The sequence below is a fragment of the Triturus cristatus genome, chromosome 3_2 (assembly GCF_964204655.1).
Source record: "Triturus cristatus chromosome 3_2, aTriCri1.1, whole genome shotgun sequence".
Classification (NCBI taxonomy): domain Eukaryota; kingdom Metazoa; phylum Chordata; class Amphibia; order Caudata; family Salamandridae; genus Triturus; species Triturus cristatus.
Window position 1 is genome coordinate 537748190 of NC_140584.1, and position 576716 is coordinate 538324905.

At 46.7% G+C, this 576716-nt stretch overlaps 1 protein-coding gene and 1 long non-coding RNA gene across 2 annotated transcripts; one reads left to right on the forward strand and one right to left on the reverse strand.

Moving 5' to 3' along the window:
- Positions 1 to 120821: 120821 nt before the first annotated feature.
- PRRG4 (proline rich and Gla domain 4) lies at positions 120822 to 415770 on the reverse strand. Its single transcript, XM_085648249.1, has 6 exons — positions 415493 to 415770; positions 303460 to 303581; positions 223792 to 223955; positions 156838 to 156886; positions 128555 to 128687; positions 120822 to 124207 (listed from the first exon to the last, which is right to left on the reverse strand). The coding sequence occupies exons 1-6, from the start codon at positions 415522 to 415524 to the stop codon at positions 123961 to 123963; spliced, it is 747 nt and encodes a 248-aa protein (XP_085504375.1). The 5' UTR covers positions 415525 to 415770; the 3' UTR covers positions 120822 to 123960.
- An 85209-nt stretch (positions 415771 to 500979) lies between these two features.
- LOC146857669 (uncharacterized) lies at positions 500980 to 538273 on the forward strand. The gene is made up of 3 exons (XR_014979940.1): positions 500980 to 501130; positions 537435 to 537816; positions 538082 to 538273. It is a non-coding gene; the product is annotated as an uncharacterized LOC146857669 (long non-coding RNA).
- Positions 538274 to 576716: the final 38443 nt, after the last annotated feature.

Consider the following 576716-nt stretch of genomic DNA (forward strand, 5'->3'; position numbering starts at 1 on the left):
CTCGTATCCACGCTACTAGTATAGCTGGTCTATAAGGTTGACTTACAACCAATCATCAATAAGGGTTGTTTGGAATGATACACAGTGATCACTAGAATAGTGAGCACTACATATCAGGGCAACTTCTCACATTGGTGAGCAGCGGTTGGGATTTGAGCTTGCTGTTGTTTTACCACACACGTATCCTAAGAATATCGCAGTGAAAGATCACATAAGTACCCAGGTACATATAACTTAACTTAGAATACTCCGAGTTCTACTGAACCGGCTGTTGTAGTGTAACAGGGCTTAGCACACCCTGACTACAACTCTTAGCAAGGGATCAGTAGGTAAACACATAGTGTAGGTAGGTGCATCACTTACACCTCACTAGAAAAGCATGTCGGTCCACGGAGAGTCTTCGCAGACTCCCTTAGTGGTCAGTGACCCTCCACAGGTCGTGTCACGATATGCAGCTCTTAGCTTCAAGGAGATGCGACAACTGTGTGCCTCCAGGAAGCTAAACCAGGGTTCTAACCCTACCATCGCAATTCTGATAGGTCTCTTAGAGGCGTACGATGCTAGGAGGTCCTCTAACACAGGTCCCCCCAGTGCTGATGGGAACATGCCTCCCTTAGAGGGAACCCTCGGTGACCCAGACCTCGACCTCCACACAGAGGAGGAGGACGAGGAGGAGTTATCAGGAGACGAGGCAGACAAAGGTCCAGTGGTAGTCGGCAGGCTTACAAGGACCAACTTAAGCAGGCATGAGAATGGAACTGGGGGAGCCCCGGGCCCACGCTCAAGCAGGCCTAACCTTGGGAACGGACGAGCTAGGTCTCTCTCCAGAGGCTCTGGCCGATCGGTTCATACACATGTCTCTCAGGCATCTTCTCAGAGAGGAATGACGTCCCCTCAGAGAAGGGAGCATGAAGCGAAGATGAGGGAAGTCAATCTGAGGATCGAGCGGGAAGAACTTGCCCTCGCCAAAGAAAGACTTGCCCTGGCCCGAGAGCAGAAATTAAGTGGGTTAGATCCCACTGGTGGCAGCATTCTCAATAGAGAGAAAGACAGGGGTATAGACACTAGACACCTGAGTAAAATAGTGCCCCCCTTTAAACAAGGGGACGACATCCACAAGTGGATAACTGCCTTGGAGAGGGCCTGCACTGTCCAGTGCGTCCCCCCAAGTCAGTGGGCAGCTATACTGTGGCTTTCCTTCGAAGGTAAAGGAAGGGACAAGCTCCTCACTACTAGAGCTGAGGATGCTAACAACTACCAAGTCCTGAAGAACACACTGATTGATGGGTTCGGCTTAACCACGGAACAGTACCGGGTGCTGTTCCGGGACACCCAGAAAATTCAGTCTCAGGATTGGACTGACTTTGTCGATTGTGCCACTAAGGATTTGGAAGGCTGGTTGCTGGGTAGCAAGGTTACTGATTACACAGGATTGTACAATCTTATCATGCGAGAACAGATTTTAAACAACTGTCAGAACCAATTGTTGCATCAGCACCTTGTCGACTCGGATCTGACCTCTCCCCAAGAATTGGGAAAGAAGGCAGACAGATGGGTCAGAACAAGGGTCAAGCAGAACCAGAACCAGAACCAGGGTGGTCAGAAGAAAGCAGACCAGAAGGGTAGTAACAAGAACGAACAAAATGACCAGAAGTCTTCGACAGGTCCCCAACAAACCAAAGAGGGTGGGGGTCAGGCTTCACAGAAGAAGAAGACTCAAGAAGGCCAGTCAAAAAGGTGGTGCCAATACTGTAAAAGTAAGACTCACTGGTTTAGTGAGTGCACCAAGAAAGGAGGGCAAACTCCTACCACTGCAGCCCCTAAGGAACCTGCACCCCCTAGTACAGTCAGCAGTGGTAGTGCGCCTCCCAAGGCATTAGTTGGGTTAACCTTGGGAACCGAGGGGAGTGACGACTTAGTCGGCACACTCACTCAGGCCGTCCTTGTCTGTACAGGGGATATGGATATGTCCCCTGATGCCAGTCCCAATACTTTGGGCAAAGACAGACAGACACCTTTGATTAATGGAAAAGTGGCTCAGGCCTACAGGGACACTTGTGCCAGTGTCACCATGGTGACGCCTAACTTTGTGGACCCTGTACAGATCCTGCTAGGTACCAGTTACCTAGTGACCAATGCCAGCAATGTCACTACCAATCACAGAATGGCAATTGTTGATTTCTCCTGGGGAGGGGTAAGTGGCCCGAAAAAGGTTGTGGTTAGTTCAGACCTCCCCGTAGAATGTCTGTTGGGCAATGATTTGGAAACGTCACAATGGTCAGAAGTGGAGCAGAGGACTCACATGGAAATGTTAGGCTTGCCAGCACATGTCCTTGCTGTGACCAGGTCACAGGCCAAAAGGTGCCCCACTGAACAGGTGCTGGATCCTGGAAGAACGGACCAGACACCTTCCAAGAAGAGGAGCAGTAAGGGTAAGGCTTCGCCTTCCCCCTTGCCCCAGGTCGTGGATCAAGTCTCTGAGGAGGCTGACCTTAAAGAACTGAGGGAAACTGAGCCGACAGAGCTTGAACCTGGTCATGTTGAGTTTCTGGGCTCAGGGGGACCCTCCAGGGAAGACCTGGGAAAGGCACAGTTAGACTGCCCCTCCCTTGAACCCCTCAGACAGCAGGCTGCTGCTGAGGCTGCAGGGAACGCCACAGGTACCCACAAAGTGTACTGGGACGATGGACTCCTGTACTCCGAGGCAAGAGACCCCAAACCTGGTGCGACCAGGAGGCTGGTCATCCCCTTGTCTCTGAGAGGCTTCCTTCTTACCTTGGCCCACGAGATTCCCCTTGCAGGTCACTTAGGCCAGAATAAGACTTGGGACAGAATTGTTCCACACTTTCACTGGCCCCACATGTCCGAAGATACGAAGGAGTTTTGCCGCTCCTGTGTCACTTGCCAAGCCAGTGGTAAGTCAGGTGGCACGACAAAGGCCCCCCTCATACCACTGCCGGTGGTGGGGGTACCCTTTGAACGGGTGGGGATCGACATTGTCGGACCAATGGAACCCCAGACAGCATCAGGGCACAAGTTTATACTGGTGGTGGTGGACCACGCCACTAGGTATCCTGAAGCTATTCCACTTAGGACCACTACAGCACCTGTGGTGGCACGGGCCCTACTTGGAGTGTTCTCCAGAGTGGGCTTCCCTAAGGAGGTCGTCTCAGACAGAGGTGCAAACTTCATGTCGGGATATCTGACTGCAATGTGGAAGGAGTGTGGTGTCAACTACAAGTTCACCACACCCTATCACCCACAATGCAATGGGCTTGTTGAGAGATTCAACAGGACCCTAAAAGGGATGATTCACGGACTACCTGAAAAGCTTCGGCGGAGATGGGATGTCCTGATACCCTGCCTCTTGTTCGCCTACAGAGAGGTCCCGCAGAAGGGGGTTGGCTACAGCCCTTTTGAGCTTCTGTTCGGACATCCTGTAAGGGGGCCTCTTTGTTTGGTAAAGGAAGGATGGGAGAGACCTCTCAGAAAGCCGGCATCGAACATTGTGGACTATGTACTCGGTCTCCGCTCGCGGATGGCGGAGTACATGGAAAAGGCGTCTAAAAACCTTGAGGCGAGCCAAGAATTACAGAAAGCTTGGCACGACCAAAAGGCTGTCTTGACTGTGTACCAGCCTGGACAGAAGGTGTGGGTGCTGGAGCCAGTGGCCCCAGCGGCACTCAAAGACAAATGGTCTGGGCCCCACACGATCATTGAGCAAAAGGGAGAGGTCACCTACTTGGTAGACCTGGGAACTCCCCGGAGCCCCCACAGGGTGCTCCATGTAAACAGGCTCAAGGCATATGTCGACAGGGAGGGCATGGGCTTGCTCATGGCCACAGACGAGGGACAGGAGGAGGAGAGTGACCCTCTCCCGGACCTGCTCTCTCGGAACCCTGACGATGGGTCAGTAGATGGTGTTGTCTTTTGTGGCAGCCTCTCTGGACATCAACAAAAGGATTGTAAACAGGTTCTTCAATCCTTTCGACATATGTTCTCCCAATTGGTGTACCCATGAGGTCGACACTGGGGACAGTCTGCCCGTAAAGAGTAAAATCTATCGGCAACCTGATCATGTCAGAGACTGCATCAAGACGGAGGTGCAGAAAATGTTGGAACTGGGAGTCATTGAACCCTCGGACAGCCCCTGGGCTAGTCCCGTAGTTCTCGTGCCGAAACCTCACACCCAGGGCGGTAAGAAAGAGATGAGGTTTTGCGTGGACTACAGAGGTCTCAATGCAGTCACTAAGACTGACGCCCACCCAATACCAAGAGCAGACGAACTTATCGACCGGTTGGCTTCGGCCAGCTACTTAAGTACGTTTGACCTCACAGCTGGGTATTGGCAAATCAGGTTAGCTGAGGAGGCCAAGCCCAAAACAGCATTTTCTACCCCGGACGGGCATTATCAGTTCGTGGTAATGCCCTTTGGTTTGAAAAATGCACCTGCCACCTACCAAAGGCTGGTGAATCGAGTTCTCACTGGGTTGGACGACTTCTGCGCGGCGTATCTGGACGATATCGCTGTCTTTAGCTCCACCTGGGAGGATCACCTGGTCCACCTGAGGAAAGTGTTAGAGGCCCTGCAAAAGGCAGGCCTCACTATCAAGGCCACTAAGTGCCAGATAGGGCAGACACAGGTTGTATACCTGGGCCACCTTGTAGGTGGAGGCCAGGTTCAACCATTGGAGAGCAAAATACAGGCCATCCAGGACTGGGCTCCTCCAACCACCCAAACTCAGGTTCGAGCTTTCTTGGGCCTGACTGGTTATTACCGGAAATTTGTCAGAAATTATGGATCCAGTGTGACCCCGCTAAACGACCTGACAAGTAAAAAGATGCCAAAAAAAGTTCAGTGGACAGCAAGCTGTCAGAAGGCATTCGATGACCTAAAGCAGGCCATGTGCACAGCACCTATCCTAAAGAGTCCAGACTACTCCAGACCATTCATTGTCCAAACAGACGCTTCGGAGCTGGGTGTGGGAGCTGTTCTATCTCAACTGAATTTTGATGGTCATGACCAGCCCATAGCTTTTATTAGCAGGAGGCTGACCCCCAGAGAGAAGAATTGGTCAGCTATTGAGAGGGAGGCCTTTGCTGTGGTTTGGGCCCTGAAGAAGTTGAGGCCATACTTGTTTGGCACTCACTTCAAGATTCAGACCGACCATAAGCCCCTCTTGTGGCTAAATCAAATGAAGGGTGAAAACCCCAAACTACTTAGGTGGTCCATTTCCCTACAGGGGATGGACTTCACAGTGGAGCATAGACCTGGCACTGATCATGGCAATGCAGATGGGCTCTCCAGGTATTTCCACTTAGAGCAAGAAGACTCACCTGGTCAAGGTTAGCTTATTGTCCCAAAGTTTGGGGGGGGGTAATGTAGGAGAGTAGGGTCTGCAATCCTATGATCACCCAGATTTTTTGCTTTTGCTTCATTGGTTTACGACTTTCCCCGGCTGTGGGCCTGCCAATCAGACCCACAGCCTAGCTGTTCTCTCTCGAAATTAAACACATGTACATTAGGTGCATCCACCAATTGGAACTGGGCCGCCTTGTCAGTCCCTGTCTCAGCATACCACAGGTATCCAGGGCATCGGTGTACCCAGGGCCTACCAGGGGCTGCAGCATGTATTATGCCACCCCCGGAATGGCCGCCCAAATCTGACACAACTGGCTGCACGACAGCTGGGGCCACGTGGTGTAATCACCCGTTGCTGTAGGTGTAGTATTCCTACACCTAACCCTGAAATGGACACATGGATTCCTATCAGTCACTCCTATGGCAGGCCTTATCAATCCTGAAGGCAGAGTGCAGGGAATCATGTGGGACGGTGCTCTGGCGCGAGCTGAGCCCGTCGACGGCTTGCGGAACCAAGTCCTAATAGCCGTTCCATGGTGACGCGGGCCAACTACTTTTAAATGCATTATAATCCTCGCGGTTATTTGCTAACTTTGGCATCGCATCACCTACACATGTCGAGTAAGGTGTCATACGAATTGGAATACGAACCCCTCGCCAGTTCCGGCGACGGGGTTAGCATTCCCCCCTTTTAGAGGGGCACGACATGGAAGTAACCTTGAACCCCGGTTAAAGTTGACTCAAGCCTCAGCATCACAAAATGGATGCTGCCACCAGACACAAGTCTGACCTCCTGCTGCTGGGAGACCTTCCAGCGAGGGGAGCTTGGACAAAGGGTTTCCTGTCGAGGGCGGTGTTAGCACCATCCCAGACAGGGTTTGTGTATCCCAGGTAGGCAGGGCTGAAAGGAAGGTGATTGCCAGTGGCATCCCGGTGCTCACTGTGCATAGCCCGGCTCAAACCAGTTTCGGGGGCACACCAGCCCCTGAGCTGGGGCGAAGCCGGACAAAGGAGAGGGGTGTAACCACCCCCCTCCTGGCTCCACCCATAGGTAGAACCTAGTCACGGGCCAGCCCCTTTTCTTAGAATAAAGGTGGGAGCGAGGCCCCTTCCCAAATTGGATAATTCTGAATCTTGAACTACTTTCCACGAAAGGAACTCTTGACTATTTCTGAAGACTCTCCCTTGTGGCTAAGGAGTAGCCACCCTGCACCAGCAGGCACCACCTAAGCGCTTGCGGTTTGCTGTAAGTCTCTCCCACGGATCAAGACTGCCCAGCTCGACGAGACCCGAGTTCCCTGCCATCTCTGACCTTTTACCTACCTCATCAGCCCAGCTGAGAACCGTAGGTGTGACGAGACTTGCGGGACCGGCCATCTTCAGAACCTGCACGACGCTTATCTAGCACGCCCACCGAGGGACCCTCGAGTGAGTGCACCTAAGGTTTGAGAAGCCCTAACCCTGAGCAGCTCCAGCACCGAAGTCTGCCTCCCCAGCATCCACGAGATCTGCGTGGGGGCCCTTCCGCTCCTTGCTGTTCACCGCGTTGTTCGACCACTTGCCGACCGGCTTGTGGCCCTCTTCACGACGCACCACGATTGTTTCATCACTAGTCTGGTTGCTCCAGACTGGCTCTTGCTCCCCTTCAACAGAGGAGTACCACGGACCCTCCTGGTCCACTCCAGACGCCATCTTGACTCCACCGCGTGGGCTTGCCACTGCCAAGATCAGCTGCCCCATTCCTGGGCCCAGCATCATAGACAGCAGACACCTTCGTGGGACAGCTCGCCCTCCATCCTGGTCGCCGCCGCGCCTCCTGGTCCGAGGAACAGCCGAGTCCGACGTCATCCACTCACCTGGTCGAGGTGACTTCAGCCGGTACCCTCCTGGTGCCCACACGATCGCTGGCTAGCGGTTGAGAACTGAGTCCCCTCTGCTTTCAGGTTTCCTTCATCACCGATCCAGGCTTGGATCTCGCTGAACATCGACACTGGTCGCCTGCCAGCAACTCTTCTTTCAGGCTCCTGAGACTACAACGAGGACTTCCGACATCTTGCCGAACCTTCAACCGCCGCAGCCTCTGGGCTAGGTAACTCGAGCATTTCGGTGCTCCATCGCAGGTTCGCTTTACAAGTGTCCAGTTCCTTTCCCGTTTAGTCCCACTGATCGGATCACTCCGGAATCAGTAACTTTAGACTTTCTAACTTCACCCCTTCCACTTGCAGTGTAATGGTTTCGTGCCCTCGGGCATTTGTGTAAATTGTGCAACCAGAAGTATTTTCCTAAGAGTTTTGTATTGTGCTTAGCTCCCTGACTCATAAAGAGCCAGGGTAGTCTTGTTATAAATAAATATCCTTTATTTTCATAACAACTTGTGTGGTGTCCTTTCACTTGGTGTTCAAGGGGTATATGTGATGGTAAACAGCTGGCTTAACACGCCCTCTAGAGTTTAGCCTAAGACTGCTCGTATCCACGCTACTAGGATAGCTGGTCTATAAGGTTGACTTACAACCAATCATCAATAAGGGTTGTTTGGAATGATACACAGTGATCACTAGAATAGTGAGCACTACATATCAGGCCAACTTCTCACAACGAGGTCGCGGCTCCCGAGCACTGAACCACCTGGGCCTGCTGAGTGACTCGCGGCCCCCAGCTATTGAACCATCTGAGCCTTGCTGACGGAATCGCGGCTCCCGAACTCCGACCACCTGTGCCTGCTGAGAGACTCGCGGCGCTCCCCCTTGAGGACGACTCGGTAAGAGATCGCCCAGAGACTCGACACCCTCCAGCTCGAGGATTGTGAGCTATCCGCAGGGTATTTCGCAGAGACACTATCTTGAAAGACTGTCCCGCTACCCCCATTCCCCACGACCGATTTGTGGTACTTTGTGCCACTGCTGTACTACTTGCATCTTGGATCATAAAGATCCCTTGAAAATCATCGATAAAAGAACCTATCGTCCTACAAAGAATACGTGTGGTGTCACTCTGTTCGTAGTGTATATCAGGGTGTGCGCGCCTAGTTCGGCCTACGTGGGAGAGGTGGGTCAAAGGGGTGGGCAAGACGGGCATCGAACCCCCCTCCGGCGAACACCTTTCCAACATTTGGTGGCAGACGACGGGATCCGAGCCGACACCGAAAGAGAGCGTGCAGTAAACGACTGACACACTACCAAACAGAGATGGAAGGAGAAACCTCCCTGGGTGCCGCAGGTACCGAAATAAGCTCACCGTTCCGAGAGGATCAATTGGACTATTACACACATAGAGAATTAAAACAGTTTTGCAAAGACCTTGGCATCGCTACCACCGGATTAAGCACAAAGGAAGACTTCCAGAAAGTATTGAAAACCTGGGTCGAGACGGGGGCGCCCCCGACCCAAACGGAAGGAGACTCTGCCCATGAACCACAAAGCATCCCGGCGAGAAACAACGGGCCAGAGGGGAACCTGTCCCCCGAGGAGCTAGCGGACCGAGAGAGAAGCCGCAACCACGAACTTGAACTGGCAAAACTAAAAATCGAGGGAGAAATAAAACTAGCAGAGAAAAAGTTGGCTGTCGAGCAGTTACGGCTACAAGGGGAACTCGAAGAGAAGAGACGCCAAAGAGAGCACGACGAAAAGAAGCTCCAGCTAGAACATGAAGCAGCCTGAAGGAGATCGAGTGGCGGGCTAAAAACGAAAAGTCACAGCCACCCGGGAATCCACCGCCCGCTCCCACCGGGGAAACCAAAGTCCACATCCCCAAGGATGTGGTAAAAGAGTATTACAAGAACGACGATATCCAGCAGTGGTTTAAGGCCTACGAAGTCGCCATGACCTCTCACCGAGTCCCGCAGAAGGATTGGGGGGCTGGCCTATGGGGCCGGTTCTTAAGCGAAGGAAGAGACACCCTGCTAGATCTGCCCTCCACGGTCATGAACTCCTACAGCCACATGAAGGAAGCCCTCGTGGTCCGGTATGGACTCACCCCCGAAATGTACCGACAACGGTTCCGAGATTGTAAGAAGATACCGGGCACCACGTGGGTAGAATACGTGAACTTTTACAGCCGAGCCTTGGACCGGTGGATCAAGGGCAGCAAGGTCTCCACCTTCGAAGAACTGTTTGATCTGATTGCCTGGGAACATTTAGCGGCCAATTGCTTTGTAGAACTGCGCCAGCATCTCCTGGACAGTAAACTCACCGACCCTCGGAAGCTGGCCGCTGAGGCTGATCGTTGGGTGAATACCCGAGCCACCCGAGGCCCCGTGGGGGACTACGGCCGCCACAGTCAAGGCCCCCCCGCCAGAGGGGCGGAGGGAACCACGGCCGACCAAGAGACTTCCCCGGGGGGTCCTCAACCAGCCCCCCCAGCAGCCCACCAGCGGCGGGTTCAGCCCCGTCTCCAGCAAGCACCGGAGTCGCAGGACGGCTAGGTCCACGAGCTAGGATCACCTGCTTCCGCTGCCAACGGCCCGGTCACTACGCCAATGACCCCCAGTGTCCCCAGTATCAGCGAACCACAACGACCAACCCCCCGGCCCGGCAGATGGCCTCCGTGGCTCTGGGGAAAGAGATGGAGGACTCCGAAGAATGGGAACCGGCGGCCATGGCCCTGGTCTCCCTTGGTGATCGAGAAATGGTCCCCGGGACACCCTTGCCCGCCAACACAAAGAAATACCGACAGCAGGTGACCATCAACGGCCACCGAGTCGAGGGCCTCCGCGACACCGGGGCGAGTGTCACCACGGTGCACCGCAGCCTAATTTCAGATGACCAGATCCTAACCGGTGCCCTCTGTCCGGTCGTATCCTCCGACAATTCTGAGAGCCTCTGCCAGATGGCGCTGGTGCCCTTCGAGTGGGGAGGGGTCTCCGGAGAACTGAAGGTAGCGGTCCGGACATCACAGCCCGTAGACTGCCTCCTGGGCAACGACCTGGAGAGTTCCCCGTGGGGGCAAGTAGAACGAAGAGCCCATCTGGAGATGATGGGCCTACCAGAATGGGTCCGCGCCACCACGCGCTCCATGACCGCGCGATTGCCTCTCTCCGAGGGCAGTGAGGCCCTCCTACCGAACACTATCCCCGAGGGCCGGGACACTCTACCAGAAGCGGACAACCCTCCTTCGGAGGGAGAAGAAGACACTAACCCGGGAGAAGGGCCAGAACCTTCCGCCCCGGAGGCCCTGACTGAGCTAGGAGAACTGCCCGAGATGGGCCAGTGGCGCTGTGAGGGGGGGCCCTCCCGGGAAGAGTTCTGCCAGGAACAGGCCACTTGCCCCTCCCTCGTGGGACTCAGACAACAAGCCGAAGCCCAGGCCGCCGGTGACCGAACCGGAACCCATTGGATCTATTGGGACAATGGCCTCCTATACAGCGAGCAAAAGTCCGCCGAGCTAGGCGCAGCCCGGGTACTGGTGGTACCCCTGCGTTTCCGGAGCCTCCTCCTGGGCCTGACCCACGATGTACCCTTGGCAGGACACTTAGGCCAAGACAAGACATATCAGCGATTGGTTACCCACTTCTATTGGCCCAAGATGCGAGCGAATGTAGAAGTACACTGCAAATCCTGCCGAACGTGCCAGGGCAGTGGGAAGAGTGGCGGAAAACGCAAAGCTCCCTTACAACCGTTCCCCGTTGTGAGTACCCCGTTCGAGCGGGTCGGCATCGACATCGTGGGACCCCTGGATCCGAAGACCGCCCAGGGCCACAGATTCATCCTTGTCCTGGTGGACCATGCCACCCGCTACCCCGAGGCCATCCCCTTCCGCACCGTGACGGCTCTCGTGGTGGGCCGAGCTCTCATGGGGATCTTCTCCCGTGTCGGATTTCCCCGCGAGGTTGTGAGTGATCGCGGCACTAACTTTATATCCCGCTACATGAAGTCCCTGTGGCAGCAGTGCGGAGTCACGTATAAGTTCACGACCCCCTACCACCCCCAGGGCAACGGCCTAGTGGAACGCTTCAACCGAACCCTAAAGGGAATGATCCTGGGCCGCGAAGAGCCCCTGCGCCGGAAATGGGACGTCCTCCTCCCTTGCCTCCTGTTCGCATACCGAGAAGTTCCCCAAAAGTCTCTGGGGTTCAGCCCCTTCGAACTGCTATACGGACATCCCGTCCGCGGGCCCCTGAGCCTGGTCAAAGAGGGCTGGGAGACAAGCCCCCGGGGGACACCCCCTGATGTGTTCCGCTACATCCTGGCGCTCCGCAACCAGACGAGGAAGTTCAGAGAACTCGCAGAGGCTAACCTCGAGGCCAGCCAAGAAGAAATGAAGTGCTGGTATGACCAGAACGCAACCCTGGTCGAGTTCCAGCCGGGCCAGCAGGTTTGGGTCATGGCCCCGGTGAAGCCCTGCGCCCTACAAGACAAATGGACTGGTCCCTTCAAGGTGATCGAGCGGAAGAGCCAGGTCACGTACCTGGTCGATGTACAGTCCCCACGGAACCCCCTCCGGGTCCTCCACGTGAACCGTCTCAAGCCCCACTTTGTGAGAACGGAATTAAGTTTGCTACTGGCCACCGATGATGGGGCGGAAGAAGACACCGAACCCCTGCCCGACCCCCTGTGCGCTAAAGACCTGGATGGCTCCGTGGAGGGAGTAAGACTTTCAACCACCCTCACTCCCCAACAGTCCGACGACTGCCGCCAGCTGCTCAGACAATTCGCAGACCTCTTCTCCCTCATTCCAAGAGTCACCGACTGGTGTGTCCACGACGTGGACACCGGCGACAGCCCGCCTGTGAGACACCGAGCCTACCGGGTGCCTGACCGGGTCCGCACCTGCATCAAGACCGAGGTACAGAAGATGCTCACCCTTGGAGTAATCGAACCCTCCGACAGCCCCTGGGCCAGCCCGGTGGTCCTGGTCCCGAAGGCGGCTTCCCCGGGGGTCGCCCCCGAACTAAGATTCTGTGTGGACTACCGGGGGCTCAATGCGGTCACCCGAGCAGACGCTCACCCTATCCCCCGCGCCGACGAGCTCATCGACCGCCTGGGGGCCGCCCGGTTCCTCAGCACTTTCGACCTGACCTGCGGATACTGGCAGATTGCTCTCACGGAGGGAGCAAAAGAACGCTCTGCCTTCTCCACACCAGATGGCCACTACCGCTTCAGGGTCATGCCGTTCGGGATGAAGAACGCCCCGGCCACGTTCCAGCGGTTGGTGAACAAGGTCCTGGCCGGACTCGAGGAGTTCAGCGCAGCATACCTTGACGACATCGCCGTATTCAGCTCTCAATGGCACGAGCATCTCCAGCACCTCAGACAAGTACTCATGGCCCTGCGCCAAGCCGGCCTAACAGTGAAAGCCAGCAAATGCCAGCTCGGGCAAGGCTCCGTGGTCTACCTGGGGCATCAGGTGGGCAGCGGCCAGGTCGCCCCCCTCCAACCGAAGATCGACGCCATCAAGTCCTGGGAGCCCCCCACCACGCAGACGGAGGTCCGGGCCTTACAGGGTACTACCGGAGGTTCATTAAAAACTATGGTAGTATCGCGGGGCCCCTCACGGAGTTGACCTCCAAAAAGCTTCCGAAGAAGGTGCAGTGGACCACCCCGTGCCAGCAGGCGTTCGACGCCTTGAAAACCGCCATGTGCACCGCCCCCGTACTCAAGGCCCCCGACTACTCCCAAGAGTTTGTGGTCCAGACCGACGCATCCGAACACGGCATCGGGGCCGTCCTCTCGCAGTTCGACGACAAGGGCATCGATCAGCCCATAGCCTTCATCAGCCGAAGGCTGCTGCCGCGAGAGCAGCGTTGGAGTACTATAGAGCGAGAGACCTTTGCCGTAGTCTGGGCCCTCAAGAAACTACGGCCCTACTTGTTCGGAACCCATTTCCGAGTACAGACGGACCACCGGCCCTTGCGGTGGCTAATGCAGATGAGGGGGGAGAACCCCAAGCTCCTACGATGGTCCATCTCTCTCCAAGGGATGGATTTCACTGTCGAACATCGCCCCGGGGCGGATCATGCCAACGCCGACGGCCTGTCCCGGTTCTTCCGCTTCGGCGAGGAGAATCCCCCAGTGGATGGGTAGTTCTCCACGCCTTTCAGCTGGGGGAGACGCGTGTGAGACCGGCCTCACGGCGTTGCCCTCCCAATCATCCAGCCAACCTGCAACCACCCTCAAGACACGACATCTCCGACTCCGGCCGCCCCAGCCACCCAGATCCGAGGGCCGGCCAGAGCCCTGACAGACTCGACACCCTACCACGCATGTCCGACCGAGGGAGCGGGAACCCTCGAGCCAGACCCAAAGGCGCCAGCCCAGTCACACCTCGGGTCGCCTTCCCCGGGAAGACTCGATCGGCCACCAGGCCCTGGGGAGCAGGCGCCTCCCCTGCCGAGCGTCTGGGGTCCCTCCCAGACCCACCTGAAAAGACCAAAGAAGTGAGCAGCAGGAAATCCCGCCGAACCCCCTCCGTCACCCCAGTCCCCCCTCTGCGAGGACCCCGGACTTCAAAGAGCAAGCGGAGTATAACAAGGGGTGCCGGAGAAACGAAGGGAGAGAAGACCTGGAACCATCCGAGCCTGCTGACGCTGTCGCGGCTCCTGAACGCTGAAGTCACCTGGGCCTGCTGAGTGACTCGCGGCCTCTTGCTATTGAACCATCTGAGCCCTGCTGACGCTGTCGCGGCTCCTGAACGCTGAAGTCACCTGGGCCTGCTGAGTGACTCGCGGCCTCTTGCTATTGAACCATCTGAGCCCTGCTGACGAGGTCGCAGCTCCCGAGCACTGAACCACCTGGGCCTGCTGAGTGACTCGCGGCCCCCAGCTATTGAACCATCTGAGCCTTGCTGACGGAATCGCGGCTCCCGAACTCCGACCACCTGTGCCTGCTGAGAGACTCGCGGCGCTCCCCCTTGAGGACGACTCGGTAAGAGATCGCCCAGAGACTCGACACCCTCCAGCTCGAGGATTGTGAGCTATCCGCAGGGTATTTCGCGGAGACACTATCTTGAAAGACTGTCCCGCTACCCCCATTCCCCACGACCGATTTGTGGTACTTTGTGCCACTGCTGTACTACTTGCATCTTGGATCATAAAGATCCCTTGAAAATCATCGATAAAAGAACCTATCGTCCTACAAAGAATACGTGTGGTGTCACTCTGTTCGTAGTGTATATCAGGGTGTGCGCGCCTAGTTCGGCCTACATGGGAGAGGTGGGTCAAAGGGGTGGGCAAGACGGGCATCGAACCCCCCTCCGGCGAACACCTTTCCAACACTCCTTTATCCCGTTTGCCACTCTAACCCAATGACTGACTTCTCAATAGTTCTTTGGAAAGAAGTTGCATTACTCACCTTGTGTTGGAGTCGCTTAGCTAGTCCCCCACACATGCCGACTCAGGGAACCAGTCCCGTTATTGAGATGAACACCTTGGGAAATGGAGGGTTCCATGCTGGCCTCGTGACAACGGTGCTGAGAATCGACTGGACCGGCCCCTGTCCATCCCTGTGCAGGCCACCAATTCTTAAAACTGAAATGTAGAAGTCTTCAAATAATGAAGGAGCCAGTCATGGGGCATCTCCAGTATAATGTATTCTGCTTACGCTGCAGCAGTGAAGTCTCCGAGCATTCACCAGAGTCTGCTTCAGCGTATAAATTACTCATCTTATATACATAGGAAATTATGAAAAACAATTATCTCAACAAAAAAGTATCATAAAACAAAGGTTTTTGAGAAATGCAGCTGTAGCAGGAAGATTTTAGAAAGCTTGCCATTTATCATTAACCACAGTTGATTGGTTTCCTCCCTTTCTTGCAATGCCTGGTTACACTTTAAAAAAACATTATTTACTGACCTTAACAAAACAATATGGATTTTGTAGTATTTATGACTAATCTTACGAGGACATTTGTGTAGCATCAGCTTCCTTACGGGCTCTCAGGACCTGGTGACAGTTTACAAGACTAAGTGAGAGATAAGCACAGCTTTTCAGCAATTGAAGACAACGGGGACCACTTATGGTGGAGTTCGCAAGATATAGGAGAACGTCGTCCGTGTATAGAGCTATACGGTCCTCATGGGCATCATTCCAAGTCCATCTGGCAAATGGGGGGTTCGTACAGACAAGTTGAGTCACTGTTTTTTTTTTGCCAATGCGAAGAGGAGTGGGGATAAATGGCTACCCTACCTAGTACCTCGCCCTATAGGAAAGGTGCAGAGAGGACCCCGTTGAACTATATCCAAGTGAGGGATTTGAATAAAGGGCATGAACCATACCACAGAATCAAGGTTTAAAGCCATTCCGGGCCAGTACCAGCTGAAGGCAGCTCCAGTCCACCATGTCGAAAGCCATTTCAAAATCAATGAAGCGTAGTGCTAGATCCTGAGTCATTTGACGATGGTGGGCCAGGGGAACGTGGAGCTAATGGTGGCAATGTCTCGTGCTCCAGGGAGGTGTGTCTTGGAAATTATCAGCATAGTGGCAAAGTCCAGTTCTGAGGGTAAGGAGCCGGCACAACAGTTCTCCTTATACAGAGATAAGAGCTAGAGGGTGAGAGTTTCTCAGAATGTGGTGTAATATTCCGTAGGAAAACCATCTGGGGCCGGGAGTCTTTCCAGACACCAGACCAGACAATGCCTCCCCAATCTACTCGCCCATGAAGGGCTCCATGATGTGCAAGATTCACTGAGGGACAGGCTAGGAAGAGGGAACTGCGTCAAGGAAAGGACCAGGAGAGACTACATTGCTGCCCACTTGAGTCGAATATAATCTTTTATAGTATTTGAGAGAATGTCTGTGCAATCTCGGGAAGAGTGTGTCTGGAACAGCCTTCTTCGTCTGTGATTTCAGGGATGATCTTATTCATTTGCTGATGGGAAGCAAGCCAGTAGAGCAACTTCACATTTTTATCCCCTCAGCCATAAATTCTGGCCTTTGTGGCCCGCCAAAGGTGTTTGGTTGCCTCAAGGGAATGCTCGCAGATGTCCCCATGGAGGAGACCTTATTGATGGGAGACATCTTCCTGGTGATCTGACACAAGGTGTTGTTCCAAGAAAAGCACATGTGCTTCTAGTTGGTCTATAAAAAAGAGAGGAACACTTGCGCTCCTGGGCCCTAATACATCTCTTGGCAAAGCCCCGTAGTGCCGCTTTACGACCAGCCCCCAAGGTTTCAACTCATGCAACCAACCCTTCATTATTATGAAAATAAGCTTGAAGTTCAGTATGTAGTGACTGAAAGAGTGTTTTATCCTGAAGATACCAGGCATTAAGATGCCACATGGGGCACAGGCCTGATGTAGGGGGTCCCAGATGAAGCAGTAGAGGGGAGTGATCCAAAATTCCACATGGCAATATCTGGATTTGAGTTAATAATCCACAATCAGGGGTGAGCAGTAAAATTAGATCTAACTGGGAGTGAGTATAATGGGCCGCTGAGGTGTGTGTAAACTGGCAAAGTTGCGGGCGCCACATCCTCCAAGTGTCACAGTAGCCTAGAGTCGTGGTCCAGTCAATGAGATACTGCACCACGGTCTGTCTAGAACTGGTAGGGGGTCCGGTGATCTCTAACTCTGGATCCAGCACAGCGGTAAATCCGCCCCATATACTGTAAGTCCCTATGGGAGATGCAGAAGAAGCTCAGAGAGGTCTTGAAGACAGGCACCAGGAGAAGAGGGTGGTACGGAAACACATACCAAAATAACCACTTGTCCCATGTTGTTTTGGAAACTGCAAGAGGAGAGCGACTCCTCTGGCCCTGCAGGAATACCGTGCATGAAAGACCCCGTTGTATCCCTTACGGGCCAGGAAGGGGCAACGTTCTCCCATAAGGTGAGTCTCCTGAAGTAATAGCACGTGGGGGGAGATGGCGATGGGCAAAGGTGAATACTGTGGCTCATTTCACTTCATCCAGTAGACTGTTAACGTTCCAAGACAGTATTCAAAAGGTCATCTTTATGGAGGATGGGAGTGATTGTAGACAATGGGTAATACAAGGAATAAACCTGTCAAGGTCTGGACGTGTGGCGAGGAATATGACAGGGGTCTGCATGAGTGTTTGCCACTCCAAAACCGCATGCACAGTTATTGCAAAAGTATACGTCAAAAACTAAAAAGGAGGAAGAACGGTGAACAAATATGCACTACATAAAATAGCTCAGGGAAAACAACAACTTACAAATGAGACCCCGCCCCCTAACTCCCACCCCTCCCTAAAGGTCAACCCTAGAAGCATCTGTTGCCCTGAATGAAAAAGATTAATTAAGAAAAGTGATTTACACAACATTGTAGAAACATAAATGGGAGCAACCCCATCATAATAAGGATAAAGCGTGAGAAAGTGACCGCCATGTAGGAGCGCCGTCACTGCTGGACCACTCAGGTGTAGTCGGGGAAAAAAGAGGACTCCCGTGTCACCGCACCGGAGAACCGAGTGTTGTCGAACTTTCCTGTGGATAGCATCTCTATCTCTGTAATTACGAATATGAGCAATTATTGGCCTAGGTGAGGCTCCTGGTGGAGGCCTAGGGGTCAGGGCTTGATGCGCCCTCTCAATCGCAAACCAGGAGGACAAGTGTTCAGAGGGCATCCAAGATTTGATCCAGTGCTCCACATAGTCAGCTATACGTTGGGTTCAACACGCTCGATATCTTCAGGGACTCCAGTGATGAGCACATTGTTATGCCTGGAGTGGTTTTTGGTATCTTTAGCACGTCTATGGAGCTCCGCCATGTGTGTGAGTAATGTGTAGACCTGGGTCTTGAGAATGGAACCGTCATCTTCCACCGTGGAGATCTGAGATTCGGCTTTCGTTATACACACAGTGGCGTTTTGAAGATACTGGTGCAACAGCGCCACATCCATTCTCACCTCACCTATTTTTGTCTTGTTTGCGGCCTGTGATGTCTGAATAGTTTATAGGATAGTATAAGTTCTCTAGTCAGAGGGGTGGATTTCTCACTTTCAGGGGAGCCTGGAGGGCCCCAGGTGGTCCAGTAGTGCATTGATCCATGCATGTCTGTCTGTGAGGGAGTAGAATGGGTGGGTTTATCTTTACCCATTGCGGTTGAGCATCAGAACAGACAGGGCTTACAGTGAAAGGTAGAGTGGCTTGTTTGTCACAGGATGCAGGAGCCCGGGCAGTCGGCTCGGGGGGGCACAGCCGATATTCTCTGCAATTGATTAAAAGTGTGGCCTCAACTTTGGGCAGAAGTTGAACAATAGAGGGACTTCCACCTGAGCACCAGTAGTCACTGGCACCAACTCGCACTCTGAGGCCTGGGAGGCAGCAGACACCTTAGCAGCAAAACTCTCCACGGGGAGGCAAGTCTTCAGATTGATGTTTGGGGGTCCAGTCACTGGCTAAATTGGAGAGGTGCAGACAGAGGAGGGATGGCCCTGGCAAAGTTCGCTGTCCCCAAGGGCCTCACACTAGGAGTGGTCTAGCCAGTTATGAAACCAAACCTCTATAAAGTCACTTCACCTGAATAGTATATCAGCACCAGCGGTGGACAGGAGCGGCTGGAAACAATAGCAAGGGCATTGTAACACAGAGCCAATAATTACAAATGTTGTCTAATAGGCCAGTTGCAGGGAGTCCCTGAGTGCAACAGCCCAAAGCACCAAGTCTCTTGAGGGGGGAATGTGAGCCTCGCAAGTAACTGTAAGAGGTTACGCTCTGTACATGACAAGAGTTCAGGGGAGTTGTGAGTGCTCCTATGATAGTCTGTGCACTCATCCATCACAGGTCTCTGACTCCCAAATGGAGCAGACCGCTTGGATGCGGGATGCCCCTTATTGCTCCAGCTGCATCGCGGCAGGCGGGATGCTGCAGTTAGATCCCAGCCGTGGCTCCAGCGCGAGGGAGGGTTGCTCCACAAACTGCAGTGCAGGACTGCAGCAACACTGTGTCACCAGCCCCAGAGCGAGATAGTGGACCAAAAGGCCAAACTCCGACGAGCAGCTGTGGCCCCCACTCCCAGACTCTTCATCACCCGGGGCCAGCCGTTCAGCAGCGGTTGGGAGGTGGTCCAGCTCCCCAAGTAAGTGTTCTTCGATCTGGGGGGGAAAACAGTGGGCCCCCTAGTCCATCAAGGGGAACCCGCACCTCCTCCATGTGGATCGCATTGGGCCAGGTCCCCCCAATAGGGACCTGGGCCGCCGCCCTGATAAGCAGGCCTCCACAAGTTCCACTTCCCTCCTCACCATCAGTGTCCTCCGATGGCTGCAATGGCTCACTGTTCTGTGGGAAAGGGGGTCATGTCCCAGTTCTCAGGTACCACTGGGGTCTCCAGGGAAGGGCAGCAATTGTGTGGCGCAAGACGGTCCGCGGTCCACCGCGGCAAAGTCACACAGCAGGCCTCACATCTCCATCATGCGTTTGGGTCACTATTGTCGAGTATTGATGGGTGAAGAGATAACAGCTCAGTCACGGCCGGCATGACTCGCGGGTGGGAGACTCGCAATGGGCGGGTCCTGCGGGTTCACGGAGGGGATGTGTGGGGGGGTGTTTAATAAAAAAAAGATTTTTAAACATACCTTCCTGGGTCCCGCGACGTCACAGCTTCTGGCCGGGTCTCATTTTCCTGGTCTCCTGCTGAACAGGAAGCAGGCAGCCTCCCTCCCCTCCCCTAAGCCAATAACAACACTGCAAAGGCAGCATTGTGATTGGTAGGGATGGCGCCCAGTCGGGCGCCCGTGGGGAGGCCATTTTTTCTATGTAGGCTGCATGCAGTCTACATAGAGAAAAAGCAGAGTGCGCATGACTGGTTTGGTCGGCCCCAGAGGGCCGACCAAACAGTCAGGGCCCACAGCATTGGGCAAGACACTCCTGCCCGACTCGCCCACCCCCAACCAGGCATACCCTTCTGCTTTAAAATACCGTTTTATGTTTCTGCTTCTTGCACTGTGAGTAAGCAGTGGGGTAACGCTCCTCCACCCTAATGAAGGTGCCGCCCCTATAATAGTAGTCCCAGATTCAGCTTGGGGATATTCAATGGTGGACACCAATCCAGATTTACGCCAGATACAAGGGGTTGTATTGGAGCTATAATAAGAAGTGACTGCCATATTGGCCGCCCTGGCCACACCCCCTTTAATAGAGGATCAGTAGGCAGCGTGAGATAGCTCCTACATTATCAACAAATAATATATCTGTCAAATACCCCAGGACTGTGCACAAGTAGTACCAGTGTCGTAGTTATTCAGTTTTGCTACAGATTTGATGTCAGTAACTGATACTGCCATTCCTGGAGTAAAGAATACTATAGCCCTATACAGCACATTTCTAGAGACATTAGGAGCGCCTAATGAGATTTTGACAGCCTTATGAAATAGAAGATCAAGTGGCATATTCTCAAGAACGTGTGATAATCATCGCAAAAGTTACTTAATGCAACCTACAACATCGCAGTCGATCGCTGGAATTTTAAACCCTGTCAACCAAGTATTCACAACACGGCGGTACCATGCGATAGACACCAGATAACGCGTCAACTGACCGCGTTAAAATCAACGCCACGCCGCAAAAATGCAAAACACGAACGCAAAAAAAGCTTTGATGAGGCCAAACGCGATACAAAAAGCTGCGAAAACCAGCCACAGACCTGCAAATCCCATGCGTCTGGCGGGAAAATGCACTATAAAAGCAGAACAAGAAAAACACACCAGAAACAATCCAAAGTGCGCAGCACCATGGATGCACCCTGAATGAACACAGAGGCCAACGCAAACCCCACATGCCCCACAGACCACCAGCAAGGTACAACGGGGTCGGCGAAGGCCAGGGAGAAGAGGGAATGGAAGACGGGGTGCAGTCCGCAGCAACACAAGATCAGCGTCACGGAGGTGACAGAACACTACCAGCAACTGTCCCACAATCAGACTACCTGGAATGCAGCCAGAGTGTCGCGGAGGACAATGGACGAGGCCAAGAGGTGCTGGCATGACCTGAAAACCTAAACCAGGCACAAACCCGCTGCCAACAGGAAGGCAGCAATGGCGACAGAAGGTGGGAGTCCTGCGCCACAGGAGGAGCAGGAGGAAATGGAGGCCAGTCATCAGTGTGGAGATGGTGCAAGGAGGGGGGAGTACGGACACAGCTTGAGAGGACCTGACACAACAACAACAGGGTGAGAAAGAAACAGGGACTGGGGGACAGGGGAGATGGGCACAATGGCACACATGCACGATCAAGTATAGCACACTGCACACCCACAAAGACCCTGGATCATGTCCCTCATCCCCGTGGCACACTGCATCACACACACATAGCAATCACAGCACATCCACATTGACGATAATGTGGTACAATGCACAAAACCAACACTGCAGAACAGAGGACACAACTGGCTCCGCACACACACAGAAACATGCCTACTACATCTGACAGTGAAGGAAACTGTGAAATGGCAAAGAACGCTTATGACCTCACATCCGTCATGTAGTCCAAATGTACACTGTCCCGCAGCAGTGCTCAGTACCTCCCAAACAGTCACAAGGTACATTGTCATACAGTCTGCATGTAAACCAGAACAATGTGCCAACATACATGTCAACACAATGTCAACATGCATCTCCCCTTCACATTGCAGAGGGGCACACAACACCTCCAGCAGAGCACAGAAGTCAACACATCAGTGATGCCGGAGAGGACCACCACACCTTCGACACCGACTTCCTAAAACAGCCTATGGACATCCCACGCAACCCACCACCAGGAGCCAGGCAGCAATGCTACTTAGAGGAGAACACAGAGCCTGCAACAGACCACACAGCAGGAAGCACCCGCAAGCACAGCTGGCTCACGACACTTCAACCACCCACCCATGGCACACCAATGCCATGTGTCAGCACGCCAAAAGGAGGTTGCTGAACAGGTGTGGGTGGCTCCGAACCCATCGAAGGCGAACTAGATCACATACGTTGGTGTCTTTTACCCTTCAGGGACCACCCACACCCCACAAAGGAGACACACACTGCCATAGACACATGCAAATGCACATTCCCAGTACAGGACCACGTCCAGGGGCACGCACATTGCAGTGACACACCCACATTGGCTCTGCGTAGGATGGCTCAGGCCACTCCCCTTATGAATTGAGTGTGTGACGACAAAGCTACATGTCCAAGCTCTAACCCGCTCCCTGCGGTGTCATGTCTACGTCCGCTGTACACAGCACAATGCAATGTCGTAGGGCCCAGGGCCCTCATGCATACAACAAGACCAGAGGGTCACAAGCAGATATCATGTTGAACTGGCTACGGGCCCGTGAGCCTGGCCCATTTATTGGCAGGGCCACTTGTACAGTACGCTTGTGCTGGATGTGTGTGGGGTGAATGTAAGCCAGCCCGCACGGAATGCTTATGCTGGCAACCAATTGAACAGTGGACACAAGTGCAACGGAAACTGAAAACACCTGCATAACTGAGTCAAATGCTGAGCAACATGGAGGGAGCTGGGGCAAGTACAGAGGTCACCCAACATGCAAACAGAAGTGTCCGTGAGTTGCAGTGCACTGGGGTTGGGCTACTAGAGATGAGTGCGCTCATGTGAAGAAAAAGTCTCGGATTGTGGCCCTTCGAGATATTCCTGATGCAGATGCAGTGGGGTGTGTTAGACCTGCATAATCTTCCTCATCAACGTCCCAGGTCTCCCCCACTGCTTGAGGTGTCATTGCTGCGCAACCTCTCCACAGCACAAAACACAATCAGTAACGGACGATGGCTTACGCTGCACAGAGTTAGTGGCACCTGGAGTGCTGAGCAGGGTATCAGCCCGATGATGGCATGCACGACAGATGTGAGCAACTCCGTGAGTCTGTCAGGACCACAGCTTCGACTCTGAAAAGATGGCGGTTGGAGGTGGTTCTAGCGGTGGTGACGCGAGCCTCCTGCGGTGATGCGACGTCCGGGCTGGTCAGGACTAGATTTGAGGGTCACAGACACATGGCGTTGATGACCCCAAGGCCATCACCGCAGAGGCCATCCAATATCCCAGAAGAAGGAGTCACGGACCTGACCAGCACAGAGTTAGTGGCCCTGGATGCACAGCGACTGGCACAGGCACCCTGCCACGGGACAGTGATCTGTGGTGCATTGAGGTAGGGCCTGGCACAGTGAGCGGGTCTTAATTGATGTCGAAGGTGAATGTGGCGGAGGCTTACCGGGGACAGAGGAAGGTGTCCTCCGGGGCATGATGCGGAAGGTCAGATGTTATCCGGAGGAAGCAAATGGTGGAGTGGAAAGCGACAGCATTGTTTTTACCACAAATTCGGTATCAGCTACATGAGGATGAAAACTACGCCCTAGTCCATAGGATCAGTACGACCAGAGAGTGTCCATGTCTGTCGGGGAACAGACTTAGTGGCACCAGGGCTGAGAGGGGACGCAGACTGCCATGATGCCGGTACACTGATATGAACTCCGCCATTGCTAAATCAAGACTCTTTGATCTACTGGACCTCAGTGTAGGCCGGAGGCAGCGGTCAGCAGTGGCCCACAGCCACGTGTATTTGGCTCACGATGCACAGAGTTAGTGACACCAGGGAAGTTGTCGGTAGTGTTTGATCACCTCTGTAACAATGATCCTATTCCCTCCGGACTGCAACGCGTCATCCTCTTACACCTCTTCTTGCATGCAATGATGTGTATTCTGCCTTTGAATAATCGATGTTCACTTCCAAATCTGTGACCTACTTGTGCGATGCATAGGCCGAGGGCAGTAGTTCCCGTGAGCCCACAGACACGTGTGGTTGTAATGCTATGCACAGACTTGGTGGCACCACATCTAAGGGAGTGTAGTGACATATACTCTGCCTTAAATAATGCTCACTGCCATGGTGTCATCAAGACTCAGTTTCAATTGTGTGACCTACGTGACCGTTGTGTAGGCCTAATGCAGCAGTAAAGTACGTCAACGAGAAAGGAGTAAAGCGGGCCTGTGTCGTGGAGGCCGTGATGGTCTGAGGAGGCTGCCAAGGTCACAGGCCTCGGGCTTGGAGCTTGCGCCGGCTCGTGGTGGGAGTTCTGTGACACACGCCGGTGTTGGCAGGTGATCAGTGTGGCCTGGCTGCACAGGGGCGGGCCTGATGGGTTTGGGGTCCAGCGGGCCGGGGTGCAGCAGGCGCACAGGATCGCAGGCAACTCCGCTCACGAGGACGGCGTCAGCCTTGTTGCAGGTTGAGAGGTGCCGCCCTGGCAGAGACGTTGGGCATTCCGGGAGAGGACAACCCCCAGGGCTATGTGCTTTTTATTCACACCTCTATGCTGGCCTGGCGTATGCCGGGACATTCCCACTCTGCTCACTCATACGGGGGGACGTAACAGACAACATTTCCGCGAACTCCCCCACTGGCTGGGATGACATGGTTGCATCCACTGTCCACTACACTCCATACGCCACCAGTGTATGTCACCATGGATATGGGTGTGTTATGCATATTGGGGTCTGTCCAGCACATTGCCACCACTCTAGTCATTGTGTACTTTCCCAATGATGGTTCACTTGCCTCCTTCACACATGCCTGGTTCCCAACTTTCCCCACAATCCACTATTGTGTGGCTAAGGTGCCATGCAATTGATGGCTCATGTCCAGGTCTTGCCCAGGTTTCCATTGTAAGTTGTTCAGTCGTGTCTGGGGGGTGGGCATGTCGTTTTGCATGTTGTATTTGATTTTGTGACGTGTGCATTGCCAGAGTTGTGAGTTGCATGGTTGTGGAGTTGAGGTGTGTGGGCTGTTCATTTGGTACTTGACAACGGGCAGTGCATTCCCATTGGTGCCATCCTGGAAGTGCTGGTTGATGATGGACTGTCGGAGGATGAAGGAATCATGCATACTGGCTGGGTATTTGTCGACGACATTGGTGGAGATTCCACGGTGTTCGGATGTTGCCTGCACAACGTGTGCTGCCTGTTGCGGTGATTGTGTGCTGTGTCACCAGGGGGCACAAGTAGGACATGTGAGCTGTGGATTGCCCCCAACACGTACGTGCATCCAGCTATGATATATGGTCCTTGCTTGGTCTCCAGCGGATCCTATGCATTGTTGTGTATGTATAGATACTGGGGTACCAGGCTGATTATGGCATCCAGGACAGGTGTGAGGGACTTGGATGAGGCTGGCTGTGAGACTCCTCCGACTCTGGGGGGTGTTGGTTGGTGGGTACCAGAGGCCAACAGGTGCAGCACAGCCAGCAGCTTGGTGTGGGGTGGGATGCTGGTTGTCCTCTGTGTTGGTGCCAACGGCCTGTTGGGGGTTGATGGTCAGGATGCGTGGGAAGGTTGTCCTTTTGAGCCTGTGGTGGGCAATGACGTTCCTAGGTGTTGGGTCTGTGAGGTTGGTGCGTTTTCAGCAGGTCGCTTTCTTTGTCTGTGCTGCCTCAGTGTTTGTCGGGGCGGTGGGGGGTAAGGAGGGAGTCCTGGGGGTGGTGGCAGTGGGTGTTGTTGCCCTATTGGTGCTCCGGGCTGCATGTTCAGTTGCCCGGGTGCATCTGTTGTTCTTCATGTTTGGCTCGGGCTGTGCTCCCTTGGCTGCTGCCGGTTGTCGTCGGACTTTACACCAGGTCAGAGCAGGTGTTAGTTTCCTGCAGCTAAAGCGCCTTATTGCATGTTTTGTGGTCTTTTCACAGATCTGTCTGGTGGTTGAGAATGTTGAGGAGTGGTATTGTCGCGGCTTTTTGCTCGGGAACGTCTACTCTGCATCTCATTAGCGATAGTTGCCAGGGTCATCTGTGGCGATGTTTTTTGCGGATGCTATCGCTGGAAAAGTGGTGCTAGGGGCTGTTAGCACCAGCTTGTGAATGGGGAGATAAATGTATCGCAAGTTTGGCTGCGCTAAAGTGCAGTTAACTCGCCAATAGCTCCTTGAGAATATGGCCCCAAGAGTACTAGAACATTCATGTTGAGGCAAAAATTTGAATGGAGAATCACTTTGACACTCCAACGAGTATACACATGGACAGAACTAGTTTTTATTGCTGATTTTAAGCTATACATGAAGCAGTAAAAGCATATGTTGCAGTTTGAGAATGTTTTGGGGAAATTTAAACCATGACTTTACGAATTGCGACAGTTAATATCTGTGGATTAAATGATCAAACAAGAGGCATAAGGCAGCAATTTGGTTTAAAACATTACGTATAGATTTTCTTTGTGTTCAAGAAACGCATATAGAAGGCAGTAGAGCTCGCATTCTGGAACAATTAGGATATAAACTGATGGTGTATACGACGCAGGGTTCCCGCACAAGAGGGTTGGCAATTCTCATACGGAGGAGTGAGATAAAGGTTTTAAGAAAGTCAGCTGACCAACGGGGCCGATGGGTAATGGTTAAATGCTCATTAGGAGGTAATAAATTTACATTATGTTCTCTTTATGGTTCAACATGTGATGATCCGGAAATGCTAGAATTTTTAGATGCTAATTTAGCAATGTGGTCCACTCCAATGATTATCTGCGGGGATTTTAATATCAATAGTCTGGGGGTACAGTGGGGCATCCCAGGAAGCAGATACTCTGGTAGGAAAAGAAGGGTTGGTGTCGCTCTAACAAATCTAGCTATCAATAATGGTTTAACTGACGTATGGGCATACGCGAAACCTACAGATCCTGGTAGTAATTTTTTTTCCGCACCACATGAGGCTATTTCCCGATTAGATTATTTTTTTGTTTCTCACCAGTTTATCTTTAACTCTAGGATTGAGAGGTACCCTCGGATACTGTCGGACCACAATCCATAAGTTCTTACAGTTAGCTTCTCGGGGGGATAAGCAAATCCGGGGGTGGCCTTTCGAACGGAGGTTGTTATATGATCCAGATTATGTTTCACATATGAAAGGGTGGATCAAAGAATTTGGGGTTTTTAATCGTAGAAGTACAAATGCGGGAATTGTTTGGGATGCTTTTAAAGCAGGGATTAGAGGGGAAACCACCAGCTATAGTTTGCACCGTCAGAAGAAGGAGTTACAGCGGGAGGAGGTGATTAGAGATAATCTAACTAAGCTAGAAGAGGCACTGGCTACTGCTATTAGTACGGGAGGGTTGACCGAAGACGTAATACTTCAGCTAGTTATAAATAAGTCTGAGGTTGGTGAACGTATCGCTGTCAAAGCTGCAAAAATATATATGGCAAAAAAAGAGCACTGCCATGAATATAATTGCGGGTGGGCATACTCTGGCCTTAAGAGTAAGACAAAAAACGGCAGCTGGCGAGATTATTGAAATTTTGAATGCTAATAGGAGGGTTATAAATGACTCTCTAGGGATTCGAGAGACATTCAGGCTTTTTTACCAACACTTATATAGGACGGACGCCGTTGGAAATACGAAAGTATTTAGATAAAATATCCCTACAAAAGGTTGATCCAGCTGATAGGGAGAAACTTGAGAGGGTGTTGACACAAGAAGAAATAATGAGGGCTCTGCAAGATTTACCATCTGGCAAAGCGGCTGGCCCTGATCAGATCCCGTTAGAGTTTTATAAAATATTCATAGACACAATTGGATTGGACCTGATCGAGGTTATCTTGCTGGCTCAAAGGGGGGGGCCTGCACCCGAGTCTTGCGCTGGAGCGGATGTTATAGTCTTCTTAAAAAAGGATAAGCCACCTAGGGAGCCAGGCTCATACCGCTCCATAACATTACTGAATAGAGATGTTAAATTTTTTTTTAAAGCAATGGCCACAAGGCTTAACAATATTTTAAGGAAAACTATCCAACCCTGCCAACATGGGTTTATAATGGGCCGTGGGACCACGCAGCATATACGGTGAGTGATAACTCTCTTCGATGCAACAGAGATCTCAGGAGACCCTATGGCTGCTTTGTTATTAGATGATGAGAAAGAATTCGATAGGGTCTCCTGGGATTTTTTATGGGAATCGATGAGACGTTTTGGGTTGGGGGAGGGTTTTATTAAAGTCATTCAGGTATTGTATTCTGTACCCACAGCTCGCTTAAGTTTAAATGATGGCCATACATTTTCTTTTATTATTCAGCGGGGGACTCGGCAGGGGTGCCCATGTTCACCCATGCTATTTGCAATTTATATGGATCCTTTAATACAGCTATTGGAGGCCAACAATGGAATTCTCCCATTTATATGTCAGGGTGTGGAATCTAAGGTTTTAGCTTACGCTGATGATGTGGCTATCGTTACAGCCGACCCGTCTTCTGCAATGATGGTGGTAGAGTCAGTAGCACAAGATTATGGCAGATATTCAGGGTAAGCTCTAAACCGAACCAAAACTCAAGTCATAAAAAATCAGTATGCTAATATTGAAGATCCCTGTGTCACAGACTCGGCAGTATACTTGGGAATTACGATTATGCCTGTGAGAAGTTGGCCTGATGTATGATGTCACTAGTTCTAGTGTACACCTTATATCAGTCCAAACAACCCTTATGGTGATTGGTTGTAAAGTCAACCTTATAGACCAGCTATCCTAGTGGTAGCATGGACAAGAGCAGTCTTAGGCTAAACTCTGAATGGCATGTGAAGCCAGCTGTGATACCATATATAATCCCTTGAATACCAAATGAAAGGACACCACAACAGATATATATATAAAATAAAGTGTATTTATTCTAGTCACACCCTCAGCACTCTTTATGAGATTAGAGGTAAGTACAACACAGTCTTATTTAAGCATACATTAAGTCACACAGGTAAGTAATACAGTTAGGCCCTAGGGGCCACGCAAACCATATACTAAGTAAGTGGTATAAGGACCACTGTCATGGAAATAGGATAGGCCTAGGCCTAGGGAATCGCTGGGGCTACACTGTACTAGCAATAGTTAGGAAGTGGGAGGCCCACTGGATTCAGGTGCAGAGTGGAAACACTCACGCGTAATGCGTAAAAGTCGATAGAAATAGTAGTTGTTAGCAATTAACAGTTTAAGGACACTTCTGAAGCAGCTAGAGAGTCGAGACTCGGAAACTAGACCCTAGGATAGTCACTACCCTTGTGAGCACCGAAGTACCCAAGTTACCTAGCCCACGGACTGCGGGTGCATAGGTGTGAACTTGCGTCGGGTTTCGTTGTGGACTTCTATGGATGCCTGAAGGAAAGCTGCTGACAGGCAGTCAGTGAAGAGTGTCCGGTGGATCCCAAGGTTGGGATCAAGAAGAGAGGAGACCTGCAAGCAGAAGGGACAGAGTCAAGGTCACTAGCCAGTGACCACGTGGAACCAGGAAGGAACCAGGCGATGTCGTGAAGATTGCAGGTGAAGGTGAAGCTTGTCGCTGCAGCCACGAGGACCAGGGAACGTCGAGGACGACCAGGACCAGGAGGCGAGCTGTCCCACGAAGGCTCTTGCTGTCGGCGGCGTCGAAGTTGGACTAGGACTCACCAAGCCTTGGCAAGCGGAACCCACGAAGAACAGAGGACTTGCTTCTGGTGCAGACCAGGAAGGTCTGGGGTGCTTCTCTTTTGCAAGGAAGCGGGAGCCAGTCTTGAGGAGCCAAACCAGCAGTGAAGATTTCTGGATGCGTCGTCACAAAGGCCACTAGCCAACGGGCAAGCAACCGGACAGGCGCGGCAAGCAGGAAAATGCAGAAGGGCCCCACGCAGGACTCGTGGAGTTTGGGGGGCTGATCTTCGGTGCAGATGGTGCTTGGGGTTGGGGCTTCTCAATCCCCGGTGCACAACTTCGAGGGTACCTCAGAAGCTGCGCTGGAAGATACTCGCCACTTTTCCCAGGTAGGCAGTCCCACGTCTCTCGTCGCCTCCACGGATCTCAGCTCGGCTGTGGATGTGGATCAGGGTCGGAGAAGTCTGGAAGTCAAGGCTCTGGTCGGGTTCTGCAGTCGGTCCCTCGTAGAACTTCAGCAAAGCAAAGGGTAGTCTCTTGATGGTGCCTGTTTGCACAGGGTAGCCACTCCTTGGCCACAAGGGAGATTCTTCAGTCTTCTTCTTTCGTCGAATGTCGAAGGTCCAGAGTTTCTGTTCAAGTTGCAGGTTCAGGATAATCTAATCTCCTGGGGCCCAGCTACCACATTTATACTAATCTGGGGGGCTGGGTTACCTGCTAGGTCACGCCTTATGGGTGGGACCTGGGAGGGGGGTGGTTACACCCCCTTCCCTTTGTCCAGTTTCGCGCCAGGACTGGGGCTGGAGTGCCCCAGCACCGGTTTGAACTGGACTATGCATGGGACACCTTGTGTGCCCCAGGCATGTCTCATTCCTTTCAGCCCTCCCTGCCCCAATACACTAAAGTCTGTCTGGGGAGGTGCTAGCACCTCCCCAAGCAGGAAACCTATTGTCCAAGCCTCCCTTGCCGGGATCACTCCCAGCAGCAGGAGGTCAGACTTGTGTCTGTGGCAGCAGCATCCATTTTGTGATGCTGAGGCTTTGGTTAGAGTTAAACAGCAAAGTAGGATTTTAACATGTCTCTCCCTCTAGAAGGGAGGAATAATATCCTCATCACCAGAAATGGTATGGGGGTATTATTCCAAAGTGTTAGACACCTTACACGACATGTTTTGATAAAGCCAAACCATAGTTACCATAACCGTTTAAGATTATAAGGCACTTTAAGAGTATATGGTAGGCTATATCATAGAACAGCTATAAGGACATGGTTCCGAAAGCTGCAGACAGGCTGAGCTCATGCTAGAGCACCATCACACATGTTACCAAGCACTCTGCCTCCAGGATTGTTAAGGCCTGCCATAGGAGTGGCTGATAGGTACACATGTGTCTATTTTAAGGGTAGATATAGGTATACTATATCTAAGCAAGGGGTGATTACACGACCATGCCCCAGCTGAGTGATCAGCCAGTTGTGTCTGATTGGAAGGCCAGACCAGGGGTGGCATAATACATGCTGCAGCCCCTGGGAGGCCTAGGGTACACCTATGCCCTGGGTACCTAGGGTACACTGTACAGGGTCCAATAAGGTGATCCTTACCAATTGGTTATGTACCTAGGGTACCTGGAGTCCATTTTAAAGAGAGAGCAGACAGCCTGAGACCCTGAATGGCAGGATCTCAGGCCAACTAAGTCGAAAAACCAGCTAGACACTAGGCAAAAAGTTGGGGGTAACCATAGTCAGATATCCACCTTCCGACACAACCCCCCCCCCCAAACGAAAGGAGATAAGGCTGGCCTTGACAAGGTAAGCCTCTATTGCCTAAGTGGCCATATAAGGAAGAACCAGCACTGGCATGGTTACCCCCTGTCTCATGGTCCACTAAGCAATCCCTCATCCTAAAGGTATCATAGGGTCTCCACCATAGGGAATCTCTACCTTTGGTGTGTCTTTGCAAAGTAAAAGGCTGGTGTTGAGATGGAGTACTGAAGTGAGTGTCCTCAAAGTGAGGCCTCAGCTTCCTCCAATCATCCTCCACCATGGATGCCTTTCTTTCTTTCACTGAGTTGCACTGTGCTCTCAGGGTCAGCCTCTGGCTACCTAAAGCTGGAGGCTGGGTCCCTTTTGTGGGCTTACTGGAGGGACAGGTCAGGTTTGGGGCCCTAAGGTCCCATGTTTGCCTGTGCCCAACAAAATCTCTCCGGGGGAGGTCCCTAACTACCTGTAAAGGGGATCCCTCAGGAATGTTTTTACCCATCACCTGGCTAGGGCTACTAGCCAGGCAATCCTCATTCTTTTGATGGGGGGGTTCTTGTGGACAGGGGCCCTCTTGGGGTCCACTGGCCTCCCTAACCTCTGCAGCCCTGGGCTGACTGAGGCAGAGTAGAGAGAGGCAGGCTACCTGCACCAGACTGGGTCCCACCTTGGAAGGGGCCACTGACATCAGAGGCTCTGCCAGGCCAGGCCTGGCTACCTCTGGGGCAGTTCATTCACAAGGGGTGAGGTCAGATCCCTGAGGAGGCTGACCTTTTCCTAATGTCTGGGGAGAGGGAGACTTTTCTTCCTCCCCACTACTCTCTGTTTGTGTGGAGTGATCCATAGTTTCAGGCTTCACTACACCTATGTCAGTCTGAGTATGGGCTGAGACCATTACAGCCTTGCCAACCTTTTCAGGGAGGCACTCAGTTTGGGTTTGAGCTGTGACTGTCACAGCTCTGCCAGTCTCTACAGGGAAGTCTGTCTTTACCTGGGCTGTGGCTACCACTGCCCTACCAACCTTTTCAGGGAGGAAATCTACTTGGACAGGGCTTGTGGCTGGCACAACCCCACTACCCTTTTGTGAAAGGCCTACCATTTTAGAATGGGTGTCTTGTTCAACTCCAGCCCAAGCTGAGAATTCCAAGTCATTCCCCAGTAAGCAGTCCACAGGCAAGGTTGGAGACACTGCCACCCTTTTAGGGCCAGTGACACCTCCCCAGCTGAGACATACCTCTGCCATGGGATGACTGTTCTGTTTGCCATCAATGTTAGTTACCTGGTATGAGAAACCAGGCAAAAGCTGCTCAGAGGGAACTAGCCTATGGGCCACCATAGTGATGCTAGCTCCAGTGTCTCTGTAGGCCTCAGCTTTTCTACCATTGATGTAGGGCTCCTGTATGTACCTACCCAAAGTGTTGGGACAGGCAGTGAAGTTGGCAAACCCCATGCCCTCATCACGGACAAGAGTAGCTGCTGTAGGGGAATTGGCTAAGCCAGAGTCCCCCTGTGTTCCCCAAGAAAACCCAACCAAATTTTTGGGGGCACTCCCACCACCTGGGGGATTACTGCTGACAGTAATAGGTGGTGTGACAGGAGTAGTTGGAGGAACAGTTTTGTTTTTAGCCTTTGGGCAACTGCTGTCAGTTTTCCAATGCCCAGGAGTTTTACACTCATGGCAGTAAGGCTTTTAACTGTGGTAGAGGAGGGAGCTTGGGACCCACCACCCTGTGTGGAGTTTTGGGGCCCTGAGGAAGATTTCTCTTTTGTTTTATCCCCACCCTTCTCTTGAGGCTTGGTGGTATCTTTCTTTTGGTCACCACCCTGATTTTTAGGCCTAATCCTAATTCTTGGGGAGAGGTCAAATCTGAGTCTACCAGGTGTTGATGGAGAAGCTGGTTCTGACAATTACTAAGGATCTGCTCCCTCATAATCAAGTTGTACAATCCTGTATAGTCCTGCACCTTGCTGCCAGTTAACCAACCTTCCAAAGCCTTAGTGGCACAATCCACAAAATCAGACCAGTCCTGTGTCTGTGTCTTCTGGGTGTCTCTGAATAACAACCTATATTGCTCAGTGGTAAGCCAAACCCATCTATCAGAGCACTCTTCAGGACTTTGAAATTGTTAGCATCCTCATCACTGACTGTGAGGAGCTTGTCTCTACCTTTGTCAGAAAAGGAGAGCCACAAGATAGCTGCCCACTGACTCTGGGGTACCTGCTGTACTTTGCAGGCCCTCTCCAAAGCAGTCATCCACTTGTGGATGTCATCCCCATTCTGGTGTGGGGGGACTATCTTGCTTAGGTTTCTATGGTCATAAGACCTATCCCTGTCTCTAGGAATGTTGCTGCCACCAGTGGGTTCTGACCCACACAATTTTTGCTCTCTAGCCAGAGCAAGCTTTTCCTTGGCAAGGGCAAGTTCTTCCCTCTGAATCCTCAGATTAGCTTCCCTCATTCTGGCTTCATGCTCCTTTCTCTCAGGGGAAGTCATTCCCCTGTGAGAGGAAGCATTAGAGATGCTAGAGACATGGGAGTGGATGGATTCCCTTGAAGGGGATCTGTCTCTCCTGCTTCTCTGGTTAAGCCCACTTGGGGGTCTGTATGGGGGGACCCCATGCAAACTCCCATGTAAGCTTAGGTTAGCCTGGCTAAGTCTTCCTACTTGGCCCTGGCTGTCTACCTCTTCATCTGAAGTCCCATCTGACTCATCTGTGGTGGGTAGACCCTTATCTACAGCTATGGCACCATACTTGGCAGCTCTTTCAGCATCATAGGCCTCCAGAAGCTCCACTAGCTGTCTAAGGGTAGGGTTGGAACCCTGTTTTAATCTCCTGGAGGTACACAGTTGTCTCATCTCCTGGAAAGTGAATGCATCATATCTAGAGGGAATCTGTCCAGGATTCTCCTCTCCTGAGGGAGTATCAGTGTGATCTCCATTCAGGGACATGATTCTAGTGAGAGTGTGGTGTGTGCACCTACCTACACTAGTTGTATCTACTAAACCTCTCTAGTAGTTGTAGTCAGGGTGTGTTACTCCCTTCAACCTACAACCACTAAGTCCAGTAGGACTTAAGTATTATAATCTATGTTATATGTACCTAAACAATATCTGTGTGATCTTTCAATTTAGTATCTCAAGATTACAATGGTATTACAACAGCAAGCTCAGATCCCAACCGCTGCTCACCAATGTGAGAAGTTGGCCTGATGTATGATGTCACTAGTTCTAGTGTACACCTTATATCAGTCCAAACAACCCTTATGGTGATTGGTTGTAAAGTCAACCTTATAGACCAGCTATCCTAGTGGTAGCGTGGACAAGAGCAGTCTTAGGCTAAACTCTGAATGGCATGTGAAGCCAGCTGTGATACCATATATAATCCCTTGAATACCAAATGAAAGGACACCACAACAGATATATATATAAAATAAAGTGCATTTATTCTAGTCAAACCCTCAGCACTCTTTATGAGATTAGAGGTAAGTACAACACAGTCTTATTTAAGCATACATTAAGTCACACAGGTAAGTAATACAGTTAGGCCCTAGGGGCCACGCAAACCATATACTAAGTAAGTGGTATAAGGACCACTGTCACAGAAATAGGATAGGCCTAGGCCTAGGGAATCGCTGGGGCTACACTGTACTAGCAATAGTTAGGAAGTGGGAGGCCCACGGGATTCAGGTGCAGAGTGGAAACACTCACGCGTAATGCATAAAAGTCGATAGAAATAGTAGTTGTTAGCAATTAACAGTTTAAGGACACTTCTGAAGCAGCTAGAGAGTCGAGACTCGGAAACTAGACCCTAGGATAGTCACTACCCTTGTGAGCACCGAAGTACCCAAGTTACCTAGCCCATGGACTGCGGGTGCATAGGTGTGAACTTGCGTCGGGTTTCGTCGTGGACTTCTATGGATGCCTGAAGGAAAGTTGCTGACAGGCAGTTAGTGAAGAGTGTCCGGTGGATCCCAAGGCTGGGATCAAGAAGAGAGGAGACCTGCAAGCAGAAGGGACAGAGTCAAGGTCACTAGCCAGTGACCACGTGGAACCAGGAAGGAACCAGGCGATGTCGTGAAGATTGCAGGTGAAGGTGAAGCTTGTCGCTGCAGCCACGAGGACCAGGGAACGTCGAGGACAACCCGGACCAGGAGGCGAGCTGTCCCACGAAGGCTCTTGCTGTCGGCGGTGTCGAAGTTGGACTAGGACTCACCAAGCCTTGGCAAGCGGAACCCACGAAGAACGGAGTACTTGCTTCTGGTGCAGACCAGGATGGTCTGGGGTGCTTCTCTTTTGCAAGGAAGCGGGAGCCAGTCTGGAGGAGCCAAACCAGCAGTGAAGATTTCTGGATGCGTCGTCACAAAGGCCACTAGCTAACGGGCAAGCAACCGGACAGGCGCGGCAAGCAGGAAAATGCAGAAGGGCCCCACGCAGGACTCGTGGAGTGTGGGGGGCTGATCTTCGATGCAGATGGTGCTTGGGGTTGGGGCTTCTCAATCCCCAGTGCACAACTTCGAGGGTACCTCAGAAGCTGCGCTGGAAGATACTCGCCACTTTTCCCAGGTAGCCGGTCCCACGTCTCTCGTCGCCTCCACGGATCTCAGCTCGGCTGTGGATGTGGATCAGGGTCGGAGAAGTCTGGAAGTCAAGGCTCTGGTCGGGCTCTGCAGTCGGTTCCTCGTAGAACTTCAGCAAAGAAAAGGGTAGTCTCTTGATGGTGCCTGTTTGCACAGGGTAGCCACTCCTTGGCCACAAGGGAGATTCTTCAGTCTTCTTCTTTCGTCGAATGTCGAAGGTCCAGAGTTTCTGTTCAAGTTGCAGGTTCAGGATAATCTAATCTCCTGGGGCCCAGCTACCACACTTATACTAATCTGGGGGGCTGGGTTACCTGCTAGGTCACGCCTTATGGGTGGGACCTGGGAGGGGGGTGGTTACACCCCCTTCCCTTTGTCCAGTTTCGCGCCAGGACTGGGGCTGGACTGGACTATGCATGGGACACCTTGTGTGCCCCAGGCATGTCTCATTCCTTTCAGCCCTCCCTGCCCCAATACACTAAAGTCTGTCTGGGGAGGTGCAAGCACCTCCCCAAGCAGGAAACCTATTGTCCAAGCCTCCCTTGCCGGGATCACTCCCAGCAGCAGGTGGTCAGACTTGTGTCTGTGGCAGCAGCATCCATTTTGTGATGCTGAGGCTTTGGTTAGAGTTAAACAGCAAAGTAGGATTTTAACATGTCTCTCCCTCTAGAAGGGAGGAATAATATCCTCATCACCAGAAATGGTATGGGGGTATTATTCCAAAGTGTTAGACACCTTACACGACATGTTTTGATAAAGCCAAACCATAGTTACCATAACCGTTTAAGATTATAAGGCACTTTAAGAGTATATGGTAGGCTATATCATAGAACAGCTATAAGGACATGGTTCCGAAAGCTGCAGACAGGCTGAGCTCATGCTAGAGCACCATCTCACATGTTACCAAGCACTCTGCCTCCAGGATTGTTAAGGCCTGCCATAGGAGTGGCTGATAGGTACACATGTGTCTATTTTAAGGGTAGATATAGGTATACTATATCTAAGCAAGGGGTGATTACACGACCTTGCCCCAGCTGAGTGATCAGCCAGTTGTGTCTGATTGGAAGGCCAGACCAGGGGTGGCATAATACATGCTGCAGCCCCTGGGAGGCCTAGGGTACACCTATGCCCTGGGTACCTAGGGTACACTGTACAGGGTCCAATAAGGTGATCCTTACCAATTGGTTATGTTATGTACCTAGGGTACCTGGAGTCCATTTTAAAGAGAGAGCAGACAGCCTGAGACCCTGAATGGCAGGATCTCAGGCCAACTAAGTCGAAAAACCAGCTAGACCCTAGGCAAAAAGTTGGGGGTAACCATAGTCAGATATCCACCTTCCTACAATGCCTGATCTAGGGAACCTGGTAGCCAGGAACATCGAGCCAGTAATCAGGAAAGCGAGAGCTGATTTCGATAGAATAAATAATCTTCCTTTATCATTAGTTGGTCGATGTAACGTTGTGAAGATGATGTTTTTGCAAAAATTTCTTTATTTGGTTAGGGCAATTCCGCTGGAATTTGAAAAACATTGGTTTGTTATTTTAGAAGTTATAGTTAAACGATTTATATGGGCGCACGGAAAAACCAGGAGGGCTCTCTGGTTTATGGCTTTACCACGGGAGTGAGGGGGGTTTACAGTTCCGGAATTCCGAAGTTATTATTGGGCTGCAGCTCTTCAATATATGGGTATATTGTTTGGTACGTCTTATCGGGATTTGAAAAGGGAAACAGAGCTCCCGATGTATATAAATTGTTACTGGGGGAGCTTGCTAAGAATTGTTTTTGGAAATTTACGGAGCCCAGTTACTATAAAAGGACAAAATTTAAGACTTTGGGGGCCGCCTTTAAGATCTGGGTGGCATTAAAAAGAAAGATTGGTTTGGGGCAGACTCAATCCTTACACTCAGCTTTACAAAAATCCTACGCTTCCGGGAATATTTTCAGATGAGGTTATGGCAGTCTGGTCAACGAAGGGGGTTCGGATGGCGGGGGACCTAATAATGAATGAAGGGTTTCGTCAGTTTGGGGATATTCAGTTACAGTTTGGGCTGGAAAGGGGTAACCTTTTAAATATTTACAGTTACGCAGTTTTTTGGGTAAAAGGTGGGGGGGTTTAACGGGTTTAGAGGCATTAAAATTATAGATATTATCAGGGGCAGTACCAAGGGCACTATTAGGTTATTGTGTGCAGAATTGATAGCATTAAAGCAGGACGATATAGTTAAGCACGAGAACAAATGGGTGGAACATGTGGGGGCCACACCAGAGAGGCTCTTAGAATCTCTAGAATTAGCTCAGGCGGTTTTGTGCTCTGCTGGGCTTCAAGCACAACACTTTAAAACTGTCTTTGCGTTATACGATACCCCGGCGAGAATAGCGCATGAATTACCTGTCCACGTTGTGGTGTTCCGGCTGCAGATCTTGTGCATATGTTTGCATCCTGCCCAAGCCTTCAAAATTTGTTAGAATCTATTATGAAATTTTTAGATCTGTCACTTGGGCTGAAAGTTACTTTAACCCCTGTTCTGGTTTTGCTGGGAGTCAGCAGTAGCGAACGGGAAGATATGGTCTATCAATTTCTTTTTATGGTTATGGCTGTATTACTATGATTATCCCTTCTGCTTGGCTCGACCCTTCACCCCCCACCTTTCAACAATGGCTCTCGCGCTTACTTTCAATATATATAATGGAAAGAGCCATCTATGAGAGGAAGGGGAAAAAACTGAAACAGTTGGGGCGGTGTATTTGGGCCCCCCTAGTAAGATGGAAGGATCAACAGGGAATGTAATATCCAGGTTTATAAGCTGAGTTGGACGTGATAATGTATTCATGGTGGCATTACCTCATATGTTCTTTTCTGAACCTAGATTAGTGCTTTTGCTCGATATGTGGTTTTTACTGCCTAAAATGTTTCCTCTTCTTTGTTCCATAATTATTTTATGTAACATTTTGCCTGCACATTAAGGAGTGTGTGTTCTTAACCTCATACTATGAATTTGTATATGAATTGGTGCTGATCCCTGGGAAAAAAATAAAAAAATTGAATAAAGAGATTTAAAACAATAAACTAAAAAAAAAGAGAATGTTGGTGTCTACGTATGCCTTCTAACATATTGATGAGATGTTACAAGACCACATAGTAATAACTAACACATACTCTAAGGCTAAGGAGAGATTTTAATGACACAAGGACCCAAGCTTGGAAAATGTGATTTTAAGGTTTAGTGTTGAGCGATGTTACCCTGGGAACATACAAGCATTCGCGCTGGAAGTTGGAATAATTTTCAAAGTAGGGGTGGGGATCAGGGGCTTAAGCCTACTAAAATCATAGGTGTTCAGAAAAGCTCTTGTGTTGAACAAATGTTTGTAACAAATGATCAAAGCTCCTGCAGTAGGAGAGTGTGGTGTGGTCCTCCCATTGATTTTTGTAAAAATGGGACCCAGTTCTGCATTTTTAGGTGCGTATTCCTCAATATGGTGGTTAGTCGGGGCATGGCACAATGATTTGGTCAACTGCATGTTCTGACCTCAGCTTCGGCTTTACCCTCACTGAAATTTGGCATAATCCTGTGCACATATACAACCCTCATTGCCCCGAAGCTGCAATGCAGCCACCACTGGGCACAGATTGGTGACAGAAATACTGGGACAGATGAATGAATTGCTGACCTCTGGTGCATTTAGGATCTGCATCGTTTGCAGGAGCAAGATGGCAGCTCTGCAAGCTTTAACAATACTACAGCGTTGTAGGCCCTGCTTGAGAGAACCAATCGTTCCACGACCTTGTTTGGTGCAGAGCAGAGTGTGATGTTGAGCTTTGGGGGGCGTGGAAAGAATGCAACCATGATTGCTGTGGGGGCCTGGGACCACGGCCTGCAGCGCAATCTGCCTCGACTGCTGGAAGACCCAAGGAGTTGAGTGACCATAGTGCACTGGGTCGACTTGAACCAGACTGAAGAGCGAGAACTGGCTTCAGTTCCCCCCTACTGCAGATTACACAGGCACGGGTGAATGGATGGGAAATAGCTGTGTGGGGTGGAAAGGTTCAAAGAGACCTGATATGCCAAGTAACGCTATTACAGAATTTTCCAATGTACAACATTGTTATGCTTTCACTTTTGGGTAGCTGCTAAGTGGGAGAGGGGACGTTCTGTGGAACCCCCACCTGCATTTTCCTAAAAGGCAGTGGAGCGGGGAAATACTTTTGTGTGGTTCTCTGCCCCTGTGGGCATATAGGGGGTTTCTTAAGGGCCTTGTCCCTGGGCATGTACCTAGGTCTTTGTTTTGTTGACCTTGGTGATTCTTGGGGTTCTAAGTCCTTCCATACATTACACTACACTGAGTTAGAGTGTTCGTGCCAGTTGGTGGTTTCTGAAGCGACGTGATTACTTTTTAAGTCCATTGTTGGGAGTGGGGTGGGAAAGCACCATTTTGTTAGTTATCAAGGTGTGTGACCGCAGGGTGGTTGGGAAAGTTAGTTAGTTTACATGCATACCGGACAGGACACCATAAGCTCAGCACATATGTACTCCGTAGGGTACATTGCACAGCACCACTTTTGCTTGACAATAGCACACAGTCTTGCACATGGGTAGCTGCTGCGTCCAAACGTATGACATGCATAATCATATTTGGAAATGGATGCCTTCACTAGAACAATACCAATAGCCACATGGAATACCTGTGGATTGAATGCCTATACGAAACAATACTGTGCTCAGACATACCTCAGGCGACATGGTAAAGGGGTTGCCATGCTTCAGAAAATTCATCTGCCAGATGAGGAAGTGAGTAAAATGAAAAAGAAATGATGGGGCAAATATTTTCCTCCAAATAACTCATCATACTCCAGGGACATCACAATATGTGCGGCCCCAGGGATGCACCTTTAGCACAGACACTCTAGAGTGGATATGGAACGTCAATATCTGATATTAAATGGCCTACTGGATGAGGTTGAGGTCTGAATGTTGAATTCGGATGCCCGGATGTAAGGGAGGCACAACGAGGAGAAATATCTTTATATCTCCTTGTTTTTCCTCTTTCAATGTGTGTTGTATTCTGCAGCACACATAGAAAGAGGAAAAAACCTTGTGATTGTTTTTGTGCAGGAAGGTTTCCCTTCCTTCACAATAATAATCATCTCCGCAATGCAGGCACCCTTGCACCATGGTGCAGAGGTGCCTGCGTTGGCTCACAGCAGCACATAGTGCACCGGCACAGGGGAAAAGGACAGGAATGTGCCACATCTAATAGATACAGCGCATTCCTGCCCTTTTCTTTTGCCATAGGGCAGTGCAGCAGCAAGGCCTGCTGCGCTGGCCTATGGCAAAAAGCCCATAAATGAGGCTCACAATACATACAGTCAGCTAGATTGTATTCTGGTATCCAGAGTGTAGACCCCCCGATAACGAGGTGCTCAGTATCTCACTAGATTTTATTTTTAGGTCGAACCTGGGCAGCGCATGTGCTGCTCTACAAGGCATGCTGTATTAGAGTATGCACTTGAAGCTCCGCCCACTCTCCGCCAATATTTTTCATTGGCTCATGTCTTTGTCCTTTGTAAATGCTGGTTTCTGATTCGGTAATCAGCTTGTTAGTCCCTTCTTAGTACTGCCTTGTCTTCATTTGTAACCTCCCATGAGGACTGGCCCTTTTAAGTCGGTTGTTACACTGTTTGTGTTATTTAATCTGTAAGCACTATTTTCTTTAATGGGTTTTTCACTACTGCAGGCACGACGTGCCTTCCTTATATTCAACCTACCATGAGCGATTTCACTTTCCAAGCAGCCGGGACAATGGCTGCTGCTTGTTTGCAATGCCATTTAGTAGAGTTTGAGCTATTGTCATTGTAATTTACAATAGCTTAAACTCTTGCAAATGCGACCCCAATTGCTTTACACATATTATTTTGGTGGGTTGTTTCCAAGGGCCCCATGCGGCTCTTGCACTTAATAGAGGCCACGCTCCTTTCTTTAGATGTGGTTAATTAAGTGCAAGCTCCGCATGGGGTGTTTGGAAACAAATAATATTTGCAATTCAATAGGTCTTGCATTTCCGAGAATTTAAGCTATTTACATTTACAGTGCCAATAGCTCAAAATCTCGTAAATGCGAGACCTATTGCATTGCAAATGCTTGTTTTATCACTCTCCAGGTACGTCAAGAACAAACTCTGACCTGGCGGCTGAATCCAGAGTCCCTCATCGATACAGTGTTCAGATCGGAGATTAAAGCCAGTTTAGAGGGATACCTAGAGATAAATTGAGAATCCACTGACTCCCATGCAATGGAATGGGAGGCCTTACTGGAGGTGCTCAGGGGTGAGTGTGTGCCAAAAACATATGGTATTAAACAGCACTTAGAGCACACTCTGGCGTGGCAGGAGACCAGGTTGGCATGGCTGCAGCCACATAAAAATATGGACATCGGCCTGGCGCAGGCCAGTGGAGCTTAGTCACGTCATTGCAGACACAAGGGATGCAATGGACAAACACACGCTTAGGGAATATAGGCAAACATTACACCAGGAAGAGGACACGTCCGGAAGACTCCTAGCCTGGATACCGATAAGAGAATCTCAAACTTTGCTGATACTGTCCTTAGATAGGCCTGATGGAACTATAGCAGTGGCACTGTCTGTATCAATGACACTTATCGGCAGATCTGGCCTGCCTCTATACAAGACCAGGACTGGTAGAAATGGATCGTATCATATTGTACTTGGAACCCCTTGATTTCCCACCGTTACTGCAGGAGGACACAGAAGCGCTAGGACAGGAAATCACTTGGGAGTACATGATTGCTGGTATTCGTGCTTTGTCTAACCGAAAGGCTCCAGGAGGGGATGGATTCCCCTCAGAGTTATATGAAGTGTATATTGATGCTGTGGCAGACAAGTTGCTAGAAGTATACCTTGAGGCAAAACGGAGAGATATATTACCTGATACCAAGAGAGAGTTGTCATACTGATTTTACCCAAACCTGACAAAAAGCTGGCAAAGTTTGGATCATACCAACCGCTATCTATGTTAAATCTAGACACGAAAATTCTCTCTGAGATGCACCATACACATAATCTGGGAAGGGCCTTGAAGGGGCTTTACTCTTCCAAAGCTATTGGAACTCTCTACCTCTTTCCATCATGGGCAGAGTAGCACTAGCAAAAATGGTGTTGCTACTTTGTTGCTTATATCTATTGCAAAACTCCATGTAAACTGCATTGAGGCCTGTTTTTGTAGACATTGACAGTCTGTTGGTGCTACTGGTATGGGCGGGCAAAAGGAACAGCGTGCAGTTGGAAGTCTTGAAGATGGATAGAAAACTAGGAGGTCAGGCCTACCAGAGTTCGAGCTCTATTACATTGCCGCACAATTACAGCATGCGGCGAAGTGGTGTGCTGAGAGACTGAATTAGGAAATTAGACTACTGGCAGGGGCGGTGTAAGAGGCGGCCCCTGCCTGATGTGAGCAGCACCGCAGCTCTGGGACATTCCACAGTTAGTCCGTCAGGTGGCTGCTGCTGTGTGGGAATTAAAAGAGTGATAAAGCACCCACTATTTAGTAGATTGCTGCTGATAGAGAAGCTAGAGACGGTTCACCTTATATGGGAGTCCATGACACTAGCAGCATGGAGAGAGGGTGAGTCAGTGCCTCGCCTGGGTGACATATATCCAGGGGGACAAGTTTATAAGCTTCAAGGAGTCCTGTGAGGTCTGTAGAATAGGAACTGGACAGTACCTACAGTTCACCAAACTGGCACGCACTGCCAGGGGGTCTAGACTATCATCCCGAGGTATCGGAGACCTCCATTCATGGATGTCATTTAGGGGTCGCCAGAGGTTGATTTTGCGACCCCTGTTGCTGCCTTTGAAACCGCTGGTTTCAAAGAAAGCACATTTTCATTTGGAAATACATCTGCTCTATATGAAAAGCAGCAGCTCCAGGCTGCACTTTACTGGGACTGTACACAGTTCAAACTTGCAACTGTTTCAGTGTTCCCTATCGAGGGAGGTGTTGCCTAGCAACATTCTCTCTAGGTCTCCCAGTCCCAGGCAGCATAACTTTGCTTCACGTGCAGGATGAGCGTTTTGGTGTGTTTGACTGGACTGCTTCAGAAAATAGAAAGGGAATTCTAGATTGCTAAAGGTAAAACAAAAACAATGACATCTGCTAAAGCAGGTATTTTCTTCATATTCAATATAAAGCTAAAGTCCCATATGAAGAAACCATTGCAAAACGTAGTCTGCAGCTGTCTGCTTTAATCCTAACTCACTATAAAAGGAAACAGAAAGAGAAATACAATTTAAAAATAGGTTATTACAGAAATTCGTGTACCAGTCCCTGGCCCATTTGTAACCTCAAACATGAGCAAATAGCTAATGTTTCTCTTTAAAGAAGGTGACTCCTAGTTCCAACTGCGGCAATACAAAGCTGACAGATTTTAAGTGTGCTTCGATGCAACGACATAGTTATGGGGTAGCTATAGTTTGCATTTGCGAATTCTGTGCTTTGGTTTGCTGCCTTTCCTAGGCTGCTTGCGACCCTGGTGATTAAGTCTGAAATACCGAACTAAATTAGACATCAGAAGATTTCTTATTGGCTGCTTTTCAGCTAGGAACGCTGCCAGACTTCCAAATCCCAGCGAGTGTATTTTCTCCTCTAGATCTATCTCTCCCCTCACCTCCAGCTTCGTCCCTTCTCTTACTTGTTCTGTCCCCCTTGTATTCACTTCTCTACTCCATGGTCTACACTTTACGTGATCTCTTTGATTCTGCCCTCTTTATATCCACCTCTCACCGTAGATCTCTCTCTTCTCCACTTAAATACTCCTGCTGGTACTGCTTCTCTTACCATCTCCTTACAATGTGCTACTCTTCAACTCTCATCTCTCTTCCTACAGCCTTGTAACTGTTTTTGCTGATCTGTCCCCTTTACGTCCACCTTTTCCCTTTCAACCTAGCCTCTTATCTTTTCACTGTTTCTACCTCTCTTACATCCACTTTTCCCTTCCATGCTCTACATTTCAATTCATTACTACCCCTACCCCTCCATCTCACTTTCCTCACTGCTTCTGCTCCTCTAACACCTCTCCTCTCTGCTGCACCCATCCTCTCTCAGCTCTCTCCACCCTCTAATCTTCTCTCACTGTTTTTCCCCTTTAACAAGAAATTCTCTCCTGCCTCTCTCCCCCCCAAGCCTCTTACCTGCTCTCGGTGGTCCTGCTCTTTTACATCCACTTCTCACCATTCCCAATTTCCACAACCTAGGCTCTCCTGATCATTCTGCCTCTCTTATATCTACCGCTACCATCCATGCACTACCTTTCACATTTTATCTTTCCCACCAGCCTCAACTTTTTCGCTGGTTCTGCTTCCTATACATCTACCTCTTCTCGCCATGTTCTACTCTTCATGTTTTATATAACCCCTGCCTTTACCCTCATCTCACAGCTTCTTTCCCTCTAACATCACCCTGCCCCATCAATGCGCTCATTCATCTTCACAACTTTCACCTGTTCTCCTCCTATACATCCATCGCACTGCTGTTAACCTCACCATTCTCCCCAATACTCCTGCCATTTTGCCTGGATTTTGCCCCTCTCACATCCTTCTCTTTTGCATGCTATGCCCTTTAACTAATTTCTCTCCCAGCCCCTTCCCACGTATTCTGCCCATTACATTCGCGACCCTTGACCCTTTTAGGCAGGTCGCTCCCCACGTCGCACAGCACCACCTGTGTGCCCGTGCCCTTAGCCCAGCTGCTGCTGCTGGAGGAAGTTCGAGGCCCTCCTCCACCCGCAGGCTACTACCTGCGCCTCATCCCTGGTGGCCTGTGGTAGGCCGTAGGTTGCTCTGTGTTATTGCATTGTGTTGTTGTCTTTGTTAGTTCTCTCTTCGTTTCATTCCTCCCTTTACCCACTTCTGCTATTCTGTGCCCTTTGCACTTCTCTCCTTCTCGCCGTTTCTCCCGTGGTTCTCCCGCCGCTGCGTCCCCTGCGGCCCCGCCCCCCGCTCGCTTCACTTCTGCCTAGAGTAATTGTATTGCTTTGTTGTCACTGTTGATTTTGACTTGTGCCATCCTGTGCCCTTTTTTGCCTTCTGTACCCTCGCTGTTCCTCACTCCCGTTTCCCGCCGCTGCATCCCCTGCGGCCCAGCCCCCCCGCGCTCGCTTCACTTCTGCATAGTGTAATTGTATTGCTTTGTTGCCACTGTTTATTTTGTTTTGTGCCATCCTGTGCCCTGTGCCCTTTTTTGCCTTCTGTACCCTCGCTGTTCCTCACTCCCGTTTCCCGCCGCTGCGTCCCCTGCAGCCTGCCCCCCCGCTCGCCCATTTGTCCGCTCCCACCTCCCAGCTGCTCCTCCCTCCCACCTCCCATTCTTATGGCGCCTGCTGCGCGGTGAGGAGAACGACCCTTGACCCTTTTAGGCAGGTCGCTCCCCACGCCGCACAGCACCACCTGTATGCCTGTGCCCTTAGCCCAGCTGCCCCTGCTGCTGAAGGAAGTTCGAGGCCCTCCTCCACCCGCAGGCTACCACCTGAACCACATCCCCGGTGGCCAGTGGTAGGCCGTAGGTTGCTCTATGTTATTGCATTGTGTTGTTGTCTTTGTTCTTTTTCTCTTTGTTTCATTCCTCCGTTTACCCCCTTCTAATTTTCTGTGCCCTGTGCCCTTCTCTCTTTCTCGCCGTTCCTCCCTTAGTTCTCCTGCTGCTGCGCCCATGCATCCCCGCCCCCCCCGCTCGCTTCACTTCTGCTTAGTGTAATTGTATTGCTTTGTTGCCACTGTTGATTTTGTCTTGTTCCATCCTGTGTCCTGTGCCCTTTTTTGCCTTCTGTACCTTCGCTGTTCCTCACTCCCATTTCCCGCCGCTGCGTCCCCTGCGGCCCCACCCCCCCGCTCGCTTCACTTCTGCCTAGTGTAATTGTATTGCTTTGCTGACACTGTTGATTTTGTCTTGTGCCATCCTGTGCCCTGTGCCCTTTTTTGCCTTCTGTAACCTCGCTGTTCCTCACTCCCGTTTCCCGCCGCTGCGTCCCCTGCAGCCGCGCCCCCCCGCTCTCCCATTCGTCCGCTCCCACCTCCCAGCTGCTCCTCCCTCCCACCCCCTTCTTATGGAGGCCGCTGCGCAGTGAGGAGAGCGACCCTTGACCCTTTTAGGCAGGTCGCTCCCCACGCCGCACAGCACCACCTGTGTGCCCGTGCCCTTAGCCCAGCTGCCGCTGCTGCTGAAGGAAGTTCGAGGCCCTCCTCCACCCGCAGGCTACCACCTGTGCCTCATTCCTGGTGGCCAGTGGTAGGCCGTAGGTTGCTCTGTGTTATTGCATTGTCTTTGTTATTTTTCTCTTCATTTCATCCCTCCCTTTACCCTCTTCTGCTATTCTGTGCCCTGTGCCCTTCTCTCCGTTCCTCCTGTGGTTCTCCCGCCGCTGCGTCCCCTGCGGCCCTGCTCCCCCGCTCTCCCATTGGTCCGCTCCCACCTCCCAGCTGCTCCTCCGTCTCACCTTCCCTTCTTATGGCAGCCGCTGCGCGCCTGCGCCGCTGGCGCGCCGAAGGCGCCCCTAAGGCAAGCCCGTCTGTGCCCATCGACGCCTGGACTGCGCCCAGCGCCGGAACCCCTGGCCCCCGCGAACGCCACGATGCCCGTCTCTGCTACGACTCCAGCACCCTCCACGCACTCAATGCCGGACGATCACGCACCTGCTGCCTGGCCGCCTGAAGCGCACCCAAGGACCCTTCTCCTGCCGGAATTGCAGCTTTACCAGCATCCTGCCCGCCAACTCACCTACCAGGAAAGAACCCAACTATCTCAGATGCATCCTTCTCAAAACCAGCTCCGCCCGCAAACATGCCGTTGAACTCTGGGACCTACTCGACTCAACCTCCCCAGATGTTGCCTTCCTGACGGAGACCTGGCTGAACCCCTCCTCGGCACCCAACATCGCCATAGCCATCTCGGGCAGCTACAAGATCTCCAGCAGGTACCACACCAACGGAGAAGGAGGAATGTGAGAAAGTGGCTCTGTATATACTGTTCCCTAATAGGTACAGGGTGTACAGAGTCCACAGTCCCCAAGGGTTTGACAGAGGCTAAAGTTAGATATAACCTTACTCTCTAAAGTGGTAGCTTGGTCGAGGAGTAAGGCAGTATCAGAGGACAGTGTAAAGCATTTGTTGTACACACTCAGTCAGCAAATGGTCTCACACACTCAATAACTGAACTCTAGGCCAATGGTTTATATATAAAAAAGATATGCTTGTTTTATTTTAGAACCAACACTTGGCATTAAAATATACTTTCTCAGAATGAGATGCTTTATATAAATACTTTTGCAATATGCAATTGACTTTTGTAAACAGTTACAAGTGGTTGCAATAGGCAACACTATTTTAAACACAACAATGCATTGAGCTCAATGGAAATTTCAAGTTATTTGCAACAGATTACTTTTAGGATTACTTTTGGAATTCCAGGACTGGATCCTAGATTCCGTCCTGGGTCAATACTTAGAATCAAGTGATGAAAGTCGACTTAATTACTGTGATGATTTTTAAACAATATTTAGCTATTTTAAAAGTTGACACAGAAAATATTTCAAAGAAAACAGTCAATGATTCCCTATGGAAGAAAATTCAAGTTGCAGGTACAGTATGTTCTCGTTACTTTTGTAATCCAGTACTGGGTACCTAGACTCAGGACTGGGACCTTTTTCCGAAACAGGTAAGTAATTCCGTTTTCCGATATTATACGATTTTATAGATTGCAGAAATTGACACAGAAGAAATTTCACAGAAAAACAGTCAATGGTTTCCTATGGGAGAAAATTGGGTTACTGGTAAGTACAGTTGTAAGTATTTTTCAGAGTCAGTGCTGGGCACCAAGATCCAGCACTGGGAGCCCACCTAAGAGCAGGTTAGTATTTTTGTTTTCGTTACTCGGCTGATTTTTGGTGAATATTTTAAGATTTGAAAAGTCCACACTTAGAAGAAATTTCAGGAAAAAGCCCGTCAATGTTACCCTATGAAGAAAATTGAGTTATTGGTTTTAAGGTAAGTAATCGACTGGCAGAGTTGAGGTTCTGGGCATAGACTCAGGGGCCCCCCAGGGTCAGGTAGGTACAGTTGGTTCACCCTCAGCGACTCTAGGGCGGCCGGGTGCAGAGAGAGTTAGGCCCAATGTTATCCTACGAGGGATAGGGGGGCCTTGGTTGGTGGCTGCTGACTAGCAAGCCACGCGGCTGTGGGAGCTGGGCTCCTGGTCACTTACTCAGGGCAAGTGGGGAAGTAGGTAGGTGTAGAGGTTGCCTTGCCAGGGCCACTCGGGCGGCTGGGTGCAGGGTGCTTTTGAGCCATCGGGCGCTCAATTGATTTCAATGGGAAATCTCTGGTTTAGAAAAAGACTGCAAGCTCGGGGACGAGGATTCTTCAGGTGCCACCACCACTTCGAGAGGTAAGTTGGGTAATTGGAGGATAGGTAGGTACCCCGGGATTGGGCACAGGGGCCGCGGGGCGCCGCGTGCAGGGGTGCCTTTTGGTGTCAGGAAATCTTACCCTCTGTTGATCGCGGGAGGGGCACCTTGTTCTGAGGCTGCAGGCTTCTTCAGGAGTGTCAAGGGAGGTCCTTGGGTGCCGGACTCGGGGTCATAATCGCCGTGGGGTCGTCCTCGTGGTCTTTGTTCACTCCGGCACTGGCCAGGCTTGGCTGGTGCAGAGTGTGCTAGGTTTCGCGGTTCCGGGCTGCTGCCAGGGATTAGAGGTAGGTTTTGAGTAGAGCCTCTACTCATGGGAGTCCCAGGGGCTTAGAGCCGAAAGGTAGCCAGGTCCTCCGGGGTTTGTGAGGTTGCTGGTCACAAGAGATGCCGGGTTGGAGCAGGAGCAGGTTCGAGGGTCCACAGGCCGGTAGGGCTGGGGCCAAAGCAGTTGGTGTCTTCCTCTTCTTAGCAGCTGCAGGGCAGGTCTTCTTTCTATTTGCTCTTCTTTGTATTTCAGAATCTGGAATCTGGGGATGGAAGGTTCAGGGTGCCCCTAAATACTAGATTTAGGGGCGTTACAGGTAGGTGAAGGGCAGGGACCAATGGGTCCCTGTCCTGGGGTGGGTACACCCCCTATCCTGCCTCTCTCCTGTGGGAGGGGGCAGTAGCTTAGTCCTGATAGGGTAGGGCTTCCCATCTTCAAGATGGCGGGAGCCCGAAGATGTGCTTCACCTCGCCTCCCCCACCTGAGGGGTGGGGTTGGCAGGCTGGCACATCTCCAGTCCTTATTTGGGGTTTCCGGCCAAGCTTCCCACCAGAGTGGGGGGTTGCAGTGGCCTGGGGAAGCTCACAGAAGCGGCATGCCTTTGAAGCTTCCCCCTGCCCATCCTGGGGGAGGAGATTTAGCACCTCGCCCAGGATGTGCAATGTTGCAGGCCCAGGAGAGCAGGGGCTCTCCCACCCAGGGGTCAAGCAACATGTATGCTGTTTGGCAGCCTAGGCAGCCTCAGAGCAGACGTGAATTGTAGGTTAGGTTTAAGGGGGCATCTCTATGATGCCCTCTGGGGTGCTTGGTACATTAAATCCCACACTGGCATCAGTGTGGGTTTAATGTGCTGAGAAGTTTGATACCTGTGGAGTTCGTGTTTGACGAACTCTCAGCGCCATGTACTCTTAAATGGCAGCACTGCACTTACAGTGCCCAGGAATGGACCTGGGTACTGTAGGGGCACAGGGCTCCTGCTCCTGTGCCCACACCATTGGCATAAGGCACCCAGTTAGAGGGGTGGCTGATGTATGCCAGGGCAGTGTAGGTTGTGGGCATGGCACACAGGGATGTGTGCCATGTCGACTTTGTTTTGTCTTGCACCCAGAAATGTAAATTTGATACTTGTATAGCGCACTACTCACCCGCAAGGGTCTCAAGGCGCTTGTACGAATACCACTGTGGAACCCATCGTGGCTTTCCCTGTGAGGCGTCCACTCCTGGGCACCCCCAAGGTGGAGGCCAGGCATCCTTAGCATTGTGGGGGCCGTTGTGGAGATTAAGCAAGCTATTGCCCAGAGTTGTAGAGTGGGACTCCATGATTGGAATAGGCACCGAGGCGAGAATTATCAGGTCCGTGGAATTTTTGAGCCCAAGACCCGCCAAGGCGGGGAATTGAACCCTGGTCCCGGGCTAGACCTCAGCATCAGGGTCTGCCACTCTAATCATTGAGCCACACTTCTCCCAGACACCCAGCCTGCAAAGGCAGTGTGTGTGTGTGAGGGTACAGGGCCTCTAAGGGTGGCACAATGAGTGCTGCAGCCCTTAGAGGCCTTCCCTGGTCACAAGGCCCTGGGTACCTAGTTTACCATTTACCAGGGGCTGACATGTGGCCAGGGTTTGCCAATTTGGGTGTTGTGTGTTTTAGGGAAGGAACATAGGCCCTGGGCACCTGATTGGCAGGAGTCCAGGGCACACTCAGTCAAAGTACATTCAGCAATTCAGCAAAAAGTGGGGGCATACCATGCAAGAAAGATAGCACTTTCTCACAAGGAGGAATCGCCATCGTCCACAGGAACACTCTCAGAGTCTCGACCAACACCTACGACACCCTCAGCACCGCCGAACACCTGCACTTTCAGATCCACACTGACCCCAACACCACCCTCAGAGGAACCTTCGTCTACAGACCCCCCGGACCCCGACCACAGTTCAGCGACTCCATCGCCGACTTCGTCAGCACACACGCCCTCCCTCCAAGGACTACATCCTCCTCGAGGACATGAATTTCCACCTCGAGAGCAACAACGACACCAACTCCACCACCCTGATCGACAACCTCGCCAACCTCTGACTCAGACCACTCGTCACAACACCCAACCACTCTGCCGGCCACACGCTTGACCCCATCTTCTCCACAAGCCCCCACGTCTCCTTCAACCACACCACTGAACTCCACTGGACCGACCATCGCTGCATCCCCTTCACCTTCCGGACACCCACCACGCACCACCGCACCCAACAGATCCCTCGCTGCTGCTGGAGCAAAGTCACCGAAGACCAGCTAACCACCACCCTCGCCCGGAGCCCACCCGCCGACCCCTCCGATGCCGACACCGCCGCCCGCAACCTTAGACAGTGGATCGCCGACTGCGCCAACAGCCTCGCCCTTTCAAGAAACCCTCCAACAGCCACACCAGCAAGAAAGCCAGCTGGTTCACTGAAGACCTCCAGGTCTCCAAGCAAACCTTCCGAAAACTAGAGAAGAACTGGCACCGTGAACGAACACCAGACAGCTACACAGCCCACAAGAATGCCACCCGCAGACACCATCACCTCATCAGATCCGCCAAAAGGGCCTACTTCAAAGACCGCCTAGACAACAAAGCACACAACAGCAAAAAGCTCTTCAACATCGTGAAGGAACTCTCCAACCCCAGCTCCAACACCAACGACATCCCACCTTCGCAAGACCTGTGCGACTCGCTTGCCACCTTCTTCCATCGCAAGATCGCAGACATCCACGACAGCTTGAATGCCACAACCGCCCCGGCAACCACTGAGACCTCCCCCCCCACGACCACCATCCGCACCAACCGCCTGCTCTCCTGGACCAACATAAACGACGACGACACCATCAAAATCATGAACACTATCCACTCCGGATCTCCGTCAGACCCATGCCCACACCACACCTTCAACAAAGCCAGCACCGCCATCGCACCCCATCTCCGGAAAGCCATCAACATTTCCTTTGAGACAGCAACCTTCTTGGAGAGCTGGAAGCACGCCGAGATCAATGCCTTACTCAAGAAACCCAAGGAGGACCCCAATGACCTCAAGAACTTCCGGCCCATTTCCCTGCTCCCGTTCCCGGCGAAGGTCATCGAGAAGACCGTCAACAGACAACAGACATTCTTGTGGGCTGTGTAGCTGTCTGGTGTTCGTTCACGGCCCTGGAAGTATAAGTGCTGTCTACTTGTTTATTGTTGGTTGGAGCTCAAACGCGCGCCTTTTATTTCCGTATCTTATCCTTTCTCATTGATTAAGCAAATCAGAGATGTGACCTTACAATAATGAGTAGCAAGTCATTTATGTTGTCATAGTTTGTTTGCAGGATTTCACACTTGTTCGTTGGTGTCAATTAAGCCCTCGTGTAAATTCATCATGAAGACTCTTGTAATTGACGATTTTTTACATGTATTAACTCAAGACTGTAGCAATCTTATTTCCTTAGTATAACAGGACCTCTTTGAATGTTTAGTTTCTAGAATGTATTCCTTTGTTTATAACCACACCACCTGTCTATTGATACTTAAAGGTGTATTTACACACCCTAAGGTTTGGTGTATTACCATTTTAATTCAGGTGTTCTTACTTAGTGTGTGACTACAGGGGAGATGTCCTTGAGGCTGAACCATGAAGACCTATTATATACCAATACAGGGTAAGTCACCCTATTGTATGTATGAATGTATCGAGTACACTTGCATGTAATTTTACTGTCTATATCTTACAGTTTACCTCACACACCAGAACCACACAACATTTTTAGAGTATTGCAGTGCCCACGAATGGGGTGAGTATGCTGAGATTTGTGATATTGGTACTAGGGGATACACAACATCTCACAAAATATATATGTGAATTAGGATTGGTACTAATATCAGCATCTTACTTTTTGTTTCTACCTACAGGTTCACATTTGAGCTACAGCACACAGGTATGAGAGACTTATGCCTCATAGGTATACTTTTTGCATGCCTAGTATGACTGTTTAAGGCAGGGAGTTCTCTAGCCCTGAGAAGAAGGTAGACCAGTATAGGCAAATAATATAGTCAAAACATATTGGTAATTTGAAGTGATTAGGTGAATCATCAGTTATCACCTTTAGACCCCGGTTTTTGGTTTTCTTATATACCATGGGTACCTCCGATTAAGGAGGAGTTCTTGGGGTATACCTTTAGGTAATTTTAATCTGTTATCTGGATCCCTGCGACTGTCCTGTAAGACAAGAATATAACAGAACTCCCAAGTTTGGTTGAATTCACTGGAGTAGTACTATCTTACTCTTGCGTGCAGGCCTCCGATGTTGAAGCATGCCACGATAAATGAGGCGTCGTCTCAAATATCTATGTCTGATCCTGTAGGTTAGGATGCCACCTAGGAAACTGTTTTTACCCTAGGTACTTAGCTTACTCAAGCACTTGCTGTGTATTTAGACTTATTTTTCCTCATCAGACTTTAACCCAGAGCAAGGGAGAGAAAAGCAAAAAAGAAAGCTGGGATAGAATGAAACCTGAAAGAATAAGATAAATGTTAGGGAGTGTCTGGTGGTGGATTAAATATGCCCAGCAGCTTTGGTACTAGCCAGACCCGATATTCAATAGCACTGATCATTGGCTTCTGAGCAAAATCTTGGCCCAGCACCTATTATTTTACAAATTAAGCACTGGCAGTACGAGACTCTAGGATTGACCTAACACTGTTCATAGCAGGTGAATGCGACATTTATAAACCATTTAATTTGTTCACTCTGCCCCTTCCAAACAGATTCTTGGAATCTGTTTGGAAGGGGCTGGATGGAAAAAATGAGGTGAAGAAAGATGTTCTGTACTCTTTGATAAGGGATAGGCTATGTGGAATTTCATTCTCAGATTATTTTGTAACTGTCTCAAACACATACGGCATTAGACCCACATATTAGCTGAATTGATTTAAGAAATCCACTGTTTGGCGCCACGTTTCAAAGAAGCCTTGGGGACCGTCAGATATAGAGGAGGTTGAAATATAGCAGTAGAATCTGTGCTGTAACAAGTTCACCACACCATTAATCATAGAAGTAAGAGATTAAGCGAAAACAGAAACAATAAAATGGGAAAGTAGAAACAAACCTGAATGCTAATCAACCTATATCTTTTATAGGTAATAAACTCACTAGACTCTAGTGTGAAAAATGGGGTGTATTATATGGTTTGGTTGTGTGGACTGTATTATATGGTTTGGTTGTGTGGACTCATCGTGTAATACACCCACCAAACCCTTTAGGACCCTTAGGTTTCATTTGTCAAACATTCAGCTCAACCTTGGGCAGCTGTTGCTCGAAGCTTAGATAAAGGAGCAAGTGTAAAGCCTTTAAACAGAACCAAAACAATTGAAGAAGAAATTGACAAGACACTAAAGAAATAGGACATCAATTTATAAAAAATAGACTGTGTTTTTATGTAGTTTTAGAAACCAGAATTAAAAAAAAATCCACCGGAGGGTTCCGGAAATATAGAATTTACAAGGTTTAGTAAACCAAAGCATTTCACTCATCCATGATTATGCTGTGGCAAATTCCACGAATTTTGGGCAAGTTGTAAGGCAGTCAGTTGGAGTCACTTGGCGTGGACCAATCCCAGCAGAGAGCCATTCAGAGAGACAAGCAAGGCCCTCAGAACATGTACCACTGCAGGAGTAGCAGTCTTCGGAGAGTTCCAGGTGCTTTACCCTTAGTTCTGGAGTGGTTCTGATGCTGAGGATACAGGATGCTGAAAGATGCGCAAGGATACTGTGGTTGCGACTGGGTCGATGGGGGTCTTCGTGCAGTGACTCCTCAGTCCATGAAGGTGATGAGGGGGTCTTGGACACAAGTTTCGACGTCCCATGAGGTCCTCTATTGTCTAGCCACAGTCCAGCCCCCACTGGACTACCAGTCGTCCAGTGTCACTGTCACAACCAAATCCTTTTCTGGGCTGTAGCTTGCCTTCTGGGCAAGCAGGCTGAACTCCAATGGCTTTCCCAGGTCCAGCAGACTCAGGTACAATTATTGAGCATTGGGTTCTGGTCCCTGGTGCTGCACAACAGCAGGTAACAGTGTTCCAGGAATCTGGGCTACCACTCGCCCTTAGCAGGCTTCTTCAGCTGCTGTGTCCCTGTGCTGTGAACAGAAGGCCAGGCGGCTTACCCTTGGTGTCTCTGTGCTTTGGCTAGGCTTTGGAGGCAACCTCTTCTTTGCTTGCCACCAGGTGCAGCAGGTGCAGTAGATGTCGGTGTGGTCTCTCTTCACCGGGAACTCAATACAGCAGGGCAGTCCTTCCTCGGTCTTCTTCCAGTCCATTCAAGATATAAGTTCTGGGTGCCAAGGGTGCCCAATTCATGTACAGAAAATGCCCTCAGTGTAGGATACAGTTGGTAACCAATGGGCTACCTAGTTCCCTCCCTCCTGAGTTCCCTCCCCCCTGAGGACCACTTTCGGGGAAGTGTGACATTTGGCTATCCCAACATGCACCATTCTGCACACTCCCAAGATGGCAGAACCCTTCTCTCTGCGTCCAGAGGCAACAGGTTTACCCTCTCCTTCTCTGGTGCCAGCTAGTATCCCTAAACAATGGAGTTGTTCATCTACCAAGTGTATCCCATTTCCTCTTTAATGGCGGCTTTTCTTTTTTTTTTTTTGCAGTTTTATATAGCGCGAACTTGACCCGAATCGGGTATCAGAGCGCTTTATATATCACCAGTTACGTTACATGAGGACACACATTCATTTTTGTTAGGCACGGGGAGATTACGTGATTTGCCCAGAATCACAGGCTTTTCAGCGTTATTGTCGAGACTTGAACCCAGTTCCCCAGATTCGAGGTCGACCGCCCTAGCCGTTAGGCCAACTCCTCTCGCTTTTTGGGCTAACACCTGTGTGGCTTCCTGCAGGAGGAAGATAACACCTCTTTCCAGCGCAAGCCTCTATTGTCTCCTTTCCTGGGAGTCATTAGTACGCCTCCCCAGGAGGGCAGAAAGCTGACTTGGTTGAAACTCCATGCGCAACTGTTAAGGGCACTGGAGATTGAAGGCAACAAAATAGCAACTTTGTTAAAGTACACTGTAACATTTTACATTAATTTCAACTTGAGAACCAAGTTAGGCTTAATGCAACAAGTTTTTTGATAGCTTGGAGTACCAACTTTAGTTACACGGTTCAGGAGATAGCACCAGTCGCAGCCGGCAAGACTCACGGGTGGGCGCGCGGGGGGGGTGGGTTAGTTTTAAATTAAAATAAAAAGTTAACTTACCCAGCCTGGTCCCGCGTCCTCTGTGCTCCTCTCCTGAACAGGAAGCAGGCAGCCCCCCTCCGCTCCCCTAAGCCAATCACAACGCTGCAATGGCAGCGTTGTGATTGGTCGGGACGCCGACCGGTCATGCGTCTCTGGGGAGGCCAGTTTTCTCCATGTAGGGTGCATGCAGCCTACATTGAGAAAAGGCAGAGTGCGCATGACTGGTTTGGTCAGCCCCAGAGGGCCGACCAAAAAGTCAGCATCCTCAGCAGTGGGCAAGCCACTCCTCCCCTGCCCAGATCTGCCAACCCGCGCTTCCCCAACCAAACCCTTCTGCTTTCTTGCAGTGCGAGAAGCAGAAACATAAAATGGTATTTATAATACCATTTTATATTTCTGCTTCTCACACTGCGAGAAAGCAGTGGGGTGACGCTCCTCCGCCCACATGGAGAAGCCGCCCCTGGTCAGTATGTAATCCTGTATTTGATAATGGAGCGACTATGGGGGATATTTACAATGAAATGGTGCAGCGCGGTGCCGCAATCAATTTTGCTACGCTGAGCTGCGTCATTTAAAAAATACAGGCTGGTCTGTATTTACAGGAATACGGTACACCTCTGTGCTCTCCCCTGCACTAAAATAGCAGCCTTGCACCAATACAGGCAGCCTTGCACCATGGTGCAAGGGTGCCTGCGTTGCAGGGATGATTGTGTTTGTGTAGGAAGGGACACATTCCGGCACAAAAAAAATAATTAAGGGTACTTTGCTTCTTCTATGTGTGCTGCATTCTGCAGTAACATAAAAAGAGCAAAAATAAAGAGAAATAAAAGTATTTATCCTCATTGCATCACTTTAACGCCTCCCCTTGAAAGGCATTAGTTTTTGGCGCTGCCTCAGATTTACCAATCCTTGTAAATCTGGGGCAGTGTCAAAAAGCCATGGGTGTTGCATGGTAACACCCACAGCAACATCCATTACACGGCTCTTTAACGCAGAATACTGTGAGAAAGAGGGCCATATTTACAAGAGCGTGTAAAGCCATGCAAAGTGGCTTTGCATGGCCTTGTAAATATGAGCCAACACACAGTAGCACCGGAGTGTAAATAAAAATGGCACTCTGGTGGCGCTAGGGGCTTGCAAATATGCCCCCAAGTCTTTCCACTGTCCAATTAAATGTTCTTCCCATAAAATATTCTGCACCCTGCCTTAGGGCTCAGTCGGCCAGACATAGGGGTGACTTATACATGTTTTAGGGGGACATTGTACTTTGCCATTGCTTTTGAATGGCTAAGTCATAATAGCAGGTCGAAACTGCCCTTCCAGTCTGCAGTGGTAGTGGTAGACTAGAACACTCGTTTTTCTCTTGCTAGCCCCAGGGTGGCATAACCAGTGCTGCAATCCCGGGGGGGGGGGGGTCTCTCTAAGCAATGGGTACCCTGAGCACCATATACTATGGACTTACACATAAGTTAGCCTGGGCCAATTGGGTATAGCCAATGTAACATACCATTTTTGGGGTCAAAGCACTGGCACTGAGGTCTGCTTTGCATGCCTCAGTGCACTCTCAGAGTTAAAAATACCAGCAGCTTCAGTTGAAAAACCTAGGGAGACCATGCAAAAATAGGCATTCCCTTACATATAGCTTCAGAGAATTAAAGAAGTCCCGAGTAGAGCACCCAGAGAGGGACACAGGTATACTAGTTCAAAGATAAAATGGGACAAGATATAAATTAAATGGATTGTCCTTGGTCACTGTATAACAACCGTTAGTACTTTTAGCAGATAGTTCAAGACTGAGAAAATGAGTATGTGCATAGAAGCTGGCACCCTCCTGATAAGACAACTCCATTGTGATTTGTATATTTCCCTTGTCCCATTCCTGTTTCCCCTGGATTCCTTTAGCTGACATCCTGTTCCCAATGCAGAGTTGGCTGGAGGGTTTTGAAGGAGTAGTGTACTGGCTTTTGTTGTGTCTCTAAGTGGAACCAGGCACCTTGTTAGTCAGTAGGACTGGAGTTAGAAAATTAAATATGACCCCCCCATTGATATGCTTTTCCCAAATGTTAGTTGTATTGGAGGTATAATAGTTATTTTGCCCCCTCCCCCACCCGCCTCAAATTAAATACAATTGTTAAAATGTTAAATAAGTCCTTCTCCTAAATGATCTGAACTTTCCCCAGTGTTCTTGGGACTGAAGTTAGAATCGTGAATCTGACAAACCCTATGCACTTTTCCTAGTGTTTGTAGGATAGGAGTTAGAATAGTAAATCTGAACATTTTTCTTCCTCTCTTGCACCCCCAGTATATGCACTTTCCCCAATGTTCATGGGATTGGGGTTACAATATTAAATCTAACCTTCCAAAATATTTGTGCTTTCTTCTGTGTTAGTAGGATTGGATTTAGAGCAATAAATCTAACCCCTCTCCATTTATATGAGCCTTTTCCAATGTTTTTGGAATTGGCCATAAAATAGTAAATTGGGTACTTTCCCCAGTGTTATTGTGATTGAGACCTCTCCAATTCTATGAACTTTTCTCAATGTTCGAGGGACTGGAGTTAGACTAGCAAATCTGACCGGCCAAATATGCGCACTTTCTCCAATGTTTCTAGAACTGGAGCTAGAATAGTAAATCTGATGACACCTCACAATATATGCACTTTCCCTAGTGTTTACTGGACTGAAGGTAGAATAGTAAAAATGCCCCCCCCAAAACATCTTCAATTTTGTTATGTGATTTAAAGCAGTGCTGAACCAGGACAAGTATCAGCACAGCAGATGTATGACTCCACTTCAAAGTAGAACTCAAAGCAGAACTCGGTAGAGCACAAGTGTAGGAAGCTCTCAGCAGTACTGCACATTGTTCCTCATGAGTCCATACTCTCATATACAGACCTGCATAGAATATACAAACCAACTCAGGGGCATATTATCAAGGACAGCGTTAAAAATATCAACGGTTTAGCGGCGATAATGGACTTGATAATATGCCCTGGAGAATTCCAATAGAAGCCCAGGTTCACACCAGAACATGGACTTCTATTGGAATTCTCCAGGGCATATTATCACGCCCATTATCGCTGCTTTAGCGGCAGTTTTCTGCCGCTAAACCGGCAATAATTTTTAACGCTGTTCTTGATAATATGCCCCTTAATATTTCAAATTAAATTCACTAGATGATTGCATTCCGTGTATCAACCAGCATGTCATCCTTGCTCTGCCACTGGATGTGCTTCAGGTGTGAACACAGCGTGGAACCCTCCTCACCAACACAGCGGCATGTGTTTACTCAGGGTGCCCTCTCTATTCGTGCTCAAATGCAGATAATAATTCCTGCAATGGGATGCTCAAGTTTAGCACAGAACTGTAGGTGCCAGCCACAAAGGTCTCTGAAATTGACCAGAAGATTTTTAGAACTGGGTTTATCCTTATCCTTCCCTCATCATAAATAGAGGTAAAAGAATATAACCCTCTTCCAGCTCGCAACCTTTACCTTGTGTAGTTTATGACTTTAGAGAAGGGACCAGGTTAACATATTTAGATTAGAGCCAGCAAGCAAGATCCTACCTCTCTTCATGAAAGACCTGCCCTAAGATCACGCTCTACACAGGGAGGAGGCTGTGTGCAGGAAGAGGGTTATATGTTCATGTTTAGCGAAATCTAAGCCCCAGGCTCCTCACAATACCCACCTCAACTTCCCCACCTCCTACCTATGCCCAGTGGACATTCTGGGTGCATTGACGTAGCAGAAATTAAAAGCACGCTGTAGTCCTTTCTGCATTAGCTTAGTGTGATTACTGAGAACCAGATCCTTATACCATATTCATTTGAACTGATGCAATACATAATTGACCCCGGGGATGCTGGAGTCAGAATATCTCTAGGTTCTAAATGTTACTATTGATGGATTCAGGCACACCATTACAGGATTGCCACATGCTCTTCCTGGTTACAGTAAATACACATAGAAAGTATGAACAGCTCGTCAACATTATTCTTCGTTTACACAAATATTACTCCTAAAAACTTGCATGAGCAATAATGATTTAATGAGCGAACCTCTTGGTACAGACTTAGTTACACTGCGACAACATGAGCACAATTTACAACCCACAGTAAGACGTGTTGTATGTAACATTACCTAAACACATAATAAAAGCCCAGTCTTATGTCACATTGACATGCTTGGCTATCTTACTCTCATATTATGCAGATTAACCCTTAACACTGTACTATACATGCTCACTAACCTGTGTGCAGTGTAAGTGATAAATATGCTGTATCATCTGAAGACTTGGCATTCTTTATAACATTTCAGAATATCAGATCAAATCAACCAGTATCTTCGACCAAACCTCTTGGTGGTATTCTACAGTGACTCAGTGAAGGCAGAATTGCATGCTGGCATATTGCTCCGTTCTTTTAAACGACAGGTCTCAATATAAATGTACAGATGTAATGGTCTTTGTTCACTGGGTGTGCATACTGGTACTCGGTTCAGTTTCTGCACGACTTCGAGTCAGTATCAAAACACATTCTTCGTTTCTTTGATCCACACTTATGCACTACTTTGGTGTACTGGGCTCTAAAAGAGTTTTTCTTCTTTTCACTTCTTCACAAGCAATATCACAATGAATATTTCTGTGTTCACTAGGGTTATCGGAACCAATCCTGAAAATAGACTAGGTGTAAAATATCCTAAAGCATGTGAAGCTGAGTCTAACATGTCCTAAATGCCCTTTGTAACCTTTTTCTAGCTGAACCTAAATGTGAGATGCTTCCTGATGTATCGAAAGAATTTAGAGTAGTACCTGGTGCCTCATGAAATTCTGGTGAATAAACCACGTGTAATACCGTGTTTCCTCTGTTACACTATTTGTTACATGAGATGAATACTAGTAGTTGCTGTTTTCAGTGTTCTGTTATGTCCTTGCACGAATAGTAATGAAAACATTGTGTTGAATTGGTCATGGTTTGCATAGAAGAGTCTGTTAGTGTTTAGCCAGTACAGCACCATAGTTGCTTCTTGTGGTGTTGAGGATATCCTGTATTCACAGCACTTAGTCTATTCGCCTTCAGTAACTATAAAAGGGAATTGTTCTTTTTTTATAGCAAGATTTTGGAAATCAGACTAGATATGACTCATAAGTTGAAAAATGTAAAATACCACTAACAAGAGCATTAAACGACAGTCCTTACCTGCCAGAAGCACTACACAGGCCTCTGTAAATAGACTCCAGTGGGATTCAATGAGGTTAGGAAAGGTCAGGGGGTCGATCCCCACAAGATCTGTGAAGAAAACACGTACCTGTCAAACCACCCAAAAAAGTAAGACCAACAAGCCCAACCACTATTAGAGAGAACCTTCTGGTCCCCACCGACACAGAGCTTATGGACCAACATGAGGGAACTTTAACAATCGGGCCATAGTCGCTACAAGGGTGCCTCCATCTCAAAGGCAACGACTTGCAGATTCCAGCTAAAAATATACACACAATTTAGTTTCCTGAAGAACACAGGAACCAGTTATGAGGAACTAACTAGGTTGTCAACACCGTTACAACCGAAGGTTATTGATTACCTGTCAGAGGGGGACCCCTGCCACCCAGACGCTTCGAGCCCTACCGGCGTCCCAGCACATGGACCACGAGAAGGAGCCGTTGGCATCACTTGGATCCTCTCCAGTCACAGAGATCTGTGCAATAAGATGACTCCCTGCATAAAGGAGGCTGTAAATATAAAACATGGAAGTAGTCAAAGACCAGGTCTATGAGATGTCTTTAGCTTCAGTCCTCTAGTTCAGCAGTCCTCTCATACGGAAGAAGGAAGTATACCTAACCTCACAAACAACTCTATTGGGGGTAGTGATGGAGTAACACATTTGGATCACGAGACCACCCCAAGTGAATGCAAGGCCTTGCCCCATGTATCGCCAACTCCAAGTTATGGGGCACAGCAGACAATCGAAACACCTAACCAAAAGGCAAGAGTTCAGCTCATTCCTCTGACAATAGCCGTTGAGCATTCACAGGTTCTAGAGGCCAATGTTAGCCGAGATAATCCAGGCCAGCAATTTCTGGAGGAGGTCCAGGTGGCAAATAACAACATCTCCTCCCTTACAACTCAGGAATGGGACGCGATGGTAGCTTCGTAAGTTTCTGGTCCATCTCAAACAGGAAGCACTCAATGTGTTAAAGCAAAACCAAAGCCTAAATAAGTTTTTCAGATAGATCCCATCTGAACAACCCTTTTAAACTTTATGTACCTATCAGTGGATGCCAAACAATATCAGTCAAATGAAATGGACATCCAGCTATCACTACTCAATACCCTAGTGGTCTTTTTTTCACTGGCATTGATGAAAAACTAGGTGACTTAAATATTCTTATCAAGCGAGCCCAGTCTGAATCCCAATTGGCACAAGCTAGCGGCACCAGACTTAAACCACTAAGCCTGCAACTGGAGTTCAGTTAAAAACTCTTGGTTCCAACTTGAAAACTCAAGGCTCACTACAAGCCAACACCCTCAGCCCTTTCGTCAAGGGGTAATTCGGATCAACACACAATCTGGTCACCCAAAGGGGTTCAGAATTCATCATCAAATCATCAAATGAGCAGGCGGAAATTTTAGATAAGTCAGAATTTAACTCGACAAACATCTCCATGGCCGCAGGGCAGCTGAATAAAGCACAGCAGATAGGTGGCCCCAAGGACACTCAGTCAGGAGCCAACCTTGCAATTAAGATGCTATCTACTACCTTGTTGGGAGTGACCCAGTGAGAAACTCCTTATCAAAATATTAAGGGCAAACAAGAAGAACCTAATGTAGGGTAGTAACAACTCCATTGTACCAACTGAAGACCCCTTGGCTTAAGAACCACTAGGCCCAACACGCCAGAGGCTCCCTCATTAAGTATTCAAGATCTTAGTAGAACTCAATGTGATCCTCAGATAATGCCCAGCAACCAGCCAGATACTTACACCGTAATCTTTTTACCTGAACATAAATCTAACGGCAATTGCGATACTCTAAATAGGAGTAATATTTTACAGCTAGAAACTGATCTCCAAATTGGAAAACCTAAGGTCAACCAACCTAGCTTCACTTGAGTTTGTTCATTCCGGAAATCCATTGGAGAATGAGGCAATTAAGGTCACCAGAAATAGCCCAGAAAGTGATGAATAAATGGCTGACATTTAGGAAATGGGGAATAACATTTATACGAAGCAGGATACCCTCTTCCTTTGTTTGGCTCGGACCAATTTAGAGACAATGACCACACATTAAGCCCTTAAGGGCGCTCTGGCTAAATCACCACCAAGGGCTGCACCTAGGAAACAATCAGGGCCATATTCGCAAATAGCTAGGTCCCTGGACATAGATTGGAGAAAATGCAATTGTGCAGCAAGGAAACTGTGACAAAACTCAGCAAACTGTACGTATTCCAAAGAACAGCTAGGATTGCTACGACTAATTTGTATCTCATTTGCAAACCTTCAAAAGCATCCTTCTCCAGGAGACGTGACTTGAAGATCCTTTTCATATTCAGGACTTCACAAATTGTTTTGTGCCATCCTGTGAAGGAGCAAAATAGGACCACTCAAGGGGTGGCCTGGACATTTATACTCCTGTGACAAGCATAGACCCTACCAGGGCATTCCATTCAAACTCGCCAGCAATAAACATAATTAGAACTAGAATTCACTGCAAAAATGCTAAAATGGAGACCGTAATCGCAATTGTTTACATACACCCCAAAAATCGGTCAAAGGTCTGAACATTGCTGATAGAGGAAATACTGAGGTACTTGGAAGAAGAACAAACCTCAGACTTTGTGGTGTCAGGCGATTTTAACCTATATCTTGTAGGATATCCTCAGAAGAACAGTTCATATCATCTCAATCCCTACATTGGGACATAGCAACTCAGGGTGGAAACGGAACTGGCAAATTAAACAAAATCAGCAGGCAACTTTTAGGTGATTTAGAGCACCCATGCTTCCATGCAGTTAATAGCCGCTTCTTGGATGACAACCCACTGGTAGCCTCTTTCTACTCAAACTCAATCAACTCGACATTAGATCACACCTTTGTCACCCTCTCACTAATACGCAGTGTCCACTCATACCATCTCGGTGAGAAGGAGGATAGCGACCACCTCTGCAGTTCGGCCTTTAGTTAAGAGAGCTGGCTCAGCATTTACCATTAACAATAAAATAATCAAATATTCTCCCTTTTCTATTAGCGATCTGACGGAATCAGCGAAGGGCTTGCTACATCAATATCTAGAAATGTCCAACAATGCTTTCATTTTATAGGAGCTATTCACCAAAGGGCTTGCAGACACTTTTGCCATCCCAATAAAAACAAAGATCCAAGCATACAGCACCCGGCAACAGGGCTCTAATCCCCTACCACTGATCAAACAACTGAAGATGTTAAAAAGGGCTATAAATAAAACACAAAGAGCCCTCCATCACAGGCTGAGGGGCAAAAACCGGCCATTAATGCTGAAATTGAAATGGGCTATAAAAAGGCAGCAGGCTAACTCGTTTTGGGCCAAATTGCTTTCTGACGTGAGGAATAACAACAGTACGTGGTTCAAGCTTTTGCGACCTGCCCAAGGAGGAGTCAGCTAACATTTGTCAGAGGAAATTTGGGCAATATTTAAGTTTGACCACTTTAATCAGCATGTTGCTGAAAGACCTATCATTCAAGCCCTGGATGTCACATTGACAACAACCCTCAACAGCCAGGGTTTGAAAGCATTCTGCCTGTTATTTGCCCATTCGCAGCTAACAGTAGATCATCTCAACAAAACACCTTAGATAAACACTGTGGTAATTAGAGGACAAATAGCAAAGGGCAGACGCGAGGGGGCCCCTAGTCCGAATGGTATGATGCAAGACACTGGGTGGAGAAACTCAAACCTGTCTTTCTTCAAATAGCAACCGAAGGAGTAATACTGGCTTCATGGGGAGGGTCCATAATTTCCCCAATTTTAAAGAATAGAGATAAATCTGCAAAAAAATACCACCTGGTGGTGCTTATTGACAATGAGTCCAAACATTTTGCTGGCACACTTCTTGAGGAACTAACAATTTAGGCCTCTGCCAATACCATAATCCCGTCAAATCAGACAGGATTTTACAAACAAACTGGAACCGCAACTAACATTTTGGCCCTGTCCCTTCCGATTCACGCAGCAAAAGGAGCAAGGCTGCCTTTGTACTTATGCTTCATTGACTATAAATCTGCTTTTGGTCATGTTGACTGTGGCAAACTTTGACGTAAACTGGCAGATTTGAACATCCCACCAGCCCTACTGAACCTGCTCATACTCTTGGACACAGATACGTGAGTGCGGGTCAAGCTGGGCGCTGTAAAACACCTCTCCAGATGAATCCCGACCACCAAAGGTCTGTAGCAAGAGTGTGTTCTTGCACCTGCTCTGTTTAGTTTCTTCCTGGCTGATCTAACATCAAAGCTAAACACCTTTAACTCCCACGCTGCGAAATTAGGAGGCATGGTCCTCTGCAGCCTTTTATATGCTGGCAACTTGATCTTACTGAGCAGCTCCCTGGAGAGGCTGCCACGCCTGCTGAACATCAGGCAGGATTTCTCAACAGAAAAAGGCCTGGCTATTAATCTAGAAAAAGAAAAAACATTCCAATTAAAACCACAAGGAGATCGTTGAGCTGGTATTTGTCCAGGAAGCGGCTCGAATAAGTAGGCGAATACCAATATATGAGAGTGATTATAGATAAAAACAGGGTAATTTGTCCCCCGGAAAGAGGTTTTGAAAAGAAAATGTAACACACTTGCCATAACCTTCAAAGATCTGAGGCGAAATCTATCTGGTCCAACGATGACGTCATTTCTCCCAAATAATCCATGCAAAGCTGCTACCTGCTATAACATATGGGAGTGAACCCTTGAGAGGCAGGGATGTGACCACTTTGGACAGCGTCATGATTAGGATGTACAGAATGTTTTTTAACCTCCCCAAATAAACATTCCTGGCGCAGATTAGGCTGGAATTTGGTCTCCAGAGGCAGACTCTGGCCAGATGGGGGGTTTACATAAATTGCTGGAACAAGATCAGGATGGCAGCCCCCACCACCCTGAATTCCCATCTTTAGATGAGGCTGCAGATAGAGACAATTTGCCCACCAGAGAATACCTCAACAAGTCACTAACTGTAACAGGACTGAACCAACTTTGGGAGGCTCCTGACGAGCCATCCATACTTTAAAAAACTGGTCAGTAAAACCATTAAATCCCTGTCAGTGAATGAGGACAAGGTAGCCTTTGCAGGAAGAGCCCACGCGTAGCTTGTTCTGTACACTTATAGAACAGTGGCGCCCCAGCCTTACTTTAACACCGGATATACAAACGCTGTCAAAGAGAACTTATTGAAATACAACCTTGGCCTGCTTCAATCACTGCTACATCTACCTCTTTGGCAGCGAAATCCACCCTCGAGTAGCTGCTTCATATGCAACGATGGCAATGAAAACCTGCCACATCCAATATGTTCCTGCAAGCAGCTAATGGCCGAACGAAGGCTACGGACTAGACTAGAGGGAAGAGGTGTGGCGCCGAGGCCAGGGCGACTGACTCCGGAATCTGGGGATCAAGGTTCGATCCCTGGGGCAGATTAGCCCAGCACCATGTGACTCTGGGCAATAGCTTGCTTAATTTTCCCGACGGCCACGAGCGCCTAGAGCCCCTAAGAGGTGATTGTTCGCGCTTTACAAATGTGGATTATTATTACTAAAAGCATTTTAAACCAAAGAGGAATCCGCACACGCAGGCAGACTGTGCTGCTTGTTTTGCTGCAGGAGACCAGCAGTTGAACGGCAGTCTAGTGAAGTTACTTAAAAAGGTGGCAGGGAAAATGGCAGCACTAGACAGACTGCATAGCCCCATGATTTCCTTGCATATTTCCTGCCTTATTGGAAGCCCATATGGGGTATTCCATACCTCGTTTGACTTGCGTATACTAGCCTGTGTGATCGATTGTGTACACTGCAAGCAAGCATCAAAAGAGTGGGATGGGGGTCTGCAACAGGGGTTTTTAGTCTTGCCTTTGCTAACCATCTTTGAGAATGATTGCTTATATTTCTTGGACTGCTTGGCATATGGATAATTGACCGCACTTTTTCTCGGGTCTTTCCTCTTATGCACCTATGTGGCCTTTTCTCAAACCAACGAGACTTGAGAAGAGAGGAATAAGGTTAATACTAGCAGTGTTTGTAAATCTCCCTTTAACATTTTATTGCTTGCTTGGGAAGGTGTACTTATCGAGTCTATGCACATCCACTCTAAAAAAGAGGGCAAAGCCCAAACACCAACATCACTTATAAAGAGCCCGAGATAGACTTCTTTAACATTGTATTTGCTTGCTTAGAAAGCTGTATCTCGTTAGTCTATGCATATCCCTGTTCCTGATTTCCCTTGCAGTTTTGCACATTTTGTCAAATTATTTAGTCTGGCTCTTACCTATTACAAGCCTTCGAGGTTTTGCACAAATTAGTGAAAGAAACTGAAAACTCAAAAACTAGCTGCACTGGTTGGTTAAAGGCCTCGGGCCAAATCCTTTCTAGCACTTTATCTGCTTTTCTGGGAAGCTCTATTTTATTAATTCTAAGCTCTTCCCTTCTCTTGATTCAACTGGCGACTTTGCACATTTCGTTTAAATATTCATTGGAGCAGAGGGATATTAGCTCTAGCAAGCATTTTGTGTGGTTTCATGAGAAAATATTTTACTTGCTAGGCAGCCACTTATCATTAAGTGATCTTGCCTGCTCCCCTTTTGAACATAGCGATCGGGGCAGAGTGTTTTATAATTTTTTTTTGTGTTTTTCGGGAAGCTGCACTTCATTGTGAGTCTTCGCACATTCAGTGAATCTTCTCTTGCAAAGGCAGTCAGGTATTACAGATTGCTTATGTTGGACCTGGCCCTTTTTTTAGGATTATCCCCAAACGTTTTACCTTTTTCCTCCTATTTTTTCTGACCTGTTTTTGTTGGCTTTAGGACTCTGGGCACTTTACCACTGCCAACCAGTGCTAAAGTGCATATGCCCTCTGTCTAAATTGTATTGGTGATTGGTTTATCCATGATTGGCATATTTGATTAACTAGTAAACCCTGGTAAAGTACACCAGAGGTGCCTAGGGCATGTACATCAAATGCTACTAATGGGCCTGCAGTACTGATTGTGCCACCCACATGAGTAGCCCTGTAAACATGTCTCAGACCTGCCACTGTAGTGTCTGTGAGTGCAGGGTTAAAGTGCCATGTTGACCTGGCAAGTGCACCCACTTACTATGCCCAAACCTTCCCTTTTACCACATGAAGTCACCCCTACGTTTGGCCCAATGCAGCCCCATTGGCAGGGTGCAGTGTATTTAAAAGGTAGGTCATGTGCTGGTGTGTTTTACATGTCGTAATAGTGAACTACTGCTAATTTCGTTATCTCTCCCATATTGCCTTGAAATATCTTTTAAGTGTAATTTCCTATTGGGAGCAGATAAAGATTTGGAGTTTGGAGTCTTTGAACTCACAATTTAAAATTACATCTTTTAGTGAAGATGATTTTTAAATTGTGTGTTTGAAAATGCCACTTTTAGAAAGTGTTAAAAAAAAGGGTACTCCTCTCGCACGCCTCACTGTTGCACTGCGAAAAAGTGGGAAATCATCCCCCAGATATCAAGTTCAACCAGGTACTCCACTGTAAACCTCAATGCCATTGTTTTTCAATTTCATTATTTCAAAAATTGCCCTTGTTCACTTCATCACTACGGAGGAGTGATTACACCTGCTTTTTTTTATTAAACTTTTCAAATACCAGCTGCATGCCTGTCTAGGCTTTTTACAACAGCACTTTTTTTTTACAGATGAATCATTATGGAGAAAGTACGATGCATTCAGACCCAATACATTTCGAGCCATTGAGGCTCTTCATCAGGGGTTTCTACAACAAATAGAAAAAACAGTTCAGCTAACCCATCCATGTATACATGATTAAAAAAACACAATAAATCAAAACCACAAACCATTTACTGCCCATTACCCCATTCCCTAATCCAAACCAAATTCCTGTATCGAACCACATGCCCCAATCCTCACCCTACTTAACCCGTAACACCTAAAGATGCATGAATGCCAAACAAACTGCCTGCTATTATGCTGTGGTATGGGGCGATCCACAGCCACTGCTCGCATGCACTTCTCATAGGAGTTTTTCAAGAATGGAGTCAATACCAAAGGAAGGAGTGCACTCTCATATGTGTTTGTTCGACTTTTAGAAAGTGGGCATTTTCTTGTGTAATTAATCTGTGACTCTCCCTGTCTGCAGATTGAGTTTGAGTTTGAGTTTAAGGGATTTGTAAAGCGCTCATACACCAAGCGGTTTCTTGGCGCTAGATGACTACTACTGCTCAGGGGGCAGGAAAGTATGGGAAGGTGATCGTTCAAGAGGAAAAGGCTTGGGTGAAGAGAAAGGTCTTGAGGCCCCTACGGAACAGAGGGTACTGGGAGCAGGTTCTCAAGTAGATAGGAAGGGAGTTCCAAAAAGCTGGAGCCGCGGTCGAAAATTTGGAGCCCCCCCACTTCTTACGCTTGAAACGAGGGACCACAAGGAGGTGATGAGAGGAAGAACGAAGTTCTCTCGAGGGAATATAGTCTTGAATGGCTGTGTTAATAAAAGCAGGGGCAGAGCCTGTACGGGCTTTGAAGATGGTACATGCAAGCTTAAATAAGGTGCGATGCCGGACAGGGAGCCAGTGCAGGGAGACCAGGAGGGGAGTGACGTGGTGTGATTTTGGTAAATTGAAGACCAGTCGAGCGGCTTGGTTTTGGACCAATTGAAGACGTCTCATGAGATATGCAGGCATGCCGTGAAAAAGGGCATTGCCGTAATCTAGGCGAGATATTACCATGGCCAGAAGTATTAGCTTAAGCGCGTCAGGGGAAAAGAAACGTGAGACTTTACGAATTGTCCTGAGGGAGAGGAAGGCTGAGGATACAACGGCAGAAACTTGAGAGTGTAGGGAGAGTTGATTGTTAATTTTGAACCCAAGAGTTTTGACAGAAGGGACCGGAATAGGTGGGGAACCGAAGGAGGAGGGCCAAAAGGAAGAGGACCAGGGACTGGCGCAACCACCTGTCAACACCAATTCCGTTTTATCGGGATTGAGTTTCAGGTGGTTGAAGTTCATCCAGTCCTGGATAAAGGTCATGATGAACTGGAAATTGGATATTGACTCGGGAGAGGAAGAGAGAGGAAAGATGAGCTGGAGATCGTCTGCGTAGTTATACACAGAGACCTCCAGCTGCTGTAGGGCAAAAATGAGGGGGGCAATGTAAAGATTAAATAAAATGGGAGACAAAGAGGATCCTTGGGGGACCCCGCACTGGACAGGCCGAAAATCAGCTGAGTAATCACCCAGACGAACCGCCTGAGTCCGACCATTCATGAAGGAGGATAGCCATAACAAGGCCGTCCCTCCGATTCCTGCCGCCTCGACACGTGAGAGTAAGATGGTATGGTCCACCGTGTCGAAAGCGGCGGAAAGATCCAAAAGGACCAGGGCCTGTGGTTGATTAGAATCCATTCCCTGACGTAGGTCATCCAGGACAGATATAATTACAGACTCAGTTGAGTGAGCTGGACGGAAACCGGCCTGTCTAGGAGCCAGGACACTATTTCTTTCCACAAACTCACTTAGGGTTTTGACTACATGACGTTCCAATACCTTAGCCAGGAAAGGTAAAAGAGAGATGGGGCGGTAGTTGGCTGGATCCGAAGGGTCCGCCCCGGGTTTTTTTAAGATCGGAACGATCACTGCCGATTTGAGTACAGGAGTAACAAAGCCCTGAGATAGCGAGCTGTTAAGAAAGGTAAGGGGCGGTGAGGGGCAGTGAGAGTAGATCCGCTTCAGAATATGAGCAGGGCAGGGGTCCAACGGGGAGCCAGATTTAACTAACGGAAGAATTGAGGAAAGTGAATCATTCGTGAGGGGGGGAATTGAGTCAAGGCGTGCTGTAGTTGGAGGACAGCAAGGATCAGAAAAGGCCAGGGAAGGGAGGGGGATCTTAGCTTTAATTTTACTAATTTTATCGAGAAAGAAGGAGTTGAGGGAATCGCATAGTGGTTGTGATGGGGAAGGTTTGAGTGAGGCTCTATCGGAGTAAGCGAGATCTTGAACGATGGAGAATATTTCTCTTGGCCGATTCTCCGCAAGCTGGATTTTAGATGAAAAGTAATTATTTTTGGTTTCCAGTATGGATTTCTTGTATTGTACTAGAAGGGCAGTGTAGCGGGTTTTAGCCGCAGGACAGTAGTTCCGCCTCCATTGGCGTTCCGCTTGACGGAGCTGAAGTTTTTGGATCTTCAGATCGTCAGAAAACCATCGGTTAGCATCTTTAAGGCGTTTAGATGAGATGCGCTTTAGAGGAGCGATGGTATCGCAGGCAGCCCGCAGCCAGCTGTTGATGGCTTCTGCTTGTCCAGAAGAGGGCAGCCCGGTAAGGTCGGGGCTTGAAGAAAGAAGGATGGTAGATAAAGCCTCGGCATCGACGCGGTTCCATGATCGCGCCCAGATGTTTCTTGCGGGAGTGAGCTTAGGTAAAGAGGGAAGGGATAAAGAAAAAGTGATCAGAGAGTGGTCTGACCAAAGACAAGGGGAAATAGAAAGTGAGGTGACCGGGCACTCACGATGCCAGATTTGGTCAAGGATGTGTCCCCGCCTATGCGTGGGGGCATTGACAACTGAAGTGAAGTTGAGCGACTGAAGGGAGTCTGAGAACTCTTTGGAAGTTGCGCATTCCGCAGGGTCAGAAGGCCAGAAGTTAAAGTCTCCCAAGACTATAATGGAAGAGTAGTTGACAACCAGAGTCGCCATTAGGTCTTGGAAGTTGGGGAGAAACGTTTGAGAGGGGGACGGAGGTCGGTAGATAAGGACGCACGTGAGTGGGGGATTAAGAGAAAGTGAGCGGGCAACTAGACAGTCTGATGTTCCCAGAGAAGGGGAGACTAGGGTTTGAAACGGGAATTCTTTGCGGGCGATCAGGGCAACCCCTCCACCAGGCCTACCGGAAGAGCGGTCGGCTCGGATAGCATAGTAAGATGGGGGGAGTATTGCCAGCAGGGAAGGAAGAGAGCTGTCCGAAAACCAGGTTTCAGTGAGGAATAGTAGGTCCGGTTTGTGTGATTCGAGTAGGGTGAAGAGATCGAGCTGATGTTTAACTGCCGATCTAGTGTTGAGATACATTGCAGTTACCACTGTGGGTAGGGGGCCAATAGGAGGCGGGGTTGAAGGGTGGTTAGGCGAAGACAAGGACTCAGTGTTGGTGTGACCTAGGTCATGAGAAGTCACTAGTCCCAGACTGGTGATTCGGGCTATGGTGACATCAGCCAGTAGTGGCCGCTTACCCTGCAGATCGGGAGTATTGAATAGGGGAGGCAGCGTGACTGGCCTCTGGCCTCGGTCGGTCGCGGACGGGCGCAGACGGGCTTTCCTTCGGCGCGCAAACGGCGCACCCGCTGCGCTCGTCCGCTGCGCTTCCGGGGGAAGCACATTTGTAATGGGGGATGGGGCGGTGGGCGTGGCCTCTAAAGGGGGCGTGGCCTGAAGCTCGAGCGAGGCGCTGAAACAGCGTCCCACGCCTGCAAGTGGCGAAAAATCGTCCCGTAGATAGAGCCCAGTGACTGGGGGTAAGTGAAGTTTAAAATACACAAACAATTTATCACTTTTTTTTAAAAACGAAGCAGTCTCCCGGCTTTCCGCCTCAGGAGCAGCGTGTGGTCAAGTGAGGGCACTCGCAATCAGCGTCACACTTATACTGGAGGGCGGTGGGCGTGGCCTCTAAAGGGGGCGTGGCCTGAAGCTCGAGCGAGGCGCTGAAACAGCGTCCCACGCCCGCAAGTGGCGAGAAATCGTCCCGTAGATAGAGCCCAGTGACTGGGGGTAAGTGAAGTTTAAAATACACAAACAATTTATCACTTTTTTTTAAAAACGAAGCAGTCTCCCGGCTTTCCGCCTCAGGAGCAGCATGTGGTCAAGTGAGGGCGCTCGCAATCAGCGTCACACTTATACTGGAGGGCGGTGGGCGTGGCCTCTAAAGGGGGCGTGGCCTGAAGCTCGAGCGAGGCGCTGAAACAGCGTCCCACGCCTGCAAGTGGCGAGAAATCGTCCCGTAGATAGAGCCCAGTGACTGGGGGTAAGTGAAGTTTAAAATACACAAACAATTTATCACTTTTTTTAAAAACGAAGCAGTCTCCCGGCTTTCCGCCTCAGGAGCAGCGTGTGGTCAAGTGAGGGCGCTCGCAATCAGCGTCACACTTATACTGGAGGGCGGTGGGCGTGGCCTCTAAAGGGGCGTGGCCTGAAGCTCGAGCGAGGCGCTGAAACAGCATCCCACGCCTGCAAGTGGTGAGAAATCGTCCCGTAGATAGAGCCCAGTGACTGGGGGTAAGTGAAGTTTAAAATACACAAACAATTTATCACTTTTTTTTAAAAACGAAGCAGTCTCCCGGCTTTCCGCCTCAGGAGCAGCGTGTGGTCAAGTGAGGGCGCTCGCAATCAGCGTCACACTTATACTGGAGGGCGGTGGGCGTGGCCTCTAAAGGGGGCGTGGCCTGAAGCTCGAGCGAGGCGCTGAAACAGCGTCCCACGCCCGCAAGTGGCGAGAAATCGTCCCGTAGATAGAGCCCAGTGACTGGGGGTAAGTGAAGTTTAAAATACACAAACAATTGATCACTTTTTTTTAAAAACGAAGCAGTCTCCCGGCTTTCCGCCTCAGGAGCAGCGTGTGGTCAAGTGAGGGCGCTCGGAATCAGCGTCACACTTATACTGGAGGGCGGTGGGCGTGGCCTCTAAAGGGAGCGTGGCCTGAAGCTCGAGCGAGGCGCTGAAACAGCGTCCCACGCCCGCAAGTGGCGAGAAATCGTCCCGTAGATAGAGCCCAGTGACTGGGGGTAAGTGAAGTTTAAAATACACAAACAATTTATCACTTTTTTTTAAAAACGAAGCAGTCTCCCGGCTTTCCGCCTCAGGAGCAGCGTGTGGTCAAGTGAGGGCGCTCGCAATCAGCGTCACACTTATATTGGAGGGCGGTGGGCGTGGCCTCTAAAGGGGGCGTGTCCTGAAGCTCGAGCGAGGCGCTGAAACAGCGTCCCACGCCTGCAAGTGGCGAGAAATCGTCCCGTAGATAGAGCCCAGTGACTGGGGGTAAGTGAAGTTTAAAATACACAAACAATTTATCACTTTTTTTAAAAACGAAGCAGTCTCCCGGCTTTCCGCCTCAGGAGCAGCGTGTGGTCAAGATTGCGCGCCTGGGTTGACTGACAGTTGGGCTCTTGTTCATTCACTCACACAAAGGGAGCTGAGGTGTGCCTTCCATATCCTGATGGGCCATTACAAGGCTAATGGGCCTTCCTGAGCTAGAGTTGTGGGAGGATTTGTCACCGATACCTAAAGAGGGCTGTGCCTGTCCTCACACAAAGCTGTCTTCACCCCCCTGTAGGGTATCTGGAGCCAGGCCAGGAAAAGGCAGGGTCTTGTGCACTACAAAGCCTTTCCATTTAAGTTTGCCTACTTCAAAGGCAGAAAGGAGTATAAGTATTGGACCTCTAACGCCCTAAAATCAGAACAATTTTAGACTGAGGATATTCTGCCAGGAAGAAGAGCTGGATGCTGTAGGAGGGATTGCCACTCTGCCTGTTGCTTTCTTGTGCTGGCTTGCTGCTTGCTGCTTCTGTCCTGGGACTTTGCTTTGTACATCCTGCTTCCAAAGTGCTCAAAGGGCTTGCGCGTCCGTGCCTCCTGTTAAGGAGTCTCAGAGCCACAAAAAATTTCACCTACCAGCACCTGTACTCTTCTGCTGAAAGCCCTGATTTACCAAGTGGTGCCAAATCCAGTTCCCAGGCCCTTGAAAGTGTACCCTGACGAGAAAATCCACACATCTACTCTCAGTGCTTGTTTTCTCAATGCACACCTGCTTTGCGGCTGAAAATCGCTGCATCGTGAGTCTCAAGTACCGTGCCATCGATGTCCATTGCACCAACTGCACTCCAACTTCGATGCAACACCTGCTTTACAGCTGTGAAATTGACGCAGCACCTGCATCGTCGCCGTCACATCGACGCAGCGTGTCTGGATGTCCGACGCATCGTCCCTCGACACCCACTCTTCCTCGACATCACACCGCAGTAACGAACAAGACAGCGTGTCCGGAGAGTGAGACATCACCTTCCCTTCCAGTGAGGAACTGACGCATCACCTCCCCTTGCAGTAAGGAAACAACACATCACCTCCCCTGTGGAGTAAAGAAACCGTGGATTGCTTTGCTTTTTTGGCCCCTCCTCTCCCTTATGCCTTCTTTGTCTTTGATTTTTGATGCATCCAAGGTACTTTGTGCTATAAAAAATGCATCCATTGATTTCCATGAACTAAACTTGCTTAATCTTTCATAAGTTATATCTTGACATGTGTATGTTGGATATTTGTTGTTTTGGTCTTGTTTAGCTTAGATAAATATTAGCTATGTTTCTAAATTGGTGTGGACTCTGTTTGCAGTATATTCACTGTGTTACTGTGTGTGTATCTACAACTGCTTTAAACATTACCTCTTGAGATAAGCCTGACTGCTCTTGCCAAGCTACCAAATAGTTGAGCAGGGGTTATCTTAGCTGTGAAACTCCCTTACCCTGAGTGAGGGTCGCTACTTGGAGAGGGTGTAAACCACTGCCAACTAGATACCCCAGGCCTCATTTATGAGGCACTACCGGCACAATTGCGCTGCCTGAACGTCAATGTTTTGACATTCTGGTGGCGCAATGTGCCAGTGGCATATTTACAAAGCCACGTAAAGCGACGTTATGTAGCTTTTCATTGCCGTATAAATATGTGCCCCTTTTACGCAGAACACTGTGTGAAAGGGGCGTTCCATGGGGGTTGCTGGGGCGTTCCCAGCAACATCCATGGCTTCTTGACACTGCCCCAAATTTACGAGAAATCTTAAGTCTGAAGCAGTGCCAAAAACGTACTCCTCCTTAAGGGTGGTGTAATAGAGGCACAACGAGGAGAAATATCTTTATTTCTCCTCGTTTTTCATCTTTCTTTGTGTGCTACATTCTGGAGCACACATAGAAAGAGGAAAACGCCTCTAGTGATTGTTTTTGTGCAGGAAGGTTTGCCTTCCTGCACAAAAATAATTATCCCTGCAACGCAGGCAGCCTTGCACCATGGTGCAAAGGTACCTGCGTTGGTGCATAGCAAAAGGACAGTAATTCGATGTATCTGATGGATACCGTGCATTCCTGCCCTTTTCTTTTGCTGCAGGGCAGCGCAGCAGCAAGGCCTGCTGCGCTGCCCTACTGCAAAAACCCCACAAATGAGCACCCCCCCATGTCTAACAGTTTAGAATGCGCTTTAAGTTTTATATGCATTTTACCTACATGGTTGGCATTCTAACGTTATCTTACTTACAACTGTTGAAGCCAATATGTAAATTGATGCGTGGTGTCATTGCTATCGAGTTTGTCTTTTTACATTTGTTTGATAACGTTCAAATGTTTGCAATGGTTTTAATTAACCGAGAAAAATCAATTAGCTTGAAACTGTATCTTGTTGCTTATAATAAAGCCCCATGGGACCTGTGGATTTTTCAGTACCTGCAAAGAAAATTGCATTGCAAATATAGCTTTGCACTGTTCCCGCTCGTTTTTCTAATATTTCTTTTTACAATTTAAAATGCCAAAGATGTCAATTTTGAAATGAAATATGTTCTTTCTTTCATCATTCAGAGGTCCACACCGTGGAGGTGGCGCAACATTTTCAATATCAATCTCCGGGTATAGGCCTTTCTGCTCCTTTTGAAGAACATGATGATTTTTGCATCGAAGTTGAGAAAAAGAGCAATGAAATGAATCACAATGTTACAAGACTTCATCCAAAAGGCGCTAATGAAGCGCCAAGCAGGAGCAGCAAATGTCCCCTTTGTCAATCAATTCCACAACATCCCACTATTTCAAATGATTTTAAATGGTGACAATCTTTTGTCAGTTGTGATCAGTGCATCTGTAAGTTTCTAAATACCGGTAACAGTCCGGGTGCTCATTTTGCATAGGCCTTTTAAGATATTGTCCTTATTCCTTCTCCATTGTACAAACACAGGTATTTGGCTGAGTCTTAATTCCAGCATCCTTATCCTTGTACTTCTGGTTTTAATATTTTTTATGTATTTTTGTAAGTCCCCTCCAAAGTCTGTGCTCTGCAGATGAGCTAGTTGTTTTTTCCTTTGCAGTCTTCCACATCCTTTTTAATTACAGCATCTTTAATCACATGGCACTGTTATTTCTCAGTTTTTAACAATTGTCACAACATCCAAAGACCTCACTATTTTATCATTATTCATCTCAAGCCAAAGTGCTGCTTTCTTGTGCTAAAGATGGAGTTTTATTGTATGTCTCAAGGAGCCCACATCTGCATTGACCATGATTGACCAATGTTGTTTGATTGTTTATTTGCACTTTATATCTATTAACCTGCGTTCCAGTCTTTAGTGCACTGAGACCAAGCCTATTCTTCCAGATTTTAGTCTCCACCGCCTGGAGGTGGCTAATGACCATCTCATCTAGGACCTTGCAACCATACAGCAGAAGGTTTACTATTTTTAGATTGTATGTCTCTTTTAAGATTTCCACTGACTTATGGCCTTGTACAAAATCCATTTGTGTTAGGGATTCTGCTACAACTTTCCCTCTTTGTTGCAACCGATCAGTGTTGGATTCAACATGTAGATTGCTTTAAAAAAATCATTTTTGAATACATATATTTATTCACAATTTCCAGATGCTCAACACTCAACCACAGCTCATTTGAAACACGATATTTTGTGAATTCATTTACTGTCTTTGTGAGCCAATGGATGTGAGAACTTTTTTTAACAGTATTGACGGCATAAAACATATATGAGATTGTTTCTTCTCCTAATTTCGGTGGAAACAAGCAAACCGACCTCAAGAATAACAGAGCATCAGCTATGTATGTAGAAAACATAAGGGGCACTAACATATATCCTTGACTTAGCCCATTCGGGGTACTTATTTTCTTAGTCAGTGCCCCATTACTACTAAACTCTATTTGTGTCCAGAGTCCTTCATGCAGTTACATATGAGTTTAAAAAACTAATGAGTGGCCTCAATTTTTTCATTTTATTTGACCATCGGCCTTGTTTGATGGTATCAAATGCAGATGTAAAGTCTTTAAATGCTACTTATATGGGCTGCTTTAAGGCATACTTTTCAGCTCGTAGTTTTAATACAAAACAAGTATCAATAGCAGAGTAGCCCTTCCTGAAGTCAACCTGCATCTTGGCAGAATTGTTGCTTTTTCCAGCCACTCCTCCCGGCTTCTTAGCAGATGTTTTGCATATGTTTTGCTTGGGATGTCAAGTAGGGAAATCATATGATAGTTGTTTGGTAGATATCTTGAACCCTTTTTAAAAACTGGGACCGCGATACTGTCTTTCCGAGAGTTTGGGATTTTACTGCATCAAACACTGAAGTAAGGACCTTGGCCCACAATTTGGAGTTTAACTTGAGTAAATTTGCAGCTCGACCAACCAGCCCGTAAGCCTGTGAACTTTTTGAGTTTTTTTTTATTGATTCTTCTATTTCTTGTATTGAAGGAATTGGTACCTTCAATTTTGTATAACAAAGGTCCACATCATTCACTTTAAACTCTAGTTTGGAATCTGATTTGAGTTTTATCGATTTCTCCCTGTAATGTTCTGTATATACTTACTCGAAACTTCCTCTTCCACAGGATTTGCTTCAGTTTTATTCTCATATATCAGGGTTTTACCAACAAGATTCTAGAAAGTCTTGGATCTTTTTCTCTTTATACCAGTATACCATTAGTCAATTTCTTCTCTTTTTCTATCCAGGTTGCTCTTCTTACCTTTTTCCTGTATACTTTTCTGTATTGCTTTATTAGTCTCTATCTTAACGAATAGCCACACTTGAAAGCCTCTCTTGTTTCCCTATTTGATGTTACTCTAGCTACATCTGTAAGAGTGATAGAGCGTTATGAGATTCTGAAATTTGTAGGGGTTCATCAGACTCACCGTTAGTCAGCACCCGCATATTAATCAATGTATGTTTAGAACTGCCATACAAAATGTATTGTTGTTATTGTTTAACATAGAGGTGATTAGAAAAGTAATAACGCTTTTGTGAGGATCGATGTTACAAGTTATTGTGAATGTATTTAGTAAAATGCACAATGATTAGTTTTTGTACAATGCAATGTATTAGATTAAACGTGTGCCATGTTAAAGTTATACGTGTAGTTTGCTTATTTATACATATGAGAATGATAACTAATGCTTAGAGTGTGATTTAATAGAGTGTTTAACTTTATAAAGGCCTGACTGCATTTAAGTTAGAAGAAAAGGCCTGTTCATTTCTTATGTTAGCTAATGTTGTAGGCCGAAAATGATTCCTTTGGTAAAGGCTTGGGCTGCAGAGAAATGTAAAATCGTAAAGATGTGAAATGTTTCTTCTCGTACCCATGTTTCTGTTGCAGGTGCAAGGACATTTAGCTCGTTAGTGAGAATAGATCTTTGTTTTAGGAGTTAGGATGCTGTGAGAAGCCAACAGGGGAGTGCATTGGAATGTGAGATAGTTACTTTTGCTGCGCAAGGTGCCTGGGACCCAAGGTCAAGCTAACGGACGTTGGACGACAGACAACTTAGATGGAAAACTACTGAAGGAAGACCGAGGGCGTGTTCTAGGATGTAGGGGTTTAGTATTAGGGACAGTGCCCGTGGGTTGAGCAGATGAGGTTTAGACGGGAAGCTAGAAGGAGCATCTTAGATTGAGCTCTGACTAAGTGAATGTACTTCTTAAGGGAGTCTTCACTTCTGACACCTTTTCTTGATTCTCTTGCCTGGGATGGGAATGCTAAGTAGGGATGTCACCTTAGAGTTAGTGTAGGGACAGATTAACATTTTTTTTTTCCTTCCTTGACTAATGATTCCCAATTTAGATATTGGTCTTACAATCGCCTTTTTGATGATTTTGGAGGTGGTGATTCTCTTTGTTGTAAGCCGTATGAGGATTTTGCGTAGGCTCGCTTTTGTATTAGTGCCCATTTACCTTTTGCACCTTTTATTGAGGTGTTTGTATGTTCAGATGTTTTTGATTGTAATAAAATCTTACACATTTTAGATTCAGGGTCAGTGGTCCTTTCCAAATGAAGTCGAATTGTGGTAGATATATTTTGATAATTGTGTTTATCCCCTCTACGCTATTTGGCAGATAAAAAGATCCTGGCGACCTGTGAGGATTCTTGGAGATAACCAGGTAGGCAAGAATCCGGCCCTAACAAGAGTATACATCATCTTTATTGTCTTCCCCTTAATTACTTTGCTATTCACACAGACCTGATTACTTGAAATAATTTTTCATGTCCCTCATTTCTACCTAGAGGTGTTTGCTTCTTATTTAGTTCAAATCAGTCTTCAACCATTTTTACGCCTTGTCTTTTGAGTTAGATTGTGCAAGTCACTCACCTGGCATTCTTAATATTTGATTTGTTTGCTGTTCTGCCAGGTTTCCCTCTCGTTCAATCAGTAATATGTTGACAGCAATGATGCTTGTGGTCACAATCAGTCGGCTCCCCTATTCCCAATTCTTGAACTAAGTGAAAATCTTCAAATTAAATTGCAACATAATTAATAATAGAAGATATTCGCCAATTATCGAATATGTGGCTGGCTGGTTAGTCATTTTTAATTCTTCTGTTGATTATAGTAATATTAATGCTTGTTTCTTTCCATTACATTTGCAATTTATTTAATACTTGTTCTGGAATACCCAAGCCTCTTTTTCGTTTTAGCTGGAATTTGTCGAGTGTTTTTTGACAGAATTTTGGCTTTAAAGTCCACTAGCAGGAGTACAGGAGTTGTTGGGAATATTGAGCTGATTTTGTCACTTAAAAGAACAAGGTTTTTAATAAATTACCTTATGTTTCATTCAGTTGGAAATATGTACTAACTATAATTAGACTTTTAGTGTTTTTAGCACTGATCTACTTTTTGGTTTCTTTCCCTTTAGAAAGTTAAGAAGTCTCCAAATTCTTTAAATATTTTCTCGCTCATACAATTGTTTGTGAGAGTCACAAGTATGTTCAGTCCACCTACTGGCCGGCCAAACATTCCCTGCACCACATCTACGTTGCAGATTATTCTCTATTTTCCATGCTTCCTGCAATGCTGCGATCGATATTTCCTTTTCTTTAAATTTCGCTTGTAGATATTTAGAATTTCTTTTGAGGCATGCAACATTCTAAGACAGGGCTCAAATGATATTATCATCAGGACTTATGTGCTTTTGGTACCTGAGTCCTGGTTTGAATAGATGCGGCAATCCAGCTCCAATGACGGTACTTCATCGTATCTGGTTCTAGGATTTTTGATTCAGTAAATAACCACATTTCAGCGTTACTAAGATCCCTTCTATCATCATCTCTTCTTGGACGGCCAAACTTAAGACCCCATTTTCATGACAGTCTTGTTGTTGCTATATCTCCTTCTTGGGAATGTAATCTATTGCTTTTTTAAATTTATTTCATATATGTCCTAGCCTATGTGTATTAGATCATCAATCGACTTTAAAACCTCTTAAACCACGATCTTCAAGTGGAATTTGACGACAGTATTCAGCCAAGTTAATGCATATTCTTGATCCCGGGTAAAGGAGACTAAAGCAATATAATTTGAGCTTATTTTTGCCAATACTGGGACCAAACTTAAGACTGACAACATTTTTGAATGGTTTAGAAAAGCATTTGGGTCCCACCCAGCAAATATGTCTACTATTTTTAGTGTCAAAGATTCTTTTATAAAACAAATTTTGTATTGATATATATATTCCGGGCCTAAAGAGACCTGCTTACTTATCTGACTGGTCTTCCAGTTGGGCATGTGATTTTGAAATGTATGTGATGGCTTTCATACTTATTATTACTTATTATTACTTTCCTGCTCACTCTTGCTGTTAATAAAACTCCTTACTTTGTTTACCTCAGTAGGTATCCCTAGGCCAACTTAACTGACGGGACTGTGAGAGTCACTGTTATTGCAGAGTGGTCTGATAGGGAGCGTGGTTCAATCTCGATACACTGAGTCAGAGTAGCCGTCTTCGGATTGTCTAAAAAGTCTGGCGTATGTCCTGTGGGCTTGAGAGTAAAAGGTGAAGTCTTGGGTAAGCGGATGGGACGTCCTCCACAGGTCCATCATTCCCCTGTCGTTCAACCAGTTCAGGCCCTCTACAGAGATAGCCCCGGTTTGGCCATGACGCTGCGTGGATCTCGGTATTGAACATGAGATTTAGATCTCCCCCCAGTATTACCCTTCTATCTTGTGTGCCCATTATCTCTGTTACTGCTATACGGAGAAAGGACTTCCGCCCTTGTTTGGGGAATATATGGTGCCAACTGTGATACTACAGGATCCCAGGGTCAAGGAGTATGTTAAAAGTCTGCCCTTGATCTCTGCATGCTTGGGACCCACTTTACCCTTGCATTACCAGGAGATATTGCTATTCCTGCTATCTTGGAAGGGACGGATGAGATGTACTGATGAGGGAAAGGCTTGGATCGAAGTCTGTGTTGATCTTTGGGGAGGAGGAGCGTCTCTTGTAACAAGCATATATGAGCTTCCAAATTTTCTAGGTAAAAAAAAGGATTGAGCTCCGTTTCGAAGAGTGATTAAGACCCTTAACGTTGGGAGAAATGATCCGCGATGTGTCAGTCATCCTGGATTACGGTGAAGTGCCGCGTTTGTCTTAGCTGTGAAGTAGCCCGCTCCGCTCTTATAGTGGCCAAATATGAGAGGGAGACGTCAGGTGCATAAGGATAGGGATGAAATATTGTTCATGCCTAGTCAACAGGTCAAAAGAAAACCTCAAACAAGGAAGCCAACTGGCCCAACAGAACTTGAACGATGTGTCCTTCAAGCACGAGTCACTGTCCGAGATATGAATCTCCATTGGAAATTAACTGACAAAAGGGGTGATAGTGGCCTAGCTCCCCGCTCGCCGCACAGCCCCCCCGCCGGTGCTAAATGGGGAAAGAAGCAATGAGGACTTGGAGACATGCCCGTATTTGCCTCATGTCTCCAAAGGCACAGCAGTATCTCCAGCCAGTGAGACGAGGACCGCCTGTCGCTCTCTGGCAATAGTCTCTGGATCTGTGCAATGGCTAGCCATGGGGGACCGGCTGCCGCTGCGATCCTTAGGTTCCTCAGACACACGGCCAGGTCAGCCCTCCCGAGAATGCTCAGGCATGGAGACCTTCAGGTTGAGGAGCGGAACTGATGCAGCTTCCCTTCCAGGCAAAATACAGTTATGAAGGGGTGCCCCAGTGAATGGGCGACCCCCTTCTATAGGAGACAGGAGGTAACGGGTTGAAAGGCCCTGCTTTTTTGCAAAGTGGACCCCGCTAGGTCCTGGTACAGTACCGGGGACTGCCCCTGTGAATTGGATGGGGTGTTTACCTCTGGCGCATTGTAAGATCTTCTCCTTCAGGGTGAAATTGTGGACGCAGGCCAAGATATTTGTTGGCGGGCCCCGTTGAGCACCCTTGGGTCCCACCCTATTGGCTTGGTCGATCTTGATCTCTGTGTCTGGAGGGGCGTCCAGGAGTAATGTAAACAAATCTTGCACAAACATATCCTTTCCCTCCACCCCGGGCGCAACACCTCGGATGTGTATGCTATTACGCCTGGATCTGTTCTCTAAATCCTCAGTGTGAGCTTGCAGGTCTAGGTGTTGGCCCCTTAGGCGGAGAATCTCTAGTTGGAGCTGCTCGATCTCTTCATCGTGCCCATATTCATGGTTTTCCACCGTGGAAGGGCGTTCACCTCGTTCATCAACTTCTTGGTGGAAGTCTCTGAGTTCTCCAGCCAGCTCAATTTTGATGGACCAGAGGTCATCACGTAGAGAGGCAAACAATGCTTCTAGGTATGGGTGAGTGACTGGCTTCTTCACGGGCATCATGTCTACAGACTCCTCCGTGGAGCCTTGAAAGGCCTGCGTCTCCCGCCTGGGCCCCTGACTCTCAAAGAAGCAGTCTTTAACATTCCTGTCCCTATTGCCTGTATTCGAAGCCATACTGGTAAGTAGACTCAGTTCTAAGATTCCCCCCTTTGAGTTGAGGCAGCAATGAAGTGTTGCTGAGTAGAAGGGCCAGGGCATAAAAAATCAAAGCCCGTCAAGAGTGAGTGTACTACGCCAATTCGGAAGGTGGCCCGGTAGGTGGGGGTGCTTCAACCTAGTGGACTGGGATTCCGTCCAACCCCTTCTCTCCAATAGGACAAGAAGATTGAGGGCAGTGTGTAGCAGGGGGCCTAACCTACTGCTCTAGACAGTGGGATCATGGTGTAGGAAGCGGGGGGAGGCGTGTGCTGTGAATGCTATAAGCAGGAGTCACACCTCCTCCTCACCTTCAGTGGGCCAGCAATGTGTCTTTCACAGTGGTTTCTGCTATGTCTGGAAGGGGTAAGCAACAGGCCTCCCGATTGCTCACCCGCTGAAGCCGCCTTTCTAGAACAGGGGGCTTTAAGAACCCAGCCGAGACCTGCCACACCTCAGCCGCCTCCAGTGGATGATGCCTAATCTCCCGTGAGAGACCCTGGGTAGTGGGTAGCCCCCGCTGCTGCCCTAAGTGGTGGAGTAGTGATGTAGGAAGTGGGGGGAGGTGTACACTGTGGTTGCTGCAGGCAGAAGTCCCACCTTCCTTTCACGTTTAATGCTTCATTGGGCCCACGGTGACTGGAGGGCCACCTAGGTGCTTCACTGTGGTTGCTGCCAGGTCTGGGGGCGGGAGCAGCATGCCACCTGACTACTCCACCAGCAGAGCCTCCTTTCTAGGACAGGGACCTTTAGAGCCCAGCTGAGCTCTGCCACATGCCAGCCACTTCCTACGATCGATTCCTTATCTCCAAGGAAGGCCTCTGGGTATCTTGGCCTTCCGGGTGCTTCTGGTGGGCCTCTGCAGCTCCAATCGGCCAATTGGGCCCGCTTGCTTCTCCTGTAGTGCCGCGTCTTCTCAGGGAAGGCAGAGGGCCCTGGTTAACGACTTCTCCCAAGTGGGGCGACCCTTTGCCGATCTGACTCCCAGGGTCCACCGAACGATGGCTGTATGCACGGGCCACTCATGCTCAGCCCCGCCGATCCAGGGCGGTCCAGATCAAGAAGGCCCCATCCATGCGCCACGCCTCCACAGGATGGCTATCAGGGGCACGATCCCCAGGGCCGGGTGGAAGGGTGGTCTCTTGGTGCAGGTCATGCGGCACGCGGACCCGAGCTGCTCTGATGCCTCTGGAGCTTCAGGCCTCGACGGGCCCCAGCAGTAATACAAGACTCTGGAGGCTGGCACAGCACACCAGGTGTTCCTGACACTTCCTGGGTGCTCTGTGTCTCGTCTAGAGGAGAAGTCTGATCCCCGGAGTTGCTTTAGCCATGGGGCCTAGCAGCAGGGAGCAGAGGAAGCCTAATGTGCGACTCATTTGTCCGCCATGTTGGCCACGTCCTCCTACCCTGTTTAATGTATATCTTACACCCCTGGTGGCATCAGCGGAGTCTCTGGGTGCTAAAGTAATATCTAATGCAGATGACACCCAGCTTATCTTCTCCTGTGAAAAGGAGAGGAGCTAGCTGGAGAGGCTATTAAAAACTGCCTCTCTCATGTGTTCCAATGCTTGACAATTCACCAGCTAAAATGCAACCCAGATAAGACCGAGAGTATGATCTTCCGCACATCCTCTACAAACCTTTAGAGATCTTGCTGGCCGAAGGACGCCCCACTCCCGGGCCCCCAACAGTGCTCTATAAGGAATTTAGGCATTTAATTTCATAGTGCCCTTTCCTTTCAATCACAGATTCAGGCTATTATAGGCTCCTGCTTTGGGACTCTTCAGATACTGAAAAGATTTCCCCTTCTTTCAAGGTCTCCTAGAAAAACAGTCATCCTAACCTCTAAACTAGACAACCATAATGCCCTCTACTTTGGCCACCCGGAGTAGCTCCTGTTTAGACTTCAGGTGGTTCAGAAATCAACTGCTTGGCTGTTACTCAATCTCCCTCGGACAGCAGACTTGACCCCCCTTTGGGGGCTCTTTATTGGCTTCCAATAAGAAAGAGGATATAATTCAGGGCCCAGCTATCTGAGGGAGAAGATCCATGACTACATCCCTGTACACACCCTACGTTCATCTTCTGAGCACTTGGCTAAAGTCCCATGTATCTGCCGGCTTAGAACGGTGCAGCAGATTGTTTTCTTATTTAGGGCCGGTTAACTGAAACAAGTTCCCTGCGGGCTGGTCTTAACACAGGACCTTCCTGTCTTTAAGAAAATATTAAAAACTTGGGCTTTTCTGACAACCTGCATGGGTCTTATCTGTAGGTGCTGTTATGTCTTTTAGCACCGGGACACTCATGGGAGTAGCTGTGCGCTGTATAAATCTATATAACAACATATAACATAACATTAGGATCTCCTTAAGTATCACTTTAAATACTACTTCGGTATTCCTTATGGGTTTATCTTTTGGGTTTAGGCATTGACTTTGAGTTTTGTTCTAAATAATTTATTATTTTTACTTTGATCTTTTTACATTCAGTCTTTAGCTACAATCACAACTTTGACTTTGGCTACGAGTTGCAAGCTGTAAGCCATAATGGGGCTACCAGCAAAATGCAGGCAATCTACAGGAACCCAGGGACCCTTGTTCAGCCCCGAACCTCCCACCCCAGTAGCCACGCAGCACCATGCTCCCGAGGTGTACATCACACCCCCCCAAACTCACCAGAAGTCTTCACCACTGGCAAAGCCCATAAAAGAGCGTAGTATGAGACAAGTTGGTAAACGCACCCCATGAAAGGAAAACCAACCAAGGACCCTATCTCTAAAACCTACATGGGATTCAAGGTCGGTGATGAGCCATCAGTGATCTATCATATCAAATGCCACATATAAATCAAGAAGAATAAGGAGACAGACGTATGCATTATCCAGCAAGCAATGAATGTCATTTAGGACAGTTTCATTGCTATACCAATTACAAAAGCTGGATTGTAAAGAGATTAGCAGCTTTTCTTGGTCAAGCTACGTGGCAAGCTGGTCAACACATCTCTATGAATGTGCCCGGCAATGGTATACTTGTCGTAGGACAGTAGTTAGAATGTAGATTAGGATCATTCTGGGGTTTCTTTACAAAGGAAGTGATTTGTCCAATCTTAGGTGAGTGTAGGAAAATGTTCTCATTCAAAGAGCAATTTATTAGGGCACATCAAAAAATCACTAAGAAGGTAGTTTTGATGTCAGCAGAAAGAATGACATCATAGAAAGAAATCGGGAATTGCTTAATCTCGCTTGAGAAAAAGTTTACGGATTTAATACATTTTTCTTGGTATTGGGTAGGTATTTGTGAAGGAGGACATTTTGAGTAGAGTTTAGCAATTTGGAAAAGTAATTTGTGTCTATTTAAGACATTTTATGTGGCACTGAAGTGCCAAAGTCCCTAGTTGGAGAACGACACTACTTCCATTTAACAATTGAAAGCTATTTTGGGATACAAAATACTATACAGTCCACCCACTCTGCATTAAGTACACAGATACAAGGCTCCAAACTGCAACCAGCTTTTATCAATGACTATACAAAGATTTAAAAGATGCATCGTCCGTGGTTGCTAATCGTCCTCCGATTTCCACTTAGTTAATGAATCTAACCCTACAGATTGCTGCTCAGCAGAGAAGGTGATTAGGAGAAGGCCATGGTTGAGCTCAGTGATATTTCAGACGAAAAATGTGCCTGAAGAGGAAACAAAGAAGAACTCATGCAATCAGAAACACACGTAAACCAACTATCTAAATCAGAGAAGGACAGAAGACCCTGTGAGGGTGTGTGTCTGAGCTTTGGACGTTTGGGTTCTTTGTTTGAAATTGTCTCACGTTAGAGGGAAATGGGGTTGCTTGGTCCTGAATGACTGACCAGGACTGAGGATATCTAGTTTAGAAAGGTTTGTTTCCGAAAGAGCTAATATCTTCCTTCCAGCTTTCCTTTTCTAAGAAATCCAGTCCTATACACTTATTCGACTCTGTAGCTTCTAGCATTTTTATGGATAAAGTAGTCCAAAGTAATTACAGCATTGTGATACAACAAAAGAAATGACCACAACCTATTTATGGAGTAGATGGAACCCCATTGGCATCTGGAAAGATTGTCTATGAAACCGAGCCACTGATAGGGGTGACAAAGGCTGGACATTTAGGAAATCTGCAGTGTCATATCATAGATGCCCCTGGATTTTCTTATGATTCTCTGAACGTCTTGGTTTTGAAGTCATGACCCTGGTATAAAGTCATCAGTATGGGGGGACGTGGCCAAGATGGCGGCGTAGGTGGACGCGGCCTCTGCAAGCTCCTCCGACCCGGGCCCCTGAACGCCTTCTGTGCCGCTGATCTCCCCCCATCGGCACTAGCCGGCGACGGCGGGTGCAGTGGGGAACTCGCGGACCTAGCTGAGAGGTCGAGTGGTGCCCCGGAGGGTCTGGCCGGCGGCCTGGAGCTGACGCGCCGCGACATCGGAGGCTGCGGCCGACCGGAAGTGCTGCTGGATCCGCCTCCGTACACACGCGAGCCTGGGGCGCGGCGCGGAGGCCGGCGGTGAGGCCTGGAGTGGAGCTGCCGGATGTGCGGCTGTCCCCGGATGGTCGAGCCGGCGGCTTGGGACTGAGGCGCCGCGACATCGAAGGCTGCGGCCGACCGGAGGTGCTGCTGGCTCCGCCTCCGCATCTACGCGAGCCGGGGGCGCCGCGCGGAGGCCGGCGGTGAGGCCTGGAGTGCGCCGCTGGGTGTGCTGATGTGCGCCAGCTGACGAGACAGCGAGCGGTCAGTGCCCCGCTGGGTGGACCGGATCCTTGGCCGTGGGCAGGTTAGGAGCGGAGCCGTGGTCCTCGAGGGCCCCGCCTGGACTGGCCGAGACGTTCCCCCCATGGAAGCTGCCGGGGAGGTGGTGCGGGCCTGGAGGTGCGCCTCGGGCCCTGTCGGCCTCAGGACTCATTGCAACATTTGACCCTGGTGTCCCACTGGCCCCTGTCTGGTGCGTGGGTTGGAAGCCGCCCGGGGTGAACATTGTGCGGAGGAGTGCTACGGCTCGTGGAAGACACCTTGGCAGGAGCGACGCCCGGGGAGCCCGAAGATGTGGGGACTGAGTGTTGGGTTGCATAACAGGAGCGGACGGCGGCCGGGCCCGACGGGTGGCTGAGCGGTGTACGGATCACTGCCGCTGTTGGGTGCGGTTTGAACTTTTTCATTTGGCGCCCAGGATGGCTGGCACTAAGGGGAGCAAGAAGGGTGAATGCACCCTACCGGAACTGTTGCACCGGGGCGGCGCACGGCAGGACCATGGGCAGCCCTCCCCGGGCCCGGCTAGCAGCTCGCAGGGGGCGAGTGGAGGGGAGCCACCAGTCACCAGATCGTTCCTGGAGTCTCTCTTCAGCTCCCTACGCGAGGACTTCCAGACTCTCAAGCAGGAGGTGGCTGGGGAGATGCGCGAGGTCCGGCGAGCAGTTGATGGCCTGGGGGAAAGGGTCTCTTCTGTGGAAGAGGCGGGACATGCCCGGGACGAAGAAATCGCACAACTCCAGCAGGAAGGGATCAGGCTCCGGGACCAGCAAATCGATCTACAATCCCACGTGGAGGACCTCGAGAACCGTTCCCGGAGGAACAACATCAGAGTCCGGGGCGTTCCGCTCGGAGAAGAGGGAGAAGATGCAGCCACTTACCTGCAGGACTTATTCCGGGAGGTATTGGGGGAGCAGACGGACTTTCCTCTCCGGATTGATAGGGCCCATAGAGTGGGCCAGCGGCGCAGGGCCCCGGCGCCTCCCCCCGATCTCCTGGCCTACCTGCCGGACTACCCTCTGAAGGAGCGGATTCTACGGGTGGCTCGCACTAAGCAGGCTTTGGAATTCAGGGGCCATAGGGTGGCCCTCTTTCAGGACCTCTCGGTGGTCACTCTACAGCAACGCAAATCCTTTAAAATTGTGACTGACTTCCTGCGGGAGCACGACACCCAATACTCCTGGGGCCACCCTTTCCGGATTATTTTTCGCTGGAACGGAATACTGCATCAGCTGCGTTCTCTTCACGACACCTGTTCCGTGTTGGGCATCACAGCAACTGACGACGATGCCCCCACTCCACGTCGCCGCCGGATCACCAGGGATGGCTGGCAGTCGATCCCGGGCCGGGGGTCTCCGGCTTCTTCGGTGCGGCCGGACTCGCCTACTATCCGGGCGGAAAGGGATAATGCGGTGCGTGAGGTCGCCAGGGACACAGCATCAGGACTGGCCTCTCTGACTGCCTAGGACTTCTCCGGGGGGAGATCGACTTAGCTTCTTCTACAGGTTCGGGGGCCTGGTGGGCGGGGGGGGGGGGAGCAGAGGAGGCGTGGTGGCTGGACGTCCACTTTTGAGACTTTTCCACAGACTTGCCTTTTGGGCCGGTCTTGGACAATGGTTCCCTTGCCTACCTGTTCCGGGAGACGAGGATGATGTTTTGGGTTTGGAGGGAGGGGGGGTTTTGGGGTGTTGGGGCTCCGGGAGGGGATGTGGGAGTTGGGCGTGGGGGAAAGGGTTGTCCAGTGCGCTGTGCTAGAGTTTGTCGTCTGGTCTGTGTATCTTCATTATGTCTTGCTCTGGGATGAGGGAGGGATGCTTGGGGCGGAGGATTGGGGAGTTGGCAGAGGGGTGGTGAGTGACTGGGACACTTTGAGGCTGAGGGCCGGTAAGAGATGGCGCTGCGCTAGAGGGGGAGGCCTGGTATATTGCCTTTGGGAGAATGCTTTGAGGTCTGAGCTGGGGGGAGTGGGTCCGCGCGCGTGGGCCACCTCGGCGGACGCGCGCGACTTAACACATATTTTCCACTATGCCTCCTCATACCTTTAAGATTGTGACCCTGAATGTCCGGGGTCTGAACAACCCTGTGAAGAGGCGTGCGGTGCTATCCCTGTTGGAACACACTCGTGCGGACATATGCCTCCTTCAGGAAACCCACCTGCTACCACAGGACACACACCGGCTACGTTCTTGTAAGTTTCCGCTGCAGTTCTTCTCCCCCGGCCCCAACAAGACTGCGGGGGTGGCGATCCTAGTGGCTCGACATTTTAGGGGGGAGCACATCCATAAATTTGCAGAAATCAAGGGCAGGATGCTGGCGCATAGGTTTCGGGTGGGAGGCATCACATTCACGATCGGCTCCCTTTATAGTCCCAATGATAGGCAGGAGCGGTTCCTGCAGTCTGCAGTAGAGGAGATCTCGGCCTCGTCGGATAGACATATTATTCTCGGGGGAGACCTTAACATGGTCTTTGATTCAGCTATTGACCGGTCGGTGCAGCGCTCCCCGCAAGTGGGGGAACTCTCGGCTGGTTGTAAGGCTGGGCTGGCGGAGGTGGACCTCCAAGACCTCTGGCGTCATCACCACCCTGTAGATAGGGATTACTCCTACTACTCCCATGCACACAAGACCTATGCGAGGCTTGACCACCTCTTGGTCACCTCCCCGGTGCAGGCCCTAACGTCTGCCGTGGATATGGGGGTTATTTCCTTGTCGGATCATGCTCCTGTTGAGGCTACTTTCTGTCTGCCGCCGTCTGTCGCCCCGGCGAGGGTCTGGCGCCTCCGAGATACTCTGCTCCATAGGAAAACGGTAACGGACCGTATTACACGGGTCCTTCGTGAATATTTGGCACACAATGATAACCCCGATACTACCAGGGCTACCCAGTGGGCGGCTTTGAAGGCAGTCCTCCGGGGGGAATTTCTGTCGATCTCCGCAGCCGAAAATAGAGAGCGCCAGGTCAAGAGGGATGAGCTTACTGATAGGGTCCGGGAATTGGAGTTGATCCACCACAGAACTGGGGCGCCGAGGATTTGGCGATAGCTTAAGGCAGCGAGGAAACTGCTTGCCGCCTTAGACATGGACCGGGCGGAATATGCGGCCTTACGGTTGCGCCACGCATTCTATACGGGGGGGACCGTTGTGGCAAATTGCTGGCCAACAGGCTCAGGGCCACTCGACAAAGCCTGCTGGTAAGGGAGCTTTCTGACCCCGGGGGCGGTGCGGTGACGGATGATGCCGGCATTTCGGCCGCGTTCCGCGGGTTCTATGCAAATCTCTACGCGGGTGACCCGCCGGATGTACCGGCCATGTCCTCCTACCTGGACTCGGTTACCCTGCCCTCTCTGGACCCCCTGCAGGCAGACCGGCTGGATAGGGCCATCACGGTAGAGGAGGTGGTGACAGCTATTGCCAGACTTAAGCATGGTAAAGCGCCGGGCCCGGATGGCTACTCGGCCCTCTTTTATAAGACGTTCTGTGGGTCACTAGCTCCTATCCTCGCCTGCCTCTTCAACTCGTTTGCGGAACAGGGCGCCATTCCGCCCGACCTCCTGAGAGCCTCCTAAGTACTGTGGCTCTTATCGCCCAATCTCTCTACTAAATGTAGATCTGAAACTCTATACTGGGATTTTGGCGAGTCGCCTGGCGCTCCATCTACCTGGCTTTGTGGATCCGGACCAGGCGGGTTTTGTTCCGGGGCGGCAGACGGTGGATAATACAAAGCGGGTGGTCCACCTGCTGGAAAAGGCTTCCAGGATCCCGGGTGAGAGGATGATGCTCACGGTGGACGCGGAAAAGGCGTTTGATCGAGTGCATTGGCCCTTCTTGGAGCAAGTGCTGATGAAGGCGGGTATTGGGGAACGGTTTCGCACTATGGTCCTCAATTGCTATAAGGGACCCTGGGCAGTAGTCCGAGTGAATGGCTACACCTCCGCAGCCTTTCCCATAGAGAGAGGCACTAGGCAGGGCTGTCCACTTTCGCCCTTGCTTTTTGCCCTTTACATGGAGCCGTTTGCGCAAAGAGTGCGGACGCGACCGGCAGTGGAGGGGATACGGATGGGGGGATTCACCCACGCGGTCAGTCTCTACGCGGACGATGTCATCTTCACGTTGGCTGCCCCCGGACATCAATTCCGGCCTGTATGGAAGAATTGGCGGCGTTTGGCGCGGTCTCGGGCTTTAAAGTAAATATGGGGAAATCGGTGGCTTTGGATATCTCCCTGGCGCCTGCTACCAAGGCGTATCTGCAGAACAGGTTCCCGTTGCTCTGGTCCTCAGAAGCGATACCGTACTTGGGAATTCTAATTGCCCCACGCTGCCGGCCATGGTCTCCGCCAATTACTCGGCTTTGGGCGCCAAGATTAAGAGTGAGCTGGGCCGCTGGAACCGCGGCACTCTGGCCTGGTTGGGTCGGATCGCCGCCGTTAAGATGACGATTTTGCCACAAGTGCTCTATCTATTTCGGGCTCTGCCGCTGCCGCCGCCTAAGGGGTGGATACAGCAACTGCAGTCGGACGTGGCCCGTTTTGTCTGGCAAGGGAAAAAGCCTAGGTTGCGCAGGGCCCTCTCCCTCTTGTCTCCTGAAGCCGGAGGTCTAGGTATTCCGGATTTCCGTAAATACTTTCAGGCGACGCAATTGAGATATTTGGTTGAATGGTGCAGGTGGGAGTCGGATAAGCACTGGCTTTTCCAAGACCAGGCGGTGGCAGGGCGGCCTTTGCAGGAGATACCGTTCCTGCACCGGTCCCACCGGCCTAAGAATCTTTACGCCTCTTTTGTTACTAGGGTACCTCTGCGGGTCTGGGATGCGACCTATCTTAGATATGAGCTTACCACTTTTCCGTCGCCGCTTTCGCCGCTGGTGGACCATCCTGCCTTCACCCCTGGGATTGAGAAGGGAGCCTTTACACATTGGCGACGGGCGGGGTGCAGGGCCTTATGTCACCTGTATGGCCCCGAGGGTGTCATCCCGTTCACACAATTCCGGTTGGAATTTTCCCTTCCCGAAGCGGAGAGACACCGCTATATGCAGGTCCGGCATTGGGCCCTTCAGCCACAGGTCAGGGATGTGGCAGACAGGCGGCTCTCACCGTGTGAGAGATGGCTGTTGTCCCGTACGTCGGACTCGAAACTCATCTCTGACCTGTATAAGTTTTTGCAATTGCCTCCGACACACTTCCACAATCCTGGGAGGTCACGATGGGAACGGGAGCTTGGGAGGGTCTTGAGCCCCAAAGACTGGGAACGCATATCCTACAGGGCGCGACATTCAGCGTATCATATGGGCCTCACTGACACCTTTACTAAGGTGTCTACCTACTGGTATTATACGCCTGAGCGGATTCATGAGTTTGATCATAGTAAGCCGGACACTTGCTGGCGAGGGTGCGGACAACGGGGCACGCTCACGCACATTCTCTGGGACTGTCCTTTATTAACTGGCTATTGGAAGGAAGTGCTGGATGAAATCGACTCCCATTTCGACATAGAGCTCCCTCGCTTCCCGGCGTATACCTTGCTAGTTCTCCCAAACGATCTCATGTATCCCCTCAGGTCCAGACGGGGCAGGCAGATCGCCATTGCACTTGGATCTGCGGTGCAGAACATTCTGATATATTGGCGTACAGACACGGTACCCACGTTGATAGGCTGGCTCCACCGTCTTTGGCATGTGCTGGGAATGGAGAATTTGTCTTTGGTGGCGGCTGGGGAGGTAATGCAATTTGACGACTTGTGGCAACCTTTCCGCTCCCTGCTGCTCACAGAGTTCAGGGAGCTTACATGTCCGAGGTACCTTCGCCTCCTGAGGCTTACGAGCCCGCTAGTGCCCGATCAGTGAGATAGACAAGATCTCTCTCTGCACTTACCTGTGCCTTTGCGAGTGGGACTGTAGGTTCATGGCGCACTGGACAGTGGGTGGGGTGGGTGGGGGTGGGAGTCGGGGGGGGCTGGGGGTGTTGGGGTTTTGGGGTGGTGGGGGCTGTTTGTAACAAAATGTTGTGTTAAGCGAGACTCCTGCCTCTCTTCATTTGCTGACTTTGTGTTGCGTTGTATGAGCTTGGAGTGTCGGGCTGATTAAAATGAATAAAATATTTTAAACATAAAGTCATCAGTATGAAAGATACAATTGAACTTGCCTGTCTACAACACAGTTATTCCTGCTTACGTTTTGAAGCCCCAGCCCATTTTATGGTTTCCAATACAGTCAAAGATGTGGCAGGACTCTCCTAGATCCGTAGTGAATTTTGAGATGTGTTCAGTGTAAAGGCTGCAGGCACTCTCCCTCCACACAGTGATTAAAACTGTGCTTTAATTCCTGAAGCCAAAATACCACATTTATGCATTTACCCTTTAACACTGAAGGAGGATGAGGTCTAGTTTGATGCAAGACTTTCCCTTCCTTCACATTGGTTTTGTTGTCCTGTTACCTTCTCTTAGTGTCTCATTTAGTCAGGTTGTTGGTGTTATAGTTGTTATTGGTGGCTTCCACATCTTTGGCTTTCACCTGGTTGTTGGGTATGTTTCCTGGTCTTCCTCAACGATCACCACTGGCAGAGTCGAGGTAAGATGTGGATTATTGTGAGTTCCTGCTTTTATGTCAATTTTCTATTAATGTACTGTTACTCTGGATTAAAGGCGTGGTTGTAACTTCAATATCATTCTGCACAACACTGGTCACCATGTACCTTGGTGAACACAGTACCAAGAGAAAAGTCTCTGTATACCATACTTTTGTTTTGAATTAGAAAGAGGTATCTTCACATATGACAGTTTAAACAGTAGCGGCTCGTGGAGGGAGTTTGGTGGGGCAGTGAGGCGGGGCGGGGGAGGGGCAGGGTGGGGAAATGTAAACACCGGAATATGGATGAATGGAGGTAAGTACACATTTCAATAAATAAAACGAATTTCGTTGCGCACACTGCATCGCAAAATGCGATACAGCGAGCGCAAAGGAATTAGTTTTATTAATTTAAATGTGTACTTACCTCCGTTCATCCATATTCCGGTGTTTACATTTCCCCACCCTGCCCCTCCCCGCCCCGCCTCACTGCCCACCGAACTCCCTCCACGAGCCGCTACTGAGTTTAAAAGTTATAAGATTAACATAATCAGGTGCAACAGTTGACACACCATACCTTATTCATCAGTCACATCTAAACAGCGAATCATATCTCCAGTTCCAGTAAAGTGACAGATCGTATTCATGTACAACTATACTTATTTCTAATATTTCAATCTCATCTAAATTGTGAACATCTCCAATCAAATAACAGGGCATAAACCTATTCCTGATTCATCAACTATTTGAAAATATCAATCATATTTCAAATTCCAATAAAGTGACAGTGCAACTTTTATCATTTTGAGTTCATCACAATGAGCACAACATTTCTATAATACCTTCATCACCTCTTCAGTTCCTCCATTTTCTGAGAGAAATGAGGCAATGCAGATATGTTGTTCAACCAAGCATGAAGCCAAAATGTACTCTGACTGATTCTCTACATTTTAGTTGCCATATCAACTATACATATACACTACAATAAATAGTTATAAAAGGAGCATAATAGGGTGTAACTGCTGGCACACTATTCCTTATTTATCAGTCATACCTGCACAGCAAGTCATATTTCACATTTCGATAAAGTGCAGTGCATATTCCCATATACCTGTACTTATTTTTAATACAGCAATCATCTCAAAGATGTGATCATGTCTCCAATTGTAATAAAGTGACAGTGCTTCACCATCTAAACCTATACGTGTTCATAAAGCATCAGTTATGTCAAAACATCAATCTAAGCACTGAGTTCAGTAAAATAACAATATATATTCACATCTAGTGTCATGAATCTCAGGTGTTAAGAACATACATCACTGCTGGTGCAACAAAAGCACAGTACTGTTCCTTAAAAAACAATAAGATTCATGATGAACCTGTTTTGCTTTAAGTGTAATGCCAGATGTTTAACTGTTGTGCAAAGTAATCATCCTTTTGGGATGTTTTCGTTGTTTTATTTGCGCGCCCTTAAACACCTAGAAATAACATTGCTTTGCTTTTTGTAAAGATAGCCAGTTCGTGGTAATTTATTCTCATGTTTTGAGCAACCAAGGCTTCCGTAGCAGCAGGAGTGCCTATTTAAGGAGCCACGCCCGTCTGCTGATTGCAGATTATTCAGAGCCCTGGTCTGGTTAAGATCGAGGTTTGTGTGTCTTCGATTTGTTGCTGGCACTGGGTGTTCAATTCCAGAAAAGAAGAGCAGGTAAGAAATTCTGTTTTGCCCTTGAACTGAAATTATTCTAGTTAGAGTGCATCCCTCGTTTGTAAGCTAATGCACTCATTTCTCCAAAGAAGACTTTCCTCATGTCAGTTTGACAAGTGCCAGACACAACCAATGCTTAGATTGTCTTCCTGCTTGGAAATGATTTAAGGAGCGCTTTGGTTGAATTTAAGCCTAGTGCTGAGGCCAAAGAGGATTTGAGTATAATTAAGCTTCTATTACAGAAACTGAACATTGAACCTTGTGAGACATTATTTATGAGACAATATTTTGCCATTAAGGAATGAAAAGACTTTGAAACAGTTTGCATGCATGTACTACAGGAAAGCCGAGACGTTATTTAGGAGACAATATTTTGCCATTAAGGAATGAAAAGACTTTGAAACAGTTTGCTTGCATGTATTAAAGGAAAGCAGAGACTGAACTCTAGTGAAAGTTAAACAATTTAATCAAGCCTTGAAAAAACAAACCGAGCAATTGTAATCCTTCAAGCCTTGCTTCTATCTTTTTTTTGTGTTTTTTTTTTTGACTCATCTCATATGACCTCCGCAGCTATGGCACCATTCGAACCAGACCCTTCTTGTGCCAATAGCTTGGTAAATTACTCTCAGCTGGTGTTCTTTATAAGGAATGAACCCATAACACACCACTTGAGCTGACCAGAGGTTTTTAATCATTGGTTCATTGTCCCCTCCCTATACTCAACTTGGTAATCCACTATCCAGGAGATCCAAGATATCCCAGAACCGTCCCTTCTCTACACTTTCCCTATGGGCATTTACTCTTTGGTCCAATGCTCTAAAATATCTAACAGAACTCCACCAAGCAGACCAAGTAGGGGGAGTCTCCTGGCGCCACAGCTTACAAATCTCCCTCCTAGCCAGTAGAATCAAATAAAACACCAACCTTTGTTTAGGCCCTATCGGGCCGACACTCCCCCCAATACAGTAGTCAGACCAAATAATATAAGAGGTAGACTTACCTCTATAATGCAACCCAAGGCTCCTGAGATGGTCTTACACACATCTACCCAGAATTCTTGTATCCTGGGACAAGATGCAAATATATGGATGTCATCCGCCTTCTGATGGCCACATCTTGTACAGCTGGCTTCTCCGCCGCCCTTTATCTTGGAAAGCTTGAGAGGGGACCAGTAGATTCTATGAAGTGTGAAAAGGTGATTTTTTCTGAGTGCAGCAGATTTAATCAAGGGGTAAAGAATGTCTAAAGATACTTGCCATAATGTTTCGGGATCTTCGTTCGGAAAGTCACTCTCCCAAATTCTATAGGGTTGATTCATCTTCTTCTCTGTAGCTGCGAGGAGATGGTTATACCATTGTGCCACCTCTCTTTTTCTTGGAGTTAGATCCTGTAGCTCGCATTCCATGTTGTTATCCTGCACAATTGGCCAGGATTGAGAGTTACACCAGGAAGAAAGCTGGTAAAACTTGAACCTGGACAGAGTACAATTGGTGATGTGATTCCAGAATTCCCAAAGGTGGCATTTATTGCCCAGAACCAGATCTCTCCAAAGTACAACCCCTGCCTCTTTTAATGGGCGGTCGAGGACATCCATAAGACACTCGGGTGTGCCAGGAGAGTCCCAGACCGGCGCCCATTCGCTATGATACGATAGTCCCAGGCACTTTTGACAGTCTGCCCACAGCCTAGCAGCCAAACGCAGAATCTTTAAACGCACTTTTTTGAAGAATTTTGGAGAGCCAAATTTATACATAAAACCTGACTCCTCCTCCCCTGCTAGCATAGCTTTAAACATGCATCCAATCGGTGAGCTGTCGGGGGAGAGCAATAGCATTCTGCAGTTTTTTAATTGATAAGCCCAGCAATACAACTGGAAATCTGGGAGGGCCACCCCCCCTCGCTGAAGCTTGCGCCTGAGTTTTTTCCAAGATAACCGGATCGCTTTATTGGCCCAAATGAAGGAGGAAATCTTGCTCTGAATTTTGAGAATATCTAATTTAAGAAACTCCAGTGGGATGTTGTTAAAGAGATACGTATACTTGGGGAGTACACACATCTTGATTAGGTTAACTCGTCCATACAACAATAGTGGAATACTTTGCCATCTTTAAAGTATGATTTCCACTTCCTTTGAGACTCTATCTAAGTTAGTCTTGGGGATTTTGGCGAGGTCTTGAGTGATTATGACTCCTAAGTATCTGAGTTGTTTAGCAAAAATCCCCGTCGGGTCATTGATGTTCCAGGCCATGACCTCGGTTTTCTCATTATTTACCTCGTAGGTTTGGGCTTCTACCTCAAGTTCTGGGAGTGTAGTGCTAACATTAGATGATAGGAGGATCAAGTCATCCGCATACAATGCTACCTTTCGAGTATATCCATTGATCTCGAAGGGAACAATCTTCTTGTTTAGCCTTATGCTCTGGGCTAATGGTTCGATATATAGATCGAATAAAATGGGGGAGAGGGGACAGCCCTGCCTAGTTCCCTGCCCGATCTTAACTACGGGGGAAAGGGTTCCATTAATCAGAATCTGAGCCCGTGGGGATTTATATATTTCTTTCAGCACTAGCCTGAAACTATCCGGGAAGCCAAAAACCTTCAGAGCCCTATCTAAAAATAACCAGTTCACCCGATCAAAGGCCTTGGCTGCATCAACTGTGATGATTGAAAGGGGAAGGCCTAATGTTGAAGCGAGGTCAATGGACCCAATTAGGGTCTGTGTTAGATCTGACATCTGGCGGCCAGATAGGAAGCCCTTTTGGTCTTGATGTATAATCGACCCTACGACTTTGCTGAGCCGAGCATTTAAAACCCCAGCAAAGACTTTATAGTCCACATTGAGCAACGGGATTGGTCGATATGACTGGCACTGAGCTGGATACTTCCCTTGCTTTAAAATCAATGCAATAACTGCGTTGCTCCAGGAGTCAGGCAAAGGGGAAGTACCATCTAGGATACTATTAAACAATTCCAGCCATACCGGCACAATCTCCTCTCTCAAGATTATATAAACCTCAATCGGAATTGCATCCAGGACCTGCTGCTTTCCCCTTCCTCCCAGCATCTAAGATAGTTGGTATCTCTAGGCTTGTTATTGCTGATGTGAGAATTCCATGGCTACCGGCAGGTAATGTAGGGAGGTGTTTGTCTCTAAGCCATCTGTCCATATGATCTTCTGACACCTGGAGGTGATCCTCATAAAGTTCTTGAAAAAATTGCATGAAAGCAGATGCTATACTACCCTTATCCTCCAGGATTTGAGAGCCACTTTTAATTTTAGTGATGTAGTTATTGGCTCTGTCAACCCTGCTTTTCATTGCCAGGTGTTTGCCACAATTCTCACCCTGTTCAAAGTCTCTCATTTTACTTATCTCCCACTTTTGACGTAGGATTTCCTCCGACCTCAGTTTAAACCTCAGCTGCAATTCTTCAACTTTCTTGATTAAGGTTATATTATCCGCGCCAGGGGAAACACTAGCTTTTAGCTTGGTCTCTGCCCCCGCTAAGTCCGTTTCTAGATCGGCTAGATCTTTTTTCTCGGCCCTATCCCAGCTCACTACTGCGCCTTTTAATATCCCCCTCAGGCAGGCTTTAAAAGTGTCCCACACCACATGTAATTTAGTTGAGCCTAGATTCTCCTGGAAGAAACGTGCAGACTCTAACTTTAAAAGGCCCGGCATTGAGGGCTGTAAGAGCAATCTTCTATTTAAAGTCCACCTTGTCAGGAGTACTTCTTTAGGGAGTGCCAATTTCAGAAGTATAGCATCATGGTCGGATAGATATATAGGGAGATATTCCATTGTACTTATTTTTTCCAGATCGGCATGCTCCATAAACATGTAGTCTATCCTTGAGAAGTGGGAGTTCTTCTTACAATGGAAGGAGTATTCTCTCTTCTCGCCCCTTTTATTCCGCCATATATCTACGAGGTTAAAATTTTTCATCATCGTCAATTTGACCCGTGGCAATGCTACTTGGTTTCTGGGGGTAGACCTATCAAGTTTATTATTCAGAAGTATATTAAAGTCACCTCCTAAAATCAAGGCTGAGTCGAAATCCGCTAATGCAAGACATAGATTGTTCAGGGAGGTAACGTCGTCCTCATTAGGCCCATAATAGCTGACTATTGTATATTTAGCCCCCCAACATTTGACTGCTACTATGACCCAACGCCCTTCCTTATCAACTTGAGCCTTGCTTCTTTCCAAGTGAAATACAACAACCTAAAATTGCTCTAAAGGAATATTTTTAAAGGCAGCTTTCCAGATAATACTATTGTTAACCGTCAAGGCAACAAATATTCTTTTCACAGGTAAATCTGGGAGTCCAATATGTTTATGGCAATGTAATTATTTGTGTTTAGTAATAGAACAAGATGATTAGAATTAATCATATTGTGGTGTCATTTCAGATCTCCCTCCCCGCAGTACCCTCCCTAATTCCCTTCCCCTCATCTGGCCATCCTGAACCTCTGTTAACTCAGAATCAGAGTCGGGGCTGCCAGAAGGTGGGCCATTTGAGGGTACTGCTCCTGAGGAACTTGTGGACTTCTGACATCTAGCTATACCTCCAAAACATAACTAAGTTAATCAATAAAGGCTTAGCATGTCTAAATGTGTCTCAGTCAGTTGGTATATATCCAGTCCCTCCATTGTTTGGAATATGCTGAAGTACTAAGCATCCTAGCATTGTACCAGAATTCATGTTGACTGACTCTCCGCATTTTAATTGCCCATTCTTCATACCTATGACTGACCAAAGATTTCCAATAGGTAGTTATCAATGACCAGGATAGCAGGATCACTTTAAAACTAAAGTGCTACAAGATCAAAATGTACATATCAAGTACCCTACTAAAATATATTTTGGACATTCATTGGCTGCAGAAGGGAACATTTTAAGTATGATGTTTAGTGTGTGGTATAGCCTCCATCCACTGAAAAAAGCCATATAATGGAACCCCCCTCTCAAACGGGAATAACCATGCCTGAAATAGATTTGCCACTAGAATTCATCTAATCGCAACCCAGTGTATCGTTCTTATTTTAACCTCACGTCACTGGATATAGTTTTGAATTTCAAGTAGAATTCTTTGTACTAAAAATTAAGGGATACGTTTATTATTTTCCCTGTGAACATTTCTTCCCTGAATTACTAGAAAAACAAATGTCTTATTTTAATAATCATGTAGAATAAAATGTCTTTGGATGCATACAAAATAGTGGTAATGGCTAAATACAAGATTGGCGTAAAAAAAGTTTTGAAATGTCTTTAATTTAGCGCCATCAAAGAAGTACCCAATTTTCAATATCTTTAGATTAGACCATTTGCAAACTGTGACTTCTGTCGAACTTGGTAATAAATAACAACAGCAGTGCAGGGAAGTTGCTATGTGAATCAAAGGGATTATATATTTAGTGAAGATTTTCTCTCATAATCAGCCGCGGACCATGCAGGTAACAGTGGTGGGGCAGTGGGGCCATGTAAGGGGGGATCTCGAGGGACGATTGTTAGACTTGGCATCTTTTGGCATGTTTCCCCTGAGTTTTTGCTCCCGGTTCTGACTCTGTTTGTGCTGGCTTAGTGTTTCTGCGCACTTTTCTCACAGCTAATCAGTGGTAAAGTGCAAGTGCTCCGGTGGTAAAATGTGTTATGGATTGGTGTTTCCATGATTGGCCTGTTTGATTTATGTGTCAGTCTCTAGTAAAGTGCACTGCATGTGCCAGGGCCTGTGAATCAAATGCCGTTGGTGGGCTGCAGCATGGGATTGTGCCACCCACACGAACGGCCTGTAAATGTTAACTCAGACCCTCGATTGCGGAGTCTGCGCGCAGTTTGTAACTGCCATGCGGACTTGGCCAGTGCACACACTTGCCAATCCCTCATCTTCCATTTTCTTACATGTCAACCACCCCTAAGGTAGGCCCAAGGTATCCGTGGGCCGGGTGCAGTGTATGTGAAAGGTAGGACATGCCCTGGTGTGTGTGGCATGTCCTGACAGTGAACTACGCCCAATTTTGTTTTTCGCTATTGCAAGGCTACCTGTTCCCCATAGGACAAAATGGGGAGTTTGTTTATAACATCTTATAAACATAACTGGCCAGGGGAATTAGGTAGGAAAATAAAGTTTAGTATGCCTGAACTCAGAATCTAAAGAAGCATCTTTTAGTGAAGGTGATTTTTACATTCTGTGTTTGAAAATACCACTTTTAGAAAGTAGGTATTTTGTTGCTCAGTCATCCCGTGTGCCTCTGCTGGAATGTGGATTGCCTGTCTGGGTTTTGGATGACAGAAGGCTGGGGAGCAGGAGTGGCTCCAGGTTGTCTAGGTGGGTCAGGAAAGGGCTGAATAGACCTGGGCTGCAATTGGCGAAGGGGGAGGAGATGTCTTTGCACCTCAAAAGGCCTGGTCTGCCTCTGACCATGCAGTCTCCAGCTCCTGCCAGGATGACACACCAGAGAAGGCAGAACTGGTTCTGGCTGGGCACAGACACTCTCTGCCTAAGTGATCAATGGATTTTGGGATATAATATTGGGTCCCAGACCCCTGACTTTTAGAACTCTTTTGGACTAAAAGACTGTCAAGAATAAGAGCTGGAGAAACTGTGAGGAGGAACTACCACTTTGCTGTGTGCTTTGCTGTGTTGCCCTGCAGTGGCTGCTTCTGTCTTGGGCAGTGAAAGGACTGGACTGGACTTTCTGCAATCTACTTTTGTGAGTTTCTCCAAGGGCTTGAGGAAGAGCTTACCCCCTGTTCAAGAAGTCTCAGGAACAGCAAAAACTTCAAGCTCTTCTACCGTCAGCACTGGTAACGGTGTGTTTTGTGCTGTAACAGAAGAAAAGCAACCCGACGACGCCGCTGCCGACTCCGTGTCCTGAAGGCACCGCCGCAACGTGCCTGCTGACACTGCCACTGAGCCGCTGCTTTTACCACGACCTCTGGGCACCGTACTCCGCACAGCCTCGCTTCACCACGACGCCTTGGTATCCCCGATGTCGATGCTCCACGCCGAAATTGAGGGCACCGCTCATAAAGTTACACAATGCACTGCCCTCATCCCGCACCGCAGTCTTGGCCTACTGACGCCGGCACCATCGACTCCAGTTTGTCAGCCGATGACAGTGCTTCGGTTGTTAAAGAAAAGGGTCAACCCATATACAGTCACTGGGACCTGGGTAGAGAACAGTATGGAGAAACGTGGTCCCAGCATACAAATCATTCAAAACAAAACATTAAAAAACAGTTGACCAAAAAGCTCAAAGAAGTTCGAATGCCATTTAATCACATCGAATAGGTTTAAATGTTTAAATGAAATCCACAATTTAAGCAACAATTTGTGAACATAATCCACGTGCCCAGAGAAAGGGGTAGGAGAGTGAGTGAATTAGTGCGGGATTTGAGAGGAAGTGAACACAATGAAAAATATGCTAAATTACAATCAAATTGATCAGCATACTTGAATCACTGCCGCATATTACACACAGATCAAATCATAGTCACAATATCAACAGTTCTGAGGAATGCCATATATAGACGATCACAGTGCATCCTGTACTGGTGAAAATATTGGCAACGGTGTTGTGTCGACGTTTCGACCCCTTGAGTGTTGTAGGTACTTAATGCGACCTTACGAGATGGGGTCTTCATCAGGACTGGGGTAAAAAAGAATGGAAGGTGGGCACCTAAAGAAACAAAAATGAACGAGTGTAAAACTCATCAATCTCTTAGTCAGAGGGACTGAATTAACCCCTTCAGTGCCCATGACGAGCTGGACTCGTCATGGGCCGCGGTGGCGCTGTGCCCATGACGAGTCCAGCTCGTCATAGACCCCGCCCGCTAATGCAACGGCCGGCACTGGGCGGGGAAAGGGGCGGGCACTGAAGGGGTTAAATGAATTAAAATTGTACACAAAAGTTACCATGTCTGTCGAAGGACAGGCCTCTAAGACGTCCGAAGGTCGTCAGAGAGAGAGGGGTTCAGACTCCTCGGTGGTAACAACAAGGGCGTAGAGAGTGGTGGACACCTAAAGTAAAATTAGGTGAATCAAAACACAGAACCAAGATAATTTGTACAAAGTGAAGTCGCTCCAATAGTAAGCGAAAATTGGTTTACCGCAGAACACTAATCTGTCGGGTTGTGTCCTAAGGTTCTCAACGATCAGCAATGCCGAGAAGTTAATCAAAATGATTTGAACGGGTGAACTGCTGGGAATTAAACACCGCTAGTTCGCCGTCAGGGAGTGAATCTAAAAAGAGGTAAGGAGGAAGATAAATAATCGGTTGAAAAGAGGAAGGGACCCTGCAAGTGAACAATTGAACAAGTAAATAAATACCAAAGGGTCACCAGAATTGCCCACATGTTTAAAGCTAATAAGAGATGATTCTGGGAGGTGTTGCGGTGAGACATCTCTGTCCCATGCGTGAGTCCAGTAGGATCACGAGGATAGCAAAATAAGGGGCAATCAATCGGAACAAAGTGTCAGGATGTGACACGGCATTTGTGAAAGAAATGCGGGCAAGTAGCACTAGAATAGGGGGCCACATGGGGCAGTTCAAGGTTTAACGGACAGTTACCAGAACCCCAATGTAAATTAGGAGCTCCAAAAATGCTTACCCTGAATCTATGCTTTCGCTGCACAAGTGAATAGGAAAACGCGCCGAGAGCTCGTATTATTAAGTCGGGAAACGCGAGGTCAACACGTGATCTCCGTTACCGTGCTGGCGCTAGATGCCGGTTAAAAAATGTAATGAAGAAAAGACTATGGTTGGGTGGCACCATGACCTGCCAGCAACACGACGAGCATCGCATTCACCTAGCACTGCGACCCTGGTCTCCTCGATGATACCATCTGATGCCGCCACCGAGGTGCTGCTTGCGCCGCGATCTGAGGGCACAACACGCTGCACCGCTGCACGCCAGTGCTCCTGACTTCAACAGAGAGGAGTGTGATCTGCAACGCGTGGGAGTTCGAGGGCCTCTACGACTCCTGCACTGACCTCTGGAACCAATGCCTGCGGACGCTGTGCTTTCGGAAGCTCCACGAGAGGTCGCAAACGCCCTGCATTTCCAAAAGGTACTGTTTGCGGGTCTTTCTGACACCGTAGCTGGCCCACGACACCGCGGTCAGCCAGAACTGTTTGGATTTGTTTGCTTATGACGCCGTGATAGCCCCGGATGGAGCTATCAACATCAAGTAACTATTTTTCAAGCATATTTTGATAATTGAAGATTTTTAAGTACTGTATTGTGGATTTTCATAGTTTTTGGTCTTGTCTTAAATATATAAAAAATATTGGATATTTTTCTAAACTGGTGTGGTGTCCTTTTGGTTATGTGCAAATGCTTTACACACTGCCTTTAAGATACGCCTGACAGCTCGTGCCAAGCTACCAAGGGGGTCAGCAGGGGTTATTTTAGGAGGGTAACTGCCTTATCCTGACTAGAGTGGTGGTTTCTGCCCAACTTCCTTAAGCTACGTCACACCATAGGTCATATTTACTAAGTATAATTGTGAAAGTTCCTTATGGAGAGAGGGTGGACTATAGAATAAAGGATGCCGTATAATATAAGTAAAAATCTGGAAGGCCTAGTCCACCCTTTTCCTTATTTATTTGTAAGATTTTTACCTACGCTCGCGGATGTTTCTGTCTCCAAAAAAACCAAGACCAGAGCCCTTTCTAATTTGTCAAAAAGGGAGAATCTACTTTACAAGAGATGTCCATAAAATAAAAATAGGGGCAGGATTAACATTTTAATTTGTGCTATTCTGCCAATAATCAACAATGGAAGGAATTTCCACACTGCAAGAAGATTAAGAGTTTTCCTCATTAGAAAGATATCATTATTAAGGAATAAGTCGCCTAGCTGTGGTAAGTAATACACGCTCAAATATCTACAGTTCTCTTTTAGAATGGATTTTAATGTCTCTGAGGCAATATTGTATAATAAACACTCAGTCTTTGACTGTCTGATCTTATAGCCCCCCCCCCCGCCCTGCCCGAGTACAGTACATGTATTTATTGCTTGAAGAGCAGAGTTTATATTGGTTATGCTAGGGGTCAAAAATAAAACAATATCATCTGCTTAGAGTTTTATTTTGGAAGAGACAGGAAGTGGAGCAGAGATGGTGTTATCTAGATGTATATACTTGGCCAGCATTTCGATAAAGAAAACATATAATACGGGAGAGAGAAGGGTAATTTGACCAGCGTGTGAATTATTAATTACAACGTGTGCTGTAGCACCTTGATATACAGCTTATATTGACCTCAGGAGCTGAGGAGGAAATTAAAAAATTTCCAATTCTTCAAATAAAAATCTCCAGCTCACAGTCAAAACCCTCTTTGGCATTTAGCAAGATAATAGATGTTGAGATTGCATTTGCAATTACTATATGAATAAATCTGGACTTAAATTATTAGCATTTAAAGTCCTAGTGGTAATAGACCCATTCTGATTTTTAGAAATGAGATGGGGAGCAAATATGTTTATATGGTTCGCCAATATTTTTATGCAAATCTTGTAATCCAATCTAATAGCGTTGTTGGTCTGTATGATGTGGGCTCAATTGGTGATTTTCCCAGTTTAAAAAACGTATATAAAACACCTTTATGGAGTAGCCAGGAATCTGTCCACCTCTCAATATGGAATTAATAAGAATGTTCAATAACTTAATAATAGAGCCCTTTAAAATTCACGTTCAAAACCATCTTCTCCAGGAGCTTTTGAACTTGGCAGCTGTCCTATAATTTCCCTCACCTCAGTTTCAGATTTAGAGTATATTAAGATGACAACTGCTGCTATGGTCAAGCTTGGAAGTCTTAGCTTCTTGAGAAATTGATCTAGCTGGTGTGAAATGCAGGTCATATAACTGCGTTTCTTGATATAGTGTAGTATAATAATTCCAAAAAACTTTTTAAATCTCCCGTGTGTTTAATAAGTTGATTTGAATTTGCATCTTTAATTCTTGTTACATTTTTATTTTTTATTTCTCTTTGAACTCCAATCCAAAAACCGTCCCACTCTCTCCCCTTCCCTGTAGACTTGTCGTTCAAATGTTTGGTTATTTACAATTTCCATTTGAAGGAATAAATATCTAATTTTCTTCTCCATCTTCCATCACTTTTTTAAGGAATCTATCTATTACTATGGCTTGATAAGCTGCGTCTCACCCCGTTTCTAAAAAATTTACAGCTTCCTTCTCTTTTTTGGATTTCGGTACTTTTAGTGATATAAGATCTCCCCTAATGGTGCTTTCAAAAGTAACTCACACTATGGCTTCATCTTCTTTTGACTCAGTGTATACAAAGTAATTTTGGATTTCTAAATTAATCAAGCTTATGCTATCCTCTACTAAGAAAAGTGATTAAAGGATTAATAGGGCATGGGCATAGAACAGCCAACAACTACCTACAAGTGGTCCGCAAATCCACTGGCATGGTGTAGTATGTCTTTACTGGGGAGGAGAGGTGACCCTAAAAACTTATCAATCCTTGAGTCATAGAGAAATCATGTTGAAAAACTGGCCTACTGGGGGCGGGGGGGGGGGGGGGGGGGGTTGGAGGGTGTTCAAGATGGCCGAGGTGTAAGACGTGCCTCTTAGAGCTCCGCCGGCCCGCAGGACCAGAGTTGACTCCACGCGGGACGTTGGTGTCCCATTACAGCGGCAGACGCACCCTGAAGGCGGCTGACAAGAAGGAGAATGCCTGCAGCATTGATGAAGATAGGGAGAACTTGGCCCCGGCGCCTAAGACGAGAGCGGCCTGCAGAGTGCGGCGGGCCTGGGCCTGGCTCTGTATGCAGTGGGGCGTGGGGCAGTGGATCGCGCCTGGGCAGCCTAGTGCTGCGGGTATGTCTGGAGGCCTGAGTGGATCCCCTGCTCCATCAAAGGCTACATAGTTGGAACCAGAGGTGAGGGCCCAAGGTTACGGACTTCTGCGGCCCCAAAGTGGTGCCTCGACGCTGGTAGCGACATCCCGGGACTGCATGGCTCTGCGGCCTTGGTGATTGCCTGGCTTCACATCGGACCACCTGGCGGAGCTTGCAGGAGGCGTTTTGTCGGGGAAGTGAGCCAGTCGACTCATAGTGGGGAACGAGCCAAAGTGGAGATGTCTGCACACCGCCAACCGAAAAAAAACCTCAGTGAAGGACATGTTTGGTCGCTCGAACTCGAAGAAGTCTGACGCCATACGGGAGGCGGAGGATCAGGGGAGTCAACCGGACAGGGCCGGTGGTGAGGAGGGGAGCGGAGAGGAATCCCCAATAACGCAGGCCTTCATGGAACGACTGTTAGGTACCCTTCGCGAGGACTTTGCAGAACTTAAGCGTGACATCGCTGCAGATATTAAGGGACTCAGGCAGGAGGTCGCCGCCCTTGACCAATGACTGGATTTGGTGGAACAGAATCACCATGCCCGGAAAGAGGAGTTGGAGGACCACTGTCGGGAGCTCCTGGAGCTCTGAGACCAGAATGCTGAGCTGCAGTACCAAAATGAGGACTTGGAAAACTGTTCTCAACGTTCCAATTTATGAATTAAGGGTGTGCTAGCCCGGGTCTTTCTCAGGTGAACTGGAGGACTTTGTGACCCGGCTATTTAAACATGTGGCACCCGCATTGCGGGATCAGGAAATACCACTGGACCAGACACATCGTGCAGGGATACCGGCAACCATACCCGGCCAACCCCAGGGCGTACTTACTTGCCTTCACTACTACAAGCAAAAGGAAACAATAATGTCCGAGACCAGTGACCTGAGAACTGTCGACTTTGAGGGCCATAAGTTCAGGCTCTACCAGGATCTAGCCCCAACAACGTTGCAACACCAGCGCCCTGAAACCTCTAACTGATCTCCTCCGAACCCAGGAGATCCACTATATGTGGGGCCACCCTTTCCGCCTGCAGTTCACATGGAAGGAGGAAGTTCAGTTGGTTCGCACCTTACCGGATGCTTGTGCTCTACCAGGGATGCCAGACTTACGGCAGGCCCCCCCATCAGCGTTGCAGGCTCATGAGCCATCAGACGAGGGGCGATGAATAAGGCGCTCGGCCCGACGGGGGCTGAAAAAGCTGAATGAGCCGACCAAGGCCGACAGCCGAGAGGAACACGCACAACTTCTCCACTGTCACCCCGGGTTGTCCAATTTCCACCTTTGCAGGTTGACTGTTGTCCCTTTACATGGAGAGTGCTATTTACGTCAGGTCTCCAGTCTCGCACTTCCAAACACATTCGCTGGGGCCGGTGCCCGATATCCCAATGACAGGATACCGCCGGGTGGATCCCGCCGAGATGAACCCTCTAGATCTAATTTGCACACCCTGCAGTGACATGGACCCCAAATTTGTGAACAGCGCGACTCCCAGGTGAGAGACATTGTTGGATTCGAAATTCTTGTTGAACTTTGTCCTATATTTCATTGTTCCCCCCTCTTTCCCCTCTCTCTCTATGATGTTGATGTCTGGTTCCCTCAATGGGGGGGGTGCTGGGTGGTGGGGTGTCCGGGTGGGTGGAGGGCGGGAGGCAATGGTATGAGAGATGGTGTCCATACTCTGCTTTAATGTCCAGGGCCTTAATTCCTCACCAAAGCGGCTTGCGGTGTTGTCATTTCTTAAAGACGCTAGGTGCGACATATGCATGCTGCAAGAGACCCACCTGGTCCCTCAAGACTGACGGTGGAGGCGCTCCTGCTGATTCGAGCGTCAATACTTTTCATCCGGGCCTGGCAAGAGGACGGGGTGGCTATCTTGCTCACCACACATGTTGCAGGGAAGGTGGAAGGTGTTTTCTGCGGACATCCCGGGCCAGCTGTGGCCCTGCATGTACGGATCCAAGGCACCAGGTACAAGGTAGCTACTATCTATGCCCCCAAATACAAACAAGAACTGTTGATCAAGGACTATATCTCAGAGAACAATCTAGAGATAAATACATCAAAAACAAAAACAATGGTCATTGGAAGTCGGCAGAGAAGTAAACAGATCATCTGGCTTAACGGCAGTCAATTAGAGGAGGTTAAGAATTACAAATACTTGGGATTTTACATAGACAACCTCCAAAATTATACAGAACAGAAAAAGTATATGACTCAGAGAACTAGCGCACTTATATTCGCCTTCAGCCAATTGGCAAAGAAGTTGAAAGGTCCATCATATAAACCGTTACTAGCGGTAATGACGGCGAAAATTCTCCCAACAATTACATATGCTAGTGCCACCGTTCATGGCAAGGATGTAGAGCTTTTAAACCAGGGGTCGCCAACCTTTTCTGTAGTGAGAGCTACTTGTGCTCAAGGAAAGTCTTTCCGAGCTACTAGCAAATTTTATACCTGAAAATAGTGACTACACTATGACCACCCAAAGCAAGATTTTCAGTAGTTACCACCCAAGTATACCAAGTGCGGTTACCAGCAGAAATGCTGGCAAAAAGTTATTCAATATTAAATGCCTCCCCTTGACTTATGAAGTAACATTCAAAGACATGTCCAGTGGCACAAAGGACATAAGCACAGCAGTACGTCTCCCCAGCTCAGCTTGAATTATCGTTCACCAGTTTCTGAAAATGCACATTTTTCTATCTAATACTACTTTCCACTGTGGGCAAACAAACTCAATTTTCCAGAAGAAACCCCGTTTTTGAAAACTAAAACTGCCTTTAAAATACCAGTTTTCAGTTTTTGAGAAATGCACAGTCTCAAAACATCAGCTTGTCATTATTATCATGTACTCCCATGTACAAATGCCTCATATGGACAGACTTTGAATTCCCAGGTATTACAGTCATATGCCATGGATGCTCACCATTGGTATAGGAAACACATTCATTAGTCAAAGGGCATCCTGTACCTATAGAATTAGCATTGTATCATTAATGTACCGCCATTGTCTTTACAATGCAAAAAAGTATATCCCCAAAAGACACAAAGGCACAAAATATCGCTCCAATAGTGACTGTTTATTATGTAGTTACTTTTATAACAGATCACCATATTCAGTGCTCCAAATAGAGAAAGAGGTTGCTCCAAGGGGAGTGTGAAAAAGGAAAGTGCTCGTGAGGTAGGACTAGACCAAAAATATTAAAATATTCAACGATGACCATAATTATGCCATTGGCACTATTGTGCCAGGAATGGACACAATTATGTCAAATGTAACACTCTTATGATGGGGCAAGCTGCTAGCATATATATTTGGCGGTTCTTGGCACCAGGCATAATTTCAGGAAGCAATAGTGTTCATTATGGGCACACACATAAATGTTGATGAATCTCTTAATTGTGTCTGGTCTGGATCATTCCCTGTTCTCCTCAGGTCTTGAGCTGATCATGCATCTAACTGACACATTTTCACTCTGACTCCTGCAGTCCCGTACTTTGGTGGGTCAGCACTGATTAAGCTCAGGCTTCTGCTCCCATACTTTTTTGATGGTGCCCTGATCACACACATGCTGTAACTGATAAAGGAGGGACTGCAACATGGTCAGTCTCCTTGTGGCTTAATTATATTGAGATTGCATACAGACTGTCATGTAGCAGGTCCTATAAGCTGGCACAGTGTGTGTTTGAGTGTTAGTATGAGTTATTGTGATAAGTTTGGCCGGCTGTCACTCTTAGGGTCTTGAGATGATCAGTGCTGCCTTCTTTAATAGGCACATACTCTGAAATTGATACTGGGCCTCGGAGAACTACTATGAAGGTACTGGTGAGCTACCAGTAGCTCCCGAGCTACTCGTTGGAGACCCCTGTTTTAAACCAACTAACCGTTTCCACGTACAAAAAAGTTTTTCAGGTAGATCGGTCAGCTTCTCCAGCCCAGATCTGTCTTGAATTTGGCCTAATAAATGAAACAATAGGAAGAATGTACGCCACCATAAAGCTTTGGTATAGACTGAAATTGAATGTGGGATCATCACCAATTAATAAAGCCCTTTGGATCGAAGTTGAACATAACAGGAAATCACCTTACAACCAATACCTAAACAATTCCCTGACAATAACCTGCACAAAAGTTTTATGGAATAAAAACTTGTCCTATCTAAGCTTCAAACAAAAAATAAATAAAGTAGCAAAAATTCATTCACTACTAATCGATAAAAACATCTTCAGGACAAGATCGCACGCTTGGATGGTCATTAACAACTATAAGACACTTGCACCAGCCCATTATCTGAATGTGACATTTTCCATTTACTTGAAATAGCAACTAATGGCTATACGATTTGGAAAATTACCATCAGTTGCGGATCAGCCCACTTGGTTATATAAATGGCCAAAATCATGTCGACTTTGTGGTTACCATAAGGAAGATTTTATTCATATTATTTGCATATGTAACCAACTTCATAATGGTCGAGTCACTCTTCTTAGACAAATTTTAAATGATAGAGGTGTCAGATCCTGTAGTGCCGCAATAATAGCAAGCTTAAATCCATCAGACACACAACTAAACTGTAAATTGATCAAATTTTTGAAAGTTTTTGCTCAGGCACACAAAAGTTCATCACCAGGTCTGATATCAGAAAAAGGATAATAATGTGGTAAATTATTTGTTAAACAACGTCATTTTACGCTCTTTTTAATTTCCTTTTTCGTTTTTAAATTGATGGACAGTGATTTTTTTTTTCTTTTCCCTTTATAATGTTTTAAATTTCGTTTTTTACTTGTGTTTATATTGTTAAGGTTTTAACTGACCAAACAATAAAAATGTACTTTACTTTACTTTGTCTATCAAGGATGCCGTGGGCCATCTGATCACCACAATGGGCAGCGACCTGGTGGTGGGGGGCGACTTTAACATCACAATGAACGGGCAGCATGACAGATCACACCCCCGGTAGGGCCAAGATAGGGGACTCACATCAGGCACCAAAGGTTGGCGGACTGAGGCAGGCCTCACAGAAAATTGGCGACATATGCACCCCACAGAGGTTGACTACACTTTCTTCTCAGCGTCGCACCAAACTTACACATGAATCAACTTCTTCCTCACCACACCAGGGATAACGAGGGCCACTGTCATCACGGATATATGAGCTGCCACCTTATTGGACCACTCCCCCATTATCCTCCGATTCCGCCCCGCACCACAAACCCCAGTCCCCCAGTGCTGGCCCCTCAACGCAAAACTCCTCACATACGAGAAAGTGTGCTTGTCCACTCTAACTGAATTGACCGCCTTCCTGGAACATAACGATACAGCCGAGGCGGCCAAAGCTACACTTTGGGAGACACTAAAGGTGGTCATACGGGATCACCTCATTGGCGTTGCCACACAATATATTAGGGAGCGGCGGGATAAGCGAGCCCAACTGGAGGGCCAGATCAAAGAGCTAGAGAAAGCACACGCTCGCTCAGGCACAGTGACGGTGATACGACAACTGACAGCGGCATGTAACCAGCCACGGGCCATAGATATAGGAAGAGCAGAATACGCCTTACTGCAGCTGCACGAGAAATATGCCGGGGGCAACAAGGTGGGACGTATGCTAGCGCATCACCTTAGAACGCAGGTGGTTGACTGGCGGATCACCGAAATCCGTGGAGCAGATGGCACTGTTTCTGACAAGGATGAGGGTATTGCAGGTGCATTTTATAAAGCACTCCTCTCAACCGAGCCATTACAAGAAGTGTACCTTGAGGCATAATTATCTCGGGTGTATTTGCCTGAGGTAGAGGTACCTGTATACAGTACCCTAAAGAAGGACATCAGAGGACAAGAGGTACTCACTGCTATCCATAAGCTGCAGCCACACAAGGCGCCCGGCCCTGATGGCTATGGTGGGGAGTTCTATAAAACATTTGCATCCCATCTGGCCCCAATACCCACACGCCTATACAACTCATAGACACACAGGGAACACTCCCAGGCTCAATGTGCAATGCCACAATCACTGTCATTCCCAAGCTTGGCAAGGACCCTAAAATGTGTTCTTCTTACCGCCCAATATCCCTGCTGAACGTGGATGCAAACATTTTAAGCAGCGTGTTGGCACAGAGACAGGCACCATATGTTTAGGGAACAGTCGATCCAGACCAAGCAAGGTTAATCCCAGAGCAAAGACTATGCCACCTCCTAGGCAAAAACCCAACGCTCTCAGATATTGGCACTAGTGCTTACGATTGACGCTTTGAAAGCGTTCGACCGAGTACACTGGCAGTACTTATACCGGGTGCTCGAACGAGTGGGCTTCGGTCCTCGACTCTACGGGTGAATATGAGCTTGCTATGCTGCTCCACAGGCCAACTTTTGTGTCAATAGAATACAGTCCCCCACTTCCCAATAGAGCGAGGAACCAGGCAGGGCTGTCCAATGTCCCCTCTCCTTTTTTCTCTGTATATGGAGCCGTTGGCCGAACGCATAAGAGGCAATGCAGGGCTGACCGGAATTCTAATGGGAGGGAGGGAGCATAAGACCATGTTATACGGCGATGATGTCCTCTTAACACTTACGAACGCAGCTGACTCACTGTCAGTGGCCATGGCAGAAATTTCCGAATTCGGGCTTGCATCAGGCTTCAAAATTAACTTCCAAAAATCCATGGTCCTGAACCTGACGCTACGGGATCCAGAGCAAGCAAGTCTTCGCAAACAGTTCCCATTTCAGTGGGCAGAGAACGGGGTCTCGTATCTCGGCCTTCAGATATTTCCCACAATTACGGCCACCACAGACGACAACTATGGAAATCTGCTCACTATGACACGAACAGATGTACTTAAATGGAAAACACAGAACCTTTCCTGGTTGGGGCGCCTGGCGGCCGTCAAAATGACGCTACTCCCCAAGCTGCTCTATGTGATGCAAACCCTGCCACTTCAACCCCCGGCGAGAGTTCTAGATAAGTTGCAGGTTCTAATTTGGGACTTCATGCGGGAGGGTAAGAAAGTGAGAATGTCCAGATCACAAGCTCATCTTACTGTGGCGGAGAGTGGATTGGGGGTCCAAAACATTTGCAAATATCACCAGGCAGCCCCTAATGCGCTACATGGTGGAATGATCCCATACACTTTCTGAAAAGCACTGGTGCTTTATAGATCAGGCCATAACTGGGATGCACATCTGGAAGGTACCATGGCTACCCAAACCCCATAGACCACCAGGCGTATATATCTCACCAGTACCAAGATCGACAATGGGAGTCTAGGTCAAGGTACAACGGAAGCACAATCTCTCCACCCTAATATCCCTGCAAACCCTTCTAATGGATAATCCAGACTTTCCCCTGCAATGGAGGGCGCGGGTTTGAAAGCGTGGCAGGAAGCTAACTGTAAAAGGGTGGGTGACCTATTTGATTCCGAAGATCTTAAGGGTTTCGCCAAACTACAGACATATTATCCACTTCAGAACTTGCCAAAATTGCAATATCTAGCTGTAGCGCACTGGGTCACTAGCCAATGGATTCAACCACATGCAGGCAGACCACTGTTACCTTTTGAGATGTGGCTTATCACGCAGAGTTCTGACAAGAAGTTACTGTCCGACATCTATGCATCCCTGATACGGCCCGTGCACCCCCTGTCCCCCCATGCCAGAGCCAGATGGGAGAAAGAATGTGATTACTCAGTCTCCAACAAAGAGTGGAGTGATACTCCACCGAGCACGAACATCCGCCCTCAACACCACCAGTAAGGAAATGCTCCTCAAAATAGCCCATTACTGGTACCTCACAGCTGCCAGGGTAGCCACTTGGGACTGCAGGGGGGATGGAATGTGCTGGCGTCAATGCGGACAACGGGGTACACTCACTCATCTTCTGTGGCAGTGCCCCAAGATCGGCCCATTCTGGACAGAGGTATTAAAGGCTATTGACACTATGTTCAACACAGACATACGTTAACTCCCCACGTTCATACTACTGGGGCTTTCCAATACACTCACTTACCCATTAAAAACTCACAGGGGCAAGGCTATCACTTTTACACTGAGGGCAGCAAAACAACTCCTGCTGGCCAGGTGGGGGACGGACAGGATCCCATCGCATCAGGATTGGTTGCACAAAGTATGGGATATCCTGGGAATGGAGAAGCTCACAGCAGTGGCAACGCAGCAATTGCCACTGTTTGATGAGATGTGGCATAGCGTACCTGACGGATGAATTTTGCAAACTGACATGCCCTCAATACCTGTGAGTCTTACGCCTAACGGCAACGGAGCCCACTGCGCACCACCCGGCAGTACCCACATCCTAGTATTAATTGAGCCGGAAGGGAGAGAGATCCCCCCTTCCTACCACCCGACCTCCACCCACTACTCAGGTTTCCTTTTCTTGTTCCTCCTTCCTTTCCTTATTACAACCTTGATTAATAGGCAATAGTGTTGCTCTTATGCTCTTAGTTTTTCTTGCTTTACTCTTTCATGTTTACCCACTGAATATGCATCCGAAAGATGCCTACTGGATGTAGGCAGTTGAAGTTGTAATGTTGCTACCTTATAAAAATCAATAAAAACTATTTAAACCGCCAAACAGGCATAAGATCTAGTTGTAGGATTTTTCTCCAAATATCATAGATCCCTCAGCAAGAATACATATCTTTAAAACTCTTTTCTGTGTTCCTCTAATGCTGATTTAAATGGGATTTGGAAGAATCTAAATAAGGGTCTGGTAAAAAGTTGAAATCTACATAAGACGATTTCACCAGTTAGGTTACACAGTTCCCAATAAGAGATAAAGTTGAATATTAGACCCCCACTTTCTACAGGGAGAATAATGCCCAGTGGTGTTTTTCAGTTTTGCAGGATGCCTTTTGGGTGTTGCTTCAGCAGCTGCTGTCTTTCAGCATGTGATGACTAACGTGCTGCAAGTGCTAAGTGTGGTACTTGTTCTCCATAACAACATTTTGGTTTATGGAAGACAGGAGATGACTCTTCAAGCACTTTATTGTTGGGGATTTGAGGTTGACATGAGACAAGTGAAAGTTTGGTGTGCAAAAAGTGGATTGTCATGTTTCCAGGAAAGGTATTACTCCGCGTCCCGACTTGTTGAGGGCTATTGAAGAAATTCCTACATCTAGAGATCGCAAACTGCTTTAATCATTTTTGAGTATGTGTGAATTGTATGCAAAATGTATCTGCAACATTGCTACTAAAGCTGAGCCCAATTTCGCCTTGTTGAAGAAGACTGCTAAATGTTTATGCGGGATGCTCAAGAGTTCGCTTTTATAGATATTAAGCGTGAACTGCTTCATGCCCCTTTACTCAACCCTTATGTACCTGGTAAATCTTTGTGTATTGCTGTTAATGTCCGTGCTGTGGGTATGTGTGCCATTCTTCCCAAGGGTAAAGGTGTGAATGAGTGCATCATTGCCTCTGCTTCACTTAGCATCAAGCCCTGTGAGGTGTTGATGATGCATCACGCAGCGAGGGGGATGGAGTCAGAGTTGTGTTATCTCCTTAGCACATGGATTGCGACTGCCACACTGTTCTGCTGGCCTTACCCCTGATGCACATCTTTTTGTCCTAATGCATCTTCTTAACATCTCTAATACTACCTACACCCATCACCACTGCATTCACCATATTAACCACCTCCCAGAAATCTTTTTTGCATTGATGCTCACTTTTTTCAGCTTTTCTTCTGAAACACACATAAAACGAAGTCCTCCATTGTGAATCGTCTCTTTCTCATCTCCCACAGTGCCATGGCTAGTGGTGTGTAAAGTTTAGATTCCACAGGCAAAGCTGTGCAAAGTTCATCATTTTGAGAAATTGGGAAGTGTGTCAATTTTGCACAGCATCACAGTGGGAGAAATCCCCTTATAAAATGATGTTTGTAGCAGAGTTTCCCTACAAATTCCTCTATAAAATGCTGCTTTTTGCATTTTTAACTTTTGCAAAATCTACATTTTGCTTTCTTTTTCTAATTTTTTTTTTAGGTCTTTCTTGTGGTTTAAAAAAAAATCATGGAAATAGTGAACTTCTCAATCTGTGCACACCCATAGCATTGGCATCCATTTTACCGTGGGTCCTATACCACTCTGATAGTGTCATTCGGCTACAACGTAGAGGGCCTTCTATGTGTTCACTGCTATTTTTATTCTTATAAGATTGGACATATTTTTGTTTGAGATTTCCCCTGCTGACCCTTTATATTCAGCTCTACAACTTATGAAGTTTGAGCCCCTGTCCAGGTCCTGTCTCTAATTCATAATTTTTTCTCCGGTTTTTCACGTTCATACATGTTAATGTTGACGGCTATTCCTGTTTATGTACAATAATTTCAAACTATCGAAAGTAGTGGGCCAGTTATTGGAATTTACGTGCATAAATTGTAATACTTAGGTTTTTCCGCATTTATGCATGTTATGAGTTCTTTATGGATGGTTTGTGAATTTCAAATTTTGAATACCATACCAAATGCATAAAATCTACATCCAAACTTTTCTTTGCCATTTGGCTCACAGGCTACAAGTGTTAGGGTGCTGATATTGAGTTTTGCGTATGGGTTACTCCATCACAAACGCTTTGTATAACTCGTCCGCGGTATTACAAGTGCATAGTATCCTACGGCTCTTGTAATAAGGAGGACAAGCTACTAAACAGTCCAACAAACTGTAAATCAGGATGACAGTTTGCTTCATTTAAGAGTGTCAGAAGGGCTTCAGAGGATCAGGAAGGTCTCTCGTCCTATTTACTAACACCACCAAAAAACACAAAGAAATATACATTTCACAGTTGCAATATTTATTTGTGTGATTACAAAGCAGATCTTTCGACAGAAGTATTTCCATAAAATATCAATATGAAATCGAAAAATTCTACTTTATTAAGTGACCAGTAATCAGTGCTACTTAGCTTTGGTCCAAACATCTATGTGTGAATTTAAGTAACATAAATTAGCTCAGGAAAAATTGCATAGGAAGGTGCTATCATCTTCTGGAAAAAAATTAACATTATCATATTCGAATGCACAGAATCAGGCTTTTGTTTCTTCAGTGTAACCTAGATGTAACTGCTGGTCGAGGTAACTTTAATTTTCAAGTGTAGTGACAGTAAATTGACTCAGCCATTTCAGGTACAAGATATTCAGCCTTTTAAGTGTAGAAGCATAAGTACTTAGGCTTGATTCCCAAAGGTAAATTTACACTTTTGTGATTTTTTTTCTTTTGGGCATTCACAAACGCCGAGTTTAATTTAACTAATAGTAATTTTACAACCAGGGAGACTGAACACATAAGAATGTAGGCCTGTCCTATATTTTTATGTGCGGAGTTCTCCGCCCCGACTGAGGAGTCTCTGCAGTTGTAAATTTACTATTAGTAAAATTAAACTTACAGTTTGTGAATACCGAATAAGGTTAAGTTGTAAATGTGTAAGTTTAAGTTTGTTAATCAGGCCCTGATAGCTGAAGTAATATGGTCTGAGAAGCCAGACATAGCTGATAACCACCACCTGACTTGACACAGGACAAGTCGAGAGCTTTGAAATTGCAAGTTATTAGTAACGTTGTCCTGAGACATACCAAACATTAAAAACAGTAACAGTACGTTTCGCAATAGTAACACCTGTTACTTTTCTTGCTTAGAAATGGAGGCATTTGATATGATGTAATATTATTATCAGTAAACAGTGGACAATAGACATATTCATATTTATCTAATCTATAAAAAAAAAACCATATTTTCTTTACCAGTTCCTCAGACATTCAATACTGTAGCGTACTCTCTTGTGCGTTTTTGTTTGAAAATTGCTTAGGTGAGTATGTATAGACCAACTTGTGTGCTCCTTATATTAACTTTGAATTACAAAATGCAATGCAGAATATAGGTTGCGTTTGCAAGACGTTTGGAAATATTAACTCACTCACATGGCTTCTGACAACATATTGGGGCTGATTTAGACTTTGGGGGAAGGATGGTACTCCGTCAAAATGCAGAGAACATTGCCCCCGCCATCTTGAGTGACCTCCACCCACCAAATCTACAGCTATCCAGAGTCTTACAAACAACTATTAGCATTGAATGGAATCGCTGTGATGGTGGTTCCTATCAATGTTGTAAAAGTTTGACTAACTGCTCCGTCGAACATGATGCCCACCTGTCAAACCTTTACACAGTTTTTCATTTTTCAAAAGCAAAGGTCCAAAGCAGGAGTAAGATTCTGAAACATGAAAAACTAAGGACTCCCAAATCATGGGAGCTTTCTTCTATGGTGAGGGGGTCATTATTTTTTTTAACTGTCTTGTCTGAACCTGGCTGTGACAGATAGCAAAAGAAAAGCCAGTGATTGAACACTCTACATTGGGCGGATGACCAACCGTGGAGGAGTATGTCAGGGCTATAGTCGGAGTAGGCTCTGTCATCGACATAATTTCAGTCCTCTCACCTCTAAATTGGGTGGGTGAACCATGAACTTGGCAGAGGATACGCCAAAGTGGTGTAGCAAGGGAGGGTGGTGGCCTCCCCCTCCCCGCTCCTACCTCGGCCATCGAAGAAATCACCAGCACCCCAGCTCCTATGGGCAGCATAATGTCTAGCTACGCCAATGAGACTCCATCACTTTTTCTATGGGGTACCCTCTCCGTCAATGACAACATAAGCTCCATTGTGCCAGAACCACACAGATTGGGCTGTGACATATTCTTGTAGTACTCCTGAATTCAAGGAGTAAGCCAAGTTCTTCTAAAAATGCGAATGAGTATACTACTACAAAAGTAAGTCATGCCTACTGATACACCAATCATTGTGTCTATTCTGTTTAATGGTTCCCTCCACGAGCTGATCGCTCTGGTCCAGAATTCTCTCCTCCTGTTTATCTGGAATCAGACAGTCTTGGATGTTTTACGTCTGCGCTAAGACCTCCTTCCAGAAATAGCATAAATAAGGACACGCAAATTATATATACAATTCATCTCCCCTTTAATCACACACACACTGACATTGTCCATTATACTTGGGTGCAAAGTTTTATGTTTTCTTGATGTCATGTAGCACTTCTTGGTGTTAAAAAGGAGAATTTAACTTGCAAGCATTCAGCAGTATTAGGTGCATGCAAACAGTTTTGGGAAATATCACGGTAGACTCTTTGGAAAAGAAAAACACACTGGGAGGGGCCCTATTAGAATTACAGGTGGCAGATAAAGTTCAATGGCTCATCCTGTCCTATCCTGGTGTTGTCTTTACACTATCCCAATGTAACTCTCACTCCTTCGCTGTTAGTGTACTGAGATTGTGGAGTAATGAAGATGCCCAACAAAATAATTGGAATGGCCTGAAAACAAAAGGACTGTGAAGAGCCAAGAGCTTGCATCAATGATGTGCTATATACTATATTTCTATAAGAACATCTTCTGCTCCACTGTAAAGTGCATTTTTAGTTTATTACCGTGACATAAAACAGAAAATCATACCTCATCCATGTATGCTTCACTATAAAACTACTTAAAATATAAAAATTCTCAAATTTGACCTTTTTAAGATTTTGTAAAAGAGGGCACATGGGTGACTGTCTCTCTACCCCCAAATGTTGCTGGAGATCTGCTCTTTCAATGACCTTTTTAATAAATATTTCTTTGTATAAAAAGAAGTGGAGTAGAGCATCTCAACTGCAACCCACTTGCAAGAGATAACCCCGATAATCCACTTGCAGCATTTCTCACAATGTATTGACCATCCATCCTGATGCATGCCAATCTCTTAAGATATCAGTACAAGGGACCAGTGTGAAGAGAAACAGACATTCCAACCTGTGTAACTCTTCTTTAGTTCTGGGGGGTTATGGTGGTGTACCAAGGCATCCAACTGAGCTTTAGTCGGCAAGATGTCCTTTACACTGTTTGTTTCCATGGCTATCTCTTAATATGTCAGTGTGACTGTCCAGCTGGAAGAGACATGGACTTTCTGAAGAGCTGTATCTCCTCTATAGTTTCTGGGTAGGAAGGTGGTGGTGTTTCAAGGGGTCCATTTAATGCAACAGCTTCTTCATAAGATGGCGGTTCCAAGTTCAAAGTAGTTGGAGGTGGATGAGGTGGATGTTGTGGAGTGAACATATGGTCCAGTCTTCTGGAAATACTGGATCGAATATGCGATCGTTCGTGGTTTACTGTGGAGCTAAAAATGAAATAAAAGTTATTGTACACATTGATTTTATTCTAAAAACAGTACATGGACATATTTTCTAGCTCTTTTATACTAAAGAGAAATGTGTGATCCAACAAAATTGGCTAGCATATTTTATAAAACACCTAATACTGTGGTGCACAAGTCTGTACTGCACAGTCTTGAAATGTTGCTCTTAATAGGGAAAATTCTGATGAAGGATCAATGAGCTTGCAACATCTGCGGGGACAAATATCTGAAATCCAAGCAAGTCATAATCAGCAGCATAACATTTAAGGGTAAAACAACTGCACATTAAGTCTTCTTTTTTCGGTGTCCTGCATTACCAAATAGCAAGACATTAATACTGAATAAAAAATACAATTTTATGATGTGTGGATTCTAGAAAAAAATCATTTAGATCCTACTTTGGAATAATTCGATGCTGCATTATGGTGGCCTAGGTCGAAGTGCAAAACGTTTAGGTGGTTGACCTCCCTCATTCAGAGTAGATCAGTCACCTGTTTTCTGATTGCAGAACCTCAGCTGTCTCTGCCATTGGAATCCTCTTCCAAGTGGCCCAGCCACCAAATGGTCCCCAGGATCAATGTAATATCAAAATAATGGAAGGCAACCATGGTGAGGGTGGAACTTAGGATGCAGACTTTTCTTGATCGGTCACAGGCAGGAAAAATTGTCACCCAAAGAGCAAAAACACCCTGCATGACAAGACAAATGTGTTTGTTTAATTTTCAAAACAACCCACCCCAACCCCCATTTTGGGGGTTTCTCTCTGAAATACTTAACCAATGCACCCAGCTGCCAAGACACTATTGCGGTGGGCATCAAATCTTTTTGATAAAAGTGTTCCTGTCATCTACAGGAGCAGTTTCACCCAATCGACAGAAGGCATGCCGGCAACTGGTGGCGGTGTACCTTTTCCACCAGGTGCGCTGCACGCCAAACATTGTCAGCTCCCCAGCAACACTTCTTTGTTCATGCTACGGAGGTGTTGAAAAATGTCTCTCTTCGTCTTCAAGGTAAGCTCTCCTGCTGGGCAGCTGCTGGGGCGGCAGGGCTCACTGTGGACCAGAAGGGTTTCAGAGTGTTGCTTGGTGCACGCCGGCCGGGGAGGAAGATTCTCCCGCCTCCGGAAATGACATCTCCAGGAGCTGGTTTGCCTCCATGAGGGAGTGGAGAGATCGCCGCTTGTGCTCCAAGGTGAATAGTAGAGCGAAGGGGTGGCCCCACTAGTATTTAATATCCCAGGCACGTAGGATGTCTGTGATCAGTTTGACCTCTCGTCTGAGCAACAAGGTTGTAGGGGAGAGATCCTGGAATAATTGGATAGTGTGCCCACTGAAGAACAGGTCTGTTTTGTTCCTGCCAGGGCATAAATTTGCTTCCTTTTCAAAGAATGGGCACGTGTCAAGATGTCTGTTGGTGCACCTGGACGATTCAGAGCAGAGGCAACAGAGTGGTTCTATCCAAGAAGGGGGCTCCTCCTCTTCCCCCAGGTTTGCCTGAAGGAGTGCCGCTGTAAACCCCAAGATGTCTGCACTTTCCTGTCCCTTTGGCACCCCCAAATATGGATATTATTTCAGAGACTGAGATCCTTCAGGTCCTCTTGATTGCCCTGGAGGTCGATGTGTTGTTCTTCTAAGGCCACAACACACAACCAGAGCATCTCCTGATCCTCTGATCGGGTGTCCACCATGTGCTCTAGATCATCCACTCACTCCCCAATTTTGGATACTTCCTTCATGATGTTCTTGATGCACGCTTTAACATTCGCCCTAAGCAAGCCAATCTCAGACCTGATTCCTTGGAGAAAGTGGCTCATGTAGTCCTGCATTTTGGGAGCCACAGCAGGTTTTTCTTCAGGCATTTCCTGGGAGGGGGAGCCTCATCCATCTCTACGGGTGCTGCCTTGCTCCAGAAGGAAGTCACTGACGTCTCCCAGGTGGCTTTGTTGGTGCATGGCCTGTCAGCGAGGGGGCATCAGCCACCGAGCGGGGGAGGCCGTTTCAAGAGATCCCTAGTGGCGGGCTGTCACCCAAAGTCAATGGCAACCAGGCAGCTGGTCACAGAATCACCAGGGCGAGGGCACTCTACTCCCAGGCCAGGCCAGAAGGAGGGGGCATGGCCCCCAGAGCAGGGCATTGACAAGCATTGATGTGTTCACGTAGCTTATGGGTGCAGCAGATATGTTCCCTGGAGTGCGGTGCTACACTCCGGCACATAGCGAAAACTGCGCTGAGTATGTCAGGGAGGTGTCGAGGTCCCCCCAAGCATAAAGGGCAAGTAGCCACCCAAATGACACTCACAGTAGGCACAGGGTTCGCCTTTACAGTTTATAGGGATGTGCAGGGGGTGGTGTGGGGCATTGCACAAGAGCTTCCGCAATCCTCTGAGGTGGATTAGGCACCCAAGGGGCATTCACAATAGGATCAGGGTCCGCCCTACAGTTCACAAAGCTTATGTGGGGGGGTGCCTTGGGGTATTGCACAAGGGCGTCCTTAATTCTCTGCAGTGAGGCATCCAATCATGACTGCTTCCATATGAACAGCACCACTGCACCTCTGGCGGGCTCACAGACCTGCAGCCCCACTCATTCCAGCTACCAGCACCAGTTCCCCACTACCTCAGTCAGGCCCGCTGGGGACTCAGCTGGAGGATATGCCTGAGTTCCTCTATCCCTAGAAGGGCCACAACACAATCCAGGAGCAGTGCAGCAGCAGTTCACTGGCCACAGGGGCAGCCAGGAAAGCAGGAGGTGGTAGCAATACAGGGCACTGCAGCTGCGCTGCTCACCTAGAATATTTTCATGGGCGCTCACACCCCACTTTCCCCAATGGCAGGCCCTGGGATTGGCAGTGGAGCAGTTTCACTTGGCTAGGAGCTGGCAACAGTGCTCACCTCTTCCCCGTGGCATTGCCTTCTCATCAGCCTGCTTCACTCTGCAGGCTCCCCAATGCAGGGCAACTCATCGGCCGCTCCCCAGCCTCCACAGTGTGCCTGTCCCAGCTTGACAGGGGGGTCCAGGAGAGCGTTGGGCCGGCAGCTCATCTCGTTTGTTGTCTGGGTGGCATTACACAGAGCCACTAACCCCCCACTGCAGGTTTTCACTGGTTCTGGACCTCTGGACTTCGGCTGGACTCCACCATAGACTGGCCGGCAGCGCCGCAGCCCACACCATTGCAAACAAAATGGTGGCTGTGGGTGAGCTTGGCCGCAACTCGGCTGGGACCAGCTCTCTGCCGGTTGCTATACGGGGGGATTCGTGTAAATGCCTCCTCCATCCTGTGCAGTGGTCGGGCCGGTCCCATTGCTGCAGATGGTGCACAGAACATTACGTGAGCCTGGATAGGTCAAGACTCAAGTACTACTCCATGACAAGTCAGGCCACGCCCCCAGTGACATAATTAGCAGATGGGGGCACGTGGCCACCAACCCCAGGCCGCCTTCAGCCACATTGACCCCAACCCCAGGGCCCAGTGACAATTCCATTGGGGGGCACACGGCCCTCCTCTCCGGGCTGACTTGGGCCTTGGGGACCCCATCCCCCAGGGCCTGGTGACATTCTTAGGGGAAAGGGGGCATGTGGCCCTCCTTCTCAGGTTGACTTTGGCCCTGGCACCCCCCCCGGTACCTTGTACAATAAAAGGTGGGTACCCACCATAGTCTCATGGGGGCCGCGAGGAGCCCAAAGGACCCCATGCCCCCTGCTGGCTGCTCGCATTCAGTGGGAGCTGGCATTGCTCAAGCCCGAAGGGAGCAGTTACTAATGCTGCTCCTTGCGGGTTAGAGCAATATTTTGATCTGTTTCCCTGCCTGCAGCACTGCGGGCAGGGAAACAGATCGAAAGTCCACTCTAAGTGAGCAGGAGCAATTTTTGAAGCCTTGCAACAACCTTAGGAGGACTCATGGAATAGCATTTGTATTTGTGTCTTGAACTTCTTATAATGTAGCATAAAAAGGAATCAACTTTTTAAAACACTTTGTGAATCCTTTCATATTTTATTTAACACATGATCTTAGCGAATAATCCCTAGATTTTTCACATATAAGCTAATGCTTCCTGGCTTAAGGTAGCAAATCTTTTTTGATTATTACACTTTTGAATTTTGACTCTCAAATACAATCATCACTGCCAGGCTGAGCCAATTATGGTTGAATTTGTTTTGACAAGTTTAATGAGGAATGCATCTTTATCCCTGTGTTTATATCTAATGGAAGCTTTATCTATGTAAAAAAAAGATTTACCATGGAAACTTACTTAAAAAAATTATATCATGTATTTGTTAGAGAGTAATTAAACAATAAATTATGCAGTAAAATCCTTGATTAACAACTTACCCAGGTCTTTGTCTTCTTGTCTTGCATTTATATTTGTAGATGTAATACCCAATAAACCAGAAGATAATCAATATTGCTCCAGTAGCAACAAGACCAGTCAGAAGGCCCGTAACATCAATCTTCTGAAATGATTCTAATAGATATTCAATATAAAAATATAAGTAATTTATAAACTTGAAAAAAGCAATGAAACACATTTTTGTCAGTTTCCTTAAAAAAACAATTATTGTTCTCTAGATGATATGCATTAACCAATATTGTATTGTTTAAAAAGCAGCCACATTTCCTTTAAGGAAATAAGGCTGCTTTAAAAAAGTTTACCATTTTAAAATGTAATCACAGGGATGGTGATCTGCTGACCCTTGCAGGCAACCATCCCTGTGATTTTAGCCAATTGCAATGGGTTGCAAATTTCAGTCAGTTTAATGAATATTAATTAGGGAGGTATTTTTGCAACACCTCTGTGATTCCCTGCTTTGTGAACCGAACTATGAATACACAGGTTAATTCACAAGATGAGATTAGCAAAATGTCGGGGAGCGATTTGGGACACGGAGTCTGAATAACTTGGTAAAATTTGTATTCCTGATATGTATATATTAGTCATCACATTATTTTTTTATTACCTAGCAGACATTGTGGTTATTCAGGAAAGAATAGGTAATCACACTGACCTTGTACTAAGGATAAAGAGGCCACAATTTGTAGGGCTGCCTTAAAGCAAAGGAAGCAGTTTGTCAGATTCCTGGGCACAGATATGGTTAGCTATACAGGCCAAATTCCGCACCACCCTAAATAAAGCAAACTGATTATCAAACTTAAGCTCCCACTTCAAAATTATTAATGAAACTGTCATATGTCCCGTGCAGGCCATTGTCGTTTTCCCTATGTTAGCATGAGCACATTGCAGACTGCCCTCGGTTTTGTGCACGTTACTATACAAACTCATTTTGCTTTGTGCTTTCACACAACATGCTGTTGTTATTTGCTGGGCTTTAGTCTAAACATGTAGACAAGGTCGAACAACAATGCCCCTTGTTATTCTGTTCTGGTCAGGACCCAGCACCCAGACAGAACACGCAAATGCAGCTGTTGCTTGGGAGCTTGTACTTTTGTTATATTGGTATGCACAGATAGCTGACACACACTTTGAGAGGGGACTTTCCAGGGAAAAGATTGTGACAGCACTAGGTGATGTAGAACTTTCATATGTGTATGTTAAGGTACGGGTCTGCTGCTAATACCCAGAGATGTTCTGATATATAATCATTTTGCTTCTGTAGAAGGGGAAGGAGATTAGGCTACCCTGTCGTATATAATGACATCTCTGTTTATGATTTACGGACTACTTGCTATGCTGACCGCACTTGTATGAGGCATTTTCCTATTTGTTGTGGCACGTATACTGCATACTAGAGTATGACAGTTAAAATAAACATTTTAAACTTTCCTCATGTCTCTGTCAGAACTTATTGTGGACTAGTACGAGTGAGAGAGTGAAACGTTGCATCTTGCAACTGCAATTCTGGGAGGGTCGGGAGTGTTGTGTTCTGGGGTGTCTAATCACTTGTTTCTCTGTGAGTGAGTAGGATGGCAAGGGAGACACTATAGCTAGTTGGTCCCGTGCTCATGGGTACTCAGGTGGTAGGATGACTCAGCACCCTGCCTACTAATGTTTTATGATCCTAAGCATAGTTCTGTGACTCCGCAGAATTCCTGCAACAAAACATTTTCATTTTTAATCCATACAAAGCTTCACACTCGCTCACTCTATTTTGGATTTGAATGATTGAGCGATTAAACAGGGAATGTTGATTATTGTAAATAGATTCTCATTTTAATTGCTGACGTAACAAATTCATTTGCACACGTCCCAGCACAGGGCTGAAAGTAATCGCTGTCATTATTTTAATTAATTCTGAGGCACACATAGAAGCAAGCTTCAATAATATTTTGCATGGCACAAGGTTGTGGCTCCACACTGGCAAATCCAATTAGCCGTAGGCTGCTAAGAATAACAAATCAAACAATGTTTTAATCTCCGATTTTTAAATGATATATGCGTTGATTGTGATTGTGTTCAGGCTGATGAAAATGAAAACACTTTATAAGGGCACAGTTTTCTGAAATAGGACATGTTTTCTGATTTGAGACAGCCGGAGTTGTTTCAACAGTGGCTTTTTTTAGATGTCGGCTAGACATCGCTTGAGTTGTCTCTTCGAGACATGTTGTATATACTTTATGGGCTTCAGCCTGCCCGTAGGTTTCCCATTTGCTAGCTCCATTGTTGCTTTCCCACGCCTTCTCCCCATTTGTCCATGGCATGCATTTGTCATGTCCCTTACTGTGTTTAGCCCTCTCCGAGAGCAGGGGCCAAGTACTATATCAATCCACTGATCACCGTTTTAGCATTTGTTTTATGAACTACTTTTTTCTTTGTTGAAAAGCAATTCACACAATTGATCCTGTTTTCACCCCCTTCGAGCAATTTACACAATTGGTCCTGTTTGCACTCCCTTCGAGCTCCTTTGTAAACAGGCCAGTAAATCTTGTTCTTATCTTGTCACATTTCCTGTGCATTTAAAGACCAAGGTCGAATGTTAGACACTGTTTGTCTGCCTTTGGTGCGTGTCCAGCTCTCTCCAGACTCACAGACACGCAGGGTAAGTCTTGTTTTCTGTAAACACAAAATAATCTGTGCATCGTCTCTGTCTCCTTTTTCTCTCTCTCTTTCACTTTCACAGTTCCTTCGACTTGGAAATACTGTGATGTTCCATTAGTGTTCGATGGAGTGACACAGATACATCTGTCTTGACATTTACTCTGACTTTTTGCTGTTTTCTTATTATCAAATGTGGTCCTTTCAGTCGCGCTTATAACACTCAAAAAAGCAGCGTTTAGAAAACAGTCAGTTTTGTGCAAAACAAACATTCGCTGATTGTCACATAAACAAGTTTTCATTTCATGCATGTACAAGCCACAGAGAGTTCTCTGGTGCCATCTGTTGTCCGCAAGATAAGCCACCTATGCTTGCAACTTAAAAATCGTCTGTCCCCATTGAAACTCGGCAATGTGAGGGCCTGGGTTTTAAAACTTCACTTTGTGAGTGTAACTACATTGTGCAGAATGTGAGGCTGCCACACATTGGAGTACACATACAATGGAAACAGCATTCACCGCTTGGAGCCTCAATATGATTCAAAGGACAGAATTTAATTCCATGAATTATGCAGGCATTAAATGCAATATAAAGTCAAAGCATTAATGGTTAGCAACACAGTTGCTCCAATCAGTAGTAGTGCATTCAATATTTACAGTGCTCTCGTTGTGAAGAAAAGGAAGGGTAGGGTCAATGGTAGTGAGTCAGTGGGTGAGGGACAGGGTAAAGGTATAGTGACATATATACATTTGTTGTTACATAGAACTGGACCTTTCCAACCTAGCATAGGTCAGTTATTCCCATATGTGAACATAGCTCAAAGGTACATATTGCTTTAGTTGTTTAACTCTTTGAGCTTGCGAACAGGTGGTAGATTGTCTACGTTTCGACTCCTTGGATATAAAGGGTGATTTATTCCTCACGTTGGGGTCTTCGTTAGGGCAGGGCTGGGAAGAGCACTTGTAGAGGGAAGGACGGTCATCGTGCGTTGAGCCGAGCAGCCAGCGAGAGGAGATCCTGATATTGATTTAGTCTTTGCTGTGGGAGAATCATTACCCCATCAGCAACCACTGCTGTTCAATTTCAGGAGCTACTCGATAGCCCACAAGGGGAAGCACGTTGACCGTCCTGTATATATGTCACTATACCAGATGAAAAGTTTCTAAAAAGGAACAATGGCCGACACGTCCCCGCATTTAACTGGTCCCCTTTGAGTTGCTGAATGCTGTATACAGATGTTAAACTCCTGGTACTGGGGTGAAGCTTTTGTCTTGACAGTATATGTTTTTGAATAACAAAATAGCGAAGTAATACTGCCATCTAATCTGCCACATTAAGCCACGTAATTGGCATTTCTTGCCGCATAATATAGTCAGCTGTGCCAGAAAATTGTTCCTCCATAGATGCATAATTCCAGAGGCTATACTTTTAGCTCACTAGCTTCCCACTTTTTGCTGTCATGAATGACCTTCATTTGTCAGTCCCTGCCGTGCGGACAATCTCCAAACAGAAGGCGAGCTCTGTTGTGCACTAGCTCTCTCACCAATACTATGGCTATACCTTCAATTCTTGCTGATAAACCCATTTATTTCTTCTTTGTTCCTCTGCAGCCACTTGATGCATTTCTGGTGCACTGCAAGTGAAATGCGCCGGTGTGTCAATGGATGAGCTTTCATGCATGGCTGAGGCAGGACAGCTCTTTTTTGACCAGTGGGTTGTGGATCAGTTTCTCCTCCCGAACCTAAATACTGCTATTTAATTGTTTCACTTACTGGCTTTGTGGAGTTCTTTGTTCGTTGTTCTTATAAAACGTTGAGCTGCGTGCTTAGCAGTTGTGCCTGTGTGTGTGCCACCTTAATTCCACTTTTATTGCTCCCAGATCTCACAGATTGTGAATTTCTTTGTGATTTCCACAAGAATGTATGAAAACCATTTTGCCAACCCCATTGCCTATATTTACTAGTCAACACCATTCTATTTTTAATTCATAAACCCTCTCTTCTTTCTTTACAGTCCTGTACATAACCCCTCTTCTTTTGTGTTTGAAAGCATCATAAGTAAGGTTCCACCGAACTTTACTGCTGATACAATCCTGCTGTCTTTGAAATTCCTACCCAACCCCTGCTCCTGTACTATTTGATCGATACCCGCCTGCTCCTTTTGTATTGTAAGCGCCTACACTCCCTTCTCCTATACAATCTTACTCCCTTACTCTCCCTATAGTTTACTGATCTTTTTAACTCACTTCCTTTACCTTCCAGGCAGTGCGAAGTGTCTTCTGTGTTCTTTAGATCAGTACTACCTCTGTCCTACTGTACGATCCAGACGCTTGCCATTTGTGTCGCCAAACAACTGACATTACTAGTGTAGCAGGTTAGGAACCTGCTTCATAGCTGTGTCTGCACAGTTCATACATAAAACTGAGGGGAATGAATCTGCTTCTTATAGAGTAAGGGACTGGAACCCATGTCAGCATGTTTTGACCTGTTCAGTGATATAGTAGTATCACATTTCTAATGAATGGAACATATCCGGCCTAATTTGCAACCTGCTTCTCCGCTAAGATTTTTATTTCATCCTACTCCTTCTCTGGCTCTGTCATCTCCCGTTTTGAGTATTTAAAACTATATGGTAACACCCATCTTATGTATGTTACAGCCCCATGTGAACCATCCATTTCTGCATCTCTGAATTCTGTCGCCTTATGTACAGCCCAGTGACACCCTTTACCAGATATAACAAGCATTGGCATAGCCAATAGGTCTCGTCTTTGAGAACACTAGATGTTGTTGCACCAAGAATATTGTGCTGCATAACTCAAAACTTCTAAGGTCCCAAAGGCGAGACCTATTGAATATGCCAATGCTTGTTTTTTATTGCTTCCATTCAACATGACTTTAAAAAAAACACATCATGAGGGTCTATTTGGTATGAAAGACGGAGGTCTCAGTGTTCTGTGTTCCGAGACAGGAGTTTTGAGCTGGGGGCGGGGGGCGAAGCAGGAGCAGGATGTGTGTGTAGAGGAGGGAAGTTCACAAAATAATAGCTGGAGAAAGCAGGGCGTGGACGCGAGGTTGGAGATGCCCTCCTGGCATGGGGTGGGTACAGAACAATTACTGCTGATTGGTTCTGGATGGGCTGCGTACAATAATTGGCTTTAATAATTCCAGACACCGGTGGTATATTTTGTCCCCAGCCTTTAAAGCATTGTAACTATTACATCGGGTGGGGGCGTACTCTGGCTTTCCGGGTGCTACTTACATTAAGATTAGAAAAGAGTTCAAAGTGTGCTGCACAAGTAGTATTGGAATTAAACAAGGACCCCCGACCCATCACCTGCTGCTTACTGTGGAGGACGGTGGCAAGGGGATTTTTTGGGAGTACAGTATGCCCCCTTGATTTAAACCCAGTTACGTAACCCACTAAAAAGGATGAGATGTTTAGTCAGTTCCCTTGACTTAACAAATGCCCTTCATTTTACGCAGTCCTCTCGAAGCATTTGTTCCCTAACCTGTGCCATCGACTTTGGGCGCTCCTTGCAGGAAATCCTTCTTAGTGTTTTACAGACGATTAATTAAAACTGAAATGAAGGACTTGCAGCAAGCACAAGTAACAGTGGACCACGTCAGAGATCACAACTTCTTCTATGCCACCGATGCAACACTCATCGTATTTTTGTATAAGAATAATTACATACATCATGAAAAGCTGTTTTGATGCTTTTTTGGAAAGCCTGGTTCCCCCGTGTATGATGCTGTAGAATGTAAGCAGTATCCAACCCAATTTTAACCCATTATCTCCTGTATGCCAACAGCTGATAGTTACTGATGACCTGCAGATGTCACGCTGCTGTATAACATGCCTAAAACAACTTTGACAAGGCTAATAGATCTCCTATAGGCGAGACCTATTGACTTTGCCAATGCTTATTTTAGAGCAAGAGATGGTGCTGTACAGCTTTACATGTGCAGGAGCTATGCTTTGTTCTGAATGTGGGGAGCAGATGGAACGTGGAACTAGATACAGGGGTCTCCAAACTCTTCCGCAATAAGAGCTACTTATGTTTAATAGTAATCATCTCGAGCTACTGATATCATTAGCGTTCTAATAATGACCACATCGGACAAGATCACATTGGTGGCACCGTATGCAAGATTACAACAGTGATCACTAGCAGTAATGTAAATAAGGCTTTGTCAATATGGAATGCCTCTACAGGGGTAATTACATACCAGCTGTAGCTCAAATATTTGCTTTAAATGGGAAATGGCATTTACAACGCGGACTGAGCCACGCGTGCCGTTTCAATAAAAGCAGAACAACGCTTGCCTTAACCATGCAACTGCACTAACCACATATATGCGTGGTTTAGACAGTCTGCAGTATAGATGTGCGGATTGGCGGGGAGAGGAAAAGGAAGGATCGGGAGAGGAAGGACTGGGACGCGGCCTGGTAAGGGGGTCGTTTTTAGGTCTCGGCTAGCGAAGGCTGCGCTTGCGCAGTCTCGCTCGCGAGATTTAATGACTTTGAGAAGAGGGGCTTGCACCCGCCCCTCTTCTCTCCTGTTCTCCATTGGCTGGCCTCTTAAATGCTGGCCAGCCACTGGAGAAGAGGTCCAGTCACTCCGATTATGCCCCGTCCTTTTCGGATCGGGGGGCGTGTTTTTTGCGAGAAGTCTCAGGGAGGAGACAACTGCAAAACACGCCCCCGAATCCGAAAACAACGATGCGTTTCTCCGAGGCATTTTTGCTCTGCCTCGGAGAAAGGCGGTGGTGTGCTTGTCCTCTCCCCCTGCTCTCGGCTCCTGCCCTTTAAATATTTTATTTCCTGTCAACTTTTCCCCGTAAGGATACTTTTTTTTCTTTTTGTGTTTAATTTGCAGGCGGCCCCCATCCCGTTTTGATTTGTAGGAGCCCCTCTCCCCCACTACAGCCCGTTTTCTCAGGCCAGCTGCGTAAACGATAGTTACTGGTTGCTTTTTACATGTTAAAACACAGAACGGGGTTACTTCCTGGCCTTCCGCAACACTGTTATAACAACACTCTCAATTGAAGTAGGAACTCCGGCAGCTTACAACGTGTTGGCTTTTTTCTGTTTCAACGGGAGTACAGTCTTCTTTCTATGTCCATGAGTGTCTGGTTGCAGCTTGCTGTGCTCGGCCACCCGTCGGCTAGGGGGCGCTGCTGCACTGCCGCCATTTTGCCTGTTGTCGTCGTTGCTGCCGCTGATGCATTTGCTGCTGGTGTGCGCGCGCCTCACTGTCCAGCACTCGGCGTAGAACAGATCCCAAGGTCTGCTGGGCCCGCACTCTTCGATCAAACCGGGAGGCCCATGCCGGGATCACGGAGGAGAAGGAGGCGGGGCAGGGCTAGGGCGCGTCACTCGAGCAACTGCAAAGGCTGGGGCGGAGTGGAGCCTCAACAGTGACATACACCACAACACCCCTATCCCCGCTCTGATTTCGCAGCGGCACCAACTCAAAGAGCAACATGGAGGCCGTCAAAGTATTCAACAACGAGGTGAGCATCCGAGGAGCATTACTGTCCGCATAGATTTATATTCCTGCACAGGGACTGGGAGCCAGTATACAGTGGACTGGGCCTGTTGCCTTGAGTATGAATGAGAGCTCTAGGTGTCTCGTAGCGCCCTCATTTCGAGCCCCTGCCTCGTCTTGCACGGGCGGTTTTCACAATAGCGATCCGATCCGCACCTCTGCAATGCAGACCGCATTATATTCCCCCGATCGGGTCTAACTTCCCCCGTAGCAGCCCCCCCCTCCTAAAACAAGCATTTACAATGCAATGTACCACCAAATCCCCGTTACTCCAGCAATCTTTCACCCGGGCGGGGGCTAAACACTTCTGTTGAAAGCACCCGACTGTCCAATGATGAACTGCACACTCCCAAAACGAAATTCCTTCATTTGGACGGCCTTGCCCCCTCCCAAACCCCATTAACCCTGTAACCAGACCCCTCGCTACCTCTTCCTTAGCTGCCTAAATTACTGCTCCCCCTGGCGCGCTTTTGCCTCCGTCGAAACCCTAATCAGTATACTCTATCATGACTCCTGATCCTTCCAGCGCTCCCCATCCCCCGTGTGCTGTCCTACTCGCGTGGCTTCTACTCCTCCACTGGCCACCGCTATTGTATAGGGCCCTAAACTCTGTGTATCTTTAACCCCATTTTATTGTGACCAACCCATAAACCGACACACATCTCCTTAGCTACTAATGAAAGAACGCGCTCTTCCCCACTTGGACCTCCTGTCACCTCATCCGCCCCTGGAGCCCGGCATGTCACTAACTTGCTCAAACCACCATTGTGCCAGACCCAGAATAAACACCTCAAGAGCGTCAAACCTGCCCCCTATTGTCCTGTGCAAGCGAAGGCACTCTGAGCCATCCATTACACTTATTGCCCAACTGTACCTGGACCCCACCCACGATCCTGTGAGAGCCGTCCGCGGCACAAGGTCACACCGCTGGTCTGCTGTGCATACGTTTCCAAAGCAGTGGGGCCCTCTGGGGCCCGGGCATAGGGGTGCCCTTACTCTCCTGACCCACCTGTCCGAGCTCCTTCCGCCACGTTTCATGCTCTCCCACTTTAGAAAGTGACGCTCTGCTCTACACCCCACCCGCTGACCTCACTGATTGAACCCTCCGCAGCACCTCCAATTCCTCACAGATGGCCACATGCTAGTGGGCAGAGCCCAGCAACCACATCTATCCTCTCTGAATGGCACCCCAAATTGCCGCTCTGGCATCTCCCAGCACTCGTGCATACCTGACTGGCATAAACAACCGCCCACCCTTAACACCCCAAAGGCACCCCCCCACCACCCGATTGTGCCCACCCCAAGCGCCCGCAGGCACCGCGGCTGACAATGAACTGCCACTGATACAACTGGCCTCAGAAGGGCGAGAGGCCAGGGCATGAAGACTGTGCCCAAACCAAGGACACCAGCGGCTCCCCGAATCCTCCGAAACATCCCCTCTGCTGTTGTTAGTCAGCTGATAGTGCAGGGAGTGACATATATATACGAACTTGATTTCCCTTCCGCAGTAGCCCTGCTTCGGTATGCCATACCGCACTTGTGGTGTATGCCCCCACCCACTCTTTTACCATTTGCTGTGTTTATGTACTTGGATTGCCCACTCTGCACGCAGTCCTGTTCATCTGATCGTTCCTTTGAACAGTCACAGAGAAAAGACATGTGCTGATCTCCAGCAAAAACGACCCCTCCCTATGTGCCGCACCCTCCGCAAAACTGACAGGGCAGGGAAAGAGACCGCTAAAGTGCAGCCTCAAACCGACAGCAGCAGAGCGAAAGACAGAATGTCCCGGCTTTTTCACAGTGGTGGAGGGCCAGGCCTTTACCATAAATTCTTCCGGTCTCAGCAGTGCAGGGTGCAGTCAATGCCAGTATGTCCAGCAGCCCTCTCAGCGCTGAGACCAGAGACAGTAAGACTCTGTGTAAATCTGATTGGATGATTGAAGGAGATGGGCGTGGGCAGTCACGTTAGCTCATGTTGACATATTTGGTACCAACCCTTGAACTTCCTTGTACAAGAAGTAATGCAAAGGGTGAAATCGTCTTGAACTGGGCCCATCTTATCAATCCGCAAGTTTTTCTCCTTCCCTGTGATTCTCAGAAGAGGTTAACAGTTTGTAATATTGTTCATTGAATTCTTATGCACATTTGCTTTGTACAGCTCAGGTTGTAAGTTTACTGTACATAAAAAAAAATTGTCAACCAGAAGGCAAGAGCCTTTTCCCAGAAAAGTTAATTAAACGTGAGCTAAAACAAACATTTCCTTGAATAAGTTGCAGAATTTATCCCGTTGTTTGTTTTATGATATCCTGAAACTCCCTGCTCAAAAATGCACATGTAGAACAATATGCTAGCGGAGGAAATCTGCAGCACTGTTTGATCTCGCACTTTGCGAATAATGTCGCTGTTGCGCTGTAGAAGTGAAGCATTAATCGAAAGTGTACAATGGAAGCGAAAAGACCCAAGCAATTGGTGCTTAACGTCCCTGGATTTAAAATGTGCCTTCCTTGTAACGAACGGCGCAACAAACCACCCTGTCTGATTTCAGTAGGTGAATGTAAAGAGTACATCAGAGAACCAGTGAGGAGTAAGTCGTGCGCCCTCATCCATTGCTTCATCAGACTTCTACATTGGAGATTTTCCATGGATTCCATCACTCCTGCCCTCAGTGCGTAAACCTGTGGCGGTGTGTAGCTAGCACTATTGTGGAAGTGAATTTTGCGTCTGCCCGTGTTGTCTTTTACCTGCTTTCTTCTTTGGTTCTGTTTTAAGGAAGGTGGGCATTGGAGGGTCATCCACTTCAGTCTGCTGATTCAACTATGTATTTGAGAGTGATTAAGCTATTGACATTGTAAATAACAATACCGTTTCTTTAAATGTGTAAAAAATAAAAATTAATAATGCTATGAGCAATGCCAATAGCTCTAACTTTACCAATGCCGAGACCATTGCATTGTAAATGCTTGTTTTAGGACAGGGGGCGGTTGTAGGGCTTGGGGCAGTTTTTAGGGCTGGGGGCCGGGTTGTAGGGCTCAGGATGAGGGGAAGGGCAGTTTTCAGGGATGGGTGTCAGTTTTAGAGCTCAGGGAGGGGGGCTGGCGTCGCTGTCGTTTTTTGGGCAGTTGCCAACTTTTAGGGCTTAGGGTGGGGGGGTTGGGTTGTTTTTATGGTTGGGGCAGGCTTTTGGGGCTCAGGGCGGCAGGGGAAGGAGCTGTTTTCAGTGCTGGGGGTCAGTTTTAGGGCTCAGGGTGGGGGCCTGTGGTCGGAGTTGTTTTTTGGCAGGGGGCTGAGTTTTATGATTCGGGGGGAGTTGGGTTAGCTTTTCGGGTAGGGTGGCTTGCAGGGCTGGAGTACCGGGTTTTATAGCCCAGGGCTGGGGCTTGGGGTGTGCACTTTACCACACATATGCCTTTACCAATTGCCTTTACAATGAAATTCATTGTAGAGGCATGTGTGGTAAAGGCAAATCTGGTGAAGACACAGTCATGGTTCAGGCCGCATTGTTTAGGCATACGTGGTTAAGGCATGCATGGTTGTATCATGCAACCGCTTTAAATATCTTTTGCAAATTATGAAATATGACAATTTGCACATTTTCATCTTCAATACACACTTTTCAATGTTTGTATAATGATATGAATTCAAACAAAAGCTTCTAATTTAACATGTGATTAATACGAAGAGGTAGTTGTGGACCCCAATTGTGGAATTACCGCACCTCTAATATGAAACGTCAAGTCTAATCACAATTATTTTCCATGTGAATCACTAAACTATGAATTTAACAGTCAAGTTGGCAAAATCAATGCTGGGAATACCGAAAAAATAAAACCAACAAGTTGAACAACGAATCTGTGGACTATTTGTGACTATTTGTAATTGGAGAAAGGATATTATTGGTCTACCAGGAAATATTCCTAGAAAATGATGTTTAATGTATAATTTGTGGTGGCTACATCTATCCACTACACTCTGGATATCTGTACTTTTGTTTGAGAGCTGAACTAAGCTCCTTTTCTAGCTTCTAATATAACAGACTGGGCTTCACACAATAGACCTACTTACAACTGGAGAGATACTAGTCGCTCACGAGTTATGTTATTTTATAAAGTGTTATATAGTGCTCGTATATCCAAAAGTATTTTGGCGCTGCAATGCGTGAGAGGGTGATTAGTGAAGCAGGATGGATACAGTGTGGCCTCTAGATTAGAAGACCCGCTTTTCAATGCTGTCCTGAAAAAAAGGTCTGGAAGTTTTTCAATTCAAAGGGGAGGGAGTTCCAAATTTTAGCGGTACAGGTCACAAAGCTTTTTATGCCCCGAAGTGCTTGGGCACCTCAATATTTTTCAAGCCTGAAGAACATAAGGGTCTAGGAGGTGAATAGTAGCGAAAATGCTGCCTGAGAGCAACTGGTCCGTTATTGTGTAGTGCCTTAAAGGCAGTGCAAAAGGCCTTGAATGCTATCCTTTCCTTCATAGGTAGCCAGTCAAGTTGGTTCAATGCCATGGAAGCTGAATGAAATTTGTGGAGGCTAAAAATGAGAGGCCTGCGGCATTTTCTCGTGCCTGAAGTTCAGATACCATTTTTTGTTATAAGCCTATATATAATCCATCACAATAGTTCAATTTGGACAAAATTTGTGCTGACAAGATCAATTTTTGAAGATTAGAGGGAATGTAGGGTAACATTTTTTTTAGGATCTTCACAAGAAAGAAAACTGAGGAAACTATTTGATTAATCTGTTTCTAAATGGAGAGTTTTTTTAGTCAAAAATGGCTCCCAGATTTCTAACCTTTTCCACTGGAGATGGGGCAGTGCCCATATCTGGTGTTACTCGTTGGACAAGCCGGAACTAGAATATTTATCTCACTAAGAAGGGCTTGATTTATCAGATCTCCTTGAAAAACAAATTCATTTCTGTAATAAGGTCTGCTTTAAAGCCTGTAGTGTGAAAGACCTTTTATGGGCCTACCAAAAACGTACAGGGGGCTTAGAATTTTCTTGGCTCAGTAAATAAGAAAAAATGATAACCAAGTCATTTCATAGGAATGATCATACGCAGTGACACAAACGAGCACATGCATGATGATACAAGCGGGTGCATACGTTAACACAAATATGTGACAAGCAGACGCGGCAAGTTGCTCCATCATCCCACCTTTTTTCCTTTTTTATGCTCTTTGCTGATGATGCACAACATCCGCTAACAGCACTGGCAAAGCCTAAATGTCCAAAAGGGGAAGATTACATGCTTTGCCAGTGCCTGTTTAAATGAGGTTTCCAATGGTTTAAATGGTGTTTTACAACATGCAGAGGGCTAAACATGACACATTTGTAAGCAGGCTCGTGTATTTTAAATATGTAGTGAAATATTCCATTTTGAATTAATAGAAATGTTCTCAATTTTTCATTGATATTGACTGTTGGGTCAAGGAATGTCACATATATGGTTTAGCGGTATTGAACCCTTGCCCGGACATGAGTTCATGTGAAACTGGCATCCTGACTTTTTTCTATCCAACCCGCATGGTAATCTAGTGTGTGTGTGTTGGTGCATAGGCTTGGCCATGGTAAAACGAAGGTCCAGAATCTGTTCAATAACCAGGAAGGGTGTACCAAACATATCGGTGCCGATCACGATCCGTTAAAAACCGGGTACGAACCGTCGGACGGAGCATATTCTCCGTCCGACGCGTACCCGGTCGTCAAAATCTACCAACATGGAATTACGATTCGCACGGAAACACCATTTCCGTACGAATCGTACAAAACCCCGACCGACGAAAATAAACATACAAATGCGATCCGGGAAAGCGCCGACCTGACGTCGGGACGCACGCAGCCTGCCATTCACGAACCAGGAATTACGATTCGCACCGACGTCATCCCGCACGGTGAATATTTTCCGGCAGCCAAAAACTGCCGGGAAATCAGGACGACGCGAACAAGGAGTACCAGTACGCGACGGACAGACAGGACGACGCGAACAAGGAGTACCCGTACGCGACGGACAGACATGGACCCGAACCTACGTGTCATCCCGGCCCTCATAGCAGTCGACCTCCTCTACAGGTTACGACGCAGACGTCGCAGAAGGTCAGAACAACTAAGGGAGGGGGGAAAGGGGGGGGGTGGCAGGACCAGGGCAGGCCACAAAACCCCCACCAAAGTCACACAGCACACATGCCCTGGACATACCTAACTCCCAGGCCCTGGTCACTACGAGGGGGTGGGGGCGTGTCCAGCTAAGCCAGCGACCGCCACAACGGAAGTTCTTGACGCGAACCGGCAACACAACCAGACAGGTACGTCCCGTACCCACGCCTTAAGAGCGTGGGTACGAGTCGTACCACGCCCACACCTACGTCACCCCAACAATGGCGGGACGGCTCGTACCCACGTGGCAAAGGCCTGGATACGGCCCGCACAAGCATCACATAGCGTGGGGACGGATATGTACGGACCGTGCCCCCACCCCGTATGCATGGAGCGTACCCCCAACCCCAGCAGTGTAAGTACGACACGTACCCCCACCCGCGTATGCTAGGAGCGTACCCCCAACCCCAACAGTGTAAGTACGACCCGTACCCTCACCTCGAATGCATGGAGCGTACCCCCCATGCCAACAGTGTAAGTACGACACGCACCCCCACCCGCATATGCGAGGAGCGTACCCCCCATGCCAACATTGTAAGTACGACCCGTACCCTCACCCGCGGACGTATGGAGCGTACCCCCAACCCCAACAGTGTAAGTACGACCCGTACCCCCACCCGCGTACGTATGGAGCGTACCCCCACCCCAACAGTGTAAGTACGACCCGTACCCTCACCTCGAATGCATGGAGCGTACCCCCCATGCCAACAGTGTAAGTACGACACGTACCCCCACCCGCGTATGCAAGGAGCGTACCCCCCATGCCAACAGTGTAAGTACGACACGTACCCCCACCTCGAATGCATGGAGCGTACCCCCCACCCCAACAGTGTAATTACGACACGTACCCCCACCTCGAATGCATGGAGCGTACCCACATCCGTGTATGTCATGAGCGTACATATTGTGAAATAGGAGAGGTGGGTGCAGAGTCCTCCCAGCAGTGCCCTGAGACAGGAGGGGTGGGTGCCTAACACGCCCAGCAGTGCCCTGAGACAGGAGGGGTGGGTGCCTATCACTCCCAGCAGTGCCCTGAGACAGGAGGGGTGGGGGCCTATCACTCCCAGCAGTGCCCTGAGACAGGAGGGGTGGGTGCAGAGTCCTCCCAGCAGTGCCCAGACACAGGAGGGGTGGGTGCAGAGTCCTCCCAGCAGTGCCCAGACATGAGAGGGGTGGGTGCAGAGTCCTCCCAGCAGTGCCCTGAGACAGGAGGGGTGGGTGCCTATCACTCCCAGCAGTGCCCAGACACAGGAGGGGGTGGGTGCAGAGTCCTCCCAGCAGTGCCCTGAGACAGGAGGGGTGGGTGCAGAGTCCTCCCAGCAGTGCCCAGACATGAGAGGGGTGGGTGCAGAGTCCTCCCAGCAGTGCCCTGAGACAGGAGGGGTGGGTGCCTATCACTCCCAGCAGTGCCCTGAGACAGGAGGGGTGGGTGCAGAGTCCTCCCAGCAGTGCCCAGACATGAGAGGGGTGGGTGCAGAGTCCTCCCAGCAGTGCCCTGAGACAGGAGGGGTGGGTGCCTATCACTCCCAGCAGTGCCCTGAGACAGGAGGGGTGGGTGCAGAGTCCTCCCAGCAGTGCCCAGACACAGGAGGGGTGGGTGCCTAACACTCCCAGCAGTGCCCAGACATGAGAGGGGTGGGTGCAGAGTCCTCCCAGCAGTGCCCTGAGACAGGAGGGGTGGGTGCAGAGTCCTCCCAGCAGTGCCCAGACATGAGAGGGGTGGGTGCCGAGTCCTCCCAGCAGTGCCCTGAGACAGGAGGGATGGGTGCCTATCACTCCCAGCAGTGCCCTGAGACAGGAGGGGTGGGTGCAGAGTCCTCCCAGCAGTGCCCAGACACAGGAGGGGTGGGTGCCTAACACTCCCAGCAGTGCCCAGACATGAGAGGGGTGGGTGCAGAGTCCTCCCAGCAGTGCCCTGAGACAGGAGGGGTGGGTGCAGAGTCCTCCCAGCAGTGCCCTGAGACAGGAGGGGTGGGTGCAGAGTCCTCCCAGCAGTGCCCTGAGACAGGAGGGGTAGGTGCAGAGTCCTCCCAGCAGTGCCCTGAGACAGGAGGGGTGGGTGCAGAGTCCTCCCAGCAGTGCCCTGAGACAGGAGGGGTGGGTGCAGAGTCCTCCCAGCAGTGCCCTGAGACAGGAGGGGTGGGTGCAGAGTCCTCCCAGCAGTGCCCAGACACAGGAGGGGTGGGTGCAGAGTCCTCCCAGCAGTGCCCTGAGACAGGAGGGGTGGGTGCCTAACACTCACAGCAGTGCCCATGGAACGCAAAGGGTGGAGTAGCCACAGATACCATGCCCACAAATGTCAGTCAGGTGCACAAAGACCCTGCAGTACATGTACCACATGTGTGCGAGGCTGGGAGTATACGCATGCATAGGGCCAAAAAGAAAACATGTACACATGAAGTCATGTCAATAGTCCACATACACAAGTACAATGACTACCAAGGATGCCACGAATGATGCAGGTGGAGAATGGCTCAGCATGCATGTGCAAAGTTGAAGGAGTCCGTCACACACCCAGCTAATGTACACACAGCTCGGCGCTAAATATTGGGAACACCCTGCAGGGAAGAAGTCAGGGTACACAGAGGAAGGAAAACACCTTGGGACAATTGCAACATGCAGCAACTGCTTACATGAATTGAGAAAGCTAGCTAACACCGTGTGATGGCACACAGATCCCATGGTCCCCCCTATGAGCAGCACACTACTACATTTCCCACACACCCAACACATGAACACCACCCACAACCATGTAGCAGCCCCACCGACAGCAATGCCAGCAAAGCAGGAGTGTTCCAAGGGCAAAAAATAAATAGCTTTATTCAGCATGATCCAAAAACTGGTATGTAGTAAGTTCAATATTTACAAAGCCCATAGGGCAGTCCAGGAGTCACAGCTGGATGGGGGACACAGTGGGATGCGTGTCCCCTAGCTTGCCTGCACAGTTACAAGCCGTTGTCTTCCACAGGGGTGAGGGCATCAAGTGGGGGGGAAGGAACAGGCACCGCAGGGACAGGAGGGCGAAGGGTAGGTGACGTGGGTGCAGGGATGGAGGACTCCACCACAGGGGGTGGGGCAGGTCCAAAGGTGGATTCTAGGAGCGCGCTGCACACCTCGGCAAGGTCCTCCAGGGACTCCCCTGCACCCGAAGGAACCACAGGCCCCAAGGAGGGGGGGGGGGTCAGAGGGATGGGTCGCAGCGCCACTGGGGGAGGGTGTGGACAGGGGGGGGACTCAAGCACCCTGACCTGTCATCCTTCCTTGACCGCTTGCGGGGTGGTGTCACTGTGGGGCTCAGGGACAGAGCGGCCATGAAGGAGTCTTTGGGGGAGATGTGGCCAGGAGAGCTGAGGGGAGGGGATTTGGAGGGAGTGGATTGGGTGGAATGCGGACTCCCACTCTGGCTGCGTGTCACACGTTTGCCCCCCGACCCAGTGGGTGTGCCTACTTCACCCTGTGTGTGCGTGTCAGGAGGTGTGCGGCGGACCTTCCCTGCTGGTGTGGTGCCTGTGTCTGTTGTGGTGGGTGCATGCTTACGTCTGGGTGTATGTGGGACAGGCATGGGAGTGGGAAGTGTGGAAGGAGCAGGGGTAGGGGGTGGGATGTAGCGCTGCAGGAGACCCACTGCTGCAGTCAGTGTGGAGTCTATGGACCTCAGCAAGTTGCGTTGGTCAGCCTGCGATGAATGAATGCCCTCCAAGTATGCCTCCATGTTGTTGAGGACCTGGCTGTGGGCATGGAGGACATTAAGGATCGCAGTCTGACCAATCTGCAACTGCCGCTGGATGTCCACAGACTCAGCATTGGCGGCAGCAGTGGAGACAGGGGCAGGGGGTGCGGTGCCTGGCAGGAAGGAGACATGTGGTGATCGGGCACGTTGGGAAGGGACACGAGCACGTGGGAGGCGGCTGATGCCAATGGAGGGGGCGGTGCGAGATGTAGGGCTGCTGTCAGATGGTGGTGCAGCCACCGCCCACTCGGAGAGATCATCCTCGGACCCGTCAGCTTCATACTCTGTTGTGCCAGTCGACAGGTCCCCGGGTTCACTCTCCTCCGCCTCAGGCCCACTCGATGTGCCAGCCCCGATGTCACCGCTGGCACTGGTGCTCGGTCCCTATGCGCCGTCTGTGTCCATGTCTCCCTCCGTGTCCCCCGACGATGCTGTGGGCAGGGTGAAGAGACAGAAATTAATCATACACCTGTATACATATGTCACATGAGTCCAATCTACTTAGGTTACAGTGCATAGCCTGAAACAAAAGAAGAGTTACAACTACTAAACAAGGTACATATGTAGGCCCTGCAAGACACAGTTGTTTGACCCACCATGCCACCGAAACACTATGGAGAGCATGACACAATAGCAAATGAGATGACATGGAATTTTGACTGAGGAGCAAGGCCCTGGGGACAATCCAGCACTGCATCTGCACCACACAGCGTGGCAGGCAATAGGGATGAGCAGGGACCACATCCAGGAACTAGAGGCACATGCAGCATAGGTAATACTGATAACATGCCCACCCTGACTGGCACAATGCACCTTGAGTGTATGTCCAGACAAATATCACACACTGGCCAGTCCTAGCAAGGAGATGACAGGTCTTGACATGTAGGCCATGCCCGCACCACCCACCCCCTACATGAGACAAATCTGTGGAGACACAGGAAGCACTTACATCTCTTAGTCAGGGTGAAATACACATGGGATGCAAAACTTCAATATTGCACACAAACTACCCAAGGTGCGCCTGTCCAAATAATCATGGACAAATGGGCATCATCAGATGATTGCAACCAGACACAAAGGCAATGGCCACTGTGAGTATGTAATTGGAAAATCAGCTCAGGCTGGACAGTGGACACTTGTAATACATCTCACGTCAATATACATGGTGCCAGGGGACAATGGCACAGAGCACAACCTATGCTGTAGACACAGAGAATGTCGACATTCTCGGATTACACACATGATACCTAGGAAAAGATGCCCCTGGGGACAGTAGTGGCCACACAACTCCATGCTCCTGAATGGGAATGACTGCAACACACGCTAACATCCCTGCACTATGCGTAACGCACAATCATGCACATCATGTCACAGGCCACCACATGGGACATGCCTGCTGGAAGGCCTCGCACTCGAGAGATTAACTCCCATGTCTGGAATCAGCATTAGTGCCAACTGACATGGAACCCACAAGTCCAGAACTGGACAGGGCACAGGCAAGGTCACTAAACCTGTTACACACCACCCCCACACATGATGCTGCAGGCATTGTACACTTGGAGAAGGTGTCAGGCTACATAACCTTGTGATGGAGTGACTACACACAGACCAGGGAACACATTGCAAGGAGGGGAAGGGAGGCAGGAGAGCCCTGCAACACTGTGGGTAACAGGATCTGCACAGCACCATAAACCCTGGAAGTGTATCCATGGAACAGTGCACTTACAAATGCTGGTGAAACACAACAAACACACACATGTACCTACCCCCTTCCGGCTGCTGCATCTCCTGTAGGCGCCTGTCCAAGTCAGGAAAGACCACCGCCAGCACACGTTTCTGGATGTGGGAGAGACGGCGGCGCCCGCGGTTCTTATGGCTCTCAGGTGAGTCCCCCAGTAGGACCCGTGCGATCCTCCGCGTCCAGCACCGGATATCCTGCCAGCGTTTCCTCACCTGGGACAGGCGCCGCATCCGACCATCCGCACTCCTCACGGCGTTGACGGCGTCCAGCCATATCTTCTCCTTGGCAGAGGCGTCTACCTGTGAGGATGGACAAGTGACGGTACATCAATACACCTGACACAGATTATAACACATTTGCTGTTTACAACAAGGCATAGTATGCATCCAACACATTGCACCTTTGTCATAGGGACATGATCCTCTGGGGGAAGGCCAAAAGCAGTACCTGCCATTGAAAGGACACAGGTGGAATGAGGGCAACTACACAATCAATGATCCAGGCTCACACTGTGCATCACACCCACCCCTCCTGTCTCAGGGCACTGCTGGGAGGACTCTGCACACACCCCTCCTGTCTCAGGGCACTGCTGGGAGGACCCTACAGTACATAGCATGTGTGTCACACCTGGACACAATGGCAGAAGTCACAGTCACAAAAAAGGGACACAGTCTGTGCCAGTGGACACTGCACTCACCTGATAACCTGGTCGCCCATACAGCATGGGGTACCGTGGGAGGATCACATCCACCAAAGCCATGTTCTCCTCCAGGGTGAATGGCTGTGACCTCTCCACAGCCCTTGACATGGTTCCAGGGAATCAGTAGCAGCAGCTGGGTCGTGGAATACAGAGATGTGCAGGCAAGTGCTCCCTCATGGGACCTGGCTGCCTTATATCTGCCTTGCTGGCCCATCTCATGCACAGGAGTACAGAGTGATTGGTCACTCACATTAGCATCCTATGTTTCCTCCAATCCCTTCAAACCTAGCAGTCTGTGGGTTCTCAATCTGTTTTTTTCTCCTGCATGATGTCAGCCCCACAAACACATTGCAACAAAGTAGATTCATTCCAACTGACTTCTGCCGTGCAGCTTCCTGAACAAATTCAAAATTTGAACTTGGTCTCCATGACAACCAGCATGCATGTAGGCCTTAATACTTGTCCCTCATGTGTCCCCTATGGAATTTGGAGCTTCAAACACAGGTACGGTGCGTTCCGGGGCCCTAGGGCACCCCAAATGCATAGCAACAGCCTGTACACGCGTGCCTACGTTCACTATCACTATGGGTGTCCTCGCGTATGCGTACTCGTAGTGGTACGGGCCGTACACGCGCCTGTACGCTCCGTATCACTCTGGGTGTCCTCGCGTATGCGTACTCGTAGTGGTACGGGCCGTACACGCGCCTGTACGCTCCCTATCACTACGTGTACGCATACGCAAGAACACCCATAGTGGTAGGGCCGTACACGCGCCTGTACGCTCCATATCACTATGGGTGTTCTCGCGTATGCGTACACGTAGTGATAGGGAGCGTACAGGCGCATGTACGGCCCATACCACTACGAGTACGCATACGCGAGGACACCCAGAGTGATAGGGAGCGTACAGCAGTACGGCGGTTTTCACACATCACAGTGGTGACAGGCAGCACACAGGAAAGAATAGGGCGGACATACTTGTGCATGGATGGACATCAAGGCATTGTCTGTGCATTACTACATGTGTGGGGCACAGGTGTGACAGGCTGTGATGTGGAACATTACTCCTGAGTCGAGAAGGCACCAGATGTATGATGAGATGTGTACAGATGTAATGTGTGACGGTGCAATGTGTGCCAGGCATGCCCTTGACTCCTTTGACATGTGTGCATGTCGTACTGCACACTTGGGATGAGCGTCACTGGCATGGCACGGACACCAACACACGGAAGTGTCCCCTGATGCCCGGTACAGCGTTACACGCACGGACAAGTTTGGAAGTCTCCTTAGGGTAAGGGATGCATCAGGGGTGTATTGGGTGTGGCAGTTGTTCACGATGTATGCACACTGCCCCTGTCGATGTTTGGTTCCTCTGCAGCCATGTAGCATCACCATGGGACACGACATGCAGCTGTGTACACCTGAATAGATGGTCTGACTGGTTGACAGTCATCAGTGATGGGATAGTGGATTGTGATGATGGCATCAATGTGTGTGACACTGCCCTCGGACACATACGGTTTGCATTGGCTTGACATGGTGTGGGACTTCTACATCAGCGGATCAATGGTGTATGGCAGTCTCTCCGTGAGCAGCTGTGGGTGTTTAGCTGTTGGCCGACAATTGTGTGCCAGTTCCATGGCTATAACGCATTTGTGCTGCAGAAGGGGGGTGCCAGTGTTGGACCCACATGTTACTCCACATGAAGTGTTCATGTGTACTTCAAGTTGCCTCTGCAATCCCGAAAACATGACTAATAAAGGTGTCCCTATGCCTCCAAGGTGCCTCTTCTCAGTCAATGCTGGTGTGTTGCCACGGTGCATCCAGCATGTCTGGCATGGTTGTCCCTGATAGTGGCTATGTGTCTATGTGTCGAGTAGCAAGATGCAAGCTGTGTGTGTGGGCTGAGACTGTGTATTGTGCATGATGTCCATGACTGTGTGGGTATTGTGACATGTGCCATCCCCATGCATCCAACGTTGGCCAGGCCCCCATTCTCTGCATCCACCGGACTCAAGCTTGCAGGACATGGTTCTGCCACCTGTCTACACATACCTGGGTGCCCCCCAGGACACTGGACTGGATCCCTGACCTCTGTGCATGACTGTTGCTGTACTCAATGTGTCTGTCAGCACGGTTGTGCGGCCACCCCCTCAGCTGGTTGGGCCCATCACGGGTGTGTATGGTGCTCCATGTCTGTCTTGCCTAATACACTGTGACCCGTGTGGCCTGTGCCAGACTCAGGCCCCAGGGTGTGGATGGTGGAAGTCAAAAGAGAACTCAGGCATGTTTAGACTTTACAAGACACATGTAAGGTAATAATGCAACCAGCAGGCATCTTCTCTTCATGGTGTGAATCTTTTATTTGGGGGGGGAGGGGGTATGACGTGAGGGGCTTTCCGGGAGTTTGGAATCCAAAGTTCAGTAGGGGAGTTGGTGTCCTTGCCATTGGAAGTCCTCAGAGTCCATGCCACAGTCTTTGTCAAATTTGGTCAGACAGTGACCAGCAAGGCCATGTGGCAGAGAATGTCTCTTGATGCTGTGATGCTGTTGCTCCAGTGGGCCAGGTGCCAGGCCAGGTGTCCTGGGAGATGGTGATGTAGCGCCGACCCTCACGGTCCTTTCCGTGGACGACCCGGCCTCCTGCGGGGACCCTCAGAAGCAGGCCGTGACGATGTTTGGGATGCTCCATCGGATGTTTCCTCCTCCTCCTGATCCCTCCCTGTGGGTGGTGATGTTCTACGCCTTCTGGCACAGAGAGGGTTGCCCATGTTGTCAGCCATCCGACGGAGTGCATTGTGAATCCCCTGGAACACCGTCACGAGCTCAGCCTGTCTGTCCTCCATCCTCCGTTGGTGTTGCAGTAGACAGGCATGTTGCTGGGCCTGCTGGGTCTTTATCTCATCGAGGGTCCCCTTGATCTCATTGAGGGTGGACACAACCTGGGCCATGCCCGTGGTGTCCTGCCGGTATGTGTCCAGGATGTTACGGACATGGGAATATACCGGTTCCCCAGCCAACTGGTCAGGCTGGCGCCTCCGCCGTCCTCCACTCCCACCACCCCTGCCCACTTGCACCTGGCCTGCCCTTGTGGGCACATCGGGTCTCCGGAACCCCTGAGGGGTGGCATTGGCGTTGTCGACTGCCTCCTCCTGGGTGCCCGGGACACCGTGTCCCTCCTGGCCAGCCTGGCTGCTTTGTGGTGGTGGGGCAGGGATCCTGGGTGTCTCCTGGGATGTGGCAGGAGTGGGGGTGGTGGTTGGCCCCGTTGTACCTGACGCAGGTGCTGCAGGTGGTTGGACACCAGAGGGGCCAGGTTGGTCGGGGTCGTCCACAGAGTGGTGAGAGTCGTCGCTGCCGGTGGGATCGGCCTCCCGCAGATCCGGGTCCTGTGAGTCTTCCCCCCCAGTGTTGGGGGGTGAACCACGAGGTTGACCTGTGTGTGAGAGAGACAATGTTAATTTTGGTTCATGCAACATCCATGTTTCATCATTTCAAAGTTGGCACATTTCCTCTTGGAATTAGGATCTGTCTTGCATTCCACTCACAGTGCACTTGTGCATGGGTGTGTCCCTTGGGCACCACTTTGGCCCCTTTAACTATGTGTGGCACAGTCTTACTTGCTGCGTCAAGTGTGACTGCAGTCAGCAGTGGAGTGGGCAGGTTTGGCGAGCCATGCATTGGCGCCTTCCGTGTAGCACTGTACATGTGCACATGGAGTGGATCCACACACTTATATAATGCAGGTAGCTGTCGTTGTGCTTGTGCACAGGTTGTGACATGGCCCTGTGTTTTGCCATGGAGAAGAGGGGGTTTCTGGCACTGGCCACCCTTGGCTACATGCACGCAGTCTACCTGCTGACGAGCAGACATTCCCACACACCACACGGCTGATTTGTTCTCCCTGTGTCTCCCTCCCTCTCTGTCCCCCTCTCCCTCCCTCTGTGTGTCAGCCTCCTCCCTCTGTCCGTGTCCCTGTGTCTCCCTCCCTCTCTGTCCCCCTCTCCCTCCCTCTCTATCCCCCTCTCCCTCCCTCTGTGTGTCACCCTCTGTCACCTCAGCCCAGCTTCCTGGGCACACACTGTTTGCAGATCTTTGAATGGCCCTTGGCTTGTTGATGTGAGTTTGTTTCTGATCTCCAGGCACCCATTGGGTATAGTGTGTGTCTTGGCGCTGCTGCTGTGGTGGTGTGTGCTGCCACTCTTTCACAATGTTGGCTGTTCATTAGCTGCTGTCATGTGCAAAACAGTGCCTTCACCCCCATGTGTTGATGCAAGGCGTCCGCCATTTGCTGGCGAGCCTTTCCTGTGTGGGGACACACTGTTTGTCTGGCTGTGACCTAGGCCATATGGGCAGAGGGCATTGTTGTCTGCTTCTGAGTTGCACTATGTGATTTTTTGGGCCCACTCTCCCGCCATCCGGGTTACCGTGTCATGTGTTGGTGTCTTGTGTGGCCTGTGACTTGACATTGTCCAGCTGGGTGCATGGGGCATGGTGGCGCCAGTGGCATGTGCATGTTCATGGAGTGTGGTTGGGTCATGCGATAGCTTGGGGTGGTTGCGTGCCTGTTTGTGAGTTTGGTTGTGGATGACGTTCCCCCCATGTGAGGTGCGTTGTTTGTGTACTCACCCGGGTCTCGGAGTCCTCCTAATCCTTCGACTGCCTCCACCGGCAGTATGGCCATCACCCTCTCCTCCCAGGGATGGTAGTGTAAGGGTCTGCGGGAGGGCCCTCCTCCAGTGAGGTTGGCCTGGTTGTGTTCGTCCGTCATCTTGGCTCGGACCCTCCTCCGCAGATCGTACCACCTGGCTTGGCATTCCTGCTTGTTCCTTCTGGTGTCCGCAATAGCATTCACAGCATCGACGATGGTCTGCCACATGGCTGTTTTTGCTGCAATGCTGGTCTGTCTGACCAATGTTCCAAAGAGCTGTGGCTCGACTCTGAGGAGTTACTGAACTTTGGATTCTTGTTAGTGGGCATGGTGAGGGGTGTGGGTGTGGATGGTGGGGGGTGTGTGTGGATGGTTGTGGGTGTGTGAGTGTGGTTGTGCAGGTGTGTGTGTGTGTGAATGTGATGAGGGGGTGTTTGTGAAGGTGGTTGTGTGAAGGTGTGCAAGTGTAAGGTGTGGTGAAGCTTGTAGTATGGTGCTGTAGGTTGTCTGTGGTGTCTGGCAGCAGTGAGTCTGTTGCAAAGGCTCATGGTTTGTGTGTGTGGGCCCTTTTTATTGGTCCATTGGTGGGTGTGGCTGTGTTTGAACTTTGGGTGGGTGTGTTATAAGGAGTGGTGGTGTTTTGGGCCTCTGTTTGTTTTTGGCAGTTGCAGGTCAGTGAATGTGTTTTTTTAGTGGTTGTTGGACATGTTTTGTGGCTTTGTGCCATTCGAATGGTGTATTCTTGTGTTGTTTTGGTTTGTCCTGGTTGTGTACGTGCGTTTTTAGCGTGTGTACGGTGTGTACATGGGCCATTTGGTTGTACAGTGCTGTCCTTGTGTGTGGCTTGGTACGACTCGTACATGCGGTTGTGATGTTGGGGCCTGGGGTGCGCTCCGTACTTAGGAGGTTGTGGTGGGGGTGTGACTCTGACGTACATGGGTGTACATACAGGGGGGTACGACACGTACAGGGGTGGGGGTACGACTCGAACGTACAGGGGTGTACATACACGCGGGTACGACACGTACAGGGGTGTACATACACGGGGGTATGACACGTACAGGGGTGGGGGTACGACTCGAATATACAGGGGTGTACATACACGGGGGTACGACACGTACAGGGGTGGGGGTACGACTCGAACGTACAGGGGTGTACATACACGGGGGTAGGACACGTACAGGGGTGGGGGTACGACTCAAACGTACAGGGGTGTACATACACGGGGGTACGACACGTACAGGGGTGTACATACACGGGGGTACGACACGTACAGGGGTGGGGGTACGACTCGAACGTACAGGGGTGTACATACACGGGGGTACGACACGTACAGGGGTGGGGGTACGACTCGAACGTACAGGGGTGTACATACACGCGGGTACGACACGTACAGGTGTGGGGGTACGACTCGAACATACAGGGGTGTACATACATGGGGGTACGACACGTACAGGGGTGGGGGTACGACTCGAACGTACAGGGGTGTACATACACGGGGGTACGACACGTACAGGGGTGTACATACACGGGGGTATGACACGTACAGGGGTGGGGGTACGACTCGAACGTACAGGGGTGTACATACACGGGGGTACGACACGTACAGGGGTGTACATACACGGGGGTACGACACGTACAGGGGTGGGGGTACGACTCGAACGTACAGGGGTGTACATACACGGGGGTACGACACGTACAGGGGTGTACATACACGGGGGTACGACACGTACAGGGGTGAGGTCCGACTCGAATGTACAGGGGTGTACATACACGGGGGTATGACACGTACAGGGGTGGGGGTCCGACTCGAACGTACAGGGGTGTACATACACGGGGGTATGACACGTACAGAGGTGGGGGTCCGACTCGAACGTACAGGGGTGTACATACACGGGGGTATGACACGTACAGGGGTGTACATACATGGGTGTGGGACACGTACACGGGTGGGGGTAGGACTCGAATGTACAGGGGTGTACATACACGGGGGTACGACACGTACAGGGGTGGGGGTACGACTCGAACGTACAGGGGTGTACATACACGGGGGTACGACACGTGCAGGGGTGTACATACACGGGGGTACGACACGTACAGGGGTGGGGGTACGACTCGAACGTACAGGGGTGTACATACACGGGGGTAGGACACGTACAGGGGTGTACATACACGGGTGGGGGTGTACATACACGGGGGGTATGTCTCGGACGTACGGGGCTGGGGGGAGTGTTGGACGCGTATGCGGGCACATGTCTCCATGGTTGCTATGGGAGTTCGGTGCGGACGGTGTTTTTTCCATACGGTTGTGACATCGGACGCACGGGATGGATCGTGATTCCTCGGTCGGACTTAACTTTTCACATTTGTACGGTAAATCGTCCGAGGACGTGTCGGACACATTTTCCAACCCGAGGACGTGTGGGGAATAATTCCCAAGGCGGTTCGTATGGACTTTTTACCATGCGAATCGTAATTGGCAGTTTGTACGGCACTTGTACGATTCGTACGGTAAAAAGACCGGATACGAGTCGTACGGGGAATTTTTTCACCGGATCGTAATTGGCACCATCGTCTTTCATGGCATGAGGCTACTCTAGATGCCCTAGGTTATTGACCAAAGCTGGTGGTAACTATTTAGACATTGAAATATAAAGTTTATAGAGAGAATATAACTTCAAACATGTCTTCTCATAATTTGCTCCCTGGCTTTAGAATGACACCCTCCCTAACACCAAAAAGTTGCGCTGCCCGCCTTACAGTGCTGCAGAAAGGATCTTGAGACTCATACTCACACCTTCCACTCACTCTTGAGATAATATAACTTTTTCCTACACACACCTAATACCCCTCTACACTCACTCAATTTAATTTTGCATGCCTCTGCTTCAACACACTTTCACATGCTAAAGCCTCTAAAAATAGGCTGAAGACTTTCAAAAAAGAGCATTATCGTTTACTGGAAGTTACATTTCACTTTTCAGATTTGAGCATTTAAGAAGCAGGAAGATTAGATGGGGCTGAATGAAACAAACCCATTTCGGTATTACAAACATTTGAAAGAGTAAGCATGGGCAATTGCGTTCTGGCCTTACCTGGTTTAGCATAGGGACCCTTCGTTGAATATTCTCTCCAAAACTTTGACTGTATAAGAAAGGAAACATTAATTAGTATAGTCATGTCAATGCCATATATGCATAAACATAACACATAGTCTTAATGATTCCATTTGTGTATTAATCAGTTTCATCAGCAAATGAAATGCGTATCTTAACCCGGATATGGAAATGCTGGACATATAAGAACATTTAGAGCTCTGACGTTGTGTTTATGCAGAGCCTGGGATCTGCAGCTTAGAGGAGGTGGAAGAACAGTTCCCAAAGTGTTGGATGCAGGATTGTTTCTTGTCTGAGAGTGATGACGTATGACCTCAGAATCATTATCCGAAGGGCTGCAAATGGACAAGCCCTGAATTGTGCAATGTTTTAAGGGCCAAGTGGATCACCTTGCTCAGGTTACTGCTAGCACAGAAAGTCAGCACAGATCATAAGGATACATGTCATATCTTTCAAACGACAATCATGACATAGACTTCCAGTAAGCATAGTCTCTTCAGTGAGCATGGTCTTTGAAGGCAAAGCATGGATGTTTGATTTGAGATTTGGATATCATAAAGCAAATATTACATGCAGATCATTCGAGGTAACAGGCTCACTGCAAACATATGACCTCCTATGTCAGTGTTATGATCAAACAAGAAAGTGAGGATGAACAAGAAATTACAGAGGTATAGATACACCAGAATGGGAGTAAGGAGAATGGCTGGAATGGGACAGCCACAAAAAATTGGCTGATGTTTAGTCTTCTCTCACGTTCCATCACTCATTCTATTTGGTTTATCACTATGGCGGACCTGCTGCTTACCCCACTGCTAGTACGAGCCTTGTGGCAGACCAATGCTAGTAGAACAGTGTCATAGGAGCTGCCCAAATTAAAAGCTTCTCCGATAGCATTAGCACAATGCTGTGTAAACCATGGCAGTCCCTGTTATAAAAAGTCAAGAAATGCTCCCTGTCTCCACAAACACACTGGAAGAAAGCTCCATGCACATGGCGATTATTAGTTATGATATTTCTGAAGAAAAGACTCTCACTTTAGCAGTCCGGCTTAAAAAATAACTAAAGTAACAACATGTCTGAATGGTGGACCACTTTTTTCCCTCCATACCTGCTCACAACATGGATATAGGAACTGTTTTGGGATAAACATTTTCAGCATGTACACCAGCAGCTTGTTCGGTGGAGACACTTCCTCTGACAATCCAGTTATAAGCCAGCCAACCCACTAAAATTCAAAGGGCCTCCTCAATCATTGCATAAATGTTCACACATCAGTCCACTGTACTACGGGGCGTGGCTTGGGTGGGCATCATGGCGGTTGCATGTTAGAGAGGCTCTGTGCCGCTTCTCCCACTTTCCTGGTTTAGACAGCTTAAACGGACGGCCATCCGACCCACACCTCACTTGTACATGCAGTGGAAGCCATGGTGGATTGACACCGGGAGCGCTCACTTGCGGCCGTAAACTGAGAAGCCTGCACTGTCAGGCCACCTGCGTGATTCTTGGGGCCCAGGATGCACCTTCCGCTGACGGCCCATGATTGCCTCACTTCACTGGAAAGCCTACTTCTCCTGTCTGCGGTGAGTCGGAACCATGTTGCATTTACTGACCCATCATTACAGAGCTACTGCAGCCACTACTATCGGTGAGCGCCCGCTGCTCACTGCCTAGACTCTACCGGCGCTTCGCCTGAGACCTGCATGCCATGCTCCTGCAGGTGGGCGGCCGATACCTGTACGCAGCTAACTGATATCGCCGTCATTTGCTGAAGGGGCAGACATGAGATCAGAGGTCTGCCGCTGGAGCGAACTCTGCAGCAAGGGGTAAGCCTTATTTGTTCCCGCTCCCCTTCATCCCCACACGCGCGGACCTGAGGCGGGGGGATGTTGGACATGTGCAGTGACTATCACCTGATTGTCTCATACTGCAGGGCTCCGGACTGGACCGTTGATGATTGCTGTGCCTTAATGGGCAGCCCTGGTACCTGCACCGGCTCCTAGGAATACTGGCTGTGATCTGAGGGCAGTATATACTTCCTAGCCTACCTAGGAGACTTCTCCACCCACTCGCAATTTCCATGGGGCTCTACAACATTGTTGTACCCAACGCTGGTAGAATCCTTACGTTCTCGTGAGGTGCCCTGTGATGTCCAACTGATCTGTGTGCAGAGCCCATCATCAAAAGAGACCACGTACTAGGTGATCGCCTGCTCGGACCCTCTTCAGCATACAAGTGTAAGACTTGGACACAGGGCTGCTCTTGCTGTGAAGATCGGGTCCTCTCCCTGGCAATGCTAAGAGGGCCTGCCCTTGCGCCTTCATTGCTGTGCACTCTGCCATGAAAGCCAGCGCTATGGCCCGCCCCAAAACTGACACAGTGGTTACACGCTCCCATCTGTCCACACCTCCACCAGACTCCCAGCGGTCCTCTGGCGGTCAGACATAGAATACTTTGCAGGCCAACTGTAAGTCGTACCAGAGGCAATAGAAAAATCGCACACCTACTGGAAGTGAAAATTGATGCAGTGTCCACCGACCTTACTCTGTTACGTGATGACCACGAACTTTAACTGACAGGGTACACACGACAAAGCAGGTGGTTGTGGCCCTTCAGCCACCGACCCCTAATCTATGGAAACACCTTAACGCACTACAGGACATGGTCCACTTCCTGGAAGAATGGGCAGAGGATGCTAAAAAGAGGTCCTGACGCAACAATATACGGGTAGTGGACATCTCCGAGGGTGCAGAGGGCACAGACGTGGAAACCTATATAGACACCTGCATACACAATTTATGCCAGCTAACCAATTGGCATTTTTTTCTCTTTAGAACTCGCTCACAGGGTCCCCATATGGTAGCCCCTGCAAGGTGCCAATCCTCTCCCTTTGGTTGCTCGACTCATGAATTATCTAGATAGGGACACTGTCCAAAGAGAAGCGCAGAAGAATGACAACCTAAAAGGTCTACAATGCTCGAATACTGGTCTTTCCAACACTGGCTGTCCAGCGCAAAAGACACACATTTATGGAGGTGAAGCTTAAGCTGAGGAAACGCCATGTCCAATATGTGCTTCTTTTCCCAGCATGCCTTTGTATACAATATGAGGATAAGACCTCCTTCTTCACTGACCCGGCGGATGCTTGGTCATGGATGGAGCGTAACGGTCTAGCCAAGACTGATCCCGCCTTGGAGACTCACAAAGGGCCAACACCACTGAAGACGAAACGCATAAAATGTACCCGACAGCTATGCCAGGCAACTCCACAATCCTATGGGACTTCGAATTTAGAGGAACTCCTCCAAGAACACTACAGGGCCTCCAGGTGGCTGCTGACTTCAGGGAACCTGCACAGCTGTCCAGGGCAGATGAAACTGGTCCCGTCTCCTCAGATGAATGTGACTCTCTCACATCTGACATTATCCCTCCAAGTGCAGAAGGGATGCCTGTGGTGACCCCTCAGTCTTCTCATGATCTCATTTGATACGTTGTGCAATTGGGTTTCTGTGTTTTGTTCAAGCAATCTGCACCACTTGATTCATGTAAGTTCATGTCCGATTATGTCGCTTGCTATGAGACCACAAACTCCTGGCTGTTATTCATTCCTGCCTCCCCCGTGCAGACCCAAAGAATACCACTGCTGCGCTTGGGCTTGCTCATCTCAATATTATGGGGACCAGGGTGGCCGCCCCGACTACTACAACGCCTGCTTGGTACTATGGGAAGCCGCAGTTATTTCATCACCTATCTTACTTGCCTAACCCCTTGACCAGTTCCTTCACACTGTTTTTTTCCTCACTTACTTGGTTTGGGTGGATGCCTGTTGTATGTCGCTCTTAATGGCATTCACTGTTTATTGTTATATTGTTGTATTTTTTGCCCCTTGCACCTATGTAATGCAATTGCATAAACTCACTAAAACACATGCTCTTATGCCCGGAAGGACAGGGGCTCTCTCTTACCCATGTCCCCTCCTATGGATGTGACCAACATTGTCACCTGAAAAGTGAGGGGCATTCATACCCCCTCTTGTTGCTATGCCATTTATTCATATCTTTGCCGAAGAAATCCACCCATAGCTTTCATTCAGGATTCTCACATCACAAGCATGGAAGCCTCTAGAATACAGAGGAGATGGTGGGGTGAGGTCTTCTCCACTAATTACTCCTCCTATGCCAGAGGGGTTTTAATTTGGAACCGGATGGGGGTCCCTTTTGCTGCCACCCATGCACTTGTACACCCTGACGGATACTACATATTTGTTGAGGGCTCTTTCGGGGGGTGGGATCACCGTCTGCTTCTTGGAGTGATCTATGCACCAGATGTGGACCAGGCTCCATTCCTGCATTCACTCACTACACTGTTTGAATGCTGGAGCGATATGCCCTGGGTGCCGGGTGGGGATTTCAATAGCATTTTAAATTTAAGCTTTGATTGGTCCTTCCCGCCATATCGCAACACCTCCACTAAGGTTTGCTCTCATTGTTCCATACACACAACCTCCATGTACGCATTGATAGATTTGTTTGCACTTCAATAATTATCCCACGTATTAACGATACAGATTATTTTGGTTGCACCCATTCCAATCATAATCCTGTCCAGTTAAAGATATGTTGGGAACATTCGCCTCCACCCATACCCATTTGGCGGCTACAGGCTTCAACACTAGAAGAGCCTACTTTTCAAGCATCCATTGCCACCGACATAGAAGAATATTTTGACTTTAATGCTGGCTCTGCCTCATCACCCCTCGTAGAATGGGAAGCATTCAAGGTATCTATCCGGGGACACTGCATGGGTACCACACTCAACATGCGCCGCCACCTCACTACTACAATAACGTAACTAGAGGGTCAACTATTGAGCCCTGAAGACCTAGTGCGTGACTCCGTCACTGCTCAGGAACAATTGCTCCACTCTCAGCATGATCATCTTGCATTATTGGAGCGCCTCTGCTGTTTAAACTACGCAGAACATACTAAACACAGGCACGTGGACGCTGACCGCCTGGGTACCCAATTTGCGTGCCTAAAATGTCAGGAAACAGATAGATGCCCCATCCTGACTATCCGCTCGGACACAGGTCATGTAACTCATTCACAGAAGGCCATCAGCGACTTCTTATCAACCGTCGCACTCCTGCAGGTCTCCCTAGACTCTAGAGAAGAACTCAATGGGGAAATTACTTTATTCAAAATACGGGAAGGGAGCCATGAACTCGCCACCAGCTAGATCTCAGGCCCGATAGTCTGCCAGCCGAATTCTATAAACTTTATGCCTCACCTGAAAACCCTATCTGATGCTACCCTTACTGGAGCATCCTTACCACCCACACTGAGCGACACCCTCCTTATCATATTGCCTAGGACTGGACCCCCTTGAATTGGGCTCTTACTGTCCATTGACGTTATTGAACCCAGATTATAAAATACTGGCGAAGATACTGGCAGATCGCCTAGCCGCATTGGTGCCACAGTTAGTTAACTTGGACCAAAATGGTTTTTTGCCTGCTAAAAACACATCGTTGAACATCCGTCACTTCTTCTGGGTGCTTAAGTATGCCCAGTCTCGACACCCCTACTCAGGATGCATGGTTGTAGACCTTCATAAGGCATTTGACTACCTAGAGTGGCCATTTATACTCAAAGTGCTGTGACACTATGTCCTTGGGACCCGATTTCTCTGCTTGATTACTTTATTATATTATATACTAACCCAAAGGCCATGGTACGTTTAGGCTGTCACATATCCAACCCCATCACGATACAGCGAGGGACACGCCGAGGTTGTCCACTATCCCCTCTGTTATTCTCTCTGGCACTTGAACCTCTGGCTTACCATCTACGTGCACAAGGCTAGGACTGGGGGTTCCCACTGGGAGATGGCATGTATGTGGTTTTGCTTTAGGCCGATGACATGCTCCTTTACCTTAAAGATATTAGGTCAGTACCCCCCACTGTAGAGAGCCTGTCCATCGAGTTTGCCGCTATTTCTGGACCAGGAGTTACCAGGTCAAAATCATGCTTATTTCCTTTCCACACTCGTACTCCAAATCCAGTGTATACTGCAAATGGCATAGCACTTGAATGACAGTCTGATACGTTTCGCTACTTAGGAATCCGTATGTATCACATGTCAGAGGACCTCCTAGAAGGCAACTTGGTTCGAGCGGTTTTGGCGTTACGTGCGCAAATATCCTTTTGGCAGACACTCCCATTGTTGGTTGCTGGCTGGGTGGCCCTGATGAAAATGGTCATTCTGCCACGACTGCTCTACTCTTTCACCATCTCCCGCTTTTTATACCCCAACCCCTTTGTCACTCTTTTGAGTGCATGATACAGGACTTTGTGTGGTACAACATACATCACAGGCTAGCTTTGCAGAAACTCTATCTCCCCACGGAGGGTGGTGGACTCAACATCCCCAATCTTGAGCATTATTATTTGGCGCTGCAGTTACAATGGGTGTCAAACCGCTTTGCTGGCCACTGCAATGTTGCTTCCTTCCTGGGCCCTGAAATCCACCTTGGCTTTATTTCACCCACTCGCTAGGCCTTCACCACCGTACATCCCCTTCCTCCAAGTGGCTTATCAATGCTACTGCATCACAGCATCACCTGGTCAACTATATCATATGCTCCAGCACTGCCTCTACTCGGCATGTCAGGAGGATGTGAGTCCACTACTCTCAGGGAGCTAATTATATGGCATACGGCAGGACTGCACACATTAGGCAATTTGTACAGTGACGGATCTCTCCTTCCATTAGACGACCTAATCACAAGCGCTGAGCTCCCGCTCGCTCTTGGGGGGAGATACAAGAAGAACCCACTCAACACCTGATCATACAATATCTACACACACTTGGTACGGGCAGGGATCAGACCCGCTGGTTAGCCAGCGCCCTGCGCACGCAAACTGAGCTTCCTCTCATCATATTATGAAGGCGTTGGGACACAGACTTTGTCCACACCTTTACAGGCAGGGAATGGCAGACTATTCTGCAATATCCTTCCCTTGTGTCCCGCAACGCTTACTCAAAATTTATCCAACTATACATTTTACACAGAGCTGACTTAACACCTAGTAATATCAACCAATATTTTCACCACACCGATGCTACCTGTCCTCGCTGCCTGACCCCACATGCAGATATAATACATATGCTCTGGTCCTGCCCCAAACTGGCAATATACTGAAGGGATGTTACAACACACCTTGGTGTAATCACTATGGAGGTACTGTTCCGAGATGGATGTGGTCAAAGATCGACCGGTGTCCACCCAAAAGTTAAGAGAGAAAAGAGAAGAAACACACCTTGAACACTGCACAGGCACTATCCTCTCATGCACTTGGGAAGTCTGCCTATTTGGACTCTACCGCTGCACCAAAAACCATAAGGCTGTGATGCGATTCGCTGATCTGGCTCTTCTTCTAGCGAGAACAACTAATCACCTAAAAATGAAAGGCAGTGCACCCACCTGTGGTTTTGACATGGGTACCCTCTATGCAAGCGGGGGCCCAGGCCGAGAGCACACTGTTGCATAGAGAAGAGGTTAAGAGTCTCAGTAAATATCCCCTTCCGTAGCTCTGGGATAGACTCAGAGAAATTCTATGAATGACCACTAGATACTCAACATACTTCTGGTTCACCCATACAGGTAGCACCCTCTCCTCCTTCTCACCCTACTGACCTCCTTACTGCCTGATGATTGTTCCATTAACACCTATTGACTCCCCTGCCTCATTGGGATGTGTGTTTCAGCATCCTTCATTATGAACGAGTGCACCCCCTAGATTCATTTTTATGTTATATATTTCTTTTCTTTTTTCTCTTCACATGTTATTAATAAGATTATTATTACAATGTTGCCTGCAACTTTTTTCTTCTTCAATCTGTTTGTCGGCATACTTGATCTACTTTTGTGTCAATTTATCCTGTAAGTGGTATGTAAAGATGACATCTGTACACCCTAATGTCAACATTCATGCCATTGCTTTGCATGCAAACAATTGTCTGACATACACTGCATATGTACTCATCACAAACAAATGCCAATAAAAACAAGCATTGGCATATCCAATAGGTCTCGCCTTTGGGACCTTATAACTGTTTAGCCATGCAACAGTTGAAGTTTTTGCAACAAGGATATTGTGCTGCATAACTAAATACTTATAAGTTCCCAAAAGCGAGACCTATTGGCTATGCCAATGCTTGTCTTATATGGACGCAGTGCTCCGAATTCATATGAAAGTGCTAAATGGTGTGGTGGAGACAGATGCGCTAAGAATAGCTGCACTTCACTTTAAAAAATGCACCCAGGTTGGTAGGTAGAATTTTGTAAAAGGAGTTTATTAAAAGAGTGTTGTTCACAAGTGAAATTGTAGTCTTATCTTTGTGTGACAAGTATTCCTTTTTGTGTTCCCTTTTGTAAGCATCCATAGAGGGAGCGCTGCATCTCCCATATATAGGGGGCTTCTGTTTGATAGTGCTTGCCAATTCTTTATCACTGGAGATCTAAAACAGTTTTGGGCGCTGTTAAATTTGAAGCAGTTCCCTGTGTATAATTGCACTCGGAGCTTTTGCCTCTCTTTGGCTGAAAACCTAGCTTATTGCAGCTAAGAGAATCTCACACAAAAAATTCAAGTTGTCATTGTGCTTAAAAGCAGATTCTGCACTTCAACTCCTTTTCAAATTAATATGTGTGATGGGTCTATACTCTGCCCCAGAGTTTCTGTTCACTTTCTTTGTTCCCGTGTTTGATGTAATGGAAGCAAGGACAACAAGCGGTCTGCAATTTTCAAGCACTCGTGCTTGTGGTGGCATCCACCTTACAGACGCGAGCAGTGGCGCGTAGGGGCCATCTGTTTTTAATTAACGTGGCCGCGCCGCTGCTCACTCCCGCAAGGTGGATGCCGCCACGATCACGAGTGCTTGAAAAGTGAAGACCAATTCCTAAAGGCCCTCTCCTAGAGCAGCGCATTAGTGCTGCCTAGGCGAGACCTAACCAGTTAGGGAAAAAAATCAGTCATCTGTACTATTTTATTTGAAAACTAGAATCAAATAAACTTTCCCTAAAATATCTTTATTACTTAATCAACAGATCCTAGAAAATCCTCTTCACACCCATAGAATATTAATAAAGTAAGTTACAGTTGATGAAACTTTAGCATTTTTTTTTAATGCTATTTGTTGACTGAACTACATTATAAAACTAACCACAGCAAACATGTATTTTTTTTTAATAAATCTTTTTATTGAACAGAGAAAAATGACATTTCTGAATACAAAGGGAGGAACAATTTAGCAATTTTACATAAGCATCATTCTGTCGATGACCACAGCGGTATAGCAGGGAAAGTGGGGACTCAAGGCGTTAGAGGTTTTTCGGGGGTAGGGACAGTAGGTGGGATACAAATGTTCCCTCTGTATACATTCCATTTGTCCCAAATTGCGTACCACGTTTTTGGACACCCCCGTGCAACATACACTGTCTTCTCTCTAAGCATGCACCAATCCATGTCTGTCTTCCAGGTAGTCAACGTAGGCAACACTCCAGAGCCCCACAGATGTGCGATGTTTCTCTTAGCCACCATCAGGCCCAATGTGACCCAAATTTTCCCTTTGCTATTTAAATCGGTAGGTTCCCAGACATTCAATAGACATTGCTTGGCTTCAGGTCTGAGTCTCACTTCGAGTACTTCATTTATACACTCATGTATCCTTTTCCAGTAAGTCTGAATATCTGCACAGTCCCATATCAGAGCTCGAAAAATCCGAAAAATGGTACTAGTCCTGCAGGTCTAGTCCCTTGGAAAATCCCCTCAACCTCACTGCAACCTACTTGACCTCTGTCTCTGAAAACGGACCAAAAGTGACAAGATAACAAGATTTAAAGGCATCTTTATATCTCATTCCCTTTGTGAGCAATAAAAATGTCTTTAAATCATGTTATCTTGTCACTTTTGCTCCGTTTTTAAAGACAGAGGACAAAAGTTAGTTTGTCTTCCTACTCGCCAGAAAGGGCGAGTAGGACCTAAAAATAGCTCGTCCTCATCAATTCTCCCTCGCAAATGCGAGCGGGCGAGTGGATTTGACGAGTCCTGCATATTATGTGCATGAGTTACCTTCCTGCCCACATTGCCTCCTGCACAACCCGTCAGACAATCTCCCCATCCTAACGAGCCTGGACCCTGACACATAGACCCTATGTAAGATCTTCAACTGAACCAGGTGGAGGATGGAGGAAATCGGGACTTCTCTTGGGGATGATACTGCCTCCTGCCACTCCTCGTCGTCAAGTTCTAATCCATCTCTCTCCCACCGCCCCCTGGTCAAAACGAGACGGAAGTGTTGTTTATTAGTTTCTTGTATGTGAGGGAGATCGCTTTTGTGGGCATGTAGCCATCCAGCAACCTGTCGTCCAGCGGCGAGGACTCTGGGGGAAATTATCCCTTGGGCAAATTCATTATTAGTGCATGTCGCACCTGTAAATACTGGAAATATTCTGTATCAGCTAATTCGTATTCTTTTTTCACGGCGGCAAATGACACCATCTCCCCCATCTGCCAGAGATCTCTGATCTTTGCGATCCCGATCAGATCCCATTTGGCAAACCCTTTCGATGCCCGTAGAGTTCCCACCTGCTCAGTGTCCCACAAAGGAGTGGCCCGCGTGGGCTTCTGGTCCCACCCCAGACTTTTGTTCACTGCCTTCCAGGCTTGTACTGAGTGATTGGTTGGCCCAGTGAGTGGAAACTTTTTAGTATTGGAGTAGATGGTCCTGTTGAAATTGCCTCCTGGAAGCAGCCATTTGTCCATCCTGTACCCTGGATTATCCCAGCACCTATATGTACAGTGATTGATTGCAGCCAGATGAGCAGCCCAATAATATTTTTTGATGTCTGGGAGAACTATCCAGCCATCATACCATGACAGTATAAGCTTTTGTAAGGCTCTGCGGCGTCTGCCCTTCCGGAGTAGCTCTCTATAGAGGCCTTCAATTTCTTTAAAATATAGCGCTGGGTCGGGGTGGTTCTGCAGGGCGTACAAGAAACGGGGCAAGGCCATCATTTTAAAAAGCGCTGCTCGTCCCAGCAGAGATTGTGGCCCAGGCAGCCTAGTGGTCGACCTCCACAGACCCAGGCCCCAGTCGCAGGTCACCTCCTCACCTTCGTCTGCTGGGTCCAGAAGGCTGCCTTACTAAACTGGGAGGGAATATCCGGCTGAGCCCCGGTACCAAGGCTGGCACCACTGAGCAGGATCACTTCAGTGCTGGGCCCAGGGATCAGATTTGAGCAGAATGCAGGGCCGATGGTACGTAGCTCTAGAAATGAGCATCTGCCATCTTGGACCAGTTAAGCCCCCCCCCCCGCAAGACCCCAACTTTAAGCCAGAATGGATTTTTTGAGGCTCTCAAAATGGTTCTCTGACAAAATTTCGAAGGTCAGAAATTCGACCTACACAAATATCGCAACACTAATATCGATGTCAAGAATATCGACATCCTATCTACAACATGGTAAGTACAAAAATATCAAAAATAAAATATAGATGTCAAACATATCGTTTTTAAAAATATCGTTTTTTTTTGGTTATAAAAAATATGTAAAATAAACATAATAATACTTATAAATAAAATAAACATGATTAAATCTATTTCACAATGTTAAAAATTAATAATTATAAATATAATTTAATAAAAAATGTATTAAACATAGACATATAACATATAATATATATACTTACTTAATAATGTTTTAATAATTATTTTAATAAATTATACATTATTTAAAAATATTAACAATTGCAAAAACATTACACACATAAAACAATAACATAAATAAAAATTAAATAACTATGTATAACAAATTAAAACTATTACATTTAATTTTAATATTGTTAAAATTAATTATATACTACATTAGCTAAAATAATAAAAAAAATATTAAATCGCAGATACAATAAAACTACTACTCCAGCTCCACAAAAAAACAACAGAAAGGAAAATGTTGGCTAGCGTAAGGGTAAAAATTACTATTCCCACTCCAGAGAGTGCAACAGTAGGGAAAGTGTTGGATAGCGTAGGGGTAAAAATTACTATTCCAACTCCAGAGAGTGCAACAGTAGGGAAAGTGTTGGATAGCGTAGGGGTAAAAATTACTATTCCAACTCCAGAGAGTGCAACAGCAGGGAAAGTGTTGGATAGCGTAGGGGTAATAACTTACTATTCCAACTCCAAAGAATGCAACAGCAGGGAAAGTGTTGGATTGCGTAGGGGTAAAAATTACTATTCTAACTCCAGAGAGTGCAACAGTAGGGAAAGTGTTGGATTGCGTAGGGGTAAAAATTACTATTCTAACTCCAGAGAGTGCAACAGTAGGGCAAGTGTTGGATAGCTTAGAAGTTAAAAATATCATACTTATAAATAAAATAATTCTTTAAAATAATTAATAATTTAATTATTAAATACCTCAAAATTACTTACAAATACCAATAGATATTTATTAAAAACATAACTACCAATAAATAATTAATTACCAATTGATTATTAATCAACAATAAATTATTTTTCATAACCAAATTATTATAATTTAAAATATTTACCAATTAATAATTAATCTCCAATTAATTAATTATGAATACCCAACAACAAATTTTATATTTACTTAATTAGATTTCAATTACTTCCAACACTATTCCCCTATAAACACACAAAACACTCAAATAATAAAATAATACAGTTAACATAATTATCAATTAATCAATTAATAAAAACTAATTACCAATTAATAATAATTAATTACCAATTAATACTTAATTAACAATAATATAATTATCAATACCAATAAATAAATAAAAATATTACTTAATTACAATTAAATTACTTCCCACCCTGTTCCCCTATAAACCCACAACCCGCTACAGAATTTAAACGCTAAAATTATTTAAAATTAATTTATCATTCCCAAAAATTTATCATTTAATTCATATAATTAAATTACTTCCCACCCTATTCCCCTATAAACCCACAACCCGCTACAGTACTAAAACACAAAATTAACTTAAAAAAAAACATTATTAACATATACAAATTGTATACATATATTTTTAAACCAGTAGAACACTTAACAAAAAATAATTAACACATAAATATTAAATACATAATAAAACACATAGTAATATTATAAATATAGATATTAGTGACATGGATATTAGTAACATCGATATATTTCATATTGATATTACTAATTTCGATATTACTAACATCGATATAAATAAAATCGATATTACTTACCTTAGGGTCGATATTCTGTCCATAGATATTCTTGACATCGATATTCTGTCCCTTCGATATTCTAAACTCGATATTATTGTAGGTCGAAATTAAAGTTTCGATATTTAGACTGCTCACCCTCAAAATGTTACTGCAGTTTTACAATGGAATAGCTTCCAATGATGTGGACTCATTCTATAGATTGGAACAGTGAGGAAAGAAGGATGCCCTTGAGTTGGACCACTGGATCAATCACAATTTAACAGACAACACGTTTGTGGGCAGAAGTCTGATAGCAGTCCAGGGAGTGAGATGGCCCCCAATTGAGACTGCCTCAAGGCTTAACATAACCCAGCTCAAGGGACCAGTGTGTTGAGAGTAAGTTAAAACAAGTAAATGTGAATTACAGAACACTGGAAAAACACTATGGTGCCGATTCGGATCCTGGAAAAAATTTCCCCGTACGACTCGTATCCGGTCTTTTCACCGTACGAATCGTACAAGTGCCGTACAAACTGCCAAGTATGATTCGCATGGGAAAAAGTCCATACGAATCGCATTGGGAATAATTCCCCACACGTCCTCGGGTCGGAAAATGTGTCCGACACGTCTCCGGACGATTTACCGTACAAATGTGAAAAGTGAAGTCCGACCGCGCAAGTACGATCCATCCCGTGCGTCCGATGTTACAACCGTATGGAAAAAACAGCGTCCGCACCGAACTCCCATAGCAACCATGGAGACATGTGCCCACATACGCGCCGAACACCCCCCCCAGCCCCCGTATGTACGCGCCGAACCACCCCCCCAGCCCTCGTATGTACGCGCCGAACCCCCACCCGTGCATGTACACCCCCGTACGTACGGACCGTACACCCACCCGTGTATATACACCCGTGTACGTACGGCCCGTACCCCCACCCGTGTATGTATGGAGCGTACCCCCACACCAACAGTGTATGTACGGACCGTACCCCCACCCGCGTATGTATGGAGCGTACCCCCACCCCAACAGTGTATGTACGGACCGTACCCCCATCCGTGTATGTATGGAGCATACCCCCACCCCAACAGTGTATGTACGGACCGTACCCCCACCCGCGTATGTATGGAGCGTACCCCCACCCCAACAGTGTATGTACGGCCCGTACCCCCACCCATGTATGTATGGAGCGTACCCCCACCCCAACAGTGTATGTACGGACCGTACCCCCACCCGCGTATGTATGGAGCGTACCCCCACCCCAACAGTGTATGTACGGACCGTACCCCCACCCGTGTATGTACACCAGTGTATGTACGAACCGTACCCCCACCCGTGTATGTATGGAGCATACCCCCACCCCAACAGTGTATGTACGGACCGTACCCCCACCCGCGTATGTATGGAGCGTACCCCCACCCCAACAGTGTATGTACGGCCCGTACCCCCACCCATGTATGTATGGAGCGTACCCCCACCCCAACAGTGTATGTACGGACCGTACCCCCACCCGCGTATGTATGGAGCGTACCCCCACCCCAACAGTGTATGTACGGACCGTACCCCCACCCGTGTATGTACACCAGTGTATGTACGAACCGTACCCCCACCCGTGTATGTATGGAGCATACCCCCATCCCAACAGTGTATGTACGGACCGTACCCCCACCCGCGTATGTATGGAGCATACCCCCACCCCAACAGTGTATGTACGGCCTGTACCCCCACCCGTGTATGTATGGAGCGTACCCCCACCCCAACAGTGTATGTACGGACCGTACCCCCACCCGCGTATGTATGGAGCATACCCCCACCCCAACAGTGTATGTACAGACCGTACCCCCACCCGTGTATGTACACCAGTGTATGTACGAACCGTACTCCCACCGGTGTATGTATGGAGCGTACCCCCACCCCAACAGTGTATGTACGGACCGTACCCTCACCCGTGTATGTATGGAGCGTACCCCCACCCCAACAGTGTATGTATGGACCGTACCCCCACCCGTGTATGTACGGAGCGAACACACACCGCACCAGTCTAAGTACGGAGCGCACCCCAGGCCCCAACACCAGCACCCTCACCCAACATCGCGCATGTACGAGTCGTACCAAGCCAGAGACAAGGACAGCACTGTACAACAAAATGGCCGATGTACGCACCGTACAGACGCTAAAAACACATGTACACAACCAGGACAAAGCAAAACAACACAAGAAGACTCCATTCGAATCGCACTAAGCCACAAAACATGTCCAACAAGCACAAATACAACCTATTCACTGACCTGCAACTGCCAAACTCCCAAACAGAGGCCCAAAACACAACCACTCCTTATAACACACCCACCCAAAGTTCAAACACAGCCACACCCACCAATGGACCAATAAAAAGGCCCAACACACACAAACCATGATCCTTTGCAACAGACCCACTGCTGCCAGACCACACAGAGAAACAACTGCACCATACTACAACCTCCACTACACCTGACACCTGCACACCTTCACACAACCACCTTCACAAACACCCCCTCATCACATTCACACACACACCTGCACAACCACACCCACACACCCACAACCATCCACACCCACACCCCCCACAACCATCCACACCCACACCCCTCACCATGCCCACTAACAAGAATCCAAAGTTCACTAGCCGAGAGTTGGAGGTCCTTGTCGACGAAATCATCAGAGTCGAGCCACACCTCTTTGGAACATTGGTCAGACGGACCAGCATATCCGAAAAATCAGCCATGTGGCAGACGATTGTCGATGCTGTGAATGCTGTTGGGTCCACCAGAAGGACCAGGCATGAATGCCAAGCCAGGTGGTACGATCTGCGGAGGACGGTCCGCCACAAAATGACTGACGACCACAACCACTGGAGGAGGGCCGCCCCGCAGACGCGTACAATACCATCCCTGGGAGGAGAAGGTGATGGCCATGCTGCCGGTGGTGGGAGTGGAGGGAGTAGAAGGACTCCGAGAGCCTGGTGAGTACACAAACAACTCACCTCACATGGGGGAACGTCATCCACAACCAAACTCACAATCATGCACGCAACCACCCCAAAGCTATCGCATGACTCAACCACACTCCATAAACATGCACATGCCACTAGCGCCACTATGCCCCATGCACCCAGCTAGACAATGCCAAGTCACAGGCCACAGAAAACACCAACACAAGACACGGTAACCCGGATGGCGGGAGTGTGGGCCTCAAAAATCACATAGTGCAACTCAGAAGCAGACAACAATGCCCTCAGCCCATTTGGCCTAGGTCACAGCCAGACAAACAGTGTGTCCCCACACAGAAAATACTTGCCTGCAAATGGCGGACGCCTTGCATGAAGACATGGGGGTGAAGGCACTTTTTGCACATGACAGCAGCTAATGAACAGCCAACACTGTGAAAGAGTGGCAGCACACACCACCACAGCAGCAGCGCAGACACAGACACTACACCCAATGGGTGCCTGGAGATCAGAAACAAACTCACATGAACAAGCCAAGGGCCATTCAAAGATCTGCAAACAGTGTGTGCCTAGGAAGCTGGGCTGAGGTGACAGAGGGTGACACACAGAGGGAGGGAGAGGGGGAGAGAGAGGGAGGGAGACACAGGGAGACGGACAGAGGGAGGAGGCTGACACAGGGAGGGAGGGAGAGGGGGACAGAGAGGGAGTGAGAAAGGGAGACACAGGGAGACCAATTCAGCCTTGGGTGGTGTGGGAATGTCTGCTCGTCAGCAGGTGGACTGCGTGCATGTAGACAAGGGTGGCCAGTGCCTGAATCCCCCTCACTTCTCCATGGCAAAACACTGGGCCATGTGTCAACCTGTGCACGAGCACAATGCCAGCTACCTGCATTATATAAGTGTGTGGAACAACTCCATTTGCCCACGTACAGTGCAACACAGAAGGTGCAAATGCATGGCTCGCCACACCTGCTCACTCCACTGCTGACTGCAGTCACAATTGACGCAGCAAGTAAGACTGTGTCACACGTAGGTAAAGTCTCAAAAGCTGTGGCCAAGGGACATACCCATGCACAAGTGCACTGTGAGTGGAATGCAAGACATATCCAAATACCCAGAGGAAATGTGCCAACTTTGAAACGAATGAAACATGGATGTTGCATGGAACAAAAATAACATTGTCTCTCTCACACACAGGTCAACGTCCTGGATCACCCCCCAACACTGGGGGGGAAGACTCACAGGACCTGTCTCTGCGGGATGACGATCCCACCGGCAGCGACGACTCTCACCACTCTGTGGACGACCCCGACCAACCTGGCCCCTCTGGTGTCCAACCACCTGCAGCACCTGCGTCAGGTACAACTGGGCCAACCACCACCCCCACTCCTGCCACATCCCAGGAGACACCCAGGATCCCTGCCCCACCACCACAACGCAGCCAGGCTGACCAGGAGGGACACGGTGTACCGGGACCCAGAAGGAGGCAGGCGACAACGCAAATGCCACCCCTCAGGGGTCCCGGAGACCCGATGTGCCCACAAGGGCAGGCCAGGCGCAAGTGGGCAGGGGTGGTGGGAGTGGAGGACGGCGGAGGCGCGAGCCAGACCAGTTGGCTGCGGAACCGGTATATTCCCATGTAAGAAACATCCTGGACACATACCGGCAGGACACCACGGGCATGAGCTAGGTTGTGTCCACCCTCAACGAGATGAAGGGGACCCTCGAGGAGATCAAGACCCAGCAGGCCCAGCAACATGCGGAGCAACATGCCTGTCAACAGCGACACCAAGGACGGATGGAGGACAAACAGGCTGAGCTTGTGACGGTGCTCACGGGAATTAACCGTTCACTCCGTCGGATAGCCGACAACATGGGCAACCCTCCCTGTGCCACCAGGCGAAGAACATCACCACCCACAGGGAGGGATCAGGAGGAGGAGGATACATCCGACGGAGCATCCCAAGCATCGTCACGGCCTGCTTCTGAGGGTTCCCGCAGGAGGGTGGGTCGTCCACGGAAAAGACCGTGAGGGTTGGCGCAACAGCACCATCTCCCAGGACACCTGGCCTGGCACCTGGCCCACTGGCCCAACAGCAGCACATCAGCAAATGACATTCTCTGCCACATGGACTTGCTGGTCACTGTCTGACCAATGTTGACGAACACTGCGGCATGATTTCCAGTGGCAAGGATACCAACTCCCCCAGTGAACTTTGGATTCCACACACCCGAAAAGCCCCTCTTGTCATACCCCCCCCCAACACATACCCCAACACAAATAAAAACTTACACGATCAAGAGATGATGCCTACATTTTGCATTATTACATTACATGTGTCTTGTAAAGTCTAACCATGCCTGAGTTCTCATATGACTTCAACCATCCATACCCTGGGGCCTGAGTCTGGCACAGGACATACATTGGTCACAATGTATTAGGCAAGACAGACATGGAGCACCATACACACCCGTGATGGGCCCAACCAGCTGAGGGGGTGGCCGCACAACCGTGCCGACAGACATATTGAGTACAGCAACAGTCATGCGCAGAGGTCAGGGATCATGTGGAGTGTCCTGGGGGGCACCCAGGTATGTGTAGACAGGTGGCAGAACCATGTCCTGCAAGCTTGAGTCAGGTGGATGCAGAGAATGGTGGCCTGGCCAACGTTGGATGCATGGGGATGGCACATGTCACAATACCCACACAGTCATGGACATCATGCACAATACAGAGTCTAATCCCAGACAAACAGCTTGCATCTTGCTACTCTACACATAGACACATAGCCACTGTCACTGAGAACTATGCCAGACATGCCGTATGCACCGTGGCAACACACCAGCATTTACTGAGAAGAGGCACCTTGGAGGCATAGGGACACCTTTATTAGTCATGTATTCCGGAATGCAGAGGCAACTCGGAGTGCACATACACAGGTCATGTGGATTAACATGTGGTTCCAACACTGGCACCCCCCTTCTGCACCACAAATGCTTGATATCCATGGAACTGGCACACAAGTGTCGGGTAACAGCTAAACACCCCCTGCTGCTCACGGAGAGGCTGCCATACACCATTGATCCTCTGATGTGGAAGTCCCACACAATGTCAAGCCAATGCAAACCGTATGTGTCCGAGGGCAGTGTCACACACATTGATGCCTTCATCACAATCCACTATCCCATTACAGATGACTGTCAACAAGTCTGACCATCTATTCAGGTGAATCCACCTCCCAGACTTGGTGGCGCGGGTAGGTCAAGAAGCACAGCGTGAGCGGGGCAGACACCTACTTTTAGAGGATCCTTGGCTCATGCTTAATCCACCAAGTACTGTTGTGGTCCGCAGTCCTACTAAATAGGGTAGCACCAGACCATGACAGGTATTTTAGTTAAGTGATATTGTTTCACATTCAAATTTGTTGTGATTGAGAGACTTACAATACCATATAGTTCTCCTTTTTTGTAGATAGTTATCATAGGTCCTGAAGAATCGCGAGTGTATGAGCTCCGAGCGAGAAACATGTTGACCATTGAACACTAATTTTAAGCACTCCAATTAGAGACATTACACTCTACTGAGTGCCACTTACACTTTTTTAATCAGGGAAGGAGACCTTTAGAATAAAATTGAATTCCTATACTAGTACTATCAACCCTGTTTTAAAATCAGTTTTTCACATCTACATCAACCAGGCCCCCATACCCGCACTTCACCAAACGGCTGTTGGATTGAAGAACTCCGATAAAGTGCCCCTTTTTAGGGAGCCCGTTAGGCATTGCACCGCCAGCCCGACGAGGAGCAGCCCAGATGATGAAGCATGACACCTGAAAGGGTGTGTGAGGGCATTAATATCCAACAAAAGGATTACCAACTTCATACACAATGTGCATGTAGTCTAATCCAGCCTTCTTGTTGATTCACCATCTTTCTCCTTCATTTGAGGAACAGCAGGTAAAACTCTTCTTGGAATCCAGCTACATCTCATGTGTCCCATGGTGATGCGACATGTCTGCAGAGGAACCAAACATCGACAGGGGCAGTGTGCACACATCGTAAACAACTGCCACACACAATACACCCCTGATGCATCCCTTACCCTAAGGAGACCTCCAAACTTGTCCGTGCGTGTAACGCTGAGTCAGCACACGATGACGTGTCCATGAGGATTAGCAGTGCCACAACAATGCAACCAGCAGACGGCATGCGCAAGTACCTGGGGATGAGAGACACACAAGAAGTCAGCCACAAAAAGCTCATCCACTTGCATGTGCATGTACTCGACACATATAAGGATGACAACATGCTAGGTCACAATTATGACTGCGGAAATACACTCATCACTGGCACCATCACTCGAGTGACACATCCACACACACCTCTGACTCACGTGGCATACATGCAGATGGACACACACATTGCAACACATGCCACACAAGGACCAATGCGTGCACACTCAGACACTGGTACTCACCACTAAGCAAAGAAGTCGCGTATGAGCCGACTCTGGATGTCCTCTTGCGGCTCCACATCCTCCACATCACTAGCCTCATTGCCAAGCCCTTCGTCCTCCACGGGTGGATGGTCCTGATCATCTTGATCCAGGATGAGTGGCACAGCTTTCTCAACTGCCATGTTGTGCAGCATGCAGCAGACCATGAAGATTTTGCAGACCTTCACCGGGGCATATGGGAGGGCGCCGCCGGTCTTGTCTAGGCACCTGAATCGGCTCTTCAGGAGGCCAAATGTCCTCTCTATCACTCGCCTTGTCCGGCCATGGGCGGTGTTGAAGCGGAGCTGGGCCGGCGTGCTGGGGCTGCGGAGAGGTGTGATCAGCCATGGCATGTTGGGATAGCCATCGTCCCCTACATGGAAGCCACATGGACAAAAGTAGGACAGGAGAAGCAGTCGGGCAGGAAGTCTACGCAAAATGCAGGACAGACAGAGTGTACCCACCAACAACACATGCTCGTTCGTTGCGCAGCTGCGTCATCATTTCAGGCACCCTGCTACGCCTCATGATGTAGGCATCGTGTGCTGATCCTGGAAAACGAGCACAGACATGTGAAATCACCATGTTGGACAGACACACCACAAGGGCATTGATGGAGTGGTAGTGCTTGCGATTCCTGTACGCTACCTCCTGTGCCTGTGGTGGTACCAAAGCCACATGTGTCCCATCTATGGACCCAATGACATGGGGCATCCCTCCCAGGGCATAGAATCCACACTTGACACCTGTCAACTGTTCAGGAGTTGGGAAATGGATAAACTCATCCAGGTGAAGCAACATGGCCTCTAAAAACATCATGCAGCACACGGCTGAACATGGTCTGGGACATGCCACCAACATGAGCTATGGTATATTGAAAGGTACCCGTGGCAAAAAAATGTAGGGCTGCCATTACCTTCAGCTTGGGTGTCAGTGCCGTAGGATACCTGTGCAGCGGTTGAAGGTGTGGTGCCAGCCTTGCCGTCAACCCCTCAATCAACGGTTGGGGGAAGCGGTAGCAGCGTATACAGTCATTCTCCCGCATGTCAGCCAAGTCCGGAATTGGTCGGGGAAGAGGCGGTGCTCTGCAGTAATTTGGAAGTGACAAGGAAGAGTGAGTGCACCACAACAACAATTTATATGTACTGAGCACATGTTAATCTGTCAATACACATATGCTTCATATGGAGTCAGGTATGTGCTACATGCCCTGGACATGTATGGCTGCCAGGTGACACTCCTACCAAGACCCAGCTACACACAGAGATTGTGAACCTCCACATCCCATGGCATGGGACTAGCTGTGTCCCAGTGTAAGTGAACAGCCAGACGAAATACAGGAGTGACATACATCAACATATCAGCAGATGTAGGATGTTGATTGCAGAGACAGGTAGCGGAACACTAGAGCCACAGGTCACATGACATAACACTAGGACAGCCCACACACCTTGCCATGAAGGTGTACATGTCATGACTGATCACACATACATTGAGAGTATGCAGACAGGTCCTTGTTACGCTACTCCGTGTCCCATGCATACATACACACCTTACATCTGATACCACATGTGGCCTGGTGTGCGTAACAGTGTGCCATGGCCATCTACACACAGACACATGTTGTTTGCAGCAACTGCAGATGCATTTGAGGGAACACCAACATCAAGCTAATGGTAACACACCACACATACATGACATAGTCACATCGTGCAACGTGGGTAGTCACGTGTCAGGTGTGGTAACCCCTGTAGCGGGCATCAGGGGACACTTGCGTGTGTTGTTGACTGTGCCATGCCAGTGACGCTTATCTCAAGTGTTCTGTACGACATGCACACATGTCAAAGGAGTGAAGGGCATGTCTGGCACATAGTGCACCATCACATATAACATCTGTACACATCTCATCATACATCTATTGCCTTCACAACTCAGGAGTAATGTGCCACATCACAGCCTTTCACACCTGTGCCCCACACATGTAGTACTGCACAGACAATGCCTTGATGTCCATCCATGGACAAGTATGTCAGCTCACTTCCTTTCTGTGTGCTGCCTGTCACCACTGTTATGTGTGAAAGGCACCGTACATTCACTCTGAGGGCGTGTGTACGTTGCCTATCACTATGGGAGTGCTGCCGTAGGCCTACCCATAGTGATAGTGAGCGTACACGCGTGTGTACGGTCCGTATCACTATGGGTACGCATACGCGAGCAAACCCATAGTGATAGTGAGCGTACACGCGTGTGTACGGTCCATATCACTATGGGTACGCACACGCGAGCACACCCATAGTGATAGTGAGCTTACACGCGTGTGTACGGTCCGTATCACTATGGGTACGCATACGCGAGCACACCCATAGTGATACGGACCATACACACGCGTGTACGCTCACTATCACTATGGGTGTGCTCGCGTATGCGTACCCATAGTGATACGGACCGTACATACGCGTGTACGCTCACTATCACTATGGGTAGGCCTACGGCAGCACTCCCATAGTGATAGTGAGCGTACACACGTGTGTACGGTCCGTATCACTATGGGTACGCATAGGCGAGCACACCCATAGTGATAGTGAGCGTACACGCGTGTGTACGGTCCGTATCACTATGGGTTTGCTCGCGTATGCGTACCCATAGTGATACGGACCGTACATACGCCTGTACGGCCCGTTGCTATGCATTTGGGGTGCCCTAGGGCCCCGGAACGCACTGTACCTGTGTGTGAATCTCCAAATTACATAGGGGACACATGAGGGACAAGTATGAAGCCAGAGATGCATGCTGGTTGCCATGGAGACCGAGTTTAAACTTTGAATGAGGTGGCCTGCAAAAGTCGGTTTGAAATAATCTACTTTGTTGCAAAGTTGTTGTTGAAATGACATCATGCTGAATTCTAAAAAAATCTAACCCCCTCACAGGGGTAGGTTTAAATGGATTGGAGGAAACATAGGATGCAAATGTGAGTGACCAATCACTCTGTACTCCTGTGCATGAAACAGGCCAGCAAGGCAGATATAAGGCAGCCAGGTCCCATGAGAGAGCACTTGCCTGCACATCTTTTGATTCCACAACACTGCTGCTGCTCGTGATTCCCTGGCACCATGTCAAGGTCTGTGGAGAGGGCCCAGCCTTTCACCCTGGAGGAGAATTTGGCATTGCTGGATGTCATCCTCCCACAGTACCCCATGCTGTATGGCCGACCAGGGTTTCAGGTGAGTGTTGAGTCCACTAGCACAGACTGTGGCCCTTTTTTGTGACTGTGACTTCTGGCATTGTGTCCAGGTGTGACACACATGCATTGTACTGTAGGGTGGATCCCAGGGGGGGAATGCCTAATATCTCCCAGCCAGAGCATGCTGTGGTGCATGTCTGCCGTCCTCACTTGCATTGTGTTTACTGTGACAATCACTGCATGGTGCATGCCATATTCTGCCTGTCTAATCCTCCTGGGAATGTTGCTTCTACAGTCCTCATGTGATTCTGTGGTCACCCCAGTGTGACAGGTGACTGTACCCACAGATGTGTGTTTGTTCAGTGTACCTGTGCTGAGAGTGTCCACATGATGTGTTCGTACCCTGGACATCGGTGTGTGTGTAAGTCTCCTGTCATGTGGGTGGGTGCATATGTGGAGTGTAGCACCCCAGCTGCATGAGGGATGGATATACCCTGCCCATCTGATGTGAGCAGGGAGCAGTGCTGTGTGTCTGACGTGCAGAGCCAGCCCCACACCTGTGAGCCCCCCCAGTCTAGTGGCACATGTGCAGAGTGAGGTTTGTAGCTGCATTTGGCAATGGCAGGTGAATGTCCTGTGCCTGTGTGTCTCTGTGTACTCTGCTGAGGTAGCGTCAGTGGCCTGTGGCATGTGACTGCTTTGAGGTGCTGCACATAATCCTGGTGTACCTTCTGGTGCACAGTGTGAGTCTGGATCATTTATTGTGTCGTACCCCTCATGCCACCTGTGTACTTTCAATGGCACATGGAGCATTTGCCCTTACACAGAGAAAAATGTCCCTATGACAAAGGTGCAATGCTTTGGCTGCATACTATGCCTTGTTGAAACCAGCAAAATTGTTCTAATGTGTGTCTCTGTGACATGTGGCAGGTGTATTGATGTAGTCTCACTTTTTCAACCCCACAGGTAGGCGCCTCTGCCAAGGAGCAGATCTGGAGGGACGCCGTCAGTGCTGTGAGGAGGACGGATGGTTGCAAGCGGCGCCTGGCCCAGGTGAGAAAACGCTGGCAGGATATCCGGTGCTGGACGCGGAGGATCGCACGAGTCCTGCTGGGTGTTAGACGGACCGGGAGGGTCGGCCGAGGACAATGGGAGAGGTCTCCGGGGAGAGCCGTCTCCAGCGATCGTACAGATAAATAACTTCCCCCCCACAGACAGACACCACACAAGGAGAAGATTCAGCGTTCTTTATAGGCAATTTCTTACGGTACGATGAAATGGTACAAGGAGGTCTGGACTCAGGGGTCCCCTCGATTCAGGTCTCTCAAGGTGGGGAAAGGGGGTAGCGGGACAGTCTGGTTACCAGTCTGGTAGTTGAGGTGGTATGGTGGATAGCTCACAATCCTCGAGCTCGGTGTTCTAGCTGGGACGGGCCGCGGCAGCGCCAGCAGGTCCCGGTGAAGATGGTCGATACACGGTCCGCGGCAGCGCCAGCAGGTCCCGGGAAGATGGTCGATACACGGTCCGCGGCAGCGCCAGCAGGTCCCGGTGAAGATGGTCGTTACAACGGGCCGCGGCAGCGCCAGCAGGTCCCGACGAGGATGGATGTTGCAGAAGGCCGCGGCAGCGCCAGCAGGCAGGACGATAGTTCACAAGGTAGGGCTACGGCAGCGCCAGTAGTCCGTCCAGGCTGAGTTCTCTCGGTGTCTCTCGACTCCAGGATACAACTGCCGCCCTGCTCCGGAGCTGCCCTAGTTATAGGTCTGGCGCCCTTTGATGTCCGGACCCTCGCACTTGGAGGTCGGAGGGCCCGGGATGAAGGTGTCCAGACACCCAGCAGGGGGTGGAGCCAGCGCCTGGGGGAGCTGGAGGCGATCGGCACCTGGCGGGTTCGTTCTCCCATTGACCTGCCAAGTGGTCCGCTCACCTCCTGGGTGGATGGTGGTGCCGGGATGTCGGGGCCGGCCAGGCCCAGGGTTAGGGTCGGGTGGAGGCCACGCGGCCTCGTGGCGCAGGGCCCAAGATGGCGGCTTGATCCGGCCGGGGGAACCGGTGGTGGCTCGGTCCCGTGATACATGGAGGTCCGGGGGCAGGAGTTCCGTCGGGGGACGGGGTGCGGGTGATTCTTGTGGGTCACGCCTGGCGGGCCGGGGCTTGGGCCCTGTCGTGCGGGGAGGGAGCAAGCCCTTCGTGTGGCCTGTCCAACACTGGGGGACTCACCTGTGGGCCCTAAGAACCATGGGCGTCGCCGTCTGACCCACATCCACAAGCGTGTGCTGGCGGTGGTCTTTCCTGACATGGACAGGCGCTTACGGGAGAAGCAGCAGCAGGAAGGGGGTAGGTACATGTGTGTTTGTTGTGTGTCACCAGCATTTGTAAGTGCGCAGTTGCATGGATACACTGCCAGTGTTTAAATGTGCGGTGCAGGTCCTGTCACCCACAGTATAGCGGTGCTGTCCTTCCTCCCTTCCCCTCCTTGCCATGTGTTCCCTGGTCTGTGTGTAGTCACTCTTTCACAAGGTCATCTGGGCTGGCAGTTTATCCACGTGACCAATGCTTGCAGCATCATGTGTGGGGGTGGTGTGTAACAGGTTTTGGGACCTTGCCTGTGCCCTGTCCAGTTCAGTACTTGTGGGGTCCATGTCAATTGGCACTGATGCTGAGTCCAGACATAGGAGTATGTCTCTGAAGTGTAATGCCTTACAGCAAGCATGTCCTATGTTGTGGCCTGTGACATGATGTGCATGAGTGTGCGATACGCAGAGTGCAGGGATGGTGGCCTGTGTTGCAGTCATTACCATTCAGGATCATGGAATATTGTGGCCACTACTGTCCCCTGGGGCATATTTTGCTAGGTATCATGTGTGTCATCACAATATGTGGACACTCTCAGTGTCTACAGCATAGGATGTGCTCTGTGCCATTGTCCCCTGGCACCATGTATATTTACGTAACGTGTTCTACAAGTGTCCACTGTACAGCCTGACCTAATTTTCCTCGTTCATGCTCACGGTGGCCAGTGCCTGTGTGTCTTGTTACAATTATCTGATGATGGCCATTTGTAAATGAGATCGTTGTACAGGCGCACATGGGGTATTTTGGGTCCAATATGGGTTTCTGGCAGCCCATGTGTATTTCTCCCAGACTAAGAGATGCAAGTGCTTCCTGTGTCTCATCAAATTGTCTCATGTAGGGGGTGGTTGGTGCGGGCAAGGCCTACATGTCGACACCTGATCTCTCATTGCTCGGTCTGGCCAGTGTGTGATGTTTGTCTGGACATACACTCAAGGTGCAGTGACCCATTCATGTTGGGCATGTCTTTAAATATTACCTTTGCAGCATGTGCCTCAAGTTCATGGAGATGGTCCCTGCTCATCCCTAGTTACGGCAACGCTGTGTGGTGCAGATGCAGTGCTGGATTGTCCCCAGAGCCTGGCTCCTCTATCCAAATACATATCATGTCATTTGCAAATGTGTCATGCTCTCCATAGTTTCTCAGTGGCATGGTGGGTGAACCAACTGTGTGTTGCAGGGCCTATATATGTACCTTGTATTGTAGATGTTACTCATCTTTCTTTTCAGGCTATGCACTGTAACCTATGTAGATTTGACTCATGTGACATATGTATACAGGTGTCTGATTAAGTCCTGTTTGTTCACCTTGCCCACAGCATCGTCGGGGGACACGGATGGAGACACCGGCACGGACCGTGCGGAGGGACCGAGCACCAGTGCCAGCAGTGACATCTTAGCTGGCACATCGAGTGGAACTGAGGCCGAGGGGAGTGAGCCGGAGCACCTGTCCACTGCCACCACAGAATATGAAGCTGACGGGTCCGAGGCTGAGCTCTCCGAGGGGGCGGAGGCTGCTCCAACAGCTGACAGCAGCACAACATCTCTCCCCGCCCCCTCCATTGCCATCACCGGCCTCCCACTTGCTCGTGTCCCTTCTCGGCGTGCTAGGTCACCACGTGTCTCCTTCCTGCCAGGCACCGCACCCCCTGCCCCTGTCTCCACTGCTGCCGCCAATGCCGAGTCTGTGGACATCCTGCGGCAGTTGCAGGTTGGTCAGGCTGCGATGCTTAATGTCCTCCATGGAGGCATACTTGGAGGGCATTTTAGCATCGCAGGCTGACCAATGCAACTTGCTGCGGTCTATTGACTCGACACTGACTGCAGCAGTGGGTCTCCTGCAGCACTTCGTCCCACCCCCTACCCATGCCCCATCCACACTTCCCACTCCCATGCCTGTCCCACGTACACCCAGACGTCAGCATGCACAAACCCCACCAGACACAGGCACCACACCAGCAGGGAAGGACAAGCGCACACCTCCTGGCACGCACACACAGGGTGAAGTAGGCACACCCACTGGGTCGGGGGGCAAACGTAAGACACGCAGCCAGAGTGGGAGTCCGCATTCTGCAAAATCCACTCCCTCCAAATCCACTCCCCTCAGCTCTCCTGGCCACAAATCCAGCAAGGACTCCTTCATGGCCGCTCTGTCCCTGAGCCCCACAGTGACACCACCCCGCAAGCGGTCAAAGGAGTCCCCGGTCAGGGTGGTTGAGTACCCCCCCTGTCCACACCCTCCCCGGGTAGCGCTGCGACCCATCCCTGTGACCCCCCCTCCTTGGGGCCTGTGGTTCCTTCGGGTGCAGGGGAGACGCTGGGCGACCTGGCAGTAGTGTGCAGCGCCGTGCTCCAATCCACCTTTGGCGCTGCCCCACCCCCTGTGTTGGAGTCGTCCGTCCCTGCACCCACAATACCTACCCTTGCCCCTCCTGTCCCTGCGGTGCCTGGTCCTTCCCCCCAACATGATGCCCCCCCCCCTGTGGAAGACAAAGGAGTCTGACTGTGCAGGCAAGCTAGGGGACACACGTACCACTGTGTCCCCCATCCGGATTTGAGTCATGGACTGCCCTATGGGCCTTGTATATATTGACATTTATGATGATTATTACTTACATCCTGCTGAATAAAGCAATTTGTTTTTTCCATGGAACACTACTGTTTATCTGGTATTGCTGTTGGTGGACCTGCTCCATGATTTTGGGTGGTGATAATGTGTTGGGTGTGTGGGAAATGTAGTCTTGTGCTGGTCATAGGATGGACCCTGGTATCTGTGTGCCATCACAAGCTGTTGGCTAAATTACTTTGTTCATGTAAGCAGTTACTGCATGGTGACATCGTCCCAAGGTGTGTTCCTTCCTCTGTGTAACCTGACATCTTCCCTGCAGGGTGTTTCCAATATGTGGTGCTGGGCTGTGTCTACATCAGCTGGGTGTGTGACGGACTCCTTCAACTTTGCACATGCATGCTGAGCGATGTCTCCACCTGCATCATTCGTGGCATCCTTGGTGGTCACTGTACTTGTGTATGTAGACTGTTGACATGACTTCATGTGGACATGTTCTATTTTAGGCGCTATGCATGTGTGTACTCCCAGCCTCGCACACATGTGGTACATGTACTGCAGAGTCTTTGTGCACCTGACTGACATTTGTGGGCATTGTATCTGTGGGTACTCCACCCTTTGCGTTCCATGGGCACTGCTGGGAGGACTCTGCACCCACCCCTCCTGTGTCTTGGCACTGCTGGGAGTGATAGGCACCCACCTCTCCTGTGTCTGGGCACTGCTGGGAGGACTCTACACCCACCCCTCCTGTGTCTGGGCACTGCTGGGAGGACTCTGCACCCACCCCTCCTGTGTCTGGGCACTGCTGGGAGGACTCTGCACCCACCCCTCCTGTGTCTGGGCACTGCTGGGAGGACTCTGCACCCACCCCTCCTGTGTCCGGGCACTGCTGGGAGGACTCTGCACCCACCCCTCACATGTCTGGGCACTGCTGGGAGGACTCTGCACCCACCCCTCCTGTCTCAGGGCACTGCTGGGAGGACTCTGCACCTACCCCTCCTGTCTCAGGGCACTGCTGGGAGGACTCTGCACCCACCCCTCCTGTGTCTGGGCACTGCTGGGAGTGATAGGCACCCACCCCTCCAGTGTCTGGGCACTGCTGGGAGGACTCTACACCCACCCCTCCTGTGTCTGGGCACTGCTGGGAGGACTCTGCACCCACCCCTCCTGTGTCTGGGCACTGCTGGGAGGACTCTGCACCCACCCCTCCTGTGTCTGGGCACTGCTGGGAGGACTCTGCACCCACCCCTCCTGTGTCTGGGCACTGCTGGGAGGACTCTGATAGGCACCCACCCCTCCTGTGTCTGGGCACTGCTGGGAGGACTCTACACCCACCCCTCCTGTGTCTGGGCACTGCTGGGAGGACTCTGCACCCACCCCTCCTGTGTCTGGGCACTGCTGGGAAGACTCTGCACCCACCCCTCCTGTGTCTGGGCACTGCTGGGAGGACTCTGCACCCACCCCTCCTGTGTCTGGGCACTGCTGGGAGGACTCTGCACCCACCCCTCCTGTGTCTGGGCACTGCTGGGGTGATAGGCACCCACCCATCCTGTGTCTGGGCACTGCTGGGAGGACTCTACACCCACCCCTCCTGTGTCTGGGCACTGCTGGGAGGACTCTGCACCCACCCCTCCTGTGTCTGGGCACTGCTGGGAGGACTCTGCACCCACCCCTCCTGTGTCTGGGCACTGCTGGGAGTGATAGGCACCCACCCCTCCTGTGTCTGGGCACTGCTGGGAGGACTCTACACCCACCCCTCCTGTGTCTGGGCACTGCTGGGAGGACTCTGCACCCACCCCTCCTGTGTCTGGGCACTGCTGGGAGGACTCTGCACCCACCCCTCCTGTGTCTGGGCACTGCTGGGAGTGATAGGCACCCACCCCTCCTGTGTCTGGGCACTGCTGGGAGGACTCTACACCCACCCCTCCTGTGTCTGGGCACTGCTGGGAGGACTCTACACCCACCCCTCCTGTGTCTGGGCACTGCTGGGAGGACTCTGCACCCACCCCTCCTGTGTCTGGGCACTGCTGGGAGGACTCTGCACCCACCCCTCCTGTGTCTGGGCACTGCTGGGAGTGATAGGCACCCATCCCTCCTGTGTCTGGGCACTGCTGGGAGGACTCTACACCCACCCCTCCTGTGTCTGGGCACTGCTGGGAGGACTCTGCACCCACCCCTCCTGTGTCTGGGCACTGCTGGGAGGACTCTGCACCCACCCCTCCTGTGTCTGGGCACTGCTGGGAGGACTCTGCACCCACCCCTCCTGTGTCTGGGCACTGCTGGGAGGACTCTGCACCCACCCCTCCTGTGTCTGGGCACTGCTGGGAAGACTCTGACCCACCCCGCCTGTGTCTGGGCACTGCTGGGAGGACTCTGCACCCACCCCTCCTGTGTCTGGGCACTGCTGGGAGGACTCTACACCCACCCCTCCTGTGTCTGGGCACTGCTGGGAGGACTCTGCACCCACCCCTCCTGTGTCTGGGCACTGCTGGGAAGACTCTGCACCCACCCCTCCTGTGTCTGGGCACTGCTGGGAGGACTCTGCACCCACCCCTCCTGCGTCTGGGCACTGCTGGGAGGACTCTGCACCCACCCCTCCTGTGTCTGGGCACTGCTGGGAGTGATAGGCACCCACCCCTCCTGTGTCTGGGCACTGCTGGGAGGACTCTACACCCACCCCTCCTGTGTCTGGGCACTGCTGGGAGGACTCTGCACCCACCCCTCCTGTGTCTGGGCACTGCTGGGAGGACTCTGCACCCACCCCTCCTGTGTCTGGGCACTGCTGGGAGTGATAGGCACCCACCCCTCCTGTGTCTGGGCACTGCTGGGAGGACTCTACACCCACCCCTCCTGTGTCTGGGCACTGCTGGGAGGACTCTGCACCCACCCCTCCTGTGTCTGGGCACTGCTGGGAGGACTCTGCACCCACCCCTCCTGTGTCTGGGCACTGCTGGGAGTGATAGGCACCCACCCCTCCTGTGTCTGGGCACTGCTGGGAGGACTCTACACCCACCCCTCCTGTGTCTGGGCACTGCTGGGAGGACTCTACACCCACCCCTCCTGTGTCTGGGCACTGCTGGGAGGACTCTGCACCCACCCCTCCTGTGTCTGGGCACTGCTGGGAGGACTCTGCACCCACCCCTCCTGTGTCTGGGCACTGCTGGGAGTGATAGGCACCCATCCCTCCTGTGTCTGGGCACTGCTGGGAGGACTCTACACCCACCCCTCCTGTGTCTGGGCACTGCTGGGAGGACTCTGCACCCACCCCTCCTGTGTCTGGGCACTGCTGGGAGGACTCTGCACCCACCCCTCCTGTGTCTGGGCACTGCTGGGAGGACTCTGCACCCACCCCTCCTGTGTCTGGGCACTGCTGGGAAGACTCTGACCCACCCCGCCTGTGTCTGGGCACTGCTGGGAGGACTCTGCACCCACCCCTCCTGCGTCTGGGCACTGCTGGGAGGACTCTGCACACACCCCTCCTGTGTCTGGGCACTGCTGGGAGTGATAGGCACCCACCCCTCCTGCGTCTGGGCACTGCTGGGAGGACTCTGCACACACCCCTCCTGTGTCTGGGCACTGCTGGGAGTGATAGGCACCCACCCCTCCTGCGTCTGGGCACTGCTGGGAGGACTCTGCACCCACCCCTCCTGCGTCTGGCCATGTATGCTCCATACATACACGGGTGGGGGTACGGTCCGTACATACACTGTTGGGGTGGGGGTACGCTCCATACATACGCGGGTGAGGGTACGGTCTGTACATACACTGTTGGGGTGGGGGTACGCTCCATACATACACGGGTAGGGGTACGGTCCGTACATACACTGTTGGGGTGGGGGGTACGCTCCATACATACGCGGGTGAGGGTACAGTCCGTACATACACTGTTGGGGTGGGGGTACGCTCCATACATACACGGGTGGGGGTACGGTCCGTACATACACTGTTGGGGTGGGGGTACGCTCCATACATACGCGGGTGGGGGTACGGTCCGTACATACACTGTTGGGGTGGGGGTACGCTCCATACATACACGGGTGAGGGTACGGTCCGTACATACACTGTTGGGGTGGGGGTACGCTCCATACATACACGGTTGGGGGTACGGTCCGTACATACACTGTTGGGGTGGGGGTACGCTCCATACATACGCGGGTGAGGGTACGGTCCGTACATACACTGTTGGGGTGGGGGTACGCTCCATACATACATGGGTGGGGGTACGGTCCGTACATACACTGTTGGGGTGGGGGTACGCTCCATACATACGCGGGTGGGGGTGCGGTCCGTAAATACACTCTTGGGGTGGGGGTACGCTCCATACATACGCGGGTGAGGGTATGGTCCGTACATACACTGTTGGGGTGGGGGTACACTCCATACATACACGGGTGGGGGTACGGTCCGTACATACACTGTTGGGGTGGGGGTACGCTCCATACATACGCGGGTGAGGGTACGGTCCGTACATACACTGTTGGGGTGGGTGTACGCTCCATACATACACGGGTGGGGGTACGGTCCGTACATACACTGTTGGGGTGGGGGTACGCTCCATACATACGTGAGTGAGGGTACGGTCCGTATGTACCCGTGCCCACTCTGTGGAATGCTTGTGCGGCCCGTACCCAGGCCTTTGGCACATGGGTACGGGCCGTACCGCCATTGTTGGGGTGACGTGGGTGTGGGCGTGGTACGACTCGTACCCACGCTCTTAAGGCGTGGGTACGGTACGTACCTGTATTGTTGTGTTGCCGGTTCGCGTCGTCGCCCACTTCCGTTGTGGCGGACGCTGGCGTTGCTGGACACGCCCCCACCCCCTCGAAGTGACCAGGGCCTGGAGGTCAGGTATGTCCAGGGCATGTGTGCTGTGTGACTTGGGTGGGGGTTTTGTGTCCTGCCCCTGCCCCCCCCCCCTTTGCCCCTGGGTGTTGTTCTGACCTTCTGCGGCATCTGCGTCGGTACCTGTAGAGGAGGTCGACTGCTATGAGGGCCGGGATGACACGTAGGTTCGGGTCCATGTCTGTCCGTCGCGTACAGGTGCTCCTTGTGCGCGTCGTCCTGATTTCCCGGCAGTTTTTGGCTGCCGGAAAATATTCTCCGTGCGGGATGACGTCAATGCGAATCGTACTTCCTGGTTCGTGGAACGCAGGCTGTATGCGTCCCGACGTCACGTCGGTGCTTTTCCGGATGTCATTTGTATGTTTATTTTCCTTGGTTGGTGTTTTGTACGAATCGTACGGAAATAGTGTTTCCGTGCGAATCGTACTTACATGTTTGTAAAGTTTTGCAACCGGGTACGAGTCGGACGGAGAAAACCCTCCGACCGACGGTTCGTACCCGGTTTCTCCAGGATCCGAATCGGCACCAATGTCTTTCATTCTCAACAGCAGAGGCAGCATGAACAGACTAGAAGGTGAAGACGGCAAATCCTGCCAGGGAGTTGCTTTGAAGAACTAAATATATGGAATACACCTTTTGTACTAATCTTAAATATGGTTAAAAGAAACCTTCTCCAATATATATAACCAATGCTATTCCAGAATGTTTGGATTTTTTATTCTTACACATGTAATTGGTTTAGTAGTTCCATATAGGTGAGAGTACTGCTGTCATGTGGTCAAATAGTAAGTGGGTAGGGAAGAATGGGCATCTCTGGGGAAAGGCACAACCAACAGCAGTTAAGGGAGGTATGCCATGGCTTGAGGTAGTGCAATCTACACATGGTAGAGGCAGGGGCAAGTGGTTGTGATCGAAGTTTGGATTAGGAGGGAAATCAACTTATTTTCTCTAAATATTGTTTGTGCCGAACATTGACACAAGCACAGGACTAAATGCTAATGCACTGTATGTTGCCCTACTCCTGAGAAGTTATGCAAAGGGATTAGAAAGGGGCAGGAACCGCCCAAACATTCATAAGAGTCCACGTAAAGCCACAGCAACATAGGGCGCCTTGGCGTTTCTAGAAAACCTTGGAATCCAAGCACAAAATAAAAACAGGTGTGGAAACAATGGGTATGAGTCTGTGTGTGTGACATTGCTCAATTTTTGTAGGCGCAGTTCGTGTAAAGTTCGTGAAAATTACACATACTGGGCTTATCATCCTTGTACAGATATATAAGGGATTACTGTATTGAGGGTTTCAATAGGATACAAACGTCACATTAAGATAGTGCTCGATCAGAACCTGTGAGCCCTCGGGCAACGCTAAATGGGGCTTAGCATTCCTTAGTACCACACAGGCAAACTACATTCAGAGGTTAAGCAGTGTGTATTTAAGAGACTGCTTAATCTGCTTTATGGTTTAACCTGTGTTTGAAAAGTGTATGTAGCGCTCATTTTTGGCTAGAAAAAGTCATTTGTTTAAGTGCGCGAAAAACAGTATTTTAAGTGGCTTTACATATGGGCCTTACCTGCAGGGTTAAAACAGGACCTGCAAAGTGTGGATTGAGCATGTCTGTATCCAAGGAGATTCTGACTTACAGAGCAGCTCCCTTTCCCCTGGCTATCAGCCTGTGCTTTCCCGATTGGCCCTCAAGCTCCGAAGTAACCCTGAGCCCTCCCTCACACCTGTAGAGGCCCTTAAGGTTTGTGCAGGAAACCCCAAGACAGCCACCTCCATCTTTTAGCCCCAGCCTCTCTGTGCCCTAAACAGCCCAGCGAGCAAAAGACAGAGAATGTGGTAAGAACGCAGACTTGTGCTATGTATTCTTGACACTTTAAAACTGCTGTTTTTCAACCTGTGACAGTTTAAATTGAACTTGTGGTTTCTGTGCAATTTGTACTTTTAACACTGCTGTTTTTTTCTACCTGTGACTGTTTGAATATCTCTCCTAGTTTTCTCTGTACGGTGCTAAGCCGTATTGAGGCAAATCCCCCCCCAGTGTATTTAAAAGGTAAAAGAAACTACACCTCAGGGGCTAAGCAGAGTGTGTTTAAGAGCACTCGGTTCTGGCTAGAAAAAGTGTTTTGTTTTGTGTTTAAAAACAGACTCTCAGCAAATGCACTCTACTCTACTCATTTACTACAATCAAACCCTAACCACCATTCAATTTCTCAACAACCACTAGAAAATCCTTCAAACCACACCCATACACCCTTCTACACCAACTACCACACCAAATCTAACCCATGCTTTTCAAAATCTACATGAAGTCAATACTGGCAATGATCAATTAATTTATTCAGGATATACGGATGCCCTATTGAATGACCTTTTCTGTGTTTGTTGATAATGTCAAGTGCCGTATGATTTTTTGGATTGTGTACTATGTGATGCATCTTGTATATGGCACTTATATATGTAACCATATATGTTATGTAACAGTCCTATGTCCTCAAAGTTTATGTATTGTCCTGCACGGCTTATGAACATTAATATATCGTGCAAAGTTTACATATTCAGTGTCAATATGATTCTTACTGTCTTAGTGAGTATCATTGGTGAAACATTTACACCATTGATTGGCTCTTTTAGTTGAATAGAAAAACGTAGACTTCTCAACAAAGGTACATACCTCTGGGCAGAGCCCACTGTTAATACATACAGTCATAATTCCCCAGGTTTTGTGACACACTGGGACACCCCATTATTATTAATGGCCAATTTCTTTGTGGCAGTTTAAAAAGTATAAGTTGAGGCCCTGATTTTGCATCAGGGTTGAGTCACTTTTCTAGCACAACCCTTTCGTAAAATCTATTTTGGGATTTACAGTGCCACACAAATCACGTTTCGTGGCTTTGTAAAGAAAAAGAAAACTAACACTAAGCAGACCATTGTCCAACCTTGCATTACTTTGCATCGGGTATGTGTTACATGAGAGGTACTTGGGCGTTTCCATGCATCCATCTATGTAGTTTGACGCAAACCCATATTTACAAAGACTTGTAAACATAGGTTTGCCCCAAACTGGTAAGTCTACCGGAGGCTGGCGTAACAAGGAGAAATATAGAGAAAATAGTCAAAGTCAAGTCAAAAAGGCTTTATTTCGATAAAAACATATCATAAAAGCTGGATATAAAAAGGGATTAAAAAGCTATTTACAACAATCTCTAAATTCATTGACTTTAGCAAAGAATGCATAAATTCTGTACAGGTTAAAAGGATCAATATGGATTATTAATTAAAACCAAATTAAACAATACATTTAAGCCTTTTACTTCGAAGATACCAAGCCCATGATAAAAGTTTAGAAAGGCCACAAGCATATAGTGGACGCGAATCTGACATTAGGATACGCAGAGCCTCAATATGGGACCTAGTACCTAACAGTCGGCACAATGCTTTAAGCCACTTTTGTCTTGGTTTCATGTACTCCGGACATTGGAACATGAAGTGCGCTATTGTCTCAGGGCTGGTTATACAAAAAGGACAAAGTGCGGTTGTCTGAGCCGGGAATTTCCAGCGTGCTGTGAAAGCTCGCAATGGAAGAGTCCCGACCCTAAACTTAAAATAAAGAGCCCTATCAAACGGCTTCCCAATAATATCCAAATAAAGTTCCCGAATAGGTAAATCCTTGAACTTCAGGAAGTCCTCCGAAAGTTTACCCAAGGAATGATTGGCGTTAGTTCGAGACATGACCCAATTCCAATACATGGTCCTTAATATTGCCTTTGGGGGAGAGGACCTACCAGCCCAAGCTTCACTTAGTCCAAGATCACCAAGCAAAGCTTTTACATCTTTTAACCACTTTATCTTGTACCATCCCAGTAGTGACATTATTTCAGACAGCCCTTTAGCATATTTGGCCAATTCTGGAACTTGCCACAGCCGGGCCCATAACAGCAATGGTCGCAGTTTTGCAAGATCACCAATCGGACGACAGCCTAAGTCAAGCATCGACGGTAACATTGGCGTACCCTGAGGAAGTGACATGAGCGACCTGCAAAATTTGTTTTCCGACCTTGACAGCTCATCTATATTATAGGTGCCCCATAGTTCAGCCCCATAGAGGGCAGAGCTAACTCCTCTTGCTTTGTAAATATCGATAACGGGGGCTATTGGTCTTATTGTACAGAGACGCTGTTCCTTTAGCAGAGCCCCGGTTACCCTCTTATGGGTTAGGAGCATTTTGCATAGATGCGGGGTCCACTGCATGGTATGCGATATGCGTATACCCAAGTAATCAAATACCTTCTCCCTACCCAAGGGTACAGAATTCAGCACAGGAGGACGTGCAAGTTTTTTGGGGGGATTCATCACTAAATATTTAGTTTTGTCAGTATTAATTACCAAACCCCGCTCCATACAAAAAGTCTGAAAGTTATTAAGGAGATTCTGGAGGCCCATTGGGGACTTAGACAACAAGAGCGTATCATCCGCAAAGAGGAGGGTAGGAATACGCTCGCCAGCCAGGGATGGTTCATCTGAAGGATCTTTTAGCAGATGCTCAACCACACCATTAACATACAAAGAAAAAAGGGTGGGGGCAAGAACACATCCCTGGCGGACCCCTCTATCTACCGGAATTCTATTTGTTTTCTCGCCCTGTGTGCCCCATCTAATTTGGGTAAAATTGCCTTCATGGAGCTTCACCAACATTGAAAGAATATAACGTGGGAGGCCCATTTTAAAGAGGACTCCCCATAAAATCTCCCTAGGCACAAGGTCAAAGGCAGTCTTTAGGTCGATAAAAGCGAGATAAAGACTGCCTTTGCCTATAACCACAACCTTCCAGTAAATTAACATTAGTCTAAATACTTGCTCTATCGTACCTGTACCAGCTCTAAACCCTGCTTGATAATCGGAGAGGATATCATTTTCATCAATCCATTGTAATATCCTCCCCAATAGAACCTTCCCAACAACATTCTGGGTTGCATCTAATAAGCTTATGGGGCGATAATTAGAGGGATCGTCCCTTAAACCTTTTTTAAAAATGGGGACGACCTCTGCTCCCTTCCATGACTCAGGGATCGCGGCACCTTTATAAATAGCAACGAGCAGGGAGTGGATAAACTTCCCCCATTTTAGGGTGTCAAGGCGAAGCAAGTCGCCAGGGATGCCATCACGACCAGCTGCTTTTTGGGGCAAGATAGTACTAATAGCACACTCCACTTCCTTGATTGTAAAATCAGGCTCAATTGTGTCACCCTCCAGGACAGAATAGTTAAATATAGCTACAACGCTAGACCCTTGTTGACGGGTATACAATTTAGAGAAGTGAGTAAACCATGCTTGGCGGGTAATACTACATGTAATGTGATTACTATCTGGTCTATTCCTAGATCTAATTGTATCCCAAAAGCGTCTAGCATCTTTACCAGAGCTGGCTGCAGGTGTAAACCAATCATGTGTGCCCTTCGGCTTCGTATTCATTGCTGGCTTACCCCCACACACTTGCTCTAAGAATAATTCTCCTATAGTTTTAATTGTTTCTTCAAAGACAAGTGTTGCCCTACCAGATACAGAAGGAGATTGGGCAATAGCGTCCAACTCTGATTGTGAAGTTAATAATGTTTGATCTATAATATTAAGCTTGACTTCATCAAGGGCTATTTTACTCCACTTCAATCGTCTCCCGCAATTAGATAGGGAGACTTTAGGAGCGGGCTTATGGACTGTTCCATTTATTTTACTTGGCCACAAATTATTAAGGGTTAAAGACAAGTTATGGTCACTTTCAACAGTGGGTGAGCACTAATTTCCAGAGTATAAAATCAAGAAGGATATAGTCGATCCTTGAGGTATGATTCACCCTATTATAAGTATCAGCTCCCATAGGGTCCGAAATAGTTCGGCCGTTAGCAGCTCTTAGCCCAAACTCCATAGTCAGTGCATTTAACTGTATCACCCTTTGGGACCACTTTTTGATCGGTTGAATAGTTAGCACTGGTATGCCCCTTTTTGCATCATCTTCAGCCAAATCCAGAATGTCCTCTGTCGCAAGGGGCTCATATGAACAGTTAAAATCTCCCGCAACCAAGACTTGAGCCCCGTCATTACAGGCTCTAAGCTCATTTTCAAGAATGGTTGCTGTAGAGGAAGAAGAACCATTTTTTGTGCCCCTGACGTAAATATTAAATAACTCAAGGGCTCTCCCCCTATTAGGACCTCTCAACAAAATTCTTAGGATGTCTGGGCAATTGGTCTGTTTTTGGGTAATATGACATCCAAGAGAGGTACTCACCCATATAAGAAGGCCCCCCGAGGGGCGGCCCTTCCCTGTACTTGGGGATATTGCAGGCAAGAAAAAGGTAACATACCCAACTCTATGGAGAGGCTTCAGGCTCCAGGTCTCCTATTTATGTCTGCCAAATTCCAACTAATAACTTTAAGTGGTTCCATGGTAACAAGAGTACAATTTATTGGTGGATCCAAATGATCTCTAGAAGGATTGGACAATACTTTAGTTAAATCAAATACCGGGATATACTGGGGGGATGTATCCGAGTCCAGGGTACCTCCCTGGTCCACCGGAGGCAGATGGTCAATCAAAGAGTTAGCTTGTGAGTACAATGGAGAGTAATAAGTACGTCAAAACCCTAAATCAGGACCAAAATATTCCCCCCTGTTACCAAAGTTAAAAGAGGAATAAGGGCAATACTCATTTGTAGACCTACCCCAGAATTTATTACCTTGGTCTTGCCATTGAGGTTGAGGCACTTGATGAGGATAGAAATGATCCAAACTAACTGTTCTGATTGTACTACTGGTAGACTCATTATGATAATTACAAATGAACTTCACGGCGCGTGTATCACGGAAGTTAACTAAGATACAATCGCCGAAAACGTCCTTGACTCTGTTACCTACCCAACCAACTCTTCTAACGAATAAAACCTTCCCATCTATCTGCCTCGGTAGAGGTCTGCTATTATTCAGATAGTGGATGGTTTTGTTTTTCAGTTCAGGGTATGATTCCATTTTGCCAGGTGGCAGCTGAGGAACTCCTACCAGGACTACCACGTAAGGCATGCTAGCTAGGGGTAGGTCGATGTAGGGAGGGCTGGACTGTTCGTTATCAACTTTACCCAGACTACTGGTCAGTTCTGCCCTCATTTTCGCCACATTCTTAGAGGTAGTTTTATCTCCCAAGATTTGTAGGGATGTGGCAATACTAGCTCCCTTGCTTTCAGGGGTTGCTCCATTCCTAGGGGCGTTAATAGCGGCCTTGGATTGAGGAGTTTCACTAACTCTAGACACCTTACTACCTTTTGTTACTGGGCATTTACTCGTTTTATTTCCTTTTTTCGTATTTAATACTGAAAGATTGCTACTGCTGGAGCAGAGTTTTCTGTTGAAAATCTATTGGGTTTTTAAGCTCTGGTTTGTCTATTTGTCGAAAATAAAATTATTAATTTTAATTATTAATTATTTGTTTTGTGTAAATGTTCTGACTAACCAATACGAATTAACAAGAGAAAACGACACGAGGGAATGCGTTTGTGTTGCGTACTAATAATGTGCATGTTTTATTAAATAAACGTTGCTGAGTGCTGTTTGTTTTATAGCACAAAATGCTTTTGAATTGTCGTGTACTAATGCTTTTCTGTGTTGCAAAGGCTAGATAATTACATACACATAAGGGTATTAGTGGGGTTAACACTGTTTAATCACTATGCTGTGGTAACGTTGTTTTTGTCTCTTTTAATTAAGATGATACGTTTTGGCCTAGTAGAAAAATGGCTGCTTTCAAGTAGTTGATGTGTGATGAGAAGGCCTTGCTGAACATGGTCGAGAGTCATCTGACCACAGTCTTCGCCTGGTTTAAAAAGTTTTCTGTGAGGACAGCAGCTCTGGGCGAACATCCAAGTGCATCTAAGTAACCTTGGAGGACAAAGGAGCCACAATGAACTTTGTGATCACAATGCTGGTTCCGAGGAAATATGAACATGAAGAGATACATTTGAAAATTTTAGTTCCGTCTTCCGTCTTTTTATTTTTGTGATTTTTCTGAGCGGAGATTTTCCAAATGTAGCGATGCTACATCCTTTCCTGCTCGCTCTGCTCAGCGGTTCAGCGGATATCTAAAACATTTTATGTTGCCTTCTTTTGTTAAATTTATTATAAATATTGTTAGCCTAGAGAGGGTCTTATGCCACTTCTTCCCAAACCTGCGTTGGTGAGGACCTATGCTGTGAGGACGGCGACTTGGGAGACTTCTACTGAGAGACCTGTCCTGACCCATTCTGACATTTAGCTAGAATAGGTAATTATGAGAATGATGATTTATTTTGATTGATTTTCTTTGACTAATTTTAGATAAAGTACCATAATTTTAAATACAGTGTTGGTGGTTATTTCTTGTCAATTATTGAGTACTCTATTTTGATTATTGTTGTATAGATTGTTTAGATCATGACTCAGGACAATTACAATTAGGTCTTATCGGCCTCAGTGTAGATGCAGGGTGTTTAGGAGTTTTTCTTTCCACAGGTTCAGTGTTGGTAGAGTATTTGAGCGTATGTTAGTAAAATGGGCCCAAGCGTATGATGAGTGTATGTGCGTGTATCTGTGAAATTACTCTATCCGTGGAAGTAGAGAGAATTTGTACACCCCGATCTGCACCAATTTCCTGGTAGCAGAATTTGATGGTTATTGATGATTGTCTTGATCTGATTAGATTGCATGTACATTGGCTTATTGATTATTGATTGATGTTGGTATATGTACTAATACTATATGTTGGAGTCGTCGTGTTGAGTTATATGTAGTGCTTCTGGAACTTGGGAGCTAGTAGCAGTTCCGTAGTAGGGCAGAGGGAAGTATATACTGCTCTCTGGAAAGACGGGATTGTTGGTCCTGTATGTATGCAGGAAAAACAATTGGAGTTGCGCGTCACATTGTCTGGGTTCGGAATCAGTGACATTGTCGTATGTTACTATTAGAAATATTTCTGGTATAAAAGGAGTGCGTATGGTAGCGAAGGTTATCTGTGAAACTCTGGTCTTAAGTCCCAGGGATCCGTAAGGTTCACCGTTAAAGCTTATCGCGGGAGAAGTAATAGGTATTCTCTGAGCTTGTTTGAAGGACTGGGCAGATGTAAGCTGCTTGGTTAACGTGTGTTATAATTCTGTAGCGGGACAGATTGTTCGCTGTTCTCGGGAAGGATTCTGTGTGTATGTACTAGATTTTCTTGTATGATTGTGCGTGAATGGATGAGCATTTAGTTGATTGTAAAACTCTTTTGGATCAGTCCTAGAGGAAGCAGTTAATGAATGCATGTTAGAAGGGCAGAGTAGAGGGATGTGCTACTGTGTCAACGAGAGTATTAATTCCGTACTGAAACAGAAGTGAGTGAAAGACGGGATTCTTGTGAAATAGATTTTCTTTACTATTCTGTGGTTAGCGAAGCAGACAATGGAGATGTTTATATGTTGTAACTAATAGATTTTGTAGAATTTGACACAAAGTCTACTGAGAAGTTTTGAAAAGGAGGGGTAGACGAGTGACAGGAGACAGGAGACAGAAGCGACTGCAGCGACTGCTGACGTCAAACAGACCGCGCTCTGATTGGATATTGGATCAGAATAGTGTTCGCGCTAGGATTGGTGCGTTGGTGTGAGCCGCGCAAGGATTGGAAGAAGTATTCTAGTGACGTAGACGCTCCAGGATTGGTGCGTTAGTGTGAGTCGCGCTGTTATTGGTTGAAAAATAGTATTGTACAGTTGTAATACGGAAGGGATTAGAAAGTTTTGGTAAACGCTAAAATGTATTACCAAGAAGAGAAAAAGAAAAAATCTTTGTTCGGAAAAATAAAGCGCTGGTTTGACAAGGATAAAGATGTTAAAACAAGAGAGGGTGAATTGTTACCTCCAGCGAAAACACCTGCATCCTTCATGGCTGCGAGATATGGGTATCATACCTGTATATGGTTGGAGAATTGGGTTAGGTATACAAAGGAAGATGGTGTCCTAGCATTTCCAGAACATGGTTCATTTAATTTGGCCGTGTTGAGAAATTTACGGGAAAAGATGTTATGTCTTGACCCAAGACCAAGCCCGACACAGTTTGAGGCTTTAGTGGAATGGGAAGAGGAAGTACATGAGCGAGAAAAACAGAGGTCTGGAGGAAATTACAGACACATGTTTGGAAGGAGGCATGATCGTGAAACTCATCATGATCGAATGAAAAGATGGCGAGATGCTAGCATGTCAGAGGGATTATATCCTATGAGAACAGTTGACGAGAGAGAAGAAAGGAAGGGAGCGGAAAGGGTTCCTGAGGCAGAAGTGAGAAGATATGGAGTTAATGAGTATGAGGATGAGGTGTTGAATGACATGATTTACAAGAGACCACCTCCATATAGACCAGAACCAGAAGAGAGCACACCAGTTGTTTCTCCGATAAGAGATACATTGCGTATTATTGAGACAGAAAATGTGACACCTGAATTAAGAAGTGGTAATCCTTTCAGGGAGAGAGAGAATCGATGTGCTGACGAGAATACAAGAGAATTAGCCAGAACTACATCAGAGCTGACTGAAAAGATTAGAGAGCTGACAAAGAATCTGGAAGCTGTTACGGTACCTGTAACAATAGGTCCAGTTATGCCTGTTTTTGATAAGCAGAGGACGAGTGAAAATGGTTTGGTGATTCCATATGTTGGGAATAAGATAACAAGTTTAGCTGGTCCCTCAGGAGATTCAGGAAGAAGGACAGAAAATGGTGATCTGAGACAATCCAGACATGATACATGTAGTGAAGGATTAGAGGTACAGTCTAATTCGAGATTGGATGCTAGTGAAGCTAGTTGTTCAGGGATGCCGATTTTAGAACCGCAGAAGAAAGTGGTTCCAGTGAGAAAAACTACTGAAATAACAGCTGAAGATTTGAATGATTGGATGAAAGTTCTTCAAAAGAGGGATAAAGATTCACAGGCAATTGATGTGGCTAGGTTACGTGTAGAATTAGAAGAGCTTGTTGCAGGGACAGTTCCTACAGAAATTCTAAAAAACCATCATGATGGTGAACTGTTGTTTATGTGCAAAAATATCACCTGGAGAGCAAAAAATACACATGACAGGTTAAGAGCAGTAGCGAATGAACAGGGAGTTGACATTGATAAGGTGAAAGCTTTGCAGAAGTCTTACAGGATGGATTTCACGGATAAAGACATTGAAAATCTGAATGGTACTGGTAGAACAGGACAGATTAAAGAAATGGTTGCATTGTTGCGAAGATGGGGTGATGTAGAGAAGTGGAAGGATAGGTGGTACAAGAAAAGAGAAGAATCAGGGGACAGAACTTATTCAGCATTTCCTGTGAGAGAAAAAGAGAAAGCAGTGGATGCTTATCCTATGAGAGAAATACCTGGAGGAGGATATGTACATGTTCCATGGACCAGACAGGATATTTTATCATTTACGAATGATTTTCCTCGACTGAGAGAAAAGCCCGTCGAGTGGTATAGGCAGGTAGATAGGTTTGTGAAATTGTCAAAAGTGCTGTGGATTGACCTGAATAGTCTGTTTGATATAATTGTTCCAGCAGACTTGTGGACTGAGTGTAAAATAGTTGTGAGTTGGCCTACTGAGGAATATCCAAGAGATCAGAGAACAGGAGCACCAGATCCAGAGGTAATGAGGAAATATGATCAGGTGATGGTATACCTGAAAAGTAAAGTACCTGCAAAAGAGACAGACTGGGTTAAAATAGATCGAACACAACAGGAAGCAAGAGAATCAGTTCATGCATTTTACGAGAGGCTGATACTGGCTTTTAAACAATTCAGTGGGGATGAGCACCTGGGTGACAAAGATTTGAGTCATTTTGTATACAGATTTGTATATGGCCTGAGACCTGAGATTAGTGAGAGAATTCGTGAGCATACAGTGGACTGGCAGAGTAAGAAAATAGATGAGATTCTGAGACATGCAAAATACTTCAGTGATGAAATTGAAGCAAAACAGAGAAAGCTGAAAGAAAAAGCAATGTGGGCACAAGTGAAGGTTGCGGAAAGACAGGAAGCACAGTTGGTAGAACAGGCGAATAATCCAGGAAATAATGCAGGGAATAGGCCTAGATATACAGGGAAAGGAAAGGGGAATCTTGAGGAAGCCAAAAAGAAATTCCCATGTCACAACTGTGGCCAACTGGGACATTGGAGATCTGAATGTACCAATCCACCATTAGCGAATAATGAGGGTAAACCCTTAAATCAACAGGTGCAGAACTAAGGGAATAATCGACAGCAGCAACAACCTTCTGTTGTGAGACAGCAGAGTCAAGAGCCAAAACCGCCCTTGCCGCAGAATAGAGGGTCACAAAAGTACAATCAGGATTCAGGATTCTACAATGATGAGCAGGTAAACAAACAAAGGCGTTCTAACCAGGTACAACAGTACTTGTTAAAGAATGAAGGGAGTGAGTCTGAAGGGGATTATTGACGGTGCCGAAGAGAGGAAGAAGAGTGCATACTTGGTGCAACTCTAGAAATAGACCAGGCAGGACCATTTGTAGATGGGAAAATAAATGAAGAAAGTGTTACTTTTTTAGTGGACACAGGTGCGACAAGATCAACTGTCAGGTCAGCAGATATTAGAAATCTTCCTCTCTCGGATGAAGCAATCCAAGTAGTTGGTGTAGCCAATACACAAATCAAGACACGTCTTACTGAACCAGTAAGAGTACAAATAGGGAAATTTTCAGACATGCACAGATTTATTGTCTGTGACACTAGTCCAGTGAACTTGTTAGGCAGGGATCTACTTTGTAAAATGAACTGTACAATTTTTTGTACACCGGATGGAATAGCTTTTGAGACACCAGATGAGGATGTTTTGTACCGAATGACTCTAGGTAATAGAGAGAGAGAAATGGTTGGTGCATTTGCTGTGTTTGATCCGGAGGATTTGCCTCAAGAGCTGAGAGATACAGTGAAAAGGACAGTTTGGGATTTTACTGGAGAGGATGTGGGATTGATGAATAATGTAGATCCTGTGAAAATTTCAGTGAAAGAGGGAATTACTTATCCTAACATTCCTCAGTACAAAATGACACCAGAAATAATTGAAGGAATAACTCCTATTATTGAGAAAATGATTCAGCAAGGAGTTTTGAGAGAACTATTGAGTAGCCCGTGTAATTCACCGATAATGGGGCTAAAGAAGCCTAATGGGAAGTTCAGGATTGTACAAGATTTGAGAAAAGTTAACCAAATTGTGGTGGCATGCTGTCCCATTGTGCCAAATCCGTCAGTGATTTTGTATCAGATTCCACATGATGCTGAGTGGTACACAGTGATTGATTTGTGTCATGCTTTCTTTTCAATTCCATTGCATCATGACAGCCAGCCGATTTTCGCATTTAGGTTTGGCCAGCGTATTTTAGCATGGTGTCGTATCCCACAGGGGTATACAGAGAGTCCTTCGATATTCAATCAGTTATTGAAAAAATCATTGGAGAGCTTGATTATGCCTGAAAACTCAGTACTAGTGCAGTATATTGATGACCTACTTGTGGCATCAAAGACACGTGAAGCTTGTGAAGTAGATACTATAGCTTTACTGAATCATCTGGCAGATGGAGGGTTAAAAGTATCTCCAGCCAAATTGCAGTTTTGCAAGAAAGAGGTGCATTATCTTGGACACAATATTGAAAAAGGTCTGAGAAAGGTGACTGATGACAGGATCAAAATCATCAGGGGAATGAAGGCCCCAAAGACCCAGAGGGAAGTGAGAATGTTCCTGGGTATGGTGGGTTATTGTCGTCAGTGGATAATTAAATTTTCTCTGATAGCAAAGCCACTGATTAAGCTGACAAAAAGTGAGATGACAGACCCATTGGAACTAGATGGAGAACAAATGGCAGCATTTGAGGAGCTGAAAAACAGAATGTGTGAAGCCCCTGCTTTGGGTATGCCAGACTATGAAAAGGAGTTTGAGTTGTACTGCAGTGAGAGAAATGGATGTGCACTTTCAGTGTTAATTCAGAAGCATGGACAGCTGAGAAGGCCTATTGCGTACTTCTCATCGACACTTGACCCTGTAGCTGTAGGTTTACCAGGTTGTTTGAAATCTGTGGCTGCAACATGCAGAAGCCTGGAACAGAGTGAGGGAATCATAATGGGATATCCTGTAAGGGTATTCGTACCTCATAATGTGGCAATTCTTTTGACAAGAAGCAGAACCCAGTACATGTCACATAGTCGGCTGACTAAATATGAGAAAGTCATTCTGGGAGCATCAAATGTGACTCTTGAGAGATATGTGAATGTGAATCCAGCGACGTTGTTGCCGGATATTGAAAATGTGGGTGTGAAGACAGAAGATGATCACAATTGTTTGGATGTGCTTGATTACTGTACAAAACCGAGACCAGACATAAGGGATCTTCCCTTGCTTGAGAGTGATCATGTGCTGTTTGTGGATGGATCATGTCTGAGGAATGATGAGGGTGTGCTGAGTGCAGCATATGCAGTGTGCAAGGTTTCAGAGGTTATGGAAGCATCACCATTGAAAGGAGTGAAATCTGCACAAGTTGCTGAATTGGTGGCATTGACAAAAGCTTGTGAAATTGGGAAAGATTTGAGAGTGACTGTGATAACTGATAATCAGTATGGATTTGGAGTTGTGCATGATTTTGGCCAGCTTTGGCTGCAGAGAGGTTTCTTGACGTCGAGTGGGACTCCAATAAAGAATGCTGAAGTGATTGGGAAATTACTGGAGGCAATACAGCTGCCTAAAGAATTAGCAGTTGTGAAATGTGCTGCTCATGGACAAGGGGATGATTTTATAACTGTTGGAAACAGATATGCAAATGACATTGCTCAGTATTGTGCGAAAAATAACCAATCGATTAATCGGGAACGAGAAAGTGAAATGTCTTTTTGTTCTGTGATGTTTACTAATGTCCTAGAGACGTGGGATGAAGTGAAACAGTTGCAGGATGAGGCAGGAAAGGAAGAAAAGAAAGACTGGATCAAGGCAGGTTGTGCCCCAAGAGAAACAGACCATGTTTGGGTCTATAGAGATGGCAGACCAGTCATGCCGAACTCTATGCTGTCGACAATGGCAAGGATGTATCATGGCCAGGGACATTTGGGAAGGGATGCGATGATCAGGTCTTTTAAACAGACTTGGTACAATGCAAAGTTTAGGACAATTGCAGAGAGCATCTGTCAAAGATGTTTGATTTGCCAGCAATTTAACACTGGGAAAAAGACAGTGGTGAGTCTGGGAACGATAGGCAGAGAAGGTGGTCCTTTCACGAGAATGCAGATTGATTTCATTGAAATGCCCCAAGTGAACAGACTGAGATATGTTCTAGTGGTAGTCTGTTTGTTCTCAAGATGGGTGGAGGCCTATCCGACTAGGAGAAATGATGGAGTAACAGTGGCAAAGTTACTGTTAAGGGAGTGGATTCCTAGGTACGGGTTTCCAGTAACGATTGAGTCTGATAGAGGTGGACACTTCTATAATGAACTCATGAGTTTGATTTGTGAAGCATTGAGCATACAGCAGAAGCTACATTGTGCATACAGACCAGAGGCTTCTGGTGTTGTTGAGCAGATAAATGGCACGATCAAGAACAGGATTGGTAAGATGTGTTTAGCCACTGGAATGAAATGGCCTGATGTCTTGTCTCTAGTGCTAATGACTATTAGATCTACTCCAGATAGAACTACTGGTTTAAGTCCGCATGAAATCTTGATGGGACGTGCAATGCGTCATGCATATGTGCCTGTCAATAAGTTGATGACAATAACTGATGACATGATTTTGGATTACTGTAAAGGCCTGGCTGACACAGTTCATTCTGTGTTTCACCAGGTTGGAGAAGAAGCTACCACACTTGAGAAGAAGCAAGCTCATGATCTGAGTCCAGGGGACTGGGTGAGGATTAAAGTGCACAGAAGAAGAAATTGCTTGGTTCCAAGGTGGGGAAGGCCGAGACAAGTCATTCTGACTACGACAACTGCAGTGAAGTGTGCTGGTGTGAAAAACTGGGTACATGCGAGTCATACTCTGAGAGTTCCAAACCCAAAGGATGGGACTGGTAAGGAGTATTTTGAAGAGTCAGATTCCAGTGATGATGAAGACACAGAACCAGTGAGAAAGGATCAAAGTTCAGAGAGAGAACCATTGAGAGTCTCAGAGAGGAGATCAGATTCTGTAAGAGAGCCTGAAGTTCCAAAAAGCAGTGGAGGAAAAAGAAGTGAAAAGAGCAATTCCACAGAGACTACTCCTGAATCAGAAGAGGAGGAGATTGAAGAACCACTTGAGATTATACCTGAAGAAGCAGGGTCAGAAGAAGATAGAGAGGGACAGATTGCGGAAGACCCCCGAGGAGGTGTAGGGAACATTCCTGATAAGTTAGGTGAAGGGACAAGTAGACAGCAAGAAGATTGCGTGTCGGAGACCCGAGGAGGGACAGAAGTAGGGAAATCTCAAACAGTGGTGAAAAAGACTGTGGAGCGAAAGAAAACTGCTGAAGAACAAGAGGCATTTGAAACAGAATCGGATGAAAGTGAGAATGAGAAATCAGAAGGTCGAGTTTTGAGAAAGAGAACTTGGATTGGAGAAAGAAATAATACAGAAACAAGACCGAAAAAGGTTGTAAGAGGAGATCTTTGGCCTAACAACAGAATAAAGAGGCTGAGATATAGACTGATAAGAGCAAATACCTCGAAAGCTGAACAAGTGAATGAGGTGTCGAGTCAGAATCCAGCAAGAGGTGAAAAGAGAAAAGAGTCAAAAGAACCAGAGGAGATCAAAAGGATAAGAAAACCTAACCAGAAGTATAGGTCGCCGGAATGGACGTACGTGGCACTGTCTGAAGGTGAAGAGGCAGAAAGTCAAGGAAATCCAGAGGAGACTGTACAAGAAGTGGTTGAGGAAGATACAGGTGAAATCCTGAAAGTAATCTTGACTGACATTGATGAAAAGTCGGATACTGAGGATATTGTTGGAGATCTAATACAATTTGATGTTGAAGAAAATGAAGTAAAGAGTGATGAGTATCCAAATTGAGTGAACAGAAGAAATCACTTGGAGAAAGTGAAAAGAAGAAAACCTGAAAATTAGTTGTTTGAAGTAACTTAGAGTTCTAGAAACTCAAGTAGTGGAGTAGTAGAGGCTAAGTCAAAAGACACGGTCAAAGTAGTAAAATGGCTAACATAGAGAATAACCAAAGTAGATGTGCCTTCTTAAGAAGATGGTGTAAAATGTGCTGCTGCTGTACTGGATTATTAATGCTACTATGGGGTGTTTTAGCTTTATTAGTTACTTTTAGAGTTACAATAGGTACATTTGAGATGCATACAGAGAATGTGACCAAAGCAGAGAAGAGTTCACAAAAAGTAGTTCCGACTAGAATTAGTAATACTTACATACATAAAGATAGGTCAATTAATGATTTTTCTAGTAATGTTTTTTCAAAGTTGTTATACGAATATGTGAAAACAATGGAAGTTAGGGATTGCTACGTTTGTATGCAATTACCTGCATCCGTTTCAGAGGGTGTTACTTATCACCATTTACCAGCTACGTATGGAATTTCTTGTAGTGTGTTAAGTAGTGTTTTTTATTTGTTAGGGAAAATAGATTATGAGATGTCTAACAAAGATAACATTTTTGGGCAATTGCCTATGAACAAAGAGCTGAATCCAGCTAAAGAAGCTAACATTTTTGGTGAGATTTTTATTGAAAAAGAAGAATTAACATTAGATTACATTTTTAAGAACAATTTAACTTGCAGTCTGAAAGAAGAGGAGAAAGCTTTCCTAAACATGGTGGAGGAAAGGAGATTGAGCATGCATGAGAAAGCAGGGAAATATAAAGTGAGTGAGACAATTTGGGACATTGAGATGGGAAAAGAATTGAGAAATGGGGCTAGTCCAACTTTAGCTCTAGATGCACCACAGAAGGGTAAGCTGTGCATTACAAGAAGGAAATCCCAATATGATACATATTTTGTTGGGACTAGTGAGTGTCATGATACATACTTCATTGCAACAGGATGGGGTTTCAGAGGTGGAGAAGATACCATTTTTCCAGGAGTGTATTATGTTTGTGGGAACAAGGCTTATTACAAGTTGCCTGACCATTGGTATGGCACGTGTTATGTGGGTCTGGTCTTTCCAAAGATCTTTCATATAGATAGAATAGAAGATGTAGAACATATTAATTTACTAACGCGTTTTAAGAGAGAAACTTGGTCAGAAATAGTGGGTGACATTTTTGGAGCTTTAATTCCTGCAGTGGGAATTTCTTTGAATGCTTATGGAATTCGGAAACTGTCAACAGTGGTGGATCGCATATCGACAAATACCGCTGGAGGGTTTCTTTTGGTGAATACGGAATTGATTGCCGTACGTGCCATGTCTATGCAAAATCGACTTGCCCTTGATATTCTATTGGCCAAAAGAGGGTGGAGTCTGTGGAATGCTGAAAGTTCAACATTGTTGCACTTACATTCCAGACGAAAGCAAAGACCTGAAGGTCTATATCAAAAATATTACTGATTTGCATGAAGAATTAGTACCACTAGAAGCTGAGAGTATTTGGACTAAATTAGCTAATAAAATAGTTGCTGTTAAGAGTTTTATTGCAAAAATAGGTAGTACTATTATAGGTAAGATATTGTTTCCTTTGACTTGTATAATTGTTGCTTTATTGATATTAAGATTGGTGTGTTTGTGTTGTAAAAACAGGGGAGGGAAAAAGAAATTAATCAAAAGAAATAATGAAAAGAGAAATAAAAGGTTGAAAAGAGAACCACAGGAAATAGAATTAGAAGAATTGAGGGAGAGTGTTTATTTGGAAACAAAGAGGGATGATGAAAGGGTGTCTGGTGTGTAGTGTTGTGTAAGGAGAAAAAGACATTTCCAATTTCTCCTAAAATGGGACTAAATTTTACTAATTTTTTTTTTTTTTTTTTTTGGGTTGTTTATTTGGTGATAATATCACCAAAGGGGGGATTGCTGGAGCAGAGTGTTCTGTTGAAAATCTATTGGGTTTTTAAGCTCTGGTTTGTCTATTTGTCGAAAATAAAATTATTCATTTTAATTATTAATTATTTGTTTTGTGTAAATGTTCTGACTAACCAATACGAATTAACAAGAGAAAACGACACGAGGGAATGCGTTTGTGTTGCGTACTAATAATGTGCATGTTTTATTAAATAAACGTTGCTGAGTGCTGTTTGTTTTATAGCACAAAATGCTTTTGAATTGTCGTGTACTAATGCTTTTCTGTGTTGCAAAGGCTAGATAATTACATACACATAAGGGTATTAGTGGGGTTAACACTGTTTAATCACTATGCTGTGGTAACGTTGTTTTTGTCTCTTTTAATTAAGATGATACGTTTTGGCCTAGTAGAAAAATGGCTGCCATTTAAAGCCTGCTTTCAAGTAGTTGATGTGTGATGAGAAGGCCTTGCTGAACATGGTCGAGAGTCATCTGACCACAGTCTTCGCCTGGTTTAAAAAGTTTTCCGTGAGGACAGCAGCTCTGGGCGAACATCCAAGTGCATCTAAGTAACCTTGGAGGACAAAGGAGCCACAATCAACTTTGTGATCACAATGCTGGTTCCGAGGAAATATGAACATGAAGAGATACATTTGAAAATTTTAGTTCCGTCTTCCGTCTTTTTATTTTTGTGATTTTTCTGAGCGGAGATTTTCCAAATGTAGCGATGCTACATCCTTTCCTGCTCGCTCTGCTCAGCGGTTCAGCGGATATCTAAAACATTTTATGTTGCCTTCTTTTGTTAAATTTATTATAAATATTGTTAGCCTAGAGAGGGTCTTATGCCACTTCTTCCCAAACCTGCGTTGGTGAGGATCTATGCTGTGAGGACGGCGACTTGGGAGACTTCTACTGAGAGACCTGTCCTGACCCATTCTGACATTTAGCTAGAATAGGTAATTATGAGAATAATGATTTATTTTGATTGATTTTCTTTGACTAATTTTAGATAAAGTACCATCATTTTAAATACAGTGTTGGTGGTTATTTCTTGTCAATTATTGAGTACTCTATTTTGATTATTGTTGTATAGATTGTTTAGATCATGACTCAGGACAATTACAATTAGGTCTTATCGACCTCAGTGTAGATGCAGGGTGTTTAGGAGTTTTTCTTTCCACAGGTTCAGTGTTGGTAGAGTATTTGAGCGTATGTTAGTAAAATGGGCCCAAGCGTATGATGAGTGTATGTGCGTGTATCTGTGAAATTACTCTATCCGTGGAAGTAGGGAGAATTTGTACACCCCGATCTGCACCAATTTCCTACATACATTCCCAGAGGGGGCGTTATTAGTTGAGGTAAAAACAATAGGTGCTGGCAATGGGTCTTGCAACTTCTGTTCAACAGAAGTAGGACTATTTTTTATATGCAACTTGATTAATGTCTTCAGAGAAAAAAAATTGTGGAGGATACCTTGTTCAAGCCTATCCAACCTTGTTGATAAGACCTTAAGCCTCTCATTGACCGGAAGTAAAAGGGACTTCATAGTCTGTTCAATACAGTCAATGAGAGGAATATCTTGGGTACGGCTTAATAAGTTTTCTGGGTTTAAGCTTCCACTCTGCAATGATGTAGTAGCAGTATTAGTAGTTCCGCTGCTAGTTTGCACCGGGGATTTCTCCACCAGAGCTTCTAGTCTATATAAAAACGGATCTCCAGAAGTGGTACCATCAGTTTCAGATAATATATTGGGAGTATCAGATACATGACTGGTACCAGAGGTTTCAAGGACCATTTTGTGTTTTTTGGGCCTATTCTGCTTTTTGTTCTTATCATTTATCCTACCCCCACTAGGTCTTAACTCGAGGGGTTTTTCCCCAAGAGATAATTCAGACCTGAGCCTAGCAGATTGTCCTCGGGTAATTACATGAGGCGTGCTTATGCTTTGGTTACCCTCAGATATCCGGGTCGAATTTAGTGACCTTGGACAATTATTAATAATTTGGGAGTCACCTAAATGGGATAACAATGTAATCGGTGTCTGAGATAACCTAGCATGAGAGAATAAAGGGGAAGTATCAAGGGACATATTCTTATCCGAAAGGGACAAATCTTTAGTCACTGGGGTCTGACGAATCTCTGGAAGTAAAGCAAAAGACGGTACCAGGATAGAATCCTGGGAGTTAGTAGTAAGCATTGACATATTGGAAGTAAGGAGTGGAGGATGACAACCCATAGGCAATGACAAGCGACGTTCCGTGTTTTCAATGGCATTTGCCACGACACCAATAGTTTTTTGCAACATACGGTCGATCGCTGTCACGCTAGGGAGCTGGGGAGTGACCACATTTTGTTTTTGAGCAAGGGCAGGTTTTTGAATAGTACGCTTTCCCATTTTACAAGTCCTATTGAAGGAAACAAACCTAATGGAGCTTGGTCAGGATATTATACCCACTACAAAACCCTAAGGGTATACACAACAAATATAATACAGTGCAAAATATACCAATACACAATCAACTGTAACGCTACTCACAGGTTTAAGACAGTAACCATAGAGTAAACTTTATGCAACCTGTGTTGGTAATGGCACGCAGAGGATTAGGGGCCAGGGGAATGGCCCGGCCCAGCCTCTACCGGCCACTAACGGACACAAACGGTCCCGCCCTTGTCCCGGGCTTCTCCCGGCGCGTCCCGCGAGGCGGGAGTTCTGGTTCAATTTTAAGCGCCACTGGGCGCGCGCTGACGATGTACGGCGTCCGGCCGCTAAGGCTTCTGGGGGGTGTAGTCTCCCCTCACAGCGGCCGCGCCCTTAGGTGTGACGGGGCTGCGGCAGCGGGGGAGACGGCAAAAAGTGTTCCCACAGGTCCTCGGGCAATGCAGGGATTCAGCAAGAGGTCCACAGTGAAATAACAAACAGGTAATGGGCCCACACTGCTCACAGGAATACAAACAAGACAGAGAAAATAGCCTCACTGGATAGTTTTTGCGTGGCATAGTGTAGCCCTGCGTTACCGTGCATCAGATAGGCATTACATGTGCGGTGCAGTGGTGTTCACGTATATCCACCCATGCATTTTGTGTACAAATAAAAATACACAGTCGTCTTAAGGCAGACACACTAAGGGGCATATTTTTTAAGAAATCACGCTGCACAGCAAGTCACCCTGCTGCGCAGCCCTGTGTGATAGGGAAAGGGCAGCGATGCACTGTACTTAACAAAACACGGGAGCACTCCTGCCATTTCTTGGCGCTGGCGCACAATGTGCTGTCTAGCGCCAATGCAAGCACCCTTGCACCATGGTGCAAGGTTGTCTGCATTGTTAGCAGGATTGTTTTTGTGCAGAAAGGGGCACTTACATACTGCCTTACTTGTTTAGTCCCCTCACTTCTTTTTTTAGGATTCGTGCCCTGGTATTTCACATATAATATCCAAAATTCCAACTCCTGTCTTTCTGATTCCTGAAGTCTTTTTCTTTGTGGCTACTGTACTTACGACTGTGGAAATCTGCCAAATTGTAGCCACAACTATTAGCAGGCTATCTGAGGAGGGGCAATAGAGTGGGTTATGTAAGTGTAGTGACCACTGTCACTACACTCCCAAACATACAAATAAAGTGAGTGTAGAGATGTGGTCCTCATTTTCAAGTGAAAAAGGATAATTCATTTCTTCACATGGTAAAAGGTTTCCATTTGAAAAAAAAAGGACATTTTAAAACTGTGCAACTGCATATTTACTCTAACCACGTGCCTACAGATCTACTATTCGAACATTTGCACCCTCTTGCTGATAGTGTCAATAATGCTGATCTGGACACAAACAAAAATTTGTGCCCGCACAAGAATGAAACTTGTCTGATTATGCTACAGTATTTTCTCCAAACAAATGTTGTCAGCTAAAACATTTCGGAATGTGTGCATGGATATACTGCATGCATTCTGTGTAATAGGTCAGCCCTGATTCCAAAATATAGAACTCAGAATGAAGAGTTAATACCACACAAACAGTGTTAATGTTATAATGGATATAGGAAATGACGAAGGCTCACTTAATACAATGCAAGTATCAGCTGAAAGACGTGTACAGATGTACCTGTTAAAGGAGAAAGACAGGCCTAGGAGGCTAGTAGAATAGAAAGCACAAATGGAGTCAGGACCTGGGGGGAGGGGGGTAGACACAAGCTTTAATTGAATAGAGAAATATAATTAGACACAGCATCAATGGAAAGTCTCAGACCCGATTTGTAAGAATACATATCTGAGAAAATATGTAAATAAGCAGCATGGAGCCTCAGGAAGTGAGAGGTTAGGCCTTTCAGAGCAGTAGGCATGTAGGGAGCAGAGCATTACCCAGGAGACAACTCCTGGAAGAGACAAGCATTCAGGGAGTGATATAGCAGGTAATAGTATATTAACCAGGAGTAACCTTCTGGAAGGGACATTCTTTCGGGGAGTGCCCACAGGTATCCTGGTTAGATCCAGAGGGCTAGTGTAGAAATAGTGAGACAGTACTGGATAACAAGTGTGTGAAGTCTGATGTGGTAAAGAGATGGTCATTTGATCGATGCCGACAGGCTTTACTCAGAATAAGTCAGACGTCCTGCTACCAAATTCCCAGATTTATGTTATCTGGAAGGAGTCTTTAAGGAAGAGGGACCGAGGCTGAGGCATCAGTTGGAGAGTCTGGCGGTTGGGTAATGGGACAGCGAATTGCTGGTGTCAATTGACTTTGCCCTGAGCACAGCTAGATCCTTGGTTGTGAATCCAAAAAGTGCGTTCGTTGCAAGTGGATATCCCTCGATGAATAAGGAGGACGACATAAAGAGTACAATACTGAATAATCACAAGGGATAAATAGTCAAGAAGTGCCAGGGTTCCCTACCAGCCGTATTACAGTGTGGCATAAGCGAGGGAGAAAGGCAGCAAGATCTTTGCGATACTTTTGGGATTCCAATACAAACTCCCAAGGTGTCCTGGAAGTGGGGAAACATTATTTCAGAGAAAAACACAAGGAATCAAAATAAAATAGCCCAAGACAGGTCTAAAGATTAATAATAATTCTTTATGAGTGAGACTGACAATTCACCATGGCAGGTAATAGAGATGAGATTGAATCAACATTTATACTTGTATGGACCCAAAAGAGAACCCCTGGAATTCATATAATAACAGAGCCCATTATATCAGAGGCCCTTCTTAAGGCATTCCTCACAGATATTTACGATTCAGGACTTTGAAACATGAATGGGACACCACATGCACGAGCACTGCAAATAGTCATTTACATTCACAATAATATTGTAACATTTATTTTGTCAGGCACAAATCCTCTTAGACCACCGATAAAAGTATATGTGAAGTGAGGTACCACTGCATAAGATTAATACATGTTCACCACTGCTATAGGTTAGCGATATTTATAAAACACAAATATATTAATAAAGGAGACAGGTCCAAAAGGGACATAAGACAAAGAGCAAACGAACAAGGGATCAAAAGTGACACATATATTATGTACGCATGGGAAACACACACATCCTTAAGGGACCATGGAGACCACTCTGGTGCATATGTTAAAACTTTCCCTGAAGACAGGACGAAGATTCAAGAGTATTGTGAACAATGTTAGAGAGGTACCTAGGGCCGCGCCTAGAAATGGACAAAGGAAGGGACATTCGACGAAGACATAATTGAACATATATTGACTTATATTCGCTCTAAGTATAATAGAAAGAAAAGACAGAAAAGGGAAGCCACTCTGTCATTATGGCGTGTATTGCGCGATACAAAAACAAGCATGAAACCAACAGCACCAGAAGAGGCACAGTCCCCAGAAAAGCTTCCTCACTATTCTGCCGTAGTGGCTCAAAAGACATCCATGGGACACAAACCAATTGCCCACTACAGTAAGCTGCTATATCCTGTCTTGAATGATCACTACAGTGTTTGCAGTGTTTTCAATCCAGAAAAACACGACAATAATGATGCGATCACCTTTAACACTTTATGTAGAGCATGTCCTAAATTGCTATTTTACAAAGAAGCAAGAGCACCCTCAGAACTCAGATGGCATCTGGTTACGAAGTAATACTTTCAGTATCATCTTTACAAGTGGTTAGTTGCCACACTCAATCCAGCAACATTCTTTGCACACCCAGTTACTGACAATGAACAAGTACATGATTGTGCTAACTACACAACAAGGCATAGGTAAAGTAAGAAGACCCCCATCCCTGGGAGCATGTTTCTCTTTGTTTATGGATCCTCTTTCATAGATCAGGAAACTGGGATTAGGTATTCAGGAGCACCAGTTATAAGAGCTGAACAACACGGATCATCTGACACATTACAAATAATTCGCCAGATGCCATTACCTTCCTAATTTTCAGCATAGGCGGCTGAATTAGTGGCCATCCTTGACGCACTGTAGCGGGCTGAAGTACTAGAGGGCACAATTTATTAAGATTCAACATACGTCATCACCACTGTACATTCTAGCATTCACAAGTGGGAAAGGAGGTGATTTCTTAAATCTGATGGATCCCCTGTGATGCCAAAAAAAAATCTTGCCACCATTAATAAAAGTCAATTCCATCTAAAGTAGCATTGATAAAGTGTTCAGTGCACACCAATCAGCAATACCTTATTTCTAGGGGTTATGCTCTGGCAGATTGGGCAGCAAAATAAGCAGCTAAAGTGTACACAAATTATCATCAATGTGATGAACACACATTAGGTATGACGACAAGTAGGCAACAGGATGCTACGGAATTACCGCCCCCATATACAGAGACAGCAAAATTTAATTTGCTTGGATTGCAAGAACAAGCATTACCTCACGAAAGGGAGCTGTGGGAACAGCGAGGCTGCATTCAGTCACTAACAGATTTAATTTATAGGCAAGAGAGTACAGGCAAGCTAGTAATGCCACAAGCCCTGGTGTACAAGGCTCTAGAGCAACTACACCTCCCAGCACACACTGCAAAAGAGTATCTTCTTACTAGATTACAGGCAGATTGGTTTATCTGAAATGATCACTATGTACATTGCAGAATGCGCAATATGTCAACAGTATAGACTCAAGCTGACCTTAAAGGTGATCACCTCAACAATACCACACCAAAAAGGTCCATTTAAACATCTACACTTAGATTTTATTGACATCATAGAGAGATGCAACAATTACAGGTATCTCATAGTAGTTATCTATCCATTCTCACTATGGATTGTGGCTGAACCCTGTGTACATAATGATGCTAAAGCAGTAGTCAATTTTCTGATAAGAGAGGTAATACCAAGGTGGGGTATGGCAGAAGTGATCCACTCAGAACACCAGCCCCATTTTGTCAATGCAATATTTCAACACCTTTGCATCGCCCTAGGAATATAACATAAACTGTCATCTGTTTAACACTCTCAAAGTAATGGAATTGTGGAGCACCTGAATGGCCTCCTCAGGAATAAAATAAGCAAATGATGTGCTACTCTGCAAAAGAAATGGCTGTACTGCCTACCACTAGCCTTGTACAACCTTAGAAATCAGCCAGGATGCGATCATCATTTAACACCACATCAAATATTGATAGGACGTCCCATGCCCACCCCTTAAACAATAGCATGGCAAAAGACAGATGCTTATAAGACAGCTGAGGTTTTAGGGGATGAAGTCTGAGTTAATGATGTTTCTCAAGTTCTCTAAACAGGTATTGCGAAAGGAGAAGGCCATCTCAGCCCAGCAGACCAGTACGATACCTGTTGGCTAACAATTTTATGTGCAGAATTTCGTCCGAAGATGGAAGGATCCCAAGTTCAGTGACCCCTTCTCAGTGACAATGAGTACCTCTACTTCAGTGAAAGTGAATGACAGGAAACCACGGATTTACATGACGGATGTGCGACTGGACCACGCATTGCCTCAGACACTTCCACAGACAGAAAGGGTACAAGAGAGGCTAAGCGAGAAACAAGAGTAACAATATCTCCCCTTTAAAGTGCGAGTAGAGTATTTTGTCGACTCTACTAGCAGACAATTATGTACAGCTGTTTTTCTTTTTATGTCTTTTTATGCTGGTGGCTACATTGAAATGGTATTTTACCTCATGTATGGGACTATGTAATAGCCTTATGCGCTTGCAGAAAGCAGTACCTGAACAGAAAAATATATCTCATAGTATTCATGCTACCTTATTAGATAATATGTGGTATCAGCATATGATGGATATAGGTATGCAGACTTCTAATACCTCTCGCTTTGTTTGCTCTTTGATTCCACACCCCACCAACTCAGATTGGTTACACTCCTCTAAGGAGATACCTCCAAATATTACCATGTGTCTCCTACATGTTTTCATTTGCAGATTACGAGCGCAGATGCAACCACTGCGGATCAAACAGGGAACATTCCAAGGAAACGTTACACAATATGAGAAAGAGTTAGCAGAAGTAATGAATGTCCTAACAGACCACAAAGAGCTAGTAGTGAAGTTAGATACAATGGCCAAGACAGGGTTTATGAGGTACAAGGATAAAACTTGGAGAGCTAAAATATTGCAGCAGGGATTTCTAGGGGTGTATCCTGACCCAAGCTTTTCTGCGAGAATAACTCTGCCACACCCCGGCCCCACGATTGTCTGGAAAGGTCATAATTCCAAGTAACTGGATCAGTATACGTTCATGGCCATTGGCACCATGGCGCTACATTTGGGTGCAGGGCCATTTCTTTATGGAAGGGAAACCAGACTGGCAATAGCATATGACAGAAGTGTCAGGCCGTGTGGGATGAGAATATATTTAGACTAACTTGGGTAGAAACACCTTCAACGTTTCGAGCAGGTAGAAAACCTATTCTTTTCTCTTTGTTTTTCAGGGAAAATGGAACGGTCCCAGTGGGAAAGAACATAAAAATGTTACAAGACATAACTCAGACATGCAATGGGGCACCTCCAGCCTAATGGATTTTTACTGGAACTCTAATGAATGGCTGTATACATGACTTCCTTCAGGATGGCAAGGACTCTGCTCTTTGGTCTTTGTGCACACCCCTCCCTGGTGATTCCAGAAGCTGACATCTCTGGACTGCATAACCATCCCATGAGCCGTCCAATGACCTTGTTGCACCATCATCGAAGGAAGTGAGCTGCAGAGAATTATGGTACTACAGCCTGGGAAGATGTCCGACAAGAGCACAGGCTGTTCATAGATGCAGTATTTTTTTTTGGAAGCATCCTTCTGTTCATCCAAGCAAAAGTAACTACATGTTGGCTCCAGATTACCTGCTGGGAGTTGATGAAAGCCATCAAAGTCACTGAGGATAGCTTCAACGTGATAAAGATGTGAGCAATGAGAATTATGATTTGCAGCATAAATAGTGCTAGACTTATTGACAGATATGGAAGGAGGGGTATGTGTCAAGATTCAAACTTGCTGTTGCACATATATTCTAGCCAGTGACGCCGATAACGGAACACTAACAGAGGCCATACATACTCTGCTTACCTTGCAAAAGTAAATTGTGGATGGCGGAGGTGTCCCCGATGAATGGTTTGCCGGGTGGATCACTTGGGTACCTGGATGTCAGGACTATTTAAGGCCTTGTTACCTGTTCTTTTGATATTGTGCTTGATGTTCTATGTCCTCCATATAGGTATAGGATGTTGTGATAGGGTTAGTCAGAAGCTGGTAGGGATGTTCACTAATAGGTTGGTCAATAAAATGCAGGACATTGAGGAGAATGTATACACATTAATGACTCCAAGCCAAAGGGAAGGTGAGGAAATAGTTGAAAATCAACTAAAGGGGGGAATGTTATAATGGATGTAGAAAATGAAGAAGGCCTACTCATGTCAATGCAAGCATCAGCAGAAAGATATGAACAGAGGTACATGTTAAAGGATGATTACAGGCCTAAGCAAGTAGAATAGAAAGCACGAATGAAGTCAGGACCTGGGGTAAGGGAAGTAGACATTTGCTTTAGTATTTATTTATTTTATTTATTTATTTGAAAGTTTTATAGAGCGCGGACAAGACCCTTGCGGGTATCAGAGCGCTTAACAGTACATCAAGTATTATACATAAACCAAAGACAAATTGAAGCATCTATATGCAAAACATGTTACAAAAGCAAGGTGATCAGGTACAATAGGACGCTATTCTCATGCGACAAACAACAGGAAGATGGAATGTCCAGATTGCTTAGTAGGTCCCTTGTCCTAGTCAGGGTAATGGCCACGCTGTATTAGTTCGTCACAGAACAATGGGCCTTAATCAGGTGAATTTGGCCATGAGAATTGATTTTACTTCCTTTTTGAATGAGACAATAGAGGGGTTAAGTCTGGTTTCAGATGGTAAAGCATTCCAGATTCTTGGTGCCATTCCTGAGAAGGTACGGTTGTATGTTTTTTTCTTGTTGAATCTCTGTGGTTTTAGTAATAGTTTTTCCGCACTTCTGGAAGATCTGAGCCCACCAGAGATAGTCAACTTCTGTGTTAGATATCTAGGTGCGTTGTGGTGCAAGGCTTTGTGTGTCATACACGCTATCTTCAAGTGAATTCTGGCTTCCAGGGGAAGCCAGTTCAGTGATTTGAGGTCTGGTGAGATGTGTGCATTTCTTTTAGAGCCGGTGATGAGTCTCGCTGCGGCGTTGATTGAGGCTCTTAATGGTGCCGTAGTTGCTTTGGGTAGGCCGCAGAGGGAGACGCTACCGTAATCCACTCTGGGGATAACTAGTGCTTGTACTGCTTGCTTGAAGTCCTTGCTTGGAAGGAAAGGTTTCAGCTTCCTCAGTGTGTTAATCTGGTAGTTAGCTCCCTTTGTAGCGTTGCTGATATGTTTTTGCATATTGAGGCTACTGTCGAGGGTTATTCCCAGTGATTTGGCTGAGTCAACGATGATTGGTTGAACATTGAGTGCCGTCAGGTGTTTTATCCACTCTTGCAGTACAGGGACTTGGGCGGGTGGAGCTATAAGCAGGAATTCAGTTTTTTGGGCGTTAAGTTTGAGATGGTTTTTTGCCAGCCATATCTGGGTGTCCCCCAGCGTTGTGTTGAGTAGTTTGATGTCTTCTAAAGTGTTGATCTTGAGGTATAGTTGTGTGTCATCCGCGTACATGTGGTAGTGCACGTTAGATGCTTGAAGAAGTTCGGTGAGGGGTTCCATGAACAGGTTAAACAAAGTCGGGGATAAAGAGGACCCTTGCGGTACTCCTAGTGTAACTGGTACGGGTTTTGACATGGCGTTGTTGGCCTTGAATTGTTGTGTTCGATTTTGGAGAAAAGAGGTAAACCAGTTTAGCACTACGCCTGATAGACCCATTCTATGCTTCAGGAGATCCAACAGGTTCTCGTGCTTGACCGTATCGAAAGCTGAGGATAAGTCTAGCAGGATGAGTAGGCAGGCTCCGTTATGATCCAGGATTTGTAGCGCGTCATCAATTATGTGTGTCATGGCTGATTCAGTACTGTGACCTGCTCGGAATCCTGATTGGTATTTATTCAGCAAGTCAAAGTGGTCAATATGCCTTGTCAGTTGGAGGTGTACACATTTTTCCAAGAGTTTGGCTAGTGTGGGGATGTTGGAGATAGGGCGATAATTGTTTAGGTCAGTCGGGTCAGCCGTGGGTTTCTTTAGAATGGGCGAGACCTGCCCCATTTTGAGGGTGTCCGGGATGCAGCCTTGTTGAAGTGAGCTGTTTATGATCTTAGTCCAGAGGGGCAGAAGTAGTGGTGTTAGGTTTTTAACGGCGTTTGCGGGAAGAGGATCGGCAAAATGATTGGCAGGGTTCATGTCCCCAAGTATTTTACTTATGGCTTCTTCGGAGTATGTCGAAAAGGATGACCAGTTGGCGTCGTTTTTAAGGTTAGGCTGTGATGGGAAGTGGTACAGTGCAGTTGGCATTTCCGGGGATGACTTCGTGTGCGGTCCCGAGTGTAGGGTTAGATCATTGAGTAGATCAATCTTGATATTGTCTGTCTTCAGGGTGAAGAAGGCAGAGAATTCTTCACAGTTGGGTTGCCGGCAGTCTAAGTGTTGTGGACGATGATTTGTGTCCTTACATTGTGTTTTAATTAGTTCGAAGAGTTTTTTGGGACGATTTCTAGCCTGGTCTAATTGGTGGCTGAAGAATTCTGCTTTGGTGCGCTTGATCTTTCTGAAATATGCGTTTCTCTTTTGCCTTAGTGTATTTAGGTGGTTGGCAGAAGGAGTTGACCTCCAGGTGCGTTCCGCGGCTCGGAGAGAGCGTCTGTCATTGTTGAGCGTGTCATTGTACCACGGTTTTGAGTCCTTTATGGAGGCTCTCTTAAGTTGCAGGGGGGCTACCTCATTTAATATCCTGGTCATGGAATTAAGGTAGTGATTGGTAAGGTCAAGGACTTCCGACGATCCCGTGGGAGGCATAAGTAGGTTGTAACTGGGTGATGGAAAGGTGTTCGGGTTTATTTTTTTTGTATCTCTTTTCCAGACTTTAGGTTTTGTGGGTTGCACCAAGTTCAATTTCACTACTTCCTTAATAAAGAAGGTAATGATATGATGGTCTGACCAGTCACAAGGTTGGATCGAGACTAGCTGAGTGCAATCTCTTTTAGAGATTATTATATCCAGTATTGATCCTTTGTCGTGTGTGGGGCTGTTGCATATTTGGGTAAGGTCTAGGTCCGCTAAGAAGTTTTTGAGGCTATTCACCCCTACATCATTGTGGTCATTCCAATGGAGATTGAAATCGCCTAAGAATATTTGCGTATTTTGGCGCCCGTTGTTTGTTGATACCATGTCCATGACGTGCTCAATGAAGGCCAAATTGTCACCTGGTGGATGATATATCGTGTGTAAGGAGCAAAGTGGTTTGTCATTACTGGTGATGTTGAGGCATATGTACTCGCAGGAAGGGAATATCGGTGTAAGTGATCTACTTACTGAGATACTACTCCTGTGTATACATGCGATGCCTCCCCCTGTTTTATCAATTCTATCCAATCTGATGATGTTATAGTTAGGAGGTACTAGTATGTCAATGATAGGAGAGGAGGATTCATTTAGCCATGTTTCTGTAAGCAGTATCAAATCGAGATAGTAGAATAGAAAAATATAATTAGACACAGCAGAAATGGAAAGTAACAGGCCCGCATTGCAAGAATACGTCTCTGGGAAAATATGTAGATAAGCAGCACCGAGGCACAGTAAGATGGATGTTTGACCTTGAAGAGCAGTAAACATGTAGGGAGTAAAGCATTGCTAGGCTTCACAGAGACAAGCCAAAAACACCAGTAGTGTAGCAGTGGTGTGCATGTGTAACAAATAACGCATGCACATGAATCGCATTCCATAAACGTATGATTAGCTGTTTTTGAAGAAAGTATTACCTTTTGATTTAATGTTGTGCTTAAGGCAAATACTTGACCAAATATGGAAACGTATGACGCATTTGCAGTTACAAATGTATAAAAGAAACTGTCCGCCACATTGTAAATTGATGCTCAGATTCCAGTTCCATGGGGCAGACTGACATTCCATGCACTTTTATATAAACTCTGTACTATATTGCCAACAGAAGTCGTGTCGTCTTTTTCTTTCGTCAGGCAACACTTACTATGAGCAGATGGTTTCCGGTGCTCTACACCGGCACTTAATTGTCAACACCAGCACCCATGGCAGTCTGCCACATGGGGGCGCTGTATATTTTATTTAGAGATGAGCACAACAACAGTTTATAAATTCAATATACATTAAAAATGACTAATACCTTCCGCCGAAGCCATTTCTAATAGCTTTAGGTCCCTGGATTAGTCTGAATTGTCTCACTTTGTGCTGGTTAGTAGTTGTATTAGTATTGTCATTTGCAGCTCTGGCTGTGGGTGGTGCGAGCTGAGTGATCTTCTCACGAGGGCCCCTGGCACTTATTTCTTTACAAATTAAGCACTGCACACAAATACTGCACCCAGTAATGTCGGTACTTACTGTATGCGGGATTACCTCCTCATTGTAACAAAGGCCCCTATGGCAGCAGGGTTAGGGCAAACATGCAGACCCACGGAAATCTATTGCAGCCCTACATGTTTCTGAGTGATGTGACTGACATGTCTCAGTGGTGAAGTTCCGCATTGTTACCACTTTTGTTTCCTAGATTCTCAAGTGCACTGTTGCGTGCATTTGTCTCAGCCACAGCTAACTTTCCACAGAAGATACTAACACATGGTAAGCAAGACATCGCCAAAGCCGAAATAAAACAAATATATATTTACAGTTGTAACGTGGTCTTTAAAAATCTCTCGTGCTTCTTCATAATTGCACACTTCTTCGTAGCACTCTCTTTCAGGATTTCCAGGAACAAACATCTCAAAATCAAATCGGTTGTACAGCAGACTGCGGCTGAGGAACATGTTGGCTTCCTCCCCACCAGTAAACACTAAAATGTAAATAGAAATATAAAAAAACTATTAAAGGCACATAAGACACAATAGTTATGATGTGAAATGTATTTTAGCGAGTAAAAGTCCTGTATTTCAGAACATTTCCAACAAAGTCTTTGTTTTGAGAAGGATTTAATAAGAGAGTTAGCTTGATTCCCATCAAAGTCTTTGTTTTGAGTAGGATTTAATGAGAGGGTTAGCTTGATTCCACGTTTTAGCAGCGTTGGAAAACAAGTAAATCGTAGGACAGGACGATAGTCATTAACCCAGGATCACACAAGTTGGTCAAGCGCAAAGCAAGGATTACAAGAATCTCAGGTCTTCTGGTTCCACAAATTCCCATATCAGTTGTTTTTCAGTGAAGGCCAGGCTCCACCAACGAGGGCCTGCTAGCTCTCCAGCTGCCTGTAAGGAGTCCTGTGTGCAGCCTAGCCCACTAAACTAGAAGCTTTTGCTAGGTTTAATGAATGTACGTGTACCAAAACTGAAGAGCCAGTATTTGAGACGTAAATGTGTATATTTTCAGGACTCTTAAGCTGAAGTTTGTAGAAAATGGTTGAATCTCTAAAATATATTTAACGCTGATGTTTGAGTGATAAATCATACAGCGTGTGAGAGACTTATTAATGGTAATACAAGAGGCATTGCTGCTATAACTGTCATGTATTAACCACGTACATACATTTCAAATTGATGAAGCCTTTTTGGCATGACTGCTGTCAGCCCTGCGTAATGCGCCGAGGTGATCACTGCTGGTAATCTTGCACGGGATTGCCAATAATGTTCTCTTGTCTGGTGTGCTCACTATTAACACACTAATATTACTAGCAGCTCTGGGTGGTTTTCATCTAACATAAGTAGCTCTTATCACAGAAAAGGCTGAGAACCCCTGAATAAAGGTCCGCCCATCTTACCCTCATGCACTGAAGAGCTGCCAAGGGGACATCTTAATCAGAATAGTGAATGACAGAAGTCCTGTTAAGAAATGACCAGGCAGTGAGGCCTGCCTGCTAAGCACAACCTTTGTTCAGACATAGGACGTAGAACCATACAACATTATTGTCAGCCAATTACAAGTCTTGCATTTACTTTTATTTTCATGAATGATCAGTAATTTATCATAACTTTTTTGGTTACCAAGTTATACCATAAAACATAGCCAATGTGTTAAAGTTATGAAACGCTGGAAATTCAGCATTTTATTCCTTACAAACGAGTATTTTATTTTATTAATCACCACATTTGTGTAATTTGAATACATCCATTATGTTTAATTTCAGCCTTTCATCTTTGAGTGGAATTGTTACCCTGTCTTTGTCAAATATCTAAATTGATAGCGAAAGAAGGAGGTCTTACAGTTGAGCCAGGCATTAGGGCAGAGTGGAGAGGCGGATGGCTAGGGAAACAGACGACAACAATACAAAAACAAGCATTGGCATAGCCAATAGGTCTCGCCTTTGGGACCTTATAAGTGTTTAGCTATGCAACAGTTGCATAACTAAATACTTATAAGGTCTCAAAAGCGAGACCTATTGGCTATGCAAAGCGGCCGTGAAAGTGATCGCGATCACGATCAAACATCAAAGCGGCCGTGTGGCCGCCAAAGTGAAAGTAATCGCGGTAAAGCGCGGCGCGCGAGCCCGCGCACATGCACTGTAGCTCTAGGCTGGCCTGATAGCACTTTTTGGAGCCCTCTCAATAAGTCTCGCCAGACCAGCGCATGCGCTGGGTCAGGCGAGACCTAACAAGAAACCGAGCAGGTAGTGGCCAATCCTGACGCTGCTCTCACAATCCTGACGCTGCTCTTATACGCAAGAGCAGCGTCAGGATTGGCCTTAGCGTCCTCGATTTGTGCTCCCAGGGAGACCGGGTTGAAGAAAGCTCAGTGGGCATGTTGGTTTAGCCGTCCTGGGAATACCAGCCAAACTGACATGTGCACTGATAGCAGTGCACCTACCATTCCTCCTGGTGACTGCCCTCACGATGGCCCTGCCCCCAAGACTCGGTCTGGCCTATAACTTGAAAAATAAAACGATAATAAACCTGTTTTATTATTTTTTAATTTTTCAAGTTTTGGAGCTTCTGGCAGGAGGAGGACGCTCCTCCGCCATAGCTTAGTCAATCTCAGCGCATGGATTTGTAGAAAAGGCGTGTTCTTAGGTTCTCCGTCTGTATTTTGGCAAGACTGCTCAGTGACTTAAGGCTGATTGCCGTAGTGAGCCAGGAGTTACAAGTTCGAATCCTGGCAACCCGAACTCACCCTTTTACCCTGCTGACAAGGCAAATTTAGAACAATTAATTTTGGTTAGTATTACATGCTATTTATAGTGCCTAGAAAGGGCGCTATGTGCCTAAAACACCCCTCAGAGATCACACATGGCCTGTATTGCTAAAAGGGTGCAGTTAGCCTGTCTGCGCCACGGCACGCCTTTAAGCAGGTGTGCCGGGTGCAGAGAAAGTGCGCCCTATTATGGAGAATGAATTGCACTTCGAGCAGCCACAAACTCGCTCTGCCCATGGGGACAGAGTATTCAACTGAAATACGGAGCAGGGGCCATATTACAGAAAGTGGGGGTGCAATAGGTATATGCGCCCACTTTGTGTTCCCCCGGGGCACTTTGGTATTACAGCAGGGGCCGCAAACACTTATGCAGCTCCTTCTGTAATACAGATAGCGCTGGGCACATATAGCACCAGTGCTTCCTCAGGAGGGCATTACCTCATTTGCATGGAGGTGAAAATCCATGCAAATAATGGAATCTCTTTGCCTCTACTTCCACGCCATATTATGGATGTGGGTGCAAAGGCAAAGAAGTTGTCTAGAGGCGAACTGAAAATGCACCATAAAAAGGTGGTGCACTGTGAGTGCCCCCCTCACTCACTCCACCTGCCTGCAAAGGGATCTCTAATCCCTCTTTCAAGCGCAGGTGGGTTAGCGCCTGTATAAGTGAAAAATTGAGAGGCTTTGAAGTAGCCGCTACGTATTACATTTGAATGCGCTGCCACAGGACAGCACAACATTGCGACTGCCCTCAGGGCAGTGCAGTCACTGTAATAGGGTGTACTTTCCCTGTTTGCACACGGTGCACCTATTTAAAGGTGCACCGTGGTGCAAACAGGGAAAGTGCACTGTATCTGTGATATGGCCCCGGCTGTTTAAAAGCTTCTCTGTGTTTCACCATGCAGGAGGTAACCGGTCTGCATTTTCAAAAGGGGTTAGAGAACCCCTTGCAGGTGGTTGCAGTGAGTGACTGCACGTGGCTGCAGGGGGATGTCTGGGGGGTCCATGGGACCCCCTTTTACCCATATTGGGGCTGCCCTCAGGGAGTGCACTGAAAGTGTGTCACCTTTTTGTGGAGCACTTTCAGTGTGCTTTCTAAGGGCGTTTGCCTCTGCATCCTCATCGGTAAAATGGTGTGGGCTCAGAGGCAAAGTGATTCCCTCATTTGCATGGGGCCACACCCCCATGGGAAGGAAGGAACACCCTCTCTCAATAGCACTGGAGCTACATATGGGCCAGGGCTATTGCATTACAGAAACAGCCGCACAAGCGTCTACAGCCCCTTCTGTAATACCAAAGTGCCCCGGGGGCATGTGAAGCAGGCGCAGACAGGGCTGGACTGGGAACCCAAACTGGCCCGGGCAAAGAGCTCGGCCGGCTCCCATGGCAGCGGCAAGCTGTTTGCCAGGGCCGGTTTGGGCCGATTTTGTAGCTATGCTGCAAAAACGGCCCTGTAACAAAAACGGCCCCCAGGGGCCCAAAATCGGCCACCACCCTAGCGGCCCACCGGGGAAATGCCCGGTGCCCACTATGGCCAGTCCAGCCCTGGGCACAGATGTCCATTGCGTCCCCGGAGCCCTTTCTGTAATACGGCTCACTGTTGTGTTGCCTTATTTACTTTTTAGTTATTTGCATTTATTTGTCATTTTGTGAAGCTCATACTCCACCCAGCCTGGTTCCAGAGAGCTGTAGCATAAGAAAAGTATGAGAGCACCTAGGAAAGTCAACTATGCGTGACAAATAGCAATATAGAACAGATATCTACAGAACGGCAATGGTCAGAAGTAATGGAGGATTACAATACGCGCAATGTACACAGGTAATGACGTATATATTACCATGGGGCGGGAGATAGCATTATTACCACACAGAGTACGAGTTCTGCATTTTCAAGTATGCAAACAAAGGAAGCACAGAAACAGATCGCATGCGGCATATGGGTCAATTCAGATATGATCAGTGAGCAAGTGAAACCTTAAAAGACTAAATATTACAGGTGAAGGTATCGACTGGCGCTTCTGATCTCTAACGCTAATCTGTAGACATGGGTGGGCTAAGATCACACTTCACCGAAAAGAGAAAATAGTTGCATATATCACAAAATGCTTTCAGTCAGAAAAAACGATTTTTCGAATCATGGCAGTATATAAGCGACTATGCTGCCTGTTTTATGATTTATTTCTAATCATTTGTACTTTGAAACTCTATCCTTAAGTAGCTCAAAAGTGTGGGTATATATGCCTAATTATTTGGAATTGCTGTGCCACTAGAAAAAGGGCACTGAAGCGTCTCTTGACTGTACAACTGTCATTTACGGTTTGCTTTCTCCCACTCCATTGGATGGGGCAACAGGTTAACACATTTTAGGCATTCATTATCTTCAACTGTGAGAGATGGCATTTTGCCTGATCAAATGTGCACATCTGCCTAAACAGAATTGCACTTGAGTGCCAGAAGTCGTTGGCCAATACATTAATTTGCCCGTGCTTTTGTCTTCCCCTTCTTTATTTTTTTATTATTTTTTAAATCATCCTGGTCTTCAGAATATAGTTGTTCAAAGTCAACAGAATGTTTTCTTTGTAGTAAGAGTATTTTTTCCCCCCTGTGTGTTCATATAAACTAGTATACCTAGCTGCTAGTAACTATTAAAACTATGTCATTTGTATTTCATTTTTTTATTGCATGTATATGGCACATTAAGCCAGCATTTTTTTAAAAAAATCTTTGTGGCGTAACTTGCAATTGAAAAAGTAAGTAACTATCGCACCAGCTGCCAATGCCAGATCTGTTGACTCTGCCAAGGCTTATTTTTCATTGCTGTACTTGTCAAAGGCCATAGAAAAAGGTTCTACAGCTGGTTTGGGAACCTTTTGCCTTCAAAAGGAAGTTTAGGTTAAAGTAACCTTTGTGCTGACATCTTCTAGCTAAAGCTGTGCAATGAAACAACTGTACTTGTAAAACCTAGCCTCGTTTCATATTAAAAGCTGTGATTTCAGAACTTGCCTTTCATATTGCATCAGTTTGTACCTATGTCCAAGGCCTCCCTGACTCCTGTACGTCTAATCGAAATGGCATGGCACACTGGCAAACAGCTACTGTCTAGACACATCTATTATCCTGCTTCTTGCTATAGAGATTGTGGGAAAGACAGTAGGAGCAAACAAACCCATAGCAGGCCTGATTTCTGAAAGATTGTGCTATAAGTATGAGTGTGTTGATCCTTTAGAACCTCTGGCTTACTCCAGAGTCCCAGGAGTAAGCCAGGATACTCCAAGAGGAAGTTACAACAAGTCTTTTTGAATGGGGCCCAGCAAATTCTGGATAATCCCATGTGTTTGGAAGTTATGTAGGTAAGGTGGGAAGAGAGATGAAGGGACAGCCTGTTGTTAACCTCCAAGCCATGAGCAACTGAGCATGTTCAAAAGAGGCAGCACATTCCATGGACCCACAGGGCATGAAATGTAATGACAGGTCCTAGGCATTTAAGTATGTTATGTATGTATGTAGTATTTATAAAGACTAAACCTAGCCAAAATGATACAGAAAGAAAATTCCAAAAGGAATTTTTACAGATATGGCAGTATTACTAGCCTATCTCAACTACAAATTGGTAGTCACATGGCCCTAATCCTAAGGACAGGCGTACATAACATTATTCCACAAAAGGATGAGCGTACCAACATTTCAACACAAAACACACAGAATCCAATTGAAATTAATCCACAAATATATTGACATTGAACATATGTGTATATATTATTTATTATACTGAGGTCGACCCGTAGTGTGAAATGCAAGTGCTGGAAAGAAGTGCTTAGGTGCCCCCTGAAAACCTACCAACCCTGGGATGGTCACTTACTTGCTTTAGGCAGCCTGCCACCACCAGACATGTGTCTGGACCCCTGGGTCGAGAGCCCCTGCTCTCTGAGGCCAGACACAAAGCACATCCTGTTTGGAGGTCTGATGTCTCCTTCCCCAGGATAAGCACAGTGCTTGAGTGAGTGTATTGCGACCCCAGCCTCTGCTGCTAGCAACAGATGGCAGCCCTTGATCTAAACTACCACTTTTGGTGGGAGAACTAGCGGAAAACTTTGTGAGAAAAGAAGGTGTGCCCCCTTCGCCAACTCCAACCCTCAGGTGCTGGAGGCAAAGTGAAGCATATTTTTCAGTGGTCACCATCTTGAAGATGGTGGGACTTATCAAATCAGGGCTAGGGCTATGCCCCCCTCCCACAGGAGGGTTGCATAATAGAGGGTGCAGACACACCAGTTAAGGAACCCATTGGTCCCTACATGTCACTCCTCTGTAACACCCCTAAATCCAGTATTTAGGCGGCACCCTCAGACCCTGAAATCAGATTCCTGATGACCTATGATGCCCGGATGCTGAAGAGTCGCATCAGCAAGAAGGAAAAAGGACTAGTGACTAACATGGCGCGAGCCCTGCCGGCCTGTCTGCTGCCAATCAATCAATCAATCAATTATCAATCAATCAATCAAGGGTTGGCAAAGCACAACTACTCACCTTTCGAAGTGCTGGGGGCGGTGGGGAGCAGATCTGTCAAAGTACTGGGGTCATTCAAAGAGGCAGGTCTTGAGGTCCTTCCTGAAATGGGGTAGCCCTCTGCTATAAAAGTCAACTCGCCCTGCAGGCCCAGCGACCGTCAAAATCCTGAGAGGACTGCCTGCCTTCAACAAAGACTCTAAATCTCTCGTAGACAGTGGACCCGTCCAGAAGAGACCATCTTTAAAGAACAAAGAACTCTGCCCTGAGGAACTGAAAACCGCCTCCGTATCCACCTCTGCACCTGACAGCCAAGGCCCGAATCTAAGTAGCCCACCGGTCCTGTGAAGGCTCCCCAGCGATTCTGAGCCAGAGTCCACCGTGGGCTGACCCCGGCTGGACTCTACCTCGATGTCTGCAGCCTCAACCCGAAGACACCCCCTGACCGCGACCTGCCCGGTAAGCTGTTTCCCGACGCCAAAGGACACCCCTGCACCTGAAGCCCATGGGCCTTGATGAGCTTGACCAATTGTGTCCCTATATCCCCTAGTATCAGAACTTACCTGGGCAGCTGTGGGTTCTCTTTTTTCCGTCTCCTGGCCTGATCCTGCAGCCTCTTTTCAAAACCGATCTACCTCACTGAATTGCATTGGGCGCCTAATACTATGTTGGCACTCTGCACCCAGCCGCCCCATTGCCGCTGAGGGTGTAAGTTTGGTTCTGCCTTGTGGCCCCGTGCCTACTTTAGCACCAGGAGACCAACTCCTGATACTGCTTTACTCACTTGTGAGCAGTGCATCTTCGATCACCCCCAATCTCCATTGGTTAATATTGGGTGCCCAACCCCGAGTTTGACCTCTGCAACCGGCCGCCCCTGTGTAGCTGGTGGTACAGTCTTGGTGCTACACTGAACCCTGCCTGATGTTAACCACAGACCCCGAAGACAGGATTTGTAATTCGTGTACTTACCTGCAAAACTGCATTCTTATTTTTACCCATAGGTTAAGATTGCTGAACTCAAAAATTGCACTGTGTCTATTATTGAAAGTGAAAAGTATTTTTCTTTAAAAACGTACTTACCTTTTAACCTACATCTTGGTCTTAAAATAAATCTTGAAAGAAGTTTATTTTAATAAAATTGCTGTGGATCTCCTTTTTGAGTTGTGTCATTTATTAGTCACTGTGTGCATAACAAATGTCTTATGCTCCTCTGTGCTAGGCCTAATGCTGCTCGCCCACACTACCACAAATAGCGCACTTTGTGTTTACATTCAGCCCTGTACACTGCTGGGGAAATCACTGGACTCTTTACACCATATAACCACTTAGTGGTATAGCACATAAAGTACCAGCTTCCTACAGTGAGTCTATCTTGACCTCAACTGAGAGTCACAAGTGTGTGTGTGAGAGGTGATGGAGACAGGTGTGTATTGTCAAATAGTGAGCAGTTTGGATTTTTTTGAAGAAATATCCCAGTGTATTTGATCCAATTCGGGTTGTCTTAGAAATTACACTCACAATATAAAATTGAGGAAGGGCGCAACACCTTTTGTTTTGAAAGTAAGAATGCAGATTAATGTGCAGGATGCTGTGAAAATTGTTTTGGAAACATCAGGTAAGGATATATCATTGTCTCTGTCAATGTCTGAAACCTGTGACTGTGGCTCGAAAAGCCAATAGAGACATAACACTTTATGTTGACCTAAGAGATTTGCATAGGGAGAAAGTTGTGGATGCATTTTTACTTTTAAATTTGGTGGAAATGCTTTCCACAGTCACAGATACCAAGAATTTTACCACATTGGATTTGGCATCCACGTACCACCAAATCAACCTTCGTGAAAGTTCACAAGACCTTACCGCTTTAATAACTCCAACAGGTTCATATAAATTCCTTAGAATGTCATTTAAGTTATTCTCCGCGTCCTCCATATCTCAAAGAATAATGCACAGTTTGGTAGGGTATCTAGAAGGAGTGGCATATTTGCAAGGCAATTGTGTTGTTGTTGTAAAGACATGTGAAGAACAAAACCACAAGGTGTGACGTGCGTTGGAAAGATTGGAAGATGCTGATATGACCCTGAAGGAAAGCAAGTGCAGATTTAAAAGAGATAGCATATCATGCCATACCAAATCTCAAGGAATGAAGGAATTAATTAATAGAATAGTAATCTTGAGACTCCGACAAGTAAAGAGGAACTAGTCTCACTTTTAGGCAAGGTGGAGTTTTATAGTCATTTCATACCCAATCACTCTGAAAAGACTGTAGCATTGAGAGAGGGGTGCAAGTTAAAGGAGGTCTTAGCATGGACCGTGAGATGTCAAGTGTAGTTTGAAAATCTTAAAATGACCCAGATTTAAAAGCTTTCATCCAAGGTAGGACGATGACAGCTGTGACAGGTGTAACTTGTAAAGTGCTGGGTGACGTCTGTTGCAGAAGGTGGGTCAATGTGAAAGACTAATATCCTTTGCCTCCAGAATGTTGAAAGGTGCCAAAAGCAACTATTCTATAATAGAGAAAGAGGCACTGGCTGTGAGTTACAAAATGTAGAAGCTTTCTATGGGGTTATGTGTTTACAATTAAATCTGACCATAATCCTCTCTCTGATTGAGATCTGTACACAAACATTATAGACTTCTTATTTGTGCGCATCATGAGGTGGGTTATTAAATTGCATGCATATACATTTAATGTTGAATACAATTCTAGGTGTTGCAGACTGTTTGTCTTGGTTGCTACCTATTGATTCTGAATCTGAGGTGGACATTATGGATGATGAGATCTAGATAGATAAAAATGCATGTGAGCAATTCAGGAGGTAGAGTGGAATTACTTGATAAGATGATGGCCAGACAAGAATATTATGGATTTAGAACTTCCGAGGTAGGTGAAAATACAGTTGACAGAGAGGTAGGGGTTATTGTTCTACTTAGAGTGTGTAGAGACCTTGACTGTGGACCGTGGGAAGACATTTCTGTGGATATTATGGGGTCACTCAAGGGTGAAGGAGTCACTCCCTATTTGGTAGTGGCCATGGATATGTAATCAAGGTTGCCACAGATTTCTTGTATGATAGATATCACATCTGACACAGCCATAAGATTATCAGAAGAGTTATTGTGGTGTGAGGAAGCTCCCAGTGTGTTACTTGCAGACAAAGGTGGACAGGTATGTTCTAGTAATGGTTGGCAGGTATGTTCTAGAGGGGTACAGGAGTTCATGGTGAGCTTTGGGATTGTATACAAAAATGTTCATTGTACCATCCGGATACTAAAGGTATGGTAGACATTTAGGGCATTCAACTTGTGAGGGTAAGCAAACTTTTACAAGCGAGAATAGTGAGATACAAATTATCCCCTCATTCTACCACGACCAAGACTCTTTTAGAGCTTTTCCATGACACAAGACCACACACTAGATTATTTCCTGGTACAATCAAATGGAGAAAAGGTTGATTTGGCGTCTGAGTTGTGGATGCTTGGCTTGCAGAACTGATGAAATTAGGAAAGGGATAGAAAGGAAAAAGTACTTTGATGAGTTTAAAAATGTGAAGATTGGCAAGTTCAGGTATACTACCTAGTCAAAATTTCTGCTCCGGGGGCGGAAGGTGGGAGGGGAGGGGGCAAAGAATCGTCACAATACACTGAACGAATGGTGGTAGTGAAAAGTTTGAATAATGCGTGGAAACTCAAGGATAGTCATATTTGGAATCTAAGCAGGGTGGTGTTACTTAGCAAGAGGTCTCAGACGAAAAGGATGAAAGGATACCCTCTCATAACACTGGAGACGGGTTCAGCGGGATTTCAAGATGACGCGCATTCAAGCAGAAGGGATCGTTTGGACAAGAGTATGCAGATAAAACCAAAGTAATCGAAGAACTTGGTTGATTGATTTGCTTTTGTTTTTTATTTTCATGATATGCATTTTGGTATGGGGTGGGGTGGGTACCTTCTTCTATTCTCTCTGTGCCTTTTCCTATGTTTTGTCCATATTTAAGCTTGTGTTTCTTTTCTAGTGTTCAGTCCTGGTGTTTTATAAAAGAGGAATGTGTGGTGTCTTGGCTCTTCAATGTTTCTTACCGGTGAGCTTCCTCTGGAATCTTGAGACCTCATGATATCTTGAGAGTATTATGATGTTTAGTTGCTGAAATCAGTTGGCGGCTGAGGTTGAATAAAGAGCGTGCCTTTATCTTTTTTCTTATTGTAGTTCGATATTATCTGCAATGTTTCTTAATATTTACTGGTTTTATTTATTTTGGCAAAAAGTGTATATTCGTTTTGTGAATTACTCAATTGTTGGAATTTTTGTTATGTTTAAAGACTAATTTTTGGAAGTGCTTTTCTTTTATAGGAATGTAAAACCTTTAAGTTTACCGATATGTTAATTGGGAATTCTAAAATACAGGTTACTGTTTCACAATATTTATTTATGCATTTATGCAATATATTAATTTCTTAATGTGCCCTGTACTTTGACACAAGGCCTAGCTGCCGTCCTAGGAAAATAAAATGTGTTCTTATGTGCAAAGTCTATTAAACACGGTTCCCACTGAATCACTGTTGGGCCCCGGCTGGTTACGAGTTTTAAGTTAACACGGGCAAGGGAGTGCTTCAATTCTCCGCAACCCGTAAAATAGTCCATTCTCTGGGGTATTCGCCGCAGCTGATTCTCGAGCAGGGTGCTCTCGGAAAGTAATGTAGTTTACTAGAGTTTTTAAATGCAATGTTTACAGTGACTCTACCACTTCCTCTTGACAGTTGCAACTGAGAGGAAGCAGATACAAGACCCCGTCGCCGCTGCTGCATAGTCAACAGTCAGCCCACAAGAACGAGCTTTTAAGACGTTATTCCACGAGCGTGGAACTGTGGCGGGCGATAACTGTACTTCCTGTTGGAGCGAACATTGCTGTCTGAATAACGTGAAACAACTTACACGCCGTCGACATCAGCTCAGCAGACAAAACCTGTGGGCGGACTTACCGGAGCGACTGCCTGAAGGCTGACATTATGCCCGCAGCGGCCATGGTGGCCTGGGGCCCAGAGCAAGCTCGAAAACAATGCACTCTTTTGGCATCTGGGCTGGTATTATTGTATATAGCGCTTTACACCCCTTTGTGCGGTTCCGAAGCGCATTTCAGACGGGCAGCAGCATGAAACACATGAAAGTGTGTTGTTGCAGTGGTCGAAGTGGGGAAAAAACAGTAGGGGAACTGTGGGCGGAGAATCAGAGGGCGGGAATAACCTGAGGATTGGACCAGGGGGCGGAGTTAGAGGTGTGGCCAGGAACATCCCAATCTTTAGTATTTGTTTGGCAGGTCACTGACCAGTTATAGCTTATTATGTTATTTAATTCAACCAATGGATACACGTGATTATTTAACGATTAGTATGAGTTATTGACATTAAAATAAATTCACAAAGTGGGATATGTTTCTAAATATAGAATGTCCCAAATATGCTTAAAGTGGAAGCACAGCCCTTTGTTTCTGAGCCATGGAGTTTTTTTCGTCAGCAATATACACAGAGACAATCAATTTTACGTGTGTAAATCACTGTATAGGAAATGTTACATAAGACCAAGGACTCCAAGGTGTAGGAGTCACATGACAACCATACTAGTAGACAGTATAGTTTAATAGTGATTGATCTGGAGAGACACAAACTCAGAATTTAAAACTTAATACCTTGATTGGGGGTTCTCTTTAATAATCATAATCGATGTCTATCCAAATGAACACTTTTTGCAACATTAGGATAAACAAAGGCTTAGGGAAAAAACCATAACGCTCTAGTTTAAACCTTGCAGTTTGTATGCAGCTCTTAGATGACAGTCAATAGCTCACTGTTCTTTGTTAGGATTTTAACTTATAAACTTCAAGTAACAAAAGGAGCTCACTGACAAAAGCAATAACCCACTGACCTATTTACATTATGTGCACTTTGTGATGGTTATGGTACATTTTTTTTGCAGCAGGCACATTAACCCTCTGCGCTATCTTTCCATGAGTCAAAACTTCCACTAGACAAAACTCCGATCTTGCTCTAGGAAGAAGTTTATTCACCGGAGTTATCATGACATTTTTATTATTGTCGAAAATTGCTGGAGGTCAGGAAGGAGGCAGCAAGTGCATTTAAAACCATATTATACTTGCAAACATGAGGGCCCCACCCGAAGTCAGCGCCCAGTGCAATTGCACCACCCTAGAGCCGCCCTGCTCAAAGGTCCAGTGACCTCAGTGACAGAGTCACTGCTACTCTAGGGTGTGCTGCTTCCTAGGCCTGTTCGCAAGACTGGAGGTGAGCTTCATTATGGATTGTGGTGGACAGGCCTTCAAGGTTAACCCATATTTGCCACCACTAGGGTCAAGCTGCTGGTGCTAAGACACCTGGGCATCTAAAGTCTTGCGAGGCCTTCTATGGTCTAGCACGGGAATGTGCTCCCTCAGGAGAATGGTCTGGGGGACTGGTCATAAAGGCTGAACCTGGTTCTCCCAGTTCTAAATTCGGCAGCTCTGACCACAGTGCTACATCCACTCCCCGCTGAACACCATACTGCCCCACTGAGAGAAAATCACACTGCCTTCAACTACAATCCAATTTGACCTGCTATAAACAACTGGATGCAACTCAATTCAAATTACGCACTAGGCAAGAGCAATATGCTGCCTAAAAGAAAAAGTAACAACATCCTGGAAAAAGCAAACACTCATAGGGTATGAAAGATTAAATAAAGCATATGAAATGTAAGCAGGAACAACATGGTGAACTTAACGCTTTTACACTCATTATTCAGAAATCAACGAGTATTTTTGCCTGAAAAGTTAAGGACATAACTACAGGGCCCAGAAAGCACCCATTTCAATGTCCACTGTTCATATGCTTACAAAACGTTAGCAGTATGGTTTAAAACACAAAGCCGCTGTACACATTTTGTTTTCCAATCCTCCCATCAACAAGGTATTGCAGTACCCCCAGGACTGGTGCACTTCCCCATTCGGGGAAAACAGTGCTGTTAAAAGAAAGACAAGAAAACAAAAGAAACGCTTCACTGGCAAACTCTGTAAAGTGACGCTAATGTGTTTGGGTGTGAATAAAACCAATCTGGCCACTTTAAGAACACTCTGTCTTGCTTTTAGTTATTTATTTTCAAATTTTGAACCGTTTATTCCCAAGGCTGCATGTTGGAATAGAAACATTTCAAAAATGGCATTTCCAGGAAAGTGGGGTTTTTTTTGCATCCATTTCACAGGGGAACAAATGAACGACAGGAAGAAAGGGTGAGAACCCTTTCTTGAGTCACGGATTCGTTAAGTAAGGAGGGGCTAGACAGAAAGAGAGGGAATAAGAGTAAGAAAGAGAGGGGGGAGGGGGCGATGTTAGCGTCAGAGCACAAGGGGACATTGTACCTTGTCTTGTCTGGGCAGGAAGCAAGAGACGGAGACCTTTTCCTTCTCTGCTCCCTGCCCGTCCCCGAACAGCCACTAATGCCAAGCCCTCTCTGCAGGCTTTGGATATTTCTGAGGTCCAGAGACGCATGTTCAAAATAGAAAAGTAGGGGAAAGGAATGTATAGAATTAAAGAAGTAGGGGCACGACGTGCCCTGTCGATCCCGCCCACTTCGACCACTGATTTGTTGTGATTCTTTGTAGGAGGTGTTTTGATGTCGTGCGTGAATGACCAGAGAGGCGCTGTTATCTTTTCTTGAAATGCAGCACCCCACAGTGTAATGATGGTGTGAGGAGGTGTGAGAGACAGGCACGCAAATTATATTTATAATAAGGGCTAAAACATATAGGGGCATATTAACAAGGAACAGGGAACATTAACGCTAAGGGCGCTTAGCGTTAATTTTTTTAACGCCCGCTATCGCTGGATAATATCGACTGGTTATTGCGTTATTTACAACGCTAACCGCCTAGGCGATAAAAAATCCAGCGATAGCGGAATTTTGGGAGGTTATCGCTGGTAATGCAGCGATAAAACTACAAGGATAGGGATATCCTTGTTGATAGCCCATGGTGGATTTAGCCATGTAATTCACCTCCCATTGGATTACATGGCTAAGTCAGAAAATTAGCAGATGTAAAAAAGCAGCGTTAACCGTGGCTAGCGCTGCTTTTTTTGTCTCTAACAGTGTTAGCGTGAAGCTTGATAATAGGAGAAATGTCGCTTAGCGATATTTCTCCTATTATTTTGCTCTGGAACGCCCACTTTGCATCTCATTAGAGATGCAAAGGAAAGCGTAGTGAAAAAGGGTTCTAACATGCGATTTTGCATGTTAGCACCCTGTTGTTGATAGGGCGATATTTTTATCTCCGCTTCTTTGGCTTTTAAAGCCAAAAAAGCGGAGATAAAGCCCTTGTTAATATGCCCCATAGGAAGTTACATAGCGCCAGCCAAGGCAGAGGGCAGGAGGATACTGTGTGGGTCTATACTAAAAAGGGGGAGGGGCAATCAGAGATGGCCACTTATCTTTATGACAGCATGTGCAATCAGAGATGCAGTCAAATGAACAAAATTATGCCAAACAGGCATGAATGGGAGTTGTTGATATGAGCAATAGCCATGGACTTTTTTTAAGACAGGAATACTGCCTACTGCTGTACAAATACTCTTCATGAACAAGGTTTGAAGATAAATCAAGCTTAGCAGCCTACGCTGAAACTATACGATCTTTCAATGTCCAAGATTTTACCTACTCCTACTAGGGTGAAAGTGACCCACATTTTGAGCAGCGGTATTAGGGCCAGATGTACGACCCATTTTTGCATGCGCAAACGGGTATGCGAACCTGTTTGCGCATGTGTTAGAAGGTGGTTCTGACACTATGGGCCACCCGGATTTTTTGCTTTTTGAGCACCTGATTGTTGAGCTTTTACTGTGGGGCAGCCTCATAAGGTGGGTGTGAGAAGTTGGCCTGGCATATGCTGGTCACTAGTTATAGTGGCCCCCTTGCACCAGTCCAATTCGACTCTTAAGGTGATAGGTTAAAGACAACCTTTAAAGAAAGCTATCCTAGTGGTAGCTGTGGAGAGCAGCCTTCAGGCTAAGTCTTGAAGGAGTGTTAAGCTTATTGTTTTACCTTAGATAACCTCTTGAATAACCAAATGAAAGAGTAGTCCACACAGGTATATATATAAGATATATGTATTTATTCTAGGAATAACCCCACTAGTCTCTTTATGAGGCTAGAGGTGAAGATACAATTCAAACAAGCATTGATAGTTACAATAAATAGCACTGGAATCACAAGGCCCCAGGGGGGGACCAAACCATATATCAAAAAAGTGGTATAAGAACCACGACAATTCTACAGACAATGCCTAGGGCATTTAGGGTCGCTGGCCCCTTGTGAAACCACCCAAGGTAGTGAGGAAGGGGACCCACGGGAGACGCGTGCAGTGACTGAAGTTACTGTCGGGATCTCTATTATAGCCTATGGAGAATGTCGCGGTTTGATTTTACAAGTTTAAAAACACTTCTAGCAGTAGTTCAAGTTCAACACTTTAGAGTTAAGCTTTTGAAGGGCCCACACCCACGAGAGTACTGAGGTACCACTGTTACCTGGCCCAGGGAAGCCGGGTGCATAGGTCATTTTCGATGTCGGGTCGCGGGCTGATTTTCAATGACAAAACGTGAAGAACTGCTGCTAGCCACAAGCGTCGTCGTTGTCGTGAAGAATGAAAATGTAGATCTTGTAGAGAGGAACCTGAAAGCAGAGGGGACAGAGTCTGGGTCATGGCACAGTGACCAGGGGGCTCAAGAGAAGGAGCCCTTCAATGTCGGGTGCTTCCAGGTCAAAGAGGTGTAGCTTGGATTGTCAGCCACAGAGTCCAGGAGGCTTCAAGGAAGGCCTGCTTCTGGAGGGCAACTGTCCCACAAAGGGTGAGGGTCGCTGCGGTGTTAGTGCCCGGATTGGATCCACTAAGCCTTGGCAACCGCAACCCACGCAAGAAACACAAAGCAGCTACTGGTGCAGACCCACGAGGTCTGAGCAAGGTCTCCAGCAAGGAGACTGAAGAGCAGGCCTGGAGCAACTAGGGGAATTCTTGGAATCGAAGATTGTCCTCCACTAGGGCCCACAAGTTGAGAGACAAGGGACCGCAGAAGGCAGCAATTTGGCGTGCGTAAAGGTGCACCCACGGGTCGCCGGTGTGGGCTAGGGCATCGATATTTGGCACAGTTGCTGCAGAGAGGTTGGCTCAATAATGGGCCAAAGCACAACTTCCCCACTTGTCAGGGTCGGGTGCTATGCAAGAGGTGGCCGGTGTCCTGGGGTATTGGGATCTCGGTACCCACGGGGTCCACGGTGCAGAGCTTTGCTGTGCACACTCAGTGGCCTCTGAGATGCTTGGAAACCCACCTCAAGGTAGGAAAGAGTTGTCGATGTCCAAAGGAGCAGCGAGGTTCCAACCTGGTCACAGAAGCCTACGTGCAACTCTGAAAGGCATCCTATGGTGCACCCACCCAGTTCCAATCCACATAGTCTGTCTGGGCAGGTGGGAGCACCTCCCTGCAACAGGATCCCTATTGTCCAGCTGCCGTGGCTGGAGTTCTGCCCAGCAACAGGCAGCCAGAGTCGTGTGGGTGGCGGGTAGCATCCATTTTGTACTTCACATGCACTTTTAAATTGGTGTCTAAATTCTGCCGCTTTTCCCATAACGCCCCTCTAGCAGGGGGGAATCATGCCCTCAGTCCCATGGCTGGATTGGGGGTATGATTCCTACATGTTTGACACCAAACACGATATGGTTCTGTGTAGCCATTCTCAAGTTATCACGCTATCGGGATAGACTTATAATGCGGTGAAGAGTATATGGTATGGCTACACTACAAACAACCCAGTAATGTTTTTACGAAGGTTGCAGAGGGGCCCTACTCAGGTAGGGGTCCCCCTCTCACACATATCTCAGCACCCTGCCTTGTAGGATTACCAAGGCCTGCTCTAGGGGTGACCTATGAGGATATATGTGTTGTATTAAGTGGGATACAGGATACCTATATCCCTGTAAGGGGTGCAAGCACCACCTTACCCAGACTACAGTAGTGGTCTGGTGGTGTCATTTGGTATGGCTGTCCCAGGGGTGGCACAATAAGTGCTGCAGCCCCTGGTAGGCCTCTGAGGGACCCATGCCCTGGGTACCTAGGGTACCATCTACAAGGGTCTGGTAGGGTGTCCTCAGTATCCAATTGGAAGGTACCACAGCCTGGCTAGTGTCATAAAACAGTCAAAACATCAGCAAAAAGTTGGGGGCAACTATGCAGTCGATGCCACTCTCCTACAGTGGGATTCACCCACAGTGAACTCAGGATGTAAGAGACTGGATGGGGATTTTACTGGTGTCCCCCTGGCTTGACCCTGGCCCCCGCCGAAAAGTGAAGACGGGGAGCACCATCGCACTCCCCGTGAAGGTTTGCAGGGGGGGGCCCGGGACCCCATCCCCAGGCACCGAAGCTGGAGGGAGGCGGGGGGATTGCCGTCGCACTCCCCCGAGGTCCGCCGGCACCAGCGGGAACCTCCATGTCTGAGCGGGCAGACCAGAATGAAGATGCCGGCTCCCGCGGCCGCACAGGGAGGTGCGGGCCGCGCAGGGAGCCGGCCGGAGTAGCCGGGGTTTGGCTCCCCGAGCTGCCATGAATCCCCTGGAGGTCCGGGTGGGACCGGGCCCACCAACGAGAACAGGAGACGCGACAAAGCCACAGTGAGATCGCAGCTCCCTCCAAAGCAGCGGGGGAGCCGCTACTATAATATGCGGCAAAACCGGCCTGCAAGGAAAAAAACTGCTTTTTCTCAGCTCGTGGTGGCCCCAGGAGGACGGGGTCACCACCATGTGAGTGCAAAGGTGCTGGGGGAACTGCTGGAGTAGCGCAGTCTCCCCCAGCAAGAAGAAAAGTCCCACCCTAAGTTTCCTGGGGGATTTGAAAGGAATAGCCCCTCAAGGGCTCAGTCTGCATTAAACATCTTCTGGGCTGGAACTTAAGTTCTACAGCTGAAGGTGACTTAAAAAGTGCATCCAGGAGTGAAAGGCTGAGTTGGGGATGTCTTGAGAAGGGCATCCTCTAGAGGTGAAGAGGTGCAATTGTATCAGAAACGCATTTACTAATGGTTATTTCTTTTAAAGGGACTGAAATTCACGTGTTCAATGTGAAGTCCTGGTGTAAGGTGATGTCATAAGCAAAGTGGGGTTATGTGGCCAGACTTTCCTGCTAGGATGTCTGGCTGTATTTGTAATCCTGTGATTTCAACTGTGATGCCTTTAGTGCTGCAATTGCAATACATTCTAAAGATCCACAAATGTGCTAAGTACTGTCATTCTAAAGTGTACGTAAACATGTATTCTTGCTGCTGCGCTTAGGTGAAGACTCCAGACTGCTAGTCCTTAAGATATAGAGGTGCATACTTTATGGTCAGTAGGAGATGCTCAGTCAGGGTCATGTGTCACCAAGGCAGGTGTAACCCTTTTTAATGCTTGTTGAGGTAGTGGGGTGGGTCGCCACTCAGAAGGTGCCAGTGCGCAGGGCCCTCGCTCCAGGTTATGTTCAACTAACTGCATTGGGGGCAAGATGATGTGCATACATGGGAGTGGTGGTACTAGACCCCACCCCCCCCTGCGGGAGGGGTGGAAAGGTTATGAAATGTCACAAAGTAATTACAACAGCTTATGTATATTTGTAAAATGGTGCATAGTATTGCGTAGTGTGTGTGTTTAATAAATGTACTCTTACTTTTATAAAGCAAAGTACAGACTGGACAATCAATTATTGAGTGTTATTTCTGCGCACCTGCAAATGGCGATTACTAGCCCACACCACCTCCCTTGAGTAAGCCTCAGACTGCTCTGCATGGCTACCCTCTGAGAGTCAGGCGCTACAATTGGGTGTTTGGTTCCCAGTGAATGACAAATGTAGTCATGTTATTTGTGCAGGCCTCCCAGATGCTGCCTCGTTTTCCAACAGCATGCAAAAACATAATTGGCCATGTACAAAAAATATTTAGCGAGTCACAATTTATTTGCGACTCGCTAAATAGGTTTTGAGACTCGCTATTTGTAAGGGGGGTTCCCTTCCAAATAGCGTGTCTCAAAACCATGTACTAATGTTTTATTTTGCGACCGCAATTGCAGTCGCAAAACACTCGCAATTACCACCTACTTCAAGGGACCCCTTCCCCTTTCCAATTGCGTGCGAAAATATTTTTTAAGGGCAGGCAGCCTGCGCTTAAAAAATTAAACGAAAACTTTTTTTTTTTTTTATGCATCCCGTTTTCCTTTATTTCAAAGCAGTTCCAGACATGGTGGACTGCTGAGCCCAGCAGGCCAGCCTCCCTGGGAGGGCCTGTCATTCCCAATGGGCTTGCAAATTGCGTAAGGCTCATTAATATTAATGAGCTTCGCAATTTGCGACCCCATTGGAAATCGCAAATAGTGTTAAACACACTGTTGTACATTTTATTTTGCGCCTCTCAATTTGCGAGTCGCAACTAGTCGCAAATTGCGTGGCGCAAAATAAAATGGTCGTACATCTGGCCCTTAAGCCCCAACTCCTTCTCATGCTCCGGAAAGCTCTCAAAGGCGGTCAGGAGAACCCTAGTCAGACTAACAGCCTGAACATTCAAGTGTGAGAGACAAAACACTTGGTATGTTGTTGCCCTGACAGAAAAATGAACCAGCCCACACTGTGTTACCTTCTGTCTTTACTTCTCTTGGCAAGTCCAGTACTTGTTCTTAGATCCCAGAGACCTTTTCTCTTTATAGTTTTATGCGAGGAGGCATACTCCTGCCTTTCAAGAATTTTCTCCCAGACAACTTCCACTTTCACTGTTTGTAGGGAATAAACTTTTTTGGGGGAAAAGAGACAGTGTGAAGAAAGGAGACTTACCCTACTTCCTCTGTTTTAGTTAAGACAACCACATAAGTATAGGCCCAGTACCACTTTTCCAAAATGGCCCGAGGTCAACAGAGGCACAAGCAAACTTTCGCTCAGTGCATCACCAGTAGCTGAAGAGCACTAGAACCCCTCAAAGTCCTGGTGCCACTGCACATGCAACTCTGTTGAAGGTTTCACATAAACGTAACTTATGCATCTTATGTCGTGGTTGCTCATGTTGGTACACACAGGGTAGGACACCCACTAGTGGACAGGATCACTAAAGCACAACCAGACCACAGGAGTTGTAGGATCAGGCACACACTACTTCTGCCTCACCAGTGCAAAATACACTCCATACCCTCTATTAAATGAAAGAAAATGCCATCAAATATGCACGGCTGCAAGGTTCATTGTATTGTACGGTATTTACATTTGTAAAGCGATTCACACCTCATGATCGAACAGGTAGTCTGCTTATACTGTATGGAAGTTCTTGGTTCGAAGGGTGTTGGACTTGCGGTGGGCCTGTGTGGAAAACCTTTTGGTGTCTTGCATGAGTGCCCGGATTACAGCCTGGTTCATAACGTTTGCAGGTGTGATGCAGGAAGGATGAATGAGATTACATTTGTAGCCTGGTATAGTTTATTCTGCAAGTCTCATGTTGGGTTTATAGTAATTACAGAAAACTTTCAGTCTCTTGACTCAGGGGTTCTAAACCTTTAGACTACTTTGGACCCCCATTGAATCAGTACTGGAATCTGGGAAATGCGTCATTATTAGAAGCCGGGCAACCCTTGCCTAAAAAAGTTCTATGATTTGCACCAGAAAACAATGCACAAAAATACAGGAACGAGTATACATCAAATGAATAACACAAATATAAAAATATTGTATTTAATTCACAATCAAATAAAGAAAAATCGAAATGTTAATGGAAAGGCTGGAGCTTTCCTAATTTTTTTTAATTTTTAAAGAAGAGGGGATATGCTAAACTCTTTCCAACGATGTAATTTTTGCTTCTAATGCATGCTCTCTTTTTGTCTGCATTTTTAGGTTGAGCCTATAGTGGTAGCGCGCATGCGCTGCTGACTTAAGCGAGGCATGCAGTATTGAGTATGGAGTGGAAGCTTTGTGGAAGCTCCGCCCACTCTCTGCCCATTGGCTTGTGTCTTTGTCCTCCTTAAATGCTGTCTTCTGATTCATTTTGAGGCTTGTTAGTCCCTCCTTATGATGGCTATGTCGTCATTTGTCACCACCCATGGTTACTGGCCCCTTTACTTTGAGTGTTTCATGGTACGTGGACTGTGAGCACTCCTTTGTGCCCCTTCTCACCCCACCTGTGTTACAACAAACAAATGATGGATGCAATGCTGACAATGCAAACATTCTCCCCCAGTCAAAAGATCTGGGTTAAATCCATCGTTCTTTTGCCCACTACGCCACCCCAGTTTGGACCCAGCCATATGCAAATCAGTCTTGACCCTGTGCCTCATGGGAACAGTCCAGACCGAACTGCCAGGCCAGGTCCTCCCTGGAACGGAAACAAGCATCCTGGCACTGGTTTCAGAGTATGACACCCTTCTTCAGCCAGGCTAGCTTGAATCCAGTGACACAGTGAGCAAGGGACCCATGTCTGGGCATACCCATCCCACCTAGGACGAAAAGTGTTACAACAAACAAATGATGGAAGGAATGCTGACAATGCAAACATTCTCCCCCAGTCAAAAGATCTGGGTTAAATGCATTGTTCTTTTGCCCACTATGCCACCCCAGTTTGGACCCAGCTGTAGTGTCCTGAGGAGTGGACACTAGGACCTGGAGAGGGCGAGGGGCAGCACAGGTCACCGGAACTGGTGTCCGGCAAGTGGAAGAAGAAATAAACAACTTACTACAGCAAGACATAATTGAGCCTGCAGATGGCCCGACACCGTGGGTGTCACCGATTGTGGCAGTCCCGAAGAAGAACGCGTCCCAAATACATATCTGTGTAGACATGAGAATACCGAATACCGCAATATCGAGGGAACGTCATCCGGGACCTCATCTGAACGACATGATCAGCCGGCTGACAGGGGCGTGCTGATTCTCAAAGCTAGATCTGTGCAAAGGGTATTGCCAACTAGAACTGGACCCCCAGTCAAGGTACATAACGACATTCTTCACACACCTAGGACTATTCAGATACAAAAGGCTCCGTTTTGGCATCTCGTCAGCAGCTGAAATATTTCAGGAAACAATAAGACAGGTGATACGACCAGTGCACAACAGGTTCAACTACAGTGACGACATCCTAGTGTTTGGGAAATCGGACGAAAAACACGATGGCGCCCTACGGCAAGTGTGCAAACAGCTGAAGCAGGCCGGGCTAACACTGAATGGAGAAAAGTGCGAGCTAGGGAGAACAGAACTAATATTCTTCGGGCACATATACTCGGAAAAAGGGATGAGGCCTGATCCCAGCAAAGTGGAGACGCTGAAGAACACAAGGTCACCGTCAGATGTGGCAGAAATAAGATCATTCCTAGGCCTGGCAAACTACTGTGCCAGATACATACAAGACTTTGCTAGAGTGAGCACGCCGCTGAGAGAACTAACAAAACAAGGCCAGAAATTTGTCTGGTCTCAACAATGCAATGAAGCGTTCGAAGAAATACGGAAGGCCGTGATGACTGTGGAGCACCTTGCATACTTCGACCCTCTGCTCTGCACCGAGCTGACGGTCGATGCCAGTCCAGTGGGGCTAGGAGCGATACTAGCACAACACTTGCCAGGAAAGGAGTCACCAAGGAAGATTGTTTCATACGCCAGCAAAAGCCTGACAGACATTGAGAAGGCATACTCACAGCCGGAGAAAGAAAGCTTAGCGGTGGTATGGGCATGCGAGCATTACCACATGTTTGTGTACGGGAAGCCGTTCACCATCATCACAGACCACCAAGCACTAGTAACAATTTACGGCAACCCAGCGGCAAAGATGCCGCCCCGCATCGAGCGCTGGGGCATCAGATTGATGGACTGCGATTTCAAAATTGTCCACAAACCAGGGAAAGAACATAATCCAGCAGACTACATGTCACGGCATCCACTACCGCATGCAGAGACAAAGGCCTCAATGGCAGAAGAATACTTAAACTTCGTGTTAAAGCAAAGCACGCCTGCACCAGTAACTCTAACAGAAATTGAGAGAGAAACTGAAAAAGATGACACTCTCCGAGCGGCCAGAGAAATGATGAGGCAACAAAGGTGGAGACATGTCAACAACAACTGCACATGGAAGGGAGGAGTAAACAAGGAGGAGATGCTGGCTTTGCAGAAAATAAGCGTGGAGCTATCAGAGGCAAATAGTGGAATAGTAATGCGGGGCACCAGGATAGTCATTCCAAGCTCACTACGGCGCCAAGTGGTCAGCATTGCACACGAGTCACACAGGGGCATTGTGGCGACAAAGAAGTTGCTGAGAGAAAAAGTGTTGTTCCCCGGTTTAAACCGTCTAGACGAAGATACGATCGCGGCCTGTCACCTATGTCAAACAACAGGTCCGCCAGCAAGACAAGAACCTTTGCACATGTCGGAACTGCCAAGGGCTGTATGGACAACAATGGCTGCCGACTTCTTTGGACCTCTAGAAGCAGGAACTTACCTACTGGTCATAATAGATGAATACTCCAGATTCCCCATTGCGAGACAAGTGTCCTCAACGTCAGCAGCAGCAACGCTACCTGTTATGGACGACATATTTGCAGCATGGGGCTCGCCAGAAACACTGAAAACTGATAATGGTCCTCCGTTCTCAGGAGAGGAATTCCGAAGGTTCATGGCCTACCTCGGAATACAGCACAGGAAGATAACACCACTATGGCCGCAAGCAAATGGCATGGTCGAAAGATTCATGGGAAACATCAAGAAGGCAGTTCAGAGGGCGAAGCTGTCACAGATTTCCCTGGGCCAAGCACTATGCCAAATACTGAGAGACTACAGAAACACGCCCCATTGGTCCACAGGGAAATGCCCGGCCGAGCTGGTACTAGGGAGGACAAGCCGAACGAGGCTGCCGCAGGTAGAAGGACTGATGGCGCCAGGGCACGAGAGCGTGGCAGCCAAAGATGAGGCGGCTAAGAGAAAAATGAAAGAATACGCCGACAGCAGACGACATGCCACCAGATCACATTTCCATGAAGGAGACACTGTAGTAGTCCGCCAGAGACAACAACGAAAGTCGGACAGTTTGTTCGCCCAAGACCCGTTGACGATAACACAAGTAAAAGGAACAATGATAACAGCAGAATCAGACCGCCAACGAATAACAAGAAACAGCTCACATTTCAAAGGCCTAAAGGAAGAAAAGGACGAAGAGCAAGTGACAGGCATCGAAGAGACAACAAAAAGGGAGTGCAATGGAGCAGGTGCAGCAGAAGCAACTAGGTCAAAGGAGGGCCAAGGACTTGTGACGAGGCCGAGAAGAGACATTGTGAGACCAAAGAGACTGATAGAAGAAATGTGAGATGCCGCTCTGGGTAGCATCTCACGGGTCACATCTATCGATACCATCACATCTTGCAACGGACTCTACTTCACCAACTGTCCCATTTCTGATTACGTACTAATGTTACTGTCGTCACGTCTTTGTGACAAAGGGGGGAGATGTAGTGTCCTGAGGAGTGGACACTAAGACCTGGGAGAGGGCGAGGGGCAGCACAGGTCACCGGACACCAGTTCCGGTCAGGGGGTGGCCGAGGGGCAGAGCAGAGGAAGCGATGGTCGAGGGCAGATGCGCAGCATGCTAGCTTCCGACACTGCATGGTTGTGGTCACTGCAGGGCAAGCGACGCGACACCAGCCATGTGAAAATCAGTCTTGACCCTGTGCTCCGGGTTCCCATGAGGTACAGGGTCAAGACTGATTTGCATATGGCCAGTTCCTCCCTGGACTGAAAACAAGCATCCTGGGACCTGGCTTGGCAGTTTGAGCTGGGCTGTTCCCATGAGGCACAGGGTCACGTCTGAGCATACCCGTCCCACTCGGGTGACAAATGCAAAAAGAACTGTTGATGGACAGATTGCAGAACAATGTCATACATTCACACCAGTACAGAGATCTGGGCCTAAATCCATCGTTTTTTTGCCCACCATGCCATTCCAGTTTGGACCCAGCCATATGCAAATCAGTCTTGACCCTGTGCTCCGGGTTCCCATGAGGCACAGGGTCAAGACTGATTTGCATTTGGCCAGGTCTAAACTGGGGTGGCATGGTGAGCAAAAGAATGATGGATTTAACCCAGATCTCTTGACTGGGGGTGAATGTTTTGATTTGTTCTGCATTCCTACCATCAATTGTGTGTCTTTTGCTTTCTCGTCCTAAGTGCGCCAGGTATGCCCAGATGTGGGTCCTGGGCTCACTGTGCCGCTGGAATCAAGCTATCCTGGCTGAAGAGGGGTGAAACCCCGAAACTGATCCTAGGATACTTGTTTCCGGTCCAGTGAGGACCTGGCTTGGCAGTTCGGGCTGGACTGTTCCCATGAGGCACAGGGTCAAGACTGATTTGCATATGGCCAGGTCTAAACTGGGGTGGCATGGTGAGCAAAAGAATGATGGATTTAACCCAGATCTCTTGACTGGGGGTGAATGTTTTGATTTGTTCTGCATTCCGTCCATCAATTGTGTGTCTTTTGCTTTCTCGCCCTAAGTGCGCCAGGAATGCCCAGATGTGGGTCCTGGGCTCACTACGCCACTGGAATCAAGCCATTCTGGCTGAAGAGGGGTGAAACCCCGAAACTGGTCCTAGGATGCTTGTTTCCGGTCCACGGAGGACCTGGATTGGCAGTTCGGGCTGGACTGTTCCCATGAGGCACAGGGTCAAGACTGATGTGAATATGGCCAGGTCTAAACTGGGGTGGCATGGTGAGCAAAAGAATGATGGATTTAACTCAGATCTCTTGACTGGGGGTGAATGTTTTGATTTGTTCAGCATTCCTTCCATCAATTGTGTGTCTTTTGCCTTCTCAGCCCACCGGCACTCCCGTTGTCCGTGCCCGTGACACCACCCTCCCGCCCATTGTCCGTGATGCAATATTCAATAGGTCTCGCATAAATGCGAGTCCTATTGCATTGCAAATGCTTGTGTGCTCCAATATTCACTTTGAGGAGAGACAACCTTCGGTGGGGTGTCAGCTGAAGATACCAGCGCTGTTTTTTTTCACCCCCAGACAGCTACGCCCCAGGAAACCAGATTGCAGAAAGCTGCCAATGTAGGTAAAGTTGTCTACGGTTTTGCAAGTATTTACGAGCCTGTGTTGGCGTGAAGGTGTGTAGGTATTTTAGAGATGTGTTTAAACGTGAACAGTTCACGCTGCACAAGGCTTGAATATGTTCACCTGAGGCTTGAAGGAGAGCTACCTGGCATTTGAGTTTAACGGGGTCTGCTTGTTGCCTGCCAGTCTCTCGTGGGTGCAGGTGTCAGGCGAGCACCCCGGAGGGCTGGGGGCTGATTGTCGATTGCAATCTGCGCAGAAAACGTTGTTTTAGCTTGCTTGCGGTGCGATAAGTTTGTTTTTGTAACTTCGGTTAACAGTGCCTTCGATGCACATGAATCTAGCGCGGAAATGGATTTTAATCGTATCCAGCCATTGATGTGGCTACCAGATGTGCTTCCGATAATCTATTATTGATACAAATTCTTAATGCTTTGCAATCCGTGGGCGGGGCGGTGGCGGTGGCGGTGGCGTGAATGGGAGATGGCGTGGGGCTGATCCACTCCAGTGCTGAGCCTGCAGCTTTTGATCCGTTGTCCTGGGTACCGCTGACCGTCTGTGTAGTGCTACTGGAAGACAGACTCCCGGCGGCTTCTGACGCTCTGTGTGAATTTATGCAAAACACGTTCGAATCGAAACATTGGATGTCTAATTTAAGAAAACTGTGTTGATAGCCTACAGAATGTATTCTAAAGGAGCGCTCCTTCGAGCCACAGGAGGCGGATATCAGTTAAAATTGGCATAAACAAAACAGAAATACAGTGCCTGCATCACACTTTTTCAAACGCAGCTTGTGCCATTTTAAAACACAGATCGTGAGAACTCTTTGCGAATTTCATAGATATCTACAGATAAGTGAAATGAGAGCAGTGTCAATGTCTGTTATTGATCGAACTATGAGATTTGCAAGGTAAGTTTATTTTCAGGAGAATAACACATAGTCAACTAAGCCAATCTATCCGTGTGTATCTAATTCGGAACCCAACCTCCAATGGCCAAAGCCTCTGGAGATTCCAGAACCAGAACACAAGTACATTAACTTGATACAAAGATGCATGAGGTTATGAATTCAACAGGTAAGACAATTACAAACTTCATAAGCGGAAAACAACTTAACAAGTAACATAAAATACGACACCACTAGGCCTGAAGTTAGAAACTGCTGCTGTGATATCTTGTAGAAAAGTCAAGCACTGCTCCCTCCAAATTGGGCCAGGACCTGAATCAGTGTTGCTCTGAGAGCAAAGTCAGATCATTGATACCTGCTGTTCTGAATGATCGCCATACCGTGACATAGACTGAGCAACGCTAGCCCTGCACGAATGAGCAGAGTCATATCCAGGTAAAGCCTTCTGCTCTGGGTCAGGCAATGGTACACGACTCATTAAAACTGTAAGCAATGGCAGCAGTGACCCGGTGTGACCCGGTCAGACAGTTCACCCGTGACATAGACTGAGCAACGCTAGCCATGCACGAATGAGCAGAGTCATATCCAGGTAAAGCCTTCTGCTCTGGGTCAGGCAATGGTACACGACTCATTAAAACTGTAAGCAATGGCAGCAGTGACCCGGTGTGACCCGGTCAGACAGTTCACCCGTGACATTGATAAATAAAGGCATATCAAAGCTTGGTATGGTTACAAGTGTTTGATCTCATTGCTTCACTGCTGTCAGTGCATTAGTCTGGCGTGCCACAAATGTCTGATTTTGATCACTCAGGCACTAGTCAGAGTGAGACACTAACAGCAGTACAACATTGTAACCAGAGTCAGAAATAGAAGCTGTGCTACTTTATAGCCATATGTAAGGCACCGGAAGCTTGAGTACTGTGTATCCAGAAGTAAGGCGCTGGAAGTTGTGACTAAAATCACATTTTTTGGCAGTGCCCCTTGTAAACAGAGTCGGGGGATGAAGAACTGACCTTGATGACCTTACAGTGGTCATCAATTGATGAGAGTCCCATATCAAAGATATACTGTAACCAGAACCCAGACACTGCCTGCAGGGGTACCCTGTAAAGAGGCGTGTGACCAGAGGCAATCACTAGGAAGAAGATGCCTATGACTAGTAAGAGTCACGCACTGACTTCGATAGTGCTGGAACAATTTTCAGACTGGGGTGCAGCCATCAATGATAAGTCACTAAAGTCTTGTGGATAGTGAAAAATCCAACTGTTACACAAATAACAGATGAAGAAAATCAGCAAGGCCTATTCTACTGGAGCTGTACGGGAGCAGTAAGTGCCCAGTGGTCCTTTTGGAACCCATTGTCCCGAATATCTTACCAAAGTATGGAATGGTAGGATATCTCTTTAACTAGGGATTTCTTGGTCTTTGTACTTGACTACCCTGTCCCTTTTATAAGTATTAGGGCATCTCCCTCTTATTGTTGGAGTGGTAGGACACCGCCATTTACAATGAGCACTTTTCCATTGAAATTGCTTCCTGCAATGACTACTACATTTGTTTCATGCAGGCAGTTTTACTGCTAAACAAGGATGGCGCACAGGCAATATGTGTGGAAAATGGTTTCAGCGTATATATTTATCCTTTGTGTAGTGTCTTGGTTTATTTTGATCCTATTGAAATCTTTGTTTCCATCACACTTCAGGATTAAAAAACAACATGTTTCATTTGTAAGTTCATGCTTGAGGATATTTTTTTATATTTTTGTGTGCAATTCATTACAACTATGTTACTGTGGGTTATAAAATAGCTGACATCCTGCAGCCTTTTCTTTCATGCTCACTGTACCCCATAAGATTGTCTCTTGGTTCACATTACAAATTTCCCTCGCCATGCAGTTAGAGAAAGGAAAAGTAAAGATCAATCTCCATGTTAAAAAATATGCATCAATTTGTCGGTAAACTTTGTCTGTGTTGTGTTCTAAGTTCTCCTCTCCAATGTAAGAGAACTGAATGTAAGTGGGATGGAATGTGGGGGCCAAATATATATTGTTATATGAAGAGATTGCAGAAGCGTCATTTATTGAACACCACAAAAGTGGCAACGAGTTTCAGCCCAGCAAGGAACCCGTGTTAGCAAGTGGATGTATTGAAATTACACATCGAAGAAGAGTAGAGCTGTGTCATACAGCAATGTCACACAAACAAAGCGGAAAGGACAGAAACGGAATTATGCCAAGGAGAAACAATTTTTAGCACCATTTTACGTAACGTGCATAGGAGCGAGTGACTTTACAGTTACACGTTGCGCAGTTTTCCTCCTGTGCATGGTGGAGCATGCATGCATGTTCTTGTCACGGTCAGTGGAGCATGAACCAGAGCCTGGAGAAAGAGCGGGCGTAGTGCATCAGCACTGCGTATCAGTCAGCACTAGGGAAGGACATCTCAGAGTGATGTCACATGTTGCAAGGTAACACAGAGTGAACACTGGAGGTGGCCATTTGTTTGCTTACCTATACATTTTAGGTCGAGCCTGGGGAGCACATGTGCTGCTGTGCGGCAGGCTGTATTGGAGTATGGAATTGAAGCCCAGCCCACTCTCCGCCCATGTGTGCCGTTGGCTTGTGTCATTGCCCTTCGTAAATGCTGGCTTCTGATTCATTAATATGCTTGCCAGTCCCTCCTTAGTAACTCCTTGTCTTCATTTGTAACCTCCAATGAGGACTGGCCCTTTCACATTGTTGTTACACTGTACGTATTTTTTAGTCTGTAAACACTACCTTCTTTGGTGAATTTCTCCTACTGCACGTACAACATGCTTTCCTGCAACATTCAGCGGGCCATGCTGCTTTCACTTTCCAAGCAGCCTGGGAGAATGGCTGCCACTTCTTTGAATAGGTCTTGCATTTACAAGAGTTTGAGCTACTGGCATTGTAAACGACAATACCTTTTATTTATGTGTTAGCAAAACAGATAAATAAAAGGCATTATCATTTACAATGCCAATACCTTAAAGTTTCGCAAATGTGAGACCTATTGCATTGCAAATGCTTGTTATTGAGGCCACCTATTGCCTCTACTTCTTTCAGTTTGCTGTACTTGAGTTTCTCTAAAGAATGAAGCTCAGGATACCAATTTCATTTTTAGCCTTCAATATCTAATTCCTTCACATTTACAGAACGTATTAAAATGTTCAGTTTTGTTTCTTTATTCATATATAACGCTTTGATCTTAATATTACTATTAATTTAACAATTGTGGACCCTCGACCCCCTGAGTAGCGGGTCCTTGAACCACATGTTAAGAGCAACTGTCTTGCAGGACAGTGCCTGTAGGAAATAAGGACACAATCACAACAGTGTTTGGAATTAAAATAGCAATCATTAATTTTGGTTAAAAACCATAAACCTCACTAACTAAATTAAACATCCAGTTTGGGGTATGATACATGGCCAGGTGTAAGGAACTAGAAGCCCATGAGGGAGAATAAGTAAATTTCCATGCACCAATGTGATTTGAATATTGATTATCTCAGTGTACATTTAAAATAAGTGCTGGTTCATATTCTGGCTTTCATGGACAGTGGAAATGTCCTTCTAGCAGCCAAGTAAAATCCATTCTGGCCATGCTGGAGGTAATTATTCTTTCTGCAAATGTTGTGGGAGGTGTTATAAATCTGATCCTATCACACCATCTCTTTTTAATCTTCATAGTCCACAGCTGCAATGCATAATTTAATTCAAAGTATGCTGCTTAACCTGCAAGACACATACTCAGCCATGCCCTTTTTAACTAGGACATATGTTTCTGGTTGTAGGTGCCGGGAGATTCTGAGATCACTTATTATAAGGTTTTTCGCAGGTGGATTATTCCTAAATTTAGGCATGTGAAAATCCCATACTGCCAAGGACTGGACAGTGTGGGGCATATGCAAAAAAGAAAACTTACATCTGAGTAAATCTTTTTCTTTAAAATATATTTTCATTTGCACTCATAATATACAACGCACTCGAGTCTTGACGGATCAATCTGTAGGCATCATCACTGAAAACACGGCTTATCAAGGAGAGCCAGCAAATATACAAAGGTCACAAATATTCAATCATTGGAGACAACCTTATATCGGAAGGGAGGCACAACCCAGTGATCTAGTACAAAGCAATATTCGAAGCTGTCCACCCTGTTCTCCACATTTCAGGTCCCATCCAATATGTGAACTAGAACACAGAATATGCAAGGCCCCAAAAGAGTGCCTGGTCCTTGCAAGCCTCACTGTCATGTAAACTAAACCTCAGGAGCAAGAGGAAGGGGAATCGCAGAAGCCATCATATGAAAAACTAAGACCAAAAAAGGTAGCCAAACTGTCTCAGAGGTCGCACAGGCCAATCTGGCAAAAGGAAGTCAATACAACGGAAAGGGAGGTGGTGAATACCCTCATGGAAACCAATGGGAGACCCTGTGTAATAAGAGCAGGAAACAGGAATTTCAAGGAAGGAGGGCATGTGGCCAGTATAACTGCTACCGAAACGAGGGGTCGGTGCAACCAAAGGATAAAGCCACATCTAGAACCTATTACCCTCTTCATCCATTCCCTGTCACTCTCAACCAATCCACTGTCTCCTTTGGAGACCCCCTACGTCACCCTCTGGATGTACCCAAGCCTCCAACATCTCTGTCCACAACCACGCTATCGCACACTCCTAGCCTCTTCATGAATCAAGGCCCTTTCCTCGACCCTAACCCACATGGTGACATCTTTCGTTCATATACCCACCACCGGCCCATCGTGGATTTACAGGCCATTGCAATCCTTCTCTTAGCCAGCACTAAGGGCAAATCTGGGTACCTAGAGCCCACCTTTAGCTTTTGAGGTCTAGTACACAATCCCAATAAACAAACCTCCAAGGTACAAGGGAGAGCTAGGCCGAGGGTGTCATTCCGGGTACATATCACCATGTTCCAAAATGCCTGTAGCTGTGGGCAGCTCCAAGTAAAATGGGAGAAGTCTGCGTCCGGAAGCTTAGATCTGTGGCAGCCATGCAAATCCCTGCCATAGATGACATGTAGTCTGTTAGTCATCAGGTAAACCATATGGGCATAATTCAGTTGAGTATACTGTTATAAACCCCAGTGTACCTCAATATAGGCCTAGGTAGTTGAACAACCTTTTACCTACATTTGGCCTACCTTGTTCTACAGAACGGGTCTGACCTTTTACCTAGTTAGGTGCTGCATAAATGTTGTGTTGTTTTCTCCAAAAACTAGCCTAATTTAGTATGCATGAGTATCCTAAGTATCATAGCAGGATAACCATCTTCTGCATAATAACTCTGTATAAGTTTCACCACAATCGTCATCCTTGGCCAACATGCCCACAGTACAAAGACAAACCTAGGCAGAATCCCTGAGGGTACCTTTCGGGTATATAAGTACCACATATTCACTGGGCAAATCAGAGAAGAAAAAAATTCCATGCTGACACAAGATGCTGAAGTCCCTGCATGCAGACACTCCAGCACGCAGTGGTCTGACATCCCTTGCAGGGTGTCCAACTTCGCTCTTTCACATCAGGTAATGGGGTTGGCTCTTTCCTAGGGGGATTCTTGGCTATACACCTACATACATGCTAGGTACACTTAGGTACATTTAGTTAGGGTTTGCATCGTAAGAGTACGCATTATTACTGTCATGTATTTATATGCCTGCATCTATTCACTGTTTTAGCACTATGGTAGAATTCTACCTTTAATTTACTCTATTGTTGCTTGTAATCTTCCATATCTGTTTCTGTCTCATGGTTGTTGCAGCACATGTATTTTATACTACAATGACACTGCTTCAATAAATACTTATTGAAAACGTCCTCACCCTTTATAGTGTATCTCTCTGAAACAAAGTGAGCACGAGTTACAGAGCGAAAAATACTGTACTGTTTCCACGATCCCTGAGGGGTCAGGGTTGTCATGTTCGATAGTTGCAAGAAAATATTCGCTCCTTAGTAAGGCTGTGAGGCTTATAGTGGCACTGTGAGCTAGCTGGTCTACAGATTAACATATCCTTTGGGGGTGTCTGGAATCACTCTGGACACTAATCCCTTAGTTTATGTTGTCTAAAATGTGCAGATCCTATATAGATTTGTAGGAACTACACAAAAAAATACTTCAGTCTCATATTTCTGGAGACCTTAGGGTACGCCAGAACCCTACACCACTCAGGATCTATAAAGTCTCACCCTAATATCTCTCTCCACTTACGCCTAAGTTCCAACAGGGGTTTCAGAACCATTTCAGTTAGAGACCTATAAAACCACTTCACCAAATGCCTCCCCAATCCTCTGGGTACCAAAAGTAGTAGTATCGCAGGTGTCATTGATTCATGCCTACTGGCCCATAAATTCCCAAAGGTCCGTGTCAATGGTTCATAGATTAGAAATTGGACCGGGGGTAGATCGTATTGGGCCACCAAGTCCTCCATTGGAAGCAAAAGTACCAATTTAAAACAGTCACCAATTGTCACCTGGCCGCTGCCTGTCCAACTGACAGCTGCCTAGCCATGAAAAAAGAGAGAGGATCACCATGGGCAAGACCAATCAAGGGCAGGGCAGGTGAATAAAGGAGCATCCCCGCCGTTCTCTGCACGCAACGCCTCCAACATTTTGAGGCCACCGCTGATAAAACCCAGGTCGGGGAGTTTCTGTTGCCGGGCAAAACAACTCCGCCAGCAGCATGCTCTGATGTTGAGCCAGCCCCACCGAGCGCAGTTCCTCCAGTCTAGCCCCGTTGAGCCACTGGGTGACCCACTGAAGTTGTGCTGCTAAAAAATACAACTCAAAATCTGGTGCGCTCAGGCTCCCCCTTTCAGTTGCGCGCCGAAGAACCCCCAGGGACACTCAATGGCGGCCTCCATCCCATATCATTCAAAGCAAAGAGTCCAACTGCTAATACCAAGAAGCAGGCACCCCAACCGGGAGATTAATAAAAAAGTACATTAATCTCGGAGTGGAACTATTTTGGACCCCAAAATCCAGGCCATTATGGGCAAATAAAGAAATTGCCAGAAGGGGACGCAACGTTTGAGTGACCTGAGGGGCTTACTGAAGTTGCCTTCCTGAAGGTCCTCCAGGGAGTAGAATATCTGAATTCCCAGGTACTCAAAAGACGTGGGGGATCAAGTCAAGTTCTGCAGAATACCCAGCAGCTGCTTGATGCACGGTGACATAGGAAACAAACAAGTCTTGGCCTTGTTGACCTGATGAACAAAAAGTGTTTCAGGAGGTGAAAGGTGGCCTCAGCATCCTTAGGGCCATCAGCCAGATGAAGCAGGATGTCATCTGCATGCAAAGAATTAATATATTCCCAACCCTCCACCACCACGCCTGTGCCCATCCCCTCTCATCGAAAGAGCTCTGCCAGTGGCTCAATGGCCAATTTGAAAAGAAGAGGGGATAGGGGGAACCCGTCCCGGTGCCTCTCTATACATTGTATTGCGGGGAGATGGTGGTGCTCGTTCTGATCCATGCTGTCAGCAGAGGATAAAGTAACTTAACCAAATTAATCCAACACTCCTCCAGTTCCATCCAATTCATAACCTCGGACAAGAAATTCCACCACACTTAATCAAAGGCCTTTGCAAGGTCTACTGACATAAGGGTGCCCCCCGACGAGATTGCACCTCCAGATAATAAAGGACATTATATAGCAACCGAAGATTAAGGGAAGTACTTGCGGGCTGGAAATAAACCATATTAGTCCTCGTGTATTAATGCGGGCATATGGGGGAGTAGCCAGAGGGTCAGAACCTTGCTAAGACGTTTGAAGTCCATGTTGAGCATGGACAAAGGGCGAAATGCCATGGTATAGGTGCCCTGACATTAATCTTGGGGAGCAGAATCACAATAGCATCCCGTTTGGGCTCAGGTAGTGCTCCCTTCTTTAAAGGGTCAGCGTATATGTTTGGGGCGAGGGTCTTTACAAAAGTGGAGAAGAACTCGGCAGGCAGGCCATCAGCACTCAAGGTATTCCCCGTAGCTATTTCTTTGATGGGGAAGTGAATCAACTGAATTGTCACAAGACCTCCCAGACTTTTCCAAGTCTTGCATGCAAGCTCTCTCAGTGGCAGTTGTCGCAGAAAAGCAGCTTGCATCCCCGGTGAGAGAGCCCATGGACGCCTATACAATGTTTCGTAATGTTCTTGAAACAAGGTATTAATGGCATTTGGAGAACTAAAAGTTGCACCATCTTCTATTAGAATTTAAGTAATAGGGGACCCATGGGACTCCAGTCGAATGAGCCAAGCCAGAAGCCTCCCCGGCTGTCCTTCCTTGCCATGTGCTTTAGCGATATAAGTCTTATTATCATGACAGCGCAAGCATTCTAAAATGGCATTATATTGTTCCTGAGCCTCCAGGAGTCTGAGTACCACAGCCCCGTCCATTCCCACAATATTGTCCAACTCATGCAACTTGTCATCCAGCGCCTGCATTTTGCCCTCCAGCTCCCTCCTAACTCCAACCCAGTGGCTCAAACAATGACCCCTGAACCACCACCTTAAAGGCGTCCCACTCGACCAGGTCAGTGGATGCAGAACCCTCATTAAGTTCAAAGTACCCCTTAATTGTCTCTCCCAAAGAGTCCTGAAAGTAAGCATCCTCTAGGGACAGCGGGCTAAGTCACCAGGAATCTTCGGGCGCTCATCAACCGGGCAAAAGCTTAACAATAAGGGGCTGTGGTCTGAGAGTAATATGCCCCAGATACTCGGTGTCTGTCACATACTGGCTAAGCCTGTTTGAACAAGCAGACTTGGCTAACCAAGTGTGGAGTTGGTAGTTGTGGGAATAATAGGAGTAATCCTGTGTTACTGCATGCTAGGTTCTACTAGGATCCGACAGCTTCCAGTGATCCAGCCAGTCCCTAAGGACCTGGTCCAGATTAGGGACATAAATACTCCCTAAAGTGATGTCTCTACTCAGCAACCTACCCTTATGTAGGACATAACACCCCTCTTGGTCAATGGTGGAGTGGAGACGCTCGATATTGCATCCCTTCTCTAATCCAAATTAGTGCCCCCGAGCATAAGCGGATTAAGAGGTAGCATATAGCTGTTCTCGCCATCTATGTCACAAGTGTCCACCTCACCTAGAGCACAGTGAGTTTCTTGTAGCATAGCCACCTTTACCACCCGCCGCTGCAAATACCTGTGGATATTCTGGCATTAAGAAACTGAGCCCATCGCCCGGATATTCTATGAAAAAAAGGTTAGAGCACGACGTTGGGCCTGCATCTGGTCAAGCCATGTATGTGTCCCCTGCAAGTCTCCCTGGCACCTCCTAGCAGCCAAACCTCCACCTTCAACACACAGTGCAGACCCCGAGACAAACCATAAGGACCCCAACTGTGAACTACCCTACCCAAGAGCAGCCTAGTAATGGCCGGTCACTCAAACATAGAAAGTGAAAGCATTGTCAGTAGCACGCCACCTTAAGTCACCTGGTGGGGGCCAATCCGGGAGAGGTAGGCCATGCTGTAAAGCGTAAACCTGTTCGGTGCCAGCCCCACACTTACTCATCGTTTGGCCACATGCCTCCACTCACATACAGCTTCTAGAGCACCCCTGATCTCGGGCCTTAGAAGAAACAGCAGAAAAACACATAGACAGCACCCCAAAACTTGAACTTCCACCAACCTCCATCTAACAATGCAAAAGTACCACAGTTGGCCCACAGCCTCCAGTCAACCATTTTGCCAGTAACTCTGCCTTTCAGATCAAGTCATCGACTGTAGAGTCACCAAAGGCAAGGGAGCACCAGCAACCATGTAGAAAAAAATGCTACAAGATTATTAACTAAATTTCGAATTAAATAATTCAACATATAATTTATTAAATTAAAATTGTGTTTCATAAGATGTAAATAAAAATATATTAAGTTTCCACCTAAAGTATAAAATGTATACATTATTATATATTATTTACTAAACGTAATACTAGTTATGTGCAGAATAAAAATTCATTTAGTTATTTAAAAAATAAAGTAGCATCCCTTTTTAAATTAGCAAAATATTATTAACAGATTTTGTAATAAAATGATAATGAAGTTTTATTTATATATAATTTGTTTAACATTCAGATAACTTTATTTAGATTATTTAAACTTTAAAAAGTTCTGTTATTTAATTTAACATTAGTTCCTATGGGAGGATGTTGCAGTACCAGTGGTTGGCTAGTTGTGGTGCTGGACTTACTCAAACTCTGACCTGGAATACATCTCCTGCTGGTTTGAGTCCTTTTTTGCTGAAGTAAGTATAGAAATGCAGTTTGTGATTAGCACTGGGCTTACTACTTTGGGGCCGATTCCGATCTCGGTCGGAAGGGCACCGAATCGGGTTCGGCCGGAAAAACTACGAGCCGTATGCGTGTTTTCCAGCCAACTCGTACAGCTGTACGAGCGAGCAAGTATGATGCGAGCTACATGAAATTCACCGACCGAGTCATTTCCGGGTCCGAACCGCTCCGTAAGTCCCGGTCGTAAGCTAACCGTGGCGTGCAATGGATGCGATTTACAACTGAGCCAGTACGATGCACGCGTCGGACAGCCTGTGCGAGCCGGAGTGTCCGGTTCGCAAAAGCTCCCGGAGTCGGACTTTGGGGGTCCGCATTGGACCCCCTGACACCCGCAGCCCTATGACTCGGACACAGGGGGAGACCAATGGGTCTCCCCAACACAGGCATGTACGGTGCGGGTGGCACCGACGCGTACCCACTGTAGGGGGTGCACTTGTTCGAGACGTACCCATTCAGTCAATGGGAGCCCATGTACACGTCGTACGACTGGCTCCCATTGACTTCTATGGGAGTCCGACCGAAACGAGTCCGACAGCATACGTGCGCATCGTACTCGCTCGGTCGGACTGTAGGGGTCCGGCTCGGTCGGAAAACACTCCGGATCTGACTCGGTCGGAGTGCTTTCCGACCCGGATCGGAATCGGCCCCTTTGTGTGTGAGTGCATGCCTCTCCCTAAACCCTTCTCACTTCTTCCTTAAACCCTCTCATTTAGTAGAAACTATTCCCCGTTTTCCAGTTCCACATCCCTTCAAAATATACTCCTAATACGCATACCTATTTGTGCAGAGATCTCCGCAGTCAGCGTGGAGATCCCTGCACATAAATGATTGAAGGGGCCAAGGCTGAGGAGTAGACCTCCACATGTAGGCTAGTGAATAGTATTTTTAGCACATCAAGGGACTTATTGCAACACCGTATTGGTAAGGGAACCGCCCGACCATGGGTCGGCAGTGCTGCATACCTAATTACAATGCGATTGCACATGGTGCGGTTGCAAACTCTCATTTCTCTATGGGAGCGTGTGCTGCAGGCATAAACCATAGAGAAATGGGAGTTTGTGTGAATCCCTATACCATAATCCCTGCACCGTGTGGCAGGCACCTCATGGTGCCTGCCACACGGTGCAGGGATTCACAGCCTCGGCCCCAAACCGGAGGAATAGTCTTCTCATGGCAGAGGAAAACAGTGAGAGGATTAATTGTTATTTTACTGTAATCACAGGGACACATGGGAGCAGGTAGGCCTCTGGCACCATTCACACCTGGTGCTCCCTTTGAAGAAAGCAGCCAACTTTGCATTGGCACTTATATGTGGGTTAAGTCCCAGGAAAAGATCTTGCAAAGCAAAACCTGATTTCACCATCTTGGGAAATCTCACAATGCTGTGTGGTGTAGGGAAGGGTAGGGTCTAAGCCTGTGAGATACTCTCAGAAGGTGTCTTTTAGTGGTGGAGTGATGATGTGGCATTTCTGATTGGGCAGAGACCTCCAACTTTCAGAATTATTGACCTCAATTTTATAATTCCTACATGAAGGAGAAACTTTGAAAAGAAGACGAACCTACAGAACCACAGAAAATAGAAAGGAAGGACCCTTTGTTGGCAAAAACCTATTGGAGTGGAGGGAAACTGTTGGAAACCGGGCAACCGGGTTAGCAGTCACCAGGTTCCCAGCACAATGGTAGCTTGGCTCGAGCGGTTGGGGTCAGGCACAGTGTTAAGCGTACGTCACACCCTCACAATAACCATGCGTTCATCCGTTCCAAAAACGACACTACACCGTAAAAATAATGCAAGTCAAATTGAAAATATATATGTCTTTATCTTATTTTCTCTTAGTTGCAGGTTTCATTACATAAATACAAGACAATGAGATTCTCCTTGAAAGTGCAGGTCAAATAAATAATACTACATGGGATTTTCAATAAATAGGTTCAGGTCATAAATAAGCAAGGAATAAATAGATGTGCAATAATTACAGATGGCAAATAAATACAGTCAGACAATAAATATAGTGCAGGAATAAATTAGTAGATGACAATAAATAAAGCACTTCCAATAAATAAAGTAAAACAATCAATGACAGTGACAATGCAAATCATTTACATGAGGTAACTTGGTCTTACTTTGCCCATACACAACTTAAGGACACTTGGATGGCATGGGGGGTGTCCCACCTAGGTTGGTCAAGGCTGGGGCCTACACTGAGGCAAAACAAGAGTAATCTAAAGATCTGGCCCTCCAAACCACACAGCTCTTTATGTAGGTCACTGTACCAGTCTCAGTTCACCCCTGGCACTCTCAGGTTGGTTCTAGCACCCCTTTAGCCCCTAGAATGGTCTTTTAGGGCTCCACAGGTCCTTAGACGCCCCCTCTACCACTTACTGTCCTTTTTAAGATGATCGGCTCCACTCGGCACCGTGTCGACGCCGTGAGGCGGCTCCGGTTCGATGTTGCTGGGCGGTCTCGACTCGATGTCGCTGGGCGGTCTCGACTCGATGTCGCTGGGCGGTCTCGACTCGATGTCGCTGGGCGGCCTCGACTCGATGTCGCAGGGCGGTCTCGACTCGATGTCGCTGGGCGGCCTCGACTCGATGTCGCTGGGCGGTCTCGACTCGATGTCGCTGGGCGGCCTCGACTCGAGGTCGCTGGGCGGCCTCGGCTCGATGTCGCTGGACGGCCTCGGCTCGATGTCGCCTTCCGGCGTCACAGGGACTCGGACTCCCCACTTCCTGGTGTCTCCGGAGTGCGATCTCCACTCCCGACCTCCGGCGCGCTTCACCTCGGTTTCCGGCGACTCCGGTGGGCGGACTTCACTCCCCCGTCGACGCCTCACCTCGACCTCAGGTGACTCCCGACTCGACCTCCGGCGCCTCTCCACGACCTCCGTCGGTGCCCTCACCCGACCTCGGGTGACCCCTTATTCGACCTCCGGTGTCTCTCCACGACCTCCGTCGGCGCCCTCACTCGACCTCTGGTGACTCCTTACTCGACCTCCGGTGTCTCTCCACGACCTCCGTCGGCGCCCTCACTCGACCTCTGGCAGCTCCGGGTACGACGTCTGCTTTCTGTCAGCGCCGCTTCTCGACCTCAGGCCCCAGGTCTCCAGGCTTCTCGACGTCAGGACTCCAGGAGGACACTGCTGAACAGGTCAGGAACTTGCTGTTCTTCTTCTTTAAGGCCTGTTCCAACTTTTCAGTCCTTTAAGATGGTTCTTCTGGTCTTGATCCCACACAGGGCTCTAGGTTGGGCTTGGTCAGTAGAGACTAGCATCAAGGGTGGGTTTCTGGACCCCACTCCAAGCACTGGTTTCCACCTCTGCTGCCTTACTCCGACCTCCTTCTAACTCTGTCCTCTCTCTTCTCCAGTCAGTTGCCAACTGCCACACTGAGATGGCCTCCCAACATTCTAAACTGCCTCTCACTGTCACAGGGTTCCAGAATGTTACGGAAGGTTCTAGAAATCTCCAGTGGGTTCTGATGATGTCACAGGTGACAATGGGTGGCCACCATTTTGTGTCTCAGGCCCTCAGACAGAAGTTCCAGGGGTAGGGAAAATGGCTCCCTGATCCTGCATCAACACTAAAAAGTCTGGTGGTTCCCAAAAAGGAAAAATTATAATAGGGTTTGAGGCAAAAGTGGGACAAAATAAATAATGATGAGGAGGGACCACCCAAAGGGCTGACAGGTCTAACACGCGTCCCCCCCAGCTGAAAGTGGGGAGAGCTACCCAACCCCTTGGGAGTTCTCATCACTAAGGCGGAAATACCTTGAGAGACCGTCTGCATTGGCGTGGTCTACTCCAGGCCGATGTTCCACCTGAAAGTCCATTCCCTGTAGGGAGATAGACCACCTTAGCAACTTGGGATTCTCCCCCTTCATCTGCATCAGCCAACGAAGGGGTCTGTGGTCGGTCTGAACTAGGAAGTGCGAGCCAAACAGGTATGGCCGCAACTTCTTCAGAGCCCATACCACTGCAAAGGCTTCACGCTCTATTGCACTCCACTTCTGTTCCCTGGGAAGTAGTCTCCGGGATAGGAAGACCACGGGTTGATCCAGACCCTCTTCATTGAGTTGCGATAACACTGCCCCAATGCCATGTTCCGATGCATCCGTCTGGACAATGAACTCCTTGGAAAAATCTGGGGCCCTTAAGACCGGGGCCTCGCACATGGCTTGCTTCAGTTTCACAAAGGCCTGCTGGCAAGCCTCCGTCCAGACTACCCGTCGAGGTTGTTTCTTGGACGTAAGCTCCGTGAGGGGGGCCACAATGGTCCCATACCCCTTCACGAAGCGGCGGTAATATCCGGTGAGGCCCAGAAAAGCTCGGACCTCAGTCTGAGTCTTGGGGGGTTCCCAGGCCATGATTGCCTCGATTTTTGCCTGGAGGGGTTGCACCGCTCCCCTACCCACCAAGTGTCCAAGGTACACTACCGACCCCTGCCCGATCTGGCATTTACTGGCCTTGATCGTTAAACCAGCGTGTTTCAGGGCCTGGAGAACAGCTTGCAGGTGACGCAAGTGATCCTTCCAGCTGTTACTGAAGACGGCAATGTCGTCCAGATAAGCAGCAGAGAAACTCTCCATTCCAGTGAGGATCTGGTTCACCAGACGCTGAAACGTGGCAGGTGCGTTCTTGAGCCCAAAGGGCATCACGCAGAACTGGTAGTGGCCCTTGGGCGTGGAGAAGGCTGACCTTTCCTTAGCTCCATCAGTCAGAGAGATCTGCCAGTACCCAGAAGTAAGGTCAAAGGTACTCAGATATTGGGCAGCTCCCAGCCGGTCAATCAGTTCATCCGCCCTCGGGATCGGATGAGCATCAGTCTTGGTTACTGAGTTCAGTCCCCGGTAGTCCACACAGAACCTCAGTTCCGGTTGGGCCCCCGGTGGTGCAGGTTTTGGTACTAGTACCACCGGACTGGACCAGGGGCTGCTGGAAGGTTCAATCACTCCTATCTCCAGCATCTTAGTGACTTCACTGTGAATGCTGGCCTTCACCTTGTCTGTCATCCGGTAGATCTTTGACTTCACAGGTGGGCTGTCTCCTGTGTCCACGTCATGGACGCACAGGTGAGTCCTACCCGGAACAAGGGAGAACAACGAAGAGTACTGCCCCAGGACCTGGCGGCAGTCCTCCTGCTGTTCAGGAGTTAGGGACGGGGAGAGAATCACTCCCTCCACCAACCCATCCTTCTCTTGAGACGCAAATAAGTCGGGGAGAGGCTCGCTTTCCACGTCCTCTGCTCCGTCAGTCACCATCAGCAATATGACTTCGGGCCTCTCATGGTGGGGTTTGAGGCGGTTGGCATGCAGCACCCGTAGGGGCTGGCGAGGGGTCTTAAGGTCCACCAAGTAGGTAGCCTTACCCTTCTTCTCCAACACCTCAAAGGGTCCTGACCAGCGATCCTGGAGGGCGCTAAGCTCTCCTGGTTCGATCACCCACACCTTCTGGCCAGGCTCCAATTCCACCGGGTGAGCATTGTGGTCATACCACGCCTTCATTACTGCTTGGTTGGCTTCCAAGTTGTCAGAAGCTTGCTTCCACAACTTAGCCATTTGGCTCCGGAAGGCCAGCATGTAGCTCACCACGTCCTGGGGAAGCTTTCTGGGAGTTCTTTCCCATCCGTCTCTCACCAGGCTGAGAGGTCCACGCACAGGGTGCCCATACAAAAGCTCGAAGGGGCTGAAGCCCACTCCCTTCTGTGGCACTTCCCTGTAAGAAAACAATAGACAGGGTAGGAGGACGTCCCATTTCCTCCGCAGGCTTTCAGGCAGACTTCTGATCATGCCTTTCAAGGTTTTGTTGAACCTCTCCACCAGACCATTGGTCTGGGGGTGGTAAGGAGTGGTGAACCGGTAGGTCACTCCACACTCCTTCCACATTGCCCGCATATATGCTGACATGAAGTTGGTCCCCCTGTCGGACACAACTTCCTTGGGAAAACCCACTCGGGTAAAGATTCCCATCAGGGCCCTAGCCACAACAGGTGCAGTAATGGTCCTCAGAGGTATAGCCTCTGGGTACCGTGTGGCATGATCCACCAGAACCAGGATAAACCTGTGACCAGCTGTAGTAGGCGGATCTAACGGACCCACAATGTCGATGCCCACCCTTTCAAAGGGGTGCTAATGACAGGAAGTGGTTCCAGGGGAGCTTTCAGCTTCACCCCTGTTTTCCCACTGGCTTGACAAGACACGCACGTCCGGCAGTAGGTGTCGGACGACACTTTCATTTGAGGCCAATAAAAGTGTGGGACAAGCCGGGCAAAGGTCTTGTCTTGCCCCAGGTGTCCTGCGAAGGGGATTTCATGAGCCAATTCCAGAAGGAAGGCTCGGTAACGTTGAGGGACAACCAAGGCCCGTGACGATCCGTGCATGGGTGCCTTGGGTTCACTGTAGAGGAGGTCATCCTCCCAGTAAATATTGTAGTTCCCCTCAACGTTCCCTGCTGCCTGGGCTTCGGCCTGTCACCTCAGTCCCTCAAGGGTAGGACACTCCTTCTGGCCCTTGCAGAATTCCTCCCTGGTCGGCCCTCCCTCCACGTGCCACTCGGCCGGGATGGGTAGGTTCTCCAGTTCGGTAACATCCCCCTCCGCGGACTCCTGGTCCACCACCTCCGGTGGCCTATCCGTCACATGGGGCGCGGATGCCGAGGCAGGCTCCTCCTGTCCTCGGTTCTTCCCTTGATTGGCAGCCGGCGGTGCCTTTGTTCCAGGCTCCCGCCTAAACGAACTCCCCCTCCGGGTAGTCGCAGACCTGGTGCTGACACAGGCCCAGTCAGGTGTACCCAGCATCTCAGCATGAGTCCGGTATTCCACCTCCTTCCAAGCATTATGCTCCATGTCATTCCCCAGCAGACAATCGACTGGCACGGCAGGGCTTACGGCAACTCGAAGTGACCCTGCAACCCCTTCCCATTCAAATGGAACCTCGGCCACCGGATAGTGGCCCATTCTGCCGTCAGCCATCGCGGCAGGGTGGAGTACATGGGGAATCACCTGCTCTGGAGACACCAGTTGGCTACGTACCATAGTCATACTGGCTCCTGTGTCTCTCAGAGCCTCCCCTCTTTGGCCGTTGATGGTGACCCACTGCCCATACTTTGTGGTATTTGCGGGCACCTGGATCTTAGGAACCATCTCCCATTCTCCCAGGGACACTAAAGTGACACCCGCCCACTCCCTTCCCTTATCTAAAGGCATTTCCTTCCCGAGCACTACACTAGCTACTCCGGGGGCCTTTCCTCCGATGGGAGGGGGTGGTCTTTTCGGGCACTTCACATCTCCCTTATAGTGTCCGACACCACCGCACTCGTAGCAATGGACAACCCTTGGCTGCTGACTCTGGCCAGGATTAGGGTTTCTGGGTGGGTTAGCCCTAGGGGTGAATCCTGTTCCCTTCCCTTGGAAACTATTTTGGGGGCCTTTAGAGAACTCCGTTTTCTTTTCTCCTCCCTCTTTCTTCTGGGGGGCGCCCTGTCCGGTCTTTTGAGAGTCCCCTCCAGTCTCCCTTGTGGACACCCGGGTACTAGCCCAAATGTCCGCCTCCTCAGCAAGCTTCCGGGGATTGGTCAGCTTGCTATCCACCAGGTGTTGACGCAGTTCAGGGAAACATTTTTCGAGCAGGTGTTCCTTCAACATCAAATCAAACAACCCCTCGTAGTCCCTCACCTCACTGCCTTGTATCCAACCCTCTAATGCCTTCTTTGCATAATCCAGGAAATCCACCCAATTCTGTGTGCCCAGTTTGTGGCTACCCCGGAACTTCTGTCTATACTTCTCGGGTGTTAGTCCAAACTTCCTCACGAGCGCCACTTTCATGGTGGGGTAGTGGGTCTGCTCATCCTGCTCCAGGGCCAATAATGTATCCCTACCAGCTGGAGGCATGTATTTATACAATCCCCCTCCCCAATACTTCTCTGGAACCCCATGGACTCTTAATGAGATCTCATAGGCCGCTAGCCACTTGGCAATATCATCACCCGCACTATAGCTAGCTACTATGTCTTTCGGCAAATAGGGTTTGGATTCCCTGGTGATTTCTCTTTCTTCGCTGCCACCACTAGGAACAGGGTGTGCCCCGACCCGTAGGATCTGGAGATCTATCTCCCTGAGCCTCAACTCGTGAGCCATCCTCCGTTCCTCTTTTTCTTTCTCCAGCTTCGCCAAATCCCATGTGAGCTGTCTTTTCTCCCTCCGGTCAGTGAATTCTGCTTCTAATAAGCCGTTGCTAGAGACACTGCTGCCCTTCCTTGAAAGTGTTCTGGGCCCCGCTACTAGGTCCCCCACCTCAGGTTGGTACAAACCAGCCCCCTCGCTGACAGGCTCTCCATCCCTATCTTCCTTCTCCACCTTACTTTCTCGTCGTGCCTCCCCCCAAGCCCTTAAGCTGGTCTGGAGCTCACCCTTCTTTGCACCTTGGGGACAAAACACCCCCTCTCGCTCACAAAACTCTCTGAGTTGGGCCACAGTGTAAGTTTCCACATCCTCCAATACAAACTCCATTTTGCCCACTCAGGATAGAAGACAGTTGCTTACAGAAGCTATGCAGGGGGGTACCTTTTGTAATACCTCCTCCCACCACCAGAAGTAAATTTGGAAAAAACAAAACTCAAAATTAGGAAGTCCGCTTGGAGAAAACTCCCGGTGTAGGCCTATGGACTACCCACAGTTATTGTCGAGTAGACGCAAGCACAGCTCTATCCCACCACTGAACACCAATTTTATGTTGGAAACCGGGCAACCGGGTTAGCAGTCACCAGGTTCCCAGCACAATGGTAGCTTGGCTCGAGCGGTTGGGGTCAGGCACCGTGTTAAGCGTACGTCACACCCTCACAATAACCATGCGTTCATCCGTTCCAAAAACGACACTACACCGTAAAAATAATGCAAGTCAAATTGAAAATATATATGTCTTTATCTTATTTTCTCTTAGTTGCAGGTTTCATTACATAAATACAAGACAATGAGATTCTCCTTGAAAGTGCAGGTCAAATAAATAATACTACATGGGATTTTCAATAAATAGGTTCAGGTCATAAATAAGCAAGGAATAAATAGATGTGCAATAATTACAGATGGCAAATAAATACAGTCAGACAATAAATATAGTGCAGGAATAAATTAGTGGATGACAATAAATAAAGCACTTCCAATAAATAAAGTAAAACAATCAATGACAGTGACAATGCAAATCATTTACATGAGGTCACTTGGTCTTACTTTGCCCATACACAACTTAAGGACACTTGGATGGCATGGGGGGTGTCCCACCTAGGTTGGTCAAGGCTGGGGCCTACACTGAGGCAAAACAAGAGTAATCTAAAGATCTGGCCCTCCAAACCACACAGCTCTTTATGTAGGTCACTGTACCAGTCTCAGTTCACCCCTGGCACTCTCAGGTTGGTTCTAGCACCCCTTTAGCCCCTAGAATGGTCTTTTAGGGCTCCACAGGGCCTTAGACGCCCCCTCTACCACTTACTGTCCTTTTTAAGATGATCGGCTCCACTCGGCACCGTGTCGACGCCGTGAGGCGGCTCCGGTTCGATGTCGCTGGGCGGTCTCGACTCGATGTCGCTGGGCGGTCTCGACTCGATGTCGCTGGGCGGTCTCGACTCGATGTCGCTGGGCGGCCTCGACTCGATGTCGCTGGGCGGTCTCGACTCGATGTCGCTGGGCGGCCTCGACTCCATGTCGCTGGGCGGCCTCGGCTCGATGTCGCTGGACGGCCTCGGCTCGATGTCGCCTTCCGGCGTCACAGGGACTCGGACTCCCCACTTCCTGGTGTCTCCGGAGTGCGATCTCCACTCCCGACCTCCGGCGCGCTTCACCTCGGTTTCCGGCGACTCCGGTGGGCGGACTTCACTCCCCCGTCGACGCCTCACCTCGACCTCAGGTGACTCCCGACTTGACCTCCGTCGCCTCTCCACGACCTCCGTCGGTGCCCTCACCTCGACCTCGGGTGACTCTCCACTCGACCTCCGGCGCCTCTCCACGACCTCCGTCGGCGCCCTCACCCGACCTCGGGTGACTCCTTACTCGACCTCCGGTGTCTCTCCACGACCTCCGTCGGCGCCCTCACTCGACCTCTGGTGACTCCTTACTCGACCTCCGGTGTCTCTCCACGACCTCCGTCGGCGCCCTCACTCGACCTCTGGCGGCTCCGGGTACGACGTCTGCTTTCTGTCAGCGCCGCTTCTCGACCTCAGGCCCCAGGTCTCCAGGCTTCTCGACGTCAGGACTCCAGGAGGACACTGCTGAACAGGTCAGGAACTTGCTGTTCTTCTTCTTTAAGGCCTGTTCCAACTTTTCAGTCCTTTAAGATGGTTCTTATGAGGTTTGTGTATAGTGTGTTGTATGCCTAATGTGATGCCTACAGAGGTTGCATAATGTGTTTATGCTTATGAGGTTTGTGCATAATGTGTTTTATGTCTAATGTGATGCAGACATAATGCGTTTATGTTGCTAATGCTACTGCTGAGTACAGTATTCTGGCAGTAGTTACTGGTTGTGTTTTATATTTTCTACTTGTGCTTTGTCATGCTTTGGCCCTGTCATGTATATAATCCCCTGTAAAGTATTACCTGGTGCCAGTTAACACAGTGTATATGTGTGATTATGCTCATGCCAAGCTACTAAGGGGGTGAGAGCTGGGGTTATCTTCAGTGTGTAACTCCCTTGCCCTGACTAGAGTGGTGGTTTCTGCCTGGCTTAGGCGCAAGCCCTAGTCAACCAGAAATCCCATTTCTAACAGACTGTATATGTATTTGTGTGGAAGTAAAGGTCAGATGACATTTGCACTGTCAAGTAAGACCTAAAAATGTACATAGATTAATGACTGCCCTCCTCCCATCTGTGCTGCTGCCAGAGAAAAAAACCATAAATGATATAGCTAGCTAAGACAATTTAATATCATTATAATGTCATGCTTACACCCCTGAAAGTTCAAGCTTGGCCAGCTGGAAAAATAAACAAAATATTCATGGTCATGTTGGGGGCAAACACTATTTTGATGGAACCACGCAATGTCTGCCCAATCAAAACATTAACTCCTGGTTCCCAACATGTGAGCAGAGCCAAAGTTCCCCTCTTCTGGTGATTCTCACATAATTGTCTGGCGACAGCTGTGCTGTCAAGCTAGACCATAAAAAGAAAACAAAGACTGAATCCATAGTAAACAAGAAGGGTTTATCTCTATACAGAGATAAAGACATTCTTGATTAATATGTAGCATACTATAACGCTCTAATGCTCCAAACGCCATCTGATGTCAAACGTACTAATTACTTGCAGTCTACTAAAAGCCCCAAATAAGTAAAGTAGACGTTATCTCTGCAGATAAAGACATCTTACTTGAAGAAATACATAAAGCAGTTAGTCTTCTAAAAAGATAGAAAGCCCAGAGACCTTATAGTTTCACATTAGAATGTTACGCCACATTTTCAATGCTTTTTTCCCTAAGCGCCTGGAATTTTTGAATTTCTTTACAAAGTCCACTGCTGTTCAAGGAACGTTTGAGAAGGCTATGATCTGTCTCAAGCCTAAATATAATTAGTATTTCAAATTAAGAAAAAATTATAGTCTAAAATCTTTGGTTAATATAGATTACACAATTTTTACAAAGATGTTACCATTATGAATTGATCCCATTTTACAATTTCTTATAAGGGTTGAAAAGTCTGGATTTTTAAGGGGTTGTTTGTCCAATGATAATACTGGAAATGTCTTCACTGTTTTAACTAAGCCTCCAAAGCTGTCATTGTAAAACGCTAAGAAAGCCTTTGATAGAATAGGTTGGCAATTAATTTTTCTAACAATGAGATGGATTGTATTTGGGCTCACAATGTGTATGATGACAATCATTCAACCATTCCATGTACACAGATGATATTCTCCTCTATGTTTCTAATCCTCATATTTCTATAGGTGAATTCTTAGAATAAGTAAAAGATTGTTCAGTTTTGCCAGGCTATGAATTAAACATGGTTATCAGAGTTATCCCTATCAACAAGTTTCGTATAAAGCAATCATTTGATTCTCATGGCTGTAAATAAAATTAAATATATGGATTGTGGTTTGCGAACTCTGTTAAACATACCATGTGAATGAATTTTGGGGATACTTTAAAGAAATCTGGTAAACTGATCGTGAGGTGACAGCCTTTATTTTCATCATGGTGGGGAAGAGTGAAAGCCATTAAAATTAACACAAATGGTGGCTATGCCAACAATATTCACACATCCATTATTTACACTTGTTGGGGATACAGTATCATGAACAATATCTTTCCATGTGAAGTAGAGGTGCTGTCATGGTGCTAAAACATCCCACCACCTAGGGTTTCTACCTGCCCAGGACAGCGTCCTTGGCAGAAACTATGCAAAATAATAAGTACCGAAGAACACACAAGAAGTCCGACAGTTAAGGTTTTTGTAAATTTTTTTTTATCCAAATGCGATTCAAACTACAAACTTTGAGATCTATTACTGTCCGCCTGCCACCGTAACGGAATGCGGGACCGTCCGCCAGGTGTGCGGTGGTCCCGCACCTGCAATTAGGATACCACCGCCACCGTGGCGGTGGCATCCCCTATTCACAGCATTGTGGCAGGCGGTGCTCACAGCACTGCCCGCCACAATGCTGGGAATGCACATTGTGCATTGGCATGCACAAGGTGACAGGCACCGCGCGGTGCCTGCCACCTTGTCCATGCCAATGCAGGGGGGTACCATAGGTACCCCCCATGTGCACCCCTCCAACCTCCTGGGGGTCCGCTACAGGCCCCCAATAGCAAAGGGCACATGCCTTTCCATGGCGGCAACGCCGCCATGGAAAGGCTGATCTCCGCCTGCATGATAATATGGATGGTGGTGTCTTGTAGACACCGCCACCATATAATGCCCCTATTCCACCCGGTCAACTCGTCGATTGGCGGAAAAGCGGCAGATGGTCTTTCTGCCTGCCGCGGACCCCCCAGCCATCCTATTATGGCGGTGGGGCATTCAGGCGTGGATGGCGGGTGGATCGCCCCCGCTGTCAGTGGCTTTCGCCGGCCCAGCGGGGCGATCCGCCCGCCATTCTAATAGGCCCCTATGTAGTTTGCATCACTTGTAGACTACTTATTTTTACAAAAACCTTAATTGAACAGACTTCTTGTGCGTGCTTCAGAATGCGGGACCATCCGCCAGGTGTGCGGCGGTTCCGCACCTTCAATTAGGATGCCACCGCCACCGTTGCGGTGGCATCCCCTATTCCCATCATTGTGGCGGGCGGTGCTCACAGCACTGCCCGCCACAATGCTGGGAATGCTTGTTGTGCATTGGCATGCACAAGGTGACAGGCACCGAGCGGTGCCTGTCACCTTGTCCATGCCAATGCAGAGGGGTACCATAGGTACCCCCCATGTGCACCTCCCAACCCCCCAACCTCCTGGGGGCCCGCTACTGGCCCCCAATAGCAAAGACCACATGACTTTCCATGGCGGCAACGCCGCCATGGAAAGGCTGATCTTCGCCTGCATGATAATATGGATGGCGGTGTCTTGCAGACACCGCCACCATATAATGCCCCTATTCCGCCCGGTCGACGGGTGGAAAAGCGGCGGACGGTCTTCCTGTCTGCCACGGACCCCCAGCCATCCTGATATGGCGGGGAGTCTTTCAGGCGTGGATGGCGGGTGGATCGCCCCCGCCGGCGGTGGCTACTGCCGGCCCGGCGGGGGCAATCCGCCCGCCAGCCTAATAGGCCCCTATGTAGTTTGCATCACTTGTAGACTACTTATTTTTACAAAAACCTTCATTGAACGGAATTCTTGTGCGTGCTTCAGTACTTATTATTTTGTCAATAAAATTAAGTTAGTACAAATTCTGTTATATGTGTTATCTATGATTCCTGTTACAATATCTATCACATATGTCAGGAAGGTTGATTCGATTTTATTAACATTTTTGCGGAATGAGAAGAGACCCTAGATAGCTCTCTCAACATTACAAATAACTAAAGAAGTTGGTGGAATTAATTTTCTAAATGTTAAAAAATATCATATTGCCTTTTGTTTAAGACAATCTGCTCACTGGCTAAAATTTGAAGATAAACCCTTAAGGCCACTATGGATTGAAATTGAGGCATATGTTATAGCTTCTTCACAAAGACTCTCTCTCACTTTTCTTTAAGTGTCATTGATTTTACCTATACGATTTTGAGAGCTCTTTTATTCTCTGATACAAAGGGAAAAACTGTTTTTAGTATGTCTTCAGTTTTTCAGCATTGAAGTTATAAATAGATCAATTTACTAGAACTCATGGAAGGGTAAGGATTTCATGTGGGTTCGTCAGATGTTAACAAATTGTAGTATACTGACTTTCAAGATGTTCAAAAAAGGTTAAGTTTACCAAAATCATATGGAATAAAAATACCTTATTAACTAGTACCATGATGACCCTCTCAGTCACTTCATATACAAATAAGGTCAGCAAAAAAGACACAACATTACTCCAACTGCTAACTTCACATTCATAAAACCTCCTCAATTTATAATTCAATTAATACAATTCTAATGAAACTAGATTGAAATTGAAAAATAAACAGAACTGGGGGACCTGAATGTTTGTTGGCCCATATATTTTTGGAAAAAGATACAAACATCACCCCATGCTGAAAATGCTACTAAAAGCATGTATTTTATACATATTATTTCTCAATTAGTATCTCATTGGCAAAATTGAATACTGATACTCATCTTAAATACTGGTCATGTATTTTATTGGTAAGTAATTTTATTCATATGTTATTTGTTTGCCCTCATATACATCATTTCTGGGTTAAGGTATGAAATTAGATTAATGTAATTTTTCATGGGAACGTTCCATTTAACTTCCCAAATATTTTAGGGAGCCTATTTGGGACTGGATCAACCAGTCTCAGGATAATAAACTAGTTGATTTGTTAATAGGGGTGGCCTTTCAACAGATAACAGCAAACTGGAAGAATACTGGTAATGTTAATATTAACTATTTAGTGGTATGCTTTATGTTTTTAATCATAGATTGGATAGGGTTTATGTAGCACCTTTACCACTTACTATATAAAAACAGAGAATTTTAGACTTCTTGTTACAATGTTACTCAATAATTTTAGTTCATTGGCAAATCATACAGATATCTCTCGCGAAGAAGTGGATAAACCTCCATGAGATGTTTTCTTTTTCTGTCTTTTGAAAATAAGTTTTCCATTTCAAATATGCCAATTTTCACAGGCCTATTCAATAGCTACAGTAGACTTGTTACTTGTCTGCACAAATTATTCATTATCTTGAATATATCAATTCTATTATTCATGAAGTATGAATATGTGTTATTTTCTATCTTCCCCTTGCTCCCACCTGCTCCCCACCTTGAACATTCTTCTGTTATTGTTCTAAGCTTAAATATATTGTATGTTCACTGTTAGATGTGATGTTTGATACCTATGGATATTGATGTGCTTTTTAAATCACATATTTCAAAGTATTCATTGCTTATTACTGGTGATAATATTTGAATAGGAAAAGTATCTGACTCATAAAAATGATGGTGTTATACCAATGTTCAATTAAGCTTTTCAAACTCAAAAAAAGAGCAAATTATCCTGTAAATATTTAGTTGTCCCTCATTTACAGGCAACTGTATATAAAATATAATGCACACAAGGCAAATGAAAAATAAATGCATGTTAAACTAATATGTGGGAAATACATCATTCTAGTTGGAAAGCTCGGTTGGTTAATGCAATCACTTCAGATGTCTTTGTAAGTGTAACTGGACTGGATGCTGACTGGTGAAATGAAGAATAGTGACTTGCATATTTAATGTGCAACGAGGTCTCCACCTCAATATACAATGTGCTGTCTATTAATGACGGTGCCCTACTAAGCCTTGCTCTAAAAATATATTTGCAACAGGGAGTTCCAAAATGTGCTACCGGTTACATACCACATTCATACCACTCTCCTGCTGAATGGGATTGACTAATTTGCTATACTTGCTCTTTGTGTGACACTTAGGGACTGATTACGAGTTTGGCAGCAAGACTTTTTTTCATATGTGTCGATGCATGCATTTATATTTTGACTGCACAAGTGTTAAATGTACACATATGCATGACACGTGAAAAAATACCTACTACTACTCTTTACCCATTGCTGGAGTCCGGACCATACGTGCTCAGTCCAGTCAATGGGTAAGTACTGCAAAACGGGCTTACCTGGATTTCGGTGCCAACAAGGTAGTTTTCTTCACGGTCAAGATGCTGCTGTGAAGGTGGGATCTGTAGGAAGGGATCCATGTGGGAGAATGAAGGTAAGAAAAGTAAATGGGTGAGTATGCACCCCAATTCCTTTGTTTCCGCTGACTCGAAGCAGGCAGTCTTCCTGCCAAGGTCGGCTCAACAGAAAGCCAACTCGTAATTCCGACGGCGGTGAACTTGTCTGTAACGCCCTTCAACAGTTGCTTTCTCCCTAATGCCATTGCAGTGGTCTGCGAATGGCTGGTGGTGGAGGCGGTGTTTCAGCGGTCTTTCGTGCTGCAAACAGCCAACAATGTAATACGGCAGGTGGACTGCCAACTAGGGGGCAGGGTTTCCGATGCCGTTTCAACAGCAGTTCCCTTACCGCCAAACTCGTAATCAGGCCCTTAGATTTTTCGCAATCCCTATGTCTTAACTGATGAAACATTGATGGCAGCACCCCTACTCTGAAAATACTTTCAGCACCACTGTTGCTGGGATTCAGCCACCAATTAATTTCTTCAGATGCAAAGCATGTTGTGTGTCCAGTAAGACAGAGTCTTATATTATGTATAGGCCTGGCCTGGACCCTATCAGTACCATCCGAGCAGTGTGTGTGTGATGCAACTCACTCAAACCTCGCCCTCAGCAGGGTAGCCCGGAGCTGTGTCTACCAAAGCTGCCCTACTGCCCCTACTGTGGCTAGACTCTGAAGCTCTGGTCCACCATAAACAACCGCTGACAGCATGTGTGACCGGCTGCACAGGACAGTAAGCAGAGGTAAGTCTCCTCAACTTCAGGCTCAGTGTGAATGGGTCTGTATGTCATGTGCTCTCTCTTCAGTCAGTGATTCCTTGCAAAACAATGCGAAAAGCTGATATGCTGTTAGTGTACAGTGGTTGTACCCTCCTGCTGAGACTTCAACTTGGAATCTATTTGCTCAGTGTTAGAGGTGCCTGATGAGTTCGCCCACCTCATTAAAATTGCAATAAGACCTTTTTATTAAACTATGTGAAAAGTATATTAAGCTGTGCACAACAAATAGTGGATCATAGCTTCAGTCAACAGACATTCTGTAGGAAAGGGTCATCTGTTATAATGCTTGAGTCTGTTATTCAATGAAGCACTTAACTTGTACGTTGTCCCTGACCTGCAGATGATGTGCAGCTGCACTCCAAGACATGCAGCACAAAATGTTTATGTTTTAATGGGAATGAGAGGTGTGATGAGAACTTTAGAAGCATTTTATTAAGATCTGAGGACGTCTCTGATTCACCAGACAGACTAGAAAGGTGCATTCACATTTCCTCTGATCCATAAAAAGCACATCCAGGCTTAGAAACCAATGGATCATCAATTAGATGTATGTTCCTAGATACACCAAAGCCACCTATTTTACTTGCTTTTGAATATGGTACTGGCAGGCAAGGAAGAGTGCACTTGAAGTCATAGGCCAAAGAGGAACAACAAGAAAAATAAATTACGATAAAATGAGGGTGGAACTGTACCAATGAGGGTCACTTGTTGGCTTTTACCAGTAGAAGAATGCATCTGACAGAGAGGCAAGGACTGGAATGGGCACCAACAAATACCGGTGACTTGATGCCACCCTAAGAGAAGGTTGGAGAAGGCACTGTTGGAGAGAGGAGGTCTAGGCGCAGCTTGTTTAAAAGTGTGAAAGCCGCAGGGACACAAGCATTATACAGAGAAATGCGTTTTCGGCGTTGAGGGTGAAGGGTTCTTCAAACTATTTGGGGGACTTACAACGTAAACCCAGTAGTAACTTGAACAATTAGACATCAAGGTAGAGATGATGTAGTCAGAGACAATTGGTGGGAGCAACTGAGGTAATGTGCAGGTGTGCAGGTGGCAGCAATGAGTTGTCACTTAGAGTGCCACACATAAGACATGAAAATGGCTCACATGAACACACTTTAACCATGGAAATGGTAAACATAAACAAAGTAAAAAGTTGGTGGCTCTGCTCTGGGAGTCTCTGTCAGTACTGGCCTATACAAAGCACAGAGCGCCGCACAGCAAACACACGAGCTGAACTAAGGCGATATATCAAGTTTTACATTTTCAAAGGAACTATTCTTATAGCAACTAGATGAGGCAAGGGTAGGATACAGGACATATTTTTTTTACAGAAAAGACAAGGAGAAATAAATACTAGTTTAGAGTAACACGCTCGAGGGTGGTCAGAAATGTATTTATGTTTTGCATGTCTCGGAGGGTGGAGCCAGCAACAAGGAAGACTGGAAATGACACTGCTGTAGCTGTTACATTGTCCATGAAAGCAACAACGTGTAAACACAGAGAGATTACATAATCTCTACATTTCTTGCATTGAAGGATGATCTTTTCATGTGAAGGAACGAGTTAGTCAGCATCCAAAGGTGACATAACGCGCCAAACTTAAAGGAGCTATTTTAAGCTAATTAGGCCAAAGTACTCGAGTGACACACTTACCAGACTTGACTCTTTCAGGAATGTTTCACATTTTTTTCTGAATGTTCTCAACATATTGTATTTGTTTACATTTCAAAGTGTATACTTTGTTTCAGTTTTACCGTGGTTTAGAGCTTGTTAGCCCTTTCACAATCTACATTACTTTGTTTGAGACCTTGTGGCTAGAGGTGTAGACATTCGAGCTGAAGAACACTCCTCCAATCCCAGCCTTGGTTAAACATCCTGTGATTTTCAGTAAAGCAACTAATCTGCCCGCCCACCGCCCACATTTTTTTTAAAAAATGGAACACTCTCTTTAACACGCGCTGTGAAGCGCTCTACTGCTCTCGGGCCAGATTCGATTTATATAAAACCGCAATAAAAGCACACCTGAAATGACAGGCAACTATGAAAAGTCGAGAAATATTCGACTGCTTTATCAAAAAGCAACCAATCAAGGTTGATTTCATTATAAAGAACTCCCACATTTTCTTTTGTGAATGTATCACCTCTTCAAATACTTGGTCCTCAAAATAGATATCTCTTATTTACTTTTGTGAGTCACCGCTCTTGCTTTGACCTCGGCGATGACGCCGACTGCTTGTGATCACGTGATGAGGAGCCTGTAGGGAGTGGGCGAGGAAAGAATGGAACGCTTTTAGGGTTGAACAGTTTTAATTGTAAGAATTGTCTAGAACATATATTTATGAGAGCTTCGAGATTCCCCAGGCAAAGCGGGCCCCTGTAAATTAACTATAGCAATGGTCCAAAAAAGGTGAAATTAATTTCCAATTTTTTTTATGCTTGTGACATGCAGAATCGGGCAAGTAGTTTTTGCAAATAGATTTTGTCCCAATCTATATCAAAGAAAGAGTTTGCACTAAGGCAAAATGGAGGTCATTGAATGTGAAATCAAGGTTACTTATAGCGTGCACGTGTGCTTCTTATGAATTATTTTAAATGTATAGCACAGATTTTAACAACAAATTTCTGGTACTTAAATAAACTTTATAAAGAATGCAGTAGACTGGCTTTATACGATGTGTACTACCGATGTGTAAGGTACTGGAGAATTAGTTGGGAGGGGGTAAGCACCCACTTCAAGTAATAATCACAATCCTTGTCAAGGTGAAGCTCAAATTCACCAAATTACCTGAGCTCAGCACCCTGATAGCTATGGCACAGTGTGGAGAGGCTTGCATTAGGACAATGTGTAAAGTATTTATGCAGTACTAAAACTGTGATATATATTGAAATATAAAACAAAAAAAAATCACAAAACAAATTAGAAAAAAAGAGTTCAATTTAATAAACAAAATTACACCAAAACAGCAAAAAACCAAAAAATAAGGGGAACCCAGATATGCATTTGTGAAGAAACAGGTCCAAGAAGCACAAAGTGCAAGTGATAGTCAATAGATGCTGTTGAGCAGGAGCTAGGTGCAATTTGACGCTGTCCGCAATAGAGCACGGGTCAGAAACACTAACCAGGTTCACCATGATCAAGGGTTTTACCTTTTAACTTTAGTCCTTTAAGTCCCAATCCACCACAGGAGTACACTTCTAAAACCTCCTAAGATCTGGGGGGTGCCAGCACAGTCCAATCCAGGTCCAGTTGCCGATGATCAGCTGGGCGCTTGTAGGAAAGGACTCTTGTAACTTGTTGTATACCAGTAACTTGAACAGGATGTCAGCCTTATGACCCTTGGGATCCACTTCTTTGTCCTAAGTACATAAGAGAGAGAGCAGGTCTAGTCCTGCACGGCGTTTCTCCAGTGGCAGACAGCAGGTTTATTCCTCTTCTGATCTTCATCAGGTGGTCCAAGAATGTTCTGTAGTGGGTACTTGGAGATGCCACATTTATGCCTAGTGGGTGAGAATGACATCTGGTCACTGAGAAGTAGGTTGAAGGTTCCTGAGGCTAACCCTATCCACTTTGGGTATTTCCAAGAAGTGGAAGTCTTCTGCTACACTAAACTTGGGCTCTGAAGGCTGGGGTGTGCGTAGGTAGTATGTGTTATGGTAATCTTAGTGTCCGTCTACATATAAAATTTTATATCCAGTTTAAAGCAGTCAGTGTCCCCCAAGGAACCCAGGGACAAAAGTCTGGCAGAACAAAGCAAGGTTCATCCTCAACCAGATAGTGGCTAAACAAGAATTGTTTTGGCATCCACCTTTCACCCGATGAAGTGTATCCCAAGTATGATATGTAAAAACCTAGCAGACTGGTCAAGCAGGTTTTGACACTCCAGCAGGATTTGAAAATTTGGAGCCGATTCCGATCTCACTCGGAAAGCCCAAAGACCGACTCTGTCCCGTAGAGCTTTCCGACCCACCCGTGCTCCGGGGCTCCGAGCAACAGAGTACGATGCGCTGCAGTGCTGACGGACTTGGGTCGCTCAGAGCCCCATTGAAGTCAATGGGAGCCTGTTGTACGTCACGTACATAAGTTTCCATTGTGAAAAATGTACGTCTTGGAAAAGGGTGCCCCCTGTCGCGTATTTGCATCTGTGCCCCCTGCAACGTACATGCATGGGTCAGGAGGACCCCTAGGTCCCCACGCTGTCCGAGTCGTAGGGCCCCGGGTAAAGGGGGGTCCGGAGCCGACCCCCAAAGTATGCTTCCCCAAGCTTTTTCGAGCCGGAGGCTCTGATTCACACCGGCTGCTCACAACGCACATCGTACTCGACCGGCCGCAAATCGAACTCATTGCGTCGTACTCGTCGGACATCTTTGAGTCGCTCGGGAGGCATCGCTGACGGGTGCGAGTCGGTCGGAGCGCGAGGCGATTATCGCATTGTACTTGCTCGCTCGTAGAGCTGTACGAGTCGCACGGAAATGACGCGTTCGACTCGGACTCGCTACTAGTGGATGCCCTAGGAGCCCTTCCGAGCGAGATCGGAATCGGCCCCTAAGATGTGAACAAGAGGCCAGCTGTGATTGGCGCTGGTCTGGTTGGAGGGGCAAAAGAATGATGCAGACCTCTGTCATCTGCATGTGACAGCGTAGGCCTATTTGAAGTTAATCAAGTTCTTGGGCCCACCCCACAGGTCATCTTGGCAAGAGCACAACATTACCTTTCCACACAGAAGGCCTTGTGTCCCTGTCCTGGGAGCAAGTCCACATCTCATCCATGCCTATTCAAATTCTAACTACTGGAATTACTGGCTGGCAGAAGTGGGAGATCAAAATGCAGATTTAGCTTCAAGGAACTTCAGGCATGGAAAAGGTAACGTTTGAAATTTACTTTTTCCTAATTAGTTATACAAAGATTAGATTTTATCATTATATGAATACCTATTAGAGTTCTTGAATTATTTCCTAACTACGTCTGAACCAAAATTTGCATTATTAGGAGTAATAATTTAATACAGTGTTTTAATATGGAGCAGCTAGCCTTGCTACTTTGAACATAACTTTTGGTTGTTTTTCACTGTAAGGACATCTGGAACAGTAAAGGATTACGAGGGTGATTAGGATGGTGTAACAATCGCTACCACCGACCGTCACACCATCGTAACCTGATTTACCTACCGCCAGATTACAATGGTGGTGGGTAACGCGGCAGACGGAAAGTCCGTCTGCTGCTTTTCCGCCGGTCGGCAATCTATTTATACTTTTTTAAACTGACATTTTGCACGCCATCGAGTGCAACAGTAGGTAAATTGTTGAATAGCGTAGGGTTATAAATGTACTATTCCCACTGCAATTACTGCAACAGCAGGAAAAGTGTTGGATAGCGTAGGGTTAAAAATTACTACTCCCACTCCAGTGAGTGCAACAGTAGGGAAAGTGTTGGATAGCTTAGGTGTAAAAATTCCTATTCTCACTCCAGAGGGTGCAACAGTAGGGAAAGTATTGGATAGCGGAGGGGTAAAAATTACTATTCCCACTCCAGACAGTGCAACAGTAGGGAAAGTGTTGGATAGTGGAGGGGTAAAAATTACTTTTTCCAATCCAGAGAGTGCAACAGTAGGGAAAGTGTTGGATAGCAGAGGGTTAAAATTAATATTTCCAAAAAATAAAAGAAAAACAAAAAAGAAACAAAATACCAACTACAATACAAAAATGTACTATTCCCACTGCAATTACTGCAACAGTAGGGAAAAAGTTGGATAGCGTAGGGGTAACAATTACTACTCCCACTCCAGTGAGTGCAACAGTAGGGAAAGTGTTGGATAGCTTAGGTGTAAAAATTCCTATTCCCACTCCAGAGAGTGCAACAGTAGGGAAAGTATTGCATAACGGAGGGGTAAAAATTACTATTCCCACTCCAGTGAGTGCAACAGTAGGGAAAGGGTTGGATAGTGGAGGGGAAAAAATAACTATTACCACTCCAGAGAGTGCAACAGCGGGGAAAGTGTTGAATAGCGGAGGGGTAAAAATTACTATTCCCACTTCAGAGAGTGCAACACCAGGGAAAGTGTTGGATGGCAAAGGGGAAATAATTACTATTCCCACTACAAAGAGTGCAACAGTGGAGAAAGTGTTGGATAGCGTAAGTGTAAAAACTAATATTCCCGCTCCAGAGACTGCAACAGTAGGGAAGTGTTGGATAACAGAGGGGCAAAAATTACTATTACCACTCCAGAGAGTACAACAGTAGGGAAAGTGTTGGATAGCGAAGGGGAAAATATTACTATTCACACTCCAGAGAGTGTAAAAGTAGGGAAAGTGTTGGATAGAAAAGGGTAACATTTAGTATTCCCACTCCAGAGAGTGCAACAGTTGAGAAAGTGTTGGCTAGCGGAGGGGTAACAATTACTATTCTCACTCCAGTGAGTGCAACAGTAGGGAAAGTGTTGGTTAGCGGAGGGGTAAAAATTACTACTCCCACTCCAGTGAGTGCAACAGTAGGGAATGTGTTGGATAGCTTAGGTGTACAAATTCCTATTCCCACTCCAGAGAGTGCAACAGTAGGGAAAGTATTGGATAGAAGAGGGGAAAAAATTGCTATTCCCACTCCAGATAGTGCAACAGTAGGGAAAGTGTTGGATAGTGGAGGGGTAAAAATTACTATTTCCACTCCAGAGAGTGCAACAGTAGGGAACGTGTTGGATAGCAGAGGGTTAAAATTAATATTTCCCAAAACATTAAATAAAAACACAAAAGAAACAAAATACCAACTACAATACAAAAATTGTTAATAACACAAAAATAAAAAACATATAAAAATATAATAAGTTACAACAAATAATATAATAAAGTTTTAATGTTAAAAAGTACTAAACATTAACTACAAACCTTATTTTATAGAAGTTTAAAAAACATTTTACAAACAAATAACTTTTTTAATATAAGTTAGTTTTATTCAAAAAAAAAATTATTAATGATTTAAAAAATATCACTTCACACCATATTCCCCTATAAACGCATAAACGACTCCTACATAATTGACACAATTAACATATTTAACAATTAATTAATGATAATTAACAAACAATTAATAATGAATTAATAATAAATAAATTACCACAAACACTATAAAATAAAAATATAAAAGAAATAGTAATAAATAAAAATTATTATTTACTTTATTCAAAATAAATTACTTCCCACCCTATTCCCCTACACACCCACAACTCACTCCTAAACAAACACATACAATTTACATAATTAATGAATTAATCAATTGAAAAAATTAAGAACCAATTAATATTTAATTAATAAAAATGTAATTATAAATCCTGATCAATAAAAATTATTAATTACTTTATTATAATTAAATTACTTCACACTCTATTCCCCTATATACCCACAACGCACTCCTTAAAAAAATAACACCATTTACATAATTATCAATTAATAATTTATTACATTTGATAACCAATTAATAATTAATTAATAGAATACTTCTTAAATAATTACTAATAAATTACAATGAATAATTACTTTATTGTAATTAAATTACTCCCCGTCCTATTCCCCTATAAACCCACAACCCACGCCTAATAAAATCCACAATTTACATAATTATCACTTCATAAATTAATAAAAAATATTCACCAATTAATTAATGAAAAATTTATTATAAATGCTTATAAATTACAATTATTAATTACTTTATTATAATTAAATTACTTCCCACCCTACTCCCCTATAAACCCACAACCCGCTACAGAACTAAAATATGCAAAATTTATTTGACATAAAATAAATCCCTTCTAAAAATTTCACACATACAAAAAACATCTCTAGTTATAAAAAAAACATTATATTACATACTTTTAACCTACATACTAAAATACAGAATACTAATATAAATATCGATATTATTAACAAGGATATTTTGACAAACTATATTACTGACTTCGATATTACAGAATACAATATTTCTTACCTTCAAGTCCATATTCTGATCACCGATATTCTTGAATTCGATATTCTGCCACTTCGATATTTCCAACTCGATATTCGGGCATTTAGATATTCCAGACTCGATATTCTGTCTGTACACCGTGTGTCTCTTTATGTCCTATTAAATACCAATAATCTTCATTACTCCTGGTCCCATTGTCCTCGTCCCACTCATTACTTGTGAAGATAATTATCTATTGACAGAAAAAAGAACAGAGGAATGCTGGGACCCTTACCCCAACCCCTCCCACTTGGAGTTCATAAGCAGTACTTATCCAGCATTCTGCCTGAACTAACAAGCCCCCAACAGGAAGGCTGGCCATCCGGGAGGAAGGGCCGGACGTAAAGAATGGGACAAGGACAAAGGGACCAGGAGTAATGAAGATTACCAGTAAGTTATAGGGCATTACCCCCAGGTTCCTCCTGTCCTGTTACTTGTGGAGAATACCAAAGCCAGAAACACAGCCTTCTAAAATCCTCTAGCACACCCAGGAAACCCGACTCACAGCAGCATTCCAAGTGAAGCAAAAGGGAGAACCGCAGGAAACAACAGGCAGAGCACACAGCCTGGAATGCACCCCACCAAAACGCAGGGATGTACCCCACCCAAATAAGCAGGAAACGACCAAGGTGAAAAAACACAGGAAAACACACAGCGCCTCCACCAGAGGGCAGACAAAACACACAAGGAACCACCCGAACCAACAAAGGAGGAGGAGCACCTGCCAAGAAAGCACCAGAGGCCGCTAACAACAGAAGGACAGCGAGGAGGCCACACACAGAAGACCCAAATCGGCCAGACACACCAGCAAGCCAGGAACAGGCCAACAGGACCGGAAACCAGGACCCCGGAAAGCAGAAGGCGCCAGTGACACCATGGAGGCTCAACTAGAGAAAAGGACAAACAGGGCAACCAGGTCCCACCGAAGGCAACACCCAAACCGTCAAGCAGCAGGGAGCACGCCACGAAGGTGCCAAGGCAAAGACAACGAAGGCCGAAAAGGAGGCACCCCACATAGATCCCAAAGACGAAGCCCCAGAAGCCCCAACAGGACACGAAAAACCTACAAGGGTGCCCACCGGTCTAAAGGTCGACAAGTTCAGCACCACCAAGCAGCCACACCGACTCGGCAGCAGAACTGACACAGAGCATGCCCAAGCAAAGAAAGGAAGAAACAGACCTGAAAGTCAAACACAAATACAACCAACCCTAAAGAAAGATAAGGGGAAGCAAGGGAAGACCCCACTGCTCCCGTCCCAACCAGGCACAAAGGGTGAAAGGGCCAACCACAGGACAAGCTCCAACACCACCAGGGAGTCCCACCGGAGACCCACTCAAAAAAAGAGGAGAGCCAACAGGGCAAAGGCACAAACCCAAAGCACCAACCAAGCTGCAGCCTCCCCCAACCAGACAGACCCGGCCCCTATAGAGCCCAGAATACACTGCCACCAAAACCCCACAGAGAAGGACCAGGAACTTCCAGCACCAACCATCAGCACTGACACAGGACGACCATCAAGCACCCATTATGGGAGAACGAGCCAGAGCTGGAGCCCTGGGACAGGCCAAGAGGCAAAGGCCAAGGCACACAAGAATGTCGGGGAAACCTGGAGACAACTCCCAGAACTCAGCCCACAAAGGCCCCTCTAAAGCCAGAAGGGAGCAGGCGCGTGTACCAAAAAGAAAACCAGCCGCCGAAAGACCAACCAAGCAGCCAGATCCCATCCCCAAACGGAGTGGAAACGTCAGGGGAAGAGCCAGAGGCCAGAACCCAGCGCAGCCCAATACCCCACAAGGAACAGGGCCATCAACAGAGCCCCACCCAAGGAAAGTCAAACGGACAGAAACCACCAGACCCCAACCCAAACAGAACCGGGAGCCATATACAGAAGTCCACACAACTAGGGGTGGGACGAGGCAAACCCACAAGGCCACAGAGACCAGGACAACCCAAAGATCAAAGAGGCACAACAGGGAAGACCCGGCCCCACACTACACACCCCCATGAAATCACCCCAACCGCAAACCCGGGGGGCAACCGAAGGAGGAAAAATAACAGCTTCGGAGAAGACCTATACACCGACCACAGGATAAGAGACATACACCAGAGAACACAAACAGCGAACTGCCACCAGACACCACAGAACCAACAGACCGGCCAATGGCCATGGAACATAGCGCCAACCAGGAACAGAAAGAGATTAAACCCCCTCACCGAACAGTCAGCCAACCAACTGGCCCAAAGAACCAAGGACCACACCAAGGGACCACCCTAAGCGAGTCTCAACACCAGCAACCCTCACGACAGGGACCAAACCCCACGACAGCTCGAGAACAGATGGAGACACAGACAGCCACCCGCCCCAGAGCAGAAACGGCAGAAAACAAGAACCCCACCAGGAGAACAAGAACAGGAGCGACAAACAGGACGGCCCAAAGCCCAACCCTGCAGACCCCCTCCCCACAGGGACCGAGAAGCCAGCTGACTGAACCACAGGCAAGCCAGCAAAGACTGGAGGCCATCAACATGGCACCCCCACAGGCCCAGAAGGAGTGGGACAGGGCCAACAGCCACAACCCCCAACCTCCGAGAGGAGAGAAAAAGCTGCTGAAACAAGCCAAAACCAGGCCCCAGAGGGAACACAAAAGGGTAGGAAGCCAGGGCGGACGTAATCAGTGCATGCATCAGGGGAGGGCAGGAGCAGAGGAGAAAGCCCCCAAGGCAGAAAGAAAGACTCTGAAACCAGACCCCAACCAATGCAACAGAGGCAACACCCTGCAAAAAGCAGCCAGCAAGCCAGGACCGAAGCCAAGCAACTTGACCGGGCAGGCGGACCCCACAGCCAATTCCGCACCCGGGGAAGGTCCAAGCAGAGCAGAGGCAAAAAGCAATGGGCAGGGAGAACGGCATGGGCCCCTGGCACAGAACCGCAGGATCCCCACCCAAACAAGGCGCCAGGAAGAAGAAGGAAGCCAGAAAGGGCCACAGACAGACACCCAAAAGGCAACCCCAAAGGCAACAAGACAACAAACGCCAGAGCACCCTGCCCCAAGCAGCAGGCATCCCACCAGGAGACAGGGAGAGAACACAAAGCCAACCCAATGGCCTGGACCAGTGAGGGCCTAAAACAAAACATTCAGGCCCAAAACAAACACAGAGGCAACATCCAAAGCCCCACAACCAGACCGGTAGCTCCTCGCACACAGAGAGCACACAGCCGCACCCCCCAAACGCCAGAGCACCCTGCCCCAAGCAGCAGGCATCCCACCAGGAGACAGGGAGAGAACGCAAAGCCAACCCAATGGCCTGGACCAGTGAGGGCCTAAAACAAAACATTCAGGCCCAAAATAAACACAGAGGCAACATCCAAAGCCCCACAACCAGACCGGTAGCTCCTCGCACACAGAGAGCACACAGCCGCACCCCCCAATGAGGGAGCAGAGGCCTGAAGAGGGACAGAACCGAAACCGTAAACCAAAGCACAGGAAGAGACCCAAGCAGGGAAACCAGCCTTAGACACAACAAGACGGCAGAGAGCAAGCGGCAAGGACTACAACAAAACAGCGAAACTCCGACCCAGTAAACAGAGCTGCTAGAAGAGGGAAAACAGCCCACCAAACCCTGACCCCGAACCACAGCACCCAGCATGGGAAGCCTCCCATGTGGCGACGCAGAGGGGAATAGGAGAGGCCACAGGCAATGACCAGCCCAGCCGCAAGCAAAAAAACAGAAGATCCCGAGCATAAGCCAAGGACCACAGGACACCCCTAATACCACAGGCCCGGCCCGAAGCAGCACACAGCAGAAAAAAGGGGAGGGAGAAAAACCGCAATGGGGAACACACCCTGGTGCCGGCAGACCCCACAACACAGCCAGACCCAAGAATCGCCCCACCAGACAGCCCAAGCGGGCCCCAATAGAGAGTCTGGGAATGTAACAAGCTTGCCCCCCAGCAATCCAGGGTCAACATAGACAAGCCCCTGAAGCGCCAACCACACAAGGGCCATGAAAGACGACCTCCACTCAAGGAGACACTGTGTGAGGGACTCATACCCATGCAGGAGGAGGAGCCTGTGACACCAACACACATAGGACCCTGCCCCAGATGTACCGAAGGCATGAGGCAACATCGACCAGAAGCCTGACACTCACCCACTGGCCCACAAAGGCAATCATGAGGTAAAGCAGGTTCAGGACGCAGAGAACTGAGACTGCAATGCGTAGACTGGAACCCTCAATCTCCCCAGTGAGATTCTAAGAGTGTAACCTTGTGATTAACCCTTAGCTGGCATCCTAAAGGAGAAGAAGAAAGGGGCAGAGATCGGATCCAAGATACAATCAATTGACCCAGAAAGAAAGGAAACAGGCAAACCGCTATTCGGTACTTACCCCCGGGGCAGGCAGACACTCCTGACCACATCACCTGCCAGAACCATGCCCCGACAAGCCATCTCAGGCGCTTACCTACAGCCCCAGCACCTGGGCAGCAGGAAAGACACCACACCATCCGGCAGGCACCCCAGGGGCACACCAGTACAGCCCCTGAGCAGCCATGCATGCACTGCAGCGTGTCTCCCCCTCGGACCAGCCACCAGGGAGTTGTGCCCTGTAACCCGTAACTGACCGGTAAGCTGGTGCTGCAGCCACAAACGGCCAGCCGGCGCGCATGGCAAAAAGCCTGCTCGCAAATTCCAAGCCTCCCGGCAAGCCAGGAAGCACACCATGTCCAGGACAGCCAGGCAGCCAGACAGGGACCACCAAAGACTGCCACACCTGCCCAGCAGGAGCAGCACCAGCACCAGCACCTCGTCCTATTTCTGTCGATAGACAGAAAAAAAAAACAGGCGGAATGCTGGGTAAGTACTGCTTATGTACTCCCAGAGGAAGGGGTTGGGATTAGGGTCCCAGCATTCCTCTGTTCTTTTTTCTGTCAGGGGGTGATTATCTCCACTTGTCATGAATGGGACGAGGACAGGAGGGAAAAGGGGTAATGGTTATATTTGTCAGCGAATGTATGTTTCTGGTATTCGTGTACTTTAGGGCTGAGGTGAGTGTGTGTGTGTTTTTGTATTAGTATTTCAACCAGCAATGTTTATAATTTACGACAGTCGGCAGCCAATGTTCACATCACTCCAAGCTTGAAATTACTCTCCACAGTGCTTAATCTACCCATCTCTGTTCCTGAACACTTTTTTTTTTAACATGAAATAAAAGCAGCTTTGCACAGGCAGATTTCTGTCTGACTAAACATACCCATGTATGTACCTGAATTCTTTACAAACATGTGGGATAAAGTTCATATGTTGACAGAGTAAATTTGTTCCACAGTCATCAGAGACACTCTAAGGCTTTACACTTAGGTTATCACACACTCCTTAATATACTGCCTTACCATTCAAAACTCGATGCAGGCCCATTCTAGTGGGGAGATAATCTCTTCCATTATAAGGAGCAACCTTGATTTTTACTTGAATGACAATTAAGACGTATAAGATTTTCTTCTTCGCGTAGGTACTGAAATATATCATATTCCATGGATCCCAAAGACCAGCCTCCAAATTAAACAAGTTAGGGGCTGATTCTGATCCTGGAAAAACCAGGTACGAATCGTCGGACGGAGCGTTTTCTCCGTCCGACTCGTACCCGGGAAAAATACCTTACAAACATGCAAGTACGATTCGTACGGAAACACCATTTCCGTACGAATCGTAAAAAACACCAACCGGCTAAAATATACCCGCAATTCCGATCCGGGACACCGCGTACGGGACATTCGCACGGAGTCAGGCAGCGTTTTACGGACCAGCAAGTACGATTCGTACCCACAGCACTTCGCACGGCAATATTTTTACGGGTCCCAAAAAGTGCCGGAAAAGCTAAGGACGCCACAATGCACGGCGAAAAGGGGGCCCGGTAAGCACCGTACCCCCATCCCTACACGTCTGCACCATACCCCCAGACCCCCCCATGTCCGCGCCGTACCCCAGCACCCCCCATGTCCGCGCTGTACCCCCACCCACCCATATGTATGGTGCGTACCCCCACCCCCGTATGTACGGAGCGTACTCCCACCCCCGTATGTATGGTGCATACCCCTCGTATGTACGGTGCGTACCCCCACCCCCCGTTTGTACGGTGCGTACCCCTCATATGCACGGTGCGTACCCCCACCCCCCGTATGTACGGTGCGTACCCCCAGCGCTACGTGCTGGGGGTTCGGCACGTATGCGGGCACATGTTTGGACGTCTCCATGGTTGCTATGGGAGTTCGCTTCGTACGGTGTTTTTTCCATACGGTTGTGCATTCGGACGGACGGGACGGATCGTACTTGCGCGCTCGGACTTCATTTTCCCGATTCGTACGTAAAAATGTCCGGGGACGTGTCGGACACTTTTTCCGACCCGAGGATGTGTCGGGGAATTTTCCCAATGCGATTCGTATGGATTTTTTAACATACGAATCGTACTTGCCAGTTTGTACGGGACTTGAACGATTCGTACGTAAAATAATCCGGATACGATTCGTACGGGGAATATTTTTAACGGATCGGAATCGGCACCTTATTGTGCACCGCCCCTGCATCAGTTTAGATGTATTCACTTCAGGAATTCACAAAACTCTCCCAAGTTATAACTGAAAACTGGCACCAGACGCAATTTTCCAGACATAATCCTGCTATATTTCTGTGAATTCCCAGTTTTCGTGTGGAGATCTACTTGCCTACGTTTTCGCATAAGAAAGTTGGCGGCAGTGCCTGCGAAAATGCACTTGCTATATTTTTGGATGTGTTCCTCCACACGGAAATGTTCTTCCCTGTTAAAAAACAACCTTAACCCCATGCCTCCACTGGTTTTCGGAGGGGTTCTTTTCGCCTACCCATGTTGGAAAGGGATTTATGCATGCACTTGACACTTTGACAGAAGTAAATCGCCAACATTTTCCATTATAGGAAGTTGTCAAAATGGTTTGTGAATGCCCACAATCGGTGTAGGTTTGTGTGCACACTCTTCCATGGCATCCCTTCCCTGTAACACCCACTCCTGACACAAGGGAGGAAATTTACTCACATGGACAACCACCTGTGAGTGAAACACCAACATTTCTGAGTTCGAAAAATGTTTTGTAGCACTTGTAAGTCAGGCTGTTTGGACTGGTAAGTTTGACTTACATATGCTAAGAGTTTTAAGAAAGAGGCTGTGTGCTAGGGGAGGGAACGAAGAACTTCAGAAGTCAGGTATTCGTCCTTCAGTTGTCTTTATACAATTCCATTATTTAATATTTTGGTATCATTCCTCTGTTTTTTATCTTTCAAGCCCGTACTTAAAGAATACATACTATGTCTCACAAACATTCTTGTTTCTTAACCTCTTCAGTGCCCATGACGAGATGGTCTCGTCATGGAGCACGGTTGCGCTGTGCCCATGACGAGACTATCTCGTCATGAACCCCACCCACTAGTGCAACGCCCGGCACAGGAGGGGGAAAGGGCGTGGCACTGAAGGGGTTAATTTCCAGAAACTACTGTACACTATGGCTTTTCAACTTCCATATGAAACAGTTCATAGCGTTTACTGCTTCTTTTCACAGGATCCCCAACCTCACAGTGGATGCCTGGACCCCACTGGTTTGAGGCCAATCCTCTCTCTGGAATAGAAGTAAGTGATTTGATTTTAGACATATCTCTTTTTCATGTTGTACTATTTATCTCTATTTCAAATGGTAGCATTTTATTTACGTGCACTTGGTACCATATAATGGGAACTTATTATGCAAATTAAATAAATAAATAAATCACCACTAAGCTTGCCTCTTAGTCTCCTTCCAATTGGTTCTCTAGTTTTTCTGCTTTCTGTGGCATCTTATTGTTTATCTTACTGTCACACACTCAGGAGTCAAATCCTCACTGTCACAGGACTCAAGTGTTTAAAGAATTTCCCACAAAAGTCCTTGTGGGATGTGGGACTTTGTTTTCAGTGGGGATCAGGCAAAGATTCATGAGGGTTTCGGTACAATTAACTAATTCGAGTTCCATGTGAAAACAAAACAAAATGCAGTAAGCTTTGGCAAAGTCAGCAGGTCTGTTATATGTGCTAGTGCATACATTGTAAGCACATTAAACTCTAACAAGAAACAAAGGTGTACTATATTGAAGGCTCCCTTGCCATCGATACAGTCTTGTTTTTGTTTCTATTTTAAATAAAGAGTGATATAGTTGTAAAGCACTCCCTCCTATTGTTAAATGCAAGCAATGCGGAAGGGTAAAGATGCATCCAAACATCCAACGGCATAAAGTTGAGAGATGAATGCTCTACTGGTTCAGCCAAATGCAAAAAGAACTGTTGATGACAGAAAGCAGAAAAATGTCATACATTCACCCCAGTACAGAGATCTGGGCCTAAATCCATTGTTTTTTTGCTCACCATGCCATTCCAGTTTGGACCCAGCCATATGCCAATCAGTCTTGACCCTGTGCCCTATGAGAACAGTCCAGCCCGAACTGCCAGGCCAGGTCCTCCCCGGACTGGAAACAAGCATCCTAGGACCGGTTTCGGGGTTTCACCCCTCTTCAGCCAGGATAGCTTGATTCCAGTGGCATGGAGAGCACGGGACTCACGTCTGAGCATACCCGTCCCACTCGGGGTGACAAATGCAAAAAGAACTGTTGATGGACAGAATGCAGAACAATGTCATACATTCGCCCCAGAACAGAGATATGGGCCTAAATCCATAATTTTTTTGCTCACCATGCCATTCCAGTTTGGACCCAGCCATATGCAAATCAGTCTTGACCCTGTGCCCTATGGGAACAGTCCAGCCCGAACTGCCAGGCAGGGTCCTCCCTGGACTGGAAACAAGCATCCTAGGACCGGTTTCGGGGTTTCACCCCTCTTCAGCCAGGATAGCTTGATTCCAGTGGCATGGAGAGCACGGGACTCACGTCTGAGCATACCTGTCCCACTCGGGGTGACAAATGCAAAAAGAACTGTTGATGGACAGAATGCAGAACAATGTCATACATTCACCCCAGTACAGAGATCTGGGCCTAAATCCATCGTTTTTTTGCTCACCATGCCATTCCAGTTTGGACCCAGCCATATGCAAATCAGTCTTGACCCTGTGCCCTATGGGAACAGTCCAGCCCGAACTGCCAGGCCAGGTCCTCCCTGGACTGGAAACAAGCATCCTAGGACCGGTTTTGGGGTTTCACCCCTCTTCAGCCAGGATAGCTTGACTCCAGTGACCCAGGGAGGTGGAGGTCCCTCTCCAATTTATTAATAAAATCCCGGGGAGGTGGTGTTCACCAGGGGACCCCGGGGCTCTTTAATCTGTCTGCCCCAGCGAGATGGCGGTCCCTGGGGTCAAGTTTAGCCATGAGGATGGGGTAGTATGTGTCCCCCTCCCAGAAAAATATATATTGAAAATACCCATGGGACCTGAGTGATGTTATCAGTGATGTCACTGACCATGTCATGAGTGATGTAATATGTTAGGTCACAAGCAGTGCATTGCGGGGGCGTGAGTTATAATTAGCTCAGCTAACTGCTCCTTCTGAATTTCTCTAGTTTTGTGCGAGTGACACCTGAGCCTAGCTAGAACGTCTCTGTAAGCTTTGTTTTTTCCAGTGAATTTCTAAGGTGTTTTAAATACCATTTCCTAACTATAACGTCCCTGTAAGCTTTGGTTTTTTCAGCAAATTTTTACAGTTTTTTAAATGTTAATTTCTAACTGTAACGTCCCTGTAACCTTGGTTTTTTTAAGTGAATTTCTATGGTTTTTTCAACTAGTAGTCGCATTTGCAGAGTGGTGGAAAAAGGGAGCTGGGCCTTTGACCAGCTCTCAGGAATCCTGCTGTTTAGGACTTTCAGGAGGTACAAGGAGGGTTTCGTGGCCCCCAAGGTCCCTCAGGCGTAAAGTGGACTTCATCCCCCAACCAGCAGTGCACCATGAGGCATGCTTGCAAAATGATGGAGAAAGGGAACGTGGCCTCCGAAGACCTCTTAGCAATCCTGGCTTCTTTTGTTGATTTTCTTTTGTTATTTTTTCGGCCTCAGGGACCTGACCCCCGGGGCCCAGCCTTTATTTATTTTTGTAATAATTCAGAAGGAGGGGGTCAAGCGCTCCGGGGACCCTATTCCCGGGGCCAGGCCTTTATATCTTTTTTTTTTAAAGGGGAAGGGATAGGGCGTGTCCGAGATGGCGACCGAGTGGTAGCCAATCCGTGGAGCTCTGCCGCGCTGAAATGAGAGCAGCAGTCTCTGGGAGGCTAGCCACTCACCGAAACTGCACCGGGCAGGAAAAGTCGGGGACATCCCACCACGAGTCCTGAAGTGTGGCCAGTGGACTCAGAGAGGCGACGCGGGCTCGTTGGCCCGCCAGGCCCAGCCCAGATAGAAGATGGTGGCAGGACGCCATTGAGGCGCGGATCGTGGCGGAAACGGGCAGCTGACACACAGAGGAGCCAGGTGCAACCTGTGAATGATCACACCGGTGAGTGCACCTGCTGAAGGGGGTCTGAGGGCGAGGAAATCGGACTGGCAGAGGACGTTCACCCGCCCAGCTCTGCAATCTCCAGCCTACCCCCTCCCATCTCACCCAACTGGACTGCTGTAAGAAGAGAAGCCCTCAGAACACATTGGGTGCCACGGGCTGGCCCACCAAGAGCTACAGCAGCAGGGCAGGGGGTGTTTGATGCCCCTTGGATGCTGGCAGTCTCAGGAGAAAAGGCTGTAGAAAGCGCCCAAGCCTGTCTGACCTTAATATGGTGGCCTGGCAGAATTAACCAAACCCAGCCGGGTGAAAAGGCTGTACTTAGAGGGGGGAGACTTCAGTTTAAGGCTAGCAGGAGAGCAGGGTGGCAGTGGACAACGCCCCAACTGCGCTGATGTCACAAGTGTGACAGCACCTGGAGTAGACACCGATCAGACCACGCGCCTAAAACCACCTGGTTCACCCACCAGAACAGGAAGGGGATCAAGAGGCGGTGAGTGGATGAAGGTCAAGGGGACAAAGTGGCAACAATAGCAGCCTCTGTGTAGAAGATCGCTCTAACTTGGGCATCTACGAGCATGTGAATCGGCTGCCATACTAACTAGACGGAGGGAGAGCCTGAGACCTGGAGTAAGTGGGCGGTGGACTTGAGGACTACACCTAGGCCGCTACTGGGAGCAGAGAGGTAATAGATCAACTAAAGAATGAGTGCAGGAGAGCAACGTCTGAGTTTACATCCAGGCCGGTAGCGAGGTCGCTCCCAGCGCTGTCTTTTGGTTGTCAGCAGACCTGGGCTGAGTGGGGCCAGTCGAGAGACTGGGAGGACTGACGGCGGATGCAGGCTCAGCGGGAGGCAGTGATAACACCTGCCCGACCACTGGAAGTGGGGAAGTTACTGTGCCACGAGGGCCACACTTTGGGCATGACTGAAGTTGTCTCCATCTCGTCCACCAGGACAAAAAAGAAGCCACCATCAAAGACCTCCTCACCAAGAGCTCATCTAAACGGGACACACAGGGGTCCTGGCTTCTTAGGACCTGGTATGGAGGGAAAGCAGATTGTGAGTGAGGAGGAACCCATAACACCTAGTTTTATGTAATCCCTCTTTGGCATTTTGTGGTAAGATTTAGCGATGCTGTGGACTGAAGTATCCAAAGAAAGCCGTAAACACATTGGAGCAACGTATGGATAAGGTGGAGAAGGTCGAAGATGCAAGAGAGGAAGAACTGGAGGAGTGTCATAGGGAGATCCTGGAACTTAAAGACTGCAATGCAGACCTCAACTACCACCTGGAAGATTTGGAAAACAGGTCCTGTAGATCCAATGTTCGAATCAAGGGGTTTCCGTTGCAGGCAGATGCGGGCCGTCTGGAAGAATATGTCTTACGCCTGTTCTGCCAAATTGTTCCAGACTTCGAAGGAAAGGACCTCCCGCTGGACCGAATGCATAGGCCACCCATCGCAGATGCCCAGCTCCCCACAGGACAATCTTACCTGCCTCCACAACTACTGCCAAAAAGAGCGCATATTGGCGGCTATAAGAGAACAACTGTACATTTTCTTCGAAGGGAACAAGATCCGCCTTTACCAGGACTTGTCTATAATTACATTGCAGCGACGATGCACCATGAAACCAGTCACAGAATTTTTAAGGGACAAGGGAGTGTGTTACAAATGGGGACACCCCTTTTGCTTGATCTTTGCTTGGGAAGGAGAAACCCATGTAGTGCGTCCACCTCCAGAGGTGGCAACAATCCTGGGGATGGAACTGGAACAAGGGGATCGTCCCCAGCAACGGAGATCCAGGGGCTCGGCCTGGGATCGCCGCAGACGACGAAAATACAAGACTCAGACCCAACAACAGCTGAACAAACCTTAGGCCACGAAAGCCTCAGAGAGAGAAAGAGATCAGCGATACTGTAACATCTCACCGAGGAAAACCAGTCGCCAGAGCGAGAATCTGATTAAAGCAAGCACATCTAAAGCTAAGACACGATCTTTCTAACTCAGTTGTAGTCTGCACAGGGCGACTCGGCTTGCCTCTCGGCCGCATCCCCGGACACGGGGAGTCGCATAAAATAACTCTCTACGCAGACGACGTCCTACTCACAATCACCAAACCCAGCCAATCACTGCCACCTCTGTTAGAGGAACTCGCAGCTTTTGGTGGAGTGTCCAGTTTTAGGGTGCATAACTTAAAATCCCAAGCACTAAACATCACCATCCCGCAGGATGAGCAGAAGCTTCTTGCGCCTAAGTTCCCCTTTGCATGGGCTAAGCAGGGAATCTCTTTCTTGGGCATACGTATATTCCCTATTATTAGAACCTCAATCTCGCACAGCTACTCCGATCTCTTATCCAAGGCGAGAGCACTCATTCAGTCCTGGCATGGTGGCTCCATCTCCTGGCCGGGATTGGATAGCAGCTGTGAAGATGTCACTACTGCCCAAAATTCTCTAACTCATGCAGGTAATGCCTTTGCAGCCACCCGCCTCCATGATTAGCAAGTTACAGGTGAGCATAGAATCTTTATATGGGGGGGGGGGAGGGGTAAATGGGCCAGAATGGCCAAGAACAGTACGTATCTTCCTGTAGCAGAGGGAGGGCTGGGTATACCGCACCTATTGCGCTATTATCAGGCTGCCCAGCTACGCTTTCTTGTAGAATGGCAGCGTCCACTTACAGAGAAGCACTGGTCCTTTTTAGATCAAGCAGTTGCTCGAATTCATCCGTGGAAGATCCCCTGGCTCCCACGCAGGAATCGTACGCCAGGAGTGTATATCTCCCCAGTGGTTAAAGCCACCATGGACGTCTTGGATAAAGTCAGTGGGCCCGATTCACAGAACTAACTTAAGACAAAATCCTAAACTTACTACCATTTTGGTATTCACAGAAGGCACTTACTCATTTCGGTATTCACAGAAGTTAGGAGTCCTAACTTTAGGACTCCTAAACTGAGAAAAATCCTAATTTTAAGACTTTCGGTATTCACAGAAGGCATTTAGGAGTCCTAAACTTAGGACTCCTAACTTCTGTGAATACCGAAATGAGTAAGTGTCTTCTGTGAATACCAAAATGAGTAAGTGCCTTCTGTGAATACGAAAATGGTAGTAAGTTTAGGATTTTGTCTTAAGTTAGTTCTGTGAATCGGGCCCCTAAAGTTAGGACTCCTAACTTCTGTGAATACCGAAGTGAGTAAGTGTCTTCTGTGAATACCAAAATGAGTAAGTGTCTTCTGTGAATACGAAAATGGTAGTAAGTTTAGGATTTTGTCTTAAGTTAGTTCTGTGAATCGGGCCCAGTGTGTTTAAGCGTCTTTCCACCCCGATTTTTCACCTCACCCCAATCCTGGGGAATTTGGACTTCCCACAGTCAACGCAGGGATAGTCGTTCTCACGATGACAAGAAGCCAATTGCAAGCACATCAGGGACCTGTTTGATGAGCACGGGCTGTTGGATTTCCAGAGGGTAAAGCAAGACTTTGGACTCCCTCGGTCAAAACACTGGTGCTATATAGCATTGAGACACTGCCTAACACAGCCCTCAATACGACCCCATGCAAGTAGGCCTCTCACTACCTTTGAGCGATGGCTCTTGTCCAGGCGGGACAACAGCAGACTATTGTCGGACATATACACATTCATAAATACAATGACGAATCCCTTGAGCACACCAGCCAGGAAAAGATGGGAGGCGGTGTGTGGCCGCCGGTTCACAGACAAGGAATAGTTGGCCATCATTCGGCGTGCCCGTATGTCAGCCATTACTGCTTCGGGGAGGGAGAAAATGCTTAAGACAATTCATTACCTGTACTACACCCCTGCCCGCCTGGCTCAATGGCAAAAAGGGAGAGACGACAAATGTTCGCAGCAGTGCAATCATTCCAGCATGCTCACCCACTTGCTATGACACTGTCATAAACTTCAAGGGTATTGGGAGGAGGTGCTGGCAAATGTAGATCTGATGTTTGACACAGAAATACCCCGTTTCCCTAGCTACAGTCTCCAGGAGTTGCACAATGCCAAAACATATCCACTACGCTCCACCAAGGGAAGGGCCATTACCTTGGCACTATGCGCAGCAAAGCAGTTCCTGCTATCCAAATGGGGATCAGACACAATCCCATCACACTTAGATTGGCTACACAAATTATGGGACATGATAGCCATGGAGAAATGATTGGCGGTGATCAACCACGCCCTGCCCAAATTTGAAAAGACCTGGGGTTCATACATAAAGCACCTCCCCTCCAATTTCTGTGAACTTACCTGCCCAATATATCTATGCATACTGCGCCTTCCGTCCAATACTCAGGCTGGTATATAACAAAATAATAGAGGGGGATATGACAATCTTAATCGACTACATTGGAACAGACTTGGCAATTATGTTTTTTTTCTGTTGTTTCCTATCCTCTTCCCTTGTTTTATCCCGTCTCCCCCTTCTTCCCTCATGCTTTTTCTCTGCCTGCCAACAGATGTAGGCGGCAGTTGTTGTACTTTTTAAAACCAATGCCCCGGGTAAGTGGCAGTCCCCTAGGCAGGGGGCATCCAGGGGCCCCCCATATTATTTTAATTAGCACCGGGGAGATGGCAGTCCCTGGGGCTTTGATAAGCCCTAGGAGGGGGGCCCTGTTCGACCCCTCCTATATTTATTATATGCCCCCGGGACCTGGCCCACTCCGGCATTATTTTAAAAGCAAGCGCAGGAGACGTGCTTGCTTTTTAAAAAATAATTGCAGAAAATTTGCAATTATCGCAATTTCGTGGCATAATGTTTTTTTTAAAAAAATGCTACTGCCAGTAGGTAATATATATATATCTATACCTATATATATATATATATATCACAGCAATTTGTTAGCAAATAAAAGGCTGTCAAGATGCTAAAGTTTTGAAACAAAGATAACTCTGTTATGGCATCGTAATCGTCAACTCACTTCCAGTCATTTTGAAACGTAATGCTTATTCTGCAATTTATTTCTCCAGGTATTGTTATGAATTCCCACAGCACCCAACATTCATGATTATCGTGACTTTCAGTTTTAGTTGTCCCCCCCTAGAAATATGTGGCTCTGCATTTGGATACACACTCGCACCAGCAACAAAATAAAGAAACGTGTTTATAAAACATAGTATCAAAGGCAGTGTTTGAGCTTCGCATCTTTATCCACTGAAAATCCTCAGTTTAAAAGGGAAGGGGGTTGGAACACTTTTCATTGCGTCATTAAAATAAATCAAGGGCAGTCATCCAGTAGTAGCTCAAAGACTATGAGAGTTGAGTTTTACTGCACCCCTAGAATCAGGAACTCAAATGAGAATTGCACTAGTGTTATTTTAACAACTCCATCACATTTCCAGACTTGGGATGGCCAAAGCATGCTTAATCTTTTGTAAGACTATAGCTGGCTGTTCTAATACAGTCTTGTTTTCTATTTCCTACCATTGGTAAATAGTTCCAATAGGTTTGAATATCTTCATGACTTTGACAATTAGTCTCTAAAACAGTTTTCTGGACTGTAATCTGGATACTACTGTGACACTTTGGTCCATAGTAGGGCCAGGAAGGCAAGATTCATGCAAGATTGGCGGTTTGGATCTGTGCCAGATGCTATCCACATAATAGATATGCATATGCAATAATTCTAAATAAAACTCATCTACATTATGACTGTCAGTCCTCAAACGCTTGCGAGGCTCTAGCCATCCTGGACATATGTTGGACAATCCTGCTTCAGACACACATGTTCTCCTGCGGACTGTCTAGATGTAGATCCTTCGTTTAATTGTAAGAATATCACAGTACCTTCTTCCATTTCTGTTCTTTCATCATTGGAGTTTAACATTTTTCTCTTGTAAGGCAGCTCTGGGTAAACAATCAACGGAAGATGGCAAAGTAGCAATAGATGTATATACACCATGCAGGACCTGTTTGAAAAAAGAAAAGTCTTTTAGGATAAAATAAAGTAAATTTTTATAACACCTTTGGTTTACCTCAGACACATACCAAATGCTCTCTTAGAGTCCAGGATCAGGTAAAACGCCAGGACAAATGGCTGGGAAGCAAAACTGAGCTGGGCATTATCCCCCAAAGATTGGACAGACATATTCACAGGAATCCCCAACATTGCAAAAACATGCCTCATCTGTTAGGTTTGAAAAATCCCATTCTCATATACATATTTTGTACCATAGTAGGTTAGCAGTGTGTGGCTAAATGACCTCTCATGTGTGTTTACGTTATGCAATCCACTGAGTTATCCCTGTAATCCGTAAGCCTTAGTTAGCGTGCGGGACTCCATTTTGTATTTTGCAATCCCCATTAGGCTGTGACCGAACTAGGCCCTGTATTTCATCTTGCCTTGCTTCAGCCAAAGACTGTATTTAGTTATTATTTTCTCTTCTGTTCAAGGTTGCCTTCTGACTTACTAATTAATAGGCCATTCCGCCCTTGCATACCTATCCATGTGTGTAGCACTGCTCCCATGTTAGGAGACGCTGAGATCCGGCACGGCAACCTTGAAAGTATGCTAGTGTGTACCCATCTAGCAGATGGTAGCTCATCCCTCTGTGCCCCCTTTGTTCACGTTCGGCCTAAGCCGGTAACTTTCCACTGTGAGTGTGGTTGGGGATTCCTGAATGTATGGTTAGGTGTTGCAGGCTGTTGTGGGGCCAGTCCCTCTGCAGATATCTTAGGGTACAGGTCAGATTGGACTCCTCTGCAGAGTATTGTTAAATGCCTGTTTGTATTCTCTACTGTCTGACCGACTCTTCATTACTTGGGACGGCATATTAGGTGGTTCTCAGTAACTCGGGTGTCCCCTGAGGGCCACTTCCTTCAGTTGGCGCCCGAACAGGGACCCCGAAAGGTGATCCGATTCACCCATAAAAGGGTTGTAGGGTCGGGGTGCCCTCTGGTCGGTCGGGCGGATCGGGGATCCCCACATGATAAGAGCCCGGTTCTCTTGGCTGCCCCGCCTGTCTGATCGGGCGACTCCTCATCTAGTGGTCACCGGTTGGGGTCCTGAGAAGGTGAAACCTTGGAGCTGACCGTTTGGTCCAAAGAGTCGGCAGTGGAGAATAACCTGACCTGACCTGAGTGCACCAGGAGAGTGATTTGATTCTTGGAAAAATAGCGCCCACGGGCTGTGTCTTGGTACAGTCTTCGGACTGTCTTGGTGCAGTTTCCAGACTGCCTTGCTTGAACAGCACTAGCCGACGGGCTGTGTCTTTGGTACTGTCTTAGAACAGTCTTGGTTTGAACTTAGTGGGTTTGCGGACCCTTAAAAGACAGAGAGTGTTTGCAATCAATCTGCCAGGCCAACTGGAAATTCGGCTTACTTTTGAAAAGATCTGGGGCTGAAGCCTGTCTTCTTGAACTTGGTGCAGTCTCCGGACTGTCTTCTTGAACTTGGAGCAGTCTTTGGACTGTAGGGTGTGGTCCTTGGACCGTTTTTGGTTTGGTTCTCAAACTCTTTTGTTGGATGGGGTTATATTTGTCTGTTGGTGACAGTGCATTTGTATTATGTTAAGATGCCTTGTCTAAGTAAATGAGGGTGCTTTGGATGTCGGAGTTGTTCTACTGAGGCTTGACTAGAATAGAGCCAGCCTGCGCCTTCGGAGGGTACCCCAAATTTCGATGTATATGTCGAGCACGGCATTGGCCCTATTATGTTTAGCACGCTGTGGAATAAATATAAGAGGTACAATGCTGAGTTGCAGTGGCCGCTTACTGGCTTGTTTGATGAACAAAAATTTATTTTCTTGCAAGACAAATTGTTCACTAAAAATAGCAGGCAGTTGATGTAAGATTCATTAAGAGTATGGCAGAAGGAAGCAAAACAACGAGGTATGAGAGCAGAGAAGGAGGCCCGGAAGAGACAGACGCAGACAATAACGCAGAAAGCAGTGGCCTATGATAGAGAAAAGATAGAGAAAGGCATAGAATGTGCAGATAGGAAGTTTCGATAACAGAATGATAATTGTTATGTCTCCAGAGAGGAGGAAGATGTTTTTGTTGAGGAGTTATTAGATTCTCGCCCTCCACATCCTTATGCCCCTGAACGGATATACCCAACAGTTCCGACGTCCCAGTCTTTGGCCCCTAGTGCCGCCCTTTCTGGTGTTTCTGTTTCTAGCACTATTGCCTCAGACCCGGCCCCACTAGCTTCTTCTCTACTCACGCAATTCAAGGGGGCAGGAGCTGTTAGCTCTCCTGTCCCGTCTACTGGTTCTGTTTCGACTGCTTCGTCCCCTTTTACCCCTACATCGCAGTCTTCATCATGATGATACCTGTTCTTCATCTGCTTTTTCCCCCTTAAGTGTGACACCTCAAACACTGCAAAATGGTGAGACGCCTGTGCGTGGGATGCATGAAGCGTATTGGGCAGCAGCGCGAGACCACATGGAGAAAGTGTTGGTGCGTTATGCTGTGGGTGATGAGGAAAAACAAATGGTGGCGAATCAAGCAGCTCAGTGGGCTCGGAACGCGATCTACAGTGTGGAAGATATGTGGAGTGTGATGAAAGATTATGAGCTCTTCATACAGCAGCATGCCCTTAAGCATATGTCGGCCACGCTAATAGGACTGTGGGACAGTCTCTTCAGGTTGTTGCACTGCAGATCATCTATGACATACAGGATGGAGTATATGCTACAGGTATGACCCCCAACGAGGTTTTTATTAATGTAACGACCTTGGTGGGTTATCGAGGCAGATTGCCCCAAAAGGTCCCGACGATAGTGACACAGTGTCCCATGAGGGAAGTCCATCCCATTTACCATCCTGAAATACCAGAACTGCATGACTCGACGGATACTGTAATAAGGCCACGAGTTAATGCTCGGTTTCAGGAACAGTGGATTTATACTCCTTGGAAGAGGAGTGAGGAAATATCTCTTAAGGCTCAGTTGCCAGACCCTCGCAAAAATCCAACTGCGTACTACAAAGAATTTGCAGACGTTGCCTCCTCCGCGGTGATGACGTTAGCTGATAATGAGTTGTTCTTTGGCTTGTTGGCACCAGTAGACATATGGAGGCAAGTGCATACACATGGTCATGGAGTGGACTTGGGTGGAACACGGGACCAGATTAGGACATGGGTCAAGAAACGCAAGCCCGGTGACAAGCCGAAGGCGGAGTTATTAGCCTTGCCGGGTCGCATTATCACTTATATACATTCCCTTATCCCGCCGAGACAAGTGGATTGGGACAAGTTGACTGCATGTCGTCAGACGAAGGACGAGAGTGTGTCTGATACCTTTACTAGGTTTGAAGGGGTGTTTCTAGACTTTTTGGGTCAGGATCTGTAATTGGAGGGGGATGTCCGGTTGTTTGTCACGAGATTTGTTAATAACTTACTCTCCGAGATTGCAACCAGTGTGCAGGCCTCGGAAAGTACGTGGAGCACCTCCTCCCCATCAGTAATATTGAGTATGGCACAGTATTATGAGCATAGGGAGAATGAGGAGAAAGAGAAAGTGGAGAAAAAGTCAAAGGAATTGAAGACAAGGGTGTTGATGCAGCAAGTAGCGAGGGGAAATGGAATAGGCAGAGGTTCGGATTAGGCCCAGCGGCTACCCTGGTCTAACAGGGGTGGTGCTTCAATTGCACCCATTGGGCTCAACCAATGTGCTTATTGCAAGCACAAGGGACATTGGTGGAATGAGTGTCTGGAGCTATCGCAGAAAGATGAGGCCCGCAAGAGGTCGGGTTTTAGGGCACGTGGAAGAGGAGGAGGAGGCCGAGGGAAGATGCAGTCAGAGAATATATTGAATGCCCGACAGAACGGGAACTATTTTGACGACCCCCGAGGCCGACAGTACTATTATGATGACTATGATATGGATGAGGTGACAGGGATGTCCCACATCTAGGACAGCCAGGGACAGGGTGAGTGACCAGTTCCGGTGCCTGTAGATCAACTCTGACCCTATGTCACTGCAAATCGGGAAGGCACGGCTAAGACATTTTTGGTTGATATGGGTGGTATGAATAGCTCTGTTTCTCGTTCACTAGTCATCTCTGTCTGGTGTCGGTAGGTTTTTCTCTAGCGTGCCGGTTGTTAGCCCCATTTCCAAACCTCTTGCTTTGACTATTGGCCCCTTTACGGTTGCTTTGCCATTTTTGTTAACGTCGAATTGCGGGGAGCATTTGATGGGATTGGATTTGTTAAAAAGGTTGCATGCAAGAATATTTTGTTCTCCAGCTGGTGTACACATGGCTATTGGACCACAGGAGGCCCATGCAAAGCAATGATTCACAAAAGATGCTCCCCCTCCCTTCTGAGTTTAAAAAGGTGCCACGTACATTGTGGGCCACAGGAGACACGGATATGGGATTGCTCCAGATTCCACCGGTCTCTATCCAGATAAAGGACAACGCTAAATTGCCACGCATTCCCCAGTACAAGATCTTGCAGGCAGGAGAAAAGGCTTTATTGCAAATAATACAGGATCTGATTGAGTCTGGTGTGGTTGAGGAGACTGTGGTGAATGTGTGTAATAGCCCTATTCTTCCTATTCTTAAGAAGGCACCCTTGACTTCTCCTGATGCTCATCCTGATGTTTATCACCTTGTAATAGACCTTAGAGAGGTGAACAAGATAGTGGTTACCCAGTATCCTGTAGTTCCAGATATCACCACGATCTTGACAATGATTCCCCCATTAGCTAAATTCTTCTCTGTGATCGACTTAAAGAATGCTTTCTTCAGCATTCCAATCCATACAGATAGCAGATATCTGTTTGGATTTGCAATAGCCGGCCGGAGCTTTAGATTCTGTCCTGCTCCATAAGGCTATACAGAAAGCCCTGGTATCTATAGTCAAGCTTTAAAGATCCAATTGGATTCTTTGGAACTCCCCCCCCCCCAGTAATGTGCTCTTACAGTACATTGACAACCTTCTTGTAGCTTCTGATACTGAGGATGGTTATAAAGAGGCCACATTTAAATTGCTGTTGCATTTAGCACACCATGGACGTGAGGTGTCCCTTTCCAAATTTTAATATTGTCGACAGGAGGTCACCTATTTAGGTCACCTACTGTTGAAGGAGGGTCGCAGACTAACACCAGAACGCATAGCTGCTAACACTAATAGGCCTGTTCCTAGGACCCAATGAGAGGTGTGTGACTTTATTGGTATAACCTTGTATTGTCGTCACTGGATCCCCAACTATTCCTTACTAACGAAAGCCCTCCTTTATCTGACTACCAAAGAAGTGCATGAACCCCTGCCATGGACATCTGCATGCCAGCAAGCTTTTGAGCGATTAAAGGTTGTGCTTTGCTCTGCTCCAGTGCTTGGTGCTCCTGATTACCAGAAGCCTTTTGTGCTCTACGTACGCGAGGCAGATGGTTGCGCACTCTCTGTTCTAACACAGGGTTTTGGTGGTAAGCAGAGACCCTGCACTTACTTCTCTGCTATTCTTGATAACGTCGCCAGAGCTCTCCCGAGCTGCCTAAGAGCTGCCGTGGCGGTGGCAGTTTCTTGATACTGACCTCACAGTAATGGTACCCCATGCTGTGGATACACTTTTGAATAAGACAAAGACACAGCACCTTACTAGTGCACGTCTGACTGGATATGATCTGACCTTGTTTGCTCTGCACATTACCCTCAAATGATGTGCTACTCTGAACCCAGCCACGTTACTACCCCTCGCTTCGGAAGAAAAGGACAATGATGTCCATGATTGTTTATTTCCTGACTGAGGAAGAAAAAAAGGGACGGGTAGACCTGATTGATGTTCCCTTACCTGACCCCCAAGGGGAACTATATGTAGATGTAGATGGCTCTTGTTTCAAATTACCAGATGGCACTACCACTGCAGCATACACGATCACAACGTAACACACCGTAGTTGAGACATCCCGCATCCCATATCAATCGACCCAAGCTGCAGAGTTGGTGGCCCTTGTGAGTTGAGTGAGGTGAGTTGAGTGAGGGACTGGCTGTCAATGTCTATACCGACAGCCAGTACGCCTTTGGGGTGGCCCATAAGTTTGGGCGCCTCTGGGTGGAGAGAGGGTTCTTTACCCCGCATTGACTGCGAATACGGAATGGCCCATTGATACATAGATTGCTGTCCGCATTGACGCTTCCCGATAAGTTGGCAATAATAAAATGTAGCGCCCACAAAGCCATCACAGACGATGTTGAGAGGGGAAATGTGTTCGCAGACCAGACAGCTAAGGAGACAGCCCAATCAAAGATGAAAAAGATGTTTGTGGCAGGTCCCGCTAGGTGGGTCCCAGACAATGGAATGTTTGAGGGCACATTGGAAAATGTCAGGGAAGTTCAGGGTGAGGCGACCCTAGACGAATTGGCGATACGGGAGGAGAGTACAGGGCGTTTGGATGAGGATGGGTGCTGGACTGATCTGTCCGGGAAACAGAGGTGGTTGTTGCCTAACACCTAATGCTCCCTGTTGTTACCATGGCCCACGGCCCAGCATACATTAGTGCCAAAGGAATATGTAAACTACTGATCCCAGTATGGCAGAACGACAATATTTCCAAGGTAGAAACACGCATCTAGTGAAGCACTGCATTATTTGTATGTAACACAATCCAGGGAAAGGTACTCCAACACTCTCAGGTAACTTTGCACTGCCTTCCTTCCCTTTCGAGGTCCTCCAGATAGATTTCATCGAAATGGAACGAGTGAACAATTTGAAGTACATGCTGGTTGTGATTTCTGCATTCAGTAAATGGATTGAAGCTTACCCAACTAAAGAGGACACGGCTGTTGTGACGGCGAAGGCACTCCTAAAGGAGTTCTTCCCTCGCTTCGGATTGCCACGCTTGATTTGGAGTGACCACGGAATTCACATCAATTCAAAGGTCATTCAATTAGTGTGTGAGGGTCTACATATTAAACAAAAGTTCCATGCAGCTAATCACCCCCAGTCAGCGGGTCTTGTGGAAAAGTACTATGGGACCCTCAAACTGAAGTTAGCAAAGAAACAGGAAAGTACAGGTTTACATGCCAGATGCCTTACCATTGGCTTTGTTATCTACCAGGGCGACAGCGCATTCTAGAACAGGGTTGTCCCCGTATGAGGTGGTCTTCGGACACCCCGCTAATGTCTGGGGCGTTCCAAGACCCAAGCACTTTTCCAACATAGAGTACCCCTTGCTTATAGATTATGAGTATGAATTGTCTAAAGATTTTCGTTCTATTCATCAACAGATTCACGAAACACTGCGACCAGTACCAGAGGGGCCCGGGCATCAGCTACAGCCTGGCAACTACGTGTCGAGCAGCTTCGTTCCCTTCTCTGATGCCCGATTGAGGTGGGCGCAGATGGGCGAAGAAAGTGACGTAGCCTTGTCTGAGGCGGTCCCACCAGAGATAAGGGCCACCTCGGATACCCCCTTTTCCAATACACCGGAATCGGAGTCTTAATGCCCATCTGACCCTGAGTTTCTACCCCTTTTTGTCACTGAGACAGTGCCTGGAGTCACCAGATATCATCTACACCCTCCATGATGAGGAGCAGCCCTTTGCGACTCCACATCCCACTTCAGATGGGCCTGTGTGGTCATCTTGGTCTACTAAGAGTAAAATAGTGTTAGTTGCAATAATTTTGCTTTCCCTGATATTGGTACTTGAGGTGATGTTTTTCCTAGAAGAGAAATCCCCTGGGCATGCTTGGATGAGTACTACACCAGCCCCTCCTGAAAATATTTTTGGCACCTTAGCACCTCATAAGGAAGAGCACCGGAAGTCCTATAAGGACAATGTTTTTATCCAGACATTGCACCAAGCCCATGCTGAATGTATGACGTTACAATGCATACATTTACAATGCATGCCTTTACAAAGCAGTTTTTCCATCATAACATCCTTTACGACGCATTAGTTTACATCGCATGCCATTACATCGCATTTTCAGAAACTAACTTTACAACGCATTCCATTACATCGCATTATACCTTTCCAACGCATATCATTACAATGCATACCATTTCATCACACTTAAGGTAAGTGTTGGATAGTATAGGGGTAATAATTACTATTCTAACTCCAGTGAGTGAAACAGTAGGGTAAGTGTTGGATAGTGTAGGGGTAAAAATGACTATTCTAACTCCAGTGAGTGCAACAGTAGGGTAAGTGTTGGATAGTGTAAGGGTACTATGTGTTGTATTGGTATGCATTGTAATGACTTGCGATGTAATGCCTGCGTTGTAGTGACATGCATTGTAATGACATGCGTTGTAGTGACATGCAATGTAATGGCTGCGTTGTAATGACATGCGATGTAAAGGATGTTGCGATGTAATGACTGCTATGTAAAGGTAGTGCGATGTAATGACTGCGTTGTAAAGTTTATTTCCCGTTGTCTATGCCCTTATCCTATGTTAATAGTTGTGTGGGGTGGTTTACCTTATTCAGAATGATCCGCTCGTTTTCTCAAGCTGATTCCTCGGAACAAAGAGGTACCGGTTCCCATTCCCTGACAATGAATGTGTATTCCCAACAAAGGGTCCCACTTGGTGTTTCCCCTGGAAGTGGGCGGTTTGACCGGGTTTTCTTGAATTCCTCTCTCAGGGCAGCAGATCAAGGTAGAAAGACAAACAGAACAGAGATGGACAGAGACAGGTTCTTGCAGTTCAATGTATCAGAATATTACCAATCCTTCCAAGCTCGCAATGTCACCGAAGATAAGCCCATACCCCTGGGGGTGGTAGATGTACTGGCTCCTTTTTGTGTTCAGGGACAAGAGACATAGAGGAGGGGGAGAGTAGATGCAATGCCACTTCTATATTGAGGACGCCCAAAAGTCCCCCCTTGATCCCGCCGCCTAATGTTTATTTTGTCTGTGGTACTCGTGGCAATGTGTGGCGCCCTGAGGAATGTTCTGGGCGGTGCCACCTTTCCTACCCCTCCTTCCCTCAGTTTATATAACCCCTCCCAACTACCACAAAGCTCATCGCCTACAGCGCAGAGGTGTCCTATCCTCCCGATTTAACAGCATGATCAACACAGATGACTTCTGGGGTCCAATGGCCAATAGCCTCAATATTAGACAACTCACCCGGGTGGTAGAGGGGGTCATCAATATAACGGCAGGAATATTGACCAATATTACCGTAGAGGTTCAGGCTACGAGAGTCGTTGCTCTTCAAAACCAGATGGTTTTAGACGTCATCCTCGCAGATAGGGGTGGAGCTTGTCATATCATCAGTAGCAGTTGCTGTGTGTACATCCCTGACCATGCCCCTAATGTATATTCTGCTATACAGAAGCTCCACAAGCTTGCATCTGACATTCACCAAGATAATGGTTCATGGTCCTTGACAGGGTCGTTCTGGGGCCTGATATCATCCTGGGGTTCCTAGTAGCTATAGCAGGGTCCGTCCTTGCTTGCTGTCTCTGTGTCAACTGTCTCCCAGCATGCTGTACCTATTGTGTTGGTAAGCTCACCCCAACTCCTAAATTGCCGGAACGAGATAACAAAGTCTCCACTATGATGACGCAGGATATACAGGATATTATGTTGATCGGCGAGGGTATTTTTGAATATTAAAGAGTTCTGATATGCAAGTGCTTCATCCCCTTCCCTGTTTAGAATTGTAAAGACCCTACCGAATAGCGCCAATAAAGCATTTAGCCACCCATGCCCCCATTATTATATACATATTTCGTGCCATAGTAGGTTAGCAGTGTGTGGCTAAATGACATCTCATGTGTCTTTACGTTATGCAATCCACTGAGTTATCCCTGTAATGCGTAGGCCTTAGTTAGCGTGCGGGACTCCATTTTGTGTTTTGCAATCACCATTAGGCTGTGACCGAACTAGGCCCTGTATTTCATTTTGCTTGCCTCAGCCGAAGACTGTATTTAGTTATTATTTTCTCTTCTGTTCAAGGTTGCCTTCTGACTTACTAATGAATAGGCCATTCCGCCCTTGCATACCTATCCATGTGTGTAGCTCTGCTCCCACGTTAGGAGACGCTGAGACCCGGCACGGCAACCTTGAAAGTATGATAGTGTGTACCTATCTACCAGATGGTAGCTCAACCCTCTGTGCCCCCTTTGTTCACGTTCGGCCTAAGCTGGTAACTTTCCACTGTGGGCGTGGTTGGGGGTTCCAGGAGGTATGGTTACGTGTTGCAGGCTGTTGGGGGGGCAGTCAGATTGGACTCTCTGATCAACTCTGCATTACTTCGGAAATCATATTAGGTGGTTCTCAGTAACCCGGGTGGCCCCTAGCGTACACTTCCTTCACACCCAAGAAACGATGTAAAGAATATCTTCACACTGGTACCACACCCTAGAGAGACAATAGGAATGGGCTACAGGAAAAGTGAGGAGATACTGGAGATGCTGTGCTTGTGCCTGAAGTTTAATTCAAGCACTCCAGGAGTATCTTAAATTGCACACATAGTGGACCCAAGTACTTGATGCTACTGACAAAATTCCAAACATCCAGATTTCCAACGTATATGTTATCAGGACTATTTAGTGCAGGTCCCCAAATATGAGTGCTGGCTGGCCCCCACTGGCAACCACTGGTTCAAATTAAGCACTAAATGTTGGGGATAAAATTAAGTTAAAGAACTTGCCAGAGGCTCCACTGCAGACAGAACTTTGATTCATGTACTCTGTCTGGTAGTGTCCTAAACTACAAACTTACAGGGCACCCACTGGAAACCACTGAGTTAAATTAAGCACTGAATGTTGGAGATGAAATTTCAGATAAAGAACCTTTGTTGTACTGCAGATGGAACTTCGATAAAAGTACTCTGGGAGGGAGTGTACTAAACTGCAAACTTACTGGACCTAAGTCCTTGACTGTATTGACAAAATCTTCCAAACATCCATTGCCAGATTTCCAGCATCCATGTCACTAAGACTATGGAACACACCCAGCGCTCCTCGAATGAAAAAAGGAGTAATTGCCAGTATGTGCTGCAAAGCAAGAAATTATTGAGCTGTTGGTATAGAGAGAACTCCAGACACTAGAGACTACAGGCTAGATAATCCAATAAGTAACATTACCTAGTATCAGTTTGAGGAGGTGGGAAAGAGGAGAAATGTTGGGGATAAAAGTAAAATGAAGACTATTGCTGGCCTCTTGATATAGGCACATGTGTGAGACATATTCAAAGTCTTCAATAAAACACTGTTGAACCTTATATCTTCTTTGATCAACCATAACAATATTTGATGAGTCACAGGAACCACGGATTCTAGGCTGACGGTTGGCATGTTTTAGTGTAGCCCACGACTGGACCCTGCAACACTTAAAAAGTATTTGGAGAATACTATTTATAGAGTAAACAAACATGCACAACCTGTAATTGGCGCATTCCTATTAGGTTTTTAATATGTTCATATTTAAGGACCTCTATAGAGTCGTTGAACCTGAAACACACCTTTGAAATTTGAACCTGGTGCCTATTGAAGCTCCATTTGTTTTCAATCTTAAATCAGTTTCCTTCACCATTTAAAATGTGCCACTTTTCAAGCAATCGACGTGAAGTGTCATATTCAGTGTTTGTCACAGTGCAGGGATAGAAGATGAAGGTTATTTTAGGGTGGTAGGCTCTCTGAGCCAGCATTGGGCATAATGATTTAGTCTAGAACATTCTCCAAAGTCACAAGGATATGAAAGGTTTACCAATATGGAAGCCCCTGTAAAGTCCATGACTCAATTTTCTTACATGTACAGCAGGCTGGTGTTGAAACAGCTGCAAACACTTTTAGATTCTCAGAAGTGAGAAAAGGGACTGCAGAAAAAAGTGAGGGTTTACACAATCAAAGTCCAGAAAAGAAATTCCAGAGGTAAGAAAAAAAGGAAGGAAGTCATCCCAAAACGCATTTTTCATGTTGAGTAGTTTCATGGCCTAATGAGTATCTGTTTCCATAATTCATTAAGTGTGTTTCAGGGTAATCATAGACGCAAACAAGATACTTGAAACCATGTCTCAGTCGATAGTAGCAAGTTTCGACCACCATGTCTACTAAATATAAAGTGTTATACAATAACAAAATTAAATAGCAGTTCATGATCAAAATTGAGAAATCGATTGATTACGATCGGTGTCAGTACTAGGATGGTATTAGAAATTATGAGTTTCTGCCTCCAGCACTATGTGTTCTTATTCAGTGATGATTACTTCGCCAAAAAACAAGGCACAGCCATGGGCACGTCCTTTGAGCCAACCTATACAAACCTAACCATGGGTTGGTGGGAGATGGAGACCATGTGAAACGATCAGAGTACAACACAGATGGACCAGACCAGGTAATCATGTGGGTCGATTACATTGATTATTTATTTCTGATTTGGGATGTTAAAACAAAGGACTTTGAAACGTTCATTGAGTTCTTGCGTAACAACCTACAAGAGCTCAAATTCACAGTGAAATTAGCAACAAAGCGATACATTATCTGGACATTAGTGTGTATGTAAAAAATGACAGGATGCATACAAAAATTCATAGAAAAGCCACCATTAGCAATAGTATCCTCCATCTTAATTGTGGGCACCCACGTGTATTGAAATGGAGTGTCCCATATGGATAATTTCTCCATGCAAAAGAAATTGCTCAGAAACACTGGAATTTGAGACACAGACAGGAGAGATGTACCAATTTTTTTAAATAACGGGATATCCAAAAAAGGTGTTGGATGATGCCCTCAAGAGCCTAAGGGAGAGCAAAAGAAAAAATGTGTGGGTGATTACACCTCAAACCCTTAAAGATAAGGATGGTGTGGGAACCAAAAGGTATATAATGGAGTTATAATAGTGTTTGACTCTTTGAATCAAGAGACAAGGAAACTCCTAAAACAAAATTGTAGGATCCTAAAGCTGCATGAGACCCTCAATGATCTTTTACCAGAGCATCCCAACATCACTTATAAGAAAACCCCCTCCCTAGGTGATAGTTTGACAAGCAGCGATATGGAATCGAACTGAGAAAATAGAAATCTCAAACTGTCTTGCCAACAATAAGAAGGGATTCTGAAATGTAATGCTTGTCCATATGCTTAAAATAAAACCCAATTTTAAATGCAACATGGGAAACTCAATAACACCAAAGAGTGGATAACGTGTGAAACCCCATTTGTGATATATGTTCTGGAATGTTCCTGTGGGAAAAGATACGTCGGGAGCAAAGTAAATAAGTTAGAAGTAGGAATTCTTCAGCACCTGAGAGTTATAAGGAGAAAGGTCTTTGCATACTCCATGTCCAAACAGCTTTGGGAGGTGCATGGTAGAGATATAAGAAACATGTATTCTCATGGGATCCAAAGTGTTCAAAAGAAGCCCAGTTGAAGGGATAGAAAACTGGACCTTCGAGGTGGGAGCCCAGATGGATTATAACAATGGGAACTGAACAACCACAGGGCCTAAATCTAGATGCAGAACTCCATAGACTAAATGTGGACCACATGATGCAAACTGTCCATAATATGAATGTCATGTCTGTCTGTGATAAGTAACTCTCCACCATGTGGCAGGAAACCTCCCCATATGTGGTGCCTGAGATTGAAGATCACAGGGGTAGCTGTGAAAATGATGCCGTACTTTCATGAAATAATTGGTATTTTAAATATCTTATTTAAACATCTTCTACTGTATTTTGGGGGCACAGGTCACTTTATCTATCGAGGTGGTGGATAATTTATGGAATTAGCCAGAACATGTGCAATTGCTTGATTCTGATAGATGCGGATTTTGCATACGATCAGTGGACAACTGTTAAATTAGTCGAAACGTGGAATTTTTTACATTTAATGTGAGCGTATTCTGCACAGGTTTAGTGGATCTAATTTTAATGAGTATAAGATACTTTAATGTGATTGTTCAGAAGCATATGCACTTTATAGAGCGTTTTTCACGAGTTCACTAGCATTTTATGTCATTGGACTGCATTTATATATATTGCAGCCGACGGAAAACGGCGATTCTGATACTTTATCAAAATATGTATCGAGTACTAGCACTTTAAATCTGCCATCTTGAACACTTGCACTTTCTCATACTAGTTTGCACAGTTGTACTCATTTGGGATGCAGGCATCAATTACCTGGGTTATAATGTTTAATAAGTCCATGTACATTGAAATTAGTTTAATTATTTCTCCATGACTGTTCAGGCAGACTGAAACAGATAGTTACCATTGTGTATCCAAAATCCAACTATGGTCCCTAGAGTTCATGACAGAATTCAAGGGAAGCTGCTCAGGTTCAAACAACCCCATGCGTTTTGAAATGGAAATATATTATTGCACTGTCATGCACGATTTCTTGACAATATGTCATTGTGTGTTTATATATGGTGATTACAATTGAAACTGAAAAGAGTAACATTATACTTAGGTGGATATGTCAGTGACAAGATTAACATTTTGAACTAAAAAAACATAGGCATTCACCAGTTATAGTTAGCAGAGCTAACTATAACTTGCGCCTCCACCAAGTACTGCTTATGACCTCCCATATTACATTGCTCGTGAGATGTTCTATGACATCTTTATGACATCACTGATGACATCTCAGCTTTTGGTCGGCATGGGGTTGAACGCAGGGTCTGTCTTGCTGCCAGGTCCTGCTTCCAACTCCCTGCAGGCAGCCAAGCCCACTCTGTGAACAGCCTTTGGTCGTGCGCAGCGGGGTTTGTTCACAGCTTGGCCTGCCACCAAGCCCTGTGACTAAACACCCAGCTGGCTGTCAACCCCACACTGTGTACTGCCTTTGTCGAGTGCAGCACAGGGTTGGCCTTTGGGCCAGGGGAACCCCATCCTCTGGGGCCAAAACATTTTCATTAAGGGGAGAGGGTGTGCAGCCCCCCTCCTCAACCCTTAAATGGCCGCAGGGACCCCATCCCTGGGGCCAAATAAAACTGAACAGGGCAGGACGATGAGCAGTTCCCTTCCCGTGCCTTAAAATTCCTTGGGGACCCTATCCCCTGGGACCAAATATAATAAACAAGCATTTGCAATGCGATAGGTCTCGCATTTTTGAGAGTTTGAGCTATTGGCATCGTCATTGACAATGCCTTTTATTTATGTATTTTGAAAATGCACAGTTATTGCCAGCCTTGCTTCTCTTAAGCAACGACTATAACTACAAAGTGAATGTTTACGCACTGCTTGCAGGTTTTCAAAACACATAACTAAAAGGAATTGTCATTTACAATGCACATAGCTCAAACTCTCGCAAATGCGAGACCTATTGCATAGGAAATGCTTGTTTTAATAGGATTTGTGAATCCATGGAGGATCCACGAATTAAGTGTCCAGATATTTCTAACATTTAACCTCTTGACACCCAAACCAAGGCTTTTTTTAAACACTAATTTCACAAAAATTACTGAATGGATTTACAACAAACCAATCAAAGACACTTCCTAGAGTAAAGTTCTGTCTTCATGCCAAATTTGGTTTAATCTGTTCAGCTGTTTTTCCTGTATCAAACAGCCAAGAATATTATGGGAATTAAAATAGGAAATTGCACTTTTTAAATAAACTGAACTGTACAGGGCCACCTTTGTACTGGTGCAGGTCAGGTGTCTAACATTAATTTCTAATCTGTGTAGAGCCTGCAATTAAACAGATCAGTACAATGAGGTGAGGCAGATGTGGTCCTCATATAGAGGGTGCCTAAAGTGGGCATGTAAGGTGGATGTCTGAAGCTGTGTATTCAAGCTGATTTCAAATATGCAATAATATACATAGGGACATGAGTCCACCCTCGCCTCCAGTGTAGATAATTATGCTGTTATGTCCAAGTGTTAGTCAATGACCAACTGACAATGGCATTTATTTAGAGCCTAGCTGCAGCACAGGGAGTATTCAGTTCTCCTTATCCTCGCCACAAGATTCTCTTATGATTGACACATCAAACAGGACAAACAGGAAGCGGATTTTATAGACAAATCACCACATGTTGACCAAAAGCTCTCAAAGTGACAAAGCTATTAACTCTGAAACCTCAGAAGTACACATCAGTGATTCCTGTGCTTTTCAGGAGAGACAGCACGTGGCTTGTGTCAACGTAAAGAGACTATGATAGGAATGCCACCTTACTGCAAGTCAATACAGACACTTTCTCCAATCCTAAACTTTTCGTCTACAAATCATTTATTTCAGGAGTGTTATTTTAAATAGTTCAATGCAATTACAATACACAGAATGCCTGAGACTACCACACAAAGCTCCAAGACTGGAACAGTGCCTGCAATGACCTGGTGGGAGGTTGTAATACAAACTTATAGAAAAACATATTCTACCTTAAAATCTAACTCTCATTAACCAGTTGAGCAGACCACTGTGGAGAGACCGCATAATGGTATCAATTTTTTTGTGGTCACAATATCGTCAGTTGAAAGCAATCAACACACCACAGACATGACTCTTGCTTTAGTACAGCAGTGCAATAGGGTACAGTAAAATGGTAACCGCCCCCCCCCCCCAGCCTGCAACTCTACAAATCTTTTCTTTGGGACTGGGCAAGTCGATGTTCCAGCTGAAAGCGCTGCAACAAGTGAAGCTGCTGGTGAAGCTGCTGCGTGAGCTGACGGACCGAGAGCGAGTGACATGCGGCATGGGGCGAGCAGTGAGCCAGGGGGTGCTGTGGTCTATGCTCGCCACCCACGGACGCTGCTCCCTCCGGGGAGCATTGGGAACACCCAGCACTTGGAACACCTGGCCACTATGAGGGGGTTCCTGACTTTGCCTCCCTGCACCGCTTCAACCCGCTTTACCAAGCTGCCTTGCCTTGCCCCGCCCCCACTACGCTTGTTTAGTTACAACCTGGGGACGCTGAGATCGAGGTGCGGGCGGCAGTTTCAGTGCTCAGAGCAGCGGGGCCAACCGCTCTCACAGAAGCGGCCACCGTTAGTCCAGTGCGGATTGTGAGCCGGTGTGGCCGCCCACTTCATCCGCCCTGCCTGCTCAGCCCAGCCCATCCCATCCATATAGACCCTGTTCGCCACCAGCCACCATGGTAATCGTCGCCGCACCTCTCAACCCACTCCCGTATCAGTTGAACGGAACTATACAGGCATTGGGGATTGGAACTAGGACACACCTCCGCTGCCAGGACATTCCCCCCTTGTTACCTTCCACTGCAGCAGCAGTTAGGGGTCTATTCACTGTAAAAATAAACAAGCATTTGCAATGCAATAGGACTCGCATTTACGCAAGACCTATTGCATTGCAAACGGGAGTGCGGATGGCCTGGGTTCGAGAAGGCAGGGACAGCGGGTGTGTGGGTGGGGGTGCGAGAAGGCACGGACAACGGAAGTGTGGGCGAGGAGACGGGGAGAACGCAAGGACAACGGGAGTGCGGGTGGGGGGAGAAGGCACAGAAAACAAATAATGCTCTAAATAACACATACCGTACAGTGTAACACTCAAAGTGAATGGGCAAATAGCCATGGGAGGGTACAAATGACGACATGGCCATAATAAGGAAGGACTAACAAGCCTCATGATCAATTAGAGGACAGAAGCCAATGAAAAATATGGGCGTAGAGTGAGGGCAACTTGTTTCCCATACTCTACTACTGCATGCCTTGCAGAGCGAGCAGTCCATGCGTGCTGCCGCTAAAGCTTGACCTAAAAAGGGGAGGTGGTGCATGGCCCCCCTTCCCTGAGCCATATCAGGCCCCCGGGATCCCATCCCCCAGGGCCAAATCTAAGGGCCGGGGGCTGTGCAGCCTCTCGACCCCTGGCCTTATCAGTTGCTAGGGACTACACACCCGGGGCAAAATATAATAAAACATGGGAGGGAGCTGCACAGTCCCCCCTCCCCGTGCCATCTCAGGGCCCCAGTTACCCTTGCCCAGGCGCTGTGCATTATTTTTTAAAAGGGGAGGGGGCCATGCAGGGGCCCCCTCCTCAAGCCTTCTCAGGCCTTGGTGACCCCCTCCCCTGGGGCCCAATGAACTTAAAAAGGGGAAGGGCCTGCATGGCACCTCCTCTCCGGGCCTCACAGGGCTGTATTTATTTTAAAAGAAGAGGCAGGCTGTGCGGCTCCCCTTCCTGGGCCTCCTCGTGCCCTGGGGACCCCATTCCCAGGGCTGTATTTATTTTAAAAGGGCCGCCCCAGCCCCAACCGGCTCCCTGCATTCTGCAGGAGCCGGCATTGCTCATGTCTGGCAGGAGCAGCTACTTATGCTGCTCTCTCCGAGCAGGAGCAATATGCATTTTGTTTCCTTCCTCCTATTAGTGAGGGCAGGGAAACAGAATACATGTCTGCTCCCAGCCACCGGGAGCATTTTTAAACCACCTGCCAGCTGGGAGCAGACTTAGTGTTTGCTACCCTGTGGCGGGAGATTCACAAATACTCCTGCCAGACAGTAGCAAAACATATTTCCCTGCCTGCACTAGTGGGGGCAGCAAAACTGCTGTGTCCTAGGGGTGGGCTCCCAAGGTCATAGTAAGTGTACCAGCTCCCGGGGATGGGGCCCTCGGGCCATTAAAGGCTCAGGGAGGGGACTGCGCAGCCCCCAACCCTTTTGTTTGAAGAGACGGCCCTAGAGGATGGAGTCCTGTGGGATGAGGTCTCCAGGGCCTTTTTACAGCTCATGAGGGGGGCCGCAAAGCTCCTCTCTCCTTTATTTTTGAATACAGCCCCAGGAGATTGGGTCCCCAGCGCTTCTTAGGCTTGGGGAGGGAAGCCGCACGCCACCCTCACCTTAATTTCCACATGGGGCCACAGGGGATGGGGTTCCCGGGGCCAAAGACTACATGGATAGGGGGGCTGTGTGCCCCGTCTCCTTAAATTTTACACCCAGCCCTGAGGGGTGGGGTTCCCAGGGCCCAAAATGGAAAATTGTCAAGTAGCCCTAATCACACCACCCTCCTCATGTATTAAAAAACCACAGATTATTTTTTATTTTGCCTGCGGGGCCACTCCCACAGAACCTAGGGGGACAGGGTAACCCTAGCCTACCCCCTTATACAGTGCTTAATTTGTAAAATATTAGGTGCAGGTGCCCAATTTCTTTAGAAGGCCACAACCACTTCCTCAACCGAGCCCGCTTCCTCTTCTGGCCCCACCCACTTCCTCTTTTGGCTCCAACCACATCCACAACTAGCACTGCTGAAAGCCAGATGTAATACCCAATCTAAATTTCAGCGGGCGACTGACTACAAGGAGAAAGATCTTTCCTCCCAACTGTGACTCACGTACCCTGATGGAGAGCTATAGGAGAAAGCTGGGCTGTGATCGGTGTGCTGTAGAATTATCAGGATAGGGCCCTGGTCATATCAGACAAAGGCCCACTCCTACCACTACCCTTCCCCAAAGTCAATACCCAACCACCTTTGACAGCTCTCTATTGAAGCAGAGGACCTACCTTCCAACTAGGAGTAGAAAAAAGATTGAGGGACCCCCGATTCTGAAATGTACTCTCAGAAGCGATATCTAAACAAATCTATTCAAAGATCTCGGGGAACACATGCCAGTCATCAGAGATAGAAGAGAATTCCTGATACCCAGTGGATAAAGTCAAAGCCCTCAGCACTTCGTGGACACAGTAGAATTCACCTATAACAACTACTAGGTCACTATGGTGTATAATTCATTACTGCCAAGTGGCCTTCATCATGTTTGACCCTCAAACAGTTCTGTGTTTTAGCTAACTGCTTTTTTCTTTTTTGTACCAGTTACATACATTTGGAATGAAAATGATCATTTGAAGCTTTAGAGGCCCCCTACCACATTCTGTATATACACCCAAACACCCACAATGTGTGCAAACACCATCCGCAGTACCTTACACATACCTTATTCATTCATCTTCAAAAGTATATATGCGTGACGAGAAACAACTGTTCATTTTACATTTCGTTTACAATTAATGACTTTTTAATGTGATTTCTAATTATCAGGACAGCAAAGGCTATTATCCCTGGTGTTAATCACAGGTACATTTAATGACTTTTTGTCGTTCACCCTGACAAACATTGTGGCTGTTTCTTGACTAGAGTTTTACAATCCTCAATCAACAACCCAATTTCTCACATTTGCTATGCTGTAGGCCACGGACCCATCTCTGTCATGAAGTATAAAAACCAAGCAAATAAGCAATCTGCTGCAATATATTACAATTGGCCTACTGCTCTGCTATGATCTAAAGATTGAGCGCTCCAAACCAATTAAAATCTTAATCATGAGTACTATACCTGCTTGCATAATACTGCACTGAAAAATAAAACCAATGTGTGTCGACATTTGCCACAAATAAGGTTTTTGTTCAGTAAGTTTCTCTTTCTTCCAGGGTCTGATAGCTATTACAATATGAGAAGAGTATCAAACTACCATGATTTTCGCAATGCTTTTAATTTTGCTCCCCTACATTACAAACCTACAGGCACAAACTCAGTAGACTGAAGGGTGTCGATCTGTAGGGCCAACATTCCTACTGACATAATGCAGTTTGTAGGTGGTACACAAGAAATGTCACCCCTTGTTTTAAAAAAAATATATGAAGAGACTGAAAAAAGATACATTTTGGTAAACACTTTTGAGCAGTCGATCAGGAGCGCCACTTATAAAGAGAACATTGTTGTGAACCCCTTGCCCAAGCTCTTCATCTTATTTCCCGGCGACTGTGGATTTCTGGAAAGGGACAGAACATATGCATAGGGAAAAAAAACCTTACATACAAAATAGCTTAGGACTGTGGAAATGCTCATAAAACATGAAAAAGCAACGTATATATATTTATATTTCATTATGGTCATTGTAGTAATTTGGTTTGCTAACACATGAATATGCACTGTGAGCGTTTTGGACAAACATTATGGATTCATTTATTGGCTGGTGGGATTTAGAGGTGTGTAAAGATTTTTTTAAGCATTGCTCTGGATTTGAATCCTTATTGAAGTTTCCAAAGATTCCCGGTTTAACTTCACCTTTGCAGATGAGCAGATTTTTTTGTGCATTGCAAGCTAATTTTCACTGTACAGAGAGATAATTTCCACACTAATCAAACCCATCCAAGATGTAAAATATATGGAGACTTTATCTCTGCAGGTTTAACTTTATCCGAGTTTTTATGCATGATTTCCATCCACATGTAGAAAAAGGTAAAATGTTGCATCCATTGGAAAGTTGCTAAATTTACCCTAGAACCTCGTGTAGATTGCAAATAAATAAATAAAAACGTTCACCCCTCTGGTGTCACTGCACTGAGTAGAAGTTTCCTGCAGGGTAGGCATTAGTAGAATGTGACTACAATGATCCTAATGCTTTGGGTTCAGAATTTGTGTTATCATGTCTCGGACTGGGAGCACGTGAGATATAGCAGATGACATACAGAATGTGACTTCACGACTCACAGTGCAAGAGTAGAGCAGAAATGGTTGCGCGGCTATACCTGCTCAGAAACACACCTGAGAGTCATTAATGCTGTTTTCTTTTGAAAGGTGGGGGGTAATGGATTAACAAAGTAGGCTTTGGAATTTTTTCGAAATTGTTCTCTAGTTTCCCCATGTATTACTTCTTTGAAACACATAAAAAGTCTGCTTTGTTACTATCGATGTTTTGTAATTGGATTTATATAGCGCTTATTATCCCTGACAAGGTGTCAAAGCACTTTACGACGAGTAGCACGCTACACCGGAACCCAAGGTTAGTGGTTAGAGCAGTGGTTATTATTATTGGTTATTGTTATTAGTAATGTGCTCTCAAGAAGAATTGCATCCATATACTCCAGTTACTTTGTTATATATTAATATCCGGTAGTTGTGATCATTAGTGGGGGCTATGTTTGGGTTTCATAGCGCTTTTCCCTTTCTCTCTCATGTTAGAGAGTCTCTCTACCCTCAGTATTTTAACAGAAGAGGGTAGAACAAAAGGTGGGGGTTGCTTGCTGTTTTCATCAGAAATTTAGAAAAATACAAAGGCATAACGCAGTTCGAGGAGTTTCGGTAGCTACCAGCTCTCTCCTTTGCACAGGCGAATCTCAAAAACTAAGGATCAATTTAATATAAAAACAATGCATGAGCACTGTACTGCCAGCTACCGCCTGTATAGAAACAATGGTCAGTGCAGTGCAGTTTTACATTGAATACAATCTCATTGCTCTGGAAACGATCGAACATCGAACAGGTAGGTTGAGTAGACCATCCGCCCTCTACTTCCTCTCTTCAACTAAGCTGCTTCTTTCAATGCTAGTGGACAGTGTAACCTCACACCTACCCTCACTGTGAAGTAAAGGGGTTTCAAGACAAATCCAGGAGAGTAACTGACCCCATCATTCCCATCACTTTAGACAACTCTTTCCAAAGAGTGCTGCAGCCAGGTTATAAAACTCTACAGAGTCTAATTCATTTGATAATCGAAGGGTGTCTTTTCAGCACTCTGGCTGCCCCCACCTTCTCATGAAAGTGAGCAGGAGGCGCCTATTGCGAGCTCTTGAAAGAAGCGGCGCTAGTTTAGTATTTGGCAGTTGATAGCTTTGCTGGGAGTACATGATGGGCTAAAAACAATTTACAGCTGATTTTACAAGGGAGACTGCAGTCAGCCGGGCAAAGGTTCCAGTATGCACGTTTTCTGGGAAAGTCAAACAGGCAGGGTTTGGGCATTCAAGCGAATTGTGTGGGTATAGAACTTCATTTTGGCGCGTTCATATTTTTAAATCTTCATGTTCGCGGCACACCAGTACTTAACTGTTCCGACCTCCATAATCAATCAAATTAAAACTTCAGTTTTTGACACCTCCACTGGCAGACACTACTATGCTCCAATAACTGCTCGGAAGTACGGCAAAGCATTTAAATTCCTCTTCAGTGCAGGCCTGCTAAGCGCTAACAGGTTACAAGTGCCCTGGAGAGTCTATCGGAAACTAACTGGAAACCTGGTGTGTTCCGTTTGGTCTCAGTTGGGCCTCTGGATAACTGCGATGCGCAAAAATTGGAGTACCATGTCTAACGGGCCTCAGCGACATGTCCTGAACATTTCCTGCCGGCCTCAAACCCAGCTCACCCACCAGCCCGCCCTAAGCCACAATTATCCAAAAGGAATGAGTATGAAGATGCTCTTTGTTAAAAGGCAGGTGTGCACTGGTGACATCACTAACATGATGCAGTCATCATTCCTGGACCTGGGTAGGCCAGACAGGTACATACATGTATTTTTAATAATTACTGGGCCCAGGGGAGAAAAACTCAATAGACCTGACCCTGAGAAATAAGTGCCGGTGCTAAGAACCGAAAGCCACTGGCACAAATTAAACACTGTCCTTATATATTTTTCTTCTTCAGGATAGTGGACTAAGTCCCCAAGTTCTGTAATGGCTGCCAGTAACCTTTTTCTCATATTGCTGGCAGCCAACCAGAGCACTTGCTCATATGGAAGCCTGACTCCCAAAGGAGTGATTTGACCCCAGTGAAAACATGCTTCCTGGGACAATCAGAACGCTCAAGTATTTTTATTGGGATTCTCCTGAGAATCTTCCAGACTCAACCGTCCAGATATAGAAATATTGTTGTAAATTAATTGGATTTGCACCAAATCACAAAAAGCACAATCTGTGGACCACGATCTAGCTTCCTGCCAAATTTGGTGTAATTCCGTTCAGTAGTTTTTGAGGTAGTGCTTCTTAAAGAAGTCTATGGAAATGCATGTGGATTTTGGGACAACCCCTTTTTCTTGCCCTCTACCCCGGTTGACTGATCACCCAGACAAAACTTTCCAAGTTACAAACTAGGGGAAACAGACCACTTTTTGGAAAGTTCCGTGGAGAGTCGTCAGACAGTGCCCACGTTATTAGCAACACAAAAAATGCAAATTCCTATGGAAAAACTGACCTAACTATAGCTACCCAGTGGCGATGCCACTGGGTCATATATACACAAATATATATTTACAATACAAGCATTGGCAAAAGCAATTGTTATGGCCTTCGAAAGCATTATGTTTGTTTTTCTGCAAACATATGCAAGTTTGCAAAAACAATGCCAAAAATATTTTAACAAGTACAAATAAAGGAGTGTCTCAAATGTCCAGTCCTCGCACTGATGTGCACTGCTTTTTAGGCAGCTGTGCACATGTGATTGGGCAAAATGCTAGAGGTCACAGTGAAGAGAACTAATTGAGAAAGTGAAATAATGTACTGCCCCAAGCTATATACTGTGGTAGGCAGAAGCAAAATGTGAATGATACTTGAACAGACCAATTGAGGAAGGGTACAGACTGAAATACCCTGATGTAAGTATGTCACTTACCACGGTGGTAAACTCTGCATATCTTGAGAAAGTATTTTACTCAGTTGTAGATGAATCTGCCCTAACCGTGGGAATCAGAATTGCTGAGCTTGAAATAATTCCTAATATTAAACAGATCTGTAATGCAGCACTAACTCTCAAAGTCTTAAAACACTTATAAGAAAAGTTATTCGTTTTTGGCTTTATTCAGATAGGTGTTGCTAATATTTTCACTGCTATGGATGAAAATCTTTGCCGCCACTTAGATTTAGAACAGTTCAATGCAGTACACAAATTAACTCATTAAGCTATCATCCTGAATTTTAATATGCGTTGTGCAAATGCAGTTGGAGCGTAACCTACAGACCAATCTTACGAAGAACACGCTGTTTTCTCCTGCTACCGTGAAGGCTAGAGTATATGAATTTGAAAGATTTCTCAACAGGAAGGTACCATTCAAATCACAGTAAGACTTGGCGAATAACTATACCCCAGTTCCAATTGCCCCTCAATACCCTACCCTTTAGGAAAACCACATTTTTCTCAAAAGCCCCTTCCTTCAAAAGGCTCAAGTGTAAGATACACTTGATATGTAGCTGACTCTGCTGCAGCCCTCATGCCGTTTAAAAAGACAAATCTATAAGGAGATCAAGATATTTCCTAAGAGGCCAGTCGTTGTCCCTGGTGATATGACAGGGAAGGCACATCTCGCATGGCAGGTTCTGCAAGATTGTGAAAGGCAATATTAAAAGTACTCAAATGACAGCACTGGGTCTCAGATGCTCACGAGCACTGTCATACTCCAATAAATGTCAATTTCCTCCTTCCCAACTGGTACCATGTTTTATGAATGTGATAATAATAATAGTGATAATAGTGATGATGATAGCGATACTGTTAATAATAATGATGATAATAATTGCCACTAAAATATTGGGTGGGGCCTTAATGCTAGCACCTGTGTCTTTATGGTGTTTGTAGGTTTGTGTTCTAAAGAATGATGATGGTTCCCTCTTAGGTAGTTTTAATTGTTTGTGTCTGCACCTTTTGGTCCCTTCTTTAGGGAATACTTTTCCCTGTTTCTGTTTATATTTTCTGTGTTTTCTGTTGACTTTGTCATTCTTTCTGTACCCTCACCACTAAAACTTCATTTCTAAAAAATTGCGCTCCGCCCAATGTGTTGGTCTGCACCTGGGCGTCAGATATGATGAAGCATGACACCGCAAAGTGTGTGAGGGCAGTATTAAAATAAGGGTTATCTTTTCCTCTTATAATATCTCGGGGTTTTGGATAGTGAAGGATAATTATATCTTTGTCACTGTCTTTTGTCCTGTATAAGGAGTCTTAATGAGCGTAGTTCTTCTCTGTCGAGTGAGTTTCCATGTATGATAGGGGATTCAGAGAAGGCTTTCTTTTCCCTAGTCTCTCTTTTTTGTGATATTTGTGTTCTAAAGTGCCTGCTATCTAGGGACCTAATATTAATTGGCTTTGATGTGTATGGGATTCTGTACGTGTATTAAGTTTAGATTTTGCAATGTGTGGTTATGCGATTTTGTGGCATTTTTCACTTTTCATCATCATAAAGCTTTATTCGACAAGAAAATGTCATAGAAGCACAAACAAATACACAATAAAAAAAGTAAAAAGCCAATAATGAGAAATTGATATGATATAAATATTCATTCATTAAAAAGACAATAAAGTCAGATTAAAAAGTGAGAATAATAAAAATTTGTTAAGCTCATTACCAGACTATAATACAATGTGCAAATAGCAGCAAGGGAGTTTACATTCATATGGGTTGTAGGAATAGAAACAGGGTACAAGTGGAAGCAAAAACTCTTTGTATATCCGTAGGCAGAAATACCATGCATGGATTAGAGAGGCATCACCACTTTCAATCGTATTATCCATGCCCATCCAAGAAATTTGGCTACAGCTATAAGAAGAGCAAGCCAGGTTTCAGTACGTATTAATCTAAGAGCAATCTCAGATTTTTGAGTGCCCAAAAGACGACAGATGGGGCCAACCAAATGCGTCGAGGAATAGTGTATGCAGGGCACACAAATAATAAGTGAGGCAAACACTCTCTAGGAGCATGGCAAAGGGGGCAAGATATATCAGCTGCATTCCCCCAACTTGCTGTAAAGGACTTAACGGGAAGTGTGCCAGTTCTTAATTGAAACAAAAGCTTTCTATCAAGTGGCTTTGTGATAGTGTCCCAATATGCTTCAAGCCTTCGACTTGGTTTAGCCATAAGGAATTGGCCTGTCAGCGACGATGGATCACTATTCCTAAAGATACTAGCTTCTACCCAACCCCAGTACCTTTCCTTCAACTGCATTTTCGAAGGAAACTGCTTTTTTTTTGGGTTCTCCCAAAGATCAACCATGCCAATATTTTCAAGCAACAACCTAAGATTCGATAACCATTTAATTGATGGTTGCAACTGTTTTCTTGGGTGGTGTTGGACCTGGCCCATCTTGCAGGGTTATACCCAAATATTTGCCTTCTTTTTCCTATTTTCTGACCCTCTTTTTTGGCTTTTGGACTCAGGCCCCTTTACAACTGCTATTCAGTGCTAAAATCCATGTGTTCTCTCCTTTACACATGGTATGCTTGGTTTACATCTGTTTTGGCATATTTATTTTACTTGTAAGTCTCTTGTGCAATGATATCACATATACCGGGTCTTGTATTAAATGCTACTAGTGGGCCTGCAGCGCTGCTTGTGCCACCCCCAAAAGTAGCCTTTCAAACCTCCCTCAGCCCTGCCACTGCAGGGCCTGCGTGCACAGTTTACTGCCACATTTACTTGACATTTAAAACTACTTGCCAAGCCTTAAACTCATCTTTTACTACATATAGGCCACCTCCAAGGTAGGCCCTAGGTATCCAGATGGGCAGGGTGCTATGTAAGTAAAAGGCAGAACATGTGCCTTTATTGTGTGGCATGTTCTGATAGTGAACAAATACCCTATTTTGTTACTCACTACTGTGAGGCCTTCTCCTCTCATAGGCTAGAATTGGAAATTCCCTTATATGTGTTTAAGTGGGAATTCTTCTTCTGAAAGGAGTAGTGTTGCCATGTTTGGTATGTTTGGAATAGTGGTGATAAATTCAGATTATTGGTGTAGGTGGATTTCACATCACTATTTTAGAAATGCCACTTTTAGAAAGTGATAAGAACAAGAAAGGCTTGGGTCCGTAACTCCCGCTTTAACGTACCTGATCACTTCAAGCCTCAGTAATAAAAGAGTAGGAGTACCGCAATCTGACAACAGTTTCTTCTGATTAATTCTACACTTCAACTAAGAGCCCAAGACTGACTCCGAGTCCTGAGGAGAATCCCAGAACTACAAGGGATTCGAAACGCGTTGACTTTTGAGCATGGGGGACCGTTGATGGGGTGTGCCACGAGGGAATTGGTCAAATAGTATCCCCCCTCCTAGTGTTGACAACACCTGGTATTGTTATTGTATCCCCAGTGATCACAGGCAGGACAGCAGACATGTGACCAACAATTAGTTAGTGTCCGCCTAGTGTTCTAATCTGAATTTAGGACTGGTTACATTTCTGGCTTGCACGTACGAGTTATTGATGTGTGTTTGTTTTCATTTATGTTTTGTACTTTTTCCCAAAAACGATTTTGTCATGTGTATTTATGTTGAACTATGTTTTCAAATGTGATGACAATGTGTGATTTAATAGTGTGTTATTCCTTTTAAAGACATGTTTAATTGACTTTGAAGGTATTTGTGAAAAAAACAAATTAAGCTGAATAAAGCTTATAAACGTTAGAATTAATGGTCTAAGGTTTTTTGAGATTCAAATTGAATAATCTTCCTGGACACCTTATTTGTTGTTTAACTTTTAGAAAGTGGGCATTTCTCTGTGTTTATAACTCTATGTGCTTTGCGGCCTGACACCAATCCAAGTCTAGGGCTGAGTGGCAGTTACACTTTGTGCATACTTTCCAGACAGCCATCACACAGTAAGGGTTGGTGTGGCAGGGTTACATCTCCATACGGATAGCTTTCCTGGGCTGGGAGAGAGGGAGGCGGGGCACACTTCCATTTGTATAGGCTGTCTCCTGCCCTCACACAAAGGGCTGATTTACCCCCTACTGATGTCTGGATGTCTGGAGCTAGGGATGGGTTGAAAGTTTTTTTTTTTACAAAATCCCACAAAAAAAGGGTTACTTTGAAATCACCCCTTACATCAAATACATTTTGATTATAACTACGGGTGGCTCTAATCCCATGTGTTTATGGCACTTTTGAAACTGAAACCAAACCTCTGACAGAAGTACTGCTGCTCTAGTCATCTAGACTGCTCTACTGCTGTTGCCCTGCACATGCCTGCTACTTGCTGGGTGGCCTTAAGGACTCACAGGATTGCGTTTCTGCTGTTGCCCTACAGCCAGATGCTCCCTGACTCTGTTCTGCAGAGGCACTGTGGTACTGACAGGAAAGGTCGCCATTTGGACCACTGGCCTGGTTGTGCTGGTCTGCTGCCTGCTGCCTACTGCTGTGCTCAGTTTGAAGTGTTCTCAAAGGGCTTGCTGGCTTGTCCCCTGTTTTTAGGAGATCTCAGGGACATCAAAGATCCCCCCTCATGCAGCAACCGCTGGATTCTCAGGTTCAGCATTCTTCGTTTCCAAAGTAAAAGTGTTTTCCTGCACCAGTGACCAAGGAGAAGCGCTTCCCACTTCAAATCATCCCCAGTGCTCTTTTGTTCCAAAGCTGAACGTTGCTTTTGTCCAGAAGAGCAGCACGATCCACCAGCAGACTGATTTCCCCTTTGGAGAGCCGGAGGCACAATGCTCCTTCTCACTTTGCGAGCGCTCTATTTTGTTATCAGATTTACTTGACGCAGAGTGCTGCCCTCTATATGAGCGTCCGAGATGCCCCGGCATTTCTACTGGCAGTGCTCGATCGCCAACCAGTGTGGCCCTACCTCTGACATGAGAGGATTGCTGGACCCGCAACCCCTGCTCGCTGTTTTGCCTGCCAGATGCCAGTGTGCTGCCAAGCCGAAGCACAAGCACTGGCTGGATGATTTTCGCGACCTCATGTGGACCTCGAGCTCCTGACAATAAACCCGCTGTTTTCCTACTTTGAAACAGTCTTTGGGTTGTTCGGATGTGAGAAGCACTACTGTAAAGCTTCTTAATAAGAACACAGGTTAAGTAAGCATTGTTTTGATCTTATACTTGCACAAAGCACATCTCTTTGGCTAGTTAATGTATTTTCATAATTTTAGGCTTGATTTGGCCAGTATAACAACAAATGTGTTAGCAAAAAAATAGCTATCTCGAACAAAGTATCCTAAAAATTGAATAGAGAAGTTTTAGACCAGCACATGGTGCAGAAACAGCACTGATTCAGGCAATGGACGAACTGAGGATGATGGCAGACAGAGGGCAGGTGGCAGTATTGATTTTATTGGATCTATCAACTGCTTTCGATACTGTCAACCATCAAATACTACTCAGCAGACTGGAAGAGATAGGGGTGGAAGGTACTTTGAATAGGCAGAAATCATACCTGACAGACAGACATCAAGCAATTGCACTTCTGCCCTTTCGAACACAGTTTAAGGAAGTTACCCACGGGGTACCCCAAGGTTCGACCGCTATGCTCTATTCTTTTTAATGTGTATATACGTCTTTTACTGAGTCTGATTAAAGCATATGGGATTTCGTTTGTGAACTATGCAGACTATACCCAGTTGATCCTGTCTCTAGACAATAATAGCACGACCCAGACACATAAACTACATATCTGTCCAAAAGAGATGGCAAAGTGGCTCAAGAGGAACACTTAAAAATGTAATGGGAGTAAAACAGAGAGTTTTTATGTTGCTCCCCCACAAAGTGCCCTATTAATTGCAAAGCAATTTCTTGTGCTTGAGCAATACTGAGAATTCGAAAACTGCACAGACAGTTAGAAATCTGGGGATTTCTTTGGAGGAAAAACTATCAATGGAAACTCACATTAATAAGACAGCAGTAACCTGCTACGAGCTGATGATAAACCTAAGAAAGATTGTTCCATTACTCCCGTAGGACTGATTATTGCAACACACTTTTGCTTGGAGCCCCAAATTACTTACTTAAAAAATTGGACTGGGTGCGAGTAATGTCAGCGAAAATTGCACTTAACAAATCTAGACTTGCTTCAACCTCAGGCACCTTAAGAGAAATTAATCGGCTACAATTTAAAGAAAGATGTGTCTTGAAAGCAATGTGAATAGTCTTTAAAGCCATTAATTAAATGGGGCCTGCACTACTACAAAGACAATTCAGTCACTACAGGCCTCATTGATGCCTTCGATCTTCATCGGCTAACCTAGTATGTGTTCCAAGCTTCAGGAAGGTATTGTCTCGTGGTAGGTCCTTCCAGGTTAAGGCAGCTCAGCTATGGAACAAACTACTAGCCTCTCTTAGAACTAATGAAAACCTGAACAGCTTTAGGAAGAGCCTAAGAACATGGCTCTTCCTTAAGTGAATACCAGAATCTGACCAAACATTCTGTGACATACTTGAGAAGATTTCATTTGTTGAGAGGCAACATACCAGCACCATGATGCATGTGTAGGTGAACGTTGCGCTTTATAAAAGATTGTTAATAATAATTTATAACATGAAAAGTACTGGAGTGATTTATGTTGTTTTTGCCTAGTTCGGATGAGGACAAAGCATAATATTTTGTAACGCTGATAACTTGCAAAGTATACATGATATGTATGTCATTCTGGTGCACAGTATTGATGATTCAGGTGTCCGTATGTTATAATTTGCTGCATGTCATGCCCTGATGTTCTGATATATGCCGTTATTATTCTTGCATTGTCAGGATAATGAGTACTGACTCAGGATTTGCATAGTATGCACAGTATTTATGATTCATGTCATTTTGGTCTATGTTTTATGTACAATATACTATATATTTTAGATAAGCCTGTATGGAGTCTCATTTGTAGTGTGTTCATTGGGTTACTGGTGTGAATGTGTTGCGTAAACGCTTTACACATTACCTCTGGGGATAAGCCTGACTGCTCTGCGTCAAGCTACCAGGGGGTGAGCACAGGTTATCTTTGGTGCGTAAGTTACTTGTACAAACTACAGTGGTGGGTTCTGTCTGGCTTAGGTGCATACCCTGGCCAACCGAAAACCCCCATTTCTAACAGGTGTGCATTATCATGCAAATGTTTTGGTAACCTCACCCTGCCTTAGTTGTGGTGAAGATGGTATAATAGCATCCCCTGACCTGACTGCGTGATGTGTAGATCTCTTTATTTTGCTAAATGGTGCTATTTTATGCCCTTGTTCAGCAAAGCAATTCCATCTTCAGTCTATTTGTTAAGTTAGCCTCTGCTGGTTAGGGCCCTGTGTTTACAGTCTTGGCAACGGCTTGGTTGTTGGCCATATTAGCACACCGGCAAGACACTTCCCTTGCCTATTTACTAATTATTTGATTTGATTTAAAATTTGTATAGCGCTTGAATGCCCATGGGTGTCTAGGAGCTGATTCCAGAGAGAACAAAGGCTGCAGATGAACACTTTAATGAGAACTTTATTTGGCGAAGAGACACGTTTTTAGCGATTTTCAGAAAAATAATAAAGTTCAACTGTTCTTTATGTCTGCTGGGAGCGAGTTCCATGTTTTAACTGTTCCCAAGATTAAACTTCTTCCACCCAGTGAGCTTTTTCAAAACTGGGGGTCTGTAGAAGTTTACTATGAGAAGAAATTAAGTTTCTAGCAGGCAGGTACCAAATCAGATGATTCGTCAAGTATTGTGGACCAGTACCATTCAGAGGCTTATAAGCCAAGCATTGGGATTTAAATGTAATCCGTTTTCCAACTGGCAGCCGGCGCAGTGTTTGTAAGCCGTGGGAGACTGACTTATATCTTGGAATATCCAGCAACAATTGGGCTGCTGCAATTTTTTTTGAGCCGCTGTAACTTTTGCAGGTACTGTGTTTGGATATTCACAGACAGAGCATTTCCATAATCCAGTCTGGACAGGGCTAATGTTGTCACAAGAGGTTTTAGGGTGTCTAGAGGTATAAAAAGGGCAACTTTTCCTGATTATCTTTAAAATGGAAAATATTGTAGAGGTAAGAGTACTGATCTGAATTTTTAAAAGACAGTTTTTCACCTTCACTGAGGCTGGAAGATCACCCAGAATAAATGGCCACCATCTAGGTGACCAGAAGGAGGTATCTGTACCCAAATGGAGAACCTCAGTTTTTCCCGCTATTGAGTTTTAAGCAGTTAAAACTCATCCACTGATTTACCTGGGTCATGCAGCTGTTAAATTAGTCTGCAGTTCTATCCATATTACTAAAGACTGAGACAACTAGTTGAGTATCATCAGCGTAAGAGACAACTGAGAAGCTGAGATCTCTGATTATTTTGGCCAGCGGGGAAACGTAAAGATTAAAGAGTGTAGGACTTAAAGACGAGCCCTGTGGTACCCCACACAGAAGTCTGAATTGATCAAATGAAAAAGCTCCCATCTATACTGATAGAACCCTATTAGATAGAAATGATTTAACCAGCTTAAGCGCTGTGCCTCTTATCCCAATCCCTGATAACCTATTAGCCAGTAATTCATGATTCACTGTGTCGAAGACCGCCGACTGATCCTGCAGAATCAGGGTGGCCTTACCTCTAGCGTCCAAAATTGATCTTAGCTCTTCGGAGTCCATGACCAAGGCCGCCTCGGTGCTTTGACCCTCCCGGAATCTATATTGAGACGGATCTAATGGTTCGTTGGAGCAAATAATCAACTTCAGTTGTATGTTTAGCACTTTTTCCAACACCTTTGCCTGGATGGGTAGACTAGAGATTAGGTTTTTTCTAGAGTGAGAGAATCAAGGCTATTTTCCAAACAGCAGGAAAAATACCTGAGCTAATGATCTCCTTATATTCAGCACCCAGTTGTTCACTGATAGTTTCGGAAGCAAGGTGCAGCGTTTTTGGGGGGCATGAATTGCATGGAGCACTAGATTTGGATGTTGTTACCAGCTGAGAGATTTGTTCTACAATGGGTGGGGAAAAGGAGACAAACAAATTGGGAAGGGAGGATATTGTGGCAGCTGGCTGATTTCCACTTGCGATTAAGATGCTCCCCTAAAGGATTTATACACTGCCTCCACTTTGTCCCTAAAAAAGTGCGAGGGAGTCACAGAATTCATCACTACTGTCAATGCTCGAGGGCTCTGGTAGTTTGGTAGTAACGGTCAGACATCTTGCCTCCACATTATGCTGTACTTATTCACTGGCTTGAAATGCTAGTCATAGACCCTAGGCTGTGCTTCTTTGCACTCCCGTTAACAGCCCACTCCACCCAGCCTAGGTACACGCCCACTCCAAACAATCTTTTCTAGCATGATATTTGCCACAGAAATACAATACATGCTGGTCTACAGTGGGCAAAGCAGTTCCCAGCCGTGGTCTGGTTGACCAACCATCACCTCTCACGAATGTATGACGTTACATTGCATACATTTAAAAAGCATGCCTTTACAATGCAGTTTTTACATCGTAACATCTTTTACAATGCATTCTTTTACATCGCATGCCATTACATCGCATTTTCAGAAACTACCTTTACAACGCATTCCATTACATTGCATTATACCTTTACAATGCATACCATTACAATGCATACCATTACGTCACATTTAAGGTAAGTGTTGGATAGTATAGGGGTAATAATTACTATTCTAACTACAGTGAGTGCAACAGTAGGGTAAGTGTTGGATAGTGTAAGGGTACTATGCGTTGTAATGGTATGCATTGTAATGACTTGCGATGTAATGCCTGCGTTGTAGTGACATGCGATGTAATGACATGCATTGTAGTGACATGCGATGTAATGGCTGCATTGTAATGACAAGCGATGTAAAGGATGTTGCGATGTAATGACTGCTATGTAAAGGTAGTGCGATGTAATAACTGCGTTGTAAAGGCTGTTTCCCCCTCTCACCTACCAATGCACAGCATGGCACTTACTTGTCATGAAAAATTCTCAAACTAATATGGACGCATATTTCTGCCCTTAGAATGTGGAAAGTCTGCTTCATTTTGTCTTTCTTCTCTTGTTGAAATGGTATAATCTTTTAGAGACTCACATCCACTGTCGCCCCAACCACTCTTACACTGGGCACTAATGTCTGCAGTGCATAGCTGTCCACATTACACACTGGCGTCCAGTAATCAAGACTGCTCAATTCCTGGTCCATGCTACCAATCACTCCCTCTGATACTACTATAGAAAGTTTAATGAAAGGTTTGGTCAACAATGTGCCCCTCAGTTATTTAATTTTTTCATTTTGCATAGTTTGTTTGTAAATTATGTTGCCCTCATTATATTTCTTTCTGTATAGTTGTACATTTTTATAAAAAAAAAAAGTTTTTATTGGAAACTTTGGGCATCACAAAATCACATGGCATCTACAATGATTAGTCTCCAGCTGCACTATTACCTTGTAACATCACTTATGAAATAATTATACATGACTTCAGGGACGACCACAGCGACTGTACAATACAACAACCCTGACATCCCCGATGCACATATACCGCCCTCTCCACCACCATAGCTTCATCCATGTCCTTATACCATTCTTGCAATGTAGGTGACTCGCCTGATCCCCACCTCCTCACAATATTCCTTTTAGCAAACATGAGCCCCAGTGTTACCCAGTCCTGCGCTGGGTGGGTTAAGTCATTTGGTTCCCACATATTTAGCAAGCATCGTTTCGGTTCTGGAGTCAGTGACACCTCCACAGTTTGTGATACAGTCCTCATTATCCTGACCCAGTACGCCATAATCTTCAGACATTCTCATATAGTATGGTGGAAAGTACCCTCTTCCCCACAATCTCACAGACAGAATTAATGTGAAGCTGACCCTATTTCGCAGAGGGTCACTCGGGCGTAGTATGTGCGGTGAAGTACTTTGAGTTGTATCAATCGCACAGGTATTGCAACCTCCCGATGAGACGATAGTGCCTCCTGCCACTCCGCGTCATCAAATCCCCCCAAGTCCGTAGACCATTTCTGTCTAAGTGCCAGCGTGGGGTCAGGCAAGTTGTTTACCAACTTACGATAGGTGAAGGAGGTGGCCCTTTTTTGCATATATTCAGTCAACAATCTGTCTTCTAGGGGAGTAGCTTCTGACAAGATGGTGCCTGCGGGTAAAACCGCCTGTAGTGCATGTTTGATCTGCGTGTATCTTTCAACCTCTGACGAGGCAAGTTCATATTGGACCTGCAGGTGTTTAAAGGGGACCACTTCACCCTTCCTCCAGAGATCACCCACCGCTGATATGCCTATCGCATCCCACTTGTCAAATATAGTTGTACATTTTGACTGAAACATATTTTTGTGGGAATCTTTGCAATGTGTTCCCATTTTCAGGATCCTGCTCATTACTATGGGGAGGTCTTATGAAGGATTACTTTGTGAATTTAAGCTTGTCTCCCCCCCTCCCCCACCACTTTTAGGAGCCAGACCATTGTTTCAAATAATTCTCCTGAAAAGTTAGGTCAACATCTTGGACATCAAACCCTCATTAGTTTTTTCTTTATATTTGTTTTGATAAATAATTTTGAAACAACATAGTTTCTTTTGTATAGTTACCTTGTAAGACATTGTTACAAACTTGTTTTTCTTTCCATATAAGTGGTGTAAATTTTGTTTGAACAAACGTTAATTGAACCTATTTTTATGATAATATTAAATGCTAATTACTTCTATTTCATATATGTTCCATATACAATGGAACAGTATTGGATGGGGGAGGGATGCAAGTGTGCACTGAAAAAAAAGGTGACACCCATGCCCTAGGTCAAGAGAATTTTTGGTAATGGCCCACCCCTTGAATGTTTGTTTGATAATGTGACTGTGCTAGCCCACCCACCACAAGCAACTTTGCACTCGTCCCATAACAAAGGTTTTGAGCATGTTGTAGAACAACCCCACTCCTGACCAATTAGCAATACATTGAATGTTGCTGCACACCAGTGTTCTCCCCTTTTGGAGAGCACCAATAACCAAGTGGCAAATATCAAACAGAAAAATCCAGCCAGATGGGGTTTGGTTGACTTGTGGAGGAAAATCTGTCTGTAGGACCAAGAATATTCATATTACTCAAGCGTACATGGACTGTATGCAAGACTTGATATGTATGAGGATAAACTGTGGCCTATTAGCTATGACATCGATCTCCATAAATAAGGTGTTGGCTGGTTCCTGTTGATGGAGCAAGGTTTCGTATAAAAAGAAACTTGCTCATATGCAATCTTCTCGAATAACCTGCAACATTATAACCAACCTATTTGTAAGTACTAATTTTGCATTACATTTTACATATTGTATCTAGGGGAAACGTTTCTATGTGCTTTGTTAATGAGTAACCCTGGTGTCCTTAAAATGGCCGCCAAAAACGCGGGAACTCTTCTGCGCATGCGTCTACTACATCTACGTAGTATGACGTTTTCTTTAGCTTGGTGGGAAATCTTTGCAGCTGCGCAATAGCTTTTAACATGTCTGCTCGAAAACCTCGCATTAACGCACATGCCGTGCTGAAACTAACCTATGCAAGATTTACTAAGCCATTAATGCAAAAGAAATATTAAGTAAATGGGGTTAGAGTAGAAGTAAGTGGTATACAGTAAATTCATTTAATTTTGTATTCTAACATGTTTTTCTCTGACTTTATTAATAGCTCGCATTTGGGCATTGGAGGCTGACCGATGTCCTTATCCTTTGTGTCAACTACTCATGTACGCAACCTCCTTGTTCTGAAACTAATTAAACTATTGAATGGCTTCCAATCCATGTGCTGGGCAAGGACATGGGAAGATCAACTCTGGACCTTACGAGATGAAGAACCCAAAACATTGTATTACATATTTATCGATCCACATATGAAATACTTGTGGGAATAAAGCTTGTGGGTATTAAAATTAAGGGGCGGGGAATTAGACAATAGAACCAAAGAAAAGTATTGCACTTAGTATGGTGTGATGTCCTCACCCAATTGCCTGGCCCAATCAAATTGAGGGGTGTACATGGAATTGAAACATTTGGGGGTGGATCATACATTTGAATTGGTATAACAAAGGTAAGTTCTAGTTAGTTAGACACACTTTACCCACTTGATGCCAATGCTATGCTGAGATGCTGCTCGATTTTGCTGCAATCTGAGTGAAGAATCCAACACTAGGGAAAGATCGCGGAACAACCGAGGAGGCACATCTAGGAAGGGGTCCGGACGAGCCCGAGCCGGAGAGAGTAGCACCAGAGAGGGGTGTAACGCTGGCGTTACACTAGAAGAGGTCACCTTCCCGGTCCTGAACCTGTCCTGAATCCTTGATACTCTGATGTCTAGGTCCTCACACCATTCTAGGTAAATATGGTTCTGTGGGGTTGTGCTTCGTATTTGCTCTCTGTTCTTTCTCTTCTCAGGTACTGTCATCACATGAGATTAATTAATGTGAATTGAATTATAAACTAATTGAACTACTTTTCCTGATGGAGAATCTTAATGTATCTGCGTGTATTTGATTTGACTCACAAAATTAATTCAGATAACCCTTTAAAACTCCTACTGAGTCTGTGGTTCTTTGAAAAAGTTGAATGTATTGTTATTACTATTATCGTTTCCTCCCTATTCTAATCTACTACTAGATCTTTCGACAGGTACATTTACTTAGGAGACAGGGTTGGTAAGAATACTGGTGTAAAGGTTCTCTAAGGTAAATCAAAATTGATGTCCAGCGGATATTTACTAGCTCACTGAATGTATGAATGTTTATGGGCCCAAATGAGTGTTGTGTGTATGTATGTATAGAGTTGGTAAACCCCTCATCTCTAATTTATTACCCATTTTTTGTCCTCTATCCACAAACTGGGTCTTACACCCATCCAAATATTATCCCTCAATAGAGATTAGGAAGAATCAAGGCTGCTATTGACCAACTGTCACTGGGAAAAACACTGGGAGTCGATGGATTATCCCCTGAGTTTTATACCCTCAATAGGCCACAACTTGTTACTCGTCTACAATCTATGTACACTAGAGCTTATCGTGCAGGGTGCTGCCAGAATCGAGTAGGGAAACCATTGTTGTGGTGCTACCTATGCAGAGTTGGGGCCCACAAGATGTCCGGTTCTATAGGCCACCATTGCCACCCACCAAGGAATGTAAAATTTTAGGCAAAGTCATTGCTAATCGACTGCTACCCTATTTTTCCTGGTCTGGTGCATCCAGAGCAGTGAAGATTTGTAGCAGAGGGGGAACATACAATAATCTGTGCTAGCTACTACATATTATGAATTACGCCAGCTTTATACCAGGTTCCTTGCACTTGGCGTTTCTAAATATTGAGAAGGAATTTGAAACAGTACTGTAGCTTTATCTCTTCGAGGTGCTGAACACTGTAGGGATTAAAGGCAATTTGTTGAAATGGATCCAATTACTGTGTACATGTCCACTTGCCAGGGTACGTACAGGCAAGGTTTTTTCTGGTAGATATGCAGAGGGACCAGACAAGATTGTCCTCTGTCCCCTATTCTGTTTGCAAAGACACAGAAGCCAAAAGTGAGATATTATTGTTAGTGGTAGACACCTGTCAGAAGAAAGCATTATTTAATAAATGAGGATCCGGAAAGTTAGCAAACTTGCATTTTGTTTTTTAATTGGGTTATTCTTTTTTTTGTTATTAAAGAATTTTATTGACAACAAATTGGGTTATTCTTTAGAGTTTGTTCATAATAGGGAATTTGTTTCTATGAAGTGAACAAAATAAAGAGATAAAGGAAACTACATAAACTTCCTTGGGGATCTAATTCTTCCAAATATCTCTTCCCATGTTATTAAATGAAAATAAAACAATCCTCCAAAGAAGAAAGAAGAAACCAAACGTTTCTTGCACATTAATATCTATTAGCCTTTATTTATTGTTTATGCCACACTCAGTCAGATAGAGATCTTTTACCCACAGTTCCAAACAATGCGGACTGTTTATTCCACTGATAATCCTTCCAATTAGACACACAGACATGCACCTGGCTTGGCCACGCTCCTCCAGGAGCATGGCGGGGTTGAGTGCTTCCTCGGCTAGGTCTGCCCTGCTCCTTTTCGGTTGTCCCGGCAGCTATGAGTTCAGCGTCCTCGTCTTTGTATTTCATCCGAGGCCAGGATGTCGGTACCTCCTTTTGGAGCCGCGAATTCTCCTTTCTGGCATGACCTCACTCTATTCTTCGGTGATCCAGATGTGTTTTTAGCACAGTGGTTGTAGGTACTTGGGGCCTTGAGAGACGAGGGTCCTGTAGCATAAGCATGGTTTTAAAAGTAACTCTCTGCTTTACATGTAGCTAGTGCAGTTTCCTCAGAGCGGTGCTGATGGGGAGTCTGAGCAGTGTCCTGGCAGCTGCGCTCTGTACTCGTTGAAGCCTTTTCAGATGGGACTGAGACACGCCCAGGTAGAGGACATTGCAGTACTCCAGCCTGGATATGACCAGTGCCTGGGCTACAGTTTTTCTGGGCGGATTCAGGCTAAATATGAAGACTTTCATGTTTACTATCAATAAGTCCGACCTACTGCCTTTATTATAACTTATTATAAACAATCATGCCTAGAACCTTTAACAGTGGCTTGTCACCATAGCCAACTCAGACCTGCTGTATTGGTCATAAGCCTTTCTACAAGGCAACAGTCAGGTATACCATAGTAAAAGTACAACGAAAGTGTTAAATAGTACAGTTGTCAAAACAATATAAATTCCCTACTAATCTAGCCTGAAACGTAGTACTATGGTGCAAATCTTCTATTCTCCTAATTTGTTCGAGTGGGCCACCAACACCAAACCCCTTGCCCACAATGGTAATCTGTGAGAATCTATGTAAAAAAATACTTGCCTGCAGGCAGTAGCACAGTGTTTATAGCAATCCACCCTTAAATACATATTGCCTTTGATCACATACTTTCTACAATAAATAAGGCCTCTTTGCTTAGTCATAACCTTTCATTATAAACCAATCACACCTAAGGAATCTGACATAACTTTCCCCAGTGAATCGATCAGGCCTCTAGACTTTATGAATGGCTGGACACTAAATCTAACACAGGCCTACCGAGGTGTGCTTAAACTGGCAACAATCAGGCATACAGTTATAAAATTATTAAATTTTCAAAATTACAGTTAGCAATACAATATAAAACCCCTCTCAACAGAGCCTAACAAGAACCATCATAATGAAATTTTACTCTCAGGGATTGTCTGAGTGACCAACACTAAAACCGTTGCTAGTATGATGTGTGAGATTACATGTAACTTGTCTACTGCCTGTACCATAATGCGATAACAGTCCACAGTTAGAAGCCTATTGGCAGTCTTTGAGATTCCATGTAACAAAATTCCCAACAACAGGCTTTACCACAGCGTTGCAACAACCTACCCTTGAATGTCTATTATGATGAACAAATCCTTTTAACTATAAATCTGGCTTATTGTTGTTGTCATAACATTTCATAATTGGTAGACTAGATTTATGGCATTGGACATAAATGTTTCAAATTCCAACAATGAGGCCTAACCTCGGTCACAATAACAAACTCAGGCCCACTGTTTTGAGCGTAATCCACAAGACAACCACCAAGCACACAGCTATAGAAATTACATAGCATACAAAATTACAGTTGGCTCATCAATACTATGGGCCCGATTCACAGAACTAACTTAAGACAAAATCATAAACTTACTACCATTTTGGTATTCACAGAAGGCACTTACTCATTTTGGTATTCACAGAAGGCACTTATTCATTTCGGAATTCCAAGAAGTTAGGAGTCCTAACTTTAGGACTCCTAAATGCCTTCTGTGAATACCGAAAGTCTTAAAATTAGGATTTTTCTTAGTTTAGTAGTAATATAGTTAGGACTCCTAACTTTAAGACTCCTAAATGCCTTCTGTGAATATCGAAAGTCTTAAAATTAGGTTTTTTCTCAATTTAGTAGTAGTAAAGTTAGGACTCCTAACTTTAGGACTCCTAACTTTAGGACTCCTAAATGCCTTCTGTGAATACCAAAAGTCTTACAATTAGGATTTTTCTCAGTTTAGTAGTAATATAGTTAGGACTCCTAACTTTAAGACTCCTAAATGCCTTCTGTGAATATCGAAAGTCTTAAAATTAGGATTTTTCTCAGTTTAGTAGTAGTAAAGTTAGGAGTCCTAACTTTAGGGCTCCTAAACTGAGAAAAATCCTAATTTTAAGGCTTTCGGTGTTCACAGAAGGCATTTAGGAGTCCTAAAGTTAGGAGTCCTAACTTTACTACTACTAAATTGAGAAAAATCCTAATTTTTAGACTTTCGGTATTCACAGAAGGCATTTAGGAGTCCTAAAGTTAGGAGTCCTAACTATACTACTACTAAACTGAGAAAAATCCTAATTTTAAGACTTTCGGTATTCACAGAAGGCATTTAGGAGTCCTAAAGTTAGGATTCCTAACTTCTGTGAATACCGAAATGAGTAAGTGCCTTCTGTGAATTCCAAAATGAGTAAGTGCCTTCTGTGAATAGCAAAATGGTAGTAAGTTTAGGATTTTGTCTTAAGTTAGTTCTGTGAATCGGGCCCTGTGTTTCCAACACAAACTAAAAACATACACACACTCCCACCTTCCTGACTACACAAATAATACACTCTCTAAATTAACTCCTCTGCTAAGCTTTCTCTCCTATCCCACACCTAACACATATACAGCCACACAGCAATTATCGTTTAACCGCTTCTCATCCACTGACCAATTTAGAACCTAACAACATGACCCAGATGCTGCACCACCACCCATAACTCAAACACCTTCTACCCTAAACAGATACAAACAAAATAAGCAGCATGCCACTCTTTACAACTACGCATCTCCATGTCTACTGCTACCCTAAAACAAGCATTTGCAATGCAATAGTTCTCGCATTTATGCGAGTTTGAGCTATTGGCATTGTAAATGACAATGCCTTTTATTTATGTTTTAAAAACCAAAACATAAATAAAAGGCATTGCCATTTACAATGCCAATAGGTCAAACTCGCGTACATGTGAGACCTATTGCATTGCAAATGCTTGTTTGTTTTGAGAATCTGGTCACCCTACTGTAGTGTCTCATGCCTCAAATAACCACATAAAAGGTGCACATTCTGCATTGCCCCATGATAGCGTAACTTCTTGTCATGGTTTTGTGCATCAGATTGAGCTTACATTGATTTTTCAATCCAGACTTTACTTTGAAGTACAGCACGCTCTGCATTCCTCCCTTAATAGTATGGAATGCAGAAAATGCAGCCTTAAGATGTTCAGTACCGTGCACTGCTCTTTCATTGTGTTGCACGCTCTACACTTTCGCTTCAAAACGCTCCACACTCCGTATCTCTTTCTTCACTTTCTTTCTTCCGTAGCAATTAATGACCCTCAACAACCCCTTTTTCAGTCAATACTGCCCCGCTACTTTGAAAGCTCGGCATTGTCGCCTTCATGGCGATGCATTCGGTGTGTCCCTTTCTCAGGGTTCTTGCTGTCCTGAACATTACAAATCCACTACCTCTGGTACGCACATATCCTGCTTCCTGCTTCAGTGTGGCATCTCCTGCATTGCTGCATGCCCCTTCCTGCACGGCTTCCCCACTCACCCTTCCTCTTGATGATGATGGTGACCATGGGCACGCTTGGCCGGTCGGAGAACACCTCGGCATAATTGACCATAGCGTCGCGCACAGTGGGGAAGTCTCCAAGTATTACTAGCATGCGGTTTCCAATGAACAGACTGAAGATGTTGCGGTAAAACAGCCCTAACTTGGTCAGGAAGACGTGGGGGCCAGCCAATGGAAAAGAGGAGCGGAGCTTAATGCCCTTTACCGAAAATACCCCAAATCATTAAATCTCGCCAGCGAGACTGCGCATGTGCGCAGCCTATGCCAGGAGAGACCTAAAAACAACACAGCTCACCAATCCACTCTCAACCACCAACTCCACCACCTACACATGCAGAATCATCAAAATGGACGAGGAACATCATACAGAGCAGCTACGCTATTGCTATCCTCATACAGCTAGTGCCAGCACTAAAGACACACCTGCTACAAGCTCAAAAAACACTGCTCACTTTTGTACAAAACAAAGGCACACCATCACCAAAGCACATTCTCTAAACTGCATACTAATAAATTCTCAATCACTCTAAAAAAACAAGCATCACATCTACGACCTTCTCGCTGACACACCACCACCACAACACAATCTCTAAACAGCTTACTAATAAATGCTCGATCACTCTCTTAAAACAAAAAGCACATCTACGACCTACTCACTGACACACAACCCGACTTACTCTTCATAACTGAATCATGGTTGAAAGATGATATGGCTCCAGTGTTGCATGAAGCAATTCCTCTGGGCTATCAAACTATCACACAAAATCGTATAGACAAAAGAGGAGGTAGCCTAGCTGTTGTATTCAAGGAAGCATTAAATATCACTAAAGCTGACAATGTCTCCTTGCAAGGTTGTGAGGCTCCATCACCAGATGCAACCCTACACCATCTTCCTCCTGTAACTTCCTGTTCCTTTACAAACCTCCACCTAGCAATGCAACATTCCCAGACACACTTCTAGACACAGTTTCAAACCTTGTAACACTACACTCCAACCTATGCATTGTTGGTAACCTATACATTTGGTTTGACAAACTCAATAAGCCCCATCCAAAAACAATCATCACTGGCCTAGACCAACTAAACCTACATCACATCGTCCACAAACCCAAACCCATCAACTAGTTACCTTTCAAACAATTACTCCAGTCACATTGTCAGACCACCATTTGCTTGTTTTCCAACATAAAACAAGTAAAAGCAACACATCTAAAACCACCTTACATGCATCCACCTAGTGACAGGGGAACAAACTCAATTTAGAACACTTACAAACACAACTAACATCCAGTAGAGATCTAGACACAATACATTCAGTTCTATATGAGCGGCTACAGGAAGCTTTTGATATCCTAACACCACTAAGAACAACAAAACAGAACAAAAGACACCAAGCACCTTGGAGAAATATAGAGCTAAAAGAGATAAACAGGAAAATTAGAAAGCCGCAACGTATCTGGCTTAAAACTAACAACAATCAAGACAAACTTCTCATACAGAAACTGAACAGATCATACAAGTCAGCAATCAAAAAAGCTAAGAAAAAATACTATTCAGACAGAATTCAAAATGCTAAATGTGCCAATAAAACTCTATAAAATTCTCACCGAATTTCGTAAATCTAATTGCCTAGAAGGAGATCATCCCTTTACTCAAGAATTCACTTGACTAACTGGCAAATCATTACACAACCAAAGCAGACATGTTGGACTTCTATTTAAAATAAAGAAAATCCATCAGCACCAACCCTTTTCCAAACAAAAGCCTTCCATGAATAGGCTAAACCTGCCTCTGCATTCCTTTCAACAAATATCACACAATTATTGTATGGACCTGGTCAAAGCAAGCAGGCCTCCATAAGATCTAAAAAAAAGTCATAGATATGACCATTACTAAAGAAAATAAACCAGGACCCTATGAAGCCAGTATAGAGGATACTGCTCTTGACTGGATCACATCCTACCTTCAAAACAGAACTAATGTCATCCTTAGCCCGCTTTCTCGTACAAACTATACTCAACAAGAGCAGGGTTCTGTCAAGGCTCTATCATCTCACCCAGGCTTTTCAACATCTACATGAAGTCATTACCGGCACTGATCAATCAGTTTCACCTCACATGCTATAACTATGCAGATGACACACAAATACTCCTTAAAATGGAAAGCCCCAAAGACATTAGAATCTCACACATTTTCAGCTGCCTCAGAGGCACTGATCAGTGGATGACATGGAGCCATCTCAAATTGAATGCTTACGACGCAGCAATACATGTGGCGATTGGAAAATCTATGACCCATTTGCCTCCTGGCCTCATGATCTGGGAACACCGCCTAAAGTATCAAAGGAAGTAAGAATCCTCGAAATTACCATGGAATCCAAGCTATCAATGAATGCACAAGTGGACAAACTAGCAATATCAAGCTTCATTACTGCAAAAACTCTGCGACACATCTTCCCCCAAATGAGATTTCCACACAAGGTCCAGGCTACTATCTCTCATGTTCCGTCTAAACTTGATTACGCCAATAGCCTCTACCACGGATCATCTTTAACAACTTTGAAAAGACTGCAATGGATTCAGAACTCTGCTGCCAGACTACCCTTACATATAAAGCCACAAGCCCACATCACCTCTTCCTAGAAGGCCCTACATTGGTTACCGGGTGCCAGAAGATCCACATTCAAGTTCCTTTGTATCACCCTCAAAGCGATACATGGAACCGGACCGCTCTTCATCAGGAATAAAATTACCACATACATTCAACAATGTAACCTCCACCCTAGATTGGTATCTCACTTCAAAATGCCACCATACAAGAAAAAAACAAAGGCGGTACAGCTTTCTCTGTTCAAGCAGCCAAACTATGGACATCTTTACCCCCAAACATAAGATCCACAGATAACTACCTTATCTTCAGAAGACTGTTCAAGAGTTGGTTCCCACCCACATAACCACCATACTCAAACATAAATATATAGAATATCCCTGTGTATATAAGCATTTATTTGGACTATATATGTGTACCTACATGTGTGTATTGCTTTATATAAACATGTATAATAATTATGTTTATAAATATATAGATATTTGTTGGTTCTGTTTAACAAATGTATATATTACATATGGTTATATTATTCTATGTTTAACATGTATTAAGGATACTGCATAAATAAGTAAATCTTTATCATTACTATTTATCTACAATTGTTTTACTATTAAATTACAAAAAAAACTATAAAACAATTAAATTATCTTAAAGTACAGCAACACTGAGGTAATGAGCCTGAGGTAATTAAATACAACTTAAATCTACATACATTACCTTCCTTATATATATACACCTTCCATGTACTTCTGTAACTTTATATTTATTTCTTTACTTCAAATTCAGCATATCCAATGCACTACACTATATCTCACCATAGACATCTCTCAATATATCATCTACCTCCACCACTCTCTGACTCATCCCAACCGCCTTTCTACTACTGCGAGCCACAAAATAACCCTTTCTAGACTCTTCCCTCCTCTATCCCTCCTTGTATCATCTCTTACCTCTTTTACTATTCAGATCTCCCAAACAAGCCTTTCTAAACCCTTCACTCTGACTCTTCCCCTCTCCCCTCCCCTTTTCTCATAACAAACCTCCTCCTACTACTATGAGCTCCAAACAAAAAAACACTTTCTAGACCCTTTCCTTTGCTATCCCTCCACTATCCTTTTCAGTCCAACTAAAAGACTAACATGTACACCGCTCAAATTAATTTCATTTTTCCCTATACTAATTCCCACTAATCCTGTTTGGGTTCCGGAGCAGCGTGCTACCTGCAGAAAAGCACTTCAACACCTCATCAGGGGTAGCAAGCGCTATATAAATGCAAACCCTTTTCCTCTCCTATCCCTCCAATATCCTTTTTCAATCTAAATATCAAACTCACATGACCATTACTCAAATTAATTTCATATCTCCCTATACTAATTCACCACTAATCCTCTTTGGGTTCATGAGTAGCGTGCTACTCACCAAAAAAGCGATTCAACAGGGGTAGTAAGTGCTATATAAATGCAATTACAATTACCTTTGCTGGAATTACTCTATTTGCAATCCCCTTATTGTCTTCACACAAACCATTTCCCTTCATATGTTTGGCAGTGCTGACCTATTTGGTATTCCCAAAAATTGCTTTGGTAAGGGCTGGCTCAGAAAGTGCTAGATGGGGACAAAGGATAATACTCCCTAACATGTTGCTATTTTGGTTGCTTCCAATAATGGCCAGTTGGGTGAATGTTTTCTCTCTTTCTCTTACTTCATTAAAATCAATCACAGGAGTGAAAATGGTATTAAATTGTAGTAATGCCCACCGGCCTCTGATCAAGCTAGTTGTCCTACCAAAAAGGCAATTTGATTTTATTACAAAAGTAGCTTAGTTACACAAACCATGCTCTATTTTGTTGTTTTTAAATAGTATTCCCCTATCCTATCTCTCTGAGCTCATTACCATCAGAGGAAATCACAGCAAAGCTTTCTATGACTAGCCCTCATCTTTTGTCTGTCCGAAATGCAGGTCCGGCTCCAGGAATTTTTATTTGGGTGGGCCAAGGATGCATTCGGATGGGCCATTGTGGGCCCAATTTGTCGCTTATATGTCTAGCCAGGCCTGCTTCAGGGCCTCCTTTATCTCTCCTTAGCCTTACAAGGGCCAGTAAAATGCACTCTTTTCTTTCCAAATCTCCTTCTAAATATTATCACTCTCAAAAAGATTTTTTTTCCATGTAATGTCCCTTTGATAGGTAGAGAAGGTTTCTGAGGTGGGAGATACAGGCAAGTGACACTTCTCGGGCTCTCCCTCATGACCTACCCCTCGGATTCCCTCACTGCCACCCTCCACCAGCGCCCCTCATCTCTCCGTAGCACCCCCATATTGACCTCCTCCTCGGATTCCCTCACTGCCACCCTCCACCAGCGCCCCTCATCTCTCCGTAGCACCCCCATATTGACCTCCTCCTCGGATTCCCTCACTGCCACCCTCCACCAGCGCCCCTCATCTCTCCGTAGCTTCTCTCTCATATGTTGTATAGTGCTACTCATATCAGTGTAGATTGTCACAGTACTTGACATCATGCACACATTATATAGAGACAATCAATCATGCAAGTATGTAAATCAGTGTACAGGGAATGTCACATAAGCCCATGATGATTACAAGGTGTAGGAATCACATCATCCATACTGGTGGGCAGTATATTTTAAGAGGGTTTGGTCTGGAGAAGCACAAACTCAGGATTTAAAGCATACTCCAGTGGTTAGGGGTTGGCTTTGCTGATAAAAATGTATATATGCCCAAACAAACTCTTTTTAGCAACATTAGAATAATGAAAGACTGGGGAAGTTCTAACTATATTACAACACACACACACAAAAAAGCTAAGTTCTAACTATATCATTCAGGTTTGCATGCAGCTCTTTAAAGATAGTTCATAGGTCACTGTCCTATGAACTTCTGAACTGCAAGTAACACAAGAATCTCTGTGACAAAGGCAGTAACCCACTGAGCTATCCAGATAAAATACAGTTTATCTGCATTTCAAAAGTACCAACAGACAAAGGATTGGCAGGATCATTAATCACCAGTTATATGGACATTTTATTGTTGTCTTACATCTGTGGCAGAGACTACCTTGATAATGATGAAAACGGTTTAAATAAAGCATACAGGAAGTATTTGTCTTGCTGGGCCTTCCCTGATGATTTTAAAAAAGAAGAACAAATAGCCAGACATTCTCTCACCTGCTCGGTTCCTCGTCACAGACCGATCTGATACGCAGCTGCAGAGGCCACTTATTGACTGATTATCTATCTATCTATCTATCTATCTATCTATCTATCTATCTATCTATCTATCTATCTATCTATCTATCTATCTATCTATCTATCTATCTATCTATCTATCTATCTATCTATCTATCTATCTATCTATCTATCTATCTATCTATCTATCTATCTATCTATCTATCTATCTATCTATCTATCTATCTATCCTAACAACTACAGATTGGTTTTACAACTATACATACTTAAGCTGGTTATCGTAGACCAATGTAGCCTTCATGTTAGTCTCCATGCCCTGCAATAAATGGCGATGTTCTCAACTTTGTGTTTGTAGAAAAACATGACACTACTATTCCCTACCTTGCTTTACTTCTTATGCAGCAGATGTGCATTTGTAGTTGACTTTGTTGTATTTTATGGGTAACTTGGTGCTAGGAGGGGTGTCCAAGATATTGAGTGAGAAACTCTTCTTCTCAGTTGAGTAGCATGAAATAGTTTGGCAAAATATTAATCTTTGTGTCTGCATTAAAGTTATGATTTGCTATCCAAAGACTGGGGAACAACTTTAGTCTAGGAACTCTTGAAATACTTAAGAGGTTCTTGAGTATCTCCCATAAGCCCACACCCTCCAACCCCCACTTCTTTTCATCATAACATAATTATTCCCCATAGACGTCGACATGCTGTGAAAGGCCTGATTGTATCTAAATGTCTAGCTCAGATTCGCACCGTGTCCCATGAAGACTGGCTCCAAAACAGATTCCAAGAAGCACCTCAAACACTACGGTATTCTCTCTCTAATGGAGATTTTGAACCCTGAAACTGGTAAATGCAGGCCAATTGAGCATCTATATAAAATCTGTTTTCTGATTTTACTGAATGTCTCTTCATAACCAGTTGCACTTCACATGTATGGATTATGAAGACCGTAAACCTATAGCACCCTTTTTGGGATATTATTTTGTAAATCTATTTCATTGCCATTGATGTGTTCAGCCTCACCTAAAATAAGACAAATTGTTGTTTTTGTGGCTATTGTGCAATTTATGGATTGAAGTGTTAGCTGTAACTTGCAAATTTCAATGGTTTTCTGATTTTAATTTATCACATTTGTAGTTTAGCTGTGTTTTGTAAGTGTAAGGTTTTTTTAAACATATGTCAAGATGTTTATAACTAAAGCTAACTATAACTTCACTTTAACCTTATTTTTTCAGTAATTATTTTTTATCAAATATATAATATTTAACAGCCTGGGGCACGGCCCTGAGTGAAAGACCTGCCACAGGGTGCTGGGCTAAACCCCTTGCGGCCAAAACCCTCTGTGTCAAGACCTGGCATGGCATTTGCCCGTGCCCAGTGACCCCCATCCCGCAGTGGAAGCCAACCACAGCAATGCTACCCTTCATCTGTGCACTGTGGGAGCTGGTCGCAGGGACTGGCTCTGCAGTCAACGCCCTGTGGATGGACAATTCCTCTGCTCTTAGACTTCAGGCATCCAAGCAGCAGCTAGAATGCCTTTTTTTTAGTTTACAAACCCTGATGTGGGTTTGCGATCCCATACATACTCATTGACCTTAGTTGGAACTGCCATGGGGTTTGCAAGCCCAGTATCAGGTCTGTATACCCCAGAGGAGGTCCGACAAGGGTCCTAGAAACTTTGCCACAGGGTCATGGACCCTCACACGCCAAATGCAATGCTTATAACCTCACAATATTTAGACTAATAACTAACAACATAGAAAAGCACAATGTAAATGTATGACAACACATTCTCAAGTCAATACATGATACTAAGGGCCAGATGTACGACCAGTTTTTGCATGCGCAAACAGGTTTGTGACCAGTTTGCGCATGTAACAACCTACATGGCCAATGTACTAACACTATTTTATGAGTCGCCAAAAATTGCGACTTGCAAAATAGTATTTTGCCACTCGCTATTAGGAAGGGGCGTTCCCTTCCTAATAGCGACCCAAAAGCCATGTGTGAATGTTTTACAATCGCAATTTAATGGAGTCGCAAATGGGAAGGGGCCCCTCTGGGACCCCTTCCCCTTTATGACTGGCTCTAAAAATATTTTTTAAGGGCAGGCAGGTGTTCCAGGTACCACTACCTGCCTTTAAAACATGAAACGAAAACTTTTCATTTTTTTATTTAAATGCATCCCGTTTTCGTCTAAGGAAAACGGGCTGCATTTAAAAAAAACTGCTTTATTGAAAAGCAGTCCCAGACATGGAGGTCTGCTGAGCCCAGCAGGTCACCATCCCTGGGAGGGTCAGCCATTCCCAATGGGGTCACAAATTGTGAGTGGCTCATTAATATTCATGAGCCTCGCATTTTGCAACCCCATTGGGAATCGCTAACAGTGTCTCTGACAATGTTGTACATTGGCTTTTGTGACTCACCATTTGCGAGTCGCAAAAGCCAATGGTCGTATATCTGGCCCTATATTCCTAGTTGTCCCTTTCATAGTGTTAATGATAATGTGAAATGTAATCTCATCTATAAGAATACTTGGGGGGGGGGGGGGATCATGAGTAATACATTTGGTGCACAAGTTGTGGTTTGAATGGCTGTTGTTTGAGGTACGGACTGTAGAGCTAACCATAACTTGCAAACTTTCACTACAGAGCATTCCCAAAAGATATAATAAAAGGAGCCCTCTTGCGTGCACCCTCTGGCACATAATGATTTCATTATTGCTCCTAGCATACATAATAGTGTGTGTGAATAATAAGCCTGATGTAGTAATTTTAACTGTATCAGACAAAATTGTGCTCGGGTGGCCACGTCTTGGGGCCCTTGTAGGGCCTTTACCTGGGCCTCGGCTTCAATGTTTCCTATGTCGTCTGTCAAGGATCTTCTTAGGGGGCCCAGGGGCTAGGGGGAATTATTAATTTACTTCTGATAAATCAATGATACACCCCTGCCTGGAATCAAGTCTGCTAGTAGGCGGTCTTCCAAGGGGGAGGCATCCGGCTGGCCTGTTCCCTCCTGAATATGGACTCTGAGGGCGTGACCGAGTTGATTGTAGTGGAGTCTCTGGGTAGGTGACAACTCGTATTCTTGGCTAAGTGATTCAAAGGTCAGCAATGCTCCCCCCTCAGATATCCCCCAGGTGCTTTATTCCTATCTTTGACCACCGTGAAAACCCCGGTAGGGCAGATACTTCGCTCAGCCTATCACTGTGCCATAAGGGGGGTCATTGTAGTCAGTGTAGTCTGCCATCCCAGGTAGCGATAGGCCTCAATCCAGTATTTTACAACTGTCAACGTGTGCAACGGTAAGCCCACCCTCCACTGACTCTCATAGAGGACAGTTTCATAATTGCTTGCATGCATCACCGCCCTATCTACCCTATAGGCCGGTTCACCCCAAGCCGAGAAAACCCAATCATTGATTACTATAAGTTGGGAGGCCAAGTAGTATTTTTTAATATCTGGGAAAGCCAGGCCCCCCATTGTAGGCTCATCAGTGCAATACGTGGTGTACCCCTCCCATAGTAGAATCCATAGTTCATGATCAATTAGTTGTGGGGTGAGGTTTCGCTGCAAGAACAATTGATGATTCCGGGTCACCCATATACTGAGTTACCTAAATCCCCCAAGATCAACTGGGGCCACGCATCCCCTAAGAATCCTTGGGAAGGGGGGTTGGGGGTTCTCGATAGGGGAAACACCACTGATTTGGCCAAGTTTATTCTGGAACCCGGATAACTGCCAAAGAGCTTGAAGACATGGAGAATTGTTACTATGGAGCTATTTGGCCTGGAGACATATAACACTATGTCATCTGCATATAGGGATATTCCTTCCTCCCAGGCGCTCTGTGATGGAATACCCCATATCAGGGGTCACACCGGAACCCGCTCGCCAACGGCTCCAGTGCTAAAGCAAATATCGGGGGGACAAGTGGCATCCATGCCTGGTGCCTCTCCGTAGGGGGAAAATCCTCAACAGCGCTCCATTAATCCTCACTCTAGCCAATGGAGCCCGATATAGCAGCCTGACCCATTCACAGAATTGTGGGCCAAATCCCAGTCTGGCCAGGGTCACAAACAGATAGGGCCATTCTATACTATCAAACACCATTAATGCAGACTGTGGCACATGTGACGAGCCCATCATGTGTAGCATCCCACATAAACATCAGAGATTAAGCCGAGTGCTCCTTCGTTGGTTAAAGCCAGACTGATCAAGATAGATAATGGAGAGAAGAACGGAGATGAGTCTAGTCGTGAAGGCCTTGACCGATACCTTAGCCTCCACATTAAGTAGAGAGATTGGTCTGGTCTATAGGAGTTGCACTCCTCTGGGGGCTTGCCTGTTTTGTCTATCATCACAATTGTGGCTATACATTGATCATTCGGTAAGAAGCCAGCCTCCTTTGCTGCTCGGAACATCTTCAGCATTTGAGTCGCTATCTTGTCTGACATGCCTTTAAATAACTCAATAGGCAACACATTCGGACTCGCGGCTTTACCGGATTGTAGGGCCCTGAGAGTCGATTCTACCATAAGTTCCTCCTCCAGCACCTTCGTCTGCTCGATCGTCAGCATTGGCAGGGAGAAATCCCGTAGGAACTCCTCACAGTCCGATTCAGATCTAGTACTCCCAGGCGTGTATAAGCCTTCATACTAAGATGATAGTATGTATCCGCTATGGCGGAATTTGTCGTCTGTAGAAATCCTGTACTATCTATAACCCCCACCACCCAGGATCTTTCCCTATCCCTCTTCTCGAACCAGGCAAGCATTTTTTACGCTTTGTCCCCTATGTTATACAACCTATGCTTTGTGGCTAGTGTGCATGATCGGCATGCGTTTTCGGCCAAGGTTTGTAGATCATGTTAGCACAGCAACAGGTGATGTTGAAGGTCCCCCCTCACCCCCTCGCTATTTGTGTCTCAAGGGCAAGGATTCCTCGTTCAAGTGCTTGGCCCGGTATTACTGTCTCCCTCCTTTTACCACAATCAGTGCCTGAGTCTGTCCACAGATCACTACTATAAACGATTCCCACAGGATACATGGGGATGACACTGATACCTGATTCTCTTGGAAGTAGAAGTTGGTGCCCGAGCTCAATTGTTCTCTAAGCTCCCAGTCGCGTAAATACCATGGGTCGAGTCTGGGGAAGGCGGGCAGGTTAAATGGTGCGCCCCTAACTCTGACACTTACCAGGGAGTGGTCAGAAATCCCCCTTGCATTATACTGCGTGTCTTCAAACATCTCAACAGGAGCGTGATGCGCAAAGAGGTAGTCTAGATGTGGCAAAGAGCCATTGGAAGCTGAATAGTAAGTGTACTGCTTCAATTGAGGATTGGGGGCCCTCCAGAGATCCACCATACCCATTGCGGACATAAAGGCTGGGAGTACCTCCATCACAGTGTGCCCCCTTGCAGCACCAAGCCTATCCAGGGCAGGATCCATCACACTATTCATGTCACCCCCCAGTAGGAAAGTCCCTGCAGGCAGTTCCGGAAGAAGGAAACTAAGTTTTGTAAGGAGTACATTGTGAAGCTTAGGTGGGATATATAGTGAGCCTAAATTAAAGGAGCGACCCTCACAATTACCTGTGAGGGCTACGTAGCATCCAATGTCGTCCCACCAGACCTTGGTCATTGTGAAGGGCAGGGAACTTCTAAACAGCATACCCACCCCCGCGAGTATGTAGAGTATCCAGAGTGGACCAGTAGTCTATAACTGAACCAGTCAAGAGCCTTATAACAATTTCCTTTAAGGTGTGTCTCTTGCAGCAATACTACTGGGGAGTGGCGTTTAATGTATTGCATCACCAAAGATTCATTTTGTTGCCTAACCCATTGCCGTTCCGTGTCCATATGCGCATGTGGGTCCATCGCGGTTCTGTCATAGAAATATACCTAGACCCTGGGTAGTCAGACGTCCCTATGCTGTGTGCGATACATCGCCCCGCTGTACGAAACTTATTGTTTAAATAAGCCAAACTATTAAACCTGCCCACTCCATAGTAACTTGCGAACCTCCCACTTCGCCAATCTGGGGAATGACTGTCGCCCGAACTTGTGCATGCAACAATGGGACGGCGCCGCTGCCGCCAATGAGAACAAGTCGTATTGTGATTAGTTATGCATCACACACCCCTAATAAACATTGTATCCAGGTCTAGCCTCCCACAAAGACTCTGATGCCAACTTGGTCCATTCGCGCCCGGTGATACAGGGCGTTGATTACCCCTCATGACCCAGCCTGCAGCCTCAAGGATTCTCTACCCTCTCCCACCCCCTCATAAACAAGATTTTAAAAATGGAAAGAATGTACCATACAGGTGTCGTACAATAAGCGTTCACCCTGAGTCAGAGAAAGTCTCCCAGGCTGGTGGGCTGGCAGAGGATTTATTGCTCTCGACCCAGGGTCCTTGTTTCTAGGAACTGCAGCGTGTCCATGATTACTTCCAAGGCCTGCCACCCGCCAGCCCTCCAGCCAGTCCAAGCCTCTTCTGGCGTGGTGAAGTGCAGTGACTTGCCATTTGCAATTACTTGAAGTCTGGCTGGGTACAGCATCATGTATTTAATGCCTTTGTCTCTCAGGTCAAGTTTGCTGTTGCCTCTGCACCTGGACTGTAAAGTCCAGAAAGAATCTAATTGTTGAATTTTCATACTTCAAATTCCTGTGAGAGTGGTCAGCCTGTAGGATCTTTTTCCGGTCTCTGTAGTTGAATATGCTTGATAAGTGTACAGGTCAGAAGGAATTAAAGATGAGGTCTTCCAGGAAGAGATCTGCTAACTGTCCCTCTGCCCCTTCAGGGACCTCCACCATGCGTGGCAGCCTGTGGAGCCAGTGGAAATCATTGATGCTGCCTCTGCCATTTCTGGGATGGCACTTTCTTCAGTATACCTTTTTTAAGGCAGCCCTGGTGCCTTGTGGGGCATGCCACTAGCCCTCAGCGGTCTCTTTGATTTTATATTTTTAACTCTGTTGCTGCAGCTCTAAGGGGGGAACCCGCAATGCTCATGTACGGAGCTGCAAAGGAGCTCCCTTAGCCCTCGCAGTCCTTGCTGGCTCCCTTCTTTCCCTGAATGTGGTCTGTGGTCTCTGGGGATGGGAACCTTTGTGTTGGGTGCATGTAGCTTGCTCCAAACACCAGCAAGGGGAGCAAGAGTGACACCTAACAATGCTCCAAATGCACTGCTTCTCTGCAGGAGCCCAGTATAATGTAGCACAGTGGTGGTCCATGAGATAAACCCTGGAGCCTCCCCAGGGGACAAAATAAATAGTTGAGCACGTTCTGCTAAGAGCAGCTTGGTTCACCTCCCCTGGAAGAATATGGAAATGGCAGAGAGAAGCACTATGTACTCATTTTACCACTGTCCACGATGGCACTAGTCTTCCTCGAAGAATCTCTAATACACTTATTAAGACAATAATTTTCATGGCCTTACCAAATCTTCCTGGACATGTTCTGACTAAGCCTGGTCTTAGTATCCTTACCCAGTTCCCCACCTTGGAATCATGTGTTTTGGTTTTCCACTTATTATCATACCACACATTGGTCCTTTTTTGTTTTGATCTGACCTTCTCTGCAGTTTTCTCAACTACACTCTCACTCCCTCTTGCCCCTCTGCAGTTCTCCTTGAACCACAATGGACACAATTTTGAGACAGGGTCTCTCCCCTTTAGTAGCCTAAAGGAACTAACCTCAGTTATTGTGTGCAGTGTAATGCGATATAGCCAGTGCGTTAAATGGCCCGGTACTCACCGGTACTGAGTACCAGCACTTCCAAATTTTTCAGCCGTCTGTACCGGCACTTTTTTTTTGTCAGGGAGAGTACGTGTACCCTAATTGATGGCACGGCAGGCTCGGGTTAGGTAACTCCTTAACGCAGGAAAAGATGTGGCTCTGCTTCCGGATCTCGCAAATCGCCCTGAGCTCCTGAAGTAGCCTTTTTGCAGAGAGGCTGCTGGATTAGCAGCACCCATTTGAATTTCCCCTCACTGCAGGTGTTGGAGAGGGCTTGTGTCACACAGTGATAAACGGGAAGGGGTCTAGACAGACCCTGCACTATTGATTAGGCGTTCAAGGACCATTCAGCTGAACGTACTTTAGCTCCCCGAACCCCAGCACTGTCAGGTGTGTGAAATGGGCTGGGGCTGCCAGTCAGTAATCCAGTCCCATTTAAGGCATTGAACTGGCCGTACTAAAGCAAGTGGCGGTGCAACACAACACTACACCCTCGACAAAGCTGGTTTTCTTTTCATATTTTGTTTCTGCACAGGAGCTGCTTCCCTTTGTGTGCTCCTCCAACACTAATGGCTGCATTTACATGATAACAGCCAGGGATCCATGGGTGTGAAGGCAGCCTTGCCCAAAGAGCAATAATTAGCAGGGAATGCTGCAGCACCCCAGGAATGACAACTGGCAACGGATCTGGTTGGAGGGAAAAACGAGATAAACACAGAAGGAAGGGGGAGGAATCCCAAAAAGTGTGGTGACAGTTAGGATTGCCACTTGTTTCCGATAAAAATACCAGATATTTGTACAATTCTGAAATGGGTGCTTAGAAATAGTATTTTAATATAAATTAGTGTGAAGTAAAAAATCTGCTCTATTTCTTGAAGTAATTAGTTTAACTGTTGATGAACCACATGCTATTTCAACTGAATTGCCTCTTTTAATGCCGAGAAGCAATCTGATCAAGAGAACTAAATTAACCTTTAGCCTGAAATTTAGTCTAAAATGTTGCCTTGCAGAATTTACAGGGCTGAAATGGCGCGTGTGCACACGCACAGCACACACTTTCACAGCTTGCAAATACTTTTGAAGTGATTAATTGATTTATGCTTTATTTACTGGAAAAGATATCAATCCTGATTTAGCAAGGTTTTTTTTTTCGCCAGCCTTTATTTAAAAATACAGGCCTCAACAGTAAGCGTGCTATATCAACACAAAGAATGAAATATAGCACAACAAAATACTGGGCAGGTGGAAATTTAGGGTATGGGTACATCATGGAGTGGAGAAGAGGAGGCAAGTGGGGAAAAATTGTGACAAAATTTAAGATACTTGTGGAGAGAGTAAGCGAGAGGTGGAAGTGAGAGGTTCAGAACCACAGAGAGAAGGTTAGAGGCTGGGGAGAAATGAGAGGTGAATCGAGAACGGAGAGGAGATGTGGCTGTAAAGACACCGAACCAGCAAAAGACAGGAAGAGCCTGACCGTAGAGAAATGGGCAGAGACAGTGCTTTAAATGGGATGATACTCACAGCTACTGAGTACCTGCACTTCTTGTTTTTATCACTGTTAGTACCAGTGTTGGAAAGGCGTTCGCCGGAGGGGGGTTCGATACACGTCTTGCCCACCCCTTTGACCCACCTCTCCCAAGTAAGCCGAACCAGGCGCGCACACCCTGAGATGCACTACGAACAGAGTGACACCACACGTATTCTTTGTAGGACGATAGGTTCTTTTATCGATGATTTCAAGGGATCTTTATGATCCAAAAGGCAAGTAGTACAGCAGTGGCACAACGTACCACAAATCAGTCGTGGGGAATGGGGGTAGCGGGACAGTCTTTCAAGATAGTGTCTCTGCGAAATACCCTGCGGAAGCTCACAATCCTCGAGCTGGAGGGTGTCGTATCTCTGGGCGATCTCTTACCGAGTCGTCCTCAAGGGGAGCGCCGCGAGTCTCTCAGCAGGCACAGGTGGTCGGAGTTCGGGAGCCGCGATTCCGTCAGCAGGGCTCAGATGGTTCAATAGCTGGGGGCCGCGAGTCACTCAGCAAGCCTAGGTGGTTCAGGGTTCGGGAGCCGCGACCTCGTCCGCAGGGCTCAGATGGTTCAATAGCTGGGGGCCGCGAGTCACTCAGCAGGCCTAGGTGGTTCAGGGTTCGGGAGCCGCGACCTCGTCCGCAGGGCTCAGATGGTTCAATAGCAAGAGGCCGCAAGTCACTCAGCAGGCCCAGGTGACTTCAGCGTTCAGGAGCCGCGACAGCGTCAGCAGGCTCAGATGGTTCCAGGTCTTCTCTGTCCTTGTTTCTCCGGCACCCCTTGTTATACTCCGCTGGTTCTTTGAAGTCCGGAGTGCTCGCAGAGGGGGGACTGGGGTGACAGAGGGGGTTCGGCGGGATTTCCTGCCGCTCACTTCTTTGGTCTTTTCAGGTGGGTCTGGGAGGGACCCCAGACGCTCGGTAGGGGAGGCGCCTGCTCCCCAGGGGCCTGGTGGCCGATTGAGTCCTCCCGGGGAAGGCGACCCGAGGTGTGACTGGGCTGGCGCCTCTGGGTCTGGCTCGAGGGTTCCCGCTCCCTCGGTTGGGCATGCGTGGTGGGGTGTTGAGTCTGTCAGGCCTCTGGCCGGCCCGTGGATCGGGGGTGGCTGGGGCGGCCGGAGTCGGAGATGTCGTGTCTTGAGGGTGGTTGCAGGTTGGCTGGATGATGGAGAGGGCAACGCCGTGAGGCCGGTCTCACAACCAGCACTTCGCTATTGGTAAGCTCATTGGCTGATAGTGCTGATGAGCATTAGGCTGTCCGAGAAGAATCTGTCTCTGACAGCCAAGGCGCTTCTGTAGTCCTGAGCTTAGCTGCTGCTGACTATTTAGCACAGACTCCTTTGCATGGTGGAATGCTTTTGTGAAAGTCTGCTTGTTTGTTTCTGTGTGTGTGCATGCTTGAGAATATGTAGCATTGTGCCAAACAACAAGAAATAACGGTAAGACATTAAAAGAAGCTGCAATATTACAAAACAAGGAAATGTTTTTTTTATTTTTTTATTTTTTTATTTTTGTCCTCATCTCTATCATGACTGCAAGGCCAGACTGTACAAAAAAAGGCAGTAAGGACTTATTAGATAAAAGGCGTGCTGACTCAGTATTCAACTGGTGTAGGTTGGCAGCTTACCGAAGAGGACCCAACTCTACAGCAACAGCCAATATCATATATAGCCCAGAGCTCAGTTGTTAAGTCGGCAACTGCTGACCATATGCCAATGACGCCAATGCTGACCAGTCAGGCAAATGAGAGCTACTTGAGGTGGCAAAAAGATTGTATCATGGCTAGATAATCATCGGACTGGGGGGGAAAAAAAAAAAAAAAAAACCCATCCGCTAAGCAATCCAATCTAGCAGCAACCAAAAAGCTCTTTTCCTTGGATTTCCAGACCTGGCCAGGTCGAGCTTCGAGATTTGGGAGATGGATAAACACCAATCAAATAGAGTTGGGGGATCAGGTTCTTTCCAACGTTTACAGATTTCCCTGCGTGCTACAAGCATACAATAGAAAAGAAGATTATTTACTGGACTCCGAACCAAGTCAAAAATTCCGAAGACTACTAGTCTAAGATCAATAACGACAGGAAAACCCAAGGAAACAGTAAGATTATTGGCGATGGCGTCCCAATAGGATGACAGGTTAGGGCATTCAAAAAACATATGAATGTCGGAAGCTGATATCAAGCCACATCGAGGGCAAGCAACCTGATTGTCACTAGATATGGCTACTACTAACTCTTTGCCATTTGCTATCCTCACGTTGGACGCCACCAAGGCATTCGACAGAGTCAATTGGTTGTACCTGTCGGGTGCCTTGGCCAAGTTCAACGTGGGTGAGGGCTTTCGTAGAGCTGTACGACTTTTATATCATAGTCCATCAGCATCCGTTCTGGTTAATGGGGGCCTATCCGAGTCCTTTAATATCACAAGAGGAACGCGGCAGGGCTGCCCTCTTTCTCCACTGCTTTTTGATCTCTATATTGAGCCTTTCGCCCAGACATTGCGGGATAATGATATCATCAAGCCGTTTAAGTTTAAAGCATGGGAGAAGAAGGTGGCCCTGTATGCGGACGATGTTATGATCTTAACATCAGAGATTAGTACTGCCTTTCCTACTGCCATCAAGTTAGCCGTGGAATTTGGGAATGTTTCGGGGTATGAGGTGAATGCCTCAAAAACCGAGATGATGGCTTGGAATACGGATCTAACAGGATTTACTGTACCACTCAGCACAAGCCTGAGATATTTGGGGCTAAGAATTGTTAAGGATATTAATTTAATTGTGTCTACTAATCTATCTGCAGTAGCTAAAGAATGTCGGAAATTAATGGAAGCATGGGGACATCTCTCCTTGTCGGTTCTGGGACGTGCAAATCTGGTTAAAATGTCTATTTTGCCAAAATTCTCGTTCTTATTTAACCTCTTCTATGCCCATGATGAGATAGTCTCGTCATGGAGCACGGTTGCGCTGTGCCCATGACGAGACTATCTCGTCATGAACCCCGCCCGCTAATGTAACGCCCGGTACAGGAGGGGGAAAGGGCGGGGCACTGAAGGGGTTAATACAATCCCACTTTATTTTGACAAATTTTCTTTGACTAAGTTACAAGCCAATATTAGTTCGTTTATTTGGAAAAAAAAGAATGTTAGGATTGCATGGAAAAAAATTAGGCAGCGTCGTGAGAAGGGAGGATTGGCAGGGCCTGATCTACAGATTTATGCTTGGGCATTCCAGCTATCTCACGCCCGCATGCTGCTAAAAATGCCACTTAATCAGGGGGTAGGGACAATGTTTTCGGCCTTGTTGGAAGGTGAAGGATTTGGACAGTCTGGTTTTTTACTTAAGTTTGGTGATCCCAAGTGCTTTAAGAAGGTTAAACTTAAGATACTACAGAGTTTTGCTAAAACTTGGTTTAATATTAGATCATCTATCAAACTGGGATACCATTCGGACAGAGCACCTATTTGGGATCTACCGGAACCCCCGGCCTGGACAAGGGATGCACTATCAGCTCAAAACAAGGAAATGTTAACATATCCTGTTTGGCTTTCATTTTGTGTAATGATTTAATCTATTTTGTCTACATAAATGCATGTCTGTTGTGTTTTGATATGTGCTGCAACTGGTAGAGAAGTCATTAAGTATCATTATGTCTTTCCCGTAGCCCTGCCCATAGCCCCGCCCACTTGCCACACCTCTAGCTCATTTTAATGAGTACCTGCACTTATTTCTTTCCATTTAAAGCACTGGATATGGCCACAACCTTTCCCTTAGAGAGTTTCTCCAATCACTACCCAATTTAACAACCTTAAAAATATACCCCCTTAATACCCGGTTGAACCTCTCAAGCGGACCATTTTCATGTGGCTTATACAAAGATGTAGTGACGTGTTTAATATCACAGAGCTTAAGGAATTCCTCCAGCTCAATAGACGTGAGTTGCACCCTATTGTCTGTAGCCGCATCTGAAGGGTCGAGGGGGCAGCCCTCTCATGTTCTAACAGCCCTCCAAAAATAGCAACAGGGCCTGGAGCTTCAAGTTGTGGAACTCTAGCACTGAATTTGTAAAAATTAGTCGTTCTGGATTTTATTGCTTCATAGAAGTCATTTCTATTTTGCACAATCCGTTTCTTCCAGCTTTTTAATGGTTTTAAATGAACATATTTGTTTTATTTTAGTGCAAAGGTTTTAATCAACTATGCACTCAAATAAAGAAGATAGCTTAATGTACGCTTAGAGCTAACATCGGACGCAACAGTGGGTTAACCTTTGCTGTCTTGCACTCAGCCATAATGTCGTTCCTGCACTTTGCACTTTTCCCTGCACACTTTGGCACTTTGCTTTTTTCTGCTTTATCTACTCTGCTGCTAAGTATCTGACTAATGAGGATATTAGTGCTGGTTTGTGAAACAAATTTTACCTCATGCCACTTGGAATGATAATCCACTAATACCAAAGCATATTGTTAATCACAAGGCAAACACCTGAAAGGCCCATAAATATGTATTGTTAGGTGGTTTGTGATAGATCCTCTTCCTCTCCACACACTCCCCACCTGTCTTCTGTAATATCTACAAAATCACCCGAAACTACGTCTTGAATACTAGCCACCACATTGCATTCATTCAATACCTCCAACTCAACCTGTTGACATGGATAACGTGACAGGAAATCATCTGTCACATTCTTTTTCCCTGGAACAAATTCGGTTTTAAAACAATATTCCTGAATCTGGATGCAAGTCTTGCAATGCATGCTGTGGCATTCCAGCCACCACCTGAGGATAAAATGTTCACTAGTGGCTTATGATCCATTCTTAAAACAAATTTGATGCCCCACACATAGTTTTGGTAATGTTCAATTGCCAATACACAAACCAGTAATTCGTTTTCAATTACGGCGTACTTGCGCTCAGTTTTATTTAGGGTATGGGAAGCAAACGCCACATTCCATTCCTCCTTGCCACATCTGTGACAGCACTCCACCAAAACCATGCAATCTTGCATGAACAGTTATTACACATTCCTTTTTCATGCAAAATGGCTTTAAAGTGGAGGTTTTAACAATTTCATCTTTGATTAAGACGAATGCCTTCTGCTGGTGTAATATCTGCAAAATCACCCGAAACTACGTCTTGAATACTAGCCACTACATTGCATTCATTCAATACCTCCAACTCAGCCTGTTGACATGGATAACGTGACAGGAAATCATCTGTCACATTCTTTTTCCCTGGAACAAATTCGGTTTTAAAACAATATTCCTGCAGTTTGGATTTAAGTCTTGCAACGCATGCTGTGGCATTCCAGCCACCACCTGAGGATAAAATGTTCACTAGTGGCTTATGATCCATTCTTAAAACAAATTTGCTGCCCCACACATAGTTTTGGTAATGTTCAATTGCCAATACACAAACCAGTAATTCGTTTTCAATTACGGCGTACTTGCGCTCAGTTTTATTTAGGGTATGGGAAGCAAACGCCACATTCCATTCCTCCTTGCCACATCTGTGACAGCACTCCACCAAAACCATGCAATCTTGCATGAACAGTTATTACACATTCCTTTTTCATGCAAAATGGCTTTAAAGTGGAGGTTTTAACAATTTCATCTTTGATTAAGACGAATGCCTTCTGCTGGTGTAATATCTGCAAAATCACCCGAAACTACGTCTTGAATACTAGCCACTACATTGCATTCATTCAATACCTCCAACTCAACCTGTTGACATGGATGACGTGACAGGAAATCAGCTGTCACATTCTTTTTCCCTGGAACAAATTCGGTTCTAAAACAATATTCCTGCAGTTTGGATTTAAGTCTTGCAATGCATGCTGTGGAGTTCCAGCCACCACCAGGGGATAAAATGTTCACTAGTGGCTTAAGATCCATTCTGAAAACAAATTTTGCTGCCCCACACATAGTTTTGGTAATGTTCAATTGCCAATACACAAGCCAGTAATAATTTTTCAATCACGGCGTACTTGCGCTCAGTTTTATTTAGGGTATGGGAAGCAAACGCCACATTCCATTCCTCCTTGCCACATCTGTGACAGCACTCCACCAATACCATACAAGCTTGCATGAACAGTGATTATACATTCCATTTTCATGCAAAATGCCTTGGAAGTGGGGCTTTAACAATTTCATCCTTGATTAACACGAATGCCTTCTGCTGTTCATCCAGCCACTCATACTTCACGTTATGTCACAACAATTTTCTTAATGGTTCTAAAATTTCCAACAAACGTACTGTAATACTCGCACATGTCAGCAAACAACAACAACTGTTCCTTATTTGTCAGAGCAGGACCATTCACTATAGCCTCCACATAGGATTGCTTTGGGACCACTCCATTCCCTGACAAGGTGTGCCCTAGATATTCAACCGATTTCTTGAACATTTTACATCTGTGAGCTTTAAGCGTCAGCCCATTCCTTGCCACCCTGTCACACACTTCCACTACATGCTTCATGTGTTCTTCCTCGTTAGGTGAGAACATCAATATGTTGTCCTGAAAGCATTTGACGAGCTTGTCAACATCCCTGAAAAGGTGAAATATCGCCCTCTGGAATCCAGAAGTGGCGGATGCTAAACCAAATGGCATTCTGGTATATTGGTACAAACCCTGTGGTGTAATGAATGCTGTTAATTTTTGGGACTGATATAGAAAATGGACAACCCAATATACCCTTGAGGGCTTGGGTAAAATTAAATGAACTGGTAAAAAGATGCCTTCAAGGGATTAGTTTAGATACTTAGTTGTATAGTTGTCAATTGTTTGATATGTTATGTTATGTTATGTTATTTATTTGTTAAAGCGCAAACAGCTGCCCCAGCAACGGAGCGTCCCGGCGCTGACCTAACCAGTACCTGAGGGGAGGGGGGACCAACAGAGGAATTAGATGACAGAGAAGAGATGGGTTTTGAGTTCCTTTCGGAAAGCGATCAGATTGGTTTGGGTACGGATGTGCAGAGGTAGGGAGTTCCATAGCTTAGCCCCTAAGACTTTGAAGGAACGTCCACCCTGTCTGCAGAGCTTAGTTCGGGGGACCATCACGAGGTGTTGTCCCAGTGAGCGCAAGTTGCGCTGGGGCGTGTATGGTACCAGAAGCGGGCGCAGGAGTTCAGGACAATCAGAGTTGAGAATTTTAAATGCCATGGTCAGGGTTTTAAAGTGGATCCGAGATTCAATTGGCAGCCAGTGCAAATTACGGATGGTGGCTCTGGCAGAGCACCTACGTGGGAGACCAACCACTGCTCTGGCGGCCGAGTTCTGGATACGTTGCAGTCTTGCTAGTTCAGCTTTGTTTGCCCCCAAGAGTAAGACATTGGCATAATCCAGCCGGGCAAGAATCATAGATTGTATGATGAGTTGGCGGGTTTTGGAGTCAAAGAATCCAAGTATGGGGTTGAGGCTCCTCATGAGACCCACACACGTAGCTGCCACTTTCTTCGTGTGGAACTGAAAGCTAAGTGAGGGGTCGAGCCAGACATCTAGGTTTTTGACGACATCTTTTGGCACGGGGGTGGGGCCAAGCACAGAGGGCCACCAATGATGGTTCCAAAGGGTAGGGTTTTTTCCCAGGAGGAGGACCTCCGTTTTCCCGGCATTTAGCTGCAAGCAGTTGAGTGTCATCCACCTAGCGACTGCTGCGAGGCCATCTCTGAATTTGGTTGCCGAAGGTGATGGACCTTCTGAGAGTGTGATGACCAGCTGTGTGTCGTCAGCGTACGACACCAGCGTAAGGTCCCACTCTTTTGCCACCACTGCGAGAGGCTGAACGTATAGATTAAATAGGGATGGGCTAAGCGCCGACCCCTGGGGGACCCCTTGCCCGATGGAGTGGGGTTGAGAGATGTAGGGTGGGGCTGAAACTTGAAAGGACCTGTCTTTTAAGAAGGACTGGAACCATTCAAGGGCTAATTCGCCAATCCCAATGGCCTCAAGTCGTTTCAGCAAGATGTTGTGTGAGACCGTGTCAAAGGCCGCGCTGAGATCCAACAGGATCAGCGCGGCACTTTGACCGGCGTCTAGGATACCTCGAAGGTGCTCCGTAGTGGTCAGCAGAGCCGACTCAGTGCTGTGACCTGGCCTGAAGCCGTTTTGGGAAGGGTCCAGGACATGGTTTTGCTGCATGTGATGGGATAGTATTTTGTTGACATGAGCTTCAGCCAGTTTTGACGTCCAGGGGAGCAGTGAAATAGGCCGGAAATGTTCTGGTTTATTGGGGTCCAATGTGGGTTTTTTGATGATGGGTGAAACCCAAGCAGATTTCCAACAGGTGGGGACCACCGCTGAGGAAAAGGAGAGATTGAGTAGTTTGGCAAGCGGGGGGAGGAAGAAGTCAAGTGATTCCAAGAATTTGGACGGTCGCATGGGGTCTGCTGGGGAACCAGACTTGACCTGTCTACATAGTTTAGAAAGGTCGTCGAGGGATATGTCGGGTATTCTTAGCAGTTTTGGTGTCTCTGCCGTCGGATGGGGGGTGTTAGTGGGTGTAGCATCGTCTTGTGGAAAGGACGCGTAGATCTTCCTCACCTTTTCAGTAAAAAAGGTGGCAAGGTCCTCGCATTGTTTCAGGGAGGTGATGCAAGAGCCTGGATTGGGGATTTTCTGGAGATTTTGGACTAAGTTGAAGATGGTTTTGGTGGGATTGGAGCTGCGTTCGATTTCCTTTGCGTAGAAGGAGGCTCGAGTAGTGCGAATCGCCTTGTGGTAGGTGCGAAGTTTAGATAGGTAAAGGGTTTTGTTAGAGTCTAAGTAGTCTTTCCTCCACTCGCGTTCGGCTTTTTTGCACTTTTTCCGTAATGTTTTGAGTGAGTCATTGTACCATGGGTTAGAGGGGGAACTGCGGGTTTTAGTCCATTTGGGCGGAATTAAGGCGTCAAGCCCTGTGACTATCCATTCGTGGAAGGCGGCGTATACTGTATTAATATCCCTATTCTCATCGGGGAGGTGGAATTCTCCTAGGTGGTTGATGAGGTCTCCGGAGACGAGTTTGTGCCATGGTCGTTTGTGGCTGGAGTTGGCCGCAACTTTGGGGGGCGGTTTTTTTGCCATAATGGTTAATTTAACAAGAAAGTGATCAGTCCAGCCCATAGGTTCAGGGGGATCAGCCGTGACTTCCGATAAATTAGAGAAAACGGGATCCAGTATGTGTCCAGCAATGTGGGTGGGGGAATGAACCAAGGAGTTTAACTGCAAGGCCGTGATGTCGGCTAGCAGGTTTTTGATAATGGGGTCAGTGGTGGAGTCGAAGTGGAGATTGAGATCACCCAAGATGGTGAAGTTGGGGGAAGAGACTGCCAAGGTGTGAGCAAGTTCCAAGAGTTCCTCAATGAATCTGGCGGAGGGGCCAGGAGGCCGATAGATGTAAAGGCCAGAGAGAGTGAATTGCGGGCAAGTGGCAATCTTGAAGCGTGCGCATTCGCAGCCCCAGATTTCTTCTTTGATGAAGGAGCAGTTGTATGTGGTTCGGTATACAACGGCGATTCCACCGCCCCTAGAGTCTCTGTTAACCAGTTTCATGGAGAAACCGTTAGGCAGCGTGAGATTTAAAATGCTGGTTTGGTCGTTATGGAGCCAGGTTTCACATATGAACAGAATATCTGGGTTTTCGTCCGTAATGAGAGTGTTGACTTCTGCATGGTGCTTTACGAGAGATCTGACATTCAATTGCAGAACCCGGAGGGAAGGCAGCTTAGGTATTGCTGCTGTACCACTTACCAGGCTGGGCAGGGGCGTAGCAAAATTGCAGGACTCACAATGAAGTGCAGTTTGTCCGAGGCGACCTTCGAGCTTGTTGCATCTAGTTTTGTCCTTTAATGAAAGGAGATGGTCTCTGTCATAGCTGAAACCAAGTGGGGGATTTTGTGCAGGGGGACTGGCGAGAGGCGATGTCTTGGCGATGACGGGCGCAGACGGGCTTGCCTTAGGCGCGCCTTCGGCGCGCAAACGGCGCTCCTGCTGCGCTCGTCCGCTGCGCTTTCTGTACGTGCACATTTATCCCTGAAAAGAGTGGGTGTGGCCTCACCGGGGGCGTGGTCAGCGCGCACACCTGCCCAGATGGCGGCCGCTTTGTTTGTAGAATTGCGTGGGAGTAACAGCGCGACTACAGCTATATCGCCAGCTGTGCGCTCAAGGTCAGGTATACAGCGCGTATCTTCGATTGAATACTACTGGCAATTCTCAGTAGTTATTTTGAAGATGCAGCCCAATCCAAAAATCGAGTGGCTTTGCTCACATGGAAGGAGTATTTAAATCTCACTTCAACCGGCACGTGTCCTCAATCGGATAAAACTAGGAGAGGGGATATTTAAGCATTTTTTAAGAAAACGTGCCTGAAAATCGTCAAGTCGGACGATTTAACGCATCTAAATGGTATAAACGTACCTAGCGGTTCACCAGCGATTACTCGGGCAGCATGCAGTCAGGTAACTACTGAGAATTGCCAGTAGTATTCAATCGAAGATACGCGCTGTATACAAGTGAGATTTAAATATCACCCGACTTCTACATTCTCAAATTTCATCAGATTTTTCGATTGGGATACAATTTCCCAAAAGAATAAGGGGTCAACTTTTAATCGACTTGTCCTGAAGATGGTCTTATGAATGGATATTTAAAAGACCGAAACGTCGACTGTCACACTGTTTTCTATATAATTATTTACTATTATTATGAAAAAGTGTTTGATTGAGTTTATGTGAAGGAACAATTGACTTTACCACCTCCTTCCAATATTTGTATAACTGTCTATTTTCAGTACCCTTGACTTCATTGATTGATATAAACTTCCTTTTTTTACACACCCGTTGCTTTTTCTAGTTTGATTGACTCTCTGTGCATTTTGCTTCTTTTATTCATTTATGCTGATTTATATGACTGATGTATAAGATATAATCTATAATACATGAATGCTGAATGAATTCAGTTCTATAGGAATATAACTATCCTATATCAAACAATTGACAACTATACAGTTAATTTTTGGGAGTCCTCAGACAACTCAATCTGGTGATATGCCGACCTCAAATCAAGAGTGGAGAATATTTTTGCACCCTCCAACATAGACTACACCTCATTGGTATTTGGCAATGGATGGCAATCCACAACTAGACCAGCATTCAATGCTCTAAAGTCCATACATACCCTCAAATTTTGTTCAGGTTTGCGGATCAAAACAATGGGTGAAACCCATTCAGCTGATTCAATGGCCTCTATAATGCCCTCACTGACTAACTTGTTCAGCATGCCTCTAAGTTCTTCCCAGATATTGATGGGTACCCCTCACAATTTCTGCTTGACAGGAACAGTGTTACATTTAAGTTTAATCTTGTGAGTGCAGTTCTGTAATTTACCAAGTTTTTCTGTGAAAACCTCTTTAAACTGTTCCTTAATATAAGTTTCCCTGTCCACCATCCCCTATGATTGTCACCGTTTGGACCATTCTCCCTCATCTAATAACACAGGCTCCTTTGAGCGGGTATTCAAAATAGTTCCTAATTTGTATTTGTCTCTCCATCCCAATACGTTCACTCCGTTAACAGCAATATATAGCTTGATATGTGCTACTCTTCCCTTAAAACATAATGACACATTCAAGAAATCATTCATACCAATCTTGGAACCATCAAAACTTTCAGCCATAATGTCAGGTGGAAATGTCCATTCATTTTTACATACACCACTTAATTTGTCTCTGTAAAATTCCCTGGAAATTATAGTCTATGGGGATCCTGAGTCCGCCATGAGTTCTAAATCTACACCAGCTACCTTCCCTATGCACATTGGTGCCTTCTTGACCAACTCCTTCTCAGACCTGCAGGAATTTTTTACACTGTGTACTATGGATAACACAATACATTTGTTGCCCTCACACTTCTGGGTGGTGCAGGAAACTTTCCCACGTGCTTGAAACAATCACTTTTTAGGATCTTTGAATACACTGGCAAAATGACCTATTCTGCCACACTTTCTACATTCCTTATTTACGGCAGGACATCCACCATAAGACGCAATGTGTGTTCTACTGCCACATCTATAGCATGTGCTGAATCTTTCAGGTTTGTCATATCACTTTAACTTTCCATTGTTGTTCATCTGTGACACATTTGACCCAGAGTTTGATGATTCCGTATGTTGTTCATCTGTGTGCTTAACAGCACACACTTCCTCCACGTTTTCTACCTTGCTGTTCACATTGCTCACAGTGTGCATCCATTTCTCCAAATGTTCCAATGCCTTCGCAGTGGACATGGCCTCCGAAAGTTTTGGATCTCCCATGATCTGAAGTTGCTCGTGTGTTTTCTTGCTTCTGACATGTACAATGATTTGATCCCTAACCATCTCATCAAACATTGTTCCAAAGTTGCAATGCATGCTCAAAGCTCTAATGCAGTTAAGAAATCATCAAAAGATTCATTTTCATTTTGCGCTCTGGTACAGAACTTGAATCTATTAAGTGAAATGTTTGTAGTGGGCTTGAACCTTTGTTACATTCTCATCATAGCTTTCTTATAAACATTTGAATCTTCATCACCTTCTATAGCTACGACTTGCGGTAAAGCCCTAAACACCACTTCGCCTTCTGACCCTAAACAATTTAAGAAAATGCTTTTCTTCCTCTCTGTGCCCATACACTCTCCATCTATAGCTCTCATATAAGTAAGGAATTCTTCTTTCCACCTTGTCCATGGCAATGAGAGTTCCCATTTATTTTGTAAATATGTTGCCGGTGGATCAAACTACATGTTTATTAGTGACCATTACTAGTTTCACAGAAGACAATTATGCTGTGATGAAATAAACTGAAATTGAGGAAAATTTGGTTTCACATAGTTGACACAACCTGAGGTCTTCCAACCATAAATAACAGTCTTGCACCATAAAATAGCATGTAACTTACTTGTTGAATAATGTGCTACTTGACCCAGAGTCACTCCTAGCTGCCTATCACCAGTTAGTTCCACAAGTTTGGCATCCATCTCAACTTGTACGCGTACCTACGTTACAATGATGAAAATCCAGAAGTTTTGCTGAAATCCAAAATGGCACCGCATTGCGTCCTTGCATCAGCGTGGTGCGTGACAGACACTCAGGACCTTACGCGGCTACCATAGACAATGCAGGGAATCCCAGGAGTGGCTGCGTTCTACCATCGGTCGAACCTTGACTCCGTTGAAGAATGCGGCTCCTGCACAGGTATTTACTTTTGAAATCCAGCACGCCGTTTTCCGTTGATTTGCACCTTATCTCCCGAAGTGACTTGAAAAATGCAAATATTCACCATCAGATCCCACTTTGCGATCGCGGTCCATGTAATAATCCAATTGGTGCAGTCCACCAGGCAAATGTGCTGCCAATTCACAAATATCTTTGAATTAATTATCTTCTCCACTGGGTATAGGAAACACTCCGCTCCTGTGCTGCTGGTTGTGGTTGACAGGGGTGTTTCCTCGCTCGTCGCCAATATTGAAATTAGATTCTCCAAAAAGTACACCTTAAATTAAGATTTTTTTTGAGCAGCACAGCAACACAACTGAACCATAGGAGGGTCCAGTGCAACTGAACCTCCCAGTCTCACATCACCATACAGTTCCAGAATGGAATTAGAACCAGGACTGAAAATACACAAATATGCATAGCAATATGGGTGAATGCTGAGGTAATGGTGCATGCCATGTAGCATACGAGGATGTTACAGGACAGTAATGAGTTTTCTCTGTCAGGTGGCACAGGGGTCTACTGGGCAGGTTTCCCACAAGCAGGGAAAGCCAACAAGATTATTTCAGCTCAGTGAGGCCTTTCTGGAAGGGGGAAATAATGTTTTGCTCCGGTAGAGCAATTCAGCCATCATGAAGGATGATTCTGGGTCTTCTGCCATCCATATATTTTCAGGGTGTTTTCTAGAGCTTTCTCCTGACTCGTTTGTCTTTCCATTCAGCCTTTTGGCCCAGGGTCTCTCACAGTAGCAGCACCTCTGTAGCACTCAAGGTAGACCACACTGCATGCTGGTTTCACAGGCTCCTGGACACTTGCAGGTCATGTGTGTGTCTTGCTGCAGTCCAAGGTAACCTTCCCAGGCCACCACCAGTCAGAACTACTCCACAGAAGTTCCAGTGATCCCATCATGTCCACCCTCTGTTGTCCCCCAGCGGAAGTAGAGAAGCCAGTGTCATTGGCTCCCGAGATACAAGTTCACAGAGCCAAAATCACTGGGAGTTCAGAATGTCCTACCTCTTCAGACAGGGGTTCATCTACAAGGTGCCTATCTGTTCTTGGCTTCCATGGGTTCTAGTGGTTCTCAGAGTTCCCACCTTGTGTAGGGTTAAGAGATCAGTCAAAAGGTCCAGGAAGTGAGCACCTCTGCCCAGTCCAAAGATGACACACAATCATTCCACCCCAGTCCCATCTGTCCTGCACAACATCTTGGGACTTATCAAGGTGGCAACTTCAAGTGTCAGTGATTGCAACTTTTTTTAACAGCCTCAAGCCTACCCCTAACTACCACTGGCAAAATGGTTACTTCCCAACAACCCCACAAAGGAGAGCACCTCCACTGAGGTGAGCTAGAGGGCTGGATGTCTCCCTTTGTTTTTCTCAGGCAGAGCATTTTAAGGCTTGTCAGTGTGTGTGCGTTAATTTGCCTATGCAGGTTTCTCCCCCTTCCTCTTCCTCCCCGACAAACAGGCCTAATCACATCTAAATAGGTCTATTGGGTGGGGGAGGCTTTGATCTACTGCTGGCCACCAGAGTAATTAACTTGGCCTAGCAGGATTTTCAAAGCCGAAATTGTATTTGTTTCTGACTGAATAAACTGCTGCAACATCTAAAGTACATGGAGGAATGGAAATATGGCCAAAGAAATATATTAATTCTATTTGGAACCATTGTTTGCCTATAGAAACAGATGACAAACTTTTCTTTAGGTTTAGCCACTGAGAAATTGTTATTTTGGTGCAGCTTTCACCTATACAATACAGTAAAGTACTACAGACTTAAGGTGAAGCACTACAGATGCACACCATAGGCAAAAAAGAAAATATGGATATTTCTTTCTGAATGCCTAATTAAATTATAAATCTAGCATACACCATTATCGAAGTATTAAAGATCTCATCCATGACAGACTACCTGTGCACAGTTTCTAGTGCACATGTGATCATGTGCACCAGGCCAGAGCCACTTTGGACCTTATTTTAAAAGGTGGGCACAAGCAGTTACCATTCAAATCTATTTTATCAGAGCTTAGAGTGAATGACACTCGGTTAGTCAAACAAGGCGGTCCAAAAGCAAACAATCTCGGGGAGGGGGGGGAGGGAGGGGGGGGTTAAATTGGGTCCGAACCCAATCATCACAGGAAGTTTGATTACAATGGCATCTAAGGACTTTGAAGAGGATGGCAGCGTCCCATTAGCATATAGGATAATCAGGCAGTGCCCGAGGTGCTGGTCTTATAGGTCAGTGTGTAGGCTGTCTTTTCGCATGTTTGTGGCCCTGTTTTATGGTCTTGTGGGCTGGTTTTACTCTTAATTTTCCTGAAAATAACTCAAGCATTGCCTATAGTGAGCACAAATGCCTACAGTCACTCAATCATGCCTTGCATAACATCTATACAACACGTCATTATAAGTTCAAACCTGCCCTATTCGCAAATGTGGGCCACTTTTTAGCTATCTGATTTGTTAATGGAGGCCACTTTCATTTTGGAGCCCAGGCCTATCTTCTGTCTCAGTCTAACCCTGGAGGACAGACATACATTTTAAATCCAAATAGGTGAACCCGCAGAAACCCTAGTAGAAAACCTTTTTAATATCAGTTCCTCACTTTTTAGTCAAGCACACATCACCCTTTCATTGAAAGTATGGCATCACACCTGGTAGGGTATTGTGAAATGTCATCATGGGAAAGAATGATAAATTCTTATCAGTATTACATAACCATCCCTTGTGCTTTAGTAGCATTTGTGCAATCTTTGCAGCGTTGAGGCTTGGGAAGGCAGAGCTTAATGTGGGTGTTTCAGGGCTCTCCCGGGCCAAGTATGTTTCTGCCAAGTTTCATTCTACAGAACAAGTTTAAACTAGGCTATAATTCTTCTGAAAAGGGTGAACCACACGAAAGAACAAATGTTGGTAGTCAGTCATACAGCCTCTGTTTTGTAGAAAGTTTTTTTTACCTAGTTTCAATAACACAAAGCACAGACACAGCATGAGCAGTGTAATCCCCTCTATCACAAACATACATAATTAGCACAGGGCAGGAGTCAGTGTCCCTTAGATGTGCCTAACGACTGTAGCACAAGCTTCCTCACACAAACAGCAGATACAGTCTGTGCAGCAGCCGTGCATGCTTCACCCATTGTGTGTATGAATATGAGAACAGGTCACTGAATGCTGCACCCCTTTGGCTACAAAAAATCAATGCACACCTCAAACTGATGCCTCTTATTTTATTTTTTATTTCAATTACCTAAATAGTTTACTGGCATGAGCAGAGTGGCTGTTTTTTTGTACTTCATTTCAGATTGAAATGCTAAAGCTGATAGATAAATAATTCCCCATATTTCCAAATCTATCGTGGCACTAGACAAGGTTGTCCATTATCTCCATTATTATTTCTTTTAGCTCTGGAACCATTAGTTGCTGCTATACGGCAAAATATGGATATTAGAGGTATTGAGACCACTGCTGAGGGAATTAGAGCATTTTACTATGCCGTCAATATCCTTTTGACCCTTTCACACCCAAAATCATCTGCAACCTCTTTAATTTCACGATTAAACACTTTTTCAAACTTTTCTGGTTACAAAATTAATTGGTCTAAATGTGAAGCATTACCAATGACTCCCATTACTACTAAAGCCTCTATTGGTGATCTCCCTTTTAAATGTTTACATTCCAAACTAAAATATTTAGGATACTTCTTAATCCTGGCCTAAAAAATATGATGATGGATAATTTAAATCCCATAATTGATGAGGTTAAAAGAGACTTTCAAAGTTGAACACTCTTATATTTATCACTTTGGGGTAGAGTGCAAATTATTAAAATGAACACGATCCCCAAATGTTATTACATTTTTGGGATGAATTCACTCTCCACTCCACTATCCTTTTTCAAAACAAATCTTCTACCATTTCTCGATTTGTATGGTATTCTGATAGACCCCATTTGAGTGTCCTGACATTGCATTCTTACTACATGAAAGGTGGTCTACATCTTCCCCACTTAGAATATTATTGGATTGCTCAACAATTAGCTCATTCCACTTATATGCTATCAAAAAATAGAAACACTCCACTCTGAGATAAACTCGAACAGTCTTTACTCAAATCTGACACTTCGCTTGCTATTTATTATACTGAACATCCACGATTTATGAAGTCTTCTGATTCCATTATTTATTATTCTCAGTTGGCTTGGCAGAAGGCACATACTCTTACAAAAACACATGCCCTACTACATTATCAAGCTCCTTTATGGAACAATGAAGCTATTAAGTATATGGGGAAATAACTCAACTGAACCTACAACAGGAATTTGATCTTCCCTCATTAAAAATTAATAATTATACTCAACTATTTACTGCCCTTTCCTCCAGTAAGGCAAAGTCTCAGGACATAACTTCCCAATCACCAATTGCGCAATATATTCATACTTGGAACAACTTTAAAGGAATGATTTCTGGTGTCTACGCTATTTTAATTAGCCATTCTTTTGAAATTGAAACATCCAGTAACCTCAGACATTGGTGGTCCTCCTGTTTTAATATAACATTCTCATATACAGAATAGGCCACCTTACTTGTGTACGACAATAAAGATCTTAGAGACGCCTGTCTTAAATTTCATTACTTTAAAATCTTGCATCGCTGGCACTGGTATCCCAGCCAAATTACATTGAGCTAAACATAACCTCAGTTCCCTTTGTTGGAGATGCCAAGAATCTGTATGTGATATAGTACATCATTCATCATCAATTAACTTTATTTGATTTGACATAGCAAATCACAGAAATACATTCAAACAAATTAGCTATATCAAATACACCTTAAAAACATAACATAAAACGAAGACTTTCCAGAATGGGCGTGAAACACTCCTGATAAAAACCGTGACAAGTGACAACAAACACTGGTGTTCTAAAAAAAACTGCAAGTACAGTAATGCTGGTCTTGCTTGTTTTAAAATGTAAATGTTAAAGGAGATATTGTGTATACTTATATCTTAATCTTGCCCACTTCGGGCAAACAAACAGTGATGTTTTAAGTGTCTTGTGCAGCTATCCAATCACATGTACAGGTCAGAGGACTTATACCACCCCACTAAAAGGTGTGGGAACTGTCTCTCTGGGTCTCCGCTCCACCGTGCCCTGCATCTGCTGTGGCTTTCTGCCGCCAGGTCTGCCAACCGAGGCAGGGTGCCTTGTCTAGTGCTGTACCCAGCAGGGGCTTCGTTGGTCGGTGGTGGGAGCCCCTGTGATGCCTAGATGCTGGAATCTGCCCAGGGCCTCTGAGACGATCCCCCGGCTGCCATCTTGCGGGGCGGACTTTGCTGATGCGGAGGTGCTGGGCACCCGCTCCGACACTCTGACAGGGAGCGAAGTGCATGCCTTGCGGAGACCCCGAGCCTGTGCGAGGTCCCCGAGATTGGCGAGCCCTTCATGACGGCGTGAGGTGAGCTGTGTTCTTGCCCTGAGGACTCGCCTAACGCTCCAGGCGTGGTGCCCCCAGGGCTGTGACACCGCAGGTAATTCCAAGTTCCATGGTGGATGTAGCACCATCCCCGGCTGCTGTTACCTGCAGCAACCTGCGGGCTGTTCGAGGTGGAGCGCCCCTTCCGTATTGACCTTCTGCGGGGGCCTGCTGTCTGAAGGAGTTCACCCTGCCTGGCCTTGCATCCAGGGGCTCTTTTGTCCTTTTCGCATTAGACCCTGCCGCACTTGATCTGGGCCTGGAGATCAGTGGAACAGGGGGGCTGTGTGGCTGTGACTACTGAGTTGGGTGACCCACCCTCCCTCCCATCGTGGCTCCGCTGGTTGTCGGGGGGCCCTCATAGCGCTCCTGGTTCAATCCTGCCCTGCTGAGTCTGCCGACTATGGGAGGTGAGGAAAGAGTGGCCTACTGTGAGGGCTACAGTGGGTAGAGAGGACGCATGCCGTTGCTGAGCCCAATGTGGAGGTTGAGAGTCCCCGTCCCACACTGAACTTCTCACACGTTGCCTGTCTTTAGAGGTGCACTTGGCAGCTGGTGGCCAGAAGGGTCAGCATCACACTATTACTCTTGCCGGGAGGAGGGGACTGCTCTGCTTTGTGGTGCGGCGGGGTAGACTGGGAGCCGTACCTGGCGGCGAGGACCATTGCAGGCCATCTGGTTTGGGTGAGAGCCACCTAGTCTCCATTCGACACTGTGCCCACCGAGGCGATCGGCGCTGGGGTTGGGCCCCCTACTCAACTTGTGTTGGTGGAACCGGTGTCTGTTGTGTGCGCCTCTTAGTTGTGGACCAACCGAGCGGGGAGAGACTGTGGGATACTGTGGTCTGTAATTCACTACTTCCCTGGTTAAGTCTTTGACTGCTTTACATTCTTGGTGGGGTGTTTGTCGCATTCACCCTTCCCGTCATTGCTCTGGCTGGAGATTTGGTCCCCCTTAGACTGAATCTCAGATTGTGCTGAATACATCTGGACAATAGCGCCCATTCCTTGCTCCTTGCCTCCCTGCCGCTCCGTTTGCTATGGCTGGTTCCTTTCCTTCGCTGGACCCATGGACCCTGTTTTGCACGCTGCCATGCCTCCAAAAGGTAAAGCCAACAAAGACACTGAGTCTACCGCAGCCCGGGATAATCCGGTCACATCCCTCTAGAATAAAACGAATGCTCAGATACAGGAGGACTCTAACTCTTCTGTCACTGCGTCAGGGAAGTCCAGCTCGGAGATGCCAGTCACCCAGACGTTCATGGCGTCTTTTCTCCAGGAAAGTAAAGATGAAATCGGCTCTCTCCGACAGGACTTCAAATCTGGTCTGCAGGATATACGATGAGATCGAAGGCCGGGTAGACGATCTTGAACGCACCATGGACACTAGAGCAGACTATCATGAAAAACCTTGGAAGAGGATGACGGAGATAGAGGAGCAAAATATCACCCTACAGCTTAAGCAAGAAGATCTTGAAAATCGCAGCAGGTGAAATAACCTGCGCATCCGAGGGGGGTCCCATTGGGAACGGAGGGAAGGGACATCCTGGCCTACACAGCAGAGCTCCCACAGGCCATCGGCAAGAACGAGGAGGCCTAACCGCCTATGCTAGACACAGCCCATCAGGTTTTTGGCCCACGCAATCGGCCTGACTTTATACCAGACATTCTCACCAGAGTCCACTGCTTTGCGGACAAGGAGGCCATCCTGAAAAAGGTGCAAGGAGTTAAGGCAGTCTCGTACAATGGCCTCTCGATACAAATCTTTCAAGATCTGGCACCGGCTACACTCCAGCAATGGAAAGAATTTAAGCCCGTCACAGACAAGCTGAGGGACCTCAACATCAAGTACCAATGGGGCCATCCCTTCACCTTGATGTTACCCTGGGAGGGTAAACAGCGTGTCCTTCGCTCGCTGAGTTCTGCAAAGCAGCTTCTACGGCTCCCGGCCGAGCCCGAGGGTGAGGACCAGTCTTCGGCGCGGGAGCGTAGAGATGGGCCTCTCTGCCCAATATAGTCCACTGTTATGCCTCCAAGATGCAAATGTCGCATACAGGACCTCGAATCCTCCCAAACTAAGCAGGACATCATTATTAGTCATATTCGTTCTTTAAGTGGCTCTCCCTCTCCGGCTCATTCACTGAACCACGCCAATTGAATCACCATGGTTGTGCCAGCCCCCGGATTAACCTTAAATTCCTCCGCATCTTGTACTGGAATATGAGTGATTTCTGCCCTTTCAAATGGGTCCTGAAATTTGCTGGACTCTGCTCAAGTGACGAAATGCTGCATGTACTTGATGGTAACAGCTGGCCCTCTCACATGACATGCCTGTTCTTCCAAAGGGTATCATACTCCACACAGCAACTGAGTGTGTTTGCGATGGCCCGGTGGTCGGAGTAAATACTGCCTTCATCTGTACTGTCACGGGATGTTGGTAGCGGAGACCCCAGAACTCTAGTGTGACTGCCACCCCCCTTCTAAGAATCGCTCAGGAGAGTGATGTTGTAACGGTATCTTGATGTAACGTTCTTACTTCTAGAATGGTACATGTTCTAAATCTGATAGTGGATTCCAGAAACGCCAGTTAGCGGTCGGTCAGCTGGCGAGGAGTTGTTATCTGCTTTCATCTATATCAATTAAACTACAAGTAGGTGGCTTCATGGGTAGAGAGATGTATGATATGCAAGGAAGGCGAGAAGAGACTTAAAGTGGCTGTTGGCTCTGCTAGTGGTCATTCGACCAATCCAGTATTTGTCATGACTTTATTGGTCCCATGGAAGAACTACCTTCGAACAAACGGTTTGGTATTGTTTCTATTGATGTCTTTTCAAAGTGGCTCACTGTTGCTTTTGTAAGAGATATTACTACAGAGAGCACCATAAGATTTTTAAAGAAATTATTTCAGGATGAAGGCTATCCCAGTGTTTTAATTACTGATAATGGAACACAATTAGTCTCGCATGAGATGCGTGTGTTTCTCTCTAAATCTGGCATTATGCACCATCGCACGTCGTTATATAAACCACAGGGTAATGGCCTTTGTGAGAGAGTTAACAGAATAATAAAAGAGACTATTAAAATTGCTTGCTCAAGTGGTGTTTTTGATGAAGATATCGTGCAGGACATGGTTAATGCCTATCGCACCACTGGGCATGGATCTGAAGTCAAGTCTCCATTTGAACTCATGCGTGGTAGACTTCCTGGTACCAAGTTTGCTCCTTCATGGATCAAAAACTTGATATTCAATAATGGTGTTGTACCTTCCACTTCTTATGATTCCAATAAATCTATTTCTGTTCCACATATTTCAAAAGGAGATTTGGTTCAAGTTAAACCTGGCAGGATCTCCAAAGGTTTGTCAAAGTTCAAAGGTCCTTTTTGTGTTAGTGAGGTTTTTCCCCATTATGTCGTTTTGACCAATGGTGAAAAATGGAATCTTAGGAGAGTGGCTCTTTATCAAAAGGGCTCTACAAATGTTAATCATGATCATTCGTTTGTTTCTTCACACTCTCAAAATGTTGACACTAATAGTGGGTACATGTTATCTACCATGGCGGAAGTTACTCCCGCTTCATTTCCAATTGGAAGAAGTTGTGTTGGGGGAGGTGATGCTTCTGACCACAGTAATGTTGGACCTTCGGGGTCTTTCACTTCAGAGAGTATTCCTTTACCTGTCAACATGCGTGTTACTAGGAATCGTAGACCACCAGCTTATCTTAATGATTATTGTTGTGAATGATGTTTTCTTTTTGTCGTGCTTTATTGATTTTCGTAGTTTAAATGTGAATTTAATTTTTATCTTGTCAAGATTTTAACATATGTTGATTCTGTCGTAAATGTATTTTGTTTCCTTAGGTTGTTTTTATGTTCTCCTCAAAGGAAGAAGATATGTTGTAAATGTATCTTGATGTACCGTTCTTACTTCTGGAACGGTACATGTTCTAATTCTGATAGTGGATTCCAGAAACGCCAATTAGCGGTCGGTCAGCTGGCGAGGAGTTGTTATCTACTTTCATCTATATCTATTAAACTACAAGTTAAACCTACCACGATCCAGTGACGTTTCTTCAACAAGTGACTTTTCCAGAATGGCCCGTCTGTGTTACTCTGGGCTGTTCTTGATATACTCTGATCATGTTTGGCCATTCATTGCTGTGCTTTTTAGTTCGATTTATTTTTTTCTATTGGATGTGCTGATTTTAGGGGCTGAGGAAATAAGAATACATACAAATGCTGTGCTGGGTGATACTTGGGCTTGTATTACTGTGTTGCTGTCTTGTGAAGGCCCTTTCGTTCTACTAGGTGGTAATGCAATCTCTGGGGTGGGAACGCAGGCTTAAGGGGTGGCTGTGGGGGAGACAGGGGTCATACCTCTTTTTCACAACTGATATGGTGGGTTCTATTGAATTTCTTTCCCTCAATGTGAGGCGTCATATTTGGCGATATCTCTTGCATCAAGATCCTGACATCATTTTTATTCAGGAGTCTCACCTGCTCCCTAAAGACATTTGTCTTATGTCACATCCCAAATATCCCACTCAATATTGGGTCTGTTCATCCTCTAAAACCGGGGGGGTTGCAAATTTCTATAAATCAAGTTGGCACGCGATGACTCCCAAAATTGTGACAGATGAGGGCAGGAGGTTTATTAAGGCACATATGGCTCGCGATGGGTGGTACCTAACCTTTGTTAACATTTATGACCCTAATCAGCAACAGGATGCTTTTCTACGCCTCCATCTCAGGGAACTACTCAAGTCAGTCACAACTTCAATTGTCCTAGGGGGCAACTTTAATTTGGTCGGAGACCCGGAATGGGATCGTACGACGCAGACACATCAAAGCTCTGGGGCGATGTCGGTGGCGCTCAGGACTCTCATTACTGACTTAGGTTTAGTCGATGCCTGGCGACATTTACATCCGGACTCAAGGGATTATTCTTTTTTCTCCCATTCACAGCGGTCATATTCTCGTGTAGACTATTTTTTTCTCTCCCTCCCATTGATCCACGCCCTGAGAGATGCGGAGGTATCAGATATATCTTTATCAGATCATCCTCATGTCTTGGTCTCTCTCCAACCTCCTAATCCCCGTTAGGAGTCCGTGCCTAACTGGAAGCTGCCTCCTCAGGTCCTTTGGGACCCTGTGGATGTGACGGATATCCAGAAAAGAGATTGAGGCCTTATTTCTTGCTAATTCCCTTATCGACACTCCGGAGGACGCTCAATGGTATGCTTTTAAGGCTACTAGACGGGGAGTCATCACGTCTATATCTATCGCTAGGACTAGGGAGGCTAGATTGGTTGAGACCACTCTCTCAAGAGACATCAAAGCACTGGAACGCAGGGATCATCTTCATCCGTCCCTTCGGACTAAGCGGAGTCTGGCTGAATTGCTGGGACAGTTGCACCTGCACCGCACTAATAAGGCGGAGAGACTTCTGTTTAATCTCAAGCAGAAGTTCTACACGGGAGGGGATAAGGTTGGGGCGTGCCTGGCACAACGCCTTTGAGCGCAGACTGCGAGAGCACACCTCACCAAACTTAAGCTCCCAGATGGCTCATGGGCCATTTCGTAGGTGGATAAAGGCCTGGAACTGGAGAAGTTCTATGAGGATCTTTATATGAATGCTCCTTGTCCTCCCGATGCTGTCACTGCCTTTCTTAATTCCTGCTCTTAAGACCCCATTGATTCTCACATTATAAAACTGCTGGAAAGCCCCATTACTCACAATGAAATTGCAAAAACTTTGAAGCAACTCCCACTTAGTAAGACTACGGCGCCGGATGGTCTAACTGCCACTTTTTATTGGGTTTTCTACCCGCAGCTTCAAGACCATTTGCTTCACCTTTTTAATAGCTTCACTGACGTCACGGGTCTCACCCCCTCCATGAATTAAGCAGAGTTGGTACATATTCCTAAACTGGGTAAGGACCATTCAATCCCGAGTCATACCGCCCCATTGCTCTGTTAAACACCGACACAAAGATTTATACAAAACTTTTAGCCAACCGCCTGGAACCCCATCTTCCCGGTCTCATTGACCCGGACCAGGTGGGTTTTATTCGACATCAAACAAGAAATGGTATGCAGTTCCTAAGTGGGTCAACTAGGTTTATGGTGGAGAGAGGTACATGTAGGATAATGTAGTCCTATAGTAAAGAGTAGGGGGGGGATTCCTCCCTTCGGAACTAGGGCCCTCACACACCCAGCCAGCTAAGTGTCATGCTTCATCATTGGGTCTGCTCCTTGTCGGGTCGGCTCTGCAATACTCGAAGGGCACCCAATGAGGGGCTCTTTAGCAGAGATCTTTTGTTCCTTGCCGTTTGGTGAGGTGTGGGTGAGGGGCCTGGGAAAGTGTAGATGTGATGTCAGGAAGGTGAAGGCTAAAACAGGTTGGGTAGTCCAAAAAACAAATTTAATAGGATGGCTCCCACCTGATTAAAAGGAGAAAGAGTGGCGACTTATATGAACCTAATGGTTCAAGATCCTATCGCTCTGCTCTAATGGGGTCAACATGTTTCTTGCCTGAAATGTCCTAAGGAACAGACGGCAATTCATCAGGACCATTTGCAAACTATCGACACACCGTGGTAGTTGTGGACCAATCTACCTACCACGTCAATAGGTAAAGTACCTTAAAAGTGGTGAGGGGAATCTAAAAGGAAACAAAAGCATACATTAACATAGACATATGTGGTAACGCATACTTTGTAACAATGTTGCTCTCTCTGAATGAAACCATAAGTAGTGACCCATAGTCTGCACACAAGTGATCAAGTGACAAGTAACACACGTGATGTCATAAACATGAAATATATATTAAAATGTTGCTTATCTCAGCAAAAAGCAGTAGCTCGCAGAGGTCAATAAGACTTACCCTAAGGTGATCTCCAGATTGATGGTGCCTTATGCGAAACCCTCTACCCGCATACGCTTTAACGGTCATCTCACCGCCCCTATCCCCGTTGTTGTTCGGCCTGGTTGTGGAACCCCTGGCTATCGCTATTCGTCAAGATCTGAATATACGAGGCATTCCCATGGGTAGGTATGACCATAAAGCCTCCCTCTTTGTGGATGACCTCCTTCTTTCCATATCCTCTCCCTCTACGTCCCTCCCAGCGGTGGCTTCCCTTCTGAAGACCTTTGAGGATGTATCCGGATAGAGGATCAATCTGGGTAAATCTCATGTTCTAAATCTTACTCTCTCGGCCTCGGATGTCCAGGCAATGCGAGACCTTATTCCGGTGCAGTGGACAGACGTCTTGATTCGATACCTGGGCTAGACTTGACCCCTACACTCTCGACCTGGACTCAATCCAATTGGCCTAGCTAAAGTAAGGCATTCCGGGAGGAGTTGAATAGATGGAAGGGCCTTCCCCTTGCCTGGTTAGCACGTATCAATACTATTAAAATGTCCCTCCTCCCTAAAGTTCTCTAACTCTTCCAAACCTTACCCACCCCAATACCTCAAGTTAATATCCTTGCCCTACAACGTGACTTTACTAAATTTATATGAGGGAAATCCCGCCCACGCTTTTTCAACAGGGTTCTCATCATGCCTTAGGACTGGGGTGGATTGGCGTGCCCAAATCTCTTGGAATACTATAGGGCTTGTCACCTTAGGTATATCTCGGAGTGGGTGGCTCGTGAAAGCGAAAAACATTGGTTTCATCTGGACTGAGCGATGGCTTGTGGGCTTTTGTGGGATTTGGCCTGGCTCCCATGTGGAGCGTGCCCCGCAGCGCCTATATAGCCACCCCTACAAAGACGGTATTCAAGATTTGGGACAAGTTGGCAGTCCCGCGAGGCATGTCGTCATTCACATCCCCAAACACGCCGATAGCCCGCAACCCGATGTTTCCCCCGGCAATGCAAACCCAGGCATTTGGTACATGGACAGAGGGCAAATGAAGGGTCATTTAGGTCCTTTTTCAGGGTAAGGACTTTCTTGCATTCGAGCAATGCAAGCAAAAGTTTCATCTCACAGAGGGGGCACGTATGCAATATTATCAGTTACACCATTGGCGTAGCTCCCAGACCTATGTCCAGGGAGCTACTAGACAACTCATCGCTTTTGAGTCCCGGGTTCGCAAATTTGAGGGGTCAAAGGGTTTGATTTCTAATACCTATACTGTTTTACAATGCTCTCAGCACTCCACACCCCATGGATATCAGACGCCCTGGGCTTCAGACCTAGACGAAGACATACCTCCTGAAGGGTGGGCCTGGTTATGGCGGGATATCCCAAAGACATTCCAGAGCATGCCACAACCCGAATCGGCCGACAAGTTAATGACGAGATGGCATTACATACTAACCCTCTTACACCAAATGTTTCCACACTCTCCCCGACCTGCTGGAGATGCCAAGGGGATAGAGGTAATTTCCTTCACATCTGGTGGTCATGCCCAATTGTCACTGTCTTTTGGAAGGAGGTCCTCAGCGACATTAAAGAGATAGGTTTTCCTATTACTTCTTCCCCTGTAGTCACGCTCATAGTCATTAAACCCTCAACACTCACTGCTATGTCACATACCGACTGGCGCTTGAGCCTCCATTTGTTAGGAGTGGCTCGACAGTCAATAGCCCTATTCTGGAAGAAACCTCATCCTCCTCCTATTGCCACCTGGTTTCTTCGCCTGTGTAATGTTTTAGCTCTTGAATTGCTTACCACCTGCATTAACCACACAGACACACATTTTACCAGCATTTGGCAGCCTCTTATACACTACCTCACTGCGACCAGGCACTGCCATTTGGTTCCCCCCAGACTTCGGGCCTTGCAAGTCTGAGGACTTTCATGAACCATACTCTAGAGGCCAGAAGCCGGACTCTCCTGAACGACCCACTTAGGCCCGATGATCTGGCCTGAGGACTCCCCAACTCCTACCTGGGGGGCTGTCTTCTCTCAGCACATCCTTTTGTTTCTCTTTCCCTTTTTATTTTTTTCCTCTGTGTCTTGTGAGGTTTTCATTTTTGGTTTTTCTTTAATGTTATTCTTCATGTGTAAGTGATGACAGCTCCCTGTGGCTTTCCTGTTCAGAGGGTCCCCCCACAGAGCAGTGGAAATATTCATATTTTGTGCTGGCATCCACAGGACCTCTTCAAAGCTTCCTCTGCAGCATCAAAGATGGGCTCATGTTTAATGCTTTAGTTAAGGGGAACCTTGTTTTATTCATGTTTTCCATCTCGCATCTAGGCTTGTTTCTCTCCACTTTCCTGATAATGGGTTGCTTGTTATGATAGCGGCGAGGCTCAGAGGGATGTTGTTCCCCTATATTGAGCTTCAGTTTGTTATGAAGGGCCTGATTACATTTTACATGGGGTAGATCATGACATGAATGTTCTCATTAAGCTGTTGTATTTTGTACAATGGAATGTGGGCTTATTTGATGCTCATTTTACAGGGACATGAGTCCTCAATTTGTTTGGCTTGTGTTGTATGTTCTTTATTCAATAAACAGAATTTACAATTAAAAACAAGATGTGGGGACAAATTCAAATGAAAATAGGTTAATAGTCTTCTATGCTGAGCCGACATTTCCGATGTTAAATATATTGCTCAAAGATTTCACCTGTTGATTATATAAAACTTTGGGCAATGAGACTCTGGCCCTTTCCTCATGCCTTTGTGCCAAAAAGGCCTCCTTAGCCCAAGCAATGTCAGCTTTACAAATCAGCTCAGGATCACTCTAAAGAGGAGGTTTACCCAAGTCACCCAGTGTGATTTTTACATACTTCAGCATAGACAGTAATCTAGGCACAAGCAATCCCTTAAAATTGTTCTGTTCAGCACGAGATCACATTTTAACAAACCAAAAACTAAAAAAGTATAGGGTGGATTTGAATAAAATCTCCTATAAAACCCACACACAACTCATCATGTACCATCTTCGAAGGGGCTCTCAGGGGTAACCATAATATTCTCCTGAAGAATTTTTTTCTGCAATTTGTATCTGTGGACAAGGCTTATACCCCCATATCTCAGACCCATATGAAAAAGTAGGGATGCATTTAGTTTTGTAAAGATGTAACATAGACCTCAGGTGAATATGACTTAAGTGTCTAGCAAAAGCATCAATGCTATAGGCTAAACTATTAAAGGATTAAACATTTGGTCTTATCAGTGGGGCCCAGAATAATTTGCGATCTATCAAAATGCCAAACAGCAGAAATTATCCACTTAAGCAATAAGATGATTCTTAATACGATATTCCTTAGATTTTACTTTTGTTGGACCTATACACTTTGAATAAGATTTAGAATAATTAATATTTAACCCCAAAGTATTCATAAAATCATAACATCTCCCCTATAGAAACTGTAAACTATTAGCTGTACTGGCCATTAAAACAATATTGTCCACGTGCCGCAGAGCCGGGACCAGTTTAGATTCTGCCTTTGGTACATTAATGCAGGGGGCTTTTAACAAAAGCTGTTCTAGTCGATTAAAATAAAGAAAAAAATGCATTAGCCAGTATACAGCACTGCCGGACCCCTTTCCCTATCTGAAAGTGCGTATTGCATGCACCAGAAAGACCCTATCAAACTGAGGCATCGAACCCTGTGTGCAAATCATGCAAAAAGGCTATGAGAGCCTCATCCTCCCCCATGACCCCCAGCATAGCCAGCAATTTTGATCTGACCAAAGTGTCAAAAGCTATGCTGAGGTCCATGAAGGCCATATTGTGAGAAGTTGGCCTGGTATATGCTGTCCACTAGTTATAGCGGGCACCTTGTACCAGTCCAAACAACCCTTATTGATGAATAGACAACCTTTATTGAAAGCTATCCTAGTGGTAGCTATGGAGAGCAGCCTTCAGGGTAAGTCTTGAAGGAGTGTAAAGTAGCTTGGTTTACCAGATTATAACCTTTTGAATTACTAAATGAAAGGAGAACCACACAAGATATATATAAAATAGATGTATTTATTTCTAAACACTCACTACTAATCTCTTTATGAGATTAGAGTCCAAGATATACAATAATACAGTTCTAAAACGACAGTAAATAGCACAATATACAATGGGCCCCGGGGGGGACCAAACCATATATTAAGAAAGTGGTATAAGAACCACGACTTGACTAGACACAGTGCCTAGAGTACGTAGAATCGCTGGGACCCCAAGGAACCACCCAAGGTAGTGACACAGGAGAACCACGGCGGACCCGTGCAGTGTGAGAACACAAGCGCGAGCCCCGTACTATTCTATGGGAAAGACGCGGTTGGAATTTTAGGACACTTAGGAGAGGACTTTGAGCAAACCCCTTTAGACTTAGGGGGTTCTAGGGCCAGCACCCACGGGAACACTGGAGTACTCGAGTTACCTCACCCAGGGAAGCCAGGTGCATAGGTGCTGCTGGAGCAGAGTTTTCATTTAGAAAATTCATGGGCTTTTGAAGCTCTGGCATGTCTATGCGTTTTATTAATTTATTAATAAATAACAATTAATTATTTGTCTTGTGCAAGTGTGATTTTATTAATCAATTCGTTTGTTCTAACATAAGAGAAAGTTATACGAGGGTTAGCTTATTTGTGCTGTTTCTGTTTAATAATAACGTGCAAGTTTTCATGTTTAAACGTTGCTGTGTGCTATTTATTTTGAGCACAAAACGCTGTCTGAATTAATGCTTTTTATGTCGCAAAGCTAGATAAATACATACACATAAGGGTATTAGTGGGGTTAACACTGTTTAATTAATATGCTGTAGTAATGTTTATTTTGTCTCTTTAATTAAGATGGTCTATTGTGGCCTATGAAGGCCTTAACCGAGCTGACAGTATTTCGAAGCCTGGCTGTGGCATATTCTGTGATGTGGCAAGGGAGACCCCTGCTGGAAAAAGGTCGAAGACAACTGACCATGGTCCTTGTTGTAAATTTCCATGAGGACATCAGCAGTTTGGAGGATCTCCAAAGAAATGGAACGTCCTTGGCAAACAAAGGAGCTTCAGAAACGGACAAAGAACTGTGGCTCGGCTGCCGAGGGAAGTTGAACAAGTTGGATACTTTAATAGTCTCTTGGTTCCTGTTCCGTAGTTCACGTCTTGTGACTTTTCCTGAGCGAAGATTTTCAGATGTAGCAATGTTACATCCCTTCCTTCTCGCTCTGCTCAGTGATACAGTTTATTCTGTCAACTTTATGTGTGTTTCCATTGTAATTTTCACTATAAGACTTGTTAGCTTAGGGAGGGCTTTGCCACTTGCCATTTTACCTTTGCTGCGTGAACTTGCGTTGCTGAGGATCGATGCTGAGGGACTTCGTCTTGAGAGACTTTACCGAGAGACTTGTCCTGACCCGTTCTGACACTTAGTTAGAATAGGTAACTATGAGAAATGATTTATTCTGATTTTACTTTGACTAATTTTAGATAAAGCAATATAACCTTTAAACATGGTGTTGAATTTCCTTTCTTGTCAATTATTGTGTACATTTTGATCATTGTTGTATAGATTGTATAGAGTATGTTTAAGGACAACCACTATAATCAGGTCCTATCGTCCTAGATATAGATGCAGGGTGGTTTGGAGTTTTCTTCCCACAGGTCTATTGCTGGTAGAGTATTTGAGTGTATGTTAGTGAAATGGGCCCTAGCGTATGATGAATGTATGTGTGTGTAACTGTGAGATTACTCTATCCGTGGAAGTGGGTTTATTTTAGGTACCCTGATCTCTATCAATTTCTCTGGTAGCAGAGGATGGTTATAGATGGTTGTCTTGATCTGATAAGATAAGATTGCTTGTATATTAGCTTATTGATTATTGATTTATTTTGGTTGATGTTGGTATATGTACTAATACTATATGTTGGAGTCGTCATGTTGAGTTATATGTAGTGCTTCTGGAATTTGGAAGCTGGTAGCAGTTCCGTAGTAGGGCAGAGGAAGGTGTATATGCTGCTCTCGGGAAAGACGGGATTGTAAGGAATAACGTGTGACAATTGAAGTTGCGCGTTCACATTGTCTGGGTTCGGAATCAGTGACATTATTGTATGTTACTATTAGAAAACATTTCTGGTATGTAAGGAGTGTGTATCGTAGTGAAGGTTATCTGTGAAACTCTGGTCTTAAGTCCCAGGGATCCGTAAGGATTGCCGTTAAAGCTTATTGCGGGAGGAGTAATAGGTATTCTCTGAGCTTGTTTGAGGAACTGGGCAGAGGTAAGCTGCTTAGTTGATGTATGTTATAATTCTGTAATAGGACAGATTGTGCGCTGTTCTCGGGAAGCAGGATTTTGTGTGCATGTACTATATTTTTCTTGTATGAATGTGCGTGAATGTATATACATTAATTGATTGTAAGACTCTTTGGATAAGTCCTAGAGGAAACAGTTATGAGATGTATGAAAGTTTGTTGACTCTTGAAAAATAGACTCTTTTTACTATCCTGTGGTTAGCGAAGCAGACAATGGAGATGTTTTTATGTTGTAACTAATAGATTTTGTAGAAATTTTGACACGAAGTCTACTGAGAGTTTTTGTAAAGGAGGGGTAGACGAGTGACAGAGACAGGAGACAGAGACTGCAGCGGCTGTTGACGTCAGAAGGTCCGTGCTCTGATTGGATAGCGCTAGGATTGGTGCGTTAGTGTGAGTCGCGCAGGGATTGGAAGAGCTGTTTAGTGACGTAAACGCTCCAGGATTGGTGCGTTAGTGGGAATCGAGCTTTTCAACCTAACCTCGTATTGTATATTTATAATACGGAGAGAGTAGAGAGTTTTAGTAAGCGCTAAAATGTATTATCAAGAGGAGAAAAAGAAAAAAACGTTCTTTGGGAAAGTTAAAAGGTGGTTTACCAAGGATAAAGAGGTTAAAACGAGAGAGGGTGAGTTGCTACCTCCAGCGAAAACACCTGCATCCTTCATGGTTGCGAAATATGGATTACATACCTGTATATGGTTGCAGAATTGGGTTAGGTATACTAAAGAAGATGGTGTTCTAGCATTTCCAGAACATGGTTCATTTAATCTGGCCGTGTTGAGAAATTTACGGGAAAAGATGGCACGTCTGGACCCGAAGCCGAGACCTACACAGTTCGAGGCTTTAGTGGAATGGGAAGAGGAAGTTCATGAGCGAGAAAAGCAAAGATCTGGAGGGTATTATAGGAATATGTTTGGGAGGAGACATGATCGTGAGACACATCATGATCGGATGAAAAGATGGCGAGATGTTAATATGTCAGAGGGATTATATCCTATGAGAACAATTGAAGAGGGAGCAGTTGGAGTTAATGAGTATGATGATGAGGTCTTAAATGACATGATTTACAAGAGACCACCTCCATATAGACCAGAACCAGATGAGAGTACACCAGTTGTTTCTCCGATAAGAGATACAGTCTGTATTATTGAAAAAGAAAAAATGACACCTGAATCAAGAAGTAATAGTTCTTTCAGGGAGAGAGAGAATCGAAGTAGTGAGGAAAATGCCAGAAAATTAGCAAAAACGACAACAGAACTGACTGAGAAAATTAGGGAGTTAACGAAGAATCTGGAAGCTGTTACGGTGCCTGTAACTATAGGTCCAGTTATGCCTGTGTTTGACAAACAGAGAACAGGTGAGAATGGACTAGTGATTCCATATGTTGGGAATAATCTGACAAATTCAGTTGGTCCTTCAGGAGATTCAGATAAAAGAGCAGAAAGAAGTGACCTGAGACAAACAAGACATGACACATGTAGTGAACTATTGGATGTTAGTGAACCTAGTTGTTCAGGGATGCCAATTTTAGAACCGCAGAAAAAAGTGGTTCCAGTGAGAAAAACTGCTGAAATAACAGTTGATGATTTGAATGATTGGATGAAGGTTCTTCAGAAAAAGGATAAGGATTCACAAGTTATTGATGTGGTTAAGTTACGTATAGAATTAGAAGAGCTTGTGACAGGAACAGTTCCAACAGAAATTCTGAAGAGTCATCATGATGGTGAATTAATGTTTATGTGTAAAAGCATAACATGGAGAGCAAGAAATACTCATGATAGACTAAGAGCGATAGCAAATGAGCAAGGAGTTGACATTGATAAAGTAAAGGTGTTGCAGAAAACTTACAGGATGGATTTCACAGAGAAAGACATAGAAAATTTGAATACTTCTGGTAGAACAGGACAGATTAAAGAAATGGTGGCATTATTGCGAAGATGGGGTGATGTAGAAAAGTGGAAGGATAGGTGGTATAAGAAAAGAGAGGAATCTGAAGATAGAACAACTTATTCAGCATTTCCAGTGAGAGAAAAGGAGAAACCAGTGGAGCATTATCCCATGAGAGAAATACCTGGAGGAGGATATGTACATGTTCCATGGACCAGACAGGATATTTTATCATTTACGAATGATTTCCCTCGATTGAGAGAAAAGCCCGTCGAGTGGTATAGGCAGGTAGACAGGTTTGTGAAATTGTCAAAAGTGCTGTGGGTTGACCTGAATAGTCTGTTTGATATAATTGTTCCAGCAGACTTGTGGACTGAGTGTAAAATAGTTGTGAGTTGGCCTACTGAGGAATATCCAAGAGATCCAAGAACAGGGGCACCAGATCCAGAAGTAATGAGGAAGTATGATCAGGTGATGGTATACCTGAAGAGTAAAGTTCCTCCAAAAGAGACAGACTGGGTTAAGATAGATCGAACACAACAGGAAGCAAAAGAATCAGTTCATGCTTTTTACGAAAGGCTGATACTGGCTTTTAAACAATTCAGTGGAGATGAACACCTAGGTGACAAGGATTTGAGTCATTTTGTATACAGATTTGTATATGGTTTAAGACCTGAAATTGGTGAGAGAATTCGTGAGTACACGGTGGATTGGCAGAGTAAGAAAGTAGATGAGATTCTGAGACATGCAAAATACTTCAGTGATGAAATTGAAGCAAAACAAAGAAAGCTGAAAGAGAAAGCAATGTGGGCACAAGTGAAAGTTGCAGAAAGACAGGAAGCACAGTTGGTGGAACAGGCAAATAATCCAGGAAATAATGCAGGGAATAGACCGAGATATGCAGGAAAAGGAAAGGGAAGTCTGGAGGAAGCGAAAAAAAAGTTCCCGTGTCACAACTGTGGCCAACTGGGACATTGGAGATCGGAATGTCCTAATCCACCATTAGTGAATAATGAGGGTAAATCCTTAAATCAACAGGTGCAGAATGAAGGGAATAACCAGCAGCAACAGCAACAGCAACAGAAAGTTGTGAGACAGCAGAGTCAGGAGCCAAAACCGCCCTTGCCGCAGAATAGAGGGGTACAAAAGTACAATCAGGACTCGGGATTCTTCAATGATGAGCAGGTAAACAAACCAAGACGTTCTAACAAAGTACAACAGTACTTGTTAAAGAGTGAAGGGAGTGAGTCTGAGGGTGATTATTGACGGTGCCGAAGAGAGGAGGAAGAGTGCATACTTGGTGCAACTCTAGAAATAGACCAGGCAGGACCATTTGTGGATGGGAAAATAAATGAGGAGAGTGTTACTTTTTTGGTAGACACAGGTGCGACAAGATCAACTGTCAGGTCAACAGATGTTAGAAATCTTCCTCTCTCGGATGAAGCAATCCAAGTAGTTGGTGTAGCAAATACACAAATCAGAACACGTCTTACTGAACCAGTAAGAGTACAGATAGGGAAATTTTCAGACATGCACAGATTTATTGTCTGTGACACGAGTCCAGTGAACCTGTTAGGTAGGGACCTATTGTGTAAAATGAATTGCACAATTTTTTGTACACCAGATGGAATAGCTTTTGAGACACCAGATGATGATGTTTTCTACCGAATGACTCTAGAAAATAGAGAAAGTGAGTTAATTGGTACATTTGCTGTGTTCAATCCGGAGGATTTGCCTCAAGAGCTGAGAGACACAGTGAAAAGAGCAGTTTGGGATTTTACAGGAGAGGATGTGGGATTGATGAATAATGTAGATCCAGTGAAAATTGCAGTGAAAGAGGGAATTACATATCCTAACATTCCTCAGTACAAAATGACACCAGAAAAAATTGAAGGGATAACTCCTATAATTGAGAAAATGATTCAGCAGGGAGTTCTGAGAGAACTACTGAGTAGTCCGTGTAATTCACCGATAATGGGACTGAAAAAGCCCAATGGTAAATTTAGGATCGTACAGGATCTGAGAAAAGTTAATCAAATTGTGGTGGCATGTTGTCCTATTGTGCCAAATCCATCAGTGATTCTGTATCAAATTCCACATGATGCTGAGTGGTATACAGTGATTGATTTGTGTCATGCGTTCTTTTCAATTCCATTGCATCATGACAGCCAGCCGATTTTTGCATTTAGGTTTGGCCAGCGTATCTTAGCATGGTGTCGAATCCCACAGGGGTATACGGAGAGTCCTTCGATATTCAATCAGTTATTGAAGAAATCGTTGGAGAGTTTGATTATGCCCGAAAACTCAGTGTTAGTGCAGTACATTGATGACCTACTGGTGGCATCAAAGACACGTGAAGCTTGTGAAGTGGATACCATAGCTTTACTGAATCATCTGGCAGATGGAGGGTTAAAGGTATCTCCAGCCAAATTGCAATTTTGCAAGAAAGAGGTTCATTATCTTGGACACAATATTGAAAAAGGTCTGAGAAAAGTGACTACTGACAGGATCAGAATAATCAGAGAAATGAAAGCTCCAAAAACCCAGAGGGAAGTGAGAATGTTCCTGGGTATGGTGGGATATTGTCGTCAGTGGATAATTAATTTTTCTCTGATAGCAAAGCCACTGATTAAGCTGACGAAAAGTGAAATGACAGATCCATTAGATCTGGATGCAGAACAATTGGCAGCATTTGAAGAGCTCAAAAGTAAAATGTGTGAGGCTCCAGCTTTGGGTATGCCTGACTATGAGAAAGAATTCGAGCTGTACTGCAGTGAGAGAAATGGATGTGCACTTTCAGTGTTAATCCAGAAACATGGACAATTGAGAAGGCCTATTGCGTACTTCTCATCGACACTTGACCCTGTAGCTGTGGGTTTACCAGGTTGTCTAAAATCTGTGGCTGCAACATGCAGAAGCCTGGAACAGAGTGAGGGGATCATAATGGGATATCCTGTAAGGGTATTCGTACCTCACAATGTGGCAATTCTTTTGACAAGAAGCAGAACTCAGTACATGTCACATAGTCGGTTGACTAAGTATGAAAAAGTGATACTGGGTGCATCAAATGTGACTCTTGAGAGATGTGTGAATGTGAATCCAGCGACACTCTTGCCGGATATTGAAAACGTGGGTATAAAGATGGAAGATGATCATGATTGTTTGGATGTGCTTGAGTACTGTACAAAACCAAGACCAGACATAAGGGATATTCCCTTACCTGAAAATGACCATGTGTTGTTTGTGGATGGATCATGCTTGAGGAATGATGATGGTGTGCTATGTGCAGCATATGCAGTGTGCAAAGTTTCAGAGGTCATGGAAGCATCACCATTGAAAGGAGTGAAATCTGCGCAAGTTGCTGAATTAATAGCATTGACAAAAGCTTGTGAGATTGGGAAAGATTTGAGGACAACTGTGTTGACTGATAGTCAGTATGGATTTGGAGTGGTACATGATTTTGGCCAACTGTGGCTACAAAGAGGTTTCTTGACATCGGGTGGGACTCCGATAAAGAATGCTGAATTGATTGGAAAATTGCTTGAGGCGATACAGCTGCCTAAGGAGTTAGCAGTTGTAAAATGTGCTGCCCATGGTCCAGGGGATGATTTTATAACGGTTGGTAACCGTTACGCCAATGATGTGGCGCAATATTGTGCCAAGACAAATCAATCAATTAATAGGGAAAGAGAAGGGGAAATGTCTTTCCTTTCTGTGATGTTTACTAATGTCCTAGAAACATGGGATGAAGTAAAGCAGTTACAAGATGAAGCAGGAGATGAAGAGAAACAAGATTGGATTAAGGCAGGATGTGCTCCAAGAGAAACAGACCATGTTTGGGTCTACAGAGATGGCAGACCAGTGATGCCTAACTCTATCTTGTCGTCAATGGCAAGGATGTATCATGGCCAGGGACATTTGGGGAGAGACGCGATGGTTAGGTCGTTTAAACAAACCTGGTACAATGCAAAGTTCAGGACAATTGCAGAGAGCATCTGTCAGAGGTGTTTAGTTTGTCAGCAATTTAACACTGGGAAAAAGACAGTGGTGAGTCTGGGAACAATAGGCAGAGAAGGAGGTCCTTTTACAAGAATGCAGATTGATTTCATTGAGATGCCCCAAGTGAACAGACTGAGGTATGTTCTAGTGGTAGTCTGTTTGTTTTCAAGGTGGGTGGAAGCTTACCCGACTAGAAGAAATGATGGATTAACAGTGGCAAAGTTACTGTTGAGGGAGTTGATTCCTAGGTACGGGTTTCCAGTTACAGTTGAGTCTGATAGAGGTAGACACTTTCAAAATGAGCTCATGGGTTTGATTTGTGAAGCATTGAAAATACAGCAGAAGCTACATTGTGCATACCGACCAGAGGCTTCTGGTGTGGTTGAGCAGATCAATGGCACAATCAAGAATAGAATTGGAAAGATGTGTTTAGCCACTGGCATGAAATGGCCAGATGTGTTACCTCTAGTTCTGATGACTATGAGATCTACTCCAGATAGAACTACTGGTTTGAGCCCGCATGAAATAATCATGGGACGTGCTATGCGCCATGCATTCGTGCCTGTCAATAAGTTGGTGACAATAACTGATGACATGATTTTGGATTACTGTAAAGGCCTGGCTGACGCAGTTCATTCTGTGTTTCACCAGGTTGGAGAAGAAGCTACCACACTTGAGAAGAAGCAAGCCCATGATCTAAGTCCAGGAGACTGGGTGAGGATTAAGGTGCACAGAAGAAGAAATTGCTTGATTCCAAGGTGGGGAAGGCCGAGACAAGTTATTCTGACTACAACGACTGCAGTAAAGTGTGCTGGAGTGAAGCACTGGGTACATGCAAGTCATACTCTGAGAGTTCCAAACCCAAAAGAAGGAACTGGTAAAGAGTATTTTGAAGAGTCAGATTCCAGTGATGGTGAAGATCCTGAAGATACGGAATCAGTGAGAAAAGAAGCAGAGAGAGCTTCAAGAGAATCACTGCGAGTATCAGAGAGAAGATCAGATTCTGTTAAAGAGCCTGAAGTTTCAAGTAGCAGTGGAGGGAAAAGAAAAGAAAAAAGAAATCACACAGAGACTACTCCTGAATCAGAAGAGGAGGAGATTGAAGAACCACTTGAGATTATTCTTGAAGAAACAGGGTCAGAAGAAGATAGAGAGGGACAGATTGCGGAAGACCCCCGAGGAGGTGTAGGGAACATTGATGAGGAGCTAGGTGAAGGGACAAGTAGACAGCAAGAAGATTGCGTGTCGGAGACCCGAGGAGGGACAGAAGTAGGGAAGTCTCAAATAGTGGTGAAAGAATCTGTGGAAGAAAAGAAAACTGCTAAGAAACGAAAGCAAAAGGCAATTGAAACAGAATCGGATGATGAAAATGAACAAACAGAGGGTCGAGTTCTGAGAAAGAGAACTTCGATTGGAGAAAAGAGTGTTAAAGAATTAAAGCCGAAAAAGGTTGTGAAAGGAGATCGTTGGCCTAACAACCGAGTTAAAAGGGTGAGATACAGAGTAATAAGAGCAAATTCATCGAAAGCTGAACAAGTAAATGAAATATCAAGTCAAACTTCAAAGGCTGAAGGAGAAGAATCAAAGAGATTGAAAGAACCAGTAGAGATAAAAAGAGTTAAAAGACCCAACCAAAAGTACAGATCACCGGAATGGTCTTATGTGACACTGCCTGAAGAAGGAAAAGAAGAAACAGTGACTCGAGATAATCTGGAAGTGGTCTTGAGAGAAGTGGTTGAGGAAGATACTGGTGAAATTCTGAAAGTACTCTTGACTGACATTGGAGAAGAGTCGAGTACTGAGGATTCTGACGTTGGAGATCTGATACAATTTGATGTTGAAGAAATTGAAGTGAAGAATGACAAATATCCAAACTGAGTGAAAGAAGGATTCACTTGGATCAAGTGAACGAAGAGATCATTTGGATAAACTGAAAGCTGAAGAATTGCTGAAGAATTGAAGAAGTTCAAACAGTAGTGGAGTAGTAGAGGCTAAACTAAAATGGCTAACATAGAAGATAATAGAAATAGATGTGCCTTCTTTAAGAGGTGGTGTAGAATGTGCTGCTGTTGTACTGGATTATTAATGCTTCTATGGGGTGTTTTAGTTTTATTAGTTACTTTTAGAGTAGAATTTGCAATGAATATAGAAAATGTGACAAATGTAGAGAAGAATTCACAAAAAGTAGTTCCAATTAGAAGTAGTAGTTACATACACAAAGATAGGTCGATTAATAATTTTTCTAGTAATGTTTTTTCTAAACTGTTATATGAATATGTGAAGACAATGGAAGTAAGGGATTGCTATGTCTGCATGCAGTTACCTGCATCCGTTTCAGAGGGTGTTACTTATCACCATTTACCAGCTACATATGGTATTTCCTGTAGTATTTTAAGTAGTGTTTTTTATTTGTTAGGGAAAATAGATTATAAGATGTCTAACAGAGATAGTATTTTTGGGCACTTGCCAATGAATAAAGAGCTGAATCCAGCTAAAGAAGCTAACACTTTTGGTGAGATTTTTATTGAAGAAAAAGGATTAACATTAGATTATATTTTTAAGAATAATTTAACTTGCAGTTTGAAAGAAGAGGAGAGAGCTTTCCTGGATATGGTAGAAGAAAGGAGAGTGAACATGCATGAGAAAGGGAGAAAATATGAAGTGAGTGAGACAATTTGGGACATTGAGATGGGAAAAGAGTTGAAGAATGGGGCTAGTCCAACTTTAGCTCTAGATGCGCCGCAGAAGGGTAAACTTTGCATTACCAGAAGGAAATCCCAATATGATACATATTTTGTGGGAACTAGTGAATGCCATGATACATACTTCATTGCGACAGGTTGGGGTTTCAGAGGTGGAGAAGATACGATTTTTCCAGGAGTATACTATGTTTGTGGGAACAAGGCTTATTACAAGTTGCCTGACCATTGGTATGGCACGTGTTATGTGGGCCTGGTTTTTCCTAAGATTTTTCATACAGATAAAATAAGAGATGTAGAAGATATTAACTTATTAACACGTTTTAAGAGAGAAACTTGGTCTGAAATTGTGGGTGATATTTTTGGGGTTTTGATTCCAGCAGTGGGAATTTCTTTAAATGCTTATGGAATTCGGAAACTGTCCACAGTGGTTGATCGCTTATCGACGAATACCGCAGGAGGGTTTCTTTTGGTGAATACGGAATTAAGTGCCGTACGTGCCATGTCAATGCAAAATCGACTTGCCCTTGATATTCTATTGGCCAAGGAGGGTGGAGTCTGTGGAATTTTGAAAGTTCAACATTGTTGTACTTACATTCCTGACGAAAGTAAAGACCTAAAGGTCTATATCAGAAATATTACTGATTTGCATGAAGAATTAGTACCACTTGAAGCTGGGAGTTTGTGGACTAAAATAGCTAATAAGATGATAGCTGTTAAGGATTTTATTGCAAAGATGGGTAGTACTATTATAGGTAGAATATTGTTTCCCTTGTCTTGTATAATTGTGGCTTTATTAATAATAAAATTGGTGTGTGTGTGTTGTAAAAACAGGGGAGGGAAAAAGAAATTGAATAAAGAAAAGAAAAATAAGAAGTTGAAAAGAGAACCTCAAGAAATTGAACTAGAAGAATTGAGGGAGAGTGTTTATTTAGAGACAAAGAGAGATGATGAAAGAGTGACTGGTGTTTAAATGTTGTGTAAGGGGAAAAGACATTTCTGATTTCTCCTAAAATGGGACTACATTTTCACTAATTTTTTTTTTGGGTTTATTTGGTGATAAAATCACCAAAGGGGGGATTGCTGGAGCAGAGTTTTCATTTAGAAAATTCATGGGCTTTTGAAGCTCTGGCATGTCTATGCGTTTTATTAATTTATTAATAAATAACAATTAATTATTTGTCTTGTGCAAGTGTGATTTTATTAATCAATTCGTTTGTTCTAACATAAGAGAAAGTTATACGAGGGTTAGCTTATTTGTGCTGTTTCTGTTTAATAATAACGTGCAAGTTTTCATGTTTAAACGTTGCTGTGTGCTATTTATTTTGAGCACAAAACGCTGTCTGAATTAATGCTTTTTATGTCGCAAAGCTAGATAAATACATACACATAAGGGTATTAGTGGGGTTAACACTGTTTAATTAATATGCTGTAGTAATGTTTATTTTGTCTCTTTAATTAAGATGGTCTATTGTGGCCTATGAAGGCCTTAACCGAGCTGACAGTATTTCAAAGCCTGGCTGTGGCATATTCTGTGATGTGGCAAGGGAGACCCCTGCTGGAAAAAGGTCGAAGACAACTGACCATGGTCCTTGTTGTAAATTTCCATGAGGACATCAGCAGTTTGGAGGATCTCCAAAGAAATGGAACGTCCTTGGCAAACAAAGGAGCTTCAGAAACGGACAAAGAACTGTGGCTCGGCTGCCGAGGGAAGTTGAACAAGTTGGATACTTTAATAGTCTCTTGGTTCCTGTTCCGTAGTTCACGTCTTGTGACTTTTCCTGAGCGAAGATTTTCAGATGTAGCAATGTTACATCCCTTCCTTCTCGCTCTACTCAGTGATACAGTTTATTCTGTCAACTTTATGTGTGTTTCCATTGTAATTTTCACTATAAGACTTGTTAGCTTAGGGAGGGCTTTGCCACTTGCCATTTTACCTTTGCTGCGTGAACTTGCGTTGCTGAGGATCGATGCTGAGGGACTTCGTCTTGAGAGACTTTACCGAGAGACTTGTCCTGACCCGTTCTGACACTTAGTTAGAATAGGTAACTATGAGAAATGATTTATTCTGATTTTACTTTGACTAATTTTAGATAAAGCAATATAACCTTTAAACATGGTGTTGAATTTCCTTTCTTGTCAATTATTGTGTACATTTTGATCATTGTTGTATAGATTGTATAGAGTATGTTTAAGGACAACCACTATAATCAGGTCCTATCGTCCTAGATATAGATGCAGGGTGGTTTGGAGTTTTCTTCCCACAGGTCTATTGCTGGTAGAGTATTTGAGTGTATGTTAGTGAAATGGGCCCTAGCGTATGATGAATGTATGTGTGTGTAACTGTGAGATTACTCTATCCGTGGAAGTGGGTTTATTTTAGGTACCCTGATCTCTATCAGTGCCAAATGGTGTCGGGAATCGTCGTTGATTTAAATGGCGATATGCTGCAAAGTGCTGCTGCCGGGAAGAAGAAAAGTGTCTGGTGTGATCCAAGCCTGGATCAAAGATCAGAAGAACCTGAAAGCAGAGGGGACAGAGCCTGGGTCACTTGCCAGTGACCAGGGGCACGATGGACGAATGCCCACTGAGGTCGGGTGTTTCAGGTGCGGAGAGGTGAAGCTTGACTCTGCAGCCAAGAGGACCAGGAGCCGTTGACGACAGCCAGGAGCTGGATTCGAGCTGTCCCATGAATGATGTGGAGGGTTGCGGTGTCGGTGCTTGGCTTGAACCCAACAAGCCTTGGCAACAGCAACTCATGCAGGAAGAGAAAAGATGCTTCAGTGCGGACCAGCAAGGTCCTGGGGACTCCTCAAGCAATGGAGAATCAGGGCACGTCTGGAGCAACCAGGTAAGCTAGAGTTCCCTTCACAGGGACCCACCAGTTGACGGACCAGGGATTGCGAAGGGACCTCGAGAGGAATCACACAATACCAGCCCACAGGACACTCGTGAGTGTAGGCCACTAATCTTCAGTGGAGACACTGCTCGGAGTGTAGACTACAAGTAGCCCAAAGCACAGCCTCAAGGATCGACGAGAAGCATATGCATTTGCAAATGTGCACGGTGTCCAGGGGCTCCGGTTTCATGGTCCCCACGAGGGCTATGGGTCTCAGCTTTGCTGGGAGCTCGGGCAAGTCTCTGGGAAGCCTGGGAACCCACCTTCTGTGTTGCAAATTCTTCGGAGACCGGTGGGAGCTTCGGAGATGCAAACCGGTCAGATGCGTCTTAGGTGCCTGCCTTGCAGGGGAGTAACTCCTTTACTCCAAGGGAGATTCTTCAGTCATCTAGTGCCTTGTAGATCGTCGAAGTTCCAGGATTATGTATCAGAGTTTCGTCCAGGTAAATCTAAAGTCCTGTAGCCAGGGGTTCCTATCTTATACCCAAGGATGGGGCGGGACAAACTCTAGTGACCCACCTATGGGAGGGTCAGGAAAGAGTGGTGGCTACACCCATTTCCTTTGTCCAGTTTCGCGCCAGAGCTGGGGCTGGTAGCCCTTGCAACCGGTTTGAGCTGGACTATGCACAGGGACACCAAATGCGCCCCCAGTGCAGACTTCAAAGCACTCTTGGAGTGCACCCACCCAGCCCCAATACACTAAAGCCTGTCTGGGAGGTGGTCACACCTCCCTGTGACAGGAAACCTATTGTCCAGGCCTCCCCTGCCAGAGTTTTGTCCAACAGCAGGAGGGCAGACTCGTGTCTGTGGCTGGCAGCATCCATTTTGTGATGCCAGGGTCTGTTAAGCTGGTACTGGGTATACCGGTGCTATCATGTCTCTCCCTCTAGAAGGGTGGGATCATACTCCCACACCAGTTACTGGTGTGTGGGTTTGATTCCAAGGTATTTGACACCAAACACAACATGTTTCCATGCAGCCATCCCAAAGTTAGCATTTACCGCGAGGTTATAATGCACTTAAGAGTATATGGTTTGGCTGCATCACAAACAACCCCGGAATTAAGGTTCCGAAAGCTGCAGAGGGGCTCTGCTCATGCATGGGCACCCTCTCACATGAAACCCAGTCCCCTGCCTTCGGGATTGTTAAGGCCTGCCAGGGGTGACTGATAGGTTTACATGTGCAGTGATATGGAGAGATATAGGTAACCTATATCTCAGTAAGGGGTGCATACACTACCTTACCCAGGCTGCAGTAGCAGACCTGTGGTGTCATTTTGGAAGGCTTCCCAGAGGTGGCACAATACATGCTGCAGCCCCTGCTAGGCCTCTGGGGTCCCTATGCCATGGGTACATAGTATACCTATATCTCAGTAAGGGGTGCATACACCACCTTACCCAGGCTGCAGTAGCAGACCTGTGGTGTCATTTTGGAAGGCTTCCCAGAGGTGGCACAATACATGCTGCAGCCCCTGCTAGGCCTCTGGGGTCCCTATGCCCTGGGTACATAGTATACCATATACTAGGGACTTATAAGGGTACCCCAAAATCCAATCTGTAGTGTACCTAAAGTACTGGTAATCACTTTAAAGGGGAAAGCAGATAGGCTGGGGTCCTGAATAGCAGGATCCCAGCCCATCTAAGTCAAAAACCAGCAAAACACCAGTAAAAAAGTGGGTGCGACCATGCAGTCAGATTCCACCTTCCTTCATATATGAATGCTCTCTCCTTTAACAGCTCTATATTTGGTTATTAATGAATACAGGTTCAGGTTTTGTTCCACTGTTCCATAGCCCTCTCCAAAACCATATTGGATTTCGGTCAGCAGTTCCTTACTATCGGCCCAGTCCACTAACTGATTAAGCAAGACCCAGCCAAGTACTTTCACTTCATTCTCTAGCAGCGAAATCAGTCTATAGCACCATGGGTCCGCTCGGTTCCCCTTTTTGACAATGTGAATAATCACAGATGCAGCGATGTTAAGGTGTAAAGTGATTATGGGAGCCCGCATGTCAATACATAATTTAATTTTTTATACATTTTATATGATTTGGTACGTGACAGCCATTTTGTCTCCTTCGACTGTCCCTCTTTGCAGCCTCGTCACTCCTACTCGGAGAGTGTGACCGGCCCTTGATGCTGCGCCGCCATGATCCCGACCTGATCAATGGCTCTGCCTACATGACTTGATTGGGACCCTGATATTATCCTTTTAATTGCAGGTATTGCGGGGCTCTTTTTGTAATAATAATTCCTACTTCAGCCTCATTCCCCATCCCCCTCCACCCCTTTGTGCACCGTTTCCCTGCTTTTATTTTACCGCTGCATTACTATTGTCCTTTTATATAATAACCATCTCTGGGCAATTATTTGCTGTTGTTTTGTTTTCCACCCTTTCCTATTTATTTGTTCGACACATATGTAACTATTGTAACCATCATGTCCACCTCTATGTAAAGTGCCCTGATACCTCCGGGTCTAGCCAGCGCTATATAAAACTCTGCAACTAAATAAATAAATAAATAAAGTGGTCCCCTGGCACCCTGTCCGTGCCAGGTGCTTTTCCAGATGAACGGCCCTTTAGTCCTGCCTTCATCTCAGCTAAAGTAAAATGTAACTTTAGTTCAGTTACTCAAAGCTCCATATTGAGAGAGTCATCACCACCTGCATAAATGAATGAGAAATGGTCTAACCATTTCTTGGCTGTAATAGTCTGCCCCAAGACTGGAAGCGCCATCTTATTAAAGGGCGGCTGGTTAACAACTTGTCAGAAAGCTAAGCTATCTCTTAAACTACTGGCCTCATAAAGCTCTTCCCATGCTTCTCTTTTAAGTGCATTTATTCTATTACTGCGTGCCTGGAAATAAAGCATTCTAGACTCCTTCACAGCTTCTCTAGACCTTGGTTTCTGTCGGAGGGCCAGTTTTAATTCTTTGTGTGCCGTGGTACAATCCTTATCGAGTAATTTTGCAGTAGACAGGTTTATTAGACTTCTTGGTAAGGCATTCTTCACCTCTTTACAGATGTTAGTGAAATAATCTATTATGGCTTGATCAGGGGAATAATCTTGCAGACACACTTCAAAATCCAATCTACCTCTCTTAACTAAATTCTTCTTACCCTGACCTATTCACCTCCCTTTTTGCTTGGGAAGAAGGATTTCATTGTATGTATTGGTATACTTCTTTACCTGGAAATCATGCCAACCAAATTCAGCTATAAGAGGGTTATGATCACTAATAATATTCCACTCGGCCCTAAACTTGGTAAGAGAAAGCCCAAGTTAAGCAGACACAAAAATTCAATTGTTGAATTACTGCCTCTGCCCTTCAATGAAGGGACCACATTGGGGAATCATAGGCTTCCTTGGTCAGGAGACTGATAGGATCAAATTCAGCTAACAATTCATTTAAAGCATCACCCTGATAAGTGTGAGTAAAGTGAGTGCGCTCTGCAGCCATTAATTGAATAGATACTCACCAGTTGAGAATACATGAGGTGCACGGAGGTATATTAAAATCACCTACTACTATAATAATGGGCAAAAAGTTCCAGGCTAGTAGGGTCACAGCCCAAAAGTTCCTTAGCTCATCTTCCAACTTAGCCTCAGGCGAGGAAGAGTTATAAATGTTAATCGCCAGGAATCTAACTTTATGAGGAAAAGATAAAAGAAACCCCAATACATTCCTTGAGTCAAAAACTACTACCTCTATATCACAACACAACCCTAGACTCACAAAAGGTGCAACGCCCCCTTTAGGTCTACCATGTAAAGGGGCGACCGCATTAACTCGGAATGCCATGAACTCATCTATAAATGAGCTCCCCTCAGTATCTCAAGTCTCCTGAACATACACTACCCCACAAGACTTGCATAAGGCAACACCCTGGTCGACGCCCAGCAGGGACCTTATCCCAGTTACATTCCAACTGAGTACCCCCAAAATGTTCCTCTGTATCTTGGGACCCTCCCTAGGGCCCTGAGACCCCTTATTAATTTATTCCCTTATATTGCATATACTAGGGGAGTACTCAAACATACGTCCTTTCTGGTCCCAAATTGAAAACTATTTCTAGAAATACTCCCCTATTCAACTTTCCTCAACAAAATGGTTATCACTTCTGCATTATGTATCGGGCTTGTTCTCCATATCCATTCATACCTTTAAGTGACTATCCACAGCTCTTAGCCTTGCCAATATTAAATATATTACATTTTTGGAAGACAGATGTTAGCCCCAAGCTTCCTTCTTGGTTGAACATATTTTTTTCTTTTTTCCTCTTTTCATTTTTACTTATTTCTAATTATTGGTTTATATCTTTTTTCTTGTATGCTATATGCACTTTAAGTTTATGTTATGAGATCTATATGTGGTTTATTATTGGTTCGTTTTCTGTTTGGAACAATCAATAAAGAATTAAGGGGCATATGCATCAACATTAGCATTTGCGATTCCTTATTAGCGAAAAATAAGGAATCGCTAATAAGGAATAGCAAAAGGCTATGCATGTAGGAATCGCTATTCAAATAGCGATTCCTTAACATTCCTTATTACCGAATCGGTAATACCGAATCGGTAATAAGGAATACCTACCCATTCATTCCTATGGGCTTGGAGGCCCATAGGAATGAATGTAAAGCCATTCTGTATTAGCGATTCGGTATTACCGAATCGCTAATAGCTGGAGCACTTTCAAGGGTGCCAGGGTGTCAAAAGGACACCCTGTTGCACCCCTGAAAATGATATGTGCACATATGTTGCACACACACATGCTCTAAGGGCATGTGTGTGCGCAACATGACACTTTGAAAAATGCACAAAAGTGCATTTTTCATAGTTTTTGCAAATTACCATGCAGTTCATCTTCATGGTAATTTGCTCCCCTTATTAGCGAAATCGCTAATTTTTTAACTTTGATGCATTGCATTTAAGGAATCTCACTTTGGGATTCCTTAAATGCAAGAGCTATTTAAGGAATCGGTATTTAAGGAATCCCTATTTAAAGAATCGCTATTTAAGGATTCCTTAAATACCGATTTCTGCTTTTGGGTTGATGCATTGGGATTGGGTATTTTTTACTTAATACCGGGAGCTAATAAGGAATCGGTATTTTACCGACTGGATTTTGTAATCAAGCCAAAATCCAGTCGGTAAAATACCGATTCCTTATTAGCTCCCGGTATTAAGTAAAAAATACCCAATCCCAATGCATCAACCCAAAAGCAGAAATCGGTATTTAAGGAATCCTTAAATAGCGATTCTTTAAATAGGGATTCCTTAAATACCGATTCCTTAAATAGCTCTTGCATTTAAGGAATCCCAAAGTGAGATTCCTTAAATGCAATGCATCAAAGTTAAAAAATTAGCGATTTCGCTAATAAGGGGAGCAAATTACCATGAAGATGAACTGCATGGTAATTTGCAAAAACTATGAAAAATGCACTTTTGTGCATTTTTCAAAGTGTCATGTTGCGCACACACATGCCCTTAGAGCATGTGTGTGTGCAACATATGTGCACATATCATTTTCAGGGGTGCAACAGGGTGTCCTTTTGACACCCTGGCACCCTTGAAAGTGCTCCAGCTATTAGCGATTCGGTAATACCGAATCGCTAATACAGAATGGCTTTACATTCATTCCTATGGGCCTCCAAGCCCATAGGAACGAATGGGTAGGTATTCCTTATTACCGATTCGGTATTACCGATTCGGTAATAAGGAATGTTAAGGAATCGCTATTTGAATAGCGATTCCTACATGCATAGCCTTTTGCTATTCCTTATTAGCGATTCCTTATTTTTCGCTAATAAGGAATCGCAAATGCTAATGTTGATGCATATGCCCCTAGATAAATAAATAAATAAATAAATACATATTAGTTGCAAAGTTTTCCTCTACAACTATAGTTAAACGTCTATCTATATTGTAAACACCCTGAAAATCCTGACCAACCACAGACATCTAAGGTTGTCCCAGGCCAGCTGTCGGCAGCTCATGCTGACAATTTTTAGGTCTCGCCTGAGCTAGCGCATGCTCTGATCTGGCGAGACATTTAGTGAGTGGGCTTTAAAAAGCCAGACCATAGCTTTTTGGGTGGCATAGAGTGTGCGGTTACGTGCACAATGATGAGCAGAGGCGCCATCTGGCTTTCCTCTCTCAACATGGTGCGCGCACACCACTCACCAGACTTGCCTCCTTTTTTTTTTTCTTTTTTAACTTGCAGCGTGAGGTGCGCGCGCTTGTACAACATGGCTGTTGCTTGCCTTCCTTTTCTATGTTTAACAGGCGCGAGGCACGCGCGTTTGTTTTTTTTAAATGTAAGATTGTTTTGGTTAGTGTGTTATGGAGTTCCTGTGTCTACAGCCAATTTATTTCAATGTGCTGATTCCGTTGATGTCCCTGAAGGAATTGCAGTTTACTTGTCGCAGTTTCAATCGTTCAAAGTGAGATTGCGCGCATTTTATATCATTTTCTAGTCAGTATCAGCATCCTTTAATTAAGGTCGGTGATAGTCTTCGGTATTTCGCCCACACAAAACTAGTGATTGGTGGCATTCTCTGCAGATGAACCAGCGGTGGCAGCACTGACCCACCGACAGCTCTCCTGACTCACGGATCCTAAGCTGGCCTCCAGTGCCGCGCTTTAAAGACCCCCAAGCGTCAGGAGCAGCCTCTGGCTGGCAGAGCGCATACCTGTCTGAGTCACAGTCCGTGCGGTGCCTCTGCATTACTAATGAAAGCCAAGACCCCAGAAATCACATTAGTTCTGGCTCATTCGAGGACATGAAGAAACGCTCATAACCACTGAAGCAACTGCATAACCCGACTCCCACTGATGTTAAAAACTGCAAATAATTCACCAGAAAGGTTTCATTAGGTTAGTAATGGTTCAGCCATGAAGCAAAGGGCTTTTCCTGGTTCCGACTGGAATAACCAGAGCTTCCTTCGGCAACCAGAGAGCGGGTAATCACTGATTATTCATTCATTCCATTAGATTCCGGGATTTTGGATGTAAAACTTGGAGTAGACATTGGATTGGGAGGGGCCGCTTTACAAACATTACTAAGGCTGCACGTTTTTAAATAAAACATGGTAAAGAAAATCCTGAAAATTAGTTTGGCAAAAAAGGAGATTTTGCTTGAAAATGCTACTTAACAAATCATTGCAACCTTTGGAAAGTATAAAGTTTGTAAATTTAAATTTCAGCTACCTGTGTAACCAGGGCTTTAAGTGGGATGAGAACGCTGGGAGGTCGCTCTAAGGGGCGTGGCCGATCTAATCAAAGGCGTGGCTTAAAACACAAACTAAAAATCTGTGCTCAGCACAGTGTGCCGCCCGACTGGTATTTTGCGGCTTCTGTTATTGCCTCCACATAAATAACATTACACCTACAAGCCAGGACTATTGGCTTTGTCAATGGTTGTTAGTTCGCCATGCTTTTTTTTTTTTAATTCGTTTTAGAGCGCGCGCCCACATCATTCCCAGGCTTGTTTTTAATTTTTCCTGTTTTTCTCGCTTAAGTATTATCCCCTCACGCCGTTCATTGCTACATTTTTACCTACCCCATTTCTGTCTTTTTTCCATCATTCTCACTATCCTTTCCTGTTGGCAGAGGTTGTTCACTCATTCCCCATTTTTTCCATCTTTATCCTCCCGCTACTTGTACCATTTTGAGTTTAACTTTAAACCAGCCATGCACAATACGTTGCCCTAGTGGTCCCGTTCCCTTGGTAGTTAGCTGGTTACCTTCCCTACATCACCACTTCGGGTCTGCCTCCTTATTGGTTATATTTAACACAGCCTTCCCGCTGATTCGTTCTGTATGTACTCAGCTGGTTATTTTCCCTATATTGGGATTCATTGTATGTACGATTTTCCTTACTGTGCTTTAGTATGTTTATTAGTTTCGGCCGTATCCAGTCGGCCGTATATATTTTATTCTCTCTTGTGGTACTTATGGGTTTCACTATACCCTTTAGTATGTGTTATTTTCTAATTTGCTCAGTATATCTACCGATTAGCCTATTCTTTTTTGTTGTACATTTACATATGGCGGCCACTTTCCTATCTGCACACTAAAGATGGCGTCCATAGTGTGACGGCTTCATCTGTTTACACGTTCCATGCGCCAATCGCTTCACAGGTGAGTGCTATCTACCGCTTACCGTCCGCGCCTTCCTGCTTACTTATAAAGCGTCCTTGGCCCATGTGATTACCGACTACATGCTGGATGTTTGGCTTCCTTTGTGGACCTAGAGTTTGTGACTTGGTCGGGAAATACAAGTAAGTTTTGTCCTAACCTTGTAGTCATTTCCACCTTCAGATTTGCGTTCATGTTTCTTCATTTTTCTCCTTTGATGGTTTGTGGACATTTTTTCTTTTAGAAAATTTCTTTCTAGTGGGCAGTACCCTCCCGACCCGCAGAGTGCACAATTCTCTCGTAGCACTCTTTCTTGATAACCCTTAATCACTGCGTCTCATCTGAGACAACCGGGTAAGACCCTGCCCATGTTTATTTTGTACTCTTTTAGCAATTTTTCTGTTATCTTTGCGGTTCAATTTTTCAATCTTTATTGTTACAGACCCGTTAGTCCAACCCTAATCCGGTGCTACATGGGATTTTATGTACCTTTCCATAGTGTACTCTATCTAGCTTCACCTTAAAGGTAAGCGTTCTTTTATTAAATACATGCTTATGTGTTCCACCGGTATCTCTCATCACTCACATCAGCTTCTTTTAAACCATTCACACTTATTTATTAACCCTACAGCCGTGCGTATCCTACGATGTGGCCTATTTATAATTCTCTATCTTCTCCAGACATATAGCCATATTTGAGCCTTCTGTACCTTATGGTAGGCTCTTTCGCATCAGCCTTATGTTATGCCCTTTATCCTTAGAATCTACACTTGACTAGGGACTACTCTCTAGTCCCGGACTCATCTCAGCCATAAGAACCATCACCACGACTTAATCTCTGTTTCCATCTAGTAGGTGTGTATATAGATGTTTGTCTTCTCTTAAGACTGTTGGTGTCCTCATTACACGTAACTTTATTGCACTTGGGTCTTCGTCTTTCTTTATTTTTCTTTTGCCTTGGTGTCGTAATAGTGGGCCTGAATCTTCTTGACCATGGTGCACATTTCTTTGTCTTTTCTACATATTTATTTTTTATGGTATAGCATGATTACCCATGCATGCGATTACTTCTTTCCTCAACCATACACGCACTGGTGATATATCCATACCCTTCACTTTGCCCTGGTGAGGCTCCAGCTACTTGTGCTTCATTTATTACTGACTTTAACCTATCAACCTAAAAACAACATGGAGTCGGCACAGCACCCAGCCTTTACATGATAACAAAATGCGAAGGGGTGCATGCAGAAAGAAATCTTCCTCCTCAAACTGAACACTCGCCAGGCACCCTGCATTGGTTTCTAAAAGACTAGTTTAGCAGTGTAAACCCTAATAAAACAAGCATTGGCATAGCCAATAGATCTCGCCTTCGGGACCTTATAAGTGTTTAGCCACGCAACAGTTTATGTTGTTGCACCAAGGATATTGTGCTGCATAACTAAATACTTATAAGGTCCCAAAAGCGAGACCTATTGGCTATGCCAATGCGTGTTTTTCTTGGTGTTCGTGTACTTGTAGTCTTGCGTTCATAATGAGAAAGCAAAACTATAGGAACCATGATGAAAAGAAAAAATCGCGAGTGCAGGAACTACTCACACATGCTACGGCCCAAAGGCAACTGTGTGCCTATGTTGTATACGCTCTCCGGCGCTTCGGGTTAGACATGTTCTGCCCTATTTAATGAATGCTGTGAATTGGCACTAACCCATATGTTTATCACAATCTATGTATGGTTGAATAGAATGTTTAATCAGCCACCTTAGCTAGACTACATTTCATAATAAATTAAGTTATTGTGGCGAACTGGGATATTAAATGATTAAATGTGCCAAAAACCTTTTGTGGCTAGGCGAAAAGTTTTATCAGATGAAAACGTCATCATTAGACATAAATGCTCATTTCCTTAGTCTTCTATGACTCATTAAATAAGGCAATTCCATCTCGCTTCTCAGCCGCGAGAGTTTCTTTTTACAGTTGAATTGTCCTGTTTCTTGTTCTCTGTCTGAGTTCGTGCATTATTTACGTTGAACGCTATTGGCAGTATTTACAGCGCTGCCAGGCCACACGGATAGGGATGTGCTCTATACTGATGCGGATAACACTGCATAAAATAACACAACACACGGACAACCGCACTCTGCTTTCGTTTCACTCGCTCTCCTCATTTCAACAGAGGGGTGAACTCTGTCATCCTAGCCAGATATGTCGAAACGGAAATATCGACAAAATCGTAATCAAAATATATTGAACTTGAGGTGTCCCCTGTAAGAAAGCCCTGCATTCCCATGTCAGCAGTACAAAGAAACATTTTACATTTCTCTCTGTGACATACCTGAGCAAAGTCTCACCCTTCAAAAGACACATCGGACTTGGCCGCAAAGCACATTCTGGCACAGCAACCTCCAGGTACAGGCGGAACGCTCCAGTGAACAGCCTCCTGTCTCGAGGGAAGGGGACGAAGTCACGGCCAGTCGCGTCACTGACCCTAGCGCTCGTGCGCCGCCGGCTGCAGTGCGACTTCGCAGCGCTCCTCACTGAAGGGGGGCTCGGGCAGTGCCCACAGGTGACTTCACATCTGGCGCTTCCTGCTCTCCCTTGAAAAGATGGGCGGCTCCTAGGACGTTAGGTGACGTCCCGAGAGCCTGCCCAGACACAACCTGCCGCTTCCTTACCTGCAGCAGCATGCCTCCTGCTGCGACAGGAAGTGTGTCGGTATTTGATTGTTTAATGTACAGGTCAGAAGTAGCAATGTAAGAGAATTCCAAAGATAGCAGCTTGGTTTTTGTAGGTCAAAGGGCGCCTTGGGAGGTTTACACTAATTTGTTTCCAAAAGTAAACTATATCTTAATGACGGTGCTAGCAGGGAGGGGAGAACCACCAATCTCCTCAGAATTTTGTGACATGAAAATCACAAATGCATAAGCAACATTTAACAGATCCCCAGCACACATTAGGCAGTAAACTACGGATACATTAAATGCATGACAATAAGCAAAATATCTTCAAACGCATGTGAATTTTTCTCTTGTTTTTTAATTTCCTTGTATTTCTTCAGACTAAAAGACTTCTTCGGACAAACATAGCCAACACGTGTTTCGTCGCCAAGGGGACAGTATCCCGCGACTTTTTCAAGGCTCTGTCCTTTAGGCAAACAACTAATAATTTGTGGTTTTAATTCCGTCCCACAAGGGATTCTATGTGTTCCAAGTTTAATGGTATACGATCAGAATGTCAAAATTGTCATGCACCGTACTCGGGCACACTTGGATTTCGCTCGGGATCCCTCACTCTGGGTTCTCACTTTTGAGATTTGACGTACAACCTTGACTGATAATTTTGACCTGCATTTAATGTATCCGTAATTTACTGCCTAATGTGTGCTGGGGATCTGTTAAATGTTGCAGAAGTAGCAATGTATTTTCACTTCTTCAAACTATGTCACATCTGAAAAAGTTTAAAGACCATTGATTTAGAGCAGAGGTCTTCACACTTTTGTAGGTTGAGCCCCCCCTGACAGAAATTTATGGAATCTGGGACACTACATAATTGACCGCCACCCGCATATCCCGGGCCATATCCGGCAAATAATGTTCAACACAATAAGAGTTTAGTTAACTGTAGGTTTGTGAGTGGGTGTGGTTAAATGACAGAGGCTTATTACACAGCTCAAAACAAAATTTTCCAAGATAACATTTTTGCAAATTGTTTTTACTAGGATGCTATGTTTTACACATGACAGATTGATAATAACACCACCAACATTAATGTGATGGGTGTGTCTGTTTTTCGCCACAGAGACGGTCAATCTGTGGATGGATTTTTGCTACTGCCATCCTCAGGTTGTGCTCCACATCCAGTCTTGAACGGTACTTAGTCTTTAGTACCTGGGAGTGCGACAAGCTGAGAGGCAAGAGAGTTTTGATAGCAGTTTCTCTCAAAGCTGAATATTCTGCAGACATCTTCAGCCAGAAGTCTCCCAGTGAGACTTTGCTGAAATGCATCTGCAGAGTGCGGTCACTTTGGAGATCAATCAGTTCTTCCTGCATACGGATTGGGAGATGGCTTGCCACCTCTGCCAGAACTGGTTGAAAGACCCAGTCATTGAAGTGATCGTTGTCCTCAGGAAAATACTTTTGCAAACTGTTCCTGAGAGAAGTCAGATGATTTTTTATTACCTCAGCAACACTTGGAAGTTCATATTCAGTCTCTGAAAGAGCATCTACTAAACATGGAAACTGCTCAAACAGGCCATCTTCAACTAGTCTTCTCCATAATTCAAGCTTCTTCTTGAATGCAGTTATTCGTTTATTCATGGCAAAATAAGTCATGTCAGTTCCTTGCAGAGACAGATTCAGGACTTTAATTTCTCAAAAATGTCAGCAAGGTATCCTAGAAGTACATGCCAGCGGGGATTGCATAGTTGTTCTGCTTTGCAGGGGCCCAAACACAGAAGAAACTGCCTTACTTCATTCCTTAATTCAAAGATGCGAGACAGCACTTTCCCCCGGGATAACCACCACACTTCTGTATGAAACAGCAAGCCATCATGCTCAGCTCCCATTTCTGCACATAAAATTCCAGCTCTTGTGGGATGGGCCTTTATAAAATTTACAATTTTTATAGCAGAATTCAGCACATCCTCTAGTTCGCTTTCCATGTTTCGAACAGCAAGGGCTTCCCGGTGTATCATACAGTGTGTCCACAGAATATGTGGAGCCACTTTCAATACGTTAGCTTTTAGGCCAGCCCTAGCACCACACATTGAAGGAGCACCATCTGTGCAGATTCCAACACAATTTTCCCATTTTAAGCCATGGATATTCAGGAAGTCATTGATCATGGCAAACAAATCGGATCCTGTTGCCCGCCCCTTGATTGGCTTGCAAAATAAAAAATCTTCTAATACTAGCGTTTCATAACACTAACGAACATAAGCAATTAAATGGGCATCCTTTGACACATCAGTTTCTTCATCCAGCTGTAAAGCAAACAAACTTGATTTCAACCTGGCTATGAGCTGTCCCTGGATATCTTCTGACATGTCAGCGATGCAGCGGCAAACTGTTGTGTCTGAGATGGGTATACTTTTGAACTTCTCTGCTGCTTTTTCACCAAGCATTGTCCTAGCTACGTCGAGCAATGCTGGGAGAATCACCTTTTCTCCATCTACAAAGGGCCTATTGTTTTTGGCAATGTGGTAGGCTACTTGGTATGATGCTTTTAATGCAGTTTCAGGAGTATTTGCCACATGTTTCACCGCTTCTTTCTGCTGAGTTATCTCTGTCAACTTCCTGGCAAAAAAATCTCTGCTTGTTCCTGCTAGAGACCCATGTTTCGTTTCAAAGTGACGCCTTCGTTTTGTTGGCTTCAAGCTGTCGTTAGCCAAGATCACGCCACATTCCACACACTGTGGTCTTCTTTCTCCACTAACAACAATGCAGGTGAAACCAATGTCCAAATAGGAGGAATCATATTTCCTTGTTTTTGCAGCTTTTCCCTCTCCGTCGCTTTCTGTTTCAGCTTTTCGCTTGAGCACTCTACCATCTTTTGGGAGCAGAAAACGATCCATATCAAATGCTTGCTTAACCTAAGATACAAAATTTGAAGTTGCATGTTAATGAATAGTACATGGCTGCAATTTTACAGCTGCATGAGGTACAGGAGGTTTTTAACTTAGTAGTTTCCAAAAAAAAATCTTTAAAAAAAATCTTTTTAGGTTTTAAATAAAATAAATTTGGATAAAAGAATCATTCTGTGGTAAGTGGTTAAAAAGTAATTCCAGCCCACCCAGGCTTTAAGTAGGTGCTCCCAAAATTGCTGCAGTATGTATATGCTGTATACCACCGATGAGGCTATGCAAGTTACTTGTTCAAAGGTTGGTGAGGGCAAACCTCAGCACTGCCCCTTCACCCATCACTCAAAAACAAATATGTACCTTCTTATTCACTTCCTCAGATGTTTCTCGTGCTTACATAGGAGTCCTCGGCCTAGCGATCAAGTAGCTTTTTCACTTGCAATGAAGAGAAAATGTTTAAGAAATATTACTTGCATGTTCTCAGTATGATTTGCACAAGACACTCCCGAGATCAGAATCATAGTGATGGGCAAGGGACTGAATGACATGCCTAGACGTTACTTGCTGCCTTTTCTTAAGGGCAAATAAAATACGCCATGATCTGCAAGTTATTAGTTGAAGTCCTGATGGCTGGTAAGATGGCCATGATCTGCAAGTTAAAAATTTGATTTCTGGCAGGGCCACATTAGCTTTCCATTCTTTCAAGTTTGTTAAATTGATTCCATGTACTTCTTTGAGGCTCCTTCACTTCAATATCCCCCATACACAATACACTCACTCTCCTGTAAGCACAACGTTTCTTTTACTTGTGCCATGTTAATATTTCAACACCTGTGCAGTTCCTTCTTGCACCTTTGCACAGAATCACAACTGGCACATATGACTAATGTAATGTGCACTCTGCAGAGAAGCGCAGGATTGGATGACCATGCATTTTGGAACAACTTTAGGATCCAGTAACAGGCACTGTGAGAAACTTGCACTGCCTTTGAATCTCAACTTCAGAGGTCTTAATTGTGGTTTTTTGACTGTTTAAGTATGGACACATCATTTTCATGGAGCCCTGGCCTTTGCAATAATACAGACGGACGGCCACGGCAAAAAAGCACTGGAGAAAATCACTTATTCTACTGCATCAAAAAGGGTTCATACAACATGTGCAGCTGAATGGCATCTGGAACTGAACAAGGAGGGCTCCTGGGATACTCCGTACCGCACTCTGTACCTTTTTTGAAATTTGTATTAAAAAAATAAATCTTTCCTATGCTAAAGCTATGACTCCATTGCAGAGGCGTAGTTAGAGCTTGTGGTGGCCGGGGCTATCCCTCAGATTGCCGCCCCTGGCATCCGTAGCCCTGTGATTGTGTGAGGTTAAGTCTCGGACTCGAATTTTGAATCTCACCTCACTGTCAAATTTCGGGCACAAATGCTTCTCACATGTATCATTGGAATGCTTTTACATTGGTCTATTAACTAGTGCAAGTAAGTGTTAACTATCTGAACTTGCAGTTGTAGAGTGCTGCTCACAGCACCCCGGGGCCACTCGCTTAAATATACTGGTGTGATTTTTTTTAATACTTTCAAACATATGCCTGACTGTGACCACTATGGGTCTCTCACAGGCTTTCCCAAGGCTTGCCCAGCCATCATGCTATCACGCACATACTCACTGTGGTGGCCGGAGACCGTGAGTCAGCTGACTCTAATGAATTTATGGTATAGGCCTGAGGCAATTGAGATTTGAGTTAGGGCCTCTCACACCCTGTTATAGTCTGGGCCCAGGTCCCATGTGGGACAGAGACAGCAGCATGGAGTTTAGTGATTCTTCTCTCCTTGTTTGTTATTTGTGCTCTCTCCAAACAGCCACAATGCCACATGTTCACAGACACATCCTCTCATCAGCGTGCGTTGTGACTGTCACTCGAGACAGACTACTTTTGCATTTACCTGTGTGAATCTGGATCTGAAGGTGGGGTGTTGGATTTAGGGGTCTTTTGACACCTGCTGTGCTGCAGGCTTTAAACAGCAATGCAGGGTGGACTGAATACCCGACTGAAGACCAAGCTTTTAATGAGAACGCTGATGGATTAAACCCAGATCAGTTGACTGGGGGTGAGTGCTTGCAATGTTCAACACTCCATCCATCATTTCCTTTGGTTTTGCTTTGTTCGCCATAAGTTGGCAGGGTATGCTCAGACGTGAGTCCCTTGCTCACTTTGCCACTGGATTCAAGCAAGCCTGGCTGAAGACGGCTTAAATGCCAGAAACCGGTCCTAGGAAGCTTGTTTCCGGTCCAGGGAAGACATTGCTTGGCAGTTCCGGCTGGACTGTTCCCATGAGGCACAGGGTCAGACTGATTTGCATATGGCCATGTCTGAACTGGGGTGGCAGAGTGGGCTAAAGAACGCTGATGGATTAAACCCAGATCAGTTGACTGGGGGTGAGTGCTTGCAATGTTCAACACTCCATCCATCATTTCCTTTGGTTTTGCTTTGTTCGCCATAAGTTGGCAGGGTATGCTCAGACGTGAGTCCCTTGCTCACTTTGCCACTGGATTCAAGCAAGCCTGGCTGAAGACGGCTTAAATGCCAGAAACCGGTCCTAGGAAGCTTGTTTCCGGTCCAGGGAAGACATTGCTTGGCAGTTCGGGCTGGACTGTTCCCATGAGGCACAGGGTCAGACTGATTTGCATATGGCCATGTCTGAACTGGGGTGGCAGAGTGGGCTAAAGAACGCTGATGGATTAAACCCAGATCAGTTGACTGGGGGTGAGTGCTTGCAATGTTCAACACTCCATCCATCATTTCCTTTGGTTTTGCTTTGTTCGCCATAAGTTGGCAGGGTATGCTCAGACGTGAGTCCCTTGCTCACTTTGCCACTGGATTCAAGCAAGCCTGGCTGAAGACGGCTTAAATGCCAGAAACCGGTCCTAGGAAGCTTGTTTCTGGTCCAGGGAAGACATTGCTTGGCAGTTCGGGCTGGACTGTTCCCATGAGGCACAGGGTCAGACTGATTTGCATATGGCCATGTCTGAACTGGGGTGGCAGAGTGGGCTAAAGAACGCTGATGGATTAAACCCAGATCAGTTGACTGGGGGTGAGTGCTTGCAATGTTCAACACTCCATCCATCATTTCCTTTGGTTTTGCTTTGTTCGCCATAAGTTGGCAGGGTATGCTCAGACGTGAGTCCCTTGCTCACTTTGCCACTGGATTCAAGCAAGCCTGGCTGAAGACGGCTTAAATGCCAGAAACCAGTCCTAGGAAGCTTGTTTCCGGTCCAGGGAAGACATTGCTTGGCAGTTCGGGCTGGACTGTTCCCACGAGGCACAGGGTCAGACTGATTTGCATATGGCCATGTCTGAACTGGGGTGGCAGAGTGGGCTAAAGAACGCTGATGGATTAAACCCAGATCGGTTGACTGGGGGTGAGTGCTTGCAATGTTCAACACTCCATCCATCATTTCCTTTGGTTTTGCTTTGTTCGCCATAAGTTGGCAGGGTATGCTCAGACGTGAGTCCCTTGCTCACTTTGCCACTGGATTCAAGCAAGCCTGGCTGAAGACGGCTTAAATGCCAGAAACCGGTCCTAGGAAGCTTGTTTCCGGTCCAGGGAAGACATTGCTTGGCAGTTCGGGCTGGACAGTTCCCATGAGGCACAGGGTCAGACTGATTTGCATATGGCCATGTCTGAACTGGGGTGGCAGAGTGGGCTAAAGAGCGCTGAAGGATTAAACCCAGATCAGTTGACTGGGGGTGAGTGCTTGCAATGTTAAACTCTCCATCCATCATTTCCTTTGGTTTTGCTTTGTTCGCCATAAGTTGGCAGGGTATGCTCAGACGTGAGTCCCTTGCTCACTTTGCCACTGGATTCAAGCAAGCCTGGCTGAAGACGGCTTAAATGCCAGAAACCGGTCCTAGGAAGCTTGTTTCCGGTCCAGGGAAGACATTGCTTGGCAGTTCGGGCTGGACTGTTCCCATGAGGCACAGGGTCAGACTGATTTGCATATGGCCATGTCTGAACTGGGGTGGCAGAGTGGGCTAAAGAACGCTGATGGATTAAACCCAGATCAGTTGACTGGGGGTGAGTGCTTGCAATGTTCAACACTCCATCCATCATTTCCTTTGGTTTTGCTTTGTTCGCCATAAGTTGGCAGGGTATGCTCAGACGTGAGTCCCTTGCTCACTTTGCCACTGGATTCAAGCAAGCCTGGCTGAAGACGGCTTAAATGCCAGAAACCGGTCCTAGGAAGCTTGTTTCCGGTCCAGGGAAGACATTGCTTGGCAGTTCGGGCTGGACTGTTCCCATGAGGCACAGGGTCAGACTGATTTGCATATGGCCATGTCTGAACTGGGGTGGCAGAGTGGGCTAAAGAACGCTGATGGATTAAACCCAGATCAGTTGACTGGGGGTGAGTGCTTGCAATGTTCAACACTCCATCCATCATTTCCTTTGGTTTTGCTTTGTTCGCCATAAGTTGGCAGGGTATGCTCAGACGTGAGTCCCTTGCTCACTTTGCCACTGGATTCAAGCAAGCCTGGCTGAAGACGGCTTAAATGCCAGAAACCGGTCCTAGGAAGCTTGTTTCCGGTCCAGGGAAGACATTGCTTGGCAGTTCGGGCTGGACTGTTTCCATGAGGCACAGGGTCAGACTGATTTGCATATGGCCATGTCTGAACTGGGGTGGCAGAGTGTGCTAAAGAACGCTGATGGATTAAACCCAGATCAGTTGACTGGGGGTGAGTGCTTGCAATGTTCAACACTCCATCCATCATTTCCTTTGGTTTTGCTTTGTTCGCCATAAGCTGGCAGGGTATGCTCAGACGTGAGTCCCTTGCTCACTTTGCCACTGGATTCAAGCAAGCCTGGCTGAAGACGGCTTAAATGCCAGAAACCGGTCCTAGGAAGCTTGTTTCCGGTCCAGGGAAGACATTGCTTGGCAGTTCGGGCTGGACTGTTCCCATGAGGCACAGGGTCAGACTGATTTGCATATGGCCATGTCTGAACTGGGGTGGCAGAGTGGGCTAAAGAGCGCTGATGGATTAAACCCAGATCAGTTGACTGGGGGTGAGTGCTTGCAATGTTCAACACTCCATCCATCATTTCCTTTGGTTTTGCTTTGTTCGCCATAAGTTGGCAGGGTATGCTCAGACGTGAGTCCCTTGCTCACTTTGCCACTGGATTCAAGCAAGCCTGGCTGAAGACGGCTTAAATGCCAGAAACCGGTCCTAGGAAGCTTGTTTCTGGTCCAGGGAAGACATTGCTTGGCAGTTCGGGCTGGACTGTTCCCATGAGGCACAGGGTCAGACTGATTTGCATATGGCCATGTCTGAACTGGGGTGGCAGAGTGGGCTAAAGAACGCTGATGGATTAAACCCAGATCAGTTGACTGGGGGTGAGTGCTTGCAATGTTCAACACTCCATCCATCATTTCCTTTGGTTTTGCTTTGTTCGCCATAAGTTGGCAGGGTATGCTCAGACGTGAGTCCCTTGCTCACTTTGCCACTGGATTCAAGCAAGCCTGGCTGAAGACGGCTTAAATGCCAGAAACCGGTCCTAGGAAGCTTGTTTCCGGTCCAGGGAAGACATTGCTTGGCAGTTCGGGCTGGACTGTTCCCTTGAGGCACAGGGTCAGACTGATTTGCATATGGCCATGTCTGAACTGGGGTGGCAGAGTGGGCTAAAGAACGCTGATGGATTAAACCCAGATCAGTTGACTGGGGGTGAGTGCTTGCAATGTTCAACACTCCATCCATCATTTCCTTTGGTTTTGCTTTGTTCGCCATAAGTTGGCAGGGTATGCTCAGACGTGAGTCCCTTGCTCACTTTGCCACTGGATTCAAGGAAGCCTGGCTGAAGACGGCTTAAATGCCAGAAACCGGTCCTAGGAAGCTTGTTTCCGGTCCAGGAAGACATTGCTTGGCAGCTCGGGCTGGACTGTTCCCATGAGGCACAGGGTCAGACTGATTTGCATATGGCCATGTCTGAACTGGGGTGGCAGAGTGGGCTAAAGAACGCTGATGGATTAAACCCAGATCAGTTGACTGGGCGTGAGTGCTTGCAATGTTCAACACTCCATCCATCATTTCCTTTGGTTTTGCTTTGTTCGCCATAAGTTGGCAGGGTATGCTCAGACGTGAGTCCCTTGCTCACTTTGCCACTGGATTCAAGCAAGCCTGGCTGAAGACGGCTTAAATGCCAGAAACCGGTCCTAGGAAGCTTGTTTCCGGTCCAGTGAAGACATTGCTTGGCAGTTCGGGCTGGACTGTTTCCATGAGGCACAGGGTCAGACTGATTTGCATATGGCCATGTCTGAACTGGGGTGGCAGAGTGGGCTAAAGAACGCTGATGGATTAAACCCAGATCAGTTGACTGGGGGTGAGTGCTTGCAATGTTCAACACTCCATCCATCATTTCCTTTGGTTTTGCTTTGTTCGCCATAAGTTGGCAGGGCATGCTCAGACGTGAGTCCCTTGCTCACTTTGCCACTGGATTCAAGCAAGCCTGGCTGAAGACGGCTTAAATGCCAGAAACCGGTCCTAGGAAGCTTGTTTCCGGTCCAGGGAAGACATTGCTTGGCAGTTCGGGCTGGACTGTTCCCATGAGGCACAGGGTCAGACTGATTTGCATATGGCCATGTCTGAACTGGGGTGGCAGAGTGGGCTAAAGAACGCTGATGGATTAAACCCAGATCAGTTGACTGGGGGTGAGTGCATGCAATGTTCAACACTCCATCCATCATTTCCTTTGGTTTTGCTTTGTTCGCCATAAGTTGGCAGGGTATGCTCAGACGTGAGTCCCTTGCTCACTTTGCCACTGGATTCAAGCAAGCCTCGCTGAAGACGGCTTAAATGCCAGAAACCGGTCCTAGGAAGCTTGTTTCCGGTCCAGGGAAGACATTGCTTGGCAGTTAGGGCTGGACTGTTCCCATGAGGCACAGGGTCAGACTGATTTGCATATGGCCATGTCTGAACTAGGGTGGCAGAGTGGGCTAAAGAACGCTGATGGATTAAACCCAGATCAGTTGACTGGGGGTGAGTGCATGCAATGTTCAACACTCCATCCATCATTTCCTTTGGTTTTGCTAATGAGCCATGGGCAGACAAAAACAATTTTCAATCTTTGCTTGAAGTGTCGTCTGGTGTATTTATACTTGGTGTGTAACTTGTCACTCGCTGTGCGACACTAGAAATATTTATGCCAGTACATCAAGGCAGGCTCTGGTGATTGATGCTCATGCCACTACAACTCTGAATGCCTCATGTGCACCCAGCAATACCCCTTCTACATTAGTGGGGTCCAGTAAAGATCTGTGTTCCCTACTAAACTGTTGTCTTGTATTGTCAGTGGCTCTTATTGCACAGCTTCGCTCCAGCGGATCTACAGCCTAACCGCAGGTCCTTGCTCTTTTTGGTGTTAATTCTTAGCGGAGCCATGTGACCTGCTTTCTAGAGGTCCATAGTTGTCATTTTAATTATAGTCAGCTGCAGCAGGCGTTTGCAACAGTTTCAGATCTTCTAAGAGTTTTTCGTTGCTCAAATGGGTCTAATTTCTGATATTTATGTTTCCTCATCTTCATTGCTTGATTTTTGCTCGCAAGAAAGTGTCAAATGTCACTCATAAACACACTGAAATTATGAACATGTCACACATAGCAATCTGAAACCTTGGCAGCTATGGATGGCACGTGTCATGATGTCATTTGCTAACTGCCTAACTTGGTTAGTCCCCCCACTTCTTTTTAAAGGACTTGTGCCCACTGTCCTGCCCCTCACCAACGATCCTTTCCTCCCCTTGTGACAACTGTTTAGCTCTTACCTTCCTCAGGCTCCAGTATGCCACAGTGGTGGCAGGGTCTCTACCGAAGGGGTTGGTTCTGCTGCAATCTGCAGCAAATCGCCCAGCACTGCCACTGCCCCAGACTCAACTCATAACTGCCAAGATTTCAGATTGCTATTTGTGGCATTTTCATAATTTTAGCGTAATTATGAGTGACATTTCAATGACTAAGAGTGACACTTTCTCCCGTGCAAAATCAAGCAATGGAGACGAGGGAAACATATAAATATCAGAAATTACTCCCATTTGAGCAAAGAGAAACTCCAACAGCTGCAAAGCACCAGAAAGGAAGGGAACTTAGATGCGCCAGCAGTGGTGGAGAGAAGCAGCGCCATATCTTACGAACATGGTACTAAGGGGCAAATTCACATGCTGAAATGTGGCATTAAACAAACATTGCTAATGCCTCGCTCCGTCATTCTGAAAATGCAGGGATGCGCCTTATTCACAAGAATGCGGTGCACCCCTGTGTTTCCCCTGGTGCTGGTGCTAAATCTAGCTGCCTAGCGCCAACGCAGGCAAACCTGAACCATAGTGCAAGGGTGTCTACCTTGGTGGGAATGTCTGTTTATGTGCAGGAAGGTGTCCCTTCCTGCACATAAACAAATCGTGATTTGTAGCTTCATTATGCAGCACACATAGAAGTTGCAAATTGTCATTATCTTTAAATGATTCATGGTGTTTTGCTGCTTCTATGTGTGCTGCACAATGCAGTGTGAAATGGGGTCTAATTTACTAGCTGGCTTTAAGCCAAGTTCAGTGGTTCAATGCCACCTCGTAAATAAGATGAAGTGTTTATCGCCACAGGAATGTCAGAAAAAGTGACGTTCCTGGGCGATAAGGGCTTGTAAATATGCCCCATGTTCCTCTCTCCCTTTGATGCAGCGTTCGATACGCCAAAAATTTATCGTTTTTCCCCTTTGTACATGTTTCTGTCCCGAAAAACGTTTATCTTGCAACTGTGTACTTGCCCAGATACCTCCCTGCTGCCAAAGCCATGACTGCCTTATTGCTATGCCGTTCTCAGTGCTACATCAATTCACAGGCGCGTTCTGCACCCCCACCACCTACCACCGTCCCCTCCCGTCCCCTCAGCTTCCCTTCCCAGATCTCTCCACCAGTCATTATTTCTCGGAGTGCTCTCGGAGTAGCAAGCCTGCACCTCAGGAGTCCCCTTTTAAAACAAGGTGCAAGTTGAAATTCGCCTCAAATTTGTTTTTCACTAACACTGTTTATCAATGCAGCTCTGCAGTGTTGCACTGGGAGGAAAATAGACCCAGGCCTGAAAATAAAAAGTTGCCCCAATAGTGAATCAGAAAGCTAAAAAAGTCTCTCATGTATGCAAATTGGGACACTTTTAAATTTGTAAAAACACTGTATGTTTTGCAAGATATGGAAGACTGCAACTATTTGTGCTTTCTGAAGACCATGTTTATGCTACTGTCAGGGAAATCAACAGTAAAAACCGGCCCACAAGACAATAAAACAGGACACAAACAAAAAGCCAGCCCACACACTGACCAATTAGACCAGACCATTGGGCACTACCAGATTGCCCTATAGGCAGGGCCACTGGAATTATGCTATTGTGCTATTGTGCGGCTGCAGAAACTTTTCCATAATTTTAGATTTGCCATGTTTGCCACACAGTCCATCATCTTCTGCATAATCTGCAGATTTTAACAGATTCTGTTTCTTGCTTAAATGATTCAAAAGCTACTAAAAATGTTGCAGTGTAGTGAAAGGCACTTTACAAAGCAGGACTGGCCGCCTTCCTATTGCTTATTGCTATATTTCTGTACTAAACTGGTACTAATGAGGTGCAGCCAATGCCTAGACAGTGTTACCAATTTTAAAAACTAAAGAAGTAATGAAGTAATACTATTACAAAATGTGCCGCATAAAGCTTCATAATTTGTCTTGTCTTGCCGCAGAATTTACTCAACCTTGCCGCATAAGTCGGCCCTCTCCTGCCACACAATTTCAGTGGCCCTGCCTATAGGCCAGTCCGATCCTGCAGCTATAAAATATTGACTCAAGTTCTGCTTCGGGTAAAATTGTGTGACCACCCAGCGTACCCTTAATCAATATGCTGGTTGTAAAGTACAAAATTGGTACTGTAGGCAACTGCGCACATTATACCTGATTGAGTACACTAAACTAAAAACCAGTTGAACAGCACTTTGGCTTAATGCTTGAAACTGGAATACAGAAGAATAGGCCCTCGCGGACTCAGAGTAGCTGTATGGTACTGGCTACTAAGAAGTGTCTGTACTCTCTAATTACTACTGCACCTCTGTCGAGAAGTGCAGGTACTCTCACTTGCGATAGAAAGCCCCGAGGGCACTCGGTACCTGCTCATTTAAAGCACTGTTTGTGCAGGTACCCTGACTTTCTCCTTATTGTGGGTGTCTGCCTCACTGACTGTCCCTCCTGTAGGCGTCTGCTCCTCACCCAGGACCGAACCTTCCTAGCTCCCTCCACACACACACACCCCCTCCCCCGCCCTCTGCGCAAGTTCCGCTCTTGAGGCAGGATACTTTTCCTCCACCTTCCCAGAGCACTAGTCCAGATTTTTTTACCCCACTCTCAACAGGCTGGTGGCACTTACTTAGGCAGAGTCCGGAGGAGTGTGGCGGTGGTGCTCCAAGAATTGCCTCTTTCAAGGCAGTGGCTGCAGGCTTAATTAGGCCGCTACTGCGCGCAGTCACTTTGACAATTCAGGTTTGCCGGCCGCCTCATTATAAACATTTACCCTCCAGGCTGCAAAGGTGCAAGCAAGGCTGGCTGCAGGCAGGTTCAGGCCATGAAAAAAGGCGGGCCGCGGCAATTTGAGTTTGCCGCCCGCCTCCAGTGATAATAGTCGTGCTGACAGCCGCGCTCACGAGAGACGAGTGCGTGCACGTGACGCATCACTTCTGCCGTGCTGCGCTACATTTTAGCGCGAGGGCTGGCCAATTATGCACAGGGCAGTCATTGGTAGCGCTTTCATGCGCTACAATGATGGCCCTGGGATGGGAACCACAACCGGGTTACGTAGGTCCTAAGTGTGCTTGCTGTTCTTTGCTGTTCACACGCGCGGCACTGGCTGCCCATGGCGGCGGCCTTTCTAATTTATTTGAATACACGAACACTACTGTAGTAACTGACAGTAGTGTCAGCGAGTGTCCAAATAAATTAGAAAGGCCTCCGCCATGGGCCGCCAGTGCCGCGCGGCCGCCGCCCCCACATAGTGCCGCCTGGGGCAGACCACCCCCACCGCCCCCCACTAGCTATGCCAGTGCTCCATTGGTTAAGACACCACCTTGATATATTGGGAAAAATTAGTGCCAATTTATTTATAAATAAAAAAATCTTTTCACAGTTTTACATTGTGCAAACTCAGTTCCTGGGCACTGGAACACTTTAAATGAGCACAAGTTACATTACACAGGGTCAGATTTATTACATTACGCATGGCTAAATTACATTATTTTGTCTTAGATCACAGGTTGTAGCGCCAAGGCCAGGATTCAAACCAGACTCCCCAGTTACAAAGTCAGCAGCTCTGAGTATAAAACCACATTCTCTCCACTTCGATTTTGCAGACATCCAGGGTGAGTGGGTGAATGGTGTGAGTGCATGGGGAACAGTGTGAGGGCATTGTGATTGCTGTGAGTGCAGGGTGAGCGTAAAAGTGAAGGGCAAACATGAGGAGTGTGTTGTCTGAATGTAGGGTGCATTCCCAGACACTTGAAGTATGTCAGCATGTTATTGCCGGCGGCGTAGGATTTCACATATAAGGTAAACTATTGCTATTATGGCATTAACCAGGGATCGAGGGTGGAGGAAATAAAAAATGTGCTGATCCTGCAACAAACTTCCAGTTTTATGATTAGGGTTGCCAGCTCCTTATTTTGATGTCCCAGGCGGTACAAAAATAAGCGGTCACCTAAAGCTATATTTTCAGCACTTATCTGTGCATACTTCGAACAGCAAATATAAATGGAAAGCACTTTAAATTGTGTTCTAGGGCTGCCTGAAAGATCCATGACTGAAAGGGAACAAAGACAGAAAAGTCACATTACAAATGAATACATACTTCTTTATTTATAACCCGTATTTAGTGCCAAGACAAGCAATTTGCAAGGTGCTTATACAACACATGGCTGGCATTTTTCTTTTGGCAACTTGAAGCCCTTCTAGTCCTGTGGGTGTGGCTGCCTGCCTGTATAATTCTAAAAGAAACTATGTATTTTCCAGCTTGACTGCTGTGCTCTTCTAAATGCAGGCCAAGTGCAACATTCACACAATTGCCTGGGAGGCCTATGTAATTGTTGAACTCCAGTACGGGAATATTTTAGAGAAAGTTAAACATTCCCCAAATATTTACAAACAGGTTTAAAATGGTGTAATTTAGCTTCTCTGTGCAGACCCAGGGGCTGCTGCCCTAAAGGTACATCTGAAGGCATCCCCCCTTGATTGAAGAACCCTGACTTAAGTGTACCCTAACACCTCATTCCACATTGCAAACGTCACACCATTGCCCCCAAATCTTTTGGGATTTCCATGTGTGGGACTTTTAAAGTCAACGGGTCTCCCGAGAAGTGCAGAGCTGCCAAGGTTTCAGATTGCTATGTGTGACATTTTCATAATGTTAGTGTCTTATGAGTGACAATTCAATGATTATATGAGCAACACTTTCTCGCAAGCAAAATCAAGCAAAGAAGGTGAGGGAAACATAAATATCAGAAATCACACCCAGCAATGAGAAACTTTTAAGAAGTCACTGACCTAAAGTGTGTGACAGGACTCAATACTTCATGACTAGGTAAAGCACTTGGTACATGTTTCATTGAGGCTTAGATGTGGCCCTAAAATCTTACCATATAAAAAACAAAAACCACTTAAATTTTTTGTTTTATTCTTGAACAGCCTGCACTTAATGGGTTTCACAGATATGCGTGCTCTCCCACCATATATTTTTACAAGCTCCTTTGTGAAGCATATGCTGCAAAAAGTACGTTATTTTTCCCATAGACCCGTTTGGGTACCTGGCCTAATGAAGAACCAAAATCTTGAACAATCAGTGTTGAAACCCAGTGTGAAAAGCAGTGAAACATGTGTAACAGGCATTTAAACCGGCTGTGAGGCTGTGCAAAAAAAGAGAGAGGAATAAACCAAAGTTTTAATCGAGTCAACCCAAACACCCTGTGCGGCTGCATGAATGCTGATTGGCTGGTGGGGAAAAGACAGGTCCAAACTCAATGTTAGGACAGAGTGCTCAAAGAAAGAAAAACGAGAGCAAAACATTCCAATGTTGCGACAGATACACAGGTAAAAGTGCTCGAAAACATGCTGGCGCTGTTGTCACACTAGAAATGCTGAAAATGCATAATTATGCGGAGAAAGTTATGTGCATACAAATAACCAATGGAACACCCGTGGACCTAGCAGACAAGACTTTCTCTAGCCATTTTACTAGATCTGAACATTAATGTCACTTTTCTATGTCATCCCACTACTGTTGACAAATGTGGTCAGGACAGCCATGATTACAGAAAAGAAGGAATTAATGGATCACCCTCATGGAGACCAAAGATGCTGACTATACACATCATTACTTGGAAACAGACATTCTAATCCGGCATCTGATCAAAGATTAGTGTATTCAAGACCCCCATCCTCTGTAATTTGGATTTTATTGATACACTGAAGTGCTCAGATCCCCCACATCTGTTAAACCTCATTTTTCCTTTTGAAATTAGGAATGTTCTCGACATTAGAAAAATATCATCATATTTGGACATTGATTTAGCACTCGTGCTTCCAAAGGATGACTTTACCATACCACAACGGTATACGACTTTAACAAAAGCCATCACACTTGGACATAATTTATTCAATAATTGACTTAATTCCATTCCAGAACTTTGGTTAAAAGAGCATACCAACTACCTAGGAGCAGAACTGCTACCCCCCAGTTTCTGCATGATTAGAATGGAACCACAATGATAAAACGTTTGGCTGAGTAACCAACCTCCCCAAAAATAATGTAGAAATAAAGAAGGTGCCACTTGCAAACTCATACTCAGGTAAGATTTTCGGGTGGAGTGTGTTACTGATGACCATAATATCAAATTGGGATTAATACAATAAACAACGATAATTATATGTTAATATACCAAACATAGTTTTGACATTTTTTTTATTTACATTTTTTTAACATCATTTGAAAAGGATAAACACATTTCAACTAGATAATATAGCACTTCTCAATATGACACTGACAAATGAAAATTGTTAAAGAGATAAATTCAAACAGCACTCCTCAGTATAAGAATAGTATGATTTCAATCATCGTCCATGTCCACTTCCATGGAATTGCAACAGCTTATTCCTCGACAATCCGTGCACGCATCTGTGCACACTATTCCCTGTCTTTTGCATATACATTGCAGAGTCGCACATTGACTCTTGCTACAGCCACATTTCACAAATTTTAATAAATGATCTGGTGCTGGTGCTTGACTCATTCTAATGGGAGCCAATCTTCCATCTTTCACTTCAAATCCCCACTGTAATGGATCCATATGAATACCCATCCACTGCTGCACCTGATGATATATTCTGAGTGAATAAAATTTCCAGGCATCCTCTGTAGGAGGCAAGACTTCCGGTTTCACATGTATTGTTGATTTTGTTGCCTTTGAAGTGAAAGTTCGAAGTCTCATATCATGTAGTGTGCTGTCTCCTGTTATTCCTCCATACAACTCTATAATAGCATTAAGACCAGCATTTTCAATTTCTTATGTTGATTTTTGTGAAGTTTGGAATACGGCAGCACTTTCTTTGAAGCTGCCTGATTTTCTTAGCAACTTTATGGAGTCACGTTTTCCTAATCCAAATGGTTTGGAGGTGGTATCACATCCTAATACGGCGTGAGCAAATAAGATGTGAGAGCAGACATCATTACCTAAAGCTTTTGCTAATTTCCTAATATCATACACAGTTATGTTTTTGGAAGATTTATTAGGTTCTGGGCAAAGGAAAATATCAAATTGGTTTTCTTGAAAATGATGAAGGAGTAGTATGAGAAGATCGGTGTCCTCGCCAACAATGGCTGTAGGATGAGTTTTGGCCGACTCAATAGCCTCCAAAACGACCATGAAGTCTGCATCACTATGAGCTTGCTTTGTTTTACACCCAGCTTCTTGTAACTTTTGCGATAATTGATCAATGAAGGCTTGTTTATTTTCATTATTACTCAGAAATAATTGTTTCTGGATGGCGATGGAGGTAGAATTTATGACATTTACTTTAGGTCCTACAATACCTCTGTTTCTTTTTAGATGGGCTTCTGATTTTGTAGAAAACGTATCTCCATATCCGTTGAATACTATTATTGCCTGGCCATACTTTGTTAGCACATATAGGCACAAAGCAGCTCTTGGAATGTCTGATTCGGACTCCAAGGAAGGCGATGTAGTAACCTCCCACCATCAATGACGAACTGCATATTTTCGGGCATGTTAGCAAAGGCTGGTACTTGCTCTTTAATATAATTGGCAAGCTGCGACTTCCCAGATTCCCTCATAAGTCCATGCCTATTGAATAAACTAGCTGGGTATGAGCAAAGCTCATAACGAAACACCTCCTGCAAATCCACACCACTAGTCTGAGCACAAAGCAACAAGCGCTGAAACAATAGTTCAGGATCCATAACAAAGGTTTCTTCTTTCAATTTAACAGATTGAACTGATTTCATTACCTTCATCTGGTTGCTTTTTCTGAAAGAGAACTCAGAGACTCTTTTGCCCGTCATCTCATTAAGAATTCTATTTCCAATTTCTTCTGCAAGTTCAGGATTAACATCACTACCATAAGTAACACCCGTGGCAATGTTACGCAGGTTGCTGTCTCGCTCAAAAACATTGAGCTGTTCTACATATACCAGTACTTTCTGTGTATCTCCTTTATCGCGTTCAATTCTTGAACTGGTCATAGTAACATGTTGCTCACTTGCTGCATGCTTCACTGAAGCAAAGTCCTGCATGCATTCATTCAAATGGGCGCAAATAGGGCGTGACATAACCCAGACAAGCTGCTGCTGTTCTGTCATACCTCTTCCATTCGTCATTCCACCGAATCCTTTTATATTCTTCATTAGAACTTGTTCAATTACCAAATCAGTGGAAAGGCCACCCCAAAACCTATCACTTCTTCGGACAACATGCAGACCATTTGTAAATGCCGTGTATACATCAGGAGCTTCAAATTCAAGCTCAACCATTCTCTCATAATGAATCTACGACGTTATTCCGCAGTCTTTTTACCCTCTTGGAATCACAACGCGGTTGTTACAACGACTGCGTTGTGATTCCACATACCATTACTCCGCAAGTCGTAACAACGACTTGCGGAGGGGGGGCGCTGGATGTTGGAATAGTATAATTTACTATTCCAACTCCAGTCTGTGCGGACACTATGGAAGGTGTTGGATTTTAAATAAAACACCTCCCCCACCCCCTCCGCAAGTCGTTCTTCTGACTTGCGGAGTAGTGGTATGCGGAATCACAATGCGGTCGTTGTAACGACTGCGTTGTGATTCCAAGCGGGGAAAAGGTTTTGGGGTAAACGTTGTTTACCTCTCATAATACAGTCGTGCAGCACTGGCATATAAATTATGGCCACATGCTGCAAAAAAAGGTAGCATCTCCTTTACCATTGGAAGATGTAGATGCCAATTTACTGTTCTTTCAGCTTGTAAGAATTGTTTCAGGATGTTGACCATTTCCAAATATTGCAACCAAAGTCGAGGAGTCCTGTAAAATTTAAGTTCATCTTTGGCCTTCAGCAGTTTGGTTGCAATTTCGACAACAGCATTATGTGTAACATCCTCAACAGAAAGCTCCCCATTAAGAAGATTATTAAACAATGATCTAGCTGCCTGTAAATCGTCGTTATCATTTAGGGCTTGCGTTGCTAAAATCGTGTTGAAAACTGATGAAACAATAAGATGACCACAAATCGCTCTTGCAATAGCTTTACCAGAAAGCATGTGCTTTACAGCATTTTCTGCATATATGATCTCAAGTATATCAACCAAGCCTGCTCCACTCATCAAAAAACCGATGCATCCAAGAAAACTCAAGATTGTGTGCAGGCCTCCTAGTCTCAGAATGACCTTCTTCAAAGGACTATCCTGTGATTCATTGGCTATGATGCTAAGTGCTTTGTGGCAAAGAGGCTGGTCGAATATTATAATAGGGGTCTGGCTGTATCTCTTGGCATGGTCAGAAACAAAAAACAGTGTTGAGAGAATACACGTCTCATTTGTTGGATCCATGTTAATCATTGGCAGAAAGATGACAGATGATACACCGGGATGGTTACCTTTATGTAGTAGTTGGCATACTCCTTGCCATCCTGGAACACTGTTGCTGAGTAGATGTGAGATGTTCAATAAAACATCCAGGTTTGCAGAATGGTCACTGTCCGCGATTTCCTTGATGGTATTATACTTTAAGAAATGCATCCCACTGGCCTGTGAATGATATGTTTTCATTGGGATTTGCCCCAACCTCCTCAGTTCTTCAAATGAAACTTGACGTTTCTTAATGACCATTGAAAATTTTCCAGTTGGAGTCACAGTGGCGATAATACCCATCCCATGAAAAGTACCATGGCCATCTATTGTAATAATATTGTGATCAATATTATCAGCTGCATATTGAACGAATTTCGGAGGACTTTCAGAAGGTTCCACAAGGACAGGTATAGTATTTCCTCTGTCTGCTGCAGCTGAACGTTCAAAACGAAGAACATCTGAATAGGAGCTGCAGAATCCCGTATGATTTACTGCTTCAACTACAAATCTCGAGCTTGTGTTGTCATGTAATTGAACTGCCAGCTCTAACTGCAACGGTGCAACTAAGACTCGTGGGCGCAGAGCTTGCATAATTGCCTGTCCTATAGAAGCTACTTTTCTCTCTCTGTTGGTTTTATCAGTAACAAAAACTGATAATAAGAGCCTTAACGAATCAGGAATATAGCTCACATTATAGTCAACACTACTCATGTTTTCAATGGGTGGATATGTTTCTGGTTCTATAGGGATGTCTTTAATATCATTTCTTATTATTTCAGCAGCTGCCATAAGGAGATTGTTTCGATCCTCTTCAACATCTTCATGGCTATGACTGTGGTACTCTTGCAATACATGAGCAGCTGTACAACATCCGGAGTCCCTGCAACTGTTCCTATGAAGATTTCATCTTCAAAATGCTCTTTGAGTTTTTGTTTCATATACTTCGAACTGTATGGTTTGCTATCTTCTGGCAGTAATTCTCGCATTTCATTAACAAGTTCTTTAACAGTAGTTTGTTCTTCATCATTTGCCTCCATGTATTTAACTACTTGAAGACAAGTTTCCTGGCGAACTGAGTCCTCTGGTCGACCTGAAGATATTGGAGGGTTATCAGTGAACTGCCCAGGAATTAATTTTCCAGTATAAAAATTGACGTAACACTGTTTGTGGTAGCATGCATCTACAGCATGTAAATCAGACACATTTTGGATACGTCTCTTAACTTTGTCTGCCCATTCATCATTGCGTTCGTTGCATTTTTGTAAAACTGATGATTTGAATTCAACTGTTCGTGGATTAAACCACTCATTTTTTTTCCTCTCCCTGAAGTATAAACTTAACTCAGTACAACAGAATTTTTTTTTTTCTAAAATCAAACGGGGTTACACACGACCGTAGAACACGAGAAGTTGTGGGATCTGATTCTTTCTCCTGGAACTGAGTTTTCAAGTTAACAAAACGCGCTCTACATTTCTTGTGAACTTTCTGCCCAACACAAACGTGACACTTAGATATTTTTCTCTCCTTGCATGTTTTTTGAATTCCAGTCACTCCTCTTTCAGTGAGTACAGATACATCGTCATCTTCTTGAAACACCACATCACAAATGAAACACTTTTCTACGTCCATTTTCACTGTATCTCACAGCAACTCGCAAGAACCTGTAACACATAAATGAAACATTTTTGATTAACAACAATAACAACAAAGTTACAAAACAAAACAATACACAAACAATAGCCAATAGCAAACTTTTTATTTCAAAAGTTAATTGTAATATTTACGTTCCTTCACACTTTGTCATATAAGTCAACGAAAAAATTATACAAACTTTGTCTAGCTGACATATTCCGTGATTATTTGATATTATGGTCATCTGAAACAATTTTTTATGTCATTTTTTACTTTCCCGTCCCTAAAAACATATTAAATGATACCACACATGGGCATATAAACAGTTATACCCTATATCTCAAATAATGGGCAGCCATTTTGAAAAATCCGCCATATTGGATTAACGCGTCATGATAGAGTGGTAAACTTTTCACCATTGTTTTCTACGGAAAAATTTCAATAACAATCCACTCACAGAAATTGTATTGCAATTAGTTCTAGGTTCCGCAACAAATTGACTAGTCTAAGTGTGAAGGATTGATTTACGTTACTTAGCACCAATGTGGGAGTTACATGGGTGGTACATGGGCGCTCCCTGCAACCACCTATGCGCCTTTTGACGCAAAACTCTATACACAAACAATTGCAGACAGTGTGTAGCGCCAAATGTTAACGCCATCTGAAAGGAGGCGTTAGGAGGAGCAATGTTTTCATTTCTCTTTTTTCTTTTTCTACTTTGCATGCATGCTGCACTGTGCAGCACACATACAAAGTTGGGAAAGTGTTTGAACTTGTCTAGCAGGCCCAGTTCTAGCGGGTGGGCCAGGCCCACCCAAGCATGAGCCTGGCCCCCCCCCCAAACATGAGCCTTGGCCCTGGCAGTGCCAGCATGAAGGCCAGTAGAAAAAGGCATATTCCTCCGAACGTTGTTTTCCTTCCTGTTGAGTGATTGGGCCTGGGCTCTCTCTCACAGGCATCCCCAATCACACTGGTCCTTTTAGAAAGGTGGGCTGTATCCCCACCCACTCGTGCAGGTACAAAAGGGGCATGGGAAGGAGACAAATCCTTTCTTTGGCACCAGGTGACCTTTACCTACTGTCATGCTGCCTGGATATTTCCTTTTCTATTCTACTGGAGAAAAGAAGTTTGTTTATCCTGATTGACCTTTCCTGGCCCCTGCAGCTGCTTATCAGACTGGGCAATGTGTGGCTATTTGTTCTTCTTTTTAAAATCAGGGAAGGCCCAGCAAGACACATACTTCGTGTATGCTTTGTTTACAATAAAAGATAAATAACTCTGGTAATTTATGATCTTGCTGGAGAGCAATCATTTGTCTGTTGGTAGTTTTGAAATGCAGATAACCTGTATTTTATGTGGATAGCTCAGTGAACTCCTGCCTTTGTCACAGAGATTCTGTGTTCTAACGGAAGGTTTGCGGGTCTTATTCATGTTGTAGAAGATTGCTGAAACCCGATTCGCTACAACTGTGCTGTACGGCAGGAGCTCGTGGAGCGATTGAGCGGGTCTGACGTGCATGACGCCTGGCGCAGCAGTTGCAGAGCGGAGCTCCGGTGGAGAGCGGCCGCAGCGTGTTGCGGCTGCCGAGAGGAGGTCAGGGCGAAGAGGAAGACCCCCAAGAGGAAGACCCCCCAAGAGGAAGACCGCCCACGACCACCCGCGACGCCAATTTCGGTAGGTCCGTGGTCTTGCAACTGCTTCACCCCCACTACCATGCGCCTGCCTACCTGCCTGAACTAGAGCCAGAGCCCTCATTGTTTCCCTAAGGGAGTCTGCGGAGGTGAAATCTGCAGAGTACAGCAGCTCTTGCTCTCCCCCCGCGGAGGCGGACTGGTGGTGGACCGGGTGAGGCTTGCGGGGGTGTGGGGTGCGGGGTGTGCTGTCGTGTCGGGGAGGTTCTCCATGAGGACCATTGACCAGTTGGCTGGAGGTCGGGCGGTAAAGGGTGTTCTCCTGCCTCCCCCCTGACCCCTGCCTTCGACTAAGGAGGGGCCCGCAGAGGCAGAGCACACAGGCACAGGACATAGGCCACTGGCGATCTTGTGGAAAAAGAAAACAGAAAAAGAAACACCCCCTTATAGGCTAAACAGACTCTGAAGCTCCAGCCTTCGACCAGCAAGCTCTGAATACGCTCCTTCCGAGCTGGGCAGCTTGGCAGTGCACAACATTACAAGATTAAGGAAATAGAACTTCTAGGATATTAGGCGCAAGGCGTACGCTCAGCAAGGGAGTACAGGAGCAAGGTGCAAGGAGTGAAAACGGAGTCAAGGAGTCAAGGAGATAAGAGGAGAGGGGGATAAGAAGAGGATACACTGGAAGTGGGGGTACTGCTAACAATTTTATGAAAACTCAAACTCAAAACTCAAAACAGCAGTTAATAGCTAAGCAAAGACAGCTAAAGCAATGCGGTCAGGGAAGACAAAGCAGCAGACGGCAGCAGACGGCAGCAAACCCTGCTAAAAGAACACGGAGGGCATCCAAGAAGGTACTCATGAAGGGAAGTGATGACCAGGCAAGAATAAATGAGGAAGACGGCCACCTAATCTCACCGCTTATCACCATCCCGCAGCCTCCAACTGACACCATGGCGAGCGGCGCAAGTATTGTGCCAGCCTTGCCCAAATCAAGTCACCAACCTAAAATATATACAAAACTTTCCTTCATAAAAGACGCCGGGCCAGCACTGTGTCTAAGCAGCAATATAGTGACTAACCTTCCTGCTCCACTCCAACCAATCAAAGCACACCAGATGGCACATCAAAAGCAAGACTGCGGTGAGATAACAGCTACCGGCAAAAGCCACGCAGCAAGTCCAACAGGTGCAAGCAAAGAGGCCATGATCAAAGGTTTTGAGGCTAGATGATAGCCAAGACTAGACTCCGGGGGCCACCCTGAGTCGGATTCGCCCAAAAATATTGCCACATCAGAGGGGTGCGACAACGATGTACTCGGGCAGGCTGAGAACCATACAGTTGCAACCAAGGAGGAAGGAAAAGAAGGAAAAGCAGGAAGGGAAAGTACTATCAACTACATCCCTCTTAAGCATACCAAGGAAGGATCCTCAGACAAAATGCCACCACTCCGATTGCGGGAAGAGGGGGAGGAACTGAAATCACTGGAATCACACGGGCATCCCCCCAACATCAATAACACCGCAGCCAGGGGGAGGAGCCTAGCGCGCAACCAAGATGGCCGCGTAGGTGCGAGGCTCCCGAGGACCTCCGCAACCTCCTACGTTTATCCTGTCTTCATCCTGAATCGGTTGAGGGGACTGTGTAGGTGAGCCTGAGCCGAGGTGGTACCTGTTTTCCGTTTTTGAATCGGACCCCGGGTGCCGGGGTGAGCACCGACTGAAGTTTGCGGCCTACTTCCCTCCTGACCCCGGATTCGAGTTTGGGGGTAACCCAGTGGCGAAGTGAACATCGCAAGTGGGATTACAGCGTTTCTTTGTGTTGGGGTGGCCTCGCTGGGAGACCCTGCCTGCCTGCCTGCGGTGGCCCGCTCTGCCGTCCTGGGGTGACCCCCGGGGCTCTCGGCCTTGATTGCTTGCTCTCCACTGCGTAGCTGGTGAGGTCGCGAGCCACACTACGATGGCCACGAAGCAGGATGGGGATCGGTTGAAGGCCAAGTCTACCCGGCGTGGCACCGCGCATCAGGCCAACATTATGGACCGCTACACCCTCCCGAAGGGGTCTCCCGGCGGATCGCACAAGTCCTCCGAGTGCCCCTCGGATGCCCCGGATTTGCCTGCGGATCTGACTTTGCAGGATGTTATGGGCGCCATTGCTGAGATGAAGACCTCAGTGGGCCAGCAATTCGACACCTTGGCACATAAACTCGACACGGTCCTCATCGATGTCAACCTTGTTAGAGCCGATCTCTCTAAGACAAATGACCGGGTCGACTCTTTGGCCCACACCGCGTCGGGCCTCACGACTGAGGTAGCGGCCCTTCAGACGGAGGTGCATCGGCTCCGTCAGGCAAGTGCGCTCCTGGATCGGCGCCTGGAGGACTCCGAGAGCAGGGCCCGGAGGAATAATATCCGCATTATTGGAGTGCCCGAGGGACGGGAGGAGTCGGCGGCGGATCTCTTTGTGGAGGACCTGATCTCTACCCATCTCCAGCCTAAGGGGCTGAGTAAATTCTTTGCGGTGGAGAGGGCCCATAGAGTTCCCGGAGGCAGGCCGAAGGTCGGAGCCCCTCCGCGGCCTCTTATTGCCCGTATTTTTAACTTTCGGGACAGGGATGCGATTCTGCAAGCTTCCAGACTGCAAGGGCCGATTAAGCTGGAAAACATGGAGGTGAACTTTTATCCTGACTTCACGCAGGCGGTCCAGAAGCAGAGACTGAGTTTCCTGGGTGTCAAGCGGCGGCTTCGGGACATGAACCTAAAATATGCCATGCTCTTCCCGGCCAGGCTGTGGGTGGAGGCGGATGGTCGCACTCACTTTTTTGACCGTCCTGACTTGGCCGGGGACTGGTTGGACACTTTGACTGGGGGACATGGTCGGGATGGAGGGGGGGCGACGGGAGGTGAGCGCTCACCGGACCGGGTCTGAGGTACTGACACCGTGGCTCACCCCGGATGATGCCACTTTTGGCCATGCTTAGGGTCTTTTGCCTATTGTGCCTTGTTTCCCCTCCATGGGAGGTTGTGCTGGGTCTCGAGGGGGTTCTCCCTCCTCCTCTAGGGGGTCTTAGTAGTTCCATTTACATAGGGGCGATAGGCACACTGCAAGTTGGGGGGGCTGTTTGGGCTCATGCAGGGGTGCAGGGAGGTGGGAGTTTTGTTGGGGCTGTTGGGTTGGGGTTGGGTATTGTTTATTTGTACCACAAGGCAGATGTGTTGTTGTGCTACTTCTACAGTGCTCCCTGGGGGGAGATGGCTCGATTTCGGCTATGATGGGGGTAGGGGACTGAGTCTTTTGTCCTGGAATGTTAATGGACTGGGGGACAGGATAAAACGGGGTGTGGTCCTGCAGTTTTTAAAACGTATTTCTCCCGATATAGTATTTCTGCAGGAAACACACCTCATTGGAAACTCCTTTCGTGCTATGAATAGACGGAGCTATCGCCTTATAGCCCACTCGGGCTTCACCTCTGGTTCGAGGGGCGTGGGAATTATGGTTAAAACTTCGCTCCCGTTGGAAATGGATGAGGTGTTCCACGATGACAGGGGACGATACACGGCTCTGGTGGGTAGATTGGAGGGTAGAGTGATTGTTTTAGTTTCTGTTTATGTCCCGCCAGGGTTGCAAACAACTACTTTCGCTGATCTGGGACGCCTCCTCCTTGGCCTTCCGGAGGGGATTCTAGTGGTTGGGGGAGATTTTAACGCTGTAGTTTCCGGGACTGAGGACCGTCATCCTCCTAGGGATCTCCCCCGTGCCCAAGCGTGGCTGTCCGGCCTCTTGGATACATTGGGGCTGGTGGATTGTTGGCGGCTGAAACACCCTACGCAGTTACAGTACACCTTTCATTTCGGGGCTCATGGCAGTCTTTCAAGGCTTGATTATGTTCTGATGCCAGCGGCACAGGCGGGGAGGGTTGGGGAGGTACGACATTTGGCGCGGGGTATTTCGGACCACTCCCCGCTCCTGCTGCACTTCGACATTGTCCCGAGGGGGGAGGGGAGGGTGGTCCCGGTCAATCCCTGGTATCTGCGTTACCCCACAATTCGCGCAGATTTGGTTAAATCTCTTGAGCGGTATTTTGAAGATAATGTGGGGTCTGTATCGTCTGCGGTCTCTCTGTGGGAGGCGTTTAAGACGGTAATCCGGGGGGAGGCCCTGTCCCTCATTTCCCATTCCCGGAGGCGCGGCGGGAGGAGGTGACCCGTATTGAAACTGAGATAACTGAATTGGAGGGTGATCTGGAATGTGGGGTGACGGATGACAAATTACATGCTCTCCGACTCAAGCAAGCGGACTATAAGGCCCTCGTCACGGAGGCAGCTAGGGGCCTCAGTAGAGAGCAGCATGGGAGACTGTATGATGTGGGTGATAAGGCTGGTAAATTGATTGCGTGGCTGGATAAAAAGGAGAGAGCGAGTCGAGTTGTCCCGTCGATTGAGAAATTGGATGGTGTGTGTGTCACTGATCCGGGTGAAATTGTTGATTGCTTCGCAGACTATTTCCGTGGGGTGTATTCCCCGGTATCTTCCCGCTCGGAAGAGGATTCCCATGCTCTGCTCAGGGACATTGCACTGCCTTCCCTTTCGGAAGAGGATAAAGTGTCGTTGGACGCCGCCCCTACATCTGAGGAGATTGCCCTCGCCATACGTTCGGTCGCTTCCGGTAAGGCCATGGGTCCTAATGGCCTTCCCATCGAATTGTACAAGCTGCGACCGGATACGCTGGCGCCACATCTCCGTGCTATGTTCCTCGCGGCCCGTTCGGCGGGTTCCCTCCCGCTGGACCAGCGTCTGGCCACTATCGTGGTTATTCACAAGGAGGGGAGGCCGCGGGATCGGGTCACGTCTTACAGGCCCATTTCTCTGTTGAATACGGAGCCCAAAATTCTCGCCAAGGTGCTGGCTAATCGGCTGGTTAGCGTGGTGTGCGATCTGATTCACCAGGACCAGTCCGGCTTTATCCCTCATCGCAACACCGCGCTTAATCTGCGGCGTCTGCACGGGGTGCTCGCGCGGGTCCCGTTCATACGAGAGCCAGCCATTTTGGCGTCCTTGGACGCCACTATGGCGTTCGACACGCTTGAGTGGCCATATATTTGGGCGATGCTGGCGAAGTTTGGTTTTGGCCCGGGATTCATTGGTTGGGTGAAACTGTTATACTCCGGACCTCTGGCGCAGGTGGTGGTGAACGGTAGAGTATCGGCTCCGTTTGAGCTGGGCAGGGGTACGCGACAGGGCTGCCCGCTGTCGCCGCTCCTCTTCGCGCTTGCCTTGGAGCCCCTGGCGGAGTGGCTGCGTTGGGAGCCTTCCATTCGTGGTCTCCGTTGGACCCCTGAGTATGAGGATCGCGTATCTCTTTACGCAGATGATATCCTTTTATACCTTGCTTCCCCGCGTAAATCGCTGATTGTATTAGTGGATGTCTTGCATTCCTTTGGCCGCAATTCTGGCCTAGTCATCAACTGGGCTAAATCCTGTGTGTATGTCCTCTCCGGGGAGACTCCTATCCTACCGCGGGGCTGCCCTATCCAGGTCGCTCTGCAGGGATTTAAGTACCTGGGTATCTTTATTACCCTGGACGCTGAGGCCCGATATAAACAAAATTTGCTCCCCCCCCTCCAGCGCCTGAAGGAGGACGTGGCGCATTGGAGGCGCTTGCCGCTCTCATCGCTTGGCCGTGCGGCATTGTTTAAGATGATGTCGCTGCCACGTTTCCTATATGCTTTACAGAACACGATGGATGTTGTCCCGGCGCGCTACTTTCGCGGGGTGGAGAGTTTGCAGCGCCAACTATTCTGGGATGGGAGGCCGCGTATCGCCCTTGCGAAGCTGACACTCCCGTGGTATGACGGGGGGGTCGCCCTCCCAGACATCAAACGGTACTACTGGGCCTCCCAGCTGGCCGCGATAAACCACGGCCTTTACGGGCCCGCTCTAAACCCGGCCTTTGAGATGGATAAACTATTACTGCCGGGTGGTGACTATAATCGGGCGCTTTATTCTCGATCGCTCGACGCGCGTCTGGCGGGCCCTACGCGGGTCATGGTACGGGTGTGGCACGCGGCAAACTTGGCGATGGGGTGGAAGGATCGATTGACCCGGGCGACGCCACTGTATGCCTCTGAGCGGCTGGGCTCCCTGTGGACCTCGAAGGGCTTTGAGAAGTGGGACATGATAGGCATCAGCAGGGTGGGCGATCTCTGGACGAGGGGGGGATTCAAAACATTCGATGTGCTGCAGACGGAATTCCAGTTGCAGGACAGGGAGTACTTTCAATATCTACAGGTCCGTCACGCGCTGGTCTCCGTATTCCCGGATGTTGCCTCCATCCCGGAGTACTCCCCTCTGGAAGATAGAGTGCTAGATGGGCATGTGCCGGATGGCACGATTTCCTTGATTTACAAAAAGCTCATCAACGATCGCTCGGGACTGTTGGCTAGCCTTCGTGAGGCGTGGGTCGCCGATGGATTGGAGCTGGACGACGAGGACTGGGTGTCTGCGGTGGCCTCCCCGAAAGAGGTGGCCATACCGGCCCGCCTTCGCTTCGTCCAGCTCAAAATACTCCATAGGGTCTATGTTACGGGGCCGGGTCTGATGCGTATGGGATATTCCGTGGATGGGTTGTGTAAGCGTGGGTGTGGTTCATTAGGGACCTTCGTCCATATTTTGTGGGAATGTCCGGAGGTGGCGCGATTCTGGCGTGGTGTGCATGCGGTGTTGCGGGCGGTCACACATGTGCCGCTGCTTCCTGAGGCGAGGAGGTGTCTGCTAAATGTGTGGGAGCCGACTGATTACTCAGTGCCGCAGACGTGGTGGGTGACTCTGGGCTATATGGTGGCCAAGCGTGACATAGCGCAATTGTGGGGCTCCCAGAGGTCACCAACGATCTCGGCATGGAAGGACAACATGGATTGGTGTATGTTTCGGGAAAAAGTGGTGTATGTCGCGAGAGGTAAGCCTGGGAAATGGGTGAAAGTGTGGGGCCCCTGGAACTCCTACCGTGGCGGAATTTGTACCCCGCCGCTGACGCCTGATCTGGCACTGGCCCCGTCTCCCTAGTCTCCTTGGTGCTGGGTAAGGAGTCCACTTTGTCTCCGCTCTGGCCTGTCCCCCCCCGCTTTTCCTGTGGATCGGTAGGGTCCTCCCCAGGGGAGCGCATACTGCTGCTTCGATTTCTTGCTGCCTTGTGGATTTGTTTGTTATTTCTTACATAAAAATGGAACCGCCATCTGGGGGGTCCGGACGGTGTGGCCGCCAACGTTTTTTTCTTTCCAACTCCTGTGATCTCTCTCACGCTGCAGCGTGTGTTTCCCACTTGTATTCTATGCTCTTATTGTTTGCTAGCGGCCGGCCCGAAGGTTGTAGGCCCTTTTTTGTATCTCTTTTGACTTCTGTAATAAAGGTTTAAAAAAAAACAAAAAAAAACACCGCAGCCAGGTTCAAGCATGGGCTGACGGACCCCAGGGAGGCCACTGCGTCTGCGGCCTCCTTGGCGTCTGCGGCCTGTGTGGCCAAGGTGGGCAGTATAGACCCCAATAGTACGCCAACTAAAACCGAAGCAGGAAAAGCAAAATCCACCCTACAGCTGTCAGTGCAAGAATGGTTTGCCCAATCAAACCTGGGACAACTACAACTACAAGCACAACTTGGACATGACACTGCCTTAGCCCAACCTAATAGAAAGCTGCAATGGGCACCAACACCATTGGCTCAAGACAGAGAACCAGAGTAATCATATCCTACACCTGAGGAATGGAAGGAGTTGGTAGCCTCATACTTCCACGCACATGGAGGCGAGCCGCAAGAACCAAATAACGGCTCTCCAAAACCCAATTCCGAAAAGGACAAATATCAAGACAGAGAAGACATCTGGTCCTCACTGCTACACACAATGCAAATGTCCATAAACGCAATACAATACAAATCAGACAAGATGGAACTTCAACTATTAGTCCTCAATTCACTCTATATCTTTGTCGTTAATATAGATGAAAAGTTGGCGGATCTCAATCACCTGATCGCGAGGGCTTAGTCAGAAACACAACTTATTCAGGTTGGCTGCACCTGCATAACAATTGTGGACAAGCTGGCGACACTACCATCAGCAATGGACAATCTTCTAGCTGACATAAGAAAGTCAGTGACAGACAAACCAGCCAACGGATCTGCGCATACGAGTAACGGTGAGCAATCTAATATAAGTTTAAGAATCCAAACTCAGGCCCAGTACTCTGCCGCAGGGTCACCAGAAGCAAGGCAGTGCCGGGAGGACATGGATCTACCAACATTAGGTACAGACAACACCTCATTGAGCCAAAGAACAATAGTGCAGCCGATGAGTAACATCTCATGTATAAGCATGTCTCCTCAAAAAACCTACACCGACTAAAGGTGCACAAACCTCCATACAGCGGAGAAACAATGGAGGAAGGGGCGAAACCAAAAACCAAAACAGGCTCTCTCATTCAGCAGGGGAACGATCCATAGCCCAGGGAAAGTGCCAATGGACGATCGTCAAGTGCCAATGGACGATCAACGAGCACCAACGGACGATCGATGAGACACCCCAATTAGGGAGGGAGAAGCAACGGACCCAGGCCGGGATATAAAAGAAAGGCTAACTCAGGAAGAGGCAATAGGAAAGAAAGGGTGCACACCCCCAACAGTCCTACAAGTGACGGCCCGAGAATAAACCAGGGAATGGAAGAGGTCGCATAACAGGTGAAAATTACATGACAATAAACTCACGATTGGAAATTGACTGGGCACTTGACAAGAGTACACAAGGCGTAGTAACAACAATAATAAAAGAACCTAAGGAACCAGCAGACAATCAAACAGCTAAACAGGGAAGAGGACGCACAAAAGGGGAAACGATTACTACAACATGCCCAAGCATAGAGACAGACTTGGCAAGTGAAAGCCGGCTTTCTGGCCCTGTAAGATTGTTGTACGGGCCAACCACGCCATTAGGAGCCTTAACGGCAATACAGAGCTGTTCGGACAAACAAAAAGTGCTTCCTGGTACCAGAACAACAATTTTGTTCTACCTAGAGTATATATCGAAGGGACGGGTCGATATTTTAAACGGGGGCAACATCCTACGACTACTAAGGTCTACTAACAGCCTAATGAACATAAAAACAACCAACCTTGAGTCAGTCGGATTCATAGAGTCACCAGACCGACCAGGTTTAGAAGCAACGAAAACAGTCTGGGCTACACCAGACCTATATGAGAGAATCTTAAAGGAACAAACCAAACTCAATTCCTGGGGTATCAAATTTCGGCCGTTTACCAAACCACAATACCCAGACCCCTTATTGACCGACCGGGAGTGAATAGAACATTCTGGGTTAGCACAACCACGCGCAGCATTCTCAGTACTGCGAGGAGCACGTAGCAAAAGTCTTGAGCTCAGAGAAACTAGAGAACACAATGACCACAGGACAAGCTCAACCAGAAGCACAGCCACACAAGAGTGGAGCTGGTTATCCAGGACAATAAACATCAAACCTCGAAGACCATGACATACCAAGCTCAACGTAAACAAATCTAAAAACTCCGTGAAAATCTGTTCCTGGAATATCAATGGCCTGGGGAACAAGACTCTGGATCCGGAACTGCAAGCATATCTAAAGGAATTTGACATCATGGTGCGAACTGCCAACAGCAGTGCACGGGTTCAACCTGCTCTATTTACCTGCAACAAGAAGTGCAAAATTCGGCCACAATAAGGTAGGCCTTGCTACTTATAGCTCTATAAAGAGCATTTACGCTGTGGACCCAATGCCATATAACTTAGCACCCCCCAATGCTATGCAAGCAGTCAGAATCACCGTATGGGGGACAACAAACAAAGAATATATAATACTTGTAAACCTCTACCTGCATCCACGCGATAAAACCACGCAAATAGTGAAAATGCTAACTGAGGGAAAGGCAAACAGCTGGGTTATCACAGGGGATTTTAATCTAAACATGCTCAACAACAGAGCCGAAGACATTCACCCAGAAGAGGATCCATTCGTATGGGAAGTAATACCACAAGACAACAACACAGACGGAAGATCAACAAAAACCTCTAATAAGCTTTTGCTGTTTTTAGAGCAGCTGGGCTTTTCCGCATTAAATGGAAGATTTCCAGGTGATCGCCCACAGACAGCAACATTTCACAATACAGTAGCAAGTACCACACTAGACTACACATTCTGTTCTCGCGGCATGTTCTCAAAAGTACAGGACTACCGCATCGGAAGTTTAGATTTTAGCGATCATCTCCCCCAGGAGATCACGATAGAAGCACCGTTAACATGCAAACTACCTCCAGTGAACACACACTGCCCCGAATTTAACAACAACGAGAAAAGAGTGAAATGCAGAATAAATTATCCAGAAGGCCTTTTTTCCCTCCCAAAGCAACTCCTTGGATAAGTGCAAGTAGCCAATCCAGACAGAATAGCAAGCTGGGAGGCATTTGTAAAAATCCTACGTAATAATTATGAAGACACAAGTGGACGCTCGCAAAAAAGGAGATCGGCTCATCCGCAAAACCAATACTCATACGACAATTTTAGGAATAACGCCAAATTAAAAAAGTTAAAAGCATCGATAAACCACACACTACGGAGGCTGAAGAAAGACCCAATGGCACTGCTAGAACTGAGGCAGTTAAAAGCCACCTGCAGGAAATTAACCTGGCGGCTCAGAAAAGAAGCTGATGAGTCTCTTTGGGCCACACTCCTACACGACATCAAAAATAACAACAGCGCGCAATTCTTGCAGAGGATTAACGCTCTGTCTAACCCCCAGAGCGAGGGCATCAACTCGCATGTTACAGAAGAGGCATGGACAACCTTCCTTGAATCACATTTTAATAAAGAGGACGATCCCCGAACCTGCACAACTAACTTCTCGCCCACCCTGGAAACACAAGCATCCCAGTTGAACTACCAAGTAACACCGGAACAGGACCTCATAATCACGAACAAACAAATCTGTAAAAGAATCCTCAAGGGCAGGCGCGAGGGCGCTCCCGGCCCAAACGGGATCCTGCCCATTCTATTCAAACAAGATCCAAAATTCTGGGCTTCAGTCCTAAAACCAACCTTCGAATCAGTTCAACATACCTCGATAGTACCATCATCTTGGAGGGGATCGATCCTTTCAACCATCTACAAAAAAGGTAATAGAAATGATCCGAAAAGCTATCGGTTAGTAGCTTTACTAGACAATGAAGCCAAATACTTTGCTGGACTACTTCTGCAAGAATTAACGTCATGGGCCACAGAAATCGAAGCAATACCATACAACCAGAGAGGTTTTTGTAAGAATATGGGCACTGCTACTAACATTTCAGCCCTCTCACTAATGATAGATGCTGCTCTTGTAATAAAACAGCCTCTGTATCTGTGCTTCATCAACTACAGTGCAGCGTTTGACCATATAAATAGAACACAAGGAAATAAGGCTGTGTGCTTGCCCCAAAATTCTTTAATCTTTTCATGGCCAAGCTATCAGCCCTTCTCAATACTGTAATTCACACGCCCCCAAGCTAGGAGGTCGCCAGTTATCCAACCTTCCATACGCAGATGACTTGGTGCTTATCAGTCAGACACCCATAGGTTTACAACGCCTGCTCGACATCACATCCCAGTATTCGGAGACCAACAGACTAAGTATTAATCTAGAAAAAACTAAAGTCATGTGTGTAAACTTCCAGAAGACAAAAACAAAGCATAACTGGTTCCTAGCAAAACAAAAGCTGGAAGCAGTACAAGACTATAAATACCTGGGAGTCATCATCGACAACAGAGGCAATTACACAGCTCAATGCGAGGCCATAAAAAAGAGGTGATTAACCCATTCCGTGCTGCGTACGACCGTTGGCTGACGCAGCCCCGCCCACTCAGTAGAACGCCCACAACTCAGCGGAATATCTGCCGCGGTAAACGGGTTAATGACAGCTGTGGCATTAAGAAACCTAAAAAACAAGACCTCTGGACCAAGCTTTCTCCCACTAATCCGGGCGATAGAGGCAAAATTAATTCCATCAATCACCTATGGAAGTGAAGCCATGAGAGGGAGAGATGCTGAAATGCTGAACGGCACCATAGCAAGAGCTTTGAGAATGATCTATGGGTTGCCAGGATATACATCTCCTGCACAAATGAGGCTCGAATTCGGGCTACAGAGACAAGAGCTGGCCCGTAAAGGAGCTTTCATATAAAATTGGTACAAAATCAAAATAGGGCAGCCCGATACACTAAACACCTACCTGTGGAAGCAACTACAAGCCTCAGAGTCCTGCCCAGCCAGACACTACTTGGACACTACACTGGATCAGCTGGGGTTACGGCAACTTTGGGAATCATCGGGGGCTCTAACAAGTTTAAAAAAAATAGTAAATAAGATCATCAAAAAAGAATCCATCATTCAAGACAAAGCCGCCCTGTCTGAATGTGCCCATGGCTGGCTTACTATACAGTCCTACAGCAAAGCAACCCCGCAGGCATACCTCCAAACCAACTTCTCTAAAACCTCAAAAGAAAAGTTTCTGAGATTTCGGCTGGGTCTATTGCCAACTGCACATCACTTGCCGCCGTGGCTACGCTCCCTGGAGCCAGCAAGCTGCCGTCTTTGTGGGGAAGGAGAGGAGGACATAGTGCATATCATCACCATATGCAGAGAACTAATACAAGAGTGCCGGTCCCTCCTTAGGCCACTCTTCAATAAGAAACAAATACGGACCTGTAGGCAAGCAGTGCTAGCGAGTTTCTCTGGCGAAGATATTCAACTAAGTTGTCGCCTGGTAAAATTCTTCAATGCCGCTGAACTCCGCATTAAGAAACAATCGGATCACCTGCTTGGTGGCAATAATGCGGGGCTGGAACCGTTTCCCTGATGCCCCACAAGAAAGATCCAGACAGCACCCTTAGTACATCAACTACCAAGTACCCTTGCAAAGTCAATCCTTGAAGGAATATATCAACAGGATAACCTCTGCCACCTTCCCCTGAGTCATAAAGGTCGATGCTGCACTACGCACTTTCTTCTACTTTTTCCGGTCTCAAACAATTTTTTAATTTAGACTATGTCCTGGGAGGACATTTTAATATTTGTATTGCTGCTAAATCCCCGATAACAAAAATCAACACTCGGACTTGAGCCTAGCAAGGCTCAGGGGCTACCTCTCTTGCCACTCCTCTTTTTTTCTTGCCATTTCTACAGTGTTTTTAACGGTGGCTATCGGCCTTTTCAATTGAAGTTTGTTTTTCGCTCTCAATTTTATTAAGAGATGCTCCTTTGTAATGGTTTTTATTAACTGTACAATAAATATATTACTGTGTTACTTGCAGTTCAGAAGTTACAATCCTATCATAGAACAGTGACCTATGAACTGAGATCAAAGATCTCCATGCAAATCTGAATGGTATAGTTAGAACATAGCTTTTTTATGTTGTAATATAGTTAGAACTTCCCCAGTCTTTCATTATTTTAAATAAAATATACTGCCCACCAGTATGTATGACGTGATTCCTACACCTTGTAATCCTCATTGGCGTATGTGACCTTCCCATTAGACTGATTTACATACTTGCATGATTGATTGTCTCTGTATAATGTGTGTGTGATGTAAAGTACTGTGACACCCTACACTGATATGAGTAGCACTATACAGCAAAATAAATGCATAAGAGAGCGCAGCTACAGAGAGATGAGGGGCGCTGGTGGAGGGTGGTAGTTAGGGAGTCCGTGAAGGAGGTCAATAGGGAGGGGGGCTATGGAGAGATGAGGGGCACTGGTGGAGGGTGGCAGTGAGGGAATCCGTGCAGGAGGTCATGAGGGAGAGGCCGAGAAGTGTCACTTGCCTGATACTCCCACCTCAGAAACCTCCTCGTCCCATCAACGGGACATTACATGGAGAAAAAAACACTTTTTGAGAGTGATAACATTTAGAAAGAGATTTGGAAAATAAATAATGTGTTTTACTGGGTCCTTGTAAGACTAAAGGAGGGCTCTGAAGCAGGCCTGGCCCTTCCTGTACAAAACCTATGTTAGACTCAGGCACACACCTTAGTGCTATGGCGTTGCCTGGACCAGGCCAGCTATAATCAGCGCCGGCACTAGGGAGAGGGGAGGAGAGTGCCATTTCTCTGTAGATATGACGCTCTCCTGGCATTGTTTGCTGCTGACTGCAATGTGTGACCTCTTAGAAAATCTGCCCCCAGGAGTTAGAAGAGTATGAAAAGAGAAAAGCATTCAGGAAAGCAAATTGAAAAGGAAGAGAAATACCTAGACTAAGTAGCACTTGAAGACAGAGACACAAGATACTCTGATAAAACAGCGGCAATTTTGTATTTTATATGCTTTGTATGCAAGGTTGATATGCTGCCTATCAGCTGCTTCAGAGGTTTCAGACACAAATGTCCACCGGCAAAACCTGGAGAGGCAGAAAGTTGATCTTCCACCTTTTAACCCCAGGCTTTGTCTTCAGACCACCAAGTTCAAGAAGCAACAACATACCTCTGTCTTCTTTGCGTAAATATTTAAATAATTAATACAGACAGAAGGGCCAATAAGAGCATAAACCAGTACATTTATTTCTCCAGGAAATAACAATAATATCCCCTTTAAGCATTCATTTTGCTAAAATCATTATTCCAGTGCTTTCACTTCAAAAATCAAATGTCAGTTGATTTGACCTTCTCCCATTAAAACCAAACATCTATTAATTACCTTTACGACTTATAAAAAAAATGAAAACACTAATCAGATGCCACTTAAACGTTCAGTGCTTTCATTTTAAACATTAGTTTATTTAAATATTTAATAATAAATGACAGACTTTTTAAACATCAGTTGTAGGTAAATTCTTGCTTTTTAAAGTAATAGACAATAACGCGGCCTAACTTTTATACCTGTGGAATTTGATAAGGACTCGTCCTGTTCTCCCAACGAGTATTTCAATTTTAAATCTTATGGCCTCATTTAAATTGTTTTTGCGAACTATTATTTATTGAAATTCCACCGGCAACTACAAAAATACATTTTATGGTGTAATTTGGTGCAATCATCATGCACAGCGACCTTTACTCCCAACAAACTCAAGTACCATCAAAATCTGCTTTCATGATCAACTATAGCAAACACAAGAAGATGATGGACGGAGCACTGAAACTTTGCAGACACTCACCCCCAGTCACAGATCTGGGTTTAATCCAGCGTCATTCTTCTGCTCACTAAGCCACCCCAGTTTGCGTATGGCTGGGTCTGAACTAGGGTGGTGAAGTGAGGTAAATAAGGATGCTGGATTTAACCCAGATCTAATAGCGACTGGAGGTGAGGGTCTGAATAGTTTCAGCACTCCATCCCTCATCCTATTGTGTTTGCATTGTTCGCCCTAAATTGGAAGGGTATGCCCAGACGTGGGTGCCCTGCTCACTTTGCCACTCGATTCAAGCTTGCCTGGCTGATGAGGGCTGTTACCCCGAAACTGGTGCCAGGATGCTTGTTTCTGGTCCAGGGAAGATCTGGCTTGGCAGTTATAGCTAGACTGTTCCCATGATGAACAGGGTCAAGACTGATTTGCGGGGGAGGAGCCTAGCGCGCAACCAAGATGGCCGCGTAGGTGCGAGGCTCCCGAGGACCTCCGCAACCTCCTACATTTATCCCGAATTCATCCTGCCTCGATTGAGGGGACTGTGTTGGTGAGCCTGAGCTGAGGTGGTACCCGTTTTCCGTTCTCGAATCGGACCTCGGGTGCCGGAGTGAGCACCGATTGAAGTTTGCGGCCTCCTTCTCGCCGAACCCCGGATTTGCGTTGGGGGTGACCCAGTGGCAAAGTGAACAACAACGGCGGGCCGGGCCTGGCGAGTCGCGTACCCCGCACTTTCGCTTTCGCTTTCTCACCGTCTCTGCAAGTGAGATCGCGGAGCCTTTTGTGTTGGTGTGGCCTCGCTGGGGGACCCTGCCTGCCTGCCTGCTGTGGCCCACCCCGCCGATCTGGGGTGGCCCCCCCGGAGCTCGTAGCCCTGATTGCCTGCCCTCTACGGCGTTGCTGGTGCGATTGTGGGACCAGCGGCGATGGCCACGAAACAAGATGGGGATCGGTCAAAGACCAAGTCGACCCGGCGTGGCACCGTCCATCAGGCTAACAGCATGGACCGCTATACCCTCCAGAGGGGATCTCCCGGCGGACCGCACAAGTCCCCTGAGGGCCCTTCTGATGCCCCGGACTTGCCCACGGATCTGACTCTCCACGACGTCATGGGCGCCATTTCCGAGATGAAGGCCTCGGTGGGCCAGCGGTTCGACACCCTGGCACAGAAGATCGACGCGGTCCTTGTGGATGTTGGCCTGGTGAGGGCCGATCTTTCCAAGACCAACGATCGAGTGGATTCTTTGGCCCAAACCGCATCGGGCCTTACGACTGAGGTGGCGGCACTACAACTGGAGGTACGCCGGCTAAGTCAGGCGAGCGCACTTATGGATCGGCGCCTCGAGGATTCCGAGAGTCGGGCCCGGAGGAATAACATCCGCATCATCGGAGTACCCGAGGGACGGGAGGAAGCGGCGGCGGATCTATTTGTGGAGGACCTGATCGCTACCCATCTCCAGCCTCGGGGACTGAGTAAATTTTTTGCTGTGGAGAGGGCCCACAGGGTTCCCGGGGGAAGGCCGAAGGTCGGAGCCCCTCCGCGACCTCTCATTGCCCGGATTTTTAACTTTCGGGCCAGAGACGCTATCCTGCAAGCTTCCAGACTACATGGGCCGGTTAAGCTGGAAAATATGGAGGTGAACTTTTACCCCGATTTCACCCAAGCGGTCCAGAAGCAAAGACTGAGCTTCCTGGGCGTCAAACGCCGACTCCGGGACCTGAACTTAAAGTACGCCATGCTCTTCCCGGCCAAGCTGCGAGTGGAGGTGGATGGTCGCGCGCACTTTTTTGATCGTCCCGAAGCGGCCGGGGACTGGCTGGACACTCTGTCTGGGGATCGTGATCGAGATGGCGGGGGGGGGGGGGGCGGCGGGAGGAGACGGCCCACTGGATCGGGACTGAGGGGTCAATATTGGGCCTCACTCTGGACGAATACGATGCTACTTTCGATCAAGCGTCTGTCTTTGTACATTCCCCTCCCATGGAGGTTGTGTGGGGTCTAGAAGGGGTACTCTTTCCTCCTCTAGGGGGTCTAGCTAGTTTCATTCTATAGGGGCGACAGGCACACTGCAAGTTGGGGGGGCTGTCCGGGCTCATGCAGGGGTGCAGGGAGGGGGGAGTTTTGTTGGAGTGGGTGGGTTGGGGTGGGGTGTTGTTCGTTTACACCACAAGGCAAACGTATCATTGTGTTATCTCTACAGTGCTCTCTGGGGGACGAGTGATGACTTCTGTTTATGATGGGGGGTAGGGGACTGAGTTTGTTGTCCTGGAATGTTAATGGACTGGGGGACAGGATAAAACGAGGTGTGGTCCTGCAGTTCTTGAAGCGAATTTCACCCGATATAGTTTTTCTGCAGGAGACGCACCTCATTGGCAACTCCTTTTGCGCTATGAATCGACGGGGCTACCGCCTTGTGGCCCATTCGGGCTTCACGTCTGGTTCAAGGGGTGTAGGCATTATGGTTAAAAACTCGCTCCCGTTGGAGATTGATGAGGTGCGCCATGACGATAGGGGACGTTACACGGTTTTGGTGGGCAGAATGGAGGGCAGAGTGGTCGTTTTTGTGTCAGTATATGTCCCACCGGGGCTGCAGACGACCACCTTTGCGGACCTGGGGCGCCTCCTCCTTGGCCTTCCGGAGGGGATTCTGGTGATGGGGGGGGATTTTAATGCTGTAGTTTCCGGAACTGTGGATCGTCACCCCCCTAGGGATCTCCCCCGGGCCCAAGCGTGGTTATCTGGCCTCTTGGATACCCTGGGGCTGGTGGATTGTTGGCGTTTAAAGCATCCCACGCAGCTACAGTACACCTTCCATTCAGGGGCTCATGGTAGTCTCTCACGGCTAGATTATGTCCTGGTCCCAGCGGCTTATGTGGGGAGGGTGGGAGAGGTGCGCCATTTGGCACGGGGTATTTCGGACCACTCCCCGCTCTTGTTGCACTTTGATATTTTGCCGAGGGGAGAGGGTAGAGTAGCCCCGATCAATCCCTGGTACCTGCGTGACCCCACCATTCGCGCAGAGCTGATTAAATCCCTTAAGCGCTATTTTGACGAGAATGTGGGGTCTGTGTCATCGGCGGTCTCACTGTGGGAGGCGTTCAAGACAGTACTCCGAGGAGAGGCCCTGTCCCTTATTTCCCACTCCCGGAGGCGCGAGCGGGAGGAGGTGACCCGTGTTGAAGCTGAGATAACCGAGTTGGAGGGTGATCTAGAATGTGGGGTGACGGATGACAAATTACATGTTCTCCAACTCAAGCAAGCGGCCTATAAGGCCCTCGTCACGGAGGCGGCCAGGGGCCTCAGTAGAGAGCAACAGGGGAGACTGTATGATGTGGGTGATAAGGCTGGTAAATTGATTGCGTGGCTGGATAAAAAAGAGAGAGCGAGTCGAGTTGTCCCGTTGATTGAGAAAACGAATGGTGTGTGTGTCACTGAACCGGAGGAAATTGTCTCCTGCTTCGCGGACTATTTCCGTGGGGTGTATTCCCCAGTGTCTTCCCGCTCTGAAGAGGATTCCCATGCACTGCTCAGAGATATCGCGCTGCCTTCCTTTTCGGAGGAGGACAGAGTGTTGTTGGACGCCGCTCCAACCTCCGAAGAAATTGCCCTCGCCATACGCTCGGTCGCTTCCGGCAAGGCCATGGGTCCTAATGGTCTTCCTATCGAGTTGTATAAGCTGCGACCGGATACGCTGGCGCCGCATCTCCGTGCTATGTTCCTTGCGGCCCACTCGGTGGGTTCCCTCCCGCTAGACCAGCGTCTGGCTACCATCGTGGTTATCCACAAGGAGGGGAGGGGAGGCCACGGGACCGGGTCACATCCTATCGACCCATTTCGTTATTGAATGCGGAGCCCAAAATTCTCGCCAAGGTTTTGGCCAATCGGCTGGTCGGCGTGGTGTGTGACTTGGTCCACCAGGACCAGTCCGGCTTTATTCCCCATCGTAACACAGCCCTCAACCTGCGGCGTTTGCATGGGGTGCTCGCACGTGTCCCGTTCATACGGGAGCCGGCCATCTTGGCATCCTTGGACGCCACTATGGCGTTTGACACACTTGAATGGCCATATATTTGGGCGACGCTCGCGAAATTTGGGTTTGGCCCAGGGTTTATCAGCTGGGTTAAATTGTTGTGCTCTGGCCCACTGGCGCAGGTGGTTGTGAACGGTAGAGTGTCGGCTCTGTTTGAGTTGGGCAGGGGCACGCGGCAGGGCTGCCCGTTATCGCCGCTCCTTTTTGCGCTTGCCTTGGAGCCCCTGGCGGAGTGGCTGCGGTGGGAACCTTCTATTCGTGGCCTCCGCTGGACCCCCGAGTATGAGGACCGCGTGTCTCTATATGCTGACGATATTCTCCTGTACCTGGCTTCCCCACGTAAATCACTGATAGTACTGGTGGATGTATTGCAATCATTTGGTCGTAACTCCGGCCTTGTCATCAACTGGGCTAAATCGTGCGTGTATGTTCTCTCTGGGGAGGCTCCTATTCTTCCGCGGGGCTGTCCTATCCAGATCGCCCCGCAGGGATTTAGGTACCTGGGTATCTTCATCACCCTGGACGCGGAGGCCCGGTATGATCGAAACCTGCTTCCCCCCCTCCAGCGCCTGAAGGAGGATGTCGCGCGTTGGCGGCGTTTGCCGCTCTCGCCGCTCGGCCGTTTAAGATGATGTCGCTGCCGCGTTTCCTGTACGCTCTGCAGAATACAATGGACCTCGTCCCGGCGCGCTACTTCCGCGAGGTGGAGAGTTTGCAACGCCGCCTGTTCTGGGACGGGAGACCGCGTATCGCCCTGGCGAAGCTGACGCTCCTGTGGTATGACGGGGGGATTGCCCTCCCGGATATTAAACGGTATTATTGGGCCTCCCAGCTGGCTGCGATTAATCACGGCCTATACGGGCCCGCCCTAAACCCGGCCTTTGAAATGGATAAGATGCTACTGCCGGGTGGTGACTATAATCGAGCGCTCTACTCCAGCTCGCTCGACGCACGTCTGACGGGCCCCACGCGTGTCATGGTATGAGTGTGACACGCGGCTAATGTAGCGATGGGGTGGAAGGATCGTTTGACCCGGGCGTCACCACTGTACGCATCTGAGCAGTTGGGCTCCCTGTGGACCTCGAAGGGCTTCGAGAAGTGGGACATGATAGGCATCAGCAGGGTGGGGGATCTCTGGACGAGGGGGGGATTCAAAACGTTCGGGATGCTGCAGACGGAATTCCAGTTGCAAGACAGGGAGTACTTTCGGTACATGCAGATCCGTCATGCACTATGCTCCGCCTTCCCGGACGTCGCCTCCATCCCGGAGTACTCCCCTCTGGAGGATAGAGTGCTGGATGGACATGTACCGGAAAGCACAATCTCGTTAATCTATAAAAAACTGATCAATGACCGCGCGGGATTGCTGCTTGATCTTCGCGAGGCTTGGGTTGCCGATGGAATGGAGCTGGACAACGAGGACTGGGTCTCTGCGGTGGCCTCCCCGAAAGAGGTGGCCATACCGGCCCGCCTTCGCTTCGTCCAGCTCAAGATACTCCATAGGGTCTATATAACGGGGCCAAGGCTATTGCGTATGGGCTATGCTGTGTACGGGTTGTGTAAGCGTGGGTGTGGTTCTTTGGGGACCTTTCTTCATATTTTGTGGGAATGCCCAGAGGTGGAGCGATTCTGGCGTGGTGTGCATGAGGTCCTGCGGGTGGTTACGCGTGTGCCGCTGCTGCCCGAAGCGAGGAGATGCCTGTTGAACGTGTGGGAACCAACTGACTATTCGGCGCCACAGACGTGGTGTGTGACTCTGGGATATATGGTGGCTAAGCGCGATATCACTCAACTGTGGGGTTCCCAGAGGTCCCCGACTGTTTCGGCCTGGAAGGAAAATATGGACTGGTGCATGTTTCGGGAAAAGGTGGTGTATGTAGCGAGAGGTAAGCCTGGGACATGGGTGAAAGTATGGGGCCCCTGGAACGCCTACCGCGGGGGACTCTGTGCCCCGCCGTTATTGCCCGATCCCTCGCCTGCCCCGTCCCCTTAGCCGGTTTAGCTCTCCGGTACCGGGCACTGAGTCCACCCAGTCCCTGTTCTGACCTCCCCCCCCCCCCTTGATACTCCTATGGATTGGTAGGGTCCCCCTTCTAGGGGAGCACATGCTGCTGTTTCGATCGTGGGTTGCCTTGTGGTTTGATTTTGTTTGTTGTTATTTATGTTAAAAAGAAACCGTCCTGTGGGGTCCGGATGGTGTGGCCATCAACGCGGCTAACTCCTGTACGTTTCCCTTTGCCGCAGCCTGCGTTCTACTGTGTGTATCTTATGCTCCTCTTGTTTGCTAGCGGCCGGCCTGAAGGTTGTAGGCCCATCTTTGTATATTCTTTGAACTTTGTAATAAACGGTTTCAAAAAAAAAAAAAAAAAAAAGACTGATTTGCATATGGCTGGGTCTGAACTGGGGTGGCGAAGTGAGCTAAATAACGATGATGGATTTAACCCAGAACTTATACTGACTGGGGGTGAGTGTCTGAAAAGTTTCAGACTTCTGTCCATCATCTTATTGTGTTTGCAAAAAATCAATGATGTCTGTCACAACAAATCTGTTCCGGCCAGTGCCATCACAGATTAAAATACCACAGGCACACAAAATACCAAACTCTTCCTTCTGTGCAGTAAATAGTTCCAGCAAGAATTTCCTGTCCAGGTGCTCCATACCAGAACCTATTGACTGTTGACATCCAGATGGCCTTTGCATATTTTTCAATCTAATGTGTTTGTTATGTATTTGCCTGGATCTCCCTCGTTTACAGCAGCTATCAGCCAGTGCTTGCTGCTTTGCTTTTTATTGCCTTTTAAGGGTAATGCATGACTGCATCGTTTTGTAATTTTGTGCAGCAATCCATACGCCATCAGCCAAGCTTTATCATGTTAAAGAAATATTATTAAACTGTCTGTACACTACATTTCATGGTGTTTTGGTGAACGGTTGAATCTGAAGTTACTTTATGGTTCAAACTCTATTTCAAAAAAAGATTTGCAGTTCGGTCAGTAAAGTGTTATTTGTTTCATTCTCTATGATGAAAAATTGAGATTCTTTAAAGTGTTGTGTTATCTCATCAACTTAATAACTAATATATGGGATAAAGCACACGTTCTAAGGATGTTTGGGGGAGCATGACTGACTGGAAGGTCACTATCGGATGACTCATTTAGATCTAGTGCCCCTGCAAGTAATCCTACAATATTCTTTGACGGTAATGTCATTGGTGACTGAGAAACTCATCCTTTCTTTGGAGCTGTGATCCTGTAGCTAGTGTTGGCCTGGGAGACCCTTTGGAGGTCACGCGAAGCCAAAGGAAGATTGCTGTCCGTCAGAGAACGCTACATACAAACAAAATGGTGCCTGAGACCAGCAAAATATACCTGCTGTTTGAAGCTGCAGGGGGGCAAATGTGGGCCTGGCCTTTAGGATCTGTAGTAGAATGGGGAATGTGCTCCTGAAGTATGGGCTCTGAAGCATTGCCCAGCCCAGGGCCAATAACCAGGAATTGCCTGAAAAATCAGCACAGGTACTGTGAGCATGGGTATGTCCAGCTCCAGAGGTGTACACTGATGCCCGACAGAGGATGGGGGAAGGACTAATCTGTTAACAGCCCTTTGCCATTGCTGCCCCGGGTGTTAGAAGGAGCTCCCAGTTTGATAAGATACTAGCCAAAATCCGTTTGGCAATGCTGCCCTGGGAACAGAATCTGTGCACCTGATGAATTGCATGCTGAGATATATGACTGTTCTGGTGCATTGAGGCAATTGTGGGCCCAGAGCCTGTGTTAGGCTGCCTGGTAGTACTGTACCTTTGTATGCAGAACACACAAGACACCAGGGCCTGACTGGCCATAATGGGCACCGTGCGTTTTCCTGGTGGGCTGGAAGGGTGGGAGCTGGTTTTGAACAGGTGGGGGGCAGTTTTGCCGTGGTGCTGCAATATCAGCCCTGTGTAACAAAAGCAGCAGCAGCCGAACCCAAAGAGGACATTGACTTTCAGACTGGACCTGGAGAGCCAACAATGGATGGTGCCACACCCACTGAGCGTCCTTGAGCTACCTGTGATGTGCCTTTGCTTGACCGTTTAGTTATGCAATACCAAGCCACTAATACTCATAGCCTCATTTGGATACCATTTGGACTGCCACCAACAGGTCGTCAGTGGCGGTCCAATTGACATTCAGCATACCGGTCCGGAGCATGGATGTTTCAAAACAGCCCCTTTTCTACTGCTGTTTGTGCTGCTCCTTTTTCCGGGCCACAGCACAAGCCGCAATAAAAAAGGGGATGTTTCTAACTGCCTGCACAGCTGTCGCATCTTAATTTGGCAAGTGTAACCGCTGACTACATGCCGCCCGGTATCCATCCCACAACAATGGCGGTCGGACACTCATCCAACCGCCATCGTAATTTGGCCCTTGTGATGGTGAGCAAATCGACATGAAAGAAATGTGTTTTTAAAATAAGGAAAGCTCATGACTTGACTCCCAATCCCTTTATTCCTTGGTCCACACAGGACACGCTGGAGAGATAGGTACATTGAATATGCTCACTGCGGAGGCGTTATGTCTATTCACTTTTTTGTTCATATTGAGTGTTGGGTTATTTTGTTGCAGTGTTATTGGTTTTATTGTAGTTGGTACTAAAGGGTTGTTCAGAGGGAAAAGGCATACAACTTAGGGGCCGATTATGAGCCTGGTGGTCAAAGATGGCGCAGCGGTGGCAGTCCTACGCCCGGCCCTAAGGCGGCCGTTCCCTGGTGGTGGTGCAGAGGCTAGGGGCATCTAATATGCAAGGCGGGACCACCACGGTCGGCCAATCATATTTTGAGTTACCCCGCCGCCATACTTTTCATGGCGGTGAGCCCACCATGAAAAGACTGGCGTTTGGGAAACAATGGGGGCACTACAGGGCACCTATGTCCCCGCCACCTTGGGGATGCATTCAGGGGGGCAAAACATGTGCCCCCCTGTTTGTATACACCTGAAGTTCCAACACACAGAATGGTCCCTATGACCGATGATTCCAACTGCCGGATCATAATCATAATAAAACCGCTTATATTGATGTTGGTGGGCCTGCCACCGACATCGTAATAAGGCCCTAAATTATTTTGTTTTTGTGTCTGTAAAAATAAAAAAAATTATAACTAATATTTGTTATATTAAGGGCCTCATTATGATGTAGGTTGCTGTTGCCTCCGACCGACATCTCTGGGGTTGTGGAACCAACCGACCTCCGGTCGGCAGTCCCAACACCGCAATTACAATAGGATTGCACATGGTGCTGTCGCAAACTCCCATTTTTCTATGGCAGTCGGAAACCAGCCAAAGCAATAGCTCCCATGGAGAAATGGGAGTGCCTGCCAAACGGTGCAGGGATTTACATGGGTGCACCATAGGTGCCCCCTCAGGCCCACAACCAGAGGGTCAAGGAAGAGGTGGGCCCTGCTAGGGGCCCCCAAAGTCGCTCTCCAACAGCTTTTCCATGTCAGAAAGGCCGACATGGAAAGGCTGTCGGAAGCTGAAATAATCCCGATTGCGGAAACGCTGTCCATAAGGGATTATGTGGAGGTGTCCAACTGGCCAACGGGCTCTTTGAACCTGTTGGAAGCCAGTCAGATTGACCGACACTTTTACACCCCAACCTCCGACATTGTAATTCGGCGGTCTTATTGTAAACCTACTATGTCGGGCCGTATGCCTCTGACGAGCGGTCGGAGGCATACCGACTGACATCGTAATAGCCCCCTTAATATTTTTTTCTAAATTGATAGTTTTTGGTGCTGTTTACCTTTTTAATTATGATTTATTTAGTGTGTTTTTTAATTGTATTAAGTTTTTGGGTATATATATCTGTGTATATACATATATATATTTAAAATTATTGCATTTAAGTTGAAAATATTAGATTAATATTGTTTTTAATTATTTATGTTACTAAATACATATATATATTATATGTGTGTTTTTATTCTTTTAATAAGCAGCATAGTTACATTTATTTTAAGTGATTACATATATTTGATTTGTATAGTATTAGTCTGACTTTTTAATATATTTTATGTTTATTATTTCTATCTATTTAAAAAAACGATATGCTGTACAACAATATTAATGACAATGATATGTTTTATCCTATATTTTTGGCATTTACATTATAAATATAGAATGATGATATTTCCAGAGGCGATATTTGGTCAGTGAACCAGTTACAACAATAGTGTGGCCTAACCATAACCATTTGTTTACACTAACTATTTACATCCATGTACAGCAATCACAGCCCGGACGTGGCAGGAAGTATTGCAGCTGAAGGGCCTATGACACTGATGTGGTCATTCAGGACACAACACCACCAACCACTCCACCCATCACCCCATTCCAACTGGCAGGAGAGCAACCATCTCACTGCTGCCAGAATTTGTTGACAGTGATGAGGGTCAATGACAGAGCAGGAACCCCACAACATCGGCGGCCAGGACACACGGAGAGCACAGTGGTCAAAGATCAGCTGTCGGTCCTGGTAATGTATCAGACGACATGTTGGATAGTGCTCCTGTGTCTGGTGTGTTGGAGAGGTCCATTATCTCCATACAGCGCCTGCAGATAAAACAGATCTGGACTGTGAGTAGGCAGCTGAGACGTATGCTCAACTAGCTGCAGAACTTGAAGAAAGGGCAGGACCCGTGGTTTGTGGCTATAGAGAGGGAGCACATGTGCAAAACAGAGGCACATGCAGTACCTGGAAAGATTTGATTCCTTCACCCAGTCCATAAACCACTTGGCAGCAGCCACAACAATGCTAGCAAGGCGAACTGTGAACATTCAGACTGAAATTGGGCAGCACTGTCCGAATGTTGCATGTGGTCGTGTGCAAGTGTCCGCAGCTCTAGAGAACATCCAGACAAATAAACCTCTGTGTCCCCAACAACCTGCCCCACCTGAGAGTGAAGAGGGCTCTAGTCTCAGTGCCACATCCCTTCAGGAGGTATGTAGTACAAGGTGTTCACGAAGACACACTTCTGGGACTGACATGTCACCAGTACCCAGCCCACTGTCTCTGAAAAAGTGCCCAACCCCAGAGGCCAAAAGAAGTCAAGCACTTTACACTCAGAGGAATGTGTTGCCTTTGTTTTGTTTGGTATTAGTTACTTTAGGGCTCATCACGATGTTGGCCAGACGTAAACCGTATCGGTCTGGAACTACCCGACTGTAGGTCAGCGGTTCGAATGGTTGCAAACATGCATTTTACAATGGAAGGCTTGAGCGGCGGACAGAAAAGGCTGCAGCACAGGCTTCCATTGTAAAATGCATGTTTTGAAAAATCCCTGCACCATGTGGTAGGCACCTGCCACATGGTGCAGGGATGTTTAGGGGAACCTATGGTTTGCCCCAGACCCCATAGCAGAGGGTCCCCAAAGACACTATCCAACAGCCTTTGTATGTCGGAAAAGTCGACATGAAAATGCTATCAGAAAGTGCCATCATAATCCAGGCAGCGGAGCTGAGCCTGGCTCTGCCGTCATTAGGGGATTATTGTGGTGTCCGACTTCTTGAGCCCGTCAGAAGTGCCATGGACGGTCCCTCCGCCTGATGCCTCCATCCGCCGCATCGTAATGCGGTGGGTGGACCACTGGGGCAGATTTCAGTGGGAGTCGGTGTCGGTCCCACCAACATCGTAATTAGGCCCTTTGTTGTTAATTGTCTCACAATGTTACCTCCACAAAGATACAGTTTATCCTTGAGTGTAACAATGTTGTTGCTACCTGAATAAAAGGTGGTGTCTCAGTTATCCACCAAGCATTAGCATCATGTGTGATGTCTTATTATTTGCTATTCAAATTTCTCTTTCCTCAGAAATAATTGTTGGTGATCTCAGTGCCTCATGCATGGTCCCCTACCGCACTTGTGCCCTCCTGCTGCACCTGTAGTGGTGGTAACTCATCATCAGTGCCGGAGTCTGGCTCTAAGGGGATTTCGTGCAGACCCTTCCTTTTTGCAATGTTGTGTAGCATGACACAAGTGGTGATGATCTTGCAGTATGTATCCGGTCAGTATAGTAGACCCACCGGTAGTGTGGCTGAAATGAAAGCAGGACTTCAGTATACCAAAGGTCCGCTCACTGATGGAGCACATTGTTCTGTGTGCCTGGTTATTTTGCCTCTCATTTTTCCTCAGCATGTGTAGCTACGGATGAAAGTTCCTGTCACCTTAAGATCATGCAAAGTAAAACCACTAAGTCACCTTATACACACCGTGCTTGCCATGGTATTAATTGAGTCTGTGATTCTCTTACAAGAAGGAAACCATCACCAAATTCACCCTGTGCCAGTTGGTGCACAGGCCCTGTCCTTCAGGGGTCTTCTCGGGTCTCAGACAGCAGGTTCAGTCCTCTTCTGATCTTCCTCATGTTCAGTATTGGGCCTTTAACATTTATGCCTGGCACCAGCTTGTGGGTGTAGGCCACTACTGACTCACTCCTCCCTAACTAATGGCATTAAAGTTCCCAGGGGTTACCCTACCCACATTATGAGGGTAGGCGTCATTGAAGTTAATTCTATTCTAGTTCACTGCTTAAATGATAATCCTGCCAGAGGAATAGAAACACCTCCCTATACCCAAGCCTTTGTCTTCTTCTCTGGGAGCAGTTTTCACATCTGACTCTGGGTTGAGCACTCAGAGGGCTGGAGCTGAAGGTTAATGCAATGCAAGGGAAAGGTAACTTTCTGAAGGTACATTTTCCCTAATGTATATTAAAAATCCAACTTCAAAAGTGAATTTGGATTTTAATAAGTACTACATAAGGTTCAATAATGACATTTCTAGGTGTTGCCTAGCCCGAGATAGCATTATTAAATTTAATATTACATCCCAGTGTTTTCCTACGGAACTGCCGGATTTGCTACAGTGAAAATATATTTTTGATCCCATTTCACTCTAAGGGCATGTTAACATTATAACATTACATTTCTACATTTCCTACTTTTAAATACCATGAACACTGTCTGGTGAGCAATAAGGTCTACTTAGAGGTGACTTATTAAAATTCAAAAGGAAGGTTTAGACCTGTCAAATTACAGTTAAAAAGCAGTTGTAGTCAATCAATCAATCAGTATATTTATAGAGCGCGCTACTCACCCGTGAGGGTCTCAAGGCGCTGGAGGGAAGGGAGGGGGATCTGCTGCTACTGCTCAAAAAGTCAAGTCTTGAGGTGTTTTCTGAAGGTGAGGTGGTCCTGGGTCAGTCAAAGGTGGGCTGGGAGGGAGTTCCACGTCTTGGCAGCCAGGTAGGAGAAAGACCTTCCTCCGGTGATGGTTCTGCGAATCCGTGGGATGGTGGGAAGTGCGAGGCTTGCGGAGCGGGCGGGTAGGTGTGTAGAAAGTGAGGCGGTTGTGGAGGTATTCGGGCTCATGTTGTGGAGGGCTTTGTGTGCATGGGTGAGGAGCCTGAACGTGATCCTCTTGTTGACGGGGAGCCAGTGCAGGTCTCTCAGGTGGGCGGAGATGTGGCTGTGGCGGGGGATGTCGAGGAGGAGTCGTGCGGATGCGTTCTGTATGCGCTGGAGTCTTTTCTGAAGTTTGGCCGAGGTTCCAGCGTAGAGGGCATTCCCGTAGTCTAGTCGGCTGGTGACGAGGGCCTGGATGACCGCCTTTCTGGTTCCGGTGGGGATCCATCTGTTGTAACTTGAAACAGCAATGTGATTAAGCATTTACCAAAGACATTAATGCTTTCCCTTACGATCATGTTTTCTCCGTTATGTTGACCGAAGTTTGGACTCCATTTTGTGTTGTCATGCTGCCACGTGTTCGCCACGAGGAGAGTCCGACCTCTGTGTTAGTTGCTCTTGTAATCTGCCCAGTAACAGTCTATAAATAGCCCTTCTGTCCATCTGGCGCATGCCCAGACTTGACCACATCTGTTACTAGTTAGCCTTGCTTGACCATGTGTTCGCGGGCTCAAGGAGTGTGTTGGCTCCGCCCATGTATTGATTCAGTATCGAGAATGACCATAAATGGTAATGTTCTTCGGCCTCATGTTGTATCCACCCACTTATGAGCCCCTCTAATGTGTATAAAAGGGGACCATGTACGCAAGTTCTTTGTGCTACTCTATGCAATACTGAAGAGTGTTGTGTGGATTGTAGGACCACCCTTAAGGGTTAATAAATGCTGTTTTTGTACTTTGCAGTTTCCGTGCCAACTTCCTTATAGATTCCGTTACAGGAGAGCGAACCCTTGTGTCTTGCGGGCCTAGCTGGGGCCTGAATTCATCAATTGGCGCCCGTCACGTGGGGCTCATCGGCGACTCGGATGCTCGAAGGACTGGTCGCGACGAAGGTGAGGAGTTTGGCCGGGGACGTGATCACTGCCAGCGGCGTCTTAGCCCTGGCATCCCGAGGTTTTTCTTCCTTCCCTTCCGAGCTGACCGTCTGGGTGGCGCCGGTCATCGACTGAGACCTCTTCTGTCGGTCCTGCCGTGAGAGCCGTTTGGGCGATTGTGGAGCTTGGCAGTTGGAATCTGGACTCTTGATTGGTAAGAACCGTTGTACGGTACTTGCTCCGAGTTTTGAAGCCTGATCTGGCTATTTGAGTTTGATTTGTGATGACTAGTCATATTTTGGGTTTGTCTTTGTGAAAATATATGCGTTGCAACACATATAGGCAGGTAATGTGGAGAGATTTCTCCGGAACTGTGTAAACTTTGAACGGCGCAACGATTAAGTGCCATTTTTTATAATATTGCATATTTTGCATTATTTCTGAGCATGCCTGCTTTCAGCGCACTTCGTAAGTGGTGCTGCTGTTTTGGAAACCGGTTGAACCTCGAGGAATCTGCTCCAGCTCCCCCAGAGGGGACTCCTAATAGGGATATGTATGTGAAGCATGGTCTTTCTTCCATAATGTACAGCACAGTATGGAGGAAATACACAAAAAAGGATCCTGAGTTGCGATGGCCTTTGTATGGATCGTTTGATATACGTAAGATTGAGTATGTGGAACAGTGTATGTGTAAGCGACGTGCTCGTCAGGAGATGTTTGAGTGTGTGCGATTATGGGTGAAGGAAGTGCGTGAGCGAGAGAAGCGTGAGAAAGCGCTGTTTGATAAAGAGCAGCGGAAGAATGATCATGTGCGAGCACAAGAAGCGAAGCGTCGGGAGGACAGAGAGCAGACGGACAGACAAGAGAAAGAGCGTAGGCTACAAGTTTCGGGTCAATATGTTGTTCGGCAGCCACTTTATCCTGTCCTTAATAATGCTGATGATGATTTTTATTTGCTAGATCGCTCTCCGCCCCCTTATGTTGGCGCATCCGCTCCGCGGCCGCAAGATTCTGACCCGGCTTCGGGTAAGGTAGACACACGGTCCATGCTGTCGGCCGAGCAGATGGCTGAGCTTCGGCAAATTTCCTTCCGTGCACTTAAGGGCAAGGTATCCATGGAGGAATTATTCCAAACTTGGGGGTCGTGGCAGGAGAGAGATAAAGTGTATTTTCTGGGTCATTTCGCGGATGAAGTGATTGATGCTTTCCGGAAACGTTCCGGTGTCTTTGAGCCTGACGAAGTGTCTTCGGATGCCAAAGCATTGCGTAACGGTGTTTTTTCTCCCCCTAAGGCTCCTGATGCGGCTCGGCGGCTGTTCGCCTTGCGGGACGAGGTGCTGGCCCTCAGAGAAAAAGCGCGCCAACAAACAGAGGAGGAGAAGCAGTCGGATTCGTTTGCAGCAGGGGGCCACCCATCCACCTCCCTGTCAGATAAGGATGACGTAGTGCATGTTAAACCAATGCGAGAGGCGGCGCCTTTGTATGTTCCTCCTAAAGGAGCGGGGACTAGCTCGGACATTAACTCCGCCGATGCTAAGGGATATTTCGTGTATAATTGGGTTTATACTCCGTGGCATAGGGCTGATGTTATGGCATTAAAGAATGCATTGCCTGACCCCCGCAAGAATCCAGCGGCCTTCTACGAAGAAGTCGAGGGGGCCCTGAATTCTTGCATCATGACCTTAGCGGATATAGACCTGTTCTTTGGCCTTATCCTACCGCCGGATACGTGGCGATCTGTCCGAAGGGTAGATGATACAGTTGCCTTCAAAGCCCGGTGGTCTGAGCTTGAGGATGAGGACAGGGAGAGGAAGCCCGCACAGAAACCACCCCAGAATATTTTAGACCTCCCTGCTGCTATTGTGGCTAAGTTGAAAACAATTATCCCCCCTAAAAAGATTGACTGGAATATGTTAACTGCATGTAAACAGACAGCTGACGAGTCAGTTGCAGATTTTTTCACGCGCTTCGAAGAAACGTTTCATGACTTTAGTGGCCAGTCGCTTACTGACGAAACGGGCCGCCACCTTTTCGCGGACAAATATGTGGCCAATCTGCTACCGGCGGTTGCGGCCCGTCTAAAAGCGAGCGAGAGTTCTTGGTCCTCCGCGACCCCGACGGCGCTCCTGACTATCGCTCAGTATTATGAGCGTCAGGAGCACGAAGCGAAGGGCCAGGAGGAGAAGAAGTCAAAGGATTTAAAAACCAAGGTGATGTTGGCGCAAGTATATGGCCCGCCCCGACGGGGTAATAATAGAGGAAGGGGAGGATCTTATGGTCCCCCCTCGGGCCGATCTGATTTGAATAGGAACCAGTGTGCGTATTGTAAGCAATCGGGCCATTGGGCCAGGGATTGCCCAGTGTTGCGTGCTTCGCGTCAGGGGCATACTTCGGGTGGCCCGAGAGGTAGAGGGGGTTTCTCGAGTTCTAGAGGGAATTCTAACGATAATGTCCGTTTTGACACTGCTGGGCAGCACCGAGATAGATCAAATGTTTTCGATCGCCAGCATCAGTATCACGTGTCGGAGATTGACCGATCGGGATATCGTGATTCTCAGCATGCATAGGAATGCGTTGGATGGGGGTACGAATCAGTTGAGGTGCCGGTCGATCAGACGGGTCCTTATGTATCGGCTGAGGTTTTAGGCTCTACTGATCAGTTCCTAGTGGACACAGGAGCGACACGTAGTGCATTGTCTAGGCACTTGGTTCCGGGGGCTCCCCCATCCGGCTTAATGGTTACATCGGTAGGGTTTGACGGTACACTCTCCCGAAGCCCTCTTTCGCAGCCCCTTACATTTACGGTTGATTCTTTTTCTGCGCCCTGTCCGTTTCTGCTTGCTCCGTACACACCGGATAACATTATGGGCCTTGATATGTTAAAGCATTTTAGGGCTACGATCCGCTGCTCCCCTGAGGGTGTGAGGGTGATCTTAAATGACAACTACCCCCGGTCTGAGCGGATGTGTGCGATATCAGAGGATGCGTTGCTAGCTACCCTCCCTCGCGCTTTATGGGCGACTTCGGACACAGATGTGGAACAAATGGTGATTCCTCCGGTCCACATTAGTGTCCAGGAGGGGGCGGTGTTACCACGCCTCCCGCAGTATCGTATTTCCCAGGAGGGCGAGGAGGCTCTCATACAGATTGTGCAAGATTTGATCGCAGTGGGAGTAGTGGAAGAAGTTCCCTATAATATCTGTAACAGCCCGATTCTCCCCATTCTGAAAAAGGACACGGATGCTAAGGTCTATCGGTTTATAATTGATTTGAGAGAGGTAAACAAGATCGTGATACCTCAGTACCCAGTGGTTTCCGATATCACGACGTTGCTTACCTTGGTCCCACCTACGGCGACCATGTTCTCAGTGATTGATTTGAAAAATGCCTTCTTTTCCATTCCCATTCACCCTGATAGTCGATATCTTTTTGGGTTCACTTTAAACAATAGATCTTATCGTTTCTGTAGGATTCCCCAGGGCTATACAGAAAGCCCTAGTATTTACAGTCAGGCTTTGAAACGACAGTTGGATTCCTTTGTTCTGCTCGAGGGGGTCGCCCTCATTCAATATGTCGATGACATCTTGCTGGCGGCTGACACCCTGGAGTTGTGTGAGAAAAGCACGTTATCCTTACTTTCCTTTTTAGCATCCCACAATCATAAGGTATCTAGGAAGAAATTGCAATTCTGTAGACCAAAGGTGACGTATTTGGGTCACCTTTTGTCTAAGGAGGGGCGTGCACTCACACCGGATCGTATTCAAGTAATTTTGGACACACCGAGACCATCCACACAGAAGGATGTGCGTGCATTTTTGGGCCTTGTTTCTTTTTGTAGACAGTGGATATTGGGGTTTTCACACATAGCTAAGCCATTGCTAGCTCTCTTGACAAAAGACACGCCTATCCCAATCCCTTGGTCAGATGAGTGTGATGCTGCTTTTCAGCAACTGCGACAGGCCCTTTGTTCGGCACCAGTGTTAGGGACCCCTGATTATGCAAAACCCTTTTCGCTGTATGTGCATGAGAAAGATGGATGTGCATTATCTGTTTTAGTGCAGATGCATGGCGATAAGCAACGCCCTTGTGCATACTTTTCGGCCGTACTTGATCCTGTCGCCCGAGCATTACCAGGGTGTTTTCGCTCGGTTGCGGCGACAGCTGTGTCAATACGCCAAAGTGAAGGAATTGTGTTATCCCATAAGCTGTTGGTGTTAGTTCCCCATGCTGTTGATGCCCTGCTTAATCAAACAAAGACACAGCATTTGACCAGTGCCCGTTTAACGGGATATGAGTTGACGCTCTTGGCTCCTCATATTACGTTGAAAAGGTGCGTAACGTTAAACCCGGCCACATTATTGCCATACCCCGAGACCCAGCCTGAGGCGCGGAAAGCGCATGATTGTATTCTTGTGACTGAGGAACAAACAAAGGGTCGTATTGATCTCCAGGATACGCCCTTTCCAGATGTAGATGGAGAACTGTGGGTAGACGGATCATGCCTGAAGCTACCAGATGGTACGACTTCAGCGGCGTATGCAATAACCACGTTGCAAACGATAGTGGAGACAGCACGCATACCACAGAAGTCAGCTCAAGCAGCGGAACTGATAGCATTAACACGAGCATGTGAGCTCAGTACAGGATTGTGTGTGAATGTTTACACAGATAACCGCTATGCCTTCGGAGTAGCGCACGACTTCGGCCTACTCTGGAAGGAGAGAGGGTTTTTAACGTCACATGGAGTACAGATAATGCATGGAGAGTTAGTTCATAATCTTTTAACTGCATTGACGTACCCAAAGAAAATTGCCATTGTTAAGTGTAGCGCCCATAGGAAAGTGGTTGATAAAGTTGGAGAAGGGAATGCGTTAGCGGATCGAGTAGCACGGGAGACTGCGATGCAGCCCGGTACTACTGCCATGTATGTAGTGAAGTCACGGGTGGAGAGATGGCATGATGCGAAGGAGGAAGTGCGAGAAATGCAGAGGACTGCTTCTGACAAAGAGCGGGAACAATGGGCTAGCGAGGGAGAACTGGATGACGAGGGTTGCTGGAGAAATAAGCAGATGGATAGATGGAAATTACCCACGGCCTTTGTACAACCTATGGTTCAGATGGCACATGGGCTAGCACATGTTGGAGCTTCCGCAATTGTGAAATTGCTTACCCAAGTCTGGGAGCATCCAGAGATTGCTAGCACGGCAAAGAGGGTGGTGCAGACCTGTATGATCTGCCTGAGGTATAACCCAGGAAAGGGTACTCGAACTCCAGCAGGAGGATTTGCGACACCCACTGCACCCTTCGAGGTTCTGCAGATGGATTACATCCAGCTTGAGCGCTGTAACAATTTGAAGTATGTCCTAGTAGTGGTTTGCGCCTTCAGTAAATGGGTTGAGGCGTACCCTACGAAAGACAATACTGCAATGACTACAGCGAAGCTGCTGCTGAAAGAGTTTTTCCCTCGATACGGCGTTTGTAGACTTCTGTGGAGTGATAATGGGCCTCACTTTGTAGCGGATGTTATAAAGTATGTCTTGAAGGGCCTAGGCATCACTCAGAAGTTCCACGCCGTGTTTCACCCTCAGTCTGCAGGACTAGTCGAGAAGTATAATGGTACACTGAAGCTTAAGATCGCTAAAATTCAAGCTTCGACGTCTTTGACTTGGCCAGACGCCCTGCCACTGGCGTTACTGTCAATTAGATCAGTACCGCACTCCCGAACTGGCCTTACGCCATACGAAATCGTATTCGGACGCCCAATGAACATTTGGGGTCCACCAAGGCCTAAGGCTGTGTATGATGTACCTTGTGTAATGATGAGCGATTATCTGGCACAGTTAACGGATAACTTGGTTTCTATTCATCAACAGGTCCGAGAGGCGCTCCCTGATCGGTCTACCGGCGAAGGACATGGTCTCCGGCCTGGGGACCATGTCATGGTGAAAGTCTTCGACAGGACAAACAGCTTGGAACCGAGATGGGTGGGCCCTGAGCAGGTCCTCCTCGTGACGAGGACGGCTGTGCGAGTCTCGAACAGGAAGAATTGGATCCATTCCTTGCACTGTCGAAAGGTACCGCCCGGATTGGTGGAGCCTGCCGTGCTGACCGATCAACGAGAAATCCTGGCAGCAGAGACAGGCCGTGCTGGGGAGCCGAACGTCACTGAGGAGCTCTTTCCGGACCACGCGACTCCTGGAGGAAGGCGATATCATCTTCGACCAAGGAAGTGAGTTTCCAGTACCGGGACATGCTGTCAGAACGGCCCTTGGGTTAGTGAAACGGAGAGCCGATGAGGCAAGGGGGGGGGATCAGCCCTGCATTAGTGTAGTGACACCCGTCTTGGCCCGCTGGTGAAGAAATCAACCGCTGCCCAAGGGGAAGAGTTCTGACAGACCTATTAGTTTCAGGAAGATATCAGGGTATTGTTCTTTTTGACATGGAGAAGAAGAAAATCCTTTGTGCATCGGGGTTCATGCTGACAGTAGCTATTGTTGGGATAGCCACATGGTTTGTGGAGGAGGTAACTCCTGCTCGGAAAACACTTGTGTTGACGACTCCAGTGCCTGCGGAGCACTACTTTTATACATTACCATATCAAGAGTTGAAGCATCGACAGTCCTATTTGAATAACACTTTCATTCAGATGCTGCATCATACCCACGTTGCTACGAACGCTACGAACTGTTGGATATGTGGGATGATGCCAGCCCATCAGAAGAAAGGAGGTACGCCATTCATACCACTTCCTTTCTCTCATAATGGCTCTTGTAGAGCATGGTACACTTTGCTGTTTGCCACTCGGAAACCGACAGTGGGACGATTGCTTTTCAGACTCAATAAAGAATGTCATCAGGATAAAAATGGATATCCGCAAGCGAATGGGACAATTTGGGAATGGGAAGAGTACCGACCAGACAATGAATCCATTCCCTATATCTTCACGAACACCAGAGACACTGTGGGGAAGGACAAATTTGTGATCCAAGTGGCACAAGCTCAAGCGGACCTGTGTGTCCAGAGTGTGGGTTTTATCCCTGTTGGTGTCAGTGATTGTATCACTGTCTTGAACATTGATGGATTGAATAATAGTACCTTCCTAGCGTCCCATAATACCTACTTTGTGTGTGGAAATAAAGGTTATTACCGTTTGCCGGCGGGGTGGTCTGGGGTATGCTATGTATCATTCCTATTACCTCCTGTATTCCTAGCACCCGCATCTTATCATAAAGATTTGAAATTGTTGAATAATGTGACTGTAAATAGGTATAAACGTACTCTATCGATTGATGATGTGGATCAGACTGATACCAGCTTGCAGCAGTATATTGATTTTAACTTAGGACTGTTTTTCTTTGTTGGAGCCGCTTTGAATAGTAGGAAGATCCGAAGATTAACAAGAGTGTTAGAAGCTGTAACAAATCAGACTGCTGCTGCTCTTGGGAATCTTACGGAAGAGTTACAAATCACTAGGATTGTTGCATTGCAGAATCGTATGGTATTAGATGTAATGTTAGCTGATCGAGGTGGAGCTTGTAAAATTATTGGAAGTAGCTGCTGTGTGTTCATCCCTGATCATACGCCATCAGTTTATAACGCCATTAATAAGCTGCATAAAATAGCAGCTGAAATCCACGCAGAAAACGGCACTTGGTCCTTTTCTGGATGGTTTTGGGCATTGGTTACTGCCTGGGGATGGAAGGTCTTAACTGGTCTCTGTATTATTATAGCAGTTCTGTTCCTTTTTTGTATGTGTGTTCAATGTGGACCATTGTTCTGTTCTGTATGCATTTCATTCTGCATCCCAGATAAGAAAGCTATTGCCGATGTTGCTCATCAGAAGCGTCTGGCTAAAGAGGTTGAAGGAATGATGACCATTGACATATATGATGATTATTCTGGTAAACCGGATGTCTTCAGTAAATGCTGAAAGGGTCGTCTGTTGTAACTTGAAACAGCAATGTGATTAAGCATTTACCAAAGACATTAATGCTTTCCCTTACGATCATGTTTTCTCCGTTATGTTGACCGAAGTTTGGACTCCATTTTGTGTTGTCATGCTGCCACGTGTTCGCCACGAGGAGAGTCCGACCTCTGTGTTAGTTGCTCTTGTAATCTGCCCAGTAACAGTCTATAAATAGCCCTTCTGTCCATCTGGCGCATGCCCAGACTTGACCACATCTGTTACTAGTTAGCCTTGCTTGACCATGTGTTCGCGGGCTCAAGGAGTGTGTTGGCTCCGCCCATGTATTGATTCAGTATCGAGAATGACCATAAATGGTAATGTTCTTCGGCCTCATGTTGTATCCACCCACTTATGAGCCCCTCTAATGTGTATAAAAGGGGACCATGTACGCAAGTTCTTTGTGCTACTCTATGCAATACTGAAGAGTGTTGTGTGGATTGTAGGACCACCCTTAAGGGTTAATAAATGCTGTTTTTGTACTTTGCAGTTTCCGTGCCAACTTCCTTATAGATTCCGTTACAGGAGAGCGAACCCTTGTGTCTTGCGGGCCTAGCTGGGGCCTGAATTCATCACATCGGAAGATCTTACGGAGCATGCGCAGGGTGTTGAAGCATGTGGATGAGATGGCGTTGACTTGCTTGGTCATCATGAGGGTGGAGTCCAGGATAAATCCCAGGTTGCGGGCGTGGTTCGTGGGTGTCGGTGCGGTGCCCAGCTCAGTGGGCCACCAGGAGTCGTCCCATGCAGAAGGGGAAGGTCCTAGGATGAGAACTTCTGTTTTGTCTGAGTTCAGTTTCAGACGGCTGAGTTTCATCCATTCTGTGATGTCTCTCATACCTTCCTGGAAGCTGGCTCTGGCGGTGGCGGGGTCTTTGGTGAGGGAGATTATCAGCTGGGTGTCGTCGGCGTAGGAGAGGATGTTGAGGTTGTGTCTGCATGCGATGGTGGCGAGGGGGCTCATGTAGATTTTGAAGAGGGTGGGGCTGAGCGAGGATCCCTGGGGAACGCCGCAGATGATCTTGGTGACTGCGGAGCGGAAGGGGGGTAGGCAGACTCTGGGTTCTGTCAGAGAGGAATGAGGTGATCCAGTCCAGGGCCTTTCCTTGGATCCCAGCGTTGCGGAGGCGGATTATTAGGGTGCGGTGGCAGACGGTGTCGAAGGCGGCCGAGAGGTCTAGGAGGATGAGCGCGGTAGTTTCCCCGTTGTCGAGCCGGGTCCTGATGTCATGGGTGGCTGCGATGAGGGCGGTCTCGGTGCTGTGGTTGGCTCGGAATCCGGACTGGGATGGGTCGAGGGAGCCGTTAGCCTCGAGGAAAGCAGTCAGCTGTTTATTGACGGTCTTCTCAATGACTTTTGCCGGGAAGGGGAGAAGAGAGATGGGGCGGAAGTTCTTGAGGTCTTTCGGGTCTGCTGTGGGTTTCTTCAGTAGGGCTTTGAATTCTGCGTGCTTCCAGCTCTCTGGGAAGGTGGCGGATGTGGAGAAGTTGTTTATGACGTTCCGAGGTTGGGGTGCGATGATGGCGTCGGCTTTGTTGGAGATGTGGTGAGGGTATGGGTCGGAGGGAGAGCCGGAGTGGATGGTGTTCATCACGTGGGTGGTGTCTTCAGTGCTGGTGGGCGTCCAAGCGTTGAGGGTGGTGGTAGGGGGTGTAGGTTCAGTGGTGGGAGGCACGGTCTGGGCGTTGAAGCTGTCGTGTATGTCAGCGATCTTGCGGTGGAAGAACGTGGCGAGGGAGTTGCAGAGGCCTTGTGATGGTGTGATGTCGTTGCTGCTGGCGTTGGGGTTGGAGAGCTCTTTTACGATGCTGAAGAGTTCCTTGCTGTTGTGAGTGTTGTTGTCCAGCCGTTCTTTGAACTAAGTTTTTTTGGTGGTGCGGATCAGCTGGTGGTGTATGCACGTGGCGTTCTTGAGGGCTGTCAGGTTTTCTGTCATCTATTCGAGGCGCCAGGTTTTCTCCAGGGTACAACAGGATCTCTTTGACTCCTTAAGGTCTTCGGTGAACCATGTGGCTCTCCTGTTGCTGGGCCTGACTGGAGGGGTTCTCAGCGGTGCAAGGGCGTTGGCGCAGTTGGTGATCCACTGTGTGAAGTTGTGGGTTGCAGCGTTGGTGTCAGTCGTGTCGGAGGGAGGGTTCTGGTTCAGTGCTGTGGATAGCTGGTCGGTGGTTACTTTGCTCCAGCATCTGCGGGGGATCTGTTGCGGGCAGTGGTGGGATGTTGTTTTCTTGAAGGTGAATGGCTGAAGGTGACGTGGCTACTGGCAGAGAAGATGGGGTCGAGCGTGTGGCCGGCGGAGTGGGTGGGGGTGTTCACAAGTTGCTTGAGTCCGAGGATGGCGAGGTTTTCAAGCAGGCTGGTGGTGTTGCTGTCGTTGTTGTTCTCTAGGTGGAAGTTCAGGTCTCCTGGGAGGATGTAGTCTGGCGAGGCGAGGGCGTGCGGGCTGATGAAGTCGGCGATGGTTTCACTGGATTGTGTGCGGGGGCCCGGGGATCTGTAGATGAGGGTTCCTCTGAGGGTGGTCTTGGGGTCGGTGTGGATCTTGAAGTGTAGGTGTTCGGCGGCGTTGAGGGTGTCATCGGAATTGGTTGTGATGCTGATGGTGTTCTTATAGATTATGGCGATTCTTCCTCCGGTTTGGTTGGCGCGGTCCTTCCGGGTGATTTTGTAGCCGTCCGGGATGGCTATGGCGATGTTGGGGGCTGAGGAGGCATTCATCCAGGTTTCCGTGAGGAAGGCGATGTCCGGTGCTGTAGTGTCGAGGAGGTCCCAAAGTTCGACGGCGTGTTTGTGGAGGGAGCGGTTGTTGAGCAGGATGCACTTGAGGTAGCTGTTGATGATGTTGTTGCCTGGTCCGGAGGGAGGGGTGCGGGTGTGGAGGCAGGTGAATTTGCAGGCTTGGCAGGTGAAGGGTCCATGGGTGCGCTTCGGGGTGGCCTGGTGGCAAGCGGGAGGTCGGCCGGTGTTGAGTGCGTTGAGGGCGGTGGTGTTGTATCTCAGTCGGGGTTCCTGGCATCGGCTAGGACCAGGGGTTCAGGTGCTGGGCGTGGTCCAGGCGCGGACGGGCGCAGACGTTGCGCGCGGCCTCCATATGAGGGGTAGAGGGAGGGAGGAGCAGCAGGGAGGTGGGAGCGGGGCGGCCAATGGGTCAGGTTAAAGTGGTAGGTCTGAAGTCATGTCTAACACTATCATCACGGTGTATGGCACAAAGGGTTCTTAAGTTCACTAGTAACATTTAATTTACAGGCTTTGGGCACACTTTGCCCTTCCACAAATTAGTTCAAAACAATCATTAAACAAAATTAGCGTATTCTTTCAACCCTGAAAGTTAAGTGCCTATGTTTACCTTGAAAAAAACAAGGAGTATTCAAGATCAGGTCATGAGAGCATATATTCAAACTCAAAATCATATGCAAAGAACAATTAGAGACATGTGACTGTTCAACCACTTGAGGGTCACCACCAGTGTGGGAATTAGATATTTTGCAATCAAATAATAGGAGGTACTACCTTCTAACACAAATGCAAAAGAAAATGCATAAAGTATTTACGACGTGTAAATCAAAGAATGTGGTATTTCAGAATAATTTGTCTCTGTAAAAACTTCATGTAGGGCAGACAAGCCAGGAATTTGGAAACAGATAAACCAACATAAATAACGCATCAGCTGTAAAATCATCACAGCTCTACTCGTAAAACACTTCTTGGAGCAAAACTGTTCAGAGTGAGACTTAAAATGTACTGTGATCGTTGCCATTAAAAAGGACCTGAGAGAAAGCAATACTGAGAATTTGTTACTCAGAAAAGAAGCTAGAATGATATTGAGATAAACTACGATCAGCACTGGCCGCAATGAATTAACAGAGGTACGAAGTGTATAAATATTTAATGTCTCCTAAACCATTGCCACCATTACAATTTTTCTATTTCTTTTCCTTTCTCCCTTCATCTTTTTCTCTTTTTTTTTGCTCAAGAAGAATTCTGAATAAAATCATTAATGCCTCGCTGTGGATGTTTTGCTTCTTTACTTTCTTCTCCTTCTCAGAAGGGGAATCAGGCACTTTTATGGGCTGCCGCTGAAGCGGATCAGATAAAGGGACAGTTCTTATGTGAGCACTCTGCCGAGGGTCGTGGATGCCCTCCAGAGCCATCCTGTCACTCCACAAAGGCATCGCTCTTGCTGTAGCACGGCTGCTGCTGCGTCCTTCTCCTTTTGAACCCCCACACTGGCAAATAGCAAGTGCAGACTTGCTGGTCCAGCTCCTCCCGGCATTCATACCAGCGGCGTTTCTCTGGTGGTGATTGAAGGCTCTAGGCCATTTCTACCAGGAGTATCAGGTATTTGCTGGAAAAGATTTTTGACTCCAAACCGAGAGCCCACTCTCAATACCGCCTTAGTATCTAGATTTTTAGGGCTTTATGTCTCGCTTGGCTTTACCTAACCATCCATTTTGAGGGCCCCTCTCTCGATAGGAATATTTTTCTTCTTACCTAAAATGGCTGCCCGCTCTCCAGCAGTGTAAATGATATAGGTCTTGAGACACGTTTTTTCACCAAACGTAAAGAAGTATTGTATTCTCTCAAACAAGATAGAACCTCCCGAGCCTCTATTGTAATGGTACTGGGCTGATTCCCACTATAGACTGAACTTAATTGTACTCTATATCTCCACTCACCCTAAGAAGGCAGCCCTTTCAGTGCCACTCATGATCCTACCTATTATAAGTTTCATGGTTTGAGCTCCATTTGTTCCACCTCCTCAAAACCTCCTATGAGCCCTACTCTACATTGTGTTCTAACCTAAACAGAGTGGTGCATTACACAATGTGAATGTTACATCATGTACATTATGCATGTGTAAAGGACAGTCATGGACATGCCTACCCTTGCCAGTGGCCATTCAACATTCTTTTAAGAACTATGAGTCCCCCCTAAAGGTTATATGATGCAGGCCTCCACAGCGACCTCCACCACTGCACTACCCTCCATCTTAAACCCTCCTATTCCAAGCTTCTTCTCCATAACCATTCCCTCAACCTCTCCAACACAACAGATAAGAACGTCAAACAAAATGTGATTAAAAAACACCCGAACTGCACATTGCCGATATCTATCACAACGCATCCAAAGCCCTATATAGACGAATCTCATCTTTCACAATTACACATCCAGTGAAAAAGCAAACAATCATAACAGAATACCTTCACATAAACGAAACCACTAACATTCTGTACGTACACAAACTATCTCCAACTCACCCAGATTCAAAGGCGACGCTACCACAACCATCTTCAGAAACTGAACTATCATGATGTAAGCAAATTATGCCAACCTACGCACTTTCAAATCCATAGTCCCTACACTGAAAAATGCCATATCTTTGTCACAAATGTCTTATGCCCCAAACCGCTTTCCCCCACAGGACTCTACACATAATGAAACATGCATGACTCACTCCACATATTCCACTCTCTCCCTCACAACTTACCTTGCCCTCACCATAATCAATACCGAACATGATGTACCTTGCAGCCCTCTGGACCACACCACTACCCCTCACTCCCATAATATGATCTACACACTTACCAACACTCTCACACCCCAGCCCAGTTCCTCAGCTCAGCTCATATTGTCACCACCTAGCCCACCCCCAACCCAACAAATCTTCTGATCACCACCCCCCACACAGACCATACCCCCTTCCCCTTCTTTACAGACCTCTCGGTATGTCAACAGATTTGCTCATTCTCCCAAATCCTACTACCTGCCCTCCACACTCACCAAAATGCTGACTACACCATCTCAATGGGGCCACCCTATGCACCCTCTAATCTTGCAATCAAAAATAAAGAATTTAGTGACATCTCTAATCGCAATCCCATGGACATCTCAAATCTCAATCTCGCTCACAAACACTCTCTGACTCTGGACTGCCCTACACCATACAATTGAAAATTAAACACCCAAACGACCCCCTCCCTAAATCAAATGACCTTATCCAAGCTAATTGAGCGACCAACTCGCTTGGAAAACCAACTAGAGAAAGTAATACAGAGCTTCAACAACATCATAATGAACTTAAATATATATCCAAATCCTACCCTTCACCCTCACTCCCATACTACATGCAGCAACAGACTTATCCTAGGGTGTTCCAAAACACAGCCACAAGCACCATGATACCTCTGAGTGAGGCAGCTGAGCTAGACAAATCTTACAACCTGGAATTTTATAGAATCAAGCCCGCTTCCAAGATTCCGGTCTAGGAAGAAAACTCACACCAACGAGAATGACCAGGCCACCAGCTCACCTTCATTAATATCCCCTTGACTTTCTGCCCTCAAGATCCTAAGCACTGCAGAAAAACCAAATGCATGCTCATTAACTGCATGCAACTAGCAGAAGCCATCCTGAACCACACCATTGAAATTGCATGCATCACAAAAACATGACTAAATGAATCCTCATACCCGATCATGAACACGCTAGTCCCACCTGAAAGACAGCTAGGACCGCCATGGTGCCACTATACACAAGAATAACTTCAACGTGGAGAAAACAGACACCCTAATCTACAACACATTTGAATAGTTCACCACCACCACAAGGATGAAAAACAACACAACTATGAGCTGTCACCCACTCTACCACCTATCAGGTAACATACTCTCTTTTGGTGAACACCTAGCAGATTCGATAACACACTGCTCACTCTCAGATGCCGAAAACATCATGCTAGGGGATCTCAGCCTTCACTGGAATGATGAAAGCAATGCTCTAATCCAATCCCATAAAAAACCTCCTACTCAGTAAGGACCTCTCCAAACATTGCAAAGGCCAAACCCACAACAAAGGCTCAACCCTGGATGCTATCATAGGTCTGAAAGAAACACTAACTATCGATAACATGCTCCCTGTCAACTGGCTGGATCACCACATCATTCTGTTCCACATCAACAAAGTGCCTCACCACCCAACTGGCATGCAACAAAACTTCCAATGGGCAAGAAATTTAGACAAAATTCCCTAGCGGACCTCGAAGAAAGAATGGGGCCCCTACTTCCTCCCCCCATCAGATAACCTCGCAACAACTGAACTTACCACCCCCTACAACTCAACAATGTCCTCTATACTGGATCAAGTAGCTTCTCTGAAAATGCAAAGATTGAGAAACACACCTCAAGATCCTTGTTTACTAAGGACCTCAACACTGAAAGACGTTAGCTTAGAGAGGCATAAAGACTCTGGCGAGCTAATCCAGCCACAGCTCACCTAGATCAGCTCAGGAGGGTATGCACGAATTACAAAAAACATATCACGAATGGAAAAGCCACCTTCATCTGCAGCGCTCTACATAAGGCCAAAAGCTGCTCTTAACAGCTTTTCAATATCATAAAACAACAAACCTCCAAGTCACCCCTAAAAACACTTAGAATTACAGAGAAAGGTGTGACAGCTTCGCCAATTTCTTCAATGATACAATCACAAAAATAGAGCTCTCCCTTGAAGATCACAACTCGCCATCAGAACGGGAACCTTCCTCCCACAAAGGTAGATAACAACCCCGCTTTCACTCCATGGCCCCCTATCATCAATAAAGCCTCATGACAACAACTGTTGCAGTCGAATCCAAAGGCCCCACAAAACTCCTATAAGCTGGAAGGTATTCAACCCACTCTCACAGGAGGACATATCTGTTCATACCCTCCCCCACCTTGCATACCCCCTGCCATTCCTGGCAAAAAACTCAACCACGCCCTAACCCCCTCTGGACTAAGAATATAAACAGCTCCCTGAAGACTGGAGTGTTGCCAGCCTATCTCAAGCTCGGTCAAGTCCCGCTGCTGCCCATAAAACTGGGAGCAGACCCGAACAACCTCAAAAACTTCAGACCTGTCTCTAATCTCCTCTTCCTGGTATGGTGATTGAATCAAATGCAAGTCACCCAGGTTGTGACATTACATGCTGGGCAGTCTGGGCAAGTCTGTGTCCCCCGGAGGCACAGTCATTATTTATACACGCTAGGAGTTAACCAATCGACTCTTTTACTTTTGTCCAGAGGCAGAATATGTTTTTCAAATATAGTGAGTCACAACATGTGTCTGTGGTCGGTTCTACAAGCTACGTGTGTGGGCCAAAGTAGAAAAAATTAAAAATGCAGCGTGCTCCTCCATATGAGAGTACTGGAAGCAGTGTCTGACTTTGGATACTTGACCTGTTTTTTGAGAATTCATGGAAAGAATATATCAAATAGTCTGATAGCTGTTTACCATGATGCTGAGGCCCATTGACTGATTCTACAAGGGTCGAAACATCAACAATATAATTTTGAGATTGTATAGCTAATTCATTAACTAAGAGCTACTTGCTCTTTTAAAGAAACTAAATTAAGAAGAACTCCGACATACATTTACCTGTTATTTGCATTGCTTTCACTTTTCACCGATCACGGTAAACCTTTTTCGAATTTGATGTTAATTGTCTTACAATAAAGTTGATATTGTTACATTATTCACCTTGTATGAATATTTGGTCTTCTTGGATAGTTTGATGCATTGAATGAATCTATATTACATTAATTAACTGATTTTTGGTATAGATATACCATAGATGTGTTATTTGTTTTTTATATCAAATTTTATGGAGATTCTTGCCACAGCAGGGCCTGAAGGACCACTTATACATAAATGCGTTTGCATACATCAACATGGCTTCACATTTGAATAATATAGAACAAAACAATTCAACATACTGCCCTATAACTTGTCCGTGTACCCTCTCTCCTTTCCTCTGGGAGCTCTCCATGCATCCAAATATTAAGTTATACATTATGTCATGTATCCTGACTAAACAACCGAATTTCTGCATCAATGAATCGGGCCATTGTTGGTTTAGGCTCTAGGATAAGGCCCTGATAGTCCGCCCACCGCTGGCAAATTTTGGAATGCTTCTGGGGGCATCCCCTGGCTCGGAAGACTGGTCCTTCCAACCCCAAGCATAAGTTCATGTCCCTCTTCCAGACACCCACTAGGGGCTGCATATCTGTCCTCCACAATCCAGCTATGTTGAGTCTGACGAGTGTGAGGCCTAAAAATAATAGGTCGCACTTGTACCTATTGCCCCCAATACCATCTGTGCTGTGCAATAGAATCAACCTGGGAGATCTAGGGAGCTCCTACCCCAGGACCTCGACATGGCATGCGGCCACCACCTTCCACAACCTGTCCAGGGCTGTCTAAGCCCATACAGTGTGCAGAAAAGTACCTTCGCCATTGCCACAACACAAGCATACAGGGGACGCAATCAACCCTGCCCTCCAGAGCTTATACTGGGTATAATAAGCTCTATGTAGGTATTTAAATTGTATTAATTAGAGGTGCCTCGAGAGCATCGCCCAATGGGGGACTCCAAGGCCTCAGTTCAATAGTCGTCAATGGGGCCTAAGTCTGCTTGCCATGCTGTCCTAAGTGCCTCTAGAGTGGCATTACCATTTGTGATGAGAGATTGATATATCTTTGAGATTTTATAGTCGACTATATCCCCCATCAGGAGTTTGCCCTCTAGCGGATTAAACTCGGGGAGGACCGTAAGGTTGGTTATCTACGGCATTAAGGCATGGCGGAACTGAATGTATTTGTAGAATTGACAACAGGGCATGGAGTATTCCAGCAGAAGTTCCTGGAATAACATAAGGGTGTGGCCGTGAATAACATTACCCAAGGAGGATATACAAATCTGATCCCAGCCTCGAAAGCCTTGGAGATCGGCTAACTAAGGGAGAAGTCCATAATGCCACAGCGGGGTCGCACATGTAAGGCAAGCCCACCATCCTATGTGACGAAGAGATTGGCGCCACACTAATATCACAACCCTTGTGGAGGGAGGAAGAGCCCGAAAATCGGATGTGCCATATAGATATGTGTATAGAGTGAGGTCCCTCAACAGCCAGCACTCAACTATGTAAGTTGGGTAGTCCCCAAAGCAGTACCACCAGTCATTGAGCACCTGGAGGTGTGAAGCCGCTTGATAGGACTGAATATCAGCAGCTGCGATGCCCCTGCAATATGTAGATTGAAAGCACGTTCGTAGCGCCACCCGAGATGATCCGCCCCCCCAGAAGAATTGGCCCAGCATAGCATTAACCTGTCAGAACCACGACGTAGTGATCGGGTAGGGGTGATTTTGTAGATAGTATAATAGGCATGAGAGAGACACCATCTTGAAAATGGCGGAGCACCAGTAGAGAGCCAGTGGCAGTCCCGCCCAGTATCTAATCTCGGCCTTTACCCTGTCCATCATCAAGCCCAAATTACATTCCTAAGAAACTATCCGGTTATTCAACAAAAAAGCACCCAGATACCGCAAGCCATCTGTGGCCAGTGACAGGTCCATCACCCACTGGCCATCACCAAGCGTCCCCCTCAATGGCCATATGGTAGATATGCCGTCATTTATAGATAGGCCCAACATCTCACCAAAAAATCTGCATGATCTGTAGGATCCTGGGACCCGAACGATGTGAGTCGTTGAGGAAGAATAGGACATTGTCTGCATATAAGGAGATACGGTTGGAGATTTCCATTAGCCGCTCAAGCCCCGTATCAAAGCATCTATGCGAACCCAAGGGGTCAATGGCAAGAGCAAAGAAAAGGGGAGACAGGGAGCAACCTTATCTACTACCACGTCCAATGAGGAACGGGGGGAGACACAGCCAGCCACCCACACCGAAGCTGTCAAATAAGTATATAACAGTTGAATATATGCCAGGAAGCGTGGGCCCAAGTTCAGGCGTTGCAGAAGTATGAATACGTATGTCCAATTGACCAAATCAAATGCCTTGTCTATATCCACAATAGCATCACTGCCAGGCGGCCCAGGCAATCAACAGCAGCTATTATACGACAGGTTGTCTATTACCATCAACCCCACTCATTTACCCAGAAACCATTAGACTCACCACCACCTACTCTGCACAGACGCAGCAAGGACCAACAATATCCCACTAAAAAAGAAAAAGAAAATGACTCACATCGTGCAAAAATCCCAAAACAATTTTACACTCAAAACATAAGCTAAATATGCTGCTTTTATGACACCACTTACAAAAAAAATAATTCATGCATGAAAATAATACTCATTTGGAGTAAACAAAAAAAAATGTTTTTCTTATCAAACATCTGCAGCTACGCAAACTGCAGATCAACAACTGCCGAAACCGCAAACAGAAATCAAAAGCTTTGCACTAGAATAAAAAGGAGAAATCGTACATTGCAATCATATATGCAAATAATGTGCCAGTCCACACACAATCTACCAGCCAAACTGGGGGGCAGACGGGCCTAAAAATAATGCCAAAACAGGCACTCCCAAAAGGGGACTCTCCCCAAAAACAACTTAGTGAAATCAACGTCCCTGGTGTCTAGCGGCTTCTGCCCCACGTGGGGCAAGTGGGCCTAAAAGCATTAGGCTGATCTGCCCCCAAGGGGGGCAGAAACAGCCAAAGTAATCACCCCCTAGAAGGGGAGAGACCCTTCCCCAAGGGGCTGCTCCCAACAACAACATCCCTTGCCCAGAGAGCTGCTCCCCGACAGCGCTCAATTGATCTATAAAGAAATCCCTGGTGCCTAGTGGCTTCTGCCCCCAAGGGGTAGTAAACGGGGCAAAGAAAGGAAGGGGGTAATATTCTTACCCAATGTATAAGGACCTATTCCATTCTCAAGGTTTCAGTCCCCATCAATGGATACAGGGCAAGATTAAAAACATTTGTAGATAAAAAGAAAGATGTTAATATGTGTGGTAAGGGAGCGACAGTTATTCCAGACAACCAGACTTATCAAGATGAATGCTTGCGACAATTGAGTAACACCAAATATTACAAACCTATAACAAAGGATCCAACATCTAGATTACTGAAGAGGATAACAGCTTTAGTTGATAAAGGTAAAGAATCAGGTTGGATCATGAGGGGTGAAGATCAAATCCTTATCAATACTCATCCTAGACTCCAGCATTTTACATCCTACCGAAAATCAACAAACAGATACCTCCACCAGTCAGACCCATTGTTTCAGGCATTGGGTCTCTTTTAGAACCATTCTCACAATTTGTGGATTGGTTTATAAGACCACTAGTAAGTGAGATGCCATCTTACTTACAGGATACTAAACATATCCTATCTTTTCTCTCCACGGTCTCATTTGATCAAGAGACACATTTTCTAGTGCAGAATGACACCTTGGAAACTGTAGAACATATGTTAAAGGGATGAACCAGAGATAACTTGACCCCTACCTCATTTGTTATGGAATGTGCCTTGATTGCTATGAAGGAGAATGTTTTCTCCGTCCAAGATCAGCTGTATTGACAAGTAACAGGATCTTCCATGGGCAGTACCGGTGCTCCAAGCATAGTGGCAAACCTTTATATGCATTGGTTTGAAACCAAGTCTGTTTATTCTATGGGTAACCCCTTCCAGATGAACCTCAAAATGTGGAAACGATACATTGATGACATTTTGGTCTGGGAGGGTGATCAGTTATCCTTAGATTGTTTTTCTGACTGGCTTAACAACCTAAACATCAACTAGAGGTTTACTTGTGAACTCAGCAAAAACAAACTCCCATATTGGATTTATTATTATATCCAAAACAAGGGTGCCTCTATATAGAACTCTATCAGAACCCCATGGTACGTAACTCATTACTCTGTTATAAGAGTTTCCATCCAAGAGCGTTACAGGACAAACTTCCCATTGGGCAGTTTTTGAGCTTGAGAAGGAATTGCACCGAGATAGAGAAATACAAACAGCATGCTGAGCATCGAAGTAGAAATCTGAGTATGAGACAATATCCTACAGATCTGATTCGACGTGCATCTAAGAGAGCCCGTAATAATAACAGGGAGGCCCTTCTAGAAACACATCCAAGACTGAAAACAGAGAGACTAGAATGTGTTAACACAGTCACCTTACGGATACAGTTAAGAAGACCATCAATAAGAACAGGCATATTTTAAATATTTGAGGTAAACAAAAAGAGAAACCTGTTTTCACCTTGAAACATAGTAATACCATCAGAGATATGTTAGTACATACCAGACCGCATACTAATAAACAGCATGTGACTCAACAAGGACTATGGCCAAACACACAGATAGAATGCAATTTTCCATGTGGAATATGGTCGGTCTGTGTCTTAACTCAGCCCACGACGGAGATTGACAAAGGGCTCAGGACACCATGGACACTACATAAACATACGAATTGTAATTCGTCAGGTGATATCTCATCATATGTCCGTGTTTACTACGATATGTAGGGATGACCACCTGAAAAGTAAGGACAAGAATAGTGGAGCATAAGAGCACTATTAAGTGTAAGAAAAGAAACACCAAATTGCCTAAACATTTCCTAGAGAAAAACCATACATACAGAAAATGGTATTAAATGGATAGTGCTAGATAAACCCTATTATACTACACAAATGGGCAAGCTGGACACACTACTCTTTCGTAGAGAACAACGTTGGATTTTCAGACTTAGGAGCCATCTGTAAGGGTAAATGATGACATTCATTGGTCATCCTAGGACATCGATACAACCCACACAGCATAATAAACTACAAAAGAAAGGTCTCCCTAGATGGATTTTACACAGACAGTATTTATCATCTGGAGTATGATTCTCAAAAAAGAAAGGGACATATATGATAAATAGATACACCTGTGTACTTATTTTGGTCTACACCTTCTTTACCAGACAGTGCCCAATATAGTAATTGACACATGATAGGGTATCCTTCAGAGTTGTATTTTATTTTATTTTGGTCCCTCCTTCTGTTTATGCTGAGTAGTCCATTTCCAAGAACATTTGGATAACTGCTGCATGGGGGTACAATTGCACTAAAATAAATAAGGATAGACAGAAGGTTTCATATGATGTCTGTTGTCTTGTGTATGATTTCGACAAATGGTGGAACCATATGTATCCTTCCATGAAATCAATAATATCAGAAGAATTTCCTTCTATCAAGAATGAAAGGTAGTTCTTTTTGTAAAAATGACTACGAGTCTCAGCACTCTCATACCTTCGACTGCTTATTATTAAACACATTTTTGGAGATGTCGGATGTTTAATCAGTTTTAACTGGCTGAATACCTTTTGAAATATAGTGTTTTATATCCAAAAAAAACAATGCGAGTGATATTAAAAACGTATACCTTTCGCCAGCCCCATGCACGAAGATGGTTTCAACAAGACAACAGGTACTTATGGGCATGTTAATGAGACATAACAATAACACAAAGTAATGCCTCTTTTATGTGAATATACCTGTTTTAGAGACAATGGGGGATATTTATAAAGAAGTGGCGGAATGAGGCGTTAGCTGTCATGGCTTAACACCTCACTCCGCCACTTCAGAAACGCAAGGCTGCACCATATTTACAAGGATATGGTGCAGCCTTTTGGTCCCCCCTGCGCTGGAGCTACACTTAGCAGTGTAGCGCCAACGCAGGCACCCTTGCACCATAGTGCAAGGGTGTCTGCGTGCAGGGGACGATTGTTTATGTGTAGGAAGGTGTCCCTTCCTGCACAAATAATCTTTAAATGCCGTTTTGTCACTTCTATGTGTGCTGCTTAATGCAGCATACATGGAAGTTACAAAATGTCATTTGTTTTAAGAATTATTTATGTGCAGGAAGGCTCACCTTTCTACACATAAACAATCCAAGGCATTTTGCTTTTTCCATATGTGCTGCACAAGGCAGAACACATGGAAAAAGCAAAAACTTTGCCAGTTAAGACCAGGTTTTCTCTGGTTGTAATTTTGCCGCTACCTCCTAATTATGCTGCCCTTGTAAATAGGGGGCAGCGTTAAAATCAATGTGGAACACCCAACGCAACACGCACTGCCCACCCCTTTCACGCTAGGCAAACAGTGAAAGAGTGGCTTAACGCTGCATTGTAAATAAGGCAAAGCCCCTATCGCCACGGAAACGTAACAAAAAGTGCTGTTCCCCATGGCGATAGGGGCTTGTACATATTCCCCAATGTATTTTAACGCGCTGATGAGAATAAGAATTACGCTGTGAATTCACCGCACAACCCGGGTGGTTTCTATGTACCGCCTCATAGTTTCTGAGTGCCTGCATGTTTCACGCATCTTCCCCCCTTCTTTTAGGAATACCAGAGTGATGGTCTCTTAAGGGAAGAAAACACTTGGGATTCCTTTGCATCGAAATAAGTAATAGATGATTATCAGGACATACTCCAACATTTTTATTAGATGAAAGTTGCACACAGGGCATAGTGAGTTCCGTAGAATAGAGATATACATCTATGATAAGGTTGATCATCATTTGAAGTCTATCTTGGATCAGCACACATATTCACATCTTTCTTTCTTTCTACAAATGTTTTTAGTCTTGCTCTGCATTCATTGATGGGGACTGACACCTTGAAATGGAATAGGTCCTTATACAACGGGGAAGAATACTACCCCCTTCCTTTCTTTGCCCCATTCACTACCCCTCCAAGAGTGTAGTTGATGGCGACGGACAATCTGCCGTACACTAATTTACCCCTAAATTTGACAAATGGGGATAACAATCAATGCAAAAATGAGAAACTGCTGTTTTCCTTTCTTTTCTTTTCTTTTCTTTTCCAGCACAATGGGTGAAAACAGAGGACAAGAACAATTTACCCAGTAAACCTCTGAGTCGACTGTATGGCTAGTATTTGATTTTATCATTAAAGCAGAGTGACAGCTTATCACTGGTCCTGACTAATGCCCGTGAACTTTAGACAGTCATTAAGGGGCTGAAACATGTTGACCCACTGAGATAGGGTAGTTGTTACCGCCTGTCCTCACACACTTTTAAATCCCATCCAATGGGGGCATAGGATAGAATAGGATATATGCTTGTAAAGCATTCGATTGCCGTGGCGTCTTGGCGCTAGTGTATGTGAAAGGGAGTACAGCCTACACTACCAGGAGAACTAGGTGCAGGCAAACAGTCATGTTTTCAGAGCCTTCTTAAAAAGCTGCCAATTGGATTGAAATCTCATTGCCGTTGGCATTTTGTTCCACAACTTTACTACACAATTCGATAAAGTCCTACCACCTCATCTTGACCGCCTGATTTTAGGAGTTTGGATAAGGCCCAGATTTGCGGACCTATGAGCTCGAGAAGGGGAGTAAGGTAAGAAAATTTTTCGGATGTCCTCAGAACCACCATAAAGTGCCTTATGCACCAGGCATAGGGCCTTAAATTCCACGCGCTGCTGAATGGGAAGCCAGTGCAGTGACTTGATCCCTGCCGAGGTAGAATGTCCTTTGGGTATATTTAGAAGTAGTCATGCTGCAGCGTTCTGTAGAGACTGCAGTTTCCTCATCTGGGTCTTTTCAATGCCCAGGAAAAGGGCGTTGCAATAATCCAATTTGGACAGGAAGAGAGCCACCACCACCGTCTTTTGCAGTTCTTGTGATATAAAAGGATTTTTTTTTCGCAGGGTTTTTAATAAACAGAAGCAGGAGGAAGTGAGACTGTTGACCTGGGCAGAAAAATTCAGCTGGTCGTCGAAGATAACTCCGAGGTTCCTGACCTTAGAGACCGGGCAGGGGCACTCCCCAGCCTCAACTGGCCACCAGGAGTTGTTCCACAGTGATCGACCCTTGCCAAACTCTACCAAGCATGAAAACTCAGGGCTGTGGTCTCAGGCTGGTTGGATATAGAGATCACAAGCTGAGAGTCATTAGCGTAGGAGACCAGGGCAAAACCATGCCTCTTGATGAGTCTGGCCAACGGTGTGACGTTGGTGTTAAACATCGTCGGGGACAGGGCCGATCCCTGTGGGACCCCGCATGGAAGATTGTAGCTATCAGATTGCAGACCATCCCAGTTCATACTCTGCTCCCTTGCCGCCAAAAAAGAGGAGAGGAAGGCCAGAGCTGTGTCCTCGATTCCCACGTCCTTCAGCCGCTGTACTAACACCGTGTGATTCACGGTGTCAAATGCTGCTGATGGGTTTAGGAGGACGAGGACCGCTCTGCCCCCTCCATCCACTATTCTCCAGGTCTCTTCAGTTGCAGTAATCAGGGCTGACTCGGTGGAGTGACAAGACCGAAAACCATGCTGTGTAGAATCAAGCAGGTTGTTAGCATTTAGATAGTTAGTCAACACCTTATTAATTGACTTCTCCAGAATTTTGGCTACTATCGGCAAGCCAGCAATTGGGCGGTAGTTCTTAGATTCAGTAGAGTCCAGAGTCGGCTTTTTGAGAATTGGCCTGATACATACTCTTTTCTAAGCCACCGGATTATTACCTGATTCCAAATCTTGATTAACAAGGGGGGTAAGTTTATCAGAATAAAATTGCATTTTGCCACCTGGAGATAGTTTTCTAACTCTGTAATTCTCTTCTTTTTTGCACTCTGCCCCTCACTTATCAACATTACAATTCTGCTCATCAAAAACACCTCCGGTGCATTCGGGAGTTGTAGCCCACACAAGGTACCTTGCAGTCCTTGTGTGAGGAGGGAGCCCTATGATGAAGCATGTCACCTTCGGGGAGTGAGGGTTCTCATCCTTAACAGCTAAATGCTCTTTTTGTATACTACCAAATGCACACATAGTGTGTAAGACTGTCCATTAGGGAGCAGTATGTTTTGGTAGGATAAAACACTCCTTTAGAGACCCTATGTGTGGTAATAATTAAACTCATTTCAGAGCACATGTTGTGTGAGCCAGGGCTCTGTGATGTCAGTGGGCTGGCTTAGTCAGCATAGGCCTGAGGGTAGTCCTAAGATGACTTTAATAGCGTTACGTAATGCTTTTTGTGGTGCTTAGCATGTGCACCTTTTACATGTAGCATGTGCAGTATAGATTGATGGTTATGCTAGCTGTCTACAACCTCTGTGCCACCATAGCAGATAACCTATATCTTGCATGTCTACTCAGTCTCTTCCTCTTTTGCATCCATTCAGGTCAAAGCCCATCAGAAGGTGTCAATGTGGAAGGCCAGCACCCTCAAGGTACGGACCCTGGGGGTCGCTCATCGGTGCAGTGTTCACTGCAGACAAAGGTGGGAGGACCTGAGATGCTGGACCCGTAAGATCATGAAGGTTCAACTGGGGCTATCTTCCTAAGGCAGAAGGAGCACGTGCCGGACACTAACCCCCCTATTGGCCCGCTTACTGGCAGTGGCATACCTGAACCTTGATAGGCAGGTGACAGCAGAACAGCAGCTAGTTGGTGGTGAGTAAAACATTCTACATGACCATCTATCTTTTTTTTACAGGCAGCTATTTCCCTATAAAGCTTGAAGGTGACTCATGTTCCACGCAATGGGAGAGTTGTTGCATGTGTAGGTCTGGTAGTAGGTGCATGGTGATAACCGTAGACTATTGTCCATGTGTCCAGTAACTCAGAAGGGTGCAGTCAAGTGTCAGTTTACAGAGATGAACAGCCACATGGCTGCCTAATGTCACAGATCACCTACTTTATACTTTGCTGTCATTTGTGACAGTGGTCCCCAACAGGCCACCTGTCATCCTCGTGTCTGGAGTGATGTTCCCTCACTACTGAGGGGTGGTGGACCACTTACTTGTGGCATGGCATGCAATGTACTCTAGATCCAGAAACTGAGCACTACTTCCCCATGGTAAGTGGGGATTGTACAGTATTATGAGGTTGCTAACACCACTGGTACCATCTGTATTGATGACTACATGCTGTTCTGTCATATGTACATCTGTTCCATACATGAACTGAGGGACTTCAAGGTTTTCATTTTGATTGCATCATATTTGTATGTGTTGGCCAATGTGTACATGACAATAGTATTCTGTGATGAGTATACAGAGTAGATGTAACCACATATAGGGTTGTGTAGACAAGGGTAAGTGAGTCACACATACCCAATGACTGATGGATGTCAATAGCCAGGTCAAATTGTTAAGGCAATGACACACATAGTTGGAAGACTTCCAGTACTATCTGGTAATGTGAGTTTGCATGTCATTGAGAAGGATATATTCAGTTAGGTGTGATGCACATGTGCATTTGGGAGGGTCATTCTGTGGCAGTTAACATGCATCAAGGAGTAGCATACTGACATGTTGGGGTCATATGTGTGTTTCAGCGCACAGTAGTATATTAGTACTTGCATTTGCGTGACAAGGAAGGTGTGAGAAGTTGGCCTGGCATATGTTGTCCACTAGTTATAGTGGGCACCTTGCACCAGTCCAAACAACCCTTATTGATGATAGGTTTAAATACAACCTTTATTGAAAGCTATCCTAGTGGTAGCTATGGAGAGCAGCCTTCAGGCTAAGTTTTGAAGGGGTGTAAAGCAGCTTGGTTTACCAGATTGTAACCTCTTGAATTACTAAATGAAAGGGGAACCACACAAGGTATATATATAAAATATATGTATTTATTTCTAAACACTCTCTACCAACCTCTTTATGAAGTTAGAGAGCAAGGCACACAATAATACAGTTCTAAAACAACAGTAAATAGCACAATATGCAATGGGCCCTAAGGGCGGACCAAACCATATATTAAGAAAGTGGTATAAGAACCATGACTTGACTAGACACGGTCTCTGGGACCCCAAGGACCCCAAGGAACCACCCAAGGTGGTGACACAGGAGACCCACGGGGGACGTGTGCAGTGTGAGAACACAGGCGCGAGCCCTATACTATTCTATGGGAAAGTCGTGGTTGGAATTTTAGAAGTTAAGGACACTTAGGAGAGGACTTTGAGGAAACCCCTTTAGACTTAGGGGGTTCTAGGGTCAGCACCCACGGGAGCACTGGAGTACTCAAGTTACCTCACCCAGGGAAGCCGGGTGCATAGGTGTCAAATGGTGTCGGGAATCGTCGTTGATTTCAATGGCGATCTGCTGCAAAGTGCTGCTGCCAGGAAGGAGAGAAGTGTCCGGTATGATCCAAGCCTGGATCGAAGATCAGAAGAACCTAAAAGCAGAGGGGACAGAGTCAGGGCCAGGGACACGATAGACGAATGCCCACCAATGTCGGGTGTTTCAGGTGTGAAGAGGTGAAGCTTGATTCTGCAGCCACGAGGACCAGGAGGCGTCAATGACGACCAGGAGCTGGATTCGAGCTGTCCCACAAAGGATGTCGAGAGCTGGTGTGTCGGTGCATGGATTGCACCCAATATGCCTTGGCAACAGCAACCCATGCAGGAAGAAAATAGTTGCTTCATTGTAGACCAGCAATGTCCTGGGGACTCCCCAAGCAATGGAGATTCAGGGCACATCTGGCGCAACCAGGTAAGCCCAATTAGAAGTAAAGTTGCCTTCAAAGAGACCCACCAGTCGATGGACAAAGGGATCGCGAAGGGACCTCGAGAGAAAACACAAAGGGCCAGCTCACGGAACACTCGTGGAGTGTAAGCAGGCATTCTTCGGTGCAAATGCTGCTCGGGGTCAGGGCTAGAAGTAACCCAAAGCTCAGCTGCAGGAGTCACTGGAGAGCTGATGCTTCTGCAAATGGTTGCGGTGTCCAGGGGTTCGGGTTGCACGGTCTTTCACGAGGGATACAGGCCTCAGAATTGCTGAGTGCACAGATCGACTTCAGGGACCACAGAAACCCACCTCCTGTGTTGCAAAATTCTTTGGAGTCCGGAGGGAGCTTCGGAGATGCAAACCGGACAGATGCGTCTTTGGTGCCTGCCTTGCAGGAGAGTAACTCCTTTACTCCAAGGGAGATTCTTCAGTCATCTAGTTCAATGTAGATTGTCGAAGTTCCAGGATTCAGTATCAGAGTTTCGTCCAGCTGTAATCTAAAATCCTGTAGTCAGGGGTTCCTTCTTTATACCCAAGGACATACTCTGGGGGCCCACCTATGGGAGGGTCAGGAATGAGGGGTGGCTACACCCATTTCTTTCATCCAGTTTCGTGCCAGAGCTACCGGTTTATATTGGACTATGCACAGGGACACCAAATGTGCCCCCAGTGCTGAACTTCAAAGCACTCTTGGAGTGCACCCACCCAGCCCCAATGCACTAAAGCCTGACTGGGAGGCGGTGACACCTCCCTGTGACAGGAAACCTATTGTTCAGGCCTCCCCTGTTGGAGTTTTGTCCAGCAGCAGGAGGGCAGACTCTTGTCTGTGGCTGGCAGCATCCATTTTGTGATGCCCGGGCTCTGTTAGCTGATATCGGGTATACCGGTGCTGTCATGTCTCTCCCTCTAGAAGGGTGGAATCATACTCCCACACCAGTTACTGGTGTGAGGGTATGATTTCAAGGTGTTTGACACCAAACACGACGTGTTTCCGTGCAGCCATCCCAAAGTTAGCATTTACCGTTTAGTTATAATGCACTTAAGAGTATATGGTTTGGCTGCATCACAAGCAACTCTGGAATAAAGGTTCCGAAGGCTGCAGAGGGGCTCTGCTCATGTATGGGCACCCTCTCACATAAAACCTAGCACCCTGCCTTCAGGATTGGTAAGGCCTGCCATAGGGGTGACTGATAGGTTTATATGTGCAGTGATATGGAGAGATATAGTGAAGCTATAGCTCAGTAAGGGGTGCATGCACCACCTTACACAGGCTGCTGTAGCAGTCCTGTTGTATCATTTTGAATGGCTTCCCAGGGGTGGCATAATACATGCTGCAGCCCCTGGTAGGCCTCTGGGGTACCTATGACCGGGGTACATAATATACCATATACTAGGGACTTATAAGGGTACCCCAGAATCCAATCTGGAGTGTACCTAAAGTACTGGTCATCAATTTAAAAGGAAAAACAGATAGGCTGGAGTCATGAATAGCAGGATCCCCGCCAAACTAAGGCAAAAACCAGCAAAACAATAGGAAAAACGTGGGGGCAATCATACAGTCAGATTCCACCTTCCTACAGCAGGTACAGTATATTCCATTCCCTTGAGGACACGAGTAAGACCTCTTTATGGACTGGAAATTTCCTAAGCCTCATGTACTTTTAGTGTTCTAATCGCATTTGCAATTGCAATGTGAAAAAAGGTGTGCTCACATGAACCAATCATGACTGGGGATGTTCCTAGGCAGACTTGTGTACAATGTTTCTTTGTGCCTAAATCGCAACCCACTTGTAGCCACATTATCTACATTCAACTCTTCTGCATTACTTGTGGCAACTAGCTAAGCTACTTATGTGCAGCTTTCAACTGCATCATCTGGCAGTGGACAGATGTGAAAGTGTCACTTAAGGAATGTGAACAGTGTGGAATGGGCACTTTCATGTTGCCTTCTTCTTTGTAGTCACATATTGCTGCAACTTACATGTAGCAAGTGCCCAGCAGTTCTAGATGTTGTGGGTTAAGGACACCTGACCATTTCCTGACTGCACGGCCTTGTTTGGAAAAGTAGTGATGCATTCTATGTGGACATCCCATTTGATGACATCAGGTAACAGTGGTATGCTACAAGGGCCTAGGTTGACAGGGTGATGACATCTCCTGCTACTCACATGAGGCTGAATTTGGGACTAGGTCGCACATGCAGTTGAATCAGACTGTGGTTATGACACCATTATGTGTGACTGTGCACAGGTCATGCAGCATTCATGCATGTGCTCATCTCAATTTTTGAGGCAATGTAGTCATCCTTCTACTTGTTATGATCTGTGCAATTGTATAATTTGTTGTGTTATGATCTGTTTGCCCAGTGCAATTGCAATTAACCTATTTCTACTATTATTTCAGCATCAACCCAGGGCAGCGAAGGAGACAGGGCTGGGGCCGTTGAGGAAGGAGATTGCCACAGTGGTTGCCGTCGCACCAGTGACAGAGAGGGAACCAGTGACCCAGAGGGTGATGGGAGTGCTATGGAGTAGCCAGATGACACATCAGCATTGTGATCATCTGAGTAGAGCTACAGTGGCTACTCCCAGGTGGTGGCTTCCCCTGGACCTAAGTCCGCAACATTCATGTCCGCCATCCCGTTCCATCCCCACCCTCCCTGCTGCTCCCTACTCAGCTGAACGGGCCCATTCCCCTAAGATGGGAGGAGTCTCCTTTGCCCCAGGCACCTTACCCCCTTGCCTCAGTCTCTCCTGCTGGCATGAGTGTGGAGGCAAGCGACATCCTGAGGCTGATCTCTGTGGATCAGACAGCAGTGCTGAATACCATCCAGGTGCAAAGCCACCAGCTGACACAAATGGTGTTGTACCTGGAAGGCATTTACACTGACATGTCTGCCCTACAGAGATATTTTCCGGCTCTGGCTTCCACACTCACGGCAGCCTCCCACCAATTCCAGCTTTCCACCCAACCTCCAACCTATTCTCCATCCATAATCCATATCACTGTACCTACCCAAAGCACATGTACAAGCACACATAGGCACGCATCCATCTCAACATCCACACGCAGCACACAACAGCAAAAAACATAAGGAAAAAGACAGGCACACAGCCATTCACAAGGCAGTCGACCTCCTCACCATGACATCCAGTGACATACACCCAGACAAGACAACTACTGCACCACATACATCCACAACACACATCACAGCCACTACACACATACAGGCAGACACCACACCACCAGACACAGCCACTACACACATATAGGCAGACACCAGAGCGTGAGGTGAGAAGAGCCCTCACTCTGCCTTTTTATTGCTGGCTAATGTTTGAATAATTCAACATTTTACTTGCTTGGGAAGTTTCATTTTTAATGTATTTTTAATATATGCTGCTCTCTCAAAACATTGCGCCTTTGTCATTTGCACTGAATTCGAGAAGAATCCTGCTATTTGCACATTATTAATTGTATTTGTTTGCTGTGTCCTTCATTTTTGTTTGATCTCCGCTTCCCCGGTCCAACGCCGGCCTTGCTGCCGTTCGATTGGAGGGAAGTGGACACACCCCCTTTTATGGCCCAACCAGCCTCCCAGACACTCTTACTTCCGGGGAGGAGGGCGGGGATTGGAGTTTCACGCGCCCGGCCAGCTACTTAATCTCATGCTGGCTGGACGCGCAGCGGAGCGTGAGGTGAGAAGAGCCCTCACTCTTCCTTTTTATTTCTGGCTAATGTTTGAATAATTCAACATTTTATTTGCTTGGGAAGTTTCATTTTTATGTATTTTTAATATATGCTGCTCTCTCAAAACATTGCGCCTTTGTCATTTGCACTGAATTCGAGAAGAATCCTGCTATTTGCACATTATTCATTGTATTTGTTTACTGTGTCCTTCATTTTTGTTTGGTCTCCGCTTCCCTGGTCCAAAGCCGGCCTTGCTGCCGTTCGATTGGAGGGAAGCGGACACACCCCCTTTTCCGATCCAACCGGCCTCCCAGACACTCTCACTACCGAGGAGGAGGGCGGGGATTGGACTTTCACGCGCCTGGCCAGCTACTTAATCTCATTCTGGCCCGGACGTGCAGCGGAGCGTGAGGTGAGAAGATCCCTCACTCTGCCTTTTTATTGATGGCTAATGTTTGAATAATTCAACATTTTACTTGTTTGGTAAGTTTCATTTTTAATGCATTTTTAATATATGCTGCTCTCTCAAAACATTGCGCCTTTGTCATTAGCACTGAATTCGAGAAGAATCCTGCTATTTGCACATTATTAATTGTATTTGTTTACTGTGTCCTTCATTTTTGTTTGGTCTCCGCTTCCCCGGTCCAACGCCGGCCTTGCTGCCGTTCAATTGGAGGGAAGTAGACACACCCCCTTTTCCAGCCCAACCGGCCTCCCAGACACTCTTACTTCTGGGGAGGAGGGCGGGGATTGGAGTTTCACGCGCCCGGACAGCTACTTAATCTCATGCTGGCTGGATGCGCAGCGGAGCGTGAGGTGAGAAGAGCCCTCACTCTGCCTTTTTATTTCTGGCTAATGTTTGAATAGTTCAACATTTTACTTGCTTGGGAAGTTTCATTTTTAATGTATTTTTAATATATGCTGCTCTCTCAAAACATTGCGCCTTTGTCATTTGCACTGAATTCGAGAAGAATCCTGCTATGTGCACATTATTAATTGTAATTGTTTACTGTGTCCTTCATTTTTGTTTGGTCTCCGCTTCCCTGGTCCAACGCTGGCCTTGCTGCCGTTCGATTGGAGGGAAGCGGACACACCCTCTTTTCCGGCCCAACTGGCCTCCCAGACACTCTCACTTCCGAGGAGGAGGGCGGGGATTAGAGTTTCAAGCGCCCAGCCAGCTACTTAATCTCATGCTGGGCCGGACGCGCGCAGCGGACGTGCACAGCGGGCGTGCTGGCGGTGCGCCAAAGGCAGGCCCGTCTGTGCCCGTCCACGCCAAGGCCGGGACAAGGGTGGGAAATGCTGCCCAATCATCCATAAAGGCAGTATATACATCTGAGACTCTTAGAATTCTCAATAACAGGGAAGACTGTAAATGTCTCATCTCACCAGATAAAATATTGGGGGCCTGCTCCTGCTATAAGTGCAGGATTAATCTTCCCATTGAGTTTCCTATTTCGAATAAAAAACCCAGCCTTGCTAGTACTATCGGTTATGCCCAGCTTAAAGGAGGCTTAATTAATGCCAGATCCAGGTGCAAACATAATCAAGATGTTAGAGAACTAATTTTAGATCACCAATTAGACTTGTTGTTTGTCACTGAAACATGGCTAAAAGATTGGTGTAGTCCTGATGTCGCTGTTTCTGTCCGGCTACGCGATATACAGGAAAGATAGAATGGTAGGCAGAGGAGGGGGTCTGGCCATTATTTTACGAGATACTTTCGCCTGCACATATTTTGATTTTGAAACTATTAAAGGAGCAGAAAGTCTTGGCTTCTGTCTTTCCCTCAATGCCACTTCATCTTTTTCAGGAGCCCTTATCTATCGCCCACCAGTTCAAAGTACCACTTTTACAGAGTCACTTGGAGATACCCTGAGCTATCTTTTGCTCAAATATGCAAACTTTACACTTTTAGGCGATTTTAAACTTCATGTAGTCCTGATCCAGGTACAGATAACTTTCTTCAAACTTTAGAATTTTTTTCGTTAAAATAACTGGTGAGGGGGCCAACACATCTGGCGGGAGACACCTTAGATGGGGTATGTTCTAATTTGGCCTGGTTATCGGCTGATACTCCTTCCCCACAGGTATGGTCTGACCATTTTTTTGTCCCCTTACGCTTAGAATTCCCCAGAAGTCTCAATTAGATACGTCACCTAATGAATTCCAACAAGGGCCCAAATGGGCACATATAGCTGGGAATCCTAAATTAGCCACTGTGGCACAGGCCTATACTCCCGCCCTGACAGGTAATACGATTTGGGAAAAAGGGGGTGGTGATGGACAGAGTTTCTGAATGATGCAGAATACTCTTACCAAGTCAAGAGATCATGGTTTTAATCCATCACCGTTTTTTAGCTCACTGCACCATCCCAGCTCAGAACCTGGCTACATGCAAATTAGTCTGTACCTGTCCCAGTGCATGATGGGAACAGGGCAAACCAAACTACCAAGCCAATTCTTATACTGGGAAGGAAACAAGCTTCCGGGGACCTGTTTCTGGCATCACAGCCTTCGTCGGCCCGGCTTGCCTGAAACCTGATGGTGCAATGAGCAAGGGACTCACGTCTGAGCATACCCTCCCACACTGAGTGTGGATAAAATCGATTTGGGAAAAAGGGGGTGGTGATGGACAGAGTTTCTGAATGATGCAGAATACTCTTACCAAGTCAAGAGATCATGGTTTTAATCCATCACCGTTTTTTAGCTCACTGCACCATCCCAGCTCAGAACCTGGCTACATGTCTGAACTGGGGTGGCAGAGTGGGCTAAAGAACGGTGATGGATCAAACCCAGATCTGTTGACTGGGTGTGAGTGTTTGATTGGTTCTGATGCTCCGTCCATCACCACCCCCTTTTGTACCGCTTTGTTCGCCATAAGTTGGCAGGGTATGCTCAGACGTGAGTCCCTTGCTCACTTTGCCACTGGATTCAAGCAAGCCTGGCTGAAGACGGCTGAAATGCCAGAAACCGGTCCTAGGAAGCTTGTTTCCGGTCCAGGGAAGGCATGGCTTGGCAGTTCGGGCTGGACTGTTCCCATGAGGCACAGGGTCAGACTGATTTGCATATGGCCATGTCTGAACTGGGGTGGCAGAGTGGGCTAAAGAACGGTGATGGATCAAACCCAGATCTGTTGACTGGGTGTGAGTGTTTGATTGGTTCTGATGCTCCGTCCATCACCACCCCCTTTTGTACCGCTTTGTTCGCCATAAGTTGGCAGGGTATGCTCAGACGTGAGTCCCTTGCTCACTTTGCCACTGGATTCAAGCAAGCCTGGCTGAAGACGGCTGAAATGCCAGAAACCGGTCCTAGGAAGCTTGTTTCCGGTCCAGGGAAGGCATGGCTTGGCAGTTCGGGCTGGACTGTTCCCATGAGGCACAGGGTCAGACTGATTTGCATATGGCCATGTCTGAACTGGGGTGGCAGAGTGGGCTAAAGAACGGTGATGGATCAAACCCAGATCTGTTGACTGGGTGTGAGTGTTTGATTGGTTCTGATGCTCCGTCCATCACCACCCCCTTTTGTACCGCTTTGTTCGCCATAAGTTGGCAGGGTATGCTCAGACGTGAGTCCCTTGCTCACTTTGCCACTGGATTCAAGCAAGCCTGGCTGAAGACGGCTGAAATGCCAGAAACCGGTCCTAGGAAGCTTGTTTCCGGTCCAGGGAAGGCATGGCTTGGCAGTTCGGGCTGGACTGTTCCCATGAGGCACAGGGTCAGACTGATTTGCATATGGCCATGTCTGAACTGGGGTGGCAGAGTGGGCTAAAGAACGGTGATGGATCAAACCCAGATCTGTTGACTGGGTGTGAGTGTTTGATTGGTTCTGATGCTCCGTCCATCACCACCCCCTTTTGTACCGCTTTGTTCGCCATAAGTTGGCAGGGTATGCTCAGACGTGAGTCCCTTGCTCACTTTGCCACTGGATTCAAGCAAGCCTGGCTGAAGACGGCTGAAATGCCAGAAACCGGTCCGAGGAAGCTTGTTTCCGGTCCAGGGAAGGCATGGCTTGGCAGTTCGGGCTGGACTGTTCCCATGAGGCACAGGGTCAGACTGATTTGCATATGGCCATGTCTGAACTGGGGTGGCAGAGTGGGCTAAAGAACGGTGATGGATCAAACCCAGATCTGTTGACTGGGTGTGAGTGTTTGATTGGTTCTGATACTCCGTCCATCACCACCACCCCCTTTTGTACCGCTGACAGGTAATACAGCGCTCGATTCACGCCTCTTTCAGTCCTGGACAAATAAAGTATGTAATATACTCTCTCCTCTGGAGAAGCAGAATAAGCATATGAACCTAAAAACTTTGAAAGCCCCCTGGTTTACGCCCTTATTGGCACAAGCACACTTGATTTGTAAACAACATGAGCGGCAATGGAGTAAGTTCTATAAGGCTGAACAAAAAACAGTGTTCAAAAAGAGTAGAAAGTCCTACTTACACCAGATTACATTGGCTAAAAAAGAATACTTCACTAATAAAATAAATTAAGCTAAGCAAGATCAGAAAACTATTTTTTCAATAGTGAAGTCGTACACAAATCCTAAAGCGCAACAGAAAGAGCTTCCTGCCTCGCAGAAATTATGTGATAGTATCTCACTATTCTTTGAGGAAAAAATTCAAAAAATTCAAAGAGATTTTCCGGTCTCCCCTATCCATAATCAGGATTTCGTTTTTGATCCTGTTCCAGTGAATATTTCTGATTCTATTGGTACTTTTGAACCAGTCTCACTGGGACTGACTCATGCGGCTATAGAAATGTGTAAATCAGGCTCGCCGTTGGATGCCTGCCCTCCGATGATCCTTCATAGAATCTCAGATATGGTGAATCCTATTATTATCATATAGTTAATTCTTCCTTAAGGACAGGCATAGTACCAGACGAGTGGAAGCTCGCGCTGGTAAAACCGTTAAAAAAGAAACAAAATATTGATCCTTTGGTACTTTCAAACCTTCGTCCGATTTCTCTTCTTCCTCTGTTAGGAAAAATAACAGAGAAATTTGTTCATAAGGAACTAACTAAGTTTATTGAAGGTCATCAACTCCTTCATCCACAACAATCTGGATTTCGACCAAAGCACTCTACAGAATCGGCTCTTTTGGAAATATCCGATATTCTTAAAATGATCGCCGATAAAGGCAGGAAAGCGGTTTTGATTCTTTTGGATTTGTCGGCTGCATTCGACACCATTTCCCACAATATTCTTTTGAAGCGTCTCGAATGCAGCGGCATCTCCGGTACCGTACTGGAATGGATTAAGTTGTTCCTTTCTAACCGGAGACAAGTAGTTACCCTGGGTATGTTCCTTTCTACAGAACGTAACTTAACAGCAGGGGTCCCTCAAGGGTCTTCTTTAAGCTCCTTATTGTTCAATGTATATATGACCCCACTCATCTCTTTGATTGGATCATTTGGGATAGAGGTCACCTCATACGCAGACGACACCCAGATGATCCTTTCAATAGACAATTCTACCACTGATGCTGAGACCAATTTTAAAAGTTGTTTGACTGCTGTTCTCCGGTGGATGAGGAATAACCAGCTAAAATGCAACACGGACAAAACAGAAATTCTCCCGATAGGGAAAGATGTCTTTTTCCAGGCATCCAAATGGTGGCCTGAGGGCGCGACTCCTCCGCCAGATGTGGTAGAGGTTGCTAAGAACTTGGGGGTACAATTTGATACCTCTTTTTCTTTTTTACCTCATGCTAAAGCGGTGGCAGGGACATGCTTCAGCCTCATTAAATCACAAAAAATGTTATTCAAATTTCTGCCTTTGGCAGCAAGGACATCTGTGGCAGTGGCTTTGATACTCTCGCGCCTAGATTATTGCAATAGCCTCCTTGCAGGAGCTAATAAAGCCATCTTAAAGAAGTTACAGGTGGTGCAGCATGCAGCAGCACGGTTAGTGCTTAAACTTCCAAGAAGATCTTCAGCCTCTGCAGCTCTAAATACTCTGCATTGGCTCCCGGTGCACAAGAGAATTCTTTTTAAGATTCTCCTGATCACTTATAGAGCCAAGCTTAACGTTGGACCCAAATATCTGGCAGCACGTTTTGCTCCATACACCACAATAAGACCTCTAAGGTCTTCCTCAGCAAACTTGCTTAAACTCCCCATCTTTAGATACAAATTGAAAGGAGGTAAGACCATGGCTTACCTGGGTGCCAAAGCCTGGAATCTGCTTCAATCTCATTTTAGGCTATGCAACTCAGAAACTTTATTCAGGAAGGCCTTAAAAACCTTGGTTTTTAGTGTTTCTGATTAATCTTGTCTTGCTCTTATCTAGTGCCTTTATAGTTCTGTCTCACCTCCAATCCAGTGCCAGGATACTCCTTGTGGAGTGACAGTTGCGCTTTACAAATACCAAATCAAATCAAATCAAACACCACACCACCGGACATAGCCACTACACACATGCAGGCTTACATCACACCAGCAGACACAGCCACTACACACATACAGGCATTCCCCACACCACCAGACACAGCCACTACCAACATCATACACCCAGACACAACACCCACACCACCAGCCACAGACACATCACACATTGACAATGGACGGGAACATTCATCACCCACACACACACGCACAGACATGTACAAACAGCACAGGCATCCACACCTCAGACTTCACATCCCTCTACCTTCAACACCCAGCACCTTGGCTTTCCTCCTCCTCTGTCTCCCAAAGAACTTACCCTGTTCTCCATTGAACCCTTCACTGCCACACTTGCCCACCCCTCCCAAAGGCAAAAGATCTTCATTCCCACCCCTATCCTTCCCTTCCACTTCCAACCCAAAAATCCCACCCCAACACTAAACTCCTCCCTACCCCAAAAGACCATAAAAAAAGGAAACCCACCCATCTAGAAACTGACCCACCTTCTCCCAAAACCCAAACCAAAAACTAAAAATACTGCTCCCACCCTCCATTTACCCTCCCTATACCCATCACTACCCTTCATATGTACCGAATCCCCCGTATGGTGAAACCCAGCCATCCCATACCGAAGCCCAACCCTCTCAAAGATCAACACAGCCCACCCGATCCCAACCCTAGCCCACCTAAAGAACATCATAGAGGTGCCTGGACTGCCAATTAAATGTCCTTTTCCGGGGAGGTTTCCCTGGCAGTGTTCTGGTTGGCAAGTGAAGTGGCACAACAGTGTGCTGGACCACATCCTGGATTTTGGACTGGCCATTGGCCTTTGTTTTTGGATCCCAATGTGTACTCCAGAATAAACAACTTGCTTTGTTTAGAACACCTTTGTCCGGCCATTGTTACTGATGCTACTAGTTGTTATTGGCTAATTTGGAATGTGTGATTACAGTACTGTTTGTTTGACCATGATAGCTGATCCATTTGCAGTGGCAAGTATGGTCAGACCTTGGAACTAGGCCTGGGCTAAAATTCCGTTCCGCTCGCGGAAATTGCGATAATTTGACATTTTCGCGTTCCGCGTAGAGCGCGAATATGTCAAAATTTCCGCAATCCGCATTTTACCGTAAATTTTGTGCTTGCTCGCGCTGTAAAATAATACATTCTCGCGTGCGCGTGATCACCTTACCTGAATCCCCGCGTTCGCCGACAAGTTTTCCCGATCCGGTCGCGTTCTCCACGAGATGTTGGATTGTTGGTAGCCATTTGCGCTGTATCGCGACAGTTCGCGCCCGCAGTAACGTCATTCGTCGCGCGATCACGTCTTTCTTCTCGCGATCATGCACCGCGAGACAAGTGAAAACAAGATTGCCGCGCCCGCGAGCAACCGCATGGGTAAGTTGGCAAGCCGCGACCACGCAGAAAATACCGCGAACGGGCGGGAAAGAAACTTCCACATCTTCGCGATATTTCCACGTGTTTGCGGAGATTTTTTACATTTTCGCGATAATTTGCGAAAGTGAATTTTGCAAATTCTGCCCACACCTACTTGGAACAAGGTATGGTGTTACAGAGGGTCAATGCTTAATGAATGTATATGTGGGATGAGTTCCAATTGGGGCTGAGATTGCATCGGGTGGTATTTGCTTTGGTAAGTATTGCAGCTTGATTTGGCCAATGTCCACGTCTTTCGGCTTGCTTTACTACTTGAGAAGTAGGGTGTATATAAGTTTAATGTGTGCAAAGTAGGTGTTTGTTTCTCCACACATGGGGAGTGTTGAATTGTCATACCTAATTGGTACATTGGATGCACATGTACACTTTTTAATTTGTGTTCTTTCCACATGCTTTTACTAGATGTCTGACAACTGCTGTTGCTGCAGTGTTTTTTTTTCAGGACTTGCACTTACACATTAGCCACATGTGCATGCTACTTTGTGACAATATTAGTTGTCCCTGATATAGGTCATGCAACAGGTCTTGTGCCCATGGAGACATTGAAGCAAGTGCGTTATGGATTGTGGCCTTGGCCAGTAGTCTTCCAGGAGTCCCCATGGTTTGGGTAAACTAAATCTGCAGGGAGTCTTTACATTGTGGCCTTTAAATGTATCTGACTGTGGTTTGTGATTTAACCCATTTCCTTTTTCATGTGGGTGATGTGTGAAGGCCAATTACAGTGCTCTAGGAGTGGAGGTGTGCTTTTTTCCCTGAGATATCCATACTGATGTATGGTCAATGTCACAAAAGGGCCTCGCTTATGGTGTCACAGAAGATGATTGCTGTGTCATTCATGAGGAGATGCTGTTTTGGCACACTGTTTATTGCACACAGTACACCAGCTTCTGAGATGTGCACACATGTAGACTTTGCAAGGGTGTGCCTGTACATTGTCACTGACCTGGACATAGAGGGCATACAGGACTTACCAAATATGTTAGAGCTAGGGATACAACGCCCTTAGCCTTACCCACGGTGTTTTGTCTGCAGGGGGGTGTATGTAGTGTCTCAACCCCATGATTGATGTATAGTGTGGGACAACGTTGGCTAGGAGTGCTTTCAGGCAGGTGATGTGCAGTGTCTGTAGATTTTCACCTGGGATGTTTGATCTGCACACACTGATACATACATATGCTCTCTGTATTCTATTTTGTGGTGGACTTCATTGTGTTTTTCGTCTTCTTCACTAAAGGATTTTGTGGGTGATGGCTCTACTGGGGGGTCTGACAGAGGCGTGGCTGATGTACATGAGGGCGTGGCTTACAAGCATGTGAGCTTTAAATCTGTGTTTTGCATATTGTCCCTCACAAACAATATATTTCTACTTCTGTAATTGCACAACCTGAAGTTATCTGATACAACGAGTTACATTGCATCTATAAGAAGCAGAGACTATTGGATTAGCCAGTGGTTGATAGTTTCATTAGTCATAGGAGCAACAACTGTGACTGCATGCATAATATTATGGTAACGCTTCAGTTTTGGCCTGACAGCACTGGGAATGGAGTATTAGGAGTCTCGATGCAGTTACATCAGCGGCAGTGGAAGGTGGTACTGCTGCAGAGTTGAATTTAATTTGCGCACTGCAGGTGAGTGCAAATATGCAGAGTCCAATGGAACCCGTCTGCATCTGCTTCTTCGACCTGAAGAAGCACCGGCAGACCCCGGACCACTTTAAGCCCTGCTACACAACTTTCACTACTCACTCTTTCCACTGTCTCTTCAGGCCCCCTTATGTCCTGCTTCTCATGAAATATGTATTGGCAAGATGTCCTGGCGTGAGGACTTGAAAACATGTTGCTCACACACCCCCACTCATACTGAGCAAGGTACACCCCTGCTTTTCCATGGCAGTGCATTGATTTGCTGAGTATTCCATGTACACAGGTAGGTGTGAGACTTACTGACGGTTGCATCCACGAAGGTGTTGATTTTGGGTGTCATCGAGCACATACAACAGCGGCAGGAAGTGTACGATAGGCTCCGTGTTGGCATAGGACATGAGAAGCTGTGCACAGGTACATTTCTGGCTTATATCCTTCTCTTTCCACCACCTCAGATGAGGTAGTAGGACCACCACGATCGGCTCTTTGGAAAGGTGCATTGTAAATGGGTGGGCTGTTCGTAAGGTGGTCCGCTGTCCCATAGGCCCCATTGATCCTTTCCGACGCCACCATGGTTGAAATTTCCTGGCGGAGTCAGAAGGACCGCGGTGGTCAGATTTCTGTGTATTCACAAGCATTTAAATCCATTGGTCAGAGCGAACATTTCCGATCAGAGCGTGGCGGTCGGACCACCTACGACACGACCACGGAAGCTGATCTGACCGGCATCGTACTGAGCCCCCTAATTTGGTGCTGCACAAATGATAAATATTCACTGAAACCCAAATTCCACTCATTATTATTTGCATGCAATATTGTTTATCCAGTACAACTGGCTAGCTGTGCAAATGTAGTGGCTATTTCAATGGGAAATGTGCTGTCTTTAATTGACAGTGTTCTACCACACGATGCTTTAGTTACATTAAAAAATCACCCACCACATGCCCATTAAAGCTAGGTGGGTCACAAAAGTTTGTCTTCTAAGAACTGGATCGTGGTTCTAAAACGTTTAGGAAGCATTAGTGTTGGGAGCTGCAGGACACTCAAAAAATCTAACAGAATTATAAAAGTAAAAGGAAGAAAAGGAAAGTGGACCTCTGAAAGAAGGATTTTGAAAAATAAAGGAATGTTTCCTCTATTCCAGGCACAGAAGTGCACTCAGCTTGATACATATCTATGGTAAGGCAAAATGATGCAGTCACCCACAGGGCAGTACAGTCAGTGACTAAAACGGGATGACTCATTGCTTTATACGGAATGCCGTGAGGGATGCAAGAAGAATGCAAATATATTTTAAACATTATCAAATAAGGGTTCACCCAAAGTCTGTCTGTGTATGTATGGACATGAATGTCTATATGTGTAGGTATGTTGTTTTTATGGTTTTTGTTTGATTACTAGAGCTATGCAGACAGCTAAAGCTGTGAGGAACTCCTTAGAGGATCTAGCAAGGATTGTCATAATGCAAGTCTTCACCCACATGCTTTATCAATAGGGGTACCTGACACCATTGCCTACTAAGGTCATTTGTGAGATTCTGTGTAGTGAAATACCTGCATATGGACTTTAACGTGATGCAATAACAATCCACCATTGCCGTCCTAATGGAATTAACGTATGTTTTTCAAACGAAATAAGTAAGGACTTTCCCCTTTGTCGCAACTTTTCATAATAAACAGATCACACCTATGGCATTTTCTCCAATGAACCAGTAAGACCTGTTGCCCTTATCATTGGCTTGTTACTATATACAACTCAGGCCTACTGACTGGAGTATAAGTATTACCGCAAGGTGATCAACAAATATACAGTCTTAAAATTACAAATATGGACACAATACAGTTGCCAAATAACATCCGTGCCCTCCAAAGAGGACCTAACAAGCATTCTCTCGCTGCAAATCTTCTACCCCATGGGATAGTCATAGAGGGTGATAAACACCTGTGGAAGAAAAATGGCTAGAGGACTACATGAAGTTTAAATTATGTTTATTATGCCAAAACAAGCCAAAATATTGATATCGCAACAAAGAGACAGAGCTTTCCCACCCCAAGCAGTTGAGAATCTAATGCTAGGTCCTCCCCAAATTTCCCCAACATGTATACATTTTCCCGACATGGAAAAATGAAGTAGGATACACATGACAGAAAACAAAATGCTCGATTACAAAAAAAATCATCTTTATCGACAATTCAACAAGTAATATCATATACCACAGATATTATAAAGACAAATTCAAAACATCCCTCCCCTCTCCCCGACCCACCCCCGCTCTACCCTTACTGTACCAATCTTAGTTAACAAAGTTAGAAATCGGCTGTTGAAAACATTTTAGCATTCAAGCATATACTGTCATTGTCACGAGCATTTCCTATCATATACCGTTTAGGGTCCTAGGCACCAAACATATCTACTGAGGCCGGACACCATAATATCTGATCACACTACAAAGTATACTATCACAGTGCATACATCGAAATATCGACAGTCTCGAGTACTCTAGCATCAGGGGCTCAAGGAAGTCCACCAGCATGGAAGCCCACACCTGTAAATCATCCGCCAGCTTTACATCTTTCCAACATTTACACATTCGCCCCTCCTTAGCCACTGCCCATTCAACCACATCTGTCACCCCCACACGCACTTCGGAAGGGGTACAGGAGAGCTAGAGAATAGCGATTCGTTGCTTTGCCAGGACTAAACCTACTCTCCCGCTCATGGCCTTTTTTTTGTGGACAGGTAGCAGTCCCAGCAGACATTGCTTAGGGTCCCTCTGGACCACCCAACCCTTTGCCGCATGCAGCCTGTCTGTCACAGTCTGCCAGTACGTGTGTAATGCATGACATTCCCAGGACATGCAGGAAATCTGCTTATTCCGCAGTGCAACGGAGGCAAGCAGAGGCCCATCCCATGTATATCATGTGTAAAATAGTCATGGTCAACTATACTTGGTGAATGATGTTATACTGAATCAATTTTGTTTTTTAAGTTCAAAGGGTAACTTTATTGGTAAAAAATAGAGGTGTCGAAACATAATTCACATTGTTAAGGTCAAATCAGTACAATAAAATGTATTACAATAGCGAAGAACAAATGAATTGGATTTGTATGTACAAGCACAGAAAGTAAAACGATATAGATGAAGCATCATAAAAAACCATGTAATAACAAATAAGCTAGGAACATATAAGGGAATCAAGAGAGTTTAAGAACTTCTTGCTGGGATGGTGTCAAATGAAAACGACGACTGGCACACATATCTAAGTACAATGTAACAGGAGACCACAGATCTAGACGTTTCGGAGCCAAATGTAAAGGATAAACAAAAGAGATGTCTAATCTATGATTATGGCAAACAGCGTACCACCATGCTTTATAGGAAACTTTTGTGAAATCTTTCCAATTGACAGTAATTTGCTGAAAAGCAACCGCAAGCAATAAATCAATAATTTTAACATTGAGCGTAATTTCCTCCCAACAGGATGAGAGACTACCTAGGAAAACATGGGCAATGGGAAAATAAATGTCGGTTCCAAAAATTAGATTAACTTGGGACCATACCTGTTCCCAAAAATGGTAAACAGTTGGGCATAAAATGACATATGTAATAAATCTGCATTTGAAGAAGAACATGTCCAACAAATATCTGGTACATTTGTAAATGTTTTGCTTAGGACATTCGGTGTGAATAAAAGTCTATTATAAACAAAGAATAACGTTTGTACTATGTTAGCTGCTCTAGAGGATTTACGTATTTTAATCCATAAATTGTTCCATAAAGACACTGGCCAAGATACTACTAAATCCCTTTCCCATGCCTCTTCTATTTTAGATTTCTGTCTAGTATAACCTGTGTTCTGTAAATAGCGGATGCTTTAGGGATGGTTTTTAACAAAACGTGAAGATGTGAGGAAGGTGCGGAAGTGGTGGGAGCGGTAGGAATGGCAGATAGCTGAGCGTAGGTAAACATCACTACTTTCTTAAGTGAATTGTATTTATGTATAAATGTGGACGGCAAATTAAAAGATTGACTAAGTGAAGAAAAGGGCAAGAAATCTGAATTAGAAAATAGCTGATGTGTCCATATTAAACCTCTTTGTCGCCAGGTTTTCCAATAAAATGGTTTACTATTGATAGTCAGGGGTTTGTTATGCCAAATGGTTGAATTGAGAAAGGAATTGACGGTAACAGGTGGGGGAGGAAGTGTAGGTTCCAAGAGTTTAGAGGTCAGCTTAATTATGGGAGTGGATACAATCTGTGGATTGCGTGAGAAAGAAAGGTATTCAAAAAAAGAGAAAGGGGATAGGAAAAGACGCTCAACTGTAGTCCATAAAGGGCAATCGTCTGAGGGACTAAGTAACCAAAGAGAAGCTTGACGTAAAAGAAATGCCTTGTGATATGCTTTGAAGTCAGGAATATTAACCCCTCCTTCTATTTTAGGTCGAGTCAGCCTGAATAGTGACATTCAGGACTTCTTTTTATTCCATAGGAAGGAAGAGAGAGATTAAATTAATTTTCTTAAAGAATTTAATGGGGATAGGCACCGGGATATTAGAGATGACATATAATATTATAGGTGACAACATCATTTTTATAGTATGTAGGCGGCCCTACCAGGATAAGTAAAGAGGGTGCCATTTAGTAGTTAAATACGAAATCTTTTGTATGGTATTATGCATACATAGAGCTACTGTATCAGATATGGAAGAAGTGATATGGAGACCTAAGTATTTAATGTGATTGGGGCTCCAAGTAAAATTAAAAGTACTAAAATCCAATTTAAAAGTGAATTTATTTGAAAGGTAGGATTTCGCACTTATCTTCGTTCAATTTGTATCCAGAGATACGAGAGTAAGCTTGTACTCCTGCTAGAAAGGCAGGAATCGAGTCATTTGGTTTCGATATAAAAAGCAGAATGTCATCGGCATAAGCCGCAAGTTTAATGTGGGAATTGGGAGTATGAAAGCCATGTAAATTTGGCTTCTGACGTAATTCAGAAAGAAAAGGTTCCAATGCCAAATTAACAAGCATTTACAATGCAACGGTCTCGGCATTGTTAGAGTTAGAGCTATTGGCATTGCTCATGACAATGCCGTTTCTTTAAATGTTTTAAAAACAAAAACATAAACAAAAATAATGTCATGAACAATGCCAATAGCTCTAACTTTACCAATGCCGAGACCATTGCATTGTAAATGCTTGTTCATCCTACTTAAAGCCCTGACTGAATGTATAAAGATTCTACCAATCGGGTGAGCATGGTTTGTCTCCTGGAGCTGGACTGTGGCAGATGCCGAGAAAAAACAGGGGGGAGCAAACCCACTAGCAGTGCCCCACAGTCAGTGCTTAATATGTGCATTTGACAGTAGTGGGCAACGTCTCATTTTTGGGGGCCGAGACTTCTGTTATAATCATCAGATTTTGACCCGGGGGAAGAGAGAAACAGAAAAGGGATGAAGGAGAAGGATGGGGGAGATTAAAAAATAGAGGCAAATGGAAAAAGCTTGGACATAAAAGAACTGACAAGAGTGAGAACTAGTCTTCAAGCCGGAAGTCAGGCGCCCTTGCCCGGGACGTGGGCGGGTCCTGCTCCAGCAAAAACAGAAACAGGCGTGCCGTGCTAACGCGGGGCTCCCATGGTGAAGGGACAGCCCCGCGGTGGCGGCCGGAGTGAAGAGAAGCCCCGGGTCCCAGGAGGGGGCCCGGGTGAAGACTGCGGCGGCCGAGGATGACCACAGCAGCGCGGGGCTCCCAGGAGTGCAGGGAAGCCCCGCAACAGAAGTGCTGCAGCTGGGAGGAGGAGCCCCCCCTAGAAGAGCAGCCCGGTGAGTGAAGAAGGGTTGGAGGGGCTCCGTGTGGGCTATTATTGGCTAAAGTGTACTTTTGCAATTCTGAGCATCCCCATCTTGCAGCGGGCCGCTCCAACGGGGCTGGCATGTGGTCGGAAGCGGGACAGGAGATGTGCACATGAGGCAGGTCAGCAACAATAGATCTCGCTGGCGGACAGCAGCACTTCGCGCTGCGTTCGCAGGCGAGACCTAAAAATAAACAACTCTCGAAACCAACACTAGTTCCTCATAATGTACCCCAAGGCTCAACTCTATCCCCAGCCCTTTTCAATCTCTTCATGGAACGTCTTATGGTTATCCTGAACCACGCAGGGGTCAAATAACCCCTATATGCTGATAACACCCAACTTCATAACTAAATTAAATCATCCAGTGACATCCAACATCTAAACACCACACTAATCAAGATACAAACTTGGCTTAATATCACTTAAAGCTGAACCCCAACAAAACTACTTATTTTCTCCCCGAAAAACAACGTGCTACCAATCCAAGACTAGCGCAAGAATTTGGACGCTCTAAACTGTTCTCTAACACTGTCCACACCGTTAAGTCCTTAGGCATCACCCTGGATGGAAACATGCCATTGAAAGACCACATCAACAACCCAGCCAAAGGAGCACTAGTCACACTAAAACACCTCAAGAAAATTCAAACTTTCATTCCACTGAAGATTTTAAAACAGTAGTGCAATGACTAGTCTTCTCAAAACTGTATTATGGTAACACCATCATCACAGGAACTCTGACAACTCACCTTGCCTCCTTAGGTTCAATTCTCAACATGGCAGCCCTGCTAACAACAGGTTGCAAACGGTTTAAGCACATCACACAGGCCCTCAAGAGCCTCAATTGGCTTCTAATTGAAGGATAATGTTTCTACAAGACTGCTTGCATCATCTTTCTCTGGAAATGCTCCCACGATTTTAAACTCACTCCCTAGAGACCTGCGCTGCAACCCCTCCTTTTCCTGTTTCAAACATGACCTTAAATACCTACTACTAATACTTTAACACGCACCCTAACTGATCTATGTCCCAAAGCTCACACTCACTCTGCCTTGACCAGTTGCAGCGGTTAAATTAGTGCGTCTGCTCTCTACTATGTTTTGTACGTTTTTAGCTCAAGCAGTTCATATGTCTGCATACTGTAACTACCGCTGCAGCCGATCGATTTTCTTGGTCTGTATTTTAACATGTACTTCAATATAATGATCTTGCATTATATGTAAAGGGCTGTGATACCTTCTGGTCTAGCTTAGCGCTGTTAAAAAACGTAACACTACTTACATGTGTCTAAAACATCCTTGGGCTCAAAGTCTACGAGCGAGAATGCTAGGGATTGGTCATTACTTTGAGCAATTTTTTGTTGCATATTTATATAGCGCGAACTCGACCCGAAGGAATTGGAGCGCTTTACATAGCACCGTATTTACATTCCACATCCAGGCACGGGGAGATTAAGTGATTTGCCCAGAATCACAGATGTGGACGCGACCTCGAGGCTCGAACCCTGGCTTCCTGCACCAAAGTCGGCAGCGTAGCAGACGGACCACATCCTCTCCCCAATGTCTGCAACTGCTCACTACAGGTGGTCCCGCTGCTTCCCACGAATTCAAGTCAGAAGCAAGTTCTGAGAAACACTACCACGTGGGACCGCCATCCCCACTTAACTCATGAAACTACTCATGGCGACAACCCTCCCCACAAAACAGCTGTCTCTGAGACAATCAGAGGGACATACTGTCGAATAAATGTGTGTATATCACCAAACTGAATAAGAATCATGCACTAGTGGGATCGCATATAAGATGGTTAAGTCCTGGGTTAGCAACAAATAAAATCCCCGAAACAGCACCTACTGTGTCATCGTGGGGGAAAGCAGCAGCGACCGTGAAAGAGCGAACTATACCCATCCAATCTGGAAATGTACAACTTCGGTGTCTTACATCAACTTAAGAGGCAAACCCTATACATCCGAATGTAGAGGACAGAACTCAAAGTCATTAAGCAAATATGTGTTAACTTTCAAGTTAAGATTTTTGTAAAAGAGTGGCTTTTGGGTAGGCCAACATAGTCAACTATTTTTTTACACAAACGCTTGTTTAAAATAATTTCAAATAGGTGCAATCACACCTAAGTGACTCTGCCGTTGTTTCAAATACAACAACCAATAGTTATTCCCGAGCTATGGTGTATATGTGGCCATAGAGTCGCACAGACCTGCCCTATCCCCATGGACGCGTTTGAAAACCCCGGGAGGTGGCCTTGTCACGGACCTAGGCAAAAGTGGGCCGAGCCAGAATATGTTTTTACTCACCACAATCATGGAAGCGGGTCAGATACGGTGAGGTGGTCGGAGAGGCACCTTCCAGGTAACGGACTTCAACCATGCGTACAGAGAGCTCAACCCACACCGATAGCACAGAATGGGGCCTAGGCCCAGGCGGGGAACAGCCGTGAGGTGAAACGGAGAAGGCGTGACACAGGAGATGACGCAACTTGAGGCACGAAGATGCCGGGTGACGCTCGGCAGCAGAAGGCGTCGCAGATGCTGCTGAGGGGCGTATCCAGGCCTGGCTGCAGCGAGGACAAGAGTACACAGCTCGCCTGCGTAACAGAGGTCTAAGCCCCAACGAGACTGAAAGTTGGAGGCAGTCATCAAATAGAATCAGTGACTCTGAGTCACACCTCTGGAGTCCGCCGTCACTCAGGTTTTACAACCAGGATCGGATTGGGGCCAAAATTAGTCCATGGCACCCAAAGAACAAGAAGACCCTTGGAGAGGTGAGGAGACCAGAGCAGCAGCCAGACGCAGGGGGAGCGGACGAGCACACGACTGCCTTTCTCCGAGGCAGAGCAGAAATCCCTCGGAGAAAGGCAGCGGCATTTTCGGATTCAGGGGCGTGTTTTGCTGTTGTCTCCTCCTTGAGACTTCTTGCAAAAAACACGCCCCCCGATCCGAAAAGGACGGGGCCTAATCTGAATGACTGACCTCTTCTCCAATGGCTGGCCAGCATTCAAGAGGCCAGCCAATGGAGAACAGGGGAGAAGAGGGGCGGGTTCAAGCCCCTCTTCTCCAAGTCATTAAATCTCGGAGCGAGACCTAAAAAGGAAAGGGGAAAGAGGGTCCCCTTGACGCACTCCTCTCTGTAAATCAAAATATGTGGAGACCAACCTATTTGCGCAAACAGCCGCCCGAGGGTTAGAGTAGAGAAGAGAAATCAGGGATATAAATTTAGGGCCGAAGCCAAACCAATTAAGGGTATGGAACAAATAAGTCCACTCAACTCTATTGAATACTTTTTCAGCATCTAATGCTATCGCCGCTAGGGAGTAGTTGAGACGAGAGGACTTGGTTAAAACAATAAAAAGGAGTCGCGTATTGACAGTGATGAATCTACCTTTGACAAATCCAGATTGCTCTTTCCCTAACAGATCAGGTAAAAAAGAGTCTAATCGAATGGCCAGTGCATTAGCAAAGATTTTATAGTCGATATTGACCAAGGATATGGGCCTATAGTTCTTACAATGTTGCCTGGTTTAGAGATGAGACATATATGTGCTTCTGAGAAAGAGCCTGAGGAATTACCCAGCGTATTGAATGAAATAAGTAGGGAGTGTAACTTGGGCAATAAAAGTTTACAGAAATGTTGGTAAAATTCTACAGTGAAACCATCCGGTCCTGGGGCTTTGTCTTTTTTAAGATGTTGCAGAGCTGTTAATAATTTTTGACCTGTTAAATCTAACTCTAGGGAGGAAAAATCAGGTATACTGTGTGTAGATTTCTGGATAGTGGAGAAAAAATTGGAAAGCGAGATATTAGAGGGTTGTATTTAAGAAGTATATAGTGATTTATAAGAAAGGGAAAACTCATTCAAAATCTCAGCATCTTTAAATTTTAAAACTGATTGAATATCATAAATAGATTTAATGTTTAACTTATTTTGTTTAACCTTCAAATAGTTGGCCAGTATTTTCCCAGCTTTATCCTTCCCCCATAACATTTTGCACTAGATTTTAACAAATATAATGAGGCATCTTCCGTTGACCTTTTATTAAATTGTAATTTGGCACTTATGAGGGTATTGAGACAATCTTTCGAGGCTGAGGTGTAATAAGTATGTTCCAAACGCTTAATGTCCTGAAGGAGATCTCTAGTGAGTTTACAGGAAGTTTTCCGTTTTGAGGTATCAAAGCTTATTATGAAATCGCTTGCTGAGGCCTTGAAAGCATCCCATACCATGACAGGAGGCATAGAAGGGGTTTGATTTAATTCAAAGAACTCGTTGGAAAAGTTAATAAAGGAATTGGTAAATTTTAGATCTAAGAGGAGGGCATTATTAAAACGCCATCTTCTAGGACCAACAACCAGAGGAAGGATGTCAAGGTCAATTGAAACTGGGACATGATCTGACAATAAAGTAGGGCCAAACTCAGCACTTGTAAGAGTTTGCAAGATATTGTGCGGGACAAATATATAGTCAATTCTTGACTGCGTGTGGTGAGAAAGGAAATAAAAAGTATATTCTCTAGTAGTCGGATTGCAAAGACGCCAGGCATCTAAAAGTTTATGTTGAGAGATAGCATGCACAAAGGATTTGTGTACTTTGTTAGGGACAAAGGAGACTTTGGAGTTCCTGTCAAGAAACGGATCAAAAATTTGATTGCAGTCGCCAGCTAAAATAAAATTATCGTCTATACAATAAGTAATTTTTTTAGCCAGCGTGGGCCAAAAGGAGGGTACACCACCTGTAGGGGCATAAACATTTAAAAGAGAAACAGGAATCCCCTTCAAAGATAATTTGACACTTACCCATCTACCATCAGTATCTGACTCTTGAGATATAAATGAAAACGAAAGGGACTTACGGCATAGTATAATTACTCCATTACGCCTCCCATGCCCTGGGGAAAAGAAAATCTCTCCTACCCAACCCCTCTTTAACTTTATTGACTCTGGGGCCGAGAGATGAGTTTCTTGCAAAAAAACAATATCAGCATCTAATTTAGCCAAATGAGTCAACACTCTCTGCCTCTTGATAGGAGAATGTAAACCCTTAACGTTGCATGTAATCAACTTAAATAACATAACTAATGAAAAAGAAAATGAATCAAAATTTCAAATATAAATCCAATTCAATAAGATAACTATAATAAGTGTGAAAGAAGGAAAAGAGATTGAAAAGAATAAATGAAATGTTAGAGTGAAATGGGATAAAGATATCAAGTAACCAGGAAAAAGAAAAAGAAAAGAAGATAGGAAGGAAGAAAGGAAGAGACCAAGTAGATAGGTAATAAGATGACAAAAAGGTAAGAGAAATGACTATTGTAATGATCTTAATAGCAACAAAAGTGAAAAGATAGAAAGGGATGAGCAAACAAAAGACACCATCATAAAAAAAGATACGAATCATTGTAACAAAACAGAGAATAAAAAAGACTACAGCCAACAAATCAAAAATATGACATGAAGGTAACATACCTACAAAGGGAAGACTCAAAAACAAAAACACGAGAGGGGGGATGAAACCACTTGGAGAAGGCCACAAATCCGGGGGCAGCCAAACGGAGAATCAAGGAGACATCACAATAAGGGATTGTAGAATCTGTGTAGGCGACAAGTGAAAGAAAAAGGTCAACTAGATAAAAAAGAGGAGGTTGGTACAAACAATGTATCAAATATTAATAAAAATAGCATCAACGAAGATAAACTTGGGTGAGAAACAGAATTTTGTAGAAACAGCAAGTATGACAAAAAAAAATCTAAAATCCATTAGCAAGGATCAGGATATCATAAGAAAAGCAACAGAAATTGAGGAACCTGTGAAAAGAAAAACTGTTATCATGTATTAGAAGAAGTCGAGGGTCCAGAAAAATCCATGAGGTTCGTTTTGCAAGAATTAATGAAGCTTTGCAGACGCGTCGGATCTTCGTACGTCGTTGTGTGTTATTATACGTAACCTTGAAAAGACGTGGATGAAAAAGGCCATAACGAGCTCCCATGGCACGTAGATCAGCTCTCATGCCAAGGAAAGCCTTACGTCTATTTGCAGTAGCTTTAGCGTAGTCCTGCGTGAAGAATAAAGACGAGCCTGACCATGTAATTTTTGGGGAAGCTTTGACCGCAGAAAGAACCTTCAACAAATCAGTGTACTCCAGGAAATATAAAATGACTCCTCTTGGTCGTTGTGGAGACGAAACATGAGATGGAAGACGTCCCAACCGATGAGCTCTTTGGATGTTCAGTAAAGTTCCATCAGGTAAATGAAGAAGCTTAGGAAGGAATGATTTGAAAAAGTTGATTGGGTCAGACCCTTCAAGACCCTCTCCCAGGCCATAAATGCGTAGGTTGTTTCATCCATTGCGATTTTCAAGATCCTCAACCTGTTTCTGCAGCATGGATACCTGAGAATTTAGTTGAGAGACTTTTAAAGAAGCAACAGTGCTCTCGACCGCAGAAACCCTCACCTCCATTTGAGACCAGTTATCTGTGTGAGTTTGCAATTTAGTGTTGTCTCTTCCATAAAAGGCCGAAGGGCTCTAATCTCCTCAAGCAGAAGCTCCATAGAGACGGGTGAAGCAGACTTAGGCGGTGAGGGAGGTTCTTTTTCAAGGCGTTTAGAGATAGACTTACCAGGGGCACCAGAGGGAGGATCCATATTTGTCGCAAGGCACTGAGAGTTAGATGACAGAGAGTCTTCAAATTTTGAGAATTCGGTAAAAAGTTTGGAATTTTTTATGAAGATGTGCTTTTTGGAAGAAGGAGGACGAGTCAGCTTTATTCTGCCCATATAACGCTGACTGGAAAAAAAAAAATCCTCCAAAAGATATAGAAAGGTATTCCCTAAGAGGACGTGTGGAAGGTCGCAAAATGGCCGCTCAAATACAAAAGTCACAAAATCCTTTTCAAAGGTAATACCAGCAGGAAGTTATCCTGAAGTACTCAAAATGCCAAACGATGGTGCCACAATCCTATAGTACAGCCAGTGAACAGAGCCATTAACATCAGGAGCCAATTCTCAGTCAGCCATACAAAGAGCAGGGCGATGTAACTATTAATATATCTGAGGGAGCATCTCAAAATGGCTGCCAAACCTCAGCACCTCAGAGCATGCAAAATGTACCCAGGAGCGCTGTGTAGTAACAAACCTCAGTGCCATAAAAAGAGAAAAAGCATAGGACAGGAGTGCAACAAGTCTTATTAACATCAGGAGACACTGAAAGAGAGGTATTGTTGTATTTGGAGCTAGAGCGCGATCGCGGCAAATTTTCAAAATGGCGGCCGCGGGTGAGCGCAACCGATACGTTGCAAGGTGTGTAAAATAAAGTTACTTGCTGAGGAAGTAGAAATACGCCAAAGACAACAACTTTGTCAGCCAGCCTTCATAATTGCATGTCCGTCTTCACATTGCCGCGAAACTGGTGAAAAGCGCGAAGTCTCCGTAATCCGCCGGAGAGCTTTACCCACCGACCGCCAGCTCCATTGAGCGTCAAGCCACGCCCCCCATACTGATTCAATTTAAACCTTGCGATAGCTGTGGCTTTTTGTACCAAAGCATGCACTGAGTCCCACTACCTCTCTATGATTTGGTTTCCCAGCATGCCATTTATCCTGAAACAGTAATTGTGCATTGGGAACATTCTCTTGGAGTGCCCTATAGAAAATGGAGATAAATATACAGCCTCGCACCATATTCAACAATGTAGCTGGTGTAGCAGACTCCGGAGGAGCCTTGGGGAATGAGGGCCCTATGCCAGGAGCAGTGGCCACCAACTTGGCAAATTGTAATAATTGCCTGGGACCAAGTTGAAAAGTCTCCACGGCATCCTGAAGTGTTATAAATCTACTGTTTGAGTACAGATCCCAGAGAGTGGTACAGCCTCCCGCACGCCAATGGTCCATCGCCATTGTCTGCGTTAATTGAAAGAAGGGCTGTAGGGACCATACAAACATATCTGGTGCATAAGTGGCACGCTTAAGCACTCTCCGAACCACCCATTCCCATGCCCTATAAATCTGACCAGTAGTATACATTGCCTTTCCTTTGCCATTGGGCCACAGCAGGTCAGGGAATTACCCGGGCCATGAATCCCTCAAAACATCTTGCAAATCATTAGTCAGCAGGCCCCTTAGCATTCAAGGCCTTTGACACCCTAGGATATCCTCCCCAGGACCAAAGCCATCCATAGATGTAACGCTTCTACATTCCCGTGTCGGTGCTGTCGCTGAGTCTGTCTCTGTCTCAACGATGCAGGCAGAAGGATTCCTCAGTGTCCGGTACACAGTTCAAGCCCTCAAGTGTACCATCGGGTGCACCACTATCTGTCAGTTTGTTTGACCCCAGTGCATGTCTCTGATTCAGCTAAGCTTCTCACTATCATGTGCTTCATCGAGGGGCAGCCAAGGGATCATGTTTCCAGCCCAAGGGAGTTCTCTGCTTCTCTCCCCCCAGAGTATCTATCCAGTCATGGCTTGCTCCGGGATGTCTAAAAAGTGTGTTTTTCTGTTGTGCTGCACTCTGAGCCATGCAGGAAATATCAAACCATATATAAGATCAAGGTCCCGTAGATGTTTTTTGGTTAAGATGAAACTCTTCCGAAGCTCTTGCTTGATGTTGAGCATTGTGGTAATGGGGTCTAAACCCCCCCTCATCACAGTGACCAAAAGGTAAGTGTCATCATGGTCAAAGCTGCAAATAACAAACAGCATGTATGATCCCTGCTCCCAACACATTAAACACTTCTGGGGCAAACTAGTGGTTGTGTCCCATTCCCACAGAGATGTGGTGAGGCTAACAGTGCTGTGAAAACCTAACACACTCTCGGCCATGTGCAGACAGGCACCACACATGGGGGCTGACAATGCATACAGTGTACAATGACACAAGAGCAGAAGTGACCATCACCAAGCATACACACATCTCGAAAATAGACACACCATTCAAAACAACCTGTGTATACTGTAGGTGTCAGCTCACAAACTCCCTTTCCATGCCAGCAATGGCACCTAACAACCAGGATGAATGTGCACAATGACGTGATATGACTCACAGGGATAGCAGAGAAAATCACAGAAACAGCATCCAGACAAAGGCCCACAACAGCAATACCAATGCACTCATGCAGATGCACAAACACAAACAGGCAACCTCACACTGCACATCTGACACAGCATGTGTGTGTGTGTGTGTGTGTCACAGTATCCTCAGGCAACTACACAACACATGAGGGGGGCTGTACCACAGTGACACAGATGTTGACACAGTGCCATACAAAAGTAAACCATCACTGGGACACCCTTAGTGGGCAATCAGGCATTGTGAGATGAGAGGGAGCACAAAAGACACATGTGACACAAGCTGGAATGAACACCAAATAACACAGCAAGAGACTGATACACAACAGCACTACCCCCAGGGACCAGACATTGGGGTGACACAAGCATGCATGACACCTCCACTGTGATGACAAAGGCAGATGTCGTAAAAACTGGGAAACCCAGACATGTGTCCTGTTCCACAAACGTACATCACACATACACAAACACAATCACTCAGCATGGCCCCTCATCCATGGACAAACAGGAGCTAGGGGACAATCCATGCACACATTTACATCAGTCCAGCCTCAACACCACACACCCTGAACTGCAACAATGTCCATCTGTGAAGCCCACATGGACAGGTGACATTGCACATGCACCCATGACAAACACAGGAATGTTGGGAGGAACTAAAGTGCACAGACACATCACACAAGGACAGTTTACAACCCTGGGGAATGACAGGCATACTGCACAGTATGCGGTACATGGCCATTTCTTCAAAGCTCAGGTAAATTTCAGAATACCTGACACAGTCCCAGGACAATGCAGAAGCCAAGAAGAACCACAAGGCACACATGCTGACACCTGCCAACATTGCAGCCATGAACCCGACAAGTAGGAGCAGTCACACACACATACAAATGTGTCAATTCCTGAAAGGTACCACCTAGGGACAACTACATGATTTTGCAAATAAACAAGTGCCTTGGGGAACCCTGACTGTGTCCCATCTCTGACTGACAACATCATCACCACTCAGAACTGACAAATCCCAATGATGATACACCAATTAACAGTAGTGTGTCATGCACCCACACATCTGGTAGCCAATGGCAAAGTAGTGGGATGAATCCAGTACCACTCAGCAAGCCTCAACAACAGGAACATATCAAGTGAACACTGCCTGTGTATGAACAGGGATGTGGACACATACACATGCTCATAAAACACACACCATGGGCCCAGGCTATGTCACGCGACAACACACTTACCTGAGGGGACCCAACTCCTGTGTGAAGCCCAGCTGTGCCAAACATATTCACAGGACCTCTCACTCATGTCTGCAGAACACTTGGTCAGTCAGCCATCAGTTACCACACAATGAAGGCTCTGGTCACAACATCCTGGGTATGTGAGTCTCCCCTAAGTCATCTGCACATACTCAAAACATATGCCTAGCAAGTTGCACAGAGGACCCAGTTGCTCCTATACCAATGATGGCCACACCTGTAGGTCCAGTGGTGATGTGCACAAAGTTTGTGAAATTGACAAATTGGACAATGGGAAGCACATCATATGTGCATGGGTGCAAGCCAGAGATGTGACCATGCAAATGAAATGTTCACAGAGATGTCCACAAATAGTTGATCATGACACACCCAGGTAGCTGCAAAGGATGACATGGATACCCACCAGAATAGGATACATATCTCATGGACCACATGGAGTACCTCACAGCAACACATCAGTTTTCAACATTGGAAACCAAGCATTTCAGGTGCAAGGGCATGTTAAACATCATCAACATATTGTACAGCTAAATCAAGTTCACAGGGATAAAGAAAAAAGCTTTATTCAGCATATTAAAAGTTAAACGTCTGTTAAAAAAAAGGCAAATGGCCAGACCATGTCCAAATGCCAAGGAGTGAAATAGAGTGACAACTGTCACATGTTGCTTGCCTGCACTGCTAAGGACCGGGGTCATCCCCTCGGAGGGGCATACATGGGGCAGGCCAGGCACCGCAGGGACAGGATCAGGGTGCAGCAGAAGGAGGTAGTGAAGGGGTGGTGGATGCAGGCGAGACACTTGCAACTGCAGTGGAGCTGACTGAAGTGGTGGGTGCTGTCACAACTGGGGGACACACGTCAGATGGGGTGGGTGCCGGCACAACTCCAGTGGGCAGGTCAGATGGAGTGGATTGGGTCCCCACTGCAGTGCCCAAGACAGACGGGGTGGTCGTGGACCCCACTGCAGTGCCTATATCCATGGGAGTGGAATGGGGGGCAGGTGAGGTCGGCAGGATGGGGGCGGACACGGTCCCCACATCAAGGGCACTAACCGTCTGACCAGGTGTGGAGGAGCAAGTGGTAGGGGGGATGGCCTTAGCATTTTGGGGATGGTGTATCTGTGGGTGGGGGAACCCGGGGCAGGGAGTGGCGGGGGAACCTCTGGAGTGGTGGCCTGGGGATGGAGGACGGAGACTTTGCCTTGGAGCTGCGTGGTGGCGGGGGCTCCGGGGGTACTTGTGGGTGGGGGTCTGACTGTGCCTGGGGGAGGGTTTCCGGGTGTGAGGGGCACTCCCCTCTGTGTGTGGGGACTTCCTCTTCCCCTTGTAATCAGGATCTGCTGGGTCAGTGGGGAAGAGGCCAAGGTCACAGAGGAAGAGCTTCTGGGGAGATGGGGTTGCAGGTGATGCAAGGGAAGGGGGCTGGGAGGGAGAGGTCTCGGAGGACTGCGGAGTGGTTGTGGATGACTGTGTGTGTGTCTGCAAACCAGTCCCTGTGAGTGTGGTATCAGTCCCCTGCGCTTGCTTGTGTGCATGTGTAGACCTTGGTTTGGGTGTTTGTGTGCTTGGGACAGGTAGGCTGCTAGGAATCGTGGGTGGTGCAGGGGTAGGAGGGGTGGGGGACTGTTGGAGGAGGGACACTGCTGCTGTCAGGGAGGAGGCCATGGACTGATTGGTCCTCTGTAGAGCAGACATGCCCGAGTAAATGCCCTCCATGAACGACACCAGTTGTGTCAACAGACTTGTGTGTGCATGGAGGACCTTCAGCATCAACGTCTGCCCTGCATGGATCTGTCTAAGTAAGTCCACAGACTCCTTACTCAGGGCAGCAGGGGACACAGGGGCAGGGGGTGCGGTGCCTGGCACAAAGGAAACATGCTCACGAACACGGGAGCCTACAGGGACCTCTGGCATGGGAGCCGATGGGAGGGCGGTGGTGGTGGTGGTGGTGGCGGGGCCGGCCTCACTAGCTGGGGTTTAGTGGCTGCTGACACCCGCCTCCACAAGGGAGTCATCCTCAGAGCTGCTGTAGCCCTCGGCTGGGGGTGATGGTGCTGACGACTCCTCTGTGTGGCTCCACTCGCCCTCCATGCCACTGGGTCCCCCCGACTCCTCTCCTCTGTCCCTGTCAGGCGCTGTGGCTCCTCCTGGTTCGTGGAGCTGTCCGCTCCTGTGGCCGTGGATGTATCTGGATAGGAATAGGAAGGAAGAGAACAAAATCAGTCACCTGCACCGACTGCACACACCACAGTGAGTTCATCACATCACAGGGCAAGCCTTGGCATCATCAGCTGAACACAGCTCAAAGTGCCAACACTGTTTAGAATAAGCCAATTGTCATTCTCAACATCAACCATGGCACACATATCCCTCCTTGACTTGCACACATATGTCTGTTGCATCATTCTCAACATCAACCATGGCACACATATCCCTCCTTGACTTGCACACATATGTCTGTTGCATGTTGGATGCTAACACCCCAATGTGCCGACATGCACCATCCACACCTCATTTGGAGATGCAAGTGAACATGTAGGAGTATGTCACTATACACATAGCACATCTTGCGCTCTAGCTCTTGCACACTGCACGCGCCCACATCTAACCCTATTTAATGGGCTGTGGTCGGACGCGCAGCGGGCGCGCCTAAGGCAAGCCTGTCTTCGCCCGTCAGCGGCTAAGGCTAGTTATGCTGCCCGTTCTGCATCTATTGATGGAGCCCACCTCCAGTTTTCAAGTGAGTTCCTTAAATCACTTCGGCCTCTTCCCTGCCCCTTTCTTGGCTGCAGTCTTCCACCTTTTAGAGCTGACTTTCTGTGCACTGACTGCGGCTTTGTTCTAAATTCTGAGTTCCTCTCGGCTCACACCAACTCCCCGAGAAGGCAGCTTGTGAAAGCTGCCTTGATATATGCTAGATCAGAGAGGAAACATCACTCCGAGGTCTTTGAATTGATGATGGATAACGCCCTCGATTTGATGTTTGTTACAGAGACCTGGCTGGATCCCGGTTCCAACCCTATTGTTGCGCTGGCCATCCCTGCTGGCTTCAAATTCTGTAGGGTGGATCGCCCTGTTGGCAGAGGAGGTGGTGTAGCTATTCTCTATAGAGAGAATTTAATATTTCATAGTGAAGTTTCTAGCTAATGGGATGGGTGTGAGGTTCTGGATTTTAATATTCATTTTTCGGATCATTTTACATTGGGTGGTTCTCTTATTTATCACCCTCCTGGCCCAGTTAGTGCGTTCTTGAAATCTTGTAGAGATGCCCTAGCTGAACGCTCATTAAGTTTTTCACATTTCTTGGTTTTAGGTGATGTGAATCTTCATCTTGACCAACAAGATACAAAAGACCCTATTTGCTCTAACTTCCCAGTGGTAGTGGATGACCCTTCTCCGATCCCCTGGTCGGAAAATGTCCTCATTTGTTTTTCTGGGATATTATTTGGCCAGCTCAGCCCTTGCGCTCCACGCGTCCTCCGACGTTTAGTAAAATCGACCCTTTGCAATTTAAGATTTCCCTGGCTGCCTCTAGGCCCCCTCGCCAGCAAGATCTTACTGGGAGTGTGGCCGGGTTTACGAGGTGGATTGCAGATGCAGTGTCCTCACTTTCGCTGCTCCGTCCATCTAAACTTACCAGGGAAACTCCTTCTAAACCTTGGTTCCTGCCGGAGCTGAAAACCCGGAAACATGAGTGTAAAGTGCTGGAGAGGGCCTGGCGCTTCAGCGGTTATTGCCCTTTGGCAAAGCTTACGCTGAGAATTAAACAAAAGAGCTATTATGCAGCGATTGCGGCGGCTTAAAGTCAATACTTTACATCACACATTGACCAGGCTAATAACAACTCCAAAGAAATCTTTTCAATTGTGAAAAGTTTTATGTCCCCGTCAGCTTTGGTGCACACCGCTCCTGTCACGGAGGATTGGTGTAACACACTGGCCAGGTTCTTTCAGGACGAAATGTTTATTATTCAAGCCACATTTGCCAACAGCACTTCTACACCTGTGCCCTGTACCCCTGTTTTTCCGTCAGTTGAGTTCTCTTATAATTTTTCTTCTTTTTCATTGGTAGATTTATCTACCTCCCTAAAAATTTTGATGGCCCTGAAATCAGGCTCGCCCACAGATCCCTGCGCTGCTAGACTCTTGGCTTCCGTTGCGGATTGTGTTCATCCGGAGGTCAATCAGATCATTAATATGTCATTGCGGGAGGCCTTTGTTCCAACATCTTGGAAGCAGGCTAAAATTCTTCTCCTCCTCAAGAAACCATCTTTGGACCCTTTCACTCCTGGAAATTACCGCCCCATTTTGCTGCTCCCTAGCCTGGCCAAGGTATGCCAAAAGGTGGTCACTAATCAGCTTAATGAGTATGTGGAGGCCTCGGGCCTGCTCCATCCGGCACAATGGGGGTTTCGGGCGGCTTTCAGTACTGAGTCTGCTTTACTGGAGGTGTCTGAGGCGATCAGAGAGTGCCTTGATGCCGGTGGGAGGGCAGCCCTGGTTATGCTGGACCTCTCGGCGGCTTCGATACGGTGCCTCATGCTCTGCTTCTCGATCGACTCCGGGAGATTGGAATTTCTGGTCCTGTGTGGGGCTGGATTAGGTCTTTCTTGGAGGGCCGCTCTCAGCAGGTTTGGCTTCCTCCGTGTGCTTCAGCTTCACAAATGGTGGCCACGGGTGTTCCACAGGGGTCATCCCTTAGTCCCCTTCTTTTTAACATCTATGTTACTCCGCTTGTTTATCTTGCGGAAGCTTTAGGGGCTAAGGTGGTGGCCTATGCGGATGACACCCAACTGCTGTTTTCCTGGGAACGAGATGAGGACTCGGTCCTCCCTGCCCAACACTGTCTATCCTCGGTTTTTCGGTGGCTCGCTCAGGCTCAGCTTAAATGTAATGAGGAGAAATCGAAGATCCTCTTGTATGGTGCATTTCCTGATGACTTCAGAAAGAGGTTATGGCCCCCTGGTTTTCCCCTTCCTTGTTTTAAGAGTGATTCCGTTAAGAATCTTGGAGTCTGGTTCAGCGAGAACCTGATTTTCTCCTTGCAGGTTAAGAAGTTAGCGGGCTCTTGCTTTAGCATTCTTAGGTCTCTGAGGAAGTTTCTTCCTCTTCTGCCCAAGGCTGCAAAGGAGACTGTGGTTCATGCGTTAATCCTTTCGCGCCTTGATTATGCTAATGCATTGTACGCTGGCATTCCGGGTTATCTGTTGGATAATTTACAGGTGATTCAAAACGCAGCCGCCCGTCTCCTGCAGGGTCTTTTCAGCAGGTGCAGTGTGCGTTTACACTTGCGATCTCTGTATTAGCTCCCGGTTAAGGCCCGAATAGATTTTAAAATCTTATCCATTGCTCATAAAGCCCTGTACGGGTTGGGTCCTATCTATTTACAGAATAGGTTGGCTTTTTACATCCCGGTAAGACAGCTGCGTTCGTCTTCTCAACTTCTGGCAGAGACTCCTCGATTCAAGCGCCTAAGACTAGGCGATAGTTCCTTTTCCCGGCTGGCGGCGCAGGCTTGGAATGCTCTGCCACTGATTTTGAGGGGCATTAAGGACCTTGTGATTTTTTAAAAAAAGCTGAAAACTTTCTTGTTCTAGTTCCTTTATCTGCGGTTGTGTTGGACCCTTGTCTGGCTCGTGCCGGGACACTCTTCGGAGTATCCGTGCGCGGTACAAGTGTATATAACATAACATAACACATCTCTTGCTACTGACTCAGTATAGGTGTCCGGATGAAGGGATGGGTAGAGACTCATTTCACATGCTTGTGCTGCATGCCAGCAACACACACTATGATGTTCTCATGACCTGGTGGGCTATGCCACAATGGGGTGCATGGTGCACACTTGAACACAATTCAGGATCACTCATAGCAAGTTAAATGCCATGGCACTGGGATGTCCTGAAAGTCAGTCAACACTGTCTCCTATCATAGGAGCAGAGCATCCAGACAACAACAATATGCACTGACTCACAATCCTAGCTCAGGGGTAAAGCTAACTCTGCAGATGACCGGCGCACTTGCCCATCCTCTGCAAACAACATATACAGGACCCAGAAGGCCCCACATCCTGCAAATCAGACACATGAGTCTCTGCAAACACAACTCCCTGTACATTAACACATCACAGTCTGCCATGCATGTAACCCAGCTGCATGAAGGACACAGTTGCATACACCATTGTGCGTTGTCAGATGATCACACACCTATATGTCACACAGGTCTTGTCTCTCACAGTCACATCTCAGATGTCATGCTGACCCTCTGAATCATGGACACCCTAGTTGTACGTAATAACAAGCCACACCCTAATGACACAGAGGCAGACACCTGAGGGCACATGTCACTAAGCACAACCTGTTATTTGATACACAGGAGTGGGATTACAGAGTGTTTCTAAATGCCCTTGAGGAGCCATGACTGGCCAGGTCTCCATGAAACAGTGTTTGGCCCTGGACAGTAGTCAGGTGGCTAAGCAAGTGTGACATACTTGATATACATACTCCTAAGGCCCTAAAATTGGAGTCCCCTGCTGCATGGGTTTGTTTGGAATACCCCAGCCACATGTGGCGAGTCAGACCAGCAATTGGAACACATCTCAAGGGTACACACAGATCTCAGGCATTGAGTAAACATTTGACCCACCCATGAAACACACACCAGAGTCACGGGAACAGATGCTGTCCAGTAGATGAAGCATAGCTGACTGCAGGGACACAGTGCCCCAGTGACACAAGCAACAGACTGTAGGGGCCACATCTGTGGAACAGATGAGGAGGGTGCATCACACAATTGAGGGATCTGAGTATTGGACTACAAGACCTATGTAATGTGGAAGTGTGACCAGGCCAAAAGACTGCAATTGGCATGTCAGACATAGTACACAGATTAGGCATGGACTTACCCCCTTCCTGCTGCTGTCTGGCCTTCAGCTGCCTATCCAGGTCCGGGAAGACCACCGCCAGGATCTGGAGCATGTGGGGGGTCGGGGTCTGGTGTCCGTCCCTCCTGCGTGGAGGTGACAGCTTCAGCTGGACTCTAGCTATCATCCGGGTCCAGCCCCGAAGGTTCTGCCACCTCTTCTGGCAGTTGCGGATTCGGTGCTTGTAGGCCCACCCCTGAACGAACAGCCCGAGCGATGGTCAGTCAGATCTCCTGCTTCTGGTGGGCATCAACCTGTGAGGATGACAAAGTGAAAAGTACATTAACACACATTCCCCAGATTTGTGCAGCACACATTTGGATATACATGTCTTCATCACAAAGGGAAATGATTTACACAGGTAGTGCATCCCTGGGGAAGGAAAAATCACCTGCATGTCTGACATGTTAACAATGCCTGGATAATTTAAGCTTGCACCAATGCACTTTAGCAGCAGGACACCTGTTCATTACATGTACCTACACACTTTGGGTCATGAAAGTAGTCAGTGAGAAGGCTTGCCACTGGTGTACACACTGCTAGTTCTGCTAGTCAGACAACATGCATAATTAGGAAGGCAGTGGACTGCACACTCGCCTGCTCCCCTGGTTTCCCATAGAGCTTGCTGTACTGTGGAAGGAGCCCGTCCAGCAGGGCCTGGTTCTCCTCCTCAGTGAAGGCTGGGGCCCTCTCCAGAGTACGTGCCATAGCAGGAGCCAGAGGATGCAGAGACAGCAGCAGTGATAGCAAGGATGTGGTCCAGTAGCATGTAGTGCCGGCAAGTGAGCTTCCTGGGGGCCAGCCAGCCTTATATCTGTGCTGCAGAGGCAGAATCTGTGCTATGTGTCTAAAGTGATAGGTCCAACACGGTTGCATTCTATGAATCTGGCCAATCCATTTAAATGTAAGACTCGTACACACCTTCCGCATCGTTCAAATCTTCACCTTCATGAAACACTTGAAATTGCAACATTGTTGTAGGCATCCAACTGAATTTCCAGTGCACAACTCGTACAAGTTTTGAATCCGCGTCCGTCTCCATAACAGTCCGGAGCCAATGGTTGCGCCCGGCTCGTTCAACTGACTGTACAACGCGTATTTTGAAAATACACATGCACCCGTCTCCATACGATTCAATGGCCAAGGCTTACGCCTGTCTCGGACCATGCCTGCCCGACGCGTATGCATGATAGTCACCTGCGTCGGACCTCATAGCATTCAATGACAAAGCGTACGCATGGCTCGGTCATGAACCGTGCAATGCGTACGCATTGTCACCCGCGTCGGACCTCATTGCATTCAATGACAAAGCGTACGCGCGGCTCGGTGATGAACCGTGAAATGCGTACGCATTGTCACCCGCGTCGCACCTCAAGGCATTCAATGACAAAGCGTACGCACGGCTCGGTCATGAACCGTGCAATGCGTACGCAGTGTCACCCGCGTCAGACCTCATAGCATTCAATGACAAAGCGTACGCACGGCTCGGTCATGAACCGTGCAATGCGTACGCATTGTCACCCGCATCGGACCTCATTGGTGAGACTATTCTACGGATGCAACACACATTTACTGGTCAGGGACACCTGTGCACACCTACCACACTACAGCATTGGTCACAAAGTGTCCCATGGCATGTAAGGCTGCATTCCCTGGGTGTTTGGGGGGGGACCTCATATGGTTTGTTGGGTGGCACTTTTGTGCAGCCACTCCCAGGCTGTGCACGTGTACATGGGGGCAGAATCCTTTGTGTGTTGTGCACATTACCACTGTGATGTGCAATTGTACAATAATGGGCATGAGTCACGGACAGAGTTTCATGTTGGATATGTTTGGGGCATGTCACATACACCCTGAGTCCAGGGGCTGATGGTATGTACGTCTCAGTGAGACCTGTAGCCACAATACTGATGTGCACCCACAGTCTGTGTGCATGTTGTGTCTTAGATATATCTGATCAAATGTGCCCAATGGGTGGCAGTCTCCACACCCATGTGGTATATGCATCAACCTTGATGGTGTGTGTGTGTCTAAGAGACGTACATGTAGGGCCGGCAGGAACAACAGTGGCCACTACCTGTGGGACTTACGCTTGCCTTGTGGTGTGTACGTGATACGCTATGTCCATGCCAGTGTCGATGTGGCAATACAGGAACCCTGGGTTTCTGCATGGCAAAGATCTGTGATGCCTGGGAGACATCAGGCATCACTAGTCACTGTGGTGTGTGTTTGGAACGTTGCAGCAGTACATAGGTTGGGTGACACAGCCAGATGATTGGCCATTGCACTACATGGGACTCATGTGGACATGTGGAATTGAGATGTGAGGTGGTGGTCATGTAGGTGACATATGTATCAATGCACAACAGCACACACCTCAGTACATTGCGTAATGTCATGATCTATCATGTGTGATTGCGCCTGGTCATGGCCACATGGGTGGATAACTGACAATCTTCCTTTGTGCATCTCTGTCCATCGACCGTTCCCAGACTTTGCAACCATACAGGAGCACGACTGCATCAGACGGTACCGCTTCACCAGGCCACTGATTGAGGAGTTGGCGGAGCAGTTGGCGCCACATCTGCTACCTGGCCGAACATACCCTACAGCACTGACCCCAGAGGTGAAGGTGATGGCAGTCCTGCACTTCTTTGCTACTGGTACCTTCCAGTACACTGTGGCTACTGCTGGTGGTATGTCGCAAACGATGTTTAGTCGGGTGCTACGCGATGTCTTGGAAGGGATGTTGCATTTCCTAGACCTTTACGTCAAGTTCCCTAGCCCAGCTGAACTCCCGGAGATAAAGGATGCCTTTTATACACTGGGGAGGATGCCAAGACCCTTGATAACACCATAACAGCTGCCTACAGGATCATCTTCAGCTTGCCCAAGCAAACCTCACCAGCTCAAATTAGGCTTGAATTTGGCATTGACCAACAGATCCTAGCAAGGCAGGGAGCCTACATGATAGCCTGGGATAAAGTGAGGAAATCGACACAAGGATCATTAAATGAATACTTGTGGAAGGAGTTAGTCCAACACCCGTCCTCGGCGGCAGCCAAGTTCCTACGGGACAGCCTGAAGAATACTGGTTTAGAGCAGCTTTGGGATACCCCATCAAATCATACAACTTTCAAAAAACTGGTCAAAAAATCGATCAAACAGCTTTCATGGACTCACGACAAGGCCGCCCTTTCTAAAAGAACGCATGGATGGATGATCCTAAATTCGTATTTAAAGAAGGTACCACAGCACTATTTTGGCGAGGGATATCCTAAATCCACCAAAATGAGCTTTTTAAAGTACAGGTTAGGCCTGCTCCCCTGCATTCAAAATCTTCCAACCTGGATCAAAAAAAAAATCGAGCCACTCTGTCGGCTATGTGGATCAGGGCAAGAGGATATGCTGCACCTGATCTGCTCCTGTGAGAAACTACGTGACGAACGAAAACTCCTGTTGAAACATCACTTCAACCAGCAAGGGATTCGTACACGTAGAAAGGCAATTCTGGCTTGCTTTTCCTCCCACGATCCTCGCATGAACTGCAGCTTTGTAAAATTTATGAAGGCAGTGGAAAGAAAGATGCCAAAAATTATCTTATAATGGTCCTTGTATCACTGACTCAACACTGCTTGTCGACTGACATTACTGACCATACGAACTCATGAGGGGAATAAAGAAAGAAGAAATTACCTTACTAACATGAAGCGTGCAAATTATATTCTGTTTTATTTAGAATTGTCATTTTTGTATTTTTATCATACCTGTTCTTAATCAACTTTGTACAGCAATGGTTTTAAGTAACTATGCTAATAAAAATTACTTACTTACTTACTTACACTGGGGAGGATGCCGAACGTCATCGGATCTATTGATGGGACACATGTGGCCCTGATACCAACACAGGCACATGAGCAGGCATACCGGAACAGGAAGCACTACCACTCCATCAATGCTCTGGTGGTATGTCTTGCTGACCTGTCTATCACACATGTGTGTGCACGGTTCCCTGGTTCTGCGCACAATGCCTACATTATGAGGAGTAGTTGCATTGCAACGCTGATGCCACAGATGCCAGCTCAGCATGCCTGGCTTGTCGGTGTGTACTAACTGTTTCTCATTGTGTGTGTTTGTCAATGTTGTATTCCGCACTCCTACAAAACTCATCTACTTGTTCATTTTTATGTGTGTAGGTGACTCTGGAAACCCCAACATGCCGTGGTTGCTGACACCCCTCAGGAACCCTGTGACACCAGCCGAGCTGCGCTACAATGAGGCACATGGTCGGAGCAGGAGGGTGATTGAGCGGACATTTGGCCTACTTAAAAGCCGCTTTTGCTGCCTGGACAAGACCGGTGAGGCCCTCCCATATGAGCCTGCAAAGGTGTGCAAAATAATCCTTGTATGTTGCATGCTACATAACATGGTAGTGCGGAAAAAGGTGCCTCTCATCCAGGATGACGATGACCAACCGCCGGCACCTGTGGAGGATCCCGGGCTGGGCCAAGATGCCAGTGATGATGAGGATGAGGGTGACGTCCACTCACAGCTCATCAACAACTTCTTCAGCTGAATGTGAGTTTCAAGTGTTGTTATGTGATTGTAAGGAGGTAGCATGGAACGTGTTGTGGCAGCTCTGTTGCTGTCTGAGTGCGTCTGTGTGCCACTTGACTGGATGCGTGCAGTGATGTGTCCATTCAGGTGGTGTGTACTCCACAATAGGGTAGTACTGCTAACTTGTTTTTGTGTAGGTTTCTTGCGACATGTTTTGTGCATGTGTATTGCATTTCTCTCCTGTTCTCCTGTGCTTTTGACTGTGTCTTGTGTCTGTCCTTCCCAGGGTACTTTGCCTGTTGTTTGATCAACACTGACCCCCAACACCCAGAAGCCAACACCAGTGTGGAAGTTGTCAATTCCCATCAACTGATGTACCACACATCCCTGGACTTCAATTCTCCAACACTTTGTTAGTGTGTGTCCACTGTTAAGTGGAATTACCGTGCAACTATTGTGGAATAAACGTGTTGCTGATGTGTAATGAACCTGTGCTACGCTTTGTTATATGCGTTGTCTGTCTTCCCACATCTGAGTGACATCTGCTTACCTCACCTGTGGACTTGTTACCACTGACTGGGGTTTGTGTTGTGTCTGTGCATGCCAATGTGTTTCAGGTCAACATCATTGTGTGTGATGAGTAACATGGCCATGGTGAGTATGTGTTGTGGTGCCATAGTGGTGTGTCTCCCTCACATGTGTCACATCACCATGACTCACCTTACGTTGGTCACATTGTTGCAGTATTTGGCATGCACTGTGTTGTGTAGCAGATCGACGTCTCCCTGAACATGACAAGTTGGAATCACAACAAAGGCAAGTATTGTGTACTGGTGAGTTTATTTTCAAACATTTGTGAGGGAAGTGCACAGGATGGTGGGTGCTGTACATTGTTTTTGGAATCCAAAGTTTACATTAGAGTTGGAAGTGCTGGTAGATGAGATGTCCAGAGTAAAGTCCACAGTCATCTGCTACATTGGCCCAACATGAACCCTCCATATCATGTGGGCGAGTTGTGTGCGATTGGACAAGGTGAACGGGTTGCACACAAAGAACATTGTCCAGAACAGGTTTAGAGTCCCTGGGGGATGTGCTGGGACATCTGCCTCTCACATGTCCTTCTTCGGACAACCCCTTTTCTTCCGGGGGGGGGAATCCTCATGTGCAGGCCTCTGCGGTGCAGGGGACTCTCCGCCAGAGTCCTCCTCCCTCCCTGTGGCGCTGGCAGATGGTGTTGCGACAGATGTTGTGGCCACCCAGGGAGGTGTGGACAGGTTGGTGTTGATCTGGCGGAGGCATTGGAGTATGTCCCGATGCACCGCAGTAAGGGCATCCCACTTGTCCTCCATGCGGGCATGGTGGGCGACCTGCTCGTGTTGCATGTCCTTGAGGATCCCCACTACCTGACCAAATCCTCCGGTGCTATCCTGGTATGCATCTAGGATGTGTGCCAGGTGGGGGTCATCATGCAGTCCAGACCCCTCTGCAAGGCGTGCCCTCTGCCTCCCACCCCTCCCAGCACCCCTATCCACACAGGCAGGACCAGCGGCAGGACGCACAGGTGACACTGGGACCCCTTGGGTGGTGTTGCTGGTGGTGTTTGCTGTAGCTTCCTGGAGGTCCTGTGTCCCTGTGCTGTGGGTGTGCATTGGCCTTGGTCTGTCCGTGTTGGTGGGGGTGCCCTGTCGGTGTCTAGATGCTGGAGGCGTGGGTACAGGGGGTGCAGATGTCGATGCTGCTGGTGCTGCATGATGGCTCACACCGGAGGTACCAGGTTGGTCATCGTCATCCGAAGAAGACAGAGAGAGAGTCAGACCAGAGAGCTCAGTGTCCGCCAGAGTCTGGGCCGGGGAATCCTCATCATTTGGTGCTGGGTGCCCAGCACCACCTGTGTTTGGAAGAGACACACGATGTGAGTTATGTTTCTACATGCATTGATGGTTCACAAACATGACATTTTCTACTTTTCGAACAGATGCCTGCCTGTACACTGCTTTTACCCAGCTTGTCACGGACAGAGTTTGATATTGTTGTTGGCCATTTCCCAGCATGTCCTTCTGCTCCCCACAACAGAGCCCAGTGTCAGACATCTTGTCAGTCCATTCCCACTCCCTGTGAGGCGAGCATGGTTCAGTGTGAGCTTGCTGGGCCATGTGGGTGGGGGTAGATTGTCTGTGACTGTGACTCCCATCATACTCTTGGCTACACCCCCATTCCCAGCATGCCCATACTTCCTTCCTCTTGACTCTGCTTCCCTGTGAGGGTGTGTGACAGCAATGGCAAGATGGCTGACTGTGCAGTCCTGGTGTTTGTGGTTGGCCATTTCCCAGCATGGCCTTGTGCTCCCCACAACAGAGCCCAGTGTCAGACATCTTTTCAGTCCCTTCCCACTCCCTGTGAGGCGAGTATGGTTCAGTGTGAGTTTGCTGGGCCATGTGGGTGGGTGTAGATTGTCTGTGACTGAGACTCTCATCATACTCTTGGCTACACCCCCCTTCCCAGCATGCCCATACTTCCTTCCTCTTGACTCTGCTTCCCTGTGAGGGGGTGTGACAGCAATGGCAAGATGGCTTCACACAGCGGCACCCAGTATGGGGTATCTTTTGCAGATATTTCAATGAGGTGTGTGTCAATGCATTCTACCCAGTGAGTTGTGTGGAGTTTGTGTTGAGGGGGGGGTGTCTCCACATGCTGGTAAGTATGGTCAGAGCTGTCAGTCCTCCTTCTCATCATGAAACGTGCTTCCATTGTAGGGCGTGCAAGTTGTCTTTCAGGATGTCAGTTAGTGGTGTCCTGCTTCTGATTTGCACACAAGCCCTAGCAGGGCCTTGTGCTCCCCACAGCAGGAGCCAGCCATCTTGTCAGTAATTTTCCACTCCCTTTGATGTGGGCATGTTTCAGTGAGGTCTTGATGGGCCAATCAGGAGGGGGAGCATTCTCTGTGACTACAGGCCCCATCATGCTTTTGCATACACTAACATCACCTGCATCTCCACAATGCCTTCCTGTCAGTCAGCTGCACTGTGAGGTAGTGTGTTTGTGGTGGCAAACTGTCTTGAGGTGTCTAGTTAGCTTTGTGCCACTGGCTTGCTCTATTTGTTTATAGGTTGGTGCATGTCATGACAGTTCCAAGTCACTATGAGATGGCAGGTATTGTGTTTGTCTGACTGGCACACACATCTTGGGCTGATTATCTATTAGTTCCTGTAGCTTTGCTTGCGGTGCATGGTTTCACTGTCCCCTTGCCACACAATCTTGGGTATGTTGTGTGTGTACTCACCAGGCTCTGGGATGTCTGTTAGGCCATGGATGCTCTCTGGTGGTAGGATGTCCCACACCTTCTCCTCCCAGGTCCTGAAGTAGACTGGTTTGGCAGGAGGGCCACCGCCGGTGCACTGACTCAGGGCGTGATCTTTTTCGATGAGTTTCTTGACCCTCCTGCGCACGTCATAACACCTGTTCTGGATATCATCCTTTGTGCGCCTTGCTGGTGCTTGTGCGTTCACCTTGTCCGCAATCCTCGCCCACATCTTCGTTTTCTGTGACATGGGGGTCCTTTGGACCAATGTACCAAACAAATGTGGCTCTACTTTGATGATCTCGTCTACCAGCACTTCTAACTCACTATCTGTGAACTTTGGATTCTTCTTTGGGGGCATGGTGATGGGTGGTGGTGGTGAGGGATGTGTGTGTGAGGGTGCAAGTGAGGGTGGGTTGGTGTTGTTTTTGCTGGCTGTATGTATGTGTGCTTTTGGATGAGGTGCTGATGGTGTGTGGGTTGTGTGATGTGTGAGTTGTGAGTGTGTCTGTGGTTGCTGTGTAATTGTGTTTGCTGATGGCTGTGTCTCCTGTTTTCAAGGGATGATGGCAGTGATTGTAGTCCTTTATATAGTTGAAGTTGTGAGTGTGTCTTTGTCCCATGTTTTTTTATTTGGTATTTATTGGCTTTGTCATTGCTTGTTTGGTCCTTTTTTTGTGTTTTTTCCTTTGGGTTTTGTAGGCATGAAGGAGAAGTTCATGTGACAGAAACGGACGCTGCTGTTGTCTCGTACGGGCTTCTCCGCCTCGTTCACGCTGCCTATCTTCTGTGTTTGATACGCGTCGGTCGCGAAGGTCTCTATTGCTTATGTGCCCGGTTTTCTGTGCGTGTCGGTCATGCGGCTTGGTCTCCGTGCGAGTCGGTCTGGTTTTACACGCATTGCATCGTACTGTGAGGATCGGACATCGCGGGTACGGGTTGGTCGGGTTCATTCCGGGTTTGTGTCGGTCGGTGAAATTCGCGTCCGTTTTCCGGCCGGATCACTATTTTCCCTACGGCTCGGTCGTAAGGCTTGTATTCCGTACGTGTCGGTTGTAATTCACTCACATTGCATCGTACTGCATGGGTCGTATGGCGCTGGTCCGTGTCGGTCGTTATTGGGTCCGGGTCCGTGTCGGTCAGTTCATTTTGCGGCCGGTATCGGAGTCGGCCCCCAAATGTTTCTCTGAGACCGCACCTCCACATCCTCTATGTGGTCTTCCATACAAGTAGTTGCTGCACTGAGATCCGCAACAGTCTTTTTCAGAATGCCTACTTCCTGCTGGGGTTCGGCAACATGTCCCTCAGACGCTGACACTCATTCCAACATGTTACTGAAGTCAGCTCTGTGCAGGCCAAACTCCGTAGCTACTGTGTCCACTTTTTTACAAACATTTTCTCCTCAGATTTCGTAAGGGCAGCCATAATTTCCATCATCCTTAGGGCACTCTGAGCAACAGCTTGATCCCACTCAGTAACCTGTTCCGCCGTTGCCTATGAGCGCACTGGGTGAGTACAATTATCTATCTTGTTAGGCTTCACCGTCTTTCTGGGTTTATCTTTTGCGATACTGCACCCTTTAGGAGACCCAATTCCCTGATGCCAGATCAACAGCAGTGGTGTCCGACAGCTGCCCCCAGGTTCTCCACAGTCACCAACCAGAAAAAACATCAACATGAGGGCCTCACAATAGCAGCAAAATGGGCAAGAGGGCTGGGGAACAAGTAGCACTTCTCCAGGGCATGCCCCTCACCATGTAAGACAGTTCTGTGTAAATACGGGCCCCACTATGTTGAAGGCCCCCCAAGCTCTCAACTCTGCACAGCTATGATGATAAGTGCCAAACTCTGCCATCAGGAGGCAGCCCTCCCATGTCCAGCGTGGCACCTTCTCTTTTCCTGGGCCCCTCCAAAAGTCCAAGGCATCAAAATGGGCATCACGTCGGGGTGGCTGTCCTCAGAGGGAGCACCAGCAAGGCACACTGATGCCTAATCAGGAGAGCAGGACAGTATCACACCCATCTCACCCTCGCGGCACCCCCAGGATCAGCGTCTTAGGAGACTGTCAGAGAATCACATGCCAGTAACTCACATCCAGTAGAGGAGAGGCGGGGCGGACCCACCGTCCCCTGCATCCATTCCTGAAAGGCCCCGCAATCTCTGCTGTGCAGGCTGCTCCGATCCGGCACCAGATCAGCCGGATCATGCAGCGTGCGTCACACGCAGGCCCCAGCGTGCACAATGGGCCGCAGCCCTCCGTTCATTTCCAGACGTTCATTCCCAGAGGAGCAGCAATAGGTGGAGCAGCCTTACCAGCGTGCAAGGACGTGTCGTATCACCTTCATTCCGCTTTCACTCTCATGGATCAAGCCCCAACTGCTACAGCACCCTCAGGGCGACCCAGTATCCCCCTGGCCGCCACCAGATCAAGCATGGCGCAGCTAGGAGTGCGCTCAGGCCCCTTCGGCAGTGTGTCTCACCCTCCGAGCTCTCTGTGCACCGTAGGGACTCTCTGGCTATCAGTCGGTAAGAATAAAGCCATAGATAATTCCTGGGGGCATAACTGACCCCAGGGGTACAGGAGGTGTCACGAGATGTGCAGAACAACGACCGCAACACCACCACCCTGCTTGACAACCTCGCCAACCTCGGACTCAAGCAGCTGGTGTCCACCCCCACCCACCTCGCCGGACACACAGTCGACGCCGTCTTCTCATCCAGCAAAGACATCGCCTTCAGCCACGCCACTGGACTCCACTGGACGGACCACAGCTGCGTCCACTTCACCTTCAGAAGAACCACGATCCACCACCACCAGCAACAGGATGCTCGAAGAAGCTGGAACAAGATCACAGCCGACCAGCTCGCCGCTTCCCTGAGCCAGCACCCTCCAGCCAGCTCAGCGAACCCTAGCCAGGCCGCCGACAACCTCACGAAGTGGATCAGCACCTGCGCGGACGAACTCGCCCCACTGAGGACCCCGCCCAGCAGACCCGGCAGCAAGAAGGCCCCATGGTTCACCGACGAACTCAAGAGTTCCAAGAAGAACTGCCGAGCCCTCGAGAAAGCCTGGAGAAGGGAGCCAACACCGGACAACATGACCATCCTCAAGCTCGCCACCCGGAAGCACCATCAACTAATCCACGCCACCAAGAAAACAGCATTCAAGGACCGGCTGGACAACAATGCACACAACTGCAAGGAACTCTTCAACATCGTGAAAGAGCTCTCCAACCCCAACGCCGGAAACAACGACATCACCCCATCGCAAGACCTCTGCAACTCCCTCGCCTCCTACTTCCACAACAAGATCGCTGACATACACAACAGCTTCATCCCACAAACAACGCCCCCCACGACCGCACCAACGCCCCCCACCAACACCCTCAGCGCCTGGACCCCGATCAACACAGAAGACACCATCCGCACGATGAACTCCATCCACTCCGGATCCCCAACCGACCCCTGCCCTCACCACGTCTTCAACAAGGCCGACGCAGTCATCGCACCCCAATTGCGGGACATCATCAACACCTCCTTCGACACCGCCACCTTACCTGAGAGCTGGAAGCACGCCGAACTCAGCGCCCTACTAAAGAAACCAACAGCGGACCCCACCGAACCCAAGAATTACCGCCCCATCTCGCTCCTCCCGTTTCCAGCCAAAGTCATCGAGAAGACCGTCAACAAGCAGCTGGCCGCCTTCCTCGAGACGAATGGATCCCTCGACCCCTCACAGTCTGGCTTCCGAGCCAACCACAGCACCGAGACCGCCCTCATCGCTGCCACCGATGACATCCGAGCCCTGCTGGACAACGGAGAAACAGCGGCCCTCATCCTCCTAGACCTCTCCGCAGCATTCGACACTGTCTGCCACCGCACCCTAGTGCAGCGCCTCAGCAACGTCGGAATCCAGGAGAAGGCACTGGAATGGATCATCTCCTTCCTAGACGGAAGGACACAGAGAGTCCGACTACCACCGTACAAGTCAGAGGCCACCGAAGTCATCTGCGGCGTCCCTCAAGGATCCTCGCTTAGCCCCACCCTCTTCAACGTCTACATGAGCCCCCTTGCGGCCATCGCACGCCAACACAACCTCAACATCATCTCCTACGCCGACGACACCCAGCTGATCCTCTCCCTGACCAACGACCCCGCCGCCGCCAGAGCCAACCTCCACGAAGGGATGAAAGACGTAGCCGAGTGGATGACGACCAGCCGCCTGAAATTGAACTCAGACAAGACGGAAGTCCTCATCCTGGGCTCCTCGCCCTCTGCCTGGGACGACTCCTGGTGGCCCCCCGCCCTGGGCACCGCACCCAAACTGACAGACCACGCACGAAACCTGGGCTTCATCCTGGACTCCTCCCTCTCCATGACCAGACAAGTCAACGCCGTCTCCTCGTCCTGTTTCAACATCCTGCGCATGCTACGGAAGATCTTCCGGTGGATCCCCACCGAGACCAGGAAGACGGTCACCCAGGCCCTCGTCACCAGCCGACTGTACTACGGCAACGCCCTCTACGCCGGAACCACCGCCAAGCTCCAGAAGAGACTCCAGCGGATACAGAACGCCGCAGCCAGACTCATCCTCGACATCCCCCGAAGCAGCCACATCTCCGGACATCTGAGAGACCTGCACTGGCTCCCCGTCAACAAGAGAATCACCTTCTGTCTCCTCACCCACGCACACAAAGCCCTACACGACCAAGGCCCGAGCTACCTCAACAACCGCCTCAACTTCTACGCTCCCAAACGCCATCTCCGATCAACCAGCCACGCCCTCGCCGCCGTCCCCCGCATCCGAAGAGCGACAACAGGAGGAAGGTCCTTCTCCTACCTGGCCGCCAAGACCTGGAACTCCCTCCCTCCCGACCTGCGCCTGACCCAAGACCACCTCTCCTTCAAGAAGAAGCTCAAGACCTGGCTGTTCGAGCAGTAGCAGCACCCCCCCCCCCCCCCAAGCGCCTTGAGACCCTCCGGGTGAGTGGTGCGCTTTATAAATGTCTTTGATTGATTGATTGATTGATATTTCAGCGGCCAGAGGGAGGTCACCAGAAACATGTCTAGGCGGCCATTATGCTTGGCTCCGACCCCCAAACAAAACGTTTGATACCGGTGTTAGTAGGTGTATGACGTTCTCAAAAGAAAAGTGCACAAAGACTTCACAAGAAGATACATCATAGGAGCTTCTTGACCCTGAGCTAGCTCGATTGAGAATTCTTGCTTTGCTTGCCAAGCTTAAAAGTAAGGCCGTGTAAGTCAAAAGGGAGAAGGCCCAAAGCGGCTGGTTTAAAATAGGCAAAGAAACTGGCTGCAAGTTAAGCAACATGGCGCGCAGTAAATATGCTATATGTGAATACAAAGTTTGCCTAAGTTTAAAATTTCCTCACTTTTACATCTCCAGGTGCAAATCTAAAGCAGATTTAGTACCATCAATTTGTTGATTTCACTGCAGGGATAATCAAATTCGTCGCACATTTCAATGGCACTTTCATAAGTACTTCTATTACTATCATCGACTTTAGGAACTGTAAAAGCAAGTCATTCGGACAAAATATTGGAAAAAATATTATGTAACATAAATATCGAGTCAGGAATTTTTTGACACATAAATATTGTTGCATGTAATATCATTGTCAAAAATATCAATTTTAGGTGTTGTATTTAATATTGATGTAGTTAATATCGATGTAATTCATATTGTAGTATATAATATTGATTTTTAGTGAAAAATAGTGTGTAATAAAAAGTAATTTTTTACTTAGTGGTGGTGCACCTTTATTTATTTTTTTGGGAAATCTATTTTTATTGTTTTAAACAAGAACATTCCTTGGCATTTGACACAGTAGGTAAGCAGAGAGTTGAAAACACATGTGGGGGACCACCCCGCATCCGGGTCAATGACTACTACTTCATGGCATGCAATCAGGCTGATCTGTGAACACTGTCCCCAGCGGAGCCATCTACAGTCTCTTGGACAGTCTCAGTGTTGTCTCAGCAGGAGTGACAATAGTAACCGTACCTCAGCCAGGCTCCGTGCCTGTGCGCGAGTGCTTCCCGCCCCATTCAGGTAGTGAAGAACAGGCAAAATACCCTCAAGGTCCAAAGATTATACATAACAAAACCTTAACAATGGCAGCATAAACTGTACATACAGGCTCAATACCCCCCCCAGCTGTCAGTAAACCCCCCGCCCCTCCGCACCCCCCCGAGGATCCCCCATGTGTGTGCCTCGGCTGTAAACAACGCCTTGCAAGTGTGGGTGTCGTGGCGCCAAGGGAGGAAGCAGTCAGGGGCATATCATCTCGACAGTGGGGCATCCCCCCGATCCGCCCCCACCCACGTCAGCTCCGTCGGCCGCCCCCTGCAACTCCGCATGACCCTCCGCGCCCAGGCGCCTGAGCTTCCCCAGCAGCTGCTTCCAGCGGTCTGCCATGGGTTCCCTCCGCAGGCCCAGCGTTTCCTCCCTCTGGATGGCAGTCCCCTCAGCCCCGGCCCATGCCTGAAATGAGGCACTCCAAGCCTGCACGCGCGGCGGGTCATGCGCTTTCCACCGCTTCGTAATGAGGCGTGCCACTACCACTAGCCCCAGGTCTATGAATCGAGACGTCACCTTATCCTTACGCGATCGTTTAAAGTGGTGCAATATGTGTTCGGGCCAGTCGAATGGGATGTTGCGGCCCACACTCTCTAGCAGCAACCCACTGACCGATCTCCAGTAGACACCTAGCCGTGAACAGCTCCACAACATATGTAGGAAACCCGCCCCCGGCTCACTGCATCTGGGGCACACTGCGTCAGTACGGTGAAAATACCGATTGATTAACTCCGGCGTGAGGTAAGCTCTGTGCACGATAAATAACTGGATTTGGCGGAACCGCAAGTTTAGGGGTATACGCACCGGGCCCTTGAGTATCCTTTCCCACTCCCTGTCCTCTAGCGGTCTTCCCAGGTCCAGATCCCACTTAGCGCGGAGGCGGTCCAGGCTGATGGACGACAGCTCCCTCAGCGAAGCTGCAAACCAGCGGATCAAGTGCCCTCCCCTCCCCATGACATGCAAGTATTGCATGGTCAGATGCAGGGTGGGTTCCGAGGCCATATCTCCCCACTGGGCGGTCATGCTCGCTATCAGCGAGCGATGCGTCAGGAACCCCCCGGGCGGGAGCCCGTCCTCCGATACCAGGGTCTCGTATGGTATGAGCTCGCCCTCCCGGTACAAATCTCCCAACGTGCGCACATCAGCTCCCCACCAATCCACCAGCATGGGGGCCGTGAGCACCCCTCCTCCACCAGGGGAGCCCTCCAGCGGTATTGCCGGCGCGTACGGGACAATGGTACGCGTGAGGAACAAGGCCCTCCGGAAACACCTGTACGCCACTTCCAGAAGGAGTGGTAGCGGGCGCACGATCCTGTGAAGAGGATGGAAGGACCTGGTTATTCGCTCCAGGGAGTAAGGCGCCGACCCCGAGGCCGTGTCATCCCTGCCCCTATCAGCGAGCCAGCGGGCCACCCATTGTAATTGAGCGGCCAGGTAGTAGTGCTCAAAGCAAGGGGCGGCTAGACCACCTCTGTCTGTCGGTAGATACAACTTCGCGAGCGCCAGCCTGTGTCTGGCATTACCCCAGATAAAGTCCCGCAGCAGCTGATTAAGCTTACCAAAAAATGCGGGGGAAATATACATCGGAAGGTTGGCAAAGTAGTACAGGAGGCGGGGGAGCATGACCATTTTGGCCAGCGCCACCCTGCCCGTGATCGTCAGTGGGAGTGCGCTCCAGAAGCGTACCTGCGACCTGAGCGCCGTGACCGCCCTCCCCAGATTCCCATCGAAGAGGTCGGCCGGGCAACGGTAAATTTGGATCCCCAAGTAGCGGAAGGTGTCTTCCTTCCATTGGACCAGCGTGCCATCCAGGCAGTATCTCGGATCGTCAACACCGGCGTTAAAGGCATACAGGCATGATTTGGCTGCGTTCACACGTAGCCCCGAGATGGCGGCGAACGTCCTCAGCAGCCGAGGTAGCTCCTCCGGGACACGCCCCACATCTTGCACATAGACCAGCAGGTCATCAGCGTAGAGCGACACGTGGTGGACAGCGTCCCCCAACTGTATACCATCTCCCAGGGTCGCCCGCACTGCCACAGCCAGAGGCTCAATTGCCAGGGCGAACAGGAGCGGGGAGAGCGGGCACCCCTGGCGGGTGCCTCGGCCCACCGGTATCGCCTCCGAGACGTGGGGGCCCAGGCGGACACGGACCGTGGGTCGCCTGTATAACAGGTCGACCATCCTCAGGAATTCCCGGTCCAACCCATATCGCAGCAAAACCTCGGCTAAGTAACCCCACTCCAGACTGTCAAATGCCTTCTCTAAGTCCAGGATGAGACACCCCGCCCTGGGCCACCTGTGCACTGCCTCTTTTGCTACCCTGAAGTATCGCCGAATATTCAGGGACGTTGACCGTGCCGGGACAAAGCCATTCTGGTCGGTGTGCACCAGATGGGGGACCACCGGCGCCAGCCACTCCGCCAACACTTTGGCGAGGATTTTGTAATCCACATTCAGGATCGCTAAGGGGCGGTAGGAGCCCAACTCTGTGTGGTCTCTGTCAGGCTTAAGCAGGGAGACCAGGAACGCCTCCCGCATAGAAGGGGGGAGCGACCCCACCTCAAGTGCTTTGTTGTAGAGCTCTCTCAGCAGCGGCGCCAGGGACTCGCGGTATGCTTTGTAATATTCCGCGGGCAGGCCATCCGGCCCCGGCGTCTTCCCAGATGCCATTGATTGAATTGCCTCCCCTATTTCCTCCAGAGAGAGAGGCCCGGCGAGTTCCCCATTGTGCGCCGCCGTGACCTCGGGGAGCTGGACAGAGGCCAGAAAGTCCCCAAGAAGCTGCGGTGGGCCAGTGCCCCTCGCTTTGTACAGTTGCCTATAGTGGTCAGCAAAGGCCCGGTGTATTTCACGCTGTGTGTGGACTAGCGTGCCATCCTCGCTGCGGATCGTTCCTATAGGGGCACGTCGGTCCTCCTGCCGTATGAGCCAGGCCAGGAGGCGGCCCGCCCTGTCCGCCCTAGCGTGCGTCCTGGCCGTGTGCGCAGCGTAGTTGTGGCACCGGAGCCGCTCCATGAGGTCCGCGTGCCGTTCCCGAAGGTCTGACAGGGTGTGTGAGTGGCGACCCCCTCCTTCCCCCTCCCTCTCATGCCGCAGGAGTTCATTCTCCAGGCTCGTCAGAGAGTCCGAGAGGCCCCTGCGTATGTTCCAGGTGGCCCCCAGGCAGTGGCCACGAATGGTCGCCTTATGGGCCTCCCACTCCACCAGTGTATCACTCGCAGTCCCTTCGTTTGCCTCAAAGTATGCCAGAATGGCCGTGCCAAGGGAAGACCTAAATTCCGGGTCCTCAAGCGCGCTCGGCTGAAGCCGCCAGGTGGGCACCGGCTGCCGATCCACTACCCAGCTAAGCTGGAACCACAAGGGGTTATGATCGGAGTGCGTTCGGCCCAGATATTCAGAACGCGCTATAAGCGGGAGTAGCGGCTGCGAGCCCACAAACCTATCCAGCCGGACGTGCAGATCGTGCACCGCCGAATAATAAGAATATATCCTGTCTCTCGGGTGGAGGGTGCGCCCAGTGCGCAAGCCAGTCTCCCAGCGCCCGAGCGTTGGACTCCACCATCGCAGCGCGCAGGGGAGGGAAGGATCTGTCCAGCTGGACATCTAGCACCATATTAAAGTCCCCACCCAGCAGCCAGGGGAGCCCCGCATAAGGGTTTAGGATTTGTGTCAGGCGTTCCAGGAAGGTCGGCTGATCCACATTGGGCGCGTATATCGACCCCAGCAAGATCTCCTGCCCGTTCAGTTTTCCCCGCACCAGCGTGTACCTGCCCTCACCGTCCACCACCACCTCCTCGCTCCGGAAGGGGACCCCCGCTCGCACCCATATCAACGTGCCGCGCGCATGCGCCGAATAAGTGGTGCCATATGTGTGCCCTCTCCATCGCCTGGAAAGCCTACCCAGTTCTAGCTGTGACATATGCGTCTCCTGTAGGAGGGCGATCCCAACAGAGTGACGTTGTAAGTAGGAGAAGATGGAGTAGCGCTTTGACGGTGTGTGCCTGCCCCGTTTATTCCAGGTCACAACATTAGTGTGCGTCATTGTGAAGGTGGGAAAGCCAGCCGGGCTGGAAGTAGAGCGTCCGCACCCGGGGAGGAGGACGAGGGGCCGGCCACACGACCCAGGGGAACATATAAATGCGCTGCCATGTGAACAGTGGAACTGCCATGAACAGTAGAACAAAAGGGGCGTATTCCCAACGGGGCATCCGTCCAAACTGCAAAGAAACTAATTAACAATGCAATGTGTCAGTACAGTATCTGATGGGGTACGCGCGGGAGTATCGACTAGTTGGCACAATTTCCCCCCTCCCCAGTCACCTCTAAGTGGAGGAAACAGCAGCAGCATATCTAGCATGAAACTGTCGCGCTGTCCGGGCTCGAGGGCGCGGTAGTAGGGACCCCCCACTGTAACATCTAGCGGCACGCGCCACAGACGGGCCGCCCTGCACTGCCGGGCGCCCCCCATGCTAAGCTTATGCCCTTCGCGGAAGAACCCCCTCTCCCTCAGGTCCCCGCCACTCCTCTAGGTGCACAGTTGCATGACAATTGCGTGGACATACCCACCCCGCATGGCTCCCACCTCAGTGCGGTGCAGCAGTGTCCCATCACGCAATCAAGTCAGCAGTCTGTGGGGTCACCACCGGCAGCGCCAGTTCCTCCAAAATCACCGTGGACGGGGACGAGGCACCACTGGTCCCCGGAGCACTGCGAGCTCCAGTCTCCATGCAGTCTGCACCGGGTGGCGTCCCCAGAGTCGCCACCGCGTCAAGGACCTCCTGTCGCTCCACTCTGATCCGCTCAGGGCTAGGCGCCACCAGCCCCATCCGCATCTGCTGTCGGGCTCCCCGCCTCCTGCGCCTCCTGGGTCCTCTCTCCGGGCGGCCGTCAGGCGCCGCACCCGCGGGTCTCTCCCCCGTCCATTGCCCCGTCTCCTCCAGCCAGTCCCAGACATCCGCCGGGGAGTCGAAGAAGCGGGTCCCCTCCTTTGCCACCACTCGCAGACGGGCCGGGAACAGCAGGGAGTAGGGCAGCGCCAGTTCCCGAAGTTGCCTCTTCACCGCCAAGTAGTTGCTCCTGCGCCGTTGCACCGCCGCGGTGTAGTCGGGGAAGAACATGACGCGACTACTGCCAACCGTCGGGTCCCCAGATTTGCGTGTTTCACTCAGGACCGCGTCTCGGTCGCGATAGTTCAGGAGCCTGAAGAGGAACGGGCGGGGCCGGGCCCCTGGTTTGGGTTGCTGCGCCGGCACCCTGTGCGCTCGTTCTACCACAAAGTGTTGGGATAGTGCCCCTTGCGGCAAGAGGTCCTTCAGCCAGCGCTCTATATACTGCTCCGGGTTTCTTCCTTCCACGCCCTCTGGAAGTCCCACGACGCGTACATTATTGCGACGGGAGCGCCCTTCTGCTTCATCGACCCGGTCCTCAAGTGCATTAACCCTGTCCAACACATCCTGCAGCGCAGCCCCATGGCTCTGGGTAATTGGCTGGAGCTCCCGAAGCGTCTGGTCCTGGACCGTGACCCTCTCAGCCAGCTTGCGGTGGTCCGCATGGAGTAGCGTGAAGTCGGAGGTGACCTTGTCAATCCTGACTTCTAAGGACTCTCTCGTCTGCTCCAGGCTGGCGCTGAGTTTCTCCACCGCCGCAAGCATGATGTCCATCTTAGTCGACAGGGCCGTCGATTGCGGCTCCGCGTCCCCCCCCGGACGGGACTGCGTGGTGTCCAGGCTCCCTGTGCGTGACTGTCCCTGCTGCGTTTTGTCACGGAGTCGGCCCATCACGTATTGTTGAGCCGTCGGCATCCGCAGGCCGTTTCCTGGCGTCGCAAGCGCGGCTCGATGGACGCACCTCTGCTCCTATACGTTGCACCCCTCTGCGCGGCCACCAGTGCGGGCAAGCAGCGGGCCCCAAAGTCCGCGGGGCTCCCGGGCCAGTGCGTCGTGCCCCTCTCCACTGCGCTCCTTTCCGGAATGTGTCAGTCGGTGGGGTCCCCTGCGGCTCCCCTCACCGGCGCCGGCCGCGACAAGCCAGACGTCCACCCGTCACTTTCCTGCCGCTCCGGGTACGCCCGACCGGCGCCCGCCGAAGGCTCCCGTGGCTCCCTTCAGTGGCGCCTGCTGTGTTTAGGCTGGCGTCTCCCCCACGTCGCCGGGTACACCCGACCGGTGCCCGCCGGCAGTCTGCTGGGCCCCTGGGCGCGCGGAATGTCACTGATCCGGCACTCCGGCTACCGGGGGCGTCCGGGGGGCCCCCCACGTCCAGCGCGCCTCACTCAGCCGCCCAGAGGTTCTCCTACCGCCCGGGCGCCAGGGCTGCACCGGTGTTCTCCACGGCGGGCACCCTCTCCCAGGGGGCCGCCGCCGGCTCTCCCGAGATGGCGCCCCTCACAAGATGGCGCCCGCCACCGCCCGCACCGGTCCACAGGCTCCCGGCAGCAGGCGTCCCCCAGCCTCCGGGTCCCTCGGGCTGCCAAGTCGCTTCGTCACTCTGCCTCTGTATCCCTGAGTCAGCCGCTCCGCTCCACCTCTCCTGAAGCGCCCCTGCCCAGGCGCGAGCACAGGCCGTCACTCTCCCCGCAACGGTGGCGCAGACCGCTCCGCAGGCTCCGCAGCCCCCAGCGACTCACTGTTCGTCGCGGCGCCTCAACACTCGGCACCTCCACGGGGCCCACGACGTCCCGGGGCCCCCAGCTCTCTGTCCGCCGTGTCCTGGCTGCGGGTCTCACTGCATGTGGGCTGCTCAGGCCAGGCGCGTCGCTCCCCCGGGGCTCAGCTCCGCCCGCCGCCGTCACCGGAGTCCTCACGGGCCGCGACAGGCCACCGCAGCGCAGCCCAGGCCGCCGCCACCACTCCTCCGCGCTCCACCACAGCAGGCCCTCCGCCGCACCGCAGTCTCCAGTCGGGAGCCCCACCGCAAGCACACGGGGCCTCGTAGATCACTCCGCTCCCCGTCCTCCGCTCGCCTGACTCGTCTTCAAGCCGGCGGCTGCCGCCAGCAATCAGCTCCGCCGCGCGGGCCGCTTCGCGGGTCGTGTCCAGAGGCGACCACCCCGCAGCTCCCGGGCCTCAGGGATCGTGCCCGCCGTCGTCCCGCACCCAACCAGCGCTGTACGGGCCAGAGCTGCCCACTTCCCAGGAGAACTGACAGGATTAAGCGGGGGTAACGGCCAGAGCCTCAAGCGCTGGCGTCCGCCATGTTCGCCAGTTGGCCACGCCCCCGTAATAAAAAGTAATTTTTTACGTTTGCATTTTTCATTTATAGTAAATGTTTGTAAATGTTTTAGTTAATTTGTATAAGTTGTTTTATTGATAGTTATATTGTATTTATTTTGTAAAATTATATATTTTTAGGAGCAGAATGTTGGGCTTATAGGGGATTTAAAAAATGTATTATTATTGTGTATTTGTTTATGTAACTAAAACAAATATAACAATTTTGAAAAAATGAAAATATTGTAGGAACAGAGAGTTGGGGTTATAGGGGATAAGGGTGGGGAGTATTAAAACAACTAAATGATTACTGAGTATTTATGTTAATTAAGAAAAATATACAAATTGAGAAAAGTAGTTTAGGAGTGGGATGTTGGGTTTATAGGGAAAAAGGGTGGATAGTATTTTAAAATATTAAATAATGTGTCTTTTTATGTTAATAGAAAAATATATATATGTATTTGAAAATTTGTACACATTTTACAAGTGGGATATTGGGTATTCAGGGGTAAAAGGAGGGGGTGCCTTTTAAAATTTTAATTGTTAATTTTTTCTTTTTAATGTTAAAACAATATTAATTTTAGAAAATATGTAAACATTTTAGGAGTGGGATGTAGAGTTTGTAGGTGATAAAGGGGGTATTTTAAAAAAATTAATATCTATTAGAGTTGATTTTTGGATGTATTTATAATACACTTAATATATTTAATTAAAATAATGTATGGTATCCTGCTCTTCTTGCTATGTATTTCTTCCTTCGGATTCTGTGCCATGCTACTGCCATGCCATAGTGTGTGTGATGTGATAGAATGTTTATGTATGCCTGGTTGAGTGAATGTCAGTTGGTGTGTGAGGGCAGAGCAGCTGGGATGTTGCTCCATGGGGGCTGCTAACTTACTTCTTACAATTTCTGTAACCTATGACTCCTACATGAAACTAAAGAATAAACTTTCATCTTATTTCCTCATCTACGCTGCCTTTCCTCATTCTTACAATTTTACACTGGCGACAAGTGTAAAACGGGCCTAATGTGGAGAGAGGGTCACTGCTGAAACAGGGAAGGAGAGATGATTGAACCTGGAATGTAACTGAATCCATACAAGAGACTAAGAAGAAATTAAGTGGACTATTAAGAAAATCATATTGATGCCTGTCGAATAAATACGCCTGGTAGACCCACTGGTGTCTTTTTCCACCAGACAGTCTGCATTCCAGGGCATTTCAAACGGTGTGGAGCAGATTGAAACTTGCGCTGCTGACCTAATATAACTTGCGGGCCTACAGTGAACTGGCTGTGAGTATTTTGAACTATGAGTCCTGCTGGTGAAGGGAATGCAGGAATAATGTCAAGTGTTTATGGAGAGCAAACCGTAAGCTTCTGGCAGCATTTTATTAGGCCTGCGCGTTGAACTTCGCTCTGTTCGTGGAGTTTGCAGAGTTTTCTGCACCCGCACTCCACGGAGCGCAGAAAACTATGCTCCGCAATGTGTAGCGGAGTTTTTTACCGCTCGCGATCTTGAACGGTAAGATCGCGAGTTCACGAGCGCAAGTTGTTGCTCGGGTAGAATTTCTACACGAGCGGCAGGAATACCAGCACAAACTGCAGTTCGCACTGCACTCCGCCACTCGCGGAACTTCGCAGAGTTTTTTTTGTAACAACGCGGAGTTCTGCGTAGAAAAACACTACACGAACTATGCCCAGGCCTGCATTTTATTGGCATGGATGTGCATTTTCTTAACATGAATTTACAACCCTCTATTGAACTGAACTGGCAGCTTATTCGGAATTAATACCGGCATGTGATTAGATTGAGCCGTCTTGATTTTACTGGTGGTGAGTTTGCAGTGGTGCTGCTGCCACTAGGATTGACTTTCTGCACATGAATTTGACTCCCATTGTGTGTTGGGAACGGTGAGCTGCAGCGTTATTATTTAAAAGAGGCCAGCGCCTCTATTTTGGGGCACAAGTCTTCCTTGCGAGGTTTGAAGAAGGAAAGAGTGCTGGGAACCGTTTGACCTGCTTGCAGTCTGCAGTCCTGGAGGAACTCTGCAAACAGTTTTACTGGTGAAATCGATTCAGGAACCTGTTTGTGCTGTGACTACTTTTGACATTTTGAGTAGCGCTGCAGGGAGTAGTGGAGCAAGTGTTTTGAAATTGTCATGCATGACTGAAGGTAGCCCGTGTTTGTATGCATGAACCACGAGATAATTATCTGTCTCACCTGTGTGCGTTAGTGTGCAGCATTTAAAATCACTGTGGATAACTGAGCTCGAGCACTGGCGAGGTCAGCCCCTAGTGATGTGTGAAGAGAGCGTTCACTCTATCATGCATGGGGAGTAGTAAATGCGGGGATGCTGACGTCATGTAAGGGAGAAGAGATCGCATTATCTTCCACCTCCAAAGAAAATTACTTGACATGGCACACTGCTGGCCATTTTAGCGGATTGGGAGCCGTTGAGTGTAATTTTGCGGTGAGCATGACGTTGTGCTCATATTTTCATACTGCTGCCCGGCGGATTTCATATTATGTCACTGTAAATTGTGTGGGACATGAGTGTCAGCTTCTTCTTTGGAGCGATCAGCGTATTCAGGAGCGGTCTTCTGGGAGTCCAACAACTAGACTGTATTAGAGGAAATTAGCAACACTGTGATCTGGTATGGCGTGCTAATCTCAATTTTGTGACAGTGTTGCTGTGCTGTGGGTCTTTCAGCACTGTTGTTAGTTCCCGGTATATATATTCCTTCATGGAGACACTCCCAGAGCGTGTATCTACTATGCTTCAGCTCGATGCAGGAAAAGCAAAAAGAGTTTGTTAACCTTTTTTCTTCCCAGTAGGTGGATACTCATGAACTAGGGTGCTCATTACGATGGCCTAACGATCGCCACTGCTGGGCCGGTGGTGGCGATCATTACGCCATAGTGATGAGAAAACCCCCCACCATATTATGATGGCGGTGGGTGTTGCGGCGGACGCAAAGTCCGTCCGCTGCTTTTCTGCCGGTCGGCAATCGTTACGATTGCCGGCCGGGAGGAGCAGGGCCACTAATATGGTGGCGGTGCCTAGCAGGCACCGCCCACCATATTAGGATGTGGGTGATTGCTGGGCCTTTCCATGGCGGCATCAGGCTTGCAAGGATTGGCTTTGGGGGCCCGTTGCGGGCCCTCTGGGGAGGTGGGGTGCACTGGGGGGGTACCCATGGTACCTCCTTCAGTTCCCTGCACCACGTGGCAGGCACCGCGTGGTGCCTGCCACGTCCAGCAGGGAAATGCTGTGCATGCCCTTTTACCATTGCGGACGGTGCTGCAGCCAGCAGCAGCGTCTGCAATGGTAAAAGGCCAGGATTTTTAACATGTAATTAAGTACTTGTGTTTTCTGCTGGTGGGCATGTTGTTTGCTCAAAGCATTTTGAGGGAGTATGTTGTGATCTCAATCTTTACTTGCATTTTCTGGTGATGGAACATATTGTTTTACTCAAGCCATTTTACATTTACATTACATATGAGGGTGAATATTAGTTGTGACTTTTACTGGTGATGGACATTTGTCTTATGCTCAAACATGTTCATCTGCATTTACATTTTACATTTACAGAACGTGTGACGGGGCATATTAGTTTTGACTCCACATAGTGCTTACGTTTTACTGGTAATGGGCATCTGTGTAAAGCTGAAACCTTTCTAGTATTTACATATTGCTTCTGCATTACAAGTGATGGGGAATTTACAGTGTACCACCCAAACCTAGGGCATATGTGTTTTACCCATAGGGGCATAATGACACCAGTAGGGGCACATGTATTGCACTGTAAATCAAAAAGGAGGGGGGGTAGGAGCTAGTAGAGGTCCTGTACACGTGCTCTACGTAGTAGTATAGAACCAAAAATTGGGTTACTGTTCCTATAAGGACACCATTACTATCCACAAAGACAAAGAATAGGGGAGAACAAAAGGGTCTAGGTTCTGACCTCACAGATAGAGACAATCACAGATATTGTCTCTTGTTGCCCTCACACATCCCGAGGGATGTCATGCTTCATCATTGGGCATTGCTCCTCGTCGGGCCAGCACTGCAATGCCCTACGGGTCCCCGAAGGGTCACTTTTGCAGAGATCTTTTAATTACGCCGTATGATGAGTGAGGGTGTGAGACTTTCTAGTGAAAGGGTGGGTTAGTGAGAGGGTGAGTAAGTGACTGACTAAAACTGGCTAGGGGAAACCCTAAATGCTATTTAATATGTTGGTTGCCCTGACAGACTTTAAAAGAAAGTAGGTTGTGCGTTACTGGCTAAGTAGTGATGTAACCCAGTAACGCTCAGGTCGACATGTTTCGCCCCCTTCTGTGGTCAAAACGATCAACGGCGCATCATCAGGACAATAAAGTTAATTGTGAGAAGTGAAAGGCAAATAAGTAAATAAAGAACTCTATATTAAAAGTAGGGCAGTTCCCCTTGTGAAAACTACAGGGTGGCATCAGCTCACATGATGGCCACTCTTGTTGCAACCTATTAGTAAATAAAAGATTGCTCCATAGGCTATCGCATGTCCTCACCGTAACAGGGGTTTCAGATGGGTGCACTCTGTTGCAACACCTACCCTCACATGCGGGCCTGCATATGCAATATTAATTAAATTTAATATAGGGTTTACGCTATTTCCAGGGCTAAACAAGTTTGCGCTGGAAAGTAAACAACAAAAAAAAGATTTTGCGTAGTTTTGCGTCACTTTTGAGATGCAAACACAGCGCAAAAGCTTAGTAAATCTCCCCCAATGTCTCTTTGCAACCTTGTCTTAACAGATAATCAAAGGATTAAGCTCTCCACAAACTCATGCGCATCTTTTTTTGTCCACAACTGCGTACAGACACCTCCTTTAGCTGTTCCTGTAGCATATGCAACACCGGGAAAGCTTGGCCCATGGTATTGTCCTCCTTACTGACTTTCAGTGTGAAAACCTCAAATGGAAGCAGCATCTCTGTCAGGCATTTGACTAGGCCCCATTGGTCCATCTCAATTGATCATGCCTTTCACAGTTGCATCCCCTCTCTCCATGACATAGTTGATAGGTCTGTACTGCTCAAACAGATGCTGCAACATATAATAAGTCGAGTTCCAACGTATTGGCACCTCCTGTATGAGTGCTTAAACTGGCTTTCTGTTATCATGCTTAATTACTCTCAACTGCTTCCAGGCTTTACAAGAATGACTTAAATGAGTGCAGATTCTTCTGCAGGTGGACAGTAAGTTGCTGACTCTGCCTTCTTTTTTGACAAAGTCCGGTACAATGATTTTGATGTAGTGCTCCAAACACAGGGACCTGAAATAGCCACCATCTGCCATGGCCTTAACTATATTGCTGCCATTGTCTGTGGCAACAAATCCAATGTTAAGCCCTCTTGGTCGCAGCCATTTAAAGACCTTGTTGTTAAGGTCATCCAAGATGTTTGCATCAGTATGGGATATCTCCATGGTGAATATGGTTACTGTTACATGCTTCCAAGCGCCATTAAAGTTTCAGCAGTGTCAACACCTGCAGATATAATTTCTCTAAACCCCACAAAAGAGATTCAGTGTGCAGTGATGCACATGCAATCAGTGGCTTGGCTATTGGTCCACATGTCTGTCGTCAGGTGGAAAGAGTGAACAGCACTCTGCTGCAAAACTTGTCTTACCAATTCCAGCACATTGTGATGTAGCACTGGAACAGCAACTCTGGCAAAATAGGACCAGCCGGAAACCTTTCTTTTCGGGGAGATGGCTGCCACAAATTCTAGAAAACCCTCTCCTTCCACAAAAGAAAAAGGGAGGAGGTATAACGCTAACATTTTAGCCAGCTTTGCATTGTACAAATGTGCCGTTGGGTGGTTGCGTTCGTACTGCCCCTCCTGCCTAAACATGGCAGGAATAGTAGCCTGGATTTCTTTCTTTTCTGGTGCCACAGATGCAGGTGACTTCTTCTTGCGACTGAAAGCAGAGGGTAATAGGTCAATGTGCGTCTCAGCGGAGTAATCACTGTATGCTATTACCTTGCTGTCTCAACCTGACTTAGGTGCCATTATGATGTTGCTGATACTGATGTCGGCAGTACTACTGCACTGCTGGGGACAGGGCTGACTGCATAACGTAAATGTCACCCTCTTCTTCACCTTCACCTTCCACTGTGATCGGAGCAGATCCAGAATTAGATTCCCTGCACCACCTTCACCAACACCAGTTATTTTGCTAAGGTGTGCATCCTAGCGCATTGTATGGTGTTTTCATAAATGGGTTTTACCAAGGGTGCAGAGACAGAATATTGAGTAAAAAATATCGAATTGCACAAATATTGTGTCAAAAATATTGTGGGTCAGGAATATCGACAGACAAATTCTCGTGGTCAAGAATATCGATGTTAGGTAAGTAATATCGATTTAAAAAATATCGAAGTGTTTAATATCGTTTGCAAAAATATAGTTGTTAAAAATATTGATTCTTTATTAATGTTATGTATGTAAGTATATATTTTTTATGTGTGTGATGTTTGTTTTTTGTATAAGAATTGTTTGTATTTTTATTATATGTGTTAAAATGTTAGTAGTTATTAATTTTCTTTTATTTGAAGTATGCGTTTTTATTTCTATAGCGTGTTGTGGGTTTATAGGGGAAAAGGGTGGGAAGTAATTTCATTATAGAAAATGTATTTTTAGTAGTTATTATTATTATTTTTTCTTTAATTAGAGTTTTTAGTTCCGTAGCGGGTTGTGGGTTTATAGAGGAATAGGGTGGGAAGAAATTTAATTACATTACATTTATCAACTAATTTTTTACTTATCAATATTTGTTTAATTGAGATGTTACAGTGTTAAATGTGTAAATTAATTTATTATTAATTATTTAATAATTAGGGGCCGATTCCGATTTCGGTCGGAAGGGCTCTGACCGATGGTCGGAGCCCTTCCGACCGAATTGGAAGGTGTCGGCCGGATTCCTTTCCGACCCAGCCTTTCTGATGGGCTCGGTCGGAAAGGAATCCAACTCGGATTTCCGGATTGCGGACGACAGGCTCGGAGAGCCCGCCCGCCTCGCGAAAATCCCTCAGTACTACCCCGGCCGCCTCTTTGTGACCGAGGGAGTACGATGGCAGTTTTTCACTGCCTTTTCGTGCCGGTCTTTCTGGTATGAAAAGGCAGTCGGAATCTGTCTTTGGGGGCCCCCAGTGGGGCCCCCATGGGTGTGAGGCTGCCGAATGGCAGCCTGGGGGCACCTATGGTGCCCCTCTGTGGATCCCTGCACCCGGTGGCAGGCACCTTGGGGTGCCGGCCACAGGGTGCAGGAATGAACTGCACCCCTGCTTTTCGCACTGCAAGCATGTATTCCGCTCGGAATGCATGCTTGTATTGTGAAGTATATGAATGCGACCGAACCCTGTTCAGTCGCATCGTACTTGCAGGGCCGTAACCGACGACAGCAAGTCGGTCAGTTACTGCTCCTGACCGATGTCGGACGGACCTGAGTCAGTCCGACATCGGAATCAGCCCCTAAGTTGTTAATTATTTTAAATAATTAATCAGTAATTAATGATGGTAATTTTGTAATTAATTTTAGGTATGTGTTGTGGTGGTTATAGGTGTAAATGGTGGGAAGTAATTTCTTTTCTATTGATGAATTATTAATTAGTTGTTAATTAATTTAAATAAATTAATAATTAATTAGTTCTGAGAATTGTGTAATCAATTTTAGGTGTGTGTTGTGGATAGTATAGTGTTAAAGAATGTGTACTCAATTAATGTTTTTTTTATTAGTAATATATTTTTAATTCATTATTAATTATGCTAGTTATGGAAATAAATTTAAATACAAATATTGAAGTATTTTTTATTGGTGTGGTGTTATAGGGTAGGAAATAAAATAATGTTATGTTTTAAATAATTTGTTTGTTAATATTTGCTCCTTTTAAATAAATATTGTTTATAAATGTATTTATTAATTTATTTCATATAATATTTACCCCTTTTTGTTATTTGTAATAAATTATATATGTTATGTTAATAAGAGCTTATAAAGCTCACGGTCACCAAAAGGTTTCATGGCGCTAATTGTTATATGTGTCACGGCGGGAAGAGCTATGCGTAGGTTTGCGCAAATAGCCAGGTATTGAGAGCCTTTCTAAACCCCATCCTGATGTCCAATGGTAAAAAGTTCCAGAAACTCGGGGCAAGGTAGGAGAACCTGCACCCTCCCTGGCGTTTAAGTTTGATGACCGGGATAGTTAGCTGTCTAAGATGGGCAGACCTTAGGTTACGGCGTGGGACATGTTTTACAATCAAATGACTGATGAATTTGGGGCTCCTGCAGTACAAGGCCTTGAAAATCATGCATCCGGTCTTGAAAGCTGCACGTTGGGTGATGGGTAGCCAGTGCAGTTTGGCTAGCAGGGGGCTGGCGGATTGCCATTTAGGTTGCTTAAATATCAATCTCGCTGCCTGGTTCTCTACTATTTGTAGACGTTTGAGTAGGAACATAGGCAGACCGAGACAGATGGAGTTAGAGAAGTCGAGACGCCATAGTACAAGGGCTATCACAGACTGAATGAGGGCCGAGTGAGTCAGCAAATGGGCAATTTTTCTTATTTTCCTAAGTAGAGGAGACTACTGTCCCTACCTGTCCCCTCAGCGAGAGATCGGAATTTAGAGTGACTCCCAGGCTTTTCACTGAAGAAGAGGGAGTGGGGGGTGGTCCAAGATCAGTAGGCCAAAAGTGTGGGCCCCACACGATCTCGCTCTTTCCCGGCAGGACTAATTCTGTCTTACCGGGGTTGAGCTTCAGATGGTTAAGGTTCATGCATCGCTGGATGTGAAGCATAGTGGCTTGGAATTCCAGGGCAGAGTCCGGGGAATCCAATGTAAAGACGAGTTGAAGATCGTCCACATAATTGAAGGTGGTTATCTTCCTGTTTTTTAAGGAGTTGATCAAGGGATTTACGTAGAGATTAAATAGGTGGGGGAGAGGGACGAACCCTGGGGGACACCGCAAGAGGTGACGATCTTAGGAGCAGTAAAAGGGCCAAGTCGGACCGCTTATGTTCTGCCTTTGAGGAAGGACTTAATCCAGCTGTATGCAGAACCCTGTATGCCGGCCTGTTCGACACGGGCCAACAGGATGTTATGGTCGACCGTGTCGAACGCGACCGACAGATCCAGAAGTACAAGTGCCTGAGGGACGCCCTTATCTGCGTTTGCTCTCAAGGTATCCAGTACTGCAAGGATAACCGATTTAGTTGAATGGGCGGGTCGAAAACCAGCTTGATTAGGCTCTAGGTGATCAGACTGTTCGACAAAATTAGAGAGGGACCTAGCGACGTGGGCCTCTAGAATCTTGGCCAGAAAGGGAAGAAGGGAAATGGGGTGGTATTTGGCGGGATTTAGCGGGTCAGCCCCAGATTTTTTTAGTAGAGGGACCATTATTGCGTTCTTGAAGGCAGTGGGAACCATACCTTGGAGAAGAGATTCGTTAAGAAAGGGAAGCACGCTATGAGGAAGGGTGGACAAAGCGTCCTTTAGAATGTGTGGGTGCAGCAATCATTAGGGGAGCCAGATTTGACACGAGCCAACAAATCTGAAAAAGTCTGGGGGCATATGGCGGGGAAATGATCCATAATAATTGGGTTTGTTGGCAAGGTGAGCAGGTTTTCCATACAGAGGGTGGTGGGAATGCTGGCTTTGATAATGGATATTTTATCCAGAAAGTAGGTATTCAGAGAGTTACAAAAATCTTGAGTAGGTGTCTGATTGGGATGGGTTCTTTCGGTATTACAGAGGTCATTAACTATGGTGAAGATTTCTTTCGGTTTGTTATGGGCGTTTAGTATTCTGGCCGAGAAGTAGGTCGCTTTGGCTTCCCGTATAGCTCTTTTATAGTCTTTGCGAGCTAAAGAGAACTGTAATTTGTCCTCCGTGGAGTATTTTAGCCTCCGTTTTCTTTCTTTCTGACGGAGCTCGAGCTTTTGTTTTTTTTAACTTGGTGGAGAACCATTTATGAGCATCTAAGTGTCGATTGCGTGTGACTTTGGTGAGTGGGGCATGGGTATCGCAAGCATTTAAAAGCCATTCCGAGATAAGGTGTTGATGAATCCCAATTTGTCAATGGACCTCCATTTCCTAGTCATGCCTCTGCCAGTTAAGGGAGTCTTAGTCTTAGAATTAATAGTGACTGTAAAGTTGATTAGATGATGGTCGGACCATATGCAAGGTGAGATAGTAGACGCTGATAGTGTGAGGACCACAAATTTGGTCCAGGGTGTGTCCTTTAACATGGGTAGGGAGGATACGTGTTGAGCGAGGTTCAGGTTGGAGAGTAATTCCGATAACTCTGCAGCATGTGGCCCACCCAGGGCGTCGTTGAACCAGTAGTTCAGGTCACCTATTAGCATGACACTTGCGTAATTCATGACAAGGTTGGCCATTTGTTCACTTAAGGAGAGCGGAAAGACAGGCATAGCCTAAGGAGGTTGGTAGATTAGCACAAAAATGATAGAGCCAGTCGTGGCATCTAACTTGATAACTAAGTTCTCCACCTCCGGGAGGACAAGAGGAGCAAGAGCGGTAAACTCGTGGTCTTTGTGAATGATAGTGGCAACTCCTCTACCGCGAGTATTAAGATTGAGGATGCGCAGAACGGTCTGAGTTGTAGTTTTCGGGGTAACGGTGAGGGGATGATGGGGACGTGGAGTGAGGGGAGCCGCATGGTGCCACTGTTCTGAGTATATGCTGTATTCCCTGAGGCGATTGTAAGTAGTCTGGTTGAGGGGGAAGCGACAATTGGCTAATAAACAAAGTGTCTCAGAAGAGTATTTAATAATTTGGCCATAATTTGTGGCCCCTGGTCCCGGCCGGGCGCGGACGGGCGCAGACGGGCTTGCCTTTGGCGTGCCTTTGGCACGCTGCCGGTGCGTCCGCTGCGCTCCCGTGCTGAGGCGAGCATTTGTGCCTCTGGCTCCGCCTCCTTACGCCCGATTGGCTAGAGGCCTGGGGAGGGGAGTGACAGAGGAGTATAACGCCGAGTGAGCTGTCAAATATACAAGTGAGGCTTAAAATATCTTTTGAGCAATTCTAGAGCACACAGTTCTCAATTTTAAAAAAATCTACACATATGTGTTCTTTTTATATGTTTAATATATTTAATCGTACATTTTTTAAATATTGTTTATTTATTTTTAAGATTATTTAATTCTTGAGCACACAGTTCTCAATTTTAAAAAATTCTACACATATGTGTTCTTTTTATATGTTTAATATATTTAATCGTATATTTTTAAAATATTGTTTATTTATTTTTAAGATTATTTAATTCTTGTCAATTGTTTAAATGTTATTAGTAATTTTTGTTTCTCTGTTACCCAACACTTGCCCTACTGTTGCAATCACTGGGTTGGGAATAGTAATTTTTACCCCTCCGCTATCCAACACTTTCCCTACTGTTGCACTCACTGGGCTGGGAATAGTAATTTTTACCTCTCCGCTATCCAGCACTTTCCCTACTGTTGCACTGCACTCATTGGAATGGCAATAGTCATTTTTACCTCTCCGCTATCCAGCACTTTCTCTACTGTTGCACTCACTGGAGTGGAAATAGTAATTTTTACCCCTCCGCTTTCCAATACTTTCCCTACTGTTGCACTCACTGGAGTGGGAATAGCAATTTTCAACCCCTGCTATCCAAAACTTTACCTACTGTTGCACTCACTGGAGTGGGAATAGTGATTTGTACCCCTCCGCTATTCAGCAATTTCCCTACTGTTGCACTCACTGGAGTGGGAATAGTAATTTTAACCCTCACCTATCGAGCCCTTTCCCTACTGTTGCGCTCACAGGAGTGGGAATAGTAATTTTTAACCCTCCGCTATCCAACACTTTCCCTACTGTTGCACTCTTTGGAGTGGGAATAGTAATTTTTGCCCCTCCGCTATCCAACACTTTTCCGATTGTTGCACTCACTGGAGTAGGAATAGTAATTTTTACCCCTTCGCTATACAGCACTTTCCCTACTTTTGCAATCACTGGAGTGGGAATAGTAATTTTTACCCTTACGCTATCCATGATTTTGCCTACTGTTACACTCACTGGAGTTGGAATAGTAAACTTAATTCTTCCGCTATCCAACATTTACCCTACTTTTGCACTCACTGGAGTGGGAATAGTAAATTTTACCCCTCCGCTATCCAACACTTTCCCTACTATTGCACTCTTTGCAGTGGGGATCGTAATTTTTACCCCTCCGCTATCCACACTTTTCCTACTGTTCCACTCACTGGAGTTGGAATAGTAAATTTACTTATTTCGCTATCCAACATTTTCCCTACTGTTGTATTTATTGTATTATAAAATGTATGTTTTAATTTTTTTAAAATAGTTTAATGTTTTAATTAATTATAGAATGGCTTTTTAATTTTAAATTATTGATATATGTATACATTTTATTTTTATATAATTTAAAAGTTTCAAAATTAAATAAAGATAATAGTTAATAAATTATTTTAAAGTAAATATATGTATATGTATAAATTATTATGTTTGTGTGTTTATATATTTTTTTATTAAGTTTCTTTGTATATTAAGTTTAATTTATTTTTTAAAAGATAATATTAATATTTTATAGATTTAATATATATTATTTCATTTATATTTTCAAATCGATATTTTTACATCTATATTTTAAACTTCGGTATTTTTGATTCAATATTTTTGTACTTACCTTTTTAAGTATAAGCAGTCGATATTTTTGCATTCTATATATATGTTTCGATATTTTTTACATCGATGTTTGGAGCATCGACACTCTATCAGTGACACGTACCAAGCTTACCCTGACTAAGACTTGCACTGCAAATGGAGCATATGGCAATGTTTGGCTCCTTCTTGCTAATCGTAAAGAAGTCCCAAACTGTGGAGGTCCACTTTCTGACATTAGTGCTAATGCTAATGTCGGAAGAAGTGGCGGTAGGTGGGTGTTTTGAAGTTTGGCTCTCTCAGCAGTGCCTACTTCTACTGAGGTGGTTGTGAATGTAGGTTGCTAGGGCCTTGTAAATATGAAAGCTGGGGGTGGTGGCATCTGTGCCACATCCCTCAGAGCAGGTTGAGATGGGGTAACGTTGGTGTCCACTGAGGCTAGGCTTACATCCATGACGACTGGCTTGTCATCATCCTCCTCTTCATCATCCATAACTCTAAGGCTTTCAGTAACCTTCCTTTTTCCTAGCCTGTCCTGGTGTGTATCAGACAGAGGTGGCATCCAAGCGGAGTCTTGATCATCAGAAGGGGGGCTTGGAGAAGATAATGTAGTACGCCTCCTTTGTCTCCCTGGAGATCTGGAAGACAATTGATCTTTTGAAAGAGTGGCTTCTTCTTCCTCAGCATGAAGCTCAATCTCCTAAACTGCTCTTACTTTGGGAGGAACTACTATTGCTGGCTGGGGCTGTTGGTATCTACTTATCTGAGTTTCCTGTAACAATTGGGTACTACTTTGCGAAAGAGATATGTCCGTTTCAACGTCACTGCTCGGTTGCATTGCCGTGATTAGACTGGCTGCTTCTGTGCCAGACACGGGCTTGGGCCTAGGTTGGGTTGGGTCCACTGATGCGATTGTGTCGCAGGCACAAATTTGCCTAAAATGATTCTGGCCGGCACACCAGTGGTGGAAATCAGCTTCCTTGGCAGTAACTTTCTTTGGCTGAGGAGATGTCTGTGTTATGTGGTCACTCGTCATGTTTGGAACAGGCCCTTCAGTCTGGCAGTACTGTGGGTGATGTTTTCTCTTCTCTTGTGCATCTAAAAGCAAACAAGCAAGAAGATTATCAGAGAAAAGTGCCATTTTTGCAGTTGAATTAATAGCATAGTTTAGTGTGGTTACCTAAGTTATAAATAATTAGCAATACAGTGTAGTAATCCCATTCTTAAAACTACACCAACATAAACTTTAATGTGCACTCTGGAAGGATAAGAAAGAACTACAACAACACACAGATATAACTGTTTGCTTTTTGTGAATCAAGTCGGGATGTGGCACTTAGGGAGGTGGAGGTAACAAAAGAGTACTGACAATTAAAATAATCCTTAGAAATGGAATGCTGTTTTGCAGCTGTGGGCTGCCAATATCACATGGGTTTGATGGATGTTAGGAAAATGGAGGAAAAAAACATAAACAAAAAAATCAGTATTATTTTTAAAACAATTGCACAAAAATAAAAAAATTATAAAAAAAAAACATTGCATTTTTTAAAAACATTAACAAGAAGAAATCTTAAAAAGTGGAACATTGAAAAAATTTGAAAAACATTTTAAAAAGTGGAAAACATTCAAATTAAATTAAAAAAAATTTGTGAACAAATTATGCAAAAAATATATATATATATCATTAATGATGTACTGGGGAAGGGGACTACTACTACCATGATAACTGAATTTGAAACCCACTGGGATCTAGGAGGCAAGGAGTGGTGCAGATGAAAAATACAAAAAAAAGTATGTAATAATATCTAAAACGCTGTTCATACAGTACATTTAGTATGAGCATTGAGCTACTAGGCCTCAAGCATATCACACAAAATGGCCTCCAGCCACATGGACAAAAGACAAGCAGGAGGCATAGCCACACAAGAACACATGCAGGCCTATGGCAAAAGCGCACTGGCTACCTACACAAAATGGCCACCAGCCACAAGTTCTCAACAACACCCACCAGCAAGAAGGCATGGCCAGACAGAAAGAACACATGCAGGCCAATGGCAAAAGCACACTGACTGGTTATACAAAATGGCCACTGACCACTTGGTCAAACAGCAAGCAAGGAGGCATAGCCACAAACAAAGAACACATACAGACCTATGGCAAAAGCACACTAGCTGCCTACACAAAATGGCCACCAGCCACATGGTCACAACAACAAGAACAACAACAACCAGCAAGGAGGCATGGCTAGAAACAAAGAACATATGCAGGCCTATGGCAAAGCACACTGGCTGGTTACACAAAATGGCCACAAGCCACATGGTCAAACAACAAGCAAGAGGCATGGAAAGAACACATTCAGGCCTATGGGCCCTGACTATACAAAATGGCCCATGGCCACACGACATGGAGAACAAAGACAAATGGTGGCCTATAGAAAACACATTCACACAAAAGCCAGACAAACGAGGCATGGTAACATAGAGAGCACAGCATTAATTCAGCAATGCCAAAAACGAAAATTAACTGGGCTAAAGTTTTTACAACACACATCCTCCAAAAGCATCTCGCCATCTATATGCTGTTTGCAGGAAAACACGTGAAATACCACAAAAAACAAAACACATTCTGTATTTTAATACAATGCCGTCCATGGCCTAAGTGATGTTTCAGTTCAACAGACACCACAGAAATAGTTGTTCCATGCACCCAAGACTAGTACTGGGCCTACTGTCTGGAAGGGCCATTTGCAGACTAGGCCACATAGTGAATTAAATGAATATTGCTAATGCAACATTTTTTCTTTACAAAAGCAGAGAAATTATATGCAAAAAAGATAACTAGGCCCCTACTGAAACTGCAGGCCACCCCACTACAATACATTTAAAAAATAAAAAAATACAAATAATTCCTGGTGCATGCCCTCTATCAAACAAACAATACCCTTATACAACAGTTTTTTAACTTACTTGTGAAATCTTAAATACAAAATCCTTAAATCCAATGGTATATATGTAGTCGACACAGTGATCCTTCCAGCTCCAAATCCAAATGTAAAGTGACCAGGAGATGGACAAAGCACTGTGAGGAGCCTGCTGGACAGGAACAGAAAGTTGGAGACTCTGGGGCACTTCCTCACTGTTGGAAAAAAAAGTAAAAAAGAAAAAGGACTCCTTCCACAAAAAACCAACGTGAACGGTCCATTTGAGAAGGTGTTGAACTCCAAATTGTCATGTCGAGGAGATTTAGCTGCTTCTCGGGGAGAGAATCTTCCCCAGGTTGCAGCCGTGGTCGGTCACGCTCATTCACGCACAACACAAAGAAGCTCCTGAAGCCACGCTAGCAGCAGCAAAATCTCGCAGGAAAATTGCGTGGGCGCCCACGAGCGCCCGGCAAGTCAACCCGCGTGCGCGAAATAAGATTTTGAGCGTGCCAACAAAAAAAAACTCTACTCCATTGCGGAGTTTATCGGTAACTCCATATTCTCCACTGAATGAGGAGTTGCCAAATTCCGCAAACTCTGTGAGTGGAGCAGAGTCTTACGCCCAGGCCTAATCAAATAAACAAACAAATGAAAAGACAATAAAACTTACAAAACCGTGGCAAGTCTTGTAATTAATTTATGGTGGAGAACAGGGGGAAAACACACAGGAACTCTGGCTTTTGTATCAGGCTCATGTTTCAATAATCCCCGGACCCCAAGGCAGAAACATGGGTCCACGTAAAGGTCCTGAATCAGTGTGGAACCCAACATGGAATGGATGAATCGGAAGTGTGACTGGTTAAGACCTGATTGCATTAAAGGTTATGAGGTAGAAGAGGATGAAGACTGATTAATTATGTACCATCTCAGCTTTTTATATGTTCGTGCTAGGGAGATATCAGTTCATCCCACTGTGTCGCAATAGAGCGTTTTCAGATTTCCCTGGCCTGCAAAGGGCCTCAGCCTCCATCTTAGCCCGGTTGCGCACCAGTGGGAAAAATGACCCAGGCAGGAGGATTTCCACTTCATGGCAATAGAACTTCCTGCCAATAAAAGTGCAGGTCTATAAACCTTCTGACCACTTTTCTTGTCTTTGGATGCTAAGAGGCAACTCTCTAATGTAAAGAGTTCTTGCCAGTCAGCACCGAGGTCAACATGGTGCAAACTTCACCCCAGTAAGAGGATACGACGGGGAAGGACCAGAACATGTGTCATTCCAGCATTTCGGTTTGGACAGTGGGGGCAATTAGCATGAACAGTATCGTAAATCGTTTGGAGATGTGCAGGTGTCAAGTATGCTCTATGGAGTATGTTGAACTGAATGTATTGGAATTTAGCATTCCACGAGACTTTGTGAGGGAAGGAGATGGCTTTGTCCCATTTATTTTGGGTGAGAGGGCACCTAAGGTCTGTGAGAAAGGATTTGTTGTATGATTCGGAATTGCTCGAACAAGCGAGATTAGCTGCCTGCCAAATTAGATAATGAAAAGTGTTTGTAGTAGCAGGTTGGCTCGGTGCCAGTGATGTTCCAGGTGGTGTTTAGCATCACCAGGATACATCGATATATCGAGGATTGGCCTACTGGCAAATCGTATTGTTTGGTTAATGTGTCAAAAGGGACCAAGCCTTTATCTTGAAAGAGGTCTCTGAAGCAGTGTATACAGGCATTCTCCCAGTGTATTGTGGGTCTGGACACCAAGCCCACTTCAAAGCAGCGGAGACTTTTTAGGGGATTTGCCGGTGCATATTGCACCATGTCAAATATGATTGCCAATGCTCTGCGCTAACTGATGAGCGCTGTATTTAATAGTTTGTTGTATTATGTTGGATAAGGGGCTCCAGGGATTTACTTGTAATGTCTAATGCCATTAACCTATGCAAACAACAGATTTTATGAGAGGTAATACACACAAATATGATTCAATCTATGTATAATGTGTGTGATGTAAAGTGCCCTGACACCCTATACTAGTATGAGTAGCGCTAAAAAACAAATGAAATGAATGTTACAGAGGGGCTAGGGAGAGTTGAGGGGCAGGGTGGTAGTGAGGGAATACGTTGAGAATGAGGTAATGGGGGGGCCTAAAAACATTGTCGCACTGGGCGCCACCAGCGCTATACCTGGCCCTGCCCACTCCCCCTAAAAATATACTCTTTGCTACGGGCCTGTCAAAACGAGAAAAAGAACTGGATAAACAAGCAAAAGCCATTCATTTTCTGATTTCTATAGGAGGACAACATTGATTTGCATATGGTTGGTCCTCGTCTGTAGCACAAAGAGCAAAACAGTGATGGCCCGGAATGATTACTACAATAATTATCAGGGGCTGAAATTCATTCAAACATTCCACCCTTCACCTTTTTTTCTTCTCAGTAAACTTCCCTAAGTGAAATGGGTATGTTCAGGCTCAATCGTCCCTAGGATATAATCTGCACTTCATTGAGGACGCTTAACAAGGCTGAAACCAGTCTGGAGTTGTGCACGTTTCAATTGAGAGGGCACGTGACCAGTATTTGTGATTTTCTGAAGGATACGTCCTATCACTTTTTTTCTAGCAGAACAAAAGAGAAAACATTTTAACAGAACTTCTTCGGATATAACTAAATATAACAAATACACCTTGGTTCTCTGGCAAAATTAAAACTTTCAAACTGGATGTTCGGAGAATATAAAGACAATGGTGTAGAGAATATGATATAATAAAACAACAGAATCCATCTAAAATGAGGGAAGCCAAGAAAAACTGTTTCTCTGACCATATCTCCCATGCTTTGACCGTAGCGAAAGAATTCTTACATATTATATCAGAACTTCAATTACCTTCAGCTTCCTCACAACACTCCAAACAACTATGTGAAAATCTTGCTGAATTATTTTTCAACAAGATTAACTAATACCGAGCAACATTCAGTCAGAAAAGATTCCAGTACCTGAGAATCTTTTTATCACAGCTCACATCTAAACTGTTAGTGCTTTCAGCTCTTTCACAACAATTAATGGGACGGATCTTGAAGTTAAAGGAAGTCTTGCAGTAATCGAAAGGCAGGACTCATGTCTCATGTACAAACCTCTCTCCTAATGCCTCATATCTGCCCACTGGAAAAAGTGTTAAACAAGATGTGATATAAAACGTAGCAATCATAGTGTTGGAAGGTGGTCTATTAGTAGGTGTAGGTAAGTACCTACAACAAGTAATAACATCACACTCACAAATTAGGTCCAGTCAGGTCTCAATAAATGAATCCTTGCTTAACGCTTGGCAGACGAGTGGTCAGATTTAACTTAGGAAACAGGTGTGCAAAGCATTATATATCACCAAAACTGTAAATAAGTTAAACACAACAGAATAAATATCCAACATCAATTTATAAGAATAGAGAATGTTTTTATGACATAAAAACAACAAGCATCCAATTCAGCGAACCGGATATATGAATTTTAAAAGTTTAAATAAAAAATGTGCTTTCTAGTGCCTAAAAGTGTAAAGCGCCAACTGCTGCAATCTGGCAGTGCTGGACCAGGACAAAGTCAAAGTTTCAGGCTGACCACGATGAGTGGTTTTACCTTCTGACTTAGTCACTTTTTGGGGGCTTTTCCTTTTGGCGCCGAGGGTTCGGGTCCCCAGATGGAGGTTTCGATTTGATGACGCTGGCCTTCTGCAGTACGATGCCTCAGTGAGTCCTGGAGGTCCTTGTCTTCGACCATGAAGGGCTCCTGAGCTTTCAGTAGGGTAAACCTGCGCGGTCAGGCTGAGTCACGGTTGAACATCGCCAGCTTGACTCTCGTCGTCTATGCTGTTCTTCTCATGGAGCTTTTTCACAGAAGTTTGTCAAAAGTTCCCAAACTTTCAGAAGTTCTTCTCTGAAGGTTCCTTGATGTAGGAAAGGATTCCACAACACCAGCCAAGGGTTCAGAAGTTCAGGTTTGCCTTTTGGGGTCTGGTACTCCAACTCTCACAATGCACCTGGCCAATCCAAGTAAAATCCAGATGAAGCTGGTCAGCTGGATTTGTCCTTGAAGTGGATCTTGAAGTGGATGTTGCTTGTGGATTCTCACCAGGACTTTTCTTCCTGTTGATGCTCAGGGAGTTCAATCCTTTATCTTTCAAGACAGGCAAAGTCCTTCTGTTATGAAGACTTTAGAGTGCAGAAGGTGCAGTCCTTCTGAGTGCAGTACTCTTTTGTGTAGTCCAAGGGTCCAACTGGGCAGTCATTCTTCCCCTGATCTTTCCAGGCAGAGATCTAAGGTGCTCTTACAGCTCTCCCATATTTATTCCCCATTCTGGGCTGGCAAGAGGGCGGGACACCCCAACCAATGGGGTTCAAGTTGCCACTCTCTGCCATGACAACTTCCTGGGAAGCGTGGCATATTTTTGTCCCAGATTGCACATATCAGCAAAAATCAAAATAGAGAAAATCTCTCCTTGGAGTTCAGATCTGGCTAACCTAACCCACAGGTGTAGCTAACATTTCCCTACCCTCTCTTTCCTGCCCCTCTCCTAATCTAATTAGAGGGGCTCCCATCTGGCTGGGAAATCAAGGACGTGGGTGGCTGGCCTGGGTCCTCTGACATCTGGACGCCTCCTTTTGAAGACCAGTTTATCTCCACAGCCCCCATCCTGTCCCTGGCTTATCCAGAAACCAAATCTCCTCCCACCAAATGGCTGTATTGTTTCAGCCCCAGGCCTCTTCACACTTAATCAGGGAACAGTTTTTCTCAAAGGCTGGTAATCAGAAGAGGCTGCTACAGGGTTGCTTTAGGTAACTTCAGGAAAGTCAGTTCTAAAACTCCATTCCTGCGATAGTTATAAAAAATATGCCCTTGGCAAATTGTTGGATTTATTATAACTATTATTTTGAGACTTTGAATCAAGTTGCTAGCTCACTCCTGTCAAAAATTAGACTTCATTAAAGTTTCCCATCGTAGCCTATGGAGCTAGCAGCACTACAATGGGGAAAATTACTCTGGCTGGTTTCCCCTCACCAGGGCATATACATCATCTTTTAAAATATCCCTGCTTTTTATAACAAGGCATCCTACCCTTGAGGCACCCAGAGCAGACCTTAGGGGTGGCTTATAGGAAATACAAAGGGCAGTTTTAGACTTTGGAGAAATGTTTAATTCCAAAGTCGAGTTTGGACACAGTTTTATTTTAAAACCAGCCTGCAAGGCACGGCTAGCTTTAAAATGGCACCAGACACCACAGCAGTGCATTCAGTCCACTGGGGTCTCTGAACCTACTTACCCTAACATATATTAGGGGCTTATAAGTAGGTTGTCTGAACCAATTGCAATTACACCAATTACCATATACCTTTTAAACAGAGCACTGGCCTATTCAGAGTCAGTAACCACCAGTATCAGTCAAAAAAATGGGGGTGATCAGGGCAAAAGGATGACTTTCCTACATGCAGTGAGATAAATCTGTGGATTACCCATTGAACAGGTGGTGTTTAGGCTACTGCGAAGGGCAATTTCTCTAAACGCTCAATGCTTAACCCCTTCAGTGCCCATGACGAGATAGTCTCGTCATGGAGCGCGGTTGCGCTGTGCCCATGATGAGACTATCTCATCATGAACCCCGCCCGCTAATGAAAGGCCCGGCACAGGGCGGGGAAAGGGCGGGGCACTGAAGAGGTTAACATTGTGTAAGTTGCATCCTTTTTTGACATTATTTTTTGCACATGTGTTAATTATAAAGCAAAAACAAATCAGTCATGTTAAGATATTTTCCAAGGGATGCAACAAGATTTTGAAGTCCAGATCAACTGCATAATCCAGTCCAAGAAATGTCCAGCTCAACTGCATAATTTATCTAAGCTGACTTTGCCCCTGTTGTAAGAATGACATGTCACTTTGTGTGATGTCAATTGCTGCGGCAATAGCTGAACTGTTGAGTGCATTCATGTATTTAATTTTAGCCAAACCCAGGCATGTTGTTTGCTGTACTCTTTTGTTTAAAAAAATCATTTTTCTTGGTTAGACACCCTCTAAACAATGCTTCTTTGCACTGGACTTGCCACTCTTTCGTTCTCAAACAGATTTCAAATCATTGTTGTATTTCCAAATAAGTTGGGAAATAAAGGAAGCCGAATAAATTAATTTAGTTTTGGTACGCATATCTTTCTTCGCTGTAGAAGGGCAAAGTCTGAAATAATAAGACACCAGGTCTATGTGATTGTTGTCAGAAAAATATAAAAACATCTGCAGGTATGTTTTTGACCTCCCCGCTGGTGGTGTTGGGCAATGTTCCCATTGTGTCAAATTAGAAACTGCATGTGGAGTACTAACTCTGTTAAAATAATTGTGTGCATAGTGATGTTAACATAACATTACAGCAGAATTAGTAGTTCCACTATACATATCTTTACTTTCTGATACCATATAATATTCTAGCTCAGAAAACATAGAAATCACTGCATTTACATCCCAGTCATCAAACAAGCTACCAGGAGTACTTGCATCTCTCATTGAAAATTTGAAAAAATAAGGAATTTGTAAGGTCTCTGTTGGACTAAAAATATAAAACGGGGCCTTATCCCAAACAATGCAGAATGCAGAAATATTTGCAAGGGACAGGTCTCTTCACCCTTTATGTGATGAATAATGAGGCTTCAATTCCTCACCTACT

What these genes read in the sequence shown, in the direction of transcription:
- PRRG4 (XM_085648249.1), bottom strand. Translation starts at nt 415,524, where the DNA reads ATGTGTCTTTTGAAGGGTGAGACTTTGCTCAG. An exon ending in TTAAAGACCACGTTACAACT is followed by an intron (nt 156,887 to 223,791) that starts GTAAATATATAT and finishes TTTCTTATACAG; the next exon opens with TCAAAGTTTTGGAGAGAATA. An exon ending in ACAAGAAGACAAAGACCTGG is followed by an intron (nt 124,208 to 128,554) that starts GTAAGTTGTTAA and finishes TTTCATTTTTAG; the next exon opens with CTCCACAGTAAACCACGAAC.